The sequence below is a fragment of the Phascolarctos cinereus genome, unplaced genomic scaffold (assembly GCF_003287225.1).
Source record: "Phascolarctos cinereus isolate Bilbo 61053 unplaced genomic scaffold, phaCin_HiC Scaffold_5;HRSCAF=322, whole genome shotgun sequence".
In the NCBI taxonomy this organism is placed as follows: Eukaryota; Metazoa; Chordata; class Mammalia; order Diprotodontia; family Phascolarctidae; genus Phascolarctos; species Phascolarctos cinereus.
The window spans coordinates 66,315,071-66,891,786 of record NW_027555958.1 but is presented as its reverse complement, the minus strand read 5'-3'; the positions used below and the strand labels follow the sequence as shown (position 1 = coordinate 66,891,786).

General features: G+C 35.7%; 1 protein-coding gene and 1 pseudogene across 1 annotated transcript; one reads left to right on the top strand and one right to left on the bottom strand.

The window, feature by feature from the left end:
* The first annotated feature begins 158,209 nt into the window (after positions 1–158,209).
* On the top strand, positions 158,210–160,549 carry LOC110216381 (MARVEL domain-containing protein 2 pseudogene; annotated as a pseudogene).
* A 27,586-nt stretch (positions 160,550–188,135) lies between these two features.
* On the bottom strand, positions 188,136–472,938 carry COL11A1 (collagen type XI alpha 1 chain). The gene is given in 68 exon segments (XM_021000146.1): positions 188,136–189,966; positions 191,714–191,947; positions 193,823–193,891; positions 195,292–195,314; positions 195,317–195,403; positions 200,434–200,683; positions 201,535–201,588; positions 201,698–201,733; positions 201,842–201,895; positions 202,864–202,971; positions 204,544–204,597; positions 216,036–216,089; positions 216,169–216,276; positions 216,367–216,420; positions 230,694–230,747; positions 232,704–232,757; positions 233,632–233,685; positions 233,933–234,040; positions 234,475–234,528; positions 250,118–250,171; positions 253,087–253,140; positions 258,440–258,493; positions 267,957–268,064; positions 268,701–268,754; positions 271,299–271,352; positions 272,301–272,408; positions 275,559–275,666; positions 280,745–280,798; positions 281,076–281,165; positions 281,690–281,797; positions 289,454–289,507; positions 296,849–296,902; positions 306,410–306,463; positions 312,422–312,466; positions 312,557–312,610; positions 312,757–312,801; positions 314,100–314,153; positions 317,591–317,644; positions 326,317–326,424; positions 327,762–327,815; positions 337,792–337,836; positions 337,919–337,972; positions 340,100–340,144; positions 341,930–341,983; positions 347,056–347,100; positions 347,657–347,710; positions 348,063–348,107; positions 348,615–348,668; positions 350,061–350,105; positions 350,219–350,272; positions 352,251–352,304; positions 352,507–352,560; positions 352,657–352,710; positions 354,151–354,204; positions 357,963–358,019; positions 362,366–362,449; positions 365,411–365,485; positions 366,913–366,975; positions 368,285–368,326; positions 370,537–370,599; positions 371,160–371,414; positions 374,618–374,710; positions 375,336–375,452; positions 381,461–381,589; positions 423,579–423,741; positions 427,053–427,266; positions 446,160–446,327; positions 472,432–472,938. Coding segments are annotated over 68 exon segments (5,421 nt in total). The 5' UTR covers positions 472,541–472,938; the 3' UTR covers positions 188,136–189,819.
* Positions 472,939–576,716: the final 103,778 nt, after the last annotated feature.

Genomic DNA, 576,716 nt, shown 5'->3' with positions numbered 1-576,716 from the left:
CTATTAATGAAGTCTAAGAGCATATTTTTCATGGTTTTTTTTTTTATTACATATTAACACTGACTCATAATGAGTTTTAGAGCAGAGTTTTGGTCTCTTCATGTGAAGTAATTTCTTTTAAAAAATTGATTAAATTTTAAAACTTTTATTGGTACTTTTCTGTTTTCATAAAATTTTTTTGCAAAGTATATTTTGTCCTGGACTTCAGAAAAATGTGGAAAGACTTATATGAACCGATGCTGAGTGAAGTGAGCAGAACCAGTAAAACATTGTACACAGTTGCAGCCACACTGTATGATGATTGACTTTGATAGACTTAGCTCTTCTCAGCAATGCAAGGATCTAAGACTACTCCAAAAGACTCATGATGGAAAATGCCTTCCACATCCAGAGAAAGAACTATGGAGTCTGAATGCAGATGAAAGCATACTATTTGATCTGCTTTTCTTTTGTTGTTTTTTTCTTCTTTCTCGTGGTTCCTCCCATTAGTTCTAATTCTTCTTTACGTCATGATTGCTGTGAAAATATGCTCAATATGAATGTATCAGTAGAGCCTATATCAGATTACACACCATCTTGGGAAGGGGGAAGGAAGGGGAGAAAATTTAAAACTCAAAATCTTATGGAAGTGAATATTGAAAACTAAAAATAAATATATAAATTATATGTGTGTGTGTGTGTGTGTGTGTGTGTGTGTGTGTGTGTGTGTGTGTATTCTGCCCTGAAAGGGTGGGTGTGGTAGAAGGGAGGGCAGATTAGGGGAAGGGAATCAGAATGCACACTGTAATGGGGTGGTAGGAGGGGAGAGATGAGGAGAAAATTTGGAACTCAAAATCTTGCGCAAGTTAATATTGAAAACTAAACACAAATATATACATAAATTGCAAAAAAATTCTGCCCTGGTTCCCTACTCAGCAAGTAATTTCTTATAATAAAAATAAATAGATAGAAAGATAGATGAATAAATGAATGAATGAATGAAAAGAAAAGAAAAGAAAAAAAGAAAAGAAAAGAATATAAGTTCAGTAAAATTAGCCAACACATATTAGCTGAATCTGGCAAGATGTACAAAGGTACATTCCCAAAGTTCTCTATTTCTTCCAGGAAATAGGGTAGTTGATTTTTTTCCTCTCTTCTTTGGGGACGTGGTTGGTTACTACAGTTATACAGAATTCAGTTTCATTTCTTTTAGTTCTTTCCATTTACACTGTAATAGCAATTCTTTATGTTGTTTTTCCTAGTTCTGCTTTCCATCAGTTTATATGTCTTCCAGTGCTTCTCTGAATTCTTCATAATAATTTTCTTACAATATAGCAACATTCCATTATATTCATGTGCCATGTTTTTTAGCCATTCTCACTGAGGTACATCTACTTTTTTTTTTCCTAGTTCTTAGCTACTACAAGTACAAAAAGTGCATTTATACATATTTTGGTACAAAGGAGACTTTCCATCTTTGCCCTTCTTAATGAATATGCCTAGAAGTGGGATCTCTGGAGCAAGGAGTATGGATATTTTAGTCACTTATTTATTATAATTCCAAATTATTTTCCAGAATAATTGATTCAGTTCACAGATGAAATGCTTTTTAGTAATAATTCATCTATGCTATATAATTAATCAGTTGATTTTGTTTATCTAACTTGAGAAAATGATTATTTCTTTCTTGTATTAATAACTAATTACTGTATTAGGACCAAGGTTTTTCACCCTTTTTTACATCCTCATCCAAAAATCAATCAATATGCAAGATATTTCTAAAACACTTACCCAGCCAAGATGACTGAGATCTAATCAAAGACTTACTAAGTTTGGACTCATGGGTGCATTACTGTTGCTTGTGTTTGCTTAGACAGACAGGTCTGGGAAAATGTGGATCCTCCCTTTTGTCAGGCAGGTTAGGAAATTGATGTTTCTTGACCAAGATTTGGGTGATCCAAGTCACGTAGCCTAGGACTCTCATTGTAAAATAGCCCATTTCTCATTATTTTCTCCTTAAATGTTAACCAGTCAGAATTGATTGCCACCCTCAGGAATGCCTGCTCTTCCAAGGGCATATAAACTGTGAGCCCACAGCTATTAGGGATCTCTGGTTGAAGAGAAATGCAGCAAAATGACCATCCTTTCACTAACAAATATACTAGCATTATTAATTAAAAAAACTCAGAAATTATGTCTTTTGATCTTTTTAAATACCGCAAACTGTAGGATTTTACATTTATTCCTATAAACCTCATTTTCTCCAGTTTAGTCTATCAGCAAATATTTATTAAGTACCTACTATTTGCAAAGCACTGTGCTAAGAACTAGAACCAAAAAGATAAAAATATTGTTTGACCTCATGGAGCTTATATCCTCAATCCACAGTTCCAGTATGTTATCTAACTTAATAGCTAATCTTCTGAGTTTCAAATAGTCTACAAATTTCGTAGGTATTCTGTCTTAATGTAAGTCATTAATCAAAATGTCAAAAAGAAAGGGGTCAAGGGCAGAAACCTGCGACATTCCAGTAAAGACTGATTGGTAGATTGCTACTATATGTTCTATTTCTAGAAATGAATTTTTTAAAGACACAAATGTGTCAAATCAAAGGCATTTGTTATCCTAATCTGATTATCACAGAAGCTTAGAGCTAAAAAGAAAGCTAGAGCTAAAAAAATCACTTTGTCGAAAGCTAAACTATTCATGCTGTTTTTAGTGATCAATGTCTTCTTTTTTTACTGTCATTAACGTTTTGTACAAGAGGTGTTATTATACCATAGTATTTAAAGATTATAGCAAAGTCATAAAAAATCATTACAAGCAATTTTATCAACAACATACATAAGTTCTATATAACTAGAAGACTGTGTCCAAGTTGTAAAACATTTTTGTCCAAGTAGGATGGACAAAGCTACAGCTAGATAGGACTTCAGTCTAGAAGACAACATCTAGGGTGTCATGCTTCCTTCCCCTAGCAGAATACAAGTTCCACTGTACCTCTCTGCTCCTATCCTTAACCTCCACTCTTCTACCCCTCCCAACCCCCACTAAGACTGTCATATCCTTTCCTAGGCCTTTCTCCTGAGTCACACAGCCATGGATTAACCATCAAGCCGGGGGACCCCTACCAGCTAGTATGCCCAGGAACTGCATAGTAGCAATGGTAAAAATCACCAAACTCTCCTTCCGTGCCAAAGTATAGCTTGGTCCTGACTTGTGGGAATAAAGAATATTGTTAATGTGTTATTCAAATTTGCATTGCTTATTTCCATTGCGCTAGAACCAATTATCATATTTTACATAACTATAACTTTAAGCAGTAAGAATCTGAATAAATGTGACCACGTCTACGGATTCCTGATTCATGAAAACTTCACCTGTTCTCAGCAATCCCTATGTCCCTCCCTTTCTGCTGTACCTCTGGAATTTTTCTTAGGTGTTGAAAAACAAACTTCCCGTATCCTAGATCTTTTCCTCAACCACCCTGCCATCTTCTGGTGCTCACTGAAACCTACCTCTCTCATATCATGGCTCTTGGCACCCTACACGAAGCTGCCTATCCTTCTTTCAGATTTCCTGATACAGGAGGACAGAGGGAAGATTAGTGAGTTCCTTGCTCACCGCTGTCACCTTTGGACATCTCTCTGTGCTGCAACTCTCTGATCAATCACATTTGCCCACGTACTGCAATTCCTCATTAGAACTCTGGACAAAGAACTGGACAGCCATGGAGCCCAACTTCATCATTTTACCAATGAAGGAAAAGAAATGCAAAGAGGTTAAGGTACTCATTCTAGTTAACACCATTATTAAAATAGTTGGGATTCAAATACAGATCCTCTGAGCCCAAATACATTTCTTTTTCTACTACAACATATTGCCACCTCTGAAGACTTCTTAATGGTGCTTTTGCCACAGAGTACAAGATAGTTAAACTGTCTATTAATTTGTCTGTGAAAACTTTTAACTATGAATGTTCTTAAATGCTCTATAAATACATGCTAGAAGTGTAAGCAATTCAGAACTCAATAATTTAGTTACTTTTGAAAAATCTAAAAATGAAAACATAATTTGGGAACAAGTTAAAAAAATCACTCGACTAAATCAAGCAAAATAAGATAAATCACCAAGGCAGTGGAGGACTGGGGGTGGGGGGGGGAGCAGAGTTGGCAGATCTCCAGACCATCAGTATCCTAGGGAATTACAAAGATTTTTCAAATGAATATGACCTTTAGCTTTATGAAAGTTTTCTACATTCTGCTTTCCTTCTGAAAAGTCATTTTAAAGTCTGCTAAATCATGACACTACTTGGAAATTTGCCAGTCCCTAGCATTCCAAACAGTGGCACTAATCAGAAAAGCAGAATTTTTTGCAGTTGCTTGCTGTTTGATTATTTTCTTCAGGTGCTAAAAAAAAGTGATTTAAATAGTTCCGAGGTACAAAACTAATCTTACAATTCCAGGATTCCACTATCTGTTTTTTTTTTTCTTTCAAGCAGGCATAGCTTCATGAAATTCTCCTAGTGGGTGGTTTGTTATGGAAATGAACAGTGCCCTAGACAGTGGCTTGAAAATCAGTCCCAATTCCTTAACTATTACCAAAAAACCTTTTTGATGTGTAGTTCTCCCTTAGAGGAGAAAAGTACAGTAAGAATGAGATATATATGGGAATAAGGATTCAAATCACACTCAAGATAGACTAGCAATGATAGTACAGTTAATGCACTGATTATAGCTCAAAATTAAAAGATATTTCAAGGATGGAGGAGCAGCTTTTTATCTTTTTTTAGGTCAAATATACAACTCTACAGGTACACCTTGATTTGTATATTATAGCTCATGCAGCTGACCCAATAGAATCTTGAACTCATGACAATTTTTTTTTTTTTGCAAAAAGTAACGTCAAAGTGGCTGGTGTTGTTGGATTGAAGAGTACATCTTGGAGAAACAAAGTATAAGAAGACTGAAAAGTTTAAACTATGACATTCTGACTCCTTCAGTATCCAATAGAAAGCCAACATGAACCTGTCCTGGCTCTTTGAAAGAGCCACTTTTTGTGTAAAACTTCCATGGCCTAATTGATTGGAATAACAGTATTTTGTAAGAAGTGAGTGAAAAGGTTATGTCAAAGAGATATGGAAAGACATTGATGAACTGGTGCAAAGTGAAGGAATAAACCAGAAGAATAATTTATACTAAAACATCAATATTATAAAAATGAATAATTTTGAAGAAATTTATGAATTTATAAAGAATGAAATGATTGGATCCAAGAGTAGATCCAATTTACACAATAAAAGCTCTGTTTAAAAAGAAAAAGGCTTTTTGAAGTCATAAAAAACCTGATCAATCCAAAGGGCCATCCAGAGGACTAATGATGAAGCATTCTATTCATGTCCTGACAGAGTCACTCCAAAAAATGAAGGAAAAAGAACTTCTAAAGCAGTTTTACAATTAATCTGCTGCTTGGGAACCCCACTCTGAAGATATATATTTTTTTTAATTTTCTCTCCTACTTGGAAAGGGGCAACCTTGTTAAAATGACATTGAGGAAAGAAGTTGTCTAAAAAAATTGTGAAATGAATGGATTTAGAGAAACTTGGGAGGACATATACAAATGAATATATAGTGAAGTAATCAGAACCAGAAAAGCAATACATATAAGAGCTATATTAATATAAAGCAAAATAATTTTGAATGACTTGTGAATTGTTATAGATGCAATAACAAGCCATAACTCCAAAGCATTGATGATAAAAAAAAAATTGATGGATTCCACCTAACAGAGAGGTAATGGACCAAAGATACAGAATGAAATACACATATGCATATGGATGATGTAGAGTTTATTTGGCTTTACTATGTTTCTTTATATAAATACATATATATATATATATATATATATGTATATATATAATATAGAGAGGGTTTTTTGTTTTTTTAATATAGATGATTAAAGGAAAGGTAATGGTTAGAGATAATGATGCCCAAATAAACCATATCATTGAAGCATTTTTTAAAAGCACAGAAGACAACTGAAGTTCAGATAGAGACACAAAAAAGCAGAACAGCTACAAAACTAACATATGCAGTCAGTCTGTGAACTACCATGTGTCAGAAAATCTACTAAGGAATACAACAGACCCTGCTCTCAAGGAGCTTACAATTTAATGGGGACTTGAAGGAAGGGAGGGAAGCCAGGAGACAGAAGGGGAAAAAAAGAGAATTCTAGGCATGGGATAAAACCAATAAAAATGCATGGAGTTGGGAAATGCAACCAATTGTTTGAGGAACATTTTGCCTAGAGACATAGCATGCAAAACTAGAAGTTCCTTATGTTAATGAAATTCTGGGTCTAGGCATTATTCCCATCTTATATAACCTGATTCACTCAATGCTATATTTATCCCAGAGAATGACGACACTTCATTTCTTTCTTATTCCACATATATAATAGTATAATGGAGATCATTAAACAAGCATATTGTGTTCACTATAGATATTAAGTGTCAATAATATTCATGGCCTTCACTAAAGAGATGAATTTATTCTTAATTATTACTTATTAGTTAATTTAATTTGCTGCCACAATTGTCTTTACTACAGGCTGCTTTGATTCTTGGCAAAATCTCAATTTTATCACTTCTGATAGCCTTCCTTAAGATAATTATAGTTCTATTAAATTCTCCTAAAATTGTCCTATCCTCATCAGCAGGGACATCTTAGTGATAATCATAATATAAAAACTGGAGTGTGTCATCCCTACACATACACACATAGATATATAAACATACAGAGAGACAAACACACAAAAACAAAGAGTACTGGAAAATCATCATTTTATTAATGGTATTCCCATAGTTGGTATTTAATCAACATTTTAGAATTACCTATTTAAAATTTTATTGTTATTTTCTTGTTCAAAAATATTTTAGTAGAAATATTTTGTGTGACAAATGAACCACAATAAAAAGATAGAATTCATATTTTCAAAACAGTTTAAATGAATGAGTTGATATCATTAGAGAAACATGGAATCTTAGAGCTATACTATAAATGAGAGAAAAATATGTACATGTGTAATTATCTAAAAAATGCAAGATCTTTTTTTTAAATTTTGTTGTTGGGAGACACAATTTTTAAAATTGTTTTTAATTTTTATTTATTTTATTTATAATTACATTAATTTATTTCTTTTAAATTTATGAATAAAATAAACACTTTGATAATGATTGCATATGAAACTACAAGTCTAGCATATATAATTTGCTATTGCTTTTAAACATATAATAAAGTTATCATGTTTTTTTTTCCTTTTTTCCCACCCCTCATGCCCTAGAGGTGGGCTACCATTAGACACAAATATGTACATATTGTGAAATCATTTTATACATACTTCTATTTATCAGATGCAGATATCATCTTCCTTCATATGTCCTTTGTAGTTAATTTGAGTATTTATAATAATCAAATAGACAAAATGATTTACTCAAAATTATTCATAAAACAATATTGTTGTTACCGTGCACAATGTTTTCTTGGTTCTGTTTATTCCACTTTTTGTTTTTTTTGTGCAACTCTATCCATGTTTTTCTAAGATCATTGAGTTCATCATTTCTTACAGCACAGTAGTATCTCATCACAATCATATACAACTTGTTCAGCCATTCACCAATTGATAGGCATCCCCACAATTTCCAGTTCTTTGACATCAAAAAGAGAGCTGTTATAAACATTTTATAACATATAGGTTCTTTTCCTTTTTCCCTAATCATCTTAGGAAATAGATCTAATAATGGTATTGCTGGGTCAAAGGGCGTAATTCCAAATTGCTCTCCAAAATGGTTGGATCACAATTTCACCAACAATGAATTAGTGTCCCAATTTTTCTACATCCACTTCAACATTTGTCACTTTCCCCACATTTTAGTCAATGTGATAATTATAAAATAATATCTTAAGGTTATTTTAATTTGTATTTTTCTAACAAATAATGTTTCAAGGCATTTTCATATGACTATAAATTATTTTGATTTCTTCATCAGAAAAATGCCAGTTAATATCCATTTATCAATTGGGGAATGACTTGTATTCTTATAGATTTTACAAAGTTTTTATATATTTTAGATATGAGACTTTTAGCTGAGAAACTTTCTATAAAATTTTCCCTCAGTGTTCTGCTTTCTTTCTGATCTTGGCTACATTTTTTTTATTTGCATAAAAACTTTTTAATTATCCATTTTATCTCTCACTCTGCTCTTTTTCTTGTTTATTCATAAATTGTTTACCTATGCATAAATATGATATACAATATATTCCATGTTCTTTAAATTTTCTTGCACTCTCTTTATGTCTAGGTCATGTACTAATTTTGACCTTATCTTGGTAAATGGCATGAGATATTGTTCTATGCCCAATTTCTGCCAGACTGCTTTCCAATTTTCCTCACCATTTTTTTTACCAAATAATGAATTCTTATCCCAAAATATTGTCTTTACATTTTTAAAATACAAGATTACTATGTTTATTTGCTGCTATGAATTGTATGTCTACTCTCTTCCATTGAACTACCTTTGTATTTTTCAGCCAGGACCAGATAATTCTGATAATTAATTACTGCCTTATAATATAGTTTAAGGTCTGGTACTGCTAAACTTCCTTTCTTTAAATTTTTTTTTCTATTTTTCCCTTGATGTTATTGACTTTTTGTTCTTTCAAATGAATTTTGTTATTTTTTTCCTAATTCAATAAAATATGTTTTTGGTAAATCAATTGTCATGGCATGGAATGAAAAAATTAGTTTAAGTCAAATTGTCATTGTTATTATATTGGCCTTGCTTACCCAACGAACAATTAATATTTCTCCAATTACTTAAATCTGGTTTTATTTGTATAAAAATGTATTTTTATAATTTTGTTTATATGTTTTCTGGATTTATTTTGGCAGGTGTACTAGCACTTTGTGAATCAGAAAAAGTTTCAAAGAAGTTATAGATTCTAAGAGGTTCAGATAAGGAGAGAGATTTTAGGAGTTCTGGTTGGAGAAATTCCCCGACAGCGTGAAGGAGATTAATGTGTAGTAAGTGTGGAAAGGTTGAATGTGGCTTCACATGCTAAACAGAATTTATATTTGATCCTACAGTTGAAAGGAAATCAGTGGAGTTAATTTCTTAGGGGAGTGATGTGGTTAGATGAGGTATGTTAGGAAAATGATGCTAAGATAATGACAGTATAAAGGATGAATTAAAGTAGAGAGTGACTTAAGGCAAGGAGATTTATTAGAAGGCTACTGCAATAGTATAAGTCAGGGGTGGGGAACCTGCAGCCTCAAGGCCCCATGTGGCCCTTTTGGTCCTCAAGTTCAGCCCTTTGAATGAATTTTTGAGTTAATCTAAATTTTTGTTTTGGGTGAATGGAGAGAAGGGGAAGCAAGCAAGAGACAATGTAATGACAGAAATGACAAAAATTGACAAGTAATTGGACCCATGAGACAGCAGAGTGGAAAAAGTGTTGGACTTGCACTCAGGAAACCTGAGCTCAGATCCTGTCTCAAATAATTACTAGCTGTTTGATCCAGAGCAAGTTATCTAAATTCAATTTTCTTATCTGAAAATTTGAGATAAAATAATATCTACATCACAAGGCTTCATGAGGATCAAGTGAGATAATATAGGCAAAGCACATTGCAAAGCTCAAAGTGTTATATAAATGTTAGCTATTTTTCTTCATATTATAAATACTATTACGAGGCATGAGAATGAGGAGCTGATGATGATATTGAGGTTTTGACTCTGGGTGATTAGAAGGATGCCCTCAACAAAAATAGAGAAGTTTGAAATAGAAGTGTATTTGGGGGAGAGAGAATGAATTCAGTTTTAGACATGATGAATTCAAGCTGCCTCAGAGACATTCAGTTTGAAATGGAGAAGGAGTAGTTTGTGATGGGAGAATGGAGATCAGGAGAGAGACTAATACGTCTAAGTGTCATCAGCATAAGAGATGAATATTAAATGTATATGGCCTGTTAGGGTGATCAAGAGATACAATGTAGAGAAAGAAGAGAAGGTTCAGGACAGAATCTTGAAGGTACATCCATGATTAGGGGGTGGGTTATAGATCATGATCTGGCAAAGACTGAGGCAGAGCTGTCAGAGAGGCCCAAGGATGTGCTATCACTTTTCTCTGACCTATTCAATGAGTAAACCTGACACAAGAGAATTATAATTATACCAAATAGCTTAATATGATACAGCTAAAATGATGCTGGATTAAGCCTTAGGTCAATACTAGCTCTATCATTTACTAGATGTATGACCTTGGGGAAACCATTTAACTTCTTTAGTTCTCAGGCTTTTTTTTTCTTTGTTTGTTTGTTTGTCTTTTGTCCTAAATGATCTCCTAGGTTCTTTTCAATTTTGTCTATGAACTTATTAGATAATAACTTGTTCCTAATGAAATTATGATGATTTTAATGATCTCTGCTTCCTTTTTGTAAAACTCATAAGACATCTCCTTGAAAGTATGTTCTAGGAGACTTCCCCTTCTGGGAGCCAAGATGGCAGAGTAAAAAGGTAGTTGCTCTCACCCTCCCTTATCAACCTTTGAAAACCCAGAAAATATAACCCCAGAGAAAAAACAAAAGCTGAAACAGCTGAACTAGAAGAAAGATGGGGAACAGCAGGGCAGCATCTCAATAAACAGTTCTCCCAGTGCCTCAGCAAAAATAAGGGAAGCAACACTACAAAGGACCCCAGGTGGTTAAGCACCCTGCAGCATTCATCTGAAAGGAGCTGAAGAAAGCAACCTAGAGTCTTCCTAAAGTCCCAGCCTTGCTGCTTCCAACCCAACACCAGGCAAGCTGTCAGAACCCTACAGCCACCAACTGTCAACCAGGAGGAGATCCTGAAGCCCAGGTGGTAGAACAGGCAAACACCAACACCTGGACCTCTGAGTGCCTCAGTGAGGGTGGGGAAACTGGTGGAAAACAGCTCAGAAAACCACCAGGTGCCTCAGCACTCTACCGCAAAGGAATCTCACAGTGCATTAGCAGAAACAAGGGAGGCAGCATTGCAAGGGGCCTCAGGCAGATAAACACCCTGCACCACCCATCTAAAAGGAGCTGAAGAAAGCTAAAGGAAAGGAAAAGCAGGCAACCTAGAATTGCCTGAAAGTTCCAGCCTTGCTGATTCCAGCCCAACATGAGGTAAGCTGCCAGAACCCTACAGCTTCCAATTGCCAACATAAGAGGCCCCAGCACACAAAGCCAGTGACCAAGACCTATGCTCCCCAACACAAGAAGCTTGGGTCAGTGCCCTCTGCTCCCTAGCAGGACAGCTCAATCTCTTTAAAGGCCAAGGAATAAAGAAACCAAGAGTAAAAAGAAATGTACCATAGATTCATATTATGAGAAGAGTGAAGATCAAGACAGAAATTCTGAAGAGGACAACATTGTCAACAAACCCATATCTGCAACATCAAAAGGGAATATGAACTGGTCTGAAGCCCAAAAAGCCTTCTTAGAAGAGCTCAAGAAGGATTTTAAAAGTCTAATGAGAGAGGTAGAAGAGTCCTTAAAAAATACAATTGGCCAATTAGAAAAAAAGCACACTGAAAAAAACAAATCCCTAAAAAACACAATTTGCAAACTGGAAAAAAAGTACACTGAGGAAAACAAATCCCTTAAAAGTACAATTGGCCAACTGGAGAAGGAAGTACAAAACCTAACAGAAGAAAACAATCTGTTAAAAATTAGAATTGGACAAATGGAAGCTAATGACTCTATGAGAGAGCAAGAATCAGTCAAACAAAAACAAAAAAATGAAAAAAAAAGATGAAAACATAAAATATATCATTGGTAAAACAACCAACCTGGAAAATCAATCCAGGAGAGACAATTTAAAAATTATTGGACTACCTGAAAATCATGATGAAAAAAAGAGCCTGGACAGTATCTTTCAGGAAATCATAAAGGAAAACTGCCCTGAAGTCCTAGAACCAGAAGATAAAATAACCATAGAAAGAATACATCGCTCACCACCTCAAAGAGATCCCAAATTGACAACACCAAGGAATATGATAGCAAAATTTCAAAATTACAAGATGAAAGAGAAGGTGCTGCAAGCAGCCAGAAGAAATAATTTAACTATCATGGAACCACAGTCAGGATTACACAGGACCTTGTAGTTTCTACATTAAAAGACCAAGGGCATGGAACATGATATTCCATAGGCAAAGAGCTTGGATTAGCAAGGATCAACTACCTGCAAAAATGAGCATGATTTTTCAAGGGAGGAGATGGATATTCAACAAAATTGGGGACTTCCAAGACTTCCTGATAAAAAGATCAGAGCTCAACAAAAAATTTTGTCTTCAAGTTCAAGATCCAAGAAAGACATGAAAAGGTAAATGGGACAGAAAGATACAATATGTGGCTAATAATAGGGCAGACTGTTTACATCCCTGCAAAGGAAGATGACACTTGCAACTCTTGAGAACTGCATTGTTACTATATCATGTTAAAGGAGTATACATAAAGGAGGTGGATTGACTTTGATGTAATGATAAAAAAAAAATCAAATCAAGTGTGTTAAATGGATCCAAGTAAGTGGATTAGTCTGATTTTAGAAAATGTACTGAGAAAGGAGGAGGCAGACAAGGACAAATTACATTACAGGAAAAGGCAGAAAATCCTATTACAGCAGAGGGAAAGAAGGGAGGGGGTGAGCATTGTTTGAATCTCATCAGATTCGCCTCAAGAAGGGAATAACATAATCAGTTAGGTATAGAAATCTAACTTGCCCTATAGGCAGTAGGAAGGAATAGGGGAAAGAAAAGGGAGGGGGGACAGAAGGGAGTGAAGAAGCAGTAAGGCTAAAGGGGAAGAAAAGGGAAAGGGAGGGAGGGAAGGAGGGAGGGACAGACTGAGGGAGGTGGTGGTCAAAAGCAAAACACTAATGAGAATTTTTACTTACAACTTCACTAATGTGAAAATATGTTTAATAGGTATGTAAATGTATAGCATATATCAGATTGCACGCCGTCTTGGGGAGGGTGGTGGGGAGGAAGGGGGAGAAAAATTTTAAACTCAAAAGCATATGGAAGTGATTGTTGATAAATCAAAATAAACTAATAAAATTAATTTTTAAAAAAGTATACTCTAGAATATTACCCAGAATTGAATCAAATTCATGGACTTATAATTCAAAGATTCCATCCAGTGGGCATGTAATAAGGGTTGGGTGAGCATTAGTATATACTTCCCACTGTGTTATGCAGCAAGCACAAGCCTGTGCAATTAGAAATTGCATTTCTTAAGAGACTTTACATTTTAGGATTAAGTCCTAATTGTTCTTGGCCCAAGAATTGAAATTTCCATGAGATAGTGTGGTAGCAGTGCAGGGAATATAACCATAGGAAGGAGATAGATGAAGCAAAGAAACTAAGACACGTGGGTGGAGAAGGCATAAAGTTCCAAGTTATACAATCTGTACTCTCCAAATCATATTAGATTTTTCCTGGATAAGCCTTCTTTTTCTTTATTACAATTTCTAATTTAGAATGGTCGCTTCCTCCCAGGGATCTCATCCTTTATGCTTCAGTAACCAATTTTTCTATAAAGCGATAGAGGTAATCATAGCTAGCTGTAGATAGAGTGGTGAACATGAAATCCCCCAAAGCTATGTGACCTTGGCAAATCAGTCAATTTCTGTCTACCTCAGTTTCTTCAACTACAAAATAGAAATGATTCCAATGTGTTTGAGGATCCAATAAAATAATATTTGTAAAGCACTTAGAAGATGATTGAGTACAGGACAGGACTAAGCTGAACTCCTCGAATATTCCCCTCCAAACCACTTTAAAATACCACCTCAAATCAAATTTTGGCTTAGCAGAACCAACAAAAGATCAGAGAGAGATTTTTTTTTTCAAGTCTAAAACAACTTAAGTCTGCAGGAGAGGTTTCTGACACTGTGGTAGGTGCAGGCCAAGAATAAGGCAAGAGCATTAGAGGTAGATCTCAGAGGCAGCTGTGACAGCAGCAGCAGCAGTAACAGCTTCAAAGGATTAAAATCTCTGATCACAGTTCCAGAGTTGAGGAGCACTAGAATAGGGGCCCTTCCTGGGTAAAGACCAGAGCACAGACCCAGAGACCGGTAACCATATGTCTCACTGAAAACTTGCAGACCCCTAGAACTAGCTCTGAAAACAGCAATGTGAAAAAGCTTGAAGCTTTGAAGCTCATGGCAAGCAGAGCCAAACTCTAACATAAAATTCAAAATCAAGAAATAAGCTTGAAAAAATAAGCAAAAACAACAATCAAAAAAAAAATTGACCATAAAAAGACCACTATGGTGGCAGGGAAGACCAAGACATAAACTCAGAAGAATACAATAGTGTGAAGACATCTACAAGCAAAGCCTCAAATAGAAATGCTTAAGGCCAGCAAGAATTCCTGGGAGACTTAAAGAACAAGGTAAGTATAGGAGAGGTAAAATTTGGAAAAGAAATGAGAGTGATGCAAGAAAATTATGAAAAGAGAATGAATACTTGGCAAAAGAGGCACAAAAAGTACAGAAGAAAGTACCTTAAAAACAAAATTATCTAAAGGTAAAAGACTGAAAAATTCACTGATAAAAATGCTCCTTTAAAAGCAGAATTGGTCAAATAGAAAAAGGGGTACAAAAGCTCACTGAAGAAAATCATTTCTTGGGGCAGCTGGGTGGTGCAATGGACCGAGCTCCAGCCTTAGACTCAGGAGGACCTCAGTTTGGGTCTGATCTCAGACACTTACTAGCTGTATGACTCTGGGCAAGTCACTTAACCACGATTGCTTTACCACACACAAAAAAAATCATTTCTTTTTTTATTAATTTATTTTGATTTATCAGCAATCACTTCCATAAGCTTTTGAGTTTTATTTTTTTTTCTCCCTCTTCCTCCCCACCTCCCTGCCCAAGACAGTGTGGAACCAATAGGAGGAACCACAAGAAAGAGAAAACAAAACGAAACAGAAGAAAAAAACTAACAAATAGCATGCTTCCATCTGCATTCAAACTCCATAGTTCTTTCTCTGGATGTGGATAGCATTTTCCATCATGAGACTTTTGGAGATGTCTTAGATCCTTGCATTGCTGAGAAAGGCTAAGTTGATCAATGTTAGTCATCGCACAAAATGGGTGTTACTGTGTACAATGTTCTCCTGGTTCTGCTCACTTCACTCAGCATCAGTCCATACAAGTCTTTCCAGGTTTTTCTGAAATCTGCCTGCTCATCATTTCTTATAGCACAATAGCATTCCATCACATTCATATACCACAACTTGTTCAGCCATTCCCCAATTGATGGGCATCCTCTCAATTTCCAATTCTTTGCCACCACAAAAAGAATTGCTATCAACAGTTTTGTACGTGTGGATCCTTTTCCCATTTGCATGATCTCTTTGGGATACAGCCCTAGAAGTGCTGTTGCTGAGTCAAAGAGTACACACATTTTTATAGCCCTTTGGGCATAGTTCCAAATTGCTCTCCAAAATGGTTGGATCATTTCAAAACCCTACCAACAATGCATGAATGTTCCAATTTTCCCCACATCTTCTCCAACATTTATCACTTTCCTGTTTTGTCATGTTGACCAATCTAATATGTGTGATGTGATACCTCAGGGTTTTTTGATTTGCCTTTCTCTAATCAACAGTGATTTAGAGCATTTTTTCTTATGACTATAGATGGCTTTAATTTCTTCACCTGAAAGCTGTTTACTCATATTCTTTGACTATTTATCAATTGAGGAATAACTTGAATTGTTATAAATTTGACTTACTTCTCCATGTGTTTTAGAAATGAGGCCCTTGAGGCAGCTAGGTGGCACAGTGGACAGAGCACTGGTCCTGGAGTCAGGAGGACCTGAGTTCAAATCCAGCTTCAGACACATAACACTACCTGTGTGACCTTGGGCAAGTCACTTAACCCCATTGCCTAGCAAAAAAAAAAAAAGAAAGAAAGAAAAAATAAAAAAAAAGGAAATGAGGCCCTTATCAGAGACACTACTTATAAAAATTCTTTCCCAGTTTTCTACTTTCCTTCTAATCTTGGTTGCATCGACTTTGTGCAAAAGCAAATCATTTCTTAAAAATTAGAATTGGGCAAGTGGATGCTAATGACTCCATGAGACTTCAATAAAGAATAAAACAAATCAAAAGAACAAAATAATAGAAAATGTGAAATATCTCATTGGAGAAACAACTCACCTGGAAAATAGACTGAGGAGAAATAATTTAAGAATTATTGGACTGCCTGAAAATCATGATAAAAAAAAGCATAGATATCACATTTCAAGAAATTATCAAGGAAAACTGCACTGATATTCTAGAACCAGAGCATAAAATAGAAATTGAAAGAATCTGCCAATCACCTCCTGAAAGAGATATTAAATAGAAAACTCCCAGGAATATTATAGCCAACTTCCAGAGCTCCGAGGTCAAGGGAACATAATACAAGCAGCCAGAAAGAAATCATTCAAATATCCCGGAGCCACAGTCAGGACAACACAAGATTTAGCAGCTTCTTCATTAAAGGATCAGAAGGCTTGGAACATCATATACCAGAGGGCAAAAAAGCTGGGATTACAACCAAGACTAACCTACTCAGCAAAATTGAGTATAATACTTTAGATGAAAAAATGGATATTTAATGAAATAGTGGACTTCCAAGCATTCCTGATTAAAAGACCAAAGCCATAGAAAATTTGACATTCAAACAGAAGACTCAAGAGGAGCATAAAAAAGTAAACAGGAAAGAGTAATCACAAAGAACTCAATGGTATTAAACTGTTTACATTCCTATGTGAGAAGACAATAGTCTGGAGCCAGTGACACAATGGAGAACACATCTGACTACAGATCAGAAGATTCCAGGTTCGACTCCTGGCTGGCTCAGCTCTTGAAAATGTTTGGGGCAGCTAGGTGGTGCAGTGGATAGAGCACTGGCCCTGAAGTCAGGAGAACCTGCGTTCAAATCTGGCCTCAGACCAAACACTTCACACTTACTAGCTGTGTGACCCTGGGCAAGTCACTTAACCCCAATTGCCTCAAAAAAAAAAGAAAAAAAGAAAACAATACGTGAAACCCCAAAGCCCTTTATACTTATTAGGGCACAAGTGTGAGTCATTTCACTTAAGATGATCTCAAAAAAAAAAAGAGAACATAGGGGTGAGAAAAAGGAAAACACTGAAAGAAGGGAAAAGGGAGTGGTAGAATGGGCAAATTTTTGTTACATAAAGGAGGCAAAGAAAGTAGAGCTTTTATAGGTGAAAATGGGGGGATGGCAGGGAATGTTTGAACCTAAATTCTTATTGGAATTGATTCAAAGAGGGGGAAAAATACACACACACATACACACACACACACACTCAGTTGGGTATAGAAATCTAACTTATTCAATAAAGAGATAGGAGAAGAAGAGGATAATAGAAAGAGGGGTGATAACAGGGAGGGAGGATAAGGGAAGGCAGTGATTGGAAACAAGACAGACTTTGAGGAAGAATAGAATAAAAATATATAAGGATAAGCAGAGGAAAATGGAATGGATTAAATGTGTAGTCAGTCATCATAACTGTGAATATAAATTTGATAAGCTAACCCACAGAAAGGAAACACATAGCAGAAAGGATTGGTACCCAGAACCCAACAATATATGATGTACTAGATACACACTTAGGACAGAAACACACACACATGCAGAGTTGAAATGAAAAGCTGGAACAGAGTCCATTATGTTTCAGCTGAAGTGAGGAGATCAGGGATGACAACTGTGATTTCAGATAAAATAAAAGCAAAAATAGGCCTAATTAAAAAAGTAAAAGCAAATTTTCTTAAAAGGTACCATAAAAAATATATATGTACGTATGTGTATAAATATATATATGTATGTATATACATACATACATACATACACACACATATCTATATTATATATATAAACTACAGCATGTTTCTCTGATAATGGCCTCATTTCTCAAATATATAAGGAACTGAGTCAAATGTATATAAAAAAAGCCATTCCCAATTGATAAATGGTTGAAGGATATGATCAGTTTCCAGAAGAAAAAAGAAAAACCATCTATAGTCATGTGAAGAAGTGCTCTAGGGGCAGGTAGGTGGCACAGTGGATAGAGCACCAGCCTTGGAGTGAGAAGGACCTGAGTTCAAATCTAGTCTCATACCAGACACTTGACTCTTAGTAGCTGTGTGACACTGGGCAAGTCATTTAACCCCAACTGCAAGAAAGAAAGAAAGAAAGAAAGAAAGAAAGAAAGAAAGAAAGAAAGAAAGAAAGAAAGAAAGAAAGAAAGAAAGAAAGAAAGAAAGAAAGAAAGAAAGAAAGAAAGAAAGAAAGAAAGAAAGGAAGGAAAGAAAGAAAGAAAGGAAGAAAGGAAGAAAGGAAGAAAGAAGAAAAATGAAATGATGCTCTAAATCGCTATTGATTAGAGAAAGGCAAGTTAAAACAACTTTGAGGTACCACTTTATACCTATAAGAAATGAGAAATGTTGGAGAAGATGAGGGAAAATAGCAAACTGGCCCAACTATTCTGGAGAACAATTTGGAACTATACCAAAGGACTATAAAACTGTGCACACCCTTTGATCCAGCAATATCACTATTAGGTCTGTGTTTCAAAGAGAGAAAAGGAAAAGGAAAAGGACCTATATGTACAAAAATATTTCTAGCAGATCCTTTTGTGGTAGCAAAGAATTGGAAATTGAAGAAATCTTTATCAATTAAGGAATGGTTGAATTAGTTGTAACATATTATTTTGATGGAATGCTATTGTACTATAAGACATGACAAAGGGGATGTGGCTCATTTAAAAAAAAAAGGCAAGCGAAATGAAAAGAACCTGGAGATCACTATGATCACAGCAATGTTGTAATGATTATCACTCTAATCAATACAATGGTACAAGAAAATTCCAAAGGACTCATGCTGAAAAAAGAAATACTATCCACCTCCAAAAAGAGACCAGACGAACTCTGAGTACAAATTGAAGTATAATTTTCTCACTTTCTTTTATTTATTATTTTTTTTGTAATATAGCTAGTATGGAAATATGGTTTTCATGATTTCACATGTATAATTGATAAATTGTTTGCCTTCTCAGTGGGTGGGTAAGGGGTGGGAGGGAGACAATCTGGAACTCAAAATTTAAAGAGAATGCTAAAAATAAATAAATAATAAATTAAAGGGAAAAATCGTAAAGCAGTTAGCATAGCTCCTATGACATATTAGGAGCTTAATAAATCCTATTTCCTTCTTTTTTTTTTCTATTGAGCAGACTAATTCCAAAATAGCAGTTCACCTTGATGCTTCACCATAAGGAGAATTTCAAGCATTATTACAACAATATGCAAATGATCTGTGATTTGGTCAGCTTGAGAAGATCTCTAGAAATAACTATGACCTAGTGGAGAAGTCCTAGTGAATTTCCATTCACTTAACTCACCTCCCTTTCTACCTGTCCTTAGAACTGTAGTCAAATCAGCACTGCCACGGACTATAGAAAGGATGTGTTAACAGACTGGCCTGTTGATTCATTCACTATCCCCTACATTTACTAGATCCAAACACTCTTCCCTGGTTTCTAGTCCTATATTTACATTGTCTCTCTCTATTAAAATTGGGGGTTGGAGGATAGGAAGGAGAAAGATACTATTCAGCTTTTGAATGTGTATCCCCACTGCTTAGTCAAATCAAATCAAATCAACAAGCAATTTTTAAATGCCTACTATGTGTCAAATACTTTGCTAAGTGCTAGCTTAGCACAGTGCTAGACACATGATAAGCACTTAATGCTTTTTCATTAACTCATATACCATTCATCCCTGAATGAAGTGAATAGTCTTCCGTAGTTATCAGGGTTGAATAAATAAGGAGGAGACTTTCCCAAAGGGGCAAACAACTGTAATGAATAAAATGATTTTTAGAATCTTGTTTCCATTCCAAGGCATGGATGAATGCTCTCCCTGTGCTGGCATGATATGCTCTAAACTGCATGTCAACCATGTAGTTCCTTTAGGCTGTGTATATCAGTATGAAGGGGAACAGTGATCTGTAAAATGCTCCTGGTGGCTGCTGCTGCCAGCTCAGTGCTCACTACCTTGTCCGTTGTTCCTCAAGAAGGTCAAAAAACACTTTTGTACAAAACGTACTGACCAATTACATTCATGCACTTAGCCCAGGACTAAAACTGAGACCTGAACTGCCTAGGTAAAGTACAAAAGCCTGAATTGGAATATCAAGTTTTGTTTCATTTTGTGTTCTTAAAGTAAAATGGAATGTGGGCATCGATATCATCAGCAGCAGAAGAAGCATAATGATATGGATACAAATGGTATCCCAGGAATTAAGAAGAATATTTAGGGTTGCCTTTCCAATATTTTGTGAGGCCTCTCCTGGGGGGGGGGGAGGTCATTCTGTAGCTCATCTTGCAACTTAAGTGCATCCTAAAGTCCTTTTCTCTTTATCTTGAAATACCATAAAACTTCCCCTTATCCTGGACCATAAAATTCCTTGTCTCCCTCATCCTGTGTCCCTCTTGTCCTTAATCTTTAACCTGTGTCCCCTACCTGCCCTGTCCTTAAATCTTTAACCCACCATAAAACCCCCAAAACCTTCCCATCCTTAATCTTTAACCATCATAAGATTCTAAAAATCTATAGGCTGTATAGCTTTCTGTCTATTTAATCCTACTCCCCCCACCAAATATCAGTACCTTTTACTGAGCCCCTTGGCTACAGTAAAAAGTCCATGTGTGCTTTCATATAATAAAACTCCCATGGGCTACAGAGAGCATCATCGAAGTGAATTCTTTTACACTTGAACCCCTCTCTCAAATCTGACATCAAAAACAGCATCTAGCATTCAAATAGTGCTTTACAAATATTGTCTTACTTTATCCTCACAACAACCATATCATCATTCTCATTTTACATAGGAGGAAATTGAGGAAAATAGAGGTTAAGTGATTTGCTTAGAGTCATCCAGCAAGCAAGTGTCTGGGGGAGGATTAGAATTCAAGTCTTCCTCACTCCAGGCCCAGCATGCTTTCTACCATATCACCTAGTTGGCTCTAACTCTCAAAATGAATATCTAGCCAGGATGACAGGAGACAAGTGGCTTTAACTAGTTATCTTATTTTCCCCAAGACATATCTCACAATGTCCGTTCCAGTTTTGACCATCCATGTATGTTAAGGAAAATAGAGAGAGGAAAATTATGCTTATGATTTCCTCAAACAGGGGCCTTGATCCGATTGTAACAATCCTTTAGTAACAGAGGCTTTCGGGTCTTATTCAATTCTTTTAAAATCAAAACACAGATCTATATTACTCATTCACCACGCCACCTCCACCCTACTCCCAATACTGAAAGAAGGGACTCAACATGTTTTTATTTCTGTCTTTTGTATGTTTGATTTCTTTTTGTTTGCCTTCCTATAATAAGGACTTTAATTCCATTGACTTGATTTGAATTGAATAAGGAGATAAGAGGAGATAGAGAGTCTCACAGGTAAGTATGGAGCTGGTGAGTGGGAAAAGAAGATCCAAGTCACTACGCAACTTTGAATCGAGGCATTTTTTCTTTTCCCTGTGACTGCTCCTCAGTTAAACAGTGCCCCTATCCACATTTTTTTTTCTTGTTTCTTCGAGAAGATTCCCTGTATTTAGAAATAGATTAGGTAGCAGATATTTCTCCTTCTTGTAATTTTCCGAAATGTATTCTGTCTCTGCCCATAGGAAAGTTCTACCTTCTTCATTTCGCATGGAATTGCTTGTCTTTGCCACAAAAGAAACCCCCTCTAGGGAGGACAGAGACTTTACCTGCCCAATGGGCTTAGATATATTAGTAGCGAATACCAGCTCCACATTAGAAAAGAAGTGTGTTTTAGAGCCAGGGTTCGAGTCTTGTTACTCTCATTTATTAGGTGTCACTTTGTGCAAGATACCACTGCTCTGACCCACAATCCCTCACTTATAAAACAAATGAGGGATACCTGTGGGCTTTGCTTTCAAATACACTTTTTTTTTAATCATGGGTCAAGGAAAGAGCATTTTGAAGGGGTATGGGATATGACACTGAGGTTAAGAGGGGCCATTGGGGAAAGAAAGAAACACTGGACAGGTTGTGAATTGCTTTTGATCTGGGTATTTATATCTATCTCTATATTAATCTGAGAAGCAAATTAATGAATTCAACATTCAGTAATCTTTTTATTAAGTAACACTAAGTACAATGCTAGGTGCTGGGGTGTAATAACAAGTGGGAAAAAATCCACATCTAAAAAATCTTAGCAGTTCAGTTTTAAATTTTAATAACTGAAAATTGTGTATCTATCTACACATAGATATAGGTGATATAGATACAGATACCTATTTATCCATATCTATATTTATAGGTAGAGATATGGTGGGCCCTTGAATTGAACCTCAAAGGAATGTAGAGATTCTAAGAGAGGTGAACAGGGAATATATTCTAGGCATGGAGAGAGAATATAGAAAGAATGTTATATATCAGGAACAATAATAATACCAATTTGACTGGACTGCAGTGTGCATGAAAGAAAAGAATGGGTAATAAGCCATAAAACTAGCTTAGAGCTAGGTCCAACAGGCTTTTGTTTTGTTTGGAAAGAGGAATAAATTGTAATTTACTATATAAATAAGAGGTATCCTCAGGCACCAAAAGACAGCAAGAAACATACTTCTTCAGTCAGATGGTTACTTCACCTTATAGTAGTCACATAAAGCATATGGACTGCTATGAAGATAATTGTACATTATATGTCATTATCTACTGCAGAGGAAGAAATAGTAGAGAAATTCCAAAGAGTTTGATTAAGTTATCTGCATATTTTTAATTTGAAGGTGGACTTGTGGAATGATGGTGACAATGATGTTGGAAATATGAGATTACTATGTAAAAGATGCCAAAGGTTTCTAGGCTATCCAGAGGTTACACATCTGGACATCATGAATAGCCTGATTAAAGAAGGAAATGGGGCAGCTAGGTGGTTTAGTGGACAGAGTGCTTGACCTAGAGTGAGGAAGACTTGTCTTCCTGAGTTCAAATCTGGACTCAGATACTTATTAGCTCTGTGACCCTGGGCAAGTTTGTCTCAGTTTCCTCATCTATGAAATGAATTAAAAAAGAAAATGGCAAATCACTCCAATATCTGTGCCAAGAAAACCTCAAATAAAGTCATGAAGAGATGGATGTGAGTGAAACGACTGAATGAAAATAACAAAAGAAAAAAATTGGAAGATGCTGGAATAGTGTTGGCTTAACAGAGAGAACACTGTGGTTACTGACATGGTAGTTATTTCAGATGGCAATAACTATATAATCTATTTGTCCTATATAAGAACAAATAACAACCTGTTTCCTAAGAGAACAGAGCCAGATGGCTTGGGAGGAGAGAGTCACGCTGGTGCCTTTGCACAGCCCTCCTTCACTCAAATCCAATCTACTTGCAAGTCATAGCATCACCTTCCTGATGTCATGGTCCTCTTCGAGACTGAAGGACAAACAGCAACCTGTGACTAGTATTAGATGCCCCACTAGGGACCCAACTAGCCAGTTCCAGTTGAGCAACGCAGGTTCTTCCTTTCCTCCTTGCTTTTTTCTTCCCTTTTTCCTCCAACCATCCCTCCCTTCTTCTCTCCCTCACTGCTCTCCCTCCTTCCTCTTCCCCTGTCTACATAGGGTATCAAACCCTTACCTGCATGTGCTCTGCCCAAAAGAATATAAATTTTGATCACTGAAACATCCCAAGATACCTTGGATTATACAGGCTAGATTTCTTTCTTAAGGACCAGACCTTAAACCCAAATCATTCTGACTTTCATTGATTGGCCAACAATAGGTCCCAGCCTAAGCCTCACTTAGACATTTTTTGGGCCTTGATGGCTCCAAATGAGTGTAAATAGCAATTATTTCTGTTTTGGCCAGAAACCCTGAAAGTCTTCCCCCTCCTGGATTTTTTTTTTTTTGACTAGGTAAAAGAGGCCATTTTTTGCCTTGTTTCTCACCTAGACTTAATCACTGAATGGGAGTTGCCTCAGTCAAGCTGAAACCTGGGAAAGACCTTAACTTAAAAAAGCCCAGGTCTCCCACTGCATCTAGGGCCATTTCCAGTTGTCCTGATCTAAATCTAAATCTGGACCCAGATGACTCCAGAGGTGAGAGTGAGACTGGTGATTTTGCACAGCCCTCTTTCACTTAAATCCAAGTGGCTTGCAAGTCATGGCATTACTTTCCTAATGTAATGTAGCATGACCTGTAAGCAGGTCATGGTCTGATTAAAGTAAAGGTACAAGCCATTACCAAAATAAACAAAATGATAAAGTTTAGGAAATTATTTCAGGAAATTATAGCAATGCCAATTGGATTTATTTAAACAACTCTGTTGTGCCCCCCCCCCTCAAAATAGGAAATTAAAAAAAAAAAGATTGGTGGTTTCCTCATGAGAGTCCTGTTTGGATGCAAAGGGAATTCACCAATCTAGAGAGACAGAGAAGGAAAGAAAGAGAGAGAAAGAGAGAGAGAAAGAAGAGGGAGGGAGGAAGGAATGTATAAAAGATGGAATATAAGAGCATGTCCGGTTATTATAGTGTTGATGGTGTTAAAACTAAAAATGAGCTCAAGTTGAAAAGTAAGTCCAGGGACACAAAAAGAGCATTGTTATTATTGTTGTTGGGAGTGGGGGTGGTTAAACCATATTGGTAGAAAGCAAAAAAGGAGGATCAATGAAGTGATAGGATTTTTGCTTTTGAAGAATGAATCTATGATAACTGACAATGGAGAGAAAGCAGAGCTGCCTAATTCTTACTTTATTCCTGTTTTTTCTTCCAAAGAAAATGACCTTTTCACTTGAACTGACAAAGCAAAAATAGGTGAGCTGATACCCAAGATAAGCAAGGACATAGTAAGACAGCACTTAGTTTTCATGGATGAATTCAAGTCATCTGGCCCAGATGAACTGCATCCTCTGGCATTAAAGGAATTGGCCATTATAATTACTGAGCCTGTGTTTGTAATAGCTGAGAGAGCATGGAAAATTGGAGAAATACCACAAGCTTGGAAAAAGGCCTTGAAATTACATCATGAGGGTCCCTTGAAGAAACTGGAGATTTTTAGGCCGAAGAGAAGACTCATTAGGTATATTATAGCTGTCCTCAAGAATTTGTAGGAGATTTCATGTCACATGGGGAAAATATTTGATTTGTTCTGAGGTGTCCCAGAGGGCAGAATCGAGTGATACAGTAAAGCTGCTAAATCAGAAAATTTAGGCTTAATGTTAAAAAAAAAAATCTTAACAGAGTTGTCAAAGGTGGAATGGAATGCTTTGAGAGATGGTGAGTTTCCCCTCCTTGGAGATTACTCCGCCTCTGCTGAATGATCATTTATATTATATGTTATCATTCAGATTTTTTTCTGGGTATCTGTTGGACTAGATGGCAATTGAGTTCCCTTCTAACTCAAATTCTGTGATCCATTTTTAGATAGTTTAGCAGATTTAAAAGTCACCAAAATGAGGAGTTGGGAATGGTGAAGAAACTCCCTTAGCCAGTAGCATATAATCTTGGCAAACAGAGAGTTGGCAATTACACATTCAGAAGGATAATAATTACAGGGAACACCAATGGCAGTGGAGGGCCATGTAATAGTCATATGTGGGCTGAAATTTCTTATCAACCAAGGAAATGTTTAAAGGCGAATCCAAGAGCATATAAGGACAGAAAAGGTACCTGGGCAGTATTGGACTGATAACGAGGAATAACACTTGGACAGTCCTGCTGTGCTGGTATCTCCAGGAAATAGCAAGAACCATGGAAAGATTATCAGCAAATTGGATAGCTACTCTATGGAGAATTGACTTAAAGGTATAAACAAGAATCACACTAGATGAAAATACAAAAATCGATCCTAATTTAAACGGATGGAAAAGCTACTCACACCAATAAGATCAAGGAATACCTGAAGCATTGATGTATTTATATTACTATCCAGCTTTGGTAGGAAGGAAACTCTGTAGCTACAATGAGAGGGAGTACTCCTTGTGTGATTCTGGTCTCAAAGAAATAGAAGAAAGAGACAGTCTACACAATAAATTCTTTAGAAAGGTTTTACTTTTAGCTTCAGTACTTTTCAAGACATTTTGTGGATCACACATCTTAATTTTTATCAGATTGGTGGTTTTCTATCCTGCAGCAAAGAAACATGGGACCTATACCCTTCCAGAAAGGAGTTTGTTTTTATTTTTGCATGGGAAAACTTTTCAAATGTGAGATTAACTCTTTTGACTCAGTAGCATATAAACTCCTTGAGAGTAGGAGCTTTTCTCTCACTATCTCCAGTGCATGGCATATAATAAGCACTGAAATGTTAAACTGGTTAATTAAATTGAAAAAATAATCATGATAATATAGCCATTGACATTATTCTAATTTCTTAAGATGTGTAAAGTGCTATATATATATATATATATGTATTATATATATATACACACATCTACATATTTGTATATGTGTGAATATATGTATGTGTGTATATAAATTTATATGTAAATATATGTATGTATATGTGTGTGTGTCCAGAAGAAAGTGAACATGATCCTCCCATATGAAGGTTAAAAGAACTAAGGATGTTAATTCTTAAAAGAGAAGACTTGTAGAGGGAAATGATATGGTAGGTGTCTTAGAATATTTGTGTTCAAATATGGAACATTGGTAACATCAATATATAAAAAGATCAAAAGAAATTTCTTCATAGTTCTATGTGGTTCCTCAGTGGAGGCTTTATGGAAACAGAGAAAAGAATTACACAGGAGTAAAGGGGAAGAGGAAGGAATAAGCATTTATATATCACCTACTATATGCGAGATGGGCAGCTAGGTGGTAAAGTAGATAGAGTATTGGTCCTGGAGTAGGGAAGATTTGAGTTAAAATCCAGTTTCAGATACTTACTAGCTGTGTGATTCTGAGCAAGTCACTTAATCCTGTTTGCCTCAGTTTCCTCACCTATAAAATGAGGTGGAGAAAGAAATGCCAAACCACTCTAGTAGTTTGCCAAGAAAAACCTCAAATGGGTTCATGAAGAATTAGACAAAGGGCAGCTAGGTGGCACAGCGGATAGAGTCCTGGCCCTGGAGTCAGGAGGAGCTGAGTTCAAATCAGGTCTCAGACCAGATACTTGACACTTACAAGCTGTGTGGCCCTGGGCAAGTCACTTAACCCCAGTTGCCTCACCAGGAAAGAAAAAATAGACAAGACTAAAACAACTAAACAACAACATTATGTGCCAGGTGCTGTGCTCAGTGCTTTATAAATATTATCTGATTAAATCCTCATAATAATCTTGTGAGGTAGGTGCTATTATTAGCTCCATTTTACAGATGAAGACATTGAAGCTGATAGAGTTTCAAGGGGATTTGCCCGGGGTTAGTAAGTTAGCTAGAAAGTGTCTACAGCTGGATTTGAACATAGGTCTTTCTGCCTCTGGGGTTAGTGATCTAATCACTGTCCTATTTAGATGCCCTGTGGATGAAAAACCATGGAAAATTTTTGATCTGTATTGAATTAGGGAATGAATGAGTGAACAAATAAATGAATACTAAACATTTATTGAGCATTAATAATATATTAGTCCTTGTACTAAGTTCTGGAGATACACTAACCAAAAGCAAGATAGTCCTTCACAGGAAAATAGAATAAATGAGAGGGGGAGTGGGATAGGATGAAGGCAAATATAGCTAATTTTTCCCAACATGGCTATTATGGAAGTGCTTTGCGTGACTACACATGTATAACCTGTATCAAGTTGCTTGCCTTCTCAATAAGGGTGGGTGGTCAGGGAGGAAGGGAGAGAATTTGGGATTCAAAGTTTTAAAAACAAATGCTAAAAATTGTTTTCACATGCAACTGGGAAATAAGATATACAGGCAATGGGGTATAGAAATCTATCCTGCCCTACAAGAAAAAAGAAGGGGAAGGGGATAAGAGAAGGGGAGGTGGCTGATAGAAAGAAGGGTAGATTAGGGGAAGGAGTATTCAGAATGCACACCATCTTGGGGTGGGGGGAGGGACAAGGTGGGGAGAAAATTTGGAACTCAAAATTTTATGGAAGTTAATGTTGAAAACTAAAAATAAATAAATAATTTATTTTAAAAAAAGAAAGAAAATTTAACAATGGGATTTCACAAGCTGGTTTGAGCTGCCTCCAGCACATCCCTAAATATAAATCATTTCCAAGCGCAGACATTTTTCATTTATTATACTTTGCAGATACTGTTTTTACAAATTGAAGGTTTGTGGCAACTCTGCTTTGAACAAGTCTATTGGTGCTAATTTTCCAACAGCATGTACTTATATTGTGCCTTATGTCACACTTTGATAATTACTGCAATGTTTTTAACTTTTTCATTATTGTTATGTTTGTTATGGAGATCTGTGATCAATAATCTTTGATGTTACTATTATAATTTTTTGGGATGTCACAAATGGCATTCATGTATGTTGGTGAACTTAATAAATGTCGTATGTGTTCTCACTGATCCACCTTAAAAAAAGAAAAAAAAGATAACCCTTGACCTCAAGAAGTTAGTACACTATAGAGAAAGACAACACACATTGGGAAATGATGGCTAGGGAAGATTTTGTGTTTGTTTTGTCAGAGAAGTATTAGGTTTAATGATTGAAAGCATAAGACCATTGATTGACACAGGCTTTCAAGGATTAGTAGTATTGATTTATTGTTCCTAGAGGTAGTAAGGAGTAGAAAGGAGTGGATAAAAGTATGGTAGCGTGGAATAAAGATTACCAGGGACCTGTGTATCTGTGTCAGGGATAGATATGATGAATATTCAACAGTCAGAAGCCCAGGACCCCAGGTTGGGATCTGGAGGCAGAAGCATAGCATAAAAAAAGCTAGGAAGTATTGTTGGATTAAAATCACAAGTCTACCAAAATGCCAAATCTTGTAGAAGGCCAGTTAGACAATTTGCTCGGGACATAACTTGGATTAATGAGGGGAATTTGTGAGAAAATATATTTTGCCTCAACATTCTTACTGGTATATGGGAACTGCCAGTAAGAAACTTCCTTCTACCAATGCAGAAAAGTAACTGTTCTACAATTTAAAATCTTAGTTACCTAGGAAACTGAGAGGTCAAGGGAAATGTTGAAGATCACACAGCCAGTAGGGCTTGGCTGTAGGACTTGAGCTTATCTTCCTGAGTTGGAGAACTAATTAGATTTTATATTATGGTTTAATTATAACAACAACAACAATAATAACAGCTAACATTTTTATGGTGCTTTAAGGCTTCCAAATATTATCTCATTTTATCTTCACAACAATTCTAGGGGTTAGTTACTATTACCTCCATTTTCTAGATAAGAAACTCAGGTAGACAAAGGTTAAGTATTTGGTCCAGAATCAAATGGTTAGTAATTGCCTGATATTGGACTTGAACTCAGGTCTTTCTGGCTCCAGCTCCACTGTTCTATCCATTTTGCTATGTGGCTCTCCCTAGATAATTATAATATTAATAATCCATATTTACATAATGTTTTTAAAATTTCACAGTATTTTAAATATACTATCTTATTTGAATCCCATAATTCTTTGAGGTAATTATTACAACTATTACTATCCCATTTTACAGATGAGGAATGTGAGGATGAAAAATGGTGAGTTATCCAAAATCACAATGCTAGCATGTGGTGTCAGATATAGGGTTTAAGCTCAATTGTTCCTTATTGTTGGTCTACCTTGGTTGTATAAGATAATTGCCTACCTTGTATTGTGATTTGATCTTGCTGACCCTGCATAGATATGAATTATTTATTTGTCACCTGCTTCACATGAGTAAAGTAACTTGCATTAGCTTGATTTCCAAGGTTATGTAAGATTCTCTGGGTGATATGATTTTTATCTGATCTTTAATGAGTCTTTGGGGGGAAAAAAGAAAGACATTTTGGTCAGACAGCATAAGCTGAATAACTAAAAATAAAAATGCTTAGAATGAGTTAGTTAACATCTTTTAAGCCAAAGGAAGTAAAACTGCTCATTAAAAGGGTCTTGTGGTAGCAGGGAAGTGTGTTAGTTCCATTAGGAACTTATCATTGTACAGAAAAACTGGAAGAGAGGCAATAACTCTGTTAAAGGTGATGGAAATTAGTGTCAAGAAAAATTGGAATTTTGAAGTGGGCTGGTAAAATGGGCTGTATGCCCCAAAAGCTCTATGCCTTTTGTTCAAGTCTCTCATTTTCAATGTGAATCACTTAAGATATGAATGTAAACATTTGATTCCACATGAATTTCTGAGAACTGAGATTCCTAGAGCTATATTTCATTTTATCTTTTTGGATTGGATGGGGTGTTATGTGGAACTCCATGTAACAATGCAAGATGGCCTGAAGCACTGAAAGGTTAATTGAGTTTCTCAGAGTCATTCAGCCAGTGTGTGTCACTGGAGGTGAGACCTGAATGCAGTTATTCGGATTTTGAGACCAGTTCTCAATCTATCATACCCCTACTGCCTGTCAGAGTTTTCTTATTTCTATATAAGTCCAGTTTACTGTGGAAGCATCAAAAACTGCAGCTCCCAATGGTAATAAATGCATGGTACTAACTAGCATTTATATAGACCTTTTAAGCTTGCAAAGGATTTTGCTATGCCCTAGGAAACTCATTACAGGGATAATCTCACCCTTCTATAAGTTTTCATCATGAAGTGGCACTCTACCTTATCACTACCATCCACCTCTATGATTGGAGGTTATGGCTATGAACTCCAAACTTCCATTTAAGAGAGAGCTCAGCTCATACATCATCTTTGAGACTTCTTTGACTTACTTCACTATGTCTGCCTCTTCCTCTCCCTCAGCCCAACTTTTCAACTTTCTTCTGTGAGTTATCTTTCTTAATTATATTGTGAACTCCTTAAAAGCAGGGACCATATTCCTTTTTCCTTATTTGTATGCCCAGGCATTAGCATACTGTCTGGTACATGGTAGGCACTTAATAAATATCAATTGATTAATTGATTGGATTATCTCTTATTAGACATTAGATATTTATTAATTAGATATCAGAGCCTGACAACAATCCTGTAAAGTAGATGCTATTCACATAATTATCCCCATTATACAGATGAGAGAATTGAGGCTGAGGAAAGTTAAGCCACTAGTCCAGGGTCATATAACTAGCAAAAATTTTAACTTGAGACTATCTGACTATAAGTCTATCACTCACTACTATGCCACTTAAGTACTTAATAATATCAAGGAAGAGTACAAATGAGGCCAATAAGTTATTCTAATCTATAATTAATAAACTTTAAAATAAAATACAAATAATATGCAACTATCAATTATAGTGTCTCTTTGGATGAAGCAAAAATTCCCTGTGCTCAGTGCTCTGGTCAGAGTGAGTTGATGGCAATAGGGGGAAAGGACACTGAATATCAAAATCAGAGTACCTCATAGCTCAGAGGAATCTTGGAAACCATTAAGTCCAACCCATGTGAGAAGATGAATACTATCTATCTAGGATACACTTGAGCAGTTGTGACCTGACCTCTGATCAAAGACCTCTAAAGAAGTGGAAATGTTTACCCTCCCAAAGGATCCCATTCTCCTTTCAGATGGCCTTGTTGGAAAATGAATCCTTATGTCAAAATGAATCTTCACTTCCACAGGGTCACAGTTCTAATGATATTGCTGCTACTGTTGATGCCAATAATGATGAAGATGAGCATTATCATAGCACATCCTCCTCCTCACCACCATCAGCAACCAACAAGTAGTTATTAAGAAACTACATGCCAGGGTTGTTGGGAAAAGGAAAGATGAAATGAGGAAAGTAGACAGAAAGCATTTTGCAAACCAAAAAGCTCTTTATAATACTGGCTATTGTTACTACTTTCCATCTTTTTGTTACTTAAATGATTATGCTTAATATCTAGTGGTACCGTCATTGTATGTGGCTGATTTTCTATCAATAGAAAATCACAGACGGGTACTTAAGAACAGCAGTGCTGAATACAGGCATTGTAGTCTACCATAACAGGGTTAATTTAACCCTCATAGCCTGAGAAATTTTGAGTGTAATTATATGGAAGTGGCTCTTCTCTGAGAATCTAGACCTACCAGTGTGAGGGCAGGTTAAAGAGAATGAATCAGCCCAGAGAGAGAGTGGGTGGTATCCCACCATACATAGTATGGTCCACACAGCAGAGCCATTCCACATACTCATTAAATAGATACCTAAGAGTGTGTGTATATGTATATATGTATGTGTAAATATATATATGTGTGTGTGTATATGTATGTATGTGTATGTATATATCTGTAGAGACAGCTAGGTGGCACAGTGGATAGAGTGCCAGGCCTGGAGCCATAAAGACTCATCTTCCTGAGTTCAAATCTGGTTGCAGACACTAGCTCTGTGATCCTAGGCAAGTTACTTAACCCTCTTTGCTTCAGTTTCCTCATCTGCAAAATGACCTGAAGAAGAAAATGGCAAAGCATTCCAGTAACTTTGCTAAGAAAACCCCAAATGGAATCAGGAAGAGTTGGGCATGACTGAAACAACTGAACAACAACATATATATGTATGGATATACACATATTTGTATGTATGTGTGTAAAATATGTGCGTATACATATATACATACACATGTATGTATACATGCATGTACACATTCATCTGATTATCTGATTCTCATAAATATCCTTTAATTCCAGTTCTATTTTTATCCCCTCTTTATAAATGGAAACTGAGATGATACTTAGAATTGGGTAAGTGAACCTGCCCAGTATTCCACAGTTAGTAAGTGTCTGAAGCAAGACAATGAAATCCAGGTCATCTTGACTCTAACCCCAGTTCCCTCTCCACTATACCACTTTGTCTCTTAGTCATCCTGTACTCCTCTATCTTGCTGTTCTACTTAGAGAGGTGATAAACCTCTTCAAGGACAGGGAGAAGAAAGCATGTTGTTACAGTTTGATGTAGTGACTGCTCAGATTAAAGTCTTTAGAATAGCCATAATTTATTCATGTATTCAACAAACATTTGCTGAGCACTTAACATGTACTTTAGCACTATGCAGGTGCTAAATGCAAAGTATACATGCATACATGCATATATACACATACATATACACACTATACAGGGATCATTAAAACTTAGCAAATCTAAGTAGGAACTATCTTATTTTTGTAGTTGCATCACCAATACCCTGCAAAGTGACTGGTACAGTATAGGTGCTTAATCAATACATGTTACTGATCGACAAAATAGAGTTTCTGCTCCCGAGAAACTTATAATCTAGTAGATATTATCATAAAATGATTGTCTTTCTCCAGTTCCTAAGCATACCTGCCCAATATGGTGCCCTGTTTGGGCCTGGGTAGAATAGATTCTCTAATGCTCACTTGGTTGATTCTAGGTACCACCCACCTCTCACTCAATGTTCAGTCCTTCCTGATTGAAAGGGAGGCAGATAATCAAAAATCCCTTCTTACGTGACATGCAGGTCTATGCGAAGAGAGCTGTAGTCCAGGAAGAGTCTATTAACAGACGAAGAAATCTAGTAGCTAATAGACAATAGGATTAAATTAAGAATATTGCATTTCTACTCAGCAATACCACTTCTAGGGCTGTATCCCAAAGAAATCATAAAAATGGGGAAAAGGACCCACAGGTACAAAAATATTTTTAGCAGCTCTTTCTGCGGTGGCAAAGAATTTGAAGTTGAGGGGATGCCCATCAATTGGGGAATGGCTGAACAAGTTGTGGTATATGAATGTAATGGAATACTATTGTGCTGTAAGAAATGATGAGCAGGCAGGCTTCAGAAAAACCTGGAAAGATTTGTATGGACTGATGCTGAATGAAGTGAGCAGAACCAGGAGAACATTACACATAGTAACAGCTACATTGTGTGATGACTAACTTTGATAGACTTACCTCTTCTGAGCAATGCAAAGATCTAAGGCATCCCTTAAAGATTCATGATAGAAAATGCTATCCAGAGAAAAACCTATGGCATCTAAATGCTGATTAAAGCATACTATTTGCTCTTTTTTCTTCTTCTGTCTTCTTTTGTTTCTTCTTTCTTGTGTTTCCTCCTATTGGTTCTAATTCTTTTTTACAACATGACTAATGTGAAAATATGTTTAATAGAGCCTATATCAGATTGCATGCTGTCTTGGGGAGGGAGGAGTGAAAGGAGGGGGAGAAATTTAAAACTCAAAAGCTTATAGAAGTATATGTTGAAAACTTAAAATTAATAAACAAAATAAAGTCATGAAGAATAGATATATATGTAGATAGATAGATAGATATAGATAGATAGATAGATAGATAGATAGATAGATAGATAGATAGATAGATAGATAGATAATTTCTAAGACCAGAGTCTATCTAGACCAGCTGTCTTATCTCAGTCAATTACATTGTGGATCCTACTTGGACATCTGAGTCATTCCTTAGTCTAAGTGTAAGTGTGGTAATCCTTAACTTTGATGTAAAAAGCAGCTTGGTTCAATGGAAAGAATAAATACGCCAAAGATCATAGATTTGAATTTTGGTTCTATCATTCATGTAAACTTGGACAAAGTTATTTAACCTGGTTGTGTCTCCGTTTCCACATCAGTAAAGTGAAGGCAGAGGGAGGATTAGATGGTCTTTCATATTCCTTCTATATCTAAAATCTATGATCCTAGGCAAGTCAGACATTTGGTGTTATTGGCCAATATACTTTTATTGTGGCTATACTCGAGTATAACTCAGCTGGGCCATATTAAAATAACTGTTATTGTAACTCCTGGAGTTTATGGGAAATTGTCATCTCCAGGAGAGGAGAGACCATACTGCCTTCCTGGCTTAGTTGACATCCCACAGCCCTGTACTTCCCTGGGCTCTGTTAACATGTCACATTATCCAGATAAAAATCGAATCTTTTCAAACTACCTGGTGACTGAATTATTATAGATTCTCAAGGCAAAGGTTTATCTGAATTCTATTTTTCATCCAGGAAAAGGAGGAGAATGTTAGAGATTGATACAAGGTTGGCTGTTTCTTCCTCAGTTCATTATCACAGTCTTTATCTGCCCAGTGCCTGCTACTTGTTCAAAATTTGTTGATCTGTTGGGGCTTCTTTCGACTAATATAATTGAAATTGCCTTCTACAACCTCTAGACCTATTGCTTCTTCAGTCCCCAATTTTCCCCTTCGGTTCAATGCCCTGGTCAGTGCTTCTTTTTAGATGAGGTTTAACCACCATTGGATGACCTTTTTAATTCCCTCCTTTAGATTTCATACTATTTTGATTTCCCTTAGAGCTAATCCTACTTCCATGAATGAATTGAGTGCCTCTCTGGATGTCTGTGCATTATAACCTGATTCTTGTAGAATGGGACTTGTCTGAGACAGAACAGGGTCAGAGAAATGAAACTGAGAAATGAGTTGATAAAATGCCTGCAGACTTAGGACAACATTATTGTCTGACAGGAATACAACCCAAGTGATTTGTCAGCTAACCCCAACAAACCTTGCATTCATAAGCTGAAATGCATCACTGAATTCTTCTACCATAGCAGTGATCAACAAATGGGAAACTGCCTCTTCCCTTGGAGATGCTAGCTGACAAAAATGTAGCAAAGATACCTTCTCAAGGGGAAATCCAAGCTGAAGAACTGCAAAGTGACAGTCATAAGCAATGAACCCTATGTGGCAAGACAAAATCAATGCATGATGAGCAAAAGGGCATTTGGCTAATTACTTGCAGTAGTAGACTTGTTAAAATTCAGTGCTGCTGTTAGGCTTATGAAAAAGATGAGTGACAATAGAGTGAGAAAGAATTCTGACATTGTAAGAAAAAATGTAGCCTTAGTTGGGTGATAGAGATCATCAATTAAGGCCAGCCTTGGTTGGTACACCAAAAAAGTGTTAGATTGGAATCAGAAGATCTGTTCTGGAATCCTAGATTTCCCCTTTCTGACGTCTTTCAAATATGCCTCCTTCTTTCCTCTATTGCTGCCACCACCCTGGTACAGGCCATCTTAGGCTCGTTTCAATATTTCAAAAACCCGCTGGTAGGTCTGCCTGCCTCAAGTCTCTCCCTACTCCAAACCATCCTCCATTTAGCCAGTAGAGTAATTTTCCTAAAACATAGGTCCAACTATATAATCCCTTTACCCAACAAACTCCAGCAGCTCCCTATCACTGCCAGAAAGAAATATGAAATTCTGTTTGCCATTCAAAGCCTTTCACAAACTACCTCTCCACCCCCATCTCACCCCACACTGACTACCTTTCCAATGTTCTCACACTTTACTTCCCACTACATATCTTTTGATTTATGACACTGGTCTTCTTATTGTTCCTCCATCAAGATACTCCATATCTCTCTCTCTATTCTGGGCATTTTCTTTCCCTGTCCCCTATGCCTGGAATGTTTCTCCTCCTTATTTCTACCTATTGACTTCCCTGTTTGCCTGCAATTTTCAACTAAAATCCTACCTGCTAAAGAAAGCTTTTCCCAGCCTCTTAATTATAGTGCCTTCCCTCTCTTAATTTCCTATTTATGTTGTGTATAGCTTATTTATACATACATGTTTGCCTTCTTATTTATGTATATTTGTCTCCCCCACTAGTCTGTGGGCTCCTTGAGGGCAGGGACAGTATTTTTCTTGTACGCATGTGTGTCCCCAGAACTTAGTACAGTATTGGTAGGAATGTAATCAATGTTTATTGACTGACTTACTTACTAGTTATATTACCCCTAAGGTCAGGTAACCTCTCTGGGTCTTAGTTGCGATGATTTTAAAGTGAAGCTCTTGAAGTAGATGACCTCTGAGGTCACTTTTAGCTCTAAATCTATGATACTGTGAATTTTAAGGCATTTACTGGAGAATTTATAACATGTTTAGCCTACTTTGCAAAGAAATGGAAGCAGGGAAATCGATTTTTTGCACCAAGTCCTATTCAGTCAATAGTAAAGCAGAACCACAGATAGAACTTTAGCAGTATATAAGTATGGAAGTTTGACAGATGATAGACAGGGTGAGTATTTACTGTAGAAACAATATGATAAGAATGCTTATAGAATAATGAGAGCTTGCTTGTATATACAGTGACTGAAACTACTTCTTGCAAATTAGTTCAAGTTCTTGGAACAACCAGATAAGGTAGCTAGAACATTATTAACCTCAATTCATAGTGAGAAAATAAGCACAGAGAAATTCTGAGTTTTGCCCAGATTTATTCAGTTAGTGACTGGTGAAACCATGATTTGACCGCAGGTCTTCTAAGTTGAACATTTCACCACCATTCCATACAAGCTCTCCTCATACATTACCTTTCTCATCTATTTTCCTGTTATATAGAAATGTATGTTTCTTTCTTAATTAAAGGAATAGTAATTGTGAACTAATTTTCAAGAAAACCACAGTTTGGTTGAGGATGCAATTACTGAGCCTCAATCATACAGTGATCCATCTATCACATTAGCACAGTAACTTTTCAGTAGTTATTGCAAGATACCTTAACTGATGCAACAGAAGCAGGGAATTAAAATGTTTCTGATTAAATCCCAATCTTAGAAACCAGACACTGTCAAACTTTTGAAGTACACAGTCTCCTTAAACATCCCTCTCCCACCTCCCAACTCTTTCCCCTTTCCTCTCCCAACTTAGGTGTTCAATGCCTTCAGTCTTTTCTTCCACATAGTAATGTTTCTCACAGAAAAAGAACCAAGAAGTCTTTAGTACCTTAGAGTAAACTAGTAAACAATGAGTTAGTTCTCAAGGAAGGAAGGCAGGGAAAGAGGAAGGGAGGGAGGAAAAATACATATTAGGAATGTACTATATACCAAGAACCATGCTAAGTGTTGGAGATAACTCTGCCAAAACAAAGATAGGAATAGAGGCCAGGGAGTGTACTTTGCCTTGGATCATCACAGGTAGTGTGACTAGGGCTTTAGGGGAGCAGACCTACACATACTAGGAATGTCAGTTCGTTTGATCCTAAAACCAGACACGGAGTGGGGCAGCACACACCTACAGTGACAAGGCTGTTAGAGAGGCTCCTGAGAAGATATTTGAGGAATAGGAAGTGAAGGGAACTATGACTGTGGATTTCCTGAAACAGTGTGCCAGTTACCAAGGCAGGAGGGAGAGTCAGGATTGTGGAATTTCTGGAGATAGAAGGGTTAAAATCTGTAGGGCATGGTTTCAAGTTCAGTGGCATGGCTGCTGGAGAGGTAGCTTTTATTTTCTCTGGTATGACTATAGCAAAGTGCCCTATTATTTTCATGGATCTGCCATTCATTATATACTATCTGCTCAGATTCTTCTAGTTCTCAGGCAGTGTTCAGAATTCTCCCCAAACTTACAGCCCAGAGGCAAAAGGCAGTATTTCATTCTTATTATGAATCTCAGAGTTTTCCAGAGTGGCTGGTAGACAAGTCCTTCAGACCTGAAGAATAGGTCCCAAGATGACTAAAAATACGATTGGAGTAATACATCAGACCAGATAGCCAGTAAATATCACTCATGGCAGTACCATTCATTCTCTTCATCCACATGGAGTGTCAGAGAAAATGGAGTTAAATGTCTTTTTCTTAGTTTCTTGGGAATGTATTTGGATAATTTGCTCATTTTTTACAAACATAGTAATGTATTTATGATCAGTTGATTGTAGTCCAATGTAGGGGAAAAAAAACAAAAAAGGAAAACAAAAATACATATAATATCTGAATTCAAAAATTAATACACATATATAGACATACAAATATACACACACATATATATATGCACACATGTTTATGCATTTCCCTGTGCAAATATGTATGTTTAAAGCTCTTATAATATCTGACAACTATCTTTCCTTCACAAAAATATCTTCGTGTAACAGTGGTAGCACCAGTCATCTGGCTCAGCTCTGAGTTCCCAACCTACAACCATGTTGTTTTTCACTCCAGCCACATGATTAGTACTTCCTTCCTTTAATTTTTTTCTCTTGGACCTGTAATCAAAGCAGCATTTCCATTTCTTCTGGAAAGATCATGTCAATCAATTTCCCTAGGTTTTCACTCACTGTCTTTCAATTTTTTCCCCCCGAGATATCACTCCCCAGAATGTATTTTCTTCCCTATAAGATTATAAGCTCCTTGGGGCAGCTAGATGGTGCAGTGGATAGAGCTTCAGCCTTGGAGTCAGGGGGACCTGAGTTCAAATCAGGCCTCAGACACATGATACTTACTACCTGTGTGACTCTAGGCAAGTCACTTAACCCCAATTGCCTCACCAAAAAGGAAAAAAAAAATTACAAGCTCCTTAAGGAAAGTGACTGCCTTCTTTCATAACTGTATCCTCAATGCATAACACAGTACTTAGCACATAGCAAGCAGCTATAAACATGCTTTTTCATTCACTTCATTCATTCACATGTGATAATGCAAGAGAAGAAGATTATAAAACAAACAACCCTGTAGCTCCCTAAGGCTAATCTTCCCCACTCCTCTAAAACCATTTTGGTATTCTACAAAGTATCAAGAAAACTTTTCTAAAATTGTTGCTTTATGGACAGCCCACATGTTTTATGGGATAATACATTTAGAGATGACTGGGTCTTCCAGTATCATCTAGTCAACTCCTCTTACACGAGGAAGCTGAGGACATGTAAGAGATTGAATAAGTTGCCCAAGGTCATATCAGTAGTCAAAACACAAAGCCAGCTGTGGGTCTCCAAACCTTGTGCTCTTTCTCCTGCTTACCACCCTGACAACAGGGATAATTAAGTCAAGTCATTGAGGAGGTAAAGAGGACTGAACATTAGTGCTCAATGGTTTTCAATATATTATCAAGGGATCCTTCAGTTCAGCAGGAATGCTTAATAGGTTTGTGTTCTAAGAGCCAGTCATGCATATGCGTCATTGAGAGCATGATAGTATTTTGCCAATAGATGCAGGTCAGGAAGGGGCAAAGAAAAAGTGTTTTTGCTTGTTAAGCATTTCTTATGAAGTCAATTATGGAGTAATGGCTAAAGTGACCAGAAACTTGAAAAGCAAAACTTAATCCCAAAGGACCAAATTAAACATTTCATGGTACATGGTTGGAAGTGCCTGTTATCAGTAGCATACACAGCTCTGATATTATTCCAGAAATGATTCTTGAAATGCAAAAAAGAATTGGAACATCTATCATGAAAGAGATGCGCCATCACTTAACCAGATGGCTGGAATCATGTAAGTCCTGTGACAGCCAAATAGGATATTATGCATATACCAGACGTAATTCCAGCATGTAATTCTACCTGCAGGGCAAATAGGGCAAGTAAAAAGCAATTTGAGTTATTAATTTGTCATATTGTATAACAGGACTTGAAGTATTCATGTGTTTGTGAGGCTTGATTACTTGTGATTGGACCTTTTATGCTCAACTCCTCCAAAATAAAGAAATAGCTCATTCTTCTTTATTTTCTAGTTATATATCTTTCATATCATCCAGCCTCAGAGACTAATAGAACTTGAAACCACTTTTGTATTCCTTTTATTTTTCCTAATTAAAACTCATCTGTGCTATGGTAAGCTAGACCTTAAGTGTCTGGTGATAGTCATAGAAGTTCTTACATGTTCCTTTATCTACATTCATATTCCCCGTGGTATATCTCAGTAATGTACCAACCTATGATTGAATCTTGTGGACACTTCCTACAACTCATCAACCAATTCACAAGAATTTATTAAGTGCCTAGTGTATGCCAGACACTGTGCTCAGAATAAATATCTGATCTCAAGAGCTAACTTCTCCCAACACTGTGGTGGACCTGTTCAACTTTACACTATCAACTACATTCAGATTGCTTGCTCCAATGCTCTACTTCCAAACCCCAACTCTAGATTACTCCCACCATTTTCCCTCCTTTATATTTATTCACTTGCTGTTAAACAGAACTGGAGAAAGTCATGAAGACATGTTGATTAGTGTGTTACCTAACTTCAACCAGAACATTATATGGGCAAAGCAATCTTTCCATTCCTCCTTAACTAATTCACTAGCCAACTTACCACAACATCTATTTCAAACCTTTACATCTTTCCTCAAACTTCCCAGCAAACCCCACGCCCCTATTCTCTTAGCTAACATCTCATTTCATTGAGAGAAACAGAGACAGAGAGACAGAGTCAGAGAGACAGAGAGACAGACAGACACAGAGAGACAGAGACAGAGAGACAGAGACAGAGAGAACATTCACTAAGAGCGCTCTCTTTTCCTCTCCTAATAACCTCATATTATTCAAACAATTTCCTCCACTACCTCATCTGTCATTTCCATCTGTGATGAAGAATTAGCTTTTCTCATTTTCAAGATAACCTATGCTATCTTATGTAGTGATTCCATCGGCTCCCATGAGTTCAATTTTTATTTGCATAGAAATGATGCTTAAATCTATATATCCAGCCACAATCTCTCTCCTGAGCATTAGTCCCACATCACTAACTGCTTTTTAGTCCTGTCAAATTGAATGTCCTATAGGTACCTCAAAATCAATATGTCCAAAATGGATTCATTGTCTTTCCCAAAAACTTTTTTCCCTTTCCAGCTTCTCTCTTATGGCCAAGTGCATCACCATCCTCCCAGTAACTACTGGTGTCACCATTGACTTCTTATGTCAAATCCATAGTCGTCTTATTTCTTTCTCTACAACTTCTCTTGTATAAATCTCCTTCATTCTACTCACACAGCTACCATCCTAACCCAGGACCTCATTGTCTCTTTCCTGAAACATTGCAATAGCTTCGTCTCTCCTCACTTCAATCCATTCTTCACTGATTTACCTGCCAAAATAATATTCCTAAAGCATAACTACGACCACGTGCCCCTCTTACTCAGCAAACTTTTTTTGTTCCCTGTTACCGCCATGATTATATATAAAATATTGTTTGACATTTAAAGCCCTTCATAATGTAGCTCCTTTCTACTTTTCCAGGCTTCCTACACCTAACTCCCCACCAACTAATCTATTATCAGGCTATAGTGGCCTATTTGCTGGTCCTTGCATATTAATCTCCTGACTCTATTCTTTTGTATTGGCTTTCCCCCAAGCCTGGAATAATCTTTTCCTCACCTCCACTATTTAGATTCTCTGACTTCCTTCAAGATTCAAGTCCAATACCACCTCTGTGGGAAGCCTTTTCCAATTCTTCTCTTCTCTCTTCTTCTCTAGAGCCTTCCCACGAAGATTATCTTCCATATACTTTGTGTATATCTTATACTTACACACTCATTTACAATCAATCTCTCTCCATTAGAATGTAATCTCCTTGAGGACAATAGGAGCATTTTTTTTTGCAACCCTAGGTCTTAACACACTTCTTAGCATATAGTGACCCTTCAATTAATGCTTGTTGACTAACATAACTGATGTAGACCATCACCCTACTATGAACTAGTAGATGGTTTCTGAGAGTTGCTGCTGCCTGAAAAGTTTGATGCCTGTAGTCAACTTGACAATGAGGCTTCTTGTGATTTCTAAATACTGAAGGGATCATTTGAGCAGAGTAGAACTAGAAGACACTGTAGAGGACATACAGTCTAGCCTTCTCACTTTATAGATGATGAAACTAATATCTTGAGATGCGAATGATTTGTCCAGGGTCACAAATCTAGTCGTGGCAGTCATCCCCAGTCACGATTCCAAAGCCATCACCATTTTCACGGCATCACACTGTCCCCATTAAAAATAACTTGAAGCTGAAAGTTGATGGCTCTTGGTCAAATATTTTTGGTTTCAAATGTGCTTCTTTCAATGATTCCTTGATCCTATAAATGTTGATAGTCTATTTTCAATGGAAATGTCTATAAGCAGGCGAAGTATATCTGTATATATAAACAAACATTTACATGTGTATATGGGTGTATATATATGTGTGTATATAAATAACATTTAAATATATTAGATATATAAATATATAATACGTATACATGTTGTACAAATGTATATTACTATATATGCATATAAACAAACTTGAATGCATATATGTATGTTTGTACATATAAGGGCATATATGTGTATAAAAACTTGAACGAATGTATGTATATGAGTGTATATGTATCTAGAGAAACAAACTGACTTATATGTATGTATACAGAAACAAAATTGAATATATATGTGCTTTTATGTACATGAATGAACATATGTATCTAAAAAAACTTGACCACATACATGTGGTTATGTACATGGGTGTATATATGTATATATAGAAACACTTATTCTATGTGTATATAGAAAGAAAATTAGATGCATACATGTATTCAAGCACGTATGTGTATACAGAAACAAACAAATCATGTATTTGTTTATGATTGGAAATACTTTTAAAATAGGAAATTCCTGCAATTACAATTGCAATAGATATTTTATTTAGATTGAACGGAGGAGCTGAAAGTTTCTGAAACATTTATATTCATTTTATCATTATTTCTTTGAGGTAAGAATGCTGAGAGCAAGTTGTTTTACCCCAAAAGAAAGTACAAACAATATTTGCTTTGCGATGCCCTTAGGAAAGAGCACCATGTATTGGGAGTCAGCCTACTAGGACTTTGTTTTGGTTCCATCATGAGCTAGCTGGGTGACCTTGAGCAAATCACTTAACCTCTTGAACCTGTTTCCTCTTCTGTAAAATGAATTCTAAAATTCCATGAGTCCCTTTGCCAACTCTCATGTGGAAATCCCTATGAAGGAAGGCCACAGAGTGTGAATTTCATCATCTGAAAGGTATTCAGATGCAGCAAGTCAGCATTTTTCTTTCTACCAATACACTGTTTCGCCAGCTCCTCTAAAGTGCTGCAGTAGCAAGAGTGGCACTGCTATAACACACAAGATCAAAGACCATGTGGTATAATCTGCTCATTTCTTAGAGGAGGAAAATGAGCCCAGAGAGTCCAAGTGACCTTCCTCAATTCACACAAGTAGAGAGTGGCAAAGGCAGAATTCCTTCAGACCCCAAATCCAGAGCCCCTTTTGGATCATGCATTTGGTGTCAGGCTGGCAATCCTACTTCTGCTCCTTACTGCTTGAATCACCTTGAACAAGTCACTTGACCAGTCGAGGTTTCATTTTCCTCCTCTGTAAGATGAGGGAGCTTTACTAGCAGTCTCACAGATCCCTTCAAGATCAAAATTTATAATCCTATTCTGAGGAAATATTTGCTGCCAGTGGATGAGTCACTCATTTACTCAGGTCATAGGCCCATAGCAGGTTTTAAAATAGATGTATCTAAAGATAGATTATGGCCTCTCAGATGGTGGAATAATTTGTTTTGGAGCCATATAGCCAGCCACAGACTCAAGATGAAAACTAAAGCTGAAGACTAGAGGGGATTCCAAATAGACACTGATTAGTGTGTATGCCTCTTTGTCGGATGCCCTGGAAGACATCAAAGAAACTTTTCATGACAGCTTGACAGCTGCCACGAATGCAGTGGCATGTCGAAGAAAGGCTAATTATTCTCAGGACTCTGCCAGTTAGAACCATAGAACACAGAGTAAGATTATCCTCCAACTTTGCTAATAACCCAGTCAGAGAAAATGAAAAACCTAGGACTGGAACCTTAAGTGGCTCAGACTGAATTTTTCAGAGTAGGCGGGTTGATCTTTCTTGACATTCTACTGAAAATAACATTTTTGCTTCTTGGTTTCTCTCTTTCATCTTTGTTACTCCTTAATGAATGTCATTAGCAAACAAGCATAAACTGAGCTGCTGGATTCTTGCCCTAAGCTTAAAGCTAAAAAAGGAATTTGTAGTCCTTGTAGATTTTAGTCCACATAACTGAGACGTGTTGTAGGTACAGCTTTAAAACCAACATGCTCTTAGTTCAGATTTGATATAAGGATGAACTGAGGCACTCAAAATTCACCAAATATTTAACAAAGGAGGAAGTTTATTTTGCCCTAATGCAACAAGGATATCCAATAAGGATACAGAGGCCACTCTGGACTCCATCTCCATTTGGAAATGCATCTGGTTGGTCATCAGGATATAGTGCCATACGGAGTCTCAGGTACCTACTGAATCTGAATCAGGGAAGCTGAGAAAAATCAGGTTGCATTGCAGGAGAGTTGTGTCAGGGACAGTGAAGCTGTATCAGGAACACTAGTCCTACCACATACCCATAAACCTGTTCTTGCTAGAAAGGTCCTAATGATCTTCTAGAATAGCTCCCAGAATTTAAATAACTAGACAGTCATCCGGTCATGGGTAGTACTAAAGGAAGATAAAAGGTGGAAAGGGGAAAAATAAAAATAAGCAAAACAAAATAAAAATGTGAAGGAATACAAAAGAAGTCCCTAAGGGAAATAGATTTGATATATTGATTTTATTCAGACCCCTTCCTCCTGCCCCCATCCAAGTCCTGCCTCACCCTATGCCCAACCTGTCACAGGGGCAATTAAATTCAGTCTACTCCATGGAGCTCTGCTTCAATGGTTTCAGACTTTAGTTATAGGTTTCTTCTACCACACAACAATACAGGTGTGGGCTAATCAATTGGTGAAATTTAAGCAGGATACTGGGATAGTTGTGGCTTAGACAAATGTTGTTTTCAGTGCAAAGAGACATTCTTTGAAATTCCATTATGAACCAGAGCATTTCCTATGACCCAGGATAAAATTAAAAACCATCTATTGCTTCTGATGTGGTCTATAGCTACCTCATGACCTTCCATTATCCTTTGCTTTCCTCTTGTGAAAAGATTTTCTACCTTCTTTCCAGCCCTGTGCTTCCAATAATAATTTAACTTTTTCTTCAAGAGTGTAACAACAACTGTCTTCTGCTCTGGCCAGAAACTCGGAGGGTCTTCCCCTCCCAGATTTTTTTGTTATCTTTCGATGTTAAATTGAGCCATCTTTCTCTTACATCTTACTCTTACCCGGCCCCAAGTTACTAAATGGGTGTGGCCTCAGACAAACTGAGACCTAGGAAAGACCTTAATTTAGAAAGCCCCAGGTCAGCCACTGCATCCTAGGCCATTACCAATCATCTTGACCTTTTTCTTGTCACTGGACTTCTATGACTCTACAGGAGAGAGTGAGTCTGATGACTGCGCACAGATCTGTCTCACTCATAACAAATTCATGTCAAGTCAAGGCATCACCCTCATGATGTCTTTGGTCCTCTTTGAGAAGGAAGGACAAACAATAACAACAACTTTTTCTTCACAATGTCTCTAACATCTATGCTATTCCCATTACCAACAATCTTTTTTTTAAGTATTTATCAATTGACCGAGAAATTATTATAGTAACCTTCTTAAATTATTCTTCCATTTCTGAGTATTTTCCCCTCTAATAATTCCCTCACATTGCTGTCATATAAGGTTTCCTTAAAGCACTATTTTTAAGTTATTAAACAAGCAACAAGCATTTATTAATCACCTTCTTTGAGCAAGACATGACAAGTGCCAGAGATTTTTTAATAGCTTATCATGTCATTTCCTTGCTGAAAAATCTTCAATGACTCCCCACTGAACGCAAATTCTAAACTTTTTGCATCAGCATTCAAAAGTTCTTTCATATTGATTCCACCCTAAATTTCCAAAAATATCTTCCATAGCTCTGCTACACAAAATAATTGCTCCAGCCAATTTGGTTTGCAAATTATCTCTGAGTGCATCCTATGGTGTTTTGTCTTAGTGACATGACTCAACACTTTTTCCCAGGTTGGAATGGCCTCTCCTCTTCTTATTCAATCCAATTCATACCCATTTTCCAAGGCCAAGTTCAAAATATTTTTTGGGAATTGTTTTCCTGACCGTCTAGCAGATAATGATCTCTCCCTACTCCTGAACTCTAACATAGCTACGCTCATTAAGCACCTATTACAAATGGCTCATATTGTGATGTGTTTTGTTTTGTTTTTAAATGTGTGTATGCTTTTTCTCCCCAAGCAGATTTCAAATTCCTTGAAGTCTGAGCCCAGGTCTCTGGGGTGGTGGGAAGTGCTAGATCTGGAGTTAAATGATCTAGGTTTCAGCACTGGTTCTGCTCCTTGTTGCCTGTGGGACTTTGGCCAAGTGGTATTCCATTTTATTATCTGTAAAATGATAGGGTTGGACTAGGTGACTTCTGATGTTTTCATCTTAAACTTGTTTGCATCTCACCCCTCCTATAAAGAGTACTTAGGGGGCAGCTAAGTGGCACAGTGGATAGAGCACTGGCCCTGGATTCAGGAGGACCTGAGTTCCACCCGGCCTCAGACATATAACACTTACTAGCTGTGTGACCCTGGGCAAGTCACTTAACCCCATTGCCTAACCAAAAAAAAAAAAAGAGAAAGAAAAGAAAAGGAAAAAAAAGAGTATTTAGTAGAATATCTTGCATATAATATACACTCAAAAACTGTTCCATACAAACTATTCCATAGAAACAAAGATTTTGATAGCAAAAGCCACTTCATTTCAAGGTAGAAAAACCATGAACAAGAAATATTAATTGGCCTGACCAAAGTCACACAGCTGATAAGTTGCAGAAACAGAATTAGAACTTAAGTCTCCTGACTACTGCAGCAAAGAGCACCAGAGGCCTGGAGTCAGGAAGGTTCATCTTCTTGAGTTCAAATTTGGCCTCTGACACTTACTAGCTATGTCCCTAAACAAGTCACTTAACCCCATTTGCCTCAGTTTCTTCATTTGCAAAATGGCAAAGGACTCAAGTATCTTTGACAAAGAAACCCCAAATGGGGTCTTGAAGAATCCAACGTGACTGAAAAACGACTGAACAACAGCTGCTGACTTCTGCTTCTCTATGAGGTATACTGACAAGTTGTATAAAGGGACAGTATTTATTTCTTTTACTTGAGGATCTCAAACACTTTCTTTTTTTTTCATTTTCAGCTGGCTACATTTGAACCAGTGATTTCCACACTTGATGTAAAAACATTCTCTCTCTCTCCCTCTCTCTCTCCCCCCATATATATATATATATATATAACACACATAGATATGTATATGTATGTATGTGTATATATATATATATATATACATGCACATACATATATATACACATATATACATATATATTCATACTTTCAATAAAAACATGCAAATCATTTTCTTAACTATTTTATTTGAATTACAATTTTCATAATAACATTAGAATAAATCTCAAACATAATAGACAGTATCTATGATTTGACTTCTGTTGGGAATTTCCAGTGAGGAAAATCCCTCTCATTAGCATTTGCCCTAAGACTTAAAGTGACAAAAAGACAAAGATTTAAAGACCAAAAAAAGAAAGTGACATTAAGAAACATAACCTACCCTTTAATGGGCATTGACCAGTTGGATCATTCACTTTATTGCCCAAGTTTCATTCAGAACAATTGAAGAGATGCAATGTGAACAAGGTACTAAACTTTAAAAACCTGGATTTTAAAGCTCTAATAACCGGGCCCTTTCCTACCTTTCAAGTTTTCTCATACCTTATCCCTTCTATATACCTTGTAATCCAGCAATACTAACTTCCTTGCTGTTCCTTGGACATAATACTATACATTTCTCCACTCTCTATTTTTCTCTACTGTCTATTTTTATTGGCTGTCATCCAAATCTGGAACTCTCTCCCTCCTCATCTCTTCCTCAAACTTCCCTGGCTTCCTTCAAGTTCTAGCTAAAGCATCTTCTTTTAGTCTTCCTTGATGTTAGTGGCTTCCCTCTGAGACTACTCTTAATTTATCCTGTATATTTCTTGTTTGTACACAGTGGTTTGCATGTGCCCCAATAGACTGTGAGCTTCTTGAGAACAAGGATTCTTTTTTGCTTTTCTTCACATCCCCTGTATATAATCCTGGCACATCGTAGCAGCTTAATAAATGCTAGTTGACTGACTATAACATATGACAGCACTTTTAACCCATACCAAGATTGTTTAATTTCAAGTTTACGTATTTCATATTCAAATATAAAGTAGCATAATGACACAATTCATATGGCTCAGGAACCTTTGCTGACTAATGGTGATTTTGTTAGATCATTCCCAAATCAAGATCAGATTTCACCTCTTTTATGCAGATCACATTAAATAATTGTTGCATTGTCTTCACTCTAAGAGCAAATTCATTGGGTTATCAGATCTTGCTTTTGTTGACTTTGATTTGAACTTTACCTTCAAAAAAGTGAATGTGCTTTTGTTAGACATGTCTTCAGAAATATGCAATAATTTTGTCCTTTGCTTCGCACTCCCAAGGGAACTTCGTTCAAAGTCTGAAAAGAATCTAATTTAGCCAAAGGATGAGCCATCTTTCTGTAAGATCCAAAGCTTGAGCATACAACCCATCACTTGGGAAGAAAGCTTCATGGAAGCTGAAAATGACACATCAACCTATAGTTCACTTCCCAGTAAACCTCAAGAGCTGCCTTCTTGATTGACTGACTGCTTGACTGATAGGAAGGAAAGGTAGACATAATCACACTCAGCATTCTTTAATAGACCAATAATTTTCAATTTCCCTCATACATACAGAGGGATTTTCCAGCTGTTTTCTCCTTCAGTGAAAAAAAAATGGTTCTTTATTTACAAGAATGTCAGTGCACTCCAGGGGCATGAAGCTAGTATTCCTTTCCATAACACCCAGTTGTTGGGTTCATGTCAGGCTTTATTCTTTCAGCAGCTGTGCTCTGTTGTGCTGTTATCAAGTAGCAACTAGTTCTGAGCCTGGCAGCTCACCCTAGCACCATGCTGCTATTCAAAGGTAGCATTTTGTATCACAAAGTACACTTGTGACTTTGGACATGACAATGTGTAGAGCTGGAGAACCCACTGAGAATAAGGAGAGGATTATCATATGCAGTCTTTGAAGTACAAAAGCCTTTCTGTTTGTCAATTAACCAAACAACCCTCAGCACCATCACTACCAACAACAGATATTGTTCTATGACTAAACTAAATTCCTAACCACCTAGGTTCTTTGTCTTTCAAAATGTTAGACATGTATTAGACAGATATACATGTGTTAGATGTGTATAATTCAAAGAGATAAAAACTATTTTCATAATATAGCATGGTGTAGTAGAAAGAGCTTTGGACTTGGAGTTAGGAAAACCTGTATTCAAATTCCACCTCTTGTACTTACCAGTTGTTTGGCTGTGGGCAAGTCATTTAAACTCTCAGAGAGCCTCCTATGTGAAACAGAGATAACCATTCCTATACAGTCTACTTCATAAAACTGTTGTGAATCTCAAATGAGACAATATTTGCAAAGTATTTTATTAATATTAAAGCACAGTGTAAATGTCCACCATTGCTATTTAATAATTATATACCAAGATAGCAACTAAAAAGGCATTTTAGTTTTCATAATCATTCAATCTTCCTCCCATTGGTCAGGTATGACTTTTAGTAAGTAAAATTAGCAGGGGAAATGATGATATATGATTTGTGTATGTGTGAGTGTTTGTTCCCTCCAGCTATCATCAACATACTGAAAATGTACAATATTTTAATGCACTGTTTTCCACAGTGGGCATCCTCAAGGGGTTTGTGACTAACCAGTCAGATGATGGGAAGAAGTAAGACACGGCCCTCTCTTTAATAGACAATTATGGAACTTGAATCTAACAACAACCATATTTGCTTTATTCCCCAAAACCTTGAAGGAAACCAGGGATTCTAAAAAGGCAGAGATAAGCAGGGAAAGCATTCTATGGATGAGGTATAGCCACTAAATTTGTTGTAAAGAACCTGAATGTCACAAACAGTAAGGATATGTCAAAACACAGGGCAAGCTTTGGACAGGCAGTCAGGAACAAAAAACACAAATATCAAAGGTAAAGGAGGGACAGAGGCCCTCCCTGTCTGGGGACAGAGTCAAGATGATAGAGTAGAGAAGCACTCCAAGTTTAACCAACATTCCTCTCCAAACAACTTTAAAATAACACCTTGAATCGAATTGTGGAGTGGCAGAGCCAATAAAAGTTCAGATTGGACATCCTTCCAGCCAAAAACAATATAGGAGGTTAGAAAGAGAAATCAGTGCATGGGGGGGGGGAGACGGCTGATGCAGAGCCCATGTGAATGAAGTGGTGCAGAAGCAGCAGCAACTTTGAAAGCTTAACCCAACATTAACATAAAGCTTGAAATCAAGAAACAAGATGGAAAAATGAGCAAAATAAATAAATAATAAAAATTAAAAAAAACCTGACCAAAAAAAATACTATGATGAACACACAAACTCAGAAAAAGACAGGTATAAGAAAAGCCTTCAACAACAACAACAACAAAATATGTAAATTGGACACAAGCTCAACAAGAATTCTTAGAAGAGGTTAAAAAATATTTTTATAACCAAATGAGTGGTAGAGGGACAATTAATAAAGAAATTAATGCAAAGGAAGAAAATTATATTAAAAACAAGACAAACAATAAAGACAAAGAATAGCTTCATAAAAGAGATACAAAAATACCAAAGTAACACCTTAAAAGGCATAATTTGCCTAATAGAAAAAGGAATACAAAAATTCACTAATAAAAGTACTTCCTTAAAAAGTAGGATTGGTGGGATGACAAAAGAAGTACAAAAGCTCACCAAAGAAAAAATTTCTTAAAAATTAGAATTGGGCATCCTGAAGCTAATGACTTCATAACACACTAGGAAACAATCAAAGTCAAAAGAATGGGGGAAAAAATAGAAGAAAATGTGAAACATCTCATGGGAAAAACAACTGATAAGGAAAATAGATTGAGAGAGATACTTTAAGAATAATGGAGCTACCTGAAGGCCATGATTAAAGAAAAAAGCCTAGTCATAACATTTCAAGAAATTACGAAAGAAAACTGCCTTGGTATCCTAGAAATAGAGGGCAAAATAGAAATTAAAAAAAGAATCTACCAATCACCACCTGAAAGAGATCAGAAAATAAATGTTTCCAGAAATATTAGAGTCAAATTCCAGAGGTCCCAGATCAAAGATAAACTACTTCAAGAAGCCAGAAAAGAGCCATGAAAGCATAGATTAAAAGCTATTTAGAAACAAAATAATCTAATCCTAAAAAATGAGTGGGTCAAATAATAAAACATAGGAAAAAAATAAATTACTTCATTAAAGAGAATGACAACAATGAGACAACATTCCAAAATTTGTGGGCTTTAGCCAAAACAGTAATTACATATACAGATAGACAGATGATAGATAGATAGATAGATAGATAGATAGATAGATAGATAGATATACACATACCTATGCACACATATATACACATATATGTGTGTGTGTATATATATGTATGTATATATACATCTTTAAATGTATACATCAATAACAGAAAGAAAGCAGATCAACAAATTGGGTAGGCAACTAAAAAAAAAAGAAAGCTAGAAAATGAACAATTAGAAATTCCCAGTACCAACTTGGAAATCCTGAAAATCAAAGGAGACATTAATAAAATTTAAACTTAAAAAACTGAACTAACAAAATGAGGATATGATTTTGTGGGGGAATAATAAAGCAGTAAAGTACATAAACCCTTGGTTAATTTGATTAAGGAAAACCAAGTAACAATTATTACTAGTATCAGAAATGAAAAGGGTAAATGTACTAACAATAGAGATGAAAATAAAGCAATTATTAAGAGTTATTTCACCCAATTATATGCCAGTAAAATTTGTGATCTGAGTAAAATGGATGAGTACTTACAAAAATATCAACTACCAAGATTAAAAAAAGAGGAAATAGAATACTTAAATAACCCTATCTTAGGAAAAGAAATTGAACAAGCCATCAATGAGTTATCTAAGAAAAAATCCCCAGCACCAGGTGGATTGATAAGTGAATTCTACCAATCACTAAAGGAATAATTAATACCCATACTACATCAACTCTTTGAAAAATTAGGTAAAGAAGTCCTACCAAATTTCTTCTATGACACAAATATGCTATTGGTACCTAAACTAAGAACACTAAAAACAGAAAAAAGAAAGCTATAAGCAATCTCTTTAATGAATATCAATGCAAAAAAAATTAAATAAAGGACTATAGCAATATATGACAAAGATCATATATTATGAAAAGGGATTTATACCAGGAATGCAGGGCTGACTCAATATTAGAATAACTATCAGTGTAATTGACCATATCAATAACAATAACAACAAAAATCATATGACTATATAAAAAAGTTGCAGGAAAAATCCTTTGGCAAAATACTAAATTCATTCCTATTTAAAATACTAGAAAGGATAGGAAACAATGAAAACTTTCTTAAAATGATAAGTAGTATGTACATAAAGTTAAGAGCAAGCATTATCTATAATGGGGATAAACTTAAAAACTTCCCAATAAGATCAGGAGCAGAGTAAGGATGTCCATTATCACCACCAATATTCAATATCATACTTGATATGCTAGGTATAGCCGTAAGGAAAGAAACATATATTGAAGGAATGAAAAAAAGCAATGAGGAAACAAAATTATCACTCTTTGTAAATGATGCAATATAGTTGGAGAATCCTAGAGAATTAAGTAAAAAATTAGTTGAAACAACCAACAACTTCAGCAGCACCATAGGATATAAACATACATAAATAATCAACATTTATATATGCTACCAATAAAACTCAGCAGGAAGAGATAGAAATTTAATTTCAAATAACTGCAGATAATGTAAAGTACTTGAGCATCTACTTGCCAAGACAGACCCAGGGACTATGTGAACACAATCACGTTTTTTTACACAAATAAAGATGGATCTAAACAACTGAAAAACAAATACTAATAGCTCATAGGTAGACCAAGCCAGAAGCAGTAGGGGTGCAATGGATAGAGTGACAGGCCTGAAGTCAAGAAGACATCTTCCTGAGTTCAAATCTGCCCTCAGACACTTCCTCGCTGTGTGATGCTGGACAACTCACTTAACCCCATTTGCCTCAATTCTTCATCTGTGACATGAGTTGGAGAAGGAAATGGCAAACCACTCCCATACCATTGCCAAGAAAACTCCAAATGGGATCAGGAAGAGTCAAAGATGACGAAAATGACTGAACATCAACAAAAATGCCAAGGCAATATAATAAAAATAACAATTTTACGTAAGTTAACATACTTATTCAGTGCCATACTAATCAAATTGCCAAAGAATTATTTCATAGCGCTAGAGTGAATAAGTTATTTTGACTATTATAAATACTCAAATTAACTATAAAGGACATATGAAGAAAGATGGTATCTGCATCTAAAGAAAGAACTGATAAATAGAAATATGTATAGAATAATTTCATATACTTAGACCTATTTGTGTCTAATGGTAGACATCCCTTCGTGGGGGAGGGAAGAAAAAAAAGAAAAATAGAAATTTACATCATAATTTTGTCATATATTTGAAATGAATAGTGAGTTGTGCATAGTAGGAAAAAATATGTTTAAAAAAGAGAGGGGGTTAGCCAGGTGGCGCAGTGGATAGAGCACCAGCCCTGAAGTCAGGAGAACCCGAGTGCAAATCTGACCTCAGACCAAACACTTGACACTTACTAGCTGTGTGAGCCCGGGCAAGTCACCTAACCCCAATTGCCTAAATAAATAAATGGGAAAATAAATAAATAAAAGACAAAATTTTTTTAAAAGATTAAAAAGAGAGAAATGGTAAATTTTTTATTGTTTTTAGAGAAACAGTGAGATTCTATCCCGTCTCTCCCTCAGTGACTACACTGACTCTCTATGGGAAGGTGGGGTAAGGTGGACTGTCATTATTTCATTCAATCAGAATTTGTTCTTGGGTCCCAGTTATATTATACCCCATACCCATCCCTTGGCTTGAACTTTATATAAACCACTGATTGTTTAATCATATGACCTTGCATTATAGGAATATTTCCCGCAGGAAAAGACAAAACAAAATGCTTACTGTATGTGGTACTTGACTTGCAGCACATGATCAATACAAGTTATGAAAATGCATACTAAAATATTTGCTGTGTTACTGCAACTTCATTATTGCTCATTGACGCAGGCAATTCTCAGGAACTATATAGGCTGTCCCAAACCCAGAAGTTCTAGGAAATGCCAAATTCAGTGTGCTTAGCTCTGCAGCTTCTCCTCTGTGAGAAGACAAAGGAATACAGGCAATATAAGAGCACGGGCAGCAAATATTCAACTTAGTCATCCAGTAGAGCTAGAGTTTAGATGAAGACTCGAGGAACTCTGGGCCTAGGATCTTGCAGCATAGGGCATGGCCTCAGAATCTGATGCAGACTAAAACTCCTTAAGAGTATAGTCATGCTTTTCTCTTTGGTGCCTGGACACTGAAGAGCTACAACAGCCTTTTGCCATGGCTAATCCATTCTCAAGGACAAGAAAGTCACAGAATGAGCCTCTTCTTGCTCAACTCCCCATCTTCTCTCTTCTATCCTCTCCATTCTCTAACATTGTCACTTTTTTCCCCCATTCTGCTTCCTCTATCCTTTTTTCTCCTTTCTAGTTACACAGAGCTTTGGCTGTGAGTGAGGAGAAGAGAAATGTAAGGATGTCATGTAAGAACGTTAAAGCTATCTGTAGTCATACAAAAAAATGCTCTAAATCATTATTGATTGGAGAAATGCAAATCAAAAGAACTCTGAGATACCACATCATACCTATCAGATTGGTTAACATGACAAAACAGGAAAATGATAAATGTTGGAGAAAATGTGGGAAAATTAGAACGCTAATGTATTGTTGGTGGAGTTGTGAACTGATCCAACCATTTTGGAGAGCAATTGGGAATTGCCCAAAGGACTATAAAGTTGTCCATACCCTTCGACCCAGCAATACCACTTCTAGGTCTGTATCCCAAAGAGATCATAAAAATGGGAAAAGGACCCACATTTACAAAAATATTTATAGCAGCTCTTTTTGAGGTGGCCAAGAACTGGAAATCAAGGGGATACCCATCAACTGGGGAATGACTGAACAAGTTGTGGTACATGAATGTAATGGAATATTATTGTTCCATAAGGAATGATGGGCAGGTGCACTTCAGAAAAGCTTGGAAAGACTTAAATGAACTGATGCTGAGTGAAGTGAGCAGAATCAGCAGAACACTGTACACAATAACAGCAACATTGTATGGTGACTAACTTTGATTGACTTAGCTCTTAGCAATACAAGGATGTAAGACAACTCCAAAAGACTCATGATAGAAAATGCTGTCCACATCCAGAAAAAGAACTAGAGTCTGAATGCAGGTCGAAGCATACTATTGGCTCTCACTCGCGCTCTCTCTCTCTCTCTCTCTCTCTCTCTCTCTCTCTCTCTCTCTCTCTCTCTCTTTGTTGTTTTTTCTTTCTCGTGGTTCCTCCCATTGGTTCTAATTCTTCTTTATAACATGATTAATGTGAAACTATGTTTAATATGAATGTATATGTAGAAGCTATATCAGATTGCACATTGTCTTGGGGAGGTGGGTGGGGGAGAAAATTTAAAACTCAAAACCTTATGGAGGTGAATGTTGAAAACTAAAAATAAATTAATTATTAAAAAGAATGTAAGAATGCAATCTGTAAGGAAGATAAAATTGGCAAAGGTGTGAAGGATATTTTTGGATTGGGGAAGATTAGAGGATATTTCAATAGTCCAGATGAATATCAATCAGCCAACATTTAGTAAATAGTTACTGTGTGCCAGAATCTAAATGATTCTGCCAAGGGAGAAAGTAAAGACAAGAAAAGAGGACCAAAGATAGAATTTGGCCAGTACTCAGCTAAAGGTTTGGCAAATGAAGAAGAAACAAAAGAAGCAGTTAAACTTGTAAGAGAACTGGGAATAAGGAAGAGAAAGTATCTAAAAATGGGAATAATAAAAAATGTCAAAGGTTGCAGAAAAAAAAAGGGTAGGAATTAAAAATAAGAATTGAAAAAAAAAAAAAACCTTGGATTGGTGATTAGGGAGTCAACCTCAGTTTGATCATGTTAAAAGAGTTGTGGCTTCTGAGACCAGAATAGAAAGACTGAGGACAGAATGGTGAGGGAGTAGAAATATTGAGCAAAGACAAATGCTTAACAAGTTCAGCAATGAAGCAGAGAAGAAATATTGAGAAATGTCTTGGGGTTTTTTTGTTTGTTTTATTTTTATTTTTAGGTAAAAAGACTCTTTTTGACAGGAGAGATCTGAATATGTTTGAAGGCAGACAGGAAGAAGCCAGTGGAAAAGCAGAGACTGAAGAATCATGTCCCAGGACCTACCTAGAAAGCTACTTGACTATCTGTTTAAAGTTTGTGTCCCTGGATACCAGAAGCAGAAACTAGCCCTTTACATTAATGTAAAGCCTGTATTTACAGGAGTGTCAAGATCTTTATTAACATTATCTTCTAAACTCACGTTAGCCTTCCACCAGGTGGTAGTATTCCATGGTTCTTAGCTCACCTCCAGTAAGCAATGAGTAACTCAGACTTCATATAACATTGGTGTTGTGACTCTTTTATACATTCAGAGATATTATTTTGTATAATAATTATTTCCACGGCATGTTCTCCTGCCCAAGTATAAGAAACATTAGGAATGAAGATCTTTTGTCTATATTTTGCATCTCTCTCAGTACCTAGCACAAAGTAGGGCTTAATAGATCTTTGTTGAATTGTACCAATACCTGACATTTGACTGCGTTTTAAGTTTTCTTTTTTCTTTTATAAGCAATTGGGGTTAAGTGACTTGCCCAGGGTCACACAGCTAGTAAGTGTCAAGTGTCAAGTGCCAAGTATTTGGTCTGAGGCCGGATTTGAACTCAGGTCTGACTTCAGGGCTGGTACTCTATCCACTGCACCACCTAGCTCCCCCTGTGTTTTAAGTTTTACAAAGCCATTTGCATGCATTATCTCATTTGATTGTCACAACACTGCTATGAAGTAGTTAATTCTGGTATTATGATTCCCATTACAGTTAAGCGTACTGAGACAGAGAAATCATGTGATTTAATTTACAGCAGTCATGACGTTTGTAAGTGTCAGAGATAGAAATCAAACACAAGCCTTCCTGACTCCGATGGGATTCAAACACAGCTATACCACCTCCGAGTCTAGAAGTCTATATATGATGCCACGTTACCCTGCCAATTGAATTGAATTGTATTGAATCCAATCTTTCTGAGATGGACACGTAGGGTGCACATTGCCCTGCTTTACAAGTGAGCTAAGGAAAATTAAAAGAAATGGCACAAAATCTCAGAGTCAGTATGCACATGCATGTTCAGCATCAGCCCTTCTCTAGAATTATTCCAACTGTCACTATGGGCCAAAGCCATCGACTATCTTCAACCAAAACAGCGGCTTTATCTTGAATCACAGCACCTTTGGGAAGTGCTACAGTGAAGTTTCACTGATAGACTAAGCATACTGCATTTGGTAAATGTTACTGTCTATTGGGCAGGCCTGGCCCAAGTTGGTACTGTAGCTGATTACATAATACAAGTTTTCTGGGAGCACAGCCATCTTTGCCCCTCCCCCCTTTATTTAGCAATGCTTTACTCATAGTTGGCACTATCAGCATGCTCATCAACATTATGAGAAAATCTAATTGTGAGTTTCCTTGCCATTGGCAATTCTAAAAGAGTTAGTTTGCAAATAAATATTTCAGTACCTCAAGGATCTATGATTTTCCTAATGTAGGTTGGATATAGCCTCCCTCCTCTGGTACAGTTTGTAACCCCTTTATGAATTAGCAGATAAACTACAAGTAAGACAGTCAGTCAGTCATTTAACAAGCATTTATTGAACACTTCATATTTGACAGGTACTATGATAAACACTGATATACAAAGAAAGGTAGTACTTGCTTTCAAGAAGTTCACATTCTAATGAGAAGGATGCATGTAGAACACTATGCATAACAAAATATATTGGAAGATATTTGAAAGGAAGACAAGAGATGCTGTAGCCATAAAAAAAAAAAATTATCATCTTTCTGGCCAAATCTGGTGATGAGCCTTCCTCAACATATACTGTACCAGGCCTAGGATGAACAATCAGCATATAGTTTATCAACCAACATGTCCTCAAAGTTTTTCAGGTTGGTAGGTAAGACTTGCCAGAGGGTGGCCTTTGCTTTGAGCCAAAGAGTCACCCTCACATCACAATGTGATATTTGATGAAGTTTTAGTGGCGAAAATGCAACATGGATTAACAATAAAACTAGATGGAATATTAGCAATTCTCAGAACTGGTCCAGAACAAATCACACCTCCTTTGACCCTGGAACTCAACATTGTGAGTTGTATGGATCTATGACTTCACATATACTGGTATTTCCTTCGTATAATGTAGAGCCGAAATCCATCGTGCTAAACATAGACAGTACTATGAGATGATATGACTATATTACACTGTATTTCCTATTGCCCAATTCTAGCAATGAATCTTTCCATACTTAGCTCAAACGCTCCTCAGTTGACATAGTTTGTTTCTGGGGTTGTACAGACAATCTTTCAAACTTAATTGAATCTGTCACGCTGTTGGTATATGTAGACTTCTAAGAAGGCAGTGTTCTTTGGTGGTGTCACGATATAGTAGAAAAAGCATCAGATCTGAAGTCAGAAGACAAGTTCAAATCTCACCTCTCCTGCTTACTGTGTGACCTTGGGAAAGTCACTTAATTTCCTCTTGCTTCAGTTTCATCATATTTAAAATGAAGAAGTTAGCCTTTGAAGTCCTTTTCAGCTTAAGACTATGACCATATTATCCATGGCCACCTTCATGGAAGGTCAAGTAATTGAAGTAGAATTTAAATACTTTCAAGATTCATGAAAGGAAAGGAAATTAAAAATCAACATCAAAAGTACTGTTGAAGAGAGAAGGAAGGAAGACAATCAGTCCAATCACTTTGTCTGGAAGACAGGTGGGAAGTATTGATATATTTAAAAGCCTCAGCTATTTTTAGCACATATTCTTCTACTGCTGCTTGTCCCATCACTTCACAATCAACACCAGCATAGGGTTACCTAAACCTCAAGGCTCAGGCAATCACCTTGATTCATTCTATCTTAGGTACAATCCTAGTTTTATCCCATGTCTAACAAAAGCTTTTTCCAACCTATCTGGTATAGTATGAGGTTTTAGAAGAAAAACCGGCTAGACATCACACTATGTTTACAAGATGCAGTGTTTTGCTGCTGTGATTTAAAGTGTTAAACAAGACATCTAGCCAGGCAAATGTAAAGCTAGATGAAACTACATCAGATAGTAAGGAGCACATATTCATCATGCCAAGTGCTTTCCAAAATGTTCAACTTGAGCGAAAGTAAGTGCGATCAATCTTCACATACATATGTGTGTATTTTTAAGGAGTGTACCTCTATCAATAAATTTAAATGGGCCCTGGATAATTTCACTTTCTTAGACGTTAAATGTCTCTGTTGCTGTGACAACTAAGGAGAGTTCTAGCTTTAGGTCAAGGTTGATTGGATGGAGATGTTTAGCAACCATCTGATTCACTTCCAAAGAAGAATGAAGTTGAGGTTTTCCATCTTGTTAATGATGTATGTATGCATTACCCAGCATTTAGCAATATTAGTTAATCAGAGAATGCATTGTGGGTGATTAAAGGCACATTAAAATGTGTAATTAGTAATGCAGTCTCAGGGCTGCCGTTTTGGTTTGGCTATAATGAGTTAATGAGTTTAAGGACACTGTGATCATAGGCTAGAGTTGTTTTAACTTTTCATGGAAATGTTTTGAGCATCTGCTCTGTCATAGGGCTCTCCTTGAAAATCTCATTGTCTTTGCAGAATGATTCATAGAGATCATTTTCATGCAATGCAATTAAAAAAGCTGAAGAAAAATTAGATGAGGGAAGAGATGAATACAGCAGAATCCATGGGCATGGATACAGTTGCTAATTCTTAGTAACACTGAGCAAAATCTCAGTGAGATGTACAAAAGTTATTAATTAACTCTTAATCCAAAACTGTATGCTAGTAGGCCTACCAGGAAGACAGCAGACCAAGTAGAAGAGGAAGAAAATTTTAAAGAATGTGAAACACTTGAAATCTGATTGCTTAAAACAAAATTAGATGTTTGTCACCCAAATTCACTACCTAATTGTGAAAGCTTACAGCAGAAAGAAACGATTATATCTCCTTACATTTTAATCCAATAGATAAAGATATTATGACCTTGAAAATTGAATTGGATCATATTTTTCATCCCACTAAGCTGTCTTAAGAAACAAATTGGCCCTCCTAAACATTCCATTATCATCCCCTCCTAAACATTGCATTATCGTCAACAGAAGCGTTTGGGCACTTATCAAGATTTGATCTTGATAATGCCTGACATCTTCCATATTGTGGATGGATCCTTCTGTTTTACAATTATTAGTGTTTTCTTACAAGTCTAGAGGAAAAGGGATAAGTGAAATTCTTGTTTTCAGAATCTATTCAGTCAAAGGCCTGCACTTGAAGACCGAGAGGGCTACCTGTGATCTGGAGGCCATAGGTTCCCCACCCTATAGACAAAGGATCCTTAGACCAGGAGGCAGAAGGCCTGAATTCTTCTAACCCCAGGTCTCCCATTTTAGTAGTAGCGTGATCTTGGTCAAGTGACTTGGCCTATTTCTTTCTCAAAATAAATAGTATTGTTTGTCCTTATACAGGAAAAAGTTGAATGATTATAAGGCTCAAAGGAGAGAAAAGGGAAAAAAAATACATGCACATATTATATGAAAGCTCTTTGTAAGTCCTTTTGCTACACACATAAAATATCTTTATCATCAAAAAAATTATTTAATTTATACCTATCAATATGTATCACAGTACATAAAATGCCAGGCTTGGAATCAGGAAGATAAGTCTTCCTGAGTTCAAATATGGCCTCAGATACTTACTAACTATATGACTCTGGGAAAATTGCTTAACCCTGTTTGCTTCTGTTCCTCGCCTACAAAATGAAATGAAGAAGGAAATGGCAAACCACTCCTGTATCTTGGCCAAGAAAACCCAAAATGGGGTCATAAAGAATTGGAAGGAACTGGAGGAACTGAACAAAAATGAATCAGTATCTAGTCCTGTGTTATACACTACACAAAAGCTGTTATTCTTTTCTTCCAACTATAAGTAAGACAAAAGCAAAGACTGCATTTGGGAGGAAAATATAGGCAGATTACATAGAAGTTAGACCCATAAGTTTTAAATATGGCCTTTAACATTCATTCTTTGTATAGGAATGTCAAGAGTTGGATTTACTTTATTCTCTAATAACATCAAGAGAAAAAGTGAGTGTAGAACATAATTTTCAACACTTTTTCAGAGGTATGATTTATGTCACAAAGGTTTATGGGAGCTCAACATAACTCTGTTCTGACATTTATTTTTCAGTCTCCTGACCTAGAAAGTTATGTAGATAATTATCTTTACATAGCTATACTTTAATAGATGTGATGTGTGAACTAATAGAAAATAAGATTAACAAGCAAGAGGAAAGTAAATGTATCTGAACTAGATCACTACATGTGAAAAGGTGATTAAAGAAATGCTTCCTTCAACATTCAAGGTATTGAAATATTCCTGGTACTCTTTGTCAGCTAGGCAACTGAAGATACACTGATTATATTACCAGCTACAGTAATTCTAGAACCAGGGCTAGAAGCCAGGAGCAGATGAACTCCGATCTTCTGCCTCTACTTTTCTTTCTACTACACCAAAATCTGTGTTTCCCATTGATGTATAAGGATCTTAGTACCCCCAGTAGATGATGGAAGCGAGTTTGTACATACTGCAAATTCTGCATTAAGATGTGGAACAGCTAGGGGATCCTGAAACCAGCTTTACTTGTGGAAATAATGGAAATATAAAAGGAAAAGCAGGAATATCTTCTGGAATCCAGAATCAAAGTGGAGACTTGTAGCTCAAGTTCTTCAAACACTGAGATGCATAGAATCATAATTGTATTTATATAGCACATTAGGGGTTGGCCACAAAGCTAGCAAGTGACAAAGGCATTATTTGTACGTAGGTCTGCTAGACTCCAATTTTATTTCCCCATCATTGGGAAAGAGATAGAGACTGTAACTGTTATTTCATTGATATATGTAACTTCTGGATGAGAAACTGCCTCTACTGATGTGGGCAGGCACCTATAATTTATTTTAGAAAATTAACTAGAACAGTCAAAAGTTATATGACTTGGCTAGGGTCAGACATACACAATAAGTTAAAAATGAAATTCAGGTTTTCTTGGTTCTGAGGACAGCTATCTAGAATTAGATTGGACCACCAAATCCAGTATTTTAAAGATGAGGAACCTATGGTCAAGAAAAAAAAGTGAATCATCCAAGATCACTTGGCTAATAAGTGGTCTCTAGATTTGTGGGAACAGAGCAGAGACTCTCTCCTATCTGAAATGCTATTTGTTTGTTTTAATTTTCACTAGTTGAGTTGATTGGGGTAGATTGGGGAGGGGAATGTTCTCTTGCCAATTTGATGAATTACCTAATCAAATTATGAGATGATTCACCTTCTCATTCACCAGCTCCAAGCAAAGCTACCACTACAACATCCTCACTCCCTCCCCAAGGGATCTATCATCTCCATCCCTAGAATTATCCAAGAATCTGATAGACAGACTTTTCAATAAATGTCAATAAGCATTTATTAAGCTCTCTATATGTCAGTCAGTAAGTGCTGGGGATACAAAGAAAGGTAAAAACACACCCTGTCTTTACTCCCAAGGAACTCACATTATAATGGGAGAAATGATGTTCTAAAAAAAGAAAATCTCTCTCCCTCTCTCTTCCTCCCTCTCTCTCAGCTTTGAGCTGAGTCTTGGAGGAAGCCAGGAGGTAGAGGTAAAGAGAGATTACTCTGGTGAAAGCCAGTTAAAAGTCAGAGTCAGGAAATCAAATTTTCTATTTGAGGAAATAGTAAAGACCAATGTTATTGGAACATAGAGGAGTAAAGTGTAAGAAGACTAGAAAGATAGGAAAGTGGCATATTGTGAAGGGATAAACAGAGGATTTTATGTACAATTCTGAAGGTAATAGGGAGCCACTGGAGTTCATTGAGTAGGGCAGCAAAATACTTTAACAAGGCCTTAATCTGGCTTCCATTTTATTTCCTGGTCACTGCCTACAAACCAGTAATATATTCTCCCTACTCGCCCCATTTCCCCCCCCCCATGCCTTTAATGTGTTATTTTCCTCCAGTGAACTTCATGAGAGAAGGGAAGCGTAGATAGCTTGTAATTATATCACCAGCACTTAGGGCAGTTCCTGGCATATAGACATCTGCTTGATAAATGTCTGTTTTATCTATCTGCCTACCCACCCATCATCTATTATAGCCTTTCTTTGGAGGCTTCTGAGGGTCACCTCACCATGAAATGGACATGCTCACTGGCTCCCTACTTAGATGTTTATCACAGGACTGACTCTAAGACGTTTTGCTGATTGGAACTCAGGGGGTTGGACTCCAACTGGAAAAGCCACCCCCTTTTTTATGACTTGTAAAAGTAATATAGCAATTTTCCCTTTTCCCATCAAATCCCCTCCTTTGATACCCTTAGGATATTCCTCTGATGCTCACCCCCCAAAAAAAGGGAAGGCACAACCTTTATAATGTCATCAGGTTCATTAGGGAACTTATCAATATAATGTGCCTAAAGTTGATATATTTGCTAGAAGAACTGAGAAGCTAGAAAATTTCTAGCTTATGTGAATTATCAAATGCTAGAGATAGAAGCTTAACTACTAAAGTCCAACTTCTATACTTTAAAGATGAAGAAACTAGAACTCAGAGATGTCAAGTACCTTGTCCAAGGTCACCCAGTTAGTTACTGGTAGAGCAAGCCCTAGGACCTAGATCCTAGGGGCAGCTGATGATAAAGTAGATAGAGTGCTTGGCCTGGAGTCAAGAAGACCCTAGTTCAAATCCAGCCTCAGACACCTACTAGCTATGTGACCCTGAGTAAGTCACTTAACCTCTGTCTGCCCCAGTTTCTTCAACTGTAATATAGGGATAATAGCAAGGTTTTTGCAAGTATCAAATGAGATAAAATTTGGAAAGTTCTTAGCACAGCATCTTGAGCAAAGTAGGCATTATATAAGTGCCTAGCTCTTATTATTACTGTAACCAGGATGGTAAGGGGTTTTGAATACATGCCGTTTGCAGATTAGTTGAAGGAAATGGGCAGGTTTGGCCTGGAGAAGAGAAGACTAGAGGAGAAGGGGAGATGTGCTAACTGTTTCAAGCACTTGAAATGCTTTCACAGAGAAAACAAAAATGCTTGTCATGTTTGGTCCCAGAGATAACTAGAAGCAATAAGTAGGAGTTGAAAAGAAGAAAATGGGAAAGATGTTCTAACAATTAGAGCTATTCAAAAATGTGATGTGTTGCCTGTGTGGTAGTGGGTTTTCTGTTATTGGAGATCTTCTGGCAAATGACCACTTGTCTAGAATATTATAGCAATGGTTCTATTTCAGGTTTAGATTGGACTGGATGGCCTAAGAGATGCCTTGCATCTCTGAGATTTTACCCAATATATGAAGAATAGCAACTGATACGATCATTAGATGCAGCAACATGAGGAACTCTTCAAAGAAAAAGAATTTCAAATCAGGCCCAGCCTGGTAAAGGAAAAAGAAAGGTACAAAACATTCTAATTATTCAGATAGTTTTAGAAAATGTATTACTTGTATCATCAGTAGGTTTGAGAACTAACATGACATAAACCAATTTTCTCTATATAATTTCTAGGGTTAATTTGGATGAAGTACTAATTCCATTAGACTATTTTTTCAGAAACTTTCATGCTGGTATAGTAAAACAGACAATAGGAATGTCTTGTTCTCCTAAGGAACTTTCTTTATATACTGTAGGTCGGCCTGCTTTTAAAAAGTTAGAAGGGAGACATCTAGACTTATAAAAGAGATTAAGTCAAGTGATTATGCTTTAATCATAATGATAATATTAGGTATCACTTATATAGTGCTTTAAGGTTTGTGAAGTACATTATACATGTTATCTCATTACAAATTATCTTTCACTTAACCTATTCATTTATTTTAAGATCTGTTAAAATATTGTGCTCTTCTAGTACACTTAAAATATAGATTTCTGAAAAAAATTGGTGATTTACATGCAATTTTTCAGTAATTCTGCAATATAAGGAGACATGCATTAGTATTTCATTGTTTTATCAAGCTTACTTAGAGGATTCAGTCTGCAGGTTCTCAGCCCAATGGGCCTATACCTTGGATTTTTCCTCAAAACATTCCTGACATCCATCCCCTTCTTTACACTCAGATGGACAGGCCCTTATTTTAGGCCCTCGTAACTACTCTCCCAACTTGACTAGGACTCTAAGGTTGTGTCCTCCTACAGGGGGGAGGCTAGCTCTTTCTATGCTTAGGGTTCTGGGGGTGACCATGAAAGTATTAGAGAAACTAGCCCTAGACTGTCACAAGATCCCACTAATGTTCACCTCACTGATCATTTGTTGATATAGATTAGCCAGCCAGACTTAATTAGCTCTTAAAAACCAGAATTTTCTAAGGTGGTAGAGTAAGATTAGTATAAAACATACCCCCAATTGGGAGGAGGGGCAAGGCATGACCTCTCACATGTAGTATAGAGTCCAGGGGAAAGTAGGTTCAGCCTTAGAAAACACTTGTAGCAAAGGGTTAACTTACATTTTCTGAAGGATAGAAGTGTGCTTCTTCTTTCCAGGAGTTCTTATGAAGTTTCTCTGAGGTGTAGCTTTGCAGAAGACATCTTTTAGTGTCGTGAAATAGTCTTTCTTTCAAATGTCAAGTTTGTCTTCTATGTGTCTCTCAAGACTGTGTTGCCTTCAGCCATTACTGTTCTAAGGACATTCTTACTGTTGGGGGGTAGAAGAGAATACCAATCTTCAGACCATTCAAAGGGTACAAAGTCTTCTTATCAAGGGTACAGGGAGGAGTCAGGATAGGAGCAGTACTTGGAGGAGGAAGGAGGAAATAGAGGCTCTGTCATCAACACCCCTCCCCTCAAAATAATTGCCTCTCAGAAGATTGGCTGTAGTGCTCCTACTCTAAACTGCCCTACCACCCTAATGTTGAATGCCAGTTCCCAGAGGGGACTGACTCTTTATCCAGTCCCTATACACTATCTTACACCTTTGGTTGATTAATTAAGTAGAGGATTAGACCTAGTTCACACCTGGTTCATATCACTGACTGATTAAATTCAATCACAAAATCAAGGCACTCTGTATTTGATTGGAATGGGTGGTGCCTAGTTTACCCCCAACACACAGCACACTTACTTAATAAAGCTCTAAATCACCAACAGCTGCCTAACTGCTTTAGTATACAGATTTCCTCACTAGATGTGCTTGGGTGGGACCAATAATGTCAGTATAGGAAACTTTAGGTGAGAAACTCCCTCTACCAAGCAAATTGTCCCTACTGTGCAAATTATAATCTTAGAAATTTACCTAGGGGCACTGATAAAGATCAGGCAGTTTTTATACAGCAGCAGCAGCAGGACCTGAACCTGGGTCCTCCAGAATTGAATCCAAGGTCTAATCTCCATATATTTCCCATGATGCCCATTATTACAGAAATATCTCCTCTCTGAAAAATTCATGTTATGTAACAGCTGCCAAAATATATATTTACCATAATGTAGAAATTATAAAAGTAAAAAGCTAAGTTTTAATTTTTATGATAAAGCATCTGTTTAAGCTTCATAGAAAACCTGAGCAATCATTAGGATCCTAATAAGCCTTCTTATAGACAAAATTATGTCAGGATGACAGAGAAATAATTATTTACCATATCAAAATCTTACACATTTTTCTTGTCATAAAAGTTAAAGAAAAATAATTCATAAAATTATACCATCTTCAATATCATAAAAGTTGAACAAACTTAGTTAAAGAGTTATAATCTAACACTTTCTCTAAAGAAACAAACCTTTTTTGACCCAACAATCCCACTTCTAGGTCTGTATCCCAAAGAGATCATAAAAACAAGAAAAGAACCCACATATACAAAAATATTTATAGCAGCTCTTTTTGTGGTGGCCAAGAATTGGAAAATAAGTCCAACAACTGGGGAATAGCTGAACAAATTGTGATATATGAATGTAATGGAATACTATTGTGCTATAAGAAATGATGAGCAGGTAGACTTCAGAAAAACCTGGAAAGACCTACATGAACTGAGGCTGAGTGAAATGAGCAGAACCAAGAGAACATTGTACACAGTAACAGCTACATTGCATGATGATAGACTTAGCTCTTCTCAGCAATGCAAGGACCTGAGACAAATCCAAAAAACTGATGATGGAAAATGCTATCTGCATCCAGAGAAAGAACTGTGGAGTCTGAATACAGATGGAAGCATGCTATTTGTTCTCCTTTTCTTTTGTAATTTTGTTTTGTTTCTTCATTCCTATGGTTCCTCCCATTAGTTGTAATTCTTCTTTACCTCATGACTAATGTGAAAATATGCTTAATATGAATGTATGAGTACAGTCTATATCAGATTGCATGCTGTCTTGGGGAGAGAGGAAGAGAGAGAGAGGGAGAGAAAATGTAAAACTTAAAATCTTTTTGAAGTGAATGTTGAAAACTAAAAATAAATAAATTATGTAAAAAAAAAAAGAAAGAAATCTTTTTGTTTTGTTTTGTTTTGGGGTTTTTTGGTCTCCGTTTTCTTTTACAACTATTATGGAAATATTTTGCTTGGCTACACATGTATAACCTAAATCGAATTTCTTGCCTTCTCAATGGGGGTAGAGGAGAGAGAAAGAAGAAGGGAGAGAATTTGGAACTCAAAGTTCCAAAAATGAATGTTAAAAATTGTTTTAATATATATCTGGGAAAATAAATAAATAAATAAAATAAGCAATTAAAAAAAGAAACAAACCTTCTCAAACTCTATGTGTAAACTAAGATTATACATTAAACAGCATTTAAGAATTCACAAATAAGTTAATTGAGGGTGAAAATATATGTGTCACCAAAGAGTTAAAATTCTTCCTCTGAGGTCTTGTCTACAGAATGTTTAAGGCTTTAAGTAAATTTTCACATCTCTGGGGACAGGTTTTGGCCAGATGAGGTCAATATTAACGGATGACAGGCTTTCAGTTAATCAAAAGTTGCAAGAGGAAAAAAGAAAATCAAATCAAAAATCAAAAATTTCCACTATATCACTGCTCTTTAAACCATTTTAAAATACCATCTCCTCAATCTGTTTATTGTTCCCCTTCCATAAATGTGTGATTTCAAAAACAAAAACAGAAACAAAAAAAACAGCTTTCTGTTTTCCATTCATTTTAGAGTTTAATGAAGTGACTTTCCCCATAAACAGCCATTTTCCAAAAATATCCATCACCTTATAAGAATATTTGTAGTCTTATCTTAGCCTCTGAAAATCTTCCTTAGAGAAAAATGACCAGAAGAAATATTGTAGATTTGTTACCCCTTCCCACTAGTTTTGATGGATTTTGCTATTGATTCATGTGGTATTTATAAAAGTAAATTGATTTATTATTGATTCATTTTATCATTTAACTTTTAAATCATTTTTTCCTAGTACACCCAGTTTATTTTCCATGTGTGTGCTGTTATTTGGAATTCTCTGCTGACCTAGTTCATATTTAATCTAACATGCATAATTGCATGCTTTATTCATACCTGCCAAATCTGATTGGAAGCCAAATAATATTTCTGGTTGTCAGTTCTGTGTTAGGTCTTTCAAATATATTGATCATTTATTATATGGCATGTGTCATGCATTAAGAACATAGATTTAGAAGTGGAAGGCAACTTAAAGGTCATTTATTCCAACCCTCTCATATTACAAATGAAAAAAAAAATCTGAAACCCAGAAAGTTAAAATGACATCCAGGTCAAAAACTTAATAAATAGCAAATCTAGAATTCACACATAGGTTTTCTGATACAAAACCCAGGTTGTTGTTGGTTTTTTTTTTCTCTATGATCTGCATCACTCTTGGGTAAGACCATAGGATTACATATTAAGAGCTAGATGGAAGCCCAGAAGTCATCTTGTCCCCCTGCTTTATTTTAATGATGAGATAATTTCTATTCAAAGAAGTGGCCACTTGAATCAGATCCCACAGCTCCTAAATAGCAGAGCTGGGATTCAAATCCAGGTTCTTTGCCTTCAAATCCAGCAAATTTTCCATTGTTCATGCTAAGTAAAACTATAGCTAAAATTTAAAAAATTGAAAATGCCTTCATTTTATCAAATAGTTAGACAATCTTAGTCATTCTAAAAGGTTTGTGGATTGTAATTTGCTTGATCTTTTCACTTTAATTATCCATCTGCAAATACTCAGGGAACAGGTTTACCAGAATGGTTAGTTTTACTTGGAAGATTCTTAGAATTTTGAACATCATGAAAAAGTTTTCTGAGGCCTAAAGACACCAGTTGGGGGTTAAGGTTTGAGGAGGGAATTCCCAAATCCAGGAGAACAGGAAGTCAACATGAAAACAATCCAGATTAGGTGAACTATATCTTCATGTAATAATAATAAATAGCTGGCATTTGCATAGTGCCTTGTTTTGCCAAATTCTTTATGACACACACAACAATCCTGTGAGGTACATGCTATTACATTCTCTATTCTGAGGTAAGTATGGGTAATCATTCCCAGATTGTGTATGGTTTTTTTTTCACTTTTTTGAAACTACTGTCCCCCAAATAGACCTATCCTGAATCTGGGGGACAGGATAGCTTGCCCCAGGCTGATAGTGTTCTGTCTGTTGGTCTTTCAAGGGCATAAAGTTGAGATCCAGCATATATTCTGGATTGCCAGTGCACACAGGAGGGAAGAAATCTCTTAATTCATATTGAATTCAGTAGTTTCTTTTCCAAAATGACATCACATATCACAGTGTTGGGTACATACTTCATGTGCTCCCTTTTTCTTTCTCTTCTGTCAATTTTTCTGTCTCCTATAGCTCCTTAGTTACCTTTCTCCTCAGGATAATAAGGGCAATCATTACCTTTTCTGATCGGACCTACCTAACCAGAAAAGTCGAAGGCAATTTTGAATGTGAGGCCTTGAGAGTGAACTTGGTATACTTAAGTCATTTTTTTAAAAATATAGTTTGCCTTTCATCTGATTATGGATTTATAAACTTTATTAAAAATGTTTCTTTTTAAAAATATGAAACTTGCCTTTTAGAATTTTTTAACAGAACCAGAATTGATACATCATTAAACACATTTCATCAAAGAAGGAAGCAAATATGCAAAAACAAACAGAAAAACAAACCTTGAGGAAACTGAGGCAGACAGAGTTTAAGTACCTGAGGCTAGATTTAAACTCATGTCTTCCTCACACTGTGTTCAATACTTTTTCCTTTATGCCACCTGGTTGTATGAACCATTATAGACGTCTGAAAAACCAAGGTAAATAGGCTAGTTTGGGGAGGGGAACCTGTGGCCTCAAGGCCACATATGGCCCTCTAGAACAAATTGAAGTTTGGATTCAGTCAAAGTGCTGCACTTAAGGACCTAGAGGGCCACATATGACCTCCAGGCTGCAGGTTCTCCACCCCTGGGCTAGATACTTCAGAACTGAAGAAGAACAAATATTATCCTGATTTTCAAGAAAGAGAAGCAAATTATAGGCGAGTGAGCTTGACTTCAAGGTTCAGGATTTAAGTCCTATTTCTAGCTTATACTGTGGCTGTGTGACATTAGGTCTACCTTTGACCCTCTTAATGTCACAGCCAATTCCCTAAGACTAAAACATGCAGAAAAATTGTTCACCTGCACTGGTAGAGCAAGTTTCCTCATCAAGTGTTCTGATGCTGATGAAATCGTAAATAGATGATAGATAGATAGATACCTGAATACATAGATGATTTTTTATTGTTATTCAGTCATTTCAGTTGCGTCTGACCCTTTGTGACCCCGTTTGAGCTTTTCTTGGCAAAGATACTGGAAGCGGCTTACCATTTCTCTCTCCAGTTTATCTTACATGAAGAAACTGAGGCAAACAGGGTAAAGTGACTTACCCGGGATCACACAGATACTAGGTGTCTGAGGCCAGACTTAAACTCAGGAAGATGAGTATTTCTGACTCCAGGCCTGGTACTCTATCCATTGTGCCACCTAACTGCCCTAGATAGGTGATAGAGCTATTTGCATAAAATTATATATGTATCATTTATTATTGAAATATCTTAATTTTTTTTTTATCTGCTTAACTTGGAATTTCTTCCAGTGTTGTGATTTTACTTTCCTCATTGAAAAAAAAATGCAGAATGCAATGAATATTTCTTGGTTTGACTTTCATAAAATTAAAAAAAAATAAACCATGCTTTTAAAAGAAAAAAATAATAAGCCCACAAAATTTTACCTATTAAATTTAATTTAACTTTGATTCTCTGAAAAAAAAAAACCCATGCTTTCATCATTGTACCCCTTCCAGTAACATAAATAATCGTTTCTTCTCATTGCATGAGTTATCTTGGATGAAGAATTCATTGTCTACTGTCTCACCTTCAGCCAATGAGCCTCTTTACAATTAGACTGATTGATCTTCAAGTGAGAGCAGCATAGCCTAGTACTGGGCACATGTCTTGAAACTTTTCTAGCTTGTTGCTGTCCCCTAGAATTTGTCTTCTGAAAGCACAGCCTCCAGGAATCTAGAATCATTTCATGCCTGAAAAAAATTACATATGTTGTTATTCATTTTCTTCAATTTTAAAATATTTTAAGATTGGATATTTTCAACTTTGGGATATTATTTCTTAAGCAATTAAAAGAAACATCCTGGTTCTGTCATTTCTGTTTTGTTATGCATTCACTCCAGTCCCAGAATCTAATTCCAGTAGTGTATGGCTGATCAATTAGGGAAATCTGAGTTAACTTCTTCGAATATTATCAGACAAATTATCTGTGAATTGGCTTTTAAACTCCAGTTCTTTCATCTCCGACACAATGTTTCTCTACATGAAAAATCAGGCAGGTCAAAACTGTTTTCCTCTCTCAGGATTCAGTCAACAAATATTTATTAAATCTCTATGCATGTGCAAGGAACTGTTAGGTGCTGGGAATAAAAAGATAGAAAACAAAATCATCCCTGAACTCAAGAAATTTGCAGTCTAGTGGTGGCTGCATGACTAATTTCAGTGAGGAGAGAGATATAAAGAGAGTACGTTCTAGAAATGGGAGATAGTTTGTGATAATACACAGGGGTGGGAGATCCCGTAAGTCACATGAGGATAGACATGGAGCTGAAAGGGAGAAGTTAGAAGTCAACTACTCCATCTCTGCCACTGTAAAGAAGAGAAAACCAAGGCCCCCAAAAGTTAAGTGACTTGTCCAATGTCATATGAATAGCTAGTAGCAGAGCTGGAATTGGAACTCAGGTATGTTGACTTCAAATCCATTATCCTTCCCACTACACCATCGTTGGGAGAATAGCTTAATGGTCCAGTCTGACGAGGATGTAGATGAAAGGCAAATTGAGTAATAAAGCTTTAGAGGTAGTTTAAAGCCAGGTTGTAGAGGGCCTTAAATTCCAGCCTAAGGAGGTGGTATGTTATATCATGGACAAGACAAGACTATGGAAAGTTTTTGGACAAGATAAAGTCATGGTCAGTCATGCATATTAAGAAAAGTATTTAGTTAGCTATGTGCAGCATAAATTGAAGAGGAGAGAGTCTAGAGATAGGGAAATCATCTAGGAAGCTGTCAGAGTATTCCAATTAAGAGTTAACCAGATCATAGATTTAAAGATGATAGGTAGGGCCTTAAGTCCAATCACTTCATTTATTGCATGAGAAAACTGAGGCAGGCCCAGAAAGGTTGTGTGATTTGCTGAAGTTCACATAGACAGTAAGTCTCAGATTTTGGATTTATAAAATAGGTCTCTGGCACCAAATTCAGTGCTTTTTCCACTATAACATCTTGAATCTGGTGGGATAAATGATTAAGAATACCTATGAAGAAAATTCATATCACTATGAAAAATAGTTAAATGGCAGAAATATACATTTATGTTGTAAGAAAAATGTATAATACATTATATTAATATTTTTGTCTTTCTTGTTGAAAAAAAAAGTTATAGCAGAATGGAGGGCTTCTCCCCTTCAAGGAACAGGAGAGAATTACTCAGTCAGTCTTTAGCTTTCTTATTTAATAAAATACTTCATTGGATTCTTAGTCCCTTGTTAAGTGGCTGAATGTCTGAAGAGAAGCCCTAGAAGAGAGTTCCTGGCCGCTGCTAAGAAAAAAGTTCAAGGGCACTTGAAAAAGGCGATTAGAGCTTGTTGGTGGGATAGGCTTCTGTTCCCATGAATTTGAAGGGAGCATTGACTGTTACACTTTTGGTATTGGAGAATGAACCACTGAATAGGATGCTCTCAACTATTACATTATCAGCCATACCTTCACAGGGGCAATTAGGGGCAGCACAGTGGATAGAGCTCTGGGCCCGGAGTCAGAAAGACTTAACTTTGTGAGTTCGAATCCAAACTCAGACACGACCAGTTGTGTGACCCTGGCCAAGTCACTTATCCCTGTTTGCCTCAGTTCCTCATCTGTGAAATGAGCCGGGGAAGGAAATGATAAACCGCTTCAATATCTTTGCCAAGCAAACCCCAAATCGAGTCATGAAGAGTTGGACGCAACTGAAAAATGACTGAACAACAGAAACACACTCTTACAGAGGCACTTTATGATCATTGCTAATTTCTCTGTACAATTAAACTGTGGAAGTTGGAATGTTGTAGTTGTAAGAGTACAGGTATGTTGATGAAACAAAATCAGCCAATGGAATAGGCAATGTGAGGAATGTTCTTGTATGATCACATGGTAAATAAAGAACTCTAAAGCTGGTTAGGGGCACACAGTATACTAAAAACAGATTCTCTTTTTTTTAATATAAATTTATTTATTTTTAGTTTTCAACATTCGCTCCCACAAGTTTTTGAGTTCCAAATTTTCATCCCATCTCACCCCTTCCCCCACCCCAAGATGGCATGCATTCTGAATATCCCTTCCCCTAGTCTGTCCTCTCTTCTATCTCTCCCCCCCCTTCTCTTATCCCCTTCCCCTTCTATTTTCCTGTAGGGCAGGATAGACTTCTATACCCCATCTCCTGTATTTCTTATTTCCCAGTAGCATGTGAAAACACTTTTTTAAAAAAAGATATGTTAAAAACAGATTCTCTTAGGACACGTCCCAGACCCTGTTTAATGACTGGATCCCCAGGATGACAAATGATCAACCAGAAGGCCAAAACCTTGGGAAGAGGTCCCGGTGGTCCAATAGATTGAACAGAAATGGCAATGATAAGCAAAAATCGTAAGTTCTGATATTCAGAGGATTTGTACATTCAGAATGAGCAATAAATAATGCATAAATGAATGAAATAGAGCTTGGTGGTTATTACAACAGTCATTATTCTCCCTTTACTCATGATTCCCTGAAATTGCCATATTTACATATTTACTCCTATATCTGAGAAATGTCTTCCCTCCTGCTTAAAGCCTTAGGGAACAACAAATAAGTCTGATAACTTTGATAACTTCTCATTTATTCATGTTAAAACTGTGGTGATTAGTTTGACAGGTAGAACAAAAATCCTATCAATTGATCATACTAAAGGCCTCATGGAGTAGAAGAAAATGCATTTGAGCTGGGCATGGTGGCACACACCTATCATCTTTGCTACTGGGGGGGGTGAGGTTGGTAGATAGCTTGAACTCAAAAGTTCTGAGCTATAGTGATGCCAAAGACAACAGGTATATGTACGTGTGTGTGTGTGTGTGTGTGTGTGTGTGTGTGTGTGTGTGTGTGTGTGTATCCCATACCAACATAGTGAGCCCCTGGGAGTAGAGGACCACCAGATTTCATACAGAATGGCAAACCGCACCAAGTTAAAAATAGAGTGGGTTAAATCTTTGTTGATCAACAGCACTGGGCTGAATTGGGCTAAACCAACAGTAAGGTTGGACTAGTAAGTGGTTGCTATACTTCTAGCTTAGTACTTCTAACCTATCTAGAGATAGGGAAAATCAGTCATTAAAGATAATTATAAAAAATTATTGAAGTGTTCTTTTCTCTGTATGGTTCCCTCTTGCAAAAGGGAAGATACATTTTCCTTTATCATTGGTGCTATGGAAGCATATGAATCTATCTAATCTCTTTAGAGTTGGCTACAAATCTTCAGTTTCATTGCATATTTCCACAACTCTCCAGTACTTCCAGCGCTGGCAGGAACACTTCTCACAGTACAGACTGCTATAAGCATCCTTTTGGGAAATTGCCATGATGGCAAAAACCAAATTGGCTAGAGGAGGTGATATGTCAAAATGTTTGCTTTGAATCAGTCTGTTCTATCACATGCAGAAGTAATTTCCAGCCAAAATGTTTTTTACTGGGGTGCCAACAGGCTCAACAATCTGTCAAGCTGTTATGTTACTTCTCATAGCATTCCAGGTACCTTTGGCAAGCTTTCAGAAATATAATATGCTCAATTCCCCTCAGATACCATTAATTTTATAATTAATAGCTGATTAGCAATTAGGTATTGAATCAATGTTACATACTTTTTTCAATGTAAGTCAAGTCTTACGTTGCCTGAGGCAGAGAAAATATATTCATGTGGTTAGCCAAATACCTGGGTAGAAAACGTCATTACCCACCTTGAGTTAGAGATGGATAATAGGTATCCAAATAGCAAGATAAGCAAACATGAACTTAAAGTTTGACCAGTTTAGTTATAGTGTATCTTCAGACCACTAAAATCTAAATGTTTTGGATAGCGGTGTGCTGGTAAATATTTGACAACTACTTCTCAAAAACAAACAAAAGCAGTACCTATGATGCACTTTTAAATTTAATTTACATAATTAACATTTTCTCCATCACTTTCTTAAGTATAGACGTAAACAAAATGTCAGTCAAGCACTGACTGGTAACTTTTAGCCATTTTCAAGTTGTAAATTCTCTTGTAAGCTGGTTCGAGCTGGCACTAGTACTCTGCTGGAGGTAACTGGTAAAACTGGTGAAAAGGTTAGTTTGATAAGAAGGTGAACTTCCAGAAGTGACAGTTACTTATTGCTTTAGTCTTAACTTAACAGTTGATGATATCCCTGGCCCAACCACAAATAGACTGATGCAATCAGAGGTGGTACCCTCTGTTCCCTTTCATGTTAGGCCATGAGTTCAGACATATAGACTAAGAAAGGAATATAATACAATAATTAATAATAATAGCAACAATAATAAACTAGCTGGGGCAGCTAGGTGGTGCAGTGAATAGAGTGCTGGCCCTAAAGTCAGGAGGATCTGAGTTCAAATGCGGCCTCAGACCAAATATTTGACACTTTCTAGCTGTGTGACCCTGGGCAAGTCACTTAACCCCAATTGCCTAAAACCAAAAAACAAACAAACAAAAAACAATAATAAAATAACCAGCATATATATACTTCTCTATGATTGAAAAGTGTTTCACAAACATTATCTCATTTTATACTCATAACATCCCTAGGAAGTAGGTACTATTATTAACCCCATTTTGTAGATGAGGAAACTGAGTCAGATAGACTAAATGAGTTTCCCAGAGTCAGAATTGAAGTCAGTTCTTCCTGACCCTAGGTCTAGAGTTCCATCAACCATGTCACCCAAATATCTGTAAGATAAATTTAGACAGTATTTTGGAAAAACCTATGATGGTGAATTATCCTATTTTATAGAATTCAGTGTAAAGAAACTGAGTTATTAGGAGTCCTGAGGTTTTGCTCTTATAGTCCTGAGTGAATAAATTACTTTTAAATAAAAAAGAAATTTAAAAGTGAGCAAAATGTTTTCTTTATCTTATGATTTTAAATCAAGATTTACTGCAAGTGTATAAGGACAAGAGAAATTCCTTGAAATCCTGAGAGAGACCCACTTTCTTCCACTTAAGTTACATATCAAAAGCCTCAATCTATTATTGTCAATAATTATTGGCAATTAAAAACAGTATAATATGCATCATAGAATTCAACAATGCCACCTACTGGCCACAATCATATCTGTATTCAATGAACGGTGGAAATTGACAGTGGTTAAAAAAAAAAAGGAGCATCATTTTTTTTTTTTTAACAGCTAGACTGGATGTGGAGTTCATCTAATCCAAATCCCTTACCCTACAACTAAGGAAAGTGAGTCCAGAGAAGCTAAGTCCTTTGTTCACTGTCACTTTGATAGGACTTTAACCTAGTTTTCCATTGTAATTTTTCACTTTATGTGGCCTGTGCTGAAAAAAAAAAACCATCAAGTAAGGTATGATTAAAACGATGCTGGACTTGTCACAATAATGGGTTCAAATTTTATCTTTTCAATCTATTAACTATATGAACTAGGACAAGTTAATTAACTTTTCTGGACATTAGTTTCCTCTCCTGTAAAATTAGGGCATTGTACAAGACAGCATCTGTTTTATCTATAAAATTCTCTGGACTTTGAAGATTGTTCACTTTTGTCTCTTTTTATTTTCTTAAACTATCTTGAGCTATGTGGATTCAGCTTAGTTCTAGCCTCATAGCAGAGATAACCAGAGGGGAAATTTCCTATCACTAATCTTTCCTCAAATTCACATTGTCTCATGTGAAAAAGGAACAAAAGGGATATTATGAAATTCTTCCTGAGATCAAGGTTAAATCTATAGATAAAAAAGGCTCACTGTGGGGTGAATGATAAAGATTTCTCTTACACTGGAGTTAATTTCAACAGAGATAAACCAGTCATGACAAGAGGATAATGAGTATAGACAAATGGGATGAAGGTAGCAATTAATGTCAATGAAAATATGTCACAAGTAGAAAATGGCACGTGATGACTGTATGTAATATACATAAAACATATTTTTTGCAAATTTTTAAAAATTCAAATTGGTTTGATTAAACAGTGAAGTAGGGAAAAGTCTTTCTATTATAGTCAGATGAAGTAGAATAGATTTCTGACTCCTATATGTGACAGATATGTGACCCAGGATTAGAAATTTAACCTCCTTCAGCTTCAGTTTTCTCATCTGTAAAATGAGGGTAATAATGTTTATACTCCCTAGCTCACAGAGCTGTTGCCAGGAAAGTACATTGTAAATCTATATCACTGAGAGCTAGTGTGGCTATCATTGGTATGGTTGTGATTCTGATACCTCAATGGAACTGTGATCTCATCTGTGTGTGTGGGTATTCCCACAAGTAATATAAATAGCGAACAACGTATGGTATCTTGCACTTTTTGACTCTTGTTCATGTTTTTCCATAAATCCTACTTAAGAGGTTCTTATGATAAACGAGGGTTCTTCCTTTAGTTCTCTCACCATGGCATGGATACTAATGGACAAGCAGGCTACCCATACCCTCACTCTTGCCACATAACTGATACACCTTTTGTGGTGAAACATCTCTCTCCTAACATTGTTTACACTCATCCTCTTGTACATTTCGTGTGTGGTCTAAACTAAATGGCCGCCAAAGTCCCTTCCAATTCTCAAATCCTGTGATTCTTTGATTCTGGGATGCTGTTCTTGGGTGGTAATATGACACCCCCTCTGTAATGTACTGCACACTTCTTTCAGTTTTGAGGGACAAATGACTTTAGTTCTTTGAAGGTTGTGGAATTCCATGACTGGTAGCCCTGTAGTGCCTCTGACAAAATAATAATAATAATAATTGTTTTGTTAAAAAGAAAGAAAAATCTGCCCCATACACTGGTTAGTTTTGTGACCCTCAGCAAGTTATATAGTCTCACAGGGTCACATCTGGAAGGGGCCTTGTTGTTCAGTCATGTCAGTCATGTCTGAGTCTTCATAATTCCTCCCTGGGGATTTTCTTGGCAAAAGTACTAGTGGTTTACCATTTCCTTATCCAATCCATTTTACAGATGAGAAAACTGAGGCAAACAGGTTTAAATGACTTGCCCAAGGTCACACAGCTAGATTGGAACTCACAGTGATGAATCTTTCTGATTCCAAGCCCAGTGCTCTATCCACTGCATTACGTAGCTGCCCTGGAGGGGATCTTAGGGATCATCTTATCCTATGCCTGCATTTCCTGGATGAGGAAACTGAGGGCAATAGAAGTTAAATAACTTGCCCAAGGTCACACAGATATGAGGTGAAATAAGTTATTAAGTGGGAATTTAGCCCTCTCTATTTTTAGATAGGTCTAATTTTTAAGAAATTTTTCTTTATTATATTGAACTCAAATCTGCCTCTCACTTCAATTTCTGATTTTTTGTCCCTTGGTTGACCTTCTAGGACCAAGGGAATCCAGTTTAATCACTTTAACAATTGCCAGTCCTTCAATTATTTGTATACTGTCATTATATCCCATCCATTCCACCTACAACAATTCTTCTCTTCTCCAGGCTAAACAACATCAGTTCCTTTAACATATACTCATGTGGCCTGGACTCGAGGCCCTTCAGTACCCCAGCTGTTCGGTTCTGGAAACTCTGTAGTTTGTCATCCAAAAATGTGGCCTTCAGAACTGGGAATGAAAATTAGTCTGTGATATGACCATGATAATGATCAGGACAAAATGCAAATGAAATATCTGCTAGAACTACCACCAGACAATATATCTTCTAATTTACTTTACCTAATTATAATTTACAGGCAGCTAGATGGCGCAGTGGATAGAGTGTGAGGCTCTAAGCTGGGAAAACCTGAGTTCAGATTTGGCCTCAAACACTAACTGCATGACCCTGGAAAAGTCACTTAACCTTGTTTGCCTTAGCCTCCTCTTCTGTAAAATGAGCTGGAGAAGGAAATGGCAAACCACTCCAGTGTCTTTGCCAAGGAAAACTGCAAATGGTGTCACAAAGAGCTGGACACAACTGAAAAGACTGAACAACAAATTATAATTTGAAAGAAAAGTGGTAAAAACATAATGACCAAGAAGTGATTCTTGTCCTTAATTTGTTGAATGTTGCTGAAAGGACTTCTCAAAGAAAAGTTTTTGTCTATAAATCATAAATCTTTCTCTTAATTCCCCAGTATGTGAAGACAGTAGAAAGATCCAAGTCTCTTCCAGAATTAGTTCTGACACAAAACCAACTAAGATATTTGCTAGAGAAAACACAAGATTAAAACTATCAAATTTGAATGATACCTGTGGGAAGTATGAAATAACAAAAATCCTCGAGGCTATTAAAGACTATTTTTTCTTCTTTTTTTAAAAACATACTTCCGCATTACTCATGTTGTGAAAGAATGAGAACAAAAGGGAAAAACCATGAGAAAGAAAAAAAAAGAGAGAAAGAAAATAGTATGCTTCCATATGCATTCAGACTACATGGTTCTTTCTCTGGATGTGGATAGTATGAGTCTTTCGGAATTGTCTTAGATCATTGCATTCCTGAGAAGAGCTAAGTCTGTCAAAGTTAGTCACTGCACAATGTTGCTGTTATGATGTGCAATGTTCTCCCGGGTTCTGCTCACTTCACTTAGCATCAGACTATTTTTTTTCAAGAATAAAGAATTACTTAAGTAAATGGATTATAATATTCTCTATCCATTCCCATAGAAGAGAAAGTATTCTTAAGGAAGAATACAAGGAAAATCAAATACATAAACATCAAAGAAAATTATGTTCTGAGGAAATGCATAGGTCTGTGGAAGAATAATCATAATCTATGTTGCTAAAATTGTTTTAAATTATGGTGATGTAAAAAAAGAAATCAATAAAAACTTATTTAAAACAAAAAAAGTAAAATCATTTAAAAATATTTTTTTAAAAAAACTCCTTTGGTCATATTGAAATCACGAAGACAGTCTCTTTCAGAATCACTGAATAATTCAGTTTTATAAATAGAAGAACCTTAGAAACTTTAGACAGAAGATGTAGCCACCTCCTAGGGTTATTATGAGGAAAGAACCGTATAGATTTTATAGTGAGAGAGCGGAGTCTGGTGAAAAGTTCAACAGCCTTGGCCTCAGGACAATGTAGGCTCAAGTCTCGCCTCTGACACCTTACTGTCTACTTGACTCTGTGTCTCTCAGTGTCCCAGGCAACTCCCTCGGACTAATGAAGAGCAATTACCCTTCAAGCTCGGTAGAGAATATTCTTTTGCTAATGAAATTGCAGTTCACCATTGTTGTTTTGTTTTTGAAACTTCTATAGAGGAGTGGTTTTATAATTATTAACATTAGCATTCAGTTCCTTTATTTTGTTGTTATAAAAACCCTATGTTTGCAGCCTACCTCTCATGATTCATATGCCCATAAATGCATCTTCTAGAGGGAATCTAGAAGGCTTTGCTAAAGACTAAAGAACAAATAAATTACTTTATATGTTGTTTAGTCAATTAGTCATGTCCAACTCCTCATGACCACATTTGGGGTTTTCTTGGTGAAGATCCTGGAGTGGTTTGCCATTTTCTTCTTCAGCTCATTTTACAGATGAGGAAACTGAGGCAAACCAAGTTTAATGACTTGCCCAGGGTCACATAGCTAATCTGAGACAGAATTTGAACTCATATTATCCTGATTCCTAGGTTTTTGCTCTCTCTTCTGAGCCACCTAGCTGCCCTAAATTACTTTGTATATATTTTCTATTTGCTTTTCTCTGCATTTATTTCCCATCTATCTGATGGAAGCTTCTTCAGCCCAAAACTTATCTGATTTTGTCTTTGCATTCCCAGCACATAAAAAAGTGTTGGGCACAGAGTAGATGCTTAAAAAATGCTTCCTGAATAAATGCATGGAAGGCCACAGACACACAAAATCTCAGTCAGAAGTGATCTAAGAGACCATATAGTCTGAACCACACCTAAACCAAAATGTGAATGCTACACAATTGACCACTGGGTCAAGCAGCTACCAAGAAATACATGAATTATAGGGAAAATTACTAATTTAGTAAGACATTTAGAAATTAATGGCGAACAAATGACTCCTTTAGAATGAAAATAGAACTTTTAAAACATAATTCAAAATACATAAGACACTCAAGTGTTGCTAGAGAGGGATGGTGTTGGCTTAACAATTGATAGGCCCACAAAAATCTCGAGAGCAATTAGCTTCTTCAGGTCTTAGCAAAGAGAGAACAAAAGAGAAGACAGTAAAGAAACATTTCTAATCATGCTCCTTAAACACACATGCGCACACATACACACGCACACACACACACGCACACACACACACACACACACACACACACACACACACACTTTCAAGCCAAGAAGTGATAGAAACACTTTTAGCACATAAAAGATGACAAAAACTTTGTCCTAACACACCAATTGTTCAGATACCAGTACCTGCACGCACAGGGGCCTTTATATTGCCTTGAATGTGGCAAGTGCTGCACACTAAAGGCTAATATGAAGCCCAGCCAGAACAAATCCAAGGGGGAAAGGCCATCTTTCTGCAATAAATGTGTTAACAACTTTATCTAACGTTATTATTTCCCTGAATTCTTCAGACCTCCTGTAGGCCAGAGGCCTTCGGATTATCCAGAGGGTAGCAAAAGCTCTTAAAGGGAATTAGACATGAGTTCCCAGCACTGAAGATACAGCAAAGTCAGGGCATTCCAGTGTGATGGGTGTGGTAAGGTATTCCACAGGAATTTCAAGCTCACAGCCTACATTAAAATATACACAAAGAAATCACACTACAGGGCCCTCCTGTTTGGATAGATGGGCCTTGTGTGAAGTTGAGGCAATACCTGTAGCACATAAGGCGTGATTATTAAGGATAAATTCAGAGTCAAAGAGTTGATTACATTTGGAAAGGATTTCATATATTATCTAGTCTGTTCTCTCTGTAGTGTTCTCAGAGTGAATTTGCATTAGTCTCATTGTAATTGTCAAACATTAATCATAGTTTTACCTAGAGTCAACCAGCATTTAATAAGCACCAACTGCCAGGAACTGTGCTAAGCCCAGAAGGATAATAACAAAGGCAAAAAGTGACTGAATCACATGACATCTGTTCCATTGTTTAAAGTGAAAGATGACCAATAAAGTGAACGGTAAAATTCAGAGTAATTCTATTTTGTTTCAATAATGAAGCATAACTAAGAATTAAGGAAGACAATGTTCTCATGTTGCTAGACAGCTGATGCTGAAGAGGTTACTGAAATGGGTCATGACCACATATCCCTTGAGGAAATTCTATTACTTGACGAATACTCTATAAAAACCAAGATTCACATAGAAAAACTGAGAGACAAACCTGAAGTTAAGGGAATATTCTAGGTAACATGGATGGAAACCTTGTTGGTTCAAATGGAACACCTCATTGGGTGAGGCCAGTATTGAATGGGGCAACTTGAAACTGGTGGAATATGGTCATCATTTAGACTATTGGCATTGGTTAATGGGGTAATTTTCTGAGATAGCTTGCTATTGTCACAACAATAAATGGAACAGTCCTGATTCAGAAGAATAAAAAAGCACATGAAAAAGCTGAGACACCATTCTGTGTAGTACTACTACAGAGTTGTTGTTGTTCAGCTGTTTCAGTCATGTTTGGCTCTTTGTAACCCAACATGGGGTTTTCTTGGCAAAGATACTGGATTGCTTTGCCATTTCCTTCTCCAGCTCATGTTACAGATAAGGAAACTGAGGCAAACAGGGTTAAGTGACTTGCCCAGGGTCACATAGCTAGTGTCTGAGGCCAGATTTGAACTCAGGAAGATGAGTCTTCCTAACTCCAGTCCTGACACTCCATCTACTGCACTACCCAGCTGTCTACAGTAGACATCTTCAATTCCACATATGCAAAACCGAACTCATTGCCTTTCCCCCTAAAACCTTCTCCCCCTCCTAAATTCCCTATTGCTGTTGGTGGCACCATCATTCTCCCACTCACCCAGGCTTACAAGCTAGATGTCTTCCCAGACTCCTCAGTTTTTCAACCCCCCCATATCCAATCTGCTGCCAAGTTCTACTCAGCAATTTAATAGAAAGGAAACAAATACATGATTTTCAAGTCTGTGTGTTGGAGGTTGAACTGCCAAAGATCCATAAAGTGAAGCTTCCTTTGGATGTACTTTTTTTTTTCCCTTTGTGGAGAAAGAGCATGTTGTGGAAGAATCCCCGGAATTGTTTCTGGCAGATCTGTCTTACAGTCTCATCTCTTAACACAAGCTAGCTGTATGTGACTCAGCAATTTATTTCAGCTTAATGGATTTGGATGGATCTCTCACATTTTTATCTAGAAAATGGGGTGTAATGGGGTGTGTTAATATTGAATCAAACAATATCTTAAATTCTGTGATTCTAAGTAGAAGACTGCCTGAGAAAAATAAACTCATTTTTTAAAATTTAAGATTAGTGAACTAATTTAAGATTAGTGAACATAGTACTTCACACATAGAAAATAATTAAATGTTTGTTGATTGACTGACTGATATACTCTTCTGCTACTCAAAAAATGAACAGCTTTTACTAAATAAACCTGAAGGTTTAAGCATAGAGATAAGAGACAATGTTTAGCTCTGGTAATTAAAAAAAAAATTTATGCTACTTAATGTAGTTTGAGAGAATGCAGGATTCCAAAGTAGAGTAAAAGGAGGCATTGCAATCTCACTTATGTACCACTGATGTTGTTAGGGCATATTTTTGGGGAAGGCCCCTAGTCACAGTCTTGGTGTCAAGGGAAAGGGAGGAGCTTCTACTATAGAGGGCAGCATTATGGGTCCAGCTGTTGTATTCTATGTGCCCTAAAGCATAGGCACAGGTGACTGCCAGAACCTTTAATCCTGGCCCTGGATGATGCTTCTAAACAAGACTGGTGTAACTACAAGGTAGAGCACCACAAGACATAACATGGCACAAGACAAACAAGCAGAAAGAACACAAAGCAAGTAAGCTTTATCGAAGAGAAATGCTTTCAGTGTGAGAGGGGTAATCAAGGAGGTTGGAAACAGATCAAGTCCACTGGAATCCCTGGTGACACCAAATATAGGACGCTAAAACCAGTAAAGCCTAGTGTGTTTTCAAAGGGTTCCTATCAGTTTTCAGAAGGAATAGAAATGGGAGGAGAGAACAAGTAGCTTGGACATGATGTGCAGAGCAAGGTTTGAGGATTGCTGCTGGTTCATGCTGGGGTGGCGGCACAGGAAGCCGAGGAAATCATCAGAGTGTTCAAACAACCAATTGGTGGACAAAAGGCTTTTGGCTGAGTGTCTCAAAGTATTTGGGCTCCCCTTGAATCTTCAGTTAGTGGGATGGGAAGGCTGCTGAGATTCTTACATATGCTATGTTAAAAATTAACAAAGTCTAGTCAAAGATCAGGGGGAAAAGTCATACTCTTGAAATTCACTTATTAATAACTTTGACTTATAAAGATATGTTTTTGAGAAAATAGAATAAAGGAAAATCTACTTCAGATTTCTGGAGAATATTCAAAATATTTGCAAAGGAGAGATGAAGATGAAATCATCAAATAAAAAGAAGAAAAAGGTATAAAGAACTAGATATTAAATACAATACTAGATATTAAATGAAGTCATCTCAATGAGGGAAAAGCATATTAGAGAAAAAATGAAAAAGAAGTCATTTTGTTAATTAATTGGAAGGCATAGAAGAATAGTTCTATATATTGAGCAAATATGCACAAAGTAGAGGAGCTCATATGAAGAGTACAATCAAATTTCTAAAAATTGATCTTTTCTAATGCCATAGACCAATAAATCAGACTATCAGTTGCTTGACATAGGCTGTTACAGCTGGCCACTCTTCAAATATAGATTTTTTTCTTGTATGTACTTTGTCAAGACTTTAGATGCCTTTCATGACATTCTATTAGATAAAAACATACAATACATTAGTCATATGACTACTTGAAACAAAATTAACTCCATGGGAAAAGGTCATAAATGTATCAGTTTAAAACATATATGCCCCTAATTCTTTCATCTTTATAAGACTAAATATATCTTTACAATCATTCCTTCAACACTTGGGCTTAAGGTATATTTCCTTCTTCCCTCTCTCCCTTCCATCCTTCCTTCTTGACAAATGTAAAATTTTATCCATGCATTCAAATTTAGAGGCTACCAGTTACTCCTCTTCTCTCTCCTCTTTTTTCCTCCCCTCCCATCCCCCTTCCTACTCTCCTTTCCTCTCCCCACCCTTCCCTATCCCTCCTCTTCTCTCTTCTCCTCTCCTCTTCTCTCCTCAAAATGGAAGATTTCAAAAAAGTCAGGTCATCACAGCCTCCCGTATTTGGCACTTGGCTAGAATTGTTGTATATAACCATCTAAGCGCAAAAATCCAGAGCAACAATATTCAATGGCTATATGACTAGGACATTTTCAAGGTAGAAAAGTGCTCCCTGTGGCAAAATTACTGTTGAACTATCCAAACGATGTTACAGTGTTCAAAGAAAATAAAAGTTCTAACTGCTCTGGAACAATAGGCTCAGTCAGTATTGGAATCTGGATGAGAACAGACTGGAGGACCAAAGAGACGATTTTATTCCAAGTTAAACAATCCCCCAAACTACAGAGGAGAGTAGGGGGTGGGGGTGGGGCGTCAGGGGGCGTAAGTATACTCCTGCCATGCTGTATGTCCCAGGAACTGGAGCCAGAAAATCGGGAAAGGACTGCAAGGGGGAGGAATAATCAGTCGGCCGTGCTTTATTTCAAGGTATAATCTCATAGGCATGTTGGCTATAAAGGTACCATTTCTATTACAATTTTCATTTTCCTTTTAGAAGGCTAAAAGAGAAACAAAGACTCAAGAGTCCTCTGTTCTCACTGCAATCACATGACTAGGCATGCTTAGCTAGTGAAATCCCCAAGTGTTATAGTCACCACTAGATTGGACTGCTGATGATTTTAACAGCGAGGCAGTAAATCAGACAAACAGCCTCTTATATTGTGTGCCACCTGAGGTGAAAAATCTGTAAGCTTCAAAAAAGATTGGAGCCAGCAAGGCCTAAGCCAGGGACTCAGACGAAGCTTGAATAAGTTGTCACCCTAATGCAAAGTATGCTACTGAAGTGGGGAGGGACTCTTGGTGTCACATATTTTATTTCTTTATTTGCTGAGAGGGTTCCATTACCTCATTGGTATGGATATCCCCTTCACCAGTGAAAATTATAATCCCTCCTTGCCTTCTTATTTGTGTGATTCTTATGTGTATTTCTATAAATTATCCAAAAAAGAATTACTCAATATGACGGAAGTTTTCTTTTTTCTTTCTTTCTTTCTTTTTTTTCAATATGATTCCAGGTTGATAGAGGCCTTGAATGAAAATAAAGTTTGAATCTTACTAGAGAGTCAATATGGAAACACTGAATGTTTTTGTTTTTTTTTAATAGAAGACTGATCCAACCCAATCTGTGTGGGGTAGTTGTTGTGGTGGTGATGGTGGCGATATTTGTTTTCATATTTCTAAGACTGGGTGTCACTATGTCCCCTAGGCTAGTCCTCACTTGCCCAATTCTACTACCAATCAACACAAAACCTTTGATTTACTCTCTTCCCAACCTGGACTAATTCATCCCTCCTTAGATAACATATTGGCTCACTCTTACTGGAGGCTCAGCATTTTGATGCTAAAGTTGGTACATGTACCTGAGTGGCCTAGGTCACTCTAACTTAGCATCTCTAAGCTCAATAGAGCTGGCACGTTTAGCCTCTCAGTTAGCAGAAATTACAGGTTTGTGCCACCACACTCAGCTTAGACCTATGTTTAAGAAAGATAATTCATCCAGCATAATGAAGAATAGAAGAAGAAGAAAAAAGTAAAAGTGGAAAGGTGTATAAAGAAGCTCACAGCAACAGTCAATTTGGGTGCTAACAAGGACCTGAATTAGGGTGTCATCAATGGTAATATTGAGAACAAGATGGATTTGAAAAATTTTTCTGGGGATGTTGCCAACTGTACATGCTAGTCTTAGTAGGATAAAGAGAAAAGCAAAAAAAATAAAAATGATCTAATGTGGTCTTCACATCAATCTTATGAGATAAATGCTACTTTGTTTCCCTTTTTGCAAATAAGTAAACTGTCTTCTAATTAGTGAGACAAAAAAGTGCTTCTCAATTTTCTAAAAACAATCCAGCATGAATTCTCCATAAAATAGCTTTTTAGTCAAGTGTACATTTGGCATTCAAACATTGTGACCACCTCATGAGTGCACCCTCAATGGGGTAGAATTTGAATGCATGGCACTTTAGCTTAAGAAAGGACCTCAGTGTCCAGTACCTTATCCTGCCAGGTGATCTTCAGAATCTTCCTAAGACAATTCAAATGGAAGTGATTCAGCTTCCTGGCATGGTGCTGGTATACTGTCCAGGTTTCAGAGGCATACCACAATGAAATCAGCACAATGGCTCCATAGACCTTCTGTTTGGTAGGTAGTTTAATACCTTTTCTTTCCCATACTCTTTTTTTTTCCCAGAGCCTCTCAAACACTGAGCTAATTCTGGCCATGCATGGGTCAACCTCCTCATCAATGTTTACAACCCTGGAAAGTATATTGCCAAGGTAAGTAAACTTATCCACAGTATTCAAAACTTCTCCATTTGCTGTAACAGGTGGTTCCACATATGGATGGTGTGGTGCTGGTTGGTGGAGTACATCTGCTTGTTTGGTCTTAATTGTTAGGCCAAAATTAACACAAGCAGCAGAGAATTGATCCATACTCTTGCATCTCAGCTTCAGAGGCTGTATTGAGTGCACAATCATCTGCAAACCAAAAATCATGTACCAGCTCTCCCTCCACTTTAGTCTTGGCTTATAGTCTTTCAAGTTAAATAACTTACTATTAGTGCAACAGCTGCCCGTGATGCTATGTTCATTCTCATTGAAAATGTCTGACAATATTGCTGAAAACATCATGCTGAAAAGCACAGGAGCAAGCACACAGCCTTGTTTCACTACACTAATTACTGGGGAAAATGCAAGAGCATCTTCCATTATCCAGAACTCAGGCAAGTGTGCCATCTTGATACTGATGTGCAGTACTGACGAGCTTCTCCGGGCAAACACATTTTGAAATAATTTTCCAGAAGCCTTCATAACTGACAGTATCATGAGATACACTTGCTTCAATCTCCTCACTGGCAGGAATTGTAGGAATGAAGCAATACTTCTGTCTCCATGCTGTATTTCTCAAAGATATTTGCTACACATATATGTGTTATTCAAGAGTCTTTATGCTGAGAAAATAAAAAATATATATATAATGGGATCTAAATGTGTTCATAAAATAATACAATGACAGAATGAGTTACCGTCTGTTTGACTCTTTCTAGTGACTTAAAGTTCACTAACTCACAAAGAAGCTAATTTGATGGGGGGGGGGTTGACAATTTAAATTGTTAGAAACTCTTTTATCAAATTTGGAATTCGGATGGATTTTAGAGATCATTTAATTCAACCCCCTCATTTTACAGAAAAGGAAACTGAGTTGCAGATTTGTTAAGTGATTTTCTCAAGGTTTAACAGGTAGCTAGTTAGCCAAGTCAGGAATTGAACTCTAATTAAGTTGAAATCTACCACCCTCTAACTAGCACTTTTTCATCCTAGTTCTGCTGTGTATTACAATAGAAAATGTCTAATCATTCTTCCTTATGCTATCCCTTCAAACATTGTTATACAGTTATTCTATCCCCCCCACCCAAGACTTCTCTTCTTTCAACCCAAACACAACCAGTTCCTTTTATTGTTTCTCATTACATGGTTTCTTAGCCACTTATCATCCTAATAGTCCTATTCTGCACATTCTTTAATTTTTTTATACTAGATCTGTGATTTCATTGGCATGGGGAACTCCCTCTAACAATATAAATCTGCATATTCTGCAACAATAGAGAGTTATATAGTGATACTATGAAATTAAATAAATTGCCTGTTGTCACATATTCCCTAGGTGTAAGAGGTGTGACTTAAACCCAGGCTTTCCTGATCCTGAGGCCATCTTTCTCTATTCACTATATAACAAATGCCTCTCCCCTTCTTAAAAATGTGGTACCCCAAACTGAACTTGCCAGAGGACATAGTGGCTGCTACGTGATTCTTTTCATTTGTAAGGACAGAGTGCTGTGAGTCAAATATTCATCCCCAACTTCTAAACACCCCCCACCCCCAACACCAGAGGATACTCTGTTATAACTGCCAAGTTTTCTAAGACTCTAAGAAAGCTCACTGCCTATGTCCTTTCAGCTCCACTGCTTTATGGATGATATCTCTCTTCTCTCTGATCTGAGGTTCTATCAATTTGGATTATCTCTACTTAATTTTTATGGCTTTCTATGCCATGACACTGTTTCTTCCTCTTCACCACATCTTTGCTATATGTGCTATTCTTAAACTCCACACCTGATGACAATATATATTTAATGCAATGAAAACATAATGAAATATAGGGATAAATGAAGGTCAGCACAAACAGTTATTCACCTATTCTCTTAGTAGCCAACTTTGGTCTACCAAATACAAACTACCTCCAAACATAGACAGTGAGTGGGAGGGGCACAACCTAGGGCTAGAGAGAACAAAATACTACTTTACCCCAATATATACAACTTCAGCTTAGTCTGGGAGTCCCTGGCTCATCCATGACATAAGCTCACTGACGGCCATCCCACTCTGCTCTCAGCATTCCAATCCTGCCTTACCTCCACTCTCATTCTCATTCTGATCACAGTCATAGATTCTAATCCAGTTCTCTTCTCTGTGGCCCCCTGGCCACTGAGATCTATGTCATGTCCTAAAACAATTGTAATGGCTTTGCTGTTATAATCTTGGCGAAGGATAACAGCTTCAAAGTCAAGGACCATACTGCAATGCTAATTATAATTTTCTTTTCTCCTCCTACTCTCCTTCAAAACTCCCTGTGTACTCTATCATTAGCCACATCTCTGTTTCTGCTTACTCTACCATCTGGAGACAGGGAGAACACAGCCACATCTTCTCTGATGTTGAAATTACATATTTATTAATGAAGGCAAAGGTTTTTTCTAGCTGTTTCAGTATTCATGTCACACCTTGGATTTCGGATGACCTTATGGTCTTTTCATATTTCTTTGCTGTCAAGTCAGTTCTTCTTAACCATTTGTGTATAAGTGATTTTTTAACCTAAATGTAGTAATTTATTCCCTTAAATAGCATACTATGTTTTCTATTATTTGGTTTTCACTTATTTAAATTATTGTTTAGCTTTTTGTGTGATATAGAATATATTTGTCATGGTCTCATGTTTTCTGATAATTTTATAAATATGCCATCTATTTCTTTAGCACATAGAAAAGAGTTTAATAGCACATGGTTGGTGCTTCATAAATGCTTTTTGGTTGATTCACTTACCAATTTATTTTAAGTTATTGATAAAAATATTGAATAGTACAGTACCAACTATGCAGCCCTATAACATACCACTAGTTCTAGATCAGTGGTTTTCAACCTTTTTTACTCACTGTAAAGTCAACTTTGCTGAGAGAAATCATGACCAAATTGTTGATTATTTAAGTTGTCATGAAAAAAGGGTTTCCCATCAGTGGTCCCTCAAGATCTATTACTTCAGCCTTGAAATGCCACCATTTCTTTTCCCCCTCCCCCATACCCACATTCTTTTCTTTCTTTCCCTCAAATTTTGTGTCACTAAGGATAGAGCTGCTATCTTGTAACAGCCTTGCTGAAGCCAAAGTGAGTACATCAAGGGATGAATGGGGAAAACTTCAAGTTACACATTATTTGAAAACCATTTCTCTAGACACACTCCCAAGGTTCAATCAATCAATAAATAAACATTTAGTAAACATCTAATATGTGCCAGGCATTCTCCTGAGCCCTTTGATATAAAAAGAAGTAAAATATAGTCCTGGCCTTTAAGGAGCTTACAATCTAATGGGGAAGATAACATGAAAACAAATATATGCGATGAAAGCTATATACAGAATAAATAAGAAATAATTAACAGAGTAAAGGCACTAGGATTAAGTGAGTTGAGGAAGGCTTCCTGTAGAAAGTGGGAATTTAGTTGAAACTTAGAGGAAGCCAGTGAGTTCAGCAGTCAGAGCAGAGGAAGGAAAACATTTCAGATATGAATGCTAGCCAGAGAGAATGTACAGAGCTGAAAGGTAGAATGTCTTATTCGTGGAACAGGTAGGAGACAACTGTCATTGGATCAAAGAATACATGTTGGGCAGCATGATGTAAGAAGTCTGGAAAGGTAGGAGAGGGTGAGGTTATGAAGGATTTTGAATGCCAAGTAGGGCAATTTTATTGGCTCCTAGAGACAATAGGAAGCCACTGGAGTTTAGGATGGAGTGACATGAGCAAATCTGTGTTTTTTAAAAAAAAATCACGTTAGTAGCTGAATGGAGCATAGATTGGAGTGGGGAGAGACTGGAGGCAAGCAGACCCATCAGCAGACTATTGTAATAATCCAGGCATGAAGTAATGAGAGCCTCTACTAGAGTGGTGGCCGTTTCAAAGGAGAGAAGGTGGAGTATTCAAAAGATGTTCCAAAAATGAAACCAACAGGTCTTGGCAACAGCTTGGAAATGGGAATGAGAGGTAATAAAGAATCCAAGATGACTCCTACATTGTGAACCTGAGGGACTGGGAGGGTGGTGTTGCCTGTACAGTGATAGGGAAGGTGGTGATAGGGAGGATTTTCTTTCTTTGGGGGGAGTTCTGCTTTAGAAATATTAACAATAAGATGTCTTCTTTCAAGATGTCTGAAAAGCAGTTGGAGATTCGAGATTGGAAGTCAGCTGAGAGATTGGGGCAGGAAAGGTAGATTTAAATTCATGGAAGCTGATGAGATCTCCAAGTGAACTACTATAGAGGGAGAAGAAAAGAGCCAAGGACAGAATCCTAAGGGTCACCTGTAGTTAGAGGGCATGATCTGGAGGAGGATTCAGCAAAGGAGATAGAAAAGGAGCAGTCAGATAGATAGTGAAATACCAAGCGATTGGTGTCTTGAAAACCCAGAAAGAAGAGATTATTAAAGAGGAGAGAGTGATCAACATTGGCAAAGGCTGTAGAGAGGTCAGGGAGAGTAAGGGTTCAGAAAAAGCCCTTGGATTTTGCAAATAAGTGATCATTAATAACCTCGGAAAGAGCAGTTTCAGTGGAATGATAATGTCAGAAGCCAAATTGTAAGGAGTTAAGAAGAGAGTAAGAGGAAAGAAAGTAAAGGCAAATGTGGCCTAAGATGATCTTTTCAAGGAAGTTAACTACAAAGGGCAGAAGAAATAAGATGATAGCAGGGATGGAAGAATCGAGTGAGTTATGTTTTGTTTTGTTTTTTCAGGATAGGGAAGACATTTGACATGATTGTAGACAGTATAAAATGAGCTAAGAGGGGAAAAATTGAAATAAATGAAAGAATAGGGATAACAAAAGTGGCAATTTGTTGTAGGATATGGGATGGAATGGGATCACTTGAACAAGTAAAGGGTTGATGTCAGGCCATTAATTGACAACAATTTGTTATAGTTACATGAGGGCTATATTTTATAAGTGGTCCAAATGATACTACCCTTTAGGTATTTTTTTTTCCATTTTGTCCTCACAGGTGAGTTAAAATCCTTTATCAAATACTCTGTTTAAATTCAGATGAAATCTATGAGATTCCTTTGATATTTCATTAATTCTTTAAAAAATATATATTTCTAGTTTGGTACAATTTATTCTTGATGTAGATTTGTTGACTCTTAGTGATCATTGCTTTTTAAAAAATCAATACTCCTAAAATACCTGTTGGGAAATTTGTTCTGTAACTTTTTAGCAGACTTAAATATGTCAACCCATAAATTTTAAAACTTATCTTTCTTTTGGTCATTTTGAGAAAATGTAACTCACAAAGAGCTGCCCCTGCTCCATCATTTAACCTCAACTGCCCCAAAGTGCTTTTCTTACCTGAAACATTCTTGATACACTTTCCCCATTCTCACTTAAAAGAAGTCAACTCTTTTAAGTCAACTTACTTCTTCTTCTATATCTCTTAACCCCCTAAGAGGTGGAAAAAAAAGGTTTCCCCCTTTGCTTCCTTATTCTCAATTTTTAATTTTCCAGTCCTACCCCATCAATATATCTATCTATCTATCTATCTATCTATCTATCTATCTCTCTATCTATCTATCTATCTATACATATACATACACACACACACACATATATATATACATACATACATATATATACATATACATATATACATATATATCACCATTTTAGTTTTCAAAACAGGATACACTTATTAAAAAATTATTTTATAGAGCTAGAAAAAAATAATGAAATTCATCTGGAAGAACAAGGGAATCAATGAGGAAAAAAAAAAAAAGAAGAACTTGAAAGAAGGTGGCCCAGCAGTACTGGATTTCAAACTATACTGCTAAGTGGTAATCATGAAAACAATCTGGAACTGCCTAAGAAATAGAGTGGTGAATCAGTGAAACAGATTATGTAGACTATACATAGTAGTAAATGATCACAATAATCTAATGTTTGATAATCCCAAAGACCTAAGCTTTTGGGGTAAGAACTTGCCATCTGACAAAAAATTGCTGGGAAAACTGTAAATCATGGACAGAGACAAGTTGGCAGGGAAAAGGCAGGGTTTGCCTTTTCCCAAATTCCTCTCCAAAGAACTTTAAATAATGCCTCAAAATAAATTCTGGAGCAGCAGAATTCACAAAAGGATGAGGTGAAACAATTATCCAGCCCAAGACAACTTAAAGGGTTCACAAGAAAAGTTTGTCACACCAGGATGAGAATGGTGCTCAGTCCAACCCAGGCTGCAGTGGCACAAGCTGAGCCACAGGAAACTAGCAGCAGGTGTTGGGGGCAACTGAATCAGCAGCAGCAGCAGGAGCTACTTCCAGAGCTGTCAACTGACAAACAGTACAGGGGTCAGACAACTGGTCAGAAGGAGATTACAGGAGTCCCTTTGCTGTCACTGGGTACAAGACTATATTGCATTAACCATACACAAATCTAGGTTGCCATGGTGGGTTGCAGTCCCCAGGCAAAGAGAAGCACTAGCACAAAAGAGCTTGCTACTTCATGGGAGCAGGGACCCTGGTCACAGTTCCAGGTCAGAAAAGAGTGTTTGTGGTCACTCACAGGCCAGAAGAATAGTAAATATGCTTCTCCTTAGATCATGAAATCTTAGAAGTGAAAGCTTATACACTCCCACAACTAGCTCTGAAAACAGTTACCAAGGGGGCAGCTATGTGGCTCAGTGGATAGAGCATTGGCCCTGGAGTCAGGAGGACCTGAGTTCAAATCCAGTCTCAGACCAGATACTTACTAGCTGTGTGACCCTGGGCAAGTCACTTAACCCCAATTGCCTTGCAAAACAACAACAACAACAACAACAACAACAGTTACACAAAAACCCTGAAGTGTGGGATCAGAATCCTGAAAAATCCTGAAGCCAGGAGCAAAGTTCAACTTTAATATGAAGCTAAAAATCAAGAAATAGGCTGGAAAATAAGCCAAAAAAAAAAAAAGTATCCTGACCATAGAAAATTTCTATGGTGAAGGAGACAATTAAAATATAAACTCAGAAAAAGAAAACAAAGTCAAAACTGCTACATCCAAAAAAGAAAAATGTGAACTTATCTCAGTCCCAAAAAGAATTCCTGGAAGAGATCAAAAAATATTTTCAAAATCAAATGAGAGAGGAAGAGGAAAAAAATTGGGGGGGGAGGAATGACAGCCTTGTAAAAAATAATCTTGAAAAAAGAGTCCACAGCTTGGTAAAGGAGGCACAAAGAATAGTGAAGAAAAAAACACCTCAAGAAATAAAATAGGCCAAATGGTAAAAGAGACACAAAAACCCAATGAAGAGAAGAAGGCATCAAAAAGCAGATTTAGCCAAATGGGAAAAAAGATATACAAAAATTCACTGATGAGAAGAACTCCTTAAAATGAAGAATTAGCCACATGGAAAAAGATGTACAAAAATTAACTGAAGAACTCCCTAAAATGTAGAATTGACCAAATTAAAATGGAGGTACTAAAGCTCAGTGAAGAAAAGGATTCTTTGCAAATTAGAATTGGGCAAGCGGAAGTTAATGATTCTATGACATATCAAGAAAAAATCAAAAAATAACAAATTGAAAATGTAACATATCTCATTGGAAAAACAAGTGGCCTGGAAAATAGATTGAGGAGAGTTAACTTAAGAATTATTGGACTACTTGAAAGCCACAATCAAGAGAGAGAGAGAGAGAGAGAGAGAGAGAGAGAGAGTTTATCATCTTTCAAGAGCTTATCAAGGAAAATTGCCTTGATGTTCTAGAACCAGAAGGTAAAATAGAACTTGAAAGAATCTATCAATCAGCTCCTGAATAATAGCCCAAACTGAAAACTTCCAGGAATATTATAGCCAAATCCTAAAGCTCCCAGGTCAAAAAGAAAATATTGTAAGCAGACAAAAAGAAACAATTCAAATATTGTAGAGTCACAGAGTTGAGTCCTGAATTTCCAATTCAGTTCTGAAAAGCAAAAATCCTTATTTCATTCTGCCCCACCTCTTCCAGCAGCCATAAAATCAATGAGCCCAAGGCTCAAAAATTAGTTTTTTGGACTGAAAAGGCTAGATAGTCAGAATAGGTAAAGAAATAACTTTACAGAGACCAGGAAAACAGAAGAGATGTTTGGAGATAGAAAAATGATAAACCTTTTTTGTGAGTGTGTGAGTGTGTGTGTGTGTGTGTGTGTGTGTGTGTGTGTGTTTAGTTATTTGATTCTGAGTTTTGACAGCCTCCCATATCTTGGCTACTCTCACAATTTTTATTTATATTCTTCCACACTTAAAACAGCTCAATCCTTTGATTTTTTCTGCAGCTCAAAAATCCATGTTTCAAAACTATCTTAGCCAAATTTCCTTCAGTATGTCTGATATACACCTTTAATTTATGCTTTGCTTTTTGATTTTAAATAAAGTATTTGGATTTTCTGGGCCATAATTCAGTGTCTCTCTATCTGAATGAATAAGGCAGAATAAAAAAATTTCAGCTTCTGAAGATAATTAGACATGGAGACCTCATTCAAATTAGTGACTGCCCCTAACAAAGATTTCAAAAGAAAACTATTAACTTTGAGATTTATTTTTGCCAAAACATTGTGACCAGTTGGTTATCCCCAGTAGATTGAATTGTCTCTGCTGGGCTTACTGAATATCATTCCTTATTTAATAGTAATTTTAAAAAGGCCATCTTCTTTGTTTCATAATATCTAAATCTTTGAAATGAAAATTCATTATGGTTTTAAATTGGACCACTCAGAAAAGACTTACGTGATTTTAAACAATAAAATCTTAGCAGGTAATTTCTTCCAAGGTCATTGGAAATTATATCACAAGTAGTTTAAATTCCTATTTAATATTTTAGGCAGTTTCAAAGCTCATCTTTGTCATCCTCTGTAAGGTAATTTCATAAGACCTCAATGCCTCTGGTTCCTATTTCTTCCCTCTGGTCAGTAACTTGTGGAGGTGAAAAGCTAGAATCATCAGCTTTGCCCTGACATTGTGACAATTCCTCCCTTCAGCATACCAATAAGGTTTCTTCAAACTGAATGAGTTATATTGGAAGAGAACCATTTGAAATATAAATATTTCAAGAGCCGGAAATAGCCAAACCATTGTACCTTTAGCCCTAGCAATGCTTGCCCATTATACTCCTATAGCTGGCCATTTCTGACTTATCATATGAAAGTTGGCTGAATTAAATGAGCAATTTAATAATAATCATAACTCTTCCCTATTAACTGTAGCTTTCACAATGATGGCCTGGATTTGTACTTTCAGGATACCTCTGTACGTCCTGATAAGCTTTCCAAATACTTAAATTTCAAACTTTTAACAAAATTCTGCATCATGAGAACACAAAGAAAAAGAACAAATATTAACTGACAAATCCCAATTCTTGAACTTAAGCAGATTAACCATTAAGTTAATAAAAGTTTTTCAGTAAAATTTGTATTCCCAAATACAAAGTATAAGCATAAAGTAGGATGGACATAGCATGACATCATAAAGAGTAGACTGGCATGGGAAGATCTGGGAAAATCAGGAAAAAAAGAACAACAAAATTGATGAAAGAAAGGAAAGAAATGATGACAGAAATATTTATGTTTTAAACTTTTATTATTTATTTTAATATTATTTTCTTTTTAAATTTTGAATTTGAAATACTCCCTCTTCTTCCCAGCCTTCTCAATGAGAAAGCAAGCAAAACGATATCAATCATGCATGTGAAATCATGCAAAACATATCCATATTAGTCATATCACAAAAAAGCAAAAAAAATTAAAATTAAAGAAACCAAGAAAATTGTACTTCAGTTTGCACTCAGAGTTCCTTCTCTCTAGGGGTGGATGGCATTTTTTCATAATGAGTCCTTTGGAATTGTCTTGGATCATTGTATTGATCAGAGTGGCCATCTTTAACAGCTGATCATCATTACAACATTGCTTTACTGAGCAGAATGATTTCCTGGTTCTTCACACTTCACTTTGCATAAGTTCATATAGGTCTTGCCATTTTTCCCCCTAAAACTATGCCTGAAATAATTTCTTTTTTTTCTTAAAATTTTTATTTATTTTTAGTTTTCAACATTCACTTCCACAAGATTTTGAGTTCCAAATTTTCTTCCCATTTTGTCCCTCCCCCACCCCAAGATGGCATGCATACCGAATATCTCTTCCCCTAATCTGCCCTCCCTTTATCTCTCCCCCCCACCTTTTCTTATCCTCTTCCCCATCAATTTTCTTGTAGGGCAGGATAGTTTTCTATACCCCATTTCCTATATATCTTATTTCTTAGTTGCATGTGAAAACATTTTTTTTTAACATTTGCTTTTAAAACTTTGGGTTCCAAATTTTCTTCCTTCCTCCCTCCACCCACCCTCATTGAGAAAACAAGCAACTCAATACAGGTTATACATCTGCAGTTATGCAAAACACTTCCATAGTAATCTTGTTGTGAAAAACTAAGCATATTTCCCTTAATCCTATCTGGCCTCCCATTTATTCTATTCTCTCTTTTGACCCTGTCCATCTTAAGAAGTGTTTGCTTCTGATTACCCCCCTTGCCCAATCTGCCCTCCCCTCTATCCTCCCGCTCTCTTGTCCCCTTCACCTGCCTATTTTCCTGTAGGGTAAGATAGATTTCCATACCCTATTGAGTGTGTATGTTATTCCCTCCTTAAGCCAAATCTAATGAGAATAAGATTCCCTCATTCTCTCTCACCTTCCCCCATTTCCCCTCCACTGTAAAAGCCTTTGCTTGTCTGTTTTATGTGAGATAATTTACCCCATTCTACCTCTCCTTTATCTTTCTCCCAGTATAATCCTCTCTTACCCCTTAATTTTATTCTCCAGATGTCAGCCCTTCATCTTCAACTCACCCTGTGCCCTATCTATCTATCTATCTATCTATCTATCTATCTATCTATGTGTGTGTATATATACATATACACACATATATATACATATGTGTGTGTATGTGTGTGTGTGTGTGTATATATATATATGTACATATATACACATAGATAGATACATACATATATACATACATACATATACTTCTTTTTCCCTCCAACAACCCTAATACTGACAGAGGTCTCATGAGTTACAAATATGATCTTTCCATGCAGGAATGTAAACAGTCCAACCTTAATAAGTGTCTTATGATTTCACTTTCTTTTTTACCTCTTCATGTTTCACTTAAGTCTTGTATTTGAAAGTCAACTTTCTATTCAGCTCTGCTCTTCTCATCAAGAATGCTTGAAAGTCCTCTATTTCACTGAATATCCATTTTTTCCCTGAAGGATTATGTTCAGTTTTGCTGGGTAAGTGATTCTTGGTTGTAGTCCTATCTCCTTTGCCCTCTGGAATATTATATTCCAAGTCCTCTGGAATGTTATATCCCAAACCCCCAGTCCCTTAATGTAGAAGCTGCTAAATCTTGTGTTATCCTGATTGTGTTTCCGCAATACTTGAATTGTTTCTTTCTGGCTGCTTACAATATATTCTCCTTGACCTGGGAACTCTAGGAGTTTTCCTTTGGAAATCTCTTTCAGGAGGAGATCTGTGGATTCTTTCAATTTCTGTTTTGCCCTCTGGTTCTAAAATATCAGGACATTTTTTCTTAATAATTTCTTGAAAGATGATGTCTAGGCTCTCTTTTTTTGATCATGGCTTTCAGATAGTCCAATAATTTTTAAATTATCTCTCCTGGATCTATTTTCCAGGTCAGTTGTTTTTCCAGTGAGATATTTCACAGTATTTTCTATTTTTTCATTCTTTTGGATTTGTTTTACAGTGTCTTGTTTTCTCATACAGTCACTAGCTTCCAATTGCTCCATTCTAATTTCTAAGGAAGTACTTTCTTCAGTAAGCTTTTGGACTTCCTTTTCCATTTGGCCAATTTTGCTTTTGAAGGCATTCTTCTCCTCATTGGCTTTTTGGACCTCTTTTGTCATTTGGGTTAGGCTATTTTTTAAGGTGTTATTTTCTTCAGTATTTTTTTGGGTCTCCTTTGTCAAACTGTTGGCTTGTTTTTCATTATTTTCTTGCATCACTCTCATTTCTCTTCCTCTACTTCTCTCACTTGCTTATCAAAATCCTTTTTTGGGTTCTTCCATGACCTGGGACCAATCTATATTTTTTTCAGAAGCTTTGATGTAGGAGCTTTGACTTGGTTGTTTTCTTCTGGTTACATGTTACCATCTTCTTTGTCACCAAAGAAAGATTCTATGGTCTGACTTTTTTTGCCCTGCTTGCTCATGATACCAGCCAATTGCTTGAGTTTTAAACACTTTGTTAAGGTAGGGGTCTGCTTTCAGTGTGGAGAATGTACTGTCCCAAGCTTTGGGGGCATTGTGCAGCTATTTTCAGAAATACTTGTAGGGACCTGTAAATTCTCAGTTCTTCCAAAGTGGCATGATAAGGGGCAAGATGTTTACTCCTTTCCTGGCCTGTTCTCTGGTCTATGAGTGACCACAAGCACTCTTTTCTGCCTTGGAACTGTGAGGAATATTTCCTCTTCACTGCCACTACAAGCTCCACCATGCCAGCACTCCTCCTCACTCCAGGACTGCCACCCAGAACTATGACTCAGATGTAAACACAGGCAAATCAAGAGAATCCTGCACCAAGAAAGAGATCCCTGAAATCCCCCTCTGATCAGCCAGTCAGTTCCTTCTCAGTCAGTAGGCCAGAAGTTCCAGAAGCAGCCACCACCGCAGGCCATGTTCAGGGACTGGGGCTGGGACTGCAACGCACTTCTCTCTCACCACAGCAGAAACAGACTTTTCCTACTGACCTTCTAAGCTGTCTTAGGCGTTCATGGATTGAGAAGTCTGGAAACCACCACAGCTGCCTTTGATTCTGAGGGCTGTTGCAGGTTTGCTGAGGTCTATTTTGCCTGCACCTCCATGGCCAACTGCTTTCCTCTCCCAGCCTGGAGCAATATACCTTTCTGACAACCATCCAGGTTGTCTTGGGCTGGAAATTTGTTTTACTCTGTCTTTTTGTGAGTGCTGCTATTTAGAATTTGTTTAGAGCCATTTTTTACAGTTTTTGGAGGGGTTTGGGGGAGACCTCAAGGAAATCACTGCTTTTACTTTGCCATCTTGGCTCCACCCCTGACAGAAATATTTAAAAAATCAATAGTTTCTTCAGGGCAGGATTTTTTTTTTTATTCCCAGTACTCACCAAGGTATCTGGCACAGGGTGTGAAGCAAATGAATTCCTTGGTGAATTGAATTACTTTTTAAAAATGGAAGGAACTATTTTTAAACTTTCACAGTAATATTTTTGGTGTATACCTATATGCTGTAGGGTTTTTTCTATTCAAGGGCATGAGGTATAAGAGAATTAAACCTAAACTTCCCCAAAGGCCCTCTCATTCATCCCAGTTTCCTATTTCAAACTCCCAACTCTTCCCTTCATCTATGTAATTTCAGTTCTAAAGTTAAAATTTATCATCCTTCCTAGTAGCTTATAAAATCGTAGCATCATAGATTGAAATTTGGAAGGTACCTCAGAGGACATCTTGGCCAAATTTCTTTTTATTCATAATAAAACTAAAGCCTAGAAGGGGGTAAATGGCTTTTTCATGGTCATCCAGGTAGTCAATGACAGAGTCTGAATTTGAGCAAAGATTCTAGGGTTACAAATCCAGTACATTTTCCTGTCAGCCACACTGCCAGATCTCTTTGAGGACACAGTAACAGAAAAAAATAAAATAATAATTCAAACTGGCTAAGGATCAACTAAGAAAGATGCAGTCAGAAGTGGAACTAGGCCAAGAAATACATCAGGGACTCAAGACTCAAGACATATTTAAAGGACTACAATCTATTAGTGATTTAATGGATTATAATAGATCCATTGGCTTTTTAGAAGTGGCAGACTCTACCAAGCCATGCTGCTGTCAACAAAAGAAAGGGCAGGGGTGTTTTTATTGGAACAAACCTACTCTTTACATCTGAACCAAAGTGATGGAATTGTCAATAAAGACTTACTTTAAATAAGGAAAAATTGGAAATCAGTTAAAATCCTAAATATTACAGTATGTAATTTTTTGTCAGTAATATAAAAGTATATTTAGATGGTATTGCTCTTTTTTTTTTAGTATGTCAAAGTATGTCAAATTTCTGTTTGAAGATTTATTAGGTTTCAGAGAACAACCTCTTCATCTTTCATCCAAAGCATAGGTTGGCTAAACTCTAAGTTAAGAGAGGTTCATCACAGAAAGATTGGCTGGTGGGTTAGTTTTTTGTTTCTTTGTTTGTTTGTTTTTTAAGGGATTTTATAGAAACTCATGAAACCTACCTCTAAGGCTCAAAGTGTTGAGATTTATTTTGGTGAAGTGATGGATGATTTCAAAGACCACTTAAAGTACTTAATTCTTACTTAGCTTGTGACTTGTCTGCTGCTATCTGAGGTCAGGGCAAAGTAATTAGAAAATCCATTCATCTTGCTTTACCTGAGTTTTCGATTCCAAGGCTATTTGTTGAAATGGAATCCTAGTATCATAAATTTAAACTAAGAAGGCATTGCATAAGCCATCTTGTCTAAATCCCTTATTTTTACAGATGAGTAAACTGAAGCTAACAGAGTTTAAGGAATCTATCCAGAAGAACATGAGCAATAAGTATTAAACTCAGGAATTGAACTCTGGCTCAACATTCTTCCATTACCCTTGAGGACTTCTGTCAAGAAGAGAACTATTAACAAATAGAGCAATTATTAACTATTATTACCTAGTGTAAAATACAGAACTTATGAAATATAAATACCGTCACTTACCAAAAGCATTGACCAAGTCGTAGACTTTGGTTAAATAGTTAGCCTTTGGAACCTGTTACATGAGGTTTTAGTAACAAGCAAGGGTTGAAGAAGTTTTAGAAAGTAATCATATTTTTATTATGGAATTGATCAATATGAGGTACTACTAACACTGATACTCTGGACAATGAGTGACAAAGACCCAATTATTTCAATTACGATACATTGGAACTGGAGTCAGTTCATACTCTGCCTCCGGTACTTGCTAAATGTGTGACCTTGGACAGGTTACTTAAGTTCTGTTTACTTCAGTTTCCTCATCTGTAAAATGGTTATGATAACCATAGCACCTAACTCCCAGATTGTGAGGATAAAATGAGATAATACTTGTAAAACAACGTACAAACCTTCAAGTGCTTTATAAACAATAGCTATTATTGTATTTGGCTATGCTAACCTTGTACTGAGCCTACAGATTAAACCTATAGGTTTCCCTGCATTGGAAGGGGGGGAAAAACTGATACCTTTAATACTTTCCTAGGCCACCTAAGTCATATACTTGACAAGAAGGCTTGCTAGTAAGTGCTTTTTTCCTTTGAATACTAACCTTTTTTTTTCTGTTTTTGAGACTTGATGCAGTGAGCACAAGAACATATACAAAAAGGAACATCTATAGACACTCTTCACCAACAAAGAATTCTTCTCCTGTTTAGTGTTTATCCAGGATATCCTCTATAACCCAGGATCACACCTGCAGTTTGCATTTGTTTTTCCACAGAAGAGGGATATACTTTGGGAACTTTCAATTCTACATTTTGCATCTCCCCTTCACAGCCAATAAAAATACCATTCTTTTTTCTGCTAGTGTTTTATAAGGTTTTGTTTAATTCATTGACCCACCTCAATCCTATGGTAGCATGGATCCAAGTTAATTCTTCAAACTGTGATTCAATGTTTTCCAGCCACAATAATGTGTTTCCTTTTTATTGTTTTAATTTGTCATGTTTTAAGTTTTAATAATATAAATCGATATCTGGGGAAGTAATCTGGATGGAGAGGGTAGGGGGTAAGTGTTGAGACTCCTCCATTTTCTACATCAGTAAAACTAAGTTCTGTTATTAACAATAAAGGAGAAATAACAATTGATAAAACTTTGCCTAATTTTTGTCGGCCAGACTTCTCCAAATATATGTTCCATAATAGTCAAACAGTTCATAACATTCTTTTAACAATTTACTTGCATGTGGTAAGAAAAAATGGTGACAGTTCAAATAAGATTCTATTCACAGATTTCTTCAATGGAATTGATGTAAATACAGATTCATTGTCAAGGACAGTAGTATCTAGAAACATATTTCACAGAATTGTTATGGTTTCAGTAAAATTTAAGGACAGGATTAGGAGTATTTTGATCTATTCTAAGATATCTATGAAAATTAAGTTGTTTTCTAAAACAGTTTTGCAAAATTAACAAATTCTTGACCATGCTTCCTTGGCAAATTTCCCTAGAAGAGTTGATGCCTTCAGCAAGTTATTTTAAGAAGCTTGGCATTTTCTATTCCTTCTGAACAATTCTTTCTAAGTCAACAGATAGAGTTTCTGGCCAATATTTTCATGTAAACAGTTCCTTAATATGTCGTATAATGTGGCCAAGATAATTTCATTGGAAAATAACTCAGATTGATGGCTTGTAAATGATTTGAATTAATCATGTAAGTTTCTTCATGAGCTATTCTTTCCTTCTTCAGTAGTGCAAAACATAGGTCAATCCATGACCCCATATGGTAATTGAAGAAATAATATGTCAAGGAGGTTTTGCAACATCAGAAATTCCTGTGGAAGCAGTACAATGTAACTTAGGAGCCTTGGTGGAAAATGTCAGAATATCAGAATTCAATAGTTCTTTTCCAGACTGATAAGCAAGATTATCATCTTGAGCACTGAGGCTCACATTATAGTGCTATGTGCATCATAAAATAATTATATATGTGTAAGCCTAAGAACAGGGTATCACAAAAGGCTGATACTCAATTCAAATGTCAAGGTAGCTGTGGAAAATCTCCGTAACTGTAACAACAGCAAGAGATTATCACTTATTGCACAATTGCTTTTTTCAATGATATACTAAACTGTAATAACAAATAAGCTGTAAGTAGCAATGCCATCTTGTATTCTCTAGCTAAGCACAACTTCCACATCTTACGATGAGAAGATCTTTTATGAGCAGTAGCTTGTGACGAGCATAATATACTAGCATAGATTATCAATAACTACTTGAAATCCCAGAAAATATCCTCATGCTAATGAATCCAACATCTTTGGCTATCTCTCTTGTGAGAGATTAAGTACCTTAGCAATGGTCACTTTCAGTAGACAAAAAGTTGTTATTGTTCAGTCGTATCCAACTCTTCATGATCCCATTTGGGGTTTTCTTGGTAGAGATACTAGAATGGCTTGCCGTCTCCTTCTTGAGCTCATTTTACAGATGAAGAGCTGAGGCAAACAGGGTTAAGTAACTTGCCCAGAGTCGCACAGCTAGTACACGTCAGAGGTGGGATCTGAATTCATGAAAATGAGTCTTCCTGATGCCCAGCCCAGTGCTCTCACCACCACCTACCTGTCCCTCAGACAAACAATAAAATATTAAAAAACAAAACAAAACAAAAAGGTTAAAAATGACCTAGCTCCATGAACTGCAAGCTCTTGCTTTTGTCGCGGTGATGGTTGTGTTCCTCCCCTCTAACAAGCCGATGTAATCACAAAAAGCAAAAGGCAAGCAAGGGACGATGGATTATTAACATATTAAAGAGGTTCAAGGATTTTTGACAACCTGTTATCCCTTCATGGAATAGCTCGGTGACACACTGGCTAAAGCATTGGGCTGGGGATCAGCAAGATTCATCTTCCCGAGTTTAAATCCAGCTTCAGGCATTTGTTAGCTGTGTGACCCTGGGGAAGTCACTTAACCCTTTTGCCTCAGTTCATCTCTAAAATAAGCTGGAGAAGGAAATGGCAAATCACTCTAGTATCTTTGTCAAGAAAACCCCAAATGGGATCACAAAAAAGTCAGACTCAACTGAAATGAACGAATCCCACCACAACAGCAAATATCCCTTATCAAGAGTAAAGGAGTTCTCCCTCATAGAATTTAGAAGGGGAATTTGGCCACTGGATATTGTGTGACCTCTGTCCCAAAACTCAAAGAGGCAAGGAGTGTATTTCTTCTCATCCTACCTCTCCTGATTCCATTGGCCCTACCAGCAGAGTCAGTTGGAAAAAGTGCATCTAGCAGGGAGCTTTCAGAAAAGCTTTCTCTAAACACACGAACACAGAGGAGTCGCGTTGAATTATGGAAGGCAGGATGTAGTTTCAAGGAGAACATTTGACAAAAAAGAATGGAGAAATGGGACTCAAGAAACGTAGAGAAGCAGACCCTGGGAGCCCAACGGAGAAGATGATGTTCCTTGGCCAGAGCAGTGTGGTGGCTCTACAAAAAAAGGAAGGACAATGAAACTGGATATTTACGGAGGTGCGAATTACCTTGGTCACATGTATTCCTTGTATGTGTACTTCATTACCATTATACTCTAAATGTGTATCCAATTCCAATCTTCCCATAGTTACTATGTTTATTTTTTTAGAGAATATACCATAGGTTTTGGGGAAGGTTCCTTCTTTTTTTTTTTTTACCATTTACTATTCTTATTATGTAATTTTAGTAAATACTATTGTTTTCAGTTAATATGTCTCCTGGTTGAATATTAAGGGGAAACTCACTGATGGATACATGCTTTTGAACTACAGTTGTACTTGCAAATAAAACTGAGGGTAGTATTTACCCTTTAGGGGCTACCAATATACAAGCTCAGCTAATTGAGACTATGTTTTGTAACTACTGCTTTGTAGATTGGTAGCATCTTCTACTGGGGTAAAATAAACACCAGCTCATTTATGCAATAGCTTAAAAAGAAAATCCTGGAAGTCGTTGGGTTACATGTATTGCTTCTATGAATGGGTCAGCTATCCACTTTCATCACAGTGGATACAGCACAGAACCTGGAGTCAGAAAGACCTAAGTTCAAATCCAACTTCAGACATTCACTACCTTGTTACCTTAGGCCTTTACCACTCCAATTTTTAGCTTTCTCATCTCTAAAATGAGGGGGTTGAACTAGACAACTTCTTAGGTCTCTTCTAGCTCTAAAACTACAGAATGATTTTAAGAGCCTCACCTATAGTATTGTACACAAAGTTTGTGTAGGTTATTTGAGGACATCATGTTTGATTAAATAATCAAACTCTTCTTCAATTTTTTTTCTTTAGATTAAAAAGCTGCATTCTTAGCTTTCAAGTGAATTGGTGCAATTGCTGACTTAAAATGGAGTAACTCAGAGTTGTCCTTGAAATTTCCCAATTCTTCAGAGAATAGCTTGGTAAAACTACTGATAACTTCTTGAAAGCAAGGTACTTTAGGGGCAAGTCAGCCTTCCATGCTGACTGCTCTGAAAGTGAACTAATTCTTTCTAAGAGATTTTTGCAGTGCCCTCTATTGATAGAAATGTTAGTAATAGCTGGTATTTTTTTTTTTAAGTTTTCAAAACACTTCACGTACATTATCTCTTTTGATCCTCACAACAACCCCCATAAGATAGTAACTACAGAAAACCATGGCTGGCTTTATATATGTTAAGTAACTGAGTGTCTGGAGATTAAAATTAATTGGGTTGATAACTCTAAGCAGAGAGGCTACTGCATTTGTAGACAGAGAATCTGGGTTCCTGTCAGTGGCCCCAGAATCAGGAAGATTTGTATTAATTCCAGCTATTCATATTGGATATGTGACTTTAATTAAGAATGCCCATCACATCTTCAAGTCTAGGGGAACCTGAAGGGCCAGGTGGGTAATGTCTTTCTAATGCTATAGCTCATGAACCCCAAAATGTGCTTTGTTTCAACACTAGAAATTAGTCAGTTGGACTTAATTAGGCTTTAGCAAGGAAGATTCACTTTACTGGCATAGTAGAAATAGTTGGTATAAAGCATGCCCCCACAATCCTATAAGACCTTTCCTATCATATGACATACAGAGTCAAAGGCAAAGTGAGTTAACCTTGGAGAACACATATAGCAAAAAGGTAACTTACAACTTCTGATTGCTGGCAATTGTTTTCTCTCTTTCATGGAGTTTTCATGACGTTCCCTTAGATATTTTGCAGATTTTCTGCTGGGCTCCTTGTAGAGTCATTGAATGGCCTTTTTTTTCAGAGTATCCATTTTGTCAACAGCTCCAGAGATAGACATTGCTACCAGACAATGGTCTTCTGAGGACAATTGCGGGATAGCTATGAAAATATACGAATTATCCTGCCCTCTGAAATTTACAAGGTTCTCCTTTGGAAAAGCACAGGGAGAGAGGCACCAACCTCTCCACACCTATCCACCCCCACTCCCTGCAAGGGGCTTGGCTAGAACTGTTCTCTATTTATTCACTACCACAATCTCTTAGGTTCTGTCCTATAATTTATAAAAAGTACAGGGGACATGAATATCTTCAGCCAATCCAAACACATTTGTATAGCACAATACCTGGTACATAATAGGTGCTTAATAAATGCCTACTATTGACTGACTCCATTTCGTCTAGTGGCTTTCAAGGACATATTCCCTCATCTGCTGCCCTTGGTTGATCGATCAATTCAACAGAAATTATTCACCATTTATAAGCTTTTATATAGCACCTACTAGGTTCCAGGCATTGTGCTAAGCATTTTACAAATATTCTCTCACTTGATTATCACAACAACCATTCAAGGTAGTTATTTTTATCCCCATTTTACAATTGAGGCAGAGGTTAAGTGAATTGCCCAGAGTTAACCAGCTTGGAAGCGTCTGAGGCCAGATTTGAACTTAGGTCTTTCTGACTCCAAGACCAAGCTAGCTTCCTTAGAGCTATTCATACCTTGTTCATAGCTCTGACTGATTGATGATTGATTGATTCAATCCAGAAATTCATGCTTGTTAAGTTTATCAGGGCAAAATATTTTGTTAGATATTTTAAGTGGAACAAGGTATTTTATAGGCTCAATTAACCCCTTATCCTTACATATAATATATATTATGCATATATATATGTATATATATATACATATAATATATATTATGCATATATATATGTATATATATATATATATATATATATATATATGTGTGTGTGTGTGTGTGTGTGTGTGTGTGTGTGTAGAAAATAATTCTACCATTTTTTTTAATTCTATCCCCATTTAGACCAGTTCATTTTGTTCTATTCGTTGACCCGGGAAAGTCAAGGTCATGTAATGGAAAGAACACTGGATTTGGCAGCAGGAGATCTGGATTTGAATGCTTAGTTCATGATTTGCTAACTATATGATCGTGGACAAATCCCCCTGAGATTCATCTCTTCATCTTTGAATTTTAAATAAAAACAAAATGCTTCAATACCTACCCTGAAAAGAGATTGTAATAAAATATTTCATAAACCTCAAAACACAAGGAAAATGGGAGCTACCATACATGATTTCATGGCCCTAGATTGCACCCCTAAGACCAGTCATCCTGTGTATACCATGGTGGTCATAAGGGGCATCAGATTAAAATAAAAACATAAACAAATCAATATAAATTCATTATCACTAAAGAAAAAAATGACTCCAATCCTGTGCTAGTAGTATTCAGTGGGTGAGTACCGCACATGGCATATAACAGGTGTCTAGGGAATTTTTCTTTTTTAAATTTTGTGCAGTAGGGCAGTTGGGTGGCACAATGGCTACAGCATTGAGCCTGGAGTCAGGAAGACTTAATTTCTGAGTTCAAATCCAGCCTCAGACACTTACTAGTTATGCAACCCTGGGCAAATCACTTAACTCTGTTTGCCTCAGTTTCTTGATCTATAAAATGAGATAGAGAAAGAAATGGCAAATACTCACTAGCTGTGTGACCCTGGGCAAGTCACTTAACCCCATTGCCTAGCCAAAAAAAAAAATGGTAAAGCACTGTAGTGTATTTGTTAAGAAAACCCCAAATGGGCCACAAAGAGTTGGGCACAACTGAAAAAGACTGAAAAATGACTGAACAACTCTATCAGCTTTTCATACAGTCGTATTACTTATTAAATGCCAAAATATTCTTCACAAAACATGGGTCCAACCTTATAAACAAGATTTAGTGATTTCCAGTTATTTGCCTCTAGTGTACAATACAAATTCTTCAGCTTGGCATTTCAGGACCATAACAATTTGGCTTCAGCCGACCTTTCCACACATATGTGGTATCAGTCTCCCTTACTTACCATATACTATAGCGATACTGGCCACCTAACTGTTCACCAAACTTGACAATCCATCTTCCACTTTGGTGTTTTTGTGGAGCCTATCCCACAGGCCTAGAACTCACTGCTGTCTCATCTCTGCTTTTCTATGTTTGAGGATCATCTCTAGTTCTACCTCCCACAAAAATTTTTCCTGATCCCCGTAATGGTCAGTGCTCTCTTTTTCCTCAAATTATAGTATATATAGTTATTTCTATAAATATTAGACCTCTTCCCTCTCCACTCCACACCCAGGAAAATTGATGTCATTGGTGTCAGAGACTGTTTGTTTGTTTGTTTTGTCTTTATATATTCCCAGTGGTAGCTTGGTAGCAATTTGGTAGCCACATAGAAAATGTGGAATTGAAGTGAGTTAAATGAAATCTAAATGAATTGTGCCATTCAATTGAATTGTCCAAGTTAATATCATTACAAAAGTTAATGTCTTGACTTCATTGGAGAGGAAGCATTTGATTCATTCATTTAAAATTATTCCTTTTAAATTTATATTGTCTTTAAATACATTTACACACACATATATAAATGTTACTCTCTTTCAAGACAATATTTAGCCTTTGCAGTTAATTTTACTTACCTTCATCTTCAGTTTAATCTTCTAACTTCTCTCCTTACTGTGACCCTACTCAACCCCAAATTCCTTGAGGTATTTGTTGCTATTTTTTTTTATTTCTTTAACCTTCCCAAAACAATATCAGCCCAGAGTGGGATACCTAAGCTTTCCTGATGTCCCTTCCCCTCCATCCACTCTACCCTGTCACTGACATTCTTATTGTAAGAAGTGTTCTTTTCATTCCATCCTCTTACTTCCTACTTTTACCCTTTTGGAATATGATACAATTTTCTCAGGAAGGATCATTTTAGGTGGAGGCAGCTGTGTGCATGAAATATGTTATTCCAAGGGTCCTGATCTTGGTCTTTGACTTTCACTCTTCAAATAGCTTTTTATTTAATATCATCCTCCCTATGAACCCAAGACTGTCTCTGAGTCTTACCTTCACAGGTACCTACCACTTCTCCATACTTGGCCCTGTATTATAGATAATTTCTTATATATAGTCTTATAGATAATCTTATAGATAATCTCCTAGAAAAGATAGTTACCAAAAAATAAATCATCTTGCTTACCTGTGGGATTGCTTTTTGCTTTTGCCAGTCCGTTCATTTATTGCTAGCTATAATCAACTTGCACCCCTTCCTTTGTGATATATCCTGCAGTGTTCTACCCTTACTCTGCTACCAACCAAAAATTGAGTGAAGGTGATGGGGGAGGGGATGCAGAATTGAAAGCCTCCAATTCATTTCTCTTTTTGAGTTATAACCAAGTTTTGTGTGTGTGTTTTGGGGTTGGGGTTCTCTGTGTTCCACCATCTTCTCCCCCTGCCCAGATACTGAGTAACTTTATCATGCTAATGAGAAAATGAGATTTTTCACCCGAAATATTAATTCATTTCTTCCATTATTCATCTCTTGATTATTCTCATTATACTTTTGTTTGGTAGATTTTCACAGCCCACTGATGCTTTCTTTCCCTTTTCAATATCTTTCAGACAATGTGTAAGTTGTTTCCTAAATCAAACAAATACAAAGATTTCCTCACTTCATATTCATGACCTTGTCTACTCCAAGCCACCTGAAAACAAACATTTAATTTCTTAATACTTAATTGCTGTCTGCAAGTATTTAATTTTCTTCTGTTTAGTCAGTTTAATCATGTTAAATATTTTTCTCTGCTCTGGGTTCTTTTGAAGTAATTATTCAAATTAATACCTTAAATTGAATGGCTAATGATTTTTTTTTATTATGAGGAAGCTAAACTTTGCAAGATATGTTATTTTGGGATGTTGAACTTTTTTTCTCTTTGAAATATCATATTCCATTTTCCTTTCATTTGTACCTATATAATATATTTTTCAGGTTGAAGCTGTTTGAAATCAGAAGATTTTTTTTTCTTTCTTCCTACAGAATTTTTTTCTTCAATTTTGCATGTTGGAAGTTTGACTACATTATTTCTTGGTGAATTAAAATCAGATTTCTTTCTATATAGCCCATTAACCTAAAATTAACCATTAGCCTCTAATATTTCTGGAAAAAAAATTTCTACATTATTTCTAAACAAAAGGTAGTCTAGTTTCCCTTTCCATAATGTTTTACTGGAAGATCTAGAATTCCTTGGTCATCTCTACATTCTAACTTTAAAAGTTTCCTTTTTTCATATGGCATTTCTACATTGCTCAAATATGTACATTTTAAAATTTTGGTCTGTCATTTTTCTTTCTGCCTCTACATTTTTACATTTTAATAATGTCATTTTTTTTGTCAGAAAATCTACTTAATGGGAGAGTGTCTCTGCCTTCTGCTTTAAATTTTTTAGTCTTTTGTTAGAATTGCTGATTTTTAAAAGAGCTCTAATTTTTTATTTCTTTCATATTTTCAATTATTTTTTGATAGTTCATTTGAAACATCATGAAGTTTCTTGGAATTGCTCCCTTATTATCTAAGATTGCCTTGAAGAAATTCTTGTAATACCTTTACCTTCCTCAAAAGATTTGTAACTAAATTTCCTTTATTGTGAAGTATTTTCCTATTGAGATGGACCTTTTCTTTGAATATTATTTTTCTATATTCTTTTCTATAAATATATTTCCTGCTATCAATCCCAAAACCATCTTTCATCTTTGATACCTATTCTCTATTCTTTCAGACAGCCAGAGTTACATGGTTTATATCCCTCAAGTAGAGAGGGTGACCAGTTATGCTAGTGTGTCAAGGAGCCTCTGAGAAGCCAGTATAGTGGGAACTATTCTCGCCTTTCACAATTCCACTTTTCTGGGCTCCACTGTTCTCTATGAGATTGATTTTCTTCAGTTCCTAGGTTCACTTTCCTGAAGTTTAGTCATTAAGAAGAGTAACCCAAGGTGTTGCTTTTCATGGTATTTTTACAATCCAATGCAGTTACATCTCTTTTGTGCCTATTACTTTTGGAATGGCCTACACTGGATCAAATGATTGTAACCAGTGCCATACATCTGGTCTTTTTGCTATTCCTAAATCTTGCACCTTGGGCTTCATACCATTTCACAGCCACTCTGTTTCATTCTTTTTTTTCAGCCTTGGGCTGATTTCTTTAACTGTTCTCAACATGCTCTAGGAATGGGATCCCTTTTGGAACACTACTAAGAGGTAATAGCAGTGCAACATCCATGAAGAATACAGAGATCTGATGAGATCATGATCTTTGAGAAAGGGAGTAGACCTAGGGATGAGGACACAAGAACAAGTGGACCTCGACCTGGGAATACTGGTGGGATTAGAGATTGGGACATTGTTAAGGGATTAATTCTAAATATTGATGTGGCTTCACTTCTATGGAACAAAATTTATTAATGAATATTTGCAAGCTATGATCAATCAATTGATTAAGCAATATGTAATCATTAAGCACTCATTGGAGATACAAAGAAAGACAAAAACATCCCTTGCCCTCAAGGAGATTACATACTATTGGGGAAGGAAAAAAAACAACAACACAAATAAATTGAAACATACATGACCCCTGCAGAATAGAAGGAAGGGCTCAAAGAGCTAAACACTATGTAATCATTAATCCTTTGTCTTCCTTTGCACAGCAGCAGAAGATGACACACATACATGGTACCTCCCAAATAACCAGTGGTGATTTCATTCCATGGAAGTCGTTATAAGCATGAAGCCATGGCAGAGTCAGGGGTACTATAAGACACCTACTTAGTCAAATCACAGTAATTTCATGATTACTTACCTATTTCCAGATTTTAACTCTGTAGTTCCCTAAATCAAATAAACCATACTCTTTCAAACAGGAAAGGAAAAGAGAGGCACACGTCTCCATCTCTCTCAGTCAAAAAGAACCATGGCCTAGAAATATGCCTTCTTTCTCAATACCATCATTTAGTTTCTTGATTGTTTCTTGGTATTCCTGACTACTGACTACTATCTTTTATCCAGTATTCATTTTGACTATGTTACATTATCTATGTCACTCATATCTTGGAATTTGCTTCTGACCATACCTTAAGCTTTTTCTCCTGTTTCCCTTCCTTCTCATTTTTCACCTCTGGATTCCTTACTATCTATTACTGGTAGTTTAATCATAGGACCACATATTTGGAGATTTGAGGGACTATAGAGATCATACAAATCAACTGCCCCTCTACACAGAAAAGAAATCTGCTGACCCCCTCTTCCATTGGTGAGTTCTTCCCAAAACATGAAAGAAATAGAGAAATACCTTAAAAATATAAAATATCAACAATTGTCAGAAGTCCAGTTAGAGATCTTAAATAGCCCAATATCAGAAAAAGAGAAATCTAGCCATAAAGGAATTACCAGAGGGGGGAAAAGGTTATAGTCCTGGTGAATTCACAGGACAATTCTGCCATAGCAATGAGTAGGAGATATATTCTTAACCAAACAAGAGACAGAGAAATTATAAAAGATAAAATTGATAACTATGATTACATGAAATTTAAAAGCTTTGGCACAGATACAATTAATGCACCTAGGATAAGAAGGGAAGTCAAACTGGAAAAAAAAAATCTTTGTATTAAATTTCTCTGATATGAGTTTGGTATCTAAGATACGTAAGCAAATTATATATTTATATATATAATATTATTATAATATAATAATATAGCATATAATAAATATATATATATATATATATATATATGGCTAGGCATACTAATATATTGTTGATGGAGCTGTAAAATAATACAACCTTTTTGTTTTTTGGTTAGGCAATAGGGTTAAGTGACTTGCCCAGCATCACATAGCTAGTAAGTGTCAAATGTCTGAGGCCTCATTTGAACTCAAGTCCCCCTGATTCCAGGCCCAGTGCTCTAAGCACTGCTCCACCTAGCTGCCCCAGTACAACCATTTTGGAAAGCAATTTGAAATTATACAATAAAATGACTAAGATGTCCATAGTCTTTGAACCAGTGACTTCATTACTGAACTTACACCCCAAAGAAGCTATTGATAGGAAGAAATACCCCATGTACACCAAAATATTTATAGTAGCATTATTTATGATAGTGAAGAATTGGAAACAAAGTAGATGTCCATTAATTAGGGAATGGATAAACAAATCATGACATAGGAATATAATAGAATATTACCATATGTAAGAATCTGATGCACAGTGAAGGAAGTAGAGCCAAAAACAGTATTTGGTATAACTACAACAATGCAAATGAAAAGAACAATAACACATCAAAAATTTTTTGAAATATGTGTAACAAAATTATAAAGATCAAGAACAAATTGAATGAATACATATGAGAAGACACCACCAACCCACTTCTTCGTGGAGATGGGAATTCTATATTACATATGTTTTCAGACTTTTTCAATGTATTGTTCAACCGCACTGATGTTTTTCCTCTCTAAAAATTTTTTTAAATGCTATTTGTTATATAGGACTGCTCTTTTGGTAAGGGTAGGGGAAGAATACTGGGAATAACTATGATGCTGTAAGAAAAAGGAGACAAATTAAAATGTAATGGTGAAATATTTAACAAAATAAATAAAAATGTAATAAAACATAGATAATATGACCCAAAAGGATCCTTGGGGTTTTTTTTTGTTTTTTTAGTTGCTCCCATTTCTATTTGTGTTTGATACCACCAATTTAAACTAATTACTTAATTTTATAGGTGAGAGAACTAACACCATGACATGCAAAACAATTTGGTCAAGATCATAGACATTATAAGTGTAAATGACTTCATGAATTCTCATGGCAGTGATACACAGGTGATATAAAAGATGCCTTTTAAATATTTCCTACTGGATTTCATCCCATGTAAGTCAAGGCTAGAATACTTTAACTGCTGATAAGGAGAGTAGGTAGTAGATAGATACATAGATATGTAGATGATAGATAGTAGATAGAAACATGTAGAAAAGATATTAGAAAGGTAGATGGATTTTTGAAAATAGATGATAGATTGATAGAACATACATAGATGATATCTGATAGGTAGGAAGAAATAGTTTTTTTTAATTAAATATTTTCTCTGCATAAGAACTAAACATTTTCTCAAGGTTCCCTTTAATTCCTCCATTTAAGTCCTTTTCTCTGTCAACTTATCATAAAAGTAGGATGGATCTTAAAGATTAAGCCATAGGGTACTGGGTCTATCAGCTCCTACACAGAATCAGTATAATAAAGAATTCAGTCATTGATTCACAATCATCCTGTCTTCAGACTCTCCATCCTAAAATATTGGCATAATAATAATAATTTGGTTATTTGTTTATTTATTCATTCATTCTTTTTTATTCATTCTTTTCATTTATCTACCTAGTTACTTGTTATTCCCATGAATTCATGATGGTTCATACCAAAGAAATCACAAATATTTTTAGGTAACATATTATTACATTAATTGTCTTGTTATTTCATTTATTCTTTTGGATTAGATCTGAGATTACACTGATAAAATGAACTCCCAAAAAAGAAACTTCCTCTACCAAGCAGATCAGTCCATTTTGTGAAATTTGTAATCTTAGAAAGTTGTCTGGGATAATAAGAATTAAGTGCCATAGTTCAGGTCACATAGCCACTATAATTCAGTCTGGACTTGAACCTAAGTCTTCCCCACTCTCTTCCTAGCTTTCTATCCATTAAAGTGCTGGTTTCTAACATTTTTTTTTTGTTCCACAAACATTTTTCAACAACGACAGAAAAATGTGTTGTGAACGCCCCAAATATTTAACATATCACTTATAATATCATTTTAGAATAATGAAATAATTATAATAACTACAATGATCTCTTGTTCCCATATAAAAGCTAAATAAAAAATTATCTTATGCTATTACGAGGATAAAATATAAAGTGTTATTCTATCTATAATTATAAAAACTCAAATTACAAAAAAATATTATTTATGTGGAACATTTTGCAAAAATTAAAAAAAAAATCTAGCAAGAACTCCCATACTATTATCTGTAAGATTTTATATTAAATTTCTTTCATTTAAAATTTTATTGAATATAAATAACATTTTAATGAAGTAAGTTGCAACTTGAAAAATGTTTAATATAATATGACATGCAAATGTATACTTAATCATGGTGTTGGATTTTTTTTTATTTGACCAAAGTTTCACAATATTTGGCCCAAGACTAGATAAACATAGTCTTACATTTGGTTTAAAGTCAAATTCATTACTGTATTTTAATTAAAAACAATAATAAAGTGAAAACACTCACACAAATGCATTTTGTAAAATAAAAGGCAAATTTGGCAAATTCTCTTACTGTTATAAATTTATTTTTAAATTTTTAGCCACCTGATCAATGAATGAAAATGAAGAGCTTGTTAGAATGTTAGCTATTTATTTTATTATTGGCTGAGGACAAATGGTATATTGAATGATAAATGCACTTAAAGTTCAATTGCACATATTGCTTCACTTGCTTAAACAATGTTTATATGTAAACTAACCTTTTGAAGGAACGAATTTCTTCAGACATCATTTTCTTTCCTTCTACCATTGGCATACAGGAATGCTTGAAAATCCTCTGTTTCATTGAATAAACATTTTTCTCTCATCCTTTGCTACAGGGTAAGTGAGAATAGAGAGTTGCATAGGTTATGAACCTGAGTTACTAAAAGAAGACAGTAGTGACCTCAGTAAGGTGGGAAAAGTATAGGACTGTAGCTCAGGAGAGAAATTATAGTTAAATAAAATAGATAGATACACAGATAAATCTAAGCATAATTTGTATAGAGATGAAAATTGAACCTAGGGGAGCTCTCACAAAGAGTATATGCAGATTGTCAAGAGAAGAGACACCAAGACAGAACCTCAGGGTAGGTAACAGGTTATCAATGATAATGCAACAAAGGCAACTGAGAATGAATGGTCAGACAAGTAGGAGGAAAACCAATAGAGCAGAGTTGTAAAAAAAAACAAAAAAATAAAACAGAGGAAAAAAATACAAAAGAGAAAACTATCCAGGAGAAGAATGTGTTCAATAGCACCAAGTGCTGAAGAAAGATTATAAAGGGTGAGGATTACAAAACGGTCATCAAATATGGCAAAGGAGAGACTATAGGTTCAGTTGAGCAAAAAAGTAAGAAGCCAAATTTCAAGAGGATGAAATGAAAATAAATAATGAGAATAGGAGATAGATAGCTTTTTCTAGGAGATATAGGCTAGATTGAACAGATAAGCACTCTTTCCCTCCTCAAATGAACTTTGATTAAGTTAAATATACCTCTGTTCAGGGACAGACACTCATATCCTTCCAAGAGAATACAAACACTTTGATGATAGCCTGTTTCATTTTTGTATTTGTATTCTGAGCCTAGAACAATGCCTTCGGGCACTTAGTAAGCTTTTATGGATGATTGAATGTTCTGTGGTTTTGCTTAGTTCTTTAACATTCATTAAAAAAAATCTTTTAAGGGAATTCAAGAATATGAGACTATTATATTTACTTTTGATTATAAAATACAGAAATGCATTTTCTCTTACCTCAATAATAATAGAAAGCACTTATATGGCACTTTAAAATTTGCAAAGTGCTTTACATATATCCTATTTGATCCTCATAATCACTCTGTAAGGTAGGTACTATTTTTTTTCCCATTTTACAGATGAGGAAGTTGAGGTTTAGAGAGAATTAGTAACTTATCCAAAATCATGCAGCTAGCAAATATCAAATGCTGGCAACATTTGAATTCAGGTCTTTCAGAGTACAAATCCAACACTCTATGGCTATGCACTATGTCCCTTTGGGTGCCCTATTATTATTTACAAATAACTGCAAAATGTAGAAGAAAAGAGAAATCTAACAATTATAAATAAGTTGAAATAAAAGAGAAGAATTGAATCACTCATTAATACCTCCCTCTGACTCTCACTGTTTCTTATTTTTTATTAAACATATTTACGTATGTGTCATCTTTGTGCTCTGTCATCTCCTTAAGCTCAAGGACCAGAGACTAGCTAACCATTGTATCTCCTTTATTTTCATGGGAATAAAAAAATATAATGTATTTTACCACCAATACTGCATTGTAAACTCCTTTAGTGCAGGGTCTATAACTTAGATGTCTTGGAGTCAGTAAGGCTTGGGTTTGAATCTGACAAATGCTAGTCATATGAACATGAGTAAGGTCCTTAAGTATAATCACAATGGTTCTTATCACAATGGGATGCTGTAAGGATGAAATGGAATCATGTGTGCATAGTGCATGTGTGTATGTAGAGGTTATTACTGTTTATATTGTCATCATCATTAGCAGCATCATTATTGTTAGTGATAGTGATGAGCATGGGAGCTAAATCCCGAAAAGGAAAAACCCTGGACTTTCCCACATGGTCAAATCTCTGGCATTTGCCTAAGGTTATAATCCCATCAACTGCCTTTTCTTTGTGGCTACACCCAGTCTCCCAATTCTGTTACCCTTAACCTAGCTTGGCCCTCCCTATGGCTTCCAGCCATTTCCCACACTTAATCCTAGCTAAATTCCATAGGTCCCAAGAGTTCTGTTCACCACAGTTTACTGGCCACTCCCATCCAGATCTCCTTAGGCCCCTTCTCCCATCACCCCAGACTACTTGGCCACTGTTAGATCCCTCCCATAGTCTTTCTGTATATAAGTTCCATCTTGTCTCCATTAAGACGCTCAGATTCCTAAAATCTAGCCACTGCTCTGATTCTTATAATCTAGCCACTGCTGAGATTTTTACAATCTGGCCACTAGCTCACAGGTGCTCAGATTCCTTAAGAGTCTGGCCAATATGGCGGATCTTTAATAAACTTGTCTTTGGCTGAAAGAAGACTTGGCTTGAATTCTTTCAGACAGGACCCGCATGTCATGATCTTGGGGTTCCAGCACCCCTAACATCTACACCTCATCAGTAGTGTGTTTTGCTGGGCTCAAATCCCACTTCCTTTATTTTCTAATTGTGACCCTGGCCAAGTCTTTTAATGTAACTTCTGAGTTCTTGAGGCATCTCAGGACTTGCCTACTAAATCAGGAGTAGGTTGTGTTCTCCTTGCTCCTATGGTAGAGCAAGTTCCCACACTGGGAGTTCCAAACTCTGAAGAAATCACAGATCTTTCTTGTATTCATTCAAATGCCATAACTTATATTATTTCCCTCTTCCCCAGTGCCCAGAATAGTGCTCTGCATATTGCAGACACTTGATAAATATTTATTGAATTGAATTTCATTGAGTAACAATTATCCTAAATAAAATGGATTATTTTAAGTGTAATATAAACTTAAAAGACATTTCAAATAATTCAAAATCCTATGTCATGCATGCTACTAGTGTGACCTTGGGATATCACTGTATGTCCCTGGCCCTCAATTTCCTCATCTGTAAAGTGGGGGGATTGAGGCTGGACCAAATTGCTCCCTTCCAACTCTAGAAATATAATCCTAAGGATCTAAGAATTTCTGGGTAGTACTTCAGAGGCATAGTATAATCAGTAGACAACTTTCAAAAGCAGCCTTGGAGTTTGTACAATTCAGCTAGAGACATGGGCAGCTAGGTGGTACAGTGGAGTGAGTGCTGGGCCTGAATGTAGGAAGACACATTTTCCTGAGTTCAAATCTGGCCTCAGATGCTTGCTAGCTGTGTGACCCTGGGCAAGTCATTTAACTCTGTTTGTCTTAGTTTCCTCATCTGTAAAATGAGCTGGAGAAGAAAAGGGCAAAGCACTTTGGTATTTTTGCCCAGAAGAGTCAGATACAAATGAAATGACTAAACAAACAATATTAAGAGACAGTGTCAATATAGTGTTTCAGAAGCTCTTCTATTATGGAATATACTTCAGTGGGAGGCAGGAAGAGAACATTTGTGGATCTATTTGATTTGAAAGCTCCTGTTTGAAACTGAGCTCCATGAAAAGGAAACGGAGTCTAACCTGTCTGTATATTTATTTATAGCTTTCATTCCTGCACTGATAAGACTCCAAAGAGCAGCCCACAAGGAAGAAGATATTTAGGAGACTTTTGATAGTGCATCTCCAACAAAGAAATCTCTGCAGGACTGATTATTGCTCCCCCAGAACACATCTCTCTTCCAAACTCCCTTAGTTCTGTCAAAGGCATTACCATTCTTCCAGTCTCCCAGGTTTGTAATCTCAGCATTATTCTTTATTCCTCACCCTCCTCACAGCTCATAAATCCCTTCCCCTTTCTATGTCTCTGTTCATCTCTCATCTCTGAGCCTTTGCCTTGGTTGAATCCCCTTCCCTGGAATGTGCTGCCTCCTTACCTCTGCCTGCTAAGACTTCTCTCTTCCTTTGAATGGAAGTTCAAGCAGTACTGTCTAGGTGAGGGCTTGCCTGATTTCCCCAGCTACCAATGCCTTCCCTCCATAACTATCTTGTATTTGAATGTCTCATATTTAATTGTATTTTTTCTCTATAAATGTATGCATGTTCTCTCTTTCCACCCCACACTCTGTCCCTTAGAATGTCAGCTTCTTTAGAGAAGGGATTATTTCATTCTTTGAATTTGTAGATTGTCATATAGTTAGTACTTAATAAATGCTTGATTTATTGGTTGATATTGTGAACCCCCCAAAAGTCCACAAACTCCAATTTTGAAACAGTCAGCTCTAAGAAAGAGACAAACGAAATTGGCGTGTGTGTGTCCACAGTTTAATTTCTCTCAGGCTGGCCTGACATGCATTGCATAGGAGTTCACTCCAAAACTGCCCCCCCAAGGGGGCCAGTTCAGAACTGGCTCAATTTGGGGGTTTTGGGACCCAGCCTTATATGCCCTTCAAAGAGTATTCTCAAGGAATGCCAATCAACTCTGGGAGGTGGGCTATATTAGGTCTAAGAGACATCAATTTCCATATCACCTGTCTTGACAATAGGGAGGAATCAACATTCTCCCAGACCTGTCTAGGAAACATAATGAGCAGGAATAGACCCATTTAGCTTACATCTTAATGTCCTTCAGAAGAAGGACTGAACTTAGAAAGGGAGATGAGGAAACTCTGAGTTTCCAAGATAATGATTACTAAGAAAAATCATTTCTCACAATATATATCAAGGTACTGTGTGGGATGCGACTCAAATTAAAAAAAAAAAACAACAGAGGTTTTTCAAGGAGAAACAGAAAGTTAATTTATATGCTATTCTTGAGAATAGGGTGTCCCTCTACCAGAATGCTCTGATGAGGGGAGACAGAAGCAGAAGAACCAGATTAAATAGCCCTAATGGGTAAAGCCCCCCTATCACCAACTGGCCAATGTTTGGCTCACAATCTATAGAAACAGAAAACAAAACACAGAAACTATATACATATCTGTATTTAGCCCCTTAGTGTACTGAAGTGCTGTCAAAGAAACAATTAAAAATGTGCAGTCAAGCTAGACGCTGTGCTGTTGTGGCAAGGTCACCACTGTAACCGGAATATAGCAACAGGTGTAACAACAAAATAAGGGGGGGGCGGTTCAAGGGTTTCAGTCTTGGCAAACTTTAACTATTGATATAACAATGGCCTAAAAAGGGTGGGGAGTACTTGGGGCTGGATTCCCCGTAACTCAGGTGGTTTCTAGTAAATCGAAACTTAGGCCTGTCGGGCTGCTATGCCTGCCTTGAGTCTAATACAATTTCTACTTATTCTTCTAAGAAGTCTCCACAGGACCCCTCATCCCACCCAGCCTTATCCCAAACCTTAATTACGCTGAGGAGTCTTCACTGGGACATCTCATTCAGTACCATTGCCTGGAAGTGAAACTGTCCATCTCATAGCAATAGAACCGTTGGTCATTCACTGTTGATGGGGCTGTTTTTCATTCTGTCTTCCTTAAAGAAAGACTCAAAAGCCAGCTCATTTTTAATAATTCATTTGACTTGGCTAATTGGTAATCTTTTCTAGGAAGACTGTCAAAAACAGTCTTTCTGTTTATCCTATAGAGAGAAATAATTTTCCTATTAGTCTCTAAGAAGATAGCTGACCATCTCTCAAAAAATACCTAATGGACCCTTATTAGAAATATTAATGACAACAGCAGCAATGCATAATAAAAGATCCAGAATTGATTTCTATTTATGTGCTGGAAGATTTCACACAAACCATGTTAAAGCTAAGAGGTTAAAGTCAAGAAATTAGCTTATTCTAAATCTAAAAGGAATAAATTGTTGATCAGTATCATACACAAACTAAGTTCATCCTGTAAGCACATTACACCATATAAATAAAGCACATTAAAAGAGTACCAGAAAAACTCCTCCCTTCAAGCATCTATTATTAATATTCTAGCCCTATTCCTCAATCCTGTATTTTCCTCCAGGGTTTCCTTAGGATGAAAAGGCAGTTGTTATACAGAAATGCTAACAAAGTATTTTGATAAACCCATCTGTGAGAATTTCTCAGTTGCTAGCAGGAGATCCATTAGAAGAAGTCTCAGTAGCCCTGCATTATTTCTTGGATCTAGTCTGCAGGCATGCTCACATACTTCAACCTAACCACTGAGAGACTCAGATTTGGGATGTGGGGCAGAGTTGAACAACTGTGAAAAGTTCACCAAAGATTGGAATTTAGGCAAAAAAAAAAAGTCATTCTAAAGTCAGAAATTTGATATTTTAGACCTCAAGATGATGAAGCATTTTAAGTCCTTTTTTTTTTTTCCTTTTTAAATCCATGGTGCACTGGGTAAAGTGCTGGATTTTGAGTTGTAATAACTCACAACCAAAGCCATCTAGAACGAGTCATTTAACTACTGGGTCTTAATTTCCACATCTATAAAATGAAGGAAGTGGAAGAGAGAACTTCTGGAGGACCCTTCCAGTTTTAAAGGTGTGGTCTTTTTGATGAAATTCAAAGACTAGTCAATCAGAAGCCCATTATCTCAAGTGCCACTTAGGAGACAATAAGAACCAAGTGGGTTGGTCATTGAAAGTAATAAAAACTAATTTAAAAAAATAAAAAATAAAAAACTGAACCAAAACTAACAGGGACCCTTCCACCCAGGACTGAACAATGGAGTAATGAAGTGCCTAGATAATGCTAGAAACTCTGAATTACTGTGCTTGTTTACTTCATCTCCCAACCCAGGACAGGTTTTCCTCTATATGAATCCATAGACTCTGCTGGCTAGTGGGCATCTCCCTTTAATGGGAGGCATCTCCCTGAAATGGCCTCTCTCTTGGGCAGGGAGGAGTGCCTTTGGGAGGCTTCCTCTCTCAGGGGGCTGCAACACCCCACCCCCCCTTTAAGCTAGGGTCTCCCTTAAGGGTCTGAGGAGCCTGCTTGATGTGTTATCCAAAATAAATGCCTTTCCTTGTTTTGGAGACAGCCTAATCAAATTCTTTTGAGACAATCTTGTACTCCAACATTTTCTAGTGTCTTCTGAACCTCAATATTGCTATTACTTCAGTACTGATAAAATTGGATAAAAATTAGAAACTGCCCTAACCAAATTAGCCATTTAACATTATCCTTATTATTATTGTTGGCAAGGCAATTGGGGTTAAGTGACTTGCCCAGAGTCACATATCTAGTAAGTGTTATGTGTCTGAGGCTGGATCTGAACTCAGGTTCTCCTGACTCCAGGTTCAGTACTCTATCCACTGTGCCACCTAGCTGCCCATCCTTACTACTTCTTAAAGAAGTAGAAACACATATGAGGCACAAATATGTGAACATAGATTTACAGCTATAAAGGACCTCAAAAATTATCTGGTTCAACTTCATTTTAAACATAACAAAACTGCCTAGAGATACTAAATAACATTCCAAGGTCATGCAGCTAATGAGTAGAAAAGCTAGAGTTAAAAGTTTGTCTGACTCCAATTCAAAATCACATTTTGTCCCATCACATACTATATATCTGTGCTACAAAAGTATACTACCAGAAAGTATACTTTTTCATGGCATAGGTGGCTAAGTGAGTACAGTGAATTCCCAGCCAATGGGGGAAAAAGGTAAGAGAGTGGGAGGGGGCATGCATTAGGGCTATAAACTTTTCTGCTTTCAAGGTATCTAAGTCTTTGTTTTTATTTTGAGTAAGTGGTCTCTGTCCCACACAGTGCTATTATTATCCTCATTTTATAGGTGAGGAAACTGTGGCAGAGGCTGTAATTTGCCTACACAGAGTCACAACAGATAGTAAACATCTGAAGCAAAATTTGTACTTAGATATTGGCGATTCCAAATCTAGCCATTTATCCTCTAAAGGACATTTTTCTTAGAAATCAAACTGCAAAAATAAAAATGATTATAGAATCAGTGGTAGAAAAATAAATATTTTAATGGATAAAAAATAGATCTTGACATTCAGAGTTGGAAGAATATTAAACAACCCTATCAATCAATAAACATTTATTAAGTGCCTACTATATTATGTTCCAGGCATTGCGCACATAGGGATGCACTAGTGATACAAAAAGAAGCAAAAGACAGTATCTGCGCTTAAGGGTCTTACAATCCTTTCTTTTATAAAGGAGAATACTGAGACCCAGAAAGAACAAGTGACTGCTATGTCTTCCTTAGCAAAGATTTGGAGATAAATGGGGTAGACTTAGATCCAGGCTCTCTGAATCCAAATCCACCAGTCTTTTCCTTGAAACAATTGTTTTCCTGATTGGTTTGTCAGTCTAATATCCCCACCAAAACTGATTAGGAAATTCCTAAAGGTCATGGGGGCCCTTATGGGTCTTATCTTTTATTCCCTACCATTCCTAAAACATAGTAGGCCCTCAAAAATTTCTTGGTGAACTCATGTGTTAGCAATCATGGAAGAAATAGTTTGAGTAAGATATTTCAGTGTGTTTATCATAATAAAGAGTTAAAGTATAATTTGATGTGATCAGCATAGCTGTTTGGAGTAATACACTTCACTTGCTACATAGAATTTGAAATAAACAAAAGCAAAACAGCATACTTTTTTTTTCTCTTGATGTGTAATATAATTGTTTCATTGATATGGATCAATGATCACAGGATAATTTAGGGAGTTTCCTAAGACACTGAGAGGTTAAGTCTTTTTCCCAAAATCATAGCCTTAATATTTATTAGAGTAAAACCCAAGCTTTCCTGATTACAAGGTTGTCCCACCCTCCACTACACCATGTTACCTCCTTTGATCACACTTTATATGTTTATATTGCAGCAATGAGTTCCCCAATCCACAGTAACATAAGTTACTTCACAATTAATGACCATACAAACCCCTGAATGCTAAAGTACACGATGTGAGGGGTGAAGTATGGGAGGGGAAAGACAGAGAGAGAGAGAGAGAGAGAGAGAGAGAGAGAGAGAGAGAGAGAGAGAGAGAGAGAGAGATTTACTATCTCTAACAGAAACCTTAATATTGGATAATCTTTAAGTATCACCAACACGTAATAGTTACAAAAGCAACAGCCTCCTAGGCTTTATCAACCAATAACAAACATTAAGACATTCCTAGCAGTTCAAATTATAAGTTAAAAAAAAACCTGAAAACAAAAACAAAACAAAAACCATTTACTAGGGAATGGTTGAGCAAGTTATGGCATAGGGGTATAATATAATTTTATTGCACTATAAAAATGATAATTATGAGGGATGTGCAAGACCACACAGTAAGAACTCAACCAGTATTTGAATGAATTCTTTTCATGTCAAATCAACAAGGATTTATTAAAACACTTTATGTGTCAGATACTGCGGTCAGCACTAGAGGTACAAAGATGAAAATGACCAACAATTCTTATCCTCAATGAATGTGCATTTTACAGAAGAAAAAACATGCATGCAAACAGCTGAATAAACACATATACATACAAGTGCTTATTTAGCTGACTGTATGCATGTTATCTTCTACTGTTTCAAATGTATTAAAAATAGGTATATGTACTTATGCATGTACCCTATACATGCATATACATACAGACATATGTGTACATACATGTGTGTGCATGTATATACACATACAATTTAAAGAAGTAATTTGAGAAGTTAAGACTAGCAATTGGGTGGGGGTGAGTGGGAAGGCCTGGTGCATGGTATGGCAATTGAGAGAAACAATGAAGACAGCTAGGAGTTCCAAATCTAAATCTGTTAGTTTCCAGGATACAAACACCTATACAAACATTCTGTACCCCCAGCACCCCTCTACCGTCACTTCTGCCTCTTATAAGAATTCTCTGTCTTCCTTCTGGATTTATTTCACATCACATGTACTTTCTCCATCACCCTGGCCCTGCTACAACTACCCATGCCTTCCCCTCTCAGAGGGCCTCCCATCTACTCTGGTATTTATCTTGTATCTAATTGTTTACCTGTTGTCTTGCTCATTAGAATGTAAACTCTTTGAGGAAAAGGGCTGTCTTTTTGCCTTTCTTTGTCACCCCGGTACTTTGCACAATTGCTGACAAGTAGCAATTATAAGGACTTTATAAGTGATCATTGCCTTGATTTTATCATGGCGCAATGTGGTTTTGATGTGATTCAGGTAGTTTCATGGTTATACTTTACTTGGTAGTGTAAATTCCACTGGATATTCTCTCTCTCTCTCTCTCTCTCTCTCTCTCTCTCTCTCTCTCTCTCTCTCTCTCTCTCTTTCTGTCTCTCTCTCTCACGCACACACACACACACACACACACACACACAGAGTAGGAAATAAAACATGCAACCACAATAAAAATGTTTCATGAAAGGTGAGGTAGCAAGGTCAGTTTTGATTCTTAATGGACATGGGCAGTTCTTTCATCATAACACTAGGAGATTGAAGGTCAACCCCATCATTAATGAATAAGACAGAAGGTGGCAAAAGGAGTTGCAAGGCCACCAGGCCTGTTGTGTCTGCCAATTTAACAACTTTACTATATCCAGGCTCTGAGATGGCTCGGACAGTAAACCCAGTGTGTCATGTAATGGCTTTCATAAATATGTGCCCAAGAGTAGAAGACAATTCCAATACATTACCACCAAACCCTATTAGGGAGAACTCCTAAGCCTTTAAAATTTTTAATAACCCAGACTTCTCAGTCCATAATACAAAATTATGAATGAGATAAAAGACAATAGATTATACTATATAGATCTTGTATGTCCTTTGTTATTTGCAAGTTGTCTTCTCTATTTCAAGATGAACTTGTTTAAAACAGGGACCACATTTTTGTCTTTCTTTGTATCCCCTCTGCCTAGCACACTGCCTGGAACACAATAACAGCTTAATAAATGCTTGTTGACTGACCCACCAACTCAGAGGCCATCTAGTATAGCATCCTCATTTTATAAATGAGGAAAGTGAGGCCAAGAGAAATCAAGTGGCTTTGCCAAATATTACGAGGTATGAAGCCTCAGAAGAAGGATTTGAACTCCAGCCCTCTGACTCCAGAGCCAGTATTCTATAGAATTGGCTGGATTTTTAAATCTGTATCTTTCTGTAGTGATTCCCATGGAGTTTGCCGACAAAATGATTGGTTTGAAGTGGTACATTCATTTTCTATCTGAAATTTCATTTAAACTGGGTTTCATTCTTTATTTACATTTCTCATCTACACTGTAACCTCTTCCACATTCTTACATTTTCCATTATCCTGCCTCCACACCAGTGGACCCTGATTTCATTTGACAGGGCATTAAGGTAGCCCACATTTCGGTTAACAATAATAAGTACTAAAGGAGGCTGAGTGCAGATTTAGATGAAGACAGATCACCTGAGGGAAATGCAGGGCATATGGATTCTGCAAAGCAAAAGACTATCTTAATGGTTCAAATTCAACTGTGGAAACTACAATAATTCTACTGACATCTGGCATAGGTGACCCTGATTCATTCATACCTCAGTTTGCTTAAGATATTGTATTATTATCATTTCAGTTAGTGTTATGTGCTGACAGGTTCACTGCATCCAATATCTCGGCCTGGCACTCATGCCTGTAGAACCTAATTTTACTCTTGGGTAAGAGCTCAGTTTAATTTATTTCATGAGCATATACCTGGTAAGAAAATATGTATGTGTGAAGCATTTTCTTCATTTATTCTTTTGAAACAAATTAAAGTTATCAAAATCTTTTATTTAAAAAGTTATGCTAAGTGAGTAGCTTGTATAATTATTTTCAATGTCACATAGCTATCACATCACAAAGAGATTTTAGTTCAATGAAAAAGTATACATTTTATCATTGAAAATTGTTGTCTATCAAATAGGTACTTCAGTATGACCCTGGGGAGGGGCAGAGGGGAAAGCGGAACAATGAAAGCTTTTACCCAGAGACAGTAGTACTGTATAGTGGAAAGAACATTGGACTATTTTATTTATTCAGGAAATCTGGGCTCTGGGCTTTGAACTGTGACTGATACATGAGGCAATGTTAAATCATCAAAATTTCAATGTAGGGAAAATGCCACAAATTTATAATAAATTATTAAATTTAAGATGCATTATTTTTAAAAAACACTTTATATTTTTTGAAATGATGAAAATTTAAACAAAAACATTAAAGGGGCGCTGAGTAATTTTTTTTAAATGGAGCAGTAGGCCAAATAAATTTGGAAACTTCTGCGAGTCTAAACCATTGGATGACACCTGTGCAAAACCCAATTGGTGAGTGGGTTCCTAGTCGAACAGCTCAATTTCAAATGAAAAATACAGCTCAAACTCATGATTCTGAGAGTTACTCATATAAGCAAACCCACTACACAGATACGTTATCAGAACACGCCCCTACTATTAGAAATGTTAAGCTTCCTCCTCACTTATCATTTGCATCATTTTTTGCTACTATACTGTGACTTTTGTTGCCATCATATTCAATCATGATTCCTGAAATTAGACATTTGTGGTGAACACCTCAGAACAGGTTATAGGAAGCTAACTATATAACTAACTACATTAGCTTTTTCAATGCAGGTACTAGCTAAGATCAGGGGAATGATGTAGACAGAGTGTATTTTGACATCAGACAGGCATTTAAGAAAAATTGTCATGACGTGGCCTTGGAGAAATTGAAAGAATGTGGACTGGGGTTAGGTGTATTTGTAGCTAGTTTAAGGTCTTTACCTAAAGAGTAATCAGTCAAGCGAAATAAAACATCTTAAGTAGTGTCCATAGATCATTAGGGTTAGTGAGAGAAGGGACCTTACAAATCTTCTACTACCTTCCCTTATATTTCACATGAGGAAAATAAATAGGAGAGGTTCAATAACTGATCCAAGGACTAATAGATAAGTAACAAAGCGATGGACCCAAGATAATAAGAGAGAAATTTGATTTTTGTCTTCTGATTCCAAGTCCAGTGTTCTTTACGCTATGCTGCTAACTCCTACTCAGTAACAGGGACAGGACCTGTGATTTCATTGGTAGAGGAAACTTCCAATAGAGACTTTCTATCTAATGAGATTGGCACCTGCCCTGCAATTTTAGCTACAGCACTGAGATGTTAAAATGATACTCCCAGAGTCACTTAGCCAGTATGTATTAGAGGCAGAGCTTAATTACCAGATTTTCCTAGTAATGAGGCCAGTTCTTTATGCACTATGCCTATCCACTCTCATGATGCTCCTGTCTTTGGACCTTCCTTGTTCCTCACATTAATCAATGTGTTTGATGAGGGATTAGAGCTCCGTTGTTATACAACACATAAAGACAAATAAAGGAATTCTGGTGGCTAGGTTCATACATACATGTCAAGAAGGCCAAGAAGAGACTTTGGTCAATCTGTCTTTATGTAAATAAACTCTCCTATAAAATTCTTTGTCAAATTCCCTATCAAATTTTCAAACAGCACAAAGTAAAGAACAACACACATTGGATGATAGAATCAAGATTCAAAATATCTTGATTTGCTGGAGCAGTGAATTGTAGCCAACAATTCACAGAAAATATTTAAAGTTGCAGACTTAGGTTAAAACAACAAACTGCCTAAGTACAGGATGGGGTAACTTGGTGTGAAAACAATTCATTTGACAAAGACCAGGGTGTTTTAATTGACTACAAGCCTCATATAAGCCTATGATATAACATGGCTACTATCACCAAAAGCTAATACAATGCTGTACTACATTTATGGAAGCAATGAGCACATCAAAAAATAAGCCATACCCATAAAAAATGTTTAGTTCATCACATTTTAGAAAGAACACTAACAAATTCAAACATATATGGGGAAGGGTGACAAAGATAAATCTGGATCCCATATTATATGAGAAATAGCTAAATAAATCTCATATGTTTATCCATGAAAAGAGAAGAGATTATAGTTGTCTTCTATTATTAGAAAGGCTGTCATGGTAAAGAAGTAGTATTTTTGTTTTGAATCAGTAGGAAGAATTAGGGTATACAGATTCCACAGAAGTACATTTAAAGATTATATACCAAAAAATAAAATAAAATAAAACTGTCTAAGCAAATAAATTAATTTTTAAAAAATGGAATAAATTTAAGCTCTTTGTGAGCTCGGTGGTTCAGTGGATAGAGTACTGGGACCAGAGGCAGGAAGCCCTGAGTTCAAATCTGCCCTCAGACACATACTAGTTGTATGACCCTGGGCAACTCACTTAATGTTTCTTTGTGCCAGTTTCCTCAACTCTCAAATGGAGATAATAACAGAACCTACCTCATAAGGTTGTTGTGAATATCGACTATCAAATGTTGTAAAGCCCTTAGCAAAGTGCCTAGCAGATAGTAGGAGCTATATAAATACTCATTCCTTTTCACTTGCTTTTCTTCCTAATTTCCTTCCTTCTTTTTTCCTTCTTTTTCTTTCTTTCCTTCTCTCAGTTTTTTTCCTTTTATTCCCCCATGAATATAACTGAAAGAATCATGTAGATTAGATTTCATAGAATCTATGGCCGATGATGGCTTTACAGATCCTCCCTCCCAAGCAAAGAAGCTATGTGACAAAAAGATACAATGACCTACGCAAGGTCACAGACTAGAATATAGCTAGTCACATTTGCCAGCCCCATTCAGTTATCATTTTTCCTTCTCAGTCCTGGACAAAGGCTCCAACTTTTTCCAGAGGTAAGGATACAGAATTGTGCCCTCCTATCTTACTTACTAATACGGCATATTTGAGATTATGGATGCATAATAATAATAGTGATAATAAGAGCTAAAGTTCATATAGAACTTTACAAATACTGTCTCATTTTATTCTCACAACAAATCTTCAAGGTTGGTGTTATTAATATTCTCATTTTAAAGTTGAGGAAATCATAGAGCTTAAGTGACTTGGCCAGGTTTATGCAGCTAACACATGTCTATGGTCAGATCTAGACTCAAGTCTTTGTAACTGAAGGTCCAGCACTCTCTCTATTGTACCGTCAGCTGCAGATTTCCTAAAAGTCTATACCCCACTCAGCTTTGTGCACATGAGGTTAGTATCTCACTTCACTCATGAATGTCATATGTCATGATTCTGACCTTCAGCCATTTCCTAAAATATCAGCAATTGATCTTCATTCTACTTCTCCATTTCCTTTCCCACTGTCTTTCCCCATTAAAAAATGAATAACAATACTAAAAATAAGGACTTTCAATAGTCAGGTCTTGCCCTCCTGTTGATGCAGCCATAGTGGAGAAAAGCTGGATCCTTAAATATGCACATTGAAATCATTGGAAGGAGTTTAATTCTCTTTCTTCACCAAAAGAACCTTAAACTGGGGTCAGTAGCAGCTCTGCCAATCCCAGGGAGTTCCTCCTTTAAACTTCTTTCCATTTAAAGAATGTTCCCTGACCCGAATAGCTTAGTCTTGGCATCAAGGGAGCTGAGGTGAAGCATTGTCTTGTTGTAACAGTTTAAAAGTAGGGCAGGAGATAATTAATGTCACTGCAGCCATTGTACTTGCTATAGAGTGCCTGTCAAGGTTTCCAAATAGTGCCACTAATTACCTAACATCTGAGATATAGAGAGGTGTTGCTGATTTCCCTCAAAGAAGTGGAGTCAGTTGATACAGTGTTGCTCTCTTTTGGATGAGATGTAAAATCTATTGCCCAATCTCTTAGAGACATCAACCTTTGATGTTAGTTCAAGAAGGAAATGTCAGATTTAGATGTGAAGAGTTCTCACGTTTAGAGTCACAATTCATCAACAATTACCCTTCACAAGGTTTTGAAGAACATTTATGGAAATCAGAAGTTAAGAAATGAAAATGAAATCAATAAATATCGGGAAATTGCATTCCTTTCAAATAAAGGGCACATACAGTGCCATCCTTCCAAAAAATTTTATCCCCTACAATATTTCCTTCTATATGCTGTTTTGTCTTTATAAAAATGCTTTTCAGATGTACTTAATATGCCCATCTCCACCCCTCTCCCCAACAAATTTGTAAGGCAGGCAGTTTAAGTATTGTCAGCTCAGCCCTGTTTTACAATGAGGAAAAGTAAAAATTAAGTGGCTTATCCAAGATCACTGTGGCTAATAGAAGAAAACTTTTTTTTTCCAAAGGTTTACCTTGTCCTAATTCCAAAGAAATAAAATGCATCCATAATACATCATGAGCATGAGAAATATTTATTTCTAAAATTAAAAAGCAATATACACTTGTTTTTGCTTGTAAATAAGAGATAATATAGCATAGTTGATGCTTGTTTAAACTTTGCATACAAATATGCATGGAACCAACTGGATTCAATTTATCCTGACTTAATTTGAATTAACTTGATGGGTCTTTTGACACATGTTGTACAGACTAATTGTTGCTTATTCACATTCACTAAATCAGTGAACATGGCAATCAGAATCTGAGCCAGATGTTTGAGGTTTCTTTGATTGCCTAGAGCCTTAGGTCGGAAGGAAAAGAAGAAGAATCATTTTGCTGATTTACTTTTGTTAGTGTCTGTCAAGGCACCAATTGCATTATAGATATGACTGTCTAAATAAGCAGATTGCTATCTACCAAGGAACTGAGAATCACTGCCTTGAATACTGATCCCTATTGTTCACAACAGACATATTGGAATGCCTCCGTCACGGTGAGGATTTTACAATCATGGGTTTACAAAAGCACCATTTTCTTTCAGTTATTTTTTTTTTTCTAAATGCCTGCATTTTGCAAGGTGGATAACTTGAGCAAAAAGGACACATCAGACTAGGGACTGAATGAATGAAATGTCAGAGGATCGATTTTTATTCAGTTCAATTTAAAATCAGTGGCCCAGCTATATCTGGCTCTTTGCAGTTCTTCAATTTGAGTTATGTAGCAAAAATCCCCAATAAGGTACAAGATCATAGGATCCTAAGATGTAGAGCTGCGAAGGACCATAGAGATCGATAGGATCAACTCCTTCATTTTATAGAAGAGGAAACTGAACACAAACCAGAGAAGTTAACTGACTTGCCCAAAGCCACACAAGTAATAAATTAAAGAGTTGGAATTTAAAAAAACAGGTTTTCTAACTTCCAATCCCATCATCTTTCCACTATACAAGTGACTTTGAAAGGTAAAAGATAATCTGGGGATTGTGAAGTCCCTGCTGAATAAAAAGACAAAAAAATCATAGAGCTAACTAGAAACTTACAGATGTGTTTCAATATTGTTTGACAAACAAGGAAACACCGATTGCCCAAGGTTATAATGTTAGTCAGTAGCAGAAGTGGGAATACAAACAAAGTTGGCTGACTTCTAACCTTGGTTCTTTCCAACCCACCATGTCAATTTATTCATTTTTCACGTATGTGCATGACATAGAGCTGCCCCCCTTTACCAATGTTGCTTTTCAAAAAGCTATTCAGTATAAGGCTACTAGGTGGCACAGTGGATCTAAAGCCCTGTCCTTGTTAGGAAAACCTGAGCTCAAATTCTGACTCAGACACTTACTGGCCATATGAAGCTGAGATAGTCACATGACCTCTCTCAGGTTCAGCTTCCTCATCTTGTAGGGTTTTTTGTAGACCAAATGAGATGACATATGTGAAGGGCATTGCATAACTTAAAATGCTACACGAACACTAATTGTTGTGTTTTTTTCTTCTAGATTTATTCAGTCATATGGTGCTTTGCATCAAAGTTATTTTTTAGGGGATGTGATTGGACTTGCAGCATATGCTACTCTAAGCTTTTTACATTTCTTTTCATAATTTTGTTGTCACAGTGAACTCCCTATAAGGAAACTCCTTCTACAAATGCAAGTCAGAAACTTCAGAAATTTATATGTAGTCTTAGAGAATTACCTGGTGGCAGTGAAAGGTTAAGTTACTTTAACACTCATCTAACACTAACATTTTTTTATACATCTGGTGCCATGTCTATTCTACACTGAGTTTCTTTGCTCTTTTAACTATTCTTTTTCCACTGTTTTGCGTTTTTTTGTTTTGAAATATCTTTTTTTTTCTGGTGAGGCAATTGAGGTCAAGTGACTTGCCCAGGGTCACACAGCTTGTGTCAATTAAGTGTCAAAGGCCAGATTTGAACTTGGGTCTCCTGACTCCAAGGCCAGAGCCCTATCCACTGAGCCACCTAGCTGTCCCTTAAAATATCTTTTAAGGTCTGATAGGACTTCACAATTTAAAAAAAAACCCTCTTTTTATCATTATCTATTTTCAATATGAGCTTTGTTATAATTTTATCTCATTCTTGAAACCAATTTAGTGGTATTTTTATTGGTATTACCATTAAGTATATGAAATAAATTGCCATTTTTAGTCTTTGCTTAATTATGAGCAGGGAATATCCATTCATTTGCTCATTGACTGTCTTTTTGATTTCTGTCAAAATCTCTGGTTAACAGACTTTTAAAAGTAGAAGGTATCTTGGAACCTTTAGTTCACAGATGAGGAAATTGAAACCCAGACAATTTATATTACTTGCCCAAGGTCATAAGCTGAAATCTGGGATTTGAACTCAGATCCTCTAACTCCAATCCGAGCTCAGCACTTTCCCCCCTGGACCACTCATTATTAGAAAATTATCTTTCAATAGGACTATAATATTATTATTATTATTATAACAACAATAACATTTATGTAGAATTTACTATGTGTCAGGCACTGTGCTAAGTACTTTTCAAAATATTATCTCATTTGATCCTCACAATAATCCTGGGAAGTAGGCCTTTTTATTATCCCCATTTTACAGATGAGGAAAAAAGAGGTAAAATGACTTGCCCAGGAGCACATAGCTAATAAGTCAATGAGACTGGATTTGAACCCAGAGCTTCCTGACTCCAGACTCAACATTCTCTTAACAAGTTAACTGTCCAAATATTTGAAATATTGTATTGTTATTCTATTCCTCTTTTTATCACTCTCTAGTGATTCTTTATGGTGGTTTTCATATTGAAATGCATGTGATTTTTTGTGGATTTATTATATGTCTGGATTCTTTACTGAAGTTGTTTATGACATCAATTAATTGAATGTTGGATTTTTTTTTTTGTTTGTTTTTCCTATATAGTTTTTTAGGTACATATGACCTTGTTACCTATAAATGCATTTTATTTCATTTGTTTTTTTAAAGTTTTATTGCTGTTTTGCTTTTTTACATCATAGTCATTTACCATTACACAGTATCCCCATAGAAAGGTCCCTCAAAAATAATAAAAAAAAATGCATTAAAGCTAGCCAAAACATCAACGGCATCTATCTGTATGTACAATATTTACCACCTGTTGCCTTTCCCCACTCCCTTAACTTGGCTGAGAGGGAGGAGTTTTGTTTTATCATATGTCCTATTAAAACAAAATTGGCTACATGATTAACAAGACTGTGGACTAGGTATTTTTCTCAGGCATTCTCAAAACTTCCCAAAATAAGAATTGTGCTTAAGGGGTAAAATAATTGCAGCTCTCTTCCCAGGCTAAAACACTAAGAGCCCTAACCAGGTGAATTAATATCAGAGAAGTGTAATTCCTAATTCCTAGCACCCCCTTCCCCACCAGCCTTGATGTTCTGGTCCGGCAGAACGACTCAACCAATAAATTGTTGTTCTGGGATCCACTCAGTAATTTCCTTGCTACTGTTGTGATACCTATCAATAAACTTTGCCACCACACTCAACAGACCATTCTATAGGAACAAACAGTAGAACTCAACTATGCCAACACCATCTTCTTTTATAGAGGACGGAAGGCATTAGAAAAAAAAAAGACAAAACAAAACAAATAGAAGCATGCTCTGCCAGGGTGGCAACCTTTTGTAGATGCATTCAGCCAGAGAACCAACACTGGCCAGACAACAAGAATTTATCAAGTACTTATGTGCCAGACACTATGGTAAGTATTTGGGACACAAATACAAGTTTAAAAAAAAACAAAACAGTCCTTGCCCTCAAGAATATACAAAAGGGGGGCAGCTAGGTGGCACAGTGGATAGAGCACCAGCCCCGAAGTCAGGAGGACTTCAGTTCAAATCCAGCCTCAGACCAAACGCTTGACATTTCCTAGCTGTGTGACCCCGGGCAAGTCACTTAACCCCAATTGCCTAAAAGCAAAAAAAAAAAAAAAAGAATATACAAAAGGAAGCTGAAGAGTGGGGGTGAGGGATAAAGCTGAGCTGAGAAAGGACTGAAAGTTGACCAGCTTGTTCCCTTCCCCAAAATGGAAAGCCTGGGAGGAAAACACCAATAAGAAAAGGAATTGGGGAAAAGTATTAGCATGTGTGGGGAGCTTCACCAGACCTGAAGGAAAGAGAATGGTATCCAGGTGGTACTAGTTCTGTCCCTTCAGATTTCACTCAGGGACACTGAGACTAGGGGAGAAAAAATTGTCCAATATAGCAGGATATTGAGAAAGCTTTGAGGTCTAGCCTGAAGGAATCCATCATCAAAAGGGAAGGAGTCAGAAATAAACAATAAGGGCATACAAAGGGAAAAGACTAAAATTAACAAAGATCTCAGGAGTAAGAAAGCTGTATAAAAACCATGATCAAAAGCAGTTAAATCAACAGGAAGATAAGAAAATAGAAGGGAAGATGACCCACAAGACACTGAAATGGGTCCAAATATCTCTGGATAAATATTGTAAGACAAAGGAAATTAAACCAATACCTGGTGAGAGAGAGGACTTTGTGGATTTTTAGGAAAGCATGGAACCACAGCAAAATGTTCCTGAATGGTTCATGAGAGGAAAAAAAATAGCACGAGAGGAGAATTTATAGCCTACACAGCAGAAATACTTGTCAGACCAGGGAACAAATGAATCCACAATGGCAAATTTCTCTGAAGAAGGAAAAGGGAAAAAAAAACTGCTTGGGAACAAAAATATACTGAAAAGAAGCAAAATACAAAATATTGAAAGAAGACATGACCTCTATACAAGCAAAGCACACTGATATCAAAGACAGGATGGGTAAAGAGAACATGAAGATCATAGGTCTCCTACAAGAATATCAAAAGTCAAAAATCTGACTATCACAATACAAGAAAATTCTCAGAACTTCTGAATACAGAAAGCAAAGTGGCAAGTGAAAGAATCCACGGACAGCCTCTAGAAAAAATCAAATAAAAATAAGCAATCAAAACTTTACTGCAGAATCGAAGACAAATACTGATTAAGTTGAACAATTCCAACAACAAATTCTGCTAATATTCAGGGTAAAGTCCTACAAATATGAAGGAAAGGAAATATTTCAAATGTCTCTTTTCATTTTGACTTTTATCATTATTAGGCTCAAACTTGCTGAGATCCCTTCCAACTCAAATTCTGTGGTTCTGTAACTTCTTATTTAATTTCAAAATGCTTTTCAATTCAAAGGTCTGTCAACTGTCAGTTTTCCCACAATTCCTCCAACAACAAACGCTCTTTCTATCTTTCCTCATCTTGCCCTATTTGAGAGTACAAGGTGAAAACTCAGAAGTTTTTTATGTTTGCACTGTCATTATTAGTTTAGATAATTTTTATATTATTATTGATGTTTGCAATTTTTGAAAAAGTTGTTCATATCCTTGGACTATTTATCTACAAGGAAATGAATCTTATTTAGTATTAATTTTTTTTCTAATTTTTTTCTGGTTTTCAATATAAAGCTTTTAGCCATGGTATTTGATGCAAAAAAAAATCACCATTTTTATAATACAGTATCTCTCTTTTTTTTTAGTGTAATGGATTTTGGCTATGTAAAAGTATTTCTGTTTAATACATCTTAAGGTGTCTTTTTTGTCCTATGCTATCAACTGTACTTCTTTGGTCATGAAATCTCCCTTTAGCCACAGTTCTGAATGGTACCTCATATTCTACCTCTATTAGAAATGTACCTTTTGGGGCAGCTATGTGGCACAGTGGATAGCACACTGGCCCTTGAGTCAGGAGAACCTGAGTTCAAATCCGAACTCAGAAACATAACACTCTAGCTGCGTGACGTGTGACTCTGGGCAAGTCACTTAACCTCAGTTGCCCTCACAAAAAAAAAAATGTAGATCTCTTATTACTTGGAGCTTATTTTGGAAGATGAAATAAGATTACAAAATCACACAATCAAGATCCTACTCTAAATCTATAGTCTGCCAAAAGGTCTTGACAAACACTAAGTCTTACCCCCATTTCCTTGTGTTCTTGGATTTATCAAACAGTGAATTACTGTGTTCCTTTGCTTGAGTTTTGCTTGTCATTTAAAAGTGCAATCTGACTCCTCACTATCTTTCCAAGTTCATTATACCAAACTCCCTTTAACACTGCTCTCCATTACAATCAAGCTCTGCTTTGCTGTTTCTTACAGAAAGAAAAGGAAATATTTTATGTTCTATTTCTGTCCCCTTTGTGCAGTTCATCCCCCACCATATTGCCTGTATTAAGCCTAGGTACCTTCAAAGATCAGCTCTAGCCCTATCTCTATGTATAGACATTCCTGATTCCTCAACCACCCCATCCCTAGCTACTAGTGCCCCAGTCCTGGAAAATATTTTTATTTACTTATGTGTGCACTGTTATTTCCCCTACAAGACTGTAAGGTCTTTAAGGGAAGGGATTATTTTGGGTTCATTTTTCTATCCCCAGTGCTGAACATAGTGTCTGGCACAAGGTAAGCACTTAAAAAGTACTTGATGGCTGAATTTTTAATAGAAAAAAAATATTTGAGGTGAGTACTGCTTTGTAATGCTGTTTAAGATCTGGTAATGTTAGGCCTTTTTCATTTCTATTTTTTTTTTCCTTATGTCCCTAGAGAGGCTATACTTTCATTCTCTAGATGAATTTTGCTACATTTGCATATGTATGTGTGTATGTCTGTATATATGTGTGTATATATGCATATATGTCTGTGAACATGTATGTATGTATCAATCCCTTAGTAAAATAGAGGTAATTTAAGTTCTCCATTGCCAGTGCTTATTTATTTAATTTATATTTTCATTCTTTATTTCTGTGGCTAGTATTCTTTAAAATTGCATAAAAAGAATTTGCCAAAGAACAACTCAGCATTGTTTTGATTGAATTCAGAGAGTAGAATTAGATACAATGGTGAAGTTGCAAAGAAACAAATTTAGTCCTGATGTGAGAGAAAATGTCTTAATAATTAGATCTATCTAGAAATGGAATAGGCTGCTAGTGATAATGGATGTCTTCACCAGAGGTCTTTGAGCAAAGCTGGATAACCATTTGTCAAGTATGCTGTAGAGGACATTCTTGTGTAGACAGACTTCAGGATAGAATCTAAGGACCCTATTGAGATGTGATTCTGTACTCTATCCACCCTTGTTTAACACATTTAAAAAAAAATAAGTTTGGTTATTTGCATCATAGCTATTTCCAGAAATGCATTCACCACCTACTTGGGCCAAACTGAACCCTCTCTTGAAACAAAAATAATCAAGTAAAAACATCTGATTCAGTAGCTGAGTGTGACAGTTATTAGTGATATTCCACTGTAATAGCCTCTCTCCTCCCTGCAGTGAAGAGATATTTTTCACCATAAGTTCTGGAACCATTGAATTTGTACCTTTTTTGATGGCTTTATATTTAGTGGAAATGCTTCTATTGTAGCCAATATTAACTCGTGGTTTCAAATTTATGTTTTATAGTTTTATAAAAAGTTCTTTCTATCCATATATTTTAAAATACAAATGAATGCTTTATTTTATTGAAGACTTCCTCTGTATCCAATGACATTACTATACAGTTTTTATTTTTCTTCAAGATTTATTACAGTGATGTTTTCCTGGCATTAAACTAGTCTTAGATTTCATTTATAAATCCTGGCTGATGATGGTGGGCATTTTTATACACTACTATATTTTAATGTGAATATTTTATTTATTTTCCCATTGATATTCATAACTGATATCTGTTTATAATTTTCATTCTCAGTTTTAGGGATCAAAACCATACCTGACTAATAGAATGATTTGAGTTAGACTGTGCTTAGTCATTTTAATCGTGTCTAACTCTTTGTGACCCCATCTGGGGTTTTCTTGGCAAAGACACTGGAGTAGTTTGCCATTTCGTTTCCAGCTCATTTTACAGATGTGGAACTAAGGCAAAGAGGTTAAGTAATTTGCCCAGGATCACACACCTATTAAGTTTCTGAAGGGTCAAATATAAATTAAGGAAGATGAGTCTTCCTTTCTAGGTTTCTATCCACCATGTCCCCTAGCTGCCCTCAGTGGGTCACCTACCATCTTTTATTTTTATTTATTTATTCTTTTTTTTTTTCGATGAGGCAATCAGGGTTAAGTGACTTGCCCAAGGTCACACAGCTAGTAGTGTCAAATGTCTGAGAGAATGGTGAAAACCACACTGCATAATACCTCACAAGCTGCAACCATTGAAATGTCCACTAACACAAGCACATTTTAAGTCTTTGTCAAAATGAAGGGCTATACTTATGGAATGCCCACTACTTATTATAGTAATTATCTATTTCCCAGCTATTAAAATATATAAAACTGTACTAGCTTTTAAAAATCATATTCCTAACTTTTTTAATGTGATATTGACAAATATTTAAAGTCTTATGCTTCTAACTCTATTTCCCCCTAAACTCTATAATTTTTATTTTACAGTCTTGCATAGTGCAGTACTTTGGGGGAATAAATATGTCGAGTTATAGCAGAATTGCCTATGTAGAACTTAATTTTTTCTTTAAAAGCTTGGTAGAATTTTCTTGTGAATCCAACTGAGTCTTTTGCCTATTATTTCCAGAATTAAATATAAAGTCCTCTGTTTAGTATTTATGGTTTCTCACACTGTGGCTCATTCCTACCATGCAGGTTTCTTGAACTTTACAGCCTCTCCACACAATAGGTGATCCAAAGACGATTGGCCTACTTACTATTTACTTCACAAGACATTCCGCTTTGTAACACTCCTTCTCCCATCCCCTAAGCCTTTGAGCTGCTGTACCCCATTATTAGAATGCTGTGTCCACTTTATTTCATCTCTCATTTTCCCTGGCTTCCTTCAAGGTTCAGCTCAAATCATACTTACTCAGTAACCTTTACTGCCCCTTTCCCCAGCTGCTAATGCCCTCCTCTTTTAGATTACAATCGATTCGCTAGGTATATATCTTGTATTTCCTAGTTATTTTCATGACTGTGACCCCATTATAAAGCGAGCTCCTTGATGAAGAACTGTGAATGATACTATGTTTAGATTGGCTGAAGTAATCATGACTCTTTAGCCTAGGGAAAAAAGAACTTCTGTGGGGCATGGTAGCTAATTTCAATTAATCAAAGGGCAGTCATGTAAAAGAAGGCTTATTTGTTCTATATGGCACCAGAAGCAAGAATAAGAAACAATTGATGAAAGGTACAACAAGTCAGGGTTAGTCTTGAAAATCTTAACAATTACAGCTATCAAAAAAAAATGCATTAGGCTGAGATTCATTGGATCCTAGCTCCTTCTTTAAAGGTTGTCCAAATAGAGGCTTGGAGAGGAAGCTTCATGTCTACTTATCCAGTATGTTGTAGTGGGGTTTCTTTGTTGGGTATGAGTCGGACATGATGGCTTGTGTAGTTGAAATCTACTAAATGGTGATTGGACATAATTATACCACATATGTGAACATCCTCTAACTTTGGTTTCTAATCAGTTATATTTTGACCTTTTTAAGACTTTGCTAGTTATTAATAGATGTCCATGACAATTTTCATGCATAATATTAAGCATTTTGCTGATTTCTGCTGAATACCAGAATACCCATGACCTTCCACCATGTTTGTGAATGTGCTATGTTTTTTCCACATTTCTCTCTCTCATCACAGGGAAGCCTTGAAATGTACCTTCAATCTTTTTATCACTCTTTAGTTTCACTTCTGGTGCCTATAAATTCCCACTACTTCAATTTGTGTCTTTGGCAGCTACTGATGGAGCCCATATCTTCTGTTTATCTGATTCAATGTTTGGACTGTAACATGTGTATACAAAGGAACTATGATTTCAGCAACTTCAGTGTATTATTTTCTCATAGAGTCTCTAAGTGGGCCACTTGGATTTATGTATGTTATTGAATACCGTGGAGAATCTAGTTCATTTCAGATCTGTTGGAAGCACAGCCTCTTCTGGTTACACAGAGAAGGGAAAATGTATTTCCCCTTTTCAGAAGTGAAGCAGCAACATGCACAGCGGCCCTAGACACAAATTATTAGAAGGTCTACAATCCATCCTTTCATGGTATTCAATTGTCATTTCTCCCACAACAACAACAACAACAACAACAGTTGACTATCATAGGCAAGATAAATTAAGGAAGGATAGCAATTGGCCAAGTGAGAAGTGAATGAGACTGAACTTGCATGGTGACTATATGAGTGGAGAAAAGGGAGAAAAAAAAGAGCAGCATTTTTGAGTTAGAATTTTTTTTCAATTTCTCTTATTTGATTTTTAAAGTCTTTTTAAAATTCTTCTATAAATTCTTTTTGGGGAGGTGATTATTTGGCATCAGTCTTTGAGGTAGAAGAGGGTTTCTTTGCTTCAATATCCTCCTCTGAAGATGAACCCCAGTCCTCTCTAGTCTCATAATAACTTTCTATTGTTGGATTCTTTCTCCTTTGCCTGTGCATTTTTTTTATAGTAATAGCTCAATCTTTGTAATCATCTCTAGCCCTGGGGTGTGGGGGATGGTGCTTCTTGCCCCAGATCTTCAGCTCTCCCCTCCAACCTGGAACCAAAGCCAAAACTTCAGCCTCCTGTAAGTGCCCACAGCTGGGGGCATTACACCCCACTGGTTCTGCACTCACCTGGCATGTGCTGGTTCCTTCTCGCCCTCACTCGTCTCCACAGAACAGCTGGGTCTGGTGTTCCTTTTCAGTAGAGTTTCCCTCGATCTTCCCTGGCTCAGATGCCCAATTCCCCTCACTATCCGTAGGTTAAAAGTTTGGTGGCTGGGACCAAGGCAGCCTCCCAAACTAGCTAACGCCGGGGCTTGCAGCTTCTTGTTAATGTGGACTCTAGCCTGGAGGGGTTTACTCTTCACTGGGACCAAACCTGGACCTGGATTTTTCTCCAGATCTTCTCTGGTTGTCCCAGGAGGACCTCTGTTGTGCCCCTATTCTTATTTATTTTTAGCCTCACTTTAATCATCCTGAGGTGCTATTTTATCTCTTCTGTGGGGGAAAATCTTGAGAGTTTAGAATTTTCTGGCCTACTCCATCATCTTCCCAGAATCCCCTCAGAATTTTTAAGACAGTGCAACTGATTGGACAAGTGGAATGGGTGAGAATGTCAAATGTATAAATATAGGAGACCAGAAGAATGGAGGTGCCCTCAAAAACAGGAAAGTTTGGAAGAGGGATGGAAATTAGGAGGTAAAACAATGGTTGTTCTAGTTTGAATGTTTGGGGTTTGAAATTTTTCCAGGAAGTCCAGTTCAAAATATTCAACAGTCAGAAGGTTTTACAGGCCTGGGTTTTTCAATTTGTAGTTTTACTTTCATCTTTTTATTGAAACTAATTTAACTTAACCATGACATTTAATGGCTAGCTACATCAGCTCTCTATGTGTAAAGATGTCTACAGGGCACACGGGAACACAGACATCGTTATGTATATATAAAACAGACCAAATGGACGCATGTAAAAGTATAACCCCATTTCTTTTAAAGATCATAGAACCTCGGAATTGGAAGGAACCTAAAAGGTCATCTAGTCCATCCCTTGCCTGAAATATGACTTCCCTGTACAACATCCCAACTAGCAGCTTCCTATATGCGGCATCAACACCTTCAGTTATTAGCAATTAGATGACACAGTAGTTAGAGTGCTGGGCCTGGAATCAGGAAGACCTGAACTCAAATTTGTCATCACTCAGTAGTTGTATAACCCTGGGCAAGTCATTTAACTTTTGTCTGCCTCAGTACCCTCAAGAGAAAAACCATAATAGCAATTCCGTCACAGAGTTGTCGTGAGGATCACATGACATAATATTTGTAAAGTATTTAGCACAGCACCTGGATAAGGGTAAGTGCTCAATAAACGCTTGTTCCCATGACTTTGACCTTATGATGAATTCACTAGCCTTTCACTCCATTCTATTGCTGGACTACGAAGTTCTATGGAGTTTTACTTTATGTGCTAAGATCGCATGCTCAGAGCTGGAAAGTCTCTTTAAAGGTCATTAAATATGACTCTCATTTTGGAGACAAGGAAAATGAGACCTGAAGAAGCTATTGAGTTGCCCAAGGTCACGGAGGTACTACAGAGCCAAGATTCATATTGAAATCTTCTGACTCCAAGCCCAGTGCCCCGGACTTTTTACTATGTGGCCCAAAATATCAAGCACAGATTGGCTTCTATCCATCAACCCTTTCTCATCATTCCATCAAAAATTCCTTAGGTCTTCTCCAAACCTAAATTATCCTGTCCATTTATTTTTCTAGACTGATGCTTGAGAAAAAATACAAAATAATATTTTTTCTAACACATGAAATAAATACTTTTTCTTTATACATAGCAATGATTCAGTGGATTCATGTTCTAAGCTAAAAGAACTCCCTCCAATGGAAGCGATCACAGCAACCTATACATACCATTTAAATCATGTATTAGATTTAGAATCAGGAAGACTCAAATTCATATTCTGCCTCACACACTTACTGGCTGTGTGACCCTGGGCAAGTAACTTATTCTTTCATTCTCAGCTTCTTTATCAATAAAATGCAGATAATAATAGCACCTACTTTGCAGGATTGTGGTGCAGACCTAATAAGATCTTATAAAGAGTTTCACAAATCTCAGTACTATATTAATGCAAGAAATTATTTATCATCATCATCATCATCATCATCATCATCATCATCCTATGCAACTCTTGTGTGAGTTCCATAAATCTGCCAATGTGCTGAAGACTTTCTTAAAGATCTTTCAACATTCTGAATATACTAGCATAGCACAGTGCCTATACATCTCTTTCCCCTCATTCTCATTGCAAAATGGACCAATCTCCATTTCTGATCACATAACCATAGGGAATTTCCAAGATATACGTACCAATAGACTTGATCAAAGAGTTGTCCTTTCAACTACGTATCATAATCTGGATAATAACTATTTTTCATTCATTTCATTGTTTTTTCTTTTTTAGATTACTAGATTTACATTGTTTAAGTGGACACCAGTCACATTAAGAATTCTGTCCAGTGAGATAAGGAGTCCAGGGATATGGAATATATATATATATATATATATATATATATATATATATATATATATATATATATATATACAACCATTTTTAAACTACATCTACCAGTTTTGTTCATTTCTTCCCTCTTCTTCTTGTTATTCTTTTAAAAAATATTTACTAAAAATAATTGCTCTCTAGAAGGGAGAGGGCAAAGAATATGGAGGGAATTTAGGCCATGCAGAAACAGGAGAAATTAATAAAAATATTTTGATAAAAAAAAGAAGTCTTGTAATGTTCTGAGATGATGCAGTCAGAAAAGAGGAGCAGCTGGAAGATGTCATGATATATAAACAGGAAATAACATTTTCCATTCAAGCCCTGTAATGGACGTGATCAATGATTCTGATACACACATTTGGAAAGATACAACTTCTTGTTTAATGCTTTCCTGGTATTGATAATCAGAGGATAATTAAACAAGTTGTCTGTGGTTATATCTACTAAGGATTTTTATATGATCTTAACATGTACATGGGAGATGCCTTCTAGGATAGTTTGCAAGGCTTCATTTTCCTTCAGGAAATGATGATAATCCATATCAAGAGACATTGTGATATAGTGAAAAGATTGTTGCACTTGGTGTCACTAAAATCTGGCTTCAAATCTCACCTCTGAAATTTATAAACTGTGTGGCTATGGATAAGTCATTTAACCACAGTAAGCCTTTTCCCTCATCTGTAAAATGGCAAAGTTCTTCAAGAGATTTTTCAATCAATGAATGAATAAACATGTATTAAGCACCTACTATGTGTCAGGGACTATATGAAGTCCTGAGGGTACAAAAAGAGACAAAAGATAGTCTCTGCCCTCAAGAAGCTTACAATCTAGTAGGGGAAGAAAAAAACTGAAAAGGAGAGGGAGATAACTGGCATGTGTGTCTAGTGGAAAAATCAAAGAAATTAAAATAAGTGCAGGAACAGAAGCCAAAGAAGTCTAAAATGAATATTACTGAAGAAGTCAAAGCTGGAGCTAACCTTAGAGATCAAACAATAGTTTATAATAATTGCTAACACGTATATAGAGCTTTGAGGTTTTCAAAAGTACTTTGCAAATAGTATCTCATTTGATTCTCACAACAACTTTGAGAAAAGGTGTTAGTATTATCCCCATCTTACAGATGAGGAAACTGAGCAGGTGGAGGTTAAATGACTTTCCAAAGGTCACACAGTTAATCACTGAGGCAAGATTTGAACTTAGGGGTCTTCTTGATTCCAGATTCAGCACTCTATCCACCAAAAGCAGCTACTCGGCTTAGTGGATAGAGTGCTAAACCTAGATTCAGGAAATCTTGCATTCAAATCCAGCCTCCAACACTTACTGACTTTGTGATCCTTGACACTTAAATTGTCTGCCTCAGTTTCCTCAGCTTTAAAATGGGGATCATAATAGACCAAATAAGACAATATTTCTAAAATATGTAGCACAGTGGCTAGGACTTAGTAGGCCCAGAATAAATTCTTGTTCCCCCCTTCCCTTCCTTGGACCGCTTTGCTTCCAAACATAAAATACTGTGTGTATGTATGCATGTAAAAGTTCTAAGTGTTCTGCCTCTTTCCCTTCTTAATCCAACATGTATTTGCAAATATAAGTTGCTTTATTCTTTTGCTGTTGTTCAGTCGTGTCCAACTCTTTGCCATTTCCTTCTCCAGCTCATTTTGCAGATGAGGCACTGAAGCAAACAGGGTTAAGTAACTTGCCGAGGGTCACGCAGCTAATAAGTGTGTGAGGCTAGATTTGGACTCAGGAAGATGAATCTACCTGACTTCAGGCCTAGTACTCTGTCCACTGCACCACCTAGCTACTCTGTTTTACTCTACTTTTTTTCAATTATCAAGCATTTTTTCCTCTCAATTCATCTATCCATTGAAAAGAACCCTGGTTTAATAGTTATGAATTGAGCAATGTGGTCAATGTAACAAAGTTGAGTCTAAACCAAAATGATGAATTACATGTAAAATAACAAGAAAATACATTCAAAACATGAAAATTTCTTAATAGTCTACCTGCCTAACAGTGAAGCAAAATAAAATCCCCAGTTGATCACATCCAGAAATTGATTTCTTATTCTGCATATTAACAAACCATCTTTCAGTTTTACTTTAAAACGTTCTAAAACTTCTTGCAAATGAAACTAAATCCTTACATAATGATCTATGCAGGCTAAATATTGTTTAATTCAGAGAAATATCTATACCTTTTCTTTTGATTTTTAAGTTGGATGTAAGATTTTTAAAAGCAATGAGGATATTTAAGAGGGAAAACAAATGAACTATTGAGATTGGGACAATTTAGTTTGATAATGGATGTGTAGAAAATTGATAATCACATCTATTAGCCCTCTATCAAGAATTATAGCCCACATAAAACATGGTTGGAAGAAAACATGAACTGAACCCATAAATAGATTACATAAATTATACCACAGGCCTTTATCTTCCTTTTGATGACTCAGTGAAAGGAAAGGAGGTTAGAATGCATTTGTCTTTTATGATAGCAAATTTACAGTTCTTAATTGTAAAACTTGTGCCCATCATTTACTACTGTTTTTATTAGTATCATTATTATTTGTTCCTTTTCTCCTATTTTGCTAAGTCAGTTGTTCGGTGTTTGATAATAAAAGTCATAATTGGCATTTCTGTAGCACTTTTCCAGTTACAAAGCACTTTTCCATGCATCATCACATTTATTCATTCAAGTGCTTACTAAGTATGAATTCTAAAGCTCAGTCAAAGACCTGTTTCAGGTGTCCATGGTGCTGAGAACACAAAGAATTAAATTATAGCCCTGCTCTTCATGAAATAGGAATATTTACAAACATCCTATGCATAATGTGGGGTGACATTTTTCACAAATGCAAAATGGTGGATTACAAATTGATGGCAGGAGGCGAAGTAGTCAAACAAGAGGAAAGTTTATTCAGGTAAGGCTAATGAGTGTTGGCTTCCAGATAAAATTAACAATAATAAAAACTCATATCTAACTCTCAATATGTAGCACAATCTTCAGTCAGTTATATCATGGTGTTATTTGGTAAAAATTATTTTTCTAATCCTATTTTCCCAAAGGTTTAATACTTTGTAGAGGTCAGTGAGGGTCAGGAGATGGGTTGCTTAAATTCTAATATTTCTTGTGATGGATATGGTGAGCTCATTTTTAAATCTCAGAGAGGAAACTTTACTTCTCTGATTTAAAAAGTGCATGAACTCTTATTTTGTTTGTAAAATAGGTGATCAGGGTAAAGCTTAGGTCTCTAATTTGGTCCTTATCACTTATGTTATACTAATAACTGGTTGGAAAATTTAATCTTGTCACATGGCATTTATACTTCTTATGACTTAGATACAAAAATTAGACCATTCAACAGACTTGTTTTTTGCTTAACAAAAACAGCCAGGATTATATTTAAGTTTAAATATACTATAAAATATCCAGATTTATCCTCAATTTTAGGAGTCATTTTATGTGTACTGAAACCACTAGAACCCTAGAATCTGGATAAAGAACCAAATGATTTAGATTGTAACAATAAGGTCCAATATAGCAAAGTTAAGTTTTGAAAAGTGGCATTCCTAATTTGAAATGTTCTCTAAATCCTCACTTAATAACTTGACAAGACCTAAATGTCCATATAAAAATGAGATTGATTATATACTTTGTAGCCAAAGGAGGAAAAGCTCTATACAATTAGTTAACACAAGACCTGGAGCTGACTGTAGAACAGAACATGAGTTTGTTATTGCAAAATTCTGACTTAAATTGAAGAAATCAGGGAAAACCATCAGATTGTATGGATATGACCTAAATAACATCCCTTATGAATATGAAGTAGAGGTGATGAATAGATTTAAGGGATTAGATCTGGTAGATAGAATTCCTATGGGACAGAGGTTTACAATATTTTACAGAAGGCAATGACAAAAAAAAATATTCCAAATAAAAAGAACAAGAAAGCAAAATGGCTATCTGATGATTCTTTACAAATAGCTGAAGAAAGAAGGAAAGTGTAAGATAAAGGAGAAAGGAAAAGATATATACTCAACAGAATGCAGAATTTTAGAGAATAGTAAGGAGAAATGAGAAGGGTTGTTGTTGCTGTTGTTTTTAATGAACAATGAAAAGAAATAGAAAAAAACAATAAAATGGGAAAGACAAGAAATTTCTTCAAGAAAATTAGAAATATCGAGAGAAAGTTTCATTTAAAAATGAGCATGATAAAAGACAAAAAATGGTAGGGATTTAACAGAAGCAGAAGAGATTAAAAAGAGGAAGCAATAAATACACAAAAGAACTACACAAGAAAGAGCTTAACATCACTGATACACATGATGGCGTGGTTACTGATCTAGAACTATACATCCTAGAGAATGAAATCAAGTGGGCCTTAGGAAGAATTGCTAACAATAAGGCTAGTGGAGGTGATTTAATTACAGCTGAGTTATTTAAAAACCTAAAAGATGATGCTGTCAAATACTGCGTTCAATATGACAGTGAATGGGATGTCCCAGTGAAGACTCCTCAGTGTAATTAAGGTTTGGGATAAGGCTGAGTGGGATGAAGGGTCCTGTGAAAATTTCTTGGAAGCATAAATGGAAATTGTATTATGACACAAGGTAGGCATAGCAGCCTAACAGGCCTAAGTTTTAGTTTACTAGAAATCACCTGAGTTACAGGAGTCTAGCCCCAAGTACCCACCCTCCTTTTCTATGCCATTGTTAATTTCAGCAGTCAAAGTTTGCCAAGCCTGAAACTCCTGAAGAAGCCCCCCCTGTATTTTGTTGATGCACCTGTTGCTATATTTCAGTCATGGTGACCTGGCTATACAGTACAGCATCTAGCTTGACTGCACATCTTTAATTGCTTCTTTGGTAATATTTCAACAAACTAAGGACTAAATATGGATATCTATAACTTGCATACTGTTTGTTGTTATTTGTTCCTATGGTAGAGTTTCGTGTTGAGATTGGGAGCCAAAACATTGGCCAGTTGGTGGGAGTGGGGACTTTACCCATTAGGGCTATATAACTTGGTTCTTTGCTTCTGTCTGTGTCTCGCCTCATCAGAGCATCCTTGTGGAGGGACACCCAAATCTCGAGGTTTGAAATAATAATAATAAATTAACTTTCTGTTTCTCCTTGGATACCTCTATGTGTTTTTTTTAATTTGAGCAGCATCCCACACAACAGCAAAATTGGAAATACAACAGTGGCCACTGGATTGGAAAAAAATCAGTTTGTATCCCAATCCTAAGGGGCAATGTTAAGGAATGTTCAAATTACTGAGCAGCTGAGCTCATTTCACAGGCCAGCAAGGTTACGCTTAAAATTTTGTAAGCTAGGCTTCAGTAGTGTTTGAACTGAGAATTATCAGAAAAGCAGGCTGGTTTTTGAAGAGGTAGAGGAATTAGAGACCAAGTTGTCAACATTTGCAAGATCAAGGAGAAAGCAAGGGAGTTCCAAGGAAAAAATCTACTTCTGCTTCACTGACTACATTGAAGCCTTTGGCTGTGTGGATCACAACAAAAATGCGGCAAGTCCTCAAAGACATGGGAGTACTAGATCATGTTATTTATATTCTAAGGAATCTGTATACAGGGAAAAAAGCAGCAAGAGTTACAACTGAACGTGGAACAACTGATTTGTTTAAGATTGGAAAGGACTACAACAAGGCTATATATTAACACCTTACTTATTTAATTTACATGCAAAATGCCTGGCTGAATGAATCAAAAGCTGGAATTAAGGCTGCTGAGAGAAATATCAACAATCTCAAAAATGCAGATGACACCAAACTCATGGCAGAAAGTGAACAGGGATTAAAAAGCCTGCTGATGAGAGTAAAAGAAGGCAGCGTAAAAGCTGACTTGAAGCTTAACATCAAAAATAAGGAAGAAAGAAAAAAGAAAGGAAGGAAGGAAAAAAGGAAGGAAGGAAGGAAGGAAGGAAAAGGAAGGAAGGAAGGAAGGAAGGAAGGAAGGAAGGAAGGAAGGAAGGGAGGAGGGAGGAGGAGGAGGAGGAGAGAGGAGAGAGAGAGAGAGAGAGAGAGAGAGAGAGAGAGAGAGAAGAGAAAGAAGAAGAAGAAAAGGAAGGAAGGAAGGAAGGAAGGAAGGAAGGAAGGAAAAAAGGAAGAAGAGAAAAAAAGAAGGAAGAAGGAAGGAAGGAAGGAGGAAGAAGAAGAAGGAAGAAGGAAGAGAAAGAAAGAAAGAAAGAAAGAAAGAAAGAAAGAAAGAAAGAAAGAAAGAAAGAAAGAAAGAAAGAAAGAAAGAAAAGGAAAACTAAGATCCTGGCAAAAAGATGAAGAAAAAATGCAAGCAGTGTCAGATTTTATGTTCTTGGCTTCAAAGATCATGATAGACTGTGACCAAATCCATGAAATTAAAAAGACACTTGCTCTTTGGAAGCAAAGCTGTGACAAAACTGGATAGCATACTAAAAAGCAAAGACTGCTTTTTTTTTTACAAAGGTCCATATAGTCAAACCTATGGTTTTTCAAGTAGCAATGTATGGCTATGAGAGTTAGACTATAAAGAAAACTGAGCACCATAGAACAGATGTTTTCAAAATGTGGTGCTGGGGAAGACTTTTGAGAGTCCCTTGCAGAGCAAGGAGATAAAATCAGTCAGTGCTTAAAGAAGTTAATTCAGGATCTAAGACAACTTCAAAAGACTCATGATGGAAAATGCTGTTCACATCCAGAAAAAGAATTATGAAATCTGGATGCAGATCAAAGCATATAATTGCTGTCTTTTCTTTTTCTTCTTCTTTTTTTTTTGGTTTGTTTCTTCTTTCTTATGGTTTCTACATTTGGTTTTAATTCTTCTTTACAATATAACTAATATGAAAATAGGTTTAATATGAATGTATATATAGAGTCTCTATCAAACTGCATGATGTCATGAGGTGGGGGGAGGGGAGAGATGGTGAGAAAATTTGGAACTCAAAATCTTATGGAAGTGTATGTTGAAAACTAAAAATAAGTATTTTTTTAAAGTGCCCAGCAGAGAACAAAAGAAAACCTATAAGGAAGCAAAGAAAAGAAGGTAGCTTAGAAAACAATGTGTAGTATGTATTATATAGGTTTTCTTGAAATGGAAATTTATCGTTTATCTTTTGAATCCTCTCTTACATGTGTACTTGGCAATATTCTTTTTTTTTCCTTTTCTTGTTTTCCATGTAATTTTAAAATGAATTTAAAAATTACCAAAAAATGGTGGGGGAAGAGGTATTAAACAAACAAAAAAGTAATACTGAATTTAATTAATACTTAATGAAATACTTAAAATAATACATAAGCTTAAATACTTTGGCCACATAATGAGAAGATGAGACTCATTGGAAAAGACTCTGATATTGGAAAAGATTGAAAGCAAAAGGAAAATGGGACAAGAAAGGATGTGATAGATAGTATCATGGAAACAATAAACATGAACTTTGACTAACTGAGAAATAGTGGAGAATAGAAGGGCTTGGTGTGTTATGGTCCATCTGATCACAAAAAGTCAGACATGACTGAACAACAAAAACAACAAATGGTATGTGCATGACCTTAACTTACCAAAAAATCAAGATTTTCTTTTAACATCTAGATTAAAAGTATAAATGACATGTAAGAGAGCAGCAAAATATATTTAAAATGTAAAATTTCTCTAATAAGTTATAGGATTAAAAAATTCTTAACTTATCTTTGGAAATCTGAAAGTGATTATCCTTTACTAGAATTATACCTTGGTCATACTATAGTCCTCAATGGGAAAACAGAGACAATTTTTTTTAAACCTACATTTAAAAAAAGAAAAAAAAATTGACCTCAGAGGAAAGGACTGACTCCAGAAAAGAAAAATGTATTAAGCCAAACAATTGTGCGTTTGAAACTATTTTCTTTCCACCTTGGCACCTTAAACTTGGCTTAGTGAAACATTTGATCAAAGCCATAATTCAAAATGGTCTGAAAAATGAATTTCTAAGAATTGGGGAAACTAAAATCAAAATAGTGATATTTGTGGGTCCTTGGACAAAGAAAATGATGAAAGACAAACATTTTGAAGAATAATTGAATGAAGTTGAAAAAGCCAGATGGTACTTTTTTAAAGTGATCAAAAACTTTTAGGGAAATTAAAAAAGGGGAAAATTACCAAGAAATTGTCAAAGTCTATAGAATAATATGTCATTCAAAATCTATTTTTTTGGGTCACATTCTGACTTCTTCCCAGAAAACCTAAGGGAAATCACTGACAAACAGGAAGAACATTTTCGTCAACAAATCTCCACAATGGAAAAGCAAACCCAGGGCAAATGGAGTCCAAGCATATTGACTGACTACTGTTAGATGATATGGATAAATGTTCCATAGGCAAAATATAATAGGAAATTATTAGTAGCTACATTTTAGGGAAGTTAATGGGCAAAATTTTGGTTAACAAAAATGTCTCACAAAACATTAGACTGTGATATCCATGAAAATAATGGGAAATAGACAAAATCTGAAATAACATTTGATAGCAGCACACACACACACACACACACACACACACACACAATACCATAAAATTCTCCAAGTTGTTGGTCTTTTTGTGGGTGTGACAAGGAAAACAATTTCTGATTGTTGTCCAGTGTTATTAAGGAAAGGTTAATGACTATCTAGAAATGAAAGGACTGATCACAAATCAGTTTCATCAAGAAGTTTTATGTCTTTTCCTCTTTTATTAAGGTATCCTGGCAGATCATGAAAATGTTGAAGTTACTGTTTCCCTAGATTTTGGAAAAGAAACGTCAAAGTCTATCATAATAACTTTGTGGACAAGATGGAGAGGGGTGACCAGTACAGTTTACAGTTAGATGACTTCCAGATTTGGTGAATGGCCAATTGTAGAGCTGAACAACAGACAATGAGTGGAATAAGCCTCTATCTGTTTACAGACATGTATCACTCCTTTCTAGTCTCCTAAAGCCCACTTCCCTCTATCACTTTATGGTATTCAGTTCTATATTTTTCAAATTTTACTTTTTTGCTTATATTTTTATTTCCAAGATGTTACATTCTTGAATCTCCTTCCTCTTCCTTAAAGATGCCTTGTCCAAAGTCAAGCTAGAGAGGACTTAATCTCAAAACAGTGAAAAAAAATTCCCTCTGTTACATTCCGCTTACCCCCACCCTCTCAGAGTCACAGTCAGCCATACTTCCATCTTGTGGAAACAGGATTCAATGGAAAATTTCCAACAGTGTAGTATTTTTTCACTTATTCCCTGAAGAGTCCAAAAACCTATCCTTGAACGTAGGTTTTAAGCCACTCAGTACTTGGGATAGTGATTTCAATTGCCGACACATATTTTTGGTTATATACTAATAGGGCACCAAAGGGGCCCCAGTAATAGGGAATCCGACATCTGGGTGACCCATGGCTATTGAGGCTGCTGGCCCAGGATCTCAAGAGTATACACTCTCTTAGAGAAGGGGCTACTGGTTAATATCTTCCTAGGTAAATCCATGAAATAAACATTGCTGTGCTCTGTTATCATAGGTGGCAAGTGTAATTCAAATCTGAGCCTTGATAGGCCAACCCAGGGCTGGGGAATCTGCAGCCTCAAGGTCACATGTGGCCTAGGTCTTTGGGTGCAGCCTTCTGACTGAATCCAAGTTTCACAGAACAAATCTTTTCATTAAGGGGATTTGTTCTGTGAAATGTGCATTCAGTCAAAGGGCCTGAGCTAACCTATCAGGCTGAAATAGTCCATATGGGTTGATATCAATGTAAAAGTAAGTCCATTAGGGAGAATGGAGACCTTGGTCTTTGACTTTGTTCTATTTAGCATTTCTATTACTGGATGAAGACACATTATTTGAAGAAATACATAAATGGCAGCCTGTCAGATTTACATGCAAAGCCCGGAAGGACAATGAGCACAATAAAAGGCCTGGCATCATTCAAAAAAAACCTTCACAGATTAGAGCATTGAACTTGTAAATGTTCTAATTTCACCTGATAAAATGAAACTTAATCAGGGATAAATGTAAACTCTTATTTTGGGGTTCAAAAATTCAACTTTGCAAGTAGAAGACTGGAGAGGTATGGTTAAGGAAGATGTTTATCTAAAAAGACATGAAGGTTTTAGAAGAACACGTAAGCTCACAGAATAGTCAGTACTATAATGACCAACAAGGCTAAAGTGATTGAGGCTTTGTTATGAGAGGTATAATGTCTGGGGAAAAATTTCTGTATTCTGCCCTGCTCAGACCAAATCTAGAGTACTGTGTTCGGTTCTGGAAACTACGTTTTAAGATGGATACTGCTAAGCCAGGCTTAGCACAGAAAAAGGTGACCAGGAGGGTGAAGGCCTTTGAAAAATGGTCTATGAAGATCACTTTATGGAATTGGTCATATTTGGCTTAAAGAAGAGTCCCTGGGCCTGAGATAAGTTTAGGGGGAGGAAGTATGATAATTGTTTTGAGGTATTTGAGGGATTCTCACATTGGAAAGGGAATAGCCTTTTCTTCATTGACCCCAAAGCAAAGGGTTAGGAACAGTGGGTAGAAAGCAAAAACAGGTCTAGGTTTTATTAATAATAACTAGCATTTATACAGAACTTTAAGGTTTGCAAATCATTTATAAATATTAACTTCTTTTACTCTCACTACAAGCCTAGGAGATAGGTGCTTTTATTATCCCCATTTTACAAGGGAAATAACTGAAACAGAATGCTATTGTCTGGGACCAGAGTTGAGCTTAAATCTTCTTAACTCCAGGTCCAATGCTCTATCTACTGTGCCACCTAGTTGTTTTGATGTTAGATAAGACCCTGGTGTGCTCTGGGCCTGGGATGGAACTATGGGTCTCCATCTCCACCACCACCCAGGACCAGCTGGAAGCCACCACAGAGGTGCCCATGTGTCGTGAAATGCTGTGGAAGATCTAGGAACCCAGGCAGGGTTTATGATGATGTTCCAGTAGATACCGCCTATCAAGATGGTACAATGAGGACTCTATAGAATCTTCAAAACAGTGAATTAATTAACTGTGACTGAAGATCCTTTGTCAGCTCCACCTCTCCCCTTATAGAAATCATTTGGTTCTGATTTAAATTCAAATGACACAGAAGAACCAGCTCTAGCTCAGATGCTTGGAAGAACTCCTTCAAAGGGAAAATGACACAGAATGGGACAAGCCTGTGTCTGACATTGGGCATATTTTTAATGCTGTTGCGTGCTCCCTAGACAGTTTCCATAAAGATCCATACAGAGAACCAGGTGAAACCTACAATTTACAGAAAGAAACTGAGGCATTTCTCCCTCAACAAAAAGAATAGCCTTACCTTACAGCTGGAAGGGTAGAAGAGTACAACCAGAGATACTCCTACATGAGATCATGGATAGGACTACTGAGAACTCTTGGCATTGTGGAGTTACTTATATAGACAGGTGTCTGTGCTTGCATCATAGCCTGTATACATAAAAACAATGAATGGTACAACCTATTCGGATATTCACAGCCATGTGGGACTGGCACAGGTAGCCTGGGCAACATGGAAGAAAACTACTGCTACATTGGCTCTAAAACCTCTTTTATATTTATTGTTGTTGGGCTAGCTTGGATTACAACCATTATTGTTGTAGTTCTTGGCATGTCCACACATTTGTCAGACCATTTTTTTGAACTCTAGTTGGTGGCCTTTAACTGAGTTTGGAATTAATGTCTTCCTCTTCATTTTTGTACGTCTGTAGCTATATATACTCTATGTAAATTATACCAATGGGATGGATTCTGCTATTACCCTTTATTTAATATACTAATGAATATCACTTTGCTCAGTAGAAGGACAGATAGCAGCAATGATACTTTTCTTCATCACAATGATTGTTTATCTAATTAGTGAAATTGTTTGCCTAAAGTTGTAGAGGCATGAAGCGTTAAGGATACAGAGAGTGTATGGAGCAGCAAGGGATAAGTGAACTCTGCCTTCCATCTAAAAGATCAATGTATGAAATGCCCACCAGTGATGAGAGACAAAGAGACTCAGAAGTTAATTTCAAAGAGTTGAGAGCAACAGAAATAAAGCCTGAACTGCTTAGTGGACACATCCCACCTGGACATTCCAAATGTGATAGTGATGCCAGATTACATAGCAAAGGACCCTGTGATTTAATCAGATGATGAATGAGAATGCTATAAAGCTGTCTTCAAAGACCTATTTTCAGAATATAAAGAGCTGTCAGCTGAAGTCCAAGTAGTCTTCAGAAAATTTGAGGAGTTGTATGCAGTGATGAGCAGATTGCCATATCATTCAAAAAAACAGAAACAATTTCAAAATTTTTTCAAGAAGTTAAGAAGAAAAAGAATCTTTTTTTTGCGGGGGTGGGGATGAAGGAATATTATGAATACCTGAAGAATAAGCTTTCTTATAGAAAACAAAGAATTCAAGAAAATGATAAAGTTATGATTTAGAATACACAAGATTTTTCCCTAAATATTATCTGAAAACTATTTTAATGTTATTTATTGCCACATCTTTACCAATTTCATGATATATAGAACTGGTTGCTATTGGGAACCACTTTTGGTCAGTGTAATATGCCTGTATAAGTGTTAAAAGGTCCATTCAAATATTTCTAATTTCCAATTAAATAAGTGCTTCTAGAATGAATTCATTTCTATTAAAAGAAAAATAGGTGATGTCCCACCTCCTATTTTCAATTTCCAATCAAAGGCTAGATGACCACTCTTCAGGATTATTGTAAAGGGATTCTGGTTCAGTTACAGATTCGACTAAAAATTCTCTGAGGTCCTTTACAAATCTGAACTTCTCTACTGCTGTGAAGACCCTCTACAATCTTCAAGCCCATTAACTTTCTAGCCTAATCTCATGCTATTCCCTTATAGCCAAGTCAATCCATCTTCTATACATGTTTTCACCTATGTTAACTACCAAATAACCTACTTTTTGAATTACTTCCCTTCCTTTGAAGTTTAAGTCCAAGGTAACTTCTTTTAAGGAGGGTTCCCCACCCCCTAATCAGTAACGAACCTTTCTCTTTTACAAAATGCATTGCTCATATTTTTCTTAGTCATTTATTGTATGTTTTTCTAGTTATTTGTGTATGGTAGGTACATATTTCTTTAATCAATTCTTCCTGTGCCGAAGGTCTTCAAACAAAAGATAAATGGCCACTTGTCAATAATGCAATAGCTGGGGCTCTTACACAAATACAGGGGGACTAAATGACTGCCAAGTAACAAAGTTATCATAGTTAAAGAACTAAAAAAAAACTGTGTGATAGAGTCTCATCCTCTTAATTTGAGGATGAGAAAACTTAGGCTCAAAGAGATTAATAATTTGTCCAGGGTTGCACAGACAGTATATGTTTAAAATGGAAATCAAGTCTAGGTTGTCTGGATTCCAAGTCCAACATTCTATCCACTTGGCAACATGTTCTCCCCAAGATCCTTTCTTTCCCTGAGACTATGAAAGTAAAGAGAAGCATTCCCTTATCACATTTAGGGATAATTGAACAAGGATGAGGAGGTACTTTAGAGTCTGTTTTTTGTATAGTCTCACTTTGGGTTACTCTGCTCCTAACCTTACCCCTAAGGCTGCTGAATACAATGCCCCTATGGGTGGGGCCAAAAGATAGATTGTATTCATATTTATTTGAACCTTCAGTTTGTGTGTTTGTTTTAATTCTAGGACTCAAAGATCCCTTCTTTTCCATCCTTGAGTGTGAGATCTCAGGGAATATCTGGGTAGACAATAGTGGCTAAAGCAAACCATAGCTAAATCCATCTATAAAGCCAGGTCTATTGAATCAGGTCTTCAGCATCATCACCTGCTCTTGTCTTACTGTGGGACTTTATTTTCCACAATATTTTATTTACTTCATTGAACAATATTGGATTTTTTTTTCTGCCTGAACTGAGTCATGAGGCTAAACTTCCAACAAGTACTTTAAATTGTTCTCTCAGTGATTTCCTGTGTCTATTTGTGGTACCATTTTAGCTGTGAGGCATTGCTTCAGTTATATGTATGTTTTCTTTCTTTTTTTTTTTAATTTTGGCAGCGAGACTTATGTCTCTGATATGGAGGCTTGAGTCTTTCAGGAATTTCATTCTGTTTTACTTCTTGTTTCTAATGTATCAGGCCAGGCTTCTCAATAGTCTACAAGTTATAGAACATGTTTTCAAAGATAAGTTTCAAACTAGGACCAGCGAATATTTTGACACTGGTTTGAGAATATTGGGAAATAATGTTCTTTCAGGTATATAAGAAGAAAGGAGGAAGGGGATGTCTCATAGCTTTCTCCTTCCTCAAGATTTAAACTTTTTATTTCTTTTTTTTTCTTTTTTTTTGTACAGCCATGGTTTTATAGAGAACTACTGTGGTAGAGTAAGTAAGCATCTAGGCCTGGCCAGAAAAAAGGCCTGGGCTCATCCTTGATTCATCATTCTCACTGACCACACATATCCAATCTTCTGTCAAGTCTTGTGGTACCTACTTTGGTGACATCACTCCTATATATACCCTTCTGTCCACTCATTCAGCCACTATATTATATTACCTTTAACCTAGACTATTACAATAATTTTCTAATTGGGCTCCAAGCTTCAAGTCTCTCTTTCCTCCAATGCATCCTCCACACAACTCTCAAAGTGACTTCCCTAAAGCATAGGTCTGAACATGTCTTTTTGAGTTGCCATATTTTCCAGAAACACTGGACCCAGAAGTATGCAGGAGGCACTCAACAAGTCAAGGATAAAGCTCCACCCCCCACCCTGAGCTGACATAATTTGTTGCTTGCATCCCAAGCTGGACTTCTTGTGTGTCCTTGAGAGTCAAAACAGGCAGCAGTCAGTCTGCAGCAGACTGAGAAATTGTTTGTGCAGCTATTATCCTTGAAGGTGAGTGGATCATCATGTCTTCATAGTCCAAAAGGGAAAAGAATGCTGCTTTTGCTACCTTAATTATTCATAATTTCTCCTCCCCTGACACTTCCTTTTAGGTGGAGATTTCTGTTTCTCCTTCTGTCTTTGTTGCAATTTCATAAATATTCAAGATTTCTATTTGGATTATGAATTCTTTGTGCTTGCTTAGGGTTCCACATGCATGTTCATTTTCTTCTAATAAACAGTTTTTCGTGTAAGTTTCATGAAGTTGCGATTTCCTGTTGACGTCTAGAAATACTTGAAAGTATGTTATGTGGAAGAGGGATTATATTTGCTCTACTTGGCTACAGAGGGGAAAACTAACTGACCCCTGATCTCAAGTAGTTTTCAATCCAATCAAGAAAACCATATTAACCTATAAGAAAAAAGAGCATCCTCGTAAGACAGTAGAAATTATATGGTACAAGTCATATAGAGTTATGGGATTTGGGCTTAATTTACTAAATTCTTAACAATTAGGATTATCCATTATGGAATAGACTGCCTCAGAAGCCAGTGGTTACCTTTTCACTAAGGTCTCTAAACAGAAGCTGGATGACTCATGATTATATATGTTATAGTAGGCACTCTTTTTTAAATGCAGGTTGGGTCTAGATGACTTTTGGACCAGCCTTCCAACTGAGACTTTGTATTCTTAAATTTAAATTTTACATTGGTTCATAGGTTGGACTGAAACAGCGAAGAAAAGAGACAGAGAAGTCAGGCACTGGACTATTACAGCAGCCCAGCATATGGTAATAAGAGCCTGGACTACACTGGTGGTACTGGAAATGGAAAAAACAAAGTGAGGCCCTTTAAAAGTAGAAAAATCTACTTTTAAACAATGCACACATAGAGATGACATGATGGATTTCAGATAATTCTACACATAAATATGTTCTGTTAAATAGTACTTTTCACTAAAGAGGTTAATTCCAAAATTTTGGAAGTGAGAATGCTGGAAACAGTAGTTTTTTCCAGGTGTGTATTATGACCCTTTTGTCCTCATTCTGTAGCCCATTGCTAAACCTACTTAATCATTCTTCTTTCTTATGACCGTTTTTCTGAACTGAATTCTTCTTACTGCTTCCCTTCATGCATCCTGGATGCTCCCATTGTCTTCAAAGAGAAGTTCAACACCCCTCCCCAAAAGAAAAAGAAGCTATAGCAAAACTCACACCAGACTTACTAGATACCATTATCAATGTACCAGATGTTCAGACAGTTAAAATGTCTGGTAAGGGACTTTATTTTTTTTAATGGCAAATGTAAACAACAAACCACAGGAAAATTTTGCTTGCTTATTTAGTTTTGAATTTTACCACTTTTACTGGGATATGTGCTAATGAATAGATACGTTATTATTTCTAATGCTATAAAAACTTTAGTTTTAGTGATTTCTGCCTTTCTTTTAAAATTTGATTTTTTTTTTCTGAAACAGGTGTAATGTGTTGCATCTTTTTATGGAGACACATATTCTAAACTTTTAAATTAGTTTACAAGCCAGAGTCTAGTACATGGGGCTTTATCTTAAGGGAAATTTCTGTGGAAGAATAGTAGAACTTACAAAGCCATTAAGAACTGTCCTGTTTGTTTATTTTCCCTGCTCTCTTCCCTGTCTTTGCCTCTTCCATTGCTTCTACACTTCATCTGGCCTTTTCTTAATCAGAGGAGTTACTTGACACAACTTGTAGACTTCAGTAACTTTAATAGTTCAGGGCGACAAAGCTGGTGATTTCTAACCTCATTTGCATAACTCAGAAGGGCCCTTGCTGATGTCTTATACAGTAGCTTACAATAGTACACAATGATAACCTATCACTAGGACTGCCTCCAGCTGCTGTCATTGAATGAAGTTTTTAGAATAGCTTCAACATCTTCAATTTTAATACATTTTTTGCTGATGATTTATTTTTATTTCCCGGTTCATTTTGTTTGCAGATGGGCCTTTTGCACAGAAACCACCAGTTGTCGTGGATTTCTGATGACTATAGGCTTAAGGGTTTAGGTGGCTTTTTTGTTGTTATTGAGTCATTTCAGTTGTTCCTGATTCTCCTTGACCCCATTTAGGGTTTTCTTGGCACAGATACTGGAGTAGTTCGCCATTTCCCTCTCCTGTTCATTTTACAAATGAGGAGCCGAAGCAAACAGGGTTAAGTGACTTGCCCAGGGTCACACAGCTAGTAAGTGTTTGAGGCCATATTTGAACTCAGGTCTTCCTGATTCCAGGGCCCTCTCAAACCATTGTTTCACTTGGATTGCCCTAATCAATTAAAACAATATGAGGAGAGTACTTGACAGGAGAGTTACCCACAGTACATTAAAATTCTTATCCTATTCTATATCATTGGAGAAAGAAACCATTCCAGTCAGTGTCTTTGCCAAGAAAATACCAAATGGGGTCACAAAGAGCTGGACATGAGTGAAAATGACTCAACAACAGTAACAAAATTCTATACCATTGTACTCTATGCTATTCTATAAAACCAATGAGAAAAGTGCTATATTTGAAAGATTTTATTTAGATTTCAAGAGATCTGGATTTGAATCCCAGCTCTGTCATTTTCTTATTCTCTGTGTGAAAAGACAATCCACTTGACCCCTCAAGTCCTCCAGAAGCATCATGGTGTGTTGGAAAGAACCCTGACTTTGAGGTCAGAAACTGCATTCAAATCCTACCCTTGTCTCTTACCAAATGGGTGAACTTGGTCAAAATATTCAACCTGTCTGGGCCTTGACCTTCTCATGTGCAAAATAAGGGAGTTAGAACAGGTGACCTCTAAGGTCCCTCCAAAGTCTAATCTATGATTCTATGACATTAGTTTCCTTAGATGCAATATGGGAATGGGGGATTAGATTTGAAAGTCACTAAAATCGCTTTGGCAGCAGCTAGACGACACAGTGGATAGAGTACTCGGCCTGGAGTCAGAAAGACTCATCTTCCTGAGTTCAAATCTGGCCTCAGACACTTACTAGCTGTGTGACCCTGAGCAAGTCACTTAATCCTGTTGGCCTCAGTTTCCTATCTGTAAAATAAGCTGGAGAAGGAAATGGCAAACCATTCCAGTATCCTTACCAAGAAAACCCCAAATGCAGGGGGCAGAGCAAGGATGGTGGAGAAAAAGCAGTGACTTGCCTGAGCTCTCCCCTAAACTGCTCAAAATACCTTGAAATAATGCCATAAAACAATTCCTGGAGAAACAGAATCCACAAAAGGATAGGGTGAAATAATTTTCCAGACAAAGACAACTTAGAAGGTTAGTGGGAAAGGTCTGTCACACCTGGGTAAGTGTCGATCACATTCCAGCTCAGGCCATGTCACTGCAGACTGGGATCCAGCAAACAAGGAGTGTTTGGGAGTCACTGAATCAGCAGTAGCACAGGCTGCTTCTGGAGCTCTCAGCCCACAGTCTGTAAGGGGGTCAAACAACTGGTCAGAAAGAAATTACAGGGGTCTCTTTGCTAGCACTGAGGCAGGACTCTGTTGCTTTGTCTATGCTAGATCTGGGTCCCAGTCCCGGGTGGCAGTCCCAGGGTGAGGAGGAGCACTAGCACACCAGAGCTTGCAGCTGCAGCAGAACAGGGACCCTTCCCACAGTTCCAGGGCAGAAAAGAGTGTAAAAAGAGTGAGAAAAGAGACCAAAGCGCAGGCCAGGAAAGGAGTAAGCACATCTCTTGGAAGACCTGAAAACTTTACAAGTCCCTAGAAGAATCTCTGAAAACAGCTATACAAAACCCCTAAAACTTGGGACAGTGCACTCTCCAACTTGGAAGCAGAGCCTTACTTTAACAAAGAGTTAAAAGTCAAGAAGTAGACTTGGAAAATGAGCAAACAACAGGGAAAAAAAATTCTGACCATAGAAAGTTGTGATGGTGGCAAGGAAGATCAAAACAGATTCTCAGACGAAGACAGCAAAGTACATCCAAAGACTCCAAGAAAAGATATGAATTGGTTTCAGGCCGTGGAAGAGCTCAGAAAGGATTTTTAAAATAAAATAAGAGAGGTAGAGGGAAAATTAGGGAGAGGAATGAGAGTGCTGCAAGTGAAACAAGTCAACAGCTTGATAAAGGAGACATGAAAAAATACTGAAGAAAATGACACCTTAAAAAACACACTAGGTCGAATGGTAAAAGATGTACAAAAAAGCCAATGAGGAAAAGAATGCCTTCAAAAGCAGAATTGGCCAAATGGAAAAAGAGGTACAAAAACTCACTGAAAAAAAAAAGCCCTTAAAAAGTAAAACTGGCCAATTGGACAAAGAGGTCCAAAACTCACTGAAGGAAATAATTCCTTAAAAATTAGAATGAAGCAAATGGAAGCTAATGACTTTGTGAGAAATCAGGAAACAATAAAACAAAACCAAAAGAATGAAGAAATAGAAGACAATGTGAAATATCTCATTGGAGAAACAATTGAACTGGAAAATAGATCCAGGAGAGATAATTTAAAAATTATTGGATTACTGAAAGCCATGATCAAAAAAAGAGCCTAGACATCTTTTTTCAAGAAATTATCAAGGGGGCAACTAGGTGGGGCAGTGGATAGAGCACCGGCCCTGAAGTCAGGAGGATCCAAGTTCAAATCCAGCCTCAAACCAAACACTTGACACTAGCTGTGTGACCCTGGGCAAGTCACTTAACCCCAACTGGCCTAAATTTTTTTTAAAAATTCTTTAAAAGAATTATCAAGAAAAAATTCCCTGATGTTCTAGAACCACAGGGTAAAATAGAATTTGAAAGAATCCACTGATCGCCTCCTGAAGAGATCCCAAAATGAAAACTGCCAAGAATATAATAGTGAAATTCCAGATCCCCCAGGTCAAGAATAATATATAGCAAACAACCAGAAAGGAACAATTCAAGTATTGTGGATACAGTCAGAATAACAAAAGATTTAGCAGCTTCTACATTAAAAGGATCAGATGGATTGGAATATGATATTCTGGAGGGCAAAGGAGCTAGGATTACAACCAAGAATCACCTACCCAGTAAAACTGAGCATAATCCTGCAGGGATAAAAAATTGGCATTCAATGAAATAGAGGACTTTCAAGCATTCTTAATGAACAAACAAGAGCTGAATAGTAAATCTGACTTTCAAAGACAAGACACAAGAGAAGCACAAAAAAGGCAAACAGGAAAGGGAAATCATAAGGTACTTAATAAAGTTAAACTGTTACATTCCTGCATGGGAATATTATATTTATATCTCATAAAAACCTTATTATTACGGTAGAAGGAATGTATATAGTATATACAGAGGGCATAGGTGTAAGTTGAATATAAAGGAATGATATCTAAAAAAAATTAAAGGATAAGAGAAGAATGTATTGACAGAAAGGGAAAGGGGAGGTAGAATTGAGTAAATTATCTCACATAAAAGGGGCAAGAAAAAGATTTTACAGTGGAAGGGAAAATAGGGCAAGTGGGGAGGAGTGAGTGAACCTTACTCTCATCAGAATTGACTCAAAGAGGGGAATACTATAAACACTCAATTGGGTATAAAAATCTATCTTACTCTACAGAAAAGTAGGAGGCAAAGAGGCTAAGAGAAGGAGGGGTTGATAGAAGGGAGGGCAGATTAGGAGAGGGTGAAGGGTAAAAGGAGAGAAAGAGTAGAATAAATAGGGGTGGAATAGGATGCAGGGAAATACAGTTATCAATAGTAACTGTGAAAAAAACATTGAAGCAAGTTTCTCTGATAAAGGCCTCATTTCTCAAATGTATAGAGAACTGAGTCAAATTCATAAAAGTAAGAGCTATTTCCCAATTGATAAATGATCAAAAGATACTAACAGTTTTCAGATGAAGTAATCAAAGCTATATATAGCCTTACTTTAAAAAAAATTCTCTAATTCGGTATTGATTGGAGAAAGGAAATTAAAACAATTCTGAGGTACCAACTCATACATATTAGAGTGGTTAATAGGACAGAAAACGAAAATGAAAGATATTGGAGGGGATGTGAGAAAAAAGAGACATTAATGCATTGTTGGTGGAGTTGTGAACTGATTCAATCATTCTGTAGAGCAATTTGGGACTATGCCCAAAGGGCTATAAAACCACGTGTACCCTTTGACCTAGCAATTCTACTACTAGGTCTGTATCCCAAAAGAGATTAAAAAAAAACAAGGGAAAGAACTGATATGTACAAAAAATATGTATAGCAGCTCTTTTCTGGTATCAAAGAATTGAAACTTGAGAAGACATCCATCAACTGGGGAATGGTTGAACAAATTGTGGTATGTGATTATGATGGAATACTATTGTGCTATAAGAAATAATGGGCAGGATGCTCTCAGAAAAAAACCTGGAAAGACTTACATGAGTTGATGTAAAATGAAATGTACTGTGTACAAAGTAACAGCGATATTATAAGATGATCAGCTGTGAATGACTCAAGGGTGAGGAACCTGTGGCCTCAAGGCCACGTGTGGCCCTCTAGGTCCTCAAGTGCATCCCTTTGACTGAGTCCAAACTTCATAGAACAAATATCCTTAATAAAAGAATTTGCTCTGTAAAACTCGGACTCAGTCAAAAGGCTGCACCCAAGGACCTAGAAGGCCATATGTAGCTTCAACGATGCAGGTTCCCCCACTCCTGAAGCTATTCTCAGCAATGCAATGACCCAAGATAACTCAGAAGTATTTATGATGAAAACTTCTATTGATCCTCAGAGAAAGAACTGATGGTATCTGAAGAGATTGAAGCATTCTTTTTTTTAACTTTTTTTGAAGGGTTTTTTTTGGGTCTATGTTTTCTTTCACAATATGACTAGTATTTTTCAATGTTTTGCATGACTATACATGTATAACCTACATTGAATTACTTGCCTTCTCAATGGTGGGGAATAGGGGGGAGGTGGAAGGGAGAGAATTTGGAACTCAGAGCTTTAAAAACAAATGTTAAAAATTGTTTTTACATGTAACTAGGGAAAAATAAAATACTAAACAAATAAATCTTAAGAAAACCCCAAATGGGATCACTAAGAGTCAGATACAACTGAAAAATGATTGAACAACAGCAACAAAAATATCTTTCAGGTTAAGAGTCTATAGTTATTAAGTGCCTACTATGTCAAATCAGTGAACTTATTTATCATCTGTATAGATTTTTTTAAAAAAATTAGTTATTTGTGATTTTAATAATATGGTCTTCCTGCCAATGTTGCAAAATAACAGCCTGTCCATGCCTGCCCATCCTGAAGGTACTCATCTAGACCTTTTTATAAATTCTCCATGAGGGGTCTACCCAGCATATTGGAAAAATTTTTTTTTAAATCAATTTTATTATTTTCAGTTCTGACTTCACCCCTCCTTCTGCCCATCATGCAAAACAAATTCCTGAATTAGCCATGTTCCAAAAAGAAGAGAAAGATAGAGAGTTAAAGAAGAAAATATATTTCAATTTGTACTCTGAGAACATCAGGCCTCTATCTGGAGGGAGAGAGCATATTTCATCATGAGTCCTTGGAGCTGTGGTTGGCCATTGTATTCACCACAGTGATTCAGTTTTGTAACATTCAGGCTCTCATTTGTGATCCCTCACTTTGCCCACTTTTTCTTATGAAAAATATTTTTCTTGATATCTTTTTCATGCCACTTAGTAGATTCAAGTGGTTTTTGGTTATAGATCTATTCACAACTAAAAGATAAATCTTGATCCCTCTAATGGCCATGAGGTGACCATAATTTTGATACTTTGGAGATTAGTGTTCCATGATTTATTGCTAGGTACCATCACTAGAAGGATACTCATATCAAAAATATGGATGCTTATTTCAAGGAGAGGTTGGGGAATATTCAAAGCAATGTACAATTTCCCAAACACGAAGTCAGGTCATTCTTTTCCTACTGCCAGTCAGTCAGTCAATAAGCATTTATTTATTGAATGCCTACGATGTGCCACACACTATCACAAGAACTAGGAATACCAAAAGAGTCAAAATGCAGTCTGTGAAGCAAGGAGCTAATGGGGGAAATAGCAATCAAACAAATGTGTACCACAAGCTATGTACAGGATAAATAGGAAACAATTAAAAGAGGGGAGTCACTAGAATTAAAAGGATTGGAAAAGATTTCCTATAGAAGGTGGAATTTCAGCTAGGACTTGAAGGAATCCAGGGAAGCTAAAAGGTAGAGATGAGGAGGGAGAGCATTCTAGGCATGGAGGACAGCAAGAGAAAATGACCAGGACCAAGAGATGGAGTGTCTTGTTTGTAGAACATGAAAGAGTCCAATGTCACTGAATTCAAGCTTGTGTGGTGGAGAGTAAGGTGTAAGAAGGCTGTAAAGAGGGAGAAATAGGTTATGAAGGGCTTTGATCACCAAGTGGGAGATTTTGCATTTGATGCTAGAGTTGATAGGGAACCATGAGTTTATTGAGTGGAAGGTAGGGAGAGAGGTTAGACTGTCAGACCAGCACTTCAGGAAAATCACTTTGGCAGCTGAGTGGCAGGTAGGTTGGAGTGGGAAAAGACAGGGAAAGTAGATCCCATCAACAGACTTTTGCAGTATTCCACATATAAGTTGGTAAGGGCCTAAATATGATGGCAGTGTCAAAGAAGAGAAGGTTGTCATTGAGGACAGTAGCTTCCTAGCATCTTCCCACCCTACTCCCAACCCTGGAATAGCTTCCTTCAGCCTCAGTTTCCCTAGGTGGCTTCCTTGGTGAGGCTTCTTCCCCTCATGAAACCTGACTGGCCCCGACTTCTCTGAAATATCCTCCTGGCCTAGGGCCAATAAAAAGCCCAAGCCATGTGAGCTCTGGGCTTCTCAGACTTGGTGGGTGCCTGAGAATAGGAGGGTTGCTGTATCCTGACCATGACAAGCCTCATTTCCATATGGAGACAAGGGGGGACTATGTCCAAAGAAACTAAAGGCATCTCTCCTTGCTGTATATCCTTGTTGTGTATCTTTGTGTGTGAGCATCCTCCTCCTTTGTAAAATGTTCATTGCCTTATCAGTGCCTCATCATCTGACCTGGACTAATAAGGAGGTGCGGGCTTTAGAGCCATACTGACTACAGGGGCATTTTTAAGAGATACTGCAAAAATGGAATCAAAAAGCTTCGGTCACAGATCAGATATGGTAGATGAGAAATAGTGTGGGACTGCAGATGACATCTAGGACGTCTGGGAACTGGGAAGATAGAGGTGCCCTCAACAATAACAGGAAACTTTGTATTGGTGTGGAGCAGGGCAGAGTTTAGAGAGAAAGATAACAAATTCTGTTTCAGACACATTGAGTTAAAATATCTCCTGGTATCCACTTCAAGATGTCAGAAAGGCAGTTAGAGATTCAGAATTTAATGTCAGCCAAGCAGGCAGGGTAGATACACTTGAGAATCATCAGCATAGAGAGATAATTAAATCCATGGAAGCTGACAAGATCACCAAATGAAGTGGAATAATAGAAAAGGTTAAGAAGACCCAGGATAGAACCCTCTGAGATACCTATGTTTTAGGGGCATGACCTGGATGAGAATCCAACAAAAGAGGCTGAGAAGGTCTGGTCTGTCTGATAGGAAGAGAATAAGGAGTGGTGTCCCCAAAAACCTTGAGAGATGAAAATATCAAGGAGAAGAGGGTGCTCAACAGGGCCAAGGGCTATTGATTGATGTCAAGGAGAATGAGGATTGAAAAAAGGCCATTAGATTTGGCATGTAAAAGATCAATTATAACTTTGAAGAGCCTCATTTTGGTGGAATGACGAGGGCAGAAGCTATGTTGTAAAGGGAAGAATAAGAAAGTGAGGGGAGAGAAAATGTAGGTACCTGTTGTAGATAGCCTTCTCAAGGAGTTTAGTTATAAAGGACAGAAGAGATAAAGAATGATAGTGGGGGTAGAAGGATCACGTAAGGGTTTTTGTGAGGATAAAGAGGATACGGGGATGTTTGTAGACAGTAACGGAATGAGCCGATAGTTAGGGAGAGATGGAAGATAAGCAACAGAGGGAGGATGACAGAAGGGGCAATCTATTAGAGGAGATAGGATGGAATATAATTGCTTCTGTGAGTAGAGGCATTTGCCTTGGTAAGGGAGCGGCAATCTTTTTGTGTGAGACAGAGGGTGGCAGAAGGATACACACATGTGTGGACATATACATATACACATACACACATACATAATAAACATACACATATACAAATATATGTATGTATTTTTCTGAAACATCATTATGTATAGACATACACACATATATAGCTAGGTAGTTATAGATATAGACCTATAGATGTAGATATAGATATATAGATATAGATATATGTATAGATATATAGATACTATATGTATGTATATACACACAGATATACATACATATCTATATAATACATATGCATATATATATATATATGTATATATACGCACACACAATAAAAATACTACTAGCGTAATTACTACAGGACAAAGTAATACATGACAAATATATGAGGAAAGGGCAAAGAAAATACTACGTGAATTCTAAGAGTGGAAAAGTCTTTACTGACTGATAGAACAAAGAAAACTTCTTGAGTGAGAGGTGGCAGTAAAGTTGGGCTTCAAAGGGTACAGAGGAATTCAACAGGCAAAAGAAGAATTGAACCACATAGGGAATTGCATGATCAAAGAAATAGCCAGGAAAGCATAGATCTTGATGGAGAAAAAGATTAGTATGAGCACGAGGAATAGTATGAGGAAAGGCTGGAAAATTAGGAAGATGTTAGATTGCAGAAGGCTTTTGAATACCAGGTATGAGAATCTGACTTCAGTTTGTAGGAAACAGGGAGATACTGAAAGAGGATTGAAAGAGATGTAAGGAATAGAAGGATAGAAGGATAAGGAAGATATGAAGGATGAAATTGAGGAGGGAGAGGGTAAAGGTAGGAGATTTGTTAGGAACCTACTGAAAAAAAAAAGATGGGTAGTAATTATGGTGGTGGCAGATGAAGTAGAGAGAAAAGGAAAGATGGGAAATAGAAAAAATAATGTTTGTAAAGCACAGTGCCTGGCATATATCAGGTATCATATAAATGCTTATATTCCACCACTCTCCCTTACAGGGAGAAAAGATAGTTTGGCTATCAAAGATGAGAGAGATACAAAATCAAAGATAATACCAAAGTTTTGGATGTGAGAAATATGTTGAATAATAGTGACAAAAAATAGCAAATTTAGAAGGCTAGAGAGGTTAAAGAGGATCTTAAAAAATCCTACAAAACAATAACCATGAAAAGCTAAAAACACAATTGTTTTTGGAATTGGTGGTTAGGAGACCATTCAGGCATAAAGATAAAACATGACATAGGACAGATGTTATGAAACTATTTTGTTTGCATAAAATTAACCAATTGATCTATTCTCTTTTCAGTTAATTGGTTTCAGCTTTGTAGGTGTTGTGTGGGAATAATGTGTTTGGAATATAATCAAATCATTATAAATTCCTTTCATACATGATATTCTGATAATATCCATTCTCTGAATAAAAATGTTTTTGGTCAGTGTCTTGAATGTGACCATAAAAGTTAACATTATTACACAGAAAGGCCACTGGTCCTGGAGTTAGAGGGGCCTGCATTCAAGTGCCAGCTTTGTCACTAACTTGCTATATTAACTTTGAAAAGTCAATTACATTATATTCCGGGACCTCATTCATGCATAAGAAATGGTTATTGTTGTTGTGATGTTGTTGTTGAGTTGTTCATTTGTGTCTGACTATTCCGGACCTTGTGGACCATACCATCCATGTGGATTTCTTGGCAAAGATACTGGAGTGGTCTGTCATTTCCTTCCTTGTTGGATTAAGGCAAACAGGTTAAGTAACTTGCCCAGGGTCACATAGACACTAAGTGTCTGAGGCCAGATTTGAACTGTAGTCTTTCTGACTCTAGGCCCAATGCTCTATCCCCTGAGAAAGAGTTAAGTGATCTGTATTCAAAATGTGGCTTCCATTCATAACAGCCAGCTATGTGACCCTTAGCAAGTGACAGAAACCCAGAATCTCAGAAATTAAAGGGACCTCAGGAGCCATCTCGCCCAATTCAAACCTGAACAACAACCTTCTCCTCATCATACCCAATGTGATCAATCAGCCATTCAAAACCTCCAGAGACAGGGAACTTGCTACCTTTGAATCAGCCCATTACACTTCTTTCTAGATAGTTCTAATCTTAGCAAGCAACCCTAAGGGCCTTCTCCTCCCAGTTTGATTTTTTTTTTTATTAAAGCGACCATCCCTTGACTTACTTTTTAAAAAGGCCTATTCACTGAATGGATGTTGCCTCACTCAAAGTGAGAACTTGAAAAGACCTTAACTTAAGGTCTAAAAGGGCCAAGGTCACCCACTGCATCCTAGGCCACCTCCAGTCGTCCTAATTGATATCTGACCACTGGACCCAGATGGCTCTGGAAGAGAAAGTGAGGCTGGTGAGTCTGCACAGCCCTCCTTTACTCAAATCAAAGTCAATTGCAAGTCATGTCCTGATGTCATGATTGTCTTCAAGTACAAAGGAGAAACCACCATTGTAAGGAAATTTTTCATTACATCAAGTCTAAATTTGACTCTTTAAACTTCACCTGTCATTCCTTGTTTTGGACAGAAACAGAACAAATTTATCACTCTTTCAGTTACCAATTTCTTTTTTCATGCCCTTTCCTTTCTAGCATATTTCCTTTCCTAGGTAAATATAGACAACCAAATGGCAGGGGTGGGGGGAGCTGAGAGGGAAAGAAGGATCACATTTGCACACTTCTTTATTGGCCTGAATTTCTTTTAACTTTTTTCAACTTAAAGATTTTGAAGAGCTCACAACCAGTGAGCCTTGCATTTTGTATTAAAATGCTGCTGAAATTTTGTGTTTAAATTATTTTTTTTTGTAAGTCATATAGAGCTTGCATGAGGACTTTTCCTTTTTCCTTTCTCAAAATGTTTGGTGTTCCCTGATGATAAACATTTTGGAGTACCTGAAACTACAAAGCTTCTTTCAACCCTCTCCATTTTAGGTACAGCTATTAAGAGCCCAGGGAGATTCGTATAATTCTGCCCGTTTGTATCTGGTTCACTGAGATTAAAGCACAATAATTAAGTAGAAATTGAAGAGATTTTGCTAGTTTATAAACAAGGCAGTGCTCCCTTGAGTAGGAGGGCAAGGGAACCACTCCCAGGTGGTGAAAGGACAAAAGATAGAACAGTTTGTAGTCACCAATCAATTGATGTAAAACAAGAGTTTCTTCACAGGGACTTTTTTTTTTTGAAAGGGAGAGCAAATGGGTCCTAGTCCCTGGGCACACTTTTACATAGAAGTTTAGAGCAATATTAGGAAAAGTAAATTTTGTTGTTGAATTGTTTCAGTTACATCCAACTCTTCATGACCCCATTTGTAGTTTTCTTGGCAAAGATACTGGAATGATCTGTCATTGACTTCTCCAACTCATTTTCCAGATGAGAAACTAAGGCAAAGAAGGTTAAGTGACTTACCCAGGATCACACAGACAGCAAATATTCTGAGACTGGATTCAAACTCATGAAGGTGAGTCTCCCAGTGTTCTATCCAATGTGCCACCTACCTGCCCAGGAAAAGTATATAGTCTCAGTGAAAATAGGTCTGCAGTGCTAAGCAACATATCAAACAACACAGAAAGATAGTTAAGGACCTGACTTTGCCAGAGGGTAATGCTCACTGTTATTTACTGGGAAAACACGGATCTGTTATGCGAAAAAAGAATAATAATAACTAACTCTTATGTCACACTTATTATGTGCAAGGAACTGTGCTAAGTGCTTTACAGATATCTCATTGATTTTAGCAACAGCCTTGAGAGGCGGGTACTATTACCCCAATTTTATGGATAAGGAAACTGAGGCCAACAGTGGATAAGTGACTTGCCCAGGGTCATATATCTAGTTATTGTCTGAGGCTAGAGCTGAACTCAGGTCTTCCTTACTGCAGGTCCAGTGCTCTATTCACTGTTATACCTAGCTGGAAGTGCAGGAGGGCCCTTGTAAATTTATGACAGGTACTGAACCACAATATTGCTGACTGGAGTTCTAAGAATTTTCTTAAATTTCTGCTTTGTCATCTTTAATCTTTTAGACAATGAATAGTTTTAGTAAAAGCAGGATATAAAATAAAATTTAAAAAAATATCTACAGAGCAATAAAAAAATCTGGGAATAAACTGAATGTCCATTTAAAAAGAAAACCTGGAAAATGTATAAAAATTATTTATATAAATCTACCAAGACACATGTACAATTCATATCAATAAAATTAAAAAGTACTTTTAAAATAAAGAATGATAATTAGAAGGACATTAATTGCTTATGGGTCAGCTAGATGGCTCAGTTAGATAGAATACTAGGCCTGGAGTCAGGAAGACTTATCTTCCTGAATGCAAATCTGGCCTCAGATACGTACTTGTTGACTTTGGGTGGGTTATTTAATCTTGTATTCCTCAGTTTCCTCATCTGTAAAATGGTCTAGGAAGTGGCAAACCACTGCAGTATTTTTGCCGAGAAAACCACAAACAGAGTCACAAAGAGTTGGACGTGACTGAAAAATGACTGAACAACACCTGAAAAACACGAAATGAAACAGTATGGGAAATTCTCAGTACTTTGTTCAATAGATTCAAATAAGTATTACTTCCTAAAGCCTTATAGTATTTATGTCATTGTAAATAGCATCCGTTCTGAACACAATTCCAATCAAACCCTTAGTGTGAGTACGTGATATCATCACTGAGTAGTTTCAGTTCAGGCAGGACCCAAATGACAGAGGCTCACCTCAGCAATGAACAGAGCCATTCCAATAATAGATTAAACATTTGTGGTCATGATGCCTTCAGCTTTCTCTGGAGGCTTTGCCCTTATGCCTCTATGGTTTTGTTATTAGAGTGCCTGTGGTCTGGCCCTGAACTGGAGTCAGGAAAGCTGGTTTCAAATTTTGCTGCTAACTTGTTTAATGAATTTGGACACCTTTGTATCTTTGACATGAACCCAAGTGGATTCTCCAATTTTATCTTGTGATATAGGGATTACAATATATATTCTATGTACCTCATACATTGCAATCAGGATCAAATAACACATGAGATGCAAACCTGATATTCAATGGTAGAAGTACAGGACAAATTCCAAGATGCTTACTTTAGTATGTCATGTTAGACTCTGCCCCCCCCACTCCAAAACCATGAAAGACTCATTTGCTCTGACAAAAGCCTTTAATTTCATATATATATATACACACACACACACACACACACACACACACACACACACACACACATATGTATGTATGTATATGTGTGTGTATGTATGTATGTATGTATGCACATAGGTATGTATATTGTGAACCCCAAACCCCCCAGGAACCCCACAAACTCCAATCTGGAACAGAGTCTGCTCTAAGAAAGAGACAAATGAAATTGGGGTACATGAATTACATGGCAGTTTAGTCCAAACCTGGGCCTCCCTAAGGGGGCCAGTTTAGAACTGGCTTGGGTTGGGATTTTGGGGTTTTGCACTCTATGCCCTTCAAAAAGTAGGTGTTCCCAAACGGTGCCAATCGATCATGACTGGTCAACATAGTAGGACGTGGGTGAGTTCCTTAGATCTCACAGTCTACAGGGGCCCATATCACCCACCATCAAAGGAAATACCACCTCCAATCTTGGAAGTCTGTCTCCACCCAAACCTGAGTAGATAAAATCAATTCAGGCCTGGGTTGGAGTCTGACCAAGATAAGAAGATTCAATACATATATGTATATGTATGTGTATATATATACATACACACACACACAAATATTTAATCCCGACTTCCTTTTCTCCCGCATTTGGTTGATTTGTGTATTGCCTGTGCATTCTCCATTTCTCATCCTCCATTACCACTATCCTGACTTCAAACCTCACTGCAATGCCCTGAATAAAATAGTTGGAAGATCCTTCCCCTCCCTTTTTTTTTTTAATGCCTCACAGAAGAAAACAGTACCCTGCTGCTGAAAGGTTGTGTCCTGGAATAGCTGGGTCTGGCATTGTCCTTAGAACATTTTGTAATGTAGACTTGGAAAATCTTCCAGATTTAAGCAACTGTAGCCTTTCCATGACAATTGATAGAGGTTGCAAAGGTAGGCAACAGAATGAAGGACTGTAGCTGAAGATCATAATTTTGTTGAATGGTGAAAACAATAAAAATTCCCAAAGCATCCATTTAGTAACTGTTATAATGTATCCTGCTAGTTTTAATACTTAAATATTTATTATATGTGAATTATATATAACAACATTTACTAGCATTTATATAAGTGCTTTAAGGTTTGCAAAGCACTTTAAAATTAATATCTTATTTTATTTATATTTCTTATTTGTATCACAACAACTCTGGAAGGTAGGTGCTAATATTATTCTTATTTTATAGTTGAAGAGACTTAGGTAGGCAGAGATTAAGTGACTTGACTAGGGTCACAAAAGCTAATAAGAACAGAATATGACGCTAGATTTAAAATAGGTTTTCATGATTTCAGGTCCAGTGCTCTATCCACTGTATCTGCTCTATCCTCTGTATCCACTCTATCCACATATTTACATATATTGATTAATATACATACTGTACAAGATGGGTGTGTTCATTTTGTTGATTAGAAATTTAAAGAGCGAGCTGTCAGTGAGTTCTAATAAGTATAATTCATGGTAAATTATGTTATACATGTACCCCTGCATTACATCATTGCATCTTCCTACTACAGCATTGGTCCCTGGATGCAGAATTGACTGGGCTGCTCAGTCAGGCAATATACATTAATTAAGCACACACACACACACACACACACACACACACACACACACACACATACATAGATACATATAAAGACAGTGAAAAGATCTGTATAGGATTAAGGAGGAAAATAGCTTGGGATGGACCAGGTACGACAGTGAAAGAAACAGAGCAGTCTGGGTTGGTTTGAAAACTGTGAAAGGAGTATTAAGTGATCTGGGGTGGGTCTAGAACCAATGTGAAAGGACTAACAGGTATCTTAGGTGGGTTGGGCTGGGGCAGATGCCTGGGTAAGACCCAGTGATCTGGGCTGCTGAAATGTGTGGGAAAATTCAGGGAATGGGTTGCTCTCAAAGATATGATCTTTTCCTTTTAGGGGTCCAGGTGCCATCACCACATTACAGCTTGGCTGTTTTTTCAACCTCTCTGAACTATTCCAACATGTCTTCTTTCCCCAGGAACCACATTATTGAGAAATCTCATAAGGAAAGATTAAATGAGCCTTGGTATACACATCTTATCAGTACCTTCTGCCACTCTAATTGGATCCTTTTGCTTGGAGGATAAAGCCATGAGCTCTAAAACCTCCATTTTATTTGTTTTTTTGTTTTTCTTTCTATTTTTTAGGCAATTGGGGTTAAGTGACTTGCCCAGGGTCACACAGCTAGTAAGCATCAAGTGTTTGGTCTGAGGCCAGATTTGAACTCAGTTCCTCCTGATTTCTATCCACTGTGCCACTTAGCTGCCCCCTAAAACCTCCATTTTAGAAGCCAGCCCAAGCACAGTCTTACCCTCTTTCCCACCAGCAGCCCTACTTTTGGACTTCTTTGGATTTTTTATCATGCTCCCATGACAGGTCACTTCTTCCCCCAAACTCCATTATAGCTTCCTTTTGTGTGTTATCTTCCACCGTTAGATGTAATCTCCATGAGGGCAAGATTTGTCTATCTTTCTTTTTCTGAAAGCGGATAACATCTTCTTTTGTAGGTCATTTGTAGCTGATTTGAATATGACACTCAGAATAACTTAGTCATTCACAGTTATTCTGTCAACAATATTGCTGTTACTGTATAAAACATTCTTTTGTTTCTGCTCATTTCACTCTTTATTAGTTCATGAGTCTTTCCATGTTTTTTTCCTAAAATTAACCTGTTCATCATTTCTTACAGCTCAGTAGTATTCCATTACAATCATATACCACAACTTGTTTAGCCCTTCCCCAATTAATTGACATCCTCTCAATTTCCAGTTCTTTGCTACCATAAAGAAAGCTGTTATAAATACTTCGGAGCATATAGATTCTTTTCATTTTTCGCTGATCACCTTGGGAAACAGACCTAATAGTGGTATTGGTGAGTCAAGATGTATATACAGTTTTATAACTCTTTGGGCATAATTCCAGATTGCTCTCCAAAATAGTTGAATTAGTTCACAATTCTGCCAACAGTGTATTAGTGTTCCAATTTTTCCACATCCAATCCACAGGGCTACAAATTAAAAAAAAAATTTGAAAAAGATAGTCCCTAACCTCAAAGAGAGCACATTCTAATGGGAGAGATGAAACTTATAGGGCATTGGTGGCCAGGAAGGTCCACTTTGGCTCAGAAAGTTATTGGGATGATGAAGACTGGAGTCATAGGGATACCTCAACCAGGAATAATGGAAGAGTTGATTTAATCATTGTTCATGCTGAAAGGGTACATTTTTGGGGGCCTAAAAAGTTGATAAGAGGAGGCCAGAAAGGAGGCAGAAAAGTGAAATGTCTTATGCTTTCTTGAAATAATGATCCTAGAGAGGCAGTCACTCATCATGAGAGAAGAGCCCCAGGCAGAAGTTCCTCCAGAGCATAGTGTTTGATGTGGGCTACAAGGCAATTAACTAGAAAGTGGCTTGAGTATAATGGAATGTGTCACCAGTTTATAAATGGGAAAAAAAAAAGGATATAAATTTTTTTATAAAAGCCATGTAATAAGAATTAGTGATTAACTGAGAATATTCCAAAATATAATTGTAAACCTATGTTTCAAGGAATGACTCTTTTAGACTAAAAGTTGGTAGGATACTTAAATTTATTTGCTGATTACTTTTTTTCCCTAGCCTTTGATGTATAACTTTGTTAAGTTATAATAAAACTCTTCAATTGTCTTTTTCAGGCTAGCCAATGGTGTTCAAAGATCATTGAGTGAGAAAGGTTGGGATAGTGAAACCTGAAATGTGAAAGCTTATTTTGATCATATTGTCTCAGAAATGAGTTCAAAGAAAAATGGGATATGTGTTCTGTGAAATTTTAAAATAGTTATTTTTCAGTATGTCAAAGAGCTTATGACAAAACTAGATGATGCCTGGAAAAGCATTTTCCTTTCTAAGCTATTTTTTTTCTGCCACAAAATTGGGTTATATGAGATCATTTTCTGGAAATGACAGTTCTCAAACGTTAATAGATCTTTACTGTATAAAATAGTTGTATACGAAAACCAGAGCTTTGATGATGAAAGGAACTAGATACTTATCTTCTAATATTAGTCAAGGGGCATTCAAAGCCCTCCATAAAGAGGAGCCAACCTTCATTTCCAAATTCATTTCCCAATACTCTGACATACACAAACCACTTCAGCCAGGCTGATCTATGAACTACACCTTAAAGAGGCCTCATTCACAGACACATTTGAGTGTTGGCTCATTTTGCCATGCTTCTTCTTAAATTCTATTCCCTCCTTCCTATTGTCTATTGAAATTCAACACATCCTTCAACTCAATACTAATCCAAGTCAGTGGTATTTATTGCATGCCTGTTATGTACATTCTAAAATTACAGGGATAAAGGATATTCCCTGATTCAAAGAACTTACAATAGATTAGGTAGGTACACAAATAACTCTAGTAAGTAAAACTGTTGCACAAATAACTGTAACATAAATTAGACTATTATAACACAAAGAAGAAATATAAATAAAGTTCTATTCAATGAATTCAACAAACATTTACTAAATACTTACTATGTGAAACTTAGGTATGAAAACACTTTTTTCTACAAAAGTTCTAAGCCAATGCTTCCTTATGATATAATAGTGAACTAAGGTTCCAAAGGTTATTCCAAAACAAATCAAGCTCTGACAGCTATTACTAAACTCAATTTTTGAAATAAGAGGCAATCTTCTCAGCTGAGATGGGAGAGGGAGGGAGTTGTATGGGGGGGGCTTGAGTAGGGATAAAAAGGTTCAGAAAAGCTGCTGTGGTGAGTTGGATAGTGAATTAATTAGGTGTGAAAGGACTGTCTTGCTGCAGTGAGGGTGCAGTTAAGGTCACAGAATGGAAATTTGCCATGGATCCATGACAGTTTCATGATTTTCTCTAAATTAATAGAGCATCATGTAAACAGAAGCAGAGGCAGAAGATGGTGGAAGAAATACAAGATTGGGGCTTGGCAAGGGAAGATCTGTGAAGAGGGAACAGGGCAAAGGACTTGAGAGAAAATGACAGTATAGAGTTGAACTGGTTCACCAAGGTAGGAAGATGGTGAAGGAAAGACAGTGTTACCAGGGCATGGGGTGGTGATTTGGGAAAGAACTGAAGAGTGAAGCAGTTTTAGATCATGGTGAGAATGAAAGACAGAGTTATGAGTCCTAAGGCAGAGGGAAAGATAGAATGATAAAAGATTATGATCAAATAAAGTAATGTCAGAGTTAATAAACATGGAAGTGGAAGACCTATGGGTGAAAGCAAGATTAAGGATATCACCATCTCTATGTTTAGCTGATATGGAATAGAGGAGTAGGTCATGAAAAGTGAACAGATGAAGGAACTGGGAATCTAGGGTAATCGAGGGAATATCAGTATGAATATCTTTCTATCTATCTATCTATATAGATATATACAGATCTCTCTCTCTCTCTTTCTCTCTCTCTCTCTCTCTCTCTCTCTCTATATATATATATATATATATATATATACCTACATATATCTATATCTATATATCTCTATCTCTGTCTATATATTGAAATCCCCTAGTATGAAGGCAGAAATTGGGCAGGAGAAAAAAGAAACAGAGGTAGGTACTAAACCCATTGAGACAGGAAGTGGAGTGTCTTGTGAGAAGAAAACAGCTACCAGAATCTTGATTAGGTGATAAATTTAAAAGAAATATTCCTTAAAGGAGAAGAGGTACTGAGTGATAATGGTAGCAAGAGAGTCTGGAAATGGCACTAAAGAACAAGGAAGATTTCAATTCACCATGATGACCATAACCAGGGCACATAGGAAAAAAGATACAACTACTTAGAAGGGTGGCCAGGAATGCAATGTCATCAGTGTTATTCCATAGCAAGTCTGGTCTCAATGAAAACCAGAAAATAAATGGAGTGAGAAAGCAAAAGTTTCATGATTTGATCAGGTGTGTTAATGATGAAACAGACATCCCAGAGAATACCATAGAATAGGTAATGGAACATTTGGAGTACAGGATGAGAAGAAAAGGTATAAAGGAGAAGGCAAAAGAAGATGGAAAACGGGTTGTATGATAAAAGCTGGGGATTTAGAATGACTGGGATGGGGAAATTATGACAGAATGGGAACATGTTAATAATAGAGGAATGAGTTCAGGCAGACTATAAGTGACTGGAGAGAGATCTGTTGAGGTAGGGAAGTAATTAGACTATTTACTACCACTATTTGTATTGCCCAATGGTCTGTCTTTGGGCCACTTCTCTTTTCCTAAATTATTTCCTTTGGGAATGTCCTCAATTACCATTAGTTCAATTATTATCTCTATGAAGATGATTCCCAGATGCTTGTGTAGCCCTATCCTCCCCCCTTACTGCCAATTTTGCATCAGCAACTGCCTATTGGAAATCTCAAACTGGATATCCATAGACATCTCGAACTCAACTTGTCAAAAGCTGAATTCATTGCCTTTCCTCCAAAGATCTCTTCTCTTCCTAGTTTCCCTGTCACTGCAGAGTGTATCCTTATCCTTACAGTCACCTACACTCAAAATCCAGGTTTCATCTTAGATAACTCACTGGCACTCATTTCATATGTAACCTGTAACCAAGTCTTGTTATTTCTACCTACACAATGTAATAAGAAATACCATTTTGTGTGGTGCTTATTCAAAATGAATTGCAATGCTCATGATAAGAACGAGCAAAAGGACCATCAAAAAATTATATAAACTAAAGAAGATCATTTGAATTAAATCAATATGTACTTTGATACCCTGCTTCAATGCAAAGATGGGAACAGATGGATTTAACAAACAAACAAACAAAAAAACCACTAGAAAACATGGATCAAGAATAAGGAATGATAAAGGCCAAAGCTTTGTAGGCTTCATCCTAGATCTACATCACAATCAGGAAGTATTCTAATAGCAAATTATTTTCATCCTCAGTGATAGTGGAACTCTCACACGTGGACTCTTACGCAACAGTCCCAAATGTGTTTCTAGCCCAGGAATTCTTAATCACTTGGGAGTCATTGAATAAATTTCAGAGTCCATGAAATCAGATGGGAAAAACCAGCATCTTTATTTTAACTAACTTTTGAATTCCTTTATAATTGCATGCATTATATGTATACATACATGTACATATGCATTTAATAATGATATTAATATTAGCTTTTATATAGCACTTGATGGTTTGCAAAGCCCTTTACAAATATTATCTCACTTTATCCTCACAATAGCCCTGGGAAGTAGGTGCTATTATTATCTCCATCTTACAGATAAGGAGAGTGAAGCAGACAGGTGAAGTAACTTGCCCAAGTTCACAAAGTTAGTACATGTCTGAGGTAGGATTTGAATGCAGGTCTTCCTGACTACAAGTCCATCACTCTACATGCTGTGTCATGTCTTCAGAGAAAGAGTGGGTAGGTTTTACCAGATTGAAAAAGATGTCTATGGCACAAAAGAAATGTCAAAAAAATTATGTCATAGAGGAAGCGGCAATGGTGTTGGAGAGAACATAGACTAATATGTGTATATGTTGTGCATATTGTCTCTTTGTGTGGAATGTAAATTCGTCAAGGCAGGAACGATGTCACTTTTCTCTTTGGTCTCCAGTACCTAGCACCATGTCCCAGTACCTATGACCTAAAAGGCATTCAACAAATGCTTGTGGATTGATTACTGCTTCGCTTCTAGTCAGGCTACAATTTAAATCTCTAATTCTATTTAGCTCAAAGACGATTCAAGGCAACACTCTATTTTCTGTATTCTCTACCCCACCCTCCAATCTCACCCTGGTCTTGATGTTTAAATTTCTTAATAAACAGGAAACAACACATTTAGTGTATTTCAAACATTGAATATAGTATTTATTAAACACCTACTGTGTACTGAGCACCATGTTAAAGAGGGGCATTGATAGATCTAACCTTTGTACAAAGAATTAAACAGATCTCTTTAAATGCAAATACTTTTCAGCCATTTTTTTTTCACGCACATGCTGCAAGATATTCTAAGTTCTGTTATGACACTATCCTTGGCCTATGAAATCTTACAGTCTAGTAGAAGGATAAGACCTGTCAGAGACATGATTGAGTGCACTAGAGAATTATAAAACAAAATTCTCTGTGAAGTTGGAAGATAGGAACAGACATTATTGACTAGGGGAAAAGGAAAGGTTTCAGGGAGAAAATTAGGAGCAGAGGAGAAGAAGATATGCTTTTATATAGCACCTACAATTATGCCAGGTACTTTGCTAAATGCTTTTTATATCTAGTAAGGATGTAAGGCCAGATTTGAAATTCAAGTTTCCTTGACTTCCAGGCCTCTATCTAGTGGGCTACATATGAACTGGGCATAACATATGAACTGAGTTTTAAAAGAATGGATAAAAATCCAATGGATGAAGAAGGGGAAGAAAGTATATGATAGTAATAAGGAATAGCAAGGCACACAGATGAGAAAGAAATTATAGTGCAGGATGGGGCTATTTAACAGGAAGCTAGGTGGCACAGTGGGTAGAGTACTGGTCGTGGAAGATTCATCATTCTGAGTTCAAATCCAGCCTCAGACACCTACTAGTTGTATGATCCTGGGCAAGTCACTTAACCCCATTCACCTCAGTTTCCTCCTCTGTAAAATGACCTGGAGAAAGAAATGGCAAACCACTCCAGCATCTTTGTCACAAAAAACCAAAAGAATCAGACACTACTGAAAGAAAACTTGTTTATGGCCAGTTGTTTCTTTGTTTTTAAAGTATCAATTGGCTGATGAAAAATTTATAAGATACCTTATTTTTCTATGCTACGTTCCAGTAGCCAAAAGATTTTCACATATGTTTAATGTCTCCAAACAACTCTGTGAGACAGGGAGGACAGATGTCTTTATCTGTTTAGAGAGAAGGAAAGAGGCCTAAAGATTAACAAGCCCGACACCAGCAGCCTGAGCTGCATCACCAACACTGGTTTTGTAAGTCAGCTGAATGCTTTCCTGTTACCTTGCTCTATTTATTTCTCCAATTAAAAATAATTTCTTGGGTAGAAATAACTGAACTGGTCCTGAAGATCAGTCTGTGATATTATGTTGTGACCTCAATTTTAAGAGATTTTTAACAGGGGTGGGGAACCTGAGGCCTCCAGGACACATGTGGTCCTTTAGTTCCTCAAGTGCAGCCCCTTGACTGAATCCAAACTTCACACAACAAATCCTCCTAATAAAAGGATTTGTTCTATAAAACTTGGCCACACCCAAGGACCTAGAAGACCGCGTGTGGCCTCAAGGCCACAGGTTCCCCACCCCTGGATTAGAATATGCTATTTGAGTGCTTGTTTGTTTAAAACAAGAGAGATATTGTTTTAACTGGGACTGGTCCTCTTTCCTGGTGAGAATATCCTTACAGAGAATGGTACTACAAGTATCAATGTAAATTATTTGAGGACAGGGTCCATTTTTGTCTTTGTAGCCCTAGCTTGAACACCTCGTTAGGTAGGAAATAAAGGCTTAATAAATGCATCTTGATTAATTTATTGGTTGGTTAGTCGGTTGAAGGAAAAACATGCTCCTGAAATTCAGAGGCTGATGGCCTTCAATATCATATTTCAGGATTATTTATTATTTATACTTATTTTATATGTATCATATATTTGAGCCTTTTTTTAAGAAATCCTTTTTAAGATGAATTCTCTTCCCTAAAGATTTGAAATCTAAAATATACTCATTTTGAACATACGATAGTAAGGTACAGTATTTATTTCTTCATACACAGAAAGAATTTCTAACTATTTGATTTTCTGACCATTATTGTGCTATCTTTCACTGGCAAACTGTGTCTTTCTGGATGGTCATGCTAGACTAGAATGGTTTTATTGAGTATTGAAAATAGAACTTTAGCCTATTTAAGAAACAGAATGATCAATCCAGGTAGACAAGACTTGAGTTTATTGATAAAATTCATATCTTCCTTCTGAAGGTGACAGTTACAACAAACTTGGGTTCAAAAATAAAAGATATTCTGAATGACAAATGTTCAGTTTGTAGTCTCGGTTTTTACAAGTATACTCTTTCATGATAAAAGACCAGGTAAAAATGAGTCAGTGGAATCTGGTATCAATTAATTTAACAATTAAAATAAGAAATAATAACAAACATTTATTTTCAAGTCTTACATATATTATGAAAAAATAGTTACAAAAGGATTGTGTTTGTGAGGTTTAAATCTTAATTCTAATTGCTTCTATCTGAAAAAAAAAAGTTCAGAGGGAAAAGAAACCAACCATGGAATTTGAATAGTGACTTGTATAAATTGAGTTTAAAAATAGGCTCTTTTAATGAATAGTCCACTCATATGTTGCTTAGCAACTAGGTAGGATGATATGACCTATGGCCTTTATTTGAAAAAAAATCATCATATTGGTGGGGTGGGCATATGCTATTTGGGATAATTACTTATTGTAATCTGGTGGCCAATTCAGACATGAAATGTTAAGCATTGATTATCAAAAAAAAACACACAAACTAACTGCACAAATTCATAAATAATTACTTAGGTTCCAGTTTTAATATTAATGTGCTTTGGAGAAGCACATTGAAAAAAATGTTCAAATGACATACAAAAGAGGGGCAATGACAGATCTAACCTTTGACTGCACAAAGAATTAAACAGATCTCTTTAAATACAGTACTTTTCATACACATTATTTTCCCACCCCAAAATATAAACTTGTTTCCTTTAGGTATATACAGGTTTATAATGAAATCCTGGATTCTGAAAAGAAAAAAAAAGTCTGAGGTATAGCACCATAGAACTTAGCACCCTGGAGGATGCTGCTTCTGCTTGCAATTCATCAAAAGGTAACAACAGCAGAGAAGAGTTGATTTGAGTGTGTTGCCAAAGGTCTTCCAGTTTTTTGCCACCTGAGATTTTTTGGTGACTTCAAATAACAGAGCTCTTCAACATCAATATATACAAAGGGATTTTATTATTATTATTAATTATTATTATTATTATTATTAACCAGAAAATGGAGTTGGAGTCACTGGAAATTACAGCTTTATTTCTCATAATACATACACAGTATTTATTGCCATCAACAGAGTTTTGTAATTTTTGTAAAGTAAGAGCCAGATGCAATTTGGAGACACATGCAAGTTTTGGAAATGGACAAAGAAAATAACAGTATAGTACTGTACATAAAATAATTACAATTTATCAAACACATCTTCTTAGCACCTCCTGTGATGGATGGGAAGGAGCACCATGTCTTTCCTATATATATATGTTGTTGATGGATTTTTGTTTGTTTGTTGCTTTTTATAAGAATAGCACCAATGGAATCCAAATAGGGGGAGGAGAGGAGAGAACAGGGAGTGAAAAATCAACCCTAAGTTTTCCATCTGTGCCACAGTATACATGTCTTTCACGATTTTTTGAATAATTTTAAGTCATGTGATTCTGGCCCTACAAGGGCAACACATTTTCTAAATAATACATACATACACAGCAAGACATTTTCTACACCATCCATATTCAAAACTTGCATGTGGCATGAAGTGGGCTGCTGGTACCAAGGTAAAATGTTTGTCAGTTTACATGTTCTTTGCCCTAATCTTAACCGAGGAAACAAACTGGGCCGACTTCAAATCCAAACTTCTGATTCTGATCTCCAAAGTCATTAATCATCACATCAACAATAGGTACTTGGTCTATTTTAGGGGTGTTGATTTCAATTACACTCTTCCCAAAGCCTTTTCTTGACTGTGAAATGAAAAAAAAAACCGATTATGTATAAGCACATTTCTGACAAGTCTTTAATGAATATACTCTGTGTTTTCCCAAGGCCAAGGGGAGAGTAGGGAGGTAGAGAAGGGAATATTTCTACCTTGTTTCTAATTTGTTATTTGTTGTTAATATTGCCATATTTCTTTGATATTATGGAAATCTTTCCAACTGAACCATTGGTGAATATATGACAAAATTAGCAAAGCAATAGGAAAGACGGAACCGCAGTACTATGCACAACAAGGGAATAATATGCTATTAAGAGATGATATAGAAAGCCTAATATGAAAATTGATCCTCTTTATGGGACTATATTTCATAAGTAGATTACATTTTCATGTTTTTATCATTATAATTGTTATTCAGTAAATAATCATAATTAATTATTATGACATTAACTATTACAGTTTAACATTTGCAAAGCAGTCAATCAATGGCTTTAAATGTTACAAATAATTCTACAAGAAATAGTTTAGCAGCATATAAAACAAGATTTGGGAAAAAAAAGATTTCTACCTCATGCTTTTTGACTTATCTTAACTCCTTTATATTTTCTTGCTTAAGCCAGGTATCACTTTCTTAGTCATTTTTCTAATCTTCTTTTGAACTCAATGATACACACAGTTTCTTCCCTGCTGTGATTTTGGAGGGTTTATTTACATTAAATCCTACTACTGCTCTGCTCAATGGAGTACAATATGGCAGATTTTTGATTGAATGTTGTTTTCACAGAGGAATTAGTTTGAAGCAAATAAGGTCTTAAATAGCAGGATGGCCTCCAACATATCCTGAAGATTGGTACTAAATGTTTACCTAAACAGTAAACATTATGCAGCCCCAGCACCTAAACAAAAGTCAGGGGAGGGGGTTGGGGAAAATCAATCCTGTTCGGGGGGAAAAAAAAGTTATCTTGAAGATTTTTCATCTACTTGAAATCATGGACTTAGAGGGCTAAGAAACTGAGATCTTAAGTCATCTGACTTTGCCATGGGGTGGTAGTCACAATAATTCTTAGAAACACACTTCTTGTAACTTAAATATTTTTGCCCTAGGAAAATAAGTATGTGATACATACACACAGAGACACACACACACACACACATGCACTCACATAAATTTAGATACATAGATTAGATATCTATACATAGGCATATAGACACATAGACACGTGCACAGGTGTGTATGTATATATATATATGTATATATACGTATATATATATATATACACACACACACATATATATGAAGGTAGCAATGAAATTATATTTGTGTGAAACTTCCCTGCTACTTTCTTTGCAATTTATAGAATCTTAGAGTTACCATATTTACTGAAGTTAAATTTTCATACCCCTAAAAGGTATCTAAAATTGTCATAGTAATGGTTCTCTGTTCACATTGCTTATCAATGATTGTTGCAGGAAACACAGGTTCCCCATATTACCAGTACAAAATAAGCATGAGCCATACTGTTGCTTCTTATATGGTTTTAAAAAAATAATATTTTCTTTCTTTGTTTATTTAAAGGACCACTCCTAGGTGTTCCTAATAAACTCTGCTAAGGGCATGTTATTTTTAAACATTGAATCCTCATTAAAATTGACATCTATTCACCAAAGAAATATGACACAAGTCTGAATGGAGAAAATGGCTAAGCAGCGTTGTTATTCTGCTAAAGGAAAAGGAATAATAAAATAAAATAAAAAGAGTCTGAGCTTCTACTTACAGCACATCCATCATAGAGAGCTTTGATGTAAGGATTGTTGTCATAAGACATCTCCTCATCATTTGATCCCAAGAACCGCAGTGCTTTGTCATAACTGTCAGATGTCACATCATACCAAGCCACTGACTGATGACAATTGTAGGTGAAATTTTGCCTGGCTGAGGCACTCAGAAGTTTAAGGAATGTCATCTGAACCATATTAATGGAATTCCCTTCGACATCCAAGTAAGAGAGCTGTGGGGGGAAATGCAGGCATATGAACATCTCTTCCCCCTACACAAACCCCAAGACATCAAAGAAGGAAACCTCTGATAACACCAAATAGTGCTCAGACACATTTACATATATCTATTGACACATTCTGGCTAACTAAATGGAGGCAGAATTTAGGGACTAGAGCACAGAACAATTCAAGGTTCAGAATTCAATTCTATCCTCCTAGTTGCCAACTCGTTGTATGCCACTAAATAAATCATTTAAGCTCCTTGTCACAGTTTCTAAATCGGTTAAGATAATACTTCCATATAATTGGCTCTGCTGCATTCAGATGAATGCTTTTAAAGTTGAGGTATATGTAGAAATGTGTATATATGACTTAGGTTTTATAGGGAATAAATCATGAGTTATTAGATGGTAGAGCATTATGAAAAGAGGCTAGATTTAGTGCTTGAGGATGGCTACCACCTGAATGACCTTGGCCACAACCTAGGCCACAGTTTCCTCATCTGTAAGTGAACAGATTGGCCTTTGGACCAGAAGGCCTGGGAGGCTTCTTCTTGCTCTCTATTTGCTATTCTGCAACTTTTTTTGGCAGGATCTGCCACAACTTCTTGGCCATTGATATAACCACCTACAACCCAGCATAGAAACATGCCACAATGTGGTATTGGAATAGAACTTTAGCACAGACAAATATCAGATACAGACATATAAATATGAAACTCAAGAGTTGAATGTTGGTGTTTGAAAATATATTAGTATTGTTGGGGCCACTGACTCTGTGTGTGGTGATATTGGCAGAAATGTACTATGACCTTAAGGATCAAGAATTTGAAAGAATCTATTTTCAACCACTCTATGACATTAAATAATAAAAAAAATAATATATATTTTTGTTCCAAACTTATCAACTTTAAATACATGGTGATCTTTAAGTATCTTATGAGCATTTTAAAAAATGTTTTTTTCCTCATTTTAAATTGTCCCTAGGAAAACTGTCAATGCAAAAATGTCAATTTCATGGAAGCTTTTAAGGCTTAACTTAAACCTAAGAGAGAAAGCTGAATTTGAAATCAGAGTAACTAGGTTCAAATTCTAGCTTTGCCATTTCTTATTTGTGTGACCTGGGGTAAGTCACTTTCCCTCCCTAAGCCCAAGTTCCCTCATCTGTAAAATGAAAGAATTGGATTAAATGGTCTCTAAGGTGCCTTTCAGCTCTCATTTTATGATCCTAAAATTGCCATAAAAATTAATGGAACAGAAATTTTTTTTTATAAATAATAGAGAAAGCACGACAGTGGATATAATGTCAAACTGAAAATCTGTTTCAGTCCTGTCTCTGCTATTGACAAGCTAAGTGGTCATGGGCAAGTGACTTAACCTCTATATGCCATCTGCAAGTCTCTAGGAGAGTTTAACTGTATGTTATTTAAAATTATCAAGCCATCACAAAGCTTAGGCTACCCAACTCCTATGTCCTCCCTCATGGAGAAAGCAATATTTTGATTGGCTTCAAAAATGTCAAGAAATTAAACTCTTTGAGATAGTATGAAAGAGCAGAAACCCTACAGAAATATTGTCTTTTTCTACAGTGGATATTCCTAATATATTCATATTAGAATGTCGATAGTCAAAAAAACTATAGCATTTACTTGATTATATATTTCAGTAAAAACTCAGTGTGCTTCCGTTCATTCTGTCAGAGAAATTTTGGTCTGTCATTAAAATCTGAGAGTGGCCCACTACATCTGAATTGAGCAGTTTCCAGAATATGGAGAGGGGTGTTTATAGTATGTATTTCAGCCTTTTTCAGGGATAGTCTGGATTTGTAACTGGAGCTTAACTTGTGATGGTAGCAATAAATGATTGCATGGAGCACCAATAACATACCAGTTTTCCTCTCTTGAATTCACTAAACCAGCTTCCTGGCTTCTCCTTTGGCCATGATGAAATTCTTACCTATTATAAAAGAAGAGAATGTTTGAGAATGTTATCAATAGAAAGAATCATGTGTCTCTACATATTTCTGGCAAAAAAAGGAAAACAAAATGCATCTTCTCCACTATTACTATGTTGAACTCCAAGTTCATGGGAAGAACAGGGAGGGTGAAAAACATGATAAAGGCTGCATTTTGTGAAATTGGAAGGACATTCTTCCTTCCTTTATGTGTCTCAAAAAATGTCTGGAGGTGGAAATACACTAACAGCCACAGGGCTTTGTTTGAAATCTTAATGTGGTTGGTAGTTCGAAAAGGTACTGCTTTTTTTCAATGGCCGTCATCATCTGTCAGCATGGAGAAATAAAGTCAGTATAGCTTGTGTAAAGGAGCCACTCTGAAGATCTCTCATTAGGAAACAGCAGGCTCAGGAGGCAAAAATCATGGCCATGGAACTGGTTTTCTCATTCCATCCCTATGTAACTGAAGAAGTTTTACACACCCTTGGGAATACAGTTACTACTGAGATCGGTGGGGGAAGGAGAGGGAGGTTGCACAAAAGGGAACAATACTAACCACTGGAAGAGGAGCTTATTCCCATTTCCATACACTTCTCTTTTGCCATAAAGTTTGGCTATTTTCCACTGAATAGCAGGTGAGTGCTTATTTTTTTTTTCCTCTCCCATAAACACAAAGCCAACTTTTCCGCTGAAAAGATCAGCCACACATATAGCAACTTATGATGCCTTTAGGGGTTTCTGTACCTCTGAATGCTGCATATCATTTACTAGAAAAATGAGCTTTAGCACAAGAATACAAATGAAAACGAAACTCTACTCCTATGTAGTGCACTGAGTATTCTTCTTACACTTATGCTAGGGAAGAGCTTGCTCTATATCATGATGATTTGCATCAAATCTAATTAGAAATGGAAAGCAAAGCCATTTACAGAACAAAGTGGCAGTAGGGGTATCTATCTGCAATTTCAACTACTAGTTTAGTCTAAATGGACCATGCTACAGAAGAATGGTTTTTATTTTATTCCATATAGGCATTATTCTTCAGATATGAATGTTATTTGAACATAATATACATCTTTGAAGTATATCATGAAATATTTCAGCTTGAACATAAAAAAAAACATGCACAGCTGTGCTATGTCATGGGATATGGGGGAATGTTAGCAAGCAAGCAGGTGCACAGAAAATACATCTGGGCCAAAAAAAAAAGAGGGAGGGGCATTTGTTAACTGTGCATCATTTCATTGCCTCACTCATGTTTATTCAAATGAAATATACTAGTTATTCTGTAAGAAAAGCAGATATATGAAAATGTGACAGTATAATTCTCCTGTTTAGTTCAATATTGCGAAAACATGGCAAGAACTGTCGGCAGGCACCATCAAAACAGATTGGTACTTACTCCTTCAGATTTCTTGTCGGGGGAATGCAAGTTTCTCCACCAGCTGTGAAGTTACAGTAAACTTTGAAGGAATCTCCAGAACAACCTTGGTTTGGATCAATCCAATACTCACCTAAAAGATACATGGCATTGGTAACATGAAGGATGATTTATATAAAGGATTGTCATAGTCAGAGACAGTGAGATGGGCCTGGAATCAGAAAGACCTGAGTACAAAGCCAGTCTCAGACACTTATTAGCTGTATGACACTGGATAAATCACCTAACCTTCATCTGCCTCAGTTTCCTCAACTGCAAAATGGAAATAATAATACCACCTCCCTCCTAGGGTTGTTGTGAGGATGAAATAAGATATTTGTAAAGTGCTTTGAAACCACTTAAAATGCCATTTCAAAAATTAGCTATTTTTATTATTTAGACAGTGTATATTAATGCCAAATAAATTATTTTCATAAAAAATAAACATCCACTAATGTGATTGAACACCACATCAGGAATAAGAGAATCTGAGCTCTAATTCTGTTCTGTAACTAACTATGTGATCTTGGTCAAGTCACTTAAGTACTCTGAACCTCAGTTTCCTCACTGACAAGATAAGTGGGTTACAGCTCTAGTTTCAACACAATTCAATTCAGTTCAACAAGCATTTATGAAACATCGGGGCACTGGGGACTATAAAGAAAAGACCTGAAGAATCTTTGACCTTAAGGAACTTACATTCTATTGGGGAATTATTATACCACGATCTTATCTCGATGTCTCCTTGTGTGACTGAGCTGACTGGCTATTTAATGACAGTAGAGCCCAAGGTCCAGAAAAGTTTCATGAATGGCCTGGTGACTGATGGTATACCTGTTTTTTTAAGAGCCAGCTTAGCTACATTTGGAGAGATTCATCCCCAGAAGGTTGGACACTAGGTAATAATCTATATTGTCCTGCTGATACACGAGCTCATAAAGGTTTCTATTGATATCATGTCAATTCAATAATCATTAAATAGCAGGTACTATGTTAACTCTGGGGATACAAAGAAAGACAAAAAATAATCCCTGCCATCAATGAGCTCCCAGTCTAATGGGGAAGACAACATGTAAATAGTTATGTCCAAACAAGCTATCTATAGGACAAAGTAGAAACCATCTCAGAGGAAAGATACTAACATTAACTTTCCACTGTCTCTTTTAAAAGAAGAGATATATTCAGGATAACAATTTAGAATGAGAATAGCTTTAGCTTACTCTAACCATAATACACCACAGAAATCTATGCTTTGAAAACATGAAACTTTCATATAGTCAGCTTCAGCTTGACTCAAGCTTCAGGAACCAGTCATTATAGCCAAATAGAATAGGAATTAATGTTAAGGAAAGACTGCCAGACTTAGAAACAGAAGATTTGTCTCTGAATTGTTGATCCTGAAATCTCAATGGCTCTTTGACAGCTATTAACTAGTGAGGGAAGCTTTAAGTACCAGAATGACAGTGGATTATGAATGAATAAGAACCTGCAGGGCTGATTGGGAGAGGCTCCCCTCCAAGAGCTTGATGGGTAAATGATATTTCTTTGGACAAAACAACTCAAGTGGTGCCACAATCTGCACTGAGGAAGTATCCTCAACAACAATTCATGCATCTTCTAAAATAATGAAAAAGTCTAAATGTGTTACTCTTCCACTCAGATGCCTCCACAGGTTCCACCCCACCTACAGGATTATGCACATAGTCATGGACAATACTGTGAACAAGACCAGTTTTCCCCGGTGATGCTTAAAAAGGTTCCAGAAACATAGTTTCTGGGTAATTTAATCATTTTATTAATAAGGCCAGTAGGTTATTAATAAGAGGATGGTTATTTGGCCATCTCTCTTAGACCAAAGATAATCATGGCAGCAGGACTCAGTTTATATACTGTTTTCAATGACGGGCTGAGAGCTAACCTTTGGACAGAGAAATTATCTCTACCCAAACCTCCTGCAGCCTGGGGCTATTTAGGAGAAAGGATCTGTCTCCACCCAAGCTTGAGTAGAACACAATGGGCTTCCCCACCTAAGATTAATGTTGGTTATTAATAATCATTTCTCATATTCCCTAAACAAGAGTTTACACTCTTCCCATAAATTCTCTCTTCTCTTTGTTCATTTCATACCTGAAACTCCTTTCAAAGCCTAGACCAAGTCCTGTTTCTCTTGCTAATCCTCTCTAGCCACTATAATGGACTCTCAACTTGTACTGAACTTGGTCTCTGCTATCTGAAATAAAGACTTATAGTTTATACCTCTTTATTTGGCATAGACAAAACTGAAAAATACCAGAATCCTGAGCATCTGAAGTACCAACCCTGAATTAACTAATGTAAAAAATATTAGAATTAAAAAAAAAATAAAAGCATTTTTGATAAAAGATATGTATTGGTACCTCTATTCTATGTTTGTATACGTATCACATCTTGTTACTAAATGTCAGATCCATTTGAATAGACTCTAGGATTGGGGGGCTGGAGGGAATCTGTGGCCTCGAAGCCACATGTGGCCCTGTAGGTCCTCAAGTGCAACACTTTGACTGAATCCCAACTTCACAGAACAAATCCCCTTAATAAAAGGATTTGTTCTCCAGAGTCTAGTATATTTCTAGTGATAATCTCTATACAAGAAGGAGTGCAGGTGATATTATGGAGGAGAAATAGATGATCAAGAAAAGAGTTGGTACATTGATGTAGAAAGAGTAAGTGCAAAAGCTGCAATTCAATTGAGTGAATTCAGTTAAACACTTACTATGTAACAGACAGTGTGCTAAGTTCTGGGAACACAAAGACAAAAACAAATCATTCCCTGCCTTCAACAAGCTAATATTCTACTGGAAGAAAACAATAGAGGTAGGTAAATACAGAATATAAACACAGTTACATTTTCTAGACCTTCAGGAAAAGTCTTAAGCAGGAAGTAGAACTTGAGATGAGTCCTGAAGAGAGCAATACTTTAAAAGCCAGAAATAAGGAAGAAGGCCTGGGAACAGACTGCTCAAAGCCATCAAGGCAAGAAAAGGTATGTTACATACAGGAAAGAAACAAGTAGAGCAATTTGGCTTGACCACAGATTGTGTTAGGATGTGTAATATAAAATCAGATGAGCAAGATAGCTTGGAGCCAGGGTGTACAGAATTTTAAATATCAAGTAAAAGAATATTTTATAGACACTAAGAGAACTAATAAAGCTTCTTGATGAAAGGAGTGACATTTTGACTTCTGCTTTAGAGACATCCATTTGTAACTGTGTGGAAGATGGATCATGGAGGGGAGAAAATTGAGGCAGAAGACCCAGTTAGTAGCCTGTTGTGATATGCCAGACTGACAACCTGTGTAACATGTGGTTAGTGTGAATACTGCCCGGTTTCTCAAAGAATGTAAAAGGACCAAGAGAAAGATTTAAGACTGTGAAAACATTTCAAAAGATGAAAAGTGATGGATGGATTGAATTCTACCCCATAGGAAGAATATTCACATAATTTAGATCAGGGGCTCATTAAAATACTGAAGAAGCACCTGCTATATGTAGAACTCTACGATATATTTTCAAAATGTAGCACAGTATCTGGCACATAGCAAGTGTTTAATCAAATTTGTTGAATTGAATTGCATCTTTTACTTTTCTCTTGCTACATAAATGTACCAGTTCCTTTCCTGATCATCTCTTTCCTCAATAACCTATACTTCTTACACTAGAAATATGCTAGAGCCTACTTGTGTGTATACTATGCATCTTTCTATTGACTTTTGAGCCACATGTAGCTTTATTTCTTAGGGCATTGTGGTGTTCCAAGATGTACAACCACTGAGTATCACTTGGGAAAATAATTTTTTTGTTTGTTTGTTTCTGGCTAGGCAATGGGGTTAAGTGACTTGCCCAGGGTCACACAGCTAGTAAGTACTATGTGTCTGAGGCCGGATTTGAACTCAGGTCCTCCTGAAACCAGGGCCAGTGCTCTATCCACTGCCCCTTGTGAAAAGAAATATTTTGTTAAAAAGATAAGAATTTTGCACTGGGAAGCTACTTAGATTCCTTAAAAGCACAGTGTGATTTCCCAAACATAGTCTAGGCCATCCTCTTATTACTTAATTATGGGCCCAAGTCATAATCCATCTGTAGAATCTGTCTCAGATGTTATAGAAGAGAAAGGTAAAATGTGGAATGATAAGATCAAAGATTAGGATAGTCTAAAACACTGGGTTGAAAACAATAGCACTGACTTTAATAGGAACACATTAGATTATAGATCCTAGGGTCATATGTGAAGTCTTATGTTGGAGTTTTCACAAGTAAAATATGGGGAAAGTATGACTAAGTAGCTTTTATTTTTCTTAGATAAGAAAGTTTAAGTGTGCTATAAGTTTATTGAATTGAATTTACTGAATTTAATTATAGAATATATAGAATTGATGAGACCTATACTGATTTCTTAGGTAAATTCTGTGTTTGATTAAAATGAAAATATAGACATTGCTCTTAAAATTGTGACTTCAATTTTATTTATTTATTAAGTCAGTATTTATATTTAGTGAAAATAAGAAATAGATTGGATCAGCCCTTCCTATTTTAAAGCCGGCTTCATAACTTTTACTCAACCTACAATGGAACAGAATGATTCTTACTCAGAAGTAACCTAGACACACTGGCAACTTCCATTTAAGGGATAATGCAATTTTTCATTTGAACTAAAATGCCTCATTAGGAGAACTACTGATTGAGTCAGGTCTGAACTTTGAAATTCGCACGTATTCAGTTAGCCTATGTAATCAGTTGAATTACATTTCCTCTACCTTAATTCTTTACAGACAGAATAAAATGAAACATCATGTTATCTTTAATCATCTAAAGCAAAACTTGTAACTTAATAAAATCTTGTTTTATAGACAAGAGTTTTCCTTAACTTGAATTACTCTCACTATAAGTTTTTTCTTTGCTTTTCTTTCCTTTTCTTTTTTGTTTGTTTGTTTCTTTGTTTGTTTTCCTATCTGAAAATCTGGACTTAATGCCCACTTTCTTCAGTTTTGTTTAGAGACTATATTAACAAGGATTAATGAGCTGACAATACACCTTAGTAAATCAGAGGTTCAGTGCATTTGCTTTGTCATGTATTATGAACATACCATCTGGGAAGTCTGGATGGGAGAGCTGCAGATCTTTACAAGTTCGGGATGGATTGTTCTGGGTGCCCATGGGATATTTCATCCGCTCAATGTCTTGTTTTAGAGAGTTGAGAGAACCAAAGATTTCCTCCATGCCATCAGAGTAATCAAGGATATTATCTCCTGCATCAGCTTGCATACCCTCAGCATGCCGTCTTGTCTTTTTGGGTGACAGAATTGGTAAAGGCTGGATGACTTCACCAGGAGGGCCCTATAAATTTAGAATCAGAAGTTATTTCCATTCATTATATAAAATTCATGATGTTCAGGTGTATCTATAATTGCCTAATTACTTTGTAATTAAAAACCGATTGCTTTACTGAAGTAGATCTATACTGATCTAATTTTTAGCCTATCAGTATATTTCAGTACACAATATCTATAGAATTGGCTCATTTACTAATTTTGGCATGTGTATTATTAGTTTAGTTACATATTCCCCAATAGATTGTCAACTCCCATAGGCAAAGATTTTCTGAGTGTGTGTGTGTGTGTGTGTGTGTGTGTGTGTGTGTGTATGTGTGTGTGTGTGTTTCATGCTCGTAGTCTAGACATAAAAACATACTCAAAGGACAGCTTTGGATTTCATTTTTATGTCTGGTTCCTCTATACAAATGTACTGCCAATGCAGGAGTGAAGGCACACTTTTGGAAACTATATGCACCACTAGAATAAATGTGAAATGTTTGCATTTCTATCTTCAGACACAGGGGACCGATAGATGGGTCCGTGAGGTATGTACACATTTGTTTTCATTGCAATAATGACATATACATGAGGGGAGTAGATACATGCCACGATCCTGCCATAATTCTGATACTTACAGCATGAATCTTTTGTTACAAGGAATACCTGGGATATCTTTATTCCCAGAATGTAAAACAGATTCAAAGGCAGCTTAGCTTGTGGAGTGCAGACTAACTTTAAGAGATGTTTTTATTGTTTTCTGTATAATCAATGTAAATGGCAGCAGCATTTGACTTTAAGTTTTTTAAATTCTTTTGCACTCAGAAAGCTCATCTAAAGTCTCAGGATGTACAGTTAATACGAAAATGTACTCACTGGAGGCCCAGGAGGCCCAGGAAGACCACTGTCACCCTTCTGACCAGTTGGACCCTGTTAACAGAGAAAGGAATTAGTGTTATGAATTCTGAGAAAAATACACAAAAAGGTTCACAAATGAAAAAATGCAAAATTAAAGAAAAAAAAAGGTAGATATACTTACAGAGGAACCTTTGCTGCCTTTTGGACCTTGAGGACCCTAGGAAAAGGAAAATGACAAATAGGTATGACAATTTGTGTCAATATAGATAGTGACCCATTTGAGAGGAGTAAGATACTATCAAACATATTTAGAGCATGAACTTACTGGCAAGCCTGGAGGGCCAGGGGGACCAACGGGACCAGCAGGACCAGGAATACCCTAAAGAAAGAGCCATGGAATTAGAGCTTTCCAGGATACATTTTTAGTTTTCCCTGAGTAGTGATGTATACTACAGAGCTCTCCAAAGACACATGACTCAATTAGAATAGTGTTATATTGTCCCTAGAAGTAAGGAACATATTTTTCTTCTTGTTCTTCAAAAAAATAAATAAATAAAATAAAACACCTAAACCTGAGATTTTACTGGTATAGGAATTCCCAATGAGGAAACATTCTCCACCAATGTCCAGGGACACTGAGTAGTTAAATGATTTGCCCAAGGTCACAAAACCAGTCCATTAAAGGTGGGATTAGAATGCTGGTCTTCCTGTGTCTAAGGCCAACTCTCTTCTATGCCTCTCTCATTCTCATTATAATGCATTGATTAGAATTAGAGTTATCACTTCCACTTGGGGGTGGGGAGATAGGGGCATGGTACCCCTTATATCCGGAAAATCTAAGTAAAGTTTTTTGGTACTCCCTTTGTACCAGAGAAGAAGTCTGAATTATTACAGTATTTAAAGATAAAATATGTTGATATTATATAATATAATACATATATCTTATGTGTTTCTGAATTTCTAAACTTATTCTGCGTCATCTGCTGGCTTTTGTGAGTCATCTGCAGCTTCTGTAAAATTCCCTCAAAATTCCCATTTAATTTCTTACACCGACCCATGATATTTTGAAACTGCAATAGGGAAAGTAATGATGTGGAAGAGATAACTGTATTTTTTTTTGCCTCTATGCCAGTTCATTTATTTACATTTTCTGCTTGAAAACTCTCTAACCCATAACGTCTACAACATGAAACAAAAAACATTTCTGAAAACAAAATCCTAATATAATGATTGAAATGTAGATCCTTTGAATTTCATTTCTTCACATATATAGAGGAATATTTTGTTATAAGAAATACCAATGGGTAGACAAAGAAAGGGATAATTTGGGATTTTTTTTTTACTAACACCATCACCCTTGGCTCCTGGAGTTCCTTGTGTTCCTGGGAGTCCCCTGTCGCCTTTTTCACCTTGTTCTCCTGGAGGACCAATCAGACCAATCAAACCAGGATGTCCCTTTGAAAAAGATGCACAGAGAAAAACAAATTTACCACTAGTTGAACTATATTTCTGGTATCAAATTCAATTTGATACCTTTGTAGCTTTACTCCAAAAGCTAAGTCCTCCGCTGTCCTCTTAAATAACCCTAATTGAATCCTTGAAATAACCAACATAAGAGATTTGGATGGGACAGCAGAACAGGAAGGAAGGGGCTAGATGGTATATAGCTAGAGGTGTTTTGGAGACAGCTTTTACCAACTACAGAGAAATTATTATTAATTTTTTTCTTTCTTTTTTTTTTGTGAGGCAATTGGGGGTAAATGACTCGCCGGTGGTCACACAGTGAGTAAGTGTCATGTGTCTGAGGCCGGATTTGAACTTAGTTCCTCCTGACTCCAAAGCAAGAGCTCTATCCACTGTGTCACCTAGCTGCCCCAATTTTTAAATTTTCAGCGTGAGCATTTACATTTTGGAAATCAGCAAACCCTTCAAATTAGGGCCCAATTTATTGTTGTTGTTTTTTTAATTGTCATAAGAAAGCAATGGAGAAAATATTAATATGCAGATTAAATATGAAAGTGCATTGTGCCTACTTTTTTTTTCTGGAGAGCTAGTCATTAAACATTTCTCAACACACCCTGTCTACAGTTCTTCTGTTTTTAGGCCCATGTTTACCTAACAGGTTATTTGAAAGAGAATTGAGATAAGCTTCCCCAAAGAAGTCTACCAGGAGAGTTCAATCTCAGGAAGGAGTCTCCATCACTAACTAACCAATAACAACCATATTATATTACTTTAGAAACAAAGAGAAAATTATATATATATATATATATATATATTATATATATATATATTTTACTAAGCATATAAAGTATTACATTCCTTCAGATCTCTCATGTTCTTTCAACAAAATTTCTTATTCTTAAACATCACCTTATTTTTTCATTCTTCACAATTACTTTGCATATTGCATAAGATCCTGTCAAATCTCTTAATATTTATCTGTTCAACTTTTGTGTTTTCTTGTTTAAAACTGTCAACATTGGCATCTCATTATTCTATCTGTTTATTTTATGGACAGTTATTTTAGTGTAACCATATGCCTTCTCCATATGGTTCTCTGATGGGGACTTGAAAGGGGATGGTGATGGAGATGGTGAAGAACACATGGGGCATCCTATAATTCTCCCACTGTACCATGCATGACAGAAGGCATCTTTCCTGAATATAGTTAGATGGGTGAGATTTCATAGCCATCAGATTGGTTAGAGTGGCAGAAAAAAAAATGGAATGATCTTTAAAAAGTGATGGAATTTCAACATATAAGTTTTCCTTATAATAGGGAACCCATTTATTCATAAAGGCCATACTCTTAGTCTTTCAGTTGTTTCTATACTTCTATTATGAGGAATATATAATAGGTAGGTAGGTAAGTAGGTAGATAGGTATGTGTACATACACATGCGTATATGTTATATACATATACAGGCATATACATGTACATCACATACACGTGCACACATCTATATGCATTATATACATATGTGTGTATACATGTGTGCATCGGGGGGTACATACTTAGCTTACCTTCTCCCCTTTAGAACCAGGGTCACCTTTCAGTCCAGGTAAGCCAGGAGGGCCCTAGGTCAAACAATGAGACAAAGAAGCCAATAACCATAACATTAGTAAGTTTAATATACAGTTACAGTGGATTGCAAAAGAGTTTGTTAGTTCTTAGAAAAGGATAGTTCAACATAATTATGGTAGAAACAATATAAATCTTGGGACCCTAAATACCTATATGTATTCTTCAATCAGTGTCTTACTGTTAGACAACACTAACATGTCTGTTTCTGAAGAAAGAATAAGGAGCTGGTTAAATGGATGGACAATTAAGAGAAAAAGAAAAGTTAAGATGTCTAGAAGATGCTTTCCAGACAAAAAGATTTCCAACTCTATCATAATGGTTTCAGCCAATGGATTCTTTCTTGTCCTTTTTCCTCCTTTCCAATTATTTATCTTTCAAAAGGTTAAGAGGATGTCTCGAAAAAATAAGCTTCAAAGTGCTTTTGATGCTGAACTATTTCTGTATGATTTATTGACAGGCAGGCAATGAGGACACTTGTATTGAAAATTTCCTCCATATTTTGGAAACAAAAGGTAAGATAAAATGTTTTCTCATACTCATTGCTCCAGCTCTTTTCTTTCCAGAACGGTTCTCCATTTAGCTAACGCAGCACAATTATGAAGCCATTAGAGACAGAATTTTAAAAGCTAGAAGAAACACTTAAAAATCATGAATTCAAACTTCTTCCTTGTACACATGAAGAAACTGATGTACAATAATGTTAACAACTAACCTGTACCACCTTCATTTCAGGGCTGCTATGGACAGAGTACTTTGTAAAACTTTGAAGCACCATAAAAATATGAAATTTATAATTAAATGAAAAAAAATTCTAACAGGTTGTTTGTGATAAGATTAAAACCTAAGAGGTCTCTCGACTCTTGGTATGATTCTTTTATTTCCCTTTTTTGCTATATAGCTTTCTTATTTTAGATTTCTAGATATATGACCATATTTCCTATGTCATCTTTCTTGTCCTCTGACTCTTGGCGTGATTCTTTTGTTCTTATGTATCAAATTAGTTCCTTATTTTGGAACATCTAGGTTTCTTAAGATCTGTCATACTTCTTTCACATACATGGCCATTATAGAAAAATAATTTGCCCACATCATGATATCATAATATGGAATGATTTCAAACTAGGTAATTAATTCCTTTGACACAATATATGTAGCCTTGTAGTGCTTAAGATCGATCCTAGAGCACTCTTGACTGTCTCAGTATCTAGATTTGATTCTCTTCACAACCGATCTTAAAGGTAATACAGGAATATATATATATATATATATATATATATATGTTTTTTTAATAAGATAAAAAGGGAGATGTGGAGGGGGAGGATGAACATTGTTAATTTATCAGTGTACAGAGGATAGCATGGTGCAGTGAAGGGGGAAAAAATCACTTGAGCTAAGGATGTGAAGAACTGGGTTTGAGCTCTGGCTTTGCCACTTACGAGTTCTGTGACAGTGCATAAGCAACTTCGCCAGTCTAAGTCTCAGTTGCCCTCATATATAAGATAGGAATATTATCTACTGAAACCACTTCTTAAGGCTTGTAAGGAAAGTACTTTTTAAAGTGAAGATATGAGCTATATTTGTGGGTTTAAGAGTATTATTTTGTCACATGACATTTTCTTGTATATGATCTGTTAATAATTTTATTATACATATACAGTTCTATAAAATATCTAAAAAACATTGCATGTAATGATAAAAAAAGATTTTAAAAACCACAGCATTTTTAATATGTTAGCATCAATTCTGTGCAATATCAGACCATACATTTTAATTTTAGTGGAGAATACCCAAAAAACCTTGAATACCACACAAATTATTTTGATGAGCGAAATCAATTTAGATGTTATTTAAATAAATTTTATCTTCTCAGACACTCTAAGGTACAATAAATCTGTAATTTTAAACTCTCTGTTAGCTTTTTGGAGCTCCTTTGTTTTTATTTGCAGTCTAAAAAATTAACTCATAAAGACAGAGGGAAGCCTGTTTATGATGGGACTAGTTTTTATTTCACAAAGAATACACATGATAACATACAGCTACCTTGTATTCATAAGAGGCCTTTCTCCGATGAAGTCAAAGACTTAACAAAAACAAATGCTCTTAAATATTTTGTCCTTTAAAAAGAGGCTGCTATGGTATAACAGATAGAGAGTTTGTTTCCCAGTCAGGAAGTCCTGAGTTCAAGTCCTGCCTGGCATATACTAACCAGTTAACCTCTCAGTATTCTAGGCAACTCTCTAAGACAAAATGTTGCAGAGTACCTCCATTGGTAGTGAGTTTCCCCATTCAAGAGCTCCTTATATGAATGAAATCCCCAGGACAGTCCCTATCCTTGTGATGTTAAAACTACAAAAATATCATTATAAGTAGAATTTTGATCATTTTCAAATTATTAATCTTCCACTAAAGAGAAATCTCAAGATTTTGAAGACTGCTGGCTAATTGTTACCTAATAGGCCCTACTGAGCCAGAAAAGGCTTGAGTGTGGGTCTGGAGATGAGAGTATACGTCAGTTACAAGAGAAGAAAACACTTGCTTCTGGAAGATGAGTTATGATGAGATAAATTTTCTCTACCATACACTCATAAAGATTGTCAACTAAGGCAAAAACAATTGGAGGAACTACTCAAACCAATAAAATCACAGGGCCTAGAAGTATCAGAATAAGTAATAAAATTTAAACATTTCCCTAACTGTACAGATGTCTCCTCTCCACAAACAAGTGGTTTTGATCACAAATAAAATAAAGAGGACTCTTGAATGGATATTCTATTTGAATTGTAATACTCTATATAAATTTCTCCACATTTGTTAGGTCTCAATTTATGGGGCAATAGTCTCCACCATCACATGGTGAACTTTGGTTTCAGGAAAAGTCTTTTTCAAATCTTAACAGTCTTATGAAAATATAAGCGTTCTTGAGATCCAGACTGGATAGTCAGTTGAGTGCCTAAAATTAGCTAAATCAAAAGGGTCTAAGATTCTGAAATTTCAAGGAAAGGAACTGATGAGATTGAATGGCTTAGTCCCTATGAAAAAAAGAAAGCTTTATAACATTCTATATTAGAAACATTCCTATTCTTCTTACTCATGAGTTAATTTAATATAGAGACATCTGAAAGTACTTGGCTTTGGTTGGACCTAAGTACAGCTATCTGCCAGCTTCTTTATACATTCTAATAATAATAATGGACATGATGTACTAATTTACACATGAAGCTCTTTTCATCCAAGAAATGAATTAAGGCCGACAATACACTTTTGAATGGGAGTGGAGGTGGTTGATTAATCCCTAGCCCCAAGTTTCTCTTATTCTAGCCCAGGGTCTTTTGTGAAGAGATCAGCAATCATGACACATTCTTGTGCCTGAGATAGGTACAAATGAGACTAGAAGGAAACTGTCAAAATTCATTTTTAAATACATCCTGAGGCAGGATTTTTAACACTCAACTTTAAAGATGAAATACTATCTAATTTGCTAAAGCACCATGGTCCCAGCTCACTAACTCTGGCTATACCAATACACATATCAGAAAAGAACAGAATATCATTTGTGCTAAAAATAAAAATAATATATTTCATTCCTACTAATTAAAATATCATACAGGTCAGGAATATAATCCCCAACCTCTTTCTGTGGGTCCAGGTCTGGTGGAGCTCCATCAATTAAGAAAAAATGATAAGCAATACCATGTATTGAATAACTCAGTCAGATGGAATATAATGAATGAGTTCTATAAAATTTAAGATAGAACTGAGTCCTCCAAGCCAACTCTTTTTTTTTTAAGAGCAAATCCACTGATGATTTTTTAAGTCGTGATTTCTTAGAATAGTAGACATATAGTTAAGTTAGGTCTCCTAAAATCTGCAAGGAATTCTTTAGATGTGGTCCATTCATGTAAAAGTGACTCTGTACTCCTACTATGGTTAGATAAAGTCGAACCAATTATAAAATCATTGTCTGAAATAAAGTACATAGAGGTTCTGTGTAGGTAGATATATTTGGATAATTAACATTTGCCAGTTAAAATACATTCCCCTCACACGGAATGAAAAATGTGAAGCTGGTTCAAATATGTTAGTTCTTTTCCCTTTCTCATTTTATGTTCCTCCACTAGTAGAATTGACTATAGAGATAAAGACAGTGACTGGCCCTAGGATTTCAGTTATATATTAACCACTACATGAGGAAACTCTTTTTACCAATATAGATTGCCATCTTCTTTGTAATTATACTCTTATGGAGTTCCTTAGAGCACTGAGAGGTTAGGCAGCCTGCCCAAGGTCAAAAAGGGTCACAGGAGTGACTTGAACTTGGATATTCCTGTCTTTAGGTTCTACTTTCTTTCCTTTACACCTCCATGCCTCAAAAACAAGTAACTATATAGGATCAAGAGCCTGCTGAGGGGTTATGGTGAATTTACCCTGGTGTATTTATGAGAGGAAATACTGATCTTATAAGATACATACATTTGTATTAATTTGCTCATTAATAAGTACACAGATTCTAAACTCTTTCTGTTTTTAACATAAAAATTGTGTAAGAAAGATAGAGAATAGGTGTCCACACTTGGTCTAACTTAAACTTAAATTTGATCTTTGAAATAATTGGAAAAGTTATTAGATTCTACCTAGGTGTTTATAGCCTTCAACAACCCTCTCTTCAAGTATAATCTTTAAAAAGATTAAAAGAAATCTGTTAGTTTCCTTAAGAGAGTCATCTCATATAAGATTCATGTATTAAAATTGGCCTATTAAGCTGACCCTGCATCTTATTATTACCAATCTCCTCCTGGGAGTGAATAGCTCTGAAATTAGGATGCTACTTACAGTAATGAGTGACACTATGAAACTAATACAAATTCGAAAACCTCAAATCTTTATTTCGAAAATGTTATCTAAAGGGGATGCATTTTCTATTTCCACTTCAGAAGGCAATAAGATGCAAAACCTCTGGCAAATATGTAATTCATGAATATAAATGAAAAGGAAAACAGGGATGGTATATGCTTAAGCTTCAGCATTACAAAGTCCAACATTTTCACCTGCAGTGTTGTGTGTTACAGAATATTTGCTCTGGTGTTAGTTTCATCAAAGCCCAAAGCAGCTATGGCCCCTGAACCTTATCTAAAGGTTGGAATATATTTTAACTTAGTGGAAAGCAAATACATTGATATATCAGTTTGGCTAATTAAAAAGCAATGCTATATGCACTAATACCATTTACAAGTTGTTACAACCCAACAAAAATAATAATAACTACGATAAAAATCCAGATTGAAACTCACAATTTCGATCTGAATCTATATGCAGGGTTTTCCTATTCTAAAAATGGCTTTGGATATCTTACTAATGTGTCTAAACAGAGACAGAGATAAAGACAGACAGAGACAGAGACAAAGACAGACAGAGACAGAAACAGAGGGGGTTAGAGAGAAAAGAAGAAGAAAGAGGAGGGTAGAGGAAGGAAGGAAGAAAAAAGAAAGAAAGAAAGAAAGAAAGAAAGAAAAGAAAGAAAGAAAGAAAGAAAGAAAGAAAGAAAGAAAGAGAGAGAGAAAATGAGGAAGACAGGAAGGAGAGAGGGAGGGAAGGAGAGAGGAAGGGAGGAGGAAAGGAAAGAAGGAAGGAAAATAGGTTTGCCTGGAAATGAATATTGCAAACTATTAGGTTAAGGAAGAACACAAATCTTTCTTTAAAAAAAATGAATTTTCTATGATTCTTTAATTGTGATTAGGCTGGGCTGATCACATGAAGGGTAAGGGACACCAAAGAATAGTTTTACTTACTTAATTTTAATTAAAGTTGGATTGGTTGTGGATGCTATTAAAATTAACCCTTTATGAGGGAAAATAAAATAAAATAAGCAAGGGAATATCTTCCACCTGAGCTTCAAGGTGGCATAATTTTTAAAAATAAATGTGTTTCCTAAATTACAAAATTAAGTTTGAAGGGAGAATATATCACTTGAAATTTGCCTCCATAAAAACATCACTTTATTTATTAAATGCCTTTCTGCCTAAAGCAATCTGCCAAGTGCTGAGGTCCAAAGACAATGTCAATTAAGTGTTTACCTTCTAAGAGCTTATTTTCTATGGAGGGATTTAATATTTAAAGACTTAAGAACTGACATTGACACTGATATAGAAATACATTCTCAAAGTTTCAGAGGGAGAAAGAACCAAAGAAGAGGAGCCTCTGTAAAGACTTTGCATTAGAGATGCCATGAATCGGAGCCTGAACACATGAGGGATTCTAAGATCAGAGGTTAGGAGGAAATTCATTAAATGCCAAAGTCATGGAGGGGATAGATGGAATGCAGCTTGGGGAATAAGAAGTAGGGCAATTGGTTGGAATATATAGCATATGGAAAGGAATAATATACAAGAGACCTGAAAAGACAGGCTGAAACCAAACTATGAAAGGCTTTTTTGTGTTTGCTCATAGAGACAATAGGGTACCACTGAAGCTTCTTGAGCTAGTGGGAGATGTGGTAGTACCTTCACTTTAGGGAGGAATCTTTGTAGACTTGTTGAGGGAAGGGTATAAAGCTGAGAGTACAATGATGAGGATATTCTAACAGTCTAAGTGAAAGAAAATGAGGCTTTAAACTTGGGTAGTTTCTACATAAGTAAGGGAAAAGATAGAGATGGATACAAAATATGTGATGGAGATAGAATCAACATGACAACTTATTGTATATGAGGGAGGAGAAAGAAAGAGTTGAAGTTGACTCTGATTTTCTACTTTGCAATCTAAAATTAAACCACATAGAAAAGCATTTTCTTTCAATATGGTAAAACTTGACTATTAGAACAGAACTCGATTTTGGTTGGAAAAAAAGTCTAACATTAATAAGGTCACTCTTTATATAGGTCTACCGGACATTCCCTTGATCTCTTTGAGTATCTTTTCACTAGGATTCAGAAAGCAGTTAAAGCAACTAGATTGAAACTAATGACAGCCATGACAAATCTAACGCTTAATTACTTTATAAATGCAACCCAAAGCCCCTGCATCAATAGTATATTTATTTAGATTATGTAGTTAGACTCTTATCCTTATTTCACTTGGCACACATACGTTTTTAATTGTGCTGTTGATATACTATTTACATACATTTAGCAAGGAGTCAGAAACAAAAAGAACTCTGTCAGAAGAGGTTTAGTACATATGCCTGATGGGTTTTATTTTTAGTATTAGCTGAAGGAAGTCTCCAGACTGGTTTCTTCACTTCATCTTGAGAAAGGTCAGAACACTTATTGGAAAATCTTGTATATTAAGAAAAAAGCTGTGGCAAACTTCAGTAGACATTAGCAGACTTTTTTTTTTTTTTGCCAAAGCCCTCTCAGTGCAGTCAATATATTACCAAAACTTAACAGGATTTCCCTTTCCAATCTAAGAATATACAGAGATTTGTTCTAATTGGATCTTGTACCAAGACTGGCAGCTCTCTCATGTTGGCTATTCTACCAACCAAAGCCACTCAAAATTTGACATCTTTTAAACTTATACTGAAAAATATGGCCAAATATGACTACATGAGTGTTTCAAAATATTTTGTTTCAGGTGGCCTAGAATAATTAGCACTTGTCACCACCCCTCCAAAAATACGGAATTCAGAAATGAACCTTCTATGTTCATATAATTTCAACAAGTGGCTTCCCTTCTAACATACTTTTTAAAATACCAGGAAACATTATTCCCACTTTCTGGTGAATCTGAATGTAGAGACAACACACAAGATGATTAATGCATGGACAGTAAATGACGACTCACTTAGACTTGAACATCCATACTGAAAACCTATTCAAGTGTATTGTTCCTTAGACAAAGGAAGACCTGAATTGATGAAGTGAGTTTAATACTTTGGTTTCATAGTTCTTCAGCCTGGTTAGCTCTAACGATCTGCTGTCATTAAGTTTTAGTCAGCCAACACTGAACTTATTGTCTGGATTGCTTCATTACTGAGATCTATTCCACCTTCAATATTCTGAACATCTCCCTGACTATAAACTCCTCTCCACCCACCTTATTCTAGTGAGCCTATTCAATAACTTCATTGTGACTTCCAGTACTTCAATTTCCCACCTACTTATTCTTCCAGTTCAGTCTTTTACTGCTCTGTTTCTCTCTCTATTGAGTCTAGAACACAGTATGAACTATTTCAAAGATGCTCTCACTAGCATCCTATTACCAATTTTTCACCCCCTTGAAATTCTGCCTGTTCTCATGCTTAGGTAACTCCTACAATCTTATTTCTCATTGTTCCACTCCAAAATTGCTGAACATTTCTGGAGAAAATCAGGAAACCATGCTTAATTGGGTTCACTTAAAATCTGTGCTCTTGAATCTTGTTTGGACATTTACTGCTTCTTTTATCTATTTCTTTGGCAATCGCTATCAGATTCTCTATAGTGATTATTTCAAAACAGCTCTACTTTTTTTTTTTTTTGCTTTTTGGTGAGGCAATTGGGGTTAAGTGACTTCTACTCTTTTCACAATCCTAATCCCAACCTCATCTTATCTCATATTCAGAAGCCAAACTTATGAAACTAGCTTTAGAATAATCAAACCTGGAATCCTTCATTGTCCCTCTTCAAAATCTCAAAAATTCTTTAGATATTTACTTATCCTTTCAGATTCTCTTCTATCTCAGAGGAAGAGATGCCCTTCCAATGAATCCTTAAACCTCCACTTACTACTTTTTCTGAGATCTTGCACTATTCTCTCTGTCTCTCTTTATCTCTATATCTCTCCCTCTGTCTCTGTCTAGCTCTCTTTCTCCTTCAACTTTTTGTTCTTTCTGCCTATAAACACAATTAGGTTCCCACATCAAAAAAAAGAGAGTGAGGGGGAATTTCTTCATTTGTTCCTGCTACTATATTGGTTTTTTATTCTGAAATTTCTTAGAAAAATTACTCTATAATCATTATTTTTGCTTCCTTATCAATAGAAATCTTCTCTTCTTCTATTCTTTGTAATATGGCTTTATTCAACAAATTTATATTAAAATTGTATTTTTGTAAGTCACCAATAATTACTTGAATCATAAATCTAACAGTCTTTCCTCAGTCTAACTATTCTCACTTCCATGATAGTTCCCCAATGGGTTTTCCCTTTGTTTCTTTTCTGGCTTCTTCATTGGCTCATTTATTGTTTCCTTTTCTTCTATCAGTCCAGAAATGTTGGTGTTTCTCTAAGGGTCTGCCCTTGACCCTCTTCTTTTTTTTTCTATGCTCTCTTTTTGACAACCTCATCCATTCTTGTGATTTTAAGATTTATGCAAGTGACTCCTTAATCTCTATAACAATTATCTCTTGCATCAAATCCTCTCCTTTTTATTCGAACTGAGAGGAATCTAGCACAGACTCTCTTTTTGTCCTGCCTGGTACATATTGATACCTATGTCATGCCTCTGCACCACTGCCAATTAACTATTCTAATAGGAAGTACAGATAAAATCATGTCAAAAGTTTTCAATGGCTCTGCAATGCTCACTAAGTATAGTACAGTCTTTTCAGCTTTCCATATTGAATGGCCTCTACAACCTTGTTTGACTCTGTTTTTCTAGTCTTATCTCATACTACTTTCCACCAAGGAACCTATCTAAACTATTCATCATTCACCAATATGCCTTATGCATTCCTTCCTCCATAATTCTGATCACACCATTCTTTAAGTCTAGAATACCTCTCTATAATTGTCATGAGCTTTTTAGGGAATGGAGACCTGTCTGTTTAACTTAATTGGTGTAATCCTAGTCATACCACAGATGGCTATTAATTCTTTTAGGCCAAAACTCAAATTTACTAGTATGAAGAGAGAAAACCCTAATGGCATTATGATAAGAACATGAAATTTAACATATAAGAGGGTAGGAAGGTGCTAAGGTAAAAAAGAGTATTGGATTTGGAACCAAAAGAACTTGGGTGAAATCCCAAGTTCTATTATTTCACTGCTTGTGTGACCTTGAGTATTTTACTTCTCTGAGTCAAAGTTTCCTGATCTATCAGATGAGTGCTGGAACACATTACCTCTGATCTGTGTTCCTACACTGTAATATAATTACATGGCCAACAACTGCATTTCTGAAACTCAGGGATCTGTTTAGAAAACACAGTTTCTGCCTTTTTTCCGTAATTTGACACAAAGTAAATCTCTGCTCCAAATCATAAAATAACTATCCATTTACAAACAGCATGGCTGATCAACTAAGATGCTCTATTTAAATATTTAAAGGGGGTTTATGGGGTGTAAGAAGAGGCCAGAGTACAGTCAAAATAACCAATTCATAGTGAAATTCATTGTTATAAAAATGTTTCCTTTCTTCAATAATGGAGTTTGATGTTTTATCTTTCTGTTGATCTGCATTACTCATGGAGAGAACTGTTTGATCATAGGATGACCATAAGCATGGACCAATATGAATTTTTTAATTTTTTTTCTTTGTAGGCGATTGGGATTAAGTGACCTGCCCAGGGTCACACAGCTAGTAAGTGTCAAGAGTTTGGTCTGAGGTCAAATTTGAACTCAGGTCCTCCTGACTTCAGGGCCGGTGCTCTATCCACTGAGCCAAATAGCTGACCCTGATTTTTTTTTAAAAAGAAGTTCCAGGAAACTTGGCATAATCGCTGAGTTTTAGAGGAATTATGGACTCTAGCCAGACCAATTGTGTCACTATTCCAAACAGATATTCTTTTCATCTAAGGAATGTAAGAACCAAGTGTTCTTCTAATCCAATGTCCTATTTTGCAAAGACTTCATTCCATCACTTAGCATAATTTTCCCTCTTATCAGGACTGTATTGCCACTGAAGTACTATTACTGCCACATCATTCCATGGAGACAACTTGGGAGTTTTTTATACCCCTACCACAGAGCATTAACTCTGGATGATTCTAGAAAGACAGAAAGACTTTGAGTACAGACCAGTGACTACACATCTCTCATATGAGGAACAACATAGCTAAATTAAGAGATAATTCGCCAGAAACCTGATCACGAAACAATGACTTCTTTTGTCCTCATGAGGCAACTCATAAAGACTGTCCATTATGGCAAGGAAGATTTGGTGTCTGCATTGAATAAATGAATGAATCTAAAAGCAATTATTAAATGCTTATTATATGCTAATCACTGTGCTAAACACCAGGGATGCAACTTATGGGTTTGTTGTTGTTGTTGTTCTTTGTTTTTTTTGTTACGTGTGTTTTTTTTTAAATAAGTACCATTTGATGAGAGGTGATTAACTCAGAGTACAAACTGAAACATGTTTTCTTTGCCAGGTGAGAGCGAAGTGGCTTAAGCAGGAATCTCTTTTGCTTGATTACACATTTAGGGGAATGATGGACAAGGCGATTATTAGAATTGCAGACCTCCTTTGTGGAATTACTATTTTTTTTAATAGATGAGTAGAGAAGATGATACTCACTAAAGGACCAGGTGGACCATCTTGGCCTGCAGCTCCAGGAAGCCCTTGTTCTCCCTATAAGAAATAGATATGACTTTAAACAGATATTGTGAAAGGTATGGTTAAAGTATCATTTGTCATTCAGAGTACTTACCACAGGACCAGGAATACCTCTAAGACCTTCTGGGCCAGGTTTCCCTGCAGGTCCTTGAGGGCCAACAGGGCCAGTTTTGCCAGGGGCACCTTCTGATCCTGCTTCTCCCTGTCAGAAAGTACAACCCATGAATATATTTAGCAAGGATTTTATAATCCAAGTAAGCTTCAGGTGACCTTTGGGTTTTTTTGATTTTACCTTGGCACCTTTTTCTCCTTGTCTTCCTTCTGACCCAGCGGCTCCAGGAGGGCCCTAGGAGGATGCATTATAAAAGAAATGTCAACATTTACATTTGCTATAAGTTCTGTATCCATACAAAATGTAAACAAATCTTAGCCATTTAAATCACTTTAAATGGCCTCTAATGTATCATAACCATCAGTAATATTTCATTTGTAACTCCAAGAGGGAAAAAATAAGCATTTTACAGTACAGACAAACTGGTTGTTAGGGTATTAAAATGAATTAAATATAAACTAAATTGAACATAAATAAGAACAAAGTAAAACTTCATTAGGAATGAAATGTTCACAGAAATACAAGAAAAAAATAAAATTCATACAGATGTAGTTATAGATTCATAATCAAGGCCACTCAGGTATATTTCAAAGGACAATGAATATTTCTTGAAACAACTCACACATTTGATTAGATTATTTCTCTCATTTCCCTTATGAAAGTAAAATGCTCTAAGTCCTAAGTGTCATAGATTAGATTGTGTTTTATTATAACCAGATTCATCATCTTGTTCCTCTTTCCTTCATTACACTATAAACTTTGCCACTTTTGAAAATAATTTTGTTACAAAATAAGTTCCAAAAAATATTCTGAAGCCTGGGAGGTCTATCAATAAATTATAAAAAAATGTATGTGTGTGTGTGTGTGTGTGTGTGTGTGTGTGTGTGTATGTATGCATGTATATGTATATATAGCTATATGTATATATAATGTATGTGCATATGTATATGCATATATGTATGTGTGTATATATGTATGTATGTGTATATATGTATGTGTGTGTGCATATATATGCATATATATGTATGTATGTATGTGTGTGTGTATATATATATATACTATAAAATATGTTGGAGAGTAGATCTCTCTTTTTCTCTAATAGGCAGGGGATGGGGAAGATGGTGAAGATTCTTATCCAACATTAAAATCTGGCTTCTCCCAGATACAAATTTCAAAGAACTGATCTACATTGTATTATTTGATGGGATCTCAGCGACCATCCAGTCCAGTCAATAACTAAAAACAATCACCAAGCATTTATTATGTGCTAGGTTTTATGAAATTAATTGGCTCTACAATGTAAAAGTGTTCATCAAATATTTGCCTGAAGAACTCCAATATGGCAGAACCTACCTGAGGTAGCACATTCTACTTTAGAAGAGTTCTAATTGTTAGGAAGTATTTTCATGACATCAAGTCTACATATATCTCTGGGCAAACTTCCACATATTGTTTCTAGCTCTCCCTGGGTTTTAACAAACCAGATGTTTGTTTTTAAAATATACTTTTTATTATCAGATCTCCTTGATCTGATTGCTATACAAAGTCAGAAGAACAGGTTCTGTTATTTTTTTTAAGAAAAAGATTTAGTACAATAATTTACTTCATTTGGTTTTAATTCCCATTTATTGATGGCATAACTGATCCTTATATATCTAATATACTTTTGGTCCTTTCTGGATAATTAAAACAAATTTTTAATATACATATTCACACATTTATTATCATAATTTAACATTTTAGTCATCTCAATCTCAGAAAATATGCAGGTAACATTGTATGCAAACTGTACCTTTAAAACCAGAATAAATCCTTATCAACACACACACACATACACACCCCAAACTGTAATATATAAATCTATACCTTAACATATAATTAATAGCTGTAACTATTAGTTATAATTAGAAAATGCTCATCAGATGTGATTATTTTCTTAGGTGAGCCAGTGCAAGCATTTTTTGCAAAAACCATGATGTATTTTTTAGAATTTAGAATTAATTTAAAAATTTTAAATTTTACTTTAGAATTTTAATTTAATTTTTAAATGTAATCTAAAATTTTAATTCATTTTACTTTTAATTTAATTTAATCATAGCATGGTGATAAATTGAGTCGGGATGATCTAGGTTCTAAACCCATTTTTAGATATGTGACAATGAGGAAGTGCTAGGATTAGTTTATTGCTAGGTACTCCTTGACAGAAGTGATTCTATATTTAATCACTGATGATTTGCTTACCGAGCGAGAAGTCCCTATAAACTCAGTGGTTTAATGGTTTAGTCAACTCCACTGAGGCAACGAATGCAAGATTCTGTAATCATAATCGGTTTAACAAACTTCATTTAATCCAGGTTAGACTGACAAGGGAGCTGGGGACAGGGAGTGCCACAGTTTGGGCCATCTGATGACTGACTTTCTTGAATGTCTCCCTAATACCTGGTCCCTGTGAATCTTCCTGGCAACGATGATCAGATTTAAGGTCAGAGATCCAGAGCTCTGAATTCTCCACTGTCTCATGGTCGCACTGCCTGACTTGTACTCTTTGAGCATTTGTGTACATAGGTCAGCACTTGACACATCATGTCCTCACAACAAGTCACTTCAACTCTCTGCATTTCATTTTTTTTCTCATTTAATAAAATGATGATAACAACTCCTGGGTTTTTTTTTTAGCACTTTGTAAACCTAATGCACCATAGAAATGCCAGCTACCATTACATAGAATTCAGTAGATGTCATAGTGTTTCCATTACTCTAACTTTAGACCCTGACTTAGAGGCTCCTAAGGCTGTGGAACTTGATAATATTGAGTATAGAAACAGAATGATGTAGAAAATAATGACCTATACCAAGTGTTGACAAACATGACCAGTAGGCAAAATCTGGCCTGTATAGCCCGAGAAGTAAGAATGGCTTCATTGTTAGCTTGCAGGCAATACAAAAAGATGATGGGCTCAATGTGGCCTGCCAGTTGTATTGTGCCAACTCCTAGTACATAACAGCAAAGGGACATACTCAAGGTATCACCCAGAACTCTTTTTGTATTTTCAGGCCAGACATACAAGAACTGCAAAAATGGCCTCTTAACAATCACTGAAGTTGGAAATCACTTTTTATTTTCTCTGTGAAAAAATGAACAAACCATTTCTCTTTGAATCACCACAATCTGGGTTCAAATCCCACCTCTGAAACTTAAGAGCTATGAAAACATAGGCAAGTTGTTTCATCTCTTCTATGTCTGTTTCCTCTTTCCTAAAGTGCATATACTATAACCTATGCTACTTTTCTTATATGGTTGTTATGAGAAACAAATGAGAACATAGGATGATAATTTTTTATACGGAAGGGGGCCCCCTTTTAATATACAGATAGGATACTAGGGACCAGAGAGGCTTAATGAATTTGGACAAAGTAATTCTACATAAGGAGTAAGAGGCAGAAACAGGACTCAAACCCTGACTCTCTGATTATACATGCAGTGCTCTTTCCACAGCATCAATATACAAATGCACATAAAAAGTCCTATAGGCATGTTAGTAGTAGTAACGGTTTGTTGTTGATGGTGGTGGTAGTAGTAGAAATAGTGCCTTCTCTATTAACAAAGGATGATAAAAATTTATTTTGGCCAACCAGATTCCAGAAACATAAAGGGAGTTATTTTTTTTATTATATTTCCAACTGAAATGATTTCATAGCAATTGAACTGATAATTTTTTCAATGCCTCACTTTGCAGATGAAATCACCTCTTTCCTCTAAGTGAAGCAAATGACTCACACCTTGATATTTTAAAAGCGAACATATTCATAGTAAGTTAAAGATGCATCCACCTCTGCAATCAATTAATAACCATAACCACTGCTTCAACTACTTATCGTGTCTTTCCTTTGGCAATGTGTGTTGCTTGATTTAAAACTCTTTTAATATTTGCATTTTTCAAATTATGAGTAACTTGAAACATAAAATGCATAAAAATATTTTATTCAGCAGCTGAGGGTTTTTTCCCCTAATAAGACAACATGAAGCTAACTCTAGGCTTCAGACAGCTGGGAAAATAATTCAAATATTTAAATTCCATGACTTATTGACACAAGTTGTACACTTTTCTAGTGCCTTCAGGAAGATCTTATTACAAATATTACAAAGCCATGGAAGGATGTATATATCATGCCAATGACAGTTTCACTGTCAGTTTCATTCAATATTCACATGATCTTATTGTTTCTCTCTGCCATTGCCACTCACATCATGCTAATCAATATTCTATTAGAAAAATATAATTACTATTCACTTATAAGACTCACTTATACAAAAGGTAACCTATTTAGCTATACATTTTTCTGTTCATGGATATTTTTGACATACCATATTAAAGAAATGACTTCAAAGGTCTACATCTCAGTTGCCTTTAAAGAGAAAAAAAAACTGTACAAGGCAAGGGAAAATATGATAATAGGATTGTGGATTTATAGCTGGAAGGAACCCTGGAAACAGCAGGGTATAGCAGATAATATCCTGGACTTAAAGTTAGTAATATATGGGTTCAAATCCTGTCTCTGAAACTTATTAGCTATGTAATCATTTAACATATCCAAACATTATTTCTCTAATTTGAAAAAGAGAAGAATTATACCTGTAGCAAGAAATTCACAAGTTATTATGAGCTTCAACCATATATGAAAAATAAGTATGTTAAATGCTTTTCAGACTCCAAACAATAATATAAATATTATTAGTGTTCATGTAATCTACTCTTATTTTACGAATGAAGAAACTGAGGCAAGGAGCAACAAATCCATTTGCTCAGAGTCATAGAAGTTGTTAATGATCATGACTCTGACAAAGTCTCAAATATTACTCTTGTGGAAAAGGTTCACTAGACAACAATCTAATAAAATGGAATATGAGCAGTCAAAGCTATTTCAGTGTCAGCTTCATCTCCAGTAGGGTAAACAAGGGATTTTGTGTTTGACCTTATACAGTTTAACTTTTTTTTTGTTTTAATTAGTGACTTGGATGTGAGTATAGATGGCAGTCTTATCAAATTACAGATGACACAAACCTTGGAGGGATAATTAACAATGTATGACAGAGTCAGGATTCAAGAAAGATTTTGATAGGCTAGCATCAAGATGTAATTGAATAGGAATAATTAGAAAATCTTACACTTGAGTTAAACCAAATCAATATCACAAGTACAACACAGGGTTGGATCATACTTGGTTTAACAAAGAAACAAAACAAAACTATAATTCCAATGAATTAAAAGTTCATTATGCATCATCAATATAATGTGGCAGGAAAAAAAAGATAACACAATATAAGACTACATTAAGGGATATGTAAATCCAAGAAACAAGGAAGTGGTAGTTTATCACTGAGTGACAGTACCCTGCCATGGTCAGACCACATCAAAAATAGCATGTTTAGTTCCGACCACGTGCTAGGAATAACACAAGTAAGTTGGAATATGTCCAAACCAGGGCAATTAGCATGCCAAAAGACCTTGGGTTAATGATTCATAATTGATAGAAGTTAGTGGAGGTGTTCAGAATGGAAAAGATTAAGAAAAAAAAAAGAAAAGAAAGCATATGCATAAGTATATACAAAATCTATAGAGGATAAATTGGATTGTTGTGGATACATAAAAGATAAATTAGATCAACTGTAACTCTGTGTGTGTGTGTGTGTGTGTGTGTGTGTGTGTGTGTGTGTAGTGTAGAGTTTTGCAAACCTTAAAGCTCTATCTGAATATCCACTATTCACGTTTTGTGGTAGCAAAGGACTAGATACAAAATAGCAGTGTGCCAGTTGTGACAGAATTCGTGAATATCCAATTCAGCAATGAATCCTTTACAGAAATTGGGATGGGGATTGGACCCATGATTTTAAGGATATTATAGAGAATTCACGAGTGAAGAAACTCTCTCTCCCAATGCAGGTCAGTATCTTTTCTGCAACTTATAGTCTTCGAGTAGCTGAAAGATCAAGCAACTTGCCCAGGGTAACAGAATAGAGAAATGTCAGAGAAAATCTTGGAACCCAGGTCTCCCTGGCTTTGAGACCAGGAAGGTCTTGAAGTCTTTGTTGACTACCTCTTTGAATCCATTTTAAGTGAATCTTATTCAGAGCTTCTGGGTTCAAAATCTTAATTCTCCCATTTACAAAGTATGGACCAGGGCAAATCCATTCTCTCTAAGCCACAGTCCCCTGTGAGGCTTTAACCAAATGCCTTCTAAAGTCCTCTCCAGCTCTAAATCTAGAATCCCATGATCTTGAAACTGTAAAAGAATTGTTCTTCAAACTTATATGGGCTCATTATGTAAGGATCTGAGTCACAGATGGACAAAAGCAAAAGTAATGAGGAATAAGACTGTTTACATTTAGTTTTTTTTTCTTTTTAGGTACCTTGTTTCCTTGAGTTATGGTACTGCTTTGAACTACATTAAACTAGTTAAGCTGACACTTGAAAAATAACAAATATACTAATCGCGAATTTTTTTAAAAACCTGGTTACAATTTTATTGGTTACTTTAATGCTGTAATAAATATGTTTTAAATGAGTGGAGCAAATGGAGTTTTGCATAAAATAGATAAAGCCAATTAAACATGTCACTTCACCTAAACTTATTACAAGGACCAATTTAACACATTTTATTAAATAGTGTTCAGCTTCTTTTTAATGATATTGTCATATTTTAAGAGTAAACTATACAAATAATTGCTCACTAAAGACTACCTAAAGGTTGATATATCTGTAGCTATTCCATAACAGGAACATACTCTATCAGTTTTGATTAGAAATATTCATAATGCAAAGTCATAACAGTCCTCAGATGCCTGATAATAACAAGATAGCTTCATAATTCATGGCACTGAAATCCCTACTAATTTGGTTTGTAAGTGACTGAAATGGATTACAAAGCAATTAATGAAACATATTTAAGCTAGTATTTCACAACAGAGTTTTCTTCGATATAGCAACAAAAATCAGCCTATATAAACAGTTAAATAGACTCAAAATACTTTGTATCTCTATTAAAACATGAATATCTCTATTAAGATATTAATTAACAGTTGTCTGAAATCTTGTGAGTCTTTTAATCTTATTGATTACAGTATGCTCGAATGACATTATTTCTCCTCTGTTTCCATCTGACTGTAGACATTAGACTGATCATTCAAAGGTTATTTTCAATTACTCCTGCTATTGCTGCTGCTGCTATTCTTCTTCTCTTCCTCCTCCTCCTTCTACTGCTTCTGCTGCTACTGCTCTTCCTCCTCCTCCTTCTTCTCTTCTTTCCTCCTCTTCCTCCTTCTCCTCCTTCAACTACTGCTATGACTATTACTACTATGATGACTACTACCACCACTAGCAACAGCTAAAATTTAGATTAGTAATGGATTTTAAATATTTTATCTTATTATAAACTCACTGCAGATTTGGGAGGTAAGTGATATTATTAGCCCTATTTTATATGTGGCTTGTTCACATAGTGAAAATTTGAAATCAACTCCAATTTCATGTCCAACATCTATCCACTGAACCAACTATCAGAGTTTAAATTGCTTAACTTAAAATTTGCAAATGACAAATACCGGGATATTCATATAATTATGAAAATATCAGATATAAATACCCAAGACTTTGTCCCTGTCCATCCTCCTATCACTTTCTAATAGATTCTAGAACTATTTTAAGATCTTGCCCCCAAATGACTGTCTATACTGCATAAGGGAATGAAGGAGTTTTGAAAAGCAAAGACTCATATGTCAAAGGGTTATTCATATTCAATCTATCTTGTGTAGCAAGATAGCAATTTCTAAAGGATAAAATACACAAAAGTGGCTTTGAATCAGAATTGGTTTTGTGATACAACAATAAAAACATGTTATATGGATAATATATTTATTTTCAAAGTAGAAAGCATATTGTAGTTATAAATTTCCTTAAAATGTGTTTTTAATGAATATTTGGCATTAGAAAAATTATATAAAATGTTTCTCAAATTGTAAGTGCTGTATAAATACCCATCATGGAAATAAGAATAATAAGAATTTTAAAATAACAACAAAAATAACTTCAGATTTGTGATTTCATCTGTATGAGGAATACCAGGTAAAGAAACTGCCTGTATCTCTGCCTATCAGTGACTGTTTTGAAGCCTATAGTGTTAGTGAGTTGCCTGGGGCACCAAGAGGGTAAATAACTTCCCATCACACAGACAGCATGTATCAGAGGTAGAATTTAAACCCAGGTTTTCCTGACTCTGAGGTTAAATTTTTACCCCCATGCCATGTTGGCTTCCATTGTTATTGTCATTGTTACAGTTAACAATTTTAGTATCATTATCATCTCTTTCTCTCTTTATATATATATACATATATATATATATATATATGTATATATATACACATATGTATGTGTATATATGTATATGTGTTTGTGTGTAAGTATGTATGTATGTATGCATGCATGTATGTATGTATGAGAGAAAGAGACAGAGAAAGAGACAGAGGGAGAGAGAAGAGGGAGGGATGGAGTTTAGATAGAAACAATCCTGGAACAAAATGTGCAATCGTACTACTATTGTTTTACGTTTAACATTCTACGAACTATTATACTAGTTGATAAAATAAATGATCTATTATTTTTGCTGTCATTATTATATTTAATATCAGTGGGGTTTTAGGTATAAAATGCATATTTAAGATTTTTTTCTTCTAGAACATACATAGTACATACATGTGTATATTGTATACTTATGTATAAATGTAGTCCATGCACAGTACATACATGTGTATTATAACTACATGTGCATGTACATATCTATATCCCTACATATACCTATACACACACTTTTCCTGCATGCATCAGTTGGTTTCACTAGCATCACTTGTTATTATCTTTTTAAATTTTTATAGTTGTATACCATGAGATGATTATACATGGTTCTCAACTAGAAAGAAGACAACAGAAACTAATTCTCCTCTTCAGCAACGTGTCTCTGAAAAGCAGCAATTATTCACGTGTCAAAAGATGGCTGGCTCATTGGCTAGATATGTAAACAGCTTTTTCTTTTTTGATTAATTGATTGAATGACCGACTAATATATGATATTTGACTCCAAAAAGTTAGTAGAGGAGCTCTGTAAGAAAATACCCTTAGCAACTGGATACCATAATATGCTAGCAATATTTATGCCTTCTGGATTCAAGGGATAGTTCCTCATACCAAACATTTATATAGCTCTTTAAGGTTTTCAAAACACTTTATAAACATTATGTCATCACATATCAGCCCTGGGAGCTAGGTGTTATCCCCTTTTTACAGATGAGATAACTGAAGCAAACAGAGACTAAGTGACTCTCCCAGGATCACTAGTAAATTTCTGAGGCTAGATTTGAACATAGATCTTCCTGATTCCAGATCTACTTGTCTATCCACTGAGCCGCATAGCTGCTTTACCACTATATTATGATTGTCTAACTACTGACCCTCAGATTGCCCAAAAGGGGTGACTGTGTCTTTTGCTATGCTTTGTGTTTGAATGGAAGCTAGAATGAAATTATTCATGTTAGATATAGTTCAGATCATTCTGGCCATGATTTATAGCAGTCATTCATTACCACTGATTTTAGTTCTTTTCTGTTCTTCCTTTCTTTCTCCTTTTCTCCTCTCTTCACCAAAAATACCCCTTGTGCAATACTAATTTAAGGCCAGAAGGGAAGAAAAAGAGTTTCAAAATAATTTTTAATAACACCACAAAAATGAAATGTAGAACAAAAACAATTTTCAAAATATCCAAATCTCAACCTAACTTTTCTTTCTATTTTCTAACTTCTCCAGCTAGGGCAGCTATAGTCTCAATATCTCTTTCTGTTGACTTTGCTAGAGTTGCAAGCATCTTAGAGGCTGATGTTCTATACTTTCTAATAACTCTAAAGTGCCTAGTGTGGGGGTGGGGAAACTTTGACTGAATCCAAACTTCACAGAACAAATCCCCTCAATAAAAGGATTTGTTCTGTAAAACTTGAACTCAGTCAAAAGGTCATACCCAAGGACCTAGAAGACTACATACATGTGGCCTCCAGGCCACAGGTTCCCCACCCCTGAAAGAGTCTTAAAAATGGAATATTTCCCCTTTTAGAATGCTGTACCACTGTTAGCTGACTCTTCTTTTTTATACGTAGGCCCAAAGGTATTTCTCATTTCTTCACTCAGTCAGCTCTTTCCTGTATTAAGTCATCTGTCTTCATCATTAGGTTGAAGCACTATTAACCTCCCAGATTGACCAAGGAACCCTGGCCTAGTGTAACACTATGCGTATAGAGGTACTCAAAGAAATATATTAAGGCTATTGGAACTATAAATATGTGATTATATAGTTAATTTAAAGTAAGAGCTCAATATGGGCAGCTAGGTGGCACAGTAGATAGAGTGCCAGGCCTGGAGTTAGGAAGACTCATATTCCTGAGTTCAAATTTGGCCTCACACTCTTATTAGCTATGTGACCCTGGGCAAGTCACTTTAACCCTGTTTGTATCAGTTTCCTCATCTGCAAAATGAGCTAGAGAAGAAAATGGCAAACTACTCCAGTATCTTTGCCAAGAAAACCCCAAATGGAGTCATGAAGAGTCAAACACACCTGAACAATAACTATACAACAACAGTATGAGCTGACTGGACATTTAAGACTTAAAAAAGTAAGTATGGAGGCCTGAATCATTTCTGTTTATCTATGGAGATCTAAAAGATACTTGGCGTGTAGCTGCCAAGTATTCCCTTCACTTTGTGTTGTGTGGAGCCGAACTTAAAACATCAGTGTGAATTGTATTTGATGCCATCAAACACTCAATCTTGTCACAAATAATTTCTCCAGACTTCAGAAGTAATTTTTTAAACAAATCATGTGTCTGCAACCCAGGATATAATTTTATTTTATAGCCTGCTTCATTTATTGAAAATAAATTATGTATATGGCTTATGCTACACTTACAATGCATGGTACTTCATAATTTAAGAAGGCGATGTACGTGCCAAAGAGGATTTATGTGTCTGCTTTTGCACAATTCTCATTCTGTCCATGTTTTGGGTAACATTTGAGTAGACACAGTAGATTTTGTACACTTAGGTCCCACCCCAGTAATGACTTTTACAATGCACTTTATCACATAATTTGAGTGGTTGGGGGTTAAAAGCCTACAAATGTGATGACTGAGTTTATACGGTCCTGTGTATACTGAACAGTTAAACTTAATGAGCACATTTGGTCATCTGCAGAAACATGAAGTTTCCTCTTGATTTTTGTCTTTTTCCAATAGTTCACTGACATTAAATGCATATTTAGTTATAGTATCCTATGGAAACCACAGGAGCAATAGCATTATGTAATTTATTAGTTTTATGGAGACATGACATCCAGTGAGAATATTTAATTCTCCAAACAATTCTATTACTAAATATGTACAATATAACTAATCAAAGCATCTGGCTTCAGCGGTAGACCAACAAAGAGTATTATTTTGAGCCTCTAACTTTTGGCAATCACTCAGATAAGCATTTACTATTCAAGAGCAAAGTTCTAGACACCACCACAGATACAAAGAAGATAACCTTTCACTGCAAGGCATTTATAATCTCGTTGAGAAGACAAGACACAAACAAACACAAAGAAACAACTAAGACTATAGGAAGTATACAAGTGCCAAATATTGGCGCCATAGTAAATATCACGAAATTCATAGGAGAAGAGGGAGCCTTGTGAAATGAGTGGAAAGGAATGGTTGGAAAGTGCTTCATAGAAGCAGTGGTATTTGAGTAGGGCCTTGCAAATTCAAATAGCTGCTTAGTGCCAATGCTACTTCATATGGTTACTGATTCCCTACTCCCTCTTTGAATTTTGCTTGCAACCTTGTTTGTAGTTCTTATATACTTTTTTCAGTTATTTGCATTTGTGTGTGTGTATGTGTGTGTGTGTGTGTATGTGTGTGTGTGTGTGTAAAATTTTCCTTAGTACGCTATAAAAATCCTTAAAGGTAGAGAGATTATATCTCTCATATATTTCATTTCTATATCGCTCCCATTACAAATAATAGCCAATGAGTGAATAGCCAAGTGTATAGGATGATTTCACACTCATACACTACTAAGTATTACTTATCTCTAGTTTCTGTATTCTGAAAATATAGCATGGGGAAGTGGTTTCCTTTTTTTTTTTCTTTAAGGAGGGAGTTATAGTTACATGTAAAAATTAGCTGGGCAGTAGGCTGCTCAGTGAACAGAAAACTAAACCTCTTCTCAGGAAGACCTGAGTTCAAATCTGGCCTCAAACACTCACTCGCTGTTTGTCTCTGGGCAAACCACTACAGTATCTTCACCTAGAAAACCACATAAGGGGTCATGAAGATTCAGGATGAATGACTGAACAATAACATTCAATTGACTTTACCTTTAGGACAAATGATATCACACTACTAAAGATGATGGGCTTCTGTTCTCAAGTGTTTTGAATATTTAGAAAAGATATCTGTTCGTTTGAATGATTTAAGTGTCTTTGCATGAGAATAAAAGACATTTTGTATTACTATTTTCCTTTGCAATTAGTTCCACAGAAGAGGTAGGCAAAGACTATATTTGAATAAATTTAAACAACATTGGCTTACTTTACTAAAGAAAGAGAAAACAAAACAACACACCATTTAATGAAAGGCTGATCTCTGAAAGGCAATTCTAACATTTGTTGAGTGGGAGGAAAATGAGACGCAATGAAACTATTTATTGGTGATGAGATTAATATCTAATGTAGAAAGATATGGGGAGAGTAGTATAATAAATTTTTGAGAAAGGAGTTCAACACTTGGACTCTTCCTTCCAAGATGAGGAAGTCCAGCAGGATTTTCCCCTAAAATAGAATTGCTGCCTTTGGAAAGCAATAATACCACCAATTATGACTCAAAACCACTGAATGGAAATAAATCCAAAGAAAAAAAGGACTCTGTGTTTAATAACTTTCTGCTCTTGGCAACATTAGGAAACTGGGTGAGACATGCAGAAAACTAAATACGAAAGGAGAATAACAATAATAATAGCTGAATTTTACATAGTACTTTGATGTTTACAAAGAGCTTTACATATATCGCATCATTTGATACAAATACCCTGTGATATAGGTGTTCTTTTTATCACCACTTTACGAAGAAGACATTGAAGTGAAAAGGAAATTAAGTGACTTGCTTAGGGTCCTTCAGGTAGTAAGGAACTGAGGTAGGATTCAAACTCTGTTCTTCCTGACTCCAGTGTCAGCACTCTAACAACTACAGCACATTAGAGTGGACTGCTTGTATCCCGACAATAATGAATATGTTTATTCTAAAAATAAGCTTCAATGATAGTAGAAGAAGGTGACGAATCACAGAAAGGAAATTCTTTGGGCCTCTCATATTGTAAAGGTTGGTTCAGATGTATTTGTCCTCCTGGAACTCTGACCCTCATGAAATTCTTAAATTAATTGGAAAATAAAGCTGCATTTTGAGCTTTCTGGAAATTAGACTGTGGCAAATCTAAAGGTTACTTAAAAGGAGTAAATTCTTGAAAGATTATCTAGTAAAATTTTGAAGGTTATGTAGTGATAATTTTTTTGTCTTGATCTTTTATATTTAAATTAACAACAACAACTTTATATGAACTATATGTGACATGAAACCTAAGGGAGGCTATTTATTCGCACTACATTCTTCAGGAAAAAAAAACTCTAATGGATTAAAACTGGTCTTTTTGTCATAAATGTCACATATTCTATTCAATGTGAAAGACAAAAAATCTTCTTTATAATTTAATGCCAAAATCTTTGTGTCTTAATTATTAGGTCTTATTTGGTTCACACATTTCCAGCATAGGGGGTTGAGTTTATGCTAATGTACAATGAAATAAGAAATTTCTCATTCTCCATTGATGGCATAAATAGCTATTAATGTCAAAGGTGATGTTCACAATGCTTCGGCAGTAAGTGGAGATACTTGTATTCTGACCCATATGCACTTGCTGAATTATTCCCGTACCAGACTCCTTGTATTTGTCCAGAGGAAACTGAGTTTTGAACAGGAGGAACAGAATTTTTCTCCTACCTTCCTTCTAATGCCAAATCATGAATTGATCCCAGGGAGTAATCCTGATAGCTTTACATCATACACATATTATTATTAATCTTTGCAGATGCATGATAATTAGATTCAAATTAAACTAAATAAAAACATCTAATACTTAGGGAAGCCCAAAGAATATAAGTATAAAATTAGTGATAATTGTTGAACTTTTTTATTGTAATGTTGAAAATATACTTTCAAGTAAATTCTCTATTAATGAACATTTAAACAATTTACACTATTTTCCCTTGTTTGTTTTCCTTTTTATTTTTCCTTCAAATTACTGTTCACTCAAACTTAAAAATGTGGGCACAGTAGAAAACACTTGAAAAAATTTCAAATTAATAATATAGAAACTTACTCTTTTCCCAGGAGGTCCAGGGGGGCCAGCTTCACCTGAAGGACCAGGAGGACCCTGCAAAATGCATAGCATACATATTAAAAAACTGTATACTAATTTAATGCTCCAGAATCTGATATTTAATTATTTTATTGAATTCAACTATACTAGCACTCCAAAGCACTACTCTGTCCCTTTCCCAGATTTCTAATCCTTTGTCTGCTCTGTCAAAGGATTAATCTCCTATAGATCTGTATACAACTAGGAGTCATATTGAAGGTTGTCTTCACTGCTAAAATAATAAAATGGTGCCCATATCAAAATTCTCTTTTCCTCGATGAGTTTTCTTAGATGTTAATAGGAAAAATATCCCAGTTAAAGTAACTCATATTCAGATTGTGACTTAACCATCATAGGGTTACCCCATTTATAATTTAATTTTAAAACAGGCTGCTCTCTCAGTAATCTAAATGAATCTCTAATTTGTGGGATTTTAACCAGCACTACAAAGTAAACTGAAATATCTGGGTAAGTATGAGGAAGATATCTGGGGATGGGGAAGGAGGGTTTTCCTGGTAACCCTTAAATCACAACAAATAGTCTATGTAAAGGGAGAATCACAGAACTGAATAGTGTCAGAGTTGAGACTGCAGACATGGATTCATCATATCATTGATTTAGAGGTGGAAGGGCCCCCAGAGGCCATCTAGTCCAACCTTTACATTTTGCAGATGGGGAAACTGAGAACCAGGGATATTAAGTCAGTTGCCCATGGTCATTACCTATAGGTAGGTAATGTGTCCAAGGTAGGATTTCAGGCCAGACCCTCTGATGTCAGAGTCAATATTCTTTCCACCTTAGCATCTTTCTTATATTTCCCCTTCTCTCCCCTGACATTGTCACTATCTCGGCATAGGCCTTCATCACTCATGCCTAGATTACCGAAATAACTTGCTTGGTCTCCTACTACTTCTCTCTCCATTCCAGTTCATCCTCCACTCAGCTGTCAAAATGTTCTTCCAAAAGTACAAGTCTGATCATGTCGCTCCCCTACTCAATAAACTCTAGTACCTCACCTCTAGGATCAAATATTAAAATCCTCTGTTTGGCATTCAAAGACTTTTATAACCTGCTCCCCACCCCCTACATTCTCAGGTTTCTTATACCCTATACCCCACCTCCACATATTCTGCAATTCAGTAATACTGGTCTCATTAATGTTTCTCACACAAGACACTGTCTCTGTACTCTGGATGTTTTCACTGGCTGTTCCCCATGCATCAAGTACTCTTCCTCCTCCTTCTCTGTCTCTTGGCTTCCCTGAAGTTCCAGGTAAAGTTCTACCTTCTACATGAAGCCTTTCTTGTTACTTTTAATGGTAGTGCATGCCCTCTGTTCATCATTTCATTTTACCCTGTAGATAGCCTGTTTGGACAGTTATTTTTATGTTGTCTCTTCCTTTAGATTATAATTTCTTTGAGAGCAAGGACTGCCTTTTGTCTTTCTTTGTATCTTGAGCTCAGTACCAATGCTAACACTCGGAAATCATTTAATAATTGTTTGTTGACTGTTTGACATCATATAGTCTAACCTATACCTCAGCAGGAATCCCTTCTATGCCAAATAGTGTGACAGATCTTCGTTTAAAAGTGATGGGGAACCTACTGCATTCTAACATAATCCATTCCACTCTTGGACAGCTCTAGTTATAACTTAAAAAAAAATTGACCCCAAATCTTCTCCTTATTTCTCCACGTACTATATCATAGAGTGAAAGCACACACACACACATACACACACACAAAACAAGTCAACAAAAGTATCTGTTTCAGATATTTAAAGACACCAAATGTTGGTGTCTTGTAGGAAAAAGAAAAAAAAATAAATCTTAGATAGATATTTATAAAAATCAATTTGAAACTAAAAGAACAATGGGATCCACATTATTATTTTCCTAAGAAGCTTACCAGCTTCATTAACTTCCAAAAAATGCCTTAAGATGATGTAAAGAATATAAAAAAGCTTACTTACAGGCTGACCAGCATCTCCATCTTCACCTTTATCACCACCAACACCATCTTGACCCTAAAAGAGCAATAAAGAGGAAAACTAAATTATTTGTAGCAGCTTACCTTTGGTCTGTATTTTTTTTTTTTGCCAGAAATGAAAACAGAATAAGCCATTCCACTCTACATAATGCCGAGATTTATTAAGATCATGACAAGGTGGGACAACCAAAGGCATGGCAGTGTCCCTGGTCCAGAAGAAGGAGTAGTAGCTCTGCAATCTTCAGTGAAGTTGTTGGGATTTGGTTTGACTGAGTATTCAAAGGACGCGTTATAGACGTGCACATTCCCCCTTCAGGTGAAATGACATGGTGGAGAAATATCCTTTCCCATGGAAAAAGAGGATGAAGGAATCAGAAAGAGCCCAATGATTCTGCCACTAACCTTTGCACCTACTTCAACAGCAAAACAAGCTCTCATGCTATGCTTCTGTACTCCACTCATGACCTCTACCTCCTTCCCACCTGTAAGCTGGATTCTGCCCCCTGGGTCTCTTATTTTTCCTGGACTCATGCTTCTAGGCCACTTTCCTGTTAGCACCATGTCATGCCACTGGATGCCATATTCCCTCAAACATACTTTACAAATTCCCTTTATGTGTTATAGTCCTGCATTAGAATCTAAGCTCCTGGAAGGATGATCTTGTTTTCTAAAGTAAGTCAGCCCTTAGCATCATATCTGGAATATACTAAATGATTAATAAATAATCAACTTATCTGTTTATTCAACTATTTATTTATCTTCTATCATCTCTTAACTATAATGAAGATATATTTTGCCTATTTCCAAAGGGTCATAAGTTATAAAAATGTAAATTTATTTTACTTAAGAAAAAAAAAAGCAACAATAAAGACAAATTCTTCTAAAGATTCTTTGCTTTCTAGGATACTTACAGCAGGGCCTGGCTCACCAGGAGGACCAGGATCTCCAGGGAAGCCAACAGGACCCTAGAAAAATTGAAAATGGAAAAAAAAATAGTTAGCTAGTGAATTCAAAACAGAAAAAAACAGTTGAAAAAAAAATAATGCTTCTCCTCCCCTTAACAAACTCCTTTCCCCTTCATTTTTGTGGAAATGAATATACATTTCTCTGATTAATGACTCAGAAGCAACAGTTCCATTATAAACAACTCTGGAAACTCTCATGGAGACTTGTATATCAGTGCCTTGATTTTAAGGTGGTTGGCTCACTTACTGGATTGCCTTTAGGTCCATCATCACCTGGGGGTCCCTTGATTCCTGGAGGTCCTGCAGCACCAGGAGGACCCGCTTCACCTTTTTCTCCTCGTTCACCTTTTGGACCCTGGATAAAATAATACAAAGAACCATTTAAAGGCTTATACCAAAATGTGTTAGAGAGGAAATGATGACAAACCAATTTAAACTTTCCCATTTACCTGGAGAAAGTCACCTTCCTATTTTACTGTTATGCTTTGAATTTTTATTTGACTGCTGCAGTACCAAATTTTAGGGAAAGTACACATAGAAGAAATGCTTTAAGTAACTTATATAATAAACAGGTTGTAGCTTGAATAATATTTTATTGAAGTAATGTTTTCTTCATCTTTAAATAATCAGAAATCAAGATAATCACAATCATGAAACAATTTGGTTTTGCAATATAGAATGGCTGCATTTAATAAGATGGGAATGGTAAGAAATCAGTCCAATATCATGGAGTTAAAGAACATTTTTGAATTTGTTGTCCTCTTTAATAACAATAAATGGAATACTTACACCAGGGCCAGATTCTCCAGGGGGGCCAGGATTCCCTGCTTCTCCAGGTTCGCCCTATCATTTAAAAAGCATGTGTATATGAAATATGAAAGTCAAGCATCAACTATGACAAGATTAGTTTAGTCATTTTTCCCCTTTTTGAATTAATATAATTTTATTTTTCCAGTTGGAGACTGGTTTAGTAAACTAGACAATTTCAGAAGCAACACTGTTTCTAAGTGCTTAATAAATAGTTGGTCTGTCTGTCTGGTCTTAGATTTTTAGATGTAGGAGGTGCCAATCCTGATTTGAGACATTATGGATAGGGTCCAGGTGCAGGTCCAGGATAAATGAATTTATTAAAGTCACATAACTTGTTATTAATGAAGCATGAACAAGAACCCAAGTCTCCTGACTATTAGGTCAGTCTTCTTTCCATAATTGATAGCTGCATATCATTTATTCTACTAATTATTGGCAAATAATTTATTCAATCAATCAATATATATCCAGCACCTACTTAAAAATGGTTGTTGACTTGTCAAGTTGTCTTGCTAGGTAATGGTGAAAATATAAATGGAATGGTTTCTATCCTAAAGAATATTATGATCTCTTGAATGAGGTAACATGTATACATGTAAATTTCTACAATATATGTAAGCATGTATACACATACAAATTCATATTTGTTAAACACAAGGAATTTGAGGGAGGAATAATCAGCAGATGGAGGAATCAGAAAGGGCTTCTTGTGGGATGTGGCATATGAACTGAACTTTAAGAGGTAGAAACAAAGAGATAATGCATTCCAGGTTCAGGGAACATCTCAAACAGAAGCTTGAAAATGAGAGATATTTTGTGTGTGAAAAATAGTAAGGCGATTTTAGGTAGATTGAAGAATATATAAAGAAGAGTAATGCATATTAAGGCAGGCAATAGATGGATGATTGCTAAATAACTTGCATGCTTTATTCTCTGCAATTAAAAATAAATAATTATTAAGAAAATACTATAAAATTTAATTCTCTAGAATTCTAGTGAAAGGAATGTTCTTATTGAAAATGGTTAACGATTTCAAAATTAGAAAGGACTTAATGTAAATAATCTGAGCTAGATGAAAAGCCACATATTATTAAAGGAATTTATTCAATTCATGAACATCTACATAATACATTTCAAATCCTTTCTTTGGATTCATTCTTCCCACAGTTATTTGTGGATGACTTTTTTTTCCCTCTAGCTCAGTGGACTGATAAACATCTTCTGGAACACTCTTCTTACTGTAATGCTCCATTTACAAATCTGTGAAAATATAACAATCTGTTCTCTTTTAGGAAGCATTCAGGTGAAAACTACGTCTTTCATTCTTACACAGTGCCTTTATTCCATTTCTAACTTTTGAGAAGAAATTTTTCTGAGCTGCAAAACATGGAAGCTAAAAACTCCCTGAGCTCCTTTGGCTGTCCTGTAAACTGTGAGTTCCTCAAGGGCAGGGGCTTTTTTTTTTCCTCTTTGTATTCCCAGTGCCTTGCATATCATAGATGCTTAATAAATATTTGGTGGATTGGATTATATCTCCAATGATGTCATCTTTTAAAACAATCCCCCAACCATCCAACTTAGTATTAACATGTTGCTATTTTGCACTTTTTTTTTTGGTCATTTATTAGATAGTTATTTCTGGAAGACTTTGAAGATACAGCTTTCCCAATTACTTGGTGTATACGCTGACTAATGATAAAACTTTTAAATTATTCCCAGCAAGGACTAAGACAGATTGCAAATGTGGCTATTTTTACAATAAGGTAAAGGGACAGGTGTGTCTTAGTAACTCAAGACAGTATTTATTCTGCATCATGCCAACCCCTAAGCACAGGGAACACACTAAAACATTCTCTTAGGATGTTATTAGGGGCAGGTAGAATATCTTTAGTGACCACAACTGTCAATTTTTCACTTCTATAATTAAAAATACATAATGTGCAGGGACTTTGACAAGATAATAGTGTTATATTGGATTGATATTAAAACTGTTGAAAATTATTGTTTTCTCTTTCAAGATGAACTGTTAATCTGTTTGGTTACTTTGGATCAATTAGACCTGCACACCCCAGTATTTGCATTATTTGAAAAGTCATAAATCATTCAGACAGTCAACAGTAATGGAATTATAAGTAAGGCATGTTTTCTAGGGTATCTTATGAGCTGTTTGTTCATGCCTTCTGAATAAATTTTAATGAATTTATTAGCAAAATAACTGAAGCAATTGTAAAGCTGCCTATAACAGTTTCATTATGGAAATAAACATTTTGCATTTATAAATGTTGAAACTTTTCCCCATTATTTCGTAGAAATCTCGTGCAACTTCACGCATGCATCACTTTATGCCTCATATAGTACACTTAGACCTTTGTAAAAGCTTTCACACCCTACTTAAACTAGATAAGATTGGTCCTCAAAAGTAATGCTTCAAGGGAGGGGCAGGATTCAATAAAATTGTTTGCCACCTTTCTATATCTCTCTGTATATCCTTGTCTATTGGCTGCTTCCATACTGTCTATAAATGTGCCCACATCTCCCTCATCTTCAAAATACCCCCACTTGATCTTCCCATCCCCACCAGCCATTGTTCTATCTCTCCTCCCTTTAATGGCTAAGCCCCTCCAGAAGACTGTCTATAATTGATAACTCTACTACTTTTTTCCTCACTCTTTTTAAACACTCTACAGTCTGGTTTCTTAATTGATCTCTTAATTGCCAAATCTAATGACCCTTTCTTGATCCTCATAATTTTTTGTACCTCTCTACAAATTTTTTATCATACTCAGTCACCCTCTTGTTTTTGGTTTTCTTGTTTTTGTTTTTGTTTTTTTGTCTAGGCAATGGGGTTAAGTGATTTGCCCAGGGTCACACAGCTAGTAAGTGTTATGCGTCTGAGGCTGGATTTGATCTCAGGTCCTCCTGAATCCAGGGCCACTGCTCTATCCACTGCACCACCTAGCTGCCCCTGTCAATTACCCTCTTTTCTTTATCACCCTCCTAGGAAATTGTAGGTTTCTGTGACACTACTGTAGCCTCAGTCTTCTTCTGCCTGTTTAACTAATCTTTTTTAGTCTTCTTTTCTGGATTTTTGTCCAAGTCATACCAGATAAAATTGGGGGTAGGGGTCTCATAGGCACTCATCTCTTCTCCCACAATACTATTTCACATGGTGATCTCACCAGCTCCCATGAATTTGATTTTATCATCTCTATGATTCTACAATCTATTTATCCACTTTCAACTTCTCTATGAACCTCTGGACTCACATTTCCAAAAATCTGTTAAGATATCTCAAACTGGATGCCCCATAGACATCTTACACTCAACATATCCAAAATAGAACTCATTAGCTTCCCACCTCCTTTCTAAACTTCTCTATGACTGTCCTTCCAGTCACCCAGGCTCATAACCTAAGTATCATCCTTTACTCCTCATTCCCTATATGCAATCTATTGTCAAGGCCTATTGACTTAACTTTCATAACATTTCTTATGTATGTGCCCTTGTTTACTCTGACACTGTCTGGTGTGGATAACTCACTCCTATTGCAATTGTTGTCCTCCCTACCTCAAGGCTCTTCTCACTGCAGTCCACCTTCCATTCCACATTATTTTGACAATTGAGTAGTTATCAAAATAATCTTCCCAAAGTACAGATATGCTTATACCACCTTCTTACTCAATAAGTTCCAATGGCTCCCTAGGAAGAAATAGACACTCCATCTCCCAACTCTAGGCATTTTCACTGGCTGTTCCCCTTGCCTGGAATTCTCTTCCTACTCTTCTCTGCTTCTTGGCTTCCATCTAAAATCTCATCTTCCATGAGAAGCTTTTCTGGATCTCTCTTTATGTTAGCACTTCCCTCAGTTGGTTATCTCCAATTTATCATGTATATATATCTTCTTTGTAAGTAGTTGCTTTCATCTTGCCTTCCCCATTAGATTGTAAATTTCTTGAAGGCAGATATTGTTTTTTGGCTTTCTTTGTATCACCAGCACTCAGTAGAGTGCCTGGCACATAGTAGGCTTTTAATAAATTTTTATTGATTGACTGACTTACAAACAGGTTGTGTATCATAATCACAGGATTTAAAGCTAAAAGGCACTTCAGAGGCAATTTCATCCAGGCCCCTCAATTTGTAGATAGGGAAATTTAATATGCCAGGGAAGTAAAATGATTTGTCCCAAATCACAAAGGCAGTGATAGAGTCAGCATTTGAACCTAGATCCTCTTTTAATACTGCACCACACTACCTCTAAATATGATGACAGTAGACTTCATCATATCCAAGCTTTTCCCGTTTGTCACACTTTGTACTTGAAATTTCAGAGATGACTATTTAGAACAGATTTCTAGTTTGGTGTCAAGTCCAGAGTTGAATCAATAGGGCTAGTGTATGTGAGGATTACTAGTAATGAAAGTATTTATTACCGAAAGGGCACTGAAGAGACACTATAATTATTTCTTTTAAAAAAAATAGTTCCTAACATATTTGGAGACTGTTTTAAAAGTATAAATTGACTTAATGAAGCCCAGGTAGATCATGAATATTAATCATGGAACATTTCTAAAGATAAGAATTGCTTAGTCATGTTATTCACATTTGAAAGGATGAGATAAGCTTTCAATACTTTTGATTATCTCACTGAGGGTAGTTATTCTATGGAACCAAATGACAAAAGTAGAATGTCTTCTTTTTAACTCTTGAAGTAAAAAGAAATGAAATCAGATAAATAATAGTGACCTCCATCTTTTGGTAATGCTTCAAACTAGCAGCTAATCCTTTTTGTTTGCCCTAGACCTGTAATGATGTTCCAATTCTACTCCTGTGGAATATGCAGAGCCAGGCTTTAAACACTTTCTTGTGACTCTGATTCTCTAAACATAAAGATAAGAGTATTTAAGAAGACTGCTATTTGTTTAGGGGATCACTTGCATACAGCTATTTATAGCCTATGGATTTCTATGCATTACTTAAGGTAATTGGTTTTAATCGGTGTTGATTCTCTTTTTATATGTTAACACAATATATTCATCTTTTAAAAAATCTTTTTACTAGATGAAATGTTCATATTCTGAAGAAAGATGAATTTGAGGTAAACCCTCACTTAAAAAAAACTAAACTAAATATCACTTCTCTTCCCTGCAAAAGAATAAATTATAAGGTAATCAGCTATGCAACAGAAGATTCACCACTTTCCAAAGTGATTCACTACAAGTTTCCTTTAAACACCAAATTCTCTTAATGTACTCAAAATAGGTTTTCATTTAAAAAATTAGCAAGTTTAATGGGCAGAGAAAATGCCTGTCTTCAAAAAAATATCCCAACATAATTTCACCATTTACAGTGACAAGCTAGTTAAACGTGCAATAAATATCTCCATTTTTCCCCTCAGAAGCATCTCATTGGCATAGAGAGAGCTCCGCTGACATTATGAAGTGAAGAAACATATATTTTCTGTCTCTTCACTTTGAAAATGTGTTCCAGAGGCATGGCTCACTAATCCCATGTCAAAATCTTCCCTTGAAGCTTCAGAAGTTCACATTCATATCTTCAGTACTGTAAAAGGCTTCCTGTCTGTCCAGAAATCATGTCTGCTACCTCAGTAGAACCTCTTCAAAAATCAAGGGGAGATAATTTGCTCTTTTGGCCTCCATCCAGAAAATATCCTTTCCAAATATGAAGAAATTATCTTCATGTATATTCCTTCAGTTATATGGAGAGAGAAGACTTCCAAAAGAGTATTATGTAGGTTTTCACTCACAGTGATAGGCCTTTCTATGGCAAGAATAATGCAAACTTACTTTAGGTATGTAAGGTTTTGAAAAGACCTTTCTACCAATAACTAAGGAAAGTAGTTAATGCAGTTATAAGAGGATATGTTCAGCTTGATGAGCTCACTCTTTCATATGATGAGGTTATGAGTTTAAGTCTCCATCCCAGGTCAGGAAAGTAGCTGCCCATGGAGAAAGTGGTCATGACCACAGGTACCTTGTCTAGCACGCATAGACAACTCCTAATTAGATTTCAGGGACAGGAGATGATCTAAGATGATTGACTGGCTAAGATTCATAAAGATTCATCCTTAGAGAAATTGTTCTTTTGGTCTCTCAATTAAAGAGACTGAAACCATATAAATAAATGCCAAATATATATGTGACTTAGACATTAAGGATGACATCATAAACAAATTAGAGGAGCAAAAAAGACATGATCTTTCAGATCAGTGGATAAGGTCAGAGTTCATAACCAAATAAAGGATAGAACATATCATAGAAGATAAACTGGGCCATTTTGATTGCATATAGTTCAAAGGGTTTTGAAAACAAAACCACCAGAGCTAAAAATATAAAGAGAAGCTATTAACTGGGGGGGAGGGGAGAATCTTTGCAGCAAGTTCCTCTGAAAGTTGCTTTTTTCTCTGAAACAAGTCTCATGTTTTAGGTGTATATCAAGCTGTTTCAAATTTAAAAGAATAAGAGCCATTTTGCATTTGATAAATAATCAAAGGATATAAATAGGCCATTTTTAAAAGGATGACATTTTAGCTATTAATAGCCATGCCCCCCCAAAATGCTTCAAATAACTAATAATTAAAGAAATGCACATTAAAACAACTCTTAAGCCTCTACCACACATCATTGGTACAATTGACCAAAAGAGAAAATGACAAATGTTAACAAGCTGTGGAAAAATAGGCACATTAACAGTGGAACTATGAATTGATCTAGCCATTCTGTAAAGCAATTTGGAACTATTTCCAAAAAGTAAGGCTTATAGAAATCAAAGAAAGAGGTAAATGACCAATATTTACAAAAATATTTAGAGTAGGGTTTTTTTTTAGTAGCAAAAGACTGGAAACTTATAGCATGTCCATCAAATAGGGAATGATAGAACAAATTATGGTCGCTAAATGTAATGAAATATTACTAGGTAATAAGAAACGATGAAACAGATAGTATCACATAAACAAGGGCAGACTTGTATGAAATAACGCAAACTGAAGAAAGAAAAAGCAGAAGAACAATTTATAGGATAACAAGAATATTACAAAAAAGGAAAGTCCTGTGAACTCTGATTGACACAATGACCAACCATAATTCTGGAGGACCAATGTGGAAGCATGCTACCCACCTCCTGGCAAAGAGTTAGTGGACTTAGTGTATAGAATGATGTATATGTATAATGATAGTTAAATGTATATATATATGTATATATGTGTGTGCATATACATGCATATGTATATGTAAACACACATACATACATTTATTTATTTAAATATAGACAATGCAAAAATTTGCTCAATTATATGTATTTGTTACAAGGGTTTTATTTTCTTTTCTTCTATTTTAATAAGGGGGAGAAGGTGTGAGGAAGATTTAAAATATTTAAATTATTAACAAGTATGTCTAGCATTGTGCTAAAAACTATAAATATTATCTTACTTGATCAATCCTCACAACAACTCTGTGAAGTAGATGCTATGATTATCCCTATCTTCCACTTTAGGATACTGAGGCTGGGAGGTTAAATGACTTGCTTAGGATCACATAGATAACTATATGAAGTCTATATGAAGTGTTCTAATGATTTGATGGAGGTTGTGGTGGGGAGAGTACACATACATGAAGTATTTCTTCTTTATCACTAGCTACCAAAACATTATGAATATATGACTTGCATATACTCACCCACAGCATTCTGATCACAGTTTAGAGATCAGAGACCTGAGAACTGATCTACCCAACCCAAGGTGCTGTAGCAGCTGGGGCAATGATAAATTGCTTTTCTTATAGAAGCACATTGTAGAAGCAGACATGTGCTTATCCATGTATCCTGAGATGGGGGGAAGTTCATGGACTATGTTCCTAAACCTTAAACTCCTGAATATAAGAGAGGGCATTTTGGTCCCTAGGTGGAGTAATCAGAGGCTAGTCTTCTAGATGGACAAGAGCTATTTCCTGAGCAGTGCCAACCTTGAGGGTTGCTTCAAGGGCGAACTCAAAGTTAAAGTTCCAGAGAGTTCAAGAGATTGGATATTGGACCTTACAGACAGAAGGGGTATTTTCTAGTAGCTTTCCACTTTGTTGTGTTGTGCTCACCCATGGCAAGAACTATGAAGCTGGAGCACCAGGTACATTTCTGGGGAGGTAAGCATTGAAAGAGGGAAGGCTTACTTAAATTTACAATCCCTAGCACTTTCCCTTTCATCACTAAAGCTATTAAGCCACCTTAAAAAAAAAAGATTGTTGAAATTCATTATGGAGTATGAGTTCGTGAGGAAGCAATTGGTAGTTGAAGAACAACAGAAATCTTGAGGAAACATATACAATAAATGCAGAGAATAGTAAACTTACATAAGCAAAATCTAACTTGATCAAGACATATTTGTTTTTGTCATTGAATTATTTACTGGTCTAATAGCTTTTTCAACTGTGCTAAAGGTGATAAAATGCATTGATGCATTCACCAAGGAAACAAAACTGATTTTCAGAATTCTCTAATCAACAGTGAATTATATTGTCGTTCATGGTTCCTGAAGGGAGATCTTAAGGTTAGAAATTTATATATACCAGGTTCTCTATCCCATAAATAATGCCAGATGAAAATAGGACAAAAGAAAAGATCCATTTAGTTTTCTGGGGTGAATAAATTTAGGAGTAATAGAACATAGTTGGAGTGTAAGAGATGCACAAATCATGAACTTTGCTTGACAGAAACACTCTCTGTGGATTCAAATTTGGCAGGCTATTGTTAGATAAAGTTTTTTACTAAATGGGAGAAAGGTGAAAAGGGAGTTTCCCAAAACTCTGAACATCTGGCGTACACTTCATCTTCAAAGACTGAAGACAAAAACATAAAGGAGCAACTAATTTACTTTTTTTTTTTTAATGAATACAAGAGCATTAGGGAAAAGGTAAAATGATCTAGAAGGGGCACTAAATGCTTGCAGTTTGCTTATGTGGGCAAGAGCAAATTTAGAATGATTCTTACAGCCTTAATGTCAGCATTAATGGATACAGTCACAAAGGAATTATATAAACGAAAGTGTAGGGAGCCGCTGTCATCTGTCCAAAAAAGTGATGAAATCACTTAGCACAGTGCCCGGCACACAGAGGTATTTAATAAATGTCCATTAATTGATTGATATTGACTGATGATATGAATTTGTTTTTGCTATTCTCAATTACAGAAACTTTGGTTAATTGAAAATAACACCCCACACACACCTTAATCTTTTAAAATGTGTAAACTTGGAATAAGGAGGGAATCCAAATTCTAAATTTAGGCATTCAGTTTCTACTAGTGGGTTTTTGGACATTAGCCGAGATAATGCTCTAAGAACTAATCTTTAATGAACAAATAATTAATAAATCACTTTAAAAGTTAGGTATATAAAGTAAATTAACAAAGAAAACTCCAGATTTTAACTGTTTGGTAACTATAATAAATCCTCCCAAAGTACCCAAGTGATATAATTAGTCTTTTTGTCTAATGACAATGTGTGTGTGTATATATTAAAGAAACAGCTGGGTTTATAGATTATGTATAGAAAAACTGCTTCCTCAAATAACGCTGTTTTCCATAGGCCTGAAGCCAGTTAGAAATAGAATTTTTACATTCAATAGACATTGGAAACTTCAAAATCTATGAAAATTTTCATTGGAGTCTTATTGTTTAGCTGTTTCAGTTGTGTTCAACTCTTTATAACCTCCATTTGGGGTTTTCTTGACCCCAAAACCACTGGAGTGCTTTGCCATTTCATTCTACAGCTCATTTTACAGGTGAGAAAACTGAGGCAAATAGGGTTAAGTAATTTGCCCAGGATCACATAGCTAGCATTGTATAGAGCTCCAGGCCTGGAGTCAGGAAGACCTGAGTTCAAATCCAGCCTCAGAAACTTACTAGCTGTATGACCCTGGGCAACTGACTTAACCCTGTTTGCCTCAGTTTCCCCATCTGTAAAATGAGCTGGAGAATGAAATGGCAAACCATTCTAGTGTCTCTGCCAAGAAAACCCTAAATGGGTTCATGAGGAGTCAAACACGATTGAAGTGACAAAAAACATTCTCTATATCTCTTAGATAATGATCATTAGATTAGAAAGGAAATACGAAAATAGTTGACAGAGAATGAATATTCTAGTGTAGGTAAGATGGCAGATCATAGGATAACCCCAACTTGCTCTTGGTGAGTTTAGGTTATCTGGCTCTTATGAATAGCATCCTTTGATACTGAAAATCTTGTGATTGCTGATCCACTTGTGAGTGATCTTTGAAAGATTGTAGAAGAAGAAGAGATAACGTACTAATGAAAAGGAACAAAGGTCCTAAATTAAAAAAAATCATCTACAAACTGCTGAGTTTGATTACCAGGAAAATTCTACATTGTATTATGAAAGGGATCATTAGGAAACATCTAAAAAACTAAAGGATGAGTGCAGAAAGCCTAATTCCCATTATTGACAGGTTAACTAAACTGATATGTCAATGGAATACCATAGATATGGTATAGGTATATATAGATATAGTACTTATAGATATGTGCATGGATATAGGTTTGCTACATGGTGCAGTGGAGAGCTTGCTGGACCTCGAGTCAGGATGACCTGAGTTTAAATTTCACTTCAAACATTTGCTAGCTATGCAGCTCTAAGCAAATCATTTAACCTCTATCTGCCCGTTTCCTCATCTATAAAATAGGGACAATAATAGCACTTCTCAGGGTTATAAAGAGGATAACATGTGTAGTGTGCTGTATATATATATATATATATATATGTGTGTGTGTGTGTGTGTGTGTGTGTGTGTGTGTGTATGTACACTTATTGTTAGTCAACATTTCTTAATCAATCAATGAGAAGGTATTAAATACTTAACACGTGCCAGGAACTGTGATTGTAGTATTTCATACACACACACACACACACACACACACACACACACACACACACACACACACATATATGTATATATACATACATTTTATATATATATATAATGCATATACATATATATATGTATATATATATATATATATATATACACACACACATACATGATGAAGAACTATGAATACAGATAAGGACAATGTGATGGATTCATAACTTCGAATAGCCACACCTGTGTAAAAGACTGTTTGCTATTAACTTTGAAGAGATCTCTCACATACTGTTCTAGGAATCTGTCTTTGGCTTTATGTTAATTATTAATGCTTTTGATAAAGGCATAGATGGTATGCTCATCAGATTTGCAGATGAGACAAGGCTGGGAGAGAACGCTACCATACTAAATGAGAAAGTGTGGATTCTAGAAGATTAAAATAGTCTAGATCATTAGGCACAAATAAAACAATGTGAAATTTTATAGAGATGAATGTAAATCACTTCTTTAAAAAAAAGAAAAATAAACCTGTGACATTTTTTACACTTGTTTGAAAAATCACATCTAAAATATACTTGGGTTCAGGACTGCTGATGGACACCTTTGAGGAATACTGGCAATAAAATGTAAAACTATTAGCTATTACTAGTGGTCTTTCAGATAAAGACAAAAGAATTTTAAAATTCTTTAAAAAAATTTTCCTGAAAGATCAATATCAAGGGTTTCTTATCATATCCAAGTACATGTGATTTATAAATACTTATTTCAAATAGACTTTCACTGCTCATATTTTTATATGCTATTGTGTTTCCTTATGGTGGTAGAATCCATTATTAAAAGATATGTTTTATAGTTACTAAGCAACTAAACTAAAATGTCGTTCACATTTAAGCACTAGCTAAGACATTTTTAAATTTCAGGGAGGCTTTTTTTTAAGCATTTCTGGCATATTTGTTGTCAAGTCTGTCATCATAGAAAGATCATAAAACAAAAGTTTCATTTAGAATCACTAATATCCTAGTGATTGTGCATAACTGAATTTAAAGATAAATATAGAAGATTAAAAGGGCAGACCTTTTGAGCTGGCTATCTATACTGCATAAAATAAGGCAACCTAATACCTAAAATATTCTATTGACATGGCTATGTTAGCACTGTATAAATGTCTTCATTGATATAAAGAAATAGAAATGCCTTCATTAATTTGAAAAAGGTAGATATATAAAATTAATAGTTTAGTTTGAAAAACAATTTATTTGGATCATCTGACTTATTTGAATCATTCATCAAAATAATTGGGTGGTTTCCAAAACCACAATTATAATTGAATAATACCAACATAGCATGGTATTAATTGAATAATGGCCAATTACAACAGACTTCCTGCTTAAGAAGATTGTCCTGGGAGTAGGGGTGGGCAGAAAGCTTTGCCTTCACATTTCTGAGGGTGGTGGACTGATCTTGGGAAAAATTTTATTTAATAAAATGTACTCTCAAGATCAATTCTACTTAATTCAGCAGTGTTCATTCAGTTTAATTCCTTCAATTCAAGAAATATTTAATCAGCATTAAATATATAGATACAAGGTAAAGGTCACCAAGACTTTGTCTGCTTTGAAACAATACCCATGAAAATCTATTTGTGGGCAGAATGACTCTCAAAATGTTCCTACAGAAATTGTTGCTATTAATATTTAGTCAAAAATGTAGAAACTATATAATTATGGAATAGGAAAACATTTATAAGATGACTGACTTATGAAGAATAACCTATCTGCACAAAGAAGAAAAAAAGACTACAATTACAACTTTTCTTTCAGTTTTTTAAAATATGCAAACTCTGCATTATATGATTTAATTTATACCAATTTTAAAACTTTTATGATTTAATTGAAATATTGTCTAGTGTTTAAATAAAAAAAGTCTAATTTCCTAAGAAATATCTCTACATGCTGGGTTAGAAAGTTAAAATGCTGAGAGCTAACAGCTGACTTGTCCAATTATGTGGAGGTCTCCTCAGTCGGAGAGGATCATACCTACAACAGGTCTCTAGGATACAGCAGAGAAATATGTTCTTTCAGCTGCAGGCAAGATACCCTCAGAACTGACTGTCAGAGGCAAAAATGTTATTTCAGCTCTGCTAAGATCACAAACTTTAACACTAAGCAAACACTAAGTCTCAGTACCTAAGTAACGAGTGGATGGCCCTGACCTTGTATCACCTGAAGATTTAGGATCTGGGGAGTTTATAAGGTTTGCACAGAAAAACTGGTAAAGTCAAATTTTAATGATGTTCTTTTTTTCTGTTCATAACAGTTTATTTTATTTTATCTTTTTTTGTCAGACAGGCACATTGATTTCTTTCACAAATTCATTTATTTGAAAATACGAATATAAAATTATACTTTCCACATCTGAGATGTGAGAGACTGCCATCCAAATAGTAGTTTTTACAACAGGGCTTTAAGTAAGCCACACACAAAGACCTGAAAGATGCTTTCATACATATATATATACATATATATATACATACACACACACACACACATATACATATACATATATACATATATATAAATACTCACTACCAATGTTCTTATCAGTTTCATACTAAAGTATAAAAGCAAGGGTGAGATCAGCCACAGTGCTGGGGAAAGGAGGTTCTTTTTTTAAAGGAGATCATTTAAGCAGGATTAATTGCAAAATAATGATATGAAATGATAAATATTTATTAAGTGCCTATTGTGTGCAGAATGCCAGGTACTACAAAGATAAAAGTTTATTTAAGTGATAGTTCCTATCTTCAGGGAACTTGCGATACAGGAAGGGCACAAGACACCCACACAGACAGTCATAATATATAATATCACATGAAAAATGTGTTAACAAAAGTGCTATGTTGGAGTCTGAGAAAGTCTGAAACTTTCTAGTCCACTGATCCCGCGATCAGTGAAGACTTCATAAAGGAGGTAGTATTTGAGTTAGTCTGTAAAGAATGGAAAGGAACTCGATGTTTGAAAGGAATGGTGTTTTTCAGGCACAGGCAATAACGTCAGCAATGCCAAGTAGGGATAAGAACACAAAATGTTTATGTTTAATTTGGCTGAAATGGAGAAAGTAAGGACAGAGTAATATCAGAAAAGATTAGAAAAGTAGGGCCTTGATTGTCATATAAAGAAGCTGGAATTTTACTTGTGAGGCAACAGGGCGTCACTAAAGATATGTCAGCAAAGAAGTGATATGACCAGATGTAGAGAAATGGAAGATGAATTGGGTAGTAGTATGAAAGATGGATTGAAGGCTGTTGAGAATGGAGGTGAGGAGAGTTTATTAGCAGAGGATTGCCATAGGGAGAGTATTAGAGGATCAAAGACAGTGTGTGTTATAGTGGTGGCAGTGGAAATGATGGGGAAGAAAATGATTTGAGTTGTGAGAAATGTTTTGGCCGATATTTCGATCTATGCCATCTTATTTCAAATTATGACACATTTTATTGATTACAATAATGATAACAATTGACACTAGATAGTGCTTTAAGGTTGTCAAGGCACTTTACCAGATATGTTAAGTAAGTGTTACAGGAATTATCACCCTTTTACATATGAGGAAACAGAGAGGTTAAAGAGATTTGCCCAGGATCACACAGCTTGTATCTAGATTAGGATTTGAAACCTGGTATTCTTGATTCCAAGTTCAGCACTCTACCCTCTACACTCTGCCTTTTACTAAGACAGTTTATTTTTGCCCATTTGTTTTGTTGTTAAAGGTACAGATATAGACATATTTAGACATGCCTTTAAAAACTCAGTAAACGACACTATTACTTGACACTCCGATGTAATATCACTACCTATTGGAATATAGTACCTTACATTCCATCTGTGAAGTATCAAGTAATTTATATTAAGTATTGAAGGCCATTTCAGTAGATTAAACCCTATTTATTAAGACACAAAGTCCACCACTGGTCATTCTGTCTATCTATAAAACCCTCAAACTTATAAGAAGTTTCCCAACAGTTTACTCAAAGTAACACTAAATAAAACACTGAAACAGAAAGTGTGTTGTTGATTTTTTTTTGGGGGGGTGCAGTTTAGAGGATAGATTTGAACCAAGAACCACAGTGATGAAATTTATTTGGTAACAGGATTCACATTCATGATAATTCCCTTGCTTTTCATGTTTTAATTGAACATTATATTAATTCTGGTTGCACTATTCTAATGCTAGAAAAGCATTTTTAGAATGCTTTTTGTTTTTCCTCCCTATGGTCATTGCTTAAAATGCTTAAGCTATCTGTGTAATAGCTACATACCTTTAAGACAAATAATATTTAATTCTTTGTATTCCACATATTTCAAAATGTGACCATTTTTAGCTATCACAATTTCCCCACAAACCATATATTATGTTAGGCATCTTGGTATATTCCGTATACACACATGTATGCATATATTTCCTCTCTTTCTCTCTCTCCAAATATATGTATATATTTATATATACATATATATGTATATTGTGTGTATATTATATATACATATAATATATATAATATACACATACATATACACATACGCAAACATGAATACATATGTTTCATTGTGACTGACAGGTGTCAAGGACTATACTGTTTCCATCATATTAATTTTTTTTAAAGCTATGCACCTTTTTTCCCCATTCAAGTCTTCTATTCTCTTCAAAATCAAGTGTCTCGGTTCTGATTTTAGTAATTTCCTTACCTTTTCACCAACACCACCAACTGAACCAACTGATCCTGAGGGACCTTGTGGACCCTGCAATACAGAAAAGATAAATTAATGAGATATCTAAATAAATAGAAAGAGGAAGTTATATTTTAGTTATAAGATGTACATCCAGCTCTTTGTATTAATTAGTGATCAGCAGCTAAATAGATTTGCAAGTGGAAATATGCACATTGCATAAGCTCTCCCTGACTGATGTCATTTTACTTGTATATACAATCAGTCCTCAACATTCATCATTTTACTTTTGTGACTTCAAGTATTCCTATTATTTTATTGATAATCTCATTTTCACTTTCATGTTGGCAACTGTGCATATTCATGGATATGCTCAGCAGAGAAAAAAAAAGTGAGAGGTGCAAAGCACACAAGTTTGTGAAATAACCTATTAGGTGCTTCAGTGGTCTTGTTCACTCTACCATTGTAGGGTAAAGAGCTCTCCCTTTGTTATATATTCATTGTTTGCCTTTAAAACTCAGATTTTGTGGGGCAGCTAGGTGGCGCAGTAAATAGAGCTCTGGCCTTGGAATCAGGAGGACTTGAGTTCAAATACAGCCTCAGACACATGACACTTACTAGTTGTGTGACCCTGGGCAAGTCACTTAACCCCAATTGCCTCACTAAAAAGCGCAAAAAACCCCCAAAAAACAAAAAAACAACAATAAAAAAAACCCTCAGATTTTGTATTGAAATAATGCCCCCAAAGTGTAACATAAGTCCTTTAGGCTCTAAGGTGATGTTCAGACATCACCAGTCTTGGTATTTTCCAAAAGAAATAACTAAAGGGTAGCTAACATAAAGAGACTTACAGCAGTATAGTAGATAGTATAATGCCCTCACATTGCCATCTGACATGGTGGTAGGCAAGATTCAGGTTAAAAAAATGGTTTTAAGAATTTTATTTGCTGTACAATATTTATGGTACTATAGATTTCATGTGTTATGAAAGGTGAATATTGCCCATTTTTTTTCCTTCAACTTGAGATATTAGCACAAAAGGTCACCAAATTCTTGTAAATTACTAGTGAGAAAAAATGTTTTACAAGTTGCTAACTTTACTTTGTGCATTGAATTTTATGGGTTATATCATAGTCACTGATGTTAAGAAAAGTACATATTATCAGAATTAATGTTTTTTTATAAATAATTGTATGAAGAAAAGTGTATTTTCAATAGTCTCTAGTGAAAGATTACAGCTTGTACCTGCTGCAGGAACCTAACCCCCAATGTCCCATAATGTATCAAATCAATTCAATGTATCAACATTCACATTTTTTGACTTTTGCACTGTTCTCTAAGAACATCATTCACACAAAGGTTGAGAATTGACTGTATGTCATGAATGAATTACACTGCCCCTGCACTTGACTCTTTGCTGTTTATATTTATGGCACTGGTATAGATTTAGAGCTAGAAGGGACCTTACAGGTCATTGAGTCCATTTTCTTTACTTTGTAGATGGGGAAATTGAGGCCCAGAAAGATTTGGTGACTTGACTAGTATCACACAAGTAAGTGTCTATGGGATATTCAAACCCATGTATGTATTCCTGGTTACAAGTCTAGTCTTCTATCAAAGACACCATGATAACTATCCACTGTAAACTATTTTTATCTAACATCGTGCTTTTTAATTAAAAATTTTGGGAAATTACTGACTCATTTATAGTATTTTGAAATTTACAAAATATTGTGCACATATTATTTCCTTTCCTATATACATAAACCTTATCAGTCAATCAATCCATAAACAGACACTGTGTTAAGTACTAGGTAGTAACTCTTCATGTTTTGCATTTTACGAATTAGGAAACTGAGACTCATAGAGGTTTATTGACTTGCCCATTGACACACAACAAATGTTAGGGATAGTGTTTGGATCCAGATCTTTCTGATTTAAAGTCAAACAGTTTAGCCACTTTGCCATCATTATCTGGTTAAGTTTTATACGATTTCAATGAAGAACATCATAACTAATGTTTCAATAGTGTTGTTGCTTAGGTCAATGCAATTCTGAAGATTTGTCTGAATTTATTCTTAACTGCCATATTTGAGGAAAGCCTCGAATTGAAAAAGGTCCATTGAAGGACAACTGCTAAGATAATGCAGGATCTTCCATTGAGAACAGTTAAACAGATCTGAATTCTTCATGATGGAACCATGAAGGCTGAAAATTTCAAAGTTTGTTAACTCACAGGGGATTTGGATAGGCTGAACATGGCTTTATTTCACAAGTTCAAGAATAATAGAAGTATTGAGAAACAAACCTTGAAGCTTCAAGGAGATAGTTGTAGGACAAGTAAAAGAAAATAATTTTTCAAAGAATGAAATAGAAATTTTACTCACTGCTCTAATGTCTTATAAGCTAAAACATATTTAAAAAGGGTTAGGATGTCATATATTCCAAACCCATACACATTATTATGAGGATATTAGGGATATTTATAACATTCCTCCCTTGTTGAGGTGGATGTCCCAGGGGACAACCACATAGTATCCCTTGTTGCCAATGGTGGGGCACTATTAGTCTAAACTGACTTCTGGTAAAAACCAGTACAATATGATACAATATGGCCTAATTTTATTGGTTTAGTTCTTATAAGTTAAAAGATAATTCACTTTCTCTCTCTCTCTCTCTCTCTCTCTCTCTCTCTCTCGGGGTGTGTGTGTGTGTGTGTGTGTGTGTGCTTTACTAATCATCTAATGTATTTATATTTGAGATGTTACCAGCTGGGTCACCTTGAGCAATTCTTTTTTAGACCTTAATATTATCATCTATAAAATGAAAATGTATGAACTTCACCAGATGATCATGACTAAGTTCCCTTCCAGCTTACAAATCTTCAGTATGTTATGAAATACTTCAGTTACCCAAAAAGAATAAGAAACCATCTTATTAATAATTTAAACATTTATTGAATTAAAAATAAACAAAATATTTCTTACATCAGCACCGTTGGGACCCTGAGGACCTCTTGGGCCTGGAGGACCAGGTGGACCCTGCAACAGGAGAATATTTATTAAAACAATGTCAAAAACAACACAAGATTAAAATTATATTAAAGTTGAATTTATTAAATATTAAAAAGCAAATCCAACTAATCAATCAATAAGCATCTGTTAAATGCTTGTAATGTGCTTGGTGCTGTGTTAAACGTTGTGGGAATACAAAAAAAAAACAACACAAAAACAATCTCTGCCTTTTAGGAGCTTATAATCTACTAGGGGAGATCACAAATAAATAAATAAGTACATAAAAGGTACATAGAATACAGAAAATAACCTTAGGAGGAAGATTCAAGTGGTTGAGCTGAGACTTGAAAGAAGCCACTTAAGAAGTGGAGATGAAAGGGAGGAGAAGCCAAGATGGCAAAGTAAAAGCAGTGACTTACTTGAGCTCTCCCCCAAATCCCTCCAAATACTTGTAAAAATGGCTCTAAACAAATTCTAGAGAATCCACAAAAAGACAGAGTGAAACAAATTTCCATCCCAAGACAACCTGTATGATTGATTGGAAAAGTCTACTGAGCTGGGCTGGGTGAGGAACACAGTTCAGCATGGGCCACTCAAAAAAAGACCTAGCATCAGTGAACTTGGAGCAGACCTCAGGGGATTGAATCAAGGGGAGCTATGGTGGTTTTCCAGGGGAAAAAAATTATATGTATGTATGTATGTATGTGTGTATGGATGGATGGATGGATTGATAGATAGAGGGCACAGGGTGAGTTGAAGATGAAGGGGTGATATCTGGAGAATAAAATGAAGGAGTGAGAGAGGATTATACTGGGAGAAGGAGAAAGGGAGAGGTAGAATGGGGTAAATGAAGTAACATAAAACAGACAAGAAAAGGCTTTTACAATGGAGAGGAAATGGGGGAAGGTGAGAGAGAATGAGTGAATCTTATTCTCATTGGATATGGCTTAAGGAGGGAATAACATACATTCAATTGGGTATGGAAATCTATCTTACCCTACAGGAAAATAGGGAGGAAGGGGATAAGAGAGTAGGGAGATGATAGAGTGGAGGACAGATAGGGGGAGGGTTTAATCAGAAGCAAATACTTCTAAGGAGGGACACAGTCAAAAGAGAGAATAGAATAAATGGGGAGTGGGATAGGATAAAGGGAAATATAGTTAATTTTTCACAGCATGACTACTATTGAAGTGTTTTGCATGACTACACATGTCTAACCCGTATTGAGTTGCTTGTTTCTCAATGAGGGCGGGTGGGGAGGGAGGAAGGGGGAAAATTTGGAACCCAAAGTTTTAAAGACAAATGTTAAAAATTGTTTTCACATGCAACTGGGAAATAAGATATACAGGCAATGGGGTATAGAAATCTATCCTGCCCTACAGGAAAATAGAAGGGGGAGGGGATAAGAGAAGGAGGGTGATAGAAGGGAGGGCAGATTAGGGGAAAGTGTATTCAGAATGCACCCTGTCTTGGGGTGGGGGGAGGGGTGAGATGGGTAGAAAATTTGGAACTCAAAATCTTGTGGAAGTGAATGTTGAAAACTAAAAATAAATTAATAGAAGTGGAGATGAAGAGACTGAGCATTCCAGGCAGGAGGGACAGTCATTTCAAATGCATAGAGATAGGAAATAGAATGTGAGAAAGTAAGGGGAAGGATTCATTGATTTTCCTGCCCATTTAAATGTAATTACCTTTGTTAGGTAAAGACAAGTCTTTATATCAATGTGAGAACCCACAGGGCCATACGAGTCCTTAAATCAATTATAACTATTGCCTGAGAGTCTCTAACCATTGGGAATTTGTATTAAAATGAGAAGGTGTATTCGAACCAGATAGAGTCTGGAAATGAAGAGGAAGGAATGAGGTCACATAGAGCTAAGCCAAGAACCAGCAGGTCTAAGCCAAATGCTGAAAGGAGGAAGATATGGTACAACTGAGCTTACTGCTGTAAGATGTTCTTTTAGGCTAAAATATTTATGTAAGGAGGGTTGAGATAATGTCATATATGACAGGTCAAAACAAATTTAAGGACATTATAGATATTTATACCATGTTCCTCTCTTTTAGAAGATGATGTCATAGGGGATAATCATATAATATCCCTTAGTACCACTGGTGTTATACTATTCTGAATTGACTATTATGACCAATATATTTTATTAGCTAAAGCATATATTTAAGAATGGTTGCAAAGAAGGGAGATACAGAGTGGAACCATTGGTTCTACAGGCATGTCAGAGAAAAAGAATCAGGCTAACATCACCCATATACCAATCTATTCAAGGACTGAGGGTAGCCTGCTGTCTCCCTAACTTCTCCTGGTGCCTGCTAATTCAGAGACAATATTTGTGTTATATTAGTGTTTGGGTGTTTTATTACCCAAATGTTTCTAGTAACCTAAATGACAGCTTAACCACAAAACCCAGGGGTTAACTAGGAAAAAAAAATAATTTAATCAGGGAACCCAACTTTTGTCTAAATGTTAGGAAGTTTCTTTCCTTGGGAACTCGGCACAAGTGTGATTAAACTCATAAATGTTCATCTAAAGTAAGTTCCCTAAGGCAGCAGAGAAGGGAATGGACCTTAGGAGAAATTTTATTTCTCTTAGGTTTAAACTAAGCTTACTCTTGTAATGGAGTATTACAGAAATAAAGTTTAAGAAGCCTGAAACTATAGGAAGAGTTAAGATTATGAAGAGTATTAAATGCCAGACACGAGTCTTCTTTTTTGATCGCGCAAATAACAGATAGGCACTAGAGTTTATTGATCAGAGGGTTAACATGATTAGATCCATGTTTAGGAAAATCATTTGGCAGTTCTGGGGATGAGGAATTAAAATGGGAATAGGACAGGGAAATGAATTTAAAGCCTATCATTAAAAAATACAGCTGGGAAGCCATGAGGACTAGAACTAGAATTGAGGCTATGTGAGTCGAGAACAGGGTACTTATGTATGAGGTATTGTGAAGAATAGGAAGAAATGGCAAGATTTGGCAATTCACTGAATATATTCTGAATCTAAGAGAGTGAGCTGAAGGTTATACCTAAGTTGTGAGCCTGGGTGAATAGGAAGACGTGATAGTAACTTGGTAGTTTACTTGATAGTAATAGCGAAGTTCAAGAGAGGCAAGGGTTTGGTGATGAAAATAATGAACTCTGTTTTAAATATGTTGAGTTTAAATTGTCTGTTGGATACCCTACTGGAGCTGTAGAATAGAGCTCAGAAAACAGACTAGTGCTGGATATATAGTTCTGGAAATCTGCAAAGAGATGAAAATTGAACCCATAGGGCTAATGAAATCTGTTTTGTTTTGTTTTAAGACTAGTCTTATATTCGAGGGGGAAAAAAAGCTACTCAGATAGCAAACAGGAAGTTTCAGTACTACAGGAAAAGGGGATGAGCTAGGGAAAGGACAAAGGCAAATTCTCTTCTCTAATGCAACATTCTCCTAATAGGCTTTGATCTTTAGTTCCAAATCACCAACGTCCAGCATTTATGTGTGAATCTAGTTCTTCAGACAAGGGAATGAGAAAGTACATGGGACAATGAACGGTATCATACAAAATTCCTTCTTTTGTCCAGATATATGAAAAGCCTGATACAGTATAGAGAAGTTGAGAAACTTCTTAATTTCTAAGTTATATGCTATAAATATTTTGTCCCCTAGTTAACATTTAAGAGTTAAACCACGATAGATGAAACCGCTATTTCTGAATTTCTTTCTGACAAATGCCAAAGATTTTACCAAAAAAAAAAAATGTACACATGGCCACAATCCTTTTTATCTGTGAATGAGTGGGCTGTTACCACAACCATCGTTCCTGGAAAAAGGAAAGGTAGAAAATTATTCTGATGACGTATCTTTGGAATGGAGACATTTAAAAAAAAAAACAACAACTGATTTCTTTGGATTATATGTGGCTGTGGTCTGCAAACTATCTTTTATCTGCTGAAGGTGTTTGGTGTACTTTTGGTTTGTTTTGTTGTTAGAAATAACATACTGAGATCTAGTCTACATATTGGGATCTTTGTCAAATTGAAAATAAAGACTGATTAAAAAGAAGAATAGGAAATAGGAATACTCTTGTTTGGTTAGTTCTTTGCTACCAATATTACCACCGTTTTTTTTACTTATTATCTGGACCTTAAAACAACAAGTCAAGAAGAATGCAACAATGCAATCAGAAGAGAAAAAAAATATCACAAAAAGAAATTTGATACCCATCTGTTGTTGCTAACAAGACATGCTGAATCAGTCATCCATCAACTTCAGATAGTCAACAATATTGACTAAGGATTTATTATGGGCTGGGTTGGGGATTTTTGTTTTATTAAGACATTCAAGACATAGCCCCAGACCTTGATGAGGTTATGATCTATTTGAGATATAGGGGAAACACAAAGGACTAAATATCGACCCAAGAACATGAAAAGGGAAAACCAATTAGCACATTTATTAGCTAAATTTCTGTTTAACCTTTAATTCCCATGACTTAGGAATTTCCAAGTTAAATAGAACCCATAATAAAAGGAAGTAGCTAGGTATTTCCTGATTCTATTTGAATTTCATAATTCTTATATTTTGCAAGTGCTAAAACTCAAATAAAGGCAGAATCCTTTAGTTAAATAAACAGTTTGGGGAATAGAAGATTAAACAGCCACATAGAATATAAATATATTAACTGTCCTTCCCTTGATGTGGATATTAGCCTATTCCTTTCTTTTCCTCTCCCTCCCCCACACATGCCCTCAGCTGCAAAGCCTAAGAGAGTATTAGCTGCTATCAGGCTGACTGCTATTTTAGTTTGGATCTGAAGTTTGTTTGTTTGTTTGTTTGTTTGTTCTTTTGTGGAAAAGAGGTTTCATTGAGAAAACTCACTGTTCCAATACGTGTCAACAACCATGAAGTGACTTGGTGAGGGACAGTGTAGATGTGTCAGGGATAGGATTTAGATCTTCTGGAATGGAGGAGGCCAGAACTCTAGTCATCATAACAGGTTGTCTCTCATAGAAATATATAAGAACATATTAACCTAACAGCAGTTATATAGATAGACATACATGTGTGTATATATTTCATGTATTTTTTTGAGTGACTAGAAAGAATAGGACAGAAGAGGGATGAGGGAAATATTTTGGAAGAACTAAGTTTCGGGCTGATGAAAAAGGTTAATAACTTCATAACTTCATTATACTTTATTGTTTATAAGAATATATATATATATATATATATGATGCACATTATATATATATATATATATATATATATATATATATATATATATATATAAATTCACTAGCATAATATACTATTAAAGAACTTACCATTGGACCAACATCACCATTTTCACCTTTCTCACCAGGGGGACCAGGCAGGCCCTAATGAAACACAATAGAAAAAGAAAGTCACTTTTTTTTCCATGACCAGCACACATTTCTTTTAGACAATGTCTATCTGTTTTCACACACTCAAAAAAAACTGTAAATGATAATTTGTACAAAAGATTTCAGAAGATGGAAGTAATCCCTTTGATGAATTTTTGTAACTTGAATTGTACTATAGGGAATTTCTGATTTCAAAGGACTTTTAACATATATTATCTCATTTAACCCTCATAACAACCCTGTGAGGGAAATAGAATAGATATTGTTGTGCCTCCTTGATAGATGACAAAAATTAGGGGCAAAGACATTAAGTGACTTGGCTAAGGTGGATAAGTGAAGAACTTGTGATTTTCATGGCCTGGGAACTCCTCCACACTAAGTAGTTATGGTAGCTAAGGGTACTAGAAGGGACAGCAGAAGATATAAAATCTAAATTCATTATTTTACAGATGAGGAAAGTGAAAGTTAGGGAGGGAAAGTGTCTCATAGAAGATCTTATACATAGAAGCAAAACATTAGTTCAAATACAGAACCAGTTCTCTTTCCATTGTACAAAGTTGAGTTATGGTCTTAGACAGTTGCATAAGGTTAGGCCAGGTTAAAAGTACCATCCTTGGTAATAAAGTTGGTAAAGGTTAAAAGAAAGATAGGCACCTGGATCTTCCTGACCCTAACTCTACCCACTACATCATGTCAAATAACAAACAAGTAGCAGAGACAAATCTCAAATCTAATTCTACAAATACGGAGTTATTTATTATATCCAAAGGGAAACATGTTAGATTTCACTGTTTGTGTTTTGTGACAAGACAAAGCATACACATTCATTTACAAAGACAATCGTTTTCCTGATTTAAACTTTTCTATAACTATCTTGAAGACCCATAATGGTAGAAGAGTCTTCTATTTTTACAAGATTTTCAGTTTTTTAGACCTACGTCAATCTCATTACTATTAAAAGGTTTCTTGACTGGCTGTTCAGATGCATGAGATCAGTTCTTATGAATTCAGTTTCTGGTTGGCTACCTGAACTTTTGTGAAGTCAATGATGAGTTAAAGAATCACTAAACATCATGATTTACAATCTAATTTTATGTCTCTCATTTTATTCATAAGCTTGAAAATACATACTTTATATTCCTCAAGAATCACCTAATCTTTCATTTTCACTTACCTTACTCAGATGTTTGATTTTGTTTTTTTCTATGTAGGTCTATTAGGGAATTATTTGCTACTCATATCTTATCTGTCAGAATTGTTTATGTCTATATTCATACTCTTACATAGTGACATTCTAAAGAAATGGCCTTTAGAAAGACTTAGATATTCATTCCTCCTTTTTTTTTTTAATTAAGGTTGAATTACATTTGAGTTGAATGAGACAGAATGGCCTCATGATGAAGATTAATAGAGATATCATGAGTAAAATTATCTCCTTGCAATAAACTAAATTTGCTAAATTGTACTCTGATGTTAATCCGCTTTCCATGGGACTCAACTTGTTCCCAGTGGATAATTTATGCATTGAGAGAATTTGGTTTAATACCTAGTCATTTGAAGTCATTTGTCATGGAACTTAACTGATCATCAAAAAATAAGATGAGTTTAGCCTCAAAATTCTCATCATATTATTTTCCTTTTTATCCACAAGGGTAACAAACATTCATTGAAAGAATCACGCCATGTATTTGAAGTTAATATCTATGTTAAATATTTGATGATTATATTTATTAGAATTACTATTATATATTTTATCATGAAGACTCAACTAGAGAATGCAACTGTGATTGTGAGCATTTTAATTTTATTGGAATCTTTAAGTTTTGTGATTTAATGTGTGATATTGAGAGGAAAATATCATTTTAAAAAATAATTTGTTTCTTGGATTAACCCCACTCCTTTGTGGTAATTACTACTTGCTATGTAGAAATGAAGACAATGAACATTTATTGCAAATATAAGCTGAATGCTAGTATTTTTCATTGCGATTGCTGATTATCAAACTGACAAAAGCATCTAATATATCCAGTAGTAATTTACAAGATCAATTACACAGCAGAAGTATGATAAAGTATATACTATCCCAACTTCTCTTTCTAAAAAAATGAAAAGGGTTGCTAATTCTTAAGTGTGTTTTCCAATATATTTTGTGTGTGTTTCATAGTTCTTATGATTGTCTATTTACTATTACTTAATCTGAATTAGAAAGGAAAATATAAATAATGAAAAATGATATTGTTTTCCATTTTATATTTGCCAATATTCTAGAAGCTAATAGACAGATTGGCATTAAACCTAAAACCCTAAATGAGATAATAGGTTTACTAAAATACAATAAGGGACATTTTAATTTAGAATAATGAATGCTAGATCTGGATTGAACACTAGAGATCGTCTAGTTTAACACCCTCATTTTACAGATGACATTTGGGGAGGGGAAACGCCTTCCACACAGGTAATCAGGAGCAGGTCATGAACTAGAAATGCTATGCTTTTTAAACTTCAATAGTGTAATGATTGTGTATACATGACAGAAATAATCACATTTTCCAGTATCACAAGCTCAAAAATCTATAGGCAGCAGGGAGCATAGGAGCTATCTAGTCCAAATCCTTAACTTTACAAAGGAGGACCATGTGAGGCACAGAGAGTTTAAGTGACTTGCCCAAGGCCCTTCAGATAATGCATGGAAATGGCAGGCTCTGACTCCAGAGTCAGGGTTCTTTTTTTCTATGTCTATGTTGCACCAGATAAAGAGGGCAACCAATATCAATGGAACGTTCATCAGTATTATATTTGCAATAAATGTAATTTCAACAATTCTGTTTCTCCTTCCACTGACCCAGACTACAGTCTTTCTATGAATTAGTAGAAAGTTTTCTATAGTTGTGGCCACAAAAGTTCATCATTATATGGCTAGCTTGGAGATGAGTCTCTCCCAATTTAGTCAGGCTGGTTCTCAGAAACAATATGTAGCAGAATGCTGGGCCAATACTCAAAGTCTTTCCAGTTTGGAAGTACCTGTCAAGTACTAATACTCTTGAATAGCTTTCAAGAACCTAGGGTCATGTCCAGGTCACAATGAGGCACTGGAATAGGCCAGTAGTGTGTGGTTAATCAGGCTGTTGCATGACGACTCTATGTGATATTTTCACATGTAGTTATCTATGCATGCACGTCCTTATGTATGAATGTAGACATTTTATTGTGGGTATGCATTTATGTATATATGCATGTCCATGTGTATAAGGGAATTTCCTCAAGTACCGGTTTGACCATGCCAATTCCCTAATCAATAAACTTCAATGGCTCCTTACTAATTTTAGTACTAAAGAGAGACTTCTTTGTTTGACTTTTAAAGCCCCTTACAACCTAACCCTAGTTGACATTTCTAGCTTTGTTATACATGACCACCCTTCCACTACTCGGGTTTAGCCACCTTGGCTTTCTTTCTGTTCCTCGCACATGACACTCCACCTTTAATCTCTATGCTTTGAGACTGTTAGTAGCCCCAAGCTTGTCACCTCCACCTCATCGTCTAATTAGACTGTGAGCTTCTTGAGAGAAGTGACTATTTTTTGCCTTTCTTTGTATCTCTAGGATTTAACACAGTGCCTAGAACATAGACGGCATTCAATAATCCTAGTTGACTGACATTATTCAAAGAAAAAAATATATCAAGGGCAGACACATCAGATTTAGTAATGGAAACTAGTTATTAGTTACTTAGAAGTGGTGGCCTCTAAGGCTACCTTCCATCTACTCTGTATTCATCTTTTTATATAGTGATTTATGTGTGTTTTCTAACCCATTAGCATGCAGTCTCCTTGAGGGCAGGGAACAGTTTTGCTTTTTTATTTATATTACCAGAACTTCACAAAAATGCCTGTCGATTGGTTTGTTAGAATTCTTTATTTCCTTCACAACTCAACTCAAGAGGCACCTTTGACATGCAGTCAATTGCCCAGTAGCTAGTACTTCTAAAAAACTTACCTTCTATTTATTTTGCATACACTTATATATTGTTGTTTCCCCAGAAGAATGTAAACTTCTTAGGAGCAAAGAAGGCTTCATTTTTGTCTTTTACCACCTAGCACAGTGTTACTTTTCATGAGTTCAAGTTTAACTTCAGACACTTACTGGATGTGTGACCCTGGGCAAGTCACTTAATCCTATTTGCCTTAGTTCTTCAACTGTAAAAGAAGCTAGAGAAGAAAATGGCAAACCACTGTAGTATCTTTGCTGAGAAAACTCGAAACAGTGTCACAAAGAGACTGAAATGACTGAACAACAACAAAATTTTGGTTGGTACATACATTCATATGTTAATGTGTTATATACATACTTTAGATCAAACTTTGATTTCATTTGCACAAAGAACTTTGAGTGAGAACAATTTCTCTCCCATGGCAGATTAGACACTGGGGTTAAGTGACTTGCCCAGTATCACACATCTGTATGCGTCAGAGGTTCAGTTGTTCTTCAGTCATTTTTTAGTCATGTTTGACTCTTCAGACTCTTCATGACCCCATTTGGGGTTTTCTTAGCAAAGATACTAGAGTGGTTTGTCATTTCCTTCTGCAGCTAATTTTACAGATGAGGAAACTGAGGCAAACAGAGTTAAGTGACCCAGGGTCATACAGCTAGTAAGTATCTGAAGCCAGATTTTAACTCCAGAAGATGAGTTTTCCTGACTCCAGGCCCAGCACTCTATACAGTGTGCCACCTAGTTGCCCCTTCAGAGATTCAGATGTGGGACTTAAAACCCAGACTTTGATGTCCACTTTACTATGCCACATTGCCTTTCATATATATGCATTTTTTGTCATAATGTTGAACTGTTCTTTTTGGTTGGATACCTGGAGAGTTCCCATAGTTGTATGATGTCTGCTCCAATATAATCTGTCCCATAATTAGTAGAATATAACACTGTTCTTAATATTAATTCCTAATGTAGTTCATCTTACTCACTAGTCTAATTAACGTAAAGTCTACCAAACAGAAGTCTTTTTAATTAAATCCTAGTTTAGGAAATCAATACAAACAGAAACTCTAAGAACAAATTTTTTTTTCAGAAGGTTTTTATAGCTTAACAATTATTCACAGCTTTATTCAATCTTAGATGTAAAATTCCCTTTAATTTTATAATTTGGTTAATAATCAGAAGACTAGCATTATGTGTGGGAGGGAGGAAGAGAGAGAAGTAGGGGTGAGGAAAGAGATATCCTCCTAAAAGCTGTGGGAATCAAAACTTAGAAAACTATTACTTGAAGCTGTAGGAGATGGTTTCCCATCTGCATGAGCTTCAAAACCCTTGATACAAATAGAATTTTGAGCCTTTACTCCTGAGCTTACAAAACAGCTCACTCCCTGCTTTCTGTTTCTATCTTAACAACAGACTGATAATCACCACCTCACTTTGTTAATAGGAACCTATCAGTCTTGAGCATAAGTTAAAGTTCTTTTTTTTCCAAACCAATGCTTTAAAAGTAATAACAATATCTAGGTAGCATTTATGTAGTGTTTTAAGATTTGCAAAGTGCTTTATAAATATCATCTCATTTTATCCTCATAGCAGCTCTTGGAGGTGGTTGCTATTATTTATCCCTATTTTACAAATGAGGAAACTGAGGCATACAGGAGTTAAATGTGTGTCCTATGTGTGCAAGGTCACATAGCTAGTATCTCAGACTGGATTTGAACTTCGATCTTCCTGACTCTAAGTCTAGTCCCCTATCCACTCTGCTACTTTTCTTCCTCAAGGCACTGAATATCTCAACATGAAGCTTCCTCATTATGATAAACAATAAAAAATAAGAAATCATAGAATACATCTTCAGTGTTATACTCATTAGAAAATCATTAAAAGTTTATTGACCTGGAATGTGGTAACAACTCTTTCGAAACTCTTAAGGCCAATTGAACCAAATTGTTATTTTTTCAGTCACCAAATATATGTATTACTACTGTGTATTGATTTCTCAATCCATGGGCGTAAAAACAACAGACTTTAATGATTTCTCACTTCTCCTTTGAATATATATTTACCTGTCCATTTCAAACAAAATAGAAAATTTACAAAATTGAACTTGTTAAATGAAATTTCCTACTTTAAATAGTTGACTTCTTTCAACATTTGGTATTTAACCAATTAGAAGTACACCTGATGTAGTGGTTTGATATTTATAATTCTGATTTCCTGCTAAACAATTTATACCTATAAAGGTTTTTTGCCCCCCCAAATGTGCTAAGTCTTTATCTTCATAAATTTTTGTGTCATACATGGTCTGGCTATAGCAAACTCTTAAATGAAGCAGAAATTATTTAGCTTCAACTATCCATGCAATTAAAACATGTTGAATGAACTGAACTGGATTGGATTGGATTTAATTAAACTGAGAATTAAAACCTCTCACTAGAGAGGTAAAATATGAAGTAAATCCTTATAATCAACATGGAGCAGAGAGTTGAATGAATATGGATAGCACAGATAACTAAAATAGATAATTTAATAACATACAAATACAATATTTATCTTAATGTTATACTATTAGACAACTGGCAAGTAATTGCTATTTTTAACAGTTGATTTATATGATTAAAAACAACTTCCAGCCTAAATGCAGTCTTAGATTTGCTCAAACCTTTGTTTTGGCTTATACAGGGCCTCAGAGAAATGATTTGTCTGTGAGGTCAACTGGGAATACTTAATTGAACCCAATCATTATTTCATGTTATGATCATATTTTATATGACATCTTAAGACAATATTAAATTAGATGAATAGGTCTAGTTATCCAAAGCAATTGTGGCATAAGGAAAAGTGGAAATTTAGTTTCTGCCATGCCACTACAAATGAGATAAGATTGTGGTTATTTTTTCCCTCTGTAAAATATAATAATTCTTGGGGGCATGCTTAGGATAATAACAACCAACATCATTTCAATGCAGCTGGAAGTATTTAATTACAGTGAAATATCAATGTTTCTCTGAGTATCTGTTGCTAACCATGATCATTGCATTTTTTCTTGACAGAATTTCTTAACTATTAGCCCATATGATGTGATTTTGCCTTATGGACCAGTTCATTCAAAGGAAGGCATAATTCATAAATCACTATGCCTCTATTTCTAGATATATGCCCTTTAAAAATCAATAGATTTTCAGAATTTAAATGAGTGAATGAATAATATTTAGCCTTTAATACTGCAATCCAGCCAACATTAATCAAGAATCTGCAATGTGTAAGACATTGTTCAAATCATATTTTGATCTAAAAAGATAATTGGAACTAGATCTTGAATTGGAATTGGATTTGTAACTTAAATTGGAAGTTTGAATTGTAAAAAAGAAGCAAACAAAAACACAATGCTGAACAACTGATTTATATTTGTTATAATAGCAAATGTCCACAGCAAACTCATTACAATATATGAGCCTTAAAATAAATTGTTCTGCCTTCAAGGCATTCATTCAAGTCTGCCCTATACTTGAGTTTTTAGGACTATGAATTTGAAACCTTGTATCTCCCCAGCTCTAAAAGTCTATATTTTAAAATGCAAAAAATTTTAAAATACATATTTAAAATATAGTATTTACTTTTGAGGAACACATTCCTAATTGAACTAAGAAATTATTACCCTTCATAGCAAAATTTACAAATTTACTCATTTTTCTTATTTGCTGTGGGCATTATCGCAGTTCATTTTTTAGTCACAACATACAAGAAGACTTTTTGTGCAACTCTCCTTCATTTAAATCCAATTCATGTATAAGTCATCACCCTTGTGATGTCATTGGTCCTCTTTAAGAATAACAAAACAGTCATACCACACTTACTATTCATGGTGTGTGTTATATATAGCTGTACCTATTTTATTAGCTGCATGTGATACTATAATAATTCAGTTTTCTTAAACACTCTATGATCTCCAAGTGCAAATATTACAAAGAAAGGTAAAAAAAAAGGATGGTAAAGTTCAGAACTAAATACCATTCACATTTTGATTGATTTAAATATTCGGGAAAAACTGCTAGAATATCTCTAAGTCAAAGCAATTTAATAAAAATTTTAAAGATTCAACATTCATTCATTCACAAAACATATTGATAGCCTGCTGAGTGCAGAACCCTATGTACCAACAATCTAGAAGAAAATATTTATTACTTGACAGTATCCCAGTCTTCAATTATACTAGTATGTAGTATTTTCTTGCCACACCTCTCTGTAAGTAATGGGAATAAGTTAGAGTATTATTCCTCATGAGTAAAAATGTAGGTATAAAAGAGAGTAAAGTGACATCTGTTCCTTCTATGCCTACTTCTTTTGCCTCACCACTTAATTACTATTTTGAGGCAACATGCAGGAAAAGTCAGAACTAATTCTGCTAATATTTCAAGGAATGACAAAGTGCACATATGAATAATTATTTTCCCTCTGATCTGCCTCAAGCTAGTGCTGCATTTAATCAGGAACCACCATTCTTTACCTTCAATTTTCAAGGGCATTGTGTGAAAATCTTTAGTCTTTAACGGTGCTATTGTTTGCATGACTCAGATTTTGGAAGAAAATCTTTCTTATCTGTTACACAGATAATTTGTACCTTCATATAAGCAAGTAGATACTGTTCGTGTTCCATGCTAAAATTATTATTATTACCTAAACCAACAAAATTACAATGTTTGTACAAAACACCTCTTTTTTGGACTCTGAAGCTTAAATATCCTATCTGTCTCTCCCTCTCTATATATACGTGTGTATATGTGTGTTTGCATATATGTGAATATGTTTCATAAAATGCATTTATATATGTATAAATTTCATATAAATCTCTGTCTTAGTCATTGACTTAAATGGAATTTATAACTCCTTCCTTTCACATATTGCAATTTATTCCAGATTTTTTCATAAATTGATAGCAGGCTTTCTTCTAGTCCCTAGAGTTTAACATAGGATCTAGATACAGAGTTGGGGAACCTGCAGCCTCGGAGGCCACATGTGGCCCTCAAGGTTCTCAAGTGCAGCCCTTTGACTGAATCCAAACTTCACAGAACAAATCTCCTTAATAAAAGGATTTGCTCTGTAGAACTTGGATTCAGTCAAAAGGCCACACCCAAGGACCTAGAAGGCCATATGTGGCCTCAAGACCACAGGTTCCCCACTCCCTGAATACTAGATGCTTAATAAATGCTTGTTGATTAATTGATAGGTATAATTTAATTCTTCTCCTCACAGTGTCTCAGTGAAATAGATCAATAAAGAGGTCACTTTTTTTTTTAAACATAAAGGAAGAGTACAAATGCTTTGAGTGATTTACTTAAAATGTAACGGGTTGGATGAGAAGGTGGGGGGGAGGGGGAGGAATGACTCTAAATCTGGTGCTACAATCTATAGGAACTACAAATAATTACAAAACTACTAATGTTGAGAGCAAAAAACACCAGGCAAATATCTTACCTGAAGGCCAATAGGACCAGGAGGACCAGGGAATCCTCTGGCACCTTCATCACCTTTCTGGCCAAACATCCCCTGCTGACCTCTTGGTCCAGGCTCCCCATCACCTCCCTATGGAATTACAAAGGGAAAAAAAAAAAACAAAGTCACAAATCAAAGAGTTTATGTACTATTTTATCATTAAAATTATAGAAAGGAGGCATGTTTAAGTGCCTGCAAATATCTGCTATCCAGATAGGAATAAAATCATTTGTCCTGGTTTGAAGTATCTCAGATTTTAGCATATGTTTGATATTGATATACATTCTTGCTTATGGTCATTTCCAGTCTCCCCACTGCCGTCCCCACCCCTGCTAGGGTACGGCCTATTTCAACTGGTTAGAAATAGCTTAAAGTTAGAGTTAAAGTAGATTTTATCATTACATTGAGGAAAATGTGAATAAATAAATAAGAATTCTATCCAAGAATCACTCTTCTGAATGTATCAGGTACTCGGTATATAACTCTCTATTAAATATTTTAAAGTGAAACTTTATCTACAAAACGACAACAATAATAAAACATCATATTTATTGTGAGCAAGTGAATCTATGAGCAGCGTTGGTGATTATGACTAGTGATATAGATTGTGTTCAGTGTTTAAAAGACAAAAAAAATAAATAAAACAATAAGCCTATTTTCTTGGCTCATAAATTTGATCAAAGAACTATAGAGACTTAGATTTGCTATAATAAGTGGAATACTTACAGCAATTCCAGGGGCACCAACAGGTCCTTGAAGGCCTGGGGGACCAGGAGGACCCTGTAGGGAGATAGAGCAGCATTAATTTCAGAATATATGCATGATGGAGGTCTTTCAAGTAATTTCCACATTTCTTTGCAGAAAAAAAAGAAATGTTGCCTAGACATCTTTTACATTAAATGCAGTCAACCATTATTCGTTCAGCTCTTAGAGATTCAGACTTGCATAGCTGCAATCAATTTAAAATTGTTGTTTATTGAAGGTACTTACATTGGTAATGTTTTAGGACATTTAAAAATGGATTTCATGCAAACAGAAACCAAGTTGAACATTATCTTTTGAAAATCTTCAAAATATCGGGTTCTTTTTTTTAAATTAATGACAGGTACTTGGGAATGGGGAGAGGAGAGGAGTAGCCCTTTAAAATGATTCTGTAACGTGACTTCTAAATGAACATTAGGACAAGGGTGATGCAGATAGAAGATTCTTGTGAGGAAAAAAAACAACTTGCAATTTTTCCACTGTGTCTAAGTTTCACTGTGTTTAACTCCACATGTTTAGTATACCCACAATTGTCTACAGTAAGCGATATGCCTCCACCTGGCTCTATATTAATATTCATAGTTATGCTGTTTCGTATGCAGATACAGCTCTCTTCTGAAGAACTCCAAAACCTTACCAAAGGTGCAGAAAAAAATCAGACAACACAAGTAGTTTGAGAGCTAAAGTGTATTTTTTTTTAAAAGAAAATCATACTGTATACAGCACAGATCTTCAAACATTTATCTGGCTGCTTGCACAACAATCGATCAGATCAGAAGCATCTTCTTTTAAGACAACGGAGGCAGTACACATACAGTGTAGCGAATCTCAGCCTTGTCTTAACTCTGCTTATGTTCCTATTGCAGGGCCTTGTAATGGTGAGCAACATTCCTAAAAGCTTAGGAGGCCAGCCTCACATCCACTGAATACTTATCAAATCTTATTCACACATTGCACAGTTGATGCCTGCCGTAATTTTAATCCTAAAATATGTCCCTTCTTACACTTCAAGGTTCTGTTTAAAGAAGAGGATTAGTATTACACATCGGACACATTTCTCCCCTAACTATTCCTTCATGCTGCTGTTGTCGCTGTGCAGTCACTTGAGTTGTGTGCAACTCTTTGTGACCCCGGTTGAGGTTTTCTTGGCACAGATACTAAAGCTGTTTTACATTTCCTTCTCCAGTTCATTTTATAGATGAGGCAAAAAAGGTTAAGTGACTTGCCCAGGATCACACAGCTAAGTAAGTGTCTGAGGCCAAATTTGAACACGGGTCCTCCTGTCTTGAGGCCTGGTGTGTCATCCACCCATTGTGCCACCTAGCTGTCCCAGTTCATGTCATTGCTTTAATGTGCATATTCTTAGTAGAGCTTTGTTCAAGCTGAAAATGAAATAAATGATATGTCTCTGCTATCTGAGCTCTTCTTATCTGGTTGGGAATACAACATTCATGTAAAAAAATTAAAAAGCCAGACAAAACAAGGAAATGTTCAAGTGGAGCTGGAATATATAGTAAGGGGGGGGGGTGGAATCCTAAGGGAAGGTAGGTAGTGGGCCCACTCCTGAGGGAGGCTTAGTCATGAAAGGTTTTCAGATGAAGGTAAATTTTCAAAACTTATATTTTGAAGTAGCACATAGAATGACAAAAAAAATGTAGCCAATTCCAGCTTTCTAAATTAATGAGGACAATAATGAATATATAATGTGTAGGGATTAATGCTATATGCTCGAAAAAACATTATTGTTCACTTAAGAAGACTTATCGTCTTCTTATCTCTTCTGGGCTAGAAGTGCAGGGGCTACTCATAGATCCAATGTCATCAGTGATTAGTATTGGAGCTTTGACCTGATGCGTTTCTGACCTAGGCTGATCTGCCCCTCCTTAGGTAGTCTGGTGGACTTAACGTATTGATGCAAGATTTAGTGTAGACACCCTGATGGCTTAGTCCACTGGAATTCAGAATGCCAAGCTCAAGCAATCTTCCAGCTTTATCTTTCTGCAACTTAACTTTTACACATTTAACTTTATAGTCTTAAGCATAACAATTACTAATGCTTTAGTAATTCAGTAGATCTCAGGAGGACAATTATGTAACCTTGAGAAATTTAATTAATCTTACACACATCTACCTGTTAGGAGGATATTATAATACTAACCTACCCAATTAGTCTACTGTTTGATGACTTCTTGAACTTTTAAGGTTTTAAAAACATACTTTAGACAATTATACCTGTTTTAATTATGTGTTACACAGCAGTCTCTTCAACCATACTAGTCCAAATGAGCTAATATAGATAAAGAACTTTCCAAACTTTAAAATGATATATAAAGACTGTTATTGTTATTTATTATTAATGGAAAGATTCAGTTATAGTCTAATAATTTGTGGCATTTATCAGATGGGAGGTTTATATATTGTTAATTTCCCTAGACAAGGAAGCAAGTTGTGTTTTGGGTAAAAAGCTCCAAGACACAATTTGCAAATAAAAGACTATAAAAGAATTGAAGGGAAAAGAAAAAAAAAATAACCTCACATACAGAAATGATATTAAAAACTCACATTTTCTCCTTTGTCCCCTTTGCTTCCTTTCTGTCCAGGTTCTCCAATTTCACCCTGTAAATGAAAGACCAATATTAAGATTCTTTAGAATTTCTGACCTTCTATTCAACTCAAGTCAACTGTAGTCAGTATCTTTAAATATTCAATTTAATATGACTTTTTTTTTAATTCTGAAATTCCACTTGAGAACTTCAAAGGGACCTTATTTTTTTAATTTTTACATATTTGCAGTTTACGTTACTGAATTAATCCTACTATTGACCAGTCCATGGCAAATCAAGGCTTGACTTGGCTTAGGAGTATACTACAACTGGCTTTCAAACAAAGATAACTGTCTTTTGTCTCATATCCACTTAGTAGGAACTAATATTGAAAATGTCTCAATTTATAGAATAACTAAACTGTATACAACTCAACAATTATGCCTTTTTTCTAAGCATTTTAAAATACTTACATAACCCACATTGCCAAATAATCACACCAGAAAATACTATGTAATTCAGCATAGTAATGAAAGAAAATGAATCAGGTCCAAACACATTTTTTTTCTTGATAAGTTACGAAGGAATACATCCATATATTCGAAACCAAGGCTTTGGGATTCTTATTAAAGGCTTTTAGAGAAACCAATTTTTCAATAAGTCTGAATCTGTTATTCTACTGGTTGCAGAAGTATAGGACAACTGTATTTTATTTTCCCATTATGATAGACAACATTTAAGAAAATAATGAGCTTTCATATCAAATATGTGGATTTTCTTTTTTACCACCTCCCTCATTGCTCTTTTACCCTTCTTAAAGCTGTGTGGTGTAACAGCATTTGGATTAGATATTAATCTCCTGTGACATATAGCTTTTGAACACAAGGAAGGCACTTGAAATTTTAAAAAAAGGGGTGTGCTTTGATCTACCATCTAATTCAATGAAAATTATACCCAAAAGTCTATGACAGGAAATCAAAACCTTACCAGGGTGTATCAATCCAAAATTAAAGACACAAACCTTATCCCCATCTTCTCCAGGGGAGCCTGCAGGGCCAGCTGGACCTGGAAGACCCACTGGACCTTGTACCCCATCTCTTCCAGCTGGACCTTGGGGACCTTTTTCTCCCTGTGTTAAAAAAAAAAAAGACAAGAAACCATTAAGCTGGTCACAAGGACTTTGTTAATTAGCTACCTGGCATCAAATTTCTCTACTGCCCCAGAAGACATGGGTCTTTTAGTCTTTTAGCGTATTAAATAAGGAAGAGGTTTGATTCATTGATCAAACAGCATTTCAAATAGAAAGCAGTAACCAATCACAGCTCAAAAGGTTATATGTTTTCTTAGGATTAGTGGAACAAGCATATGTTTAGAAATTATGGATCTTTCCCAGTCAGCAGGGTAGTTATTATTGTTTAAATGTCAGATACTGTAGAAAAGAGATGTATAGAGAATCTCAGCATTTGGTTTTGAGAGTGTTTACAAAGTGACTTTGTGTGCCTTGCTGTCCTTAAATTTTTTTTTAATTTTAATAAATCCTTCATATATTATCTTATTTTGAGATTTTGCTTCTTCATATATCGCTTAATTCAAAATGATCAGCTAGTTTGCTGTTTTTATGTAATTAGAATTTCTTCACATTTGATCACCTGTGATTTTGAAACTTCCATATTTTAGGCCCTTATCACTGCTCACTTAGATTAATGCACTAACCTAATTGGTCTGCTTGTATCTATCTATACTCTCCTGTCTCCAATATATACTGAAAACAACTACCCTAAAAAAATTCTTATTCTCCTTCTCTCTTTCTCTTTATACACACACACACACACACACACACACATATGTGTATACACACACAGATATATACACACTGACACACATATAAGTGTAGTTATCTATATGTGTACATAATGTGTATATATAAGGTTTATATGTAATACATATATATGTGTATGCATTACTAATGTATATTTGTGTATGAGGTGTGTATGTGGGTATGACTCCCTTACATATTTTTGATGGTTCCTTATTACCTCCTGGATTAAATTAACGTTCCTCCTTCTGACATGTAAATCCCTTTGGAATCTGGCTGTAACCTATCTTCCAGATTTATTTCATATCCCTCTCCTTTATATATATTATGCTACTTCCAAACCAGTATATTTTCTGTTTTCTGAACTTGATGACCCATCTCTCTTCTCCCTACCTTCGTTCAAGAATTCTAGGAATTCACTCAGTCTTCATTTCCACCACTTTAGAATCTTCAGTTTCTTTATAGATTTGGCTCAGATAATAGCTCCTTTCATAAACCTTTCCTGATTCCTTTCATTATTAGCATTCCCCCCTATTCACAGTATCGTGCACTTAAACGTCAAAAGGTACACAGAATTGTACACTGAGAATAATGCAGAATCTGCCCTTAAGGGGTGTGGATTTGGTCGTTTACAATCTGTGAGACTTTGGGTAACTCAGTCATTTAATTTCCCTGGGCCTCAGTGTCCTCGTCTGTAGAGTGAGAGGACTGGATGAGATAAATTATAAGGTTCCTTCCACCTCAAAATCTATGACCCACAATGTTGTATCCCTCAGTACAATGTAGCATCTCAAGCATTACAACATAGATTTAGAGGTATGTGGGGGTTCAGAATTCATTTAGCTCAATCTCTTCATTTTATAGATGAAGAAACTGAGCACAGGAAGTAAAGTGGTCAAGGTCACAAATGTAGTAAGCATCAAGCGGGATTTAAATCTAGAGAATCTGACTCCAGAGCTCATGCTACTCAAGGGCAGGTATGGTTTTTCATTTTCATTTTCTTATTCCTAGTGCCCAGCACAATAGTAGGTGCTTAATAAGCTAGGGGACACAGTGAATGGAATGAAGAACTTGTAGTTGGAAGGACTTGAGTTCAAATCCTGCCTCAGGAAGTCACTAGTTGTGTGACCCTGGGCAAGTTACTTAAACTCTGCCTTGGTTTCCTGATCTGTAAAAGGAGGATAATAATAGCATTTACCTCCCAGGGTTGTTGTGAGGATCTAATGAGATAATCGTTGCAAAGCACTTAACACAGTGCCTGGCACATAATAAATGCTATAAAAATGCTGGCTATTATACCTCTGGATATAGGCATAGATATAATGCCATTTTCTTCTTTCTCCCAAAGGAGTATATGATTTTTCTCAGTGTTACAAAAACAAATAAATGTACATGTTTAGTGATCCCATCCCATTATTCTTATTAACTTCTTAGAAGTGAAAAAAAAGTAATACAAGAATAATTATCCCAATTTTACAAATAAGGAAACTGAAACATAGAGAAGGTATGTCTATGCTTATCTAAACAAGGAGGTTGGGGGGAAGGGGAAGAAAGGTCTATTGGGGTTTAAAGGCTTTTAATTTTCTGAGTGAAAAAGGTAACTGATATTAGCATCAGTTAATCATTCACTTTGATATATTTCTTGGCATTATTGAAGACTTAACTATTTATAAAATACTCAGATGTAAATAGTGTGGTCCCTTGGTCAACATGTACATCTGGGGGTTCAATTGAGTCTGTGTGATCTGGCATTTATTTTTAGGGTTCAGAACAAGGAGAGCTTCTCTAAGGTATCATGTCTATCAAAAACAGAAGCAAGAAAAAAGGAACCAAATTCTAAAAGATGAAATAAATAAAAAATAAAAATAATAAAAATAAAATAAAATAAATAAACACAATGATTATAGAGAGGAAAATGGCTTATCAGACTTTTAAGTTTAAAAGAAATTAAAAATGAAATCAATATATGAGAAAATAATTGAGCAGAAGATTTGAGTTTCACTCATAGGAGAGCAAAGTATACATTATTCCAGAATGACACCTACTGCTAAAGGAAACTATTACAGAATGTGGAAAAAATTGATAATTAAATTGGATTACAAAAGAAGGAAAAGTTCACATTTTTTCTAATGTGAAGCAGCAGGGTATAAAGTTTTAATCAAAACCACAATTTGGGTTTGTTTTTTTTTTTAAAGAAAAAAATCAGACTACTGTGATTATAACCAACCATATTTAATCCCCTCCCCCACAGGTATTAGAGTTTCATAAAGTGTGGGAAAATGTGATCTTCTTTAATTAAATTTGAAGTTTTCTAGATCATAAATAGAAAGAGAGATGGGCTGCTATGCTGTGCACATATGCAGAGGAAAGGCAGTGAAATGTGAAGAACTAATATTCTTGAATGAAAAGTAATAACGCTTGAAGGGTAACAGTCTATTACATTTTCTTCTTGAAATTACTTACAGGAGCACCTTTTTCTCCTGCTGGACCTGGGGGACCTTGGGGCCCTGGGCGACCTGGTAAACCAATTGGACCAGCTGTACCTGCAGAACCCCGTTCTCCTGGTGAGCCCTGGTAATAGAGAAAGAAATATTATTAATAATGAAGAAATTAGTGCTCTCCAGCTTAAAATGTCTTTTTTTAAATTAATTTCCTAGCTCTCTGAAATAACATAATAAATATATTGAAGATTATTTAAAATTTGAAAGATAAACTTTCATTCTTCAGATAATCAAGATACTTGGTAAATATTATCACGCACAATTATTGAAAATAATGATCACTCAAGAGGCTATGAAGTTTGATATTTCATCAAATTTAAACACCTCAAATATTTTGCATATATTTTATCTTCTTCTTTAGATTAATTACCCCCAATGTTGCAGGTGTTGTATACAACATCCTCTGATATTTGTGTCACTGAATGAAAGTTGAATTGGCAAAACATGTTCCCTGATGTCTGGTATTGACTCTAGAATTTGGTCTCCAGAGTTCAGGCAGCTGCCATACGAACTTTGTCTTGGAGAAAAAGCCAATACAGGTCTGTTCAAGCATAACCAGTTCTGTGTTAGATAGAGATATTTTGCTACTTTTTTGACATGACTTTTTTTTTTGTTTGGGTTTTTTTTTAATATGACTTTTTAAAAAATGTTCTCAGTTAAAATAATAGAAACAATTAATTAAACATGATTTTTATACATATCTAATCTAATGAAAGAAAAATATCATTTGGAACAGGATCTAAAGAAAAAGAGAAGTGCAAGTTTAATCTATCACCTGCCTCAAATAAACTTTCATTTTACTTGTAATCAATTGTTATTTGACCAAATTAATTACACAGTGGTCAGTTGGATTAGACTCCTAGAAAAATGACCACACATAGCTCACTGCTTTCTTTAAAGGACAAACTCCAACCAGGTTAATTAGGAAAATCTGATATTGTTAACAATGCATGATCTATGCTCAGATGTTGAATAACCTTAATTCACAATGGAGCAGAAAAAAACTGAGGAATCTGAATATTTCTGAAAGACAGAATACTGAGGGGCAGCTAGGTGGCACTGTGGATACAGAATGCCCAGACCTTGGAGTCGACCTGAGTTCAGATCTGACCTCTGACATTCAACACTTATGAGCCATGTGACTCTGGGCAAGTCACTTAACCTGGATTGCCTCACCAAAAAGTGAAAGAAAAAAAAAAAGATAATACTGCAGAGGAAAAATCTTTCAGAAAATGTATTTCCCACATTATTATTATTATTTTTTTAAAAATTCTATCCAGATAGAGTCTCCTTTATGGCAAGCTTTGACAATAGGTTTTGCTTTTATGAATTTAATTGCCCTGGCTAAAGACATTTTTTAAAATCATGTGTGACTTCATGAATGATATCGTAATAATGTATCAATGATCTTATATTACGAACCAGGAAATTCTCAGCTTTGAATCTGAGTTTATTTTCTTACTATTCTAACTAAAGAGGGATACACACATGTATATATATATATATATATATACATATATATATATATATATATATACATATATATATATATATATATATATATATATATATATATATACACACATACACATGTATACACACACATACATAAATATTTGCCATGGGGCTGTACTCACAAGCTAAAGAGAATAAAACATGTCTGGTAGAATTTTCTAAGTGTCTTTGACTGGACAATTGAGCAAAAAGTAAATTATATGGTTCTAGGGAAATAAGCGGCAGTGGTTGCTTGACTGAAAACCAGTGGATGTTCAACTTTTTTAGTTGTTTTGTTAAACAATAAATCAGGCTTATATGTTGATATTTTTATAGTAAATGTTTATTGACGTATAAAATCATGCTAATTCCAGTTGGGATACATCCTGATTAATCTATAAAATGTAATTTAAATTACTTAGTCAACGATCTCAATGTGCCTTTCTTATTTTAATTTCCACTATTTCTCTACTTACACCTGTTGCTTCAGTCATATTGTGTTTTCTCCTTTTCTCTAAACAAAACATGTTCTTTTTGACCACAGAAGTTTGCTCGGTCTGAATGCACATTCTCCCAATCAGAAATGTTTTCCCCATCATCTCCTTTAGTCAACATTCATCTTTTTTTCAAGGACTACTTCCATGAATGCTGAATTTTGCCTTGGACGCATTTAAATGAGATTATCCTTACATTCCCTAAACATAAAGTCATGCTGATTTGACATTTCAGAGAAATATATCCATGCATACCTGTGTTTATATAAGTGTGTGCACATATACAGATACACACACACACACACACACACACACACACACACACACAGCAGTTTGGCTAACCATTTTCAAATAATTGTTCATGGGCTATCTCCCCGTAGTTTCTTTCCCCCCCAAAATAATTCTTTAAAATATACCAATTACCTGTCTTGCCACCTGACATACTATTTCAGCATATATTTTCTTATTATCATACAAGAGTTAAAAAAAAAAAAGAATAGCCATGGACTTTTATTAGTAAGGCACAGCTGCATATTTCCGTGCTTTCACTAGGCAAATAGAGAGCCTAAATTATGTCTTCTAAAAGGGTATTATTTGGTTATTTTATGGACTAATGAGGTGGTGTAAAGTGTCTGAGAGAGGCAAAGAGGGAGCTATCTCATCAGCATTCCATTCTAATGTAACATCGTAAAGCCAAAGAATAGAAACATAAGCTTAAAAAAAGATCCTATTAAAGATACCAGTAAAAAAGTAAGTATATGAAGTTCCTTTGCACATTTTTTTCTGCCTCTTCCTTTCCAAATGTTATATAATTAACATGTTTAATTTCTAAACTCTCTAATGACTGACAGTTCCAAGTATTTGAAATATTTAAGCCTAAAAATCTAGTAAAACCTAAAGGCATTCTGAACAATCATGGCAGCACCATAGTTGAAGGCTTGAACATTGGATAAGTTAAATTAAAGCCAAAAAACACTTTCGGTTTCCTCATTCTCACCTCTATAATTGGGTGAGTCCTAATTCTAAAACAGTGAAATCTCTTTCATCTCTGTGTATTCACCATGATGATCTGCTCAACACACTTTATTAGACACTTATAGAACAATTCAGACTGGGGAAGGATTAACATCAGCATGCTAATATGACTTATGTCTATTAAAAAAACAAATCAAAACAAACAAAAAAAACCTCTTCATTTTGAATAGCCAAAAGACACAATGGGGAGAAACACTGAAAGTGAATCAAAAAAAGTATTATATAAATAAAATTTAGGGAATTGAGGATGATTAGCTTAGAAAGGCAAGATGTTGGCCTTAAATCTGGGGGAGAAGGGTGTCAGGTAGAAGAGATCAGTGAATAGAGATTGTAGGAATGTAAATTTCAGCTAAGTAGATAGAGTGCCAGGCCTGAAATTAGGAAGACCTGAGTTTAAATCTGGCATCAAACACTTACTACCTATATGACTGTTTACCTCAGTTTCCTCATCTGTAAAATGAGCTGGAGAAGGAAGTGGCAATCCACTCTAGTATCTTTGCCAAGAAAACCCCAAATGGGGTCACAAAGAGTCAGACAGCACTGAAATGACTGAACAATAAGGAAAAAACCAACGGATTTCAGCTTGTGTGAAAAGGGGAGATTTTCACATGAAGCAGTTAGTTTTCCAGCATCTGAATTCTTTAGAAAGAGAGACAGCCCTGTTTAGTGCATGTAGTATTGGAATTGAAATTAGGAAAAGCTAGATTCCAAACCTGAGTCAGATAAGTATTACTTATGAGAGCCTGGAGAAGTCCCTTAACCTCTCTTTCCTCAGTTTCCTCATCTGTAAAAATGAGGAGGTTGTTCCTACTGACCATTAGGATTCCTTACAGCTCTAAGCCAATGATTCTATGAGACTGGATGACTACCTGTTAAGGACACTGTAGGCAGAATTATGAGAAGGCCCCCCAGGTCTTTTCCAAATCTTGGATTCTTTATGGGATTTTTCTTTTTTTTTTTTTTTTTGCAGCTCCATCTTTTTTGCTTTCTGTGAGTACGCATATATGACAGAATACCTGGGATCAAATTCAATTGTGCCATTTACTTTCCCCTTGCACAATGTTGAAGACATCACAAACTCTCTGACCTTCAATTTTCTCATCTTTAAAAGGCGTTTCGTTTAGATGCTTTAAAGTTCTTTCCATCTCTAAATCTATAATTCTGAGATCGCAAATGTTCAACATCTGCAGTTTTGTATTCTGTTTCTAATGACTTATAGATAAATCGTTAACTACTTAAACAGCCAAAATGTTTGCTTATTTTGTTTATCCTTATAATTATGCCCTCTACTTGACTTTTCAAGAATGTTAGGTTTTTTTACCCTGGAAATAGTCTGAGTTTCTTTATTTTAAAATGAGAAGGTTGGATCACATGATCTCTATGTCTTAATGTCCTGATCTCTACATCCCAATGTTCTCTGAGATTCTGGGAATCATAAATGCATTAAATCTTTAAAGCATTCAAGAGACTACTACTAAGGATACTTTAAGACCCGAGAGAATGCAGATGAATAAGCAAGAAAAATTTTTTTTTCAAAAGAAGAAATAAATGAGCATATTATCTGTGATTTACCCATCTTCTCATGATTTTATGATGCTACTTGAGTTAAATAAGGCAATCTTCATAATCTATTTAGATGATTACCTTTCATGCTTATGTGGAAATTGTTTATGTCATTTGTCAAATTAGAAACTCATAAAGGATACAGACTCAATCTAAGTGCATTTGGTTCATAAAATATGAAGAGGATCTTTTTGTGACAAGATATTGAAATTAATGAAAATATATAAATCTAGTGAAGATATTACATTTATATTTCCAGAAATGTGGTGACTGAGGATTTCTATTGCTCTTAAAACCTATTTATCTCCTTGGAAGCTGCTAAGAAGCAAGGAAACTTCTTCCCAGTAGTAGCAGTGGTAAGCAATATTTTAGTCACCCTAAATCTTTTATGTTTATATACTCATTAGCATATATAATTACTAGAAACCAATCAATTGATTTCACTGACATAAGTTACCTATAGCCCCATACACTGTGTCAATGAAATCATAATAGCATGAAAACAATTAAATATAATCATTTATTAAAATGTCTAGAAGAATGATTTATTAATATTACTTACAAGTGGACCAGGGGGACCCTGGGGACCTTCTCCACCTTTCAGTCCAGGTGCACCCTAAAGGAAAGGAAAATTGAATATAGATGACTAGAATATAAAAAGGAAGGAGATTATGATTCGTAAGGAAAGAAAACTGTCTACCCAAAGGATTTTGAAGAGCAAATATGATTAGTTTTTAGATAAAATTAAATTAATAAGACAACTGAAACACAAGACTTCATTATTTTGCAATCATATTTATGAACAATGAGTCTTCATTTAGCTAAGATCCAAGAAAACAAAATGTCTCAGTATTAAGCTTAATTCTTATTCTTTATCTATATGTTCATAGTACCTGAGCTCCAGGAAGACCTCTTTCTCCTGGGAAACCACGAAGTCCTGGTGGTCCATCTTTTCCTGAGACACCTTGAGGACCAGGGTCACCCTATGAAGATGTTATAAGCATTTGAGAATAGAGAATAAATTGACTATTGCCATTATTAAGCCATGATTATGCCCACCGTAATTGAACATTAAATCTTGGCATTGGACAAAGGATGAACACATTCAAAGGAAGCTACATGTATTAAACAAAATGGCAGGTACACACAATTAGAGGCAAATATAAACAACTGAGATAAATTGAGTATGACATTAATATAAATATAAGAGCTTATCTTATAGAAGCTATTGAAAACATGATTATTTTTTCAGTTAATTTAGTATAAATATAATAATAATAGAACCAAATTTCCTTTATAGCTATCTTTTAAATAAAGCATATATTTTTAAAAAGATAACCATCTTCTGAAGTCGACTCACATAAAATATTTTCCTTATAATTTGTATATTTTTATAACTCTGGTATTTCATTATTTACAGAAGGACTGGATAATGTGCAAATGGTTATAGAAAAACAATAGGCTGAAGTCTAAAGCTTAATCACTCACTTAAAAATCCATATATTACCTTTGCACCCTCTTTTCCAGCTGCACCAGGCAGTCCTTGCTCACCAGGAGGCCCTGGAGGTCCAGGATGACCTCTTTCACCTATTGGACCAGTCTCACCAGTTGGACCCTGAATTAATTAAAGAAAAACTCAGTACAATGACTGCTAATATGCACCTGAGAAACAGATACTTTATGCCATTCCCTAGAAATCTCATCCTGGAAGCACATAACACTATTGTAACTCCCATAATGGCAATACATGACACCCTTTTGGCCTCTCCCTCTGAATGGAATGCTCCTTCCAGAACCTCCATTTAAGGAGATCGCTCAGGCTAGCCATGTCTTCATTTTCTCTAGGCTATACTCTGGACTTCCTCGACCATGGCCTCTATTAGAATGCCTTCCCATATTCTCCTATCCCTCTTTAGTTTCCTCTTATGTGTTGTCTTCCTTCATTAGAATATAAGTTTCTTAAAGGACAGGACTTTCTTTCTGATTGTATTGTATACCCAGCACTTCACCCAGCCTAGCACACATCGCCATTTGGCAATTCCTTGTTGATCGACATATTTGAGTCCCTTAAAATGGATTTTAAGAAAATCATTGATTCTCAATATTTGGTCACTACTAGAAGCTACTATAAGGCCATCTGTGTGGTTCTCAGGTTCATAAGAATAAGCAATGTCAGGGTAGCTAGGTGGTGCAGTAGATAGAGCTCCAGCTTTAGAGTTAGGAGGACTAGAGTTGAAATCTGGCCTCAGATCCATGACACTTACTAGCTGTGTGACCCTGGGCAAGTCACTTAACCTTAATCGCCTTACCAAAAAGAAAAAAAAAAGAATAAACAATGTCAACCATCAACTTCTGCAGTACTGACAGGATTCTGATTTCTATATTTTCTTTCATTATTTTTTCAACCTATTTTTCACAGAAGATATCAGGATCTTTGCAGACAAAACTCAGGATTTAATTTGAAGTGGTTTTACTTAAGTTGAGAAGTAAGGGCAAGCCGGGGCAGTACATGTCAAAAAAATAAAAACGAGCATACAAATACAAATGTGAAAGGATTTATCCTTTACGAGTATGTTAGGAAATCCAATCAATGAAGAAATATTTACTTAATACTCCAAGTTCCTGAGCATTACATTTAATGTTTTTCACTATCTGGTTCTAATCAGTTTGTTGGCTTGCTCACTGACCTCTCTTTCCATGTTTATTCCACACTGTTTAAAAGTCTCCTATTCTACGCTATGGCCAGATAGATGTACTTGCTGTCCTCAGCATTCCATCACTTGTTCCTGTTGTTAATGTTGTGTGTCCTTTGTTAATAAAGAGGGCCATGCCTGGGACACACTTTTTCCTTTCTTCTGTCTCTTCGAATCCTTAGTTTCATTCAAGGCTGAGCTCAGGAACTACATCTTATAATATGTCTTCCTTCTCAAATGTTAACGTACATACTCATCTGTTTACCTGTTGTATACCCCTGGTTAAATATAAGTTGTTGCTGTTGTTGTTGTTGTTGCTGTTTTTTGTAACAGATTGCTCTCCATTTTGTTCTTGTATTTCTAGTGCCTAACACAGCTCTACACATATAGTAGGTACTTAGTAATTTCTCATTAGGTGGTATTGCATTGGTGTTTAATAAATGTTTGTTAGATTAAATTTTTTTGGGTTTAATGCCAGCAGCATAACATGGTAACAAAAAGAAAAGAAAGAAATATTCTGGACAGTTAGTTCGCAAAGTGGATAGAGTGCCAGGCCTGGAGTCAGGAAGATTCATTTTCCTGAGTTGAAATCTGGCCTTAGACATTTACTAGATGTGTGACCCTGGATTAATCCTGTTTTCCCCAGTTTCCTCATCTGTAAAATGAGCTGGAGAAGGAAATGGCAAACCACTCTAGTATCTTTGCCATGAAAATCCCAAATAGGGCCCCCAAAGGTTGGACATGACTGAAAAACAACAAAAATATTGATGGTAGTATAGTGTCTAAAAAGGGAGGTTGCAGACCTCTGCTCTGGTTAGTTACTATCTGCCATTAGTTCTGATACCCACATTTTAAGAAGGAAACTGAAAAACAGAAGACCATCCAAAGGAGGGTGGAGGGTAACTGGGATGAAGCTTGAAACTACTCCATACAAAAACTGATTGAGGGTAATATGGATGTTTAGTTTGGAGACGAAAATGTTGAAGTGGATGTCACTGCTGTCTTCAAATACATAAAAGGCTGTGTGAATAAGATTTTGATTTGTTTTGCTTTACTTCAGGGCACATCATTACAAGCAATGAGTAGAAGTTACAGAGAGATAGATTTTGGCTCAACAAAAGGCTCAATTATTTTTTTTTTCCTTTTTGAGAAAACTACCCAACATGAAACATTCAAAGCTCTCCATAGATTGGTATCAATGGAGATTTTCAAGAGAGAATTAGATTACCATTTAACTGGTAAAGGACATCACAGAGAAGATTCCTGTTCAGAATGGGTTAAATTACTTGATCTTTGAGGTCCCTTTCAATTCTGACGTTCTATGTCTCTTAGAATGCAGAAAAGAGGGTGAAGAGAACTTTGATTGGTTTAGAAATCATCAAACAACCATGTCATGCCTCATGACAAAAAAGGAGTGTGAATATATTTCTTCAGGGAGAGAAAAAGACATGACAACTATTTTCACATTTTTAAAGGGTTATTTCTTCAAAGAAGCTTTATAGGCTTAATAGTCTTGAAAGCAATAGCTGTCAGGAAAAGGCAGGGAGAATTTGATTCAATATGAGAAATACCTTTCTAACAATGTCCCAAAATGGAATGCATTGCCTAATATGGCAATGAAAGCATGGGAGTTTGATTTAGAAATGTCTAAGATTTCTACCAACTCTAAGATTCTCAAATTCAATAACATTGTTTTCAATTCTGGAGTCCAATATGAATTGTCTCTAAGAGAATCAGATTAGGGAAAGTTGACTAACTGGCTGAGAACTTAAAATAGTGCTCAAAGGAATAGGACATATTATTTTTTAACATTTTTCATGTCGATGGGCTTAGGATCCAGAGTATTTCTTGGAGAATTAGCACGATATCTACACAAGCGTTCATTGTTTAGGCCTTTCCTTTTGCACAAACTGGCTTCGTCAAGTGCTCTCCTGCTTCCCACCTTCACAAATGTGTTTTGTATATGAGCTATGGACTTAGTTTCTAGTCTTGAGTTTTTCTTATGGACCTAGCCCAGTCACATCCATCTGGAGAGGAGAAGTAAAGAAATTTGTAAGACTTAGAGTCAAGAGGACCTGTGTTCCAGTCCTACTTGTAACCCATACTGACAAACCACTTAATGTTTGAGTCCCTGAGGCAATTGTCTATATCTCTAATTTGTAAAAAAAATAAAATAAAAATAAAAAATAAAAAACTATTAATCTGCATAAGTAGATAAAAGTTTCTTTATAAGAGAGTTCCCTATTCCTGATGAAATCATAGATCTAGACCAAAACAAAACAAACAACAAAAACAGGAAAGATTCAATAAATCACTTATTGGGGTGATATAAAAATTGACCCAGATACTCCAAATTCTTAAATTTGCAATCACCTATGTGTATGTGGGAATTCCAGGGACTAAAATCAGCCCCCTAAACAAATCCTCCTGATCAATGACTTCCCTGACCCCAAACTAACCATGATCCCTATTCCTCCAGGTGAATTCTGAGATGCCTGCCTGAGGAATCCTGAAGCCAGGGAGATGGGATTTCCACTTGCTGGAGGTTACTGGAAATAAATAGCCAGCTGCATTCAGTTGCAGCAAATGCCACATTGAAAAATGTCAGGTCATTTAAGTGCCTCCAGAGAGTTGCTACTTTGTGGTGCTGCCATTTAATCAGCTTTCACTTAAACTTGTTATGGCAAAAGAAGGCTGACCAGCTGTGCTCTAGCTCCACTTAGCATGAAACAAAAGAAAATGGATTTAAGGTAAAGCATGAGAGATTTCATTGAAGTCTAAAGAAGAATTTCAGGACAAGGCTGTTCAGCAATAGAATGTTTTGATTAGTCATCTTGTATAGTGTTATTCTCTGTAAGTCTGTTAAGGACCATGAAATACTTGCTGGTGGCTGGGATGTTTGAAGCACAGTTCCACCTGAAGGCAGTAGTTCCATCTAGTTGACCCTTCCAGTCTTAAGGTACTTTTTAATTTTATGATTTCTGGAATTTCATGCAAATGATGCAATCTCTACTTCAATATCACATAACAGTGCTGAATAAATGTGTTAATTGATTTTAGCATTTCACAGAAATGAAGACTTAGAAGGGATGTCAGGAGTATCCCGGATATTAATCCAAAACAAGATTTAGCTTCCCAGTGTACCTGCCAAATGACCATTTAGCCTCTGCTTAAAGGTCTCCAATGAGAAAGAACCAATGACCTTTCTAAGTAGTTAATTCTTCCCTGTGAACAGTTCTATCTTTTCCTGAGTTTTTTTTCATTATATCAAGCTTAAATTTGTCTCTTCACAACTTCTGCCCATTACTTGTAGCTCTATCTTATGGGGAAAAGCTGAATAATTTTTTTTTTTACATGATGCCTTTCCTATTAGCAATCATGTTCTCGCCTCCTCCTTCTCAATAAACAAAAAGCATCTCAGCATCATGCTAAATGCTAGGGAGGCAGCTAGGTGGATCAGTGGATAGAGTGCTGGGCCTGGAGTCAGGAAGACCTGAGTTCAAATCCAGCCTCAGACACTTACTACCTATATGACCCTGGGCAAGTCACTTAACCTCTTTGCCTTAATCCACTGGAGAAGGAAATGGCAAACCACTCCAATGTCTTTGTTAAGAAAACCCTATGGACAGTATTGGCATACAATGGTCCATGGAGTCACAAAGTGTAGGACAGGACAGGACTGAAAAAGAACAACAACAACAAGAATGAGGGTTACAAAGACAAAAGTGAAACTACCCCTGCCCTCAAGGAATTTGCATTCTAACAGGTAAGCTTAAATATCTCCAGTCATAATATTATTAATTCATCAACTCATATATTATGAAACCAAGGCTCTTTAATACCCTTTGTTGAACATTTGGGACACTTTCCATTTTATGGCTGTTCTACCAAAATGGGTCACTAAGACCTGAAGACAACATATTAGATGTGGCCTGACCAAGGACATTAGTCTTTGCTGTACACCTCTTAGAATGAAGACTAAGATTATATTATCTTTCTTAGTGCTCCTATCACTGTTCATTTATAAAAAGCCTGTGGTCCACTGAAGTGCTCAGATTTTTTTTCAACCCAAACTTGTATCTAGCCATGCTCCTTCCATTTTTTTCCTTGTGAAGTTGATTTTAACCCATGTGTGAGTTTATATTTATTCCTATTAAATTCCATTTTATTTAATTCAATTGGATCAGAAAGTCACCTTAGAAGTCATCCAGTCCTGTCCCTTCATTTTAGAGACATGTTAATTGAAGCTAGAAAGTTAAGTGACTTGCCCAAGGTCACAAAGGCAAGTGGCAGAGCCCAAATTCAAACCCAGCTCTTGACTCTAATCTTAGGGCTCTTTCTCCTACATGATACTGCTTCCCTCTGACACTACTATCCCTTGGGAATATAATTGATTCACAATTGAATGGGTGCTCTCATCAAGGCAAAAATGAGAAAGATCTTTGTTGCTATATAAAGGGAATAGTAGGAATATTAATTATTGCAATAGATGTAACTCCCGTGAAACCACTTCCTTGATCTTCCACAAAATCCTGCCTGCATTTGAAACAAGAAAAGGCTGGGCTTTATAAAGCTCCAATAAATGGTAACAATTCAGTAAAGATGCATACTCAATAAAGCACACTTGCTGTTTTTTTCTGCTTGAAGAGAGGGAATAGATAACACATACCTTCACCAGTTTTAGTTACTTCCAACTAGGCATGAGAGGATATCAAAATAAGGTTTGAGGTTTAGAAAGATTCAGATAAGTCACATAATGTTTATATTCTTATTCTACTGTGTTGCCTTTCTCTTCCTCAAGTATTCCAAATAAAAGGAATAGGTCTTATTCTATCTTTTTTATAATATTCTCCCTGAAAGCAGATTTTGAAGTTGTTTGCCATAGGTTAAAAATAAATCTTTATCTTAGTAGTAACCTCAGTAGCATGCCCTTTAGGCAGTACTGCTCTTAATTAAAACTGATGAATAGCAAAGCAATGGAGAACCGATCTAACACAAGGAAATTCACATTTTCTTTCTATTGTGTGCATCCAAAGGGGAGTAAGTTGGATTCTGTTTTTCTCTCTTAGTGAATAATGAGAATGATGGCACAGAACCCAGGCATAGAACTTTTATATTTTATGTCATATTCCCAAGGCATATATATTGTTCAAGTTGTTTTTTAAACACACACACACACACACACACACACACACACACACTCACACACTCACTCACACACACACTCTGATTAGTTTACTTTTGTTCTTAGATTCTTCAGCAGCTACTCATTCCCCAACAGTATTTCATTAGCAGGAGTGAAATTCCAGCCTCAGGTATAATTCCATAAATCTTTTGAACTTCAAATCAATTACACATCAAAATTTAACCCTGAATATTCACTACTTTTCAGAAATAGATAAAAAATAGTTCCTGTTTTTAGCTGCTTCCTTTAACTTGATACATCTTAACAGTCAAGCTTTTCAGTACTTAAGTCACCTCCATAAAGATGTTGGCAAAGTGGTATGTAGTGGAGGGATAAATAGAATTAATTTTCAAATATCTAGATGATAATTATTAAATCTATGGACTCATATTACCTGGAGCATTTTGAACACATTACCTATCATCCAGCAATAATAATTTACACTCCAGTCTCAGGAAATCCACACTAAATGTCATTTTAAAAATAAAAAATAAAATAAAGATAAATCTGTTGGGTAGGGGAGGATAAATAAAATATATTACAAACATGAAATTCTCACTTTAATATGGAAATCAAAAGATAGTGTAATAGAGTCAATGCAACTCAGGAAGGCCAGGATTCAAGTTGCCTTTGATGCATAATAGGGTGAATATGGGCCAATCATTTAATTTCTCAGGATCCTGAAGAAACTCTCTAATAGTAAATTGTAGGCAAGTTGTTGATATGCATCCCTGGAGAGAATTTCTACAGTGAAATTTCCTAACTAAATGAAATCATAGGTCTGGACCAAATCAAAAAAGAAAAAAAAAACCAGAGTATGCAGGTACATCACATAATTTCATAACTGACCCCAAAGGCTATCTGGTACAAGCCAATAGGTGGACAAGGGTCTTTTCTACAACCCAGCCAACAAGTAGTCATTTAGCACTTGCTTGAAGATTATTAGGCATTTCACTCTACCTCTGGACAGCTCTAATCATTAAGGTTTTTTTGTTTGTTTGTTTGTTTTTGTTTATTTCTGTGAATGCTATAAGATAGTATTGTAAGTGAGTACTTTGCTAATTAAAATTTCTTGGATGAAGCCTCATATAATGAATTCTGGCCTATGGCAAAAAAAAAGTGTTATAGTTCATTCTAAGGTACACTTAATTTTTGGATTATCTGATACTTCTCATTATCCAAGTTTTTCCTTCCCTTCACTAAGAATTGATTGCATTATTAAGTAGACTTAGATGAATTTGTTGAAATCACCTTACGAATGTACAATCTGAAATACCAAAATTAATCATATTAATGAATAATATCCTCAAGAAGTATCATGTTCAGAGAAATTAAAAGTATAAAGTATCAGAAAATCCTAAAATCTTGAAGGATATAATGTAAAATGACCTACCTGTGGTCCAACAACGCCACCTGGTCCTGGAGGACCTGTTTTCCCTTGAAATCCCTAAGGAATGAAACATAATATTTATTAGTTATATAGCATTAAAAAGTACATTAGATAATGGGATGGCTCACAGTTGAAAAGGAAGTTGTTTTTTTCAGGAATATACTCTCAAGCTATAAAAGTTTTCATATTCATCATTTTTATGGATACTTAAAATTGAAATACTGTATCTATCATAAGATTTTCCAAAGCTCCATCTTTTGCTGACTATAATTATCACCGACTTTTTTTCTGAAAAAAGATTCATTAGGTTATGCTAATAACATAAGTTAGCTAAGGTTTTAGTTTGTTCAAAGGTCTAGTCCTCTTAAATTGACTAATAAAAAAAATGGCTGGGAAAACAGCCAAAGAATGAAGAGAGGTATTCACCAGTGGGAAAGACAAAGAAACAAGTACAGAATAGATGTGTGGAAACACATCTTGTGAATAGCTGAAAATGTCTAATCTAGTACAGGAATAAAGTAAGAAGATGAGATATAGGAGTAATTTAGCAAAAATGAAAGTTTATGATAAGGTTGACAGTAACAAGCAATTTTAGAACTAAGCTTGTATCAAAGCAACATAATATAGAATTCCCATGTGCTGGACTTGTCATCCAAATAAGTGATTTAGATATTTTTTGAATCATTTACTGTTCTGAATCACCAGGAGACAATTTTCTTGATGTTAATGTAATTCCTCCTACTATCTATTCCATACCCAGCACAATTGTATCCCAACAGTCTGATATAATGGAACAAGTAATTAAAAGAGGCTTATAAAAAGAATGGTTATTAGTATGATGGGATACCATTTCAGGAATAAATTGAAATACTTAGCTTTATAAGCCCAAATGAACAGTGGGAGAGAAGCAGAAATTGGGAAATAGGGAGAGAAAGGAGAGGCAAAGGAAAAGAAAGAGATGGAGGGATCAAGGAAAGAGAATAGAATATGAATAGAAAAAGAAGAAAGGAGTGGGAAATATCTAGTTCATATGACACACAAGCTTGACACAGGGCTTTAACAGAGTTTGTATTTTATTGTTCATTAATTTGGCCTACAAGGTTATTACAAATGGCTTTTTTTTTTTGCTTGATCCATAGTAGGGACTTAATAAATGTTTATTGACTAATTGATCAATTGACTTCTGATTATCACTTCAAGGACATAATTTTAAAATCTTGTTAGAGTCCACTTCATATCAATGAGATGAAACATTCGTAACTTTTGCAAAAGATTTATTAACCAAAGGATATAATTACTTATATCAAGGAAATTGGAGTTACAGATGATATCTCTCAATTGATTTTCAATCTACGTATCAAGATATATGTATACATATATGTGCATAAATACTCCAATACCAAGTTCAAAATTGGATTTAGTGGTTTGTTGAAGACAAAATATTTCTCCTATTCTGTAAAGTCATTAATACCATTAGGTTTCTATTTATTCTGTATCTGTCAATGCTGATAAAAGTGAACTTATTTTAAAAAAAAGATTAAGTCTAAGTTTTTCTTTTCATTTTTTGTTTCAGTTGTTTTAGCATTATGGAGATAAAGGTATTAATTGATTTACCAAATTTTCACTTTTCTACTAGTTTATCTGACATCAAATCATGTAAATATATCTGAGTAACTAATTTTTAGAACCTTGAATCTTTAATGGTCAAAGAGTGTTTCAGGTTTTTAAAAAGAGAGTAATTTAAGTTGATTCTTCTCTTGAATTTCATTAGTGTCACTATCCCAAGGTGATTGCTCATGAGTAAAAGAATGGCTTTTAAAATTGGTTTCCCCTTTATGATTAATTACATACAAGGAATGTGCCTTAAGTATAAAGGGTAGAAGGGAGGCCAATCAGAGACCAAATCATTTTTTCCATATCTATGTATATACTGAGAAATGTTATTAAAAAAAAAATATATATATATATATATATATATATATACACATACATACATAGGTGTATGTGTGTGTGTGTGTGTGTGTGTGTCTGTGTGTACACACATTATAGGATTTGCAACTGCTAAGAACTTTAGAAATCTTCCCATTCAATTCCGTTGATTTACAGATGAGAAAATGAGGACTTTGATGGATAGATGAGTCTCTCCCATTGCTCTTAGGGAGAATTGAGAAGACTGGTTTCCAGAACATTAAGAAGGTGGGGTAAGAATCCAGGGCTCCCTATTACCCTCAAAAAAACCTCCATGTGTAATTCATTAAATTTGGCCCAAGGTAACTTATAGATAAATAAGGTTCATATGAACTTGTATAGTTGACAGAGTTATATATATTTTGAAGGTTAAAAAGCATGAGAAGAAAACCATAAACAGATGACAGATTTGAAAGTGGACTTCAAAAAACTACCAACACATACAATTATAATCCAAGAAGACTAATAGGAATTTAAATAGGATATTTAAATAATCCAGAAATTATATTAAATACATTTTAAAACTATATACATAAGATCTTCAAAATTTGTAGATTTGGAAGAAAAAAAACCAAATAAGACTTCTAATCCTGAACATTTTAAAAAGAGACAAAAAATAGCTATTTAAAAATGCAACCACAATGGGAACCTACGAAAATGAAAAAAAAATGAAAACATGAGATTTTCCCTAAGCAAGGGGATTTATAGAGGGCCTGGATTGCACCAATAAGAAATCATCAATATTGAGCTATTTCCTATTTTGAGGATCTTCAGAAGACTAAGATCATTTGGGAGTCAATCAAAGATTTCAATCAAGACTTTCAGGATAAAACTAGATTTGCCCTGTAGCAAGGCCAAATTGTCCTCTTGGTCTTAGAACCATCTGTTTTCCAAATGCTCTAAGGGGAAGACAACATTTGCATGGAAATTCTTTAGCTGCATCCTTAATGAATTTCAGCATTCAGTGAAATTCTCAGGGTTAAAAACAGATGAAAAAATTCACATAGCTAGATCCCATTTATGAATACAGCTACCATTGTCCTGGGATCTGAAGGTGAATATAAAAGCATGTGGCTTGACAAACGCCTTATATATTGATAATGTATACCCATTAAATGTTACTATGGACTACAGTATCCATTAATTAGTGATAATTAAAGCTCAAAACTGCTAAATAAGTTAGCCTCATATATCTTCTTAATATATTATTGACAAAGGCAATTTTGCTGAAGACAAGTTGTCAATAATATGAGAATTAATTTGTAAATAATAGTATCTATTAATGTCATCATGGCTTCCTTCAATTACTTTTTTTTTTTATTAAGCAATCAGGGTAAAATGACTTTCCCAGGGTCACATAATTAGTAAGTGTCTGAGGTCAAATTTAAACTCAGGTCCTCTTGACTCCAGGGCCATATGCTGTAACAGTTGGTTACTCCCTTCAATTCCTGATCTCTGTCTTGCCACTGGACCCAGATGACTGTGGAGGAGAGAGTGAGGCTGGTGACTTTACACAGCCCTACTTCACTTAAATCCAATTCACTTGCAAGTCATGGCATCACTTTCCTAATGTCATGGTCCTCTTCAAGAATGATGGACAAGAATAAATTATAATTAAATTAATAATTGTAAATTATAATTTATTTTATTTTATTTATTTTATAATAAATTATAAGATAAATATATATTATAATTAAATTATAAATTATATATAATAACAATTACCTTTAAAACCTTACTTTCTCCAGGAAGCTTTTCCTAATCCTCTTAATTCTAATGCCTCCTCTCTGTTAATTATCTCCTCCTTATTCTGCATATAGCTTATTTGTACATATTTGTTTGTTTCTGGCCTCTTCCATTACATTATGAGCTCCCTGAGGACAGACAGGGTCCTTTGCCTCTTTTTGTATCCCCAGCACTTAGAACAATGTCTGGCTTATAGTAGATGCTTAATAAATACTTATTGACTTACTGACTCAGTAACTTATATATATTAAAAAATGGAATAAAGGAGCAGTTAGATTTTTAAGTGGATCCCCAATACTCTAATAATCATAAGGTATATTCTTCAGCTTAAAATCCTCCACTTATTTGTTCCCCCCCCCAGTGAAACTTCTTTTACCAATAATAGTTGGTCCTTTCTCAGCAAATATAAAGTTTTAGAGAGTTGCCTAAAGTACTAAAAGGTTCAGTCCAGAGTCATATGCCAGAGGCAGGACTGGAACACAGATGATCCTGGCTCTGACTGAGCCTCGCTCTTCATCCACTGTGCCATGCTGCCTAGAAAGTAACCTATTTGGTGTATGTGTGTGTGTGTGTGTGTGTGTGTGTGTGTGTACACACACATAATTTCCACATATATACATATATGTATATATCTGTGTGTCTGTGTATGTATGTGTATATACATATATACATGTGTGTATATGTATGTACATATACATACATACGTACACACACACACACACACATAATTTCATTTGTGAACTGAAGTGACTCATTTTTAGTATAAGGAAGCAACTCTTCAGCCTTTGGAACCCAGAGAGCAGGACAGAAAGTCAGCATCAAGTATCCTTGGCACTAAAGTGATCTTACAGTCACACAGAAACAGAAACACATTTTTTTTCCCAGAGATGAATTTAGCTTTTGTATTTTAGACACTGCATGAAAACCATAGAAGCTCTAGATGTGTTTTAATTTTTTCAAGGTGACTGGAATTTTCCTTAAATGTCAGTTTATACATATTTTAGAGGTAGCATCCTGAAATAAGACCTTGATTTACCCATTCAAAAGAAAAAAAAAGGCTGCTGAAACTTGATGGAACTGTATTTGCAAACATGAAAATGATCTGCATCCTTTCAGAAAATAAATCTTATGTCCCTCAAGCAGATATCATCTGTGTGGAAGCCCAGACAATTTTGCACTTTTGTTTGACTAAATCATTCTTGATTAGGCTTTTGAAATTCCAGGCTTTGATGTATCAAAACTGAAAAAAAAACACTAATATTTTATTTAACTTATAAATTCACACTTGGTTAAAGAAAAAGACTTTACTGCTGACAGAACTTCCCCAAAAATACAAAATCCATCTACAATAAAGATTAAAATTAATTAGAATATGTATATGTGATATACTGGAAAGAGTATTATATTTGGAATCAGATAACTAAGTTCAGTGTCCCATTATGCCACTACCTGTGTGATCTTCAACAAGTCAATGATTCTTTGGACATTAGTTTCCTCATCTATATATAACCAGAATCAAACTAAGCGTAGGGCCTTTTATGTGCTGCTGCTGTGCAGAAAGAGATGTGACTCCTAATCAATGGAGAGAATGTTGACACACACTTCAGACCTTCGTAAGGGGTAGAGTTGGTGCCAAAGATCTTGGATGGAGAGACATTTGTGGCTTCAGATAGGAAAGCCTTATCAGGAGAGACACATGGAAAGATTCTGGAAGCTTGGAAGCTATAGACATATAGGAAAAGCCTGATTTCCAGCTTGCCTGCCTAGAGACTTTGGAGAGAAAATTTTTCCTTGCTTAGCCCATTCTTATCTAAAAACCTCAATGATTCTTGTATGTTTTCTGATGTATTCTAGTCTGTATAATTTCTATGACTTCTGTTTGCCTATATCAATGGGTTTACTTGTAAGTTATTATTTGTGATGCTCTTTTGTGTAACATCCATTTAACAGGAAGTGACTAAGCCAGTAGGTGTAATCTTAGGACAGCCAACTTCCTTAAGAGCAACTGGAGAAGCAGCTTTGTTTTAAGCTTCTACCAAAAAAATAATTACACAGCTAGAACAGAAATAATGGAGGGAGAAGGAGGTTAGATAGAAATCTAACTCAATAGTCAAGCATCCTTACATGCATGGACCTTCTCATACTCCCCTTACAGTAGAAATCACAACTATTCTTCGAGTACAGTGGTCTCTGACACAATTCTATACATTTAGACAACTCATTTAGAATATTTGTCTCACATAAGCATACAATTCTGTGTTACATATAAAATGAGTGGTTTGTACTAGGCGACTTCTATGATCTTGGTTAGCTCTAAACTTCTGAACCTATGAACCTAAGATATTTCAAAACTGGCAGGACTGCAGTAACAGGAGTCTATTTTCCTACCCTTAATATCAGTCAATCATGGATCTGTTCTCTGATCTACTAAGGAAAATTGGTTAAAGGTAATCAGTAGTATTGTCAAGATATTGATTTTGGGCAACATACCAGACCACTGGATTTTTCTTTAGAAAGGAAAATGGGACTTTCTGCTTAATCATTTAGTTCTAGTGGGAAAAAAAAATCATCCCTTTACTATGTAAATTATATATCTGGAAAAAAAGTAGCTATGATGGATTATATTGTAGCTGGTTAATAGGTCATTTCATGGTTAGCTGGTAGATAAAATGGGTCCATGCTCATTAGGAAAGTGTCAATGAAGCACTTTTACAATACGTTTTCTTGAACTCTAAAAAAATAGAATAGATTCACCCATCTGTGGACTTCCCCAGCAGTGCTGGGATAGACATGATAGCAGCTCAAAATCTTTCATAGGTTTGATGAAATAGCAGTTTTGTGATGTCAACAAAATCTTTCTAGATATTAATTTGAGGCTTATCAATTCAGCGCTTTCAAATATAATTATATTATACATACACCAGTAGGTGTAATCTTAGGACAGTCTACTTCCTTAAAAGCAAGTTATAAAAATAATGCATTTATAGAAATTTATACAAAAATATAAATATGATCATATAATCTTGGATCATATTACATTTTGTGATAAGTCCACCAAGAAATATCACTCCTTTCAACATCAACAACCATACCCAAAGCCTTAGACGTTAGAGTGATCTATCAACACAGTCACTATTATAATTTCTTAGTCTACTTCAGCACAGAAATGTTCCTCCTAATTTTTTTTTGTGTGTGTGTGTGTGATCTTTGTTTCTTTCTTAATAGGATCATGGATTCAGGGCTAGAGTAGACCTTAGAGGTCAGCAGTCCAACCCTCCTGATTTTTTAAATGAAGAAAATGAGGCTCAAAAGGTGAAGCAATGTGCCCAAGGTCACAAAGATAGAAAGTGGCAAAGACGGTATGTGAACTAAGGAACTCTTGACCTAAATCCAAAGCTCTTTCCACTATATCATACTGTTACCTCCAATAGATTTAGCAGAATTAATTTATCTGTTTCATTCTAATCTAGTAAACACTTTGTGGAGACAGACTTTAAATGAAGTGAGTCTTTAAAAAAAAAAAGGAAGAGAAGTGAAGAAAAAAGATGTGTGACAGAAATTGTTTCTTATAAAATCAGTACTCTTTTGCTGCTTTGTTTATTAAAATGTTTTCTTTTTCAAAATTAATTTTACAGATTTTTTTTAAGTAGAAAAAGTTTAAAGTAGGAAAACAGATTCACTTACAGTTTCTCCTCGTTGTCCTGGGTGCCCAGGAAGTCCATCTTTTCCAGGGGGCCCCTGAAATGTAAAAGAGTAAAAGTAAAATTATGTTAGGGATTTTCAGAGTCATCTGCTTTTTTGCTTAACTTGCAACAAGGTTAAGGCTAACATTTTTTTATCATGATTTATTTCCACAGGTATAGCATATTTTTAGATATGTAGCTGATTTGATAAATGGGTTCGTGTCTGGCACTTTGTGAAATTATATTTTATTATAGCTCACAAAGTAACACATGCTCCTGGCAATCCATCTACTACAGAAAATGGCCTTAGAAAAATTACAAATTGATATTTCATTTTTATGGTTCCAAAAATTGATAACTGCAATAGGGACCTTTTTCTGATTTTTTTAACAGTTAAAATTGGTATGTATTTTTTGTTACAGTTAATGATTTTTTTAAAAATGTATCAGAAAATACTATATTCATATTGGTTCTTTTCACTGTAGACATGTTACACTTCTGATAATTCATGCAATATACACTATTCAAATATTGGTCTCTACTTCAGTCCATCTGCAGAAACATCAGTCGCCTGTACATGAAGACTGAGATAAAAGAGAGGGACAGTGTCCTCTAGTGGTCATCAGATACTTCTACTGACAATAAGAAAAGGGGTGAAACAGCCTCCAAAAAACAGTGGACTGTTCTTTTTTTTTCATGAGACTCACTCAACATCAATCAAAGGTTATGCCACCCAAAACAAGCCCTAAAGACAAGAGCTCTGCTTTACGGGGCTTGTGAAATCCTGCTGAAGCTATAATGCAAATTAAGCATTGAGTAGCAAGTTATTATTTTATGTCTAAGGAAAGAGAGAGAGAGAGAGAGAGAGAGCGCTGAATAATCAGCTCAACAGTGTAGCATAAATTGCTACAAAGGAAATGAAAGGTATTTAACAATTTGAATCATTGCCTGGTTTTATTTTGAGGCACTGCATTGATACATCAAGAATTCACTTCATAATCATTTTGCCCTCCACTGCAATGCTGATTGAGTGATGCACAGATCCAACAATCAGGGGCTTACAGCTCTGTTTGGATTCATGAGTAGATCTATGACCAATACACATTCCTAGACCTTTTTGCCCCAAAAGAAAAGTAACATGCCACTCTTTTCAATGAACAAAGAAAAAATATAATAAAAGAGCCATTATTATTATTATTGTTATTATTATTTTGGCTAGGCAATGGGATTAAGTGACTTGCCCAGGGTCACACAGCTAGTAAATGTTATATGTGTGAGGCCAGATTTAAACTCAGGTCCTCCTGAATCCAGAGCCAGTGCTCTATCCACCGTGCCACCTAGCTGCCCCCTAAAAGAGCCATTTTTATAGATTCTAAGCTAACTTTTTAACTTGTGGAGGATTTACTTACTGTTCTATTTCACATCCTAAATGCAAATTCAGTCTGAGCTGAATAGAAAAGTTCCATCAAAAGGATAGATTTCTTCCTCTAAGCAGTGACAATAAAGTTTGCCCCAGTTTGCCTAGGACAGTCTTGGTTAAATCTGAAATATAGGAACTGAGGTTTCATGGGTATAGGGAACATCCAGATGAGGAAACCACTTCTACCAATAGAGATTAGCATATTCTTTACAATTTGTAGTTTTAGAAAGTTACCTACAGTATTGAGAAGTTAAGTGATTTGCACAGACATGAGATTTGAACCCAAGCCTTCCTGGCTTCAAGACCAGCTCTCTATTCAATGGGACAATCAAATAGCAAAAGCAAAGGATAACTGATGATGCCTGTATGCTAGTATGCTACTACATTGACTGGAATATAATTCTAGTATATGCTATACTAAACTTCACTCGGTGTGAATAAATATAAAGCAAAGCCCCAGATTCTGGGTAGACTTCCAGTGACAGATTGATGGGAAGATGTACATCTTTGGATGAAGTACCCTTGTTAATGAGATTTTAGGCCCATCATTGGGTATCGAGTAGATCAGTGTCAGTTGTGCTCCAGGTACTACTACTTCATGAATTCCCTTATTTTGTCTTGAACAGTCAGTATGGCAGATCAGAAAGCAAATCATGGTCTGAGTTCACCTATGATGGGATTTGGGTCTAGAAAAAAGTATTCTCTGTCCCATGAGCCTTAAAGTACTTTGCAAAAACATCAAGGCACCTGAGCGAGGATATTCAAGTCCTCTTTCCCAGAAGCTACATCTTACTATGGTGCTACAGTAATAGGTATGGGACATAGTCTAGGCCCTTCAGTAATGGCAATGATATAAGCATTTTTAATGGTTCTAGCTTTAACTATCCCAACTTCTGATAGAGCTACCAACTCAGCCTACAGATTGTAGAGAGAGGATAGGAATTCACGGCTCTCTTTGTCTGATTCCTTTTCATTGTTTCTCTCCCCATGCCAAACTGCTACCTAAAGAAATAATTGATAATATTAATTAATTAATCTGCTCTGCCACTGGGGACAATTTCCTATTAAAAAGGCCAGATAATGGTAAGAAATGTATTTAACAAAAATCTGAGATCAAAAGTAGTCTTGGACTACTTAGCCTAGAAGAAGGGTTTATCTATCACACAACAAAGCTTATAATATATCATATTGATTTGTCACTGTTCCTTCAAATAAATGGCCTTTAAGATCCCTTGTAGTCATGAATCTATGAGCTTATGATCCCACTTCAGGTGTGACTATAATATACTATTAGTGCATGACACTAATCTGTCAGGATGTATTATTTTGTCAGTATTTATTGTCTAAAATGGCAGCAAGGAGTAGTAAATAGAGTGTCTTGATATTAGTAAGACCTAGGTTCAAGTCTTATCTCTTCCACTTTCTAACTATGTGATACAAGTCATTCATTTTGAATGTTTATGAATTCCCAAAGACTTCACTACCAAATCATAATAGAGTATATTCTAGTGATTTTTTTCATGCATGGGTTGGACTGTATGATCTCTGAAATGTCTTCCAACTCTAAAATTCTATGATTCTATTTGCTGGGTAGAGGCAAATCCCATTCTGGGAATTCTCTAATCTGCAAATATCGTAGATGCCTTGAAACTTTGTGAGTGGTATACACATAGATTATAATACACATAGCGAACTTTGAAGAAATTGGGTATATTTGACTACTCTATGGTGAGGAAGTGAGGGGGGAATGGAGGTAGTCTAAACCACATTGCTCAGATCAAGTTAAAGAGTGATGGTGACTACACACAGAGTTAAATAAAGGACTACAATAGAATCATATATACTTCAGGTGAAGTAAAAAACAAAAAGGTCTGTGTAGCTCATGATCTTAGACAAAGCAAAAACAAAAACAGACCTAATCAAAAGAGATAATCAGGAAAACTACATTTTTTTATAAAAGGTGCCATAGGCAATTAAGTACTATCAATAAATTTTACAGCATGTTTCTCTGATAAGGGCCTCATTTCTCAAATATATAGAGAACTGAGTCAAATTCATAGAAATAAGAGCCATTCCCCAATTGATAAATGGTCAAAGGATATGAATAGGCAATTTTCAGAAGAAGGCATCAAAGATATAGATAGATAAATAGATAGATAGATAGATAGATAGATAGATAGATAGATAGATAGATAGAGTCATATGAAAAAATGCTCTAAATCGCTATTGATTAGAGACATATACACTAAAAGAACTCTGAGGTGCCAATTCACACCTATCAGAAATAATAAATATTGGAGGGGGTGAAGGAAAATGTACACTAATGCATTACTGGTGGAGTAGTGAATTGATCCAACCATTTTAAAGAACAAATTGGAATTGTGTCCAAAGGGCTACAAAATTATATCCCAAAGAGATAAAAGAAAGAGGAAAAGTACTTATATGTACAAAAATATGTATAACAGCTCTTCTTGTGGCATCAAAATATTGGAAACTGAGAGGATGCTTATCAGTTGGGGAATGGCTGAACAAGTTGTGGTGTATTATATACCTGAAGGGTGGTTTCAGAAAAGCATGGCAAGATCTATATGAACTGATGCAGAGTAAAGTGAGAAGAACCATGCACGGTAACTGAAATATTGTAATGATGATCAACTCTGAAAGACTTGACTAATTAGACCAATTCAGTGATCCAAGAAAATTCCAAAAAAAAAAAAACCTCATGATGAAAAAATGCTATCCATCTCCGGAGAGAGAACTGATGAACTCTGAGGGCAAATTGTTTTTTGTTTTGTTTATTTTATTTGTTTATATATTTTTGCAATATGATAACAGGAAAATATTTTACATGATTTAATTTATGTAAATTATATCATATTATGTGCCTTCTCAATGAATGGATGAGGAGGTAGGAAGGAGAATAGAATTTGGAACTTAAAATTTAAAAAGAAAATAATGTTAAAAATAAACAATAAATTGAAAAAAAGGTGATAGCAAAATTTTTAACAAGGGAATAACATTGCATTTCTTTAAATGCAAATAGATTCTCAAATTTCTATTGATAAGATAGTCACCGCCTTTGATATGTCCCAGAAAAGATTATTTCTTCTGCATAGGTGAGAGAAAACTTACCTGAGGGAAATTTTATATGTGCTACAAAACTAAATAAGAACCATATAAATTAATTTTTCTCTTCCCAAGGGTATCTATAAGTTTAGTCTTTCCTGTGTAAATAGAATTTTTTAAAAACCCTTTTTTATGTTTTAATAATGCTTTAGGTCTAGGTTCCCTGTTGTTGGAATTATTATATCAACTGAAGGTGCGATATACCACTAAAGCCTACTTTTATGGCAGAAGAGTTAGGAGGGAAAAATCTTCATTTCAACATTCTGTTTACTCAATCCAGTTATGTTTTCTCTAAAGAGTCCTGGTGTGATAAGAAAGAATTTATTTTATTTCTTCTAGGAATAGCATTTTATTATTTTCCCTTCTCTATTTCAATCTAAGAGATGAAGATTTCATTTTCCCTCCCTTGAAAAAAAGCAAAATATGCATGTTAGCAAAATGACAAGAATTTTGATTTCCTACTAATATTCTTGCCCTCTGGGGAATATAGCAAAAAACTTACATTCTGTGTTATTTAGTCAGTCAATCAACAAGCATTTATATATTGCTACTTAAGTAGAATGTCTTTGAAGTAAGAATGTCAGGTCTCTATAAATATAAATTCGTAGAGCACAGGGAACATTTTCTTTTGTATGTATAACATCCCCTAAGTGCCTAGTCCAGTGTTATCACATAGCAAATGACCAATGGATCATTACCAAGTGAATGGATTAGTGAATGAAAGAACTCATGAATGAATGGATGGATGAACAGGCCAAGAAAGGCTGAATAGAATATGTATTCATCCACTTCCTACCAGATTAGATACATAGTATGTAGGGAGAAATTGTTCATATTATCTCCTATAATGCATGGTATGAGCAAGAGTAAGCCTGTAAAAAACTTTTTTGAATTCCATTTTAGTTCATGTCAACCCATATACTTCATGGATTCAAATTATATATGAAGCAAAACCAAGTCTCTACGCTTATGAACTAAGGGAAGGAGAGGGATTCTCAAAATTCTTGGCACTATTCCAACTACAAGTTTTGGTTGAACCAACCAAAATATGCTATTTAGGCAGTGTTTTGACTGGACTAATAGCTGCTTTGGGGTGTGTGCAAATTAATTGTACAGTAGGACAGCCTGGAAGTTACAAACTGAATTATTTTGCAGATGTATACAGAAACTTTATGGTATATGAGAAAAACTCAGTAAAAGGTTTAGACATTCTAGAAATCCCCTTTTCTTCTTTGATCTCTACTATTCTCTAATAGAAGGGATCCTTGAAAATGTCATGGGATTTTATTACAATGATGTTGAATATTATGGTCAATAGAGACATGAATAAGCTTTTTATTCAACAAAGATGCTGCTGCCATCATAAAGGGGCAGCTAGGTGGTGCAGTGGATGGAGTGCTGGTCCTCGAGTCTGGAGAACTTGAGTTCAAATCCAGCCTCAGATACTAACTATCTCTGTGACCCTGGGCAAGTCACTTAACCCTGCTTGCCTCAGTTCCTCATCCATAAAATGAGTTGGAGACAAAAATGGAAAATCACTCCAATATCTGCCAAGATAATCTCACATGGGGTCAGAAAGAGTTGGACACATCTGATAACAATGGAACAACCAACAACAAAAAAGCTGTCCTAAAGGATGACTGGCACATAATTCAGTTGAAAGAGGGATTGCCTATGGAGGTCCTTCGGATTCTCCTGTTGGCAGATAATATGGCACATCTTGTATCAAGTCCGAGGACATGTCAAAGCATAGCACTCAATCCGATTCACTGCCACTCAAGATACACACTTCACAAGTATACAAACAATACATGTTGTTTAGAGGAGAACGTGTTGGTTGGATGGACAAAACAGAGAGCTGGTTCATAAGTCTACAGATCTTGGATAGATACTGAACAAAGACAATTCACTTAGCCTAGAATTGGGCGGGAAGAGAAAAATGACCTAGATGCATTTTAGAAACTGTGTGGTAATTTAATGACTCCAAGCTTCTCCTTGAAACTAAGGCTCATGTTTTTATCTTTTTTTTTTTTTATTGAGAGGGAGGGGTCAGGCAAGTGGGGTTAAATGACTTGCCCAGTCACACACCTAGTGAGTGTTATGTGTCTGAGGTCAGATTTGAACTCAGGTCCTCCTGACTCTAGGGCCGATGTCTATCCACTGTGACACCTAGCTGCCCCTATCAATATTTTTATTAAGAGACATAAAATATCCATATTTGAAGAAAATTGGTTGGCCAGCCATAAGCCAGTAGAGAAAAATAGGGTAAGAGTTGGTAGATGAAATATATATCCTGAGTCTCCAGACACGATAACTTACTCTAAGGTTAAAGTAATCTTGTTACCTGGCTATTACCAGGGTCTAGTTTTAGCAGTGGCCCCTATCTAAGCAAGTATTTTAACATGAATAATAATGCCAAGCTGTTTGGCAGGCAGGCAAGATTCGAAATTTTTGCTCCTGAGAGATAGCAGAGGCTCTGTTTTTTTAAGCAGCCAAGTACTTAAAGATTTTGACTACATTGTAACCTCATTAATTCAGGCCTCTCTAATGGAGATTTTGTGATGCCACCCAGGAGCCAAGCTGCAGTTTACTTTTGAAATGTGTCTATAATTACAGAGGATTATTAACATATTAATAGAGTAAACAAAACTGTAAGGGTGATGTTTCCCCACTTGTGAAAACAAACGATTTGCTGGCACTTCTGATGTATCTATTTACATCCAATATAAATGGGGCATCACAGAGTCCTGCCTCAACACACATAATGATTACAGATTGTTCCCATCTGTCATTACAGGGAGAATCACAAAGAAGATAGAGGGCTTGCCTCTGACTCAGGAAAACCTGAGTTCTATCTGTAACTCTGAAACATACTGTCTCTGTGACCCCAAGCAGTTTGTATTATTCATCACTGCCTGCTGTCCCCCTCCCATAGGTACTATAGGACCACAAATTGTACCTGGAATTACCTATACCAAGGGAAATCAGAGATCAGCTTGCTTTTGCCCCTCTTCTTCCCCCAAATAAATAAATCAGAACTTTTATTTGGCTATATTTAATTAGTTAGAATTAAAATTAGCAATACTGAACTACTTCAAAGAATAATCTGCAATTCCTATTTATTAGTAGTAGAAACAGCATTGCATTTGGAGTCAGAAGCCCTGGGTTTAATTTCCTGCTCTGTTACTTAAGACCTACATGACCTTGAAGAAATAAAGGAACATCTCTGGGCTTCAGCTTCCTCGTCTATTAAATGAGGAGTTTGGACAACATGCCTTCTTAAGTTCCTTTAAGATCCAAATCTCTAATGCTATGTGTTGTAGCCAAACAAATGAGTCAAGGCTTAACTGTATGATTTATCAACTTTGATCAAGAAATTTAACCTTATTGGCTCTCAGCTTCCTCATCTGTAAAATGAATCAGAGATGCTTTCTGAGGTGACTCTGAGCTCTGAATCTATGATCTAATGAGTTAGAATAATCACCTCCACTTATACCCTTCAGTTGTCATTTTAATGTCACTAAAGGATATTCTTAAAAGAAGTGAGCCAATCAACACCCTTTAGGTCATTTTGACCATGGATAACAACACTCCAAGGATAAGAATGAAGACATTAGTCAATGAAGTGTTGGAAACTATTGTACTGGCTAAAGATGGATTGAGTTATCCCTGTTACAGCCTTGGAACACAATTCATCCTTAAAGGCACTGAGAGAGAAAGACAAGGCTGACTATCTGCAGTTTCCAAGAGGAGAGATAAATCATGTTCTGGCTATTGTGCATTTAGTTAGAGCTAGAATCATCCATAGGACTTTAAACATCACAAGCATTGTAAACTATTAGACAGCTAAGAGGATAACTGGAAATTCTAGCTGTCACCAAGACAGAACAGAGGACAATAAAGATAACAACTGGATATGCCTCTTTCTGTTTTTTTCTGAATACCAAAAAAAGGGGCGGGGAGTACTTTTGACCACTGTTGAGAATACAGATCATCATAAAAGTAATCCAAAAAGTGTTGAATGGGAAATAAAGGCCTGCAAATCAGAGAATCTGACCGTATCCTCTCTTTCCTGTTCTCCACATAATACACTAAGTAACCTGGAGAATATCTAAATTTAAAGCTATACAACTAAATGACTTCATCAGAGCTTATGTTCTAGTCACATGAAATGGAAAAATATCACTGTAGGGAAGAACTGCATTGTAGACAGGTGCTCTGCACATTTTTTAAGCATAGGACCAGGACATGAAGCATAGGATAACCCAGAGCACTTGCAATAAAGTAAGAAAAAGTTCAATGTGACATCAACAGGTTGAGAAGAGATGAGGTTATTGTAGCAGCAATTCATCAAGGCCTTGCAATTTGCCCAGTGTATAACCCGTCCAGAACTTAAAATCTCTGCAAGTTGCCTGAGGCTCAGACGTGAGGGGACCTGGCCAGGGTCACACAGCTATAAAATGTCAGAGGTGAGATGAGAAATCAGATCTTCTTGAAGTCAAATGTAACACTTTTATTTTCTATGCGGCACTGCTTCTTTTTTGTGCCAATAATAATTTATATTAATTCAAGGGGAGAAGAATAGCTTTTCAGGGAAAGTCTTAAGTAGGCACTTTTAGGTCTTAATGTAATCATTAGAGCCTTAAGTTACCATACTATGTAAAAAATTAACAGTATTTTTCAGTACCCCAGGTACAAGGCTTAGCATTAGGAATTCCTATTTCTTGTTTTTATAAAGATTCTCCTTTGTTTTTTCTTCAGAAGCAGTCACTGTGCAATAATTACAAATGAAGTTCACATTCACAAATTGGAAACATTTACAATGCATGTGTTATTACTTGACCTTTTGTGCTTATGTTTTAATTATCATTATTGCTGTGTGCTCCTTTTTGCACATTTTAATAAATGAATTTTATTAGCATTTGTAGATGTAGGCTATTTAAAGTAAGGAGCCTAATTCTTTTTTTTTTTAATGTACCAGCAAAATAAAAGAAAAGAGAAAACAAAAATACTCACAGGAGGGCCTTTTGGTCCGGGAAATCCAACAGGGCCCTGAGGTCCTTGAGGTCCCTGAATTGGAAAAAAAAGAAAAAAAAGCCAGATTATTATTATTTCTCATATTGGTGCTGGAGTCCCACAGAAGGTAGTTATAAATGAGAAAAAGTCACTTATGCATTGCAAATATTGTTATCAACAAATTGTTTTAATTCTAATGCAAACCTATTGGCAAGATTTTCTGCAGTCCATACAATTATGTCAGAAAATATAATGGGGAAAGTAAAAAGCATGACTTGCAAAATGAGAGCTATCATTTGCAGGTTATTTCTAAAGCATTAATACCAAAAGGAATGAGACCAGTGCCCTGTAGTAACAGAGCTGTGGAAACGTAACTAGATAGGCTCTAAGCTAATCTAAAAGCATCATGGATTTATTTTCCTTGCTCCTCACTTTTATTATGTGCCGCGAATTACTTCCATATTCTTAACCTGAGGACACTGCAAGGCCTTTGCTATTCATGCCAAACACTCATAGACGTTTTTATTCTGCGTCGGCTGCTATTGGCATTTTAGCATCCACTGGAGACAACTGTAGAATGGGAATCTTTTATTCCACAACTCTCAGGAACAAAGTTCTTTAAAAATTCACCTCCATGCTTCCAAATTAGCATGGGAGCATTTCTGAGCAGTGCAAATAAATACCACTTTAATATCATGGTCTGTGGAACTCAGAATCTCAGGTTGAAGGATAACAAGTAACTGCAGAACAACACTATAGAATGCTTTCAACTAATCACTGAAGTCTTAAATATATTCACTTTGAAAATAGTTTATCTTAACTTATTGCTATAGATGCTTGCCTTTTTTCTCCTGATGTGAGTAGAATTTTCCTCACTAGTCATTTTTTAATTAAAATCTAGGAGTAATATTGATGTTCGATATATGTCTTTAGAATTACTGTTGGTTTGGTATTTTAATGAACAATTTTCCAAAGCCTTAAAGAATCTTTGGTTTCTTTTAAAGTGATTAGGCAACAATTAGGTACTCTAAATGCCTTTTTCTTTATGCTTTTTTGAAGAAATTTTTAAATCTCAGGAAAGCATAAATTCATGGAAATTATCAATTGGTATATAGCTTGTCATATTTTAAAACATCTAACAATAGTTATTCAGTCATGTCTGACTTTTCATGATTTCATTGGGTGTTTTCTTGGTAAAGACACCATTTCCTTCTCCAGCCCATTTTACAAATGAAGAAACTGAGGCAAACCGGGTTAAATGACTTGCTCAAAGTCACACAGCTAGTAAGTGTCTTAGGCCATATTTGAACAATTTGAACTCTAGAAGAGTTTTCCTGACTCCAAGCCCAGCACTCTATCCGCTGTACCACCTAGCTGCCCTATAACAATAGTAAGACTTATCGAAAACCATAAGAAGCATTTCCAAAACCAGGAAGGGACAAATAGCTGTATTTCCAGACTCAGCTCAGGATCTCTTCAGAATTCAGTGACCATATATTTATAAGGACGTGTATGTTTGTGTGTGTACTGAGGGAGGACGGTGGTGGGAGATCGTATGCGGGACACGCTGTACATCTCTAAAGATTATGTTAGGCACCCAGAAAAATGCAATGAAAGACCTTTTGAGGGTTTTAGAACTAGATCCATTGGAAAGCAACAGAGGATAGTGATAAAGCATTGATGAAAAATTCATACAAAAATCAGGAATTATACATAAAATTGAACCACGTTGAGAATTTTGATAGGTCTAAGAAAAGTATTTATAAATTAGGGGAAAATATAAATTGTTATAATTATGGTTTGTTACAATCCTAATAAAGTTTTAATGGTAAACAAATGGTAAAAAAAAACACTAAGCAGAAAATAAGCATTACATGAATTTTTGAATAAAATTTAGAACTGTAAGTAACGATACAAAATTGTGTTATTCATCTGTTACCAAAAGAAAGGCTGTTTTTCTCTATTTCCTAAACTTCTGTTTTAATGTTTGATTAAGCAAACATTGATTAAACAAGATAGGTGGCATAATGGTTAGAGTACTGAACAGGAAGGCCTGTGTTCAAATCCTGCCTAATATACTTAATATCTAAGTGACCCTGGGCAAGTCACTTAACCTTTGAGCATCTCGGTTTCCTCATCTGCAAAAAGAGCTGGAGAAGGAAATAACAAACCACTCCAGTATTTTTGCTAAGAAAACCCCAAATGGGATCATGAAGAGTCAGACACACCTGAAAAAACCAGTGAACAAAACCAACTAGATTATTCTAAGAATCAAGTGAAATAACATACAGAGCATTATAAGTGCTGCCTTTTATTATTAGAGATGACACTGAGCTATATTGATGTGGGTTGAACGGATTAGATAAGGAATATTGTTCTAGAATTTTGAAATCCTTTTTATTTCAACTAACTGACATTTTTAAGAGAAAGAATACTAGACTTAGAATCAGTAAACACCAGCCTAAGTCCCAGCTTTGCCACTTACTGACTGTGACTTTAGACAAATCACTTTATCTTTTATGGCTTAATTTTCCTCCTCTGTAAAATGGGGACAATATTTCTATTTCCTTTCTTGTAGATTTATTATAAAGCAAATACTTAATACTGAGTTTGAATAGCTATTAAGAAAAGAAACTAACACTGACTTTGTAAAAAAAAAAAAGATAAGACAAAGTATATCGTACATGTATGTATGTGTATTTGTGTGTGTGTATGCACATGTGCAAACTAATGGATAGTAGGGACAATTGAGGGCATTTTTTGCCTTGAATAAAAAGATTGAGAATGAAGATATTTATGTTGACTCAAAATCTGATACATAGGTGAGAGATGTAAATATATGAGTTATATTAATGTTTTGTTATATTGATTTTAGGAACAAGACTTACAACTATGATATAGACTAGCCATCTATTTTCATGCTCTTACTGTATAGTTTTATTTTTAACATGTAGTATATCCAAGTCAGTGAAATTATTTCTTTTTAAATGGATTCTACTTTTTATATTTGTAGCCAGAAATAAGTATTTTTATACCCTAGGCAATGGTGCTGTATACATTTCTCTCTCTGCTTTCCCAACTACATTTTATCATGAAATTATAGAATCTTAGAGCTGGAGGGACTATAAAAATCATGTAGTCCAATCACCTCAATTTACAAAGCAAATAATGTTTACTAAGTGCTTACTATGTGGAAGGAATCTATACTAGATTTGAGGAATACAACTGAAAAAAAATAATCCCTGCCTTCAAGAAACTTACGTTCCTCTGGGAAGCAAAAGGCTGTTGGTAGTGCATACAATTTGTACAGAAATAAATGAATAGAATATGTACAACAGTAAAAATAATTTCAATATGGAAAGAGTGCTAATACTTGGGAGATGAGTAAAGTGATACCTGAGCTGTGCTTTGAAGGGAGCTAAGAATACCAGAGGGAATACGAGACAATGGGACCACTTATGCAAAGGCAGAAGATGAAATGTAATGTGTGGGGAATAGCTAATAGACTTAATTTAAATGGAATGGAAAGTACTTGAAAGGGCATAATGTGAAATAAGACTGGAAAGGCAGGTGAAGCCAGATTGTGAAAGACTGTTAAGTACTAGCCTGAAGATTATGAAGATGAGGAAAACAGAAGCAGTTAATAAGTGCCTCACCCCAAATCATATAGTTAATAAGTCAAGAGACAGAACTAGAACTCCTCTCAATTATAAACCCAGTACCCTCCTCTAAAATTTAACTTTGCTTTCAGGAGGCAAAATGGAGTCCATAAGAACTGTTTCTTATACACACATATATAGTCTCTTTAAATTCTTTACAATTTTTTTAACAATTGAGATTTGTCTAAATTGTAGGTAATATTATTTGTAAATCTTTGTAAATAGAAACTTTAATATTAAATTGAAAATCATATAAATTTATATGCATATGTCTTGTATTGCTTTGGGAAAGATGTTCTCTGAAGAGAAAACAGTGGGCTTTCCTAGTAAATTAAATCTTTGATAACCAAAATAGTAATATGTTCATTTTCCCCCTGAACTTCAGCAAATAAGATGCATTCCATTTGGACATTAAGAAAATATTGACTCTAACCTTCAAACTGGCAAAGAGAATTAGTTTTGGAAAGAAATAAGGAAATACACAATTCGTTGGCTCCTAGATTCAAAAATTCTGTCAGAAAATAAAACTTCTTTTCAAAAAATCAAACTAAAAGGGGCAGCTAGGTGGCTCAGTTAATAGAGCGCTGGCCTTGGAGTCAGGAGGACCTGAGTTCAAATGTAGCCTCGGACACTTAACACTTACTAGCTGTGTGACCCTGGGCAAGTCACTTAACCCCAATCGCCTCACCAAAAAGCAAACAAAACAAAACAAAATCAAACTAAAGAAATATTTAATTCTTCATCCACTGACATTTTTACTTCATAGATATAATTTTATCCAAATTGGACTGTCCTTTCCTCCTATCACCTTCTAGTTTGAACTCTTTTCTGGGTGTACATTTCACATTAAAGTGTATTTATTTTATTTAAAAAAAAACACCTAAGTACTAGATTGTGATGAACCAGAAAGAGATGGGTTTATACCCTTGATAGGTTGCATTAATTATTTCTTAATTTTCAAAGTGTTGTTGTTAGAGTAAGGATCAGCAGACTATAAATTAATCTAGTTATCTGAAAGTTAAACTTCACCCAGTAGCAAACAGAGGGCATGCTCACTCATCTGTAGTTAGCTCCATTGTGTAGCAATTGAAAATCAATTTTTCTAAATACTTTTTCTATTTACTGGAATAGATGCTTTATCTTGATTTAAATGCATATTGATTGTAGCTTAATAGCTAATGGTAGACTCCATTTCACCAGCATAATCTTGCATGGCTAGAATGCATACTCAGATGAAATGCCCTAGAAGGTGATAAGGGACATCATGGTTTCTATAAGAATTTTCTAAACCATTAAGTATGTTTGGCCCAAGTTTGAGAAGAAAACTGTAGGTCAGTTCTATACACAATTTATCTCATTTTGAACTAAATAACAAATTATTCTGATTTACCTATTCATTCAAATCAGTGCAATAAAGAATGAGGCATCATTTAACTGTGTGATCCTGGTCTTGAGGGAATTGGGAGGGGATTAGAATAGCAAGTGGTAGTGGGAATGGAGTGAACCACACTGAGTCCGTCTTGTGACTCAATTCTGGAGCTAGTTCAGTTCCCTTTCTGTTCAACTATTGGTTTAGTCCAATTTCTGTCTTGTGAAAAAAACTTTATTCAACTGTGTGAATTAGGGGAAAAAAAATTCATCGCATTGTTTGAACCTAGTCCTGCACAGTTGGGAAGCTAGACTACCTCTGCTGGCTGTTTAGAGACCCATTACAAAGGTTTTAGGTTATGCTGACCAGAAACCCAGTTAAATCCTAAGAACTGATGCAAGGAGTTTTCTAACAATTATATATCTCAAGTAACCCATATGCCTTATCTGAAAACTGACCCCATACTGACCAACAAGTTATTGTTTACATGGTCTTTTGGTTCAGAATAGACACTCTGGGCGAGTGTCTTTTTCTGATTTCAGGGAATTGCACCTATTCACTCTCTCACTCCCAACTTAGAAAGTCCCTATCTCTCCTCCAATAAGAAACCATAGTACATAATTTTGTAACCCAGTTAATTGTTTTCTTCTAATTAGTTGGTCTTATTTGATCAATTGTTTAACATATAAAAATTTGTCTCCCCCTTATTTGGTGTTCAACCCTAAACTGAGGAGATCTGGTCCTGATTTGTTAGGCAATTGACATACATTGCTTAATAAATCAATATGATCAGAAGCTCAGTCCGTTGTTTGCTCAGTCATTTCATCTTTTACCCACCACAATCTATCTAATTGGAGTATAGACTGAATGTGTACATGTCATGCAGGGAAAGATTACTCTGCCCATAAATGATGACTACATATTAAAAAATAAAACAGCAACAAAAAGTTTCCTACGTATAGTACGTAGTTGAATCTTACGTACTCTTTCACCAGGTGGGCCAGGTGGACCATCACTACCCGAAGTACCCTGAGGAAAGGGAAAAGGAGAAAAAAATAATTTAACAACTTTCCTTTTCCCTGTCAGTTTCTAGCTGCTAAAGATTATCTGCCACCTTACCTTCGGGCCTGGTTTTCCTGTGGGACCCCTTGCACCTCTTGAACCTCGTGGCCCCTGAGGATTTGAAAATGAGACAGATGAGACTGATCCAGTGCTGAATATTTTTCAGAAGTAGAGTCAACTTTCCCTTTAAAAATTCTCTCAAAATATTGAATTCCAAATGCAAATGCAAAGCCCATTATTTAAATTAAGGTACTTACCGTTGGACCTCGTTGTCCCCGGGGACCTGGTTTGCCAGCTACACCCTGCCAAAGACAGTTCAAATAGTTTTATTATACAGTATATTATAGAGAAATTACAGGTCTGGGGCTGAATGAGACACTATAAAACCCCCTCAAGACTAAGATGTCATTTTTCATCTATTTAGATCTTTTGCATATTAATTTAAGTAAACTTTTTTTTCTCTTAAAACTGACCATCTCACTAAATCCACTGGACAGTTTATGGAGGCAAGGTTGACTCTTGGGAACCTTCTATCTACATTATTGCAAGATGTGTTTTTTACCAAATATCTAACTACAAGGAGATGTTGGGGAGAAGAGCACTATAGAATAAAGATTCAGAATTGCAAGCCCATCACTTTTATTATGTCAAGTGACTTAAAGGGGGTTAAGGGCAAAAGTGAGAGATGGGATTTGAATTCAGTAAAATTGCAGACTTGGTCTATTCCCTATGAAAATTAAAGAATGGAGTGTAAATACACAAAATACTAATATGAATGTTATTCTTTTAACACAAGAAATCTAAATAAGGAACTTCAATAAATAGCCGAACTATTATTGTATAATTCACCCAAATACTATAAGGTTTTTTTAGTGAGTAATCTTGATTTGCAGTAGTTTTTTAAAATTTCTGCCAAATACATTTACTGCATACCACTGCACAAATTTTATAATACTCAATACATATTACATATTTATTTATATTAAACCCCTATATCTGTTTGAGACAATGATTATTATTCTTCTATTGTGGAGACCAAAAGAATTTAAATAATGTTGTGGCTTCATTGGTTTGGTGGGGAGGAAATAGAACTTCATCTTTTCTAAAGCAAATCTGATGGGGTAAGAATAAAGTCAGTTGAAATAATGCTACCTTTCACAAACTTGTTTAAAGTACAGTGACTTTTTAATTGCTAATTGAAATGAACTGGAAACACATCAATGAGAAATGTTACCTCAGTGTGACTTAATGCCTTCCTAAACAGCTCTCACCTAAGGTTTCCGAGGCAGTCTTTCACTTCTGATAATTTCATCAGTTTTCTAAAAATATGATCGGTCTCTTTGAGGTGAACTTCAGAGATGTCAGAACAATGACCTTCCTAACCTGTGTCTAACATTCATAAGTTTTTCCCACCTGCTTTGGTAGACAAAGCACAATCTTGCAGCTTATTATTATTAGTTTATTTGTGCAATTAGCATGTGTCCCATCCTATTTGCTGCCTTCCAGATTTGCAAAAACAAATATCTGACACAAGACCACCTACAAAATTGTCAGTACAATTCTATTTAAATACATATGAAAAGAACTTTATATAACGTACCCTGGCACCTTTCTCTCCATTGGCACCTGGGAACCCTGGAAAACCAGTGGAACCCTATGAAAGAAACATGTTAAAAATCAATTGTGAACGCTTGGTGATAGTTTCAGCTGTATAGTGTAACTTTAATTTAAAAGAAAATAAGCATGAAAAAGGGTGTTATACTTAAATCAGATAACTTTTTTCAAGACACAATACAGCTTTGGTTCATATATTTTAAAATGAGCTTACCATAATACTCGAAATTCTGAATGCATTAAAACATCAAGAGATAAAATGAATTTTAGCTTTTACTTCAAAAGTAAAGAACTGATCAAATAATACATTTTCCCCTAAGGTGAAACCACTAATAAAAGGAAAAAAATCTTTGAATGTGCCAAGATTTTTTGAGGTATTAATTCTACATTGTTCCTTTAAGCTCTGTGAATAGATTTTTCTCTCATTCTATATAAATTGCTTGGTGGACACAAGACAGGGATGAAATGAACAGCTTTTTATTTATAGTATTTATTTTCTTTAATTATGATCTTAGCAAAAGATTTTAATGAAATATTTCAAAATTTTCTTTTGGTACTTTTCGTTTTGGCTCACCTCAAAATATTTCTGTCCTCATATCTTGTCAAATTATTAACATGGAATATAATATTAATTTTCAATCATTCACCTAACAAAGATTTACTAAATGTTTATTATGTGGAGCTCACATTCTAATGGAGAAAGCATGCAAAGAAATATGTACATGCAGGGCACACTGGAGGTAGAAAACCATGCATAGAACATTTCAATACAGTTTTAAGCTCTTGTGGGTAGAGAGTTTTTCAATTTTATCTTTGTTATTTCCAAGGCCTTAACATAGTGTTGACACACAAAAGTAATTTTGAAAAAAATAATCATTGACAGGTAAATTCAACTCAGCAAGCAATTACTAAAAGCCTATGGTATACGTATCTATAGATACACACAAAAATGTGTGTATATTTGTGTCTATATATATATATATATACATACATACATACATACATATATATATATATGTATATACGCTAGTGTTTGTGTGTGAGGTAGAAAGAGATAGAGACAGAAACAGAGACAGCAGAAAGAGTGAAAGAGAAACAGAGACAAAGAGACAGAAAGTAAAGGAGAGACAGAGAGAGCAATAGAAACAAAGAGAATGATAGAGAGACAGAGAGAGAGAGGGAGACATAGAAAGAGAAGAGGATATGTTCAAGAGACACCGTGAAGGTAGAAACCACAAAATTCAACAACAGATTTGTTATTAAGGGTGAAAATGAGAAGCTGAGGATAACACTAAGGTTGTGAACATAGGTGATATTGTAGGCAATAATAGAAAATTTGAAAAGAAATTAGGGTTTGAGAAGAAAGACATTGAGTTTTCTTTTAGAAATACTGAGTTCAAGATGATTACAGCCAGTTTGAGAAACTTCAAACATCGTTGGTGATATGTGACTACAGCTCAGGAGAGAGACTAGATATACACACCTGGAAACAATCCACCTCCAGATAATAATTGAACCTATGGGAACTGATGCCATCAACAAGGAGAAGAGAAGACAGAATAGAGCAGAGTATTCAGAGTTAGCAGGTATAATACAGATAAAGAATCAATAAAAAGATATTGGGACAGAGCAGTAGGACACATAGGAGCAGTTTTACAAAAACTTAGTGAAGAAAGAGTATTCAAGAGTGAGTGATCAACAGTATTAAATAAGGCAACTAAGGAGCATGGTGTTTAAAGTGTTGGGCCTGAAGTAAAGAAGACCTGAGTTCAAATCTGGCCTGATAAACTTCAGCTGTGAAATTTTAGGCAATTAACCTAACCTCTCTCTCCTCAGTTTCCTCATCTGTAAAATGTGGATAATAATAGCATTAACCTCCCAGGATGGGTATGAGGATCAAAAGAGATAATAATTGTAAAGCACTTAGCAGAGTTCCTGGCTTATAGTAAGTACTATATAAATGCTAGCTGTATTATTATGATCATTATTATTTATTATAGATAAAGAAGGATGAAGATTGAGAAAAGACCATTAAATTTGGCAACAAGGAAAATCAGTAACTTCGGAGAGGGCAATTTCAATTTAATGATGGGATCACAATCCAGATTCTAGAGGGTTTAGAAGTGAACAGAAGGAAAGAAAGTAGAGGTAGTTAGGGAAGACACATGTCTCAAGGAGTCTAACCATGAAGAGGAAGAGATATAGAAGGTATGGTAGGATCAGATGAGTATTTTGATTTTGCTTTTGCTTTCTTAAGGACAGGAGAGACATAACTGTGATCATAAGCAGTGGAGAAAGAGCTAATAGATACGAAGAAATTGAAGATGAGAGAGTGGAGATGATGGAGGGAACAATTTGCTGGGGAGCGGACCAAAGGTGCATGTAGAAGGGTTGCCTTTGGAAAGGTGAAGGGGAATTTCTTCATGTGAGACCAGTGTAAAGGAGGAAATAGTGGAGGGAGGGGATGTCTGAGTGATGTGAGAATAGGAGGAGGGGAGAAGAAGGAGATCTTGGTGAATGACCTCACATTTTTTGGTGAATTGATGTACACACACACACACACACATTAGGCTGAGAACAGAAATCACAGAGATGGTTAGTTTAATAACAGAGCAGTCTATTGACATACCAGTGACAATACTGTGTCCATTTGATGATAGTTTTCAGAGCAAGAAATGGAAAAGAAATGCAGGAAGAAGTGTCATGGTGCACAGGTGTGGAAGGATTTTAATCAGAATCTTTGGAGGGACTACACAAAATAATAAACTTACAAACATATACTTATGTAATATATGCACACATTTATGTCAGGCTTGTATAGATAATTATATTTTGCTTTAAACATCAATGGATATTACCTAATATCTTTACACATCAGTTAGACCAGAGGCATAAAAGAAAGATTTTCAGTTAGGTTTTTTATTTAATTCTGTTAAAAGGGGGGGACAGAAGAAGGACCTATCCCCTCAAAAAAACCCCTACAAATTGCCAATTTAAATGAGACTATAACACAGTACACTAGACAGAGGTGAAGATGAAACACTGGAAACATGCTTCTTTGACTCAACAAGCTTGTCAAGAGGAGGTTTGAAGTAAAAGGGGTCAGTAAAGTAGTTAATGCTATAAGAAAAAAAAATACCTTCAAAGGTAAAATAGTTTTGGACATATCTGTGCTGGAGTCAGCATAATTTCAAATGTGGCTCATATTAAAAAAAATCATGGATGTTGTTACTAGTATTTCCTGAAAAGAACTAGGATCTCTTTCTTTTTTTTTCTTTCTTTCTTACTCTCTTTTGCAATACAAGTGTCCACATTTTGTCTGATTTCCTTTTGTGATATGTAGTATATTACTTATGAAACTTTGTTTTTCTTTGCTAATCTTTAAGGAAGATTGCTTTGATATTTCTGTTAAAAATTATTTTGTTTAGAAAATATAGATAGGCAAAAATATAAAACCCAAAAAAATATTTTCTTTACCTTTGGACCTTGTCTTCCTGGGTATCCTGGTAATCCTGGAACTCCAAGTTTCCCCTGAATTAAAAAAAAAAGACAGGAAAAGAACATTGTCTAAATTGACTTAAATTGAAATATTGTATTGAAGATTTTAAATACTTTAGTTAATAACAATTGCACACCTTCCTCATCTTTTTATGGATTTATTTGTTTAAGATTATTCTAAGGCCCTATCACCCTTGACTTTTTCAGCTCTCAATTTTCTTTGGAAGAGGAGAGAAACCACTATCTCAGAAAGGTCTCAACATTCTAGCCAAGAGTCAGAGTGCTTAGAGTTCTCTGCTTGAGAAAAGTAGTATGGGGTATAAACTAGCACAAGGAAAATTCTGGACTATCGATCTATCCATCTATCTGTCTGTCATTTATGTATTTATATCATATCTACTTCCCAAAAGTCTTGAAATAACAGCCTCTTCAGCAGTTCCCTAGTCTACCAGCCCAATGATCATCCCATGGTCAAGAGTAGAGCCAGAAAATTTGCCTAACAACATGGGGAAATCTCCAGGTGTCTTAATGTGTATTGGATAAGTAGCTACCCAAGATAACCAGGTACACACTTTAAAAATCAAATCCAGGGTCAGCCACTTAATACTTGTGTAATCTTGGATAAGTCACATAACCTCTTATGGTCTCAGTTCGTGATCTGTAAAATCAGGGAAGTAGCCTTGATACTTTCTAACGTCTCTTCCTGTCCTCCATCTATCATCTTATGGATCTCCCTCCATTTCCTCAATTTTAAAATGAAGAAATCAGATGTCCCTGATAGGTCTAAAATGCTCAGATTATCTAAGAATTAGAAAAATAGGCCTTTCTTATTCCTCCCTTCTCCTCTACCACACTGTATGTATTTTATATGTCTATATATTTACATATACTATCTCCCCTGACAGAATGTAGGCTCCTTGAGGCTAAGGATTATTTAACTTTTTTCTTTGCATAGACAGTGGGTAGTATAGTGTCTGGCACCTAGTAGATAATTAATAAACTTTTATTGATTGATTAGTGATATAGTTTAAAAAAAAACAGACATGAGGCCTCAAGTAAGAATACTTGAGTTTGAACTCTGGTTTGGACATTTACTTTTTTTTTTCCAATAGGAGACTCAGTTTCCTTCTCTGTAATGTAGGGGTAGTAATAATTGCTCTAGTTACCTCGCAGCTATGAGGAAAACATGTAATCTTACAGTCCTCTAAAAATATGATTTAAAAAAAATTTTATCTGTTTCCACAGCCCTCAGATTCTTGTCAGGAGCTTAAGCTGAAATACAAGCTGAGATTTCTGGTCCTAGTTCTGGGTTGGCTTCTCTAAGTTACTCTGAACAAAGTAAAAATCATCCTTACAAACATACCCACCGATATTATTCAAATTGGGCTTTCGTGGCCACTAGGGGGCACAATACATATGAACTGTTTCAGAAAGGGTAACTATTCCTTTTTATATAAACTTATCATTTTGTTTTTTAATATAGAGGGATCAATTTCAATCTCTTTTACATAGAGCAGTAATAAATAAATAACTTAAGCAGTATACAGTGTTTTATTTATTCTTACTGATGTTAACATCCTAAAGGATCCAAAGAGTTATAAAATAATGAGAAAGTAAAATAATTGAATATAATAAATGAGAATTATGTGTGTGATTGAAATTTGTATGTAGTTACCATATTTATCTAATATCTACCTATCTATACACACATACATGCATACATATGTATGTATATGTATCATACACACATAGAGAATTTTTTTTTCATGTAAAGTTCAGCAAGAATTTGAGAAACAGTACAATCAACACTTCTCAAAAATTGAGAATCTTGTATTTTTGTTTACTTGGGGATGATTCACTTGATGTGCTTGGTAATGGTGGTGGTAGGGATAGGAAGCTTATTGCCATAGTGATAGTATGATATATATTAATATGATAGTATTAATCTCACAGAGGAAATATATTTTTCTATTTGTGAAACAAGATTGCTTTTAACTAGTGTAGCCCAAATTCCATAGCTATGGAAATGGAACCATTTGTAGAAATTTTGGAATCTTGAGAGGTATTCAAATTCTTTTAGGCTACTTCTATGTTTATATGAGTTCTATATTGTATTGAATAGCATAAAGTCATTGCGATGCATTTATTAAGCCCCTATTATGTCAAGGCACTGTACCTGGTTCTGGGGATATAAAGATGAAAATTTTTAAAGTCCTTGGCCATAGCACATTTTGAATGTAACAAAGAGGAAATGGCATGTTTACCTATAACCATAGTGAAATTTGAATGTTATTAAGTGCAGAGGGAAAAAAAGAAAATCAAAGTATCCAGGAGGAAAGGATGACACTTTACTAATAACTGAACTCTATATAGCTAACATAATTGGAAAGTAACCTTTTAACCAATACTAAATTAATATTTAAATGCTTAGGTGTTTACCAATTCTGAATATCCATCGATTTTGACACAATTATCATACCTATTAATTTAGATGATTATTCTATGTACAAGATAATCAATCAGAAAGAATGGCATTCTGTTGATTCACAAAATATGAAATGAAGAATTAGATTTTCAAATGTTATATTATATTAAATGGAAAGTTAATTACTGTATAACCTTTATTAATGATTTTGAGTTTATTTTAATGTCTCTTTAATTTAATATGTTTCCATAAATATTTCGCTTTCATAAGAGTCCTACAGAGTTTTAAAAATGGAAAATAGATCTTAGCAATCATGTAGTCCAACTTCCAATTTTAATAAATAAGGAAACTGAGTCTCAGAGTGAGATAGTAATTTTTCCACAGTTATACAAATCATAATAGTTAGAATAGGATTTAAGTAGATCCTAACAAAATGAAAAGTGAATCAAAATATTAAGGTTTGAAAAAACACTTGCATAACTAACCTACGTTTATCCTTTTAATATTATATTTCAAGTTTCAGAAATAGAGAAAATACTCTTACATTTACAACAGTCTCTTTCTTTTGAACAAGATCTTTAACAACATAAGAATTTACATAATTTCTGAAAGCATAGATGTAAACACAGAGACCAAAGGGGGAATAATTTTTTTTTTTTACTTCAAAGTCTTAAAACGAGTTATTTTACATCTACAAATTTATCTTGTGTTACCACTTAGCTCCCCTAGTTTCACCAACATAAATGGCTTTAAGGCAACAGTCCTAACTTTCTTTTCATAAACTCCCCTTTGATTTTTCACTGGCTGAATAGCTGGCAGGAGATCTTGAAGTTTTTGAAATATCCATTCACGAAGAGATTCTCAAGGCAATTAAAGTTTAAAATAGCTATTTTTCAACATTCTGAACTGCCTTTTGAACTTCTTCCTATTATTCAAGTACCTTAGTGGTATTGAGTAAAAAGTTTATTCAAGGCGTATTTCAGTCCTTCAAGTAGTCGGTACTTTTGTTTTTTGGAGGGGGGCACTAGGCAATGGGGTTAAGTTCTCCTGAATCCAGAGCCGGTGCTCTATCCGCTATGCCACTTAGCTGCCCCTCAGTACTTCTTTTGTGTAGATGTTCCCTCCACTAATGCAAATTGCAATTTTTCTATGCCTTATTAGACCACCTTCCTATGTTTCTGTGACTGAAAAAACCCCCCATCATTTAATGATGAGCTTCCTAGGGCCTCTGGGAACTTAATTACTTTAGTTCTTGGTTAATAGATATAGAATCCATTGTTGGGTCTGTATTCCCTAGGCCTATCTAGCTTGGTAGTGTCTTCCAGAGTTTGGGTTCTACTGGCTTACACTCAGTGTCATCTCCATAAAGAGGAAGACTTTAGCGGAAAACAACACAAAAAGAAAAAAAAAATTTTAAAAAACTAACATCTTTCTACAGTAGAATGTCCACAATAAGTCAACTGACTGACTATTTGATGACAGTATATGGCATAGTGAACATGGAATCCTGGTATTGGTCAGGAAAGCCAGAGTTCAAATCTCATCTCAGAAATTAGTCATTTGATCCTATGCAAGTTACATGACTTCTCTCAGTCTCAGTTTCCTCATCTGTAGAATGAGGATAATAATAGCACTTACCCAATAAGGTATATAATATGTGTACATGAATATAAGATTTAATATATCTGAGCTATTGTTATCATCATCATAAAGTAGGACTACAGATATGGATTAGGTAGCACAGTGTATAGACTGCCAGGCCTGGAATCAGGAGGACCTGAGTTCAAATGTGATCTCAGACACTTACTAGCTGTGTGACCCTAGGTAAGTCAATTAATCCTTTTTGCCTCAGTTCCTGTTATATATATATATAATGGAGCTGGAAAAGGAAATAGTAAAACTCTCTAGTATCTTTGCCAAGAAAAGCCCAAATGGGATCATGAAGAGTCAAACATGACTGAAAAATGACTGAACAACAACAAAGGGATGGGGATTGCACCTGAAATCTCATGGAGCACCCAAGCAAGCCATTGTAAGTTGACATCTTCTCTACAACATATTGTCATAAATTGTGGGGCTCTTTTTCAGTATTTTGAAAACTGTATTTCAATGCTTCCCTTTTTAATGCTGGGCATTTTATTATATTAATTTAAAACATTCTGAGAAGGGGCACAGACTTCATCAGACTGCCAAAGTGGGAGAGGGGGTCCATGATACAAAAAAAGTGTTAAGAGCTCCTTTCTTAACAGAGTTCTCTAAAGTAAATGATTTGCCCAGGTCACCCAGCTATCCTGTGTCATAACTGTCACCTGAACTTTGGTCTTCTTGGTGTTAAACTGTCTCTCTACTCCACCATGCTGCCTTTCCCGTTGTACTGTATCTTCAGATAAATAGATCACTCTTTAGTTTTAGACCTCTAAAACAAAATGTAAGCTCTTATACTAGTTATATACATACATTTATGTGCGAATGTATATATATATATATATATATATATGTATGCATATATATATATATATATATATATATATATATATATATATATATATATAAAGTAAAGAGAGATCAAAAATCAGTACATGAAGCATCTAGTTAGCAATACCCTCCTGCAATGCAGATCACAATTGTCTTTGATATAGTTTAAAAAAAAGACTAGAGAAAGAAGGCAATAAGCATTTGTTAAGCATTGACTTTGTGTCAGGTGCTGTGCTAAATACTTCACAAATCTTATGTCATTGAATCCCAAAACAACCCTGGGGGATGGGTAGTATTACTATTCTCATTTTACATTTGAGAAAACTGAGACAGATAGTGGTTAAGTGATTTGCCCAGGGTGATATAGCCACTAATTGTCCAGGATAATGTAACTATCAAGTGTGTGGAGGTGAATTTGAACTCAGTTCTTCCTGACCCTGGACCCAGAACCCCATCCACTGCATAACCAAGCTGCTTCTAAACATACAATATAGTAACTGCCAGGAGTAGGATTTGAATTCAGGTTTTTCAACTCTAAGCCCTAGGACTCTATCTACTATGGCATTCTGCTTCTAAAAATGAGAAATCATCACCTAAAAATAGATCATACAACCACAAATGGACATAAGTCAGATGGAGTTAGTTTCTTTAATAGTAGAAAATCACCAGGTACAAGCCTGCATATTGTCCTTGCTCTGAAGTTTCCATTTGTTTAAGAGACAGGATTTCTTTCTGAATGGGTCTAATCTTCCTTAAAGAGCTATTTATTTCATAAAGAGGGTGCATCATTTCATATTTGCATAAATTTCTTTTATCTGATATTAGAAAACATGAACACTGTACAATGTCTATTAAAATTATTCAAATGAAGAATTAGCCAGAAATAATTTCATGAAAAACCCCAGCAAGGGCAGATCACTTTATTCCCTATAATAGTGACCTCAAGAGTGCCCAGAACCCTATGCATGGAGACGAATACTTTAATATATCTGAAAAGACAAGGAGTTCAGAACACACCGACTTTATGACCTTGTTGTCATAGACAGAACCAAAAAGTTGTCTAATTCAGTATCAACACTGCATAGGTGAGCAGTGTAGGGGGAGGGAGTGAAGGGAAGGAAACAAACAGGAAGAAGCACACTTTTAATGATGTCCCCTTGGATACATTAAGTTATCATCATTTGTTTTATGCTATTGATTTCAAGGTTAATGAAACTCCCTAATTACGCTCGCAAAGACATTCGTTTTCTATGTTAATTGCTGCATTAGAGGAATTGATTCTATTATGCCTTTTTACTAGAGTTCTATTGCAAGATGGCTAAAGAGCAGATTTGGGTCAAGGCAATCACACAGAATTTGGGAAATCCTGCAAAGAAAAATGGTATAAAATTTCCCCCTTCAAGTGCCGGCACTTGAGGAAAGAGAGGAATACTGATGAATAGTGAAGTCAAAGGAATCCAGGGGTGGTTTCAAATCACTGATGCTGTGATTCCCCATATTAGACCTTTGGCAGGGTGAAGAGTGGGGCTGAGTGGAGATGAAGTTTATCCAATAGTAGTTGTCTGCCGGCAGCAGCAAGGTCTTGGCAGAGTGGGGAGATAGGCAGGATGAGGAGGAGGAGGGGAAACAAATAAGGGATCTTTCACTTCATGGCCTTTCCACTGACCTTGTCCTTTCCATCAAACTGATTATTATGGGCTCTGTAATATATTCAGGAGTAGCATGCCACAGTGAGAAACCGGAAATAAACGGCTGACCTAGCAGTGCATTTATGGTAACTGTGTAGATAGGATGAAGCTATTTCTCTTCCTAATCTGAGTCCTACCCCTGAAAATATATCCTTTGATCTTTTAGGTTAGGCTGAATAGAAAGAGCCTATAGAAAGCAGAGATAGCCTCCCATTAAGGTTAGCTTCCATCTAGTCTGACTATATCTCGTACCTGCAGAATTATATATACATCCTTTCCCCCTTTACAATGCAAGCTTCTTGAGGGCAGGAACCATATTTTTGTCTTTCTTGGTATCCCCAGAGCTTATCACAGTATCACACATAAAAAACACTTAATAAATATTTGCTGATCAATCGACTGCCAGACACCACTTTGAGATTCTTAAAAGAACATTATTATTCCATAGTTAAAAATAAAATTTTAAAAAATTATATAAAAAAAGAATATCATTGTGTACTATTGTGTGCTTCAGCAAGAATTCCCTTTCAAGTTTCACCCTCATTGGTGAGTCTCCATCCCCTTTCTCTTTCTTTTTATCGAATACATATTTATCTTCAGCCCTTATCTTCTATGTTTGAATTTTTCTCTTTGGCATTTCCTTTTTCGCCTGTCTCTCTTTTCAAAAATTACACAAAAGGAAACAACAGAGCAAGGAACACAAGCATGTTCCTACTTTTCATAAATGTGTCTTTCCACTGTCTAAGAAACTATCTCCTTTTGACTTGTGTCTACTTGTCTAGGTACCTATTTTATGCATAATTTCTGGACAATATTATAACATGGATAAGAGCCATCCTCAGAGCTGGAAGACCTGAGTATGTTGTCCTAATTCAGACACATACAGGAGGGGTGATTTTAGGAAACTCATTTAGCTTCTCATTTCTCTAGGCAATTCTCTAAGACTGTGAGTAGAAGAGAAAGTGCCAACACACATTAATAGAGAGAGTTGCCACATTAGTTTCTTATATCAATGAAATCACAGGTCCAGTCTTTATCTGTATGCCTATGTTGTAAGATGTAATGATTATGTCTTGTTTTCTGTTAAATTCTGTATGATGCCTAACATATTATAATGTCTGTTATAAATAAATAAGAATGTATTTGTATACAGAATGCTAGAAGAATTAATTTTTTCCTTTAGAACACACATGCAATATGTTCAGGCTACGGTTAGGATTAGGCAAAGTTGGACATCACCTCATAGGAGATTTGAGAAGCACAGAAAGACCTCACATGTTCCCTTCCCCCAACACTTCCTCTCCTAGGTGACACTGGTGCTCTCATCCCTTTATAACTGCCCACATTCTATTCTACTTTATTTGCACAGTCCACGTTCTACCCAAAATTAATTATTGTTCCAAGATTTGGTCCTGCTTTCTCCTTTGTTTGCACATTTATGTAGGCTTTCCCTGTTTGCCAATAATATGTTGTTTCCAAATATCCATCTCTTGAAGTCATTCAATTCCTTAAAGGTCCAACTCAACCTCCCTTCCTCTGTGAAGTCTTCTTTTATCCCTTCCAATGAAAAGATCCCTCTCCTTTCTCATGTTTAGTTATAATTTTTTTTCCTAAAGATTATATTTTACCTTGGATGATACTGATTTGTGGATGTCTCCTTCACACCTCCCATTAGATAATAAACTTTATGAGGGCATGGACTGTTCTTTTCTATCTTTGCATTCCTAGAAGCTGGTATAATGTACTATGTACTTAAAAATGGTTGTTGAACTGACCTGAAACTTCTAGTATATAAATTTAAATGCTAAAGAAATCATGACAGGAAAAATCCTATGTGGTTCAGAGGGTTGTAGTATTAAACAAGAACGCCAGGCCTTGACATTGAGACAACATAGATATAGAGTAAAGAGAAATATAGTTCATGTGATTCACTGATCAATTATATATATAGCTGTCCTTCAAATCTGATTAATTCAACTTAATGACATGGGGAGTTGCTTGCATATTTATAAAATCAAAATTTAAATAAAATAACATTTAGTAATTTATTACCTTCAACAAGCAATTTGAAAGTCCAAACAATCCTTCTGACTGAAAATTTTCAATTGCTTACTAACCTTCTCCCCAGCTTGGCCAGGACCACCAGGGTCCCCAGTTGGACCTGCTCTACCTTTGGGACCTTCAGGGCCATCTTCTCCTCTTGGGCCCACTTGTCCAACTTCTCCCTGAAAAACAAGAAGGCAAAAGTATAATAAATGAGAAAACAATTAACTAGAGAATGACAGGGATGAATATGTAACAAAATATTCTATTAATTGGTTGCTCAAAAAAGTTTTATATTTATTTATACATACTTTGTTACTGAAAATGAGTTGGAAATTCAGAGAGTATTAAACAAGACAAACAAATGCAAATGAACACAGAATTCTACTAAAACTACAGGAGCCATTTTTCATTACAGTTCAAATTCAATTAATCTTTAAATCTAAGAGGCAGACATGGAAGAGGAAAGAAAGGTATTGGATTTAGTGACTATTCAGTGCCTTGTTTTAGTGGTCTAGAAAAATCACAAAAAGGAAAGTCATAGCATATAATGCTATGATATGATATATACTATATAATAGAGCTGGAAGGGACCTTAGAGGCCATTGAATCCACCACCACCACCCCATTTTACTGATGAGGCAGAGAAAGGTTAAATGACTTGCCAAGGTAATACAGCTAGTAAGTGTCTTAGGCAGGTTTCAGCTCAGGAATTCCTGATTCCAAATCCAGCACTCTATCTACTATGCCATCTAGCAGCCAAAAGCCTTGTGTTTCAGTTCCAAATTGGAGACAAAGTTAATGGCTTCTGCTTGGAGCAGAAATCTTTACTTAGTTTTTTCAAAACAAAGGCAACAACTCCCCTCCCTACTTAAAAAAAAAAAAAGAGTTGATTAGCATTTATCATATTGATTAGGAACTACTTATATAAGTTAAGGAATTTTATTTTTCCCATTTCAAAATTTAAATTGGTGAAGAAGCTGACTTATATTTCTGAATTTGATGGACTCCATTCACCCAAAGAGTGAACTATTGATCTACACTACAAAGAGTACCTACTAGAGAAAGTCAAGTGTATGATTCCTGAATCCCACATGAAGCAAAATAAAACCAAAAGCTGCTGCTTACTTCACATATATGCCAAGAAATGTCACAAAGTCCAGTAATTGCTCCTCTGAAATGCACTATTTAGAATGGACTTCTCATTTGTTCCCATTTAAAAAAAATATGCCCAAATACCTAAACTTGGTAGACATATGCAACTACTTATCCCTGAATGTGCTTTTATAATGTAAAATGCTATCATATGACATATGGAACATTTTAGCTAAAAATAATACCCCAAAGAAAATAGATTTCCAATGATTTCTACAAAAAAAATAAAGATCACAAAATATAAAAATTTGTGTAAGCATGGGTAGTAATAACTTAAATGTCTCCATTTCCTTTTTATTGGTATATTCAATAAGATGATAATTTTCACATACATGTACTACAATAAAATTTCTTTTCTACTCACTCTGTCACCTTTAAGACCCATGTCTCCTTTAAATCCAGGAAAACCATCTTCACCCTAAACAAAAGATAAGTAACATATGTCTATTTAACCATGTCAATGTCATTCTACAATTAAAATGTTAAATACTCTTAGTTACTATATATCAATCATGCTAAATATTCACATCAATAGTCGCTTTTACAATTGAAAAGAAAAAATTCTGAGGAAAATATTTCTTCTTAGATTTGTTTAAAAAAATGAACCTATCAGTTACTGGTTTAGGACCTTGGAAATCATCTCGTCTAATTCAGTCATTTATACATTGTGAGGGGGTGGGGATTAGCCAGACTCTTCACTATAATATACACAAAAGGTAGTTATTTAGCCTTAGCTTGAATACTTCCAGTAAGGGGGAAGCTTATGCCCTTGTTGGCTAACTACAGTTGTTGGGAAATTTTTTCCTTAGGGTCAAGTTTAACTTTGCCTTTTTTCAATGTCCACTCATTTCTAATTCTATCCTCTGGACCCAAATAAAATAAATCAGATTTCTCCTCTACTTGTCTACTCTTGAAATGCTTTAAGTCGGCTAACCCTTCCTGCTGACTCCCTCCCCACCTCATCTTTTCTACTCCAATCTAAACATCCCCAATCACCCCAAATGACCTTCACATAAGCCTTCACCATCTTTGTTGCCCTCCTCTCCCCTCTCTCCAGATTATCAAAGTCCATCTCAAAAGCCAATGCCCTAAACTGAACATAGATATGATATCCCTGAAAACTATAAAGATGAATTTGGTTGTGAGGCCTGTAACTACAGATTAAAAAAAAAAAATATATATATATATATATATATATATATATATATATATATATATATATATATATATATATGTCATTTTAATAGCTAGAATAGCCAGATCATGGCTTTGAATCCATGTTCTCCAAATCCATTTTGTACTCTAGCTGAAAGGATTCGATTCTATTTCTGACTGAATTCTGTACATGCTAATGAATTGACCAGGTCTATGGTTCAGTTAACATTATTGAGTTAATTGCTATTATACTAGATCAGAGATGTCAAACATGTGCATCATGGGCCACATGTGACCCACAACACTATTAAATGCAGCCTGAACTAGATTAAAATGTAATTGGGAAATATTTAACAAAATAAATAAAAAATACAACAAACCACAGATAATATTACATTTTGAAACTAAGTCAATATAAGGCCTATGGGGATCCTTGTATGGTCTATTAGCCCTTGTTTCCACTTGAATTTAACAACACTGTACTGGAGCCATGTATAAGAGGATAACTAATTCAGACACATAAGGCCTATTTTCTTTGAATGTTTCTATGCTTATTAACACTCACAGGGAGCCAACAGTCAAATTACAGTTTGATTTGAATCTCACATCAAAGAGCAAGTAATTTTGTATATCTGACAATAAATTGAAGCTTCATTCATTCTTAATTTTTCAAGACAGATAATGAATTTCTTTCCAACTTAATTTCTTTCCAACAGGAGTATTGAAAGCAGGCTTTGGGAGAGGCAGGATACTCTCAGTGCAATTTGGTAATGACAGACATGTGAAAGATCAAAATGGCACTTAATTTCCTAATGACTAATTTCTTCATCTTTTTTTCCCCAAAGCATAACACTGTAATAACATGCTTGCCATGTTTGAAAGAAGATTTTATTCTTTAAGAAAAAACTAATAACCATTTTAGTTTTGCTTTTTAAACATAGGCATATCCATAAAGAGGAGCCTATCAATGGGACTCTAACTTCATAAACCTTTTTTTTTTCCCAATGCCTAATCACTACAGCAAAGTAAATTAAGTTACTGTTGTGGTTATCCTTTCAGACATGAGCAAATGGTGCAGTACATGCGAAGGATAAATGATGGACAGATAGTGAAAAAATCTAGGGTAATGGATACTCCATTTGGCATCTATGCCCTATCAATAGGACAGGAGAGCTTATGAAAGGGTAAAGGCAATGTTTGCAAAGGAGTGGTAGCTGTGGATGAAGTGTGATTTTCATCTTGAGATGGATACTCATGTTAGTCATAAATCCACTGAAACAAATCACGGATACATTGTGGTACTCAAATCCTGGAATATCAGTTTTTAATGTAGTGATCCTGTCAATTAAAGGAGCTATTGACCCCCCAAATGATCAGATCTGAATTTATCAAATGAAATATATGGAAGCAATGCTGCTTGAGGTCCAGAGACTGTACATGAGACTAGAAACTTTATTTCAATCCTAATTCTGTCTACTTCAGCAGCACGTGGATTATGGTCATATCATGTTACACTTGGAAAGTAACAGAGATCGATTCAACCTCCTCATTTTATAGATAGGAAACTAAGGCTCATGGAGGCTACAGAGAACATTGACAACATGGAGTTTTTCCAGAGGCATGTGATCAGGATTTGCTTACTCTGGTATAATGGACAGAATACCAGACTTGGAGTCAGTATGATAAGTGCAAGTCCTGCCTCTGGTATAATGGACAAAATACCAAACTTGGAGTCAGAATGATAAGTGCAAGTCCTGCCTCTGTGGGACTCTAGGCAAGTTACTTTCCCTCTTAGCCTCAGTTTCCTCATATTGACAATGCAGATAATAATAGCATCTGTTTCACAGAGTTACAACGTGCAAATGGGATGTTATATATAAAGTACTTTGCAAAATTTAAAACATTATGTAGATGTTAGCTATCATTATTATTTCAATTCCAAATATGATGATCATGTACTGAAAATTGAACTAGATTTTGAGTCCCAGGATAAGGTTCAAATCCCGTTACTTTGGGAAAGTCACTGAACATCTCTAGGCCTCATTTTGCTCATATGTAAAATAAGGATAGACTAGATAATCCATAGTCTCTTCCCACTCTCAATCCTAAGAATGGTAGAATCCCCGGCCAAGATTTAAATTAAGGAACACATAAAAACTATCTTCAAACATCTTTCTTTGCACAGGTTGCCTCCAATTCCTGGAATATTCTCCCTCTTCATAACTTTCTCTAAAAATCTCAGCTTCCCTCAAGGCTCAGTTAATGTGGCATCTCACCTAGGAAGCCTTTCCTGATATCCTTTGTGGTTAATGATCTATTCCTTTACCAAATATTATCATATTTTTTTTATGTTTGTATGTTGTATCTTCCCAAATGAATGTAAGCTCCTTAAGAGGCACATTCTTGTTTGTTCATTTTTTGTTTTGTTTTGTATCCTCAGCACCTACCAGTGTCCTACACATTGGAGGCATTTTATAAATATCTGTTGGATTGGACTAGGTTGGACTGAACCATTGGGATTTCCAGGAGATACAGAAGAAAAAAGATATCATTAGGAATGTTCCAGGAGATAGTAAATCTCCCTTTATGACATCTTAGGAAGAGGATGAGTGATTACTTATTGGGACATTTACACTTGTCAGATTTTTGCTTAAAATAGTGACTGTACAATTCTACAAAATGTCAAGTATTTCCAACCCAAATTCAAACAATGGCCTTTTAGATTTTTCTATTAGAGTGATCCTTCTCACATGTCCCTCTTTCTATGCATTTTTCCCTTGACTGCTGCTATACATATGCTAGCAACATTTGTCCCTGAAATGATTCCCGAGAAATTCCCCACCTCCTCCTCATTCCCTGCAAATTGTCAGTTACCATTACTTCACAGAGGAAAAAAGGGGTAAAAATCTATACCAGGTGCTGTTTTTATTTTTATTCACAACCAATAGAAATTCTAAACACATATGATTTTCTATCACAGGCAAATAATAGTCAATGAATTGGTTATTCAATACTTGTCCAATTGCTACACTCAAGTAGTTGGTCTCAGAATTGACAATATACATGGAAAGTGTCATTGCAATTATCAGAATGTATTTGATATTATTATCAGAAGATCCTCATCTATTCAAAACATATTCCTGCTTTTCAGAATAGTAAATAGCAAAATGTCTATACTTAAACCTTTAATGTCTTAGCAAGCAACATGAAGTTTGTTGTAGTTTTTATTTTCCTTACAAAAATGAAACAAAACGGATGAAGCTTTATCCACTTATACTATTCTTTGACTGATGCCAAACTCATTCAAGGTTCTTTTGAAAACATTATAGTAGTTAGGCCTGATTTCTGTTATATGAAAGTGTATTTGTGTTTGGGTGGAGGTGAGGGGAGTAGGGGAAGGGGATGCTGCCAAGAATGTACTTTTCTCTGCTTATTCAAATGAATAAGGACAATCAGTACCCTTGGCAAATGAATACTCATACCATTCTGAAATTATGTTAATAAATGGTCCACATGGATTATGGGTGAGTGAAAAAACCATCTTGCATAACTACTAGGTTATTCATTCCCAGAATTCTTTAGTTATCCATGCCTTTGGAGGCAGAATGGCTTAGGAATATTTCCCTGCCTAACAACATTTCACTTAAATAAGTGGGTTATACCCCATTTTTCATAACCCATAAGGCAAATACGTTAGGATATTTTCCTTCATGATCAGAAATATTTGTAACTGACTTTCTAAATTATAACAGGAAACATATGTGAGGGAAATTGCCCAAAAATTCATGTCCATGAAATTTTTCCTGCCTGGCCCCCAAATATTAGCTGCTTTTTAATTTTCTTAAATGTATGGATTTTATTAGGAAAGACTGAGGTAAGGTTAGAGGGAGAGATAGGACTACAACTTACTATAAGCGATAGCATATTGTGTAATAGAGCCTTTAATCCCATAATTCTGTTTCTAGATAACAAATTTTATATCTTTTATCATGGCTGATACTGAGGAAGATAGAATACAAGAAAAAAAAACACACACATCTGTTTATGGAATGCTTAATTAAATCCCTGGGACTTATTTGAATACCTAAATTATTCTTGCAATGCAAAGGGGTACTCAAAGGGAAATCAACAATACAGATTAGTTTTTCCCACCTGAACTAGATGCTTTTCTTTTCCCAAAGACTATCTACATAATTACAAGCATTCAAGTAAAAAGTCTGAAAATCAGCCAATGATCCACATCCTCAGATGCTTGTCAGAGAAAGCCAGTCACAGGAAATCATCAACTCATATTTTCTATCACAATACTAAAGAACAATATAAATGGCTATTTCTGAATCTGAAATCAGAGCCCCTTTAAAACTTTTGAGTTATAAACATGTAACAAATGCAAAGCACTGATCATACCTATACCAAACTATCTTTAAATTTGCTAAAGATATTCTCTGGCTTAACAAGAAATGAAGATGATGGAGACAAGATACTTTCTTTCAAAGACATAAGGTCCTATATAAATGTGAGTGATCCTGCAACATTTTCACCATTATCTTACTCTTTTCTTTTCTGATTGAGTGTATGCTAGAAACAACCTTGGGATAAGTTACTATTCTGCTATTATTACTGTTCACTTGATGATTTTTGGACTAACTGAAGGTGGATTGAGTGACTTTGGTAACTGAGCAGAGGGATGCAAGCTCATCTTCTGTAGACTGATTGAAAACATCCTTGGTAAAACTCTAGTAGCAGACAGGATTTTGAAGATTGTTAGTCCAAAAAGTATTTCTATGCGTTTTTAACCTCCTCATAATGTACTCTCAGTCATTCAATAAGCATTTATTAAGCACCTATTGTATTAAGCAATGGAGACACAAAGAAAGGCAAAAGACAATCCCTGTTCTTAAAAAGCTCTCACCATTTTTTAGGTTGGCCTTGGACTTGAAAGACAGACTCAGTTCTATTTAGAAGTGATGATGATGTATATAAGGGTAAGCAGAACCACAGGGCAGCTAGGTGGCGAAGTGGATAACGCGCCGGCCCTGAAGTCAGGAGGACCTCAGACATATTAACACTCACTAGCTGTGTGAACGTGGGCAAATCACTTAACCCTGATTGCGTCACCAAAAAAAAAAAAAAAGAACCACAGTGGTAATAAACTATCTCCCTCCACAATTTCCTACAAAGGAACTGGTAATTAGCTCAATATCTAACATGCAGCATGGGGCAGAACTTCCTTTGCTGACAAGGGAGAGTAAGTAAATCAATCACCACTCACCACATAACCATCAAGGGTTCCAGATACTAGACCTTGATACCTGTCTCTTTCTATTTAGCCTCCAGGTCATTCAAACCAGATGATATTCTGAGTCTCTGCTTCATAACTCTTAGTGACCTCATCAAGTCCATTATTTCCATGCAGATGACTCCCAAAGCTACATATCCATCTTTCATCTCAGTCCTAAAGTTTAGGCCACCAACTGATAGCTGAACTGAGCTCTTACGTTTTATTTGAAACCTAAGAAGGGCAACTTTTCTCTTTTGGCTAAGGATACTATTATCTTTCCATTCACCCAAGTTCACGACCTTCAATACTTCAGTTCCTTTCCAGTTTTCTTACGGTTTATTTCCCTCCACATATTACACAAACTAACTATGATGGCCTACCATTTGCTTCTCTTTATAGACAACACACAATCTCCCAACTTAGCATTTTCCCTATTTGTCCCCTATGACTAGAATGTTCTTTCTCCTTATCTTCACTTCCTGGACTCCCAGCATTCTTTAAGACTCAGCTCAACTTCCACCTTCTTTTAGGACTTTTCTGATTTCTTCTAGCATTCCAGCTTCCCCCACCAATAATGCCTTTCACCTGAGACTACCTTCCATTTACACTATGTATATCTTGTATAAATATAGTGGGCTCCTCAATTAGAATGGGCGCTCCATGAAATCAATAACTGTTTTTGCCTTTCTTTCTGTTCCCAACTCTAAGCACAGTAAGAGGCACAAAATGAGGGGTCAATAAATGGTTTTTAACTAACTCCATTCTCTTTCAACCATGTATTCAATCAGTTGTCAATTCTTGTCAATTCTGCCTATACCACATCTACCACATCATACCCCTTCTCTATACTTGCAGTGTAGCCATCTTACTTCAGGGACTCATCATCTTTCTCCTAGACACCTAATTTGTTTCCTTTCATACAAACTTTCACCTCTCTGATTCATTTTCCAAAGGCTGCCAAATTGATATTTCTAAGTCCCAGGTTTGACCATATCAGTTCCCTGATATTTCAGTGGCACCCTAAGGCCACTAGGATGAATTACAGTCTTGTTTGTCATTGATGGTCCTTCAAAATAAGACTCCAACCAACTCCCTCTCTCATTTCTAGAATGTTTTCCTTCTTCATAATCATCTCTTGGAATTCCTAACTCCATTCTAGGTTTAACTCAGGTGTCACTTCCTGAGCTCCTTCCCCGCCCCAAGTTGTTAGGGCTTCCCCAACCCTCCTGAAATGATTTTTCTATTATTTTACCACGTATATATTATTCTCCCCAATAGAATAAGTCCTTTCAAAGCAGGGAGTGTTTCATTCTTATTTTTGTATCCCCAGTGCCTGGCACACAGTTGTGGCTCCAAAAATTCATGTTGAATTGAACTGAATCTCTCTTACTAAAGGTAGTTTAAGACTGACATGGCAGTACTATCTCTATTAGAGTAAAGAGAAGTATTTTCTTGCCCTCAGATTATATGATGGGAAAACTGGAAAAGAACCGTTGGAATGAATTTAACAATTTAAATAACTTAGACCTGAAAAATAAAAACACACACACAAATGCTTTAGAATAAAGCATATCATTGAATAAAAGGAATGCTGTCATTTGACTAGAATTAATGTATGCATGAAGGTAACACACACACACACACACATACACACATACACTTTGGTCCTCTCCTCAAGCCCTTATTCTTCTGTGAATCAGGTAGATAAACCTGGATTCTCAAACACTCTTCCAGTGAAGCACAAAATCTGCCAGTTTCTATCAAGTAAGAATGACTTCTAAAATAATCAAGTGAAGAACTGGCTTCATTGATCCTCCTCTAACAAGATACTCTTTTTCTTGGCTAGAGCACTTTCTCTGGTTGTCCCCCATGTTCTTTCTTCTTATCTCCATTCCCCTGGCTTCCCTCAGTTCACTCAAATGTCAGCTAAAATCCCTCTTTGTACAGGAAACTTTGCCCACCTCCTCTTAATTCTAATGCCTTCCCTCAATTATGGCCTATTTATCTTAAATAGAGCTTTTTTGGTACATATTTGTGTGTTTGTTTGTTGACTCCCTCAATAGATTGTGAGCTCCTCAAGGACAAGTCTGTCTTTTGCCTTTCTTTGTATCCCCAGTGCTTAGCATAGTACCTGGGGAGTTTAATAAATCCCTACAGATAGCCTGACTGTAATTTGAGGCTATTCCATTTAAATTCAGGGAGGCATCACTAGATAGTTAGCTAGCAAGTAATGGTAGAATCAGAAGATGGGGAGATAAGGTATTGTATATGAGTAGCAGCTATTTTTTTTATTATTATAACAATTAATAAAAAAAAAACTGTGTACTAAGACACAAAGAGCCTGCAATAAGGAACAGGGAGGAAGTACCCGCACATATGAAGTCACCAAGCCTTGAAGTCCAAGTAAATCTATTAGGTACACAACAAAATGATGACACACTAATGATTCAGGATAATCCCTTAGGTTATTTAAACACAAGAATTTCTACATCATCTTTGGAATAAAAACCCAAATTTTAAAATTTTGATGCCTTCCAAAAAATACAAATAGATGGAAATCTCAGGCTTTTTATGCTGCTTTGAATTTTACCACTAATAGTCCTGACATAAATGCGTGGTTGTTTGTCTCCATAGAATCTAGGCCTAGAGGGGAGGTTAGAAGACTCTCTAGTCCAAAACCCTCATTAATAGATGAAGGAAATGAAGTTAAGAGACATGAAGTGACTGATACAAAATCACAAAGGTAGTAAGTGACAATGATGGGATTTGAACCCAACTTCATTCAATGAAAAATGTCAGTTGTGTTTAGGAACAAATATGTTTGTGAGGGTCAAGTTAAAGTTAGGAGGCAGAATAGTTATAGATTTTCCCCTCATATGATTTTAGCTCTTAGCCATACCAATTGGTTAATATTGAGATTAGGTTGTTTATACTTTAGCCAAGATTTTACAAAGATAATTTCACAATGCATTTTATTAAGCCTCAAGCAAATATTAAGACTATACTAAGGCATTGTAACAGGAAATGGGCATACAAGGCAAAAAAGGAAACAGTCCCTGACTTCAAGAAGCTTGCATGCTACTGGGAGAGACAATACACACATAAATATATGCAAGAAGGCATATAAATTTATGTAATTTTGCCACCATAAATGCTTTTTCACAATATAGTGTCTTGGAAATAATTTGTCAGGGGAAGGAATGAGATAGGGAGAAAATTTGGAGCTCCAAATCTTATGGGAGTGAATGTTAAAAACTAAAAATAAGTAAGTTAATAAGAAAAAAGTTAAATAAAGGAAAGGAACTTGGCAAGCAATAAATAAACCGCTTTGAGAAGTTTAAAAAATTTTTCAAGAAATACTGAAGCATTCAGCTTAAAGATTTGCATATAGAAATGTTATACAGATATTCATATTAATAAATGAATATATGTTTGCTGAATAAAATATTTCATGCAAGGTAGAATGTTAGGTGTTGTAAGCAAAGATAAAAAGAGACTCAGTACCTTACTGAAGCACCTTGAAATATAGTAGTTGTAATAAGCTAGAGATGCTTAGTGATGAGAAAGTCTAAGAGAGGATATGTGAAAATTGACTGAAAGGAACATGAAAGGTTATATTAAGAAGAAGCATTTGAGCTGGGCCTTAAAGAACATGCAGAATTCAACAAAGATATGGCAAGGATGACATGTGATTTCTGAACTGTGACAACTCTTTGTCAGTCATTCTGGATACTGCGACTTCATTCAATGAAAAATGTCAATTATGTTAGGGAACCAAATATGTTTGCGAGGGTCAGGTTAAAGTTAAGATGTGGATTAGGTATAGATTTTTCTCACATATGATTTTAGCTCTTAGCCATCCCAATTGGTTAATATTGAGATTAGGTTGTTTATACTTTAGCCAAGATGGATAAGCTATATATTGAAATAATATAATACGTAAAAAGTAAAATCTTACCTTTTCACCTTTAGAGCCCTTAAGACCTCTTACACCATCAGCACCCTATGCAATAAATTAGAAAAACCAAATAAAAATGAGAGTTTCATATTTAAATCAGGCAGTTAGAAGAATATTCAATACTTACCTTCACACCACGGGGTCCAGGATAACCAATGGGACCCTGTGGACCAGGAGGGCCCTGAAAAAGAGTGGATAAATTGAAAATGAGGTTTATTTGTTAATTTATAAATGGCTTATTTTGCAAATAAGTTTTTAAAAAGTGACAGGCTTTTTTTTTTACATATAACTTGGAAAAATCCTCTGTAGTACATTGTTAATTTGTAAAGAAAATTCTGACAGGTATCATAAAGAGTCTAAATGGACACAGTTATAATCGACTGCATATACAAATCAGTTACTTAGTTGTCTCCAGATGTGATAAAATTACTGTTTAAATCAATATCAGCATCAGATTCCTGGGTGGTTAAAAAAAAAAACCAAATAGTTCAGGGTTTTGTTTATCAAAGACATAATGAAGGAGACATAGGAGAAACAAGGCTGTGATGTGTTGGTAGGGAGAAATGAGATGAAAGTCAAGAGCTTTGAGACTGATCTAGTCAATAAAATCATTCTTATTTTCATAAAACAGAGGAACTGATTGGGATGAGGGATTGGGATAGGTCTCCTTAACATGATTTCACAAGGCTCTTTTCTATTTAAGGAATTTGAGACCTAGTTTACTTCAGTTGGGGATAGATATAAGACCTAAGAACTAAAATTGTTTTTTTGGCCACAAGTTAAGCGACAAAGAGAACAGAACACTAAGAATAGTTTTAAGAAGAATCCAAAGAGGAAATCTGATATGAACTTACAGTACAGCCTAGATAAGAAGAAAAGAATTGGAGAGTCACTGGCCAAGAAAACTGCTTGAGAAACCTACAGCCATTGACTGAGAATGGTTTTTGAAGTGTGTTGTATGCCTCTTTACAGAGGAGAGGCTTATTAATCATAACCCACGAATCGGGGAGAGAGTTAAAGACCCAGAAGGTGCCATTTCATCTAAGGACTATAGCTGAGGCACAGCCAAACACTGGAAGGAGTAAATATAATAAAGGGTTAAAGCACCTTCTTTTTAGGGAAGAGACTCACTAACCAAAGTAATTCTTAGTGGGTAGTGAAAACAGAGCTATAATCCTCCATTCAGGAGAGGGGATTATTAACCATAGTATCTCTAATTCAGGGACTTTTAACCTGGGATCTGAACTTTAAAAAAAAAAGTTTTTTGATATATTGCATTTCAATGTAATTGACTTACTTTGCAATCTTGCATTTTTAAAAGCATTTAAAACACCATTCTAAGAAAGGATTATCAACATCTTCACAAGACTGCAAAAAGGTTAAGAAATCATGTTCCCATGGATCATAGGATAAGGCTTTAGAAACCAACAAACACAGCACCCTCATTTATCCCTGAGGGAACTAATCCCAAGGAGATTAGGTGATTTACCCAGAGTCAAAAATTACATTTAAATGATTTAAACTATTGTCAAACAGATATTGATTTCCTACGTGGATTCCTGTCAATATTGGATCTAAGGAACCATATCTGTATTGTGTGGGTTTTAGATTCTATAACTAGTCCAGGATTTTAAAAACTGCTGATTTTTTAGAAATGTTGCAGAACCAATAGTTCTTAATGAAGATGATTTTCTCTGTGTTATTTCAATCCAAACAAATCACTGTTCTGTGATTTTATTTTTCCTACTTAAACATGCTAATCAATTACATGTGTACAGGATAATTCTTGACAAAAAAAAAAGTAAACCTAAGAGAAAATTGTGAATTAAAATATGAACCTGATTCCATCATACATGTTTTAATCGGATACCTTTTCATTGAAATTATTTTGTAATTTCACTGGCATTTTTTGAAGTTCCTCCTCATGTGTCACATGTGCTTTTAAATTTTTGTCTAGGCCTGCCCTCCAGGAATGAGCCAGGAATTAAAAAAGCATAAGCTACCAAATTGGAAATTTAAGCTTACAGGTTATCTATCCAAACCATATGCCAGTTTATTATATCCTGAGAAGACCGAAATAAACATAAATAAAGCCAATGCTATCTAAAAATTAAAATGCTAGTGAAATTGCTCAGATGCCAATACATCTGTCAGGACACGCATGAGTTGAATAGGTTTACTTTCTAGTATTCATATTAATAACTAACAATTTTGAAAGAACAAGTACATTACATGGTTCACAAACTTGAAAGCACTTTCTTACATAGATAAAGAAACCGAACACTGAAGTTTATGCTTTGAAACATACCAGAGCACCTTTTTCTCCAGATTGGCCTTCTTTGCCAGGATGACCCTGAATAAATGAAAGATGTACAGTCATTAGATGGGATATCAACGACTTTTTAAAAACACAACCACGAAAAATTATCTCTCAAGTTTGAAGCTTTCAGGTTTTTTGTTTGTTTTTATTGTTGTTTAGAAATGCAGCTAACTTTTAAAATTACTGAAATGTTAATTTTCTGAAGGAATTTCACATTTCTACCTGAAGGCAAAATATATGGTTTTAAGTGAGAACGTATGAAAATGTTTGTAATTATTAATAGGGTTAGGAATGACAGACTAATCAATATAATGTCCAATGAGATTATGCATGTAAAGGAGTCTTGAAAAGTATATATATATATGTGTGTGTGTGTGTGTGTGTGTGTCCATATATATATATATGGACACACACACATATTTATATATATATATATGTTTATATATATATATATATATATATATATATATATATATATGTATATATATATATATATATATGTATATATATATATATATATATATATATATATATATATATATATATATATGTTATATATATATATATATGTATATATATATATATATATATATATGTGCGAAGGAAGATGCATTTCAATTAAACCAATCTGACATTAACCTGAATATATTTTTCATAGTAAACACTCAAATTTGACTTTTTTTCATTAAGTTTCAAGAGTGGAGACATAGGGAGAGACCTCAAAAACACATCATTTTTTTTTACACGAAGTGTAACCAATTCTCAAATACTGACTATTTGACAAGTGAACAAACAACCAACAATCATATATGCTATCTTATCAAGTAATTAATATTGTGTTAGTTATGTGATTGGGGAAAAATATAGGACAGTCAGATAGTGTAAGCAAAAGACATGCAAAGGACAGCCCACATATTCTTCCCAGTATGCATTCACTGTCAGTATATTATGTGGAAATTTTGCAAATTTGATGACGGGTAGAGATCTGTACTAGAAAGTGTCCAACTAAATAGGAACAAGTATAAAAGTTATTATTGTTAATGACCAGATTTTGAAAACTAATAATGTGTAAAGAATAGTCAATTCTTGATTTTCCATGGTCACTGAGATAATGTGCCCATAGTGTGTATGAGTCTGCTAGAAGGCTTTGTAACACAATGGATGATAGGAAGAAATAGAATACATGGACTCTATCTTCAAGAAAATTGCACTGTAGTTGATATACAAAACATAAATTCATCAAAATGTAAGTTATAATACAAAAGCCAAATATATTTTCAATCCTTCAATAGTTAAATAATATGCAGATTAAAATAATTTTACAGATACATGACGAATTAGGAAGTGAATGTTATTGAAAAGTATTATGAGTCCAGAGGGAGAAATCTCTATTCAACAGAGTAGCCTGGGAAGCTTCATGGAAAAGGACAGCCATTGTACCTTATAAGATAGGTAAGATTAGACTAGGCAGAAAGGATGGGGAAGTATATTTAAGGATAGACATAAAAAAGGATGAATGAAAAAATCATGTTGGGGAAATCTAGTTTGGCTAAAGCAGGAAATTCCTATAGAGGACAAGTAGAACATAAGCTAAAAAAGTAGTTTGAAGATAGATTATGCGTAACCCTAAATAGCCAACAGAACACCACTGATATAAGCAGAATGGTGATATGAGTGTTATATTTTAGAATATTAGTTTTTTTAATGACTAATTTATTACTAGGTTAAAAATGAAGCCTTGTAATGAGATATGTTAACTATAGACTTGCGTTGTCTAAATGTAGAGAAATTTTAAAAAAGACATTTAGTGTTACTTACAGGAGGCCCGTCAGCACCAGCAAGTCCAGCAAGACCAGGTTTTCCCTGTGGACCCTAATTAAAAACCAAAAGAGATCATTTTATAAGAAAATAAAACTCACTGAGCATGCTGTAAGAATGGGTACATAGCACATATCAATAACATCAGAAATATGACAAAATTCTTATGATAAATCAAAAAGTACTATGTTGTTATCAATACTGTTACAAATATTCAAATTACATTTTAGTACATCAAAAAGGTATTTGAGTAAAGCAATTTGATTGAAGAAGGGAAATAGGATGAAAAAGTACCATCAAAATTCAGCAAGAAAAATGGTGTCTTGCTTTATATATTCTACTATATCACTCTTCTCTCCTGCCTCTCTTCTCTTTCCTCCCTCCCTTCTTTCTTTCTTTTTTTCCTTAGTTCTTCCCTCTTCTCCTCCCTTTCTTGTTTCCTTCCCTCCTTGTTTCCTTTCTTTCTTCCTTCTTTCTTCTCTCCCTTCATATAGATGGTAGGGGAAAATAAAGAGAAGTAAAATATAATTTACAATGGCAAAAAACAAAAATTAAAAAAAACACCTCTGGACATGTCTAATGCCTTCTAGTAGGAAGGGAAAGGAATGGGACTAGCCCTAGAACTTCTTGGGACAGAGCAGAAATTTGTAGATGTCATAGTGTACACCTAGGGCTTAGATCCAAAAGGGAGATATGGGGATTATTCCTGCCATGGTTACCCTGGTCCATGTACTCCACCTAGATGGAAAGGTTGAGGACCTTGGCCAAGATCTTGATGTGGAAGATTTCACTTTCCTTCCACTTGGGCTCTTACTCCTTCTGAACAAACCCTTTAACTGTTATTCCACCTTCAATGAAATTTTCAAAAAAAAATGCAAAACTTTCTCTTCTGCTTCAGATAGCTGGAGGTGAATAGCTGCAGTTACACTACCAGGCATCTTAAAGTACTCAGGCATTGAAGAAGGCCAACAATTTGAGTCAATGAGGTACGTTTTTCCCTGTTTTATCAGATCCGTGAATATATCATGGAAATCTTCAGCTGTGAGCTCAGTAAAGCCTTGGGACACTGAGTCCTCTTTGTTCATGGCAGACATCTTTGAGCCTTTGTAGCTCTTTGTTTTCTTCAAGTAGTACCTCTAGGAACACAAATTCTCAGTAAAAGAAGTTGTTATTAGGCCTGGTCTACACTGAGTAAGTGAATGAGTGAGTGAGTGTGTGTGTGTGTGTGTGTGTGTGTGTGTGTGTGTGTGTGTGTGTGTGTAGTTCTTTGGTCTTCTGTTCATACATGTGGTCACTTTTAGCATGCACCTTGTAATGGACAAGTAGCTCCAGCTTCTCTGAGACCACAAGTTCTGGACAGCAATCTCTTGCTGAATTTGATCTGCTTACTTCATTTATAGGCCAATCATTTAGGTCCTTCCCAGCAACTCTGGCATCTGTTGCTGAGGCTACTATGCGTCTATCTTTACATAGCCTCCTCACCCTCTTTTTTTTTCTTAATGCAGAGTTTAAAACTCTAATAAAAACAGTTTCCACAAATACTAATAAGAAGTATATCTTAACTGCATTCAAGAAGAAAACGCTCACAAAGAAATGAAACAGATTATAGAAATATAAAATTTGTTCCAGCTTCTCATTTTGATTCTAGGTATGTCTTTGTTAGAGGTATTACTTCTCATATGCAACAAGTTGAGGGGCTTGCTATTTTATCTACTGTGGCAGAAATTCCCTACATCTACATAATGAGAAGTATAGAGTGTGCTTGCACCTACCCATTCTGACACTTTCTTTTGTTTCTGGACAATTTGTGGAGTGCTGTTTGTATTCAGAAATTCTGGGCAATTTTCTTGTATTGTTTCATGCACTTTATTTAGGTTTTTATTTTTTAATTTGTCAAGTTTTGGGAAGCCTTAAATTATCTCTGCATGTGTTGTCTTTAAGTTCATTTTCACTTAGGTAGTAGCCATGTGTTCTTTTAACATTGTAGACTTTTGCCAGATTATATTCCCTTACAATATGTTTGTGTTATAAGAAGAGATGTACTGGAGCCTGCTTATTAGAACCAATTGTGTGAGCATTTATGCCTTACAAATAAGCAGTGATTGATTTGTTATTTTCTTGACTAGACTTAAGGAAGCAATGGGGAAAATGATAATAGGAAGATTTGAATTTAGGAGGTATTGTGTGTACATTTTTTTTTAATTTCTGAAAAGCCTGTTGTAAAATATTTATAAGCACACCCATACTTATAAATCTACCAATCTACTTTTTAGAGAGATTCTCCTTTTTGAATTCATATTTCCACCTCATCAGTTTATTAGTTTTTAAATTATGCATTTAAAGGTTTAAGTTCTAATGTACATTTATTCCCAATCTCTTGTTTTATGGATTTCATTTTGCTTTCAACCATTTTTAATTCTCCTGGGCATCCACAGGATTCGGCATTTCATCAAGATTTTGCATTATTTTCTTTTCTCTTGAAATAGTTGAAAGGCTTTGTAGTCTCCTTGAGGATTTACTAATCATCATTCCTTCTGGTTTTAGAAAGGAACCTTTCTGTTGATTTATCTGTTTGAACTCTGGGATTAATTTATGGGCTTTTATCTTGAAGCCCCTTAGAAATATTCTCTTTTCATTACTTTCTGATTTCTCTCACTTTGATAGTGTTATACTTACAAGGTGGGATTTGAAAGCTTCTCTACCTTAACATGGATATTGGGGAATTGAAGTATATAGGCTTTGCAGGCCTGGTCTCCTACCTTAAGGCTCCTACTCCCTGAGGAAAGAAGGCTAGCTGAAAGTGTGTTTAAGGCACCTTTCCTTCAGCTATAGCAGTTGAATGTCAATAATTTGTCTTTAGGTAAATGTATGTATGTATATGTGTGTGTGTATATGGATATACACAAATATATGTATATATGTCTCTGTGTATATACATACGCATATATATCTATGTGTATATATGTATATAAACTTGTATCTATTTATGTCAACTTAGATATTTTTTACACAAGACCAATGTTGTATTTTTAAATGCTAAAGTGAAATTTTAATTCCAATTAAAAAAACTTCCTTACCATATGTTGATATCTGTTTACTTGTTGGTACTTTCCCTCACAGAGCTCCTGCCCTATTATAGCATTTGTGTGTGTGTACTTTTTATCTTTTAAATAACATTTATATAATGATGACAACAACTCCTTGAATTGTTATGCATGCTGGACATATTGAATAAGACTAGGTAATCAAAATGTCAAGGAAAACATCATCTTTGTCTGATTTTTTTCCCTTCATCTAATTTCAATATAATAAAACATTCATTCCCTACAAAGTATCTGAAATTTAATCATTGACATCACTGTTAAAAATTAAAGATTTTGGAAAGAAAAATGAACATTATGACTGACATATTAGAAATGTTAAATGCTGAATAAAAATTAAACAAAACTCATTCTTCTTCTGATTTATACGTGTGTGTGTGTGTGTGTGTGTGTGTGCGTGCGCACGTGTGTATGTAATTTTCTCCTGTTTTTCAGGACTTCTCTTTTATCTTCATGAGAAAAGAAAAATTTTGATGATATGATTTATTAAGTAAGCCTTAATTAAAATGCTATTCTAATGTCTTTTAGCCATCTTGGGTCAACCTTGCATTTCTAAAGGCTGGACTTTGGGAGCATAAGCTGTTATAGAGCTGAGCAAGCTAGAGAACTGGAGAAACTTAGATAAAAGGTCCAAAGATGACTTATATTCAATATCTATTAAAAAAAAATTCAGAGATGATGTTCGAAGCCTGCCAATAGGTGATGATTTCTAAAGAGAAGAGGGGAGAAGAACAAGCACTTATTAAACATCTCTGGTATGCCAGATCCTGAGCTAACACTGGCAATAAAAAGGAAGGCAAAAAAAAAAATAAAGTTCCTGCTCTCAAGGAGCTCACAGTCTAATGAATGAGAAGTCATAGCACCTCACTTCCTATAGGTAATAATGTAGTTGAGATCCACCTTGGTAAGTGATAGCCATACCTATGAACCCATTGATACTTAAAAAACTGAAATACACATAGCAGAAGCATAGAAGACAGAGAGATAGATCTTAAATGATAGCTATGATAGCTGTCTTCAATTTTTTCCATGTTTCTCAGAATATTAATGGCATATGAATAGAAGAGATTCAGATATTGTCTTTCATGTCTGGCTAAGCAGACAAAATTTCAGCATTTGAATCTCTTTTAATAGCCTCATGCAAACATAATGAACATTGTGATGGAAAAGTTAATGAGCACATGAAGAAGTATGCAATCTATGATAAATGATGTATTTTTACAAAAGGCCAAATTGTGATAAAAAGTGGCAAGGGAGTGATTTTAGGGCCTAAAGACAAGGATGACTGAAAAACATGCTTTGGGGAGAGATTTTAGAATGCGTGGACTATATATTTCGCCATTTCCCTAGAACAACATTCATGCAAAGGTAGGCATAGGAAAAAATACATGGATCATTTCGTAAAATCCACATAAAATCAATACTGCTCATAAAAAAATATCAGGATATCAGGATAACATATGAATGAATTAGCTAGCATTGGGGGAACAGAAGTTACTGCTTTGATGATGCCATAGAGAAGGAAGGGCAAAAATCTGCATACAATAAAGGGTTTATTATCTCACATGAAATGATTAATGAGCACAGAGTCTCATCTTCACAAAGAAAGTGGTGACAGTTAAAAGTTCCAAATTTACCCTTTTATCATAACTTGTAAAATAAAATGCTATTTCAAAAGCATATTTAATTACATTTTTTTTAAATGAGAGAAAAGGAGTACCCAAAGCTAGGAAAAACCTTCCCTCATCTAATGGGTTTGTGAAATTAATATAGCTGAGAATTTCACTTTTGGCAGCTGTCCAAGTGACAGCTATCTAAACTTTTTATCAGCCTCAGTTAGTGCTGTATGAATGAATTCCTCTTCTCCCTATGTTCCATAATTTACAGTGGTACTCCAGACAAATCCCTGTGCACTAGCCATAAGTAGAGAATATCTATAACATAAAGAAAAGCTTTTAGGTTTGAATTGAGGTTGTTCACACCAGTTCAGTGAGTAGAACGGATTAGAGTAACATGGTAACTTACTTTTTCACCAGGAGGGCCAATTGGGCCTTGGGGACCAGGAAGGCCCTGTTAAAAAAAAAAATCCAGTTAAGACAATGGCAGTAATCACTGAATGATGGAATTGTTTGGTTTTTTTTTCTTTATAAGTCACCTTTTAACAATCTATCTCACATTAATCATTTTAGGGGATCAGGAGTGATTAATGTAATATTCCCTCCTCCCCACTTAACAGTCAGTTCTGGAACTTTGTTGGTGCTTTTGAACTAGCTACTCTTCTGGCATACTCTCTGTAACAGGATCCTATTCAGAACCCTCCTGCAGGTGTGGCTATTCCTGCTGGCATTCCGGGAACACTGAATGACTCATTTTTCTCTTGGAAGAAAGGGGCCTCTGCAAGCTCACTTTGGAACACACACACACACACACACACACACACACACACACACACACACATACATACACACACTACTCCTATACTACATTCATACTGTCTATGCTTTTCAGGCCTATTTAGAAAATCCTCAGGCTTTGTCAATTTTACATTTAAAAATATATTGCAAATGTGCATTTACTGAATTATCTTAAATTGTGAACTATAATACATATATTATCATAAACTTACTTGTGGGCCTGGAATTCCTTGTTGACCGGGAGGTCCAGGTTCCCCTTGAGGACCCTAAAATATGAAAACAGAAAGAGACTTTGATGATGGTTTTCTATACTATATCTATATCAATATCAATATCAATATAGATATATATATTTTTTTACTTCTGCACCTAAAAATAAAACTAAGAAAGCTTGTTTCTCCTCTGAAGACATTTGATACTGATTTTCTCATATGTTTCCTTTCTCTCCAACCTTTGTTGATATTTTAAACATTTCAATTCACAAAATTTAAGTGCTGATAGAAATAGTTTTCTTTGACAAAACATTGTGTCAAATTCATATTTTAGACATAGAAATTAAAATGGTTTAAAGAACTAAAATCTTGGTTTTGAGTTATTTTGTTAAGATTTTAAACATACCATGTTTCCTTTCGGACCAGGTGGGCCATCCACACCAGCAATACCCTGGGAAAAGACAGAAAATTAATGCAAGTGATTACAAAAACATGTATGGCACACAAAAAAAAAAGGAGAGGGGAGAAAGTACAGAGGAAAAAAAGAAAGAAGAGAAGAAAGGAAAGAAAGGAAGGAGGGAGAAGAAAAGAGAAGAAAGAAAAAAGAAAACATTTTATAGAAAGAAATTTCCTATAAAAAAGGAGTTTTCTTTACCATTGTATCTATATTAGACTGGTATATGATTTACCATTATTATTCCCTGGCTTCTGGAGATGTGCCATGAAAATATCTCTATTCTAAAAAAGGTAAACTGAAGGAATGAAAGAGAAGAAAGAAGGAACAAAGAATCATTGAGATTTATAGGCTTTATTAAAAGAATTAGAAAAGAAACAAGATGGTGGAAATGGGTTGACTACTGAAAGTTACTGTGGATTTACAAGATTTACGGAATTAAACTGTGAGATTTCTTCATAAGATATTCATTTTCCCCCTTTTTTCTTTCTAACCAATACTTACAGGTTGTCCTGGAGGGCCAGGTGTTCCTCTGGGTCCCAACAGACCTCGTGGACCCTACAGTAGAAAAAATAAATCAGTCATTAAATATTCTCAAAATGGGCCTTTGCTCCTGAAAGTCAACTATTCACTAAAATATTTAATGCAATGTTTAGAGTACAAATATTTGTGGAAGTTCCTGTTCATCTTACACAGAAAGGTGTTTTAAAAACCTGTGTTAAAGATATATAAATATTTTGTGTTTATAATGATCCATGAGCCAGGATGCATAACAATGACTCTTTGGTATGAAAAAATGTATAAACTTGCTTATGTGTACACGTACATCTCCAGGAAAATTTAACAATCATAAAGCAAATCACTATATCTCAAGATGCCCTTTAGTCTCACCATTCTTTTTAATTTAGAAGGTAACATGAGACCCTAATTTTCCATCAGAAGACTACACAAAATGAAACCAGCTTGTTTCTTATTTATTCTGCATATCTCTGTATTTCTTTCAGAGTACTCACCGAGGGCCATTTAGAAAGGTAAACAGGGTTTTTGAAAGTCACTTTCTTTAAAAACTAATTTTCTTCAGCAAAACTAACATGCCATTTTTCATTTTGACGCAGTTGAAATTGTGGTAGAATAGATTAAAGGGTAAGAAGCCATGGATTTTAGTCTTGACTCTGAATTTAACCTCCTTGACTATCAGTTTCCTCAATTGCTAAATGAAAAAATTGGAACAGATGATCTCCAAACTCCCAAAGTATAAATATGTAACTAGACATTTTAGATCTTTCTACTTTGTCTGATCGCAAAATTTCCTAATTTCTTTTCTTTTTTTAAGAACTAAGATTATCATTTTTGTTTACATGCATTTTGTCTGCCATCTCACTCCCACTCAACACACATCAGAATCTTAATCTAATTATTTACAAGCAGTTTCCAAATCTGCATACTTGTTTCTAACTGAAAATAAATCTCCTACTAACTCAAACTGGATAAGAAAAAAAGAGAGAGAGAGATGAAAATAAGTTAATTACCAAAATCTGATTAAAGGACTAATTTGTATTTTGCATATTGCTACCTCTAACTTTGTTCCCAACCCTCAATAATTTTATGTTACTCTATGTTCTCTATTTTAAGAAGTATGTAAATCTCATCTCATCAGCAAATTTATATATATGCATGCATATATGTATACAAATGTACATATATTTATATTTATACATATATTCATATCTAAATATGCATCTGATTTATTAGTCAAGTACCTGTAATTCTTATAAAAGTCTTTTAAAACCTTTTATTTACTATAGTCATAGAAATAGTATATTTCATATCCAGAATAGAATGGCAAAAACTATGAATTAATTTAGCCATAATCTTTTTCTTCCAAAACAGGAAGGTATGCATACTAGTTTTAGAACAAAATTCTAAAATCAAGAAGAAAATTGTGCTTACAGCTTCACCTGGAAGACCTCTTGGTCCAATTTCTCCATCTTCTCCCTGTCATTGATAAAAAAAAAAAGATGCTAATGAAATGGCACTTCATATCAATACATTAGTAATTTTCTGTGTTGAAAATATTCATTTGATGAATGAAACTTTTCCCAACATACTCTCATTCCATCTTCACCAGGAGAGCCAGGAGGACCTTGGGGGCCACGTTCTCCCTGTAAAGTAAATAAAAATATAATTTGAACATGCAAACAAAGTAGAACTTCACAAGTCAACCTAGCTACTCTCCTAACCAAATAACTCAGGAATCTTGGATGTGTGAACTTATTAATATGCTTTATTTGCTTTCCTCTGAATACTTCCTTGATAAAAACACCTCTACATTCTCAGAAGACAGTTAGGCCTTTTATCTAATAATGCTAGGCAAATGTTTCCCATAAGCATAAATTCAGTTGCTTTTTTAAAACACATTTTTCTTATAAATACACAAATTATTTTCAGGCATTTCATTATTATGATCATTTACTCATTAAATAGCTATTATTTTGCTATCTTTTAAAATATTTCTTTCTTATTTTTGAAGAATAAATTTGCATACACTGCTTTTCTTTTTTGTATTATTCTCATTCATTAAAACATGACTGCAAGACTGAAAATCATATAGATTTGGCTTTCTCGACCTGAACTGTATGTTGATTGCCTTCAGATTTCCAGTATATTAAAGATTGTTTGGCTATGTTTTCAAAGAGTAGTGAGATTCTCATCCTTTTCCCCTCTTTCTTTCCTAATGCTATTCCTGAGGCTATTCTTAAACTCTAAACCCAGTGGAGGAAACATAAAGGATTTCAGGACTAACTTATTCCCTCCATTGCTAACTATTCACTTGATATCTCTTTTAGAATGTCAAGTAGAACTGTGAATGTATGTTTTTGAGAGTGAGTGCTTCTGGGTGTATCTGGATGGTAAATGAAAGAGTTCATCCATTGACCACATTGACTTTCTAGTCAATGAATGAAAGTCTGTATGATACTTTTTTGGTTCTTTTGTTACCCTGTATTGCTCAAAACTCTGTGAGGCATATAATCTGCACAATAAATGTTAATGATCAATTATGTGTATTTAGATGTTCACAAAAGTGGTTTGTTCCATGATGTACAGAGTTCTAAGCTTGGAAGAAAGGTTTAAATCCTGATTTTAACACTAGTTATATTAACATGGGCAAAGTCATTTGGCCTCTTTTAGCCTCATCTGTAAAAAGGACATCAGAAACTTGTAATTCCTGTCTCAAAAGATTATTCTGAGATTCAGCTGAGAGTAGCTATAAATGCATTAGCAATATTAGATAATGGTTTTAATTTAGCTAATTTATATATATATATATGTATATGTGTGTGTGTGTGCATATATGTATATATATATACATATATACACTTCTCTAGTTGTATCTATATAGAAAGAATAAATGAGTGAAATAAGGTACTTTTCAGATAATTCAAATCAAAATGCAATTCCAAATATATTAGCCTCAACTATCGAGACATCTTATGTAGAAATGTTACCTTGGCTTGAATTTATTTAGACATGGCATGTGTTTCCTCCACTTGCTTTGTTGTATGTGTATGTGTATTAGATTTCTATAAATTATTTAAAAACTCAAAACAAGTATATCATATTAGAAAGCTTTAGTGATTTGCATGATTCTCCTACAGTGAAGTCAGAAAATATGTATTCAGTAGCTACTATTTGCCAGGAACTATGTTAAAGGTTGTGGATACAAAGAAAAGCAGAAACATTCCGTCATCAAGCAGCTCATGATTTAATGAAGGAGACAACAGGCAAAAAACTATGCACAAACAAGTTATATGCAGGATTTGGAGATAATCTCAGAGGAAAGGGACTAGCCTTAAGGCAGACTAGAAAAATCTTGCAGAAGGTGAGATTTTTCCTGAGACTTCAAGGAAGCCAGTAATAATATATTTTTTTTTACTGTATTTATATTCATATTTTCAGACTGTTAAATTTTTTTTCATCTAATACTCTTTTCATTTATTTCAATTCTGAATATCTGAAATACATGTCATATGCAAGACACTGTACCTGGAAAACTTACAGATTTGTTATGAAAATCCTAAAATCTTATGGACACCCTACTGTGGTTATTCAGTGAGTAAAAGAATAATTTATTTTATTTACTCTATGGCCTTTGTCACCAGGTAGACCAGGAAGCCCATCAAATCCTCTGTCACCCTGTCAAATAAAAATAAACAGAAATTTCCAATTATAAAAATAATTAAATATAAGAACAAATCACAAGAAATGACTACTCTGAATTTTTAGAGTTCCTTCCTTTCCATCTGATTCATTTTAGTAAAGAAAAATGTCATATGGTAAACTGATATGAACATATGGTTAATATTGAAGTGAAAACCCAAACATGAGAACAGCTGACCTTTGCACCAGGTTCTCCTGGCATTCCTCTTCCTCCATCAGCTCCTGGGCGACCCTGAAAAATGCCAAGCACATAGCTATGTGGTTTCTTATAACATAGTAAATGAAAATAAATGTATTTGTTAATCTTTGCAATGTAATTAAATCATACCCTTTTTCCAGCTTTGCCAGTTGGACCAGGAGGACCTTGAATACCACGAGGACCCTATGTTGAAATACATCAATTATTCTATTTTGCAACATTATCAATCAAAGGTGTGATATTATTGGCCAAATTAACATCTTAGAATCAAAAGTCATTTAGTTCTTACTTTTTTAAATTTCAGATACTTTCCCATCCAACTAAATATGTTAAAATTAATTTTATCATTTAAAAACTTAGGTAATAAAGAGAGAAGGGAAAAATATAAAATCTTTTCTACTAACTCCTTGGTTAACTAGCAAATAAATACACTTATATTTCCAATTAATTGAAAGTGACATCTGTGTTTCTTAAGTCTAAATGTTAGCATAAAAAAAGATCTATTTAGAAACTAATTAAAAAAGGAAGTATATCTTTAAAATGTGTGTTTGTATCCTAAAAAATGATGTACTATTTCATCCATCTCCAAAAGACTATAATGAAAGACACCACTGTTATGACAGTAACCTCTTAATTCTGATTCAAAGTAATAGGTTAAGAATATAGAATATGGCACATTTATCTACATAATCAGGTTTTTTAAAAATTCTACCTATGGTTTAAAGTACATGTGAAAGATAATATTAAAACAAATAACATATGGGAGAGAAAAATAATTTCATAACTGTTTTCAAATGCAGATCTACACATAACTAACATAGTTACAAGAGTATGATAAGAAGAACACAAGCCTTAACAGCAGGAAGACTTGGTTTTCAGTCCCACTAGTGTCTAACACCAGCTCTGGGACAAGTGTCACATCATTTAACATCTCGAAGCCTCAGTTTTCTCATCTGTTAAATGAGGATAATATCTATTATGCCTATTTCACAAGATTGTTGTGGGAATCAAATGAAATAACATGTAAAGTGCTATGTAAGCACCAGCTATTATTAACGTATTAGAATTTTATGCCGTGGATATTTAGCATATACAATAAATTGGTTAGTTAGCTCATTAAGGGGTATACAACGCAGGGTGTTTGAAAAGAGATGTAATGTAATATTGAAATTACTCAATTTTTAAAAATGTATTGACCACTTTAAGATACTGGAAAGATACTGAATTGAATATTAATTATTATTTAATGATTACGGGTAACATTTGGTTTAAAAGTCTCCCACTTTCATTTCTCCTGTTAGATATCTAGCCATAAGGAATTTTCTACTTAAAAATAAATACAGCTTGAGAAAGGAAAAAGGATATAAAGAGTTGTGGGTGAGTAATTTCCCACCTCTGACACTGACTACCTGTGTGACCTTGTGGAAGTCCATTAACTTACCCTAGGACTTATTTTCCTATTATGTAAAAGGAAGATATTGAACTATATTGGCCTCAGAGATTGATTCCAAATGTTGATATTTCTGAGTTTCAACACCAAAGCTTTTCTGTCTGGAAAATACTTTACCTCTACTATAAAACTAAAGAAATAAAAAGAAACAAAGGGAAAATTTTTGGTTTTACCTGAGGACCTGGTTCACCCCCTTCTCCTTTGGCCCCTGATGAACCAGGCCCACCCTGTGTAAAAGGCATAAAACATAAAATTAATTAAATTCTGTAGTTTCCTAATAACTTCTTCATATTCACTTCCCTAGCCTGAAAAGAACTCTTAATGTTCTCCTGAAAACATCTCACTAAATTAATTTTTAAAATGATTACTCTACCTAAACTTTAAAGCAAAAATAGTCCTCTAAATATAATATATTCTACGTAAGAATCTGAATCTTATTTAAATTTTTAAGGACTCTACAACACTCAGATGGATCTACTATCTCAATAACATGCATAAAATAACACGACCAATTTTTTTTTATGTATTTTACCAGATCACATAAGACTCTCAATGAGGACATTTGAAAGTTAGCAACATGAAGATGTAACTGACTGAATACAACACAACAGTGCAACTATACACAGATTTCTTCTTATATTCTCTTAAATGCTGAAGCTCTCTCAATTGTATAGTAATGAAAATCTAGGACCAAATACTCTTCTCATCAATGCATTTGTCTTAAATTATTATCAGAAACTTTTTTTCAAATGCTGTCTTTTTCCTATGAGGATGAATCCCTGTGAAGAAAATTTTTTACAAATATTTATTTTATTCAAAAAGTACCAAAAGTAAGTTCAAGGCAAAAATACAATCATTTCTTTAAAAAATGTTATTTTTTCCAAAATGAGAAGTCCATGTAGTGTGGAAATGGCTTTTAAAAATTATTACATAGATGCATAAGATTCTCCACATCCAAATTAAAAATTGAATTTGATAATCATAACTGTTTAATGTTGAAAAAGTGATCTTTTAAGATACAATTAAAATATTTCTCAGAGTGTTTAATCAATGTACTCTCAAATAAATAGCAAGTTGAATCAGTTCAGGATAGAGATGAAAGTTGTGTCAAATCAAAGAATCTGGATTTCTAGAGCCTCCTGGTGGATTCAGAGAAAAATAGCTGTTGGTACAACTGTGATGAAATGCTGTAGATGGAGCACCAAAAATATTCTTCTTTGGAAAATTCCTTAGTGATATGATCAAATTCCCAGGAAAGAACTCTTTCAATTAATTTTTAATATCAACCAAATTGATTTAGCATTAAATCAGACTGGTGATTATTATACATCACTGCACTCAAGGTAATTACAGAAACAATTTATTTTAATTAATCTATTTTATTCTATAACATGAAATAAACACCAGCTACTTAACAGAAGCATGAACCACCATGCCCAACTTCTCATTCTAAAAGTTGCTCCTTTCTCTTTCTATTCACAGAATAGAGACCTGAATCCCTAGATTTCCTACTTAATTTGCCACAGAGAACTCTAGGCATAGAAGTCTAGTTTATCAATAGGAAGACCTAAAATGGAATGTGGTGAGAAAATTTACATATTGTTTTCTTATTAATAAAGGCAAAAAGCCATTTTCAGAATTATCTATAATAATAAAATCACAGGTCTGCTTAAAAAGTAATCATGAAAAGTAGAACAAGCCCATTTCCTTTTTTCAGTGAATAAATCAGAATGCAGAATAGTGACATCTTTTTGGATTTTGTCCTTTGCATCTTTTGGAAGTTTTGATATGTTCCCTACCCAGTAAATTGTAAATTTAAATGTAAAAGGGATAATAAATTAAAAATTAATTTTATTTAATTTGAATTAATATAAAAATTAAAATAAAAAATAAAATTTTCCAATAATACACCATCCAAGTAATGTACCATCTCAATGATGTGCACATTGAAATCTTATTCCAGGTAGTTTCATGTCTTTATCAGTCACCACAAAAGGAAACAAAATGTATTTTGCCTGAATCTAGCACCACTGGAAGAATTTTTTATGTGAACTAGACTTTCCTCAGCTTATCCAGTCAAAGGCAATTTCCCTCCATGTTTTTCAAAAGGCTTCAAGATTCTGTTAGTTAACCAGCAGAAATGCTACAAGACATTCACTATTGTCATAGAGAATGCTGGCTGAAATTCCCTATTTAAATAATTATTAAAGTAATTTCCACGAAAATGGAAAATTTAGAACCTTGCTATAAAGGATTATTTCTATAATAAAGGGGATTTTATCTTTTTTTCTCTTCTTTTTATGTTTTACCATAATCTAACAGAGTGCTAGATACTCAATAAATGATTAATACTCATCTAATTGATTCTCAAGGTACAAAAATAGAGTTCTGTGGGACTCTATCAGATAGAGTGATTATTTAAAAATGCAAAGATTAAGCACATTTTCCCTTGGGCTTAAATTTATTATTCCTAAATCAATGGAAAAAATTAGAAAATAACATGTTAAATTTTAGTTATAAATATTTAAATTATTGTAAGGCTGATACAAAGTAAAAGACATTTAAATCACATCATAATCTTTAAAATACATTATATGGAGCTCATTTTTCTTTAAAAATGAAGATGATTTGTCAATCTAACTAAATCACACATGTAGACCAGACACTCCTTTCAGAAATAAACCAGTCTCCTTTATTAAATAAAATGCATTTATGCTGCAAGACAAGCCATCTATCAACATCAAAGCAAATTAGTATTTCTTCTAGGGTTAATCATTCTACAACTTCCTTAGTTTTCTCTAAAGTATATATTTTTGGGGCCTGAGGTGTATTTTCATATTGTTCCAAATATTCTTTGCTTATACATTAAAATATGATTATTTAGTTGCATTAATAAATAGACCTTTTGATTGTCAGATTTTATACTTATTTTTCAAGGAATAAAATATTTAAAATAACCTGAGGGTTTTTTATCATTCAAAAATTTAAACCTAGTCCTCCAATTATATAGCAGATTACATTTCAAAAACACTGTTATTTTAAGACCTTTTAACATACTATTTGCTGCCTTTAAGCCAGTTGGCATACAAAGAAAGGGAAAGAAATTTTTTTTTCTTATAAACATTAACTTTTTCCTATGTTACTTTTAAGGGGAAATAGTATTCTACCAGAACAGAAAAAAGAAGTAAGGAATACTGCCTGGAGTTCAGATCACAGCAAATAGTCAATCTGATTCCTCATCTACAAGTCTTATGTTGATGTCTCATTATGTCATGGGGCAGACCTTAGATTCTCAAAGTCTACACCAAAAGAGTTAACATTTGGATGGGTATATTACCAAGTTGGAGAAACTTTGACTATTGTCTTCTGAGGTTACTAGTCTAGCTAACTTCTGAGAATATTATCACCAAAAAGTTCATCTCCAGATGATGGCTACTTTTTGACACAGTAACCCACTCAATCATCTTCTAAGGTAGAGAGACATTTTAACTTCTGTCAGCTGAAGAAAAACAACCTTAATGACATCACAGATCTTTGGAAGTACTGGAAAATGTTAGTCCCTGAAATAATACAATTTTTGTGTATAACTTCAAAAGATCTTTCAATAACTCTGAATGTTAACTAACTCAGATGATTTATAAACATACTTCAAAAACATCTTAGCAATTATTGTCATTTCTTTGCTATTTAGCCTTGATATAAAGAACTCATGTACATTAAAGAGTAAATTGTTACAAAACTGAACAGAATATTCTAAAAAATATTGACTGAACTAAAGTCTGGCAGAAGTATCTGACTGACAACAGTCTCTCTCTCTCTCTCTCTCTCTCTCTCTCTCTCTCTCTCTCTCTCTGTGTGTGTGTGTGTGTGTGTGTGTGTGTGTGTGTGTGTGTGTGTGTGTGTACACACAAAAAAAATATTTCTAGTGAGTGGTCTGTCAATGCTTGGTATTTAACCTTATGGCATTTTTGTGGGTGTAACATACCACAGGACCTGGTCTTCCAGTTAAACCCATTGGGCCAGGTGGACCTCTGAGAGCAATCTGGAATCAAATGGAAAGAATAAGATAAAAAATTCATTCTTAAAAGATTATTCTTACTTTCAATAACTGATGCAAAGCAGATATACAGAAGCTATGCACAATCAACCCAATATATGTAGCCCAATGCTAGAAAAGTTGCCAGTTCATAATCAACAAAGAGCTATTTTTCCCGCGGATGAAAAATGTCAATATTGCTGTAATATGTCATATTGCATCTTATAATTTCAAATTGCATAAAAACCAGAGCCATGACTCATATTAATGTAATTTATTTAATAGGGAGGAGAAATCAATTTCCTGACAATTTCAAAACAATAAACAACTTAATGTAAATATAATTCTCTGCTGTGAAGCTGCTTTCATAATAAGGCATATTTTTCCATGTGGTAATTTTCAGAGCAAATTCATTTCAAATGGGCAAACCTGGCCTTTGTTAAATAATTATCTTATTTTTCTAGGAACATGTTATTAGAGTTACTAATAGCACACAGTAAAAATTGAATCACATCATTCTGGAGGTGTCAGGAAAATGTACGTTTTCGAATTGTGCTATGCCTCAGTTTCTTGGGATATAATATGATACAAGAAAATAAGTTTGATTTCTATGTGACATTAGGCAAACTATATTGGGTCCATAGAGCAATGGACCTCCATGCTGAATATGTGAAATGTGGAACTGTCATTTTTAAAAGTTGTGACATTTATGCTTCAATGTTATAGTGGTAGAGATTAAATTAATAGTGTGTGCTAATGTGATTTTTAGTAGTGGTCAAACACATATCACAATCAGGCATCACGCAGACAGAACTCATTCTAATATAAGGAGTAGACTAAATCATTCAAGAAAATTACAAAGACTAATAGATTTGCCAAAACCCTGATACTGACTTGTCATATGACCTTAAAAAAGACACTTCCTAATTGTTAAATTTAGACATATGCAAAATGGGAATTATAATTGATGTCATCTCTTTTTCTATAATATTAAGAGTAATGATATGAGAAATGCAAAATCCTTAGAGAAATTATAAATCTTTAAACAGCTAGGTGATGCAGTAGACAGAACATTAGATATAGAGTCAGAAAGATCTGACTTTAAATACTGCTTCAGATACTTCCTAGCTATGTGAATCTGGTCAATTCACTAAAACATTCTTCATTCATCATTTAACTCTTCACTTAACCACTTTCCTCATCATTTCCTCATCTTTAAAATGAGGATAATAATAGCACCAGATTCATTGGGCTGTTGCAAAAATTAAATGAGATAACATATATAAAGTACTTCACGGGTCTTAAAGTACTGTATAAATGCCAGCTATCTTATTTATTATTGTTGTTGTTATTGTTTATTAATTATTACAGCAGATTCAATACAATCTGTTTCTTTGGGGACAAATGAGAGGAACTTTTGGGAACCAAATTGAAATAAGTTTAAATCTTTCCACCTATTGACTATTTAAGAATGAAAAAGATTTTTATTTACATCCTCTAAGGGCAATTTTATTTCAGGCATATTTACAAAACAAAGCATAACAAACTAATATTTAATTATGGAGGGGATTTGGGGCCCTTCACAATCTCACTCTAACATATCTGCCCAAACTTATCTTGTATTACCTCCCTTCACATATTCTACATTCTGGACAAAACTACCCACTGACCATCCCTTGTTCTTTTCCTGTCTTTTTCCACCTCTTTGCATTTTCTCATGGCATCTCCCTTGACTCTGCTTCTAACTGTCCTCCAAGCCCAGGGGGGGGTCTATCACATGCCATGAAACTACACTAAACCAGTACAAAAATAATTTGGAAATATTAAACAAAATAAATTAGAATAGAACATAGATAATGTTAATATGGGGTTTTCTAAGTCAAAATGCCACCCACCTCCCATATCTATTTGAGTTTGATGCCACTGCTCCAAGCCATTGCCTTCGTTTAAGGATCAATTCAGGTGCCACTTTCTCTTTGTATCTTTTGCTACAGGAACTAAATTCTTCTTCCTTACATTTCTGTTATTTCCTCTGGATCTTCTCTTCATACCTATCTCACTTTCCTTTATATGACAGTAATTTACCCTTCTGCTTGAGATTTGTAAATTCCTTGGTAGTAGGACTTGGGTCATAACTACATAATAATCCTGATATCTTAAACCTTGATTTGCACATACAGGTATTTAATAAATGTTTAATTGAGTTGAATTATATCTTTTGACACAGTGAATATTTAAGGGGTAGCACAGTAGGTAGAGTGCTAGACTTGGAGTCAGGAGGTGAGTTTGAATGCTGCCTAGACATGTATTAGTTATGAGACAATATGGCAAAGCAGAAAGAATACAGGACTTAGAATAAAGAAAACAAATGATCAATCCCACTTCTAAAACACACCTACTATCCATAATACCATGTTTAAGTTACCTCTCTAGCTCTCATTTTCCTTACCTGGAAAAAAGAGACACTAATACCTATAGTTCTATTTTACAGGGGTTGTGAGAATAAAGCAAGATAATATATGTAAAGGTGTTTGTATACTTTAAATTGCGCTCTCTCTCTCTCTCTCTCTCTCTCTCTCTCTCTCTCTCTCTCTATATATATATATATATATATATATATATACATATATGTATATATACATATATGTATATATATATACATATATACATATTTATTCATTCATTTATTCATTTATCTATCTATCTATCTATCTATCTATCTATCTATTTATTTATTTTTAGCGATGATTATGTGACCTTCTCTGTCAGTACTTCAGTTTCTCCATCTGTAGAATAGAATTAATCACACCTATACTATCTACCTCATGGGGATTTTGTAAGAAAAATATTTTACAATACTAAAAGTATTATGTAAATGTGACTTTTTCATTATCATCAATTATTCAATATAATATGCTGCCAAGAACCATATAATCTTTTTCTAATATTATTCTTGCTGTCCTGCTAATCTAATAATAAGAGCTAACATTTATATAGTGCTTTAAAATAGCAAAGCACTTGACATAGTTTTTTTTTAACCTGACATTAACTCTGAGAACCAGATAATTATCCTCATTTTATAGATAAGGAAATTGAGACTGAGGGTTTAAAGTGATTTGCCCAGGGTCACTTAGCTAATATATGTTTGATTTAGGAATGAAACTCAAGTCTTCTTGACTCCAAATCCAGCACCTTATCCACAACACCATCCTTTGACCTAAAGTAAATGTAGCTCTACATGGGAAAATATTTAAAGAATCCATTTGAATTTTGTCCTTTACATTATGTTGAGATTAGAGTAATTAACAAGATAGCATCTAAAATATACATTTTACGAATCTGTAGCTGACAACTGCCCAGATAAATTTAGCGGCTTACAGACTAGAAAGACTACAATTTGTTATCCAATGATTTATTCTGCCCATATACTACACACTGTAGGGCAATGTTGCATTTTAATTAATGGTAGCTAAGACTTAGTCACTTAGTTTTATGAACTAGTTAACACTATAGAGCACAGAGCTAATGAGGCCATGGATAAGGGTATGATCTCAATTGACTTTATTAAGAGGAAAGGTCTACTTCTATAACTTGCATCTCTAATATAGACCATGTTCTCAGATTAGTTTGATTTTGAATTCTCACTAATTAAACTGTTACCTCTCTCAAAAAGATGTGAACTGCTATGAAGGAATGAAAGTATACACATACCCTTCATTCCTGTTTTCATCCTAGTTTTGGCACAATGTTTAGAAGTTTCCACATTGGAAGGCCCCTGTGCTACTGAAATCAATAGTCCAATCCCTATTCTTAGTCATCTATTCAGAGGTCATTCAATGGAAAGTTTTCTCTCACCAATGAAATCACTAGTCTTTGCTGTATTAACATATTCAGAGCTCACCTAATATTTTGTTCATTAATGTGGCATCTAACTGACTAGGAACTTCATTCTTTCCTACCACTAGGTATGACTGTTTTGAGTAGTTTGTGACAGATGAGAATCTGAAACTTTCAGAAATTTGGTATTGTTGTTGAGTCATTTCATTCATGTCTAACTCTTCGTGACCCCATTTGGGGTTTTCTAGGCAAAGACACTGGCGTGGTTTGCCATTTCCTTCTCCAGCTCATTTTACAGATGAGGAAACAGAGGCAAACAGGGTTATGTCCAGGGTCACAGAGTTAGTAAATAGCTGAAACTGGACTTGAACCCAGGAAGAGGAGACTTTTTGACTCCAGGCCCAGCGCTCTATCCATTATGTCATCTGCTGCCCTTCAGAAGTTTACTTTGCATTTTTCTCCTGATGTGACACTTATAAAATTAAAACAAAACAAAATAAAGCTTGTATTCTTACCCGAGCCTGCTGAAGAATAGCTTGAGCCTGAGCTTCCTGAGCAGAGATAGTTGGTCCTTTGGAACCATCTCCACCATAGCGAAACTGTAAACATTAGAAAAGGGGAAAACATTAACTTATTAAGAGTTAGTTTCTATTTGTCCTGTTGGACACAACTCCCAAGAAACCACACGAAAATGATAAAACAGTAAATTTGTTTGCAGACATCACTTAGCAAGTACTAAAGTTGGTCATTTGTCTTCACCTTTGCCTCCTAACTTCCCTGGCTTCCTTTATGTAGCTCAAATAGAAGTGATACTGAAGTCTTTAGCAGTCCTCTACTGTCAACCCCAACAACTTGTGCTATTCCTCTGATTGCCTCCAATTCACTCTGGAGGTATCTGATTTGTATATCCTTGTTTTGCATTCTCTTTCCTTTCGTTAGAATGTGACTTCTTTGAGGGCCAAGACATTTTTTTTTTGTATCCCAAATGCTTAGCACAGTGTCTTGCACATTGTAAGCACTTAACAAATAGTTACTGACTAACTCAACTTCAAACTCTGCAGAGAAAAGTTTAAATCAAAGTACATGCGTATGGTAGACACCTTTTTAATTAAGTTTAATTGCACACATACCATGGACCCGGCATTGTACCATCTCTATAAATCCTTTCTTGGACCCACAATCATTCTTTTTTGGAGACTTAGGTAACCCTTTGTTTTGCACATTTCTGATGCGTTTGTTATATATTATAGCTACCTGTGTTTTTGTCTTCTTTTTTTACTAAGTTATAATCTCCATGAAGGCAGGGACTACATTTTACTATTTTTTGGAACTCTCCTACTACCTCGAATTTTCTTCTAAACCAATGGTGTTAAATTCAAATAGAAAAGTATTCCTAAGGGTTGCATATTGACTTAGAAAAATACTAATTAACATTATACTTGTATTTTTGGTTATTTTGTTATACATTTTCTATTATATTTTAATGTGTTTCAGCTACAGTTGGGAAATGACGTTGACGGTGAGTTTGACTCCTCTGATCTATACAGTAGGTACTTAATAAATAAGGACTAGTGTAATAGTATATTTTTGGAATGCATAATGATCTGGTAAAGGTCATTAACCAAGGTTGTCCTCTGCCCTGGAAAGAGCTTTGAATGGACATGGTTTGCTGTTTGTTCTTGTTCAGTTCCTTTCAGCTGTGTCTGACTCTGTGATCACGTTGGGGGTTTTCTTGGCAGAATTGCTGGAGGGGTTTGCTATTTTGTCTTCCAGCTCATTTTATAGATGAGGAAACTGAGACAAATAGGGATAAGTGACTTCCCCAGGGTCATAAGCTAGCAAGTATCTGAGGCCAGATTTGAACTTGGGAAGATGAGTCTTTCTGACTGCAGGCCCAGCCCTCTATCCACTGAGCCACCTGGCTGGTTCACTGATTCAATTATAAATCATATAGTCTCTATGGTATGATTCTCAAATTCATGTAGGGTTTGAAATGTCTTCTATATTGTGACGTTAGGGAATTTCATCTATCTCAGACACAACGTAGATAGTGCAACAATTGCTGGATTTGAGGTCGAGAGACCACATGTTTAACTCCTGGCTCTGATGCTACCTGTCATGTGAATCTGGGTAAGCAACTGCTCTGGGTTTCCTTATCTATAAAATGAAGGGGATGGACTATACAACCTTTATATTCCTTTGGCTCTAAACAGCGCTGAGAACATTGAAAATACTTGATTGATTTATTGTTCCTTTGATACGTATATAAATCCTTAAACTATCTGAGTATGGTATAAATCAAGTCTGTAGTTTACACAGGCATACCTTGCATTATAAATAGATATATATTTTGGAAAAGGGTGTTTTTAATTGAATAATACTTTGGTAAACCAATGAAACTCCTATTATTTAGAAGAATTTCATTGTCATTTTTTTGGGGGGAGAATACTGGATATTCGAAGCACAGGTGCCACCCATGGGCAAAATCCCAATATTGACTGGCACAGAAGTTTTAACCTGCTGTACGTTTTTCCTATTTGAGATGATTTATCCCTCCTTAGGCAGCCTTTCATACCCTCCCAATTGGGTACTCTGTAAAATGGTACTGTGATTTAGTCTGAATGTCCAAATGTCTTTAGCACTACTGAAGTTCAGAACTCTCAAAATCAAGGAATGTACCAGCCTCATCCTTTCCCGTTATCAAGGATTATCAGAATGTTCTAGTATACACTGCATATGTCAAATAATCACTTTAAGAGATCAATCACCCCTTAGTTTATCTATTACCCAGATTATCATACATTGAATTTTGTTAAAGGAAGGCACATTTGTAACCTTAATGGGATGACCTAGATCATATTAAATTAATTCTCAAGAGAAGAGAAAAATTGAAATGTACTAGAGGACCTGGCCTTTACATTTTACTAACCTTTGTACCTTCAAGCAGGTGCTTATTCTTTGTGGAATTGAATTCAGAGCATATTCTATCTAATCTTGTTACCAACTAAATTCAGTAGGACACTAATAAGATTATGAATCTTTGAGATCAAGGGCATGAATAATAACCAAAGAAAATGGGTGCTCAGTAATATTATTAATGTTATTTATAAGAATCAACACTTAAGGTAGATGGGAGAGGTAGATAGGAGGAAATAAATCCATTTAGAGGCTTAAATCAAGAAATTAGATCACAAGACATTTCAAAAAGTTTCACTGAGTTTGTTGACATTTTGCCTAACTTTTGAAGTTTCACTTTTTCTCCCTGAAATTGGAGACCTGACCTTTATTTAAAAAAAAAAATATTGATATATTGTTTTAACATTACAAACATTTCCATGTTACAAGAAAGTTTTCTTATAGCAAAGTAAAGCAATCAAACAAAACTAAAAACAAAGTGAGGGATCTCATCTGAAAGTACATACAATATTCCCCAACTATGGCTCCCCAAAACACTAATGTTAAAGAATGTTTTAAACTAACAAACATCTATTTTGGCTTTTAAAATTGTTCTGTCACGATATATAGTATCAACAACTTGATGGCTATATAAAAATACTTACTGGTAGCATTAACATGGTACCAGGAGGGCCAGGTAAACCATCAGCCCCTGGTAAACCAGGACGTCCAGCTGGGCCCTAGGAGTGAAAACGGAAAACATTAAAAAATCCATTAAACTCATTAAATGTAGAATATCATGTAACAATATAAGGTTATATAAGATAATTAGTTTGTTTTATTCTTTCCATCTTTATTTTTGTTAAACATGCCTAGAATTGGATATATATTTTTTTCTATAACTATAGATGGTTTTAATAATGGTCCAAGATGTAATGTACACAACATATATTTAAATTGCCCCAGACATTGATTCAGTTGTAAACTACATAAGCTGAGAGACTACGTGCATCTTTTTGAGAATGATCTTCATATTTATGACCAATTAAGCTGGAGAAAAGTAGATAAATCAAGTTCATTACTTTGAGATGGACCTAAAATAAATAATAAAAGTTTGATTTCAAAGTAAAACAATTTAAAATTTTTACAATTTGGTATTCTAGTCAATGTATATAATTCCTGAAAATATTAATGTGTAAATAAAATTATACAAATAGGAATTATTAAAGACAAGTTTTATGAGTGGGTTTCGTGTGTGCATTAATACAACACAAATATTCAAAAATAAGAGAGTGGCCATGCCTGTGGACTAAGCTGAGATTATAATGAAACCATTTTGAGTTTTAATCTTGAGCACAGGTGTTTATATTTAACCCCAATGAGGCAGGGAGGGGAAAGCATACAAAAATACAAAATGTTAAAATAATCAAAATGAATGTAATTTATGTAACTTTCATAAAAAGCTTTATTTCTTATTTTTAATAGCAACTTTTCTAGTAAATGAACTTAGTGTTCCAAATGTTCTCCCCTTACAGATACAAATGTCAATTTCTTTGAAAAGACTAAACACTTTTCTCCTCCAGCAGTGTCTTACTTTCAAATTATTTTCAAAATTTAACTGATTAAAAAATAAATCATAGACATCTTCAGAAAAAGGATTAGATGCTTGACTCCACACACCAATGAGTATAAATTATGGGGCAGGGGGCTGAAGAACTCAGGTTTTGCTTCAATGTTGCATTCCTTTATTAAGGGAAGTCTAAATGATCACTTATTAGGTTGTTTCAAATGGGATTCATGCTTTGGGTAGGGTTGAATTAGATGGTTTCTGGTGTCTCTTCCTAATTCGGTGTCCTATGAGCAACAAATCTCTGATGGTATGACTTACAGGCATAACAGTGTTTAAAAATTTAGCATTAAGTTCTCATGTAATTCACTCACCACATAAGCACTGAAATTAGTCAGGAATGAAAGTTACTTAGGTGATGGTCCTGAGTATGATAAGTGAAATATTTTCATGTGTTAATTTATACTTAAAAAGGGTAAATTACCATTTCTTAATGTTCAGTCCACAAATTTGTTTCTTCTATAGAACATATATGAAACCTTTAGAGTAAATTTTAATTACTCTGGCATTGACTGGACACTACTGAAGAAAACAACTTACTCTTTCACCAGGATCACCAGGAGGTCCAGTGGGGCCTTGCAGACCGGGAGGACCCATAAGACCCTATGAAGAAATAAATTATAAGCCAAATTTCTTATGACTAGTATCATCAATATTCACAAAAATACTCTTACTAAAATTATTTCATAAGTACACCCTTATCACATTAACAATTGGGCTAAAAAAAACCCAGAATATAATTATAAGATTTGTATTAACTTCTGCTTTACTGTATGTGTATATGTGTATGTGTGTATATGTGTATATACGTACATACATACATACATATATATGCATAAATATATATTATATCATTATGTAGCAATGAGTTGTTATTATTATCATTAATTCATTCTTCCATGGAGTTACTCTGTGAGAAAAGAGATATTCCAACAAAAAATTTATTATTTACTATTACACACGAGCCAATGGAAAAGGAGCCAGCAGAGAGCTGAGTTCAGATCTCTGGTGATGACACTGATTAGCTCTTTGACTATGTTCAAGTTACTTTATCGTTATAAGTGTTTATCTTTATAAATATGCATATATGCCATAAAAATACTGCAGGTATTATCCTATTTTATATACGAGAAATAGAGGTAGTGTAGCACAGTAGAGAGACACCTTTAGAATCAGAAAGACTTGAGTTCAAGTTCCTTCCCTCCCCTCCACCTATACTGAGCTGTGATTTACAATTTCATTGGGATATGACTCCTAATAATGAAAATTCCTCTTTTGATGTACAAAGACACCTTCTGTGAAACATATTTTTAAAGAGCTGTCTGGGGCACTACAAGGTTAAGTAACTTCCTCCAGATCACAGACAGTATGTGGAAGATATCGGATTTGAAGGCAGGGCTTCTCAATTCTGAGGCTGGCTCTCTTTCCTCTATGTTATGTTTCTTTTCTCCATCATATATAAAACAGGGTAATAGTTGTATTACACACCTCACAGGTTTGCTATAAGGATCAAATTAGATAATGTATGGAAAGTACATTGCAGACTTCAAAATGTTATATGCCACCTATTTTCATTACTATTGTAAATTTAGACTGAATGATATGACAATTTAGAAAAAGAAGTAAAAGTTATTTCACTGTGTTCTTTAAATGAGAGAAAAATTACCAAGATAAAATATTAAATTGGTGATATCAACCAAAATAAAAACCCCAAACTGTGTCTAACATGTAGAGCAGCACAAACATCTTAATAATTATCATTGTAATGGTCAATAAAAATAAATGTTTCAACAAACTAAGGAAAAGTTTTAAAATGTATTCATTTAAAGACAAGTGTAAGCCACTAATTGATCAAAACAAAATATAAAGAAAAATAGCTTTAAAAAAACAGAATTTTAAAATGTTCACATACAGCAGGTCCCGCCGGTCCTGGTGGCCCTTCAATAAGCATCCCCTATATTAAGAAAAAATGACAGTAATTATCTTTGAGAGAAGCTAAAAAAGCAAATTTTTGACTTGACCCTTGAAAATAGGGATCTTAGTTTTGTTTTGTTTTGTTTTCCCCATATTGCCTAGCACAATGTTTAACACATAGTAAGCAGTTAATAAATCATCATTGATTAACTTCAAATCAACAAGCATTTCTTAAATGCCTGTTATGTACCAGGTACTGCTTGATAATGAAAATACAAAGACGCAAAGAAAATCATGCCTGACATTAAGAAGTTAACATTCTATGAGTAGAAATAATATGTACACAAATAAACAATGTGTACATTGTATATACAAACTCATGGGGTGGGGGGAAAATATTATCAACTGGAGAAAAGTCTCAAGAGATGCCTTCTTCTATGGGAGATGGCATTTGAGCTGAGCCTTAAAAGGAGGAGCTGCAGTGAAGACTTGGGGGCCGTCTGAGAACTGGCATATAACTAAGAGCCAGAGTGAACCTTCACTTTAATTTTGTTGTGTATATGCTCATTGCTGGAAGAAGTTCTGTCTGTCTAGAACAAACTGTATTAAAAAGACTAAAGAAAAATCAGTCTAGAAAAATTAGCTGGAGCTAAATGATGATCACAATTTAACTGGAATGACCGGTTACTACACTGTAAGATTTTTACAGTCTCCTTCCTCCATAAAATCATATATTATTCTCAGCAGCAAACTCTTTTTTTAGCGCCTACTATGAGCAAGACACTGGTTGGCACTAGAGGTGCTAAAAGATTAAAAAAAAACAGTCTATACCTTCTTAGAGTAGAATTGAGTGAGCTAGGAAATATATGTGCATTTTACATTTTAAATTTTACTTTTAATTACATTTACATTTTAAACATAATTTTAATTACATTTTAAATATAATTACTAACACAAGAACGTGTATGAAATGAATGACCTTCACCAATAAATAATACAAGAGTTCTGAAGGAGGGTGGGGAATAACTGTGGACTGCAGTAGTCAAGGACATGGAACTTAAGGTGATCTTTGAATTAAATGTAAGACTGAGAATAATCAGAAAGGATGGGCAGAGGAGTTCAGATGGAGCATTGGCCCAGAAGTGGAGATTCTCATGGTGTATCTGATTTGTGTGAGAAAATGCAACCAGACATTTAGAAATTTCTCTTAATTTAAAAAATGTTTTAGTAACAAAAAAAAAATCCCAAAACGAAAATAGTAAAGCCCATAATTGCATGAGAGTGACTACATCATAACTTGGATATCTTTCACCAAAATTTAGTGGACTTCACTATAAATTTTTAAAGTGTTTGGTGATTTTGGATTTTTAAAAACGAGCAATAAGGAATTCCAGAAATATTTAATAAAACTCATGACAACATTATTTTTTTTCACCTGCCCTCATGCCATTAGTTTTCTAATCATAACCCATTGATTCCTGGAGTCTGAGGACCTTGATTGAAGTCCCATCTTTGATATTTACTTCTGGTGTGATCTTTTACAAGTCACTTAGCCTGCCTGGGCTTCAGTTTACCCCCGTGTAGAAAGAGGGGTTTGGACTAGATGACTTCTAAGATCCCTCTAAGCTCTCAATCCATGATTCCATGTGCTGTAAAAAATAAGTAATTAAATGATCCCTACAACTTCCTTCCCCATTCCCATCTCAGATCTGTTGACCTAAGTAGTAAGCTTCCTCCCATGATATTAGCAAGCTGCATAACCTGACTGTACACCACTACCTTAAGATCTGTGGAAGTTGAACTCATGCCAGAGGGATTTTGGATGAACATTCTCCTTTTTCACAAAGGCAGGGAGCACCAAGCCATTTGGTTCTATAGGTAGAACATTGTGTCCATGATTGGAGTGTTCAGGACGTTTGAAGCTGAAGGAGATTCTATGATCATAGCATATAACCACATAGCTATAGAGTCATGCTGCATAACTACATAATCACAAGGAAATGCTCAGTGAATCACAAAATCTGTTAGCAGCCATAGAAATTTAGATTTTGCTTTGAATTGTTGCTATGTAGAGTTTCTGTAGCACCATGATCTACTTAGCAATTGGCAATATCATAAATCATAAACACTTTGATCAATACTATTTCAAATATGATCCAATAAATATAACTTCAAATTATAGGTTATATAACCATCACCTAAAGAACATAATTACATTAAACTTTAAAACATATTCTCATGAACACTCACTGGTTCAACCACAGCTGGTTCTCCTTTCTGTCCCTTTTCCCCATAGGCACCATTGCCATGTATCTATGCAAAGAAAATTTTAAATAAAGGTTAAATATGTTTGATTATACATAACAGTTTGCTATTAAAATTGACTGCACTGGTTTCAACATCTTAAAAGAAATCTGTGTAATTTTAAGAGAATATCACTAGCTTAGATAGACAAAATAAATAGAGCATGTGAGCAGACTTTTTTAATTAAATCCAGAAATTATGTTGAATTATTGTGCCCATCAAAATATATTGCAGTAGCCTTGTGAAGCTTAACTTGGCATTTCAATGGATATATTTTAACTATTATTAAATAAAGTATTAATATAAAACAGTGATATATAAACAGTTTATATATGGTAAATTGACATTACGTTTTTAACTTAAGAAATGTGAAAGGAGATTTCACTGTAATCAAACTTATGCAGAAAAGCTTATAGAGTGTTTTGTTTGGAGTTTGTATTCAGAATTCTCTCGGGAAACAAAAAAAAAAGTTAGTATCACAAGGCTGAAAGAACAGTAGGACCAACGTGAAAAGACTTAAAAACAAACACAAACAAGTAACATTCATGTTTGGCCTGATACCAACTTACGCTTGTTTCTGTGATATCAGTTTCAGCTGGTACACCTGGACCAAATTCTTCATTAGTGGGATTGATGGGTTTATCTTCATATTCCTTATATTCATAAAAATCATATTCTCCTAAATCTCCATCTACCAGAAGATCAGAATCCCTGCCGTCTATTCCTTTGCTTTCATATTGGTTATCCTCGATTTTTGTTCTCTGGGAATCATAATCCTCTCCAGTTATGTATTCTTCAGTAAATACTTCTTCAACTGGATCTTGCTATTTATTCAAGTAGTAAAGGATTGGAGAACATGAGGGTTATTGTTAGTAAAGCAATTAGAGCATTTGTTGATACCAGATGGCAGTACATCATAAGAAGCTAGGTCAGTAGTATTCTAGCGTGTCTTTTTTTTTTTTTTACCTGAAGGCTTAGAAAGCTTAGCCTTTCAGGAAAATTGAAAGGTATTTCAATAAAGTGAAAGAAATACAGCTTTCAAGTCATTTACTTTCCTAGGGAGCTTTGCAAATATCTCACATGAAGTTGAGCATGTGTATTTGCCAGTTGAAATGTAAACTGCCATGGTTAGCTCAGTTTCATATGTTCAAGATCAAATTTTGAACAAGTAAAACTGAAAATAAAACATGAAAACACATACATAATACTTCATTAAAAACTCACTTACAGGGAGTGCAATTCTTCCATTTTTTGGGTTCAGTATATTTTTCACTATTGTGAGCAACATTCAATGCAAGGTTAAATATTTCAACTTTTAAAAATATAATAAAATATTATATATCTGCATGTATAATATCTTATATATTTGTAAGGATTTTGCAGAACATTTAGTAAGTTGAATAATGTAAGTTCCCACAATGAGATTTTTATTGGAAAGTAAGTGAAATTCTAAATGGATTCTGCAAAATTCATTGAAAAATAAGTTGGAAAATTTTATATCTTTATATAACCCTTGCATCTTCTAGTTGCTTATTCAGGAACTAGCGAAACATAAAGCAGTGATTTAAAAATAGCAATTCTTTCAATAGTATCTTATCTTAGATGTACAAAAACAAGCTACAAAGATATATTTTACCATAAGTCAAAAAGAAACCCTCAATAAGAGAAATCGCAGGCTTTTATGACAAATGTTTGATTGAAATAACACACTTGTATTTTTACTACATCATACACTTTATCCTATTGCACTATGAATACTGTGAATTAAATGTCAGGACAATACTGAATAAAGGTTTTTTTTTTCTAATTTTATACAAAATTAGGTCAGTTAAGACACTAATTGTGTGACCACAGACTGAAGCAAAAGACCTTTTGATAGCAAAATGAGTGCTTGTGGACAAGAAAATCATATTGTATATTGAGTTGAATAATATGCTGAAAGTTAGGACTTTCATGGCTATATCAATAGATAATTCTGTGACCTTTGGGAAGACATTTACCTTAGATATAGCTTAAGTTTCTAGCCTTCGATAAAAATGCCCAAAAATAGAAATTATATTTTAAGTTACCATTTCATAGATATGATTTGATGTTGAGTAAGAATAAGGTAGAATCTACATGGAGCTATTACATTAACAACAGCACCTCTCAGTTATATTTTTGACATGTCATATCCAATATCATATCCAATCAAAGTTTTTCTCTTAATTCTTTGGAAGTGTTATGAAACTATGATTTCATCAATCCTAACACGCAGCACAGTGCCTGCCACATGGCATTTGCTTAATAAATCTTGTTGAATTTTTAAAAATGAATGTTGTGAAATTATAAAAACAAAGCTAGGCCAAATAAGAAATAGTAAATCTGTTATCTAAGTATCACAACGGAAAGGTTCTTCATCAAAAGGTTAGCTACTGGGTGGTGAATTTTCTGGCTTATCAACTAATTCTATAAGGTGTAGAGAGTCATGATCTGACATATATATATATATATATATATATATATATACACACACATATATACACACATATATGTATAGATGCATATATATGTACATATGTATATATGTGTATGTATATATGTGTGTGTATATATATGTATGTGTGTGTATATGTATGTGTATATGCAAGCATATAGATGTACATATATACATACATAGTCATGGGTACTTTAAGCATTGAAGTAACTAGATGCATATGTGTCAATTTTCAAGTGTACATTTAAAAATAAATGCCTCTTTTATGTAGTTTCTGAAACTGAAGCTCAGAAATTTAGAATGCAATCCTTTGCTATAGATTATGCATTAAAGTCAAATGTCATAAAACCCCGAATATTATCTATCCAACTAGAGCTATTTAAAACAGTTAGCATAGATTTATCGGAACCAAGATTCTCTAAGAGTAGGAAATAAAGTTAAATGAGTCAGTAAAAATGTAAGAAGAAGGAAGGAAGGGAGAGTAATATAAATAGCAAAGGGGAAGAGGAAGAACCACAGCTTGGAATAATGAGATGAGAATGTGGCTAAAAGACCATTGGCTGCGAGTGGAGAAGTCTGAATTCTAATACCATTTCTATCACTTCTAGGCCATAAGAAACTGAGGAAGTCATTTAAATTCCCTAAGCCTTAATCTTTTTATCTGTAAAGTGGGAATGCTGAAATAGATGATCACTCAGGTACTTTTGACCTTAAAATTTGGGGGTTCTAAGTAAAATGTTTCTAAGTTAAAACTTTCATATTTCATTTTCACTGTGAGGAATAAGAGAAATTCTCTTACATCCATTTTGTGATTAAAATCTGATTGGTAATCCTTGTAATTTTTAAAATTATGTTTAATATTTTTTATTTTTTATTTTTTATTATTTGAACTATGGCAGTTATCCTCAGCCTCTGGTTTTAAGGATTATGACACATATGATGTGATTTATCTTGAAGTAAATTTGCTTTTGTACATCTAAGATTTTTTTAAATGAATTATCTAAAAGACATTTATAGTTAGTCATTATTACCCCCAAAAAAGTTGATTAAGAATATTTTAGCTTTGAAAAATTGGCTTTAAGATGCCTTACTACGTATTCATCAAAAAGTTGGCCAGCATAATGTGCTTAATTCTTCAGCTGATGGAATAACCTAACTTCATCAGCAGATGAATTTTTTATTTCAACTATATTGCCTTGTTTTATTTTCTCCCAAACTTGGAATATTGAGTCATCTACATTTGCAACACATCTGAGAAATGTTGGCTATTCACTTCAATCTACAAAAAAGGAAAGGAAACCTGCCAATTCAGTGTCATTGTACTGGAATTGTTATGATGCAAAGTATCTGAATTGGCTGACTTTTGAAATGAGCTGTTATTAAGAACTACAGAAATATTGTAAGAATTTTTCTTACCTTGGCAAAAAGCATGAAAAGATAGGATTTTTCAGAGATTATAAATTTCTTCCAGAATAAGATATATTATATATCAAATAACATTACATTGTTAAAAAAATACAATCACAAATAAGTTCATCCAATATCGATTACCTCATTTGGTCCAGATACCCGCCTAGGATTTTCAGTCTGGTAACTTTCAGATGTTCCATAACTGTAGTCTTGAAAATCATCAACAACATTTGCCTAATGATAAAAGTTTAAAAAGAAAGCTATTATTAAGAATATTAGGTGATTCAAAAATTTTACAGGAATCATTACTTAATTGGGTTATGGTATTAGCCAGAGACTTATTAATCTAGTTGGGTTAGGACTATGACTCATTATCAGAGATCTTCCGGTCTTGATTTTGGAGAGATCTTGATTTGTCTTTTCATTGCTACCTTGACCCCTAGTCTGCCTCTGGCTGCAGCCTGGTAACTTTTCTTCTTCTTGGATGCATTTTTTTCAGATTGGGGGGGCGTGACCTTTTTGGATTTTCCCTTTGGATTACTGGCCACTGTCCTCTTCTTCTTTTGGGAATTGGATTTCTTTTTCTGCAAAATGTGGTGAAAAATGCAATGGATAACATAAATAAAATGAAAAAGGAATTATAGAGAGCATGAATGAAAGGAAAGCTAAAGCAAAAGTAAAAATGACCAGCTAGTCTTCAAGTCTCCTCCTGTCAAGTAAAAGAAAGTAACTGATGTTCAGGGAGAAAAAAGATTGAATGGAAGGAATATGATGAGTTTGATGAACAAATGATGACATGACAGACCACATGAAGACAAACAGCAGGACACCACAGAAAAATGGGCTTTTTCATTGTTACCTCAGTTTGTGCTATGGTTTCCTCAATTAGTGTGGGTCCCTCTGTTACACTTTCAGCCTCTTTATACTCTGCTTCCCCATACTCATAGTCATATTCCATAATATCTTCAGGTGCATACTACATTGCAGAGGGAAAAAATCAGGCAACTATGTTAACAGCAAGATAAGATGTTAGTGGTGGTGGAGAGAATCTTCTTAACTTTTACTCATAGTAAAGGCTAAGAAGCAAAGCACTATCTCTATCTTTTGGAAAAAATTAGAACTATTGTATTTTCTTATTCATAATAAAATACAATAATGATGAAAAAGCAAGTTTATTGATCGAGGAGAGTATAAAATAGGAGTTAGGATATTCAAGGAATTAAATGTTTGGCAATTTAATTTGATTTGAACATATTTCCTTATGCATGGTCATCATAAAATCATGTTATTTCAGATGACTGGTATTGGAAAATGTTCGTGAGCAAGTATCTGACAGTATTTTTAATAGGCACACATCATTTCTTTTCCACAAATACCATCCTTAATGAAATATTTTAAGAATGTCTTCCAAAAATGAGTCGATTTCGTTAACTAAATCATCCCAAGGCAAAAGCTTACTGCCAAAAATAACCCATCTTCCAAAATCTTCATTAAGTGACAATTAACTATGGCACCTGAAATGATTATGACTCATGGCGTATTATGAATAGTGAAATAGTTCATTTTCAAATGGGCTAATAGGAAAGATGATTGAACTAACATGTACAGACAACATTAATAACCCTTGAGCATCTAAGTAGGACTGAAAGGTCATGTGGTACAATGGAAAAGCTCTATAATGATTTCAAAGGATCTTGGTTCCAATGCCCTATTGCTCCTGTGAGCTTCAGCTGGTCAATCTCTCTGGGTCACACATTTCTCATCTGTAAAATAAGGGAGTTGGATTAGATAGACGCCTCTTCTAGTTCTAGATCTTTGAGCCTGGGAGGGATCGAAAATATACTGGATGTTAGAGAGGCAGCATCCAAACGGATACTTTTGGATCAAGTAAGTATATTGGGCTATATCTCATAAGATGAAATTCAACAGAGATAAATCTAAAATATCACATTAGGATGCAAAAAATTAACTTCAGAAGCATAATATGGGAGAGGCTTAGACATATGGTAATTGTTCTGGGGTAGGAGGAATTCGCTGTTTTAGTTGTTTACAACCTTGATATAAGCAGGCAATCTGATTTAGCTGGCGTGATCTTAGACAACATGGGGGCATAGATTCTAGAAAAAGGGGTAATGGTAGTATTATGCTCTACACTCATCAGACCTCATCTCCAGAAATGTACTCAGTTCTCAGCACCAGGGTTTAAGAATGACATTGATAGAGAGTACCCAGACGAGATCAACAAAGATAGTAAAAAAAAAAAAAAGTCTTGAGTTCATGACATATGAGGACTAGTTGAGGAAACTTTACATAAATAACCTGAAGGAAAAAAGGGAGGGACATGATGGCTCTGATCAAATACTTGAAATTTTGTCATGTGGAAGGGGGATTCAGCTCATTTGATTTGGCCTCAAAGGTCAGAATCAGGAATAACTGATTAAAGTTGCAAAAACTCTTTTTTAACCTTCATGTCAAGAAAAATTTTGTAATAAATAAAGCTGTCCAAAAGTGGAATATATTTACTTCAAAAACAGTGGGTCCCCCTCTTTGGAAGTCTTTAAGCAGAGGATGGATAACCACTTATTAGATATATTATAGCGGGATTACTTTGCTCTATAGTTTGACTAGATGGTGACTGATATGCCTTCCAACTCTCAAATTCTTTGATTCTGTGATCTTTGTCATACATTTAAAAGCCAGTGAAAAGAGCCCACTAAACTATTTAAAGCAAGAATTTTTAAACCAGGGTTCATGAACCTTTAAGAAAAAATATTTGATAGCTGTGTTTTGATATAATTGGTTTCCTTTGTAAGTCCATATAATTTCTTGTATGCTTTGAAAACATTGTTCTGAGAAAGGATCCATAGGTTTCTAAAACTACCTAGGGGCTCATAACATAAAAAAGGTTGAGAATCCCCAATCTAAAGTATATATGCTAAGCATAAAATCATGAATTCACAATTTCTATCAACTTAAGAAGTCAAATATTGTATTTCTATCAATTTAAGGAGGATCAAACACTGCTTTCTTAACATTATAAACAAATAAAAATACCTGAAATACTTCATGAGATTAAGAGGACAATGAGTTCCTATTTATGTGAACTTTGCCTAGATTTAAAATAAGTCCCAAACTAACAGCGTGGTAGACTTTTCTCATGTAGCTATACTAGGTAGCTTAGCCTAGAGTTTTACTGTCACATAAGGGAAGGAATCTCATGTATGTGTGTGGCTTATTTTCCATGACCATTAAGAATTCTAGTTTGAAGTAATTGAATCCAATGCATAACTCTTTCTAGAAAATATTTTTACTAATAATCAAATAATTGAAGCTGTTCTTACATATGCTCCATTTCAGTTTATATCAACTAAAATTTATCAAATTGTGATTATATTATATTAATAAAACACTTCCAAAATTCTTGCTTTTTCATTAAATTCAATTATTACAGTAATAGTTTATCATTTTCTTTAAAAGAAAATATCTCATTTTTTGTTTTTGCTAGGCAATGGGGTTAAGTGACTTGCCCAGGGTCACACAGCTAGTAAGTGTCAAGTGTCTGGTCCGAGGCTGGATTTGAGCTCAGGTGCTTCTGACTCCAGGGCCAGTGCTCTATCCACTGTGCCACCTAGATGCCCCAAAAGAAAATATCTCAAATAATTACATACAGTACCTAGATTTGAAATAAAATTATTATATAATGCTAGGAAATTTGGTGTGCAAAATATTAATAAGTAATTAAACAAAGCAAATGATTTTTAAAACAAAAGCTTCCATTTTGTTATGTGAATTTCTAATAGCTTCTGAAGTGAAATGGAAGTAAGTAAAGGTGTTTCAGGCATGTAAAATTTTGCCAAATAAATAGGAAAATATAAAGGTTTGTAAAGTGAGACTGCAAATTCATGCAAAAGTTACAGATCATCCCATTTTACCTTTCCCCATTTAAGAGAGAATCTATGTTTGCCAATGGTCTCTCCACTGAATCCAAGTGTGATTTCACAGAGATTTTCCTGTGGTGAGCAGGCAATAATGCTCTTGCTGCAAAGGAAGTTGGGAACTATGGACACATTTCAATGTGCTAAGGTACTACAGTGTTTCCATCTTCCAGCTCAGCATTCAAAGGTATTTGTACATGCCTTTACTCTCCTTAGCTCCATTCTGCTAAGCTTAGAGGGATCTTAGATGGCTCTGGCTTAGGAAGAATCCTTCTTAACTCATACCTGTATGTCAGGTTGCCCCAAGTGCCCCTTGTTTTCTCTTTAAATCATTATGCAAAGGAGGAAATGATATTTTAGTAAGCTTAGTAGGAAGACAAAGATATATTGAATGTATATAAAAATCAACGAATAAACATTTTAAATACTTTTAAATTTTTATTAAATATATGACATATTAAATATGTTATATTTATATTATATATAAATATGTATTTATATTTTCATATATGTACATAAAATGTAATAGACATAGGTTTCCTGTGTTACTAGCTTAATTAAAGCCTTGAGAAGAAACACTGTCTTTCCAAATAACAGACTTGAAAATGAGTTCTAGCTTATGCCACTATCTAGTTACGACTTTTGGCAAGGTCATTTCCCCTCACTGGGCCTCAGTTAACTTACCATATGAAATGATGGGGTAAGGATAAGATAATTATTTCTGAGATACTTTGAAATCTAAAATTCTATCATTCAACAATTCAAATGTGTTTACTTTGTCAGTTTGAGTTAGAATCCTGCCTCAGACAAATACTAGCTGTGTGACTGTCAGCAAATCACTTAACCTCCCCTTTCACCCTCACATTTCTCATCTACAAAATGGGGAAACAATAGCAACTTCTTTACAGGCTTCTTGTGAAAAATCAAAAGAGATATTATAGATAAAACACTTTGCAAACCTTAAAATGCAGGATAAGTACTAGCTAGTCTTATCCATTAAATAAGATTATACTACCACCATAAGGTCATAGACTAGAAAAAAAAAATCTAACACCAGCAATTATTAGCATTATACATACAACCAAAGCTGGGATATACTTTCCATGGCAATAGCGAATTTATATCTCCAAGTTATTGCTTAGTCTACTCTAAAAATAAAGTTCCTTCCTTCCAATTTCTCTCTCTCATTTATTTGTCCTTTATCTTATTTTATCTTATCTTATCAAGAGAGATTGCCTCTGTATGTGTGTATGTATATATAAATGTGGTATATACACATATATGTCCATGTGTGAAGAGAGAAAAAGAGAGACAGACAGACAGACAGACAGACATAGATGGAAGATAAATGACTTCATTTGTTATCTTCATGGACACTCAAATACCATAGATTTCAGGATATATGCATGACATAATTACTGGAATTATGCAATGCACTAAAATATTGAATGCTGAACTACCATCAATAGTCCTACAGATCCATTTACACTAATTTTCCCTTTCCTGGTATCCTTGATAGTCCAAGAAAATAGTAAGAAAAATAATAAGAACACTGCGGTGGAATATGGTGTCCTTGGAGAATAAAATGAGTTCAAGCTCAGTATAAAAATTATCTTAGATAACAAATGTTGGGAAAGAACCAGGCTATTTTCATGTAGTTCTATCTCTGACATCTTGCCAGTTTCTATAAAATGTTGTGGTCAAAAATCAGTTTTAATAACACCCTAAGATTACATCCAAGCAAGTATTAGTACACAAAAATGTGCTATCTGAAGCACAAAGCTGATATCCAAAAGGATTTCCTTATATGGCTATTTTCTTAATTTAAATTCAATTCTCATGTTAAAAGAAAGACTCTTTGGGGAAAATCCATTTAACATCTCTGATCTAAATCTACATGCATTCTCAATAGAAAAATTCAGCTGAAACCAGCCAATATATATTTAGATAGAGGAGAAAATATTGTGCTATCTGTTTCTGAGAAACTATAAAATATCTTGATACTTAAATCCATGATATCTTCTTTCAAGAACATATCTCTTTTTTTCTCTCTCTCTGTCAGTGTCTCTCTGTCTCTCTCCCTGTATCTCTCTCTCTCTCTCTCTCTCTCTCTCTCTCTCTCTCTCTCTCTCTCTCTCTCTCTCTTCTCTCTCTCTCTGTTTGTCTGTCTCTCCCTTCCTTCCTCCCTCCCTCCGTCTCTCTCTTCTTTTGGCCCAGATCTATATAGGCTCTTCCAGTAATAGCCTTAAAGAATTGCCTGGGATTTTGAGATATTAAGTGACTTGACCAAGGTCACAGCGGAAATATCTGTAAGTGGAATCCTGATTGGCCTGACTTAGAGAACAACTTTCTATCAGTAGGCTACAGTGTCTCATTTAGATTTCTTATTCATGAAAACTATGAGCACATACGCACGCACACACACACACACACACACACACACACACACACACACACACACACACACACACACACACACTCAGAGTTTCTCAAGGTCTTACCATTTTGGTGCCAGACTGAGAGAGCAGACTCAATCGACTTTACCCCTATTGCTGCTCAGAATCCCTGAGCTCCAACTATTCACTAACCACAGCCTCCACAGTAGCAGGTGATTACAGCTGTGTGTCAACATGCCTGGCTCAAAATGCTTTCAACCACACAAATAACAAAAGAAATGAGAAATACTGAAAATTATAACATGATTTCTAGAAGATATATAGGGATGATCTAATACAAATCATAAGGCTGATTCTTGATATTCTTCACATAGATTCTGTACTGAAAGCTGAAATGCATGCATAAAATGGACATACATTCATGCAGAAACAAGGCAACTTTGACAACAGAAACTATAAAAATAACTCCTTTTCTTTTTGCAGCCCCAGGGTGTCACTTCCTAGAACAGAGTAGAATGTTATAATATGGAGAAGAGCATAGGTTAACGATTTGGTTTCAAGCATGTCAAGAACAAAATAAATGATTCTATGAATGAAATACATGGAAATATGGTTCAGTGAGGAATATGCATGCTACATATGGCTATACTCACCTCTTCAATATGTGGTTCCTGAGCCTGAGCAGCATTGGGGCTGGGGGAATCACAGTCTGGGCTATAATGCTCACAGTAGTCATAAGCTGCTTTAGGATCAGCTGTAATTAGTAGCTGCTGGATATCACCCTGCAAAGAAGCAAAGGGAGATTCATTTTAAATAAAAATATACATCTTATGCCTTGAAGTAATTAGTCATTAAAGCAAAAAAATAAAATAGTAAATAGGCTTCAATAAACAAATAAATTAGGACATTAAATTATAATTAAAGAATACGTATAATCTGGAGTTAGGACCCAGATTAAAGACTAATCAGTTATATTAGGCTTTTACTGTTTCCAAATTCTGTGTTTGAGGAACACTACAACATATTCAAATTCATGCAACACAGTGCATAAATAGCTTTATTATGTATGTAATTGGGCACTGTATGAGCCACATATAAGATGAATATTTTGTTTTGTTTTGTTTTGTTTACTTTTTTAGTGAGGCAATTGGGGTTAAGTGACTTGCCCAGAGTCACACAGCTAGTGAGTGGTATGTGTCTGAGGCCACATTTGAACTCAGGTCCTCCTGACTCCAGGGCTGGCTCTCTATCCACTGCACCACCCAGCTGCCCCAAGATGAATAGTTTTAAGGGGGGGAAAAAAAGGTGACTTGGACCTGTGATTCATTCACACTGCTGAGGAAACTCTACTAATGCAGATTAATACCTAAAAGTCCCAGAGAGTTCCCTAGGATACTGATTAATTGATTGCCCACCATTACAGTCAGAATGTATCAGAGCAAGATGTGAATCTATGTTTTCCTGCCTCCAAACCCAACTTTCTATCCACTATCCTACTCTTCCTTTCTGAAAAAAAAAAGATTAAAAATCACATCAAATAAAAATGTCAATATACTTGTATTCACTTATTCATGATAAACAGATGTGAATGAATCAATTTATTTATTACTTGTCGTAAAAATGATAAACAAACAAATTGAGATAAAACTAAAAAATACCAAGTTTATTTTACATATTTTTTATTTTTATGAAAATTAGATGAAGTTAGGTGATTCTGTCACAGTAATTACAAATTACACAGTAACTACAAAATTAAGATTAGATATTTTTGTTTGAGAGAAATATGAAGAATAAATTTATGGTAATCATAAATATGAGAAATTAAAAAATCTTACTTTTAATTAACAGAAGCTCTATTATAGGATGATTTTATTAAGAAAAAAAGATATCTAATTGGTTCAAAAGAAGTAGTCACATTGAATTATTTGATAGTGAATAAACTGACGGAGACAATATAACACATAGTACCAGGAATATCTGAACAGGTTTCCTTTCGACCTGCTAGGCATGTACATTGTATTAGTCATGAAAAGTCAAACAAATGTAGTGCTCCTGAGGAAATCAAATGAGTTTCTGGGGGCATGGCCACCCTCTAAAAGAGTTGATGGGCTTCGGTCAACCTGGGAGGTCATGCTCAATGTAGGTAGCGCACAGGGATAAGAAATGCCTTGGGTTCGTTTTGGAAGGAGTCCAAAACAAACCTGACCTTTCAGGAATCAACACACAAGGCTAATAAAGGCCTGTAATTCCTGAACAAAACTTTGTCAAAGTTAGAAGACAGGATAAGATGAAGCCCTAATTACAAATAGGACTGGTGATTCATGTCATTTAGCCTTTAGTGGTAGTGAAGAAGCTAGTTGGCGTCTCTGTCATGTGCTCACTCCTCTGACATCACTACTTAGCCACTCATTTATTCAAATTAAATTCTCTTCATATTTTGTTTTGCTTTTAGTAACTTGAGGAGAATCCAATATCCTTTAGAAATTACCAGATCTGGGGCGGGGGAGGGGGAATGACTCTTTAAAAATCTAATTAAGTTCTCTTCGAAAATGACTACCTTGAAATAAATGGTGGATTCACAGATGACAAAGGCATTAGAAAAACAATTTGCCATTTGTGTTAAAATTCCAATTTATACACCAGGTACACTGAGAAAGACTCCTAACTCAAAATATATTCACAAGCTAGCTAGTGAAATTACTTAACAAATACTTTCAAGAACGTATGTAAGCTACACTGTCCTAATTTATGTGACCTGAAGCTAAACTTTTTCAGGGAATTATTTATTCCCCTCTGATGCTGATTAAAATTTCTCATAGATACAAGGGATATAGGAGAAGAAAGAATGGGAAGCTGTTCCTAGTTATCAGCTCTAAGAAAAGGATTGGGGGCAGCTAGGTGGCACAGTAGCTCCAGTCCTGCAGTCAGGAGGATCTGAGTTCAAATCTGGACTCAGACACTTGACACTTACTATCTGTGTGACCCTGGGCAAGTCACTTAACCGTGATTACCTCACCAAAAAGCAAAACAAAAAACAAGAAAAAGTTTGGAAATATTTTGTTTTAGTTAATATGAAGTTTCAAGAATATTTGAGAATTTATTCCATCCATAAATTTTATATTTTTATCCATTTTATGTATTATTGCTTTGTTTCAACAACTTTTGCCTACTTCACACTCTGAATTCTATAATGTATGATGATGTGGAGGAAAAATCCAAATTTTTGCTCTATTTCAAAGTGTACAGGAGACAGGGCCTGAGAATTCCTCAAAAATTCTATTTCTCTTTGACCACTATGCTACATTCAATATGGCTGACCACTTTTTTCTTACTGAAATACTATCCTCCCTTGATACCAGATTCAATTTAAACCCAATACAATTCTATTCAATTTAAAATAAGCATTTATTAATATCATTTTATACAGATTTTTTAAAAGTATATGCCAAATATGCTACACTTTCTCCTCTGAATTATACAGACTTAATTCAGGGCACCCCCTGTTGACAGCATTTAATTCACTGTACCAGGTAAACAACATTAGAATGCTGGGAGATTACACTAAAACTGTTTTAACAATGAAGTTAACAAAGTCCCTTGAAATATCAAAGCTCGGGAACACATCATCTTGTTAAAGGGCTTCAAAGAGAACAAAATCATGATATGATAGAAAGAATACTAAACTGAGAGTCAGGAAGCCTGAGTTCTAGTTAAAACTCTGCCACTAACTATGTGTCCTTAGATAAGCCACTTAACTACCTTCTGCCTCAGTTTCTTCATCTGTAAAATAAGGTAGGTTGGACTAGAACTAGGGGTGGGGAACCTGCAGCCTCGAGGCCACATGTGGCCCTCTAGGTCCTCAAAAAAAGGACCTCTAGGAGGATGCCCATCGATTGGGGAATGGCTGAGCAAGTTGTGTTATATGAATGTAATGGAATACTATTGTGCTACAAGAAATGATGATCAGGCTGACTTCAGAAAAACCTGGAAAGACTTGTATGGTCTGATGCTGAGTGAAGTGAGCAGAACCAGGAGAACGTTGTACACAATAACAGCCACATTATACGATGACTTATATTGATAAACTTAACCCTTCTTAGCAATACGAGGATCTAAGACATCTCCAGAGGCCTTGTGATAGAAAATGCTATCCACATCCAAAGAAAGAATTATGAAAGTTGAATTGCTATTTTTTTCTTTTCTGTTGAGTTTTGTTTCATCTTTCTGATGGTTCCTCCTATTGGCTTTAATTTTTACTTACAACACTACTAATGTGAAAATATGTTTAATAGGAATGTAAATGTATAGCCTATATCAGATTGTATGCCATCTTGGGGAGGATAGTGGAAAGGGGGAGAAAATTTTTAAACTCAAAAGCACATGAAGTGATTATTGATAAATCAAAATAAATTAATAAAATTTAAAAAAAGAAAAAGAAAAAAGAAAAGGACCTCTAGGCCCTTTTATTACGGGGACTTGTTCTGTGAAGTCTGGATTCAGTCAAAGGGCCACACTTGAGGACCTAGAGGGCCACAAGTAGCCTCAAGGCTGTAGGTTCTCCACTCCTGGACTAGAACAAGAATTTTGTTATTTTTTTTTTAACCCAGGTCATGAGCTGTGAACTTCTTTTATACATGCATAAATGCCTGCATACCTGCATATATGTAAGGGAAGAAACATTGAAATAGTGTTTACTATGTGTGTACATGTATGTTTATGTATATATATATATATATATAATATTATGTGCATATATCTATATCTATCTATACGTGTATATATATGAAGGGAATAAGCACCGTTTATATATTACCTATATTGTTCCAGACACTGTGCTAAGCTCTTTACAAATACGAACCTTACAACAACCCTGGGGGGTAGGTTCAAACTGAAACAGATGGAAGTGAAGTGACTTGTCCAGGGTCACATATCAAGTAAATAACAAAGGCAGAATTTTAACTCAAGTCTCATGACTCCAGGTCCAGAGCTCTATCTATTGCACCACTTGACACCTCAAAAATACACACATGAATGCATGCATACAGTCATGTAAATGTCACACATAACACACTCATTTACATGCACGTAAATGAGTGTGTTCATGTGTAAATACATTTGCATATAGTGTGCATATATACATATTATAGGTAATTATAAATATAGTTCAATATAACTGATCACCTTTGTAAACCTAGATATTTAATGTTATTTGTATAAAAACATGACTCTGAGAAAAGGTCCATAAATTTCACCAGATTGCCAAAGGGGTCCAAGACCCAAAAAAAGACTAAGAACTCCTGTCCTAGAATACTTCGAAGTTACTTTCTGCCTCTAAAACTCTCATGAGAGGCATCTAGGTAGCTCAGTGGGTAAAGCACTGGACCCTGGGGTCAGGAGGACCTGAATTCAAATCCAGCCTCAGCCACATGATAGTCACTAGCTGTGTGATCCTGGGCAAGTCACTTAACATCAATTGCTTCGTATATGTGTGTGTGTGTGTGTGTGTGTGTGTGTGTGTATGTGTGTGTGTGTGTGTATATACACACACATACATGCATACATACATATATACACGTATATTTATATATACATGCATACATATATATTTATATATGTATATATATTTATAAAAACTGTCTTATTGAATAAAAGCAGTGACCTGCTTGAGCTCTCCTCCAAACCCCTTCTGATACCTGTAAAAAATTGCTCTGAAGTTCTCATGACTGATTCGATAAAGAAAGAAACTTCAAGATCTTTTGGTATTCTTATATTCTTAACTAAAATCCTGATGTTTTGAACTTTAATTCAGATAGTCAAATATTTTTACATTAACAAATGAAGTATTTTGAAACATTCCTAATATGTATTATCCTTAATACAAAACATTTGCATATCATAGCTACTTATAATATTTTAAATAATGATGTTGCAGCCAATATATATGAAATGTGCTCTTCAGAATCAATAGAAATTGTCCAAGTTTTTTTGCCTGCTCATGCCAATTGAAGCATGTGGAATGCTGCCAGCCATGCAGAACTATGGCAGGTCTCTAATAATCAGTCATAAAATATGTTTTAGTAGAAACTGGAAAATTCTTACAAAATCTATTGGTTAAGCTACACTTTAAATACTTTCCTCATACTATTACATGTAGTAAGATGCTAGTAAGACTTTATAGGTAAACAAAGTCAACTGAGCAGTTGATGGAGCTTGTGATATTTATTGCACGAATCTCTGTTTGGCACAACTCCAACAGCCCGCAGCCATCGAGCATAGAAAACAGAGTCACCGTGTAGGCAGAAGACAGCAATGCTTTATTGGAATTATGATTTCATCTGGGAGGGCATTCATTCTACTTATGCACACTGAAACCCCTCCATACTTTAAAAGAAAAATCTATCATGGTTTTTAATCATGTCTTTCTATAAATACTCCAAAACAGATCTAGCCAACATAACTTTTAATATCTCAGGTGGGAGGGGTAGGGGAAGAGAACGGCCATGTATTAAGTACCTACGGTGTGCCAGATACTGTTAAGTGCTTTACAAATATTATTGCATTTAATCTTCCAGTACAACACTTATTCTGTCTATCTACTGTTTCTCATTCTCACTTAAATAAGCTTTCTAATTTCTTTTTTTTTGCATGGCTTACAGGCGTCCTTCATGACATCATTTATACTATTTTTCACCTTCCAACCATTATTGCTAGTATGACAGTCTCCTTTGCCTACTATCCCCTTTTGTCTTTGGGGAGACTTGTGATTTTGATCCTCTGCCCGTATAGTATCATAATCCCACCTCGGAACTACATAGTGTTTCATTTCCAACAGCCTGCTGGATATCTATCTGGATGTCTCATGGACAATACAGTCTTAATATGTCCACCACTGCATTTGTCATTCCTCAACTTCATCCGTATCTAGGCTATTCCTTCTGTCATCCGTGCTTTACACAGCCACCAAAATAATCTTCATAATGGACAAGTTTGGCCAGTACTCTCCCCTGCTATTGCTTAATGGATAAAACATAAACTGCTCAGCTTGGCATCTAAATAAATCCCTTTATAATTTGGCTTGGCCCTAGATTTCCAGACTTATTTCTCATTATTCCCCATTATGGGCTCTAAGTTCCCACCGAAAATGAATGACTCACTGTTCTCTAAGATCATCTTGCTGTCTGCCTATCTTTGTGCACTTGCAAAGGCTACTCCCATGCCTAGAATGACCTCCCTTTCAATTTCCACCTTTTAAAATTCTTTTCTTTCAAGGTGCAGCTCAGTTGTTACTTCCTCTATGAAGCCTTCCTTGATTTCCCCTCTCTACCTTCTCTACCCCCCACCAGTTAAAAATGCACTCCTTTTTTTCAAATTTCCCTGAAGTAATCTTTTGGAATACCTTCTTTGTCCTATTATATTCTGTTTGTGTATAGGTCATATCGTCCTTCAATTGAGGATAGGAAATCTCTTTTTGTATCCTTGTATACCCAGGACCCAGCATAATGCTTTGCATGTGTTACCCAGTTGCTTAATAAATGCTTGCTGAAGGTATTTGAAGTGGTGATACAGAGAGTTTTTGGTGGCAAGCAATTTGGAACCACTCATAGCACTGCATATGTTCCCCAATTTCATCCAGCATAATTTGCTGTTCCTGCTTCCTACTCAACAATCTTGACGATCTGTCTAGGCTAGATAGAAAACGTAGAGTTTGATCCGGCATCTAACTCAAATCAAATTGGACTTCCATCTAAAGAGGCATGACCTGAAAGAAGGGACTCGGTCGGGATTGGGGTAGGGAGTTAGGGAAGAAGCTAAGAAATATTCTGTTTGCATAGAGAACCAAGGATAACGGTTAAGGTTTCTATCACTTTGTGACTCCCCTCACATGTCTCCCTACAGTGAGGAACAAAAAAAAAGAGTTTCAAAAGTCTAAAGAAGGATTGTGTGCTGGTTTCATGTGAGGGGAGACATGTTAAGCCTGTGCCCCCTTTAAATAAAGAGCAGTGTGAATAACATTGAGTTATGTGAGTAACACATAACTAAAAAAGAATTGGCAACGAGAATACAAATAGGATGGGGAAGGGAGCCGAGTCTTTCTGATAGAAGAAAAATAAGTATCCTTTGAAACAGAATGTCTATGATGCTATCACTTGGACAATGATAGAAAAACTCATTAGGCACTAGTGTAGAGCCCCAGGCCTGGCGTCAGGAAGACCTGAGTTCAAATCCACCCTCCTACACTTATCAGTGGTATCTCCTTGAGCAAGTCACTTAACTTCTCTATGACTCCATTTCCTCATCTGTAAAATGGGGAAAAAAACAGCTAAATGGCACAGTGGATAGAGTGCTGGGCCTGGATTCAGGATGACTCTTCTGGCTGAGTTCAAATCTGGCCTCAGACACTTCCTAGCTGTGTGACTGAGCAAATCACTTAGCACTGAAGCCATAGTTTCCCCTACTGTAAAATTTGCTGAAGAAGGAAATGGCAAACCACTCCATTATTTTTGCCAAGAAAACCCCCAATGGGGTCAGGAAGAGCTGACACCACTGAAAGGACTAAACAACAACAGCATGGCCTCTCTCCCAGGGTGGTTGTGAGGATCAGACAAGATAATCCTCGGAAAGAGCTTCGCGCAGCGCCCGGCACGTACTAACCACTACAGAAATGGTAGGTGTTTTTTCAGATGAGAAAAAAGCAAAGGGAATGAGTGACCATAAAACACAATCCATCTGAAAGCCGTCTGTCATTCCCTTTAAAGCCCAAAGATCGACGAGATCGATTCATCCAAGCTCTTGTGCCCCAGTGGCCCTCCCTGCACAGCCCCGGCTAGAGCACATCGGACAGATCCCATTTTAGAGTTCAGATTGCATTCTTCATATAACTAACCAAGATTGTTCCTGACTCAATTAACTCCAGTGGCTCCTGACTGTCTCTTTTCTAAAACCCAAGTGCTTCTGCTTAGCTTGTAAAGCTTTTAACAACCTGGCCCCAAACGACTATTCCTCCGTCATTGGACGCGCTTCCCACTCCGGCACCCTGCAAGGTAGCCAACCTGGCATTCTTTCTGTACATAACTAACAACACACCATCTGTCTGGTCTCTGAGTCTTTGCACTGACCATTCTCAATGACCAGAAGGTATTCCCTTCTTACCTCCATCTCACAGACCTCCTGTCTTCCTTCAGGATGGACTCAAACATCACTTTCAATAGGAAGCCTTTTTTTCCCCCAGTACTTAGCACAGTGCCTGGCACACAGGGAACACTTAAAAATGTTTATTGACTATTGACTAATCAACTAAGGGCTAATGTCCTCCTCCCCAAACTACCTTTTTTAAACTATTTTGTATATACTAAATTTATATTTATTCTGTACATATACATGCATTTATTATCTTCCCCATTAGAGTGGAAGTTTCTTGAGAGTGAGGACTGTTTCATTTGTCAGTTTTGGGTCCTCAGCACCTAACATGCTGTTTGATACATATCAGGTGTTAACTAAGCACTTCTTCATTCATTGACTGATGTTTGATTTGATGACTCTTTCTTAAACTGCTTTGAGATGTTGCATCTTTCTTGGTATTCCCTACTACCTCTTCCCCACACCATTCCTTTGCTTGCCATTCCTCCTGGGATTATTAACTGCTTCAGTTCTCTCAGGCACTCTGATTGGAAAGATCTGCTAAATAGAATATAGAGTTCTCATCTACACTCTGTCTCACAATCCCAACAACTAAATTTACATAGCATTGTAATCGATCAGAAGTCCAAGAGGAGAGAACCAACCCCATCTACCTAAGTCATCTCTAGAGGCACACAGATAGTGTGTATAATCTAGAGGCAGGCAAGGGGCACCATGGATGGTAGACTGTGGGGTCTGGAGTCAGAAAGACTTGAGTTCAACTCAAGCCCCAAACAGTTATTAACTGTATGATCCTGGGAAATCACTTACCTTCTCTTTGCCTGAATTTATTCAAGCCTTAATATGGAGATAATGAATCACCCACTTCATGGGATTATTGTAAGGGCCAAATGAGATATCTGTGAATTGCTTAGCACAGTGTCTGGTACGTAGAAGATGGTTGATAAATACTTATTCCCAACCTCCAATCTACTAACAAGCCATTACCCTAAAGAGTTCACTTTATGAGTTTGGGACCTAACTACATGTCGGTTCATCAGAAGAACATAGGAATTTGTGTAGTCCATATTCAACAAAAAGTTATTAGCAGTCTTTTGTGGTCCTCCAGTTGCTAAGATTTTGTGTAATACATCCCTGAGGCCTGGAGATGAGAATGAAATAAAAGGAAGCCTCTTCAACATAGATGTGCTGAAACTATGCACTCTAGAGTGGCCTAGGTGTCCCTACAAAACTCCATCATCTCATGAAGTCCAACCTTACAAGAATGCTTTGACTTACACCCATTAAGTAGACAATTCTATTGCAAAATCTTTGAAAATGAGCTCCACTCTGCTCCCCACCCCCCAAAAAAGCAAGGAACACTAAATAGAACAAGAGAACAATGTGGCCTAAGTGGTTTAATTTTCTGTTTTGGCACATTTTAAAAATATGTCCCCATATTATACTTAGTTATGCAATTTTTCAAGTATTAGAAGCAAAACCATCTGTAAGTTTCCCCTAAAGTAATGCTGAAAATACTCACACAACTATAAGTTTTTCTTTTCTTCAATGATGGTTAATTTTTTCAAATGGCAAAAATAGATCATAATTCTGCAGCATTTTAGGGTATAAAAGCACTTTCCTCATACAAATCTTAAAATTATTATCATTCCCATTTTACAGAAAGGAAAAATAACACTAGGAAAAGTTAAATAACTTTCCCAGGATGGCATAGCTATGAAGTAGCTAAGGAAGGATTGGAAGCTGTGTGTCTAGGCTCCAAGTCAGACTGCATATAAGCAGGAAAGGAAGATTCCATGCTTTATAAAAAGCCCAATGGAAGAGCTCCACTGTACCTGAGGAAAACATGATGACTCCTGCCAAAGGGATTATAAAGACGAAACAGTGCCTGCTCTCGAAGACCTTACATAGAAGAGGGGTGCAGAATACACACAGATAATTAAACATACAAAAAATGACAAACCTAGTAACTTAGCCAGAGAGGAATCATTGATTGGCTTTAATTTACTGTTGGAGGTAGATATAATTAGATCTCCATACATATGCAGTTATCATCATAAACTCATATTGGGCCTCAGTTCATCACTTGGAGGTAACAGAACAAAAGAATGACCAGATCCTAACCAAGGGAAAAACTACCTCTCAAAATTTAACTCAAGGCTTCAAAGCAGCTGCTTGAAGCACACTTGCCAAGGGCCCAAAGCCCAAATTAAATTTTCCTTGAGCAAACATTGATTTCAAAATCATGCAGTAGAAAGCTTTTTTTAAAAAAGTGGTTTTTTGAATTGTTCTCATCAGCTAAATAGTGTTAAGTTTTTATTATTATTAATATTACTAGTTTTATTAAGTAAACATGGTCCATTTCAACTTCTTTTAAATGGTTAAAAAACCCTAAATTTTAATAATTTGACATGTTCATACCTAAAAATGCAAATGATTTCATTTAAGTATAAGCTAATGTGATTTTATCCATATTTCTTTTACCTATTTATATTAAGGATACAACAAAGTTCATGGATTCATAGGCTTAGAACCAAAAGGGACCTTAGAGGTCATGTGGTTTAAGCCCTTCATTTTAGCTGAGGAAACCGAAGCCCACAAAGGTTGAGCAACTTACCCAAAGTCACTCAAGTATTAGCAGAAGAACCAGGATTTGAAGTCAGGTCAAACAATCCCAAAGTGGACATTCTTTCCATTGTACCGTGCCATTTGCTAGCTTTCATATGACAAAAGGAATCTTCACTTCACAAAAAAAGTTACCACATAATTTATTTGAGTAACAAGAAGCTCAGTGCACTTAAATTGGCAACCGAACAGGAACATTTTCAAAGATTCTGTTACCTACCACTTTTCAGAAACATTCTGCTTAGAATGAGGTACAACAATTTCCGTTTTTTTTTTAAAGGGTAGACTTCCATTTAAGGATTTAATCTGCATTTTCCAAAATAAGCAAAATCATTCTGAGCCCTGATTGGCACCATTAAAATACTATTTTCAGAACTAAGTTCACATTTACATGAATAGAAAGATTATGCTACATACCATTTGTAACATCACATGCCATATGCAGTGGAAAGCAAATACTGTCATCAAAAAGATCAAATATGTTCTTTGCTTGTTGGCATGGTTTCCCTTGAAATACATGTCACACAAATTCAAAATAGATTGACATTTCCTTTATATATCTTGGCTTTTCTCTGGGCATTAAGTAATTTGTGGGATATTAAAAAAAATAAATCCTATCTATACAATAGGGAACAAAATTACTAGGTATACCTTTGAACCTTTGTGAATTGTATACAAGAACAGTCTCACAGCTACATTAGTATTTTCTCCCCTCAAACAAAAATAAGTAAAATCTACACTGAGGGAACATTAAATAATCATGTCACTCTGATATCAGATTTTACTGCCATTTTTTTTAAAGAAAGAAGAAATGTATGTTAATGCAGCTAGTAATGGACATTCTATATAATATAATGACCTTGTCCTTTTCAAAATGTTAATTAGCTCTACAGAATCAACAATATTTTGAAAAGCGTGCTACTATTTGTAATTTAGCTAAGAGATTAAAAAAAAAGGTTGTGATTTTAATTTATAATGTAATCATTGCACCATACTTTCAACTATCAGTTTCAATTGGTACTCTTTTGTTATATAAGTATTTTACATTCCATTTTATTAATTGAAATTTTCTGGAATAAAGATTTGTTCTCATCTTATATTGTATGTTTCTGCAATTAAAATGTAAACTCCTTGAGAATAGGAATTGTCACACTTTTTGTATTTGCAGCTTCCATGCCTTTGAATGTGTGTATATTGCATATCTTCAAAGCCAAAAACAGGCTTAAGAACTCATTAATGCAATGGCCAATATGATAATCCAAGAAACCAATGTTTAACCATACTGTCTACTTTCTGAAAAAAAGTTTAAAATGAGACATACATTTTTAACGTAATTGATATGGTATTTTGTATTGATCAACTACGAATGTTTGTCACAATGGTTTTTTTCTTTTTTTTTTTTTGATCCAAAGTATTCAGGGGAGGGACATGAAATGGGAAAGAGCAAATAAATGCTTGTTAATTAAAAAAACCACATATATAGAAAAAATAAATATATTTGTTGCTCTTTAAGTTTTAAGTGCCTTTGCTCACTATAGAAGAACAGTTTGTAACTTGTGGTCACACTGACAAGGGGAGACCTGCTAAAAAGGAAAATATCTTGAAAGTCAAAGGTCAGAATTCCCTAATATATACAAGTGTCTGAAGAAAACTATTTTTGCAGAATGTAAAAGGCAAATTTGCTGTACTCCATTCCTAAGGAGACATCTTCCTTTCTTGGCAAGCCACATGATTCCAACATTTGTGAAGGATCCCATACAAAAGCCTTTTTTTTTCCTGAAATTTAGCTACAGAAAGAATTCTTTATTCCAATTAATAGAAAGTAGTATGCGAAGTCCATGAAGGTTAAGAGACTTATCCAAAGTTACTCAGATATTAGTAGCAGAATTGAGATTTGAACCTAGCTCCAACTTCCCCAAAGACTATTCCAAAAAAGCAGTATATTCCTCCTCATTCCAGATCAAGGGTCAACAAACTACAGCCAGAGGGCCAAGCCAGTTACTTTTTGCACAGCCAGAGTGCTACAAAAATAGGCCAGTTGGTGGATTTGGCCAAGTTTATCTACTCTTATTCCAGGTCACAGAATTTTAGCCTACAACTAGTAGAATTTAAGTCTGGCAGCTATGATGCAGATATTAAATTTGCCTTTGAATGAGTTACCAATTATCGTTATCATACCTACAACTACATGTTGAGGAATTTTTAATGCATTTTACTCATTGGCATCAAATGCAGCCTTGAAGGTTCTCCACAGATATCATATCTTGTTCACTATTGAAGACATAATGCAGGAGCTGACAATTCTGATACCAAATTCTAAACAGATTTAATAGTAACAAGGCCCAGAAAAGCTGTCCAAAATCAGTTTATAATTGTCATACTAGAATTTAGCAGAATACCATCTATACCAACTTCTATGAAAAGGTTTTTTTTGGAGGCTGGAAGGCTTTTTAAAAAATACCTGAATGTGACATATTCTTGAATAAAGAAAATATAAGACTCTATAAATGATTATAACTAAAAAAATAATTCTGTTCAATTATCTGCCCTTTACTGACATCAAGTAATCTACAAATAAGGACCTATATGTTCCCTAAAGATGCTCAACAGAGTTGTGGGCAAGGTGCTGAATAAAATGAAAATAAAATAATATTTCCTACTGATAGTCATTATTTCTAAATGTTTCTGTTCACAGATGCTATTGTATTTAACCTAGAACCTTACTGTGCCTCCTCAGTGAAATCTATATCAACTTAAAAAAAAAAAAAGATTGGTATAACCATCCACATTGGAGAAATAAGGTGAATGAAAGAAAAACCCATATTGCTTAGAATATGGAATTCAGCATGACACCTTCCATATTGAGTAAGTTCACTAATAATTGTATCTTAGATAGGAAGTTTTGATTGTCCATGAGCTGGCCTCAGAACTGAATGCAAGATGATCAGACTGTATTTAGAAAACTATATCAGGCTTTTAATGACCCCAAGTTGCTCACTGAGGTAAAAGTCAATCTCATTATCACTAATATTTTCATGGTAACCCTGAGGCTAGAAATCATGGCATATCATGATTTCAGAAGAAATCCAAACTATATCAGACCCAAAAGAAATGGGAGGTATGTTGTGCATAAGCAGATTTCAATTTAACAATGATAGCTTAACATAACCAAAAAAAAGTGTTAGTATATCAATAGCCTAAATGGCATATAGGTACTTATCAGAGTCTAAAAGAAAGAGAAAAAAAGCCCCTCAGTATGATGCCTAAATCTTTTGTGTGGGATTTATAGAAAGAAACATAAACATGCCCACAGAATGGGCAGGGATGGAGAATGAACACTGGTATATGCAGTACACACCCAGATTAACCCACAGTTCCAATAAAGTACTTAAAATCTAAATTATTAAAATTTTAAAAGGCTAAAATTTTAAATTCATGGGAAAAAATTAAATTTATTTATGGGGATTATTCATAATAAGATAAAATATCCACAGATAAGTTGTTGGTTTACAATATTATCCATGTTTTTAAATGGGATATTTCTATTTTATGTGTTTTTTGCTTCAAAAAAGTTTTTTTTTTCCTGAATGTTATAAATAGTATAATATAGGATAGCTGCAACTAGGAAATGGTGACCTAGACGCTGCCCGAGTGTGTCAAATTTATCAGTTAGTGACAGTACTTGTAATCCTTCAGCAATGCAAAAAAGTTGAGTTCCCAGTTAGAAAAAATAAGTAAATAACTAAAAAGGGAACTTTTCCCATGTTCTACCCCAGACCCATCCTGCCCTTCCAAGTAAGGCTGTTTTCACTATCACTTGCCTTAGTTTCTGTTACTTATCCTGGGCACAAAAATTCCCAGTGAAGGCTCTTTAATACAATAAGTACTTCTAGTTTATTGTTATGTACTAAATTGTCCTAACAATGACATTGGACTTCGAGTCAAGAGAACAGAGTTCAAAGGCCTGAGCCTTCACTTATTCCCACTCTGTCCTTTGGCAAATCACTTAGCTCCTCTGGACTTTAGTTTACTGAACTGTAAAATGGACAAAATGATATCCCCATCTACCCACAGGGTACCTGCCAGGACTAAATGAGATACTGTAGAAGAAGGCATTTAGTAAACTGAAAAGTAAAGAGACACAGCAGGACATATTTTGCACAACTGACAGCAGAACTCAGAAAAACAGAAGTCTAGACAGCATGAATATCATCATTATAGAATTTAGGAAGGATGGCTGAAGAATTCATTTATTTTGGCTGCAAAAAATAAATAAATCTGAAAGAAGGTCAGAATTTCAGTGTCCTTAAGGACATCTTTAAAGATATTCTGTAATTTAAATTCAGTGGGAAATAAAGCTATAGAAGAAAGCTCTTTAGCTAAGAATCTGCCAATTTATAGTGCTGTGAAAGCAATCATTTAGTAAAGACACATAAATGTGTGTGTGTGTGTGTGTGTGTGTGTGTGTATTTCCTGTGTTTTCCATAGGAAGTATTTCACCTAGAAATTAAAGCCTTCTCTATATTGAGCTTTACTCAACAAAGTTTCACAGATCTCAATAAAGGCTTTTGTTTTGACAACCGGGGGGGTAGAAGAGAGAGGGAAGTGGTGCACGCCTATGTTAAATCTTAAACGATATTTTATTTACCGCAGAAGTAACACCAAATGTCAGAAGATTCAGGGGGACATTCTGATCCTGGCGCCCGTGCTGCCAATACATTCACTCTCACCACATTTTTTTCTTTTTTTTTTCCCCCCGTGCTTTCTATACAGCTGTTATTCTTCCTCAACTTTTCTTAAATGGTAATGGAACACCTGCCAGAAGGTTTAAGACTTCAGTTTAACTGGTAAATGCATCTGAAAATTTGGGTATGAGCCACAATTCATAGGAAATTTGGAGAGAAAGCTCATGAAAGCAAACACAGTTACCATCCCAGCAGTTTCAGAGACTGCAGCAATGCCAACAAACCATTTCCAAAGGCACTTACTCAAAGGTACCACTAAGCTAACAAAGGCTACAAAATGAACATCATGAGAGGTTCTCTAAATTTAGAGGAAATAAACATTAAAAGAAAATGAAGTATTCAATTTTTTTAGGGTTCAGTACTAATAGATAACTATTCTATATTGAAAATTTGCAAAAGGAGAGGTGGCTTGCTTGTCGATTCTTTGTTTTTTTCCTTCTATCTGCAAATACTATCCATACCAACATTATTTTGTTTCAGATTAATATCTATTTATTTTGAAGTTACCAAAGGGATATAATATTCTTCTGATTCTTTCCCACACTCCTACCATCACATACACACACACACACACACACACACACACAATAGATATCAATGCTATTAAAGTTAAATTTGCTTTGGTTTTTATTTTCTTTTTTTAGCAATAAATATGAGCTTTATGGTAATCAGGAAAGCTAGATTACAGAACCAGGCCCTAAAGAAATAATCTAAGTAAAGACTAAAAGAAGTTAGACTCTTGGCAATGAATTTTTATTTAAAATAATCCAACATATTTATATGTAATTTTTAAGTGTTAATGACAACTTATATTGACAGAATCATTTTGACACTTGAAATTTTTACTGAAATATACTGAAAATTTTGCAGCTTCAGAAAATTTATGTATAAAGTCTTTTAAGGATTTTATTTTAAGCATTTGGTGCAATCTAGGGTTGTTGCCATTTTAATTTGCTGATCTGTTTATTCTCTATGTCATTTAGTATTATTATTTGATTTATCAACAAGCATTAATGAATCACTCACTATGTGTCAGGAAGTGTGCTAGGGATATATTTGCTTGGCACATAGTAAACTAATTTTCAAATTATTTATTTAATATTTTGTTTTCCCCAATTACATAAAAAAATAATTTTTAACATTCATTTTTTTTTTTAATTTTGAGTTCTAAATGCTCTCCTTCTCTCCCAACTCTCCTCCTCCCTGAGAAGGCAAGCACTTTGATTTTGAATATACATGTGTGGTCATGCCAAATATATTTCCACATTAGCCATTTGTAAAAGAAAACAAATAAAATAAAATAATAAAAATAAAGTAGAAAAATGTTTCAATATGTATTCAGAGTTCTCTCTATGGAGATGGATAGGACTTTCCATCATGGTTCCTCTGAAATTGTCTTGGATTATTGTATTGCTGAGAAAAGCTAAGTCATTCACAGTTGACCATCATATTATATTGCCATTACTATGTACAACATTTTCCTGGTTCTGCTCACTTCACTTTGCATGAATTTATATGTCATCCCATCTTTTTCTGAAATCATTCTGTTCATCATTTCTTATAGTACAATATTATTGCATCACAAACATAGGCCACAACTTGTTCAACCATTCCCCAATTGATGGATATCCCCTAAATTTCCAATTCTTTGGCACCACAAAAAGAGCTGCTATAAATATTTTTGTACAAATAAGTCATTTTCCCTTTTCTTTGATCTCTTTGGGATTCAGATCTAATAATGATATTGCTGGCTAAAAAAGGTATGCACATTGTTATAGCCCTTTGGACTTATTTGCAAATTGTTCTCCAGAATGATTGGACTAGTTCACAACTCCCCCAATAATGCATTAGGGTCCCAATTTTCCTGCATCTCCTCCAGCATTCGTCATTTTCTTTTTCTGTCATGTGAGCCAATATTACAGCTATAAGATGACATCTCAGAGTTATTTTAATCTGCATTTTCTAATCAATAGTGCCTTAGAGCATTTTATGTGCCTATAGATAGCTTTGATGAAAACTATGTGTTCATATCTTTGACCATTTATTAACTGGGAAATGGCTCTTATTTTTTTTTTATAAATCTGACTCATTTCCCTATATATTGAAGAAATGAGGCCTGTAGCAAGGTAATGTTTTACAATTTTCCCCTAGTTTTCTCTTTTCCCTGTCATTTAGGCTACATTGGTTTCATTAGTGCAAGGACTTTTTAATTTCATGTAATCAAAATAATCTATTTTACTTCCCAAAATTTCCTCTATCACTTGTTTGGTCATAAATTCTTCTTTATCTAGAGATACGATAAGTATTTTTCCATTCTTCCCTAAGTTATGTATGATGTCACCCTTTATGCCTTAATCTTTATCTATTTTGATCTTATCTTGGTATATGGTACAGTATATTAGACTATGCCTTGTTTCTGCCAAACTGCTTTCCAGTATTCCCAGCAATTTTGTCAGATACTTAGTTCTCACCCCAAAAGCTTGGTTCTTTTAGTTTTTCAAACAGTAGATGAGTTTGGTCAGTTATTACTGTGCATTGTGTACTAATCCATTTCATTGATCCATCTCCCTATTTCTTAGCCAGTACTAGATTGTTTTTATGATTAGTGCTTTATAAGGTTAAAGTATGTACCTTTTTATTGTGTCCGTTACAGTTTTTCTTTCATGTTTACCTTCTTATGCTTCTCTTGAATCTTACATTTGAAAGTCCAATTTTCTATTCATCTCTGGTTTTTTCATCAGGAATGTTTTAAAGTCGTCTCTTTAATTAAATATCCATTTTTTCCCTTGAAAGATTATACTCAGTTTTGATGGGTAGGTTATTCTTGCTTATAATCCCAGCTCTTTTGCCTTCCAGAATATCATATTCCCAGATGCTAAATTTTGTCTGATTCTGACTGTGGCTCCATAGTATTTAAGTGGCTTCTTTCTTGCTTCTTGAATATTTAGTCTTTCACCTGGCAGTTCTGGAATTAGTCTATAATATTCCTGGGAGTTTTCATTTTGAGGTCATTTTTAGGTGGTGATCAGTAGTCTTTCAATTTCTATTTTACCCTCTAATTGTAGGATGTCAGGGTAGTTTTCCTCAATAATTTCTTGAAATATGATATGTCGTTCTTTCTTTGAATGTGGCTTTCATATAATCCAATAATTCTTAAATGATCTCTCCTTGATCTATTTTCTAGTTCAATTGTCTTTCCAATGAGATATTTCACACTTTTTTTTTCATTCTTTTCATTCTTTTGTTTGTTTCTTTGTCTCATGGAGTCATTAACTTGCACTAGCCCAATTCTAAATTCATGATTTTTTTAGTCAGCTTTTATACCCCCTTTTCCATTTGGCCAATTCTACTTTTTTACTTATTTTGTGGAGGAGGGGCAAGAGGCAATCAGGGTTAAGTAACTTGCCTGGGATCACACAGCTAGCAAGTGTTAAATGTCTAAGGTTAAATTTGAACTCAGGTCCTCCAGACTGCAGGGCTGGTGCTCTACCCACTACTCTACCTAGCTGGCCCCAGTTCTGCCTTTTAATTAAGTTATTTTCATCAATAAATTTTTGTGCTTTTTTTCCATTTGGCAATTCTATTTTTTAAGGTTTTCTTTTCTTTAATATTTTGATGACTCTTTTACCAAGCTATTAATTGTCTTTTCAAATTTTTTTTCCTTTGGCAGGTAGAAGGGCTCTGCATCAAGTTTTAGGCTATTTTGTGCTGCTGTGATTTTCTTTTTTTTTAAAATTAATTTATTTTGATTTATCAACAATTACTTCCATAAGCTTTTGAGTTTTAAATTTTTCTCCCCCTCCCTCTTTACCTCCCTCCCCAAGACAGCATGCAATCTGATATAGGCTTTACATATACATTCTTATTAAACATATTTTCACATTAGTGATGTTGTAAGGAAGAATTAGAATGAATAGGAGAAACCTCCAGAAAGAGGAAACAAAACACAAGAGAAGAAAAAAAAATAGCAAATAGTATGCTTCAATCTTCATTCAAACATTATAGTTCTTTCTTTGGATGTGGATAGCATTTTCCATCATGAGGCCTTTGGAGATGTCTTAGATTCCTTGTATTGCTGAGAAGGGTTAAGGTTATCAATATTAGTCATCACACAACATGGCTGTTGCTGTGTACAATGTTCTCCTGCTTCTGCTCACTTCACTCAGCATCAGTCCACACAAGTCTTTCCAGGTTTTTCTGAAGTCTACCTGTTCATCATTTCTTATAGCACAATAGTATTCCATTACATTCATATACCACTACTTGTTCAACCATTCCCCAATTGATGGGCATCCTCTCAATTTCCAATTCTTTGCCACCACAAATTAATATTTTTGTATGTGTGGTCTTTTTCCCATTTGTATGATCTCTTTGGGATACAGCCCTAGAAGTGCTATTGCTGGGTCAAAGACTATGCACATTTTTATAGCCCTTTGGGCATAGTTCTAAATTGTTCTCCAAAATGGTTGGATTGTTTCACAACTCCACCAACAAGGCATTAGTGTTCCAATTTTCCCACATCTTCTCCAACATTTATCATTTTCCTGTTTTGTCATGTTGGCCGAACTGATAGGTGTGATGTGGTATTTCAGATATGTTTTGATTTGCATTTCTCTAATCAATAGTGATTTATAGCATTTTTTCATATGACTATAGATGGCTTTAATTTCTTCATCTGAGAACTTCTTGTTCATATCCTTTGACCATTTATCAATTGGAGAATGACTTGTATTCTTATAAATTTGACTTAATTCTCTATATATTTTAGAAATGAGGCTCTTATCAGAGAGACTGGTTGTAAAAATTCTTTCCCAGTTGCCTACTTTCCTTCTAATCTTGGCTGCATTGGCTTTGTTTGTGCTGTTGTGATTTTCAGTTTTGGGGTTTTGGAAGTTTTTGCTGCCTCCAAGATGGTGTGATATGGGAAGAGATGTCGTCACTATTTTCCTGGTCTATACTCTGGTTTTTAACCACAAGAGGTCCCTGATGTCTTGGGTCTGCAACCAATACTACTCCTTAGGTCCCCTCCTTCCTTGGGAACAGAAATGACACTGTTCCTCAGAGTCTGTGATCCCTTTGGGCCAGAAATTTTTTTTTCCCACTCCCTCTTAAACTGTGACTCAGAAGTGGGTATAGGCAATTGAGTTGCTAAATAGTTGCCCTAGAGTGTTCCAACATCCTCTTAACTGAAAGTTCTCCTCTCTGCCCTTGAACTGCAACCCAGAAGTGGGTATAGGCAATGTAGTTGCCAGTATCTGATCCTGAATTTAGTGCTAGTACAGGGTAACCTTCAATCACTTTCTGACCAGTTTCCAGCTCCCTTTACTGTCTCTGGCTGGAGTGCTCCTGAAACTGCTGCTGCTTCTGTCACCACAACTGGGGTTTCATCCATGTGGGCTCCAGGCCAGCATGCTTCCCCATGTCACAGATCTCTCTTTACAACCTCCAATGTTTTCTTGGGATGGAAGAACATCTCACTCTAAGCCTTTGTTGGCTCTGCCACTCCAGAATTTAATTTGAGGTATTATTTTAAAGTTGTTTAAAGAAGAATATTGAGAGAGCTTGGCTGAGTGTGTCTCTACTCCATCATCTTGGCTTTACTCCCAGAAGTCCTCACATGGTAAATTCTTAAGGAGTGCTCAATGATTAATTGCTTAAACTAACTTCTTAAAGCCCAGAATTTTGGAAAAAATAAAATATCTCCTAGGATTTTTTTGCTTATTTGATATAATCAGAAGATTGTTGAATAAAGTAAATTCTCTGGATGCATTTATCAAAAATCTTGTTGGACCTTAACATATTCACATGTGGTATCTAAATAGAAAACTTCTACTTAGATTAATAATTTTTAAACAGTAAAAAAGTAATAATAACCACTTTAGGAACTTGTATATATTTTTTTACCATTAGGTGACTGGGAAGACAATGATTTTGGTGATGCTGTATGGATGTTAATGATGGATTTTACCTTGAAGAATCAAAATGGCAGGTGGCCCAAAGGATCATGGAAGCATACATGGTTGACACAAATAGAACATATTTTCAGTGAGGTTTTTCATGTGGGTTGTTTCATAAAAATTGTCATTTTGGAAATGCATATGGTTTGAAAAGATCAGCCAGTAACATAACAGAAAGAGATAATGAATGGACAGTCCAGATGCTTTACTAATATCTACAGAATGTTAAAAAGATCTCAAGAAAAGCCTCTTACTCACTGGGTAGATCAGATGGGTCACAGGGGTGGGGAACCTGAGGCCTCGAGGCCACATGTGGCCCTCTAGGTCCTCAAGTGCAGCCCTTTGACTGAATCCAAACTTCACAGAACAAATCCCCCTAATAAAAGGATTTGTTCTGTAAAATTTGGACTCAGTCAAAAGGCTGCAACCAAGGACCTAGAGGGCTATATGTGGTCTTGAGGCTGTAGGTTCCTTGTCCCTGGATTATAATATACAGGATGAAACAGCATAAATGGGTTGTGATTATCACTTAAGAAAGTAAACACACCAATGAGAGTGTGGCTCCACTGAAGGGATGAAGTGTTGACAAAGAAGGACTACTAGTTACTTCATTCTTATTATGAAGCAAAATTTTAAAGTCATGAATGACCTTGTCTATAAGTCTTCCATAAAAGATATGTACAAGAGAACTATTAACACAAGTTACAATTTATGATAAATGCCATAGGAGAACAATGAGTAATAGTTCTTGGTAAATTGAAAGTGATTATTTCTGGCTAACAGAATTAAGGAATCAAGAAATACTGAAGGAATTGATGTTCAACCTGGGTCTTATCCAAGGGACCAATTGGTTTTCAATGTACAGAAAGAAAATTGTGCCCTCCATTGCTAGACCTATTCCCTTAGCTAAAAAAGTAACTTTCCTACTCACATGACTCTATGACTTTTAATCTAACTAAATATAAAGCAAGGACTAAAATTGTATGTGAGGATTGTTTAGAGGAGACATCTCTTTTGGCAGCTTAGTGGCATGGAGGGAGTCTAGATCATGAATCCAGAATATCTGAGTTCAAATCTGACCTTAAGCACTTACTAGCTTTGTGACCCTGGGCAAGTCACTGAATATCTGTCTACCCTAGTTTCCTCAATTATAAAATGGGAACAATAACAGCCCATACTTCCTAGGGTTGTATGAGGATTAAGTGAGATAATATTTATAAAGTGTTTAGAACAGTGTCTGCCATATTTTAGACATTTTATAGACATTTGTTTCCTTCTTTCCCTTTACAAATAGCTAGGAATTACCTCAGGAAAAGGATGTTCTATGAGACATGAGGGAAACTTAAAGAACTGAAATAGGCAGAGTGTAGCTTGAAAGGATTGTGTGCCAGGATCAATGGCGCCTCCAACTCTATGTAATCTGTGTCACTGACTGGAACTGAGGAAGCCAGGTGAGTGCAGGAAAGAATACAGGGTAGAAATCATGGTCCACATTAAAAAAAGTATGAAATCAGGGGTTATGGAATTGCAACGTAGCCAAAGTATACAAGCAACTTTAGTGATATAGAACATAACACTGAAATACTGTATTGTTCAAGAACCCAATCAGTAATTTTTCTCTTGTTTATTGAACCAAATGTTATGTGATATTGGAAAGGATGGGAAGATGCATAGATATAATGATTCATTGATTTACCTATAGTGCTATAAATAGTGCAATAAAGAAGCAGAAGTTGGGGAATTTGATCAGAGGTAAAATGGGAAAGGAGACCATACATTCACAATATTTATTTAAGAAACATGTATTGTTTCAGTGATAGTGGAACATTAGGCATAGGAAAAGAACTGAGTCATTTTGATAAAGGGGTACACAACCACCAGTACAGCATTGTACCCTTGAGATAGAGAATGGTCCATGATGAAGCTCAGTATTAACAATACCAAAGGGCAAAGGTGAGGTAGCAGATTTTGCAAGAAGCTAACCCTCTTCCCCAGAGCACATACATCATAAATCAAGAATCCAGAAAAAAATGAAACAGAATGATGGAAGACCTCTAGATTATACTATATCAGGATCAATGAATTATGGGTGTTTATCCTGGAGAGAAGACTTAGAGGGAGAATGGGAACTATTTAAAGTATTTCTTTTTCTAGTCATCTCATGAGAGATGAGGTTTGCTCTACTGGGTAGCCTGCTGGGTCAGAACTATAATGGGAGGAAGTTGCCAAGAGACAATTTTAGGTTAGAAAAGGAAAGACTTCCTAATAATTATCACTATTCAATATGGAATGGGCTATGTTTGGAGATGGGGAGCTCTAGATGTACTTACTGGATGTGCTATAGAAGAAATTCTTGCTTATGTAATGGCCAGACTAGATGACTTGTAAGTTTCCTTCCGACAATGAGGTTCTGTGAATACTACTCCCTTTTCTAGAGGTCCAATGATCATCTCTTTAGGATCAATTTGTAGATTTTTGCCAGGAATGGAAGCTCACTCATTGATTTATGGTTTGCAAACTCTATTCTCTGCCTTTTGGGAAAAGAGAGACATTTTCGCTTCTACAAACCTGCAGCAACTTTCACTCTCCATGATTAAAAAAATTTACAGGAGTTTTCACTGTACATTGTGATAATAAAAATCAATTATTTATGAAGTACTTACTATGTGCCAGGCCCTGGACAAAGTACTAGTGATACGAAGAAAAAGCAAAAATAGTCACTGAACTTAACATTATACTGAGGGGGACAACATATGCTTAAATGAGAACCTAGAAAATAAATATGGAACAAGCAGTTGTTAAGTGCCAGGCACAGTGTGTCAGATGCTAGGGAAATAAGACAATGATGAAATAGAGCTTGCCAGAAAGTACAGGGGATGGTCAGGAACGTGTTCATGGGGAAGCTAAGATTTGATCTAGACTTTGAGGAGGTTAGAATTCAATAGGAAGAGTACTGCCTCTTCTGTTAATGCTTCTCTGATTCCTCTATCCCAGAAATATCTCTCTACTTTTGTATATTTTTTATAATATCCAAATTCAATTTTTCATACTTCTTTACTAATTGCTCCTTATGTCTTGTTTTCCCAATTGGTGTATGAGCCCCCAGTGTTCAGGGAACCTGTCATCTTTTTTTTTTTAAACACCCTCTCCCTGACTTGCCTAGCCCAGTGCTAGGCATGTGGTAGATAAGTGGTTTTTGGTTGATTTATTGATACGATATTTAATGCAAACTCATTATTTTTAGGCTTCAAGTTAGCTCTCCTCCCCCATTTTTCCCATTTCTGTCAGGGAGATATAATTTCATTCCTCATGGTTTGCAAATCTGAAGTCATAGATAAATCTAACTCAATTATTCTCCACATAGAATCAGTCACCAAGTCCTACTGATTCTTCCTCATCTGTGTCTCTGTAATGCATCTTTTTTTCTGTTCCTTTTCACAGCTATCCTTTAGTTCTTCACCATTTTTTAAGGATTCCTGCAATAGATTCTCAATTATCTCTGTGCCTCTACTCTTGACCAGTCCAAGCTAGCCTATGTAATGACATCATAACAAACTCCCTAAAGCACTACTTTTATATCAGTCCCAAACTGAGAAACATACAAATGTCTGTTATTACATTTAAATCAAATCTCAAGTTCACACTCTAGCATTGTCTTTAATCAAGTTGCTTCAATTTAATTGGTTGATCCCTCTTTCAAAATTTCCCAGATCTTCCATTGCTCTTCATCTTCCATTCATGCCTTGTCCTCTTCACTAGTAAACCAATTTTGTCACTTCAAGTTTCAGCCAAGGACTCCTTCTGTCCAAGAGTTCCAGAAGAAACTCCTCCATAGAATCATCTTGCACAGCAGAGCCTGTGCTCTGCTTTCTATTTTATAGTTTGAACCCTAAAATTGCTTGATTACTTATTTATTGCCTTAAAATTTGTCTCAAATTGTTTAAATTATCAACTCTCTGCAGCAGGCAATACAGCTTTTATATTTTTCTTATATAATGCAATTTGCTAGTACATAAATAAGAACAGGGACTGGTCCTGTAATTTCACTAGCAAAGGGAAAAAAAACTCAATGTGAAGACTCCCTCCACTAATGAAGGTCAGCATTTTCTTGGGATTGTGCAGTCTTCTAGACTTGCTGAGATCATTAAGAGGTTAAATGACTTGCTCAGGGTTACAAGGCAACATGTGTCAGATGGAATTTGACCTCAGGTCTTCCTATCCATTACACCATCCCCCTCTCATAAATATTTGATGTAAATGACAATTTTTGAGGTACTTTCAGCTTAATAATGCATTTTATTGCTAGCTCTGTGATCAGGTAGCCCAGGTTTTATTGTACTTATTTTAGGGATGAAGGACCTGAATCCAAAGGGATCTGCCCAGTGTCTCTCACTTTGTAAACATCAAAGTCAAGATTTGAACACAGACCTTTCCTGACTCTGAATTTGGCATCCTTTCTAGCACATCACATTTCATCTATGAGGGAAACTAATTAACAACACAGACGTGACAGGAATGTAGACAGACCAGATAATTAAGGCCAAGATGTTTAGTAGAATCATTTATTTGCCCCGTCTGGCTATTAACAAAGCTACATAACAGGACTTGTAAAATATCTGTGTCATTTTGCCCCACGTGGACAATTTGTGCCTCTTTTCACATGCTACCTCATGGATATAGAAAAAGACAGCCTGAATTTTTTTTCAAAGTTTATGAGCTTTCAGGCCCTCAACATTCCTGTAAGGTCAAAGCTTGATTTTGATCCCTTAATATTTAATTATTTTTTACATAATTTCAAAGCTCGATTGGAATGTTAATTGCAACAGTATTTTTCTTTTGTTTTACAACACACACATATTCATGTGTCTGGGAAAAGAGGTTCAGTGTACTCTATTGACCACCTTTAAGTCACTCAAAATTTGAACATGGACAGCAAGATTATATTGAATAAAGGTCTCTGTCTATTCAGAGGCTAAAATCTAAACCATGTTTAACAAACAAAGCAATAGGGAACTAATTTTGCCTGCCAAATGAAGCCACCCTAGGACATCAGCTTTGTTTTCTAAAAAGAATAAAAACATCTAAAACCCAACACTTGAAGGCGATGCACATTCCTTTTCTCCTTTCATCTTGACATTCTTGTCCACAGTGTAAAATCAGACACAGCCTATCACACTGATCCACATCAAACAGTTGCTAATGAAGCCCATCTGCAAATTTCCTCAGTTGACACAATATTCAAGGATTTTATGTTTTTATTTAAATTTAATTATATCTAAGTTTAAATTTTTTCAGCTAAATATTTTCTGAATAAAATGCCATCTACTTCCCACTCTCATTCACAAATTAACTACAACTATGCAAATATTTATGGTTGACTTTGATTTCTTAATACATAACTTTTTTTAACATAATTTCACACAAATATGGGTTTGACACAGAAGGTCAAACAAATCATGTGAAAGAGGCATATGTTTGCAGGCATCGACTTATTTAAACCTTCCTAATTTTATAAAAAGTCATAAGGAGAGTGTATGGATCAGGGTTTTGCCTCAGAACATATATTAATTTAGCAATGGAAACAAAACTGAATACAGTAGAAAGTGTGTTGAATTTGGAGTCAGGACACTGGGGTCTGACTTTTCTGACTTTGGGCAAATCACTTTGGCTTCTAGAATTCCATTTCCTCATTCGTACAATTTGGCATTTGTACTAAATGAGCTCTAAAGTTCCCTTCCAGCTCTGCATCCACAATCCATAAACAATTAGTTCAAATATACTAAGTGGTAGATTCATTTGTCCTGACATTGTCTCCTGTAGCTTCCCTAGCACACTGGATTTAAAGTGTCCTGGGTTCTCCCCACACCACTGAGCTGAGTGTTTAGGAATGTTCTGTGTCTCCAATTGAGTTTCCTAACTCTCACTTTGTTCTGCTTGCCCAGGGAATGAAAATTACTTGGCATAGCTCTTCCTTTAATAAAATCTGACATTTGTGGAGCTCTCTGAGCTCTACAAAGCTCTTTAGATACCTGACACCATTTCTTCCTCACAATAACTCTGTGGGTCAAGTACTAATAATTCGTTGTTCAGTCATTTCAGTTACGTCCAAGTCGTTACGCACCCTTTGGGGATCTTTTTTCACAAGGATACTGGAGTGGCTTGCCACTTCCTTCTCCATCTCATTTTACAAATGAGGAAACTGAGACAAAAAGGGCTAAGTGACTTGCCCAGGGTCACACATCTACTGTCTGAAGCCAGATTTGAAATCAGGTCTTTTTGACTCCAGGTACTGCAGTCTAGACCTCTATTCACTGCACCACCTAGCTGCCTGTATTTATCATTTACATAGCACTTTAAGGCTTACACAGTATTTTACGTATGTTATCTCATTTGACCCTTACAATCTTAAGGCAGGTGCTATCATCCTCATTTTACAGGTGAAGAAACCAAAGCATTGACCATGATTCCACAGCTAGTAAATTTCAGACATCAAACTCCAATACAAGCTTCTATTGAATTATAATCTAGCTCTTTTCCACTATCCAATCCGCTTCATTTTTTATTTATAGTTTAAAAAAACTTAAAAAAAAAACAAATATCACTTTGCCCCAAAATGTTTGGGCTGGAAATAGAATGCATTTATTTAAATATTTTACAAGGGCAATGAGATATTGAGGAAGATTCTAAAAGATGTCAGCAAACAATTTATGCATATACATATATGCATAAATTTGACATAGAACCAGAAATTATCTTGGAGGTGGAACTCACCAACTCATTTATTTTACAGATGTGGCACTTGCACCAGTCCGCACAGATCAGAAATGGCAGAGGCAAGATAAGAGTCCAACCCTCTGTCCCTAGAGATAGAACTCATTCCACTATGCCCTATTGCGCCCCAAGAGTTAGATGTGTTTGTACCTGTTGTTCATTCATTAATCTTAGTATACAAAAATTAAGGGAGATGTGTAATTTGTTTGCATTCGAAAATAAATAATTGACATGGATAACCCCAGACAAAATTTTGTTAAGGTATAAAGTTTAAGTAAAAGGCAAAATTGAGAGACTTCATCATTGCTTTTTTCTATCATTCTGAAGTTGAAAGATAACTGAACTGAAGTCAGGAGACCTGGGTCCTCAAAGAGGCTCCAATGCTGAATATCTATGTGGCAAATTACTTAACCTCTAAGCCTCAGTTTCCTCATCTGTAGACTACAGAAACTCTGTTTCCTTTGAACTAGAACATTCTATAGGCATGGGGACTAAACTTGTTATTTCTTTGATACAGGGAATTCTAAAATGAGGAAACTGACTCTACTGAAACATGTCAGCATCTTCTCTATGATGACACGGTCTTAGAGAGTTACCTAGAGCACAGAGAGGTTAGGTTACTTGCCCAGGGTCACAAAGCAGTATGTGTCAAAGATAGGAGTTGAACCCAGGGTTTTTGGTCTCTGAGGCAAGCTCTCTATCCTCTATACCGGGATGACTTTAACATCCTATGATTCTATGAAATTAGAATAATACTAAGTTTCTCACTAGACCAACAGGAAAAGATTTGTGAATCACATAATTACATGAGATTTTAACCCAATTAAATTAATATTCAGATGAATATCTAAATTGTTAGGCGTTTGTGGAGTCATCTGTCATATATGCGCAGAATTCTATTTCTCAGAAGTTTAGCTAGGAAAGATTTCTTCTTCAAATTTCTAACTAATTTCTGTTAGTCAATAATTTCCTATAAGATGTTCCTCACACTGGTTATACTTACAGACAAACATTTTGTCAGGAATAAATAAGGGCATCTGAATTTCTTGAAATCTAATCTTTTATTCAGTTTTTCATCCAGACTTTGTTTCAAAATGTTTGTTTCTGTTCTTTTCCACCCCAAAACGTCTTGATTGGCTGCCAATGAGTCACTCGGCTAAATTCACAAACACATTTTTCCTAATGGATTGTCGATGAATCAGTTTAAGATCAAAAGTGGATACCATTCATTCTTTTGATCACAAAACCAAAATGATTTTCAACATATTTATAGCAATACCTCAAAAGATAAAAGAATGAAATTATCCTAACAATGCAATTAATCATTTTATAAAGCAAAAATTTCTCTCCATTAAAAATAAAAATAAATTCAAGAATTCCTTTGTTTTAAACTTGATGATTTTTTAAAAAATCAATAAGAAATTCTAGGAAAGCTTATCTCACCTACCTCTTCTTTAATTTAAAGCCTTGTTTAAAAATCTTAAAAAAGACTAAACTTTGTCAACATTAGAAATACAGCTACTGTCTAGTAGCCAAATCTCTACATTTCTGAAGTTGAGAGAAAAGGTGCCACTTTTTAAAAAATGAATGTGTGTGTACACACACAATCTATCTATAGATGGGTAGATAGACTTATACATACACCAAATGTGCCTTACAGGTGAATTATGTGTGCTTGTGTGATGTAACTTAAAGGATGGTCTAGCTTACCCATGCTGACCTTTGAAAAAATATTTATGAATAGAAAGGAGACTAAATCCACTCATATCTGTGCATGCATCCAATCATACACAGATGCCTTTATGTGGCAGTGTAAGTGTGTGTGTAGCATATGTGTGTATATATATAAAACATGTGTTTATGTGTACACATACATACAGACACAAAAAGGGGACTCCAAAGTTTAAATAGTCTGCACTAAGATTTTTGGAACCCCCAGCAAAGACCCATTATATGCTTTTTGTCGTCCAGACAATCACATATAAAAATTGCTTTATGGTAAAAATTGCAATTTTTTTTCTTTTAACATGTAACAATTTACCATATGGTGAGTCTTTAAAACAAAATGGTTGTTAACATATGATACTTCATGGAAATAATTGGATATTTGGGAGTAGGTAAGCAGCTTGTTTCATGAGTAGGAAGTTGCTCTCTCACATTTATGAGAAACAATATAGTGTACTGGAGGGGTAAAAAATGTGCATCTATGGCCAAAACAACAACTATAACTACAACAATCACAACAATAAACCACTGGGCTCTAATATTGGCTCTTACCTTTGAATTTACACAAATAACTTCAACTTTTGGAACCCTTTCTTTCAATTGGTGACTTCTAAGGCCCTCTCTACATTGCCCCATAGCTCAAATTTTTGACAGAGCGATGCAAAGAGAATGGAAGAAAAGACTTCCTAGAATTTGCTCTGAGTATAGAATTTCTTAGTTACATTTCTGCTTTGTGAATTTTCCACTACATTATATCATTCATTTTTCTTATGGTAGATAGAAATTTTTCTCCTTCCTAGTACTTCTAAAAAGCACCTTTTTTGAAAATATATGCTTTTCTTTGAAAGGTTTCAGAAGATTATAATTTGAGACCCAGGAAAGGCCTCAGTTCACCTACTCAACTCATTCAATCTAAAGATTAAAGTTACATGACTTGCCCATGGCCACACAATGGCAGAATCCATGTCCTCTGAATCCAAATCTAACCCTCTCTCTCTATACTGCCTCTCTTCATCTGTTTCTTATCATACATTTCCCTTCTGAAATTAGTAACATCCTACTAAATTCCACAAAACATAAATGTGATGCTATAAAAAGGGATATTAAGAATTTAGTTGGGAAATAAATATCAGTAGCAGACAAACTGTAATTGGATAACGTTGTTTTTAAGGAAATGTCAGTCACAAAATGACAATCAGAAACTCTGAACAGTGTCAGAGATGTGTTTATGAACATTATATTTTGTAGAAGATGACATGAGTCAAAATCTAGGAAAAATTAAATAAATTATCAACTACTGGTCTTATGTCAATAATTAAGGTGGAGACATTCACATTAAAAAAAAAAAACTTCAGAGTTTTCTTACATTTTACTCCCCTATTTGCACTCCGCTGGAAGCCAGCTGGTGACTCCACTGGGCCTGGAGTCAGGAGGTCCCAAATTCAAATCTGACCTCAGGTACATGTTCAGTCCTTTCAGTCATATACAACTTTTCATGACCTAATTGGGATCTTGGCAAAGATACTGGAGTGGTCTGTCATTTCCTTCTCCAGCTCATTCCACAGAGGGGGAAACTGAAGGCTAAATGACTAGCCCCAGCATCACACAGGGTCACACAGAGTCACAGCTAATAACCATCTGAGGTTGGATTTGAACTCAGGTCTTCCTGACTCCAGGCCTAGCACTCTATCCACTGTACCACTTAGCTTCAAAAATCTATTCCTCTGTATGCTATTTGCATATACCATTCTAAAAATGGGTAAATTGATCTTGACCAAGTACAGAAAAAAGATTGTCTCTGTTTAGTTCAGTTTTTGAACAATTAGTTTCATTCTAGATAAAAATGGATTAGTATAGAAGTTACTACTATGTTGCCAAAAGAGGTTGACAAATTTGTCATTTGGTGTAGTGACTAAAGAGGTCAGAAATGTCTTAAGGGGAGTCAATAGAATATAATTAGCCATTCATCTCCTCTTCTTGTAAAAGTCCAAATAAGGCTGTGATATATAACATAGGAGTAAATAATACTAGCGCCATTTTAGTGAAGAAAATTTTGAGAAGTTGTATCATAATATCACATGGGTAAAGAGTTTAGGAAAAACAAATAATATCTAGCACTATGCTAATACTTTAAGGTTTTGCAAAGCCCTTTACGTATATTCTAATTTCATCCTCACAACAACCACATGATATAGGTGCTATTATCACACCCATTTTACCTATTAGGAAACTGAGGCTGAGAGAGGTTAGAGGCATCTGGTTGGTGTAGTCAATAGAGAGCTGGGCCTGGAGTCAGGGAGATTTGAATTCAAATCCAGCCTCAGACACTTACTAGCTATATGACCCTGGGCAAGTCACTTAACCTGTTTGCCTCTGTTTCCCCAATTGTAAAATGAAGATAATATAGACCAACCAATCCCAGAGTTGTTGTGAGAATCAAATAAGATAATAATTATGAAGTATGTAGCACTTTATGAGGCAAGATTTGAACCCAGGTCTTTCTGATTCCAAATCTAATACTCTATGCTACCAAGCGGGCTACCACATAACCGAGGCTATTTTACTCAAAAATATAATGCCTGATGCTTGGATGGAAGACAGCATGATTTTCTAAATAGAGTACTCACCGTAGAGTTTTTAAAAACCAAGGTTCAAATCCCACCTATCTATTTCTGAGAATATCACCAAGAGTGGCATAGAATGAGCAGTGAGATTTGCATTTGTGGAGGGAATTTCTAAATCAGTGAGATTGCAAAACCATTTGAGATTGAGACATTAAATCTCTCCTCTACAATTTACTCACAGTGTGATCACAGCCCATTCACTTAACCCTTCTGGGCGTCAGTTTCCTTATCTATAAAATAGACACAATATCTTTAGCACTTACCTCACAAGGGCTGCCATTAGGTTCAAATAGGCTAATTTATATTGTTTTCCAACACTTATAACACCACGTTAGTGATGGCTATTGTAATAATCAACATCATCATCATTATCACACTTATACAGTGCTTCAAGTCTTGTAGAATACTTTATATATATCATCACATTGGGTTCACACAATACCCCTGTGACATAGGTGCCATTATTATCTATATTTTGCAAATGACAAAAGATAGGAGAGTTTAAGTGACTTACCTAGGGTCACATAGCTAGCAAAGAATCTAAGGCAATATTTGAATTAAGGTCTTTCTGATTCCAAGTCCAGTGTTCTATCCACTGACACAGAGCTGCCTGCACATCCTTTTTTCATTTAAAAATGATATCACCCCCAAAATGTCACAGGCTACGTAATATGAGGTGGAAACCAAAAGTCATTCCAGCCATAAGACATTTTACAGGAAAGCAAGCCACAAGGCTATACATTCCCAAACGCACATGTTTTAACAAAAGAGATAAAGAAAAATACCAATCAACAGAGCCCACCCTAAGTACAAACTGTCCTTTGTTCACTCATGTATTGGCATTAGGACATTCTGCTGGACAAAGCAGCAGATTCACATTTGGAGACTTCTAATATTTTGTTCTCCAGGACAGTAAACCACAAGCCTTAGAGCCTTTAACTTGGGGCTCACTGGTATAATGGCCATAGCTTTGAAGCAATAATTGTTAGTTTTACCTAATTACAGACAATCAAATGGAGGGACACTGGTTAGAAGTCCTGGAGAAAAGAAAGCTTAATGACTGAACACCAAATTAGAGCCGTCAATTTGAAGTAATATATACTAAAACACTAAGTTGAAATTAAATGGCTTGCTTTATGGTCTCCTGTCAAAACTGTTGTCTTGGGCCTAAGGGAAATTGGGTAGCTGGGAGAACATCAATTTTCCAAACTGCACTGCAAGTCATAGAAATGTTGCTGTTCTCAGTGCCGAACATTTATGGTCTAAATTAAGTGCCTGCGCAAAGCTATGTTTCTTTTCTAATGAGTTATGTAACCAACCATCTTTAGTCCCTTCTCAGCAATGAGGGCCAACTGTATTATAAAATTGGGGGTTGAAGTTCGATGGAAAATGTAGATTCCTACTTGCATCACTTTCATTATAATCCTAGGAAAATAAATTAAGTAAGATAGAAATTACATAAAGGACTTTCTTTGTACATATTCCCTTCTGACTATGTTACCTTATTTCAGTTATACACTTAATGATTCTCTCAACACATACTAAGTGATTTTAGGCTGGGGACAATCTTTCTATAAGAAGAAGGAGCCCAGACATCTTGGTCTTACTCATTACTGGGCCATTTTCACAAACAGGATCATAGAATCTTAGCAGCAAAAGGGACCTTAGAAGCTATCTAGTATCCATCCGGGCCTACAATCTGAAGGATGAATCCACTATAATATCTGCCAAAAACTCAACCTCTGATTTAACAGTTCTAATAATGAAGAACTCAAAACCTCAATCTCAGAAGACAACTTATTTTTGAATAGATTTATTTATTTTTAAAAAATAAATATTAAGCTGAAATCTGTCTCATTGTGATTTCCCTTCATTGGCCTTAACTTAAGTCTACGCTATCTGGCCAAAATGACAGGTGTTCAGATAACTTTTTGTCCCTTAAATTTTCTCCTAGCCAAACATTTTCAAGGGTCTTATAATAAATTTCCATAAGAATGAAAGAAGAGTTATTTTTAATGGAAAAAATGTATATACAAGTACTCAATAAACACATAGTAGATAACTACAGAATTGAGATGATTCTTTAAATATGACAATTTTCTGAAGCAGAAAGATGCATGCTAGATTATACAAGATCCCATTCAATCATCCAGAGAATTGTCTAAGTTTTCTGTTGCTTTGTTTTCTACTTTGCTTAAGCCATGGGGACCTGACCACAAATACAACTAAAAACTCTAACCTTTCTTATGCATGACCCAGAAAAAAAAGAGATAATTTGGTCGTTTCTCTCAAATACTAACATTATTATATATTTATGGGATAATGGGTAGGTAAATGATATCTCAAAATAATTATTAAACAGATTTGACACTTTGGTCAGGAAATAAGACTTTAAAACTTGAAAGAAATAACTTTTTTTCTTAAAAATTAGTATTTGGGTGACCTATGTAAACATATATATATGTGTATGTGTGTGTGTGTGTGTGTGTGTGTGTGTGTGTGTTCTTGTTGAAAAGCAAAACTTTTCTTTTGCCTGCCTCTCTCTATTTTTAGGACCGTTCCAGGAGGCTATATAGAGACGAGGCAAATGATCATTGAAAACAGATAATCATCATCATTCAGTTAGTTCAGTCATGTCTGATTCTTCATGACCCCATCTGAAGTTTTCTTGGCAAAGATACTGGAATCGTTTGCCATTTCCTTCTCCAGCAATCTCATTCTTATTAAACCAAAAAGTCAGCTTTGGACTTTATTCACATTTTGAGTAAGCAGAATCTGCATAGAATAGTATTTTTTAAAAAACCTCTTAATTCACATCCATCAGAAACTACTGTAATAGTGTGAAAGACTTCTGGACAAAAAGTGTTCCATAATGTTAATTTTTCATCTACTTAGGAAATATATTCAACCCCAAGAATTCTCTCTCAGGTTTGGATTGGGGAAAGGGGCAAATCTTTCTCACGCAAGTTGCTATTACCTCTTGTTTCTCAAATAATAGCTCTCAGAAAAGGACACTCACTAAATAGCCATCTGTCACACAGCTATTTGGCTCTATATCACAGCATACATGACACTGAGGATACTTGAGGTGTGAAGGCTAGCTTTCATCTGGTATTTAGGGAATGTCTCCTTCTGTTTACAAGACACTAGGCAATAATTTGTTATAGTTAATTAATACCAGGCCTTGACCTTCCATGTACCTGACATTGTCACTGTGGTTAAGCATCTGTTCAAATATAGTGAAAATGATAAGTTCCTAAAGAATGTTTAAAAGAGAAACACTAGCTCAAAATGTAGATGACCACCCCAGTCAATCAATCAATCAACAAGCATTTATTAAGCACCTGTTATGTGCTAGGCACTCAGGGCTACAAAGATAAGGTGAAATAATCCCTGGCCGAAAGAAGCTTACATTCTAGTGGGGGGGATACTACATGCCTAGCTGTAAACACATACAAAACAGTGAAAAGATAAGCTTACAGGGGACATATTAGAAGTAGGTTGGATCAGGAAACACCTTATGGAGAAGGTAAAGCTGAATTTGAAGGAAACCTGGAATTTCAAGAGGGGGTGGAGAATTTTGAAAGAACATTCCAGGAATGATAACTATCTAGTGTTTTATAGAAAAGGCAGATACAATGTCTTGTTTAAGAACCAGAAAATAGTCTAGTATGGAGGACGATAGAGTGTATGGATGCAAGTATTTTCTGAGAATACTAGAAAGGATGGGAACATACTGAAGAACTTTAAATGCCAAACAGAGGCATTTGTATTTGATCAGAGAGGCAACAGGGAGCCACTGGAATTGATCGAGGGTGCTGGAAAATGGTAAGACCTATACTTTAGGAAAATTAACTTGGTGGCTACATGAAGGATATGTTATAGTGGGAAGTGATGTGCAGCAGAGAGACCAACTTTTATAATACTCTAGATGAGTTATGATAGTGGTCTAAATTAAGGTGATAGAAACTTCTATTGAGCTAGTTATTGTCCATTACAACAATCACGGGCAAAGTGATTAACATGGCATGTCTTCCAAAGGCCACAGTAGTCAGAGTATTTGAGAAAACATGACAGAGGGAATATTGTTGGAAATATGATAATATTGTTGGAAAATTAGTCATGATTTGTGCAGTTTGTAGAGTTTACACAAGGACAGAGAAAGGAAGGACTTACATGAGCTTTTCATGGGTGACTAAGAATGGATCTCTGAAAATGTCCATCATGTGTGGCAATTAAATGTTCTCCTTATTCTCCATTTAGGAGTTTTGTTAGGGAAATGATACTGCCTTTATCCCTGAGGTACTGTACATGTGTTTCTGTTTTGTTGGGGATGCTATTGAGGGGTTATATGCAACAGAGGGGGAGTCTGTCCATCTGATCCCTGAAGCTCCTTCCCACTTTAAGTTTATATGATTTTTGGAATGCTATGAAAAAGAATTCCTGGATTATATGGGGGGAGGTGTACTAGATGACTTTTAAGGGTTTGCCTAACTCAAATATTCCAAGGTTCTATAATTATCTTAATAATATTGCATAAAATATAAATTAAAATTGACTTCTAAATAACTGCTCAATCACTGTAAAATGTTAATTAGTTATTAGAAGTCAAAAATAGAAATTAAGAGCAAAATCATTATACTAAGAATATGCTCATGTATTTAAAATAATTCTTGTCCTTATGGAACAAGCATTCATTTTATATTTTTCAAGCTTTTAAATGAATGCAAAGGGAATGGGAGCAGGGAATAAGCATTTACATATTGCCTGCTATGTCCTGAGTACTTTTAAAAAATTATCTCATTTGATCCTCAAAACAACCTTAAGGCAGATGCTGTTATTATTTCCATTTTAAAGTTAAAGAACTGAGGCAAAAAGAGGTTAAGCAGCTTGCCGAAAGTCACATAGCTAGTAAGTTTCTGACCCAAATTTGAACTCAGGTCTTCCTGAATCCAAGAGAGTGCTCTATCTAATGCACCAACAGCAGCCTTGACAAAAGCCTAAGTCATTTAGTAAATTTACTACTATCTTAATCATTGTGGGTGGCTTTAAATATTAAACGTGCTAGTCATTAACAGTGTGCAAATAAATAGTTGAGATTACTTCATGGTTTAGAATGCAGTTCACTTTATTGTCATTGGAAAATGTCCTTCGAGATAGAAATAAACTATTCTTTCAAATACACAACTAAATTATGAAGTTTTTTTTTCATTTAATAGGAGCCTGAATGCTCAGAATAAATTTAACAAGTATGGGTATGAAATATGTTGGAAAGATGACATACATGTTGAAGATTTCATTTTTTTTTTAATTCTGTGGTCTGAAAGTTGATACTATAATCAGCAAATGCAGATGCTTTCACCACATTTTGTTCAACTCTTCACTGTCAGCCACAAATATTTATGTTGAAAACAATTCAATTTGGTTACACTAAGACATATACCCTACTTTCCAAAGAGTGTATTCCAGGTCCTAGTATGTATCTTCCCTAACGCAAGTACTGAAAGAAAGAACTTCAAAGGGGTCTCCAAAGCGATGCTAAGAAAAATGAACCTAATTAGAGTTAGGTTCTAATAATTCTTTTAAAATGCAGTGTAAAATACATCACAATGGTATGAAATCAACTGAGAGGTGGATGAAATAAGCTTTTTAGTTCATATAGCTTAGATGTAATTTTAGTTCATAGTTTAGATGTAATTTTGTCCTACACAGTGGGTCCTCATTACCAAATTTTTATTTCTATGGATTGGATTTGTCCTGAACTTCATCCCTTTAATCCTCATTTCAGCGTCTAGATTTGATTCTTCAGTATCCAATACAAATTTGTTAATGTTACAGCATCAGTCAGCATCATATAGCATTCTTGGGCTCTTGATACTGCCCATACATTTACTTTGATTATTAAAACTAAGCCACAAAATGAACCCAATGAATTAGTTTCATGGCAACCATCCATTTTTCATTAAGAGAAAAACATGTAGGTTTACACATAATAATTTTTCACTTTAAAATTTTATTTGTAACCACTGCTTATCTTGATTATAAAAAGCAATTTGGAGAAGTGCTTAACTTAATAGATTTGTAACCACTAATTGATCTCTGAGGTTTCAAATACAAATGATGTATATAATATGCCTCCAAAATCCTCTGCTTTCTAGAAAGCACATTGGCCCTGGAAATTTCACATTACCATCAGGTTCAATTATGGTTAAATCCATTTCACTTCCTGGATCTATTTCACTACCTATTGATCTGTAAAGAACATGGTGATGAAAAATACCTTTATGGGGTCATGGGATAAAGGTAGCTTGGAAAATGGAATAACTATAAACTTTAAAAAATCATGCCATCACTGAAAGAAAAGCCAATTTTGTCATAAATGTTATTCTAAACGTTAAATGATTGAAGGTGTAGTCATTGTACTATTATAATAATCTTCATTATTATTAAAAATTAGGCCAGTGACATGAAACCCCATTACATTCTGATTTAAATACATTTGCTATTCTGCCTGCCACACTATGCAATGTAGAAAGGAGCCAAACAAATTCCTAAACTATGGGGGAAAAACAAGCTAATCATAAATATGATTTGGACAGTCTAATAGATGAATAGCTTCTGCTTACACAGAGATAATTAAAGGACATACATACACACATACACGTATATGCGTATTCATATGTGTGTGTATGAAGGGAGTTGGGAAATTGGGGAAATGATGATGTTTGTCATACATGGCACCATTCTTGTATAATCTGCTATTTGGTTTAACTGATACCACTGTTCTCCTCTATTAGTTTTGATGATTACCAGTTAATGTCCTCTTACCTGTTATTATCATATTAAATGATTTGTAAATCACCTTCTAGCTGAAAAGAATGAATTAATTTAAAAAGATGATAGTTGCCATATAGAGCCCCATTACTAGGGAGGCAGTATACAGTAGTATAATGGAAAGAGCATGGGTTTTAAAGTAAGAGGACTAAGACACAAAATGAAATGCCAGCTCTGCCACATACAAGCTGCATAACTCTGGAAAAGTCATCTGTATTTCTCTGCACTGTAGTTTTCTCACCTATAAAATGAGTGGATTGGATATAATAACTTCTAAGGTTCTTTCCAGACTGAAATCTATAATTCTCATTGGGAACAAATTATACATTCCCAGAAGGTAGGAACTGTATCTTATGTCTTTGTGTGTCTCCCAGAGCACCTACTAAAAGGTGTTTGGCATGGTAAGTCACTAACAAATGCATTGTCACCCTCCCTGGAGGTCTTCAAAAAACAAAAACAAACCTAGATGACCACTTTCTAAGCATGTTGTAGAGGGGATTTTCGTTCAGATGTGAGTTGAAATAAATCATCTCTGAGGTATCGTTCATGTCTGAAATTCAATAATATATAACTGCTATACAGATACATGTATGTTGATACGTTGTTGAATGATAAAAATGGATTAAAATTTTAAGATTGTTTCTAGTCCAGAAAACTGCTAAGTTTGATAGGACCTTTCATTTATGAATGTGAGCTATCTATAAAATGTCATGAAAGGAAGGAATACCATCTCATTCTCCTTTGTGTTCCTACAATGTAGTTTTTTGAGCATAGAAGATAAATGAATTAGGGTGGAAATTTGCTTAGCTTGACTTGAACCAAGATTTATGTAGGCAAATACTCACAATGTGAAACTGAAATGTTGTCTTTTCTAAAATGAGGAAAATCTCTCTTTCTCCAAAGAAAATAACACAAAGTATTAAGTGTTTGTGAACACCTCCCTTATACTGGAAAATACCAGGCCCCTACTGGAATGTCATGATCATCTAAGGCCTCACTAGAACAACATTTCTGTGTGTATCACTTCATATCATATATGTATGAATTGACATGCTTTCTCAAAGTGCTACATAACTGTATGGCTTGTCATGAAAATATATTCAACCTTTGTAGTGAAAAATGCTAGATCATTGACAGTAAACTGCATACCTTTACTATGTAATTGAGGAATATATATGTAAAATTCAATAATGCTATAAGCAATAAATATTAGACAACTCAATGTCTCAAAAGTATATCCCCTTTGCTTTCTAGCATATATGCTTATTTGGTTTATATTAAATTAATAAAAAAATTAAGAAAGAAATCCAAGCTGTCCTCTGTTATTTTTCTCACACATGAAACTCTGTCTGCCATTTCCAGGCTGGCACTGGCTGTTTTCCATGTAGAGAATGTATTCTCGCCTTTCCTCTGCCTTACACAATACCTCTCTTCCTTGAAGACACAAAGAAGGACTATCACCAACATGAAACCTTTCTTGATCCCCTAAAACATTAATGCTTTTGTTCCCAAGAAACTTTATATTTAAGTACTTTGTATTAATTTCTGTTTATTCTCTTTATATTTGTACTGTATACATACATATATGATATGTAGCACATGTGTATATAAATACTTGTTGTCTCCCTCCTTAGAATGTAAGCTTCTTGAAAATGAGGATGATTTCAATCATTGTATTTGTTTTCCCAGTGTCTAGCATAGTACTTGTAGCAAGTGTTTAACAAATTTTAACTTTTTATGATAAAAATATGAAAAATCATTGCATCTGGTCTTTGAAAAAGCAGAGGAAGGAAGACTTTTACTTTGGTTTCCTGTTGGTGCTGCCTTTAAAACTCTGTTCAGCAATCTCCTTATTACCAAAAAGAATAAGAGAAATTGATCTTATTATAATGAAAACAAATATGTTTGCCATGTGCAAGATGATCTCTGCTTTAACTTGGAGCAGTCCACAAAGAAAGCACAGAAATACCGAGTCTTTGCCTTGTCCATTTCTCTAAGGTAATCTCCTAAAGAAGGAAATGAGGAGAATCTCTCTTTCTCCAAAGAAAATAACACAAAGTACTAAGAGTAAAACCATTTGTCCCTCCCAAGAGAATGGCACTTCTGTGTTCCAATCACCCAATCTGTGTAACTGTTTTTGAGGCATTACAATTGCAGTGTCTCGTCATTCTCCTCCTGAGCAACAGGAAACACCCTCACTATACACACCCACAGGGTCAGAAAGTAGGCCAGCTTTTCTTTGCTTTCCAAACTTCACCTTACCAAGTATCTAAGGCTTACTGTTATTAATCTTGCCAGGTCTTTAGCTCATCCTCAAAGATATTCGGCTCAAATTAAGTGTGACTTTTTTACCTCAAAAACTTCTTCGTCCAAAATCCTTGTTCCAAAAACTGTTATCCCATTGATGTCGACAACTGCTTTGTCACTTCTCTGGAGTGGTTTAGTCGTTTTCTTCTTGCAGTCAACAATCATAGTCACCGTTTTTTTCTCCACACTGATAGCAATCCGATGCCACCTTGAAAAGCAGCACAATTCTTTTATGAGCTTTAAAGACAACCAGCTCCAAAGCTATTTATTTGGAAATTACAAATGATTGAGCTTGGCCATATGTAAGTTATGCACAATTAAAATGCATTTTAAAATTAAAAAAAAAGGAAACTTTATCATTCAATTGGACCAACATAGGTAAATGATGCTTATTTCCCAACTTCCTGGAATAGGAATGCTGTGCACCAGCCAATGACCACAATTGTATTATAATGCTACCCTGTCTACAGCTAGGCACTCTGAAGGACCAGAGAGAAATGCAAGTTATGCAGGAGGCTTAACAGTCTAGGTTGCTAAGTAATTGCCAGTCTTTTACTTTACTTTACGTTGAAGAGACAAAGGCTTAATCTCATCCTGTCCAGATGAGGGTGTTTAATAGAGGTTAGGGTGGGATCAAGGGTAAGTAATAGGGTCTATGTATGTAAATGCTCGCAAAGAAAGTGGAATTCCACTTATTAGGGGGGAAAAAGTCTGTAGCCAAGGTCCCCAGAGGGTGACTGTAAAAGGGTGTGTCTATTAGTTAAATAATTTATTCCATCTGAAGCAACCAAACATTGTAACCCTTAAAGACAGTATGCTCCTCTCTTAATTCCATATTTATTCTGAGTCTCCTTGCTTCACTTTACCAGTTTAATTTCAAAACAGTAATAGATCACTATTGAGCTACTGTGGGAAGGTTCCAAGTTTAAGACACAATAACTTTCCTTCTTTCCAGAGCTGGCAAGAAGTGGGAAAACTAAAAAAGCAGCATATTCAACCCATGTGTGGAGAGGGAGCTTCAAATCACCCTACAGCTACTGGCTCCCGCTAATTCACGAATGGTGATGACAGAGTCGGGGGGAGACGCGTCCAACCCTTTTGGAAACATACATACCCTAACTGCACAGTATAATGATGAATTTTTATTAAGAATATCTGGTACTAATAGAAACCATGTGAGTGAAGCTGCTCACTTGGATTTTTTTTTTAATGCCACTAGCCCTCTGGTTGAGACTTTATATTTTTCCATGCAAAAGGTGCTTGATTGATATTTCAGAAGTATCTAGGATTTGATCCATAAAATAAGCAAAGAAAAGTTAGGAGACTGTTATAAGGCCTAGCTCATGTGACCTGGCATAAGTAATGCCAAGGCAAAGTATATTTCCATAGATACTCATTCTAATTTCTCTGAAGGGTGCACTCTAGTGAAACAGCCTATCTCTTTGTACCTCCCTATATACTTTCACATTATAACCTGTATCAGAGTTATTTATGGACATGTCTTCTTATCACCAGAAGATTGGCCATGACATTATGATTATTCTTTTTTTCTGCCATAGCAAGTCATGCAGATATCTTGCTCTCTGTATTGGGGAAAGGAATACTCAGATGAATGAAATAATGAAAACCTGAAATACTGAGGGGTACAAATTATATCTAGTTCATTAGAACACCCGCTTTTTTCAGGAAGGAATATCATCTCATTCTCCTTTGTGTTCCTAGTTTTTTGAGCATAGTAGATACTTCATAAGTATTTATGAATGAATGAGTGAATTTATTCTGGATTAGGGTGGAAGTTTGCTTAGCTTGACTTGAACCAAGATTTATGTAGGCAAATACTCACAATGTAAAACTGAAATGTTGTCTTTTCTAAAAAACAATTTGTTGACATATCACTTCCAATATTCTACAGCTGCACTTCTATTGAATAGAAAATAGTAACTTTTTTCCATTTTGGGGTGGCTTAACATTATTAAAAGAATTAGGATAAACTCTAAAAATAATTAATTTCCTGAAGTTAACCTGTGAACTCAAATATAGTAAAACTTAACAAGTATGACAAACATATGATGCAATACACATGTGCATATATACATATACATAATAAACATATAACATAATACAATTAACATATAACATATTACACAAACATAAACATATAGAAAGGCCTAATAGTAACACCTGTATTTATAAATATGAGCTCATTTTTCAGCATCTTCATGTGATATGATTATTACATGTGATGATTTTACATCAAGAATTTATTTAGCTCAATATTATCTTGCTTGAAATGGTTATCATGAGAAAATAATTATTAATTAGTTGATTTTGAGTGCTATTTTAATGGATAACTATTTTCCATAACACTATCCAAAGAGATTAACACTGACTCAGCTAGCCCATGAGTGATCTGAATGGCATCTTGGAAAAAAATACACACGTATATTAAGGAGGGAGATTAAATTTTGGTCACTACTGAAATCACAATGAGTAAAACTGTGACTCATATGTCTGTTTTTAGCCTTATGATGTCATGAGTTACTGCTTCTTTAAGCTTTCATCTTTGATAAACGTAGCACCTGGAACGGGGCCTGACATGTAGTAGCACTTAATATATATTTGTTGATTGATTAGCTGATTGATGATTGTCTTGGCTAAATGCAAGCATGTGATTATGAACAAGGAACTAGGCAGCTTTGCTCTAAAACCCCTGGGATTATTCTTCTTTAGTCCATGGCATTTTCTATCCTTTTGCTATTGCTCCAAGGGGTGGCCTTTCTACCTCTTCCTCTGGAAACTGCCATATACGCACCAACACTAACATTGCATCTGAAAAGAGCTTGTCAATCATTTGTCCTATAGTTCCATTCAAGATCCCTGTGACTTCCCAGGCAAAGACAGTCTTCCCTAGTTACCACTCCCATATATTTAATATCTTTTCATATTTGGATTTAAGATCTTTAAAGATTAGAACTGTCCCATTTTTTTAAATTTTTATCCCCAGTGCTTGGCATAGTGCTTGATACATAGAAAAGTGCTTAATATTTTTCATTCATTCATTCAATCCATTCAACAAGTCTTATAGTTTTACAAAAGGGATCCAGATCCAGAAAATATACTTTTGCCTTTTAGTACTTTACTCATGCCCATATACCAAGGTGGGAATCAGTTAAGACAATAATGTTTAAGCGTTAATATTGACAATGTCAACAGAGCACAAAATTCTTTGTTTCCTGTGACAATTAGGCAACAAGCATTTTTTTTAAATAATCCATGATAGTCAAGATTCAAAATTAAATTCAAAGAATTCCTTTGAAAAAGGTAATGAATTTCATTGAATCATTTATTTATTTCCTTCCCAAACTCACTTATTTATTTCCTTCCCAACCCATAATCAAATAAATAAGTTTACCAATTATTTTCAGTCAAGTTAACAAGCATTTATTAACCACCTACTGTGTGCCAAGCACTGTGCTTACCCTGTTTGATATAACATAAAATATTGTTCATGGTACTTACTTCCCATCAGCAATGTTGACAGTTCTGAAAAGAGGGTAGTCTTCTGGGGCAGGTTTTCCATGTTGATCTTCATAGAGGAAGACAGGGGACCTTCCAACCTCAATACCAATCTGTTGAATACCCTGCTCATTATAGATGGATAAAAGGAAGGATTGGATTCCCTTTTTGGGCTTTACTGTAAATAATATTGAAAAATCTTGAGGAAATGTTCCACCTGATAAGAAAAGGGGGGAAATGGTTACAACTTGTAACTAGACTTATCTAAAGAAAATTGAAAAGTAATTGTATTCTCTAGTATTGCCAAATTCTTGACTGTAACTGACTAGACAAATGCCCGCTCAATAAGACACCAGTGATAAATATTAGAGTATTGATCAAAGAAGGAAAGGTCACTTTTTAGTGTGTACCCTATAAATTTATGTTTTGGGCAGAGATAAAATTTCAAGTAATTTATTTAAAAATAATCATCAAGTTAAACAGGAGATCTAGCTGGGAGGCTGGATCACAATACTAGTACAAGCTTAAATCATAGTAAGAATTCCAGTTATTATGAGTTTTACTGAGCACTTCAAAGTCATTTTTATTTTTCCTTTATTTTGGGAAAACTCAAGCTATTATTGCCTCAAAGTGGCAATTTGATAAGACTTAGTGCGTGAATTTATTCTTTGGTATTCTTTGAAAATAAGCAGAAATAAAAATATATTTTAAAATCCTTTTCTATTTCTTGAATGAATGAATGGATGGATGGATGAATGAAAAAACATTGACTTGGCACTTACTATGTGCCAGGCTAGGGATACAAATACATTTGCAAGACATTGCCTGTGTTAAAGGAGCTCATTTTCTAATTGGGTAAGAAAACATATTTGGGGAAGTCTTGGGAAGGAAGCTTTTTTTCAGAAAGTCACAGGGATGGTGAGTGGTCATAAAGCAACTGATTGGTATATCCTTTATGGGAATGGTAGTATTGGTGTGATTACTGTTTCCACAGCTGGAGTTAGAAAGCAAGGGACCAGGAAGGAAGGGAAAGGGCACATTCTTGGCAGGATAATGGCATAAGGATGGCTGTGGAACATCATTTTTGCATCTAGGCAGGACTAGATTTGGTGACTTCTCACCAATGAAAAGATCAAAATCTTAGCATAAGAGTCTCAGTGCTGCTGCTCAGGTTGGAGATAGATATTTAATAAATAGTTGGAGTTTTTGCTTGCTTTCTAATTTAAGGAAGTTTGTGATGGTAAAGTGTTAACTTCTAAATCTTCAATATTACATAAATTTAAAAATTTATTCACAGACACCTAAGCATTGGTTATTTGCTATAATTTTGGGGGGGGAAAGAAACAAAAAAAATATTCCTGCATACAAGAGTTCCTGTGCTTTGTTCATAAGTTTCAGAGGCATAACCATTGTTTACAAACCTGAGACAACAGTTTAAAATGGAACTCTGAACTCTACCGCATGATATGCCATTCCATATTGATATTTTATATATTTTCCACATCTCTTGCCTCATTCATGTTAGGGCTCTGGTGACTTATAATTTTATAATATATTTTTCTAAACTCCAGCTGGAAAATTTCTAATAGGATCTTAAAATTAGTATATTCTCAAAAACCACCTTAGAAAGACCATTGGAGTATAGGAGAGAAATGTCTCTGGAGCCTGTGTCTGACACATATCGAGACATGTGACTATATAAAGCACATCACTCCTTCAAGCCTCAGTGCTGCCATCTAAAAAACAGAGATAATAATAACTACAGTACCTAGCTCACTGGAGGATCATGAGAATCACAAGATCATAGATTTAGAGTGAGAAGAGGCTTTAGAAATCAACAACCTGAATCCCCTCATTTTATAGAAGAGGATACAGAGCACAGAGAAATTAAATGACTTGACCAAGGTCAAGCTGCTGTCAGAGGCAGGTCTTCTTGACTCTAAAGTCCAATGCCATACTAACCACACCATAATGTCTCTGGAAATGATATCAAATATGATAATGTCATCCAGCATTCTGCAAATCTGAAAATACTATATACGTCAACTATCGCTGTTTTTCAAATAGCCATATTCTTTTTTCACTCATGTTGGTATTCATAAGCAAGAATATTTGGACTAATTATAACATATTATTCTACATAAGAAAATCCATATTGCTTCATAGTAGTACGTTAAGCCAAAGGTATTTTGGAGACCATGATCACCTTCTATGCCATCAATATTAGGGAGTTTTGGAATATCCCTAAATCCCCTTAATAAATCTTTTAAATCTATTGCTCATGGAATTTAGCCAAACTTCCTGTAGCACATTTATATTTTAGCCTCTATTACCTCATAGAGAATCCTTTTAGTTTATCATTATGCATATAGTATTTGCTTGTATTTGTTCTAAAATTCCTTTTAAAGTTTTAGCATAATGTACTTTATTGCAAATTCATTGGCGTACCATGTTTGGAAGTGATACTCACTACCTTACTGTCCTAAAAGTCTCCTTTGGAGCTCTCTTTCTGGATGAATGCCACATTGGTAACCCCCTAGTCCCTTGGCAAATAACTGTTTGCAATTATAGCACACATTTGGGCCATTATTAAAAAATCTCACAGCAGAATGCCTTTAAAATTCTAGGGTACAGGCTACTGTACAATAATCGACATGTATCTATCTTGCCAATAAATTCTAGAACATGGAAGGTGGTGTGGTATGACGAAAAGAAATCAGAGGCAAAGAAAATGGGTTCAAATCCAAGCTAAGTCATTTACTACCTTTAAGAATGAGAACAAGTCATTTCACATCTCTGGATCTTAGTTTTGAGGAGATTAGATAAAATGACCTCAAATGTCCCTTCTATGTCTAAATCAGTAAGCCTATTATCATTATTAGATCCATTGCATAATGTAGTATGAACCCACTGTTTAATAAAGCATGTGCTTTGGGTTATGCTTCTAAGGATGTTGATGGAAAAACTACCCACAATCCCACTCAGCCAAATTCTAGACCCCTTTTACTTCTCACTTAGATTATTCTCCTACCTTCTTCCGTGGCATTTCAACTAAGTACCTTTACCTGACTTTCAAGGTCTTCTGTGATTTTGCTTATCCAGTTTTTATTTTGAACCACTATGCAATAGCACATCTTTGTGGCTACAGCAAGGTCAATCTCCTTGCTGTCCCATGAACACCCAATATTCATTAATATTTGCTTTCTTTCACTCAGATTATTTCTCCTTCTCTGAATCCTTCAATTTCCCTTCTAGCTAGACAAATTCTTCCCATCCTTCAAGACGCATGTTGAATCTTGCCTAAGAATAGTAAATGATGTTTATGGAGCACTTTGTTTCATTAGAGATAACTGGTAAAGAAATAGATTTTGGCTGCTTGTAAGGAAAAACTTCCCTACAATTAGACCTATGGGCATGTCTAAGAAAGTCTGTGGATAGCACAAAATACTAAGGGAATTTGACTTTTGGGTTCATTTTTTCCTCAGGAGCCATAGGAGTTGTGTAGTAGCAGTAGGCCCCTGACAATATCCATGAACTGCCTTTATTATACAGGGGAATGATCCTCATGGAGAAATAGGCCCCTGTAGTTGTTGTTACCAGAGCTACAGCTTCTCTAGACTTCTCACCATGCCTTACCCTCTATCTTGTCTTTGAGGCACTGGGACATGAGCCTTTATTACCATTGGCTTTGACACTGCATCCTAAGGGCCGCCAGGCACTGCTATCTGCCCTACCACTGTATCTTCCAGACTACTGGGCCTTGACATCTTCTATGACTTTGCATTCCAAGGTGTGCCTTCCTATCCATCCTGAAGTTGAACTTTCTATGGTCTGTATCCCCCTGTTAGGATGTAAACTATAAGAGAAAGGGGACTGGCTTGCTTTCTGTTTGTATCCATAGAAGCTAACAGACAGCTTGCCATATAGCAATTCCTTCCTTCCTTTCTTCCCAATAAATCTGTGAGAACAAGCATTTATGTAGTGCCTACTATGTTGTGGGCACCATGCTGAGTGCTTTTTACAAACATCATCTCATTTGTTTCTCAAAACAACCATTTTGCAAATGAGGAAACTGAGGCAGGCAGAGGTTAAGTGACTTGCCCAAAGTCATACAGTTACTAAGTGCCTGAGGACAGATTTGAACATAGGACTTCCTGACTCCGGGCTCAGCACTCTATCCAGTACCACTTAGCTATAGGTATTGCTACTATTATCATGAACTGAGAAATTGAATCATTGAAAGGTAAAGCAACTGAAACCCAACTAATAAATGGCATAGACAGAATTCACTTGTCTGTGGTGCCTATGCTCCCTCTACTATATCAATGGTTTCTCAACTTCTCTGTATTACAGAAGTCTTCCACAACCATTCCAGGCCTCATTGATGTTTCTCTCCTCTCAACTCCTAAAGCATACCATTTTTACCAAATATTCATCCTTGTACTAGCATGTGTACTTCTTATATCAGTGAAAATCATGACTTCTGTATCTTAAGAGATGGTCTTTGAGAGTGTCTGTGGCTGAAAAGTCTGTCACCTTGTAACCAACTTCGATGACCTTAGCTAAATTTGCACAGTGATGACAGACATCTGGGGTAAGGATGCATCTGTCAAAAGGACCATCCTTGAAGCCTTTCCAGCTTGGTAGGAACTATCACAGCTTGCATTGCACTAACTTAGCCTTCAGGATCTCAGGATCACCTCCAGGCCACAATGATATACTAAAGTAGGGCATTAGTGAACACACCCTGTCACTGTTCATGGGTAACAAATGCTCATTAGCTGGCTGTTGATTGATTGATTGTATTATAACTACATATGTTCTCGCTCAACTCTCTTGTGGCTAATAGCTTGTATTTGGGAGCTATTGGCTAGTGTCATAAGTACAATTAAGCTAGTAGCATGACCAAATCCATGATCATAGCCTCATTAGAGTCATATTCAATTAACCAATCTATTGATCAATATTTTAAACCAACTGAAGTACAAAATGTTCCAAAAAATGATGATGATCTCAAAGTCAGGAAATTTCAAAAAGCAAGATAGTCAAGAGGAATAGTAGTCTCAAAAAAAACTGAAATTCTGACAATTAATTCTTTTGAGAATTAAAAGGGGGTGGGGATCTAAAAGTAAAACAATAAGGCCACACAATAGGAGGTGGAATGTTGCATTTGAGGAACCACACATTAACCAATGCAACAAGCATTTCTTAAACTTATGCACTAGGTATTCAGCTATTCAGTGGGTATACAAAGTAAAAGCTGAAGGCATTCTGGGCTATACGTATACAGATTTTTAACTATGACATGATTTGGAGAGGGAGGAAGTAGCTAAAACTAACGGAATTAGGAATGGCTTTCTTCAAATGATGGTTCCTGGGACTAAATTCCAAAAATAGCCTATACAAAGGCAGAGAGATTGGATTAGGAATGTTGGTGAAGAAACATTGTAGAAACTTCTGAGAAAGGAAAAATATCTGCTCTCAGGGCATTGGTGGGATAGAGGAGGATATGGTTTCAAGCGTATTGGTGGGAGAATGGAGCTACCTATCCCATCTTGCTTCAACTCTTTACATAGTCAAGTGCCATCTCTGAGGTTCTGCTCAGGGCTTGCCAAGGGTGCTATTCTACCTCCAACTTTCAAACTACTTGGGATTTCTTCTTTTACTACTTTGTGACCCCCAGGTCCTTTCCTCCAGAAAGCCCTCTCTACCCCCACCTCCTATGGTCCTGAAGGAAAACATAATAACAATGCAGTTCTTACAGCTAAAGTTCATGACTCAATAGAAAAAAAACTTTCTAGGTACCTCAAATTTATCTCTCTGACCTATTTCCTCACATTTCAGGTTTTAGCCTTTGCTTCCTCAAACAAGTTTACAGCTTTCAATGACCTCTTTGCCCCTTTCTTAAGATGTACAGAAGCCTCCCAACATCTCAATATTATTTCCCAGAAATCCTGACCAAGTTAGCAACCTTATCTAAAGTCTTGGGGTGGTAATCCATTGAAGATGCCATTAAAATTGTAATAATCTCTCATGGGGTTTGCCTAGAAATGTCTTGAATGGTATCTAGGTATGGAAAGTGATAAAGCAGAGCTTCAGATTTCTTGTTCCCAATGTTCCTCAGAGGACTCAAGTTTCATCATAGTCTGTTATGCCTCTGCAATGAACTTCCCCACATTCTTCTCATAAGAACACAGTTCCTTTTTCAGTACATAGGGCTCTTGCTTCAACCCTGACCTTTGCTAGGAGCCAGGGGTTCTTCTTTCTACCAGGGGATGGTATAAATATAATTTAACTCATTTTAGAATGAAAGAAAATATATCTCAAACTGTACTCATGGACAAGATGGAGAGATGTTGCTTGATGCTGGTACAGCTCAGTAGACTGATTGAAAGTCTAGACCTAAAGAGTAGTCATGAATTACTCAATGTCAACATGAACAAAGGTCTCAAGAATCCCCTAGGAATCTGTCTTTGACTAGATATTTTTCAAATATTTGGCCATGATTTTCTAAGGATAAGTTTTGTACCCACCACAATTAATTTAATTATGATGTATTAAGTTTAAAAATGGTCATAAAGAATTAAGTTTTTAAACATCTAAGCAAGGTGTTCTACATCTTGTGATCTCTTTATGAGGCATAAATTCTTTAACTGCGTCAAAAATGGAACATTAACTTGTTCTAAAGGGCAGTTAGAGGGCACAATAGAGTGCCATCTCAACAGTTAGAAAAACTCATCTTTCCAAGTTCAAATCTGGCCTCAGACATTTACTAGCTGTGTGACACCAGAAAAGTCACCTAACCCCCTTTGCCTCAGCTCCTCATCTGTAAAATGAGCTGCAAAAGGAAATGGAAAGCCATTCCAGTATCTTTGCCAAGAAAATATCAAATAGATTCATGAAGAGTTGGATTGGAGGGGGCAGCTAGGTGGTGCAGTAGATAGAGCACCGGCCCTGAAGTCAGGAGGACCTGAGTTCAAATCCGGCCTCAGACCAAACACTTGACACTTACTAGCTGTATGACCCTGGGCAAGTCACTTAACCCCAATTGCCTAAAAACTAAAAAAAAAAAAAGAGTTGGATTGGAATGAAAAATGACCAACAACTTGTTCTTTAAAAAAAAAAAAAGGTAAGCCCTGAGGATATTAAATAGAACCTGGAGTACTCAACCTGGAGCTAAATGGTGGAAGCAGAGATTTGTACCTGTAACAGAAGGCAATGTAAGTGAGGGGAGTAAGCACAAAGGTAATGTTATACTACCCCCCACCATTGACCTTGTTATCTGAGAGATTGGACCAGTAAATGGAAATACATTCAACATGGACACACTTAAGACAAACATATAAACAGAAAGATAGCTGTTGGAGGTAATAGGCAGCCTCAAGGAGAATAATGTCTTGCAGAAGTGAGAAATGATGGCCATGAACTCAAGAAAAGAACTTTCTTAGTCAGGAACTGTGAGTTTACCCTTTGGCCTCTATGTGTTTTCTCACTACCATTATACTTTAAGTTTGAACCAAATTTCTTTAGAAATGTTTTGTGTGCAAGGAGAGATTATGTCCCCTATTGGGATTAGGGGGGTATTTTTTTGGTAATTACTCTTACTCTACCTTCTCAATATCATTCTAAAACCTAATTGAGTCTTCTGACTCATAAGCAATGAGGAGCAAACTGGAGGGAGCTTATAAGCAACAGAACTAGGAAATCAACTCTTTTAGGGTTACCTCTCAAACTTGGAGGGTAGGTATTAGTCACCCCTTTTGGACTTGGCATGTCAATGCTAGCAGGAGCTGAAAAAGCAACCTTAAGGAGGTTCTACACTTAGATAAAGGAATAGATTTCATTTTTGTCAAATTTGCAGAGAATAAATGAGAAAAAAAACAGGGTTAACATATCTGATGACAAAAATATATCAATATATCAGGATATTGGGCTCTTAAGATTAATTTTAACAGACAAATATGAAGTCCAACATAGGTTTAAAAAGCAGCTTCATGAGTATAAAATGGTAGAAAATCAAGACTGATATGGTTAGGGTTTTTTTCTGGAAAATATCTGGGATTTAATCTGCTGCAAGCTTAGGAGTAATCAACAATGTGATAAGGCAGACATTCTTTGGTAACACGAAACAGCATATTGTCCAGAATTAAGGGGGTGATACTCTCATTGTTTTCTTCCCTAATGGATCACATTTCAAGGATTATATTAATTTAGTGTGCCACATTTTAGGAAAAATATTGATAAGCTAAGGCTTTGATAAGAGGAGGGCAGATAATGTTGGAGGTTATTCCTCAATGTTATGCTATTTGAGGATCAATTAAAGGAATTAAGAATATTTAGACTAGAGGAGCTACAGCTTAAAGAAGCAATGATACCTGTCTTCAAGTTCTAGAAGGTCTGTCAAATGGAAAAGACATTGAATTTGTCCTCTCTGAATTCCAGAGGGTAAAACTAAAGATAGTGGTGGAAGGTGCTAAGAAAAAGATATCAGAGCAGAGCCAAGATGGCAGAGTAAAAGCAATGACTTGCTTAAGCTTTCCCCCAAACCTCTCCAAATATCTGTAAAAAAAAAATGGCTCCAAACAAATTCTAGAGTAGCAGAACCCACAAGAAGACAGAGTGAAACAAATTTCCAGCCCAAGACAACCTGGATGGTTGATTGGAAAGGTCTATTGCACTGGGCTGGGAAAGGAGCATAGTTCAGTGTGAGCATGCAGGCAAAGATCAGGCTTAAGCAAACCTGGAGCATACCTCAGGAGACTGAATCACAGGCAGCTATGGTGGTTTCCAGACTTCCCAACCCACAAACACCAAAGACAACTTAGAAGGTCAGTAGGAAAGGTCTGTGACTGTGGTGAGAGAGAAGATTGGTCCAGCCCTAGTCCTGGCACAGTCCCGGGGTGTCAGCTGCTTCCAGAACTCTCAGCCCACAGACTGAGGGGGAATCAAATGGCTGATCAGAGGGGGATTGCAGAGATCTCTTTGCTGGTGCTGAGGCAGGAATCTCTTGCTTTGCACAGGCTTGGATCTGGGTCACAGTTCTGGGTGGCAATCCCATGGGGAGGAGGAGCACTGGCGTGGTGAAACTTGTAGTGGCGGTGAAGAGAGAATCCTCCTCATAGTTCCAAAACAGAAAAGACTACTTGTGGTCACTCATAGAACAGAATCCACCAATCACCTCATGAAAGAGATCCCCAAAGGAAAACTCCTAGGAATATTGTAGCCAAATTCCAGAGTTCCCAGGTCAAGGAGGAAATATTGCAAGCAGCCAGAAAGAAACAACTCAAGTATTGTGGAAACACAATCAGGATAACACAAGATTTAGCAGCTTCTACATTAAAGTACCACAAGGATTGGAATATAATATTCTGGAGGTCAAAGGAAATAGGATTACCACCAAGAATCACCTACCCAGCAAAACTGAGTCTAATTTTTCAGGGGAAAAAATGGACATTCAGCAAAATAGAGGACTTTAATGAAAAGACCAGAGCTGAATAGAAAATTTGACTTTCAAATACAAGACTCAAGAAAAGCATGAAAAGGTAAACAGGAAAGAGAAATCATAAGGGACTTATTAAAGTTGAACTCTTTATAATCCTACATGAAAAGGTGGCATTTCATGAGACCTTTGTCAGTATTAGAGTAGTTGGAGGGGAAAATCTAGGTAGATAGATAGAGAGATAGATAGATAGATAGATAGATAGATAGATAGATAGATAGATAGATAGATAGATATAGATAGATAGATAGATGGTACAGAGTGAGTTGAAGATGAAAGGGTGATATCTAAAAAAGTAAAATTAAGGGGTGAGAGAGAATTATACTAGGAGGAGAAAGGGAGAGGTAGAATGGGTTAAATTATCCTACATAAAACAGAGAAGAAAAAGCTTTTACAATGGAGGGGAACTAGGGGAAGGTGAGAGTGAATGAGTGAATCTTATTCTCATCAGATCTATCTTAAAGAGAGAATAACATACACACTCAATTGGGTATGGAATCTATCTTACCCTACAGGATAATGGGGGGGGAGGGGATAAGAGAGCAGGGGAATGATGAAAGGAAGGGCAGATTGGGGGAGAGGGTAATCAGAAGCAAACATTTCTGAGGAGGGACAGGGTCAAAACAGAGAACAGAATAAAGAGAAGGTGGGATAAGATGAAAGGAAATATAGTTAGTTTTTCACAACATAACTACTATGGAAGTGTTTTGCATGACTACACATGTATCAAGCTGCTTGCCTTCTCAATGAGGGTGGGTGGGAAGGGAGGAAGGTGGAAAATTTGGAATCTAAAGTTTTAAAAACAAATGTTAAAAATTGTTTTCACATGCAACTGGGAAATAAGATATAAAGGCAATGGGGTATAGAAATCTATCCTGCCCTACAGGAAAATAGAAGAGGAAGGCGATAAGAGAAGGGGGGTGATAGAAGGGAGGGCAGATTAGGGGAAGGGATATTCAGAATGCATGCTGTCTTGGTCTGGGATGAGGGGGGAGATGGGAAGGAAATGTGGAACTCAAAAAATTGTGGAAGTGAATGTTTAAAACTAAAAATAAATACATTAGTATTTTTTTTAAAAAAAGATATCAGTTTGATATAAGAAAAACTTCCCAAGAGAGAGCTATTAAAAAGTGAGATGGGCTGTTTGAGGAAGGCAGTTAGCTCTTTATCACTGGTGAAAAATAGTGAGTGAATGCTCATGAAAAAACAGTGGATGCCACTTTTCAGTTATGTTATAGATTTAATCCCTAAACAAGGATGTATTTGATTGGATTAAATAGTCCCAAAGATCACTTTCAGTTGTGAGACTAATGCCAGAAGCTCAGATATAAATAAATATTCTTTCAACTATAAAAGAAGGAAATGTAATTCAGAGAGTTATAGATAATGAACAATGGTTACTAGTAAAGAATAATATAACTAAAACCAAGCCTTGAAAAAATAATTTCATTTCTTTTTTTTTTTGATGATGTTAATAGACTTGCTGAACAAGGGGGAACCATTTATACGGAGCATTGATTTTAGAAAAGGGATTTGACAAATAGAATTATTGAACTTTGCTGATGAAATGGGGGGGAAAAATTAAGATTGGTAATTGGATGTGGAATTGTTTCTGGTTGAACAACCTGGAGAGTCAGTGTGATAAAATGGCTAGACAGCTAACCTTGGAACAGAAAAACTTGCCTTCAAGTCCTATTTCTGACAAACAATGGCTATGGTCCTAGGCAACGCACTTGATCCCTTAGTTCTGTAGGCCAATGATGTCAAAATCAAATCGAATCTAGGGGTCATTGAACCATATATAAGGATGGGGACCACATACTGACTGAGAAAATCACATATAAACATTATGCATGTTGTGTTGCAATTTTATTTATTTTGTTAAATATTTCCCAATTAAAATTTAATCTGGTTTGGGCTGCATTCAGGAATATTGCAGGCCATGTGTTTGACAACTTAGATAACATTCTAAAAGTATAAGTTTAAGAGAAGGCGAAAACCACCATTTGCAGAGGTAGTTTTCTTTCCAAAGAATCACTAAAATCAATGAAGTCACAGACCCATGCCCCACCCTTAACCCTAATAACCATGGCCAGTGTGTGATATCAGTGTCAACTTGGAAAGAAGTCTTTAGTGGTCTAGGGAGTAGAAGCCTGTATTTTGTAATTGGCCGACTTGGTATTTTTTATCAACTTGAAGGATGACATAAAAGGAAAACTCGTAACACTTGTAGATGGCACCACAATGGAACGGACAACTACTTGGCCTTTCTGAATCAAACTCAAAAAGATTATGACAGATTTTTTTTGAAGTGCAAAAGTAAAAATAAAATGCAATCGGGAAAAATATAAAGTCATGTTTGAGAATCTGTAGCCAGACACACGTATAAAAGATAGATAGACAGACAGTTAGATTTGACACAACATTTATTATGTGCCAGACACTGTTAAAAAATATTAAACTTGATAGTTGGGAGACAGTCTAAAAGTCAATTCAAACAATATTATTACTAATAATAGGAGTTTTAGGCTTTATAATAGAGTTGTAATTCAGTTCTTAATGACCATCTGTCTCCCTCTGCCCAAAAGAAAGTCTGGACACACCTAGGAGCAGCAACTTTATAACTAATTATTAAGCCGAAGAAAATGGTTGCAAATTTAATTGGAAGGTTTTTTTTTAGTTGTCTTTGTTCTCCATTATTTTATAGCACATGAAAATGTGGCTACATGGAACAATGTAGGGTTTTTTGTTTGTTTTTCTTTTCTTTTTTTTTTTTTGGCTAGGCAATGGGGTTAAGTGACTTGTCCAGGGTCACACAGCTAGTGAGTGTTATGTGTCTGAGGCCAGATTTGAACTCAGGTCCTCCTGACTCCAGGGCCAGTGTTCTATCTACTGCACCATCTAGCTGCCCTTAGCAATGTAGATTTTAAAAAAAAAGATACTGAACTAGACAATAATGATGATTGCTTTGTGCTTATAATACATTCTCCACCTTAAATCTCAGAATAATCAACACTGGCATCTTTCAAAATATGGAATTAATGATTTTCTTGGGTTTATATGCTTATAAATATGTTAATAAATGCAAAGTACCACATAGTTTCACATCTTTTTATACATCAGAAATGGGAAAGGAAGAAGCATTTATATAACAATACTACATGCTACACACTGTGTTAAGTGCCTTACAAATATTGTTTCATCTGATCCTCACAGCAACCCTGCAAGGTAAGTGCTATAATTTTCTCATTTTACAGTCAAGGAACCTGAACCAGACAGAGGGCTAAGTGACTTGCCCAGGGTCACACAGCTAGTAAGTCTTTGAGGCCAAATTTGAGCTCAGATGTATTTAATTCCAGCTGAGCTCAGAGCTCTATCAACTGAACCACTTAGCTGCCTATCACAAGGAGATTATGTAGAAATACGTGCACGCGCAAGCATGTGTGCATGTGTGTACACACACATACACATATATGAATATCTGCAAAAAATAAACTACTTGACACTTTTCCAGATATGTATATGTAGCCATTTAGTCTATACTTTTAACTCTCCCAATGAAATGAAAATGGAAGGGCAAATGGTAGAATGGGGGTTAGTGGAAAGATAACACTAAAAAGGCAAACAGCAGGGAGGGATTGAAAGGGATGAAGATAGGAATGATTTTAAAAGATCTGAGCACCTGCCTTGCCTGAAAAGTGAATTTGAAAAATATGTTAAAAGTGCTTGAAGCAGGAGGCACTAATTCAAATTGCCTGGGCAATGTGCATTCAATCTTCTAATACACTATGAAAACACAAACCAGAAAATCTACTAAAAGTCACAGAGAATGAGTGATAATGTTGTTGGGATCCAGACGACTTTATTTTTTCCATAGTTAATAATATAAGTCCTAGATCCCAAATGGTGTATCCTACATGTAGGAATGGAACATGATTTTTTAAATTGATATTTAAAATATTTAAATTTTATCTTTAAATTATTTAAATACGATATTTTTAAAAATAAAGTTACATTATTGATTTACAATAGATTTTTCTCCTTAGAAAATGTGTGCATTAAACAATCATTTTAAATCCACAATAAGTATTGCAGAATAAGTATTTTACATGTGTAAAAAAAGGTGGTTAATATAAATTTTCAATTACAATTAGGTATTTTTCTTCACTAGTACTAGTATCCTATTGATAAAACACAAACAGGTCGACTAAACTTTATAAAAGTCACAGAAATGATTGATAAAAATCATTTTAGGTGGGGGACATGCAGCAAACAAACAAAAAAAGGAAACAAAGACCATTTAGAAGGGGGAACATTCAGACTAAATAAATAATGATGAAAATAAAATAGTATAGTGCCAGGGATAAAAATAATATTCCCTCCTCTATTCAGCATGCCTTTCACCTGGTGATAATATAAACATTAATTACATTATTACAGCATGGGATGGAGGAGACATAGTTATTATAGTTGTGCTACAAATGAATATGCCAAACTTAGAGAAATTACAGTTTGTTGATTTTGGCCTATGTTTTCAGAGGACTAAGGTACTCAGGATAAAAAGTCAGCCTTGTGAGAAACTGAGTCCTGGGGAAAGCGAAAGTTCCTTTATGGGTAAAAGATAGTACGTGAGAGGTGGGATGGAAGAATGTAGCCACCAGAGCAGGAGCAGAAAGAAAAGAATGAAGAAAAGATGCATTTGATAGGTGCATATCTCAAAGTAACAAATCCATTTTGCAGCATTACTAGAGTTGCAAGGAACCTCAGAAGTCATCTAGTTCAAACCATAAATGAATAGGAATCACTTTTCTAGTGTCTCAAACAAGTAGTCCCACGGCCTCTTGATGCGGATAAACTGAGACCTGGGAAAGGCCTTAATTTAGAAAGGCCAAGCTCACCCACCGCATCCTGGGCCACCACTGGGCCATCTTGACTTTTGTTGTACCGCTGGACTCTGATGACTGGAGGAGAGAGCAAGGCTGACAATTTTGTACAGCTCTGCCTCCCTTAAATCTAATCCACATGCAAGTCAAGACACCATTTTCCCGATGTCATTGGCTTTCTTCGAGGATGAAGGATAAGCAACAAGACCTAAAGATGTATAGCAAAGAACCCACTGGTTCCAAAAGAACCTCATTCTATTTTTTGGATAGGTCTAATTCTTAGGGAGTTTTTCCTTCCGTGAGGTCAAAAACCTGCCTCTTTGAACATTTCACTCCTTATTCCTAGTTCTGCCTGCCAGGTATAAACTAGACAAATCTAATCTCTCTTCTACCTCAAAATATCTCCCCACTTGCACACAACTCAAATATTTTCTTCTGCATGCTGAATATTCAGTTTCTTCAATAGAATCTCATAGGGCATGGTACATAGTCTCCTCACCATCCCAGTCACCCTCCTTTAGAAATATTCCAGTTTGTCTAAATTGAATGTACAATACAGAATGGAACATAATACTCTGCTTTCACCAGGGCAAAGTGCCCTAGGATTATCATTTCCCTTAATAGACACTAAGCTCTTAACAGAAACCAAGATAGCCTTAAGGGGGCAAAAAGGCCTGGTGAATTGAAAGCTAGCATTGGAGCCAGTAAGATTAGAGTTCAAGGCCTGCCCCTGACATATACTGACATTGTGATACTTTGCAAGTAAATTAACATTTCGATGTCTTATCTATTTCTGTAAGACTATAAACTGCAGAATGAATAGAGGAAGTTTCCTTATCAGAGTTCACTTTGTCAGTGAAAACACAGACCCAGGCCCTATCACTTAACTATAATGATGCTCCATAAAATATGATATTTAAAAGGTAAACTGCTATTATCTGCAAAAGGAAGGCCCAAGGGCAGAGATTCTAATCTCTAATCCAAAGAGTTCCCATGTTAGGTTTCACATTTGTAAGATGTTGCTTATACTTATTCACAGCTGTTGGAACTGCTCAGAGAACTCACTGTAGCAATATCTACACAAAAAGTTGAAGAATGAGAATTCAATCCAGAGAATGATGTTTTGTCTACCAGATACAAAAAAGAAGAGTTGAATTGATTTTCACAGACTTGTCTTACTGACAGGATTTTCCTGACTCTTACAGTGGAGGATAACGTGTGAAATTGTTGTTAAGGTGGAAGGATAAATGATCGCCTCCCTTCCATCTGTGCTACAGAAAGTTTTCAGACATTAAAATTAAAGCATCCAGATTGGGACTGCCAAGGACAGTCCCATAATTTAAATGCTAGAAAAACATCATAATGACAGTATTTACTCTGACATTTAGGACTCAAATGAGCAGTTCCCATTGTCACTGTGAGCTCTTCTACTTATTCTACTCATTAAAAAAGAGGCTGAATTATCACAGAACCTGTTTCTGCATAAAAGAAGGAAGTCGGAAACTTATTGCTTTTATAGATCTCTCTTTGAAAGAATATTTGCCCTTTGCAACTTTTTAAAAGTTATGGCATAGCAGGTTTGTTTTTATTCTAATGCTAATTTGTTATATTTCACACTGGGGCCAGCCCTTCATGATGACACAATTGAGGGCCACTAACATGACATGTTTTAAGAGGTACCACAAGGCTCCACCTTTCCCAAAATATCTTTCCCACTAGGCTACTATTTCATGATCTTCCCTCCCTCATCTACATAAAATTCCTGCCACTAATTTCACAAAGGTAAACTAGACAACACAGGAGGGAAGTATGTCTCCTGAAGACCATTGTTAAAATGAACTTTTGCCACCTATGAGGGCAAGGAAAGGCCAACCATCAATTACTTCAGCTCTTCCCTGCTGAGGGATTCATATACAATACAGTGGTTTATTAGACCAAATTGTCATACTGAAAGATAAAAAGAACCTACTTCAGAAGGGAAGAGATAAGCCTTGTCATTTTCACTTGTGGCTTCTGATGCTCTGACTTACCCAATTATATCGTTCTACCCACAAATCTACAAACTTTTACAGCTTCCTATCATCAATAAACCCTAATTAAAACATCTCTTTTAATTACTGTGGATAAAGGAAGCCAGAATATAGATTAATGAAAAAAACCTAATTATTGTTTCGATATATATGTATGTATGTATAAGTGTTTTGCATATGTGTGCATATATAGATACAGATAGACTTTTTTTGGCTTTTAGTATCCTTTTGTTGAACTTAAATGTATATTTTAAGATAGTTTTGATGCCATAGGAAGATCAACATGTTCAACTAAAAACGTGTTTAGTTTTATTAATCTTTTGGATCTAAGATTATTTTCAGAATAAATTTAAAAAACAATAGCAGAATAGAAGATAAAGAATTGAACTTGATCCATCAATTGTGTAAAAATAATTATGTAACAATACAGAGCGTATACAAATATCCAAGTGATTCTATAGGTCCCTTATTCTCAGCTGTGCAGTTTTTAATTTTGCATTCTTAATTTCCTATATCTTCACGGTTGGAAAACAAAGTAATCAAGTCTGAAATGCACACGTAGAATTTGATGATGGTGTTTCACCACCATCAGCAGTCTCTTTAAGATGCCAAATCCCAATAACAGAATGTCCAGATATAGAATGCTAGACAGTCTCTGTCTGTTCTGGACTCCAGCTCAATCACAGGACCATAGATTTAGAGCTGTAAGGACCTAGAAGAGGCATCAAGTTTAACTCCCACATTTTATAGATAAGGAAACTGAGGCCCAAAGTTATAAAATATTAACCCATGGTCACACAGCTAGGTAAGCTCTGAGGTTAGAATTTAAACTCAGATCTTCCTAACTCCAAGTCTGATATTCTATCCACTATGCCATGTACAGACCTTCTCCAGTAAAGTACTGGAATATAAGATAAATTTCCTTTTTCAAATATTGTCTCTTTTAAAAAATCAGAGAAATCCATACCACATTAAAATAAAATATTAATCAGATAGACATTAACATAATTTAGTTCTTCAAGTCTCCAGAATAAATATCATTATTTTTGGTAACATTATTTTCTAAACAAAATGATTTTTTCATCTCAATATTAAATACATATTTGTGTGTGCATCTGTACATCATTTTTACCTAGCCTATCTAAAATGTAATGGAAGAGTAGAGAGTGCCATGAAGCAAACAGACAATGACAGGTATTTGAAAATACTTGGAACTGTCAATCAACTGGCCCACACAGTGTATACCTAATTTCAGAATTCCCAACCATTTTACAGAGTGATCAACATTTGGTACTGAAGAGGACATTATCATAAAATCTCCCGTTGAACATATTGCATACCTTAAAACATCTCTCTAACAAATAAATTTCCCCTCAAAAGAAAAAAAAAAGGAACAAATCTTCATTAAGTTTGGAAGTGGTCTATTATTTAGAAACCCAAATCTCAGAGGACAAATTTGATTTGAGCTGTTTCAAGTAATCACTAATGATCATATTCTTTGTGTGCAAAATTAACTTGGAATTATTTTTAAAAATGAGATTACCTTTATGAATGAGAAATTTTGTAAAATCGTATATACCATTTACTAAAATTAATTGAAACAAAGTGAGCTCTACATTGCCATACAATCATTGGGCAATTTGTGTTTTCTGCCTATTGCAGAATCACTTTAAAGAAACTTACTCAATTTGACTAAATTTGTCATAATGCTAAAGGTTATCAAGATACACATATGAGCTATATTTTGTGGCATAAATCAAATGAGATTTCAGTCTTAAACTCTCCCTCTGAGAATACTGACATTTTAAAAATTATTCCAAATTCTGGGCTGAGAGTCTAAGCAGTCAATCATATGTATGACTATGTGCTAAAAACCTAGAGTTTTATCTATGGTTTGGTCTTAAACCAAAATGGCAGGTGAAAGTTTTAAAATGAGCATATCTACTAACATTTTGGCTAGCTTCTGAAGAAACAAAAATCTGTGAATAATTTATTGAGATGTATTTACACTGTGGCAACTATAGCCACAAAAATACTTGTATAAAATATACCATTCCAGTATCTTAGACAGGAAACATTAAAATGTTTACAATAAGAAGCATCTTTCAAAAATGAATTTACAGATTGTTGATAGAAATATTAACTAGTAACTGAATGAAATGACCCCCTTGAACTCAACTACTTGGTTTTTAATGTTTATTCATCTGCCTATTCCACAATAACTTTTGAAGAATTTGGCTTATTTTCACAGAGACTCCATGAAGGGATCTCAAGATACACAAGTTAATTTTCTCAGCCTATCCGATTGTACTGTGGGGGCACAGAGATGCATAGATATAGCTCCTATTCTAAAGGTATTTATGGAATGGTTAGAGGGAAAATGGTAAACAAACACCTGACAATTGAAGAACAATGGAGTTTTTAACTGTAAGAAGATGGCTCACATTTTGCTGTCTGGAAGTAGATTTACATAAGCTAAAAGTCTTCAAATGGACATATTATATGGATTTTCATCAAATGGGATCTTTTATTCCCAAATTATTGGATAGTTTGGCTATTCATTTGTGTTCTCACTATAAGTAATTTGTGAATTTGAAATATCAAACTTCATGAATTATTTAAAATATCAAAAGATAGCATTAGAGTACAAGAAAACTTTGTAGATTATGAAGTACAATACAGACCATTATAAACTCACCTGGAAATAGCTGTTTTGTGGGGGCACTGATCTGTGCTTGTTTTGTAACTTTATAAGCAGTGTCTGAACCTTTTGAATTCCTCCTGTTTGTGCAGAACCCTGCTGTTTTTGATATTCCCTCTGGTGAATTATGAAAGTCTAATGCTTTTAGTACATCAACTGGGGTAGCTGGAAAAAAAAGAGAGAAAAGATTACTGGCTCTGATAATCTGACATAAGAAAATTCAGATTTTAAATGCAATGGGTAGTTCAATATTATAATCAAAAGAGGCAAAAAATAATCATGCATCATCTGGCATAGTTGTCTGATATTTTAGAGCATGATCCTTACAAAAATGAATTGTCCAAATAAACACTAAGGAACTAAAACCTTGGGACAAATAATAAAAAAAAAAATTAGTGCTATTAATACTATATTCTTTGTAATTTAACATAAACCACTCATAAATAAGCTTTAGGGAGACTGAGAATTTAGATAATTAAGAGAGATAGTCTAAGAAAATTTATTAATTGTTTATATAACCCTTATTAATTCTGAGTAATGAAATTATTATAGATATGTTATAAACCCATATTCATAATCTTCCTATTAGCATTTAAGTTATGCATCATCCAACTATTCAAGGTGTTACCAAACACTGAAATTAGTATATTCAAATTTTTTTTTCCTGAAAAATAAACACTGTTTCAATAAAACTCCTATTCAAATATGTTATCATAGTATAGAAGTGACTCTGGATTCTTAAAAGCTATGTTAGTAAAGCACAACCTTTCACATCTACTATCATGCTGAAAAGACTTTTACTATGGAGAGTTAAAATGTCTATTTTCCTAGTACCCACCTAGCTAAGCAGAAAAGGTTCATTGCCAGCCATTTGGCAATAAATTATTTGTCTATGGAAAACTAAGAAAAATGCAAAATGGCCATCAGTCCCAAGGAGCCCCTTTCTGTTTCTGAAATGAGGATGACAGAAAGACATAAAAGGAGGAAGAGGGTGCTAAGAGTTACAGTTTATAAGATGCTAATAAATACTAACTCAGTTTTAGTGCTATAAATGAGAGGTCCAACTGGTGGCTACATTGATGAAGGGACTAGATCGCATTGATCTTGATATAGTCAGCATGAATGAAAGCAGGAAGAAAATAAACATAGCTGTTAAATTGAAGCATGGCTTCCAGATACTTCTTAGAGAGGCACATACAACAAAGAGTTAAAAGAATCACTTTTTCAAAGAATAAGATACATCATTTCGTGGGACATTTGGGCATTATGGTTGGGAGCAGCATTTACCAAAACTACCATGTGAAGAATTGGAGTTTATGAGTGCCTTGTTGTAAATGATGAGGTAGGGAAAGTTTGTGAAAATCTGGATAAAATACTCCAAAATAAATCAAATTTCAATGTAGAACTGAGCATAAGGAAAAAGTAAAAAAAGCATGTTAGGAAATTGTATTCAAAAATAAGAAATTAAAGTACTCAAAGGCATTTATTTAGGATGACTTAAAGGGTCATCTCTATAAATGGGTTAGAAGGTATAGACATGATAAACATCTCCCCCAATTTAATTAACTCATTTCAGTGGACAGAAAAAGATTAGGTACTGAAGTGAGGAGTCATCACAATATTAGTTGCCTTTGTTCAAATATTTCTTCATTATTTAGAAGTGGAGGTGACCCTGGTTCAAATACTTTCACCAGGACATACAGCTTCTTGAAGACTATAGCAGCTGAGCATAATTACTGCTACTAACACTAAGTTGTTAAGGGATCAGATTCAATAGCCAAGAAAAAGAAAGAATTAAAAAAAAAGAAGAAAGAATAAAATAAGAATAGTCAATGGAGGCATCTGCAGCTAACATATTTAAATAAATTTGACCAAAAAAGAAGGTTTAGGCAGAAGAGACATTGTCACATGTGGTCACCATTTCTAAAGGAAGTTTAATCAGCTTAAATCAATTGCCATAAGAAAGAGACCAAAAGAACCCAGAAGCTACCCTAGTCAAAATACATTTGAACTTGCCACTATGTAGAGGGTTATGGCAGCCAACAGCCAAGCCTAGTTTAGAATGTAAGCTTAGGTGTAAAGTCTCACAGTTGGCCAATTCAAAGGAAGGTAAGAAGAACACAAACAAACAAAAATCTACATAATGACTACAGAAACATAAAATAAAATAACAATAGCCTAAAATAAAAGAAAAACAGGTTGAAGAATGCCTATGGTCCAGAATACGATATGCAGTTCAACAAATCAAGCTGATACATCAGTGCAGATACCATGTATGAACACAGTGCTTGAAGAGCAGGGATATTCAGCTATGCCCAGAGTAGAACAAGAGAAGGAGAAAAAGCCAGACTGTCTGTGGGAAATCTTCTGGTGCTTTTAATTATCTCAACGTTCTCCTTGAAACAAAGGCCCATCTTGTTAACAATATTCTTTTACTGATGCTGTATGACTGCAAGTCATGAAATAACAAAGCTGAGAGAAGGAAAATTGAAGGTCACCCAAAAGGCAAGGGAAAGGCTCATAGAGGCCATGAGGGAGGCAGCTTCAAGGATGTCATCAGACAAATGTGTAACTGGAAAAGAAAGATGGGCCTGTCACATAGACTAGACAGCTTGTTTTCCATTAGTATTCATGCAATTTTGTGAGACTGAGAGCAAAGCTTACAGAATAATGCAGTGACTGACTCTCTGTGGGAGATTTATAAGGGAAATTATACCAAATATGTAGGTATAGATGGCCTGTTATCTGCATCATAGGAGGGTAAATGTACATTAATGAGATCACAGGTCTATCAGCCAAACCTTGAATATCTAGAAATATTGGCATAATTGTCATTTTACAGCAATTTTCTCTGATAAAGGCCTCATTTCTCAAATTTATGGGAAACTGAATCAAATTTATAAAAAATAAGAGTCATTCCCCAATTGATACATGATCAAACGACATAAACAGGAAGTTTTCAGAAGAAGAAATCAAAGCTATTTATGGTCACGAAAAAATGCTCCAAACCACTATTGATTAGAAAAACACAAAATAAAACATTTCTAAGGTACCACCTCATAACTATCAGAAATGACAAATGCTGGAGGGGAGGAGGGAAAATTGGTACGCTAATAAATTGTTAGTGGAATGATGAACTGGTCCAGCCATTCTGAAGAACAATTTGGAACTCCAATGTCCAAATGACTATAAAACTGTGCATATCCTTTGACCCAGCAATACCACTACTAGATCTGTAACCCAAAGAGATTTTTAAGAAAGAAAGGGGTTTACATGTACAAAAATATTATAGCAGCTCTTTTTGTGGTGGCAAAGAATTGGATATTGAGGGGATGCTCACCAATTGTGGAATGACTGAATGAGTTGTGGCAGATGACTGCGATATAACATCATTGCGCTATAAGAAATGACAAGATTGGTGATTTCAGGCAGAGAAAATGGCAATGCCTATATGAACTGATGAAAGTGAAGTGAGAAGAACTGGAATATCATTGTGCACAGTAACAGCAATGTTGTAATGATGATCAACTGTGAAAGACTTGGCTACTCTAATCAATGCAATGAGCCAAGATAATTCCAAGTGACTCATGATAAAAAAAAAAAAATTCTCTCTTCTCCAGAGAAAGAACTGATGAACTCTAAAGGCAAAGTGAAGTATAATTTTCTTCCTTTCTCTGTCTGTCTGTCTCTTTTGCTTTTATTCTGATATAGCTAACATGGAAATATCTTTTACATGATTTCACATGTATAATTAATTGATATTATTTTGCTTCCCTTCTTGGTGGGTGAGGGAGGGGTGAAAGGGAAGGAAAGAATCTGGAATCCAAAATTTTAAAAAGGAATGTTTAAAATAAACAATAAATTTGAAACAAGGATTACTGCATCAGACAATGTGATAAACATTATATGTAAGACATTTAAGAATAGAGTAATTTTCAAATGACTGTTATAATAATGTTATAGAATCTAGAGAAAAGTCAATTCTAATTAAAGTATTCAGAAAAGGTTTAATAAAGGAGGTAATATTTCTCTTACATTGTTAGTCTCATTAGTTACTTAAAATTGAAACAATGTGGAAATCAAATAATTACACCAATATGTAAGACCCTTAAAGACTCTTTTCATAGGATATCTTGCATTTTCTCTACTTGACAACATCAATAATGACATTATGGGCAAGGTCAGGATAGCTTTAGCCCAGGGAAATGCCATCACCATAATCCCTCACATCTATTCAACAAAGTAGAGAGAATAATACTTTTTTTTAATTGCATATTATATTTTTATTTCATTTTATTTATTTTGAGATTGGGTCTCCCTATCTTATCCAGACTGGAATTGCAGTAGCAACTAATAGGCCCCATCCCAATACTGATCAGTGTTGAAGCTTCGACCTGCTCTGTTTTTCCATCATGGACCATTTCACTCACCCTTAGGTAATTTAATGGCCCTTCACTGACAGGAACTTCAATATTGGTGTAGGACTTAGTGTAGATACCAAATCAACTTTAGCTCTAGTGTAGCTCAGAATACCTGAACAATCCACTATCCTAACCCTCTCCTTCCATAGCAGCAAGAATTATAGGAGTATACATCAATACCCAACTACACTTTCCATCAATTGCCACATGTATTGTAATAAATATAAATAATACATATATTATGGTATGTGTATCTATATATCATTTTAAGCGTTTGTATATTAATATGGATAGTAACTTGCAGAAATTACTTTGTAAGCCACCATCACTACATACATTTTTTTTTTGATGATGCAAACTTTTTGAAACTTCTTAAAGAATTGTATTGCAATGTCCATTATAGTCACATATCCCATCAAGGTGTCCCATGGTGAAAGTAATTCCATATAATAAAATGAGATATGTTGAGAAGAGTACTCAGTGGGGTATAGAAAAAGCAACTGGCCTTGGTGTCAAAAGATCTAGTATGGAATCCTAGGTCTGCCACTTATTGTGTGACCTCAGATAAGCCATTTAAATTCTCTGACCTCTAGTTTTCTCATTTATAAAATACAGTTAATAATATTTACATTTTCTGGTTAACAGTGTGGTAACAAAAATACTTTTTAAACCTTAAAGCACCATGTAAATGTAAAATAATTATCATTATCATTTTAATCATGCTTAATTATTTGGCCTAAAAGCTTGCATCTTGCCTATTGGTAGCTGTGAGGATCAAAGGAGGTAATGCATATAAGGTGCTCTGAAAATTCTAAAGTCTTACGTGTTAGCTATTACTGTTATTTAAATAAATATCATAAATACTACTTTATATTATATAATCATGTTAATTATATGTGACCCAATACTAATTTTATCTCTTATATATTTTTTATATACTACCTGTATTAATTCATTTATATAATATTTATATTGTTATTAATATTATTTCTCTTCATCTTTTGTGGTTTCCACTTTGGAAGACTAAGAAAATTTAGCAATCTAATTCAGCTCCTTTATTGAGTATCTACTAACTGTCATGAACAATGCTAGGTCCTGGTGATAAAAAGTCAAAAGAGAAAAGTTCCCATCTTCAAGGAGCTTATATTCTACTGTAAGAAAATGGGATATACACAGGTAAATAAATTTAAAATATATACATTGTAGTAAGTTGGCACAGTGGAAAGACAGAAAACCTGAGTTCAAATTCAACTTCAGACTTAATAGCTATGTGATCCTAGGCAAGTCACTTAACCTCTGTATTCCTCACAGTTTCTTCAGTTGGAAACTGTGGATAGAATTGGCATCTCCCTCCCAGGGTTGTTGTGAGGATCAAATGAGATATTTGTAAAGTGCTTAGCACAGTGACTAGAGTAGATACTTAATGTTTATTCCCTTTCCTCAAGTTTGGGAGGATAGATTACTAAACAGCAGAAACATCAAAGAAAGGCCTGTGTAGGAGGTACCAATGAAAATGAGCCTTGAAGGGGGGGCTGGTGATTCCAAGAGTCAGAATGTAAGTATATTCCAGGAAATTGCATGAAATTTCCCAGAAAAACCCAGAAAAAATGGAAAATGAAAGAAAAAAATAATTAAAATAGCTATAGGACTTTCAAGTTTACAATGTGCTTTGCATACATATCTCATTTGATAGAATTTGTCATCTATTTTATGTTTCATTTACATTTTCTGCTTTGATTTCCTTTCAACAATGGACATGTAACAATCTGTGCATAAACCCATACACTTGGAGACTTTTTCTGAGAACATTTAAGGGATCAGCAGTTGGCCCTAAAGCAACCTTCAGATCTACTGCTGAGAGTGTCAAGATGTCAGAGCAAATATGGAATGGGCCACTTAGGTGACTTCTAAAGAATCATAACAATAATATATAATTTCATTATTAAGATATTAAAGAGATTCAGAATGATAAAGGAGATAAATAGCTACCCTCAATGTCAGGAAGACCCAGGTTCAATTCCTGCCTGATACAGACTGGCTGTGTGGCCCTAGGCAAGTCATGTAACTTCTCAATGCTCTAGGTAATTCTTTAAGATATATGTTGCAGAGAAGTGACAAAGCTGTATTGATGAGTGTTGTTTCCTAAGAATTCCCCAAACCAATGATGTTACTAGCACAGTCGTTATTCCAGTCCTCTGTTTTATATGGATGTTCTATGACCTAACTCTACAGAACACTAAGGAACCCTAGTTCAAGTATCTCATTATGTAAAATCAAAAATGTCAATTAATGGATCCCTCCCCTACTCCGATAGAAAACTATTTCCTCAAGGATATAGGCTGGTCTTCTTTTTATCTTTCTATCCCCCAAACCCAGTATTCCCTCCAGACATTGTACAGACTTAATAAATGCTTGTGGAATGGAGGAAAGACTAGTTGGCTTCTCTAGTGGGATGCCACAGAAATCTGACTTTTGTTCTGCTTTTTAGCATTTTTAATTCATGACTTAGAAGATACAAAAATCAGAAGGACAGCTAATAAAGAGGATGAAAAAATCAGGCCCTCAAAAATGTTTCTGTAAGCTATTGTGATAGACTAAAGCTGATCCTGTAGAACTTATTAGAAAAGATGTAAAGTCTTGTACATATGTTTAAAAGTTCAGCCTGACAAGCACAGGATGTGGGAGAAATTGCCTGAAGCAGCTTTACCAAATGCTAACTGAAACACCAGAAGCTCCCTTTAGGTTTTTCCCTTTCCTTAATGACCTCAGTGCAACAGTTAAGAAGACATTTGACATGGCATTATGGATTCTATTGATAACATATGGTGGAAAATACAAGCTACTGAATTGCTAACTTAGTGATACTCATGAGCAGTTACTAACCATATGATCTAATTTTAAAGAACCTCACAAATAGGAGTTCTACAGGTCCCTCAATCAGTGAGCTGCTCCTATGGCCTCAACCACAGAGATGGCATGTGTATATATATATATATATATTTTCAAACTATACTGTATTTGTTGTTAAAGACTAATTCATTCTCTCTCTCTCTCTCTCTCTCTCTCTCTCTCTCTCTCTCTCTCTCTCTCTCTCTCTCTCTCTCTCTCTCCTCTCCTCTGCCATATAAGCAACAGAAGGGAAATAGGGATATCTCAGAACAATCAATAACTCTAGGGGGACTTGTATCTCGTAGGGATATCTTCCCTCAGCCCACTGATCCCAATGTTTGCTTCTGGCTAAGTATTAAATTTTTCCTAACCTTGAGCCCAAATTCACCTCTTTGAAATTCCCACCCATTGTTCCTCCTGCTATCCTCTGAGACCGTATAGAACCATGTAGAAGTGTAGTTCCTTCTCCAGGTGACAGTATTTCAAATATTTGCAGATAGTTATCATGTACATACATATTTTCTCTTCTCTAGGCTAAATATACCCCAGAACCTTCAACTAGTTGACCCACATATAACATGGACTCTAGCACATTCACCATCCTGGTTTCCCTCTTTTTGTCACTGTCTAGCTCATCACTGCCTTTATTAAATAGTGACACTGAGAAATAAACATAACACTCCAGGTGAGGTCTTACAAGGGTAGAATACAGGGGACCCATCACTTTCTTAGTCCTCCACTACACTCCTATTAAGATGGCACAAGATGAGATTAACGTTTTTGGCTACAATAACAAACTATTAACTCAGATTGAGATTGGATGCCACTACAATCTCTGTATATGTTATACTTATCTTATACCTATGAAGCTGATTGTTTTTATGTGAGCACAAAGAATTTACATTCATCCCTAATGACTTTCATATTATTACATTAAGCCCAATGCTCACCTATCAAGATCCTTCTGGAACCTGACTCTTCCATGCACTATCTTAGATGTACCTCCCAGCTTCAGCTTTGTGTGATCATCAAATTTCATGAGTATACCATCTATAACTTTATCTAAGTCACTGATAAAAACTTAAAAAGCACGGAGCACAGATCACTGGGAGTATTCCTTTGAAGACTTCCTGTAACATTGACATCAAATTATTAACATTACTCTTTGAAAATGGCCATCCAGCCAGTTCTGAATTGATCTGATTGCATTATCTAATCCATAGCTTGTCATCTTCTCCAAAAGAATAGTAAGAGATACTTTATTAACATCTTTGCTAAAATATATGCAAACTACAGCCACACTACTCTCCTCATCTACAAATTTAGTAATCCTGTATTTCTAAAAAAAGAAAAAAGAAAAGGAGTTAGATTAATTTCCTACTCTTTATAAAGCTCTATTGGCTCCTTGTAATAACCATTTCCTTTCAAGATGTTTACCAATAATCTATTTAATTTTGTGTTCTAGATTTTTCCAAGGAATCAAAGCTCATGTAGACTCTATTCTGTTCCTTTAAAAAAATTAAGACAATATTTGCTTTGTGTGTTAGGTTTTTTTTTTTTTGGCAATAACTCTCCTGTGCTGGTACCTAAGTAGCACAATTAATAAAGTGTCGGATCTAGAGTCAGAAAGACCAGAGATCAAATCCTGCTTAGATATTTACTAACTTTATAGCCCTGACAAATCTCTTAACCTCTCAGTGCTTCATTTTCCTCACCTATAAAATAAAGATAACAATAGCATCTACCACCGAGGGCTGTTATGAAGATAAAATGAGCTAATATTTATAAAATGGTCTTCAAAACTTAAAGTACTACATAGATCCTAGCTGTTATTATTATAGGCAGTTAGGTGACATAGAGGATAGTGAACTGAGCCTGGAATCAAGAATATTTGATTATAAATCCAGCTTCAGACACTTACTAGAATTGTTGCTCTTGAAAAGTCAATTAATCTCTATTTGCCTCAGTTTCCTTAACTCTAAAATGAGGATAATAGCACCTACTTCTTAGGACTGTTATGAGGGACAAATGAAAATATTTGTATTATTTTCATTCTCAAATGAGAACATTTATATTATTTTCATTCTTAAATAAGAATATTTGGAAAATGTTTAGCACAGCACCTGGAACATAGTAAGAGCTACATAAATGCTAGGTGGTAGTAGTAGTAGTAGTAGTAGTAGTAGTAGTAGAAGTAGTAGTAGTAGTAGTAGTAGTATCTTTCAAAGAGCACTGAATATGACAGCAGTCACATCTGTCCATTCTTTTGCTGCACAGATAATTCCCTAGTTTAGGCCCTCATGACTTCTTCCTTGGACTATTGCAGTACACTTCTAATTTGTCTCCCCTCCTATGACTCTTTCCACTCCAATGTACCTCTTCCACATAGCTGGAATAATGGTTTTCCTAATGCTTGCCTATGCATGACTTTTTCATCAATCCCCACCCACTCCCTCATACGCAAACACCACAGGCTCCTTGGTACTTAACAGATCAACTATAAAGTCTTTTGTCAAGGATTTCAAGCTCTTCACAGCTAGGACACTTCTGTCTTCCCAGTATTCTTGTACATTACTTGCTTTCCTCCATTGTATAGCCTAGCCAGAAGGACCCAATTGCTTTTACTCACATACCACCTTCCATTTCCTATCTCCAAGCTTTTGCCAGAATGCTCTTATTTCTCACCTCTGGTTCCTAGAATCCCTCGCTTTCTTTAAGAATTAAGTCAAAGACCATCTTCTACAGGAGGCCTTTCCCAGTCCCAACTAGTGCCTTCCCCACTAAGGTCACCTTCTGCTACATGTATTGATATGTTGTCTTCCCTATTAGAATATAAGCTCCTTGAGAACAAGGACTATTGTAGATTTGTCTTTGTGTGCTCCAGCACTTAGCACTGTGCCTCTCATACATAATGAGCATTTAATAAACACTTGTTGATTGACTGATGTCACCCTTAACATTGTTTTCCAGTTTCAGCCCATTCTGAGCTTTAGAGCTCTTGATCCTAGGAGGTTAGTCTCAGAGAAGTCATACTTTCATATTCACCCATTTTTCTCCCTTGGGCTTTAATCTCCTGAATGTGTTGCTGTGGTTGTTGTTTTCCTTCAGTGTAGTTGATAATATCCCTCAGCACCCTATGTCATCTTTGTATTCAAAGGAAAGTGCATAATGGAAGAATTGGACAGTTTACACATTGCCTTAAGCAGACAATCTTAAAGTCTACTTAAAAGGTAATGGCTATTCCAGAGCACAGGAATTTTTTCATAGCTCCTATTACGGAGTATTTTCCAAGTAGTGTTAGTTAAATAAATTGCATCTTCAATCAGAAATTAGTGTTTACTATGTAATATTGTTTATCCAATTAAGAATAAATTATTGAAGAAAATTTAAAAAACCTCCTCAAAATCGAGCCTTTTGACTGCTATCTTGGAGAATGTCATAGTGTTTGATTATTATACCGCACATTGTATTTGAAGCAATGCTTGGTATTAAGTTGTGGTTTAGCTTAAAAATGCAGGAAGAAACATCAGCCTGGATTTTTGGAAACTTAAGGAATTTAATTTCACTCAACAAAGTGCTCCTTCTATTGGCATTATGACCATTAAAATGTACAGTTTCAGAAAACAAACCAAATGGTCAAAAAATTTAAAACTAAAGGGCCTGTCTATGTATATTGGTGGAAATAAAATCACCAATATGCATCAAATGTGTACTTGATTATGTGAGAAATTAATATTATAGTTACATATGATAAGAAAACTTTTACTATCATTAAAATCAATTATAATACACCCCTGCAATTTGGCTTTTAATTATTCTTATTCTGATCCATTTCATGGTCTAGAGAGGGCCACATGACCCTATGTCCTACACTAAAGCCTTTGAGTTAGGGACATTAAATAAACTGTCTTTGAAAACAGACACCCTCATGTAGTTCCTGGGCAGATTCCAATCTCCTACAGTTGTCTTCCTGTCCCTGAGCTCTAACTCCACACCCCCATCTTCTTCCCAGCAATCCTAACCATTTCATCATTGTACAGTGAATGGGGAGTGGCAAAGCTGTTTTTGGAATTTAGCACTAAGCACTGTGTCATTTCTCTTCTCTTTCTCAAGTAATGCTAGGACAGTAGATGAGTAACCCACGGAGTGTTCTTCTTTAAATTAATATGCCTAAGGCTCTAGTAGTTAGGACCTAAGACACAGCAGTGGTGTCCATACATGTAAAGTGAAGAATTGAGGCAAATGGAAAAATTTACTCTTAAAACATGCTATCAACAAAAATTTCCAGATAAGGCAGAAATGCTCTCTTTTTTCTCTTTAGCTGTCTAAATCACATCTATAATTCTCCATTTGATTTCAATTATAAAAACAAATCCCTATTTTCAGAAACTCTTTATCCAAATATGTGAACTGTTGCTATTTACAGAATCAGTTTTAGAGCCAGAAAAGTCCTTAAAGTTCACCTAATCTATTTATTAATAACAAAATGTTTTAAATTCTATACTGGGAAATCATTCACAACAAAAATCCCATGAAAGTAGAGAAAAGAGGCTATATAGTAAATGCTAATAATAATACTACTAACTCTGGGGTATTGGAAGAATGGGCTTTATCCCTACAACATATAGTTCTGTATTCTCAAGTAATATAGATGGAGAACAGGGCCCAATATGATATCATTCATCAGAAACAAATACATGTATTTTCGCTGGGTGTTTTGAAAGAGCACCATGATTTTGATGGTAGGATCTTCCAGATGTTATAATTTATGGAAGCTATTATATTAGCAGCATCAAGCACAGAAGTACAATAGGGCCTGCCTCCTCAATTAAATCCTTGGCTCTTCATAAAAGATGGTCTTGCCAATCACATATGAAAAAAAACCCCACTAATTGATTAATTTTATCTGTTGTCCAGACCACAACATGCATTTTGATGAGCAATCCATTGAGTTAGTCCAAGAGTATGTATGCGTGAATCTTGTCTGCCTAAATACATGCATGTATTTGCATATGTGTGTATGTGTATGAAAGAGAAGCAGCCGGGCACAGTGGATAGAGAGCTAGCCTTGGAGTCAGAAAGACCTGGATTCAAGTAGTGCCTTTGACACAAACTGCCTGTGTAACCCTGGGTAAATCACTTAACTTCTCAGTTCCCCTAAACAACTTTCTAAGACTATAACTCACAGAACAAATTCACACCTGCCTTGGCAGAAGAATTTTCCTCACTGGGAGTTTCTTCTGGGTCCAGTGGCAAGATATAGATCAGAATGACTGGAGATTGCCCTGGATGCAGTGAGAGACCTTGGCCTTTTTGGGTCAGCATGACTAAGGATTCACTGAAGTTCCACTACAACTTAGTATATATGTTGTTGTTTATGAGAATAATTGTTACTAAATAATTTATCACCTTTTACCTGGTAATAAGCTTCCCTGAACTTGACTATGCTGGTCTTCAGACAACAAATGCACAATCCATCATCATGCCAATACTTTATGCCTTTCAAGCTTGGTAAAACCTGTCAGAGCTTTGCTCTGTTAGCATAGCTTTAGAGAATCTGGGGTCACTTGTCATGATTACAAGGTATAAGAGTAGGGTTTTATTTTTTATTTTGCATACCTTGCTGAAGCACCAAATTCACTATATAAAACATCTGACTTTATAGTCCACACAAGATATCACAATTAGATTGATATCCAAGTTTCAATTCCTGTTAGGGTGTTCCCTCCTATAAAACTTCAATAAATTCACCAACATTGATTAATAGATGACAGGCAATGTGTTAAGGGATGGGGATGAAAGGTAAAAATAAAAATACTACCTGCCTTCAAGGAGTTTACCATCTAGGTACTTTGGAGGCACACTCCATACCTCAATCAAAAGACCCCCAAAGATAGGAATTTCTTCATTTGACAATGTATCTCCAAGTGTGACTGTCTGGGCCTTCTGTTGTTTAGTTTCCAAATTCTTATTCTTCTATTATCTGTACCATCTGTTTTGGGCTACTTACTGCTCTTAATGCAGTTTCCACTCTGCTCAGCTACTACCACACTCTCAGCACTGGCATTTCCTCTCCTAGCAGTGAAGAAGCCTATACCGACCTCACAAGAATTCCAGCCTCAACCTCACTGCAAGATAATGCCTGCCCGGTCGTTACGCAATTATCTTCCACCATATAGTTACATATATTTCACAGTAGAGCTGCCCAAGCTCCCCAGAGAATTGATGTTGAAAGGCACAGTGCAATAGCCAAGATTTCCTACATCATATGTGTGTATGTATACCAAGTTTGACTAAATTTGCCATATTGTCAGGCTAAGCATATTATAATTCATAGAATTTATAGCTGAAAGGGATGACAGGGTCATAGATTATTGATTCATAGCTGGAAGAGACATTATAAGGAAGAGAATAAGCATTTATATAGAGGCTATGTGTCAAGCACTGTGCAAAGCACTTTTACAAAACTAAGGTACAAACAGTACCTTTTACAAAGGTCATCAAGTACCACCCCCTCATGCTTGTGTGGTGTGTGTGTGTGTATCTATATCTATCTATGAGAGAGAGAGAGAGAGAGAGAATGATAGTGGTACAGTGGATGATAGAGTGCTAGAACTGGTGTCAGGAAGACCTAAGTTCAAATCCAGCCTTGGACACGTACCAGCCTGTGAGCCTGAGAAAGTCACCTAACATCAGTCTGCTTCAGTTTCTTCATTTGTAAAATGGGGATAATACCTATATCTACCGCCTAGGGTTGTTGTGAGGATCAAATGAAATATTTGTAAAGCACTTATCAGAGTGCCTGGCACATAGTAGGTGTCCAATAAATGCCTCTTTCATTCCTTTCCCCTCTTTATATCACAGATGGGGAAACAGGTCCAAAGCAGTTAAATGACATGGCCATGTCTTATAAGTAGTAGAACTGGGATTCAAACTCACGTCACCAGATACACTTTTTTTCAACTGCACTAGCTTGACTGAATGTGGTTGGTCATATTTTCATGGCCAAGGGAAATAATATATGCATCTGAATGACAGCTACAATTTATGTAAAAAGGGAAAGAACCACAGATAGAGAGTAAATTGAAGAGCTGCTTTGAATTCATTCCTGACTGCACGTTTGTTCCTCACACCATTCCTTAAAATAGGCACATTATTCCAATTTTAAAGATGAGTTATGTAAGATTTAATGATTTGCCTAAGACAATAAGTGTCAGAGATAAAACTCAAGAAAAATTTATGTCATTTTTTTTCCCTGGGATCTTAGTATATTATAATTCCTTTCCAAAGGAGTAGGTGATACCATTACTCCAATATTCAAAGTTGTGAATGATTAGAGAAAAATAAAGATATCAGTCCATAGCAATGCCATCAAAGGACATATATGTCCCTTTCATAATTCTACATGTGGGTGGTTGTTGTGATCTCTGATCTTAGGTGACTCAAGGAATCAATTATAGGCCTTTAAGATAACATACAATTATTATGTGAAAAAGTATCATGGCATTTGCTTATATATTTTTTAAAATCTCAGTATCATTATTGATTTCACCCATAATATTGAAAAGAATATACACTCTGACTGTGGTTCACCTAAAATGCCAGTGAGTAGGATTGAAGACACATATATATGTCATCACCATTCATCATACATGGACTAATCCTTTCAAGGCATCCTGGTGTGATGATATTGTCTCTATCACATAATTTGTACCTAAGTAGATCACTTCTAATTTTAATACCTCGATTTCCTTATTGGCTATTACATAATAAGCACTGAGGAAAATACTAACTCTTGAAGATGCATTAGGTTAAATGAGAGGTTAAAAAGTGCTTTGCTCAAGGTCACAAAGTCAGTACATGCTAGAGGCAGCTCTTAAAATCAGATCTTTCTGACTCCATGGCTATCTATGATAATACAACGCTTCTCAAGATTTTTAGTACGTGTTAAAGTTAAAACATATATAGCACATATAAAAATTAACATACGGCTTTGAATAGCAAATGTAATGATGTAAATAAAGCACTTTGCAAACCTTAGAGCATCATATTATTAAAGTAATGATAATAACAATAACAAATAGCATTTATATAATGCTTTAAGGTTTGCAAAGTGCTTTACATGTGTTATCGTATTTGGTCTTCACAACTCTGGGGGATAGATACTATTATTATCCCCATTTTATATATGAAGAAATGGACTGAGAGTGAAGCCCAGGGTCACACAAGTTAGCAAATACCTGAGGCAACATTTGAACTCAGTTCTTCCTGACTCCAAGTTCAGTGCTCTATCCACTATACTACCTAATTCTCTTTGACAATAATACTATGATTATATAATACACTAACATAACTGAAAATAGTCACATTTATAGATGATAAATCTGATTGCCTCAGTCTGAGATAATCTTGCTCTGCGAGTTCCATCTTTGATGACAGAAGCATAGTTTTAGAGTTTGATGAGATCTTAAAGGTTATTAATTCAATGTCCCCATAGAATAATACATCTAGAGCTGGAAAAGACCTCAAAAGCCACTTAGTCCAGTCTATTTATTTTATAGGTGAAGAAAATGAGTCACAAGAAGGCTAAATGAGTTAAGAAGGGGAGAACTGGAAGCCAGGTTATCTGACTTTGCAGCAGAATTCTTTTCTCTGTACCATACTTTACAGATGAAGACCATGAAATCTAAAAAAGTTAAATATCTTGCCCAAGATCTCATAGGTAGTAATTGTCAAAAATTCTCTGGATTTTCTGATTTAGTAGATAAGTTTTAGGGAGCTATCAGGTATCTTTAGGATAAATAAATTACTTGATCAAGCTCACAGAGCTAGTGTTAGAAATAGTGTTTGATTCCAAGTAGTATTCCTGATTCCAAGCCCAATTTATTATATACCAGTTTCTCAAACATATGTGTGTATACATGTATGTATATACACATACGTATGTGTGTATACATGTATACACACATACATATGTGTGTATACATGTATGTATATACACATACATATGTGTGTATATACATACATATATGTATATACACACATATGTATGTGTATATACATATGAGACAAAGCTAGCCCGTTATTACTCACATATTTACATATTTATAGTCTTTGAATTAACTTTAATAATTTTAAATTAGTCATTTATTGATCTTAATGAGTCATTTATTTGTCATGTTATCCACAGTTATTTTGTTTTATTTTGTATTATTGCTTTTCTTCTTTTCATTTACTACCTTTTAGCAAAACAAACACTTTAGAGGCCATCCAATAAAGAGTAGTCAATGTTTTATGGAAAAAAGAAACAAAACTATTTTCCAGATGAAGAAAGCTAGAAGAATTCTATCTCTAATGCTTCTTTAAAGAAAGAATGGATGGGGGCAGCTAGGTGGTGCAGTACATAGAGCTCCAGCCTTGGAGTTAGGAGGACCTGAGTTCAACTCTGGCCTCAGACACTTGACACTTCTCTAGCTGTGTGACCCTGGGCAAGTCACTTAACCCCGACTGCCTCAGCAAAAAAAAAAAAAAAAAGAATTGAATATAGATCCTTCTAAGGGGATCATGGTGAGGGTGTTCCTAGCATTCCATCTTTCTCTGCTCCACATTATCTAGATGTCACCTGGGTGGATATTTGACTGGTAAGAGAAGAGAAAAGGCAGTCAGCAGCCAGCTGCCTAGTGACTAGAGAGGCATGAACTACTACTGAATTTGTTCTCCTTTCTTTGAAGTAGATAAACTAGAACCAGTATCATCTCACAAAGGGAAAAGTGTCAGCCAGTCTTGAAACAGTAAACTTGTTTAGATAGGGGAACTTCATTAAAAAGGGAAAGGGGATCAGGATAAGGCCACACACTGTGTTAATACCTACAGCTTTCTCTTCTCTGTAACATCTGGATACAGAAAGTATGTAAGAATGTTTTGTCTTTTCCGCAACTGGGTGTGACTGGTACTCAGTTCTGGTCATCATTCTAATACAAAAATCTGCATATGGGAAGAATTCTAACTACCTCTCAGAGCTCAAGAATCATTCAAGTCCGGATGTCAGTTTACTAGCCAGACAGAGGAAGCTTCCTCTGACACTCTCTGTACTGTAAAAGTTTTATGAATAGAGACCTTCATTTGCCTGTACTGTACAAAGCCATTCAAAAGCAATGAAATTTGGTCAAAATAAGAAAGAAATACTTTTTTAAGGAAAAAAAGGAGGGTTTGAAAGGATTGCAAAAGATGATTGTGCTAAAGTACTTTTAGACAGGTTTGTTTTAGTTCTCAATTGTCCAGTCACATTTAAGCAGGTCTCTTACTGTGAAATATGATAACCTTTCTTTTCTCTGTGCTCTTTCTCTTAAATTAATGGCACTGTCTCTAATTCCATGCACAGCAAGCAAAGAGTTTAGTTTACTAGATAACACCACGTCTGGTAATCAGCCAATGGCAAAAGAAGTACTAGCCAAAAGAAGTAGTAGGCCAAAGACTTCACCTGAGAAACAGCAGATATTAGTCTTTTAATTTTTTTCTTTCTTTTTCTTGACTCTTCTAGAAACTATTAATAACTGTGTTGAGATCTGTTACTGTTAAAAGCAGAGGGTTAGGGGGGTGGAGATTTAATTATTCTACAGATAGCCAGAATTGTCACAGTTTGCATGTAGGTGGAATAAATATTTTAAAACAGCAGGAAGCTTTCAAAAGCACTAAGGTTTGGATGAAATTATAAGTTACAATTAGAAGAAAATATCTCAACTTTGGGCTGCTACTTGATGTAATTTTAGCTGTCCACTAATGGGGAGTTTTAAAGTTTTTCCATCCTGTGTAATAGGATGGAGGGAACACAGCATCCCTTTAGAACTTCTGCATACATTTTTCTTGCCTAAGGAACAAAACGCTGTGGTCGAAATGAAAAGTGTCACTTCCTCTCACCACTCCCTCAGTCAGGTCATGTTTCCCCAATAGGAAATGAGGGAAGTGCAAGAGTAAAAGTGAAAGCCAACTTGCAATGTGGCTATTTGCCTATGTCCCATGTAGCCCCTGGACTCCCCCCAGGGCCGTTCATAGTTGAAAGATCATTAGGTGTGTAACTAACAGAGATCTGGGTTTGAATCCTGTTTTGAAACTTATGGGACTACATTACCTTGGCAAGTAAGTCACTTAGCCTCTGTATGCCTCAGTTTCCCCATCCATAAAAATGGGAAAAAAATAAAACAAATAATACCTACTTCAGGGAGGCATCATGAGGGAAAAAAATAAGATTCTTTTCAAATTTTAAAGGGCTATAGAAATGCCAGTTATTATTGTTGTTATCATTATTATCTATCAGTCAACAAGCACTAATTAAGTATATTCATAATATAATTATGAAATGACTTTTGATCATAACGATTATCATCATTTCCTTCTCTTCTGGAATTCTGCCCCTTACTGTGCTAATAAAATACACATGATGGATGACTATTTTTTTTTTAGTACTTATCACAGGCCCTTTATATGACTAAAGTACCTAAGATCTTTAAGTATAAACTTTAGTTATTCCTATGAGACCTTATACTTTGTTCTAAGAATAATGAGGTTGTTCCTTTCAGCTGAAAAGTCACCAATCGTGGAAATACTGGCTCATGCAAATGCTTTTCCTGTAAAATACCGTGCTACTCAAAAATGAAAGTCTAATTCTCTCTTTCATCATTTCCTCCAAATCCCACAACAGGAAACATTCATTAAAAGCTGGCCATCATCAGTGTTGCAAATAACATGGCATTCTATTGAGTGAAGGTAAGTAAAAAAGTCCTGAATAAATGAAATATCCATCAACTCTTAAGTTGACAAGTAGACCTACATACCATTCCCTCCGTGTATCCTTGACTGATTCCTTTAGTCCCTAAGAATCTGACCTGTGTTGGATCTGTGATACATGTAGTATAATGTAATGTACCATGTCTGTGAATTACCCCCTTACAAGACTAAGTTTCACAAGGATCTAAATCAGGTTTTGTCTAAACTTTGAATGTCACCAAGTACTTCACACAGTGCTCCGCATATAGGATACAATTAATAACTGTCTACTGAATTGAATACATTCATCATCTTAAAACATTTAGTCTAACTGTAAGAGAGGTGTTAAAGCTAACTGTGCATATTATGTATTGAATCTAAGATTATTAGCAAATATATGAGTAAATATAATAAAATACTTTCCATTTAGTTGCAGTACAATCTTTTACAGGCAGCTAGGTGGCCCAGTGGATTGAGAACCAATCCTGGAGTCAGGAAGACCCAAGTTCAAATCTGGCCTCAGCTACTTACTAGCTGTGTGACCCTAGGCAAGTTATTTAATTCTGCTTGCCTCAGTTTCCTCATCTGTAAAATGAGCTGGAGAAGTATCAAGAAAGCCCCAAATGGGGTCATGAAGAGTTGGATTAGACTGAAATGACTAAACAACAGCAATAAACATAATCTTTTAGAAATACATTGGTAGGGGCAGCTAGGTGGCGCACCATATAGAACACTGGCCCTGAAGTCAGGAGTACCTGAGTTCAAATCCGGTCTCAGACCAAACACTTGACACTTACTAGCTGTGTGACCCTGGGCAAGTCACTTAACCCCAACTGCCTAAAAAATTCTATTTCATACCAAAATAGAAATATGCATAAAATTTAGAAAAAAGTAGCCATATGAATGATTTTAAATAGTCTTTGTCTTCATTTCTATGGTTCCCATAAGCTAGATTTTACTAAATGTTGGGCTTTGATTTGTCTTCTTAAAATAGGAACCTCTCTTAAACTAAAAACAAACTTAGGTAAGATTTGGACATCCAACTAAATTATAGACATACATACATACACCCACATGTATATGCATATACAAGGGCCTTTCATATATATTATTCATAAAGCCTGAATATTGGTCTAATAGTTTCTACCTTTAAAACAATAAGGGATATCAGAGGTCATTTAAGAAAGCATTTATTAGGGGCAGCTAGGTGGTACAGTGGATAGAGCACTGGCCCTGAAGTCAGGAGGACTTGAGTTCAAATCAGGCCTCAGACCAAACACTTAACACTTATTAGCTGTGTGAACCTGGGCAAGTCACTTAACCCCAACTGCCTAAAAATTAAAAAAAAAGAAAGCATTTATTAAGTTCCTATTATTTGTTATGCACTATACCAAGAGCTTTATAAATATTATACCATTTGATCCTCACAACAACTTTGAGGGGTAGGTGCTATTATTATCCCCATTTTAAATTTGAGGAAATTGAGGCAGGAAGAGGTTACCCAAGACTACACAACTAATAAGTTCTGGAGGCCAGAATCCAATTCAGCCCTTCCTGACTTCAGGCTCAGATCTCTATCCTTTGTGCCACCTAGCTGTCTATCATCAAATCCAATCTCCTCATTTTATAGAGGAAGAAAATGAGACCAGAGATATTCAGTAATTTGTCTAAAGTACCACAGCTGTCATGTGGTAGACCTGGGATTTAAACCTCAGTCCTTTTTTTATGTAAATCATAAAAATAACTCAAATAGGCTTATTTTCCCAAATTTCATTATAACCAGAAGGGGCCTTACAAGTCATTAAATCTAACCCCATCATTTGATAGAGGAAATAGTATGATGGTAATAATAATAATAACAGTAACTAATAACAGCACTTATATCATTTTAGGGTTTGCAAAGCACTTTACAGATATTTCATTTTTATCCTTACAATCAAGGGAGATAGGTGTATTACTATCCCCATTTTATAGATAAGGAAACTGAGGCAGAGAGAAATTAAGGGACTTTCCCAGGGTCACTCAGCTAGCAAGTGTCTGAGATCAGGATCCAACTCAGTTCTTCCTGACTCCAAGTCCACTGAACCACCTGGACAGAAGTTAAATGACTTTCCCAAAGCCACACAAGTAATAGGTGCTTGAGGGTGGAAATGAATCTAGGTCTGAATCTTAGTTTCACACTCTACCATACTGCTTCCTCATCTGTACAATATAGGTATTGAACTATTTAGACTTTTTACATTTAAAAATACATAATCTCTGAATGAATCAAATCTTTTCATTAAATTGCACATTTTAACCCAGTGTTTAAAACCTGATTTCTAATAGTATTTTAGATTCTCATCCATGTTTAACTAAACCAATGGGGAAAAAAAGCTCATTTTCTCATCTCAACAATCAAAAGGCAAATAAATCTCTTTCCTCTTTAAAAGACTCTGTTTTTTACAGCACAACCCATGTCTCCCAAGCTTGATTTAGTTTGAGTGAGCTCATTATCACTTAACTAGGCAGCACCTCAGTAAATTAACCAGTGTTAAGAGGATTTTTTTTCCTCAGAAAAGGAGGGAGCTTTCCTGAGAAAAGAAAGCCAATTTCTTAGTCCTTTTTGGCAGATAGAAATCCTAACTCCCAATCTGAAAAGGAGTCATGTTTGCCTCAGTGTATTTTAGGGATAGCTTAGCTGCAACAATGTTGTGGTTTTTTTCTATTTTAATTGTAGCCATGCTGGAATCAAAGTTAATTAAATAATTTCTAACTAATGTGTATGAATATATTTATGTATAATTTATGTTTATTAGATTTCATATTTTTCTCAACATTCATTTTGTACAACATTTATTTAAAAGTATTCATGGTGCTTTGCACATAGTAGATTCTCAGTAAATATTTGTGGCTTTTACTTAATCTAAAATTAAGTACTAAGGTATTAAATAATGAGTCATGTCAGAGTACAAATATTTAGCTTAAGAGCTCATTGACAGGACATTTTAGGGTAAAATGGCCTATGTCACATTTACCTTATATGCATATCACTGAACTTAACATGTATAACTATGCAGAAAGATTCTTCAAATAAGGCAGCCAATTTGGCTTCATTTCTCTGCTATAATAACACCTTGCAAAAAATATGGGAAAAGAGTCAGTATGAATATCCTCTAGTATATATGGCATTGATAGTTTGAAGTATGATCATAATCTTAACTGCATTCTTTTAAGCAAACTCCTGAAGCTCTCTTAGCAAGATCAGAATATGAATGTGTGTGTGTGCATACATATGTGTATATGTATGTGTGTATATGTATATGTCTGTGTACATATGTATATGTGTGTATATAGAGAGATATCTATATCTATATAGTAGATATAGATATAGATATGGATATATCTAGATACATCTAGATAGATATATAGATATAGATAGATATAGATATAGATAGATATCCTGAAGAAGACAGGACCATTTCACCTGCTGATCCCTGGGACTCAAAAAAATCTTCAGCAGGGACTACTAAGATTTATGCATACACTTGGGAGGGGAGGAAATTCCTATAAATTTGATAAGCTTAGATCTTCATTTTTGTTTCATTTTAATGAGTTTAACCTTTGAATATTATCATTCTAATAAACATGGAACTGACTCAGCCCCACTATTTTCTATTACTACTGGATAATAAATTTAACTCTAAGATATATGAAGATGAAATAGTTTAACTTGACATAAAGAATGATATAATAAATATAAAACCCATTCATACATTATTTTAAAAAGTATAGACTGGATTCAGTTGAGAAACATAAACACAATTTCACATTTTCTAAAAAGAACACACACATTCCTATACATATAAGAACAGAAGAATGACCCCAAAAAATTGCGTGTGTATAATTGTATAATTCATGAATCATTATTGTTACTTTACCTACACTGCTTTACCAAAAGAAAAAAAATTAAAAAAAAAACTAGCCATTGATGCAAGTAAATACCAGGAAGGACATTAGTATTCTAAAAGTAAATATAGTCATATTTAAAAAATCCCTAAAAATGATGGAATGAGGAATTATGAAGTAAAAAAAAATTAGTAATGAGTAAATTAGAACTAAAATTATTAACTTCATGTCATGCATTCCCCATCCATCTCTTTTCCCCAGACCTTTCTACCATACTGTAAGGAACCTTGAGTTCCTAAGGAACATTTGAAAAAAAAAAACAATTCTTGCTCTTACACAGGGTATTCTTCTAAGTGTTTTTTTTAATATAAAAAAGAAAACAATGCAACAGTTTAAAAAGAGGGCCTTACAAGTTGTAAGAAGGTACCCACTGTTCTAAAATTTCCTCAAGTTTAGCTACCAGGTTCCATACAATGATGCTGTCATAGTGTTTCTATTAAAAGTTGGTATACAATTCCACCATTTTGACTTGAGCTCAAAACCCAAAGGCTAACATTAGCATTGCCCACTAGGGTGTCTATCCTTTCACCAACAGTGGTTTACTTTTTCATTACTATTTATTTGGTAAATGTGGTTCAGACATTAATGGCTACTTTCTGTTATCTTTGAATATTTGTTTAAAAAAAAGGATGTCTGACTAAAAGATTATGATTAGGTAAGTATAAAGTACATGCACTAGTTTAGGCAATTAGTAGCTAGCAAATCTCGAAAATCAATAGAAAAGTCATACAAAAAACCACTAAACTATTATGTTAACTTCAAGACATTTCATCAAGTGACAGATAGAGAGCCTACTAAATCTTAACCCTGTAATTTTCTAATCTTGAATTTATCTGCTTTGTAAAGACAGGAAAGTTTTTTTCCTCTTTTAATAAATTCCCCACAAAGATTGTAGGCAGAAGGTGTGCTTCTGTAAATAGGTAAATAGGAAAAGGGGTGGGGGTAGGAAAGATAAGAGAGGACTTTGAAAAACTAAATTTCATTCTAATCTTAGAACTTGACAAAGAAAATTAAGTCTAAATAGAATAAATAAGCACATGTGTCTTCAGTTTGACTGTCCCTGAATTCACACAAAGATGTGGCCAGAGCTTATGTTTCAGCTATGCTTTTACAGTGAAAAAAGGCTTGCTAGCTTGCTTTCATGAAATCTTTCTTTTTAATCAAAGGCTGTAATTTGTGGTATTCTAGGCCACATGTTGGGATGGGGAGTGGGAGGGAAAAGATCTGTTCTGAATGCCTTAGTTGAGTTAAGTCCTATATTCTCCAATATCACCTTTCTTAGACTGGTTTAGTGAGAGCTCATTTACAGGGGTAGACGCCTCAACCCTAATTGGTAAATAAAACCAGCAGGGGGCAGAGCTGCTAACTGCTTTGACAGTACCCAACTGATGACCAGGTACAGAAAGCAATAACCCGAAGGAAACTTTGACGGTCCGCGCTGCTAAAATTTTCTCCATTACGTTTTTTGTTGAAAATGTGGCACCATGATGGAGTAAGTCTCTTCACTCTTTGTAAAATTCCTTTGGAAGATCCCAAGTCTCTCTCGCTGGCCAAAAGCTTGATTCACCAAAGCCCAATCTCTTTAACTCCAGAGGAGTGATACACAGCACTGCATAGTAACCAAGTGAAGTCGAAGGCAATAAACCAGATCATGTGTTCATGTATGAATGTATGTACGTGCATATATGTATACATGTGTATGTGTGTGTATACATGCACACACATACAAATGCAGAGCTACATTTCACAGCTGTTTTACGGAGTGCAGACGGGGCGCCTCCAGGAGCCCAACAGCTGGGTATTGCTTGTGGAAGCACAACGTTATTACAGCCAAGACTCTAGGCCAGGATCCCAGGTTTCTGCTGGAGCCCTGAAATCTGGGTTTAAATCGGGGCTCTTACACGTGCTGCTCCCTCCTCCAGGGATATGGGCAAGGGCAGCCCTCCTGGCTCATCCTTCTCCCTCCTCATCCTTCCATCCTTCTCGGGATCTTTCTCCCCTCCCCCCCCCAAAAAGATTGGGATTGCTCTCTGTTATCTGCTCTCTACTGGGATCAGTTCTCACTTAACTCCACATGAGGAACTGAACCCTGCTAGCCATGTCCAAGGACACCTAACGGACCACTCCTGCCAGGGAAAAGGCGGGGAGCTGGGGAGGGGGGCGGGCGAGTGAGGGGGAGGGACCATAGCTCTCGCTTCCTTCTTCATAGACAAGGCTGAAGTGTTCTGAGTAGGTCCTGTCATTGAATTGTTGGTTTTGCCACGTAGGAACTTTCCCCCCTACCTCTCCTCCTCCCCCTCACCATCCTAGTGTACCCCCTCCCCTTCACTATCCACTCATGCTTTCCCCGCTCCCTCACTCCTAGCCCCAATTTCCTGCTGATTTTCCTCGTTTTCAGGGAGAAATGCACCTCCAATATTGGGGGATTATGAGTATGAGGGTGATGGTCTAATTAATAGAAGCGGGAGGAGGATCGTAAAGTTTTTGAGTGCGCACTGCTCTGTTTGGGACCCTAAGTTTTGTTTAAGAAATCCTTTTTAACAAGAATCTTTTAAAATCATTTTTACGTTTTCACTAAATGCCAGTTTCCTGAATCTGGAGATGCCTGAATACTCACTCCTCCAGTCTCCACCTGTCTCACATCACCAAATGGCAACACGTTTTCCTTACTTTATTCGAGACAGGGAAAGTTGTCAAGGTCCAGTCTAAAGTCTCTCTGTGTCTCTGTCTCTCTCTCTCTGTCTCTGTCTCTCTGTCTCTGTCTCTCTCTCTCTCTCTCTCTCTCTCTCTCTCTCTCTCTCTCTCTCTCTCTTATACACACACGCACACACACGCACACACAAGAGTTTTATTTTAAATTTTCTTCAATGTGAACCTGCGTCAAAATGTTCAAAGGAACACATCCTGAAATAAAAGTTTCACCCAACTCTATTGCGTCCCTGAGGCAGTCAGTCTCTTCCTTTCAAAGCACCTAGAGATTTGTGGGATGGTCATCCCAGGTGGAGACAGCTGGACTGAAAAGTAAAGCAAGTAGCATCCCGGCTAGTTGTCTGACAGTTCTTTCTTGGCTCCTTACTGCTCCTTTCTCCTGTACTCTCCTTCCCTCCCCCCACCCCCAATCCCATCTGATGCCCTCCAGCCCCAACTTCCCACTTAACCAGGCAGCAACTACAGGCTTTAGCTCAATTTGAAGAGAGGAATAAAGAGCCATAACCCACCCCTCCCCCCAAATTCCCTGCTTCTCTTACCTCCTCTGACCTCTGCAGCTTGGAAGATGAAAGTTATTGCGACGAAGGTGGTTATCGTGGAGTCCCAAAGCCACCTTTTCGTTTTCCACCTTGTGGACCAACGCTCCATCTCCAGGATCGGTCAGGGTCCACAACTGTAACCGGCACCCACGAAGCTGCAATTTTCTACCCACTTCGTCCCTTCCACCTATCCCCAGGGATGATTGCTACACAGCCATCAGGGAGCGAGAGGGAAAAAAAAAATTCAAAAAAATTGAGAGGGGTGCTAGTTGGTGGTGGTAGTTTCTTTCCTTGTCTGCTCTTTCCTTTTTCTTCTCCCTCTCCAATGAATGGCCAAGCTAGATCAGGTCCCTCTGATCCGTCCTCCTCGGCGCCCAGCCTTCAGACTGAAGGCAGACGAGGGGCTTTAATCAAAAGGCGAAGAGCACTGCATGCCCCGAAACGCTTCATCCCGTCAGAGGGCCGGCCGAGAGGCACCAGGCAGCCCCCTTCACTCCCTCCTCCCACCCCCTGACCCCCGCAAGGCAAAACTGACAAGCGGACTGTAGGTCACAATCCAATCAAACGCGTCTCCTGGCAGCCCCGAGCCCGCCTTCCATCCCTTTGACTGAGAGTCACTACTCCAGGCTGGCCCAGCCCACCTATTCCCCCCGACACACACACCCCCGCCCAGACTTCCCTCCCCTTTCCAAACTCCCAAGAAGAAATGGGAGGGGGATAGGGAGGGCGTCTGTATGGTTCAAGCACTTTGGGAATGAAAGGAATTGTAGGAGAGGGCAGGAGCCCCAGGAGTTTTGCAAGGAGCCTCTGTACTCAGGAACTGCTACTGGTCTACTTGTTCGCGGCTCATCTACAGGGGAGGAAAAGGGGGAAAGAGAGGAGGGGGACAGGGACAGCGAGAAAAGGAAGGCGGAGAGGCAGGAGCAGATGTGCTACATTGGCCCGGCACGCACACACACACACACACACACAGCTCTGAATGGCAGAGGGGGCTCATTCCTCCCCCCCCCCAAGATTTTACTGGGAACAGGGAAGAGTAGATGAAGGAGATTATGCTTGGGCTGTCCAGAGTCCACGAGTTAAAAAGATAAGAGTGTTGAGAAGAAATTGGGACATGGATTTGGTTGGACTAACTAAACTGGGATCTTTGAATGATCCCATTAGGTTCTTCTCATGCAGAGCCAAGGAGTCATTGAGGAGGCGGGAAGAAAGGTTAAGGGAGCTAGCCGAGAAGAGATGGGCAATTTTGCTTCTCTCTTGCTTTATTTGGAGGGTAGAGGCTGTGCATTAAGTGAGTCCGCAGTTTAATAAGCGCTGCGTGAGTGGAAAAAGTTTAGGAAGCCCGGCAGAAGGGGAATGGGTGGCGAAGAAGCTAGGGAGTACCAGTGCAAAGCTCTTCGAACACCTGTCCCCACACCTGAGAACAATGAAAGGTTGGTTGGCATAAGGGGGAGGGCTGGGGAGGTTCTCTAATCCTAGTCCACAGCCACGGGACAAAGGTGTGGTAACTCCACTGACTCCAGGTGGCAGATACGGAGGAAAGGTGGGTTTCTTGTCTAACTATGTTCATCAGCCATACTGCCTAGAATGTCCGCTGTCTCGCAATCCTGGAAACAGGCAAAGGGAACCATTGTAATCCTGAGTGGGGATGCTGTGGCTAGGAGATGGGAAGGAGATCATGGCTTCCATATTGATGCAAGTGGTTCCCTTGGTAGCCTCATACATCCCTGGCACCATTGTAAATAGAATGAAAGAAGCAATAAATGAGGTTCTTAAAATCACAACAATATTTACACAATTCATGTAGTCAAGGATATATTGGCTACATGATGTTTATTTTGTCTTGTTTTGTTTTGTTTTTCAAGTGTCTTGAAATAGTGGATAGAGAGTAGGCCTCAGAGTCAGAAGGACCTAGATTTAAGTTGTGTTTGTGATACATACTTGTTCTGAGGTTCTGGGAAACTTGCTTAATTTCTTCTCAGGGCTCTAGGCATCTAAGACTATAAATTGGTTCTACAATGGTAGTAGTTTCATCACCAACAATTCCCTGTAATGAAATCCCAGGACTGGTTCCCTTTCCCTAATAGTCTTCCAGAGCAGGGATTCTTAACCTGGGGCTAATAGACTATCAAGGCACCAGTGGAGATGTTCATCAGGAGATGAACAACCTTGGGGCTGGGGGGGGGGGAAATCACATTTTAATTTCAATATAATTGATTTCCTTTGTAATCCTATGTATTTTATTTTATGCATTTAAAAACATAATTCTGATAATGTTTCTATAGGCTTTAGTAGGCTGCTAAAGGGGTCCATGACACACGTATACGTACCAACAAAAGGTTAAAAATCTCTGTCCTGCAGCTCGTATTCTGGATCAGCTATATGTTGACAGGGATTGAGACATAGTCATTCCAAACTTTGCTGTATAGTTTGAGACACATAAATATCTGTATCTTTAATGCCTTAAATTGCCAAGCATTTGTCCAAAAAGGTCATGATAAAGTCACCTGGTTTTTTGTTATTGTCTATTCTGTAATGCCAGACTTTTTAACATATAAAGTAAGTAAAATAGCCTTCCTTATTCTATAACATGACATTTACTTCTGAATTTTGGAAGTATTTCAATTAACATAGTCCTCTTTAATGTGGATCTAAAGAGTAGAAGAAAGAGAACATCATGTTTGAGCTAAAAATTATTTTAACTAAGATATAAATAAAATAGAGAGAGATGCAGGAGGGAATATATCTAACAGAAATTTGTCTTTCTTTGTGTCCCCACAATGTTTTACTTCTCATACCGCATAGAAATAATTTGGCTTTTATTTCTGATGTGACATAGGTACCCTTGGTAGAGCATATATCTGTTCCCAAAAAGCATCTCCTACTGGGTCTCTTTGGTTGGTATGTTCTAATAATCTAATAGATCTGTAATCATAATGATTTGTGTATTTTCTCCATGATTAATCAATCAACTAAGAAGAATTTATTAAATTTTGATTAGGTGCCAGCTACTATGCTACATGCCGGAGATGATAGATAGCTAGATAGATAGAGATGTATGTACATATGTACAAATAAATTAATAGAGAACACAATTCATTTATACCTGCCCATTTTATTTGATTAGATGGATTACATAGTCACTCATCCAATTAAGTGAAATAATTTCATTTAAGAATGATGTTTGTGTCTCAGATATATGTGCAAATGGCCAAACAATAAAATAATGACCCTTTCCTCCTTCCTCAGTACTCTTTCTTCTCTAGCAAGTCCAGTCAGCATCACTGTTATGTTAAACTTGATGCTCTGTCCAGTTCTCTGGACATTCCTCTCTCCTTTATTAGTTTTCAAATGCAGAAAATAAAAATCCATATAATGATACTATGAAGTTTTTGATGCTGACATACAACTGGACACAACCAAAGTTGAAGATGCGATTTACTTGAAGCAAATGCCCACAATGGTGGTCTTATCTGTTTCTTGGAGTTTTTCCTGTGTCACTTTAATCTTCCAAAGTATTGAAAGCTCAGGGGATTGATGATTGATGCTGGCCCTAAAAGATGGAAAATGATGCTAAATGAGTCTGTCAAGCCACACCTTTTAGTCACATCTTCAAACTTTCATAACTTTGAGAAACAGCTCTTTCAACCAAAGAATCTGAGATGGTTAGGAATAGTCTTCCTTCATGTTTTCTAAATCCGTGGGCTGAATTCCTCTGGCTGTTATACAAGTAGACATACCTTGGCTTGAATCAATGCCCTTGAAAGGGAAAGTAGTAGACTTACTCTAAGGAATTATGATGGGGGGGGGATCCATAACTAGTCTGTAAAGAAGTGCTAAGAATAGGGAACCCCAATAATATACTCACAGGCATTCAGTAGATGGGCACCACAGTGTGTGAAAGGGTCAAAAGGAGCTAAATGATGGTGTAAAGGAACAAGCCTCCCTCATACAGTCAGAAGTCAAACCCCTAAGAAGTGACTTCTGACGATTTCAAGAGCCAGTTTTTCTTACAGTGAAGTCAATTTGATTTTATGTTTGTTCAAGGATATATATCCTGCTGAACACATCCCCTGACATCCCCTTGTAGCATAATTACAGGAAAGAACTTTTTAATTCAATTAATCTCCTTTCAAATTCTACCAAGCTAAAAGAAGAGACATTTTCCCCCAATCCAACAAACATTTATGAAGTACCTGTGCTGGGCACTTGGGATACAGAGATAAAACCAAAAGCAGTCCTTGGCCAAAATTTAGCCCAGTGCCTGGCACCTACTGATTGCTTAATATTTATTGAATGACTGACTACATTTATTTGATTGGGGTTGAGGAGAGCCATTTCATTTCGTACAATTAGTTTTTATTACAGTGACCGTTTGTGAAAGTGACCCAAAAAATTATGTCAATATTTGCAGGGAAGGAAGAAGTCACATTCCGTGGAAATATTTTGTAAAAGAGAGTTCATGAAACTCTGATTTGTCAATAAAGTCCTGGTAATCTACCACTGGGGGAACAAAATTGACCAAACTCAATCATCAATAAGTAGAATGAGAAGAGAGGTAGGCAGAACCCTACCCCCTGGCTCCACCCTTCCCCACAAAAAAGCCCTCACTCTTGCTAGTAGTGGATAGCAGTCCTACAGTGTCATTATCATCATTATTTATCTTATTATTATTATTTTCCTCTTAAATCTCTAAAACGCCCTCCACACACAAATGCCACTAGAACTGCAAAGATGATGTCAACAAACTTGCCTTGATTTACATATGGCAGTGTTCAAAAAAAAAAAAGAGCTTTTGCACACACCAGAAATCCTTAAAAAGGTCTTAAAGCAAATTGCTTTTGAACGTAATCCCCATGTTACTGTGTCTACCGGTTTGCCTTTCTTGCCCTTTTCTGAACTTTAGTTCAATCATTTGAAGAAAAGAATGACTAAGCAGTTTGACATTCACTTAACAGGACCTCTAATACGTGAGTGACTGCAGATTAGTCTCTGTTTAAATGTTGAGTTGCCTCTTTTAGCACACAGATGGAGCATTGTATTTTAGTCAGTGGGGGAAGGGTTTAGGAGCAGAGTTTATTTCCGAAGTCTAACCTAGCTCATAAGAAGCCCACAGTGAGGTTTTCTTATTCGTTGGCCCCTTCCCTCTGAAATAGCTTACAGAATATCACAGGACTAAGAATTTTGCCCAATTTCCATGACACGATAGAATTTGCAGCTGAAACGTCTAGTCTGCAGTAGAACAGGGCCATCCAGGACTCATCCTGTAATACAAAAGTTAAAATAAAGGTAGAATTAAATAAACCCAAAAAACAGGGAAGAAACTGAACTTGGGCACACCCATGTCTCCCTAAAATACCCATATGTTGGCTATCGTTTGAGGGTTGTTTTTTTTTTTTGGCCATATCCTAGTCTCTCTCTCTCCACACTCCCCCCTTTGGCTTATTTTCTAAGGAAGCTGAAAAAATTTTTTGTTATAAATACAAATATAAATTCAAAGAACAGCAATACCAGATTTTAAAAGAAGCTTCAATATGATTATAGAGATTGTATCTAATACCCCTACTAGTCTTTACCTTGGCTAGTAAAAATTAAAGGGATTATTTTCCTTGCCTTTCAAAGTCAGACTCTTAGAAAAGACTGCCTAGACCACTTGCCTCCAACTTTGGTACCCCCTACTCACTTCTCAATTTTTTTTAAATCAGATTTCTTACTTCATGCCTTAAATATAATTTCTCCTGCTAAAATCACCAATGACTTCTTTATCCCCCAAACCAGTGGCTTTTTCTCAGATCTCATCTTGACTTCTCTATAGCATTTACTATTACTGACCATTCCCAACTCCTAGATCTCCTCTGCTCCTTGAGTTTTGTAGACACTGCTCTCCTGGTTCTCCTCTTTTTTTTATCTAACTTCAGTCTTCTTTGCAGAATCAATAACCATGGCCCACCCCTTACATTTGGATATACTCCATGGCTCTGACCCAGACCTTCTTCTCTTCCTTCTCAATTAGTAATCTCATCAGTTCCTGTCTTTCTCCCAAACCCAGTCTTTCTCTTATATTTTATTTTTTCTATTTCCATCAAGAACATTTTTTTTAAACATCCCCATCCTTCTGGTCACTCAAGTTTGCAATCTTTTAGTCATGCTTGATTGTTTACACTCCCTCAATCCTCAATTCTAATCAGTTGCCAACACCTGTCAATTCTATCTCTACAATGTTTCTGGCATTTCTCTCCTATTCTCTAAATACCATAGCAATCACCCTATTTCTAATCCTGGTCACTTCTTGCCTGGATTATTGAGATAAACTCCTAATTATTTTCTCTGCATCTAGCCTTGTTCCTCTTTATGCTATCCTCCTAATAGCTACAAATTGATATTCCTAAAATACAAGTTGGCTTGTATTATTCTTCCACTCAAGAATTTTTCAGTGCTTCCTTATTGTCTCAAAGATAGAATACAAATTCTAGGAAAATATGAAGCCCTTCTGAATCTGATTCCAACCTATCTTTTCAAGATACTTACACATTATTCCCCATCACACATTTTATGTTCCTGCCAAACTGGCCTATGTGCTATTCTTTATCCATGACATTTTCTCTCCCATACTCCCACGCTTTCATAGACTGTCCTCCGTGTCTAGAATGCATCCTCACCTCTGCCTATTGGAAACCAAAATCCATAAATATTTTGGTGTTTACAGGGACTGTTCCTTTTTCAATGACCTCTTTGAGATATATGCCTAGTAGTAGAATCTCTAGTTCAGTGGTAGGGAACCTGTGGCCTCCAGGCCACATGTGGCCCTCTAGGTCCTCAAGTGAAGCCCTTTGCCTAAATCCAAATTTTACAGAACAAATCCCCTTAATAAAAGGATTTGTTCTGTAAAACTTGGACTCCTTCAAAAGGGTGCACTGAAGGACCTAAAAGGTCATGCGTGGTCTAGAGGTCATATGTTCCCCACCCCTGCTCTAGTTTAAAGGGTTTGGTGGTGTCCTTGATACAAATAGTGAAGTAAAGAGGAAGGGTGGGATTGGGAGAAAGATAATGAGATTTTTTTTCTTTAGGTAATGGCATATCTCCCTTCTCAACCCATGTTGAGCTTGAAAGGCCTATGAGATGCCTATGTCAAGGCCATGCTTAACTGCCAATTCTTACAAGATACTTTTGCTAATTGTACCACATGTTAGCATCCCCACTTCTCCCATACAGCTTTCTATATTTTTGGCATTTACTCATCTGTGTTCATGTTGTCTCCTTTAGAAGAACATAAGCTTCTTCAGGTCTGGGAACTTAAAAATATTGTATCCCCAGAGCCTAGTATGGGCACATAAGTGCCTAGCCCTTTTAGGAATTTATTAAATACTTGTTGAGTTGATACTTACTATTAAGATTAAATAATCTTGGAAAAGGAAAGAGTTATAGTGGCGTAGAAGATAAATGGATGGCCTTGGAGTTAAGAAGATGGGTTCAAGCCCTGCCTCTGGTACATTGTAACCATGTGATTACAGGTCAACAACTTAACCTGTCAGTGCTTTCTGGAAATTCTTTAAGACAGTAAGTTACAGAGAAGTTACCTGATCTGCATTAATGGTGGGATTTTGATACATTGATGATATTGCAGGTCCAGACCAAAAAAAGTGTGTATGTATATACACACAAAAACATACATACACATTATATGCTATCAAAACTTTTTTCCTCTATAATTAGTGGATGCTTTTGTTTGTTATTTCAATATATAATCAGAACTAACTAAAATACTTTTGAGGGAACTTGAGGTCTGTTAACACAAAAAAAATAAAAAGTATCCAGATGTTTGATTGTGTTACCCTTTGTAAAGTGAAATGCATTTATCTATAAGGAGCAGGCCCTGATAAACTGATACCTTCCTTAACAAAAGACAGCATATAAATGCCTTTCAGACAACCATGTATTACATGTTCTGTGTGTTCTCCATTGATAGTTACTTGTTTCACTATGAAACAAAATGTATATACATTCAGATACCCCAGAAACCTTTCTCTGTCTTTGTCTCTGTCTCTCTCTTCTCTGTCTCTGTCTCTCTGTCATACACACAAATTAAATAAAGGTGTTACTTGGATCTGAGTAACTGCTACATTTCTTTCATGCAATATACAAACACATTCTTTCAAGGCCACTACTACCAATGATAAGTGTATGATTTTAGGCTAGTGAACATGGCTAAAATTTCCAAATAGAAAGATTTTATAAAACATCTGCATTGAATAAGTATTCCTTGATGTGTTTTGCAGAGTCCTAGTGTTTAATAACCCTCCCACTCCAATATGTCCTGCCAGTTGCTGGAATGGTCAAATGGTTGCACATTCAAACTCTGGACAAACAATAGATACTAGTTTAAAACTTAAACTGCCCTTTGTTTAAAAGAAAATATATGTATCTTGAAGTTACAAAGCAAGCAAAAAAAAAAAATCCCCTGAATAACATGAGTAAAACCCAAAAAAAGCAAAAAGTAAATTATATCTTCTTCTTCTTCTTCTTCTTCTTCTTCTTCTTCTTCTTCTTCTTCTTCTTCTTCTTCTTCTTCTTCTTCTTCTTCTTCTTCTCTTCTTCTTCTTCTTCTTCTTCTTCTTCTTCTTCTCTTCTTCTTCTTCTTCCTGTTTAATCCTTAGTGTGTGGTACATAGTAGATACTTTAGAAATGCTGATTAAATGAAATTGACTTGAATTCTTGGTTTGAAATGACATTATGGACTTTTAAAAACATTAGTTCATAATCTCATCATGAAGTAGTAACTTTGACAAGACCATTTAGTTGTAAAGACTAGGCATAGGGGTAGGGAACCTGTGGCCTCCAGGCCATATGTAGCCCTCTAGGTCCTCAAGTGCAGCCCTTGACTGAATCCAAACTTCACAAAACAAATCTGGATTTCTTTGGATTTAGTCAAAGGGCCATACTTGAGGACCTAGAGGGTCACATATGGCCTCAAGGGTGCAGGTTCCCCACCCCTGGGCTAGGGAGTCCCCAAAACTGGGGAGATCAAATTATACCAGACATCCTAACTCATACACAAAGCAAGTGAGGTGGCTGATCAATTCATTTCCATTCTTCTGATCTGAACATCATCTCCAGTTTTAAGATTAGATAGTAGCTTTAAAATGTTTCCTCTTGATGAAATTGACATAATGATTTTTGAATTAATTTTTGAAATAAATAACACTGTCAAACAGGGGGATATCTGGAGATCAATAGGCTTTTGAACATTAGAAATACATCTTTAAAAAATCAACAACTTAGGGGTAGATCCAAGATGGCAGAGAGAAGCCAGTATGTTGCCTGAGCTCTCCCCAGTTTCCCTCTGAAACAATACTAAATTAAGCCTCTAAACAGATTCTGGAGAGACAGAACCCACAAAAAGATGGAGTGAAACAATTTTCCAGCTTAAGATAACTTATAAGAACTTCAGGAAAGGTCTGTCTCACTTGGGTAACAGGGGAGCACAGCCCAGCTCAGAGGGTGTCCAGACAAGCCAGCACAAGGTTCTTAGGTGCAGCACAGATTAGAAACAGAGGACCCTCAGTTCTGACTCAGTAGGCTACTGGCATAGCAGGCCAGCTGTGAGGCCTCCAGTGCAGAAGTTAAATTGCCAGCCTAGGAACCCCAGCACAACAAGCACAGCTAAGCCAGGCCACCCCAGGGCAGTGGGCAAACCACTAGCACCTGAAGCCCTGGCATGGACCTCAATGACCAGGCCCCCAGTCCAAGACGCTTGGGACAGTGCCCTCTGTGCCCCAGGAGCAAAGCTCAACTGTAAAAAAAAAAAATGAGCAAAACCCCGAAAAGAGCCCTGATCATAGAAAGCCACTGTGGCAACAGAGAAAATCAAAACACAAACTTAGAAGTGGACAACAAGGTCAAAACGCCTACATGTGAAGCCTCAAAGATGAATATGAATTGGTCTCAAGCCCAAAAAGTCCTCTTGGAAGAGCTCAAAATGGATTTTAAAAATTAGGTAAGAGAGGTAGGAGAAAAATTGGGGAAAAAATGAGAGTTATGCAAGAGAATTATGCAAAAAAGAATTAACAGCTTGGAAAAGGTAGCACAAAAATTGACTGAAGAGAACAACTCCTAAAAAAATAGAATTGGCCAAATGGGGGGGGGGAGGAGGGGGGAATCCACTAAAGAAAACAACCCATTTAAAAGTAGAATTGGCCAAATGGAAAAGGAAGTACAAAAAGCTAACTGAAGAAAATAATTCCTTAAAAATTAGAATCAGGCAAGTGGAAACTAATGACTTTGTGAGACATCAAGATTCAGTAAAACAAAATCAAATGAATGAAAAAATAGATGAAAATGTAAAATACCTCATTGGAAAAACAACTAACCTGGAAAGTAGATCCAAGAGAGATAATTTAAGAATTACTGGACTACTGGAAAGCCCTGATCAAAAAAAGAACCTGAACAGCATCTTTCAAGAACTCATCAAGGAAAACTCCTCTGATAACCTAGAACCATAGGGTAAAATAGTTATTGAGAGAACCCACAAATCACCTCCTGAAAATGATCTCAAAATGAAAACTCCAAGGAATATTGCAGCCAAATTCCAGAATTAAAAGGTTAAGGAGAACATACTGAAAGCAGCCAGAAAGACACAATTCAAATATCAAACAGCCACAGTCAAGATTACACAGGACTTAGCAAATTCTACGTTAAAAGATCAGAGGAATTGGAATATGATGTTCTAGAAGGCAAAGGAGCTGAATCACAACCAAGAATCAATTACCCAGAAAAACTGAGCATAGTCTTTCAGGGAAAAACATGGACATTCAAGGAAAAAGGGGACTTTCCTGATTAAAAGACCAGAGCTGAAAAGAAAATTCAGTCTTTAAATAGAGAAGTATAAAAAGGCAAACAGAAAACAAACAATAAAACAAAACAAAACATGTCATTCAATAAGATTAAACTGTTTACATCCTTACATGGAAAGATCATACTTGTAACTCTTGAGAACTATATCTCTATTAGGGCACTTAGAAGGAATATACATAGATGGTGTGGGTATAAGTTAAATTTGATGTGATGATATGGAAAAAAATTAACGGGTGGAGGAAAAAAGAGGATTCTACTGGGAGAAGAGGAAAGGAGGAGGCAGAATAGGGTAAATTATATCACATGAAGAGGCTCAAAAGACCTACTATAGTAGAGAGAAAAAAAGGGAGCAGGTGAGCATTGTTTGAACCTTACTCTCATTGGATTTGGCCCAAACAGGGAATAACATACATACTCAGTTTGGTATAGAAATTTATCTTACCTTATAGGGAAGTAGGAGGGGAAAGAGGAAAGAAAAGGAAAGGGGAGGTAGGCTGATAGAAGGGAGGGCAGATAGAGGGAGGTGAGTGATCAGAAACAAAACACTGGTGAGGAAAAACAGGGTGAAAGGAGAGGGAAAAGTATAAATGGGGGAAAATATGATGGAGGGAAATACACAGGTAGTAATCATAGCTGTGAATGTAATAAACTCTCCCATAAAATGGAAGCTGATAGCAGAATCATAATCCTACAATACATTGCTTTAAAAAAACACATTTGAAGCAGAGAGATACACACAGAGTAAAGGTAAAAGGCTGGAGAAGAATGTGTTATGCATTAGCTGAAGTAAAAAGAACAACAACAACAACAGCAACAACAAATAGCAGGGGTAGCTATCCTGATCACAGACAAAGCAAAAGCAAAAATAGATCTAATTAAAAGAGATAAGGAAGGAAACTGCAACTTGCTAAAATATACCATAGATAATGAAGTAATATCAGTACTAAACATATATGTACCAAGTGGTATAGCATCCAAAATCTTAGAGAAGTTAAGTGAGTTGCAGAAAGAAATAGTTAGCAAAACTATACTAATGGGGACCTTGACTTTCCCATTTCAGAACTAGATAAATCTAGCCACAAAATAAACAGCAAAGAAGTTAAGAAGGTGAATACAATTTTTTTAAAAGTCAGAGATAATAGAACTGTGGAAAAAAAATTGAATGGGGGAAAGAAAGGAATATACCTTTTTCTCAGTGGTATATGGCACCTACACAAAAAATGACCATGTATTAGGGCATTAAAAACCTCACAATACAGTGCAGAAAGGCAGAAATATTAAATGCATCCTTTTCAGATTATGATGCAATAAAAATTGCATATAGTAAAGGGCCATAGAAAAATAGGCTAATCATTAACTGGAAATCAAATAATCTAATCAAATCATAGAAACAATCAATAACTTCAACAAAGAGAATGACAATAATGAGACAACATACAAAAACTTACAGGAAGCAGCCAAAGCAGTTCTTAGGGGAAATGTTAGTTCTCTACATGCTTACATGAATAAAATAGAGAAAAAGGAAATCACTGAATTGGGCATGCAACTAAAAAAGCTAGAAGAAGAACAAATTAAAAATACCAAATTAAATACCAAATTAGAAGTTCTGAAAATCAAAGGAGAGATTAATAAAATTGAAAATAGGAAAAGTATTGAACTAATAAATAAAACTAAGAGCTAGTTTTATGGAAAAAAAGAAATAGAAAAACTTTTGGTTAATTTGATTTTAAAAAAAGGAAGAAGAAAACCAAATTAAAAGTATCAAAAATGAAAAAGGTGAATACACCACCAATGAAGAGGAAATTAAAACAATGATTAGAAGCTATTTTTCCAAACTGTATGCCAATAAATCTGACAATCTAAGTGAAATCAATGAATATTTACAAAAATATGAATTGCCAGGCTAAACAGAAGAGGAAATAAGATACTTAAATAGCCCCATTTTAGAAAATCTCCAGGGCCAGATGGATTTACAAATGAATTCTACCAAACATTTAAAGGACAATTAATTCCTATGCTATATAAACTATTTGGAAAAATAGGCAAAAAAGAAGTTCTACCAAATTCCTTTTATGACACAAATATGGTGCTGATACCTAAATCAGGAAGAGCCAAAACAGAGGAAGAGAATTATAGCTCAATTTCCCTATTGAATATTGACACAAAAAATTTTAAATAAAATACTAGCCAAGAGATTACAGCAATTTATCACAAGGATAATATACTATGAGCAGGTAGGATTTAGACAAGGAATGTTGGGCTGATCCAATAATCTGAAAACTGTTAGCATGATTGACTATATCAATAACAAAACTAACAGAAATCATATCATCTCAATAGATGCAGAAGTTTTTGACAAAATATAGCACCATTCCCATTAAAAAAGATTAGAGATCATAGGAATAAATGGAGCTTTCCTTAAAATAATAAGTAGTATCTATCTAAAACCATCAGCATGCATTGACATGTAATGCGAATTAGCTAGAGGCACTCCTAATAATATCAGAAGTGAAACAAGGATGTCTATTATCACCACTATTATTCAACATTATACTAGAAAATTTTAGCTTTAGCAATAAGCGAAAGAAAAGAAATTCAGGGAATTAGAAGAGAGAACAAGGAAACAAAACTATCACTTTTTGCAGATGATATGATGGTATAGTTAGAGAATCCTAGAAAATCAACTACTTGAAACAATTAACAACTTTAGCAGAGTTGTAGGATATAAAATAAATACACTTAAATCATCAGCATTTTTATATATTACCAACAAAGTCCAGCACCAAGAGATAGACAGTAAAATTCCATTTAAAGCAACTGTAGACAATATAAAATATTTGGGAGTCTACCTGCCAAGACAAATCAATTTTTTTCCAATTGTTATTTTTATTATATTAGCTCAGCCTAACCATGAACAATTAGATCTGAACTTATGTGTGTGAAAAGTGTTACGTAATTCTGTTCGTATAGTTCCTGGGTTTGTCAAAATTATTCTCTGCACACTGTAATGTAAACTAGGCAAGTCACTTACCCCTGTTTTTCTCAGTTTCCTCACCTGTAAAAATGAATTGAAGAAGGAAATGCCAAACCATTCCAGTATCTTTTCCAAGAAAACTATAAATAGGACCATGAAGAGTTGGACACAACAGAAATGACTGAGCAACAACAAATGTCTCTAGTCCCTTGGCTATCATATACCTTAACCTCAAATCCCTTTATCAGCTTGGCTTCTTTCCTTTAGATGCTCTTCAACTTGCCAATGCCTTTGATTTCTAGGACTCAGTTTTGCTAAATTTCCATTTTTTGTATTGAATTAAATTTCCCTTCATATATCTCTTTCTTTGATAATTTCTAAATTTCTTATCCTGTAATATTGTATATTATAATTATGCATAGTAGTTATAGATAACTATAAGAAATGTATCTCCTTAATAAATCACAAGCTCATCAAGTAAAGGGTCATACTTCTGTTGATTGTTCCCCAAAGTTTACCTGCTTTCTAGTTTACATTACAGTATGCAGATAATAATTTTGACAATTTATTTTTAGAGTAAATCTGTACAATTTATTTTTAAAAGGACTTTTATTATCTCATAAATAGATGTTTATGATCTCATGCTTGAAGACTTAAGATCACAAAAATGATGCTACATTATTTGTAAATAAAATGAAATGACTTTGAACATAGTCATTTAAAATTTTTAGTTCTAGTTTAGTTTTTTAACTAAAATGACCCATTGATTTAATTATGGAACTCCTTAAATATGCTATTGCAAGACACATTATTTATCTATCTCATGATGTATGAAAAAAAGCCAAAGAAGAACTTTAAATGCTTTTTGATAATATGTCATTTTTTAAAGATAAAACTTGAATTTATCAGTTGACCAGCACTTAACCTAGTAATTGGCAGATACTAGACCTGATAGTTAACATCAAACCCCGCACTTAATAAATGCTTGTTGACATTTTGTTCTTGACTGTTTTCTAGTATTCATTCAAATATTTCTTGAGAACTTAAAATGTGAATAATTTAATTCAATTAAGTAAAAATGTATTAAATATATATTATGTACGAAAATACTTTATTTGCCACTGGGTATGTTAGATTAAAAAAAAAAAACAGACAGAAGACAAACCAAAAAAATCCAGTACCCTTCACTTTGAGGAACTTAAAAATATAACAGAAAATTCTTTGTGCATGGAGATAAATATTGTTACTGTTGTTCAGTCTTTTCATTCTTGTCTGACTCTTCATGACTCCATCTGGGATTTTTCTGGCAAAGATACCTTTCTCCAGCTCATTTTACAAATGAGGAAACTGAAGCAAATAGGATTAAATGACTTGCCCAGGATCACACAGCTAGTAAGTGAGGCCAGATTTGAATTCAGGTCTTCCTGACTCCAGGCCTGGCACTCTGTCCACAATGCCCCCTCACTGTCCCTGAGATGAATTTGTTGTTGTTGTGTTAAGTCATTTCAGTCATGTCTGGCTCTCCATGACCCCATTTTGGGGTTTTCTTGGCAAAGATACTAGAGTGGTTTGCCATTTCCTTCTCCAGCTCACTTTACAGACGAGGAACTGAGGCAAATGGGGTTGTGGCTTGCCCAGGGTCACACAGCTAGCAAATATCTGAGGCCTGATTTGAACTTAAGGAGATGAGTCTACCTGATTCCAAGCCCAGTGCTCTATCCAGTGTGCCATCTATCACTATGTATCTACCTGCCCAGAGATAAGTATAATATCTGCTCACACGTAAAGGGCAAAGGAAAAATTGAGATAAAGTGCTCCAGAAATATTTGAGGAAATACAGGTCATTTTCTGCTCGACTAAATGGCACATGAGTTGATTCTAGGAGGAATATAAAGATTTCAGGGTGGTCAGGGAGTAGATTCCAGGCATCAGGGATTATCTATGTAAATGAACAGAAGCAGGAGAGTATAAGGTACTTCATGGAACAGTAATAGTCCATTTTGGAAGCAGCATAACATTTGTGAACTCGGGCAGCTAAATGGCACAGTGGATAGAGTGTTGGATCTGTAGTTAGGAAGACTCATCTTTCTAAGTTCAAATCTGGCCTCAGACACTTAATAGCTGTGTGACCCTGGACAAGTCATTTAACCCTGTCTGCCTTTGTTCCTCATCTGTAAAATGATGTGGAGAAGGAAATGGCAAACCACTTCAGTATCTTTGCCAAGAAAACCCCAAATGGCATCATGAAAAGTCAGACATGACTAAAACAACTAAACAACACCAAGTTGGTGAACTTGCAAAGTAGAATCCCTCAAAATAATTACACAGTATTCTTCTAAGGACAAAGAAATGTAATGATGCTTTGCCAGTTTGCCACTTCTCACAATCTGGAATAGCCAACATGGACTAGAAAGTACCTACCTCTCCCAGCTTGGGGAATATACCCATTCAGTTTTGGCATTCCCATCCTGAGGTAGAGCCATAGTGATTGTTGAGTGACTCAATGAGTTTAACTAGACAACTATACCTAATCTACCCTAGGCCACAGAACAGATGATAAGATCACGCTTCACATCCCATCCAGCAATCCACCCTGTCCACCATATTGCTTTCTGACCTATAAGGATGAACTAAATCAATACTACCACTGTTCCTGGAAAAAACCCATCAACTAGCTGTCCCATGGATCCATTTACTAAATCCATGACTCTGTATATAATCTCTTCCCAGTCCATCACTTCTGTGTGTGTGTGTTTGTGTGTGTGTGTGTGTGTGTGTGTAGAGAGAGGGAGAGAGAAAAAGAGAGAGAGAGAGAGAGAGAGAGAGAGAGAGAGAGAGAGAGAGAGAGAGAGAGAGAGAGAGAGAGAGAGAGAGAGAGAGAGAGAGAGATGTTATAAACATCTTAAGGGCAAGAATGCTTCACTTTTCTATTTGTGTCCCCCAAATTATTGAGCACAGTGCTGCAACACACTTTAACAAATTCCTTTCCTTCCTGCCTTCCTTCCTGCCTTCCTTTCTTCCTTCTTTTTCTTTCCTCTCTCTCTCTCTCTCTCTCTCTCTCTCTCTCTCTCTCTCTCTCTCTCTCTCTCTCTCTCTCTCTCTCTCTCTCTCTCTCTCTCTCCCCTCTTTCCTTAGCAATGGGGAAAGATAACACTTCTTTGCAGTAATATACAGAGAAGGCAGTATTGGATTGGTCTGGGAAGTCACCTGATGAATGTATCCCTTAGGCAATGGATTGTCACACCCTTTCCAGAAACAATGGTAGCATTAATTTCATTACTATTGCCAAAACAAAATGTGTACGTAGAGGAGAGAGTAGTACAATTATGGTAGTAAAGAAAAAAGCATGATGTCTTGGGCAGATGGAGTAAAGCATGGTCCATATCATATTGGAAATGGTAGGCTCACTCATGAAGCCAGACAGCTTAGCCCCAGAGTAGACTACTAAAGCATGATTTCTGGAGATATGATGCAGAAATATGCCAATTTTTCAAAAATGGGTCCCACAAAATAAAATAAAAATCCTGTCCCCCTCTCAATGGACAGCTCATAGATTAGGGATACATAATGTAATATATATTTTCTGACATGGCCAATGTGTGGATATATTTTCTTCGATTATACTTATTTGTTACAAAGGAGGGCATTTTGTTTGTTTGTGTGTGGGGGTACAGTTAAAGGGAAAGGGGGAAATGCAAAAAAAACCCCACCAATATTAAGGAAATATCTATAAAATACACAGAAAAGAGCAGAAGGAAGTTCAGAAGGAGCAGTCAATATTAGAATTAGTGTATTAAATTTGTTAATTACTTAAAAAATAAGATGTATATAATTGAGTATCACAATATCATATACAATTTTATTGCTTTCTTGTGCAGAAATGGTCATTGTTCATGTTAATTTTTGTCAAATTTGTAATAAAAAATCTAAAACTTAATAATTACATTGAATCCAAAGTTTTGAGGTTGTTACTTAGAAAGATTATGGTGTGCCATTCATAGAAATAGAGAACTTACGGTCAGGGATAGGTGAGAAATTCACATCTGAAACATTCAGATAACAATAAAAGACAACCAAAGGAATGCAGAAGAGATTGGTCTAACCAGAAATGTATGAAAAAGTACATGAAAAATGTATATTGCCAAGCTTTGAAATTTGGTTGAAGGGGAAATCAATTGACTTATTCCAGCAATAAATATGAATGGACTCTGACAAGCTAGAATATATTCAGAAAAGCACAACTGGAATGTTAAGGCATTGATTCCATATTATATGAACCACAGTTGAAAGAATTGAGGATGTTTAGCTTGAGAAAGAGAAGACTTAGGGAGTGAGATGAGAGTTGTCTTCAAACATTTGAAAAGAAAATGAACTGGACTGAAATCATGAATGGCCTCTTGGTGGCATATAGCTAGGTGGAATAGATAATGTGTTTTTGTTTTTGTTTTTGTTTTGTTTTGTTTTGTTTTGCTTTGCTTTTTGTTTAGGCGGGGTTAAGTGACTGGCCTAGGGTCACACAGCTAGTAAGCGTCAAGTGTCTGAGGACAGATTTGAACTCAGATCCTCCTGACTGCAAGGCCAGTGCTCTATCCACTGCGTCACCTAGCTGCCCCTAAAAGTAGATTTTTCGTCAAAATAGAGACCTTTAAACAAGCCTTTTAGGGATGTTTCAGAGGTAATTCCAATTTAGGTACAGGTGAGATTAGGAAGCCCTCAAGATCCCTTCTCCAAGATGTTTGTGTTTTCTAGGGTCTAGATCACATATGGGGTCACAACCCACAGTTTAAGAAGTACTGAAGGGATGGCAAGTGGAAAAAGTTTAAGAAGCCCTGCTCTAGACTGCAGACTTTTTTGTTTGTTTTGTTTTGAGCTTTCTTGTATCCTCAGTGAATTGCAGAGTGTTTGGTACATTGTAAGCACTTAGTAGGCCCTTCATAAATGCCCATTTAACTTGTTTAACTCCCTACCCACTGACTGACTGACTGGCTGACTGAGACCACAGCCAACACCACTGGTCTGATATTATTGGAAGCAAATTTCAGGTTCTTATTTCAGAAGTTAAAACACAAAAAAGAATTCCTAAGAAACAGAGCTACGTAATAATGGAATGAGCTTCCTCAGCATATGGTGAGACGTTCATTACAGGATAGTTGTTCCACAGCTGGAAGGGACCTCAAAGGCCAACAAATTCAACCCTTTCATTTTGCAGATGTAACAACACTCCTGGTAGGGCTGGGGCTGGCCTCCTGCAAGAGGCCCAAGTTACCAAAGGGCCTGGGAGTTCTATTTTTTTTTCTCCTTCATGGGAAGAGAGGAAGCTATTAGGAGATCAGGACTGGAGGGCAGGGTAGTTCTTTATACAATGAGATCATTTTGAGGATCTCTGAAAAGGAAATAGAAAAGAATAGGACAACAGGAGGTGGTGGAACTCTCCTCAGATACGAGGAGGAGCAGAGCAACCCCAGCACCTGATGGCAGCTACATCTCAGAATATATCCTCAAACCCAAGCCTCTACGGATCAAAAGCTCAGACTGTTAAACAAGTAAAGAAGTATATGACTCGTGTGTGTGTGTGTGTGTGTGTGTGTGTGTGTGTGTGTTTAGTTATAGGCATTCAATCAGGTGGCACTGAGGGAAAAAAATGGAACTTGTGTTTCTAACATCCCTACACTCTGTCTTACATCAGCTAGGTGTAACCAGTACTCACCTACACCTAATTTTAATCTTTAATTCTATTAAAGATTTTTATTATTATTTTCTCATTTTCACTTTTAATTCTATTAAAGACTACATGTGACTGATCTGATCTTGCTTTTCATAAATACCAATTTATAACCCTGTCCCTGCATTTCCTAGTGTCCCTTTAAGTCATGAGGATATGGGAACAGCGTTGGGAGCCAACCAAGACCGCGGTCTTTCTTAGCTCAGGGCTGGGATCCCAGCGCCATAGCCCATAATCATGCACCACTCATATGTTTCATAACTATACTTCCATAGGTAGAATTATGATGAACTTAGGGCCTTTTAAAGTCTGCCTCATCAGACATTAGCCCTCAGACATTTCACAGATAAGGAAACACAAGCCCAGAAGGTTTGACTTGTCCAAGGTGACTGAGGTAATAAGTGGAAGAACTGGGATTCAATCCATCATCTTCTCACTCTAGTTTGGACACTTTTTCTTCTTTTCCTCTCCCTACTTGTCTTCTCACTGGAACTCTTCCAGTGACAGCAGGATGAAAGTATTTTAAAGGGTTCTATTAGCTCCTTTCCAATTCTGACATTCTGAATTCTAATTGTATTTTCAATATATTTTAAAAATAAATCTGGAAATAAGTGTGCTTGTTTTATGTACGTATGCCCCGAGTTGATCTGAGTCCACATTAAATTGACAGTACTCTTTTTCGTTCTTCTCCAGGTTCTGGTCTCAGTATCATAGAATATCAGATCTGGAAGAGATCTTAGAAATCACCTCATACAATACTCTGATTCCACAGATGAGAAATGTGAAGTTCAGAAAGGTTAACTAATTTGGGCAACAACAAACAGCTAGTATTTGAAATGGGACTAGAATTTAGGTCTCCTGACTATAACATAAGTCTATGATCCACTATACCCTTGTCTCCCTCCTGATTTCTGCTTTCACAGTCCCAACCCTAGCACAGATACTCATCACCTCATATCCAGATCAGGGCTTTTTACACTTTTTTTCTACTCAAGGCCCCTTTTCACCTTTCTGCAGGGGTCAGTTGGCACAGGGCCTAAGGGTATGCATAGTGCAAAGTGAGTATGCTTTGTGTTCAGAACCAAGGCTACAGTGAAGTTGCCTGAAGCAACATGAGCAAATGCTGCCAGAAACACCCCGGATTCATTACACATTTGATTTTGTATAAATTTTTGGTCATTGCACATTCAGAGACCTCTTACTGTTTCCAAATTTTTTGTGACCCCATATAGGGTCACAACCCACAATTTGAGAAGTACTGACTTCTAGATGACAGTAATAGCATCTTTACTGGTTTACCTCCCTCAATTATTTCACTCCAATCTATACTTTACATACCACCACCAAAAAAATCTACTTCTAGTACATTTTTCATCATGCTGTTTTTTAAATCAAGACCTGAATGGTCTTTCAGATTCTATTTGAGTATTCAATCTCAAATTCAAGACACTCCAACTACTTTTATCAACTGGTTCTCCTCTAGGTTTCCAAACTCATTATCATCACTTTTCCAAACCTTCACTTTACCTGAACTGATTTTTGTCATTTGCATGTATCAGCCTGCTGGGAAAAGGTTTCTATTTCTTCTCTATCAACCTATAGTTCTTCCAGTTCAGACTATATCTTATCTTTTTCCTGAAAAGTTTGTACAAGCTCAGTCCTGTATTCTACATCCCTTAGGAAGTGATAGATAGGTAGGCAGATAGATAGATAGACAGACAGACATCTAGAGAGATGGTAGAGTATTTGTTAAGTACTTAGCATGTTCTAGATATTGTGCTAAGCAAAGGGGATACAAACACAAGCAAACAAGAGAGTCCTTCCCATCAAGTAACTTATAATCAAATAATGGAAGATAATACACATAGGGTAACTAGAAATGGGGATAGACAGGGAAGAGGAGGAGGAAAGGTATGTTCAGTAGGCCATGGAGGCAAGTGAAAAGGAGTCTAGATAAAGTCCTTATATGGTTGAGATCCTTGCCAGGTGGTATTTGGAAAGGAGTTGGGGGCTCAGGAGACCTGGGCCCTGAAAGGCTGTCTGAATAGTGTATCTGAGCATGTGTATATAATTTTCATTATATTTTTCATGTTCTTGCTTATATTTTTAAATTGTCTTCTTATATTGATCATGTACATTTAATTTCCTCAGCTCAATTAGAATACTTCAAGGATAGGAACTAGAACTATTATTTTCTACTCAATTTTCTTCTTACCCCTAGCCTCCACATGACCTAAATCAGGATTATCCATAGAGTAGGCTCTCAAGAAATACTTGTAAATGTTGCATGAATGAATCATGGAGCAACGGTGTAAATATGAGCAAATATGGTGAAGCATTAGAGCTACTGAAAGGAATTCAACCTTCACTTGTCAACAACTGTGATGAATAAAAGCCAGAGAAATGATCACTTTATTGGTGAAAGCCTGTTGGATTGTTAGTATGCTCACAAAGTGGCATTTTAAGAATGATGCACACCTGCATAGTCTAATGCTTAGAAACAGGTGGGTTTCTTCTGTCAAGACAATTAGGCTACCCCCAGGGTCAGGAACACTTTTCCAGGAGTGAAAACTGTGCATGCAACAATCTTCATGTAACAATTTCACAAATCAGTGAATAGCGGTTAAGGAAGGAACAAGGAGATTCTTGAGTGTGAATAACCTGCTAATGAATCTGACAGGTAGACAATAATACTCAATTATATGTTATGTGCCTTCTAACTCTTAATCTATGATCCTTTGAAGATCAAATTTCTATACTTAATTGAAAGCAAATGACTTTGGACTCAAATAGTTCAAATCTCATTTGAACTCTTTGTTTTTCTAATACATGCAGCTGAAGGCACAGCAGATAGGGCTCCAGATTTGGAATCAGTAAGATTATGAGTTCAGTTTCTAATATAGGCACTCACTACCTATGTGACCCTGGACAAATTATATCATTTCAGTCAGACTTAGTTTCTTTATCTGTAAAATGGGGATAATAATAGCAGCTACCTCTCAGGTTCTTATTAAAGTGAGATAACATTTTAAAGTGTGTTACAAAAGATAAAATGCTACATTAATACTAGCTATTAGTATTATTTTCCCCAAATTTAACCTAATTGATTTATGTATGTATGTATTGTCATGCATTTATTACTATAAAAATAATTTAGCAGTGGATGAACAGAGTAGAAACATGTATAAATATTTCTCACAGTGAAATTAACCAAATCTTCCAGAGTTCTTGACCAACATATTCTCTATTTTCTTTTCACAGATAAGGAAATTCAGGCCCTGAGGCCTTGCCTCTTACACGTGCTGATTTTGTAACCTTGAGCAAAATCGTTAAACTTCTCAGCTTCACCAGTCAGAACCTTGTCTTTCATCATTTCTTACTTCAGGTCCCGCCTCCTCTGGGAAGTCTTTCCTGATCTCCTTCAGGAGAGAGTACTTGCTCCTTCAATTCTCCTTGACTTCTACTTATGTATATACATGTCACAGAAATGTAGAGTGCTCCCAGAAGTGTTCCCCAGTACACTTCAGCTACCTGAGAACAGAGACTATTTTCTTTTCATTTTATTCCCCAGCACTTAACACTGTGCCTTGTACATAATGGACACAATAAATGTTTGTTTAATTTAACTTAATTTAAATTAAGGCAATTATGCCATTTTACAGATTAAGAAACTGAATATAGATATAAAAGTGAGACAGTGCTTGCTCTGAAAGCTTACATTCTACTACAGGGAGATAACAGAGATAGGATGGTATGGCAAAAAGCAAGGAATATGAACAGTTCTCCCTGGAACCACCATTTTAAGGAAGAACCTAGACCAGCAATCTTTCATTCTCAGGACTTACTTCCCTTTATACTTCTATCCCCACCACCCTCTCATCGCCCCCCACACCCTCTCCTTGCATTTCAGCTCACTTTTATGCCCAGTCTTCCTGAATTGGAATGCAAGTTTCTGGAGAGAAGGGATTGCCCTTCTTTTTGTGTGTGTGTTGTGTATGGGGTCTTCTGAAAGGACTAGCACCTCTGGTGGGAGGGTTTCCCAGCCCTTTTCAGGTCTGCTCATCCACCTTTGGTGTCCGTCTGCCACCCAAGTTACCTATGGCTCCAAGAAGTTGTATCATCACACCCTGGCAAAACTGGTCTGGCAGACAGACTAAACCAGGTTGAGGGGAACCGATGGGCCTCAAACCTACATATGAGTTAAGGGGGTGTCTACTCCAAGGACGTGAAGACTTCCCCAGCAGACTAGATAGATGTAAACAATTTGTTCCAATGGGTCATGAAGGTGTGGAAACAGGTGCTGTAGAGTGCGTAAAGCTTGGTTAGACATTAAAGACACCAAGGCCATCCACTGTATCCCGAGTCTTCTTCATTTTTGTCCTGCCACTAGACTCCAGTGACTCTGGAAGAAAGAGTGTGGCCTATAACTTTGTGCAACTCTGCCTCACTTAAATCCAATTTATGTGTGATTCAAGACATCAACTAGAGAGGCCACTGGCCCTCTTCACAAATGAAAGAAAACTGACAATAGCAGCAACATCTGGATCCCTCATGCTTAACAAAATATCTGGCACATAGTAAGTGTTTAATAAATGCTTGTTGCCTGGACTTTTGATCTGGGGTGTTACATCAGTGGAAAATTGATCCATATCACCTATTACATAGATTATAACTTGTCACATCTTATATAACTAATAAAGAGACCTGATGTCATATCTTCTGATCTGAGGTCTTTCCTCTTAAACATATTTGCCTCTCCATAAGACAAAAGCTTTTGTCATATGAATGTAGGTGTTGTTTTTGCATAGATAATAAGTCATTAATAAATATCAGATAAAAAATACAATAAAATGAGACTTCCCAAAGAATAAGTGCACAGGGAGATGGAAGCATCAGGTTGACATTACAATAATCTCCTTTATTGAGGAATGTTCACTCATAGAATTCCCAGGTCCAAATTTGTACTTCTCTTGGCCTGTCCACTTCTGGCTTAGCTATCATGTGTCCTCATCTCTGCCCTTCTCCCTCGTATCAGAGTTAGCTCCCATGTTTTGTTGGAGGTACTTGCCAGGCCATAGAATGAAAAGGAAGCGAACATTTATCTCCTAGTAGTAGATGAATGGAGCAGAGGCAGCACAAATATTGCTCACAGTGAAATCTAGCAAACCTTTCAAAATTCTTGACCAATATGCTCTTTTATTTTCTTTCTACAAATAAGGAAATTCATGCCCGGAGGAGTCTCAAGGTGACAGAGCAATTTAGTGTGAAGGTTGATAATAGAACCCAGACTTCCTGCCTCCTGGCTGCATATTCCAATCATTTGGTTTCTCTGGCATTCAGGACATCTTCATAAGCATTAAATTCAATTACAAATAAAACAAATCACTGCAAGATTTCAATCTAATTGAAGAATTGTGAAACCGAACATGTGTTAATCTCTAGTTATATAAGGATGTAGTTTTGCATTTTAATATAGATTTTTAAAATTAAAGAGATAAATGATTCTTCTTTTAATACTTGTCCCTATATATAAAAAACACTGAAGTATATAGGATTTGAGGTATTGCTTGTTATGCACAACCTATTTAAGTGTTCTGAAATATTTTATGACAATATTTGATAATACACGATGATACTGAATACTTTTTTAAAAAGCATGTCTCCTATTTTTTCTTCTCCTTTTTCCCCTCCTTCCCCTTTCCCCTCCTTCCCCTCCTTCTTTTCCATTGCTGTTGGAGGTTCTCTATAGAAATGAAATCATAGGTCCATTCCAAAACAACAACAGTAAGAATAAAAAACAAACACGCCAGACATTGAGAATACAAAAGCAGAGCTATCCCTGCCCACTACGGAAAAACTATGTGCATTCAAAATATCCACAAAATACTTTCTGGGATGAGGGATCATAGTGAGGCTTCCTGAAGGAATAATTGTTTGTGTTTGCATAGTGTTGTAAAATTTGCAAAGCACTTAAGGTCATCTGCTTTAAGCCTTACAATAAGCATGAGAAGTGGTATTATTAAACTCTTTTAATAGAGAAAGAAGCTGAAGCTCAGAAAGGTTAAGTAAGTTACCCAAAGTCATACAGCTAATAGTTATCTGAGGTGGGGGCCTGGATTTCGCATACTCCAAGTCTAGAACTCTAGTCATTGGCTAGCTCAGCTGCTAAGGCACAAAAGAGGTCACTTTTGGCAGCCTCAGCCAAAGTGATGACCTGTCCAGGGCACTAAGGGATTTTGTTTGGGAGTGCTTGACAGTTATTATTCATAATTTTATCTTAAAATTTGGGCAGTTACTTAACTAAACTTTATTGATAAAGCATCTCTGAATTTTAAAACTTTTTTGAACATTGGTTTTGACTTAACTTAAAAGGAATACAGTTTCAATGTTTATTATTTGATATGTAATGCACAATAAAGAAGTAAACAAGAAATTTGCTATTCATCAGAGTAAGTAAAACTTTTAATTCAATATTTACAGAACATTTAATTCAATACTTACGGACCTTCAGCCATTTCAGATTTAGCAATAGTACTTGCAAAGTCATAATGATCCATTTATCTGAGATGTTGCATGTCATTTGTTCTGATTTTAAGGAAAATCCACCTGTGGACTCCCAACAAAATGCTGTGTGTGTATATATGCCAAATACAAAATTAATACACAGAGATACATATAAACACACATTATATATGATGTTTATATGTATACATGCATATATACATATATACTACACACAATATATATATATATAGATATATATAAACACATATTATATATATTTATGTATATGTGCATTTATATGCACATGGGAAGACATAAATATACACATATATGATGTGCATGTGTACATATGCATGTATATACATACACACATACACATATACATTTATACCTAATATTTATATATACACACTTATCTATATATACACACACACATTTTGTTGTTGTTCATTTGTTTCCATAACGTCTGACTCTCTTTGACCCCATTTGGGTCATTCTTGCAAAGATACCGAAGTGGCTTGTCATTTCCTTCTCCAGCTCATTTTTCAGATGAGGAACTGAGGCAAAGAGGGCTAGGTTACTTGCTTAGGGCCACATAGCCAGTAAGTGTCTGAGGCCAGATTTGAACTCGGGAAGATGAGTCTTCCTAACTTCAGGCCCAGCACTCTATCTACTGCTACCCCATACACACACATAGAGAGAGACACATACACACATATATCTGATATATAATATCTGATATATCAGATATATGTTTCTCATATCTAGGATATACATATACATATGCATGCAAACATATACATACATATTTGTATATGTTTCTCATGACTAAGAGAGGGATGTATCATTTCTTAGAAAGTAGACAAACCATGTACAATTTATCCCATGAGTCTTACAGAGTTGCCTATGGCAAACAGAGGTCAAGCACCTTGTCCAGGGTCACAAAGTTAATAAGAGTAAGAGGCTGGATTTTAATGTCCAGCACTCTTCCAAGGTATCACACTGCTTCATAAAATCACTTGCAAAGTTAATTAAGCTTGACTTAGAATTAGAACCTTTTTAGCCATGTTTAGAGAATTGGAGAGGCTGCTAAGTGGCTCAGTAAATAGAGTGCTGGGACTGAAGTTAGGAAGACCTGAATTTCAATCCAGTCTTAGACACTTATTAGCTGTGTGACTCTGGGCAAGTCACTCCACCTCTGTTTGCCTTAATCCACTAGAGAAGAAGATGGAAAACCACTTCAGTTCTTTGCTAAGAAAACCCCATGCTCAGTATTGGTTCACAGGATCATAAAGAGTTAAACACAACTAAATGAATGAACAAGAAAAGAATTGGAGGATATAAAACCAGGGTTCTAAAAGTGGTGAGTTAGATTCAAGTATCTATCCAAGACCATAAATATTGGGCTGAAATTCTTCCATAGAGAGGGACTAGGTCAAATTTTCATGGAACCCCTAACTACTGCTAGTCTTGTAGACTTGTGGAGATACCAGTGAGGTCATAAAATTAATGGAATAATAATAAAGCTCAGACAGGTTTGAAAACCAGGCAGGAAATACCAATATGAGATACAACTTAGAAAAATGCAAACTAATATGTCTAGCAAAAAATAATATGAAGCACAGATGCTTGAAGTAGAGCCAAATTTGGAAGATGGATCCAAATTTGGAAAACAGTAAAGCCGATGGGACCTAGTTGTGATAATGAAACAGTAAATATATTTGAATTGTGACATAGAAACATGACCTAGAAACATGCCCTGGGGTTAGTTTATGCTGGTTACCACCCATTTAGATTTTCCTTATAAAGTTCAAGAACTCCTTAAATCTTTAGACTTTGTTCCAGCAGACCCCGCTGATATTTCTCAAAGGTGATGACAGTAGATGTCTTTGCTGATCCTTCCAACTGCTAGCACCCTTTCCCACCTTATATAACTACCACATATTTATTTTGTATTTTTAATCTATCCATTTATTCTCTTTATACTGTGTATGTGCATGTTGTTTCCCTGTACCCCTTCCCCCACCAAAAAAAGTAAGCTCCTAGAAAGCAAAGATTGTTTCCTTTTTGTCTTTCTATCCACAGCATCTGGCAGTGTGTTTGCATATAGCAGGCACTTAATAAATGCTTGCTGATTGATAAATGATTAAAGATGAGAGGATAAACAGAGAAATAAATCAAAACCAAGTAATTTAAATTTTGTTTCTATATTTCTTCTCAAACAAAAAAAAATCTTCAGGATAGGAAAGCAAGAAAAACATCAGGAATTAAGACACCAATATGTGTGATATAATTACAAGAGCATCTACTGTGTATTCAATGAACTCAAATGACCAGGCCAGCATGCTGAAATAGTGTTTTCTTTTTTATTTCATGAAAATGCTGAGTGAGTGAATATCAGTGATCTTTGAAAAGTCATGGAGGATGGGAAAGGTACCATCAGATTAGAGAGGGACAAATATCCCAATTAAAAAAAAAAGGAATGAGGGTAGAGTCTTCAAATAATTGGCTGCCAAAAAATTAATTTTTAAAAAGATTCTAGATTGATTATTAAAGTGATGCTTATAAATGGAAATGAGTATCAGTAAAGATCCAATAAGAGTTCATTAAGAGCAAGATTAGATCATGCTGGACTGACTTCATTTCCTTTATGGAAAGAGTATCTAAATTGGTCCGCCATTAAATCTTACTCTGATATATCATCAGAGTAGTTTTTTAAAAAAGTTATCGTGTTTTGACAAAATGGACACTCATCAATAAAACACCCAAATATTCTCTGTTCTCTAAAAAGAGTTAAACAAAACCACCTAATAGCATGATTGCAACTAGTAGACTGTCACTTTCCACTTTTATAGTATACCTACTGTTATGAAGAAAGAGAAAGACAGAATTGTAGAATGGATAGATAGTTGGCCTTGGAGTTGGGAATATCTGAGTTCAAATCTTAGCCCTAATATATTCTAGCAATTTAACTATTGACAAGCTACTTAACCTTTCAGTGGCCCTAAGACATTCTCTAAGACTATCAGTTATTAAATTGCTGACCTGCACTGGTAGAGATCATTACGATACTTGAACTATTTATGCTTTAACTTTGAGAGTAGTCCCAATATTTTCCAGCGTACTATGCTTATGTTGTGTTTCCTCACACAAGAGTTGACTTTATTTTAATTGTTGGACTTATGCACATATATTAATTCTTTGGTTTCTACTTTTATTTTACTACATCAATCCATGTTAAGTCTTTTCTATGTTTCTCTGAACTATTCATATTCATCAGTTTCAGTAGTACAGTTCCATTACATTCACATACATGTCCAATTTGGTCTCAATCAAAAGGCCACACTTGGGGACCTAGAGAGCCTTGAGGCCACAGGTTCCCCACCCCTGGAGGAGATATTGTTTCCCGTTTTTTGCAATCACAACTAATGCCATTATAAAATTTTAGTACATATGGTTTTATTCTCATTATTAGTAACTTCCTAGTCCCAGTAGTGGGATCTTTGGGTCAAATGGCATAAACCATTTTGTCATTTTTTTTTTGCAAAATTTACAAACTTTTCTGCCCATAATTAATGAATTCACAGCTCAATCAGCAATGAATCAGAATACCTTACTTCCAGCAATGACAGTCTTTCCCCATATTTGCTAGCTTTATAGATGTGAAGAGTATATCAGGCTTGTTTTAAATTGTATATAATCTAGTTATTAATTATTTTGGAAAATCTGATGACTTGATTTTATTTCTTATTTTGAAAATTGTTAATAACATCTATTAAAAGATACTTCTAAGTTTTATAGACAACTTCTTATACAATTCTGGATGTCATGCTTTTACAGAGATATTTAATACCGAGGTTTTGTTTTTTTCATTCTCTACCCTTCTGATGCTAGCTGAATTATTCGTATTTATGGAGGTTGGGAGGGAAGCTTTTCAAATTTAAATAAATGAAACTATTTAGTTTGTATTTTAGAGACTCTATTTTTTTTATATCTGGTTAAAAATTTTCTCCTTTCTATAGTTCTAAAATATATAGACTTCTAGTCTCTGTTTTTTTTTTGTTGAGTGATTTTTAATATTTAGATAATGTATCCTTTAGGAATTTATTATGGTATATGATATAAGATATGTCTAAGCATATTTTCCACTAGACTTATTTCCAGTTTTTATAGCAGTTATTGTTGGATGGACTATTTCCCATTAATATGTGAACTTGGGTTGATTTAACACTAGGCTGCACTGCATTTTTTTTTAAGGCATTGAATATCTGAGCTATTATACTGATCTACCCTTTCTATTTTCTTTCAATTCACTATAGATAGTTTTGATAATTATTTCTTTGTGATCTACCTTGAGATCTGTAAACCCAAGCCCTTTCCCTTTCTACTTTTCCACATTATATTTCAGGATATTCTTGAATATTTATTCCTCCAAATGAATTTTGTTATGTTATCTGGGTAAGGTATTCCTTTGATGATTCTATTCATGGACTACTAAACTTATGGAAAATCTGTGTTAATTTTATTATATTAACATGAATCATAAGAAAAAGAAATTATCTCTCAAATTGCTTATCTTTCCCCTTATTTTTAGAAAATCATTTTTGCATTTAAATGTTTAGAGATGGTGCATGGTAAGCCAGATTGCATGGGGTTATTGCTATCTCTTGTTCACCCACATCCTTCTGTGGCACTCCTCTGGAGACATTCCCTGGCCTCCTCCTCTTCAGCATAACTTTTTTTTCTAGCCATTTCCTTGGCTCTTCTGATCTGTTAAGCTGCTTACTGATTCACCACCCAAAGAGAGAGGTCCCAGTTTAAATCTTTCTCTCTGCTCTGGGAAGTTATAAATATGAACCAATACTTCTCATTTGTTTGTTCCTGAGCCCTCAGATAGAAAAAATATATATATATATATGTATATATATATATATAATTATTTCAAAATACCTCATTTCAAATAATAACTAATTTTTTTATCTGTCTCTGTGTCTTTGTTTCTGTTTCTGTCTCTGTCTCTCCCTTTCTCCCCTTCACATCTGGGGTGCTCCATTGATCCAACCATTTTGATCCTGAAAATGAAGACGGCAATTCTTCATTTCTTCTCTTCCACTTTCCTTATGAAAAGAACTGTGTTCATTTTCCCAAATTTACTTTACTCTTAAGAGTTTATTTAACTTTAATTTGTACCTGATGTTAATGTTGGAGTTTATGATAGAAATTGTTAATGATTGTATTGCCACTGAAGACTAAATGATTGAGTTTCAGCACTGCTGTCCTACTTAATACCTTTAGTCTACTGCATTGTTCTGTCTACTGCATTTCTGGTCATAGAGTCCAGAACTTTGCTCCTTTTAGCACCTGGGTCTGTCTGAATCCCTGCCTCCCACTGGACTCAGATGTTACTGTGACTGGTGTGTTTCCCCATCCTGTTTCTATTTGCCTGGCTTTTGGTCCTGGCTTACTTTCTGGAGAGGCTTTCCTTGCATAGCAGGTGTTAAACTTATCAGTTCTACAGGCAGTTCTCAGATGAAGAAATTAAAGCCATCTATAGTCATATGAAAAAATGCTCTAAATCATTATTGATTAGAGAAATGCAAATCAAAACAACTCTGAGGTACCACATCACACCTATCAGATAGGCCAACATGACAAAACAGGAAAATGATAAATGTTGGAGAGGATGTGGGAAAATTGGAACACTAATATATATTGTTGGTGGAGTTGTGAAATGATCCAACCATTTTGGAGAACAATTTGGAACTATGCCCAAAGGGCTACAAAAATGTGCATACAACTTTGATCCAGCAATAGCACTTCTAGGGCTATATCCCAAAGAGATCAAACAAATGGGAAAAGGACCCACATGTACAAAAATATTCATAGCAGCTCTTTTTGTGGTGGCAAAGAATTGGAAATTGAGAGGATGCCCTTCAATTGGGAAATGGCTGAGCAAGTTGTGGGATATGAATGTAATGGAATACTATTGTGCTAGAAGAAATGATGAACAGGCTGACTTCAGAAAAACCTGGGGAAGACTTATATGGTCTGATGCTGAGTGAAGTGAGAAGAACCAAGAGGACTTTGTATACAAAAGCAGACATGTTATGCAATGACTAAGAATGTTAAACTGAACCCTTCTCAGCATTACGAGGATCTAAGACACCTCCAGAGACCTCGGGATGGAAAGTGCTGTCCACATCCAAAGAAAGAACTATGGAAGTCGAATTGCTCTCACTTATTTTTACCTTCAGTTGAGTTTTGTTTCATCTTTCTGATGGTTCCTCCTATTGGTTTTAATTTTTACTTACAACTTCACTAATGTGAAAATATGTTTAATGGGTATGTAAATGTAAAGCCTATGTCAGATTGTGCACCATCTTGGGGAGGGTGGGGGGGGAGAAAAAAGGAGAAAAAATTTTCAACTCAAAAGCATATGGAAAAAAAATTTAAAAAAATAAAATAAACTTATCAGTTCTAGCACTATTTCAAAACAAAGTAAAGATAACGGGCATCTTTTTTTGTTTGCTTTTGACATCCTAGAATGTAAGATCCCTGAGGTCAGAGGCTATATAACTTTTGCATATCTATCACCCATGTTTAGCACAAAGACCATGTGTAAGAAATGGATTATGTGTATTATAAATAGTGGAAGGATGAACTCAAAATATATTTGGGCAAGGGGTTTTAATTTTTTTTTCTTTTCATTTTATTAGGAGTTCATATTTCGTTCCTTCAACTTCTCTTTCTAGGATTATATTTTACATTATTCTATTTCTTAAGGTGATAATTTGAATACTTTGCATTTTGCAAGCACTAGCAATTTCATTCATGTTTTCAGTTTTATGTATTTGATGATTCATTAGGATTTTTAAAAAGTTATATGTTTAATTGATTAGTGTTGATTTTTCTCATTTGCAAATATAAATGTTCAGACACAAATTTTATTTAAATAACGCTTTATCTCATAAATTTTACTATGAACTAAAGAATACAGATACCAAAAGTTATTGACATGTTAAAATAATAGCCCAAATCTGCTAAATGTAAAGATCTATATTTGTGTTTAAAAAATCAATTTCACAAAAATAAGATGAAGTATAACTCTGCAACATTCCTTGGGAAAGAGACCTAAAAGTCTGAGTAGCCTGCAGGTTCAAAGTATTCAACATTGTGTCATGACAACTCCCCCCAACTCCCCCCCCCAAAAAAAAAGCTAATGTAGATTTTGTTGTTGTTCCTGTTTAGCTGTTTTTCAGTTGTGTCTGACTCTTTGTGACTCCATTTGGGGTTTTCTTGACAGAGATAATGGAATGGTTTGCCATGTCTTTGTCCAGTTCATTTTGCAGATGAGGAAACTGAGGCAAACAGGGTTAACTGATTTGCCCAGAGTCACACAACTGGTAAGTGTCTGAGGCCAGATTTGAACTCAGGAAGATGAGTCTGCCTGATTCCAGGACTGGCAGTCTATCTACTGTACTACCTAGCTGCCATGTAGATTATGTAGATTAAATGTAGATTTAAGCTGGATTAAATTGAAACATAGTATATGGAATGAGGCAGTTTATATGCCTTCTCTATAGTGTTGTGGGTAGACCACATCTACACTATTCCATCCAGGTCTTGGTACCGAATTTTAGTAAAGATATTGAAAAACAAGAATATGTCCTGATTGATCATCAACTAGGATGACAAAGGTGCTTGAAACTATTGAAGGAGCAGCCAGAGTTGTTTAGCCTTGGGAGAAAAAGACTTAGTGAATGTGTGAAAACTGTTTTCAATTCTTAGGAAGGTGTTGTGGAAGAGACATCAGATTACTTTCTTGGACCTGCCCAGCTGACCTACGAGCCATAAGTGGATATTCCGGAGGAAAAGATTTAAGCTTGATATATTATAAGATACACTTCCTAACAATCAAACTGATATAGAGTAGGTGGCACAGGGGATAGAGCACTGGGCTTGGAATCAGGAAGACTCATAATTATGAGTTCAAATCCAACCTCTGATGCTTACTGTGTGCGAAACTGCGCAAGTCACTTAACTCTATTTGCCTCAGTTCCTCATCTGTAAAATGAGCTGGAGAAGGAAATGACAAATCACCCCAGTATCTTTGCTAATAAAACTCCAAAATGGGGTTACAAAGAGTCAGAAATAACTGAACAACAACAATAAAAAGTAGAATTGGCTATCTCAAGATGTAGAGGTTCCCACCTCATTGAAGATATCCAAGCAGATACTGGTTAGTCAAAATTCTTGCTCTTGTGCAGGTTGCTAAAAGATTACCATTGAGATCCTTTCAAAGAGATTTTATGGTTCCCCCAACCTCTCTTCTGAAATAAAGGGAGATGTGTATCAAACATGCCAAGTTAGACCTGTATACATGATTTTCCAGAGGAACAATTACACATTATAAAATTATAAGTTCTATCAGTATTCTGAGTATATTTTGAATTAAATAGGCTTTTGTGGACCAGCTTATGAAACTAACCATATTTTGTGATGTTGTTTCTATTGGCAAATATGTCCTAAAAGCCAAAGAACCATTTTAAATAGAGCCTTTTGTAGCACACCTCATTAATAAGTTGGGGACTGCCTTACCACATTTCAGCAAAGCTTAAAAGGGCAGCAAAATTTAAAGGCATAAAGTCACAGGAACTAGGAAATGAGTTATGAAGGCTTTGAGCTATAAATGGAGTAGTCAAGGGATGACTTTGAATAAAAAATAAAGTTGAATGTGACTATAAGGAAGTTTTTCTTGGCTCTTAGCTTCCATTTTCCATTTTAGAATTGCACTCCTGATTTCAATGTTTCAGACATGTTACGTTTTTGAAATTCATTATTTCCTTATTTCACCTATGTAATGTCTCACTATACTGAGATCTCAAGAAAAAGACACTGAGGCTTTAGAAGAACAACTGACATAAAATGAAGAGAACACCCATTGTGGCAAAATATAAAAAATGTGTAATTTACTCTATTTTAGTTCAGATATTGCTCTTATACTTATTCATATTTAGGAGGAAATTATTAGGAGAAAATACATTATACATAGTATAGGGTGGTTCCTGTATATAAGGTGACATTTCTCCCAAGTTTTGAAATGAACTTGAAATGCTAAGGGGTGAAGAAGAGGAAGATGTATATTCTATACCGAATGTAATCCTGCTGCTGTCATTTACTACATGTGAGATTTTGGAAAAGTTCCTTAACCTCTCTAGGCTTCAGTTTCCTCATCTGCGAAAAATAAGACAGCTGGACTAGATAAGCTCTATGGTTCCTTCCAGCCCTAAATCTTTCATCCCAAGTCTTATTCATTTTCCTTAAAGAGTTTACAGCCTGGAAGAAATCTGGAATCTAGTAATTATGCAAGTAACAGTTGGTTCATATATCTAGTCATATGCTGTTTTAAAGGGTAATGACACCAGATGATTTCTCTTTGTAGGAAGAAGAACAAGCTTATCCGTTCTTCTTGATTTGAAAACTCAAGTTTAGATTGGACTGGGTCATTCCATCCATGTCATTTCAACTCTTTTGAGAAACCAACTTTAACTCTCTCTCTCTCTCTCTCTCTCTCTCTCTCTCTCTCTCTCTCTCTCTCTCTCTCTCTCTCTCTCTCTCTCTCTTTCTCTTTCTCTGTTTCTCCACAAACATACATATATTCACACATACACATACATAAGACATAATGTATATATGATATATATGTATAAAACAGTATATTAATGGGAAAATGTATTTTATCTCGCATTCATGTTAATATCAATTTATGCATTGTATTTTGTTGAGGGCCAGAGCTGGAGAGTCTAATATGGGATAAGGAATTTAGGTTAGAGCTTGACTCTTTCCTTTTCCTACCCATAAGGGCTTATTTATTCAGAATATTTGGCTCACCAATTTCCAGTGACTGGAAGGTGTTACAGTACTCTGCCCCTTGAACCTTGATGGCAAGCAGGTGTGAATAATTAAGGATAGGCATAAGGGCTGGGATTAGTCACTTAAGAATCCTGAGAATGCCTCTGGGATGATTGCTAGCTTTCTCTATTTAGATTGGACCCTCAGAATAATAAATTGGCTCAGTTTTTCACTGACCCGCCTGGCCCACATTTCTTTATTTCCCACTCCTCTGATGCGACACTTAGTCGCAGCTGACAGTATTTTATACTACATATGTACCTGTATGTAACCCAGCAGCCATTTACTTAATAAATATGTCCTTTTCTCCCCATGATATTGAAAGTTTCTTAATGGCAAGAACTGCTTCTGGCCCAAACAATGACAACTTTATGGTATCTTGGCACCAACCTCCCTCTAGGTTCTCATCAAAACCCATGATTATGATCATGATTCTGAATTATAAAGCACACATGTTGTTTTTGAAGCTTGGAATATCAACCAGGTGGTTTAAATGATAGCTGTGGGAAAGGAAAAAAGGAAGGAAGGAAGGAAGGAAGGAAGGAAGGAAGGAAGGAAGGAAGGAAGGAAGGAAGGAAAGAAGGAAGGAAGGAAAAGAAAGAGGGGAGGAGGAAAGAAAAGGAAAGAAAGGAGAGGAAAGAAGAGAAGAAGTAAGAAAATCATATGGGTTGCTTGCCTCAAGCCTCCCTCTGTTTATTTCTTTCACTATTTTTTATCCTTCCAGGAAGTGAATTAAAGAACCAAAAGGGAAGAAGAAAATAATTTGGTAGTAATGATTTAGGACGTCAAGCAGATGAGCTTAGTGAGGCATCTAGCTCCTTTCAGCAAAGGGGAATCCCAGTAAAGGGCTTTGTTTCCTGCTATCATTATCCTCAGATAAATCCTAGGCTTTTTAAAAAAAAATGCAGATCTAAATTGGAAACATTTTCTATTTCACATGATTCTTGAAGTGGGCTGTTTCTGAGAATCCCTTTAATGGGTTCCTAGCTCTTGATGTGCCTTGCAGTCCTGACTTGTAACACACCTACTAAATAACATGTAATTTATTTCTTGAACATTTTCTTTCTACTACTGAAAATCTCACACCGTACAAAACGCGATCCACTCTCTTTCGTGGGTAGAGGAATCAAAGGCTCTTGTTGCCTTTCGTCCAAGTGTGAGGTATATGCCTGCCCATAAATGCACAGGTGATCCCTAAATGTAGAGACAAATGGTGCAAGTGAGATATCTCTGAAATCTTGCCCACTCCTCTCCAAAGGAAACTCAAATTCCTGCCTTGATAGATGTCTTTTTCATCATTTATTTCAGGTTGTTTGTATTCACCATTTATTAATCACCTAGTACATGTCAGGTACTGTGCTAGAGATACAAAGATGAACAACAGCACATTACCTAATCTCAAGGTGCTTATAGTCTAGTAGCTTCTACATGTAATCTAGTAATTTCCACTAGCTTCCACATATAAATAAATATGATAAATGAAGAGTAGGAAAGGGGCAAAGGAAAGATTCGGACAAAACAGTACGGGATAATTTGAGAAGGGAGAGCATATTTTCAGTCTGGGGTGGGGAGTGGTGGTGATAAGAGAAGCTTCATGGAAGATGTGACACCTAAGCTCAGCCTTGAAGGAAGAAAAGGATCTTTACAAGCATAGATGAAGACAGAGTTTATTCCAGTCATGAGGCTTAGGCTGTGCAAATGCACCAAGGTAGGAAAGCATAGTAGATGAAGAGCTGGAAAACTTATAGTTCCTGAAGTGGAGTAGTATGTAACAAGGCTTATATTGTAGGCTGGGCCAGAGTCAGATCGGTCTGGTGCTTCATGACTAGAACCAGTACAAAATAAAAGTTATGGACCATCTCGATAAAAAGAGATTTACTTAGCCACTGTGTGGAAAGGATGTTCAGCAAGGATAAAATGAAAGCTTCAAAAAATTAAATAAATTAAAATTTTAAGCTTTTCTAATTTAGAATTGCCTTAAGACTTTCGGGACACCCTGTATGAATGAGTGCTATAATAATAAACTTTTTCTTTACATTTATAACATTTTATCTTGTACTGTACTGATTTTTACAGGAGTCTTAACCCTCCCATTTGTTTCAGTGATCATTTTACCCATAGCACTTATGATTGAGAGAAATTATTATTTTACTATTATATTAATAATTAATTATTAAATTGGAATCCAGGCTTTTCTCCTTTATTTTCTCCTTAAGACCAACCTCCTATAAAAAGTCACTCTCTGAAGGACATGGTTGATTGATGAGATTGTCCCTAGCCCTCAAGAAATATGCTCTTCAGTCTTAGGTGGGACCTCCCCCAATTAGGTGACCTAACTTGTGTTTAGAGTACAAGTAAAATCCTGGACGAGTTCTTATCCTGAGGAAAGGAGCCCCTGTCCTTGTACCCCTCTATTAGAGTTTAGGGTGACCTAGCTTAGGAAGGAGAAAATCAACCAGAGTGGTCTGGATGGAGATGGAATCACCATCCAGACTGCTGGAGGTGACTGCGTCTCATGATCAAGTCATGTTCTCAGCAGGAGGAATGAAGACTTTTCTAGCCCACTTCCTCATTAAATGTTCATGAATCAGGGTTGATTTTCACTTGTCATGGGCATTCCCTTTCACAAAGGTATTTCAGGTATTCTGTGTCTCCATTGGTTGTCTTTGGTTACTGAGAGAAACCACAGACATAAATTTATTGAGTGTTGGCTAGCCTAATTAACAAATTGATTATTAATTATCTAGCAACTGTCTTTTAGGATTTTTAATTCATCACAGCATATAGTAAAGTCTTCTTAAGTGCTTATCAAATTCAATCAGGTGAACTATGAAGGAAAATGCAAAATCTTAAGATTATATAGATTTCAATATAGATGAGAATTGGGAGGTCATTTACTTCAACCCCTTTGCTTTTACAGTTAAGGAAACTGAGGCCCAGAGGAGTTAAGTAACTCATCCGAGATCACCCAGGTATTAATAATAAGAAAAGATATTTGAACCTAGTTCCTCTGATTTCAGAATCAGTCCTCTTTCCACTATGCCACATTGCCCTTCTAGGAAGAATTTCAAGAATGTCATATAGGGACATTCCCAGGTAAAAACAGGTGGACAGGATGACCTCTCAAGGTTCTTTCTAAGAATATGATTCTAGGAAAAACATCACTACTCTCCTTGGTATTATGGTGCTCTTTTAGCTTTCCACTTAAAAACTCTGCTAAATTGTCCTTTTTTAATGTTGGTTTAGAATATTTTTTTTCTGGAAAAGGAATTGGCCATTTAAGAAAATGGTTTGTGGTATAATCTAAGATTTTAGCAATAGATAAGTGGGTGCAAAGGGGATTTTATTATTAAAAGAGTAATTTACATGACACACAGGTAAGGTGCTGAGGGAAAGGAAGAAAGTTTGGAATGGAGGTGAAGAGACTGAGAAAACATCTGGTTTGAAAAGAAAAAAGGGCCTGAAGGATTTTTCATAGACCAATGGAATGATGTAAAATTTCCTTTTCTCTTTGAGCTTTTGTTCCGTGGAAGATATGAAAAAGGAGGTCATCAAGTAAATCTAAGCAGTCAGTTCTGGAAAATTACTGTAGTACGAAGCTGGAATAAGTAAATGCCACAAAATGAAAGCTCAATAACAAGCTATAGTATTACAACCAATCACTGTGAAAAGGCACAAGGTCATTTCCTTTAGTATAGCTCCAAATAATGAAGAAAATCAAATATTGGGGTTGTGACTAACCAGCTTTGACAATATGAAGCTTAGTAGTCATATGTTCTATCTGACCTACCTAAGGGGCAAAGCTCATGGTTTAGAATGGTCAAAGTTTTCTATGAAGCTGGCTGATATGCCCTGGGGTATAACTCAGGACTGTTACTGTAATAGTAATGTCAGTTGCCTTGAAGCACCATGAATACCATCCATCAATCAGTTCATATACAACACTACCTATCACGTACTCCTGGATCTCCACTTCTTCCACTTGAATTGGCACTTGTCCAACTTTGCAAACAAGTTCAGAGGATCATAGATTCAAAGTTGCAGGAGACTATGGGGGTCCCTGAACCCAACCTCTTCATTTTAGCAATAAAGAAACTGAAGCCCAGAGAGTTTATGGGATTTTTCCAGGATCACATAGCTAGTAGTGCCGTAGAGGGATTCAAATCTCGTTGTTGTGGTTCAGTCATTCAGCCATGTCTGATGCTTTGAGAGACAGTGGAGGATAGAAGGGCCTGCCATGCTATGGTCCACTATCTCTCAAAGTTTGTTCGAAGTTCATCTTCATTATTTCCATAATATTACCTATACACCATCCCCTGCCATTCCCATTTCCTTTTGCTTTCAATCTTATCCAACATTGGGATCTTCTCATTATGTGGTCAAAGAATTTAAGCTTCAGCTTCAGTATTTAACCTCCAAATGAATAGCCTGAATTAATTTCTTGTAAGTATTGACTGATTCAATCTCCTTGTTGTCTAAGGGACTCTGAAAAGTCTTCCCCAGCACCACAGTTCAAAAGCATTAGTTCTGCAGCACTATAATTTCCTTACGGTCCAACTCTTGCAGCCATACATTGTTACTGGGAAAAAAAGAGAAAAAAAAACATAGCTTTGACTATTCAAACTTTTGTCAGCAAGATGATGTCTCTGCTTTTTAGTATGCTGTCCAGATTTGCCATAGTTTTCCTCCCAAGGAGCAAGTGTCTTTTAATTTCATTAAATTAAATTGTAGTTGTTGTCTGCAGTGATCTTTGAGCCTAAGAACATAAAATCTGATGCTCCTTCTATTTCTTCTCCCTCTATTTGCCAGGAAGTGATGGGATCAGTTGCCAAGATCTTAGGGCTTTTTTTTGCCGTTTGTTTGATGTTAATCTTCAAGAGAGCTTTTATGCTCTCCTCTTTCACCCTTACCAAGAGGCTTTAATTCCTCTTCACTTTCTGCCATCAGAGATTCAAACCTAGATCTTCCTTATTCCAAGTCAAGCACTGTATCCACTAGAAAGGAAGAAATGAAATAGACATTTATTAGGCACTTACTATGTTCCTGGCATTTTTCTAAGTGCTGGGGATACACGTTCAAGCAAAAAGAAAGACAACCCCTGACCTCAAGGAGCTTATATACTAATGGGATAAGACAATACACAAAAGGGAAGCTGAAGAATGGGGGAAGAGGGGTAATGAAGATATCCACTTCTTTCTCAGGTCCTGGGGCATATGGATTTGTATGACCAGAATAGACATGCTGGGAAAGACATACAAAGCACCGTCTCTGTGCAGAAGCCTAATGCCTGCCTCTGTGGTGTTGAAAACAAACAAACATCTTAAAGTCTGGGAATACAGGTAACAGATTATTTCAGGTTCTGGTGAAAGAGATTGAGAGGTATAGTCAGCTTTCAGCCCCTATAAAATGAAATATGAATACCTTGAGTTCCAAAAAATGTCCAGATTTTTTTCTACCTGGATCGATATTTTGTATATAAATTTTTTGCATGTCTCTCCCATTAAAATGAGAGCTCCTTAAGGGCAAGGATTTTGGTTTTGTCTTTCTTTTGCCAGCCACATGGCACACTGGCCAGAGCACTGGGCCTAGAATCAGGACAGCCTGAGCTAAAATGCTGATTTCAGCTATGTAACCCTGGGCAAATCACTTAAGTTCCATTTGCCTCAGTTTCCTCAATTGTAAAATGGGGATAACAATAGCATCTATCTCACACAGTTGTGAGGAGCAAATGAGTTAATAATTGTAAAGTGCTTAGCAGAGTGCCTGGTAGGGAGTAGTTACTATATAAAAGAATTTGTTTTACTTAACTGTTTATATGATACAAAAGTTCCTCCTCCCTTCCTTCCTCCTTCCTTTTCCCTTTCCTTTCCTTTCCTTTCCTTTCCTTTCCTTTCCTTTCCTTTCCTTTCCTTTCCTTTCCTTTCCTTTCCTTTCCTTTCCTTTCTTTCCTTTCTTTCTTTCTTTCTTTCTTTCTTTCTTTCTTTCTTTCTTTCTTTCTTTCTTGCTTTCTTGCTTTCTTTCTTGCTTTCTTTCTTGCTTTCTTTCTTGCTTGCTTTCTTTCTTCTTTATTTTCTTCCTTCCTTCTCTCCTCCCTTCCTTCTCTCTCTCTCTCCTTCTTTTCTTCCTCTGTATTCCCAATTCTTAGCATAATGTGGGATACATAGTAAGCCTGCAAAAGATGCATTTTAACCAACTAATTGCACACATCTACACATAGGAATTTGGCCTTTGCCCCCAAACTCACAAGAGCCTAGTCTGAGAACAACTGGCAGTCAGAGAGCTTGAAATCAGGAGTAAAGCGAAGAATATCCGAACTATTAGGCCTAGGGTTGAGTGAGCTTAGAACTCTAATGGTATTTGTTTTAGCCGGTCATTCTTTGTTGGGTGTGCTTGGATTTGCTTCCATAATACCAGTCCCCTAGATTTTTTTCTGGGCAGCTATCTGAAAAGGCTCTGGGTAATCTACAGTACCACTATGTATTTTTAGATAAGTACTATACCCATTCTGCAGGTTTCATCTTGGGCACCCCAGCTCCTCATAACCAACCCAAGGCACCAAGCTACATGGATCTAACTACTACTATGGTGTGGACCTAGCAGGGCTGCATTAGACTTTGTGTAGGGTGGAATTAAGATATGATCTGATTGTGCTATTCAAAGAAATTTAGTAAGGAATCTGCCAACCTTTAGTAAGGATACCAGCCAGATCACAGCAGATCATATCTGATAGCCCCAGAAGGGGCTATCAGATTGCTGATTCCAGAGGAGATATAGGCTCAGGATCCCAAATGTACTTCTCTTCTCTATCACTAATCCTCATTCCTGGCAGAGCCAGCAACTTTCAAAGTTAGCCACCTCTGCCAGAAGAAGGTATTCAAGAGGTTCAGTTCCCTTGGAGTAATTTCTCTAAATCATGTAGCAGCAGACTACCATTTATCAAATAATGCATGATTCAATGGGCAATCTATACAACCAGTCATGAGACATGGATGGTCACCTTAGAAATAATACAAAACTCCCATGGGTGGATGTTGATGAATAACATTAGCTATGTAATGAGCCAGGGAAAATCAGTTGCTTGATCAGCAAATTTCCCCAACGCACTTCTACAGATCTGCTAAGCTCCAATGCAGGGAGCTCCAGCTGTCTCTACAACCACTCATTTTGTACCTTGAGGTTGATTATCTTTCTCTAGAAGCTTATATTCCCAATTACCATATATTTGGATAATATATAATATATATCCAAATAATATATAAAAAAGGGATACTTGAATGAAAAAAGGATGCTTATCTCTTCCTCAGTTAGTAATACATAACTGTTGACTCATCAATCCCACTACTGGCCATATCTCCCAAGGAAGTCAATGACAGAAAGAAATATCCTCTATATAACAAAATATTCCTAGCAGGATTCTCTGCTAGCAAAAAATAAAATAAAATATAATAAATCAAAAAAACTGGCAACATGAGCAGTATACACTCATTAGGGATGAAATAAATGATGGTATATGTATGTTATTACTGCACTGTAAAAAAAAAAATCAATTGATATAATGAATTCAGAGAAGCTTGGGGAAACTTGTAAGAGCTGACTAAGAGTGAGGTAAGCAGAACTAAAAGAATATACAAAGTAACCACAGTAAAGTAGAGGAAAATAATACTGAGAACCCAGGCCTAATTGCAGAGAATTGATGATATAGCCCACACACTTCTTTCTTTTCAATAGAGAAATAGCATTCTAGAGGCATTAAATTAGGCACATGCTGTAAGATAAGGTCAATGTTTCCCTTTGTTTTGCTTAGCTACTTCTTTGTTATAAAGTGTGATTCTATTGGATAGTGTGGTATTAATAATAACAACAATGATGATGATAATACCTAGCATTTATTTAGCACCATTTGTTTTAAAAATATTATCTCAAATGTTATCTCAGTTTTCCTCACAACTCTAGGAGGTAGGTGCTATTATTATCCCCATTGAACATATGAGGAAATTGTTGTTCAGTTGTTTCAGTCCTTCATGACCCCATTTGGAGTTTTCTTGGCAAAGATGTTGAGATGATATGCCATTTACTTCTCCAGTGGATCCATTTTTGTCAGGCAATCAGAGGTTAAGCAACTTGCCTAGAGTCATAGAGCTAGGAAATGTCTGCGGCTAAATTTGAACTCAGACCTTCCTGACTCTGGGCCTAGTGCTCTAGAGCCACTGGCTGCCTCTATAAAGAAACTGAGGTAGGCATCAAATGATTTGCACAGGGTCCCATAGCTAGTAAGTTTCTGAGCTGGGATTTGAACTCAAGTCTTCCTGACTCCATGTTCCACACTCTACCCATTGAGCTGCCCAGAAATTGACACCAAGTTTAAAAAAATGCTGATAGGACATATAAAAGACTCATATACATAACTTTAGAAAGTGTGGTTGCACCAAAGGGACATAACTTAGAAAGTAGTATATGTTACTTGTTAAATATATGTGTGTGTGTGTGTGTGTGTGTGTGTATGTATATATATATATATAAGTATATATGCGTGTGTGTATATATATATGTATGATATATATATATGCACACATGCATATATATGTATATATACACTTCCACATAAACCCCAAAATAGTCACGTTAGAACTAAACTGTATCCTTTAACTGATCTATAATTATATATGATGCCTGAATTCAGGCACGGGAGCTTCAATTCATGTGGTTTGAACACTGAAAATATGTGGTAGAGGTTCCTCAAAATACTGGAAAATTATCTTATGGAAAGAGAGCTCTGGTTTTGTCTTTTAAAGAAAGTTATTAATTACTTCCAACTACATTTACAAATACCATGACAGATGTTGTGCTTTGTACAAAACTGATTGGATATCATACCTCCTGGGGACTCTGCCTTAAAGGAACTCAGAATCACAGATTCAGTCAGTAGATGTCAACAGATAATTAGTTACCCATGGTAGGGTCTGGATGATGGTTGGGCCACTCCACCTGTGGATGTTTCATGATCCTCAGGAGGAAAATGCCAGACTGGGAGCTTAGAACATGTAAACCAGACTCTCAAAATTCTGAGAATTTGGAGGCTAAATAAGAGAGGGAAATAAGAAAAGTTTTGATTATATAGCCAAGAGAGCTACTGCAAGGACTCCAAACTGTATTGCATAAGTCAGATTGTAGCATAGAACAGGGAGGCACAGAGTTTCTATGCTTTGTATCCTGCTGAAAGCCAAGATATATTCAACCCAAGATTCTTTAGATCTCTGATTTCATGTTAGTGCACTGGATTCCATAGATAGACTTACTGGCAGAAACCATTCTTTTTTTTTTTTTACTATTGCCTCCTTTCTTTATTGGTGAAAGGCTAGAAGCCATAGAAAAAACCCTTGATCTCTTGACTATACTTCACTCCAACTTTATAACATGCATTATTACAATAATGAATTATAAACTGAGGTAACAATAGATTATGAAAACTCAGGGTATTATACAATTCTTTCCTAAAGAGCCATAATGGCTGCTTGGGATAATGAAAAATACCCTCTCCAAGAGAAAACTGGTTGTTTGGGCATGTAGCAACATTTAAAAGTAGGACAAGAAAGACTTCTAATTAAATTTGGTACATATGGATTGTTGTAATCCTGGAACTGATGACTTGGAGCTAACAGTTCCTTTCCATTGTGTGAAATGCTCTGAGAAATTTGAGCCACAGGGACAAGATTATTCTTAGAGAAAAAATAAGAAGGGATTTAAGGACATACCAGGATTGGGACTTTGGGGATCTGCCTATAATAAGTGACTTGGTCTGTTAGTATGCTTTGATTATTTGTGACTTGTTAGCTACGTTGACCAGAGTTCAATGCTATTAATGATGAGATATTGGATTTGCTGTCCATCCAACTGCCATAATAGAATATAAGCAACTATGGGAATAGATTAATGAAGTTGAGGATCAGGATTGGGAGAAAGCTGAGCAGATGAATGGGTCTACTAGGATTAAGATCTAGGAGACTGAGTGAAATTCTCTCCTCCAAGTGCAGCTGGGCTTATAATATTCAGCCTTGACTGGTGTTTGTAAAAAATGACCCTGACAGAAAGGCAACCAATGAACCAGCGACGGATACGATGGCATACTTATCAAATGTACAGGTTAAAAAAAGCTCAGAGGAAGCAACATATCACATGAAAGACTCAAGATCCAAAGAGATCTCAGCAGGCTGAAATAGTAGGCCCAACTGAACAAGATGAAATTTAGTGGAAATAAATGTAAAGTCTTGTTTTGGTTCAAAAAAAAAACCAACTGAGCAAGTGCTAGCTAGTGAAAATATATCTAGAAAGCAGCTCATGTGACAAAAACTTAGTCATTTCATTGGATTTCAATAGCAGTCAGCAATATGATGTGACAGGCAAAATAGCTATTATGTTTTAGTTCTGTCAATATAAGTATGATATAATCAGGCATGGTAGTATATGCTTATAGTTTGGGCTACTAGGCAGGCTGAAGTAGAAGTTTTGAGTTGCAATAGGGCTAAAGCCAATTGGGTATTTGTCCTAAGTTTGGTCCTCAGGAGTAGAGGACCACCAAATTGCCTAAGGAGGGGCAAATTGGTCCTGGTCAGAAATTGATCAGGTCCGAGCTCCTATGCTGATAAACATGCTGATCAGCAGTGGGGTTGGGCCCACGAGATGCTACTACATTTACAGCATTGCTGAGATAGAAAGACCCAATTAAAAAAAAATAGTGTAATAGAGGAAACAATCTCCATGTGGAAGAGACTGGTGAGCAATGGAAATACATATTTATAGACATCCTATAATTGATTCTTGTCAGCTAACCATCTGAGGAAAAAAAAAAACCCAAAACTAAATCAGGGTATTTATTGGCTGTGTAGCCAGAATTGAGGTGCAGTCAAAAAGCACTAACAAGCCAAAGTGAAAGACAAACTATTGTTCTTTCCCTCCGTGGCAGTGATTGAAGAGGGAGACATGTTGTGAGTCCTAGTACGGAGAAGGGCCTCAGGCCCACATCATTCAAGACTAACCTGTGAAATCAGGCCTCTGTGCTTGGCTTCTCCATATTTTAAATGAAGGACACTAGGGATGGCTTTGGCCTTGAGAGCTTTGGAAGGTTGTGAAAGTAAGCCCAGGCACCAGAAACTATTTTGGTATTTGCTGGAGGTCAGACAATAAGGAATGAATTCCCAAATTACCTACCCAGCTCAGTGCAGAAGTAGCAGAGATGCAGACACATCCACCCATTGATTATCCTTTATTTGGAAGTGAACTTGGTGGGGCAAGTGTTATATAGAAAGTTTGAAGTTTGAGCCCAATTATTCCAGGTAAGAAGATGGTACAGGGACAAGGTATTGGGGAAAATATTTATACTTTTGTTCTTGCTATATTTTTGAAGTAAATATCCCTTTATAAAAGTCAATTGAGTACATGGAGCTAAGCTTCCAATCACTGGTGGATAATAATGGCGAGAACATACCAGAATGAGAGCTCAAACCAACAGCACCAAAAATACATAGTTGACCTTCAGGCATACCCTAGAACCTATGGGGAAGTTGTAGATAGCCTCCCTATCAGAGAGTGGGTCCAGAGTGTCTCTACTTAGGGATAATGTCAGGATAAAAAGGTGAGAGGCCTACTTTTCTCTCTGTTCTGATCTAAACATGTCTGGACTATTGTGATTTGTAGTTGGGCACTACCCCAAAGGGTTGATAAACTGGAGAGAGTACAAAGGAAAATGAGCATGATTGTGAAAAGCCTTGTAATCAAGCCATGTGAAGAATGAAGGAACTGATGATATCTAACCTGGAGAAGATAAGATTCAGAGGTTACTTGACAATTATCTTCAGTTATTTGTTTGGCTTGTGAAAGAACTATTAGATGTGCTCTTGACTCCAAAGGGCAGAGCTAGGACCAATGGGCTGAAATCACAGCACTCAATATAAGGAAAACATGCTAAAGTTAAGTGGCACAGTGAATATAGGCCTGGGTCTGAAGTCAGGAAGACATGAGTTCAAATCCTGCCACAGACACTCACTAGCTGTGTGATCCTGGGTAAATCTGTTTACCTTATATTCTTCAACTGTAAAACAGGAATAATAATAATAATAATAACAATAACAATAATAATAATAATACCTACCTTCCAGGGTTGTTGTAAGGATCAAATGAGATAACATCCATAAGGCGTTTAGCATAGTGCCTGGCACAGAGTAAGTGCTTAATAAATGCTTGTTTCTTCCTTTCCTTTCTGAAGATCTTTGAGGAGTGAAATGAACCATGTGTGACAGGGATTTTGTAGAAGGGATTCACACTTTGACCAGCCTAAATGACACCTAGGAATCTTTCCAGATCTGTTTCTATTATTTGAAATAGTCTCAAGAGTATACACAAATTAGTATAAATCAATCACTACTATTCAGAAAATAATGCAAAATTAATAATCTACTTTTGACTGGTCCAGTATTATCTTTAAGTACAAAGATCATCTTGACAAATACATATGTGTATTATTTTTCAAAACAGTCACCTAAGGCAATGCATTTTTTTTTCTAACAATGCTGATACTGTTAAAAACAAACTTTGGAAAAAACTCCCTTGGAACTGTTTTCAAAGCCAGTTTCCAAGTTAAATATATATATCCCTCATTCTTCCCCCAGTTACCACCAAAGTAAGTTCTCATTCCCACCAACTTAAACCACTGTAGTAGCTTTCTTATGTTCCTTCTTATCTGTATTCTTTTCATCTTCCAATTCATTCTTTATTGAATTTGAAATAATCTTTTATATGCATCTTTCTGTGCATATAAAACTTTCTGTGGTTCCCCATTGCTCATAAAGTAAGTTCCAATTCTTCTGCTTGGCATTCAATCTAGTTTGGTAGCACATGGATGTGTTGTAAGCTTCATGTAGCCTGCAGGCCATGCGGTGGACACCTCTGAGTTAGAGAGGATGGCACTTGAGCTGAGTTTTATTGGTAAGGTGGGATTCTAAAAAATGAATGTGAAGAGAGAGTATATTCTAGGCATGAGGGACAATCAGTGCACAGATGGGAGGTAGGAAATGGCATGCCACGTATGGGGAGCAACAAATTTGGGTGGACTTCCATGTGCATGGACAGAAGTAATGTGCAATGAGGATAGAAAGATAGATCAGAGCCCTGATGTGAAGGGCTTTAAATGCCAAACAGATCTGGATCTAATAAAGAACTATTAATGTTTGTTGAGTAACATGATCATATTTGTTTGGCATCTATGTGAATGATGGATTGGAAAAGGGATACACTAGAGACAGGGACATCAATTAAGTGCTTATAGGAATAGAGATGAGGAGAGTTTAAACTAAGGTAGTAGCTGTGTGAAATGTTAAGAGGGTGTAGATCGCAAAAGATGCCATAGAAATAGAATTTGCAACTGAGTGGATATGTGATATGAATGAGTAGAATTGAGGATGACAACAAGGTTGTAAACCTGGGTGCCAGGAAGGATGGTAATGTCTATCACTGAAATAGGTTATGCATTAGGGAAGTTGATGTGATTGGGAAGGATAATAAATTCAGTTTTAGACTTCTTGAATTTGAGATGTCTATGGCATATCAGTTTGAAATGCCCAGTAGACAATTAGTGATGTGTAGTAGTGTAAATGGTGAAAGGAGGGAAAATTACTGGGTGTGTGTGTGTGTGTGTGTGTGTATACACACACACACACACACACACACACACACACACACACATACATGGTATTGGAGTAATAAAATAACTTATTATGGTTTCCACAGTAGTTTGACAAGTTTACTGATAAGTAATGAACTGGAAAAGGTTACAATATTACTGAAGTCAATGGGAAAATAAGGCTCCACAAATTTTGTTTTATGTACAATACAGGGTCATATAATTTAAAATTGTAGGGAGCCTTATAGGTCATAGAATCATAAACTCTCAGAGTTGTGTAAAATTCCTTCCCCCAACCCCCAACAGGAACTAATGCACTCTGAAACCATTCACTAATTTCCAGGTTCCATATTTATTTAGAATCCGGATCTATTCAAATCCACAGCCCTGAGCTCCTACCAGTTACTCATATCATTGCAGCCCAGCTTTTGAAGTTCATGTCCAAAAACATTCAACATCATCTAGACATGGCTGACATTTCCATTTCTCCTTCTCCTACCTCCCCTCTTTTTCACTGTGCCTACCTCCTAGTTACTATCTCCAATGATTTGCATATCCTTGTGAGAATGTTGTATCCTCATTTAAACTGCCCTAAAAGAAAGCATTCTCAACCTGCCTGTGCACTTGGTTATATTACCAGGCTGCAGTCTCAGGCTCTGCCTTCTGGGAAATGTAGTCCTGATAATTTCCCCCAATGAGCAAGGCTCCCTTTCAGCTCCATAAATTATCAGAATATGAAGTCCACCTACAGGCATACCTCCATTACAACCTCAGAGATGATCTAATGTACCTTGTTTCTGTACATTGAAAGAATACCTTCTAAGAAACCTAGTCTCACTCTCTTGCTTTACAGAGGAAGAGCTGAGAACAAACATTTTAGAAATAAAACTGTTCTCTTAAACAAGATGTTCCTAGCCTCTTTTTACTATTCTGGCAAGAGATAATTTCTTCTATTTTACATTTCATAGTCTTTAAAAAAAAAGTGTGTGTGTGTGTGTGTGTGTGTGTGTGTGTGTGTCTATAATATAGTAACACAGTTACTATATTTAAGGAGAAACTTGTCTGATGGTAGAACTTACTAGGCAACAAAGTGCCAAGCACTGTGTTAAGTGCAGGAAATACAAATCCAAAGAATAAAACAATTCCTACTTTCAAGAATCTTACATTCTAACAAGGGATTCCCAGATGTTCTAAAGGTCATTAATTAAACTAGACACTTGAATAACACTGATACATATATTATTATACACAATTGACAATCTGTCCATTTGCAAATAGCCCCTCAACCTTTCTCAAATTTGGAGAACCAAGTTAGGACTCAAGAGATCATTGACAAATATATGTGGAGCTATGACATGAACTGACTATAAAGGTCTAGTCACACAGTAGAAACAATTAGCAGGAACTCTGGCACGTGAGGATTTTAGGAAAATTCCATCAATAGTACAGCGAGTCTTAGACCCTAGCTATAATCTTCCATGGATGAGTTATTGAGAACTAACATAATATGGGGAAAAAATCTGATCGTGAAACCAAAGTGACTCCTTTATTTGGGGCTAATGCTCTATTTCTGGAAAATATGCATTTCAAAGCATCACAGGGAGCTGAAATTATGAAAGAGGAATTCAAATGTTTGAAAGCTCAGTTGGTTTGAGGTGAGGAAAAGAATGTGGGGTTTGAAACACTAACATGAATTAATTTAGACATAAACTCTGAAAAAGCATTGGCAAAGACCTGAAACTGTCCTACTCAGGTCTCAAGTACTTGATCACCATTTTGGATTTTTCTAAGTGTTTCTATTTGAAATTATTTTGCTCCAATTTTATTTTTCTTTTCTTTTTTAATTACACTATTTCCCTTTATTTATGTAAAACTGATTTACCTCTAAGTGACTTATTCTTCAAAGGATAACAATACACAATGTCTCACTCTCTTTCGTTCATAATAATTATCAACATAAAATGCAATTCCAGAGAGCTCATTGATAATTTAAAGATGGCTTTAAAAGAAGCAACACTATAAGAAATGACAAACAGGATGATTTCAGAAAAACCTGGAAGGACTTACATAAACTCATATAAAATGAAATGAACAGGACCAGGAGAATGTTGTACACAGGAACAGCAATATTATATGCTGAAAAACTATGAATGACTTAGTTATTCTTACCAATATGATGACCCAAGGGGATCCTAAAGGACTTGTGATGAAACATGCTATCCACCTCAAGATGTTATCTGAATATAGACTTGAAGCATATTATTTTTCTTTTTCCTTCCTTCCTTCCTTCCTTCCTTCCTTCTTCCTTTCTTCCTTCCTTCCTTCTTTCCTTCCTTCCTTCCTTCCTTCCTTCCTTCCTTTCTTCCTTCTTCCTTCCTTCCTTCCTTCCTTCCTTCCTTCCTTCTTCCCTTCCTTCCTTTCTCTTGTACAAAATGAATAATATGGAAATGTTTTATGTGAATTTTAATGTATAACCTATGTTGGATTGCTTACTGTCTCAAGAAGGGGGGGAGGGAGGGAAAGAATTTGGAACTAAAAACTTAAAAATAATGTTAAATTGTTTAATCTGTAATTGGAGAAAAAGAAAATATTATTAAAAAAATAAAAAGAACAAAAACAATAAAAAAAGAAGCAACAGCTTAGTTGCATATTAGATAAGAATGTTAGGCTTGGAGTCAGAAAAAAACTCAGTTCAAACTCTATCTCTGACTAATTTTGTGTCCCTGAGCAAGTCACAACCCTTTTTGTGCCTTGAAATTCTCTTATCTCCAATTCCCTCATATGTAAAATGAGGGCAATAAATTCAATGACTTCGAAGTTGCTTCATGTTCTAAATCCATGATGTTCTGAATTATCTGCTTCCTCATAGATGGTTTGCATAGTCAAGGATGTTCCCCACATGGAGGAAATGATAGGTCCTTCATCCATGAAACCACTGAATATAATACCAAGTTCCTTCAAACTTTAGATGTATATGAATCTATGAATGTGAAACTAGCTTGCTCTTGATATCAGTGGTAATATTAAATGATACACAGGTAGTCTGCAATGGGATTTCCATGAGAATCAGAAAAGCCTGTCATTGTTGTGGGAAAAAATTGGAGTGGGCATGTCTGTAAGGTAATGGCACTTTTATAAGTCCTGCTGCTACCGGCAGCCTGCCCAAGCAAAAAAGTAATTAATTTCACTTGTGGCCATTTGTACTTAAGGGAACAAAGAGAAAAAAAATTAGCTTGCTCAAATGATGCTAGTGGAAGTAGTATGAAAACAGGAAATAAGAAGAGGAGAAAGAGGCCCTTTTATGAATTGTAAAACTGGACATCATATTGCCTTTGCCTTGGAATTTTCTGCTCGTAAATTGTTTTAATTACTCTTCCCCTTGAGCAAAAAAAGGAAAGACTTTTTTTTTAATTTTTATTTTATCTGTGTGTCCCCTGAACCTTGCACAGAGTAGATGCTTTAAAAATGCTTTGTGGTATTGGATTGGTTTTTCAGATCTAGTATCTGAATAAAACAATGAAACAAAAGCAATAAATAGCTTGACAATCAAAGATAAAGCAGAGTGTAAGTATATATCTATGCGTACGTATCTCTCTCTGTGTGTCTCTCTGTCTCTCTCTCATACCTATAGTACATATATTTGGGATAGAGATGGGGTGAAGAGTTGGCCTTCTTGTTATTCCTTATTTATGAGACTCCTTCTGCCTTTTCACTAGTAGTCACCCATGTCTGGAATGCTCTCCCACCACACCTCAGTGTACTAACTTCCTTGGTTACCCTGGCTTCCTTTTGATTCAGACTCAGCTCAAATACTACTTTTCTGCAGGAGCCCTTTGGAGGTATCTTCTTCCCCACTCCACCCCCAACTTCAATGTCTTCCCACTGAGATTAAATCCCATTTACACTTTGAATAACTTTTATGTATTTAGCTGCTCTCATGTTAATTTCCTCATTTGAATATAAGTTCCCAGAGTGTAGGTGACATGATTTTGCTTTTCTTTGTATTCTCAGTGCTTAGCATAGTATCTGACACATAGTAGGTGGTTAATAAATGCTTATTAATTGATTGACTATTTTCATGATTTTAAATATTTGGTGTCCTTCATATGGTACCTATAGAATACCTATAGCAATCATTAAATCAATTACTCCCTAGCAAGATTTGGCTTTGGAAAACTCAATATTTTGCAACTAGATTGGCCAAGCTCAGTTTACTTTCCAATCCTAAAGAAGGGCAGTGCTAAGGAATGTTCAAATTACTGAACAATTGCACTTATTTCACATGCCAATAAGGTTATGCTTAAGATTTAGCAAGGTGGGCTTCAACAATATACGAATTAAGAATTTCCAGAAGGGCAGGCTGGTTTTCAAAGAGGCAGATGAAGTAGAGACCAATATTCGCCAACATTCACTGGATTAGGGAGAAAGCAAGAGAGTTCCAGAAAAAAAAAATATTTCTGCTTCATTGACTACACTAAAGCCTTTGACTGTGTAGAACACAACAAAATGAGCCCTCAAAGAGATGGGAGTACCAGATCATCTTACTTGTCTCCTGAGGAGCCTACATGAAAGCCAAGAAATGTTAGAATCTGATTGGTTTAAGATTGGAAAAGGAGTACAACAAGGCTGTATATTGTCACCTTATTTGTTTAACTTATATGCAGAATACATCATGCAAAATGCCAGGCTGAATGGATCAAAAGCTAGAATTAAGGTTGCCAGGAGAAATATCAACAATCTCAGAAATGTAGATGATACCACTCTAAGGACAGAAAGTAAGGAAGAATTAAGAAGCCTCTTGATGAGGGTGAAAAAGGAGAGTGTAAAAGTTGGCTTGAAGCTTAATATAAAAAAAAAACTAGCATCTTGACAACTGGTCCTATCACTTCCTGGCAAATAGAGAGAGAAGAAATGGAAGCAGTGTCAGAATTTCTTGGGTACAAAGATCACAGCAAACAGTGGCTGTAGCCATGAAATTAAAAGATGCTTGCTCCCTAGAAAGAAAGCTATGGTGAATCTAGACATCACACTGAAAAGCAGAGATATCACCTTGCCAACAAAGGTTTGTATAGTCAAAGCTATAGTTTTTCCAGTAGTAATGTATGGTTGCAAGAGTTGGACTATAAGGAAAGCTGAGTGCCACAGAATTAACACTCTAAAATTGTAGTGCTGGAGAAGACTTTTGAGAGTTCCTTGGACAGCAAGAGGATCAAATCAGTCAATGCTTAAAGAAATGAATTCAGGCTATTTACTGGAATGTCAAATACTGAAGCTGAAGCTTAAATCCTTTGGCAACATAATGAGAAGACAGGATTCATTAGAAAAGACCCTGATGTTGAGAAAGATCAAAGGCAAAAGAAAAAGGGGATGGCAGAGGATGAGATGGATAGTGTAATGGTGATAATAAATGTGAACTTGGACAGATTTTGAGAGAGAGTGGAGGATGGAAGGGCCTGGTGTGCTAAAGAGTCCATAAACAATAAACCCTATACTTTGTAGTTGCTCTTCTAAATATTGTTTTTAATGAGTGGAAAAATAAACTTTATCAGATGCCTTGGGCAGTAATGTAGACTTGCCTTTTAGAATTAATATTCTTTTCACAAATAGGTAGGAATAAAGAAGCAAAAAGCCCTCTCCTTTCACTTCTGCAGTCCATGAAATCCCAGATATGTTACTTTTTGAATTCATGGTTTCCAAATAGGGCCAGCAGGAGACTGGGTTAAGGATATTTAGGGTTTGACCTACTACTGTAAATTGTTTGCCATACTAATTCAGAGGCTGAGAGCATGAAAAGAAAGCTTTTTAATACTAGATGTGTTGTAGGAAGGGAGTGGTGTTAGTGGTGAGAGTGCAACAGGCAGCTCAAATTCTTCATTTCTATTCCTGGCTCAATCTTTGGCATGCCTTCTACTTTTCAGAATGTCATTCAGATTGCTTTGCTTAGAGCTACATGGATATTAGGTAGTGTGAAAAACCTTACTTCTCCCCCCACCCCTTTGAATTGTAGAACTGAACAAATGGAATATTTTTCTAAACCATACTTTTATTGACAACCTTTAGAAGGAGCGTCACATGGTAGACAGAAAGTGGCCTCAGAGTAAAGGAAGAGCTGGGTCCAAATCCTATTTCATTTGGCTGTGGGATTCTTTCCAATTACCCCAAGCAAGATGAAGTTGCAAACCTGCCAATTTGCATGGATAAAAGAAGTTTCCTCTCTAGGGGTTCCTACATCATTGAAATCCAGTCTAGAACACCCAACCTCTAACCCTTCCCAAAATGGCAGCCTATATAACTCTATGACATTATATCAGGGTGGTAATCTCTTACCTGAGATAGCCAGTAATTACTTTGATTTCTAGATCCTAAACTTCTCGATCTAACAAAGACAAGAAGTTTAGATATCTAACTCATAGCCTGAACAAAAATGACACCTTTTAGTAAAGATTTTCTCTCTGTCTACCTGTCTGTGCACATGCCTTTTTGAGCTAGGGTTTGAAGTCATGAACTTTCAGAATCACAGAATCTTTGAGTTGAAAAGTGCCTTTGAGATTATCTGGTTCCATCTCTCATACAATGGAAATACTTTCTGAAACATCCCTGATTCACAGCTTGTATTTTTCTAGTGAAAAGGTAATTCCTACAATCCATGACAGTGTATTCTAATACAGATCTAATGGATCACAGACTTAAAAATGAGAGCCCTTGGAAGCCATCTACTTCAGTGCCTTTATTTTACAGAGGAGAAAACTAAAGCCCGGGGAGGATAAGTGATTTGGCTAGTTATACAGGTAGGTAGGAAGTATCAGAGGATGCGTTTGAACCCAGGTCCTCTAACTCCAGAACAAATACTCTTTCTGCTTCTCTTGATTAGAAATGCTGATTTTACTTTTTTTTTACAATGGTCTTGTTTATATATTCCTATGATTTATCCTTGTGTTAACTTTTTTGAATTCTTTGATATTTCAGGGGTTTCATGGTGTGTGTAAGCAAGTAGAAACATATGGTTTGATGACTTGCCTACAGTAACTGGCATAAAACTATCATTGAGGACATGAATTATGGGGAAAAGAGTCAGGCCAATCATGCAGCAGAACTAAGAGATAATAGAGGGACAACTGAAGTGTAGCTTTGGAAATTCACAATTTACTCAAAAGAGCCAGAAGATTGCCAGTGTGCTGCGGAGAACCTCTGCGGGGGATTTATGGGATGACACAAAGGTCTCTGCTATTAGGGAGATATATGAACCATATTAAGGACCCTTCAAGCCCTTGTCACTGCATTCTTCATGTAGCCTTTCCTCATCTCCCTAGCTATTAATGTGATCCCTGGGCATATGGGGTGTCCAGGGAGGACCAGCACCTCTGGTGTAAGGGCTTGCTGAGCCCTTTTCAGAACTGTTCATCCACCTTTGGTGTCCACTTTCACCCAGCTTTCACCTGTGGCTCCAAGAAACTGTAGCATGTGCAGTGGCCACACCTGGTAAAACTGTCTGTGCAGATAGGCTGAACCAGGTTGAGGGTAATCAACAGGTCTCATATCTATAAGGGAATTTTGGGGATGTCTACCTCAAGAATGTAAAATGGGCCAGTGAGAACAATAAGATGGAGATAAGAACATTCTGGGACTCAGTTTCCTCATCTGAAAAAATGAGACAGTTGGATTCAATGTCCTCTGAGTTACAAATCTATGATTTTATTACTTCTGGGGTAGCTTTTGAAGGAGTAGACAGGCTCTTGGAGTGTCTAAGTCAGGGCCTATGTTCCATAAAACCATTTGCTATCATTCTATATGATTCAATTAAAATATTTTCTTTATATATGTATATATATATATATGTATATATATATGTATATATATATGTATATATAAGTATCACCTTAATTTCTATAAATGTGTAGAAATGATACAATTTTATATGAATCTATAGGAAAACAGCAAGAAAAGAAGGAAGGAAGGAAGGCAAGAAGAAAGGAAGGATAGAGGAAGGGAGGAAAGAAAGAATGAAGAAAAGAAGAAAAAAAAAGAACAGTTCAATAAAACTAACTAAAGCATTAAACAAGTCTAACAGTATTCCATACCTATATTCTTCCACCTGCACATTATCCTTGTCTCATTTTATCCTCACTCTATTCTGCATCTGCTGCTTTTTCTGGTTTCAACTCTAACGAACAAGAAGCTCTTTCACCAGGTATGCCCTGGCCTCCTCCCTGCCTTTTATATTTCCTTTTGTGTATTGTCTCCTGTAATTAGATCGTAAGCTTCTTGAGGATAGGGACTTTCTTTTTATTAATTATTTAATTAATGTATTTATTATTAATAGTTTTAAATAAGTTTGATAAATGAATCAGTAAATTTAATAAAAATAAAATAAATTATTATTAATAATTATCAAATTCATATTTATTAATTACCCCAGCACTTAATAAGTGTTCATTGGATTAGACTTATGCAAAGAAGAGAGAGGGAGGTACATTCTTATATTTCCCCTGAGGGCCAACCTAGTTCATTATAATTATATATAACATTTACTGGATCATAGATCTAGAACTACAAGGAAATGTTGGAGGTCACCTAGTCCAACTACTTCATTTTATACACTAGGAAACTGAGGCCCACAAAGATAAAATGAGTTGCTCAAGGACAGACAGGGAGTAAACATCAAAGGCAGAATTTGAATTCAGGATAGGGGACATGATTTTGTTTTTCTTTGTATCATTTAACTACAATAATTTTTCTGCTATACCATATTGCTTCCAAAGCAGCTCTTTAAAGATTGAAGGTGCTTCAGAAACCATCAAGCTCAACCTCCTCATTTTAAAAATGAGAAAACTGAGGGTAAGGTAAGCTAAATGACTTGTCCATGGTCACACAAAAAATAATGCCAGAAGCAGGATTTGAAATCGCTCCTCTTATCCCAGAGCCAGTGATCTTTCCAAAATGCAGGATATTTTCATTTGTTTGTTCTTTCCATCTACATGGTTGTAGTTGTGCAGTTTTTTTTTTTGTTGCTTCTGCTTATTTCACTTTGCATCAGTCCATATAAATATTCACACATATCTCTATTTTTCATATTTGTCACTTCCAGTGTCATAGTGAGAGTTCATTAAATTCATGTATTCTGGGGCAGCTAGATGGCACAGTGGATAAAACACCAGTACAGGATTCAGGAAGACCTGAGTTTAAATCTGGCCTCAGACATTTGACACTTACTGTGATCCTGGGCAAGTCACTTCACCCCATTGTCTCACTAAAAAATAAATAAATAAACTCATGTATTCCAATTCTTTATTAGAAATTCTTCCATTCTTTCAATTTTTTTTTCAGGTTCTAGCTTCTTTGCTAACACACACATACACACACACACACACACACAATCTACTATAAATGTGCTGGTGTACATGGGATATTTGTTTCTATCTTTAGCCTCCTTAACAGTATGTCGCTAGAGTTAACATCTTTAGATATCTTTGTCAATTTGTTCATTGTGCAGTGGATCCTCTGTGGTGTTTTGATATGGATTTCTCTTATTATTAGTGATTTGAGGTATTCTTCCATGTGGTTGTTAATAGTTTCAAATTCTTCTTTGGGAAGCTATTTGTTCATGACCTTAGATCACTTATCCACTGGGGAATAGGAACCCATGCTCTGAAAGGCCACACCATGTTAAAATAGAGGTTCTTAACCTGGGATTTGTGAAGTTTTAAAAAAATCTTGACAACTATTTCAGTATAATTGGTTTCATTGGTAATCCTATGTATTTTGTAATATGCTTTTAAACACATTACTTGGAAAAGGAGTCCACAGGATTCACCATAATGCCAAAGGGATCCATGATGCAAAAAAGATGCATAATCCCTACTCTAACATCATAGTAGTTATTCATTTCATAATGGAGGTTATTGCAATGATGCATACATTCATTTTTTTCAGTGTTGTTTTGAACTATCCACTTTCTGTGAAGTATTATGGCATATAAACTTCAAAAGAATAATATTATTTTTAGTGAACATCTAAATTCTACATTATAATAGAATTATTCATTTTTATTAGACTTGAGGAATAGATAACTCCCTTGTTCTCTGTAAGAATGTGCCTTCTGTCTCTCTCTCTCTCTCTCTCTCTCTCTCTCTCTCTCTCTCTCTCTCTTTCTCTCTCTCTCTCTCACACACACACACACACACACAGAGTATTTTAAGTTTTGTGTGCTTTAAAAAAAAATCAAAACCAAAACCAAAAAAACACAAATAAAATCAAGCTACTGTTGATGGGAGTTGATAAAAATCATTCCCTGTCAACAATTGGCTCTATCCACTTTAATTTCTTTTTTTTTTCCTTTTTTTTTTCCTGTAAATATACAGCCAAAGTTAGTACTTGGAACAATTCTACCTTGTATTCAGTCTATCACGTATGCATCAATATTAAGTCTGCCAGAGTAGAATGAGGGAAGGGGAGAAGGGTCCAACTGACAACCATCTGTGTTTTTAGAGGAGCAAAGAACATCCAGTAAAAACAATTTAGAATTGAATGTAGTTTTCATATTTAGGAGAATCTAAATTATGTTAGTGGAATGAAATGCACAGGATATAAAAATGCACATTAGAATTACCGTCTGTGCCCAATATAAATCTAGGCAGACTTCATCATAACCATGAAACCCGTACTATTATTCTTGGATCTGTTTTCTCCATTGGGGAACTCCTGACAACAGGAGATTTTCTATCCCTACCTCTGAGTATATTTTTAGAACATTAAATAATTTCATTTTTACTTTTATTTGGACTCTTTCCAGAATATTTTCTAACACAGTGGCATACACCTTTGGTAAGTGTCTTGAGCTTAACTTGGAGTTCAATGTAAGAGGATCACTGGATAGGATTATCTCTGTGGCTGTATCAAAGAATCTTGTAAAATCTTGGATGGTCAGTGTCTTAAATGGCTCATTGTATATAACAAGTGCTTTATAATTGTTTGCAGGATTGAAATGAATCTTAATGAGAGATTACTTGTAGGAGAGGCTTTAAATTTAGATTTAGATCTACTGAGTTTGTTTTATTTTTCTGTAAAAAATAACACAGCAGGATATTATCTTTTCTGCACTTTTTTTCCCTTTCATGGTAAAGGTGTAGGCTACAGAAAATCAGAGTCAGACGACACAGCCTCAAATGCTGCCTCACCTCTGTGACCTTGGACAAGTGACTTCACCTTCCTTGGACTGAATAATTCTACTTTAAAAATGAGGGGCATTTTAGTCTATGATCCTATCACTTTTATGATTCTTGTAAAGAAATTTATCTAAATTAAAAAGTAGGCAAATTGGTCAGTAGTTATTAACATCCTACAGATCATATCTTGGGGAGGGTTGTTATATTATCCTTATTTTTTCATTCTTTTTGTATATTTTTCTCTGTAAGAAATTCTGTAAAAATGTTCTTTTACTGTGTTCTAGAATGTGCCCCCTGCAACAGACATTTCCTTTGTCTTTGGTCTTGTCCAGTCATCATGACCAAATTTCACCTACTTACTGTTGTCAAGTTATTCTTTGGAGACAGTTAAGTTCTTCAGATGTTCCTATTTGTGGGTGGCATTATGTTGGTTCTATCATGTCCTAGAACTTTATAAGACCTTCTCCTTAATAAGATCTGTGATCCCTCAAATGATATTTGAATAATAATCCATATAGGTAAATACAAATTTAAAAAATAAAGAATGCCTATTTTCCTGACTGTGACACACCATTAGATAATCAATTCATTGACATAGTTCATCAATACGTATCTCTGGGACTGGTGAAGTAACCAATTAATAGCCTGGGCTCCATCATTTAACATAAGAAAGAGCAGGCTAGATTATATTTGGGAAATTATGTCACATTTAAAAAAAACCCTGAGACATTCCTTGGCCTAAAAACTCATTTTTGACTTCCATAGAATTACAGAATCTCAGAGATGGCAGTAATCTCATAGACCATCTGTTCCAATTTTACCTTGAATACGACTTTTATGTCATTCCCTAGAAGCTGTTATCATCTTTGCTTGAAGGCTTCTAATGAGGGGAATCCACTTACTCCTTTAGAAGCTAATTCCAATTCTGGGTACCTCTAATTGCTAATAATAGCTAGAACTTATAAAGCGCTTTAAGGTTTGTAGAACGCTTTATGAATATTATTTCATTTTATCCTCACAACAACCCTGGGAGATAGGCACTATTATTATCAATATCGAGGCAGACAGAAGTTAAATGAATTGCTCAGGGTCAGATAGCTAATAAGTATCTGAAGTAGGATTTGAATTCAGGTCTTCCAGAGCTCTATCAAATGTGCCACCTAACTATTAGGAAAATTTCCCCCTTGTATCAAGAGTATATTTGCCTCTGAAGCTTTTATCAACTGCTACTAATTCTGTCCTAGTGGTCCAAGCAACATATGTTGAGTCTCTCCTCCATAAGCAATCTTTGCAATATCTGATGACTTCAACTCACCAAGTCTCTTCTCTAAGCTAATAATTCTCATTTCCTTCAACTAAACCTCAGCCTAAGGCATAGCTTTAAGCATTCCGGTCACTCTTCACTGGATATTACTTACCTTATGCATATCCTTCCTAAAATTTAGATTTGGACACCATGCTACAAATGTGGTCTTCCCAAGCAGAAAAGAGGGCTATCCACAAATTGAAATATTACAGAAGTATCAGAAAATTCTTCCACTGGGGGGGAAAAAAAGCATTAAACTCTCCATTTGAGTTAACCTCACTTCTGTAGGACCCTCTTAAAGCATCAGCTTTTCCTGCCTTACAAGAGACAAAACCAAACCTAGCATGGTTTTCTCTTTGGCAAGAGAAGCTTTGTTCTGTTTTTTAAAAAAAAATAATATTTTACTTTGTTAATTGCATATAAAAACAATTTTTAACTTTTCTTTTTAAATTTAGAGTTCTGAATTTTCTACCTCCTTCCCTCCCTTGACCCCTACCTAAGATGGTAAACAATTTAATATCAATTATACATGTGCAATCACGTAAAACATATTTCCATATTAGTCAAGCTGTGAAAGAAAATATAGAAAAAAAAACAAAAAAAGTGAAAAATAGATATGCATTCAGACCCCATCAGGTTTGTCTCTGGAGGTAGATAGTATTTTTTTGTTATGAGTCCTTTTGGAATTGTTATGGATCACTATATTGCTGAGAATAGCTGTATCCAAAGTTGAGCATTGTACAATATCGCTGTTACTGTGTACATGTTCTCCTGGTTTTGCTCACTTTACTCTGCATCTTATATCTGCATGTAAGTTTTTCCAGGTTTTTCTGAAATTATTCTGCTCATTATTTCTTAAAGCACAATAGTATTCCATTATAATCACATACCACAACTTGTTCAGCCATTCCCCAATTGATGAACATCCACTCAATTTCCAATTCTTTGATAGCACAAAAAGACCTGTGATAAATATTTTTGTGCAAATAAGTTCTCCCCCCCACACTCTTTTTTATCTCTGTGTGATACAGATCTAGTAGTGGTATTGCTGGATCAAAGGGTATGCACAGTTTTATAGCCCTTTGTGCATAGTTCCAAATTTCTCTCCAGAATGGCTGGATCAGTTCATGATTCCACCAACAGGGTATTAGTGTCCCAATTTTCCCACATCTTCTCCAACATTTATCATTTTCCTTTTCTGTCATACTAGTCAATCTACTAGGTGATAAGTGGTACCTCAGAGTTGTTTTAATTAGCATTTCTCTAATCGATAGTGATTTAGAGCATTTTTTCAGATGACTATACATAGTTTTGATTTCTTCATCTGAAAACTCCTGTTCATATCATTTGACCATTTATCAATTGGGAATGACTTGTATTCTTAGAAATTTGGCTCAGTTCTCTATGTTTTTGAGAAAGGAGGCTTTTATCAGAGATACTTGCTGTAATTCCCACTACCCCCCAGCTTTCCTTTCTGCTTTTCTCCTAATCTTGGTCGCATAGGATTTCTTTGTGCATAACCATTTTACTTTAATATAATCAAAATTACCCATTTTATATCTTTTAATGATATCTCTTTTTTTGGTCATGATTTCTTCCCTTATGCACAGATCTGACAGGTAAACTACTGTATGCTCCCCTAATTTGCCTATGATATCACATTTATGTACAAATCACGTACCTATTTTGAACTTGTTATACGGCATAAGATATTGGTCTACACCTAGTTTCTGCCATACTGTTTTCCAGTTTTCCAAGCAGGTTTTGTCCAATAGTGAGTTTTTGTCCACAAAGAGTGGATCTTTGTATTTATCAAAAACTACATTATCAAAGTATGTATACTATAGTATGGACACTTACTACTGTGTACTGTGTACCTAATCTGTCCCACTGATCTACTACTCTATTTCTTAGCCAATAACAGATTTTTTTGGATAATTACCACTATATAATATAGTTTGACAAAAAGGATAACTTTGTTACTACCATTTTACATTTAATATATATTCTTAAAACTATATGCAAATTAATAGTTTCAAATACAACCTTTTATTACTCTACATTGAAAAGTTTGAGATGTCAATGGTTGAGTTGATAATAAAGTTTTAAAATAAAATAAAAACAAATTTTTATTTTAAAATTTTATTATCAACTCAACCATTGACATCTCAAACTTTTCAATGTAAAGTAACAAAAGGGAGATATGGCATGACTAGGCCACCTTCCTTCATGTTATTTTTTCATTAATTCCCTTAGTATTTTTGACCTCTTACTCTTCCAGATGAATTTTATTATTTTCTTTCTAGCTTTGTAAAATACTTTTCAGGTACTTTGATTGGTATGCTACTAAATAATTAGATTAATTTAGGTAGAATTGTCATTTTTATTATATTGGCTCGGCCTACTAATGAGTAATTTTTTTTTTCTGACTTTATTTGTGTGAAAGGTGTTTTGTAATTGTGTTCATATAGTTACTGGATTTGTCTTGGCATAAGAACTCCAAAGTATTTTATACTGTCTACAATATTTTTTCTATAAGCCTCTTTTTTCACTTAATAGAATTCTGTCCAATTATATGTAAAAATAGTTTTCAACATTCATTTTTGTAAGATTTTGAGTTCCAAATTTTTCTCCCTACCTCCTTCCCTTGCCCCCTCCCCAAGACACCTAGCAATCTAAGTCATACATGTATAATCATGTTAAATATATTTCCATATTAGTAAAGTTGTCAAAGATGAAACAGAATAAAAGGTAAAAAAAACATGAGAAAGGAAAAAATGAAAATAGCCTGCTTCAATCTGCATTCAGAATCTTTCTCTGGATATGGATAGCATTTTCCATCATGAATCTTTTGAAATTATCTTGGATCATTGCATTGCTGAGAAGAGCTAAGTCTATCACAGTTGATCATTGCACACTGTTGCTGCTACTGTGTACAATGTTCTCCTGGTTCTGCTCACTTCACTCAGCATCAGTTCATGTACATCTTTCCTGATTTTTCTGTTCTTCCTGCTTATCATTTCTTACAGAACAATAGTATTCCATTACATTCCTATACCACAACTTATTCTGCCATTCCCAAATTGATGGACATTCCCTCAATTTCCAATTCTTTGCCACCACAAAAAGAACTATTACAAATATTTTTGTACATGTGGGTTCTTTTCCCCTTTTTATGATCTCTTTGGGATGTAGACCTAGTAGTGGTATTACTAGATTGAAGGATATCCACAGTTTTATCACCCTATTGGCAGAGTTCCAAATTGTTCTCCAGAATGGTTGGATAAGTTAATATGGTTATTGTAAATGGAATTTATCTTTCCATCTCTTGCTGCTGGACTTTGTTGGTAATATATTGAAATGTTAATCATTTCTGTGAGTTTATTTTTTTATCTGCACTTTGCTGAAGTTGATTATTTCAACTACTTTTTAGTTGATTCTCTAGGATTCTCTAAATATAACATCATATTATCTGAAAAGAGTGGTAGTTTTATTTCTTCATTGCCTATTCTAATTTCTTCAATTTATTTTTCTTCTGTTATTGCTATAGCTAGCATTTCTAGTGCAATATTGAATATTAGAGGTGTGCATCCTTGCTTTCCCCCTGGTCTTACTGAGAAGGCTTCTGTCTTGTCCCGCTCATGAATAATGCTTGCCCATGGTTTTAGATAGATATCACTTATCATTTTAAGGAAAGCTCCATTTATTCCTATGTGCTCTAGTGTTTTTAATAGGAATAGATGTATTTTTTGTCAAAAAGCTTTTTCTGCATCTATTGAGATAATTATATGATTTATATTGTTTTTGTTATGGATATGGCCAATTATGCTGTTAGTTTTCTCAATATTGAACCATCCCTACATTCCTAATAACAATCTCACCTGGAGTCATGCTGTATAATCCTTGTGATATATTGCTATAATCTCCTTGCTAACATTTTACTTAAAATTTTTGCATCAATATTCATTAAGGAAATTGGTCTATAATTTTCTTTCTTTCTCTCTCTATCCTTTTTTGAAGCATTTCTAGTTTACTTATTAGTGAAAAATTTATGTCATAAAAAATTGGTAAGACTTTGCCTGTTTTTCAAAATAGTTTACACAGAATTGGGATTAATTGTTCTTTAAATGTTCGGCAGAATTCACTTGTGAATCCATTTGACCTTGTGGATTTTTTTTATCTTAAGGAGTTCATTAATAGCTTGTTCAGTTTCTTTTTCTAAGATAGTGTTATGTAAATAGTTTATCTTTTCTTCTGTTAATCTTGCCAATTTACACTTTTTGTAATTATTCATCCATTTCACTTATATTGTCAGATTTATTGGTATATAATTGGGCAAAACAGCTCCTAATAATTGCTTTAATTTCCTCTTCATTGGTGGGGAATTAACTCTTTTCATTTTTTTTTATATTGGTCATTTGGTTTTCTTCTTTCTTTTTTTAAATCAAATTAACCAATGGTTTATCTATTTTATTTCTTAAATACAACCAGCTCCTAGTTTTATTTATTTGTTCAGTGGTTTTCTTACTTTCTCCTTTGGTTTTGAAGATTTCTAATTTGGTGTTTAATTGGGGATTTTTAATGTTTTATAGTTGTTTTTTTTTTTGTCACATGCCAATTCATTGATCTGCTCTTTCAAAAAAAAAGGTTGGTAATAAATTTAGGATGGTAAGAAAATATGCCTTTAATAAGACACTCTTATTTTCCAAGATCACAGATTTAGAGATGGAAGACCATTGAGTCCAATTCTCTTATTTTACAGAGGAGGAAACTGAGAGCTATTAAATGGTTTACTCAAAAATGTTAAAATTAATAAGTCTTTGAGTTAGGATTATAATTAATGGCTTCTTGACTTCAATTCCAGTACACTATCCATTATGCCACCTAGCTGCCATACTTGAAGAGTCTATACTTTTCCAAATAGATAATTTATGTGAAGCTCTTTTGAGATCCTAAAGTATTACGTAAACACTAGAATATATTATTATTACTACTAATATTAATAATCAATAGTAGTACAAGTTTCCCTTTATTGAAGGACATTGCAATGCCATTCTACTTTAAAATATAGTCTTCATGAGTAAATGTAACTGAAAAACATCAACTGATGTTCAACTCCATGATAAGGAGTCTCTCTGACCTGGGCCAATTTGATGCTTAGAAATATAGGGTTCCTTCTTGGATCAATACTCAAAGACTTTCAAATATCATACCAAAATTTCCACTTTGTTGAGAACCCAGGGTCATTTCCATGATTAAGACTCAGAGGCAGACGTTAAAGATTCTACATTAGTGGATTAGAAAATACAGAGAGAGAGAGAGAGAGAGAGAGAGAGAGAGGAGAGAGAGAGAGAGAGAGAGAGAGAGAGAGAGAGAGAGGAGAGAGAGAGAGAGAGAGAGAGAGAGAGAGAGAGGAGAGAGAAGAGAGAGAGAGAGAAGAGAGAGAGAAGGAGAGAGAGAGAGAGAGAGAGAGGAGAGAGAGAAGAGAGAGAGAGAGAGAGAGAGGGAGAGAGAGAGAAAGAGAGAATTCCCCTCAAAAAATATTTCCTTCTATCCGACAAAATATATTTGAGATCAGTATTGGATGACTGCCTCCTTCAACTGACCTCAAACAACTAACAAAATATATTACCAAATAAAATAATCTATTTAACCATAAGAGTAGTTTTAAAATGTATTATAGAATTTCAATAGAAAGTGAATTCTTTAAAAAAAATTGTTGGCTCTTTAAGATTCTGGATCTTGGATTAGCTGCAAAGTTTGAGCCAAGAGACCTAAGGAATGTATTTACATCACCCAAGACAACTTAGAAAGAGTCTCTATAGCCACCTGAAGAAAAGTCTGAATTATGAAATCATATTTTCTGCATGGGAACAGAAAGAGAGCTAAAGGTAGAGTTATTTACCATCATTCTTTTCCAAACTTAGTAAACAAAAGTTCTCTGTACTGAAACTATTATATTTCACCACATAATCATTACACCCTGTTTTTTTCAGTCCAAAAATTGGTTTGTAACTTTCATTGCTTAATTGTTGTATGGTATAATTCTGTTCATCATGCTGCTTAAAAGGTAGACAGATCAGCAATGTATTCACCAGTGTCATATGGAAATGCATTTATCTCTCACACATTGTGAGCTGAAAGCCTAGAATTGTCAGCACACATGATAATCAATATATTTTCAAAAGCTGACTTGTGTGGTTTGTTTATAGTGCTGCAGTACTAACAGTTTTGTCACTCAACCCAATGAAGAGCCATAGGCACAAGGAGAGTGAGTGAGCAGGGGAATCTGCCATGAGTAAGTCACATGTTATGGTAAGACTTGCATCTTCCCAATTTCATATGTATTCATGAGTATTCCATGCATCTTAATCTTGCATCAAAGATGATTTATTAATCAATTATTTTTAAGAAATATTGGCACATTTTTTTAAAAAAAGCTTCACATCATGGTCACACCTCACTTTTTTTTTTTGCAAAAAAAAATTGGCATAACATAAAATCTGTGACGATTATGTGGTGAAATATGACATTTACCTTGCTTGTTTTCTTCTTCTCTCCTACTGAAAGAAAACAAGTGAGTAGGACAGAGGCAAACCACACCCAAATTTATGGAAAATTTCTTCAAAATATGTAAACTATAGGTTTGGAATCATAATGAAACTTTTTTTTATTAGTCTATACTTTGATTGCAAATAATGTAGTTAGACCAACTACAATATTTAGAAGATCTCTGTAGCTGAGTAGTGGAGACAGAGGAGTGGTTGGAGAGATAGGAGGAAGGCAATAAAACTGTGTCATCTCTGAAATCAAAGGAGATGATAGTAAGATCCAGTAAGAAGGCATGGTTAGAAGCTAAAGAGAGATCAAGAAGGATGGGAACTCAAAATATACCCTAGCAGAGGACAAAGTTGTAGTATGTCCAACCAAGCTATAAAGACTTTGAGTTTAAGCTCATAGGTAGACTGCTTTCCACAGATGAGATTAGCTAAGTTTGAAGAAGCTCATCACAAAATTCTGGCCACTAGATGATGAATTTTTTGGCCAAAGTGACTTATGAAAACATCTATAAAAGAAGGGAGGGGCTGCTCTCTGTATTAGTGTAGAGAGCCCCCATATCAGTAAAATCATAGGGTTTTTGAAGTTTTGAAGAAATTTTCAAAAATAATTGTTTCCTCTCCATTAAAAATGATCTATAACAACAACATTTGCTACAACACTTTTTGTAAACAGAACACTGTGCTTCGCCCTGAAGGTGGTGCAAAGTTATATAAGATTCTATCTGCCTTCAAAAAGTTTGCAGCCTAGCAGGCAAATAGGACTGAGACAGAGACAGGGTTTATTATTCAGTCAATAAACATTTACTAATTGCTTACTATGTGTCAGAAAATATGCTAAGCTCTGGGGATACAAAGAAAGGTTAAAAAAATAGTTCCTGCCTTCAGGAATCTCATATCCTACATGGGGAGACAATATACAAATAACTATGTTTACATGATTCTTAAATTAGAGAGTTATAAAGCAAAGTGCTATGAGATACCTGAGATCATTACTAAACTGATAGATCAAGGTAATCTTGGTAGAAGTCACATTTGCATAGGCTTCAAAAGAGGAGTTCTATGGGCAAGGAGGACATATTAGTGATGACTAGACTGGTGGAAAAAGAAGCCAGATTTGGAATGAGCTGAGGAGTAAATAGCTTCAAAGGAAGTAGAAGTATCAGATACAGAATACTATCTCAAGAAACCCAACAATAAAGAGAAGTGTAAATGATACCCGAATAGGACAGAATAATCAAAGGGTGGATTTTTTTTTTAAGTATTGAGAAAGCCTTTACCATATTTGTAGGCAAATGGGAGGGAGTCAATGACAAAGGAGAATTAAGCTGCATGAGAGAATAAATTCTGGAGTCAGGTTCTGGAGTAACCAAGGGGAATGGAATTAAGGGTATAGAAGTAGGCTTAATGGTTAGTGAGTAAAGGGATATTCCTTCTTTGGTTGAAGAAGCAAAAGAGATTGATAATGTAAAGAAAGTTTGAAGATTGTAAAAGCAGAGCTAAGAGAGTTCAAATGGAATGCCCTCAACTTTTTCAGTGAGGGGAAGCGACTGACTAGATAATATGCTGTGTATATGTATGGTGGCAGGAGAGGGACCAGTTAGGGGCAAGAAAAAGAAGAAATGGTTTATGCTATGGCAAATAAAATGAGTCATTAGGGATAGGTAAAAAAAGACTGTCAAATACATCCCAAATGAAATTACGTACCACAGATTGGTAGTGGCTAAAATCAGATAAAATCTATTGCTTTCTTCAGCTATACTCAGAAGCTCCAAAACAGGATTGTAGGAGATGGATAGAGAGGATTCCTCAGTTGGTAATGGCAAGTCTAGGCGTCAAGGAAATCTATGATTATAGCTAATTAGTTATTGATGTATCAGACCATGGGGTCAATGTTGAGTTTGGAGGCAAGTGCCAGGTTAAGAGATGTGGACTGAGAGAAGAAAGATAGGTCAAAAACAAAGGTCTCAATAAGGTTTAAGAGAAGTGTAGCGTGAGTGAGAAAGTTTGTAAAAGTAGAGAGATAGGAGACTAGTCAGAGTAAGATTTCAAAATCCTAATCTCAGAAGTGGGGCAATTCTGAGAGATGGTGTGAACTAATCAATCAACCAATCAATTGATAAGCATTATTAAGTGCCTACTATGTGCCACTTGCTGTGCCAAATACCACTGTCAATCCATGTCCTCAAGGATCTTGCATTTTACTCAGTATCACTGTTAGCCTGTGGTTGAAGTAGAATGGATTAGGAAGTTATTGGATGATGGAGATTGAGGAATTTTGTAGACAAGATGTTGGATGTGTAGCTAACATGAATATTGATGAATGATGGCAACACTCTAAAGTCACTAAATAAATTAAGTTAATAACTCTCAGTTCAATAAAAGACAACAAGAATGATAGGAAAGCAGAACAAGAAGTTTACAGGGATCCCAAAAGACGAAGAGTCATTAAGGGAAAATAGTAGATAAAGATCTGGAAGAAGTAGTGTAGAACAAAGAGTATATGCATCCCTTCTCCTGTCCCTATGAGTTGGGGATGGATTGCAGTGGGGATGGGAGAAACGATGTTCAATGGAAAAGATTTCAAGAATGTGATGTCTTAAGGGCAAAATCAGCTTTTGATGAAAGTAAGCATCCAAAGCATTATGGGTTGAAAAGTTTAAGGGACAGGGGAATTTTCTGACAACTAAGTGGGATTTACAAAGGGCACAATGAAATAATTGGCTGCACCTTGGTGAACTAGGTTGGAGGGGGACTGGGGAAAAATAAACATAATTAGAATAGGAGCAAATGGCTTCTCAAGAGGATTATTGGCATGCTACTTGAACCTAAGGTGGTAAAAACTGTATTGATAAGATTTGAAGATCCAATCCAAGAGAAGCTAGATTGGTGTGATGTTCCACCAGCAAAAGTTAATAGAGGATTTGCTGTCAGTTTACAGGAGAGGTATTTCCAGATGTTGGTGATAAGCCTAAACTCCAACCCTCTGACTCCCCTCAAATTTTTGACAGGAGATATAAAAATATGACATATATGCATTGCTGAGCACTGAAATTCTTAAATGGGAGATTACTTTTGACAAGAGTCAAAGTAATGAGGTATTGGAGCAGCAACTGGAAATATCTTGGCAGGTTAAGCTTCCTGACAGACTCACATTCTGGAGAATGACTGACTTGAGAGTTACCTTAGGGCACATATATATGCTTATATATACATATATGTATGCACACATACACATACATACATATTTAAGCTGGTTTCCTTGAGCTCTTTGTTTTTCAGAAAATTCTCAAGGAATTTGCACTTCAACAGGGTTTAGCTTAGTTTCCTTACTCACCAAAGCAAGATTGTTCTCTTTTTAAAAAAAAAAAAAAAAGGAAAGGAAATGGATTGTCAAACCTTTTTCTTTAACCTCAAAGTAGATTATATCAGCAGTTGTAAAGAAAAGGACTGTTGCAGTGACAGGCCCTGATGACTGGACAGCAGCAAGTCTAGCTTAACTGGGAAGGAATGCTACTTGAAGCTTTTCAAGAATGTGACAATTTGGTAAGATGCTTTTTTGGCTCTGTGACATATGAATTCTTTTCTACTCAACTTTTAAAAACATATAACTTTAATTGATTTAACAAAAGAGCTGGTCAAAGTTCACTTAACAAAGTGATCTAGTCAATATTTGAAAAAGCCAGGGGTTTTCAATTCACTCTTTCAAATATTATACCTGCTACAGAAAAGGTGCTGTCTAGTCAATGTGAGTGATACAAAGATGATCTCATGGTCAAATACAACTCACACAGAATTTGGTATGAAGCCATGAAGTTTTGTTTTTGAGAAGTTGAATTCAATTGGTAAGATTCTTCTGGGAATATAAAGTGGATTTCTACTTTGAATATATTTGGGAAAGGAAAATGAAAATTTAGAGAGAATTCAATGCCAGAGACAAGAAGTACATCAGAATTATCAACTGGCACATCATTGTGTTCATGGTATCACAAGATCACATTGGTGAAAGGACTAAATAAGTTAGCAGATCCAGAGAACTTATTTAAAATATCCCCAACAAGTGGTTATCCAAACTTTGATATCAAACCTCCATTAAGGAAAAACTTATGAGTTCTCTAGGCATCCAACTGTACTTTAGGTTAGTTCTAATTGCTGGGAAAGTTTTCTTTTCTTCTTCTTTTTAATTCCTATTCATTGTTCCTGGTTCTGCCCTCCATGGCCAACTGGAACAAGTCTAATTAATCTCTCTTTTATATGATGAATCTTCAAATATTTAAAAGACAGGTATGATTCTACCATATTTCCTCCATTCTAAGATAAGTATCTTCTGTTCTTTCAACTCTTCTTTGTAATAGCACAAACATGAGGTCCTTTGTGATACTGTTATCTTCCTCTGAACACTTTCTAGTCTATCATTGTCCTTCCAAAAATGTAGAACACAGAAGTGTGATCTGACCATGGAAGAGTAGAGTAATCCATTACCTAACCAGTACTGGGAACTATGACGATCTCAAAGCAGTCCAGGTTTGAAATGGAATTTTTAGCTTCCATGTTAGGGTATATTGAATGAAACCCCTAGTTTTTCATAGCCAAATATTCCTCATATTTTATTTCTGAAGTTAGTTGCTGTTGTTGATGTTTTCAATTTAGGTGCAAGAATTAAGATTTACCTCTATTAAATTTCACTACATTTGGTCCAATGCTCTGGCTTGTGTAGATATTTCTAAATTTGATTACCAGTAAGCTCTGTCACTTAATACCTTGAACTAGTCATTTAACCTCCATTTCTTCACTTATAAAATGAGAAAGTTGGACTAGATAACCTCTGAAGTCCTTCACAGGAACCTGTCAATCTGATTCCATGATACAACATTCTGCCACGCTTTAGCTATGCCCTCCTATCTTTATGCCATCTGCAAATTGATTAGCCTAGCATCTATACTTTTAACTACCTCATTGATAAAAATGTAAAAAAAAAAATCATAGAGCCACGGACTAATCCCTGAGACAGTTTGCTAGAGAAATCATTCAAGTTGACATTGAGTTTCTCCATGAGGATAGCATGAGAGAGTTTTGAAGGGTGGGATTCTTGTTCAGTTACTAATTGGACTAGATGGCTTCCAAGGTTTCATCTAAGACTGAAATCTGTGTCATGAACTTTTGTGAGAAAAGTGATGTTATTTCACAGTCAAGCAGGCTGCCGATTCCCAGGAGTTCCCAGAGCATGGTCAAGATATAAAACCAAGCAACACCAAGCCAAAGCAAACAAAACAAAATAAAACACAACACATAGGATAATTAAGGCAACAAGGGGATGATGTAAGATGGTTATATGGTTTGGAGGGAAATGGTTACAAGTCAGAAGAGGCAGACAGACTATTCCCAAAAGCTATAAGGTAGCCACAAGAGAACTCAGGTCAAAGGACTGACATTTTAGAACATTCCAGACCCTGGGCTAGTTAAAGTCCCTAGTTGTTGCTCCTAAAAGGATCTGGTAACTTCGTCTTTTAAGCCTCGGAGCAAAAGTCTGCTGGCAAAGCATTACACCAGCTGACCTTGGCCAGAATGTTCATTGTTGACCTGTGCCTTTTATTCCTAGCCTCTTCATGTAAGGATACCTGCTCTGGGTGGGTAGAAGAGCCTGGGGGACATCCTGGATGCTACAGGGGTTCAGATTTGCCATCTAGTTTCCTCATCATCAATGCTATTTTCCAAGGGCAATTGAAGCTGGCTGAGGAGACTTTGGCTCTGAGAATCCTGACAACAGCAAGCTGGTAAAGGTCTGTGCTCTTTATTAACATCAGATTCCCTACAAGAGTGGCAAGAGCTTAGGCCAAGCAGACAATAAAAGTGGGACTGAAGGGGACCACAAAGTGATTTAAACATGTGATGCTGGTGCTGCCTACTAATGTTTAGTCCTGACCACACATCTGTCTTTCCCACTTCTTCTGATTGCCTTCCAACTATGGGAACCACAGGAATTGACCACAGGCAAGAAAAGCCATGAGCTCTGTAATATCAATCCTTGCCACAAAGTAAATGGATTGTCCTGTTAAAATGCACCTTCAGGATGAAATAGTTGCACTTTATGTTCAATAACAATTCATTCTGACACGTCATTTACTTTTGGTGGACAGACCACTGTCATATAGACTCACACTGTCTTGGCACTCTTCACTTTTATACATATTTGGAAGCAAGATTCTCTGAAAATAACTTCTTACTATCTATGAACTCCAGCACACAAAACCAAACATCAGTGCTTTGATTCCTGGCTCTTTAGCAGGCAAGAAAGGGATAACTCAACATTCTAAGTCTTCACAATAATGGCAGCCAACACCTTCATATTGTTTGTATCTGCTACAGTCGAAAAAGCTACAAGATAACATTTTATTTTTTTTCTGAAAAGTCTAGGCAGAAATGTTTGAAGCTATACATAGAATGTCTGCACACTGAACATACCCATCTCAAATAAGTTATGGATAATTTAATTGGTCTCTCTATTCCTCTTTGCTCCAAGTCTTTCAGCTTTCCCACTTATCTTACAGACACATCTGTCTGACTTCATCAGAAGCCACTTGCACAAGAATCTTCAGTGGCTGCCTATTGCCTCCAGGCTAAAATATAAACTCAGTTTATCATTTAAAGTTCTTCAAAATATCTTTTTTAATATATCTTTTCATAGATTTCATTCTACTCTCCTTTTCATATTCTAGCCATTCTGCTCTACCTGTTATTCCCTGAAATAGGCATTCAATTCCTTTCCAATGTCTTTTATGTTTTAAAAATGTATTTATTTTTTATTTTCAACATTCACTTCCATAAGATTTTGAGTTTTAAATTTTCTCTCCTTCCCATTTCTTCCTCATTCCCCTCCCTCCACGAGACGGTGTACAATCCAATATTGGCTCTACATATACATTCATGTTAAGCATATTTTCCCATTAGTCATGATGTAAGGAACAATTAGATCTAATAGGAGGAACCAAAAGTATGAAGCAATAAAACAAAACAACAAAAGAAGAGGAGAAGAAATAGTATGCTTCCATCAGCATCCTTTCCCGTGTCTTTTAATGGGCTGTCCCTAAGGACTATAAGGTCTCACCTTTGCATCTTAAAATCCTAGGTCATTGTCACTTAGCAGTTAATGGTGCAGGGAACTAATTATATTAGCATTTCCATATAGTAAAAACAAAAACCAAGAGGAAATAAAACAAACACAAAAAAACCAAAAAACTTCTAAGCATGAGATGCATCTAGAAGGGAAAAGTATTGAATCAAGAGGTGCTGGGTTCTTAATCTTTGGATCAAGATCTTTGGATTTGCCTGATACATTATAATGAGGAATCCTTTTGTGTCCAAGTTAGGGTAAAAGGCTAGTGAGGTCCCTTCCAACTCTCACCTGCTGTGATTCCAGATGAGACCACAATTGGAATATGGCCTTGGCTTAGGTATACGTTGGCATAGACATAGCTTATTCAAAAGAAATAGGCTAAGGGAGGGAAGCATAGGAGAGTTAGATAGCATTGCATGTTGAGAAGGTATACTTATGGGACAGCTAGGTGGTATAATGGATAGAGCACCAGACCTGGAGACAGGAGGATCTGAGTTCAAATATAGCCTCAAATACCTATTAGCTGTGTGACCTTGGGCAAGTCAGGGTCAAATGCAGAAACACAGGGGAGACTTTGAGTGAAGACAATTAAAGAGAGAAATAGGAGCAATCTTCATTATCGAAGTATATTACAAATACCAAGAAAGAAAGAGGAGTTTAGAAAATAGATTATAAGCCTGGCACACAGATATAATATAGGAATGATGAGAGACATCAATTTCTCAGGCATATGCTACAGCTTGCTTTGTTTTTCTCTAGGCTCTGCAAGGAGAGTACTGATTGGAATGACTTCTGATAGCATTTAGCTGCTTTGTTTGGGCAGCTATTTTACATTGGTTATACCATTTTATAAATGTAGATAATAGGAATCAGCATCTTTTATCTTTAAAAATTCTCATTTTTCTGAGAGAACAGCTTCTTCATGTCAATTCAGAATTGATGTTACTATACTTTGCATTTTTCTTATCTATATTCATGTTAATTTTGGCTTTTCCTCCCACTAGGCCTTTTTCTTCCCCTCCAATCTAATTGAACACTCATACCTGCTTTAGGAATGATTTCCACATTAGTAAACCAGTCATTTTTTGGTGACATTCTGAGATAGTCGATTTCATGTTTTTGGTGATAGTGTGTGGTATCTGCTACGTAAGCCTGGTGTTTTCCAATACCCTTATTAAAGGAAATATTCCCGGCATATAGACATGAGGCTATTCAGCAAACTACAAGCCTCTGGTCTTTTTCACTTTGTAATGCTGAATGTATTTGCAAACATTTTTCAGTGTCCTTCTCTGTACCCCATACTGAAGTGCCAAGATGTGCACTGACATGATTTGGAAGATCGTGTCAAATTGTTTGTTTTATATAAGAACTCCAGAGTAGGATTTATTTTTATTCATTGAATGCCATTCAACTTAGATGCCTGGCATTTCATGATGATCTACCTTGATTGGCATAGCTGACATATGGGATATCCTGTATTTCTTCTGCCCTTTGTAATTAAACTTGTCAGAAAGGCTATCTACAAAAGGTGCCTCCAGTTTCTCTCTTCTCCTTTTCTTAGCCCTTTATAATCTGGCTTCTGACTTTATACTGAAAGTCCTATCTCCAAAGTTACTGATGATCTTTTAGTTGCCAAATGACCTTTTCTCAGTCCTCTTCCTTCTTGACCTCACTGCAGCCTTTGACATTGTTGACTCTCTCCTCCTTGATACTTTTTTCTCTCTAGGTATTCAGGAGGACACTCTCTCTCCTGGTTCTCCTCCTGCCTCTTGGACAGCTCCTTCTCTGTCGCCCTTTGCTGAATCTTCCTCCAGATCCACCTGCTGAAAACATAGATGTTTCTCAAGGTTCTACCTTGGACCCTCTTCTCTACTCTTTCTATATTACTTTACTTGGTGATCTTTTCAGCTCCCACAGATGTAATTATCATCTTTATGCTGATAATTTTCAAATCTACCTTTCCTAAGCCAATCTCTCTGCTTCCTTGAAATCTCACATCTCCTACTGCCTTTCAGACATTTCAAATTAGATGTCTAGTAGACATCTTAAACTCAATATGCCCAAAATAAAACTCATTATCTTTCTCTATAAACCCTTCTCTAATACTCCTTATTTTATGGCTGTTTTATATCATATCTGACTTTCTGCCTTATTCATCTCTGGGTCCTTTTCTGGACCAGGCTACTAGACCTCTGTTCTGACTCAACCTTCTCTATTACTGTAGAGGGCAACACTGTCCTCCCAGTTCTTCAGGCTCACAACTTAGGAATCATCCTGGATTCTTTACTGTCTCTCACTCCCTATATCCAATCTGTTGCCAAGGCCTGATGATTTCGCCTTTGTAACATCTTTCACATATGCTCCTTTCTCCTCTAACACTGCCATAGCTCTATGGCAGACCTTCATTTCCTCATACCTGGATTATTGCTATAAACTGCTGGTGTGTCTGCCTAACTCAAGTCTCTCTTCACTTCAATCCATCTTCCATTCAGTCAGAAAATTGATTTTCCTAAAGTGTAAATCTGATCTTATCAGCCACTCACCACTTATTTAATAAATTACAATGACTTCCTATTGCCTCCAGAACCAAATGCAAAATGCTCTGTTTGACATTCAAAGCCCTATATAACCTAGTTCTACCTTTCCAGTCTTTTTATACCTTACTCTCTAACACAATTTGATCCAATGATACTGGCCTTCTGGCTATTCCACAAACACGACAGGCCATCTCTAGGCTCCAAGCATTTTCTCTGGCTGTCCCTTCCTGCCTGTAATGCTCTCCCTCTTCCATGTGGGCTGCTAGGTTCTCTGTATTCCTTTAGGTCCCAACTAAAATCCCAGCTTAGACAGGAAGACTTCCCCACCAACCCCTCTTCATTCCAGGGCCTTCTCACTGTTTATATATATATATATATATATATACATATATATATATATATATACATATATGTATATATATGTATATATATGTATATATACATATATATATATATATATATACACATATATATGTATGTATGTATTACTGTTTATCCTGTATATATGTTGCTTTGTATATGTTTGTTTGCATGTTGGCTCTCCACATTAGACTAGACAGAGATGGTCTTTTGCCTCTTTTTGTATCTCCAGCACTTAACATAGTGCCTGGCACATAGTAGGTATTTAATAAATGTTTATTAAATTCAATTCAATTGAGTGGTAATGAAGCAAATGAATTTTGGTTTGGGAACTCACAGGAATGGTGGGGGTTTAGATGGGTGGTCGGATAGGATATGAAGTATGATCTAGGGTCTGGGGCCAGTTAGATATTCTGGTCCATGGGCATTTATCCTGACTGATTCACTAATCGGAACAGTATGGCCTCAAGGAAGAGATTCCAAAATTGAGCAGATTGAGTCAGAAATAAGGTCTAGTGGCCTGGCCCAGAGAATGACCCAGAGATGGGTGGGGCAGAAAGTCAGATGTGATATAAAACAGGCATAAAGTGCAAACCAATAAGAAAAAAATGGGTAGAAACTTGAAATTTTTTGAGGCACAATAGGATAATTAGGGACAAGGTAAAAAATACAATATTTACATGACAGCTTGATTCATCTTGAAAAGCTCATTAGTATTTTAGCATTCATCAACTGTTTCAAACTAAACAGTTGATGCGAATAAAAGTATGAGGCAAACCCATAATTGCTGTCAGTTTCATAGAAGAGGCTCTTAAGGGTTATAATTTCATTCTTAAGTCTAGGTAACAGAAAGTTGAGAATTAAAAGGGACCTTAGAGAGGATCTAGTCTAAACACATCATTTTACAGGTGAAGAAACAGAACTTCAGAAAGGTTAAGTGATTTTCACAAGGTTGCTTGAGAAAAGAATAGAGACAAGTCAATAGAAGAAGACAGGTCCTCCAACTCCGGACCCATTCCTTTCTCCACTACCATACTGTCTTCAACTAAAGATGGCTTATCAGTCATGTCAACATTCTCTCCACAATTAAAAGAGTTTCATGCAAGTGCCCTAAACTTGGGCACAAACCCAACATATACGAACTTTCAGGCTAATGGGAGGGAGGTGCCATGTGCTACCTACTCTTCCTACTCACAAATTTAGTCAAGGTCAAGCATTATCAATCAATGTGGAATTCTATATAGAAGCTTCTAATTGGTATGGAGCTTGGAAGGAATTCTGTAATGTTGTTTAGTTATTTTAGTCATGTCTGACTCTGTGTGACCCATTTCTTGGCAAAGACAATGCAGTGTTTTGCCATTTCCTTCTCCAGTTCATTTTACAGAAGAGGAGACTGAGGCAAACAGGATTAAATGACTTGCCCAAAGTCACATAGCTAAGAAATGTCTGAGGCTAGATTTGAACTCAGAACATTCAGATTCTAGGCCCTGTGCTCTATCTACTATGGCATCTAGTTGCTTACCTCAAATCACTGGGAAAAACAAAATAAAACAACTGCAAATAGAGAAATTGTTAAATACTAATAATCAACTTAGAACCTACACAAAATCCTACTTTGATGACTCAGCATGGTATGCAGGTGATCATAGGTTCTTGAAGGCTATGCTTGCAGAGTATATTCTCTAGAAGGTCCTACAAGGTTGGAAAGATTTTGCATGCGGGCTTGATAACAGACTGTGAATGCTGTCTAAGGCATAGCCTAGTTAAGTAAAGAGAGATTCATCACCAGAGATCATCCAGGAGGTGAAAAAAAGTTACTGAGGGACAATAACCAACAAGCTGGCGTGTGTGTGCACGTATGTGTGGTTAAACCTAGGTCTTACTGTGTCCCTGATCTGGCTTTCTGTTCCCTACACTATGCTGCCACTCAACTTTAGCAACAGAGTAACAAAACTGTCCCATTAATTTTTCTGAGTCATTGGCCTCTGAAAATTGTTCTTATCTGTGTTATCTTCCCCAATTTTGTTATTTTTCTTATATAGTTGTAACGTCTTCTTCAGCTTTTTTATACAAGCTTATTTTAATCCACCTTTGGACACTGACTGCATAGTCCATGAGGTATTGTATGGTGAAATGAAGCTAGCCATGAAGATGAGGACAACTGGACCAGACCAGTTATACAAAGAGGAGAACCGTGTTGATGATGCCACAGGTTATATATGTATGATCATGTTAAACATATTTCCACATTAGTCATGTTGTGAAAAAAGAATCAGCACAAAAAGGAAAAACCACGAGATGGAAAAAAGTGAAAATATTATGCTTTGGTATGCATTCTCACTCCATAGTTCTTTCTCTGGGTGTGGATAGCATTTTCCATCACAAGTCTTATGAAATTTTCTTGGATGATTGTATTGCTGAGAAGAACTAAGACTATCATAGTTGATCATTGCACACTGTTGCTGTTACTGTATACAGTGTTCTCCTGGTTCTGCTTACTTCACTCAGCATTGGTTCCTGTAAGTCTTTCCAGGTTTTTCTGACATCAGCCTGCTCATCATTTCTTATTGCACAATAGTATTCCATTACATTCATATACCACAACTTGTTCAGCCATTCCCCAATTGATGGGCATCTCCTCAATTTCCAATTTGTTGCCACCACAAAAAGAGGTGCTATAAATATTTTTGTACAAATGGGTCCTTTTCCCTTTTTTAATAATCTCTTTGGGATATACACCTAGTATTGATATTGCTGTATCAAAGGATATGAACAGTTTGCTTTCACTTTGGGCATAGTTCCAAACTGCTCTCCAGAATGGTTGGATCAGTTCACAACTCTAGCAACAATGTATTAGTGCTCCAATTTTCCCACATTTTCTCCAATATTTATCATTTTCCTTTTCTGTCATATTAACCAATCTGATGATGCTGCAGATTTCAGGGCATTTAATTCCATGTTGCCTCTAAATAGAAGAAATTGAGTCATATGGATCTACTAGCAGAAGCCCCTACATTCACACAGAGCAAAGAACACTTATCTGGACTTCTTGGTTTGGGTTTTAATTAGAATAAGTGAAATGCACTCCTCATTTTAAGCAGACTCCTTGCTTTAATTCCATTAAATGACAGGAGATACAGTAAGTGACTTCTATGGGTCCAGGAAGTTTTCTTAGCAGCACATCCTTAAAGGCAAGCCTCTAATTTAATTCCATGATCCAATGTGTGCATCATCTTAGCAGCACATCCTTAAAGGCAAGCCTCTAATTTAATTCCATGATCCAATGTGTGCATCATCAGCTGAATGCACACATTCCCAATTAATTCCTTTCCAGTCATCTAAGGGATGCCATGTAAGACTGGGAAAGCATATTTGCTCAAGGAGGTCAGAATTCATTTCCTCAGTAAGTTTCATTCTAATCCAAAGCAAGTATCCAATTGATTCACATGGATGGCTGTTCCAATCTTCTGTTTGCTCCTCATCCTGGTCCAGTGAAAAGCAAAAAGAAAAACAACACTGAATTTGGAGTCAAAAGACCCAGGTTTGGATCTCTCCCTCCGATAATTACTCCTCATGAAACCTTAGGCAAATCTCCAGCTCTCAGTTTCCTCACTGTAAAATATAATAGTTGGAATAGATGATTTCTAAGATCTTCTCCAGTCCTAGTCCTCTGATTTTAATGATCTTCAGTTTGCTGATCTATCTATAGCAAAGGTCACCAGAAACTCACATAGGAAAACAGCTGAAATTCACTTTACACTACCTTGCGTAGGCGAAACTTCTTTCCTTCGTTATGATAATACATAACAATAACATTGTAAATCCCCTTCATAACCAAGTGCTTTATAAAAATAATGAAGTAGTCTGAACTGGAATTCTGCTGAGGAGAAAGAGTGTACCATAGTGAGCTGGCTTCTCAAGGAGTGCCTAGGTTCAAGTCATATATCTGATACATATTCACTATTGACTCTGGCAAATAATTTAACTTCTCAATGCTCTCAACATCTCCTTAAGACTATAAATTGCAGAAAATGTGCTTGCCTACATAATGGAGAGAGTTTCCTCATCCAGGGGTTCCTTGTAACAATGAGATCACAGGTCCAGTCCCTATAATAGCCCTATCCTATCCCTGTGCTAGGTGCTGAGGATAGAAAGAAAAAAAAATAAAACTATCCCTGCCCTCAAGGACCTTACATTCTACCATGGAGACAACGGAATGCATTCATAATGTATAGAAAATAAACTTGATCATCTATTGTATCATGATATGATAGAAGGAGCAACAGACATAAGAGTCAGGACATACAGGTTCTAATTCCATCAATGGCATTTACTAGATGTAGAACCATAAGTGAGGAACTTAATTTCTCTGTGATTTACTTTTTCCCATCCATAAAATAAGGATAAGAGTTAAAAGAGTTTCAGAAAGTGTTTTTTAAGGCTTACAATTCCTAACTTCACATAGCGACTTTATCTCTTCTAAGAGGAATTGGGTTGTTTCTGTCTAAACTCATAACAGACCAAAGGAAGAAGTTACAGAGAGGTATATTTCTACTTGAAACTTCCTAGCAATTAGAACTGCTCTGAAATGGAACTGATAACCTTGGGGAAATGGGAATCTGTCATATCTAGAGATCTTAAAATAGAAACTTGATGATCACTTTTGAGGGACGTTATAAAGGGGTTTCAAATTTTGACTGCGAGTTAGACTAGATATTTTTTCTTCCAGTTCTGAGATTCTGTGATCCTATGAGATGTAATCTCAGAAATCATAAGCATATCAAATTAGACAATCTATATTAAAATGCTTTGAAAAATAAATAAATATGCATAAATGTGTATTAAAATTTGATTATTTTACCTGTGGACCTTAAATTAACAAAAACATGGGAATGAATTTTTTGAGTCAGTGGCAAGATTTATCTTAGACAAGTAGGACATCAACCCAAATTCCATTTAAAACTATCTAGTGAGGTTACAAAATTATATACAATGTTAACATTTCTGCCTCCAAAATTATTATATCACTCAACCAAAGTAATGAAGCAAAAAAAATAATTAAAAAGTACAGAAGGGGTTTGAAGAATGTTTCTTCCAATTCCAGGTAATCAGGGACAGAGATAATTTCAAAGTGTATAATTTTGCTTCAATGATGAAAAAAGTAGAAAGAGGACATGTATTCAAGCAATAATAGAGATCTTCTAATACTCATTGAAATAGATGACATTTAGTCCCTTCCTACCTTTATAGTCTTTTATACAGTACCCTACTTTATCACACTCTATGATCCAACCAGACTTGCCTATTTGCTGTTTTGCATGTGAGATGAGATGTTTCCCATTTCTATGTCTTTGCATTGGCTCTCTCCTATACCAGTAACGCATTTTCCCCTTCACCTTTTCTTCTTGGAATCTCTGATTTCCTTTAAAACTCTATTTAAGTGCAACCTTCTACATGAAACCTTTCCTGATTCACTTAACTGCCAGTGTGTTCTCTTTCCCAAAGCTACCCTGTATTCATTGTGAATATGTTCTCTATATATTTAAAGATGTTCGTGTCAAATCCCCCATTATAAAGAAAGAACTCTGAAGAGAGTCACTTATATATTTGTATCCCTAGCATTTGGTTCAGTGCATGGTATGTCTGTAATAAGAGTTTAATAAATATTTGTGACTGACTAATCTCCACTTATTCAAGTGGTTGCAAATGGTAACAGACAGAAAGGCTCCAAAGAATATTGCCCAAAATGATAAAAGTCTTGATCAAAAAATTAAGGATTATGGAGGTACAAGTGGTAGTTTCATCATTACTGACATTTAAAGGAAATTTATGAGAAAAGAAAAATGGATTTGGGAGATTTAAAAAAGGTAGTTAAGAAGATGGCATCTGAGAACAGGATTTGGATTTCAGGACCCTTACTAAAAAAAATAAAAGTGACAGACTCTTAGTCTAAAAAGGAGTTTATTTGACACAGGATATATTTGTTAGAATATATTTTTTAGTGTTATGAAAATTCAATCAAAATAGCTTTCAAGTGGAAAGGAAGCAGGGCAGGTAAAAAAAAAATCAAGACAGATATCATAGAGGGTAGCTATAATATAGGAAGAAGAATGCCAGTGAAGCTACCCAGAAGTTAATAGGAGACAAAATCTGAGAACAGATTACAGCAAAACAGTAAAACCATGGCTTTAAGTGTTTATGCACAAATTCATAAAGTTAGGCAACAAACACGATAAAAAAGATTCTAATGCAAGGAGGCAAATTGCCTTTGCATGGTCTGAAACAGAGACGGTGCTGTGCCCTGTAATAGATAGAGTTGACTTGGCTCAGGTCAGGAAGATCTGGATACATGTCCCATGTCTAACACTTGCTGGTTGTGTGACCCTGGGCAAGTCGCATCCATCATGAAAATATACTCAATTCAATTTAATTCAAAAAAAAAACAAAACAAAAAGTTTCTACTATGTGCCAGACATTATGCTAAGTATTTGGGATACAAAAAGAGGGAAAAGATAGTCCCTGTCTTCAAAAAGTTTCCAAACAAAGAAAGCTATGTGCAGGATAAATAAGAAGTAATTAACACAGGGAATGAAGAAGGGTTGGGAAAATATAGGGTAGGGTTTTAGTTAGGAGTTAAAAGAAGCTAGAGAGGTTAGTAGTCAGAGTGGAGGAGGAAAAGCATTCTGAGCATGGGGGGACAGCCAGCGAGAATGTTCAGGGATGGTAAAAGGAATATTGCCTCATGACATGATGAGGGAGATAGGGACAACTTGCAGACAATTGGTACATATTGGTGAACTCATGATGTCAAGAGCAAGTTAAGAAGGGCCTCAAGAATGTTAGGTATATATTATGAAGTTAGAGGAGAATATGGACAAGAGAGTCATGGAATGGACAGGCAAGAATGGGTTGCAATCTGTATTTCTCAAAGGAATATCTATATCGAGTCCACAACTTCATTGCAGTATTTGAGTATACCAAAATGGAATATGAGGGGAATGGTATGTATATGGTTTATCTAGATTTTAGCAAATTGTTTGAAAAACAACCTCATATTTAATATTTCAGAAAAGATAGTTATAGGATAGCTAATAGTTTATTTAAGACTAGACTTAAACAGTAGATATTAATGGTTCAATATCATTTTGGCAGGAAATCTCCAGAGAAGCATTCTTGAGATCTGTTCTTGATGTCACATTCAATTTAATTAAATGTTGAATATAATATTTTTAGTAATGATTTGAATAAGGACGGAGATGGAATACTTAGCTCAGATGACACAAAGAGGGAAGAGTTTGTGTTGCTAGCATGTTATGTGATAGAGGCAGGATTCAACAAGTTCTTGATGGAACTTGCAATGGAAAGAATGATGACTTTAGAGTCAGAGGACATAGGCTTGAATTTCATATCAAATATTTATTATTTGTGTCAAAAGTCTGGGGCTCATTGTCATCATCTTTAAAATGATTTTGTTGGACCACTAGATAATCCCTAAGGTGCCTTTTAGCTCTATAGAATATGATGCTACAAGCAGCTAGGTGAGGAAGTACATAAAGCACTAGCTTCTAGTCAGGAAGAGCTGAGTTCAAATCCTGACTCTGATACTTACTTTCCTGTATGACCCTGGGCCAGTCACTTAACTTGTCTGCATCAGTTTCCTTATCTGTAAAATGAGGATAGTAGTAGCATGTACCTTCCAGGATTGTTGTAAGGATCAAATGAAACAACATGATTAAAGTTCTTTCCAAAACATAAAGTATTATATAAATGCTAGCTCTGATGATAATGATGATGATTACTTTGTTGAGAGTTATAGTCTAGTATGGGATATATGACCTATTCACAAATATTACAAATTTCTATTGAATTTGAAAATTGATAAGAAAACTCCAAAGTTCAGCGGGATCTCAGAAATATCTACCAAAACACTAGTCAATATCAATGTAAAATTACCTGACTTGAAACCTTAATATGGCAATCATTTTAATTTCATTAGCAGTCTCTATTCTCACAAAAGCACCTTAATCTAGTTCACAATCTATAGGATAATTTAGGTAAAGGCCCACTAACATTTTAAACCATATTTGTACAAAATGAACTTTTTTTAAAATTCCAAAATGAACATTTTTTAACCTTTGTCAGTAAACGAGCTAGTGAGTAATCAATACACCAGAATTTATTATGACTAGTAATATACCTTATTTAGGAACTTGGTCTCTTTCATTCTTCAATTGGTAAAATTTCATTAGTAACATTGGTTCTTTTTCAAATACAATTCCCAATTGAGGAATAGTTTTACAATAACTATTTTCTAGCAAGAAAAGGAACCTATCAGTTGAATGAAAATTGATGAGTGAATTAGTGTACTTTTCAGAACAACTTTATTTTTGGTAGGGAGACAAGCACAAAATAATTTTTTGTATGTTTCTTATGGACTAATTGTCTTTGCTTTAAAATTTTAACAATAATAATATCTTACTTTAGCAAACTGAAACCATAAAATGATTGTAAATTCTTTAATGATTTGGGTTTTAAAAACTAATTGTAAAAGTGCAATTAATTTCAACAGCCAGTGTCTGAGTCTATCATACTCTGAATTCATTTGCTCTCTAATTTTTAATCTCCAAACACTTATAGGACATCTACACTTTGATATTCCTCCAAAGTGTGAAAATGAAGAAGTTTTAAAAAAAACTGCCTTGAACTTCACCTTGATCTGGCTTCCCTTTTACATGCTGGTCAACAGTAATAAGAAACCAATAATCAGTCAACCTAGCAAAAAAAAAAAGCATTTATCATTTCTTTGCTATGTGTCAATCACAGGACCAAGCACTCCAAGCATTATAGAGCACATTATTAAGGTTAAAAAAACACTTCACATATGTCATCTCACAACAGTCTTTTCAGATTAGTTCAGGCAGTTTCATCAACCTCACAATTTTCACAGACAGAATTTGGGAGCTGAAAGAGACATCAGATGTTATCTAGTTGAACCCATGCAGACCTGAAAAAAATGTCCAATGAAATAACTTAGCAAGTTATCATACAGATTTTCCCCAAAGACCTCCAGTGAAGGACAACTTACTATCTGAAGACATTTCATGCTATTTGTGGATAGCACTAATGGGTAAGATTTTTTTTTCATCTTGATATCTATCCTAAATTCGTTTCTGTGGGGCGTATGCATTGTCCCAGGTATTGAGGATACAAATAGAAAAACCAATCACTCTGTTTTCAAGGAATGTGGAAAACAACTTGCTTACAGTTAATCAAATAGAAATACATGGAAAATAGAAGTAAAATTATTTCAGGGAGGGTCCTTGTAACTAGAGGGATTAGGATAGGCTCTGTGTAGAAGATGGAACTTGAGAAGAACCTTGAAGGAAGCTGGGAATTCTAAGTCAAAGACAAGGAGTGAGCATTTCAGTGAGGAGGGACAGCCTATCCAAAGACACACAAATGGGAGATGGAATGGCTCCATGGGAAACAGAAAGTGGGTCAGTTTGGCCGGAATATAGTGTGAACAGAGGAGAGGAATGCGCAATGTCTGGAAAGGTAAGCTATGGTTCAACAAAGGAGTTTGTTATCTTGGAGGTAAGAGACAGCTCGGCTTCTTGAACAGGGTAGTGATATGGGCATATTTGTATTTTAGAAATGTGTGGAGCAGAGATTGACAGGGGAAGATTGCATATAGGAAGAACAATTAGGAAGTTATTGAGAATATATGCTGAATACCTGAATTGGGTTGGTCCCTGTGAGAGGGGACTGGTTAATAGAACTAGAGATATTTCCCCTACAGAAGGCATTGGGACACTTTCTTCAAGTATGTGAATGGTTGTCACATGGAAGAGGATCTAGACATGTTCTCCTAATCCCAAAGTATGCAACTTGTTTTTGGATACTCTGTTTTTTCATCACATTAATTTCTGAATATATCACTACCCAGCAAATCTTCATTGCGACCAAGATTACAAATGAGAAAAAAAAAAGTAATTCAACAAAACCAGCCAAGAGATCAGCTATATAGCAGCATATACAATCATCCATAGCCACTGTGCCCCTCTTTTGCAATAAAAGGAGAGGAAGGGGTTTTTCCTCAATTCTCTGAGGTCAAACTTGGGGCCAAAGTTTTTCAAATAAAAATATTAAAAATCGTAAGTAAAGTCAGTACAGAACTGAATCCAACAATGATATAACAATATGTGCTTTGAGTCTGCAACAATTCTAGCTGTGGGCCTTAAAGATCAATGTGGTTAATTTGTTTAAAGAGAGGACTTCGATTCTCTACCAAGAGTCCTGCCATGCATTTTATAAGGGAGTTCCACTTGTTTGGGCCTACAAAGTTTGAGTTTGTGATAGAGTCTGTCCAGACTCTTTTACTGCCAGTCATTCTCTCACATTTGATAGATGCTACCCTATTTTCAGGTGGCTGATGGTGTTTGACCTCCCATTCAACTCTGCTGTTAGGGTAATAGCATCAGCTGGTATTCAATCCGGCAATTGAAGCATCATGGCACTTTGAATTGTTGATTTAGCCCAGTCAAAACAAACATTTTGAAGCTTCCCATTTGTGGTCCAGCATGTGTGAAGGCAGCACTCCATGACTGACATGGTGACAGCAACACAATAATTTAGATGGGACAAAATAGATATTATACGTTTACAGCTATATCATTAGGCTGTGCTTTGGGCATTTTAAAAAATATATATATTTCTTGCAGTAGTTAAAAGAGATTGAGGCTTTTAGCATTTATCAAAGGCAAAACTGAATAAAGCAACAACAAAAAGAAAGAGGGCAAATGCACGTTATTCTCCTTCCTGTGCTCTCCCTTTCAGCCAAATTGGCATTTTGCTCCCTGCGGATGGCATTCCATCTCCCATCCTTCATGTGTTTCTGTAAGCTCTCCCTGACTCCTTCCTCATCCCTGTCTCTTAGAATCCCTAGCTTCCTTCAAGAATCACCTAAAGCATCTCATCTTACACAAAGGCATTCTGATCCTTACTGTTGCTAATGCCATCCCTCTAAAACCTTACTTTGCACTTACTTTTTATATAGTTTTTTCACTTAGCTATGTATATATTGTTTTTTTCTCAAGAGAATATAAATTCCTTGAAGGGAGTGTTTCAGCTTTCTTTGCATCCCCAGTGCCACAGAGTATTTGCTTAATATATGCTTTTTTTAATGAATAATACCATAGGCCTATGTCTGTCCCTGGACCCCAGTAGTAAGTGATTCTAGACAACCTCAGAGCATTCCATCAAATTTTATCTTGATATCCAATCTCCTCAGGGATCTATACTCAACCACTTATTATTCAAATTGTCAAATTGTCCATACTGGACTGATGGGGTCATAGATTTAGAGCCAGAAGAAGCCTCAGACACCTTCATCTTACAGCCAAGGAAACTGAGACCCTCAGAAGTCGTTACCTTGTCTAAGTGACTATATTCACAGTGAGTGGTAAAAGCAGGATTTGAACCTAGTTTCCCCACCTTCTGAGCTAGTGTTCTTTTTCCACCAAAAAGGACTGGTAACTATAAGCTACGACCAACTGTGAATTGTGAAAAGCATATAACCCAGTGAATGAGTCACTGTTACATTCATAAAGGTAATCAGGATACCAATCATAATGAAAAAACATAGGAACAAAACAGAAAATATAAATTTACCCTTTTACAAAAGCATAGAGTGCCTATCTGGACCACTGTGGGAAATTAGGATCATCATAAGAAGTGAAGAAAGCAAAGTGTGAGAGAAAGCATTAAAATGATTAAAGGAATGGTTGACATTCTCTGCATGCCCCTCACCATTAAAAAAGGACTGTTCAGTCTTTTCCCGCCCCCTACCAATACTCCCCCCAAAATAAAGAAAAAGGTGTAGCCGTATTAATGTCAGTGATGCTATTGGCAATAATAATTAATAGTAATAGTAGGAATAAAAGCAATAATAGTGACAATAACAATGAGCCACTTGTATAGTGCTTTAAAGATTCCAATGTTCATTCCTCACAAGAGCCCTATGAATTTATTTTATTCCCATTTTTATAGATGAGGGAACTGAAGTTTAAAGAGGTAAAATTGACTCACCAAAGGTCCACAGACAACTAAAATTTAGAGCTGGAATGGCCTTTGGGGATCATTTAAGTCTGGTACCCTTATTTTACAAATTAGGAGAGGTTAATGACTTCCCACTATCACACAAAGAGTAAATCTGGTGATTAGATCCTAACCTGAGTCTTCTAACTCTACGTCTAGGTCCCTTTCTAATCTACTCTACTGGCCAAATATCAAACTGTCATTTATATTATATTTCAAGATTTTAAAGCACTTTTCACACACAACCTGCAATAACCCATGAGGCAGACAGTAAGTATTATTATCACACTCATTTTACAGATGAAAAAGCTATAGCTCAATGAGTTAAGTGGCTTATTTGTCCCTGGCCAGGAAGGTTGTAAGTGCCAGAACCAGGATTAGAATCCCCAGGTCTCCTGATTCTAAGTCCCATGTTCTTTCTACTACACCAATGACATCATTAATAAACATTTAGATTGTCTATTATATTCATGTGTAACCCTTACTGTAGCAGCTAGGTGGTGCCATAGTACACAGAGTACAGTCAGGAAAACCTAAGTTCAAATATAGCCTCAGATACTTGCTAGCTGTATGACCCTGGGCAAGTCACTTTACCTTTACCTACCTCAGTCTTTTCAACTGTAAAATGTAGATAATAATAGCACCTACCTCCTCATATTGTTGTGAGGATCAATTGAGATGATATTTATAAAGTACTTAGCTTAGTGTCTAGCATTTAGTAGGAGCTATAGAAATGTTAATTATTGTTATTATTATTAGTCTTTACACATTCTCCAAAGACTGAATTGGATCCATTGTGTTTTAATATATGTCATAAGAGGTAGGATGGGGCAGTGGATAGAGAAGCAGCCTCAGAGGCGAGATGGCCTGGATTTAAGCCCTACTTTTTAATCCAATGTAAGATTTCATTGGAAATTAGTATGAAACAATAACAAATGGTGTTTATTGAACATTTTTTAAGGTACACAAAGTATTCTACACTGCCTTATTTGATCCTCATAGTAATCCTTTAAGGTAAGGTTGAGAGTTATGATGATTACTGATGACAAAAATGAGATGAAGATAATTAAGTGACTTGCCCAGGGTCTTATAATCAGTAAATGCCTTAGGTGCGAAGCCAGGTTTGTCTGGCTTCAAGTCCAATCCACAATACAGCCTCAGGTCTATGCCTCAGCTCTGTAGATTTCTACAGTTTGCCCAGTCAATAAAGTTCTTTGAAATATTTTCTTTCAATTCAAACAAACAAGTATTTTCTTTCAAAACAAACAAAAATGTGGCATTTCCTTTTAAAAGCATATAAATCTGCCTTAAGCAGTTACAAGCAATTGTGTGGTAAAATGGATAGAGTTCTGGATCTGGTATCATCAGTAAGATGTGAGTTTGATCCAGTATCAAACATTTACCTTATGTGGGGCCCTGGTAGGTAAGTCTTAACCTCAGTTTTTTCATCTGTAAAATAGTGAATAATAGCACCTACTTCTCAGTGTTTTGTGAAATGAAATGAAATGAAATGAAATGGTATCTGTAAAATGCTTTGCAAACCTTAAAGCATTATCAAAATGTTAATTGTTATTGAGTCTTTTATGTTTATTCCCTGTAAACAATTCTTGGTGATTTTGTATTGTTGAAAGGAACAGAGGCTAAAAAGTAGAGTTAGTCTTTTGTGTCTTTAAATAATATTTCTAGTTTATTTTGAGATCTTCCTGGTATGTGATTTTACTCAAGAAAGAAACGAGTAAGTGCTGCCTTGAAATCATACCTCTCTCCCTGCTCCATTTGGTGCCCTTCACCTTAAAATGTTCTTTTGGTTGCATTCTATTACAGGGATCAGTTATCAAAATGGCACCTTAAGGGAGGAGGGAGGTAGGAGAATAAAAGGGAAAGAGAATTCAGATGGAAACATCAGAGGAAAAGCATTTTTCAAGAAGCAAGGCTCAGAACCTAGGAGGTTACTGAAAATTGTATGACATTGCAACAGAGAGCAAGAGACATACATTGAGAATCTATTTGCAAAAAAAAAAAGATGACAAATAGGTTAAAAGTATTTAGAAATAGAATTACCTTTAAGATTACTTTGTTCCCCACTCCATCTTACAGAAGAGGAGAATGAGATCTAGAAGACATCATGCCTTGTCTAGAATCAGATGAATCCTTTGGAGTGGTTGAATTATTCATTTTACATTATTTGGAGTTATAACCATATGTGAAATACAGTCATTGGGTTCAACCCAACAGAAATATGCAAAGAAAAAAATTTAAACTTAAATAAAAAACTTAAATTTAAATAAAACTATTTTTATTTATTAATATAATACAATGACAAAGGATAAGAAAATGGATTTATGATTCAAGTTTGTTATAAAGTAGTTGTAGAAAGTAAAATTTCATAAATTGATTTTTAACACAATTACTGAATATCATACCTAAAAATAAGCCTACCTTTGTTTATAAGTTAAAAAAGGGAAAAAATTTACATGATAACTTTATTACATACTTAAAAGGAATAGCAAATTGTACATAATAGATTTGTAGTTTCATGAGCAATCATCTTTTTATTATATTATGTTATGGAAATGCTTGTTTTATTCCATAAATTAAAAATGAAATAAACAAATGTGAAAAAATGAGCAATTGTAAAGTACTTAGCACAGTACCTGGCACACAGTAAATACTATATAAATAAATGCCATATATAAGTGCTTAAAAAACAAAGTAGTTATTGTTATTTTAAACATTTTAGCAGTATATACTGAACTATCTTCTCTTTCTTTAAATCTTCATAATACGCTTATAGGGACAGAGCTTTATCCACATCTGTGAATTTGATTGCTTACATTCTCACTTTTGTTGTTCAATCATTCAATTGTGTCTGATTCTTCATGACCTTATGGACCATAGAATCCCAGGCCCTTCTACCTTCCACCATATCTTGAAGTCTGTCCAAGTTCATGTTCACTGTTTCTGTGATGCTATCTATCCATCTCATCCTCTTCCACCCCCTTTTCCTTTTGCCTGACATCTTTCCTAACATCAAGGTCTTTTCCAATGAGTCCCATCTTCTCGTTACATATTCAAAGTATTTAAGCTTCAGACACAGTGTTTAACCTTCCAGTGAATAGCTTGAATTCATTTCTTTAAGTATTGACTGATTTGATCTCCTTTGGAAGTCTCCATCCTGCAGTGCAAAGCTTTCCCTATCATCCAACTGTCAGAGCCAAAAGTTGCTCACACAATGAATTAATGGCAGTTGTATGACATGGGCATTATCTAGAGTCAGTAATGCTCTAAATGCAATGTTATTGTCTTTGAAATATTTTTCAACAGTTGCACTAAAATAATTGGAAAATCAGTCTTCAAAATTTGTCTCAGTTACCCATCCTTTCTTAGTTGATCACAAAAGAACTGGAAGTGATTTGTAGTGGTGGCCTCTCAGAGAATGGGGATCTTGAGACTGATAAAAAGCTTTGGTTTTAATTTTAAATCCCCTTATCCTAACCTCTCATTAAAAGTGTCAGGCAATACTTAGGTACTTTAAGTCTAGGTATTATTTTTTCTTCCCTTCTTAAAAAAATTGAAAAGATTCTTTTCCATAATAAGATATTCTGGAATTTCATATTTAAAAAAATTCTTAGTGTATCTACCTCAGATTGTTTTCTTCAAAGCATAAGGATATTTAGCTGCCATGTCCTCATCATTTCACTGCCTTACACTAGAAGCTTTTTTTTTCTCAATGACTACTCAATTAAGAGGAACAGACTTTTAATTGCAATCTTTGATCCATACAGCTATGACACCCCATTTCTGTCACATAATATTTTATTCCTTGTATTTGCTTGAAAACTACCAAAGTCTGGTACAACTTAACCTTTTTCTTTTATTCCACTTTTGTATTTTGTAGTATTTTATTTCATACATTCAGGCATTCCATCATCTTGTCCAATTTTAGTGTTACTATAACAATGTTCATGCAATTAAATTGCATCAGTTTTTTATTCCAATGTAAGAACAGGCGACTTCCTTCCTCCCCCACCCCTGACTTGCAGTATTTCCATCAGAAGTATTCTTTGTTTTGTCCATTTTCAAGTGGTCTTTAAAAAATGAACGTGGCTGTTGATGATATGACCCACAGCAGCATACCACATCTACATGCAACAACAGGAAAGTGCAGACTGACTCCTAATGGCACCGTGTTGTACCTCACCTAGTTCACATGTATTACATTAGTTGAATTTTAGCTCACAAAGGTGACCTGGCATCATTTAAAAAGTTCCTACTAAATTAAAATTTTCATTATTCAAATTCACGTTACTTAATAGTCTCTCCCTTCCTAGAAATTAGATTCTACTGAGAAACAGGGATGCCTGCATACATTTGAGCTCAGCATTGTGGGTACTGACTCCATCAATATAGGCAGAGAACCACCCATTTCTTCTTGTCATGTTCAGTTCAATCTTTCTTCAGTTATGTCCAACCCTTCGTGACCTAATTTGGAGTTTTCTTGGCAAAGATACTGGAGTAGTTTGCCATTTCTTTCTCCAGTTCATTTTACAGATAAGGAAACTGAGGCAAACAGGGTTAAGTGACTGGCCCAGGGTCACACAGGTCTTCCTGACTCCAGGACCAGTATTCTATCCACTGTGACACCTAGTTGCCCCCTTGTCTTATGTAGATATCCCCCAAATCCTTATCTTCAAAGAGGATCTACTCAATAAACTGAAGACTTTTTCTTAAGACTTTTAACATCCTATGGACACCACATCAGCATTTAAGCTGTCAATTTGGTGTCTCCTGCCTTTACTACAAGATGCAATCATTCCTTTTTTTTTCTTTTCTTTGAATTCTTTTCTTTTAATCAGAAAAAATCTATCTTCTCACCCCCCCATCAGAATACAAGAAAAAAAAACTCATTACAAACATATGGAGCCAATCAAAATATTTTTTTTATATTGGTCATGTTAAAAAATTATCATTCTGTATTCTGAGTCCTTTATTGGTCTATCGGAATATTGGTTGCATGATTCCTCATTAGTTCTCTGGAGTCCCGGTTGGTCATTTTGCTGATAATACTTCAGCACAATAACATTTCATCACATTAACATACTATAATTTTTTCATCCATTATCCAATTTTATGGGTACTCCCCCAGATTCCCATTATTTGCTACCTCAAAAAAACACCTATAAAAATGTTTGTATATCCTTAGAGTTTGTTTTGCTTAACCTACTCTCCCTCTAATTTCCTCTTCCTGCTTCTCCCTTTTTCCTCCTATTCCCCTATTGACTGAAACATATTTCTATATCAAATGTATGTACAGGTGTGTATCCTTCTTCTGAACAATTCAGATGAGAGTGATGTTCAAGTATCAACTGCTCCCTCAACCCCTCCTCTTTGTTTATTTAGCTGCTTACTTCCACACCCTGATTATGTGACATAATTTCCCCCACCTTTCCTTTCCCTTCCCCCCCCACCCACTCAATGAATTTCTCTTTTTCTTCCGTTCTCCATTCTCTTCTTAAGATCACCAAGATAAAACAGGCCTTGTCCAATTGGACTCCTGGCATGGACTCTAATGATGATCTCAGGGGACACATTTATAATTCCCCCATATTTTAATGTAAGAAGTTTATCCTTGTTTAGTCCTTTATCAGTGTTCACTCCTGTTTGCCTTTTTATGTTGATCTTGACTCTTGTGTTTGAACTTCAGAGTTTCCTCTACAGCTCTGGTCTCTTCATCAAGCATGCTTGGAAATCTTTTATTTCATTAACTATCCTTTTTTACCCTTGTACCATTATACTCAGTTTTGCTGGGTAAGTTACTCTTGTTTATAAACCCATATTCTTTGCCTCCTGGGTATATCATATTCCAAGTTCTCCACTCTTTTATAAAGCTGTCTGTTAAATTGTGTGGTAGTGACTGTGGCCCCTTGGTATTTGAATTATTTCTTTCTGGCTATTTGCAGGAATTGTTCTTTAACCTGGAAGCTCTGGATTTTGTATATGTTGTTCCTGGGGGATCTTTCTGAGGTGACTTGTGGATTCTTTCTATTCCCATTTTACCCTCTGGTTCTAAGAGATCTAGGTAGTTTTCTTTTAAGATTATTTGAAATATGAGGTCTAGACTCTTTTTATGATCATTTCATTCAGATCATCCAATGATTCCTAATTTTTTTTTCTCCTTAATCTTTTTTCCAAGTCAGTTTTTTCTGCTAAGAGATATTTTCCATTTTTTTCCACTTTTCAGACCTTTGATTTTGTTTTAATATTTCTTGTTAACTCATGGAGTCATTGGCTTCTATTTGGTCCATTTTAATAAAATGGACAAAAACAAAAAGAAATGGATAAAGCAAAAAAGTTTGCTGCTTGGGCAAAGTTATGTACCTCTTGTGCTAAACTGCTAATTTCCTTTTTAATTCTTTCTTCCAAAGCTCTTTCTTTTTCAATTCCTTTTTTCTTCAAGCACCTTCATTACATTTGTAAAAACAATTTTTAAATTTGTGTTTCATCTCTAACAGTAATTCTGGTTGAGTTTGTTTCCAAGTTGTATTTTTCTTTGAAGCATTATTTGTAGATGTTTTAGAGTCATTTTCTCTCAGCTTTCTACCCTCCCTTCTAATTGTAACCCATTTGAGTTAAATAAAACAATCAGGATTCACCTACTTTTCCAGGATTATTGCATGTTACTCCTCTACAAGTACTCTATGTGCCAACTAGCCTGGTCCATTTGCTGTTCCTTGTATAGGACATTCCATCACTCATCTACAAGCCTTTGCACCAACTGTTCCCTCTCCTCAGAATGCACACCTTCCTCACCTCCATCTCTAAGAATTCTTAGCTTTTTTCAAGTCTTAGCTTAAATACCGCCTCTTGCAGGAGGTCTTTCTTGTCTCTACTAGTTGATAGTTCCCAACCTAATCTTACTTTGTAACTAATTTTTATTTATTTATAAATGGACACAATTCTCCCCAAAATAAGCTCAAATCTAGCCTCAGATATTTACTGCATGATTCTGGGCAAGTCACTTGCCCTCTTTCTACCTCAATTTCTGCAATCATAAAATGAGAATGATAACATTAACACTTATTTCACAAAGTTATGATAATTCAATGAAATATTTGTAAAGTGCTTAGCATAGTGCCTTGCACTTACTGAAAGTTATGCTTATTTCCTTCCTTCCTTCTTTTCTTCTTTCCTTCCTGTTATTGTTTATCCATTGCCTAGCATAGTATCTGGCATACAGTAGGTGACTTCAAGATGTTTGTTGAATAAATAAATGAACAAAAAAGCAAGCGGGGCCTTATCAGGAAGCTTATTACTACAATTCATGCTTAATATAAGGAAAAGGACAAAAAATGTTGGGGATTGAGGAGGCTTTTAAATTTATCCTTTATACCGATCAGTTAGCTTCCCTTAGTTAACTATTTACCTTAGACATTTTGGAAGGCATAGAAAATTAGAAAGATGGAGGTACAGTACACTAAATATTATATAGGAAGAACATGTAGGCTATATGTCTTAGACTGATCAGGGAAAGCAAGTTCCAAGGATAGGATGACCAGACAGGAATGAGTGAATGTAAAAAAAAAAGTGTGTGTGTGTGTGTGTGTGTGTGTGTGTTGGAAGGGAGGTGCTTCACCCATTTCATGGTTTTGTCCAGTGCCACTCCAGTATGGCACAATAGTAGAAAACTTTGCTGCTTCAAAAGGCAAATAGATCAGATTTTCATCCTCTGTTAATACACAATAGAATAGGGGACAGCTAGGTGGTGCAGTGGATGGAGCGCCGGCCCTGGAGTCAGGGGGACCTGAGTTCAAATCCAGCCTCAGACACATAACACTTACTGGCTGTATGACCCTGGGCAAGTCACTTAACCCCTATTGCCCAACCAAAAAAAATACACGATAGAATAATCAAAATCACAAAAAGGATATTTTGGTCATCTGCCTCTGAACCTTACAATAGTAGAAAACTTTGCTGCCTCAAAAGGCAAATAGATTAGATTTTCATCCTCTGTTAATACACGATAGAATAATCAAAATCACAAAAAAGGACATTTTGGTCATCTGCATCTGGACCTTACAAATTCTGTGAAAACTATGTTTAAACTTAAGTAATGTGAGATAAAATTAAATATAAAACACTAATCTAGTTCCACAGTGCTAACCTTTGATACTTCAAGTATCCTGGACTCCATTGATTGGAATATACAAACTTTACAGATTAAGATGAATTGTAATTCAACAAACATTTATTAAGTAACTACTATGTACAACGCATGGATACAGACTGGTTTTGCTAATTGTTGTGGCTGAAAAATCATGATCTCCTGGCCAACCTTTTGGAGATCGGGTTTTCCCAATCTACCTAGGCTTGTCCTGTGATGTCGAACATATATGGCATCATGAAGCCAGTTCTCAAAACTTTTGTACCAAGCTAGAAAATGACAGAATCAGCCCTACCTCCCAGTGGAAAAAGCATGCCTTAGAAAAAGAATGCCAAGGTATCCAGAGGAGGACTTTAGTGAAAAATATTTCAGCAATCACAGTAAGGAGCCTTCAGAAGTCTAACTAGAAATTTTTGTGCCTAGGTAAGCAGAAAGAAAGAGATGCTGTCTTGAGCACAGGGCTGCCATGAAGGTAAGATAAAGATCTGGGATGAAGCTTCTAGGAAGGGCGGGGTAAGAGAATATTTCAACTCAAAATGCCCTCTGAGCTTCCAATTTCAGCTAGTACCCTTGCTAACCAGTTGGTTATTTCTGTGCTGCTGAAAGATTTTAAGAGTTGACAGAGTTCTCTAAATTCAAATCCTTGGAAAAAAGCCCAGTTGTCCTTCCCTCATTATTTTGAAGGTCTTGTCACCTGTTTTTACTTCACCAGTTTGCATGCTAAAGATCAAGATTTTTTTAAAAATCTGTAGCGCTTTCGATGAAATAGGTAACATTTAGCTCAAGCAGTGCCCGTGATAAAGTATGTTTACTTATTTTTTACCTGATAACTATCTTTTTGAGGAGTTTCTTCTGTGAAGCAAAACTTTATTGACAATTCTGGTCCCTCATTCCGTTACAAATCAAAACAAAACAAAACTTGACAATATCCAAGGTCATGATTTAGAGCTTAGTTTCCTACAAGGTCTTGCTTGAGGTTATAGAATCAAAACCTTAAATTGCAGCCAGAAATAAATAAGAATTCAATGTAACTTGTGGGAGATAAGAGAAATATGAATCATAGACAGCCACTTAATTCTACTGGGAACATGATCTGTATAAGGACTGTCTCTCAAATTTTTTAAAAGATATTTCTTTTTTTGGTTAAAAAAAAAAAAACCAAAACCTCATGATTTTTGGATCACTGTGGAATGTAAACTCCCCTCAAAAATCCTTTACTAAAGGCAGTATTTCAGTGAGACATGAACAAAGAAAATGCACAAACTAAGTTGACTGATGAAACACCCGGAATGTCCACTTTTACCAAAAGATCCTGAATTTTAATGGGAAAAGGAGGGGAACAGCCCCAAAATACTTTCCTATTAGTAAAAAAAAAAATTTAAGAAAAAAAAAAGTTGGGATTGAATGTCTGTGTTAAATTCTCTATGCCAGAGGGTAAGATATATTTGAAACCAAGCAAATGGTTTTGAGAATTGCCTCAGAACGATCACAGACATACATTATTTTACAGCAGGGTCCTCCTCTCTGGGTTTGCCATTGTTTATGAGGCTTGATCATATGGTTCACAGCTGGGAGTTATGTAATACCAAGGACCCTGAAATGTTGATAGGCATAATTTCCACTGCCATTTTAGGGCAGAGCTGTAAAAGAAATACATCTGTATGCTTGCACACTTACATATGATTTTTCTTCTAGTCTGATAGAATTTCAACTAAACTTGGCACTGGGCTACATTCACACCCTTCGAATGCCCCCAAATGACCCTGAGCCTGCCTAAGGCTACAGAGATGGGGGTAATGGCATCTGGGACCCAAATGGCTACCCACTCAGAGTGGACAAATACAGACTGGTTTATGCCAAGTCAGCATTTGTCAAGGCAGCTTGCTAGCACCTAAAAAGTGCCAAAATTCTGGGCTTCTGTAGGTTATATCTTGTAGTTTGGGATTAAATAAATCAGATTTTTTTTTACAATTCACTAATTGTCATTATGAATCATTTTGAAGTAGCTGTCATATTCCTACCAATGTCCCTACATTATAGGCATGATGGGTTTCTCTCTCTCTCTCTTTTTTCTTCCTCCCTCCCTCTTGCTTTTTTTCTCTCTTTCTTTTTCTTGCTTTCCTTTTTCACCTTCCTTCTTTCTTTTTTTCCCTTTTTTCTTCCTTCCTTCCTTCTTTCCTCTCTCCCTCCCTTCCTTCCTCTTTCACTTCCTCCCTTCCTTCTTTTTTCTTCCTTCCTTCTCCCTATTTACCCTTGTAATATATATACATAGTCAAGAAAAACAAATTTCCACATTGGCTATTTCTGAAAACCTATTTCTTATTCAGCATGAGTTCACCACCTCTTTGCCAAGGGGTGGGAAGTGTAATGATTCCCTTTTAGAAACAGCCGTGGGCAGAAGTGAGTGAGGGCACTCTACTATATGTAACTGCCATTTATGCACTGGACATATTTAAAAGCTTTACCATCAAAATACTGGGGACAAAGGCAGCCCTAAGTAGGTGGAACTTTGAGAAGCTGAACATAGGAAGAAAGAGTGAATAAGGGTCATTGGAGAATAGCAGTGTGATTTAGATATAGGATAGTGAGACCTAAAATGAAAGGTCACATGTCTGAGGGACTAAAAGTTTCAGCCTGGTTCAGGGGTGGGGATCCTGTGGCCTCAAGGCCACATGTGGCCTTCTAAGTCCTCGGGTATAGTCTTTTGACTGAGTCCACATTTTACAGAACAAATTCTTTTATTAAAGGGATTTGTTCTATGAAGTTTAGCTTCAGTCCAAGGGCTGCACTTCAGGACCTAAAGGGCCACATGTGGCCTTGAGGCCGCAGGTTTCCCACTCCTGGCCCTGGTTAGTTTGTGAGCCTAGAGATGGCAGAATAAGCCTGTAGGTAGAAGAGAAATTTGATTGAAGCACACATGGAGAAAGGGCATACAAAGTCTACGAGCCCCTGTTGGTGGGTCAAGCTTTGAGATACTTGCTGTGCCCTGGATTCTAGTACCCTCTCATTTAGTAATATTAGGGTTTTTTGAGCAATGATGGGTAATAGCATCTGATTCACCATTTTCTAAACTCATGATACTATACATATTGGAAAAAGGAGCACCCAGATCTTATAAGTAGATCATGAACTCAAAGTGTGAACACAAGTGGGTCATAATAAGGTGAAATCTCACTGATCTCTATCAGCATCCACTCATGCTGGGTCCCACATGGCAGCTAATACATCTCCCAGGCATAGACTTGAGCATTTGGGAGTGGTTTTCTAATGTTATCCCTTGCCTGTGTGTTTTCCCACATGATTATCAGTTGATATCAATTAGTCAGCAAGACTGAATTCTATTTTAGAAATGGGTGCTTGCAATGGTAACTTAGTTTTCATAAAACAGATTTCCCCAAAGTCTGTGACACACTCTTCCACAAATACAAATAGAATCCAGGGGAAAAGGCAGCGAAGCTTAGAGCACGTGTGGAAAAGGATGACTCACAACTCCTAGAATCCTTTGTCTGTCATCATCGTGATGATCCCCTTAGCTTTTGTGTAGCTTTTCTGCTGAAATCTTTATAAAGCCTCGAATCTGCCTTTGCTCATTACATCCAGTCTATTCTCAAAGCACTAAGCAAACACTACTGTCAGGCACTGATGCTGTGCAGACTGAGCTGAGACACTGATGAAAAGTCAAAATACTCCAGTTTTCTGAAGTCCACTCCAATCTTCCAAAATATCCAACTTCCTATTCTAGTTAAGGAGGTGGGAAAGGAGAATGAGTCTGAAGAGAGCCAATGTGCTTTCCTCTCACCTCTAAGGGATTTCTTCTCAGAGGCTTGGCTGAAAGTTTTGTCTACAAAGCTCTTTCTTATATACTCAAAGTTGTGATTCTAAACTAGCTTCTTGATTTTATAAAAGTCCCCTAAGGCATGACCAAGTACTTCAACCATCCAAAGGTGCCAAATGAGTATCTGTTTCACTTAGGTAAATGTCTTAATTGAAGAGAGATGCCCCCTTCTTGTTGATACCTACATCACATATTTGATTGATTGATTAATTCAATTGAGATGGGTTCTCACTTGGTAAAGGAGTAGTTACTTCAAGTGGGGTGGGTGTAATTTCACTGACTGACTCGATCAATTCTCATCTTTACCTTTGTATTTCTATCCTCAGTGCCTAGCATTGGACTCCACACATACTGATTTCTTACTAAGTGATTTTTTATTCATTTTTTTTCATTGATTTTGTTTATTCTGAATCGCCTGACATTATTTCCCTCTCAAGGACAGGTTATCTTAAAGTCCAAGTTGGCCAATGAGTAGGTATATCAGACAGCTTTCCCTCATCTTATTATCCAGAATACTTTTCTTATAACAAGCCTAAATATGTTTCTTTGCAAATAACATCACTGCTTTTCAGTACCAAGAAGGATCTTACCCTCCTTGTTGTACGTTCAAAGGACTCTCTGTTATATTTTTAATTATTGAGGGCATAATGCTCTTGCTTTTTCAAAAGCACCATATTCCATGGACTGCAACCATTGGTTGACAATGAAGACAAAGAGGAAAATCTGTGTCCCTTCTAAAGGTAGCAGTAGCTGCTGAATCGAGAAATGTTACAACTGTGCTCGCATTTATATAGCACTTGCTGTGTGCCAGACATGGCATTAAATGCTCTACAAACACTGTCTCATTTGATCCTCGCAACAACCCTGGGAGGTAGGTGCTATTTTTATCCCCATTTTACAGTTGAGGAAACTGAGGTAGACAGGGGTTAAGTGACTTGTCCAGGATCACATAGGTAATAAGTATCTGAAGCCTAATTTTTTACTTAGGGCTTTCTGATCCCAGGCCTGGCATTCCAACCACCATACCATCTAGCTGTCTCTATGTAAGATGTACACTGTCTCTCTATGAAATATATTACAGAAACATCTTACCTCTTTGGTTCAATCCTCAGTGAATATTATATACATGCTGAGTTTTCTCCTTCCATGGTTTCCTTTCTGCATTGTCTAAGCCAGGGGTGGGGAACCAGCCTTGAGGCTGCATGTGGCCCTCTAGCTCCTCAAGTGTATGCTTTGACTGAATCCAAACTTCACAAAACAAATCACCTTAATAAAGGGATTTGTTCTGTAAAACTTAGACTCAGGCAAAAGGCCACACCCGAGAACCTAGAAGCCACATGTGGCCTTGAGACCACAGGTTCCCTATCACTGCTCTAAGCTTTTCTAGGATTGGACTATGTTTTTTAGTCAATTTATTTTTATCTGATTTTGTATAGGATACTCCATAGGTAGGATTTTGTTTCTGAAAAATTAAATATTTAAAATTAACCTTTGGAATCATTGGGGTGAGAAGAAAGGAAAC